General features: G+C 44.3%; 5 protein-coding genes and 1 long non-coding RNA gene across 26 annotated transcripts; 3 read left to right on the top strand and 3 right to left on the bottom strand.

The window, feature by feature from the left end:
• Window positions 1-7282: 7282 nt before the first annotated feature.
• LOC309362214 (uncharacterized protein) lies at window positions 7283-14170 on the bottom strand. The gene is made up of 6 exons (XM_081897731.1): window positions 14110-14170; window positions 11397-11482; window positions 11030-11174; window positions 9555-9616; window positions 8732-8882; window positions 7283-8163 (listed from the first exon to the last, which is right to left on the bottom strand). Exons 2-6 carry the CDS (start codon window positions 11448-11450, stop codon window positions 7907-7909), a joined length of 669 nt encoding a protein of 222 aa, XP_081753857.1. The 5' UTR covers window positions 11451-11482; window positions 14110-14170; the 3' UTR covers window positions 7283-7906.
• A 6223-nt stretch (window positions 14171-20393) lies between these two features.
• LOC309361795 (UAP56-interacting factor-like) lies at window positions 20394-33668 on the bottom strand. Its single transcript, XM_081897007.1, has 9 exons — window positions 33500-33668; window positions 31107-31244; window positions 29616-29758; window positions 29276-29400; window positions 28391-28463; window positions 24624-24667; window positions 24227-24301; window positions 22729-22840; window positions 20394-21227 (listed from the first exon to the last, which is right to left on the bottom strand). The coding sequence occupies exons 1-9, from the start codon at window positions 33594-33596 to the stop codon at window positions 21087-21089; spliced, it is 948 nt and encodes a 315-aa protein (XP_081753133.1). The 5' UTR covers window positions 33597-33668; the 3' UTR covers window positions 20394-21086.
• A 19743-nt stretch (window positions 33669-53411) lies between these two features.
• LRCH2 (leucine rich repeats and calponin homology domain containing 2) lies at window positions 53412-111456 on the top strand. 5 transcript variants are annotated; one of them, XR_014164630.1, is made up of 23 exons: window positions 53412-53913; window positions 74259-74403; window positions 79112-79238; window positions 82575-82680; window positions 82782-82918; window positions 83434-83567; window positions 86042-86129; window positions 86933-87044; window positions 88621-88718; window positions 88837-88904; window positions 89654-89758; window positions 90376-90453; window positions 91577-91645; window positions 92602-92650; window positions 94702-94818; window positions 103567-103611; window positions 104999-105049; window positions 105614-105671; window positions 106609-106718; window positions 106884-107021; window positions 107606-107683; window positions 108480-108924; window positions 109179-111456. XR_014164630.1 is itself a non-coding variant. In XM_081896934.1 (22 exons), the coding sequence occupies exons 1-22, from the start codon at window positions 53427-53429 to the stop codon at window positions 108597-108599; spliced, it is 2520 nt and encodes an 839-aa protein (XP_081753060.1). In that variant the 5' UTR covers window positions 53412-53426; the 3' UTR covers window positions 108600-111456. The 5 variants fall into 5 exon arrangements, 4 of the variants coding, with proteins under 4 accessions (XP_081753060.1, XP_081753062.1, XP_081753061.1 ...); XM_081896934.1 differs by having other exon boundaries at window positions 108480-111456; XM_081896936.1 differs by lacking the exon at window positions 90376-90453 and having other exon boundaries at window positions 108480-111456.
• A 21392-nt stretch (window positions 111457-132848) lies between these two features.
• On the bottom strand, window positions 132849-372636 carry LOC309361785 (5-hydroxytryptamine receptor 2A-like). 12 transcript variants are annotated; one of them, XM_081896974.1, is made up of 8 exons: window positions 371714-372636; window positions 232406-232527; window positions 231203-231282; window positions 170892-171069; window positions 170474-170691; window positions 168331-168986; window positions 137254-137454; window positions 132849-134078 (listed from the first exon to the last, which is right to left on the bottom strand). In XM_081896974.1, exons 6-8 carry the CDS (start codon window positions 168716-168718, stop codon window positions 133252-133254), a joined length of 1416 nt encoding a protein of 471 aa, XP_081753100.1. In that variant the 5' UTR covers window positions 168719-168986; window positions 170474-170691; window positions 170892-171069; window positions 231203-231282; window positions 232406-232527; window positions 371714-372636; the 3' UTR covers window positions 132849-133251. The 12 variants fall into 12 exon arrangements, with proteins under 12 accessions (XP_081753100.1, XP_081753102.1, XP_081753104.1 ...); XM_081896976.1 differs by having other exon boundaries at window positions 170474-170585; XM_081896978.1 differs by having other exon boundaries at window positions 170474-170585; window positions 170892-170956.
• A 172833-nt stretch (window positions 372637-545469) lies between these two features.
• LOC309361815 lies at window positions 545470-549224 on the top strand. Of its 3 annotated transcripts, none has more exons than XR_014164648.1 (3): window positions 545470-545487; window positions 546450-546646; window positions 549136-549224. It is a non-coding gene; the product is annotated as an uncharacterized lncRNA (long non-coding RNA). The 3 variants fall into 3 exon arrangements; XR_014164649.1 differs by lacking the exon at window positions 545470-545487 and adding an exon at window positions 545599-545617; XR_014164650.1 differs by lacking the exon at window positions 545470-545487 and adding an exon at window positions 545811-545845.
• Window positions 549225-551000: 1776 nt separating this feature from the next.
• On the top strand, window positions 551001-572919 carry GDPD2 (glycerophosphodiester phosphodiesterase domain containing 2). 4 transcript variants are annotated; one of them, XM_081896967.1, is made up of 16 exons: window positions 551001-551530; window positions 554162-554293; window positions 558427-558530; window positions 558629-558722; window positions 559722-559781; window positions 561830-561928; window positions 563241-563334; window positions 564256-564401; window positions 564997-565079; window positions 565219-565369; window positions 566839-567054; window positions 569629-569780; window positions 571004-571151; window positions 571316-571398; window positions 572071-572099; window positions 572472-572919. In XM_081896967.1, the coding sequence occupies exons 2-16, from the start codon at window positions 554192-554194 to the stop codon at window positions 572522-572524; spliced, it is 1614 nt and encodes a 537-aa protein (XP_081753093.1). In that variant the 5' UTR covers window positions 551001-551530; window positions 554162-554191; the 3' UTR covers window positions 572525-572919. The 4 variants fall into 4 exon arrangements, with proteins under 4 accessions (XP_081753093.1, XP_081753092.1, XP_081753094.1 ...); XM_081896966.1 differs by having other exon boundaries at window positions 551002-551530; window positions 554159-554293; XM_081896968.1 differs by lacking the exon at window positions 551001-551530 and adding an exon at window positions 553846-553974 and having other exon boundaries at window positions 554159-554293.
• The last annotated feature ends 3797 nt before the right edge of the window (window positions 572920-576716 follow it).

Here is a 576716-nt window from a genome sequence, read left to right as displayed (position 1 = left end):
TCTAGTTCCCCTTTCCATGCTGTACCATACAAGGCTTTGCTAGTATTTTCAGGATCATCTTTCACCACAATTTAGGATTGCCATATGTCTGGGGCAACCTGGACATGTCCTCTTTTTGGGGACCAACATGCCTATCTGGGTGATTTTTTACATTTTAAAGGAAATGTCCAGGTGTTGGGGGGCTCGGGCTCAGGTGGTTCAGGATTGGGATTTGGCTGCTCTGCCTGCCATCACCCCAGCCAGCCCGAGCTGGGGAAAGGGGATTGGCAGTGGCAACCCCGCACACCTCTATTCCCAGCTCTGGCTGGCAGCGCCTCAGGCTGTCCTCTTTTTTTGCTTTTCAATATATTATTTAATTATTTATTATTTATTGAATCTATATACCACCCTATACCCACAAGTCTCAGAGCGGTTCACAGAGAAAAATGAGAATATAAAACCATAAAATAAATACAGTCGTACCTTGGTTTTCGAACAGCTTAGTTTCCGAACATTTTGGCTCCAGAACGTCGCAAACCCGGAAGTGAGTATTCTGGTTTGCAAACTATTTTTGGAAGCTGAATGTCTGACGGGACTTCCATGGCTTCTGATCAGATGCAGGAGTTTCCTGCATCTAATCAGAAGCCGTGTTTTGATTTCTGGCCATTTTGGAAGTCAAATGGACTCCCAGAACGGATTCCGTTCGACTTCCAAGGTACACCTGTAATCAAAATAAAAACAACAACCCAGTAACCCACAATTGGATGGCGCCATTGGGTCCTAGAATTATGGAGGGATGAAAAACTCCTTACATTCCACTTTCTCTACACTATGCATGTACCCTGACTGTGTCCTCTGTTACTCACTTCCCCCCTAAACTAGAAAGCCCCAAATGTTTCAGCTTCGCCTCTTCTGGGAGTTGCTCCAGCCCCTTGATAATTTTGGTTGCCCTCTGCTGAACCTTTCTGTCCCCTCCAAAAAAAAAAAAAACCCAGCTCTGCCTTCAACTGCAAATGTGGCAGACAATGCCTTCCCAGCCAAAAAAGTTCAGTTTTACTTTTAAGGACAGGAAGTTCTCCTGCAGGCCATCTGTGCTAAAGAGAGGGTGCAGATATAACCCTCCTTGTTTTGGTTCACCCAATTTGCACAAAAATTAGAAAAGATTAAAAGTGTTGAGTTTTCCCCACCCCATGGAAAAGAATCAAATTAAAAATCCTCTCCTGAGCTGTGGCTGCTACTTCCTGAGCATGAGAGATGAAAAGGGCCTGTATGAATTTGGCAAATTCAGCATTCAGAGTTCGAGAATCACACTTGGCTCATGACCAAGGGTGTCAAAAAATAGCAAAAGCCAAACTTTTGGCTCAGAGTTGAAAAGCTGACGTTCCTCTTCTCTATGACCTGCTGGTCAGCAAATGCCTTGACAAAGACCTGGTTGTCTAACTTTAGACCTTTCGCCTACACCTGCTATTCTAGGCTATGAAACAACAGCAGCAATTCAGCCTTTGGCTCACTGCAAATCATGTGTGCAAATATAGAACCTGGCTTTTGGCTGCTTTGCCTCTGACTTACTTTGCAACTTCCTCTCCCCCCAGAAGAACCTTGCTTTGAACAAAAGTAACCCACAGTCAGTGGCGGAGCTTCATGCTCTGGCACTGTGGGGCGGAGAGCAGACGGGAGCAGGGCTGGTGCGCGTCCTGGGCGCAGGGCGCACTATCTGCGGGACGCCCAGCACGGGGGAGGGGAGGCAGCCACCATGGCACCCTGCTGGGATTGCGCTGCCAGGAATGGTGCACTCCCCCCGCACTCCTCTTCCTCCACCAGTGCCCACAGTGGAGGATCAACTTCACTTTATAAGCCGTGCCCCCCCTCCACCCCACATATGGGGAAAATAATACAGTGGTACCTCGGGTTAATAACGTAATTCGTTCTGGAGGTCCGTTCTTAGCCTGAAACTGTTCTTAACCTGAAGCACCACTTTAGCTAATGGGGCCTCCCGCTGCTGCCACACAATTGCTGCTATCATCCTGGAGCAAAGTTCTTAACCCGAGGTAACATTTCTGGGTTAGCGGAGTCTGTAACCTGAAGCATATGTAACCTGAAGTGTATGTAACCCAAGGTACCACTGTATGGTTATAACTGACCTCTCCTGTGGATCCCTTGCTGTTATTTTGTGAGGTCCAAAGCTTTTTGTGACTCCACCAAGCCCCAAACAATGTGGTCATTAAAAAAAAATATCTACACCCACTTTTACATTTCAGTGGCACTTACTCTGACATGTGCCCCCCCCTCCGAATGTTGACCACGAATCAGTGGGGCCTCATCCTGAACTAGGGTTAGCTATCACTGGTCTGCCCCTTAACTTGGGCGTTGCTGGGTCCACATTTCAAAGCCTGCCTGAAGACAGTGAAGCTTATTTTTCTACAGCTGAGGTGGGGGATCTGTCCCCCTTCAGATTTTGCTGGCCTCCAGTGCCCATCACCATCATGACCAATGATCTGGGATTATAGGATCTGGAGTCCAGAAACAGCTGGAGGGCCTGAACCTGAAAGTGTCAATTTTTCACTGTAGGCCTGTGACATTCTGAACAAAGGGACAGTCTCTGCAAGAGTGCTCCAATTCTGAAGTGAAAAATATGGCATGCCAAACAATAGCTTGGGATCACACATCTACTCTGGAAGTCCTAAGCCCAGATGTGTGGGAGCTTGAAATATACTCGGAGTCGAGAGTGGATTTCATGCTCTTTATTCAGCTCATAGTGGTGAGGAGGAATGGAAGTTCCCCCAGAATGTCTGCTTTATATACATTATTTACACAATGGGCCCCACGTGATTGGCTAATTCCGGGATTCACCTGTAGGCCAATCAGGTTGTGGATTCATTTCCACCTGGAACTGGATTGGGTGGCTCCTGTGGACCAATCAGACTGCTGCATTCTGGACCCTATTGTTCTAGGACCAATCAGACTGCTGCATTCTGAATCCTATTGTTCTAGGACCAATCAGACTGCTGCATTCTGAATCCTATTGTTCTAGGACCAATCAGACTGCTGCCTGTTGGATCATATTCAACACAGTACATAACAGAGCTGTTTGGACTTACTCATTGATCAGAGAAAGGAGTTCTCAGCAAATCATTTTTTAAAAAAAGCATTCCCTTCTTTTCCTTTTTTAATTTATGCAAGTGGGTTCTGAAACAAAATGTTGCAATGTGGCGAGTACTTATGCTCAGTGTTCCTACCAGCCCAAGGCCAGCCCAAGACATTTTGCTGCCTGAGGGAAAGGACAAAATGCACTGAGGTCAGTTGGGTTCTTAAAAAGGTGGAGGGCAAGGCACGAGACAGCTCTCTTCTCCCACAGAAGCAGCCTAGTCAGGAGGAAGAGCTGGACGATAATTGGACATAATGGCCAGGTCCAAATATGTCTTTTTAATAAGCAGTTTAATAATCACTTCTTAAAGGGGGTCCGAGAAGACTCCCTCACAGAGGGAAACATTCACCGGCCCACAGAGCCTATTGTTCAGTCATGCCTAGTTCCCTTTTATGAGCTAGGATGGGCAAGGATCAAAGAGACAGGTGGTAGGTTTCACTCATTCAAGTCTGCCCACATTCTCAGAGGCAACAGGTTGTAATTGATCCCATACAACTTAACTAGACCCAGTGGCATAGTGGGGTGCGGAGGCACAGGAGCAGTTGCCCCAGGCACAAAATTGTTAGAGGTGCAAAATTTCAGCACCTGGTGCTGCCTCAGTACAGTTGCACTCTTCCATCACTGGGGTGCAATGACAATGGCTTGTCCGTGCGAACAAGTAAGCGACCTCTCCAGACTCTTCTTTTCTTATCTCTGTGGCTGTGATCCCCTGGGTGATGTGGATGCCATTAGGCAGTTGAATGCGCATGCGTACTCCGTCTGTTTCCCTCCCTCCTACCCCCTCCTCCACGTGGCCCCGGGAACTGGCAAGGAAGAGCTCTGGCACCCTCCTACCTTGGTGGAGTCTACCTCTTTTTATCTGCAGAAAAACTCATGACAGGAGTCATTACAGGAGATCTTCGACCCTGATGGCAAAGGTGGTTCTGTTAGACTACGAACCACCTGAAAGAGTCTCCTGGTTCTGTTTTCACCAACAGATCCAGCAACAGTGGTCCTCCTCGCTCCTCCTCCGTTGCTATCACCACTTGGTAAGGCTCTACATTGAGCTCTAACCTGTGTTTGGTCTCATTTAGAAGGGTTTTTCACCCCCAGCACTTTAGTTGTCTCAGTAATTGTTTCGTCATCCACAGCCCCGGGATGGGGGGACGGGGGGGGGGACACACAACAGGGTGCTTTTTAAGGTTTGTGGAGCAGCGCACTCTTATTCCTCACCCCCAAATGTGTTTTCCATGTGTTTGGCTACAGTCTATCAGGTCTTCCCAGATGAATTTGCTATTAGAAGGAGGCATGTGAAGCTATAATCCTGGAAAGAGATTCTGGAGAGAAGCACTGAACCCAATTTTAGCATTTGCTTTTTGTGAGAGGCGCCCAGTCTTGGTCTTACTAGCTGCAGCTCAATTTTAACTATGTTTACAGCAGAGGAGCAAGTCCTGGAGGGCCGGCATCCTATTCTACCTCTATGGGTGAGTTGGCATATTCTTCAAAAAGAAGAAGGGAGGGGGAGAGACTGAAAGGGAAGAAAGATTTCCTTTCCCCCCTTCTCTCTTCCAAAATAATTCTGAGCTGAGGTGGAGAGCTCTTTCCTCGCTCTTCCTCCTCCTCCCTTCCTTTTTTGTGGAAACATAACTGGCTGTGTCACCTTGCCTGTAAACCACACCTCCCTTTGAACTGAAGAAGATTTCCAATTGTGTTTGTGCCACTTGTGGAGACTAAAAGCTGAGGACATAAATAAGCAAAAGGGAAATGACACCCTTCCTACCCACGCAAAAATGCAACTTTAATTTGTATGTTTGCTCCTAGAAGTGATCGCCAAGCTTGGCAAAAGGGGTTTGTTTTTGTTTTTTTAAAGAAGTGAAGCAATAGCTCATTTGCTCAGCCAGCTTCTGCTAGTGTGGGAGTCTGCAAGTCTTGGTGTTCCAGGGATTTTTGCAAGTTGGAGTTGACTCCAGTCCATTTCCACCCAGCATGTAAGAACAGTCCTTCTGGATTAGACCAATGGATTATCTAATCCAGCACCTTGTTCCCCATAGTTGCCCAGCAGAGGCTCACAGCAAACCCATAAGCAGAACTTGAGTGCAATGGCCCTCTCCCACTCATATTCCCAAGCACGGTCAGCCATGTGATGAGCCAGAGTGAAGCAGCTCCTCAGGCAGCAGATGCCAAGGTGAGGGGACCAACCTGTGCGTGCCCTGTGGCCTGTCCTATACCCCTACGTTAGCTGACTGCTCTGAAGTGCAGTGAAATATCCTGTCCTTTCCAAAGTATTTGTAATAAGATTCAACAGTCTATCCAATTGGCTTCGGTATAGGGAAGGTTTTTTTTAATGTTTGATGTTTACTGTTTTTGATGTTTTAATTTGCTGGGAGCGCCCAGAATGGCTGGGGCAACTCAGTCTGATGGACAGCATATAAATATCAACATTGAATTTCTCTGATTTCCTTTCAAAGCCATTAAAGTTGCTAAACTTTTCAGTGCCTCTGGGTGTAATGGGATCTGGACCATGAAACTCTCAGTTGGTGACTTGTGGGAGTCAGTCGGTAGCTCACCACACCTCAACCAATGTGATGTATCACCAGGCTTTCCAGAACCCCAGCTGAGTCTTCAGAGATGTCCTGCTGCCAGAACAGCTTCTTCCCGAGTCCTCAGTTAAGGGGAAAACTCCTCTCCCACACAGTTCCCAAAAAGTGTTTATTGTCCTCCCAGGGGCTTTGGCTTGCCTGGGATGCAGGAGAGCTGCTGCCCATCAATGTAGGTGATACTGGCAGACTTTTTACGTTTTAGCCTTTTTTCAAACACCAACCTGGTCACCTTGCACAATTATTTTATATTGCTTCAAATGTCATTGCAATGTTAAAAGCCATAAGCCGCCCGGTGTCCTGGTTTTTTGCACCAGAAGAGCAGGAAACAAAGGTTTCAAAAAAGAAACAGATTGTGCTGATGTGCCACCGCAATATTTTACCAGAATTTATGAGCAAGTCAAAGAGAGCGTATGTGCACCGATTCAACCTCCTTTGAAAATGACTTACAATTTGAGTATTTCCTCATGAATTGTGACATTTATTGTTTCTTTGAAAGCAAAGATTTGGAGCCGCTCACCAGGAGAAGGTAGGCTGGCTCCTCACCTTCAGTGAAACCTAGAAGACCTCAGCAGCATGTATAAGGCTCAAGAAATGTTTAGGAAGCCCCATTCTGCGGCCAAAGGCCTTAGAAGTATTTTTTGGCACATTCCCAACCCCAACCCCCCAATTAGATGGGAATGTGTTGGAAACTAGATGGTTGGACTGAGACACCCTAGAGAAACTTCCCCCATCAACTACTGAACAGCTGTTTATGTAACAGCACAGGAACAAGAGGAAGGTTCAACATTCCCAGGAATGTGAGTCAATCAAAAACTGAAACTGCCTGGGGAAATTGAAAGAATGATTCATGGAAGAGTCCTTGCACTGCCCAGATCCAGGAATTTTGGAAGAAGGAGGTGGACGACAGTGGCCTTGAGTATCTCATAAGTAACAGCAAGTCCTGTTGCCTCTCATCTGAAGAGCAGAGCGGTTGCGGTTTTCCTCCCCATCTCGGCACAGCAAAGAGATTTCAAGCACTCTGCCCATCCCAGCGCTGTGATGGGGAGGAAACTGTCCCCCCAGGCCCTTGTCCTTTGCGGAGGATTTGACAGGAGAGGGGTTGCCAGCTGGTCACTGTGGTGCTCTGATGTGTGCATGTGAGGTGGGAGTTGGCAGTGGCCACAGCCATCACTGACACACTAGCCCCAGATGGGAGGCAGGGGGGCCCTTTGGCTGTGGGGAAAAGGGTTGGTCACTGCTGCCATCTCTAATCCCAGTGAACCCAGACATGTTCTGCACCGTAATGCAAAGCGGTCTGTGCATCCTCCTCTGCTGCGCCATTTCCATTGTGGGTTTCTATCACAGCGTCAGAAACCCAAGGCAACCACCCAGATGGTGCTGAACTGCAACTCCCAACAGCCCCAGGAACACAGCTGATAACCAGAGGCTCATGCTACAGATTCAAAACATCTGGATGATGCTCCCCACACCTGCTTTAAAGTGTTGCTCTCAGCTGGGGTCAGGGAGGGTCACAACAGAAGCACTCTCAACATATTCAGTTAACTATTTTATTTATTAATAAAGGAATATATACCACTGAATGACAAAATGTATAAGTGCACCCATATACCATTGTGGGAGGTGTGCCCGCATAGGCCTGGTGGAATGAAACAGTAGGTGTTTAAAAGTTGGCACAGAAAGTGCCCTCTTAATCTCTATTGGCAAGGAGTTCCACAGGTCTGGGCTGATGACTCTAAAGGCTCGGTTTCTCATTGCTGTCAATGGAGCCTCCACAATTCAGGGAATATAAATGCATGCCCCAGAAATTTAAGAAATGAGCTCTCAGGTGCATGCTTGGGTGAAAAGTGGGTCCTGCGTCTCAAAAGGCTAAACTTTAAGGGACAGTGGCTACCAGATTCCAAAGAACCAGTTCTGTCCAGGGGGAAGTAGGGAAGGCAGAAACCTCAACAGGATCCTGAGAATACTTCTCTGGACAGCTATGGCAAGGACTGCAATAAAACAGTGATATATGAAAGGAAGGAGCAATGAGTGATTTCTTAGCAGCAAGCTAAAGCCAAGTGCTGCTGATCTTCAGAAACCTTTTCACAGACTGTGCTCAGAAGACTAATCTCTATTCAGTACAAATACACATCATATTGCTAAACTTTTCAAATAATTATAGGAATATAACTGATAAGAGAAATATAAATGAAAATATATTCCCTCAGTTTTCTTTGTTTTTCTTCTTCGGGGGCTCCTCCTTCTCTTCCTCCTCTTCTTCCTCCTCCTCCTCTTCTTCCTCCTTCTCTCCCTCCTCTTCCTCCTCCTCTTCTTCCTCCTCCTCCTCTTCCTCTTCCTGCTCCTCCTCCTCTTCTTCCTCCTTCTCTTCCTCCTCTTCTTCCTCCTTCTCTTTCTCCTCTGCCTCCTCCTTCTCTTCTTCCTCTTCCTCTTCCTCCTCTTCTTCCTCAAGTGAAAGAATAGCTGAGGGAAAAGCCAAAGAACCACCAGTTAAAATTGGTATATGGCATGTACAACCACAAACTGTATTTTCACAGACCCTCCAAATGTCCTATTTCCCAGAGATGTCCCTGATTTAGAGAAGCCATCCCTGTTTTCAGTTAGATTCCAGAATGTCCTACTTTTCCTTAGGATGACCCTATTTTCATCAGAGAAATGTTGGAGGGCATGTTTCCATTATGCTGTACTTTCATTTTTTATGGCAAAAATGGACAACCAAGGAAGACAGGAAATCCTGGCCACAAGGAAGACAGCAAACCTTGGTGCCCTTCAGAGGCACATGCACAGTCTGCTACTGGCCTCTGGGCTCCTGGGGGGAGGGATGCCACCCCTTCCACGCAGCGAAGGCAACCCTGGCATGGCTACCAGCTCCCCACAAAGGCGCACTGAACTGTGTTCCAGACTGTGGTGGGACTCCCCTAAGCCCCAGCCAACATGGCCAGCGCTCATCATGGATGATGGGACTTGAAACCCAGCATCATTGGGAGGACCATGTCCCCGGAATTTGTGAAGACAGGATTCTCAAAAATACCTCCTGCTTGTGGCTCCTGGGGTATCGCTGACAGCTGCTGGAGTTTTTCTTCAAGCTCCTGGAGGTTCATAAGAAATACTTGCGCAGCCATAAGTACTGTTTCTGCCGACGTCTTAAGGCCATTGAGCGCCTCCTTCATGTTTGCAACATCCTGGAGAGGACAGACACTTCCTGGTAGACATTTACTCCAGACATTTACAGAAGGCATAGAGGCACTGGTTGAAGAAGTTGAGAATGAGCAGACAGTGCTATTATGGAGAAGGAGCTCCACCCCAGGGTGCTAAAGGGAATCACAGGCAGCGCCCAGAGAGCTCTTTCCCTAGCCTGCAGGTGCCAGAAGGCCAAGCGCTGGTGTTACAGCGGTGGTACTTCAGAGCTGCTCTGGATTCTGGCCTTGCCTGAAGTTTTGGATTGTGCTCTGCATTAGCAGAGAGGCTCTACCTAGCTGCAAATGAAGCACATTTCAGCTATTATAGAAACCATTTTCCATGTATGCTTGTTCAGGAACTATGTGAACTAGACAGCTACTGCTTTAAATTGGCCCTTTTTCTGGCAATTTAAACGATCCAACCAGATTAAGTTAACCTGCCACCCACCCTAGGGTTGCCATACATCCAGAATTTCCCAGACATACATGGAATACTGCTGTAGGAAGCAGTGTCTGGGCAGAAATTGGCAAAATGTCCAGAAAAATCCAGACGTATGGCAACCCATGTCAGCAGTGCTGTTTTTGGTGATTTTACTATTAGAAAGCTCAAAGACGTCCATTTTTTTTTTTTTTTTGCGATTTCCCCCAAAAGCTCAGCAACTCTTCTGGGCTTACCTCAGCAGATATCACAGCAAAACTTGGATGATCCCCATTGAGCTTGGATCTCATGGCCTCAACTGAATACAAAACAAGTTATTTTACATCTCCATTCCAACATAAAACTAAAGCCTAGAGCTTTATTCTCTCCCTCATCTGGAATATGGTCCATAGCTGTCAACGTTTCCCTTTTTTTAAGGGAAATTTCCCTATTCTGAATAGGATTCCTCGCAAGAAAAGGGAAAAGTTGACAGCTATGATATGGTCACTTTCAGTCCCCTCCCAGCCAAAGCAGTTTCCCCCTCTGTCATGCAGTGTGAGGATACCTCATGTTTTTCAGCCGTAGAGGACGGCTTGTATGACAGTTTTTTTCTGTGGAGTGCTGCCTCCCTCTGCTGGTGCTAGCTGTTTCTCCAGCAGAAAAAAGGCTTCCTGGTAGATTGGAAGTGGCCATCCCCAAATTCTCTAGGCAAGCATGCATGCCACACCTCAGCCAAAAGAGCTGCTATAACTCAGGAAAAGAAAGGAGCATCTGTGCATGTCATTCCGGTCAAGTTGGCACCGAAGTGGGACTTGTTCATCTGAGCTCCACAGGTGTGTTTTTTTAATTGTTTGACTGGGTTGTTTGCTGTTTTTTCTTTAATTTGGGGTAAGGCCTTTTTATGTGCCCTTTCAATCCCCAAGAGCCAGCATTGTAAATCAGTTTTAAGGGAGTCTTAGAACCACATCTGCCGCCACCCCCCCACATCATCAGCAGTTACACATACAGGCTTTTAAAACTTTGTAAATATCTTTTAAAAAGGTTAACCTTGTAATTCCTAAATAATTTTAAATATTTTTAAATACTTTTAAATTCTTTTTAAAATTGTGCTTTTTAACATTTATGTAAATTATGCAATAAAGGAACCAAAATGGCCAGATTTTTCCCCTGTTTCAGTTTCATAGCACAATGTATCCATTTTGCTACATGCCAACGATACAGTGTTGTTAGCACAAATACAAGTGAGCCATGAGGGAATACACCACCTAGCCCAGGTCCAACCCCAAGCCAATATCCCCAGCAACTGGAACAAAAGAACAGAGGAACCGCGCAGGGGTTAACCAGCCAGGGGAAAGAAAGGCATGGGCCCTCCTCTGCTAGGGCAGGGACCACAGCAAAAAAGACAAGTTTTATTTTATTATTTTATTTTCAGTCCATTTCTTATCAATATTTTAAAACCCTTTGAAGGACTGTAATGGAAGGGGCCTGAACCATTGGAGCCCATTTCCTGGAACCACCACCTCAACCCTGATCTAGAGACCCGATGCCAAGCCCTGGCATGGCTACCAGCTGCCCACAAAGGCGCACTGAACTGGGCTCTAGACTGTGGTGGGACTCCCCTAAGCCCCAGCCAACATGGCCAGCGCTCATCATGGATGATGGGACTTGAGACCCAGCATCATTGGGAGGACCATGTCCCTGGAATTTGTGAAGACAGGATTCTCAAAAATACCTCTTGCTTGCTGGAGTGTTGCTAGCATCTGCTGGAGTTTTTCTTCAAGCAGCTGGAGCTTCCCAAAATATGCTTCAACCTGCTTTAATACTGCTTTCACCGCCGTCTTAAGGCCATTGAGCGCCTCCTTCATGTTTGCAACATCCTGGAGAGGACAGACACTTCCTGGTAGACATTTACTCCAGACATTTACAGAAGGCATAGAGGCACTGGTTGAAGAAGTTGGGAATGAGCAGACAGTGCTATTACGGAGACGGAGCAAAAAGGCAGGGTGCTAAAGGCATCACAGGCTCTACTTAGTTGCAAATGAAGCACATTTCAGTTATTATAGAAACCATTCATCTGCCAAGTACCCTTCTGGCCTTACCTGAGCAGCAAGTGCAGCTTGCCCTGGATCACCGTTGATCCCTTCACCCTCCATCAAGCTCCCAGGTGTGGATCTGTTGTCCTGACCTGAATACAAAAGAGGTGATTTTACATCTCCATTCCAACATGAAACAAAAGCCCAGAGCCAGGCTTCATGCTCCCCCTCATTTGGAATATGGTCCCTCCCAGTCCAAGGATCTCCTTGCAGAGGACTGCTTGTATGACAGAGGGTGTTTCTGTGGAGCCACCTCTCCAGCAGAAAAATGCCTCAGCCTGGTAAGATACTTTTTGCAATGGGAAAAAGTAGCAATGACTCCATTGCTAAAGCTTTTAGGTGTGGTCTTCAACATGTTTGAATTAAATTCCAATTCTCTTTTAAAATCAGATCATTAGGAAGAAAAGGAAAGAAAGGAGGAGGAGGGAGGAGATCAGTACCAAAGTGGGATATTAGGCCAGGGGCATTTTGAGAGGAAAGGGCATTATTTAAAACAATGAAATGCTATCTATCTATTTGAACAACACCTGTAAAACACTTTTTAAAGAATTGAAATCATCACAATATATACATACAATTAAATAATCCACCTAACAGAGCAACTTTATGTAAAAATAGCTCAACCAATATAAAACTTAAATCTATTATTCAGAAAAGCGACCAACCACAACAGCACAGTTTTATAAACTGACCATTCAGTCAACACCCCAGAGACATTGAAAAAAAATCACCCCAAAGGGAGTTGAATCATCAAAACAAGTCTTACTTATACTCCTTGCCATGTATCTCATACAAATTGCAATAAGAATTAAAATAATTTATTTATACCCTGCCCATCTGGCTGGGTTTCCCCAGCCATTCTGGGCAGCTTTCAACAAAATATTAAAATACAAAAGTCCTCCAGATATTAAAAGCTTCCCTAAAGAGGCCTGCCTTCAAATGGCAGAAACACATACAGCCTCCTGGTGTTAAATATCAACAATATGTACTGAATAGGAAAAAGCTTCCTTCTGTGTTAGCTTTGTTGTTTGTTGCAAAGTAATTCCCAAGAATAAGCCCAGACTAGGTCTTTTTACTCCTGGGGAAATGACCAGCAATTTCATTTTAAATGCAGCAGAAGGCAGAGGCACAGGAGCTGCTATGAAACAGGCATCCTCAAATCATAATACTGTACAGGGATGGAATCAATCCTTTTGCTTCAGTAAAAACCTCAAGGGTCGTAGGTTGTGGTTAAATGAACTGGATGGTGTTACTAAGGATCTAAAAAATGAAACACCTTTTTCAATTTGAAAACTGTTTAATGATCTTTACCTATCCTGGGAACAGTACACGGCAGTCAGTGGTGGGCAGTTCCACAGACCCTCCTCCTCTGCTCAAAATGCATCCAGACCCACCAGCCTTCCCTTTCTCCATTTATCATAGCCGTACTTCTCTCTGTGCTCACCAGGATGTTACAATAAGTAAAATCAACTCCTGTCTCCGAATTATACACTAGAACACCTGAAATATTATTGTGTTCTGAGCCCGAAGGCAGAAATGGGCAGCGAAGGCAATACAGTCCCATTTACTCGGCTTTCTAGTCTCTCTTTCCATAGTCTCTCTTTCGCTTCCTGACCTAACGTTTGCCTCGCTTAACATAATTAATTCGTAAGTGAAGTTTTTACTCTTCCATTCAAGCAGTACAGGAAGTAAGAACGTGTAAAAAGGAATTCTACTTCTAGAATTCCCAACTCCTGACATAAAACAGGATAAAGTTTGCCTTTAAATACTACGCGTTAGAAACAGAATTTTAAGGGGCAGTCTTTTCTGGCAGTGCCAAATAAAGCTAGTGACCCATTTCTAAGTCCTAAAATCCACAATTTCTCTGGATACCTGAAAAACCCAGTGGTGTATGTTGCCTTTCCAAAGTTCAAACCATGTGCAAGGCAGCTTACAAAAAATAAAATATTATATATTTTGTGCAAACACAGCAAAACTAGTCATAAGCAATGAACAAAATGCCAAAAGGTACACAACCAAATTGAAAAAAATCCACGTAAATCATAATATTCCACATAAATCATATGATCCAAAATAAAGATGTAAAAAATTAACATCAGCAACAGCAAAAATCCCCGTCACCCCCTCCCCCGAAAAAGAACCGAGCCCTCTTTTATAAATTGTAAAAGAGAAAACCACTGGAAATTGTAACCTTCCACTATTAATTTTGTCCTTGTTTTAATTTTACAATCTCCTCGTTTCGACTTTAAGAACTCTCGACAGGTTAACCATTTCTCTTTATCCGTCACCCTTTTTCTGTAAAAAGCGGCTTCTGGTGAAACCCAAAATGGAGTCTTTGCGCATAAACTAACTTTATATCTATTTCCAGATTCTTAACACGCCACGCACGTCTAACAGACTGGTTCTTAAAGTGCGCAATTACTTTAATTTTATCTACCACAAATATCCAAGCCATCTAACCCTTAAATCCCAACCTTCTAATTCCCAAAGTCTCTTATTTCTCAATATCCTCCATTCCGTTAATCGCACCAAGCAACAAGCTGTAAAGCAGAAGTCTAAAACGCAAGCTTTCCTTCGCATCTCGCAGAACTTTAAATGTAATTCGTGGGTTTTTTTTCCACCTGTCCTACAAACCTAGGTCTTTTTGCCGTTTAAATGGTAAATCAGTAGTCAACCCATACTTTTTGGGGAAAAGTTGTCTGGGTCACAGAAAACCTACCGAATAAGAAGAATTGGAGTTTCTGCCGCTTTCTGCAAGCAACGCCAGCCGAATTCCCACCTGGGATAAGTCGCCGCGTGCCCCGATCTGAGGCGTCGGAGAAAGACTGGGGCGGGCGGCAAGTGGGAGGGGAAAGTCGTGCGCTTGTGTCTCGTGAGAAAAGGCTGATGCTCCCAGGAGGCAGCCTGCTTGCAGACAAGGGGGCAGAGCCGGGGGCGGGCAGAGATGCAGCCTGGCCTTGGGGTGCCCGCCTCTGCCCGTGCGCGTTGCCGCGGGGCTCTTGCTAACGGGCTGGTTTCTGGGTGAAAGGGTCCTGGATGCTCGTCACCAAGGTGGCTGCTAATTGCGCTGGTGGCGCTTGGCTCTTTCTCTCTTCCTTGGTTGAGAGGTGGAATACCAGGTGTGCGGGGCTGCCTCTAAGCCCATCAAGGCCACAGGCTGCTAGCATGACTCATCCCGGCTTTCTCATCTGAGGGGAAAGTGTGTGGGGGGGTGTTTGTTTAATCTTAACCGCCATCCTGCTGGCTTTGGCAGCTTCACTGGGCTATACTGGGCCAGTCCCTTACCAACCACTTAGCCTACCTCACAGGGTTGTGGTGAAGATGCAATCAGGGGAGAGACCTGAGGCTTTGCTTCTGGATGTGTAGAACCCTGGCATGCTGCAGGCAGTGGAATGAATGCCCATGGGTGGGCCAAGAGAGGGGGCATAATGCAATAGTGGAGACTGAAGGGAGGACAATGAAAGTGAAGCAACATGGACACAGAAAGAGAGAGAGAGAGATGGCAGAGAGAGGAAGGGAGACCAGGCAAGGAAGGAGCGAGAGAGCATCACAGGAGCCAGCTCTCACAGGCCCAGGTCCCCTTGGACCCCTTTCACAATAAAATATTTGAGGGGGACGGGCCCCCCAAGTTGATGTGTACTGCCATTCAAATGGTGTGCATGCACCATGTCATGTGATTGATTATGTGGGGTGGGGATATTTTATTCAAGTTGGCAGCCTGGAGGGCACAAAAAGAATGAGGAGAACCAAACGGCATTTGGAAAGGGGGGGGGGAGTGACTCCTGTGGTTCAGCCCCAGATCTCTGGAGCGGAAAGGCTCTTGGGTGTCAATATGAAAGACAGCATCTGGCAGAATAGGTCAAACTGAGCCAGTACAGATGGACCTGGCTATTAGTTTGCTTCCTATGCCAACTGCCTTTTAGGGCACATCAGAGGTGGCAGAGAGAGGCAGGAGAGAGATTCCAGCCTCTACAGAAGCCTGCACCCCTTTCCTCCCTGTCCCCACCCCAACTCATAGGACCAGAAGCAAGAGACAGCTTTGCTGAGCACGTGCCCCTTCCCAGGGAGATGAAGCTCTGCTCAGCTGTTCACTGAATAGCTCCTGAAGCAGCCATACTCCAGGCTCTTATTGTCACAGCCCTGCAGGATCAGACCAAGGCCCATCTAGTCTAGCTCTCAGCAGCCCAGCAGATGTCCAAGGGAAGCCCCAAGCAGACTCCAAATGCAGCCCCACTCTCCCCACTTGGGACACCTGCAACTGGTATGCAGAGGTAGACTGCTTCTGTGGCTGGAGGTGCAACATGGTCTAACCCTCCATGAATTTGACGAATCCTTTCTTAAAGCCATCCCCGTCAGTGCCTCTGGAAGGAGGAAATTTCAGTGTCACTAGGCACTCTGTGTCTGGCCTGAATCTTCCAATGTTCAGCTTTCTTAAAGAGATCCAGGTTCTGGTATGAGGGAGAAAGCATTGCTCTGCACCTTTCCCACATCATGCATACTTCTATGATGTCCCCCTTTCCCCCCTCTCGCAAAGCCCCAAAGCCTCCTACATTGTAAGCCTTCCTTACAGGGGAATCATCAGAACCACCTGTGCTGCAGAACTTCTGACTGAAAGGCGACTCATTGAGATTTGCAATGACTGCTGCAATGCACCCCTAATGATTCAGATTGTATCATTATAGCCTTATTGTGTTTATTTGTTGTTGATATATTAAATTTGTATAATCTTAGAAGCGGTGTGGCTGTGAGTACCATGAAGGGAGCATGCACTTTGTGATTTGCCAGGGCACTACTGCAGGTTAGGAAGGAGGAAGAGGCAAAGATCCTTTCCCCAGTAAAACATGTTTGCACCCAGGGTGTTTCCAGACTGTCAGTATTTTGTGGGAGGGATTCAGGTCCAGCCCAGAACTTCAGCTTTTCCAGTGAGAATGGATTAAAGCACTCTGACCATTCCCTTAGCAGAATCTAACCACTGTGTTAAGTTTTGGGCAAGCAAGACATGAACGCAAAACGAACATGTGGTCATCTTCTCTGGAGGAACCCCTGCACTATAAATATATTTTGTATTTATAGTCTTTTGTATTGGCATCCCAGAACTGTGAAGGTTGCCTCAACTGTTGAGCAGCACAGCTAAGGAAGAAGGAGTGGAGTGTCTCTGGGGGGAGCATAGCTCCCATTCCCTTCCAAACACACAGACAGGACAGTGTGGTGGCACCCAGGGAATAGTTGCAGCAGCCGGATGGCTGGCTGAAACACACACCATTGCACTCTTTTTGAATGGGATTCAATCTGAATCAGCCAGTTAGTGAACTTGGTGCTCCTGTGCAACAAACCCACTACAAAATTGCTCTTCCTGGCACACTTCCAGGTCCCCCCAGCTGGGCTTTTTGCAAGAGGAAAAGTGATAGGTAAATGCCCTGGAAAGCTTGATACATGTAGTATCACCACCCCACAAACAAATCAGGATGAATGCTCAATAAACAGGTCACCTGGAAGGATCTTTCTGCATATTCTTCCTTCTGAGCACCTCACAAGTAGCATACTGCATGCACTTTGTCCCCTGAACTACTATGTTATACACACATGTGTGAGTCTAGGCAACCCAGTCATTGTTTAAATGGGGTCATCCAGAGTTTTGGAGTACATTGTCAGCAATATGTTGCTGATTCACAGCTCTACTTCATCTTTACATCTGTGGCTGTGGCAGAGGGTGCAATGTTTTAATCTCATGGCCAGCTCTACTAGGAGAGACCGTGGGAAATGAGCTCCCTGCATTTTCTTCCTCCTTAACACGCAGAAGTAGACCCAAATTTCTATTTCATACACACAAGCACATATGCACACATGCTGCAGACTACCCCAATCTCTGAGCAACATGAGGTTCCAGGGCTTCCAGGCACTTTCCCAGGATTCCTGTTTCCTTCAGAATGAGGCACAGCAGAGCCATGTATTGTATATTACGTTGAAATCTTTTAATAAAAATTGATTTTTAAAAAAGAATTTGGAGAAAGGGTTAGTGTCCTTGAGGTCCTGAACATCTGCAGGGTGGCGGGTGCTGTAGCATGAGAAGTTTTTATCTCACTCAGTTTCCAGACAAAACAAAATCAGGCAGAAGCACAAGAATGATGCAAGCAGAGAGTTAGACCTTCACCACTTTGGATTCAGTTTCAACAGAGTTCATTTTAATTTAATGTAATTTAATTTAATTCATCCTATATCATTTCTACCCCAGTAGATTGTCAAAAAAACGTAAAACAAGTTTACAAAAACTCCTCATGGAAATGTTTAATGAAGCAGTGAAATAAAGGCACACATTTCAAAATATTGCCATGACCATTAAACTCCGCAGTAAGAAAAGGCTTTCCACACCCTGCAGCCTTCCACATGTCTTCCAAAGGCCCCTAAACCTGAAGGCCTTACGGAGGTGTGGGGAAGAGTACAGTGAAGGCAGCTGCCTGGGTCCCTAGGCAGGGAGTCCCAAAGTGTCAGTGCTGTTGCACTAAAATATAGAATTTTTGCAAGGGTGGAATGAGTCTTACGTGGCAGCTGTAACAGTCCCAGTTGTGCAGGTTGAGTAGGCACACAGGGCGTAAGGCAATCCCTCAAGTGTAGAAGTGGATGTAGCCTACCTTGATTTCAGCAAGGCATTTGACAAGGTGCCCCATGATATTCTTGTAAAGAAGCTGGTAAAATGCGGTCTTGACTATGCTACCACTCAGTGGATTTGTAACTGGCTGACTGACCGAACCCAAAGGGTGCTCATCAATGGTTCCTCTTCATCCTGGAGAAGAGTGACTAGTGGGGTGCCACAGGGTTCTGTCTTGGGCCCGGTCTTATTCAACATCTTTATCAACGACTTGGATGATGGACTCAAGGGCATCCTGATCAAATTTGCAGATGACACCAAACTGGGAGGGGTGGCTAACACCCCAGAGGACAGGATCACACTTCAAAACGACCTTGACAGATTAGAGAACTGGGCCAAAACAAACAAGATGAATTTTAACAGGGAGAAATGTAAAGTATTGCACTTGGGCAAAAAAAATGAGAGGCACAAATACAAGATGGGTGACACCTGGCTCGAGAGCAGTACATGTGAAAAGGATCTAGGAGTCTTGGTTGACCACAAACTTGACATGAGCCAACAGTGTGACGCAGCAGCTTAAAAAGCCAATGCAATTCTGGGCTGCATCAATAGGAGTATAGCATCTAGATCAAGGGAAGTAATAGCGCCACTGTATTCTGCTCTGGTCAGACCTCACTTGGAGTACTGTGTCCAGTTCTGGGCACCACAGTTCAAGAAGGACACTGACAAACTGGAACGTGTCCAGAGGAGGGCAACCAAAATGGTCAAAGGCCTGGAAACGATGCCTTATGAGGAACGGCTAAGGGAGCTGGGTATGTTTAGCCTGGAGAAGAGGAGGTTAAGGGGTGATATGATAGCCATGTTCAAATATATAAAAGGATGTCACATAGAGGAGGGAGAAGGGTTGTTTTCTGCTGCTCCAGAGAAGCGGACACGGAGCAATGGATCCAAACTACAAGAAAGAAGATTCCACCTAAACATTAGGAAGAACTTCCTGACAGTAAGAGCTGTTCGACAGTGAAATTTGCTGCCAAGGAGTGTGGTGGAGTCTCCTTCTTTGGAGGTCTTTAAGCAGAGGCTTGACAACCATATGTCAGGAGTGCTCTGATGGTGTTTCCTGCTTGGCAGGGGGTTGGACTCAATGGCCCTTGTGGTCTCTTCCAACTCTATGATTCTATGATTCACTCCAAAGGCAGCTCGCAGCCCAAAGTGGATGGGCATTGCCCTTCAATTGGTGTGTGTGATTGATTATGCAGGGAGGGGCTTACCCCCCCCATTTTTATTCATGTTAGCAACCCTTGTGGATGCCAAGCATTATTCTCCCACCATTCCTCCATGCAGCTCAAGGATCTTCCCCCTCCTCATTTTATGCTCACAACAACCCTGTGAGGTAGGTTAGGCTGAGAGACAGGAACTGGCCCAAGCTCACCCAGACAGCTTCATGGTTGTGTGGGGATTTGAATTCTGGCCTTCTAGGTCTCAGCCCAACACTCTACCCACTACACCACACAGCCAGACCCCCCTCCCCAGTCTGGAGTCCAATTCCCAGAAGCCCACTGGTTCTATGTTGAAGTACTCTTGAGACCCACTTACTTACTTACTTATGTTTATTTACGGCTATTAGCCCATAAAATATGTACAAACATAAAAGCACAGAAGCATAAAAACCGATACATCGAACGACATAAGAGGAACACCACGATGCAAGAGTGGGACATTGAGCAGTGACAAATAACAGCTTGGGGCCTGGAAAGATCCGAAGGACGGTTCACAGAGAAAGGAGAACTGGAGACGAGATCCATCATGCACTCTCATCTTGAGACCCACTTGGTATGAAGAGTTGGGCCGCCTTGTTCTAGAAGATTGTGCAGGTTTGTCCTCACAGCTTCTAGAGGTAAACTGCATGGTGATATTTAACTATGTTGAAACAGATCATTTGCATTCTCACACAAATGAGAAAGAGGAAGGATAATGGCTAATTAAAGTATCTTCTCCTACTTATCTAAATCCCTCCAAAAGATTATTGGTATAGGAGCTCCAGAGTGTCTGGTGAGAGCCATGTGGTTGAGCTGGAGCAACTAGCTCAACTGTCTCCACACACTGAGTTTTTCAGGTAGACCAGGGGTGGGGGGACAATAGCCTTGATTACCTATTTCCTCCCAAGGTAAGGGGAAGTGACATGGCTAAGATGGCAGGACAGCTTACTCTATGATGTTAACCCCTTCCAGCATTAATTAGACTGAAGCATGTTGTTATATGAGATGTTGGTTATACGAGACTGGTTATCCCACACAACATGCTCTAATGCAACCCATGCACTCCAAGTGAAACCCATTTCCTGGATGATATCAACATTGTGTTTTGTGCCTGTGAACTCCATAGTGAATATTTTTATTAGAAAACAAAACAGCCCAGTGTTTCAGCTTCTAAAAGTTGTTTTATTCAGCACGCTGTTACAGCTTGTCACACCCAAATCATCAAAAGGAATCTGTCAAAGTGCTTTTCCAGGCAAAAGGGGGCAGAGGGAGAGAAACCAAGAACCTCAAATTCACTAGACCAGGGGTGGGGAATTCTGTGACCCTCTAGATGTTGTTGGATTCCATCACCCATGACGGTCGGCCATGCTGGCTGGGGCAGAAGGCCATTGGATCTGGCAATATCTGGGAGCCCACAAGATTCCCTGCCCCCACACTACACAAACAACCAGGCACTCAGCTGTGAGGCATGCCTCTTACTGGAGGGAGGGTCACTCCAGAGGCAGCTGTGGCATGAGGGTGCTGGATCATGCCTTTGTGGGCACATCTGAGGATTAAAGAGGGCCCCTATGAAGCTTGCTTGGAGATCTTCCTTACCACATGGCTCTCCGGCAAAAACACAACTGTACTAGCAGCCATACGGAATCACACCTCAAAGCTGGATCAGATGGTAGGCTACATCAGGAGGAAGTCTGGGGCAGAGGGGCCTAGAGTGGGAGTCAGAGCTGCTCTTAGGGCTGCATGTCTGAAGCATGGGCAGAAATCTTTGAGTGTGAGGTTGCATGGGGCTGTCTCTTTGTGTTTTGGGATGTCAAGCTGCCACCCAGACAGAGGCAGGCAACCAACCAACTGGGTTTAGGGGCAAGCTCCTTTGCAAAGCCAGTCTGACTTCACCGAATGCAATGGCAGAGTGACCATTCGGCCTGTGTTCTGCTTCGCTGTGAAATGGCGTGTGTTCCTCAACCCAGAGAACCTTTCGTTCAACGTCAAGCTCGTCTAAGGAAGAAAAACATACGAGTTAGTCTTGAATCCCCACACACATGTGCTGGGATATGTCAGCACACAGCACATTTAAAGCACATCTCCTCCCACCCACCCACAACCAAAAAGTCCTGAGAACAATTTGTTAAGGGTGCTGGGAACTGTAGCACTGTGAAAGGAAAACTAAGGTTCTTGTTATTCTTTGGAGGGGGTGGAATGGTGAATACACAGCTCTGCTGAACACTGATAGATTTGCTTTGGAGACAACACATGTATGACCACAATCTTCATGTGAGTTCCTGGCGACCTTCAGCTTAAACACACCCTGCTCTTAAGTGAGAAAAATCCATCACACTCAAACATTCCTGCACGAAGCTGCCCATGGCAAGGTTATAACACAAAACCTAGAGATTCTGATGTGCAGGAATGGTTTCCTTGAGGGCATGTGTCATAGGGTACAAAACCCACCTTCTATATTTTGAAGCCCAGGAGTTAAGAGATGAGGAGTCCACCCAACCTCAGTTCAAGCTGGGGGTTGGACTGGAAGGGAGACAAGCTAATGTCCCCAGAATTGGGGGGAAGCTTGGCTAATTTCCAGGTTAAACTGAACTCTTTAGTACCGCCCCCCAGGGCACCATTATGTGGGTCCTCTGAAGCATGAGAAAGCTCAGAATGTAAGAACAGGGCTTTCCTCCCCACTCCTAAGTTCTGCAGGTGGCTAGAGGTGGCCACATGAACACCCCCTACCGCACCCCCAGCATAGGTTCAACTTTTAGCACAATTGAACTTTAACAAAAAGTCTTCAGCCAGATGGCATACAATGCTTTGGCAGTGGCAACTTATCATTTTCTTGATCACTTTCTTCATCAACTTATAATTTTCTTGATTACAAACAATTAAAAAGGCGGACAAACAATTAAAAAGGCAGACAATCTTGCAAAGGAGTGTTGCCATTTAAACTGCTGGTTTGACGTAGGAACCCGAAAAAAGACCTCCCTCTATCCTAAGGTAAAGGTAAAGGGACCCCTGACCATTAGGTCCAGTCGTGACCGACTCTGGGGTTGCGGTGCTCATCTCGCTTTATTGGCTGAGGGAGCCGGTGTACAGCTTCCGGGTCATGTGGCCAGCAGGACTAAGCCGCTTCTGGCGAACCAGAGCAGCGCATGGAAATGCCGTTTACCTTCCTGCCGGAGCGGGACCTATTTATCTACTTGCACTTTGATGTGTTTTCAAACTGCTAGGTTGGCAGGAGCTGAGACCAAGCAACGGAAGCTCACCCCGTCGCAGGGATTAGAACCGCCAATCTTCTGATCGGCAAGTCCTAGGCTCAATGGTTTAACCCACTGCACCAGCCGTGTCCCTCCCTCTATCCTGGTTACAAACAAGAGTTAAGATGTGAAAGCCTTGTTATCACCTCATTCCCTTCAATTAGCCAGCTTCTCTGGCAGATGACATCAGTTCCTTCCCGCTTCCAATATTCCTACTCCAAAAGCCTCCCAATATTCCTGCTCCTAACCTGGTTAGCCATAGCCCGGAAGTTGAATCTCAGGGGAACACCTTTGGGCTGGGAACGGCTCATCTTTTCTGGGCCTCTTCTCCCCCTCGGGAAGGGGTGCTTGGCTCCTGGCCTGTGAAATGCACGCAGAATATAAAGATGCCTTCTTTCCATGGAAGAAGGGTGGAATTTGTTAATCTCCCAAACCTTCCCAAGTCAGAGATGCTGGAGTTGCATCACCTACAACTTCCTCAGGAATCAAGCAGCTAAGAAAAATGAAACATCCCACCTGGGCACGGTTTCTGAGAGAGCAACAGCAGAAGTTCTGTACTTTGAGGGCAGAAAACCCACTCTCTGGAAGATGAGCATTTGCCCAGTGGATTCTGGCCAGTCCATGAGGGCTGCCAGCCCCTTCCCACTCCATCTCAGGCACGGAACACATTGGCTCTGCCACTCCTTGGCTCTGGTGCCACCTACTGTTGGCCTCTTTGCCTTCCACCCTACCAGTCCCAATGAGCACTATCCACCCCTGAATTGGTCCAGAGGCGCAGAGGCGTAGCTAGGTGATCTTGCACTCCTGGCAGAACCATCCAGATTGCGCCCTCTACCTACGGACAAGTTAGCTCTTCTTTCCTTCTCTCCTCCAGCCCCCCCTCAATTCAATTCACCCTCTAGTAAAAACCTTTCCTTATGAGGCAATAATCAATATTTTTATTTATTTATCGACATATTTATGGACATATTTCTAGCTAATTTTGTCCCCCCCCTTGCCTATGCCCCTGGCTCTGAAAGGGGAGCTGGCTGCAAGTGTCACAGGCCTGGTGGGCCAGAAATCCAAAGCGAGGGCCAGTGTGGCACAGTTGTTGGAGTACTGTGCTAGGAACTGGGAGACCAGGGTACAAGCCCCCACTCAGCCAGGAAGCTTGCTGGGATCACTCTCAGCCCAACCAACCTCACAGGGTTGTTGTATGACCATAAAATGTGTGTGCGTGGGGGAGGGGTGGACTCTGCATACCACCTTGAGCAGCTTGGGGGAAAGGAGGGAGATAAATGTGTGAAAGAAAGAAAGAAAGAAAGAAAGAAGGAAGGAAGGAAGGAAGGAAGGAAGGAAGGAAGGAAGGAAGGAAGGAAGGAAGGAAAGAAAGAAAGAAAGAAAGAAAGAAAGAAAGAAAGAAAGAAAGAAAGAAAGAAAGAAAGAAAGGGTGATAGAGCAGGAAGGTGAGATGCACAATAGGTGCACAAAAGGAAGGAAGGAGATGCACAAAAGGAAGGAAGGAAGGAAGGAAGGAAGGAAGGAAGGAAGGAAGGAAGGAAGGAAGGAAGGAAAGAAGGAAGGAAGGAAGGAAGGAAGGAAGGAAGGAAGGAAGGAAGGAAGGAAAGAAAGAAAGAAAGAAAGAAAGAAAGAAAGAAAGAAAGAAAGAAAGAAAGAAAGAAAGAAAGAAAGAAAGAAAGAAAGAAAGAAAGAGTGATAGAGCAGGAAGGTGAGGGCATTGTTTTCACTCAAGGCAACATAACGTACATGCTTGCTTGACTTGCTTGGGGGTTAGACACAGAAACGGTCAGCACACCTCCAGGATTGGGTTCTGGCTGCCACCTAGAGAAAGAGAGACAGGGAGAGGAAGCAAAGAACCAGACTCCTAGCAGCAGGAGCAGCAGCAGGACTGGAATGAATGGAGCACAGCGTTGGAGGAGGTTGAGAAGGCTCCAAAGGTCAGACACTCATCAAGATCCAACTGAGGTGCCCTCTACAATTCTCCTACAAAGTAAGGTCAGTGCAACCCTAGAACCTCCCACCTGGGGGAAAACAGAGCAGGTGCTCTGGTTATGCCAAGAAGGCATATTGCCAGTCCTTACTTTCTCTCCTCCACCACTGCTTTTTCTTCCTTCAGAAAAGGGGGGTTATTTCCACAACTTACCTCCTCCTCTTTAAAGGCTTCCCCTCCACATTGTACTTTGTTTGCTGTAAGAAGGAAGAGAACAACAAGCATGACAGAAACCAAAACTACCAAAGCAAGGAGACTTAGTTCCACAGTATGGATCAAAGCTCTCCACAGACTGTAGCTTAAAGTGGATTCCTTGTTTATTTTGCAAAATCTTAGAACCTCTAAACAGATTACAAAAAGAATAAAGTAATAAAATTATCAGTAAGAAACCACATTTGTTAAAAACTATTTAAGATCCTCTCCTCTGTCTTACATGATTGTTGTAAGTATTACACAGAAAATGTTTGTAGAATACTGTGACTACTTAGGGAAAACAAAATGCAATTTTAAATCCGGTCAGTCTTACAGTTGCCCCTTTAAGAATGGGTTGCAGGGCCAACTGAAGCCAGAGGGCAACGGCAACACATCCCTCACTGGATCACTGAGAGCCAATGTGGTGTAGAGGTGAGAGTGTCAGGTTGAGACCCAGGAGACCAGCATCAGCCATGAAGCTGAGGGGGTGGCCAGGGTTGTTGTTGAGATTGAATGAGGAGGGGAAGGGATGGTGATAATGATAATACCACACCCATCTGGCTGGGTTTCCCCAGCCACTCTGGGCGGCTTCCAACAAATATTAAAAATACATTAAAATGTCACACATTAAAAACTTCCCTAAACAGGGCTGCCTTCAGATGTCCTCTAAAAGTCTGATATATGTTTATTTCCTTGACATCTGGCAGGAGGGCATTCCACAGGGCAGGTGCCACTACCGAGAAGGCCCTCTGTCTGGTTCCCTGTAACCTCACATCTCGCAATGAGGGAACCGCCAGAAGGCCCTCGGCGCAGGACCTCAATGTACGGGCAGAACGATGGGGGTGGAGACGCTCCTTCAGGTATACTGGGCCAAAGCTGTTTAGGGCTTTAAAGGTCAGCACCAACACTTTGAATTGTGTTCGGAAACATACTGGGAGCCAAAGTAGGTCTTTCAAGACCGGTGTTATGTGGTCTCGGCGGCCACTCCCAGTCACCAGTCTAGCTGCCACATTCTAGATTAGTTGTAGTTTCCGGGTCACCTTCAAAAGTAGCACCACATAGAGCACATTGCAGTAGTCCAAGCGGGAGATAACTAGAGCATGCACCACTCAGGCGAGACAGTCTGCAGGCAGGAAGGGTCTCAGCCTGCATACCAGATGGAGCTGATAAACAGCTGTCCTGGACACAAAATTGACCTGTGCCTCCATGGATAACTGTGAGTCCAAAATGACTCCCAGGCTATGCACCTGGTATTTCAGGGGCACAGTTACCCCATTCAGAACCAGGGAGTCCTCCACACCTGCCCGCCCCCTGTCCCCCCAAAACAGTACTTCTGTCCTGTCAGGATTTAACCTCAGCCCCCATCCATCCTCCATCTGCCTCCAGACACTCACACAGGGCCTTCACCGCTTTCACTGGTTCTGATTTGAAAGAGAGGTAGAGCTGGGTATCATCCAAATATTGATGAACACCCAACCCAAACCCCCTGATGATCTCTCCCAAAGGGTGTATGTAGATGTTGAAAAGTTGAGGGAGAGGACAGAACCCTGAGGCACCCAACAAGTGAGAGCTCAGGGATCTGAACACTCATCCCCCAACACCACTTTCTTGACAGAGCCCAGGAGAAAGGAGAGGAACCACCGTATAACAGTGCCCCCAGCTCCCAGCCCCTCTAGACAGTCCAGAAGGATGTTATGGTTGATGGTATCAAAAGCCACTGAGAGATCCAACAGAACTAGGAAACAGCTCTCACCTTTGTCCCTAGCCCGCCAGAGATCATCGCCCAGCACGACCAAGGCAATTTCAGTCCCATGGTGAGGCCTGAATCCCGACTGGAAGGGATCCAAATGGTCTGTTTCTTCCAGGTGTGCCTGGAGTTGTTCAGCAACCGCTCGCTCTATCACCTTGCCCAAGAATGGAAGATTTGACACTGGGTGATAGTTGGCCATATTGGCCAGGTCTAGAGATTTTTTTTAAGAAGTGGTTTAATGACCACCTCTTTCAGCAGGTCTGGGAAGGCTCCGTCACCGAGGGAAGCATTCACCACCCCACGAAGCCCATCACCCAGTCCTTCCCGGCTAGCTTTTATAAGCCAGGATGGGCAAGGATCAAGGTTGGTTTCACTCATCCAAGCAGCCTGTCCATATCCTTGGAGGTAACAGATTGGAATTGATCCCATGCAACTTGACTAGAAAGGACTCTAGCACTCTCCCGCCCCAGCCCTGCTCCCATGGTGGAATCTACCTCTTCCCATATCTGAGCTATGCAAAAGCATTGCAGGAGATCTTGGGGTCCACCAGGCCCTGGTGACAAAGGTGGTTCTGATAGATTGTGAAGCACCTGAAAGAGTCTCCTGCTGCTGTTTTCTGCAGATGCAATAGAGGCGGTGAAGAAGTTCCTCTTTGCCGTCACCGTTGCCACTTGGTAGACTTGACGTTGAGCTCTGACCCATGTCCAGTCCAATTCAGAATGAATTTTCTGCCACTGGCACTCTAGCCGTCTCAGTGATTGTTTCCTCGCCCTCAGCTCTGGAGATAACCACAGGACTGTCCGGGCTCCATGCAATTGGAGAGGGCATTCGGAGCCAGAGAGTTGATAGCCCTGGTTAACTCCGCATTCCACCAGGGAATCCACCAGGGAATCAGCTGAGAAGCCATCAACATGGGATAAAACATCCCCTACCACTCTCTGAAAGCCAATTGGATCCATTAAGTGGCAGGGGCGGACCGTCCAAATCGGTCCCACCTCCCTGCAGAGGGGAAGGGTCGCAGAGAAGTCCAGTTGCACTAGGAAGTGATCTGACCATGGCACTTCTTTTGTTTCACTTTTACTTACTGTCCGATCACCCACGTCACTAGAGGTGAACACCAGGTCTAAGGCATGTCCGTGACTATGAGTTGGGGCAAACTTATTCAGGGACAGCCCCATGGAGGCCATGCTTTCCACAAAATCCTGACTGGCCCCTTGTAAGGTTGTGTTGGCATGGATGTTAAAATCCCCTAAGACAACTAAACTAGGTGTCTCCAGGAGAACATCTGGTATGACTTGAAGCAGCTCGGGCAGGGAATCCTTGGCACAGTGGGGAGGTTGGTACACCAAAAGGAATCCTGTACTGCCCCTATTGCCCAACTTCCAGACCATGCACTCAGAGAGGTCTTCCCAATAGTGACGATGTAAACGACTTTAAGCTCCTTGGAGAAATGGTTGGGGTACAGATGGGGAAAAAAATAGTTGTTGTTGTTGTTTAGTCATGCACTCAGAGAGGTCTTCCCAATAGTGACGATGTAAACGACTTTAAGCTCCTTGGATAAATGGTTGGGGTACAGATGGGGAAAAAAATAGTTGTTGTTGTTGTTTAGTCATTTAGTCATGTCCGACTCTTTGTGACCCCATGGACCAGAGCACACCAGGCACTCCTGTCTTCCACTGTCAAACTCCTGCTGGTAGCTTCGAGAACACTGTCCAACCATCTTGTCCTCTGCCGTCCCCTTCTCCTTGTGCCCTCCATCTTTCCCAACATCAGGGTCTTTTCCAGGGAGTCTTCTCTTCTCATGAGGTGGCCAAAGTACTGGAGCCTCACCTTCAGGATCTGTCCTTCCAGTGAGCGCCCAGGGCTGATTTCCTTCAGAATAGAGAGGTTTGATCTTCTTGCAGTCCATGGGACTCTCAAGAGTCTCCTCCAGCACCATAATTCAAAAGCATGATATAAAAGACAATGAAGAACTCACCCTTCGGTTGAAGTTGAATCTGGATTGCCTCTGGAAGAAAGCTGGTCTTCGGTTTAGCTGGAAAGGCTGGTTACTGAGGGGAAATAAAAGGACCCTATATTAACACAAATTTCTGTGCACACTCAAGCCATAGATACTGTGGTAGATATGCCAGTCTCCAAGTGGTGAGACTCTGTGAGTGATTGTGCTTACGCAGGGCTCCGTTTCTAGGGAATGAAGGTCAGAGTAGGCTGTGGTGTCTTTAGTAAGTATGGCTACATTTACAAAGCATAGGACAGAGGGCTCAGAGCACTCACACCCCAGCAGGTCTTTCTTCCCCATTGGGGTTCCAGGCAAATCACAGCCTTACAGTTCAGCTTCCAGCATCAGCCAAATTCCCACACAAAACTCTGGCTCCTGTTCTTCTACGTTACAAGGCGATGACGTTGTGTCCAAGTAGGTGGCAGGGTGATCTGGATCCTGACCCCCTCCCCAAACATATAAAAATATATTTGCTGAATTTGGAATCTCAGTTGAAAAATTGTCCAGCCATTTGCTACTTGATTTTGCAAATGTTCAGATTCCCCAGGATTGGGAGGCGAAAACTGACACCGTGTCCTGCAAAGTGGCCTGCAGTCACACACACACACTTTTGTGGGAACAGGGAAGCATAGGAGCCAGCTCCTAGGGGTTGAGGTCCCTCTGGCTCCTCCAATAAAATATTTGAGGGGATCGCCCCCTCCCCCCAAAAGTTGATGGGCATTGCCATTCAACTGGTGTGCATGTGCTGCGTTTTGTGATCAGTGGGGCAGAGTAGGGCTTACCTCCCCACTCCAATATTTTATTCAGGTTTGCCCCCCCCCCCCGGCACAGAAGTCTACTCCTCCCAAAACCAAGCTTCCTTACCTTTGGGCGGTTGGTGGAGCAGCCCCTGCCCTTTGAAAGCGATTGACCCTTGTGGGATCCCTCTGCTGGGTACTGGGTGTTGTGCCATCCCTGCTCCCAACCAAGGTAGCATCTTCCTGCTGCACCTATAAATTAGCACAGTTTGCCTCAGGATTGGCTTCTTGAACATAAAGCATCATGGGCAGGGGAACAGCTGTCGAAGCCCAGCCTTCCTCATCCTGGAGTCCGCCAAATGTTGTCGACTACAACTCCCATCCATCCTGTGCTGTCTGGGTTTATAGGAGCTGCCGTCCAAAACTCCTGGGAGGGTATCAGTTGGCAAAGATTGCCATAGTCCTACCTGTTGAGCTGAGCTGGGCCGATTTAGGGGGCTCATGCCTTTTGGCCCAAGGGCTGCTCTCCTCCTGGGACTGGTCACCCCATTCCAGAAAGGCTTCCTGTAATTCTGCTGCTTTTGAAACTCTCCTCTGAACCTGCTGGGTCCTAAAGAGACACACCATGCAGAATGTGATTCCTCGTCAATCCTCAGGTGTCAACAATTTATAATTAAAAACAATGTTTCTCTGCTATTTGCCACATCTGACTCTCCCCTGCCCCTTCCTCCAAAGGGGGATGAGTATGTGAGATTACCTGCACTTTTGCTATTGCATTGTTAATAATAATATATCACTCTTCATCAAAAGATCTCAGGGCTGTTCACAAGGTAAAAGCACAATAAATAGTTAAAATAAAAACAAGAAAACAATAGCACCTCCCCACACAAACACATTTAAAAGGCTGTAGAATATAAATCAGCCAGAGGCCTGGTTGAAGTTGGATCCTGGTCCAACTGCACTGGCTACCACCTAGTTTCTATTCCCAATTCAAATGCTGTTTTTTTAATCTATAAAGCCTTAAATAGCTCAGGACTGCAATAACTCAGGGACCGCCTCTCTCCATATGAACCTATCCAGACCTTGCAATCATCATCTGAGACCCTTCCTTGTGTGCCTCCTCCATGAGAGGTCCGGAGGGTGGCAACTTGAGAATGAGCTTTTTCTGCAGTGGATCCCCACTTGTGGAATGCTCTCCCCAGGGAGGTCAAGCTGGCATCTTTATTATGCACCTTTAGGTACCAGACAAAAATGTTCCTCTTCAACCAGGCCTTTGGCTGATTGACATCTGATGCCCTTTTAAAATATGTTATGGAAGGGAGGGGGGTTATTGGGTTGTCTTTGTTTTTGTGAACCTCCCCGAGATCTGCGGGTACAGGGCAGTATACAAACTTTAATAATGATGATGATGATGTTTAGGATCAGAGTTTTCCTTTTCCTAGATGGCTTGTCCCAGGTTGACAAGCCCCATCTGTCTATCTCCAACATGAAAAGCCTATCTCAATTCAGGAGCATCCCTCCTCTGCAGATCCTTGTTCTCCCACAACACTACTGATCCCGACCTTGATAGATTATTTTCCCACTTCATCAAAGGCCCATTAACCATGAAAGGAGGAGATTCTTTGTTGTGCTGTATTCCTAGTTCTGTGCTCAGTTTGAAAGAGCTGTGTTCAAGTCATACTGGGAGCCAGTTCATGCTATAAATCACTTAAACGTTTTGTCTCTTTTTATGTTCATTATTTTCATTTTAATATTCATTCATTCATTATTTAATATTCATTTTAATGTTCAATTTATGTATCCTCCTCTGGTCACCCCTAGCTAAAGGTACTTGCATGAAGCTGAAGGAGGGGTTGATATCTCAGGATGCCAACCGTTACAAAAAGCCCTACCAACTTATTTCCGGAATTTTGCCAACTCCCAAACCTTCTCTTCCTGTTATTGCTTCTCACACATACCTTGCAGGTTCCTTGGTACCCAGCCCCAGAATCGACGTCTTCTGTTGCTATAGGCTGGATTCCAGTTCTTGAGCGGTTGCTTCCATCTGTTTTCCTTTGCATTTGTCTGGCCTTTCTTGTTGCGCTTTATGATATCATCTAAATTAGGGAAACCAACACACACAGAATACGTCAAGGAAATCTTCTCTTTTGTTTCATGTTGGCCTCCCAGCATTTTAACACAAGAGGATGGAAAGCTAACCCTCAGTATGTGGGGCAAGGAGAGTGTGGCATAGAATACTGCTCTATGGGATCCCAAGTATTCTAAGTATTCCAAAACAGAATTCCAAAACAGAGGGTAGTTTCCAGTTGCCCTTAATAACTTGGGACCAGTTTATCTGCAATATGTGCCCAGTTGGCCTCTTTGACCTGCAGAACTGGCACCATTACAGGTGCCACATAATACCAATTCTGCATTTGTAAGAAATGCATATTTTTGTGTTGCAGCCTCTACAGTTTGGAACTCCCTGCCTGCTCATATCAAGCAGGCGCCTTCACTATACTCTTCAGCACCTGCTAAAAATATTTTTGTTTAGACAACCTAATCCAAATATGTAACGTGTTGGCATATGTTTTAATCTGGATTTATCTTAGGGTTGATTTTCTTTTAATTCGTTCCAATTTTAGTATATGTGCTGCCGAAGCGAGCACAATTTTCTTTTAATTCAACTAGGGAAAATGTATTGCATTAAATGAGGCAAGGATAGCAGAGTGAGCAACAAACTGAGCAGGCATGGCAATTTCTGAGCTGTATTAATAGCATTGTCTAACCAATATAGAAGCGATCAGTATGGCTTTACTCTGAACGCAAGGGCTCCTTGCCTGGAGAACTGAGTTGATTTGCATAATCATAGAAGCATAGGAAGAAGCTGCCTTGTACTGAGCCAGACCACTGATTCTTTTAGCTGAGTATTGTCAACACTGATGGGAACTCTCACTCCAGGGTAAAGGCAGAATTTCCTAGCCCTACCTGGAGATGCCATCAGAGATTGATACCTGGGATCTTCTGCATGCAAAGCAGCTACTCTGCCATCGAGCCAAGCATGATCCTTGAAGTGAATAATTACCACCATTCAAGAAAGTTTGAAAGTATTCAGAAGAGACCCCCCCCCAAAAAAGCAAGTCCTTCAAGGGGAAAAAATGAAGGAAGCTGTCTATCCTTCAGCTTGGGGTGTGGGGATGAGAGGAAGCCAGGAATTGGTTTTCAGTAATAGTATCAAACATAAACTCCCAATACTCAACGTCAGAGAGGGAATCATTAAATACTGGGTGCTGGTTATTAAGTTAAGTCTGATTAAATAACAGTGGATGCCCAAATGCCAACCCTGAATAACAGAGAGCACATTTCCAGCATTCCTATTTTCAGAGGGGGCTTTAGGGAGGCAAATTAGCCAGGCAAGCCAAGAGAGAGTGGACAGATTTTCCTCTTTCTTTCATTGTAATTCTGTTGGACGGCATATTTCCAGATCACTGACTGAATAAATGAGTGTGATGTTTGTTTGCACGAACAGATCTTGTGCCAAGGAAATGATGATTTGCATTGCCCGTCAATGCCATAAATAGACCAAGCATCACATCAAGCTTCTATTTTTGGAGAGGGCCAGTTTATCATGTCCGTGCTGGACTGTGGGGTTTTGAGCTTGGAAAAACTGCTGTGGGGTATGGTGAGGTGAGCCAAAATGTAGCTGTGATTTGAACCTAACAGGCTGCATCTAGATATACCCAGAGTAAACACACTGAAATTAATTAGAATGGCTAAGTAAGGGTCATTAATTTCAATTGGTCTACTCTGAGTAAGACTTAGCTACAGACAACCAGTCCACACTGAGCCATCTGCTTTTCCATAGGCTGTCCATGGTGAAAGGACAGGGATTTACTGAGAAACGGGAAAAGGAGAGGAAGTTGCAGGTGGGGGGGGGGGGTGTCAAGCAGAAGATGGGGGAAAAGACCCCACTTGGGTTCAACTAAGCCAATTGGCCTGTGGAATCAGGAATGGCATAGGTATAGACCCCGTGGGGACCCAACTTTGGGCACCTAAGAAGGCTGCAAGGAATTTGCAAACTTTGCCAAACCTTCCCTGGCCGGACATTTTCTGCGCCTCAGAGAGGTTCATAGCCAGCCTCTCCCGCCCCATATACGGAAGGTATATAGTGCATATTTTTGGGGAGGAGGGGCGGTTCTCACCTGGAACCAGCCCCCTCCACCCCAACTTTGAGAAGTGCACCCAGAGTGGATCTGGTTCCGCGGGGATAAAGCCTATGCGGCTCCGGAGCAAGTCCATGGGGTGGGGTGGGTCCCCGAGACGCTAGGACACACCCAACCAACACCCGACGAGTGTGGAGAGCAGCACCTACCCAGAGACAGATCTATCTCCTCAGCAGCCACCGCCGGCTCCGATCCTGCCCCAGCACCGGCGGCTTCGAGCATCTGCCCGGCCCCCGGCGCTGCCATGGCCTCTGAGGAAAGAGAGGGGTGGCGGCGGCCGGCCGGAGGAAAGCCCTCCGAGCTCCCGCCCCCTGGCCAGCTGTCCCATTCCCATTCCCCGGCGCCGCCACCAGAGTCGCCCCCGCCCGCCCGATGCGGAGGCCGGCCCCGGCCTGTGGCGCGGCTTGGGAGGCGGGCGGGGTCCACCTGCAGACCCGTTCTTCTCCATGGCCTCTGCACCGCTCTCAAAACCCAAAACAGCCTGGATCACGCCGAAGGCAGCGCCGTGTGTAGTCCAGCATGTTGTTCTCATAGTGGCCGAGCAGGTGCTCTGATGGGGAGGACCCGATCCCAGGAGCAGCGCTCTCTTCGCCTGAGGGTTCCAGCAACTCGCATTCAGGAAGGTTACTGTCTCAGACAGTGGAGGTAGAGCACAGCAACCCTTATCTTTCTGCACCCCGAAGCGAGTGTTTCAAGAGGATAGGAAGCGTTTGCTGGAACAGGCAGGCAAGTGACCCATCTAGCCATGTACCAGATGCCTGTAGGCATAGGAGTCAATTCCAAGAGTCCGAGGACCCTTCGTCATCCCCACCCTCATAAAATATTTGGTGGGCATTGCTATTCAGATGGTGTGTGTACACCGCAACACGTTATCAATGATTCAGGACAGGGCTTATCTGCCCCCCCCCCAATATTTTATTCAAGTTGGCACCCCTGCCTGCAGGAAACTTTCAAGCAGGCTCAACCAGTATTCACAAACATTACTGCTTCTGACCAGTGGCTAGTAACCAGAGGCAGCCCTTCCCATTTTGCCACCTGAGGCAAAATTGGAATTGCCACCACTTGCTGTCCCTGCACCAGCACTTCCACTGCTGGAGAACATGGCATTCTGCAAAGCTACTCAGCACAAATATAATATGGGGAAGATCTGGCTTTCCAGTAGTACAGGTGAAAAGGATCTTGGAGTCTTGGGAAACCACAACCTTCACATGAGTCAACAGTGTGATGCAGCAGCAAAAAAAGCTGATACTATTCTAGGCTGCATCAACAGAAATACAGTGTCCAGGTCAAGGGAAGACATAATGCTGCTCTAATCTGCCTTGGTCAGACCACACCTGGAATACTGTGTCCAGTTCTGAGTGCCATAATCTAAGAAGGATATTGACAAGCTGGAATGTGTAAGTTCCACTAGGATCCAGTGCTGTTTTACATCCCACCCCCACCCCTGGCTCCAGGTGTGACACACCCATCATTTGCAGCACACACCTTGATATTTCTATTGGTACTGCTGCCCAGGAATGTGTCACTCTCTATGCTGGTTTGGATGCTAGTGAAAGGAAGAAGTTTACAAGGTCTCCTCCAGATATTGTTCGTTTAGCTAAAGCATTTATATGTCGCTTAATCATTAGTGTTTGTAAGTGGTATACATAAAAAATAAACCATGGGTAGAAGGAGGAGTTACGCTAAGACCAGACCATGTCATCACCGAGGAGGCAGGTTTAGTCGTTCTTTGAGGACTATCCCTTTAAAAAAAAAAAATTACTTTTAAACCTTACAAAAAGGGAAAAAAGAAAAAGAAAGAAAAAGAAAGAAAAAACAATACAATACAATATATAGACAGTACACAACATTAACACATTAAACAAAAGAAACACACAAAGCAAAAACAATTTAAAAACATACATCATGCCATCTCAATATCCTCCCTTTCATTCCCTTGTTTCATCGACCTCCTCTCACCTCCCTTTTTCTATTATTTCACCTCCCTTTCTATTATTTCAGCAAATCCTTTCCATCTTTCTCCATTTTCTGTCATATGGTTATCTTAACATATTTTAACCTTATTTTCCATTAATACTATAGTACTTATTAATTCTTAATTCATTGTAACATTTCTACTAAAGCCATATAATTCCATTCCATCATTTTTCTAACACTCATTAATATTACATTATTTCTATATATAAACTTTCAACTTTTTCCAATATTCTTCCACCGTCTCTTCTCCCTGGTCTCAGATTCTGCCAGTCTTTTCCGTCAATTCCATGTAGTCCATCAACCTGGTGATCTTCTGTCCGAGGCTCTTAACTCTTTTCCAAGTCCCTTCTGCGAGTCTTCTGCATATTTATGCATGCACTTTACTTTGTCTTCTTCTGATCTTATTCTTATTTTCCTTCCTTTGAAGCTGAAGAGTGGATCTCGGGGAAATTCCCACCTGGCAATGTTTTTATTCCTTCTCGACAGGTCAGCCAAATCTCCATAATTAAAACTAAAATTCAAAATATATTTCAGGACATATTTCAAAGTTCCTCCAAATCTGAAGGCCCCCACAACTCCAGTCTCCTCCTGACCCAAGTCCAAGTCCCAAAGGTCAGTAAATCCCTGCATGAAAGGATCTATCCAACTTTCCTTTTCCAGTCCAAACAGGGCTCCAATCCTCAAAATCTGACTTTCTCTAAATTCACTCATAAATAGCCTCAACTTATAATCATCAAATTGCATCTGTAAGGCTGGGACTCTCTCCCCCTCCACTTGTACTGCTTTAGGTTCATCCACAACAACTTTCTCCCCTGCCTTCTCCAATTTGCCCTGTCAAAGTAGATCCCTGTATCGGTTCCTGAGTAGTTTCTGTAATAATGTTCCCTTTTTGTCCCAAATTAGTCATTTTTTGTCCCAAGTTATCAATTTTTATAGTCATGACATCCGTCTTCTTATGGAGCTGTTCCAGTGAGTTATTTATCTTACATAATGCAACCACTAAGGCTTCTTCTGTCAACATTCTTAGCGCTCCAAGGTCAGTCCCAGATTCTCACAGTATTTTATCTTGCAGCTGGAGAATTCCCCCAGCTCAGCTCATGTAACAATTTCAAAGGCTTCCTCTAGGGGGAAACAATTTCTATTTGTATCAATCCTTTTAAGCACAGTTCAAACAATAAAGTTAGTTTCAATTTTCAGTTACTTTTACTCCTTTTTAAGCGCAGAAGGAGACAACGGAAACAATGTATTTCTCTTATTTAACTAGCTGTCAACGAACGATCTATTCACAGTCAATAAGCATTTCCAAAACGTGTCTTACTAGCAGCCCATTTCCAGGTTCAGAGCGGTGGTAAATTGACTTTCTTCATTCTCTCCTGCAGGCTTACACAATCCAAAATTTCCCCCTCTTCTCCTGCTTCCAAGGGGGGTTTAATAATTTTAGCCGATGGAAGTTTAATCCTTTACTAAAGGCTTTCCAAGACTTTAGCTTGCAGCCTCTTTGCTTCAGTCTATTTACAAAAGGGGAAGGCGGACTTCCTGTTTGAAACCTCCCCGTTTCGGTGCCAAATTAAGACGTTTAAGAATCCAATTTTCTGTTCTACTCACGGGTAGTTGTTTTAAAATCAAATTGTCCACAGGAAAAAGTCAGCGCTGTCCAGCAACAGCAATGCGGCTTCACTCCGTGAAAAAAGCAGTCGATTCAAAGCACCGCGCCACTCACCCCATGTCGCTCCGGATCCCCAAATCCGGGTTTCCCCGCGAGTAGGGGAGGCACAAAAGGTGCCAGCCGAATCCCACGTTCACAGGCTTCTCCCGCCTGTGATTTTTGTGGGTCCCCGCCTTCGCCGTGGCGGCCAGACCCTAATTTCCACAGAGCAAATGCCTCCCGATCAGAGGAATTCAGCCATTGTCTGGAGGCGCCAACCCGGAAGTAGATCAGCCTGTCATTGTCGCTGTTTGTCCACCAGGTTTCTGTTACGCACAGCAACCCAGGCCTTGTGGGTGGGTGGTGGGTTGCAGTGATTTTTAGGAAGTCATTAGTTTGCGCCAGGCATCCTATTGGGAAGACCCAGTTTTCTGAGTGCATGTTCTGGAAGTTGGGCAATAGAGGCAGTACAGGATTCCTTTCGGTGCACTGACCTCCCCGCTGCACCAAGGATTCCCTGCCCAAGCTGCTTCAAGTCGTGGTGGATGTTCTCCTGGAGACACCTAGCTTGGTTGTCCTAGGAGATTTTAACATCCACACTGACACGACCTTACAAGGGGCCGCTCGGGACTTCATGGAAAGCATGACCACCATGGGGCTGTCCCTGAATGAGTCTGGCCCAATGCATAGTTGCGGACATGCCTTAGACCTGGTGCTCATTCTGAAGCTGACGGGATACGGTTACAGCCCAATGTTGAGCCTACCAAGTGGCGATGGTGACGGCAAAGAAGACTTTCTTCACCGCCTCTATTGCATCTGCAGAAAACAGCAGCAGGAGACCCTTTCAGGTGCTTCACAATTTAGCAGAACCAACTGCTCCATCGGGACCCAGTACAGGCCACATGATCTCCTGCAATGATTTTGCAAAGTTTATTGCAGATAAAGTTGCTCGGATTCGGAAAGAGGTAGACTCCACCGTGGAAACAGGGCCGGGGCGGGAGAGTGCTAGAGTCCTGTCTAGTCAAGTTGCGTGGGATCAGTTCCAATCTGTTACCTCCAAGGATGTGGACAGGCTGCTTGGATGAGTGAAACCAACCACCTGTCTCCTTGATCCTTGCCCATCCTGGCTTATAAAAGCTAGCTGGGAAGGGCTAGGCGATGCGCTTCGCAGGGTGGTGAATGCTTCTTTCTGTGAGGGAGCCTTCCCCGACCTGCTGAAAAGAGGTGGTCATTAAACCGCTTCTTAAAAAAACATCTCTAGACCTGGCCAATATGGCCAACTATCACCCAGTCTCAAATATTCCATTCTTGGGCAAGCTGATAGAGCAAGTGGTTGCTGAACAACTCCAGACATGCCTGGAAGAAGCGGACCATTTGGATCCCTTCCAGTCTGGATTCAGGCCTCATCATGGGACTGAAACTGCCTTGGTCGTGCTGGGAGATGATCTCTGGCGGGCTAGGGACAAAGGTGAGAGCTGTTTCCTAGTTCTGTTGGATCTCTCAGTGGCTTTTGATACCATCAACCATAACATCCCTCTGGACTGTCTAGAGCAGTGTTTCCCTTCCTTGGGCCTCCAGCTGTTTTTGGACTACAACTCCCATCATCCCTAGCTAGCAAGACCAGTGGTCAGGGATGATGGGAACTGTAGTTCAAAAACAGCTGGATGCCCAAGGTTCGGAAACACTGGTCTAGAGGGGCTGGGAGCTGGGGGCACCGTTATACAATGGTTCTGCTCCTTTCTCCTGGGCCGTGTCGAGAAAGTGGTGTTGGGGGATGAGTGTTCAGACCCCTGGGCTCTCACTTGTTGGGTGCCTCAGGGTTCTGTCCTCTCCCCATGCTTTTCAACATCTACATGCACCCTTTGGGAGAGATCATCAGGGGGTTTGGGTTGGGTGTTCATCAATATTCGGATGATACCCAGCTCTACCTCTCTTTCAAATCAGAACCAGTGAAAGCGGTGAAGGCCCTGTGTGAGTGTCTGGAGGCAGTTGGAGGATGGATGGGGACTAACAGATTGAGGTTAAATCCTGACAGGACAGAAGTACTGTTTTGGGGGGACAGGGGGTGGGCAGGTGTGGAGGACTCCCTGGTTCTGAATGGGGTAACTGTGTCCCTGAAGTACCAGGTGCATAGCCTGGGAGTCATTTTGGACTCACAGCTGCCCATGGAGGTACAGGTCAATTCTGTGTCCAGGGCAGCTGTTTATCAGCTCCATCTGGTATGCAGGCTGAGACCCTACCTGCCTGCAGACTGTCTCGCCAGAGTGGTGCATGCTCTAGTTATCCCTCGCTTGGACTACTGCAATGCGCTCTCTGTGGTGCTACTTTTGAAGGTGACCCAGTAACTACAACTAATCGAGAATGTGGCAGCTAGACTGGCGACTGGGAATGGCTGCCGAGACCACATAACACTGATCTTGAAAGACCTACATTGGCTCCCAGTATGTTTCCGAACACAATTCAAAGTGTTAGTGCTGACCTTTAAAGCCCTAAACAGCTTTGGCCCAGTATACCTGAAGGAGCGTCTCCACCTCCATTGTTCTGCCCGGACACTGAGGTCCTGCGCCGAGGGCCTTCTGGTGGTTCCCTCACTGTGAGATGTGAGGTTACAGGGAACCAGACAGAGGGCCTTCTCGGTAGTGGCACCTGCCCTGTGGAACGCCCTCCCACCAGATGTCAAGGAAATAAACAAATACCAGACTTTTAGAAGACATCTGAAGGCAACCCTGTTTAGGGAATATTTTAATGTTTAACAGACCACTGTATTTTAATATTTTGTTGGAAGCTGCCCAGAGTGGCTGGTTAAACCAAGCCAAATTGGTGGGGTATAAATAAATTATTATTATTATTATTATTATTATTATTATTATTATTATTATTATTACCATACAGAGTATGAAGCAATTAAATAGTCCTCATAACAGCAAGCACATTATGCTGTGAACTTCCCTAAGATTTTCAGGTGAAGGGTGGCATACAAATTTAATAAATAAAATAAAATAAATAAATAAATGATAACTTAAAATGGCTGCTGGAATTTCAGCTTCCATCAGGCCAAGCTAGCATGATCAATGGTTGGGATTAGGAGAGTTGTATGTTGTATTCACATTAATGCCATATTAATCTTTATTTATTGCATTTCAACATACCACAGTTTTCCTGATTTTTCACATTTTATGATGATTGATGATTAATGTTGACCATATATTTTTTTACCCCCCCCCAATTTCATTTCATTTGCATTCCTAAGAATTTGTGTTGGGGGGGGGGGTCATTGGCAACTTTATAAGCTCATCAAAGGGTCCATGAACTCAACAGTTGGAGAAAATGTTGTTTTAAACATATTAAGTAGCCCTATATTGGGTAAAGAAGTAATCACCACTCCCTTAGTAGGTTGTGGACTCTGCTTCCTAGGAGGTTTTTCAGCAGAGGTTGGATGGCCATCTGTCATGGATGCTTTAGCTGAGCTCCCTGTATTGCCAGGGCTGGACCAGATGACCCCTTGCAATGCTACAATCCCATGATTCTATGTTTTGGATAGTACTGTGTTTTCAGAATATTTCAAAAGAGGAATTTCATCCCAACAGGGAACAGCTGGTGTTTGTGAATGGTTATAGCTAAGCAGCAGAGCTCATGTTCCGCCATATATACAGTGGTACCTTGGTTTTTTTTTGGGGGGGACACGGGTGGCGCTGTGGGTAAAAGCCTAGGACTTGCTGATCGAAAGGTCGGCGGTTCGAATCCCTGCAGTGGGGTGTGCTCCTGTCGCTCGGTCCCAGCGCCTGCCAACCTAGCAGTTCGAAAGCACCCCCGGGTGCAAGTAGATAAATAGGGACTGCTTACTAGCGGGAAGGTAAACGGCGTTCCGTGTGCTGCACTGGCTCGTCAGATACAGCTTGTCACGCTGGCCACGTGACCCGGACGTGTCTGCGGACAGCGCTGGCTCCCGGCCTATAGAGTGAGATGAGCGCACAACCCTAGAGTCTGTCAAGACTGGCCCGTACAGGGAGGGGTACCTTTACCTTTACCTTATCTTGGTTTTTGAACTTAATCCGTTCCGAAGTCCATTCTTAAACTGAAACCATTCTTAAACTGAAGTGCGCTTTCCCTAATGAGGCCTCCCACCACCGTTATCCTTCCACCATTCGGATTCCTTTCTTAGACAGGGGTAAAGTTCTCAAACCAAGACACTATTTCTGGTTTTGCAGAGTTTGTAAACCGAATCGTTCTTAAACTGGACTGTTCTTAAACTGTGATAGGTTTGAGTCTCTTCCATCTCAAGTTAGGGGTTAGAAAGGCTTCTAACTCAGGCCCCTGCCAGTCAGTGAAGATCTGGTGTAGCCAGTGCAGCAGTTTCCATATGTTATGAACTCCAATGAATATGTTTTTTAACTGCTTGCTCATTATTAAACATGATCTTGATGCTATGGGGGCAGTCACCCACAATTCTGCTTTTTGCCTGCAAAGGTTTTGGGGTGGCTAGTGGTTACAGTGTCAGAATAGGACCTGGAAGACCAGGGTTCAAATCCCCATGCATCCATGAAGCTCACTGGGTGATCCAGTCACTGCCTCTCAGCCTGACCTAGTGGAGATTACCATGAACACAACATTGAGGAGGGGGCGAACCATGTACACAACCTTAAGCTCCTTGAAGAAGAAGGTGGGATGCAATAAATAAATGAAAAATAAGGGGGTGAAACTGTGCTTCATTTCATATGTGTATATCCTGTAACTTCCTAAATGAACTCCTGTAACGTTTTATACAACAAGTGTTTTGTACTAGAAGTGTTCTGGTTTATTTTTATCTTGCATTTGTTGTGCTATTTCTTTTCCAGATAGCAATAATGTAGTAGCTAATCACTAACCAAACTAAAGCAGAGAAAGCCACTATTCATCTGATTATTGCTGGCATCCGTCTGTTTCGGGAATCAATGTAGAAGTGCACCTTTGGGGGTGAAGTCAAACGGTTGGAAGGTTACAGCATTGACCGATGAGGAAGAAACATATTTGCTGCAGCTGGACAGCAAATGCACCATCAGCTTTGGTTGGTGGCTTAGACATGGGCCCCTATCATGACAGGGATAGCCTAATGTCTGTCTTCAATGCTCTAGTAACTTCTAGGCTAGATTATCGTGATATGTGGGGCTGACTCTGAAGATGGTTCAGAATCTTCAGCTGGTGCAGAATTCAGTAGCCAGATTCTACACTGGAGGAAGACGTTTCAGCATATAGCACCAATCCTGCAAATAGTTTCTGAGCTCAATTCAAAGTGCTGATTTTGACCAATAAAGCCTTAAGTGGCTCAGGAATGCAAAACCACTTTTCCCCATATAAACCAACCCAAACCCTGTTTGTGGGATGCTCCCACTAGCGAGCCAGCCTTGTTGGCTTCATCATTAAATATCTTTAGGCTCCAGATGAAAACATTCCTCTTCTCCCAGGCCTTTGCCTAATTAAACAATCTATGGCCTTTTAAACTGGGGTGTAGGTATTGTGTTTGTTACTATGTTGTGTATTTTTGTGTTTTTATATTGTAAACCACCCTCTGATCCTTGGATGAAGGGCAGTATAGATAAATAAAAATAAATAAAACAGACCACTTGGGGATCTACTTTGGATGAAGGGTGTTTTAAAAGTTGAATGAATGAATGAATGAATACTGTCCCACACGTTACCCACATGCCTGTCAATACCCCGAAGAACTCTCAAAATTTAGTGAGATAATATTGACTTTTATGATGATGATTATTAAGGCAATTACTATACCAACCTTCTAAATGAAAAGATATCTCTAAGCAGTTTGTAAAATAACAGCAATGACATAAGTTTCAAAAAGAACCCATAGAACCATTCATGTGAATTACTAATCAATACAGCAATAAATTTGGAAACCCATTCCCACAAACCACCTCTCAGTCTCCTGACTCTCTCCCAGGTCTTCACTCATCCACCCTGGCTCTCACACGAGCAAACTCACAGATCACCACCCTCAAAATTAAAAAAAAAAAAAAATCTCACAAAGAAGAGGGTTCTTGCAATCTGCTGGCATCTCCCCAGTCTCTCGCTCTAGGGATGATGGGTAGGCGCCCAGGACTGATAAAACTTTTTCAGGCAGGCAGCTTACAACAGTGTCCTCTTCTGCTGCACCACACACACACAATTTCAGGCTACAGCAGGTTGGGTGTGATGAGTTTTCTCAAAGGTACCAAGGATGGCAAATATGGCACCCCCTCCACCCATAGTTCATTTGCTGGGCTCTGCACAACTCTTCCAGAAGCTCTTCTACCTTTGCACAGTTGTGGGGAGCCTCCAGCAAATGGGCTAGTCTTGATTGGCCAGAGTGTCCCAGTTGTCCTTTGCAGCCATTTTCCCCAACCCATGCCCACCAGACTCAAGAACTACCCACCTGCTTTTCCAAGTCAGTTTGTTTCCCCCATCCAGCCCACCAGGTTACACACCGGGATGCTGGAATAAAGAAGTGAAGGTTCCTGCCCATTGCTTGAAATGAGAGCCCAGCTGTCACCCATATTCATCATATGACTTCAGCGGAATGCACAGAACACACTAGTAGAGACAGGCACTTGTTATATCGGCATATCCTGAGATTACTTTTTGATGGTGTATAAAATAAGAGAGGAGCATGACTAAGATGATCAAGGGTCTGGAAACCAAGCCTTATAAGGAGCAGTTGAAGGAGTTGAGTATCTTTAGCCTGGAAAAGAGGAGACTGAGAGGAGATATGATGTTGTTGTTGTTGTTTAGTCGTTTAGTCGTGTCCGACTCTTCATGACCCCATGGACCAGAGAACGCCAGGCACCTCTGTCCTCTACTGCCTCCCGCAGTTTGGTCAAACTCATGCTGGTAACCTCGAAAACACTATCCAACCATCTCGTCCTCTGCCGTCCCCTTCTCCTTGTGCCCTCCATCTTTCCCAACATCAGGGTCTTCTCCAGGGAGTCTTCTCTTCTCATGAGGTGGCCAAAGTACTGGAGCCTCAGCTTCACAATCTGTCCTTCCAGTGAGCACTCAGGGTTGATTTCCTTCAGTATGGAGAGGTTTGATCTTCTTGCAGTCCATGGGACTCTCAAGAGTCTCCTCCAGCACCATAATTCAAAAGCATCAATTCTTCGGCGATCAGCCTTCTTTATGGTCCAGCTCTCACTTCCATACATCACTACTGGGAAAACCATAGCTTTAACTATACGAACCTTTGTTGGCAAGGTGATGTCTCTACTTCTCAAGATGCTGTCTAGGCCTGTCATTGCCCTTCTCCCAAGAAGCAGGCGTCTTTTAATTTCGTGACTGCTGTCACCATCTGCAGTGATCATTGAGCCCAAGAAAGTAAAATCTCTCACTACCTCCATTTCTTCCCCTTCTATTTGCCAGGAGGTGATGGGACCAGTGGCCATGATCTTCGTTTTTTTGATGTTGAGCTTCAGACCATATTTTGCGCTCTCCTCTTTCACCCTCATTAAAAGGTTCTTTAATTCCTCCTCACTTTCTGCCATCAAGGTTGTGTCATCTGCATATCTGAGGTTGTTGATATTTCTTCTGGCAATCTTAATTCCGGCTAGGGATTCATCCAGCCCAGCCTTTCGCATGATGAATTCTGCATATAAGTTAAATAAGTAGGGAGACAAAATACAGCCTTGTCGTACTCCTTTCCCAATTTTGAACCAATCAGTTGTTCCATATCCAGTTCTAACTGTAGCTTCTTGTCCCACATAGAGATTTCTCAGGAGACAGATGAGGTGATCTGGCACTCCCATTTCTTTAAGAACTTGCCATAGTTTGCCGTGGTCGACACAGTCAAAGGCTTTTGCATAGTCAATGAAGCAGAAGTAGATGTCTTTCTGGATCTCTCTAGCTTTCTCCATAATCCAGCGCATGTTTGCAATTTGGTCTCTGGTTCCTCTGCCTCTTCTAAATCCAGCTTGCACTTCTGGGAGTTCTCGGTCCACATACTGCTTGAGCCTTCCTTGTAGAATTTTAAGCATAACCTTGCTAGCGTGTGAAATGAGTGCAATTGTGCGGTAGTTGGAGCATTCTTTGGCACTGCCCTTCTTTGGGATTGGGATGTAGACTGATCTTCTCCAATCTTCTGGCCACTGCTGAGTTTTCCAAACTTGAGGAGATATGATAGCCATCTTCAAATACCATAAGGGCTGTCACATGGAAGAGGGAGCAAGCTTGTTTTCTCCGGCTCTAGAGGGTAGGACCCAAACCAATGGCTTCAAGTTACAAGAAAGGAGATTCCGACTAAACATACAGAAAATATTTCTGACAGTAAGACCTCTTTGACAGTGGAACAGTCTCCCCCGGGAGGTTGTGGACTCGCCTTCATTGGATGTTTTTAAGCAGAAGTTGGGCAGCCACTTAGATTCCTGCATTGCAGGGTGTTTTGGGCTAGATGACCCTCGATATCCCTTCCAGCTCTACAAGCAGGAAACACCATCAGAGCACTCCTGACATATGGTTGTCAAGCCTCTGCTTAAAGACCTCCAAAGAAGGAGACTCCACCACACTCCTTGGCAGCAAATTTCACTGTCGAACAGCTCTTACTGTCAGGAAGTTCTTCCTAATGTTTAGGTGGAATCTTCTTTCTTGTAGTTTGGATCCATTGCTCCGTGTCTGCAACCTTTCTCCCTCCTCTGTGTGACATCCTTTTATATATTTGAACATGGCTATCATATCACCCCTTAACCTCCTCTTCTCCAGGCTAAACATGCCCAGCTCCCTTAGCCGTTCCTCATAAGGCATCATTTCCAGGCCTTTGACCATTTTGGTTGCCCTCCTCTGGACACGTTCCAGTTTGTCAGTGTCCTTCTTGAACTGTGGTGCCCAGAACTGGACACAGTACTCCAGGTGAGGTCTGACCAGAGCAGAATACAGTGGCACTATTACTTCCCTTGATCTAGATGCTATACTCCTATTGATGCAGCCCAGAATTGCATTGGCTTTTTTAGCTGCCGTGTCACACTGTTGGCTCATGTCAAGTTTGTGGTCAACCAAGACTCCTAGATCCTTTTCACATGTACTGCTCTCAAGCCAGGTGTCACCCATCTTGTATTTGTGCCTCTCATTTTTTTTGCCCAAGTGCAATACTTTACATTTCTCCCTGTTAAAATTCATCTTGTTTGTTTTGGCCCAGTTCTCTAATCTGTCAAGGTCGTTTTGAAGTGTGATCCTGTCCTCTGGGGTGTTAGCCACCCCTCCCAGTTTGGTGTCATCTGCAAATTTGATCAGGATGCCCTTGAGTCCATCATCCAAGTCTTTGATAAAGATGTTGAATAAGACCGGGCCCAAGACAGAACCCTGTGGCACCCCACTAGTCACTCTTCTCCAGGATGAAGAGGAACCATTGATGAGCACCCTTTGGGTTCGGTCAGTCAGCCAGTTACAAATCCACTGAGTGGTAGCATAGTCAAGACCGCATTTTACCAGCTTCTTTACAAGAATATCATGGGGCACTTTGTCAAATGCCTTGCTGAAATCAAGGTAGGCTACATCCACTGCGTTCCCTTCATCTACCAGGCTTCTAATTCTGTCAAAAAGCGAGATCAGGTTAGTCTGACATGACTTATTTTTCAGAAATCTATGCTGACTATTGGTGATCACAGCATTCCTTTCTAGGTGCTCACAGACTGTTTGCTTAATGATCTGCTCCAGAATCTTCCCTGGTATTGATGTCAGACTGACTGGGCGGTAATTATTTGGGTCCTCTCTTTTCCCCTTTTTGAAAATAGGGACAACATTTGCCCTCCTCCAGTCTGCCGGGACTTCGCCTGTTCTCCAGGAATTCTCAAAGATGACTGCCAGTGGTTCTGAGATCACATCTGCCAGTTCTTTTAATACTCTTTGATGCAGTTCATCTGGCACCGGAGACTTGAATACATCTAAACTAGCCAAGTATTCTTGTACTATTTCCTTAGTTATTCTGGGCTGTGTTTCCTCTGCTGAATCATTTGCTCCAAATTCTTCAGGTCGGACATTGTTTTCTTTATCGGAGAAGACTGAGGCAAAGAAGGCATTGAGGAGTTCAGCCCTTTCTGTGTCCCCTCTTTGCATTTCACCATCTTCTCCTCTGAGTGACCCCACTGTTTCTTTGTTCTTCCTTTTGCTACGAAAATACCCATAAAATCCTTTTTTGTTGCTTTTAACCTCTCTAGCAAGCCTGAGTTCATTCTGTGCTTTAGCTTTTCTGACTTTGTGTCTACACGTGCTGGCTATTTGTTTGAATTCCTCTTTGGTGGTTTCCCCCCTTTTCCATTTTTTTGTACACATCCTTTTTTAATCTTAACTCAGTTTAAAGTTCTTTAGATAGCCACCCTGGCTTCTTTAGGCACATTCCATGTTTCCGTCTCATTGGTATTGCCTGAAGTTGTGCTTTTACTATCTCCCTCTTAACAAACTCCCAGCCATCATGAACTCCCTTTCCTTTTAGTATTACTGTCCATGGGATCTCACCCAGCACTTCCCTAAGTTTTATGAAGTCGGCTTTCTTAAAATCAAGAAATTGAGTCCTAGTATGCTTGGCTGCTCCTTTCCGCTGTATAGTAAACTTCAGAAGAGCATGATCACTCGCGCCTAATGATCCTTCCACTTCTACCCCACTAACCAGGTCATCAACATTGGTTAGGACCAGATCTAAAATGGCTGTTCCTCTTGTTGCTTCTCCCACTTTCTGGACAATGAAGTTGTCTGCAAGGCCAGTGAGGAATCTGTTTGACCTTATGCTCTTGGCTGAGTTTGACATCCAAGAAATATCCGGGTAATTGAAGTCCCCCATTACTACTATCTCCCTTCCTTTTGCATGCTTGGCCATCTGTTCCAGAAAGGCATAATCTATGTCCTCCGTTTGGCTTGGGGATCTATAGTAAACTCCCACAATGAGGTCACTGTTATTATTCTCTCCCTTAATTTTGACCCAAATGCTCTCACTTTGGCTTTGAGGTTCTAAATCTTGGATCTCTTCACAGGTATACACATCCCTGACATATAACACCACTCCTCCTCCTTTCTTGTCTGGTCTGTTTCTCTGAAATAGATTGTATCCCTCCATTATTACATTCCAATCGTGGGACTTATCCCACCATGTTTTAGTGATGCCTATTATGTCATATTTAGTTTGCTGTACCAAGAGCTCAAGCTCATCTTGTTTATTTCCCATGCTTTGCGCATTAGTGTACAGACATTAAAGTCCATTAATCATTCCCCTGTGTCTCTCATTTAAGGATTTTTTCCTTCCACCACTAGGTCTGCGTGCTGTTTGCTCCATTTGGTCTATGACATTTGGATGATCATCTTCATCAATTGATAGACTCCTACCTTCAGGAGCACTGTCTCCCTCCCCCACATTAGTCAGTTTAAAGCCCTCCTGATGAGGTTTCTGAGATTTTTGGCAAAAACATTCCTCCCAACCGTTGTGAGGTGCAGCCCATCGCTTGACAGAAGTCCATCTTCAAGAAACGGCAGTCCGTGATCTAAGAATCCAAACCGTTCCTGTTTACACCATTTGCGAAGCCAGCTGTTCACTTCCACTATTTTTCCCTCTCTCCCTGGGCCACGTCGTTCAACTGGGAGGACAGATGAGATGACAATTTGTGCATTTAATTGCTTCAATTTCCTGCCCAGAGCCTCGTAGTCTCTTTTGATCTTCTGGAGGCTGTTGCTTGCAGTGTCATTGGTTCCCACATGAACCAAGAGGAAGGGATATTTGTCAGTGGGTTTTATGATTCCTTGCAGTCGTTCAGTTACATCTTGGATCTTAGCCCCGGGGAGACAGCACATTTCCCGAGACATCTTGTCAGGCCCACAGATCACTGCTTCTGTTCCCCTCAGTAGGGAATCCCCTATCACCACTACACGCCTCCTCTTAGGTTTGGTTGGGGTTCTTCTGTGAGCTGTCCATTCCAAGGTCGCTTGCACATTCCCTGAGGACTGCCTTTGCTGCTCGTCTTCATATACCTGATTGACTGTAATGATGGAGAGATCCTCAAATGGAGTCTGCTAGGGGAGAGGACCTCAAAGCGATTGTGTATTTCTAAACAATCAGAGCGAACCCTGGGCCTCCTACTTCTTTGAGTCACGTTTCTCCATATATCTGTCTCCTGTCTTGGTGAACTAGCCTCCTTCTCAGGGGAGTCCCCTGTTTCCTCCTTGGTGGAGATGGTGTGCTCTGTTGCTTCCAAGAAGAGCTCCAGCTCTCTAATTCTTTGGAGCGTAGCTACACGTTCCTCCAGTTGCTGGACTTTGTCTTCTAAGAGGGCAATCAACATGCAATTGCTGCAGGTAAAGCTGCCTGCAACCTTGGGCAAGATGGCAAACATTGCGCAGGAACTGCAGGCGACTGCAGCTGTTCCCTCACCCTCCATCTACAGCAGTCCTCCATCATAAAAATCGTGAAGACAGGACAAATAACTCCCCCCCCCGAAAAAAACCTAGGTCTCCCCCAACAAACGTTTGAGACTAGCTCCCCTAAATCTAAAAGATGGATCAAACTGTGCGCGCCACTGCCCTGCAAGCTCTGATAAGCTCCTCCCACAGCTAATCACCTGCCTCAACAGAAATCCTGCCCCCTCTGACCTTTGCACAGGGAGAGCAGCTAATCAGCCACAAAGAAATACACACACAAGAAAACCCTTTTTGCTCCTTCTTCAACTGCTGCCCTGCAAGCTCAGGGACATGGCGTCCCAATATTGTGTGTGTGATGTCAGGATGTTAGAGAAGCTGGGTGCGGAGCTGAAAGCAGTGGCAGTGCAGCTTCAATGTCCACGGCTCCTCCTCCTGACACCACCGAAGGAGCTGGCCACTGAAGCGGCGCAGTGCTTGGTCTCTTCCTCCACTTTTGAACATGGGGGCAACCCCCCAAAAATATATATTGGGGTGAACCAAAAGGGCTCAGCCTCTAGGAGATTCCCCCCCTTGCTTTGCTTGATGGAGAGCCCTGGACTTGGAATCTTGCTATTTTTATGACATTTCAGCTATACAGCTGCAAATAAACATTTTGTGTTTTAAGTGCAATATACAATGTGACACTAGATGGCGAGCCTTACAGAAAATTCAATGTATTTTTAAAAGACACTTAAAAAAAAAAGATTTTTGGAATGGTTTTTATTATATGTGTGTAGATGCTACCATTATGTCTGGTTTCCAGCTAGGTTTTTTGGAGGGTTGTTTCTTCTTCTTTTTCTGGATTAGCACAGCCTTTTCTATATTTCTACATAAATCCACAAGCTCTGTCTGAGCAGAAAGGACAATCTATGCAGAAGGTAAAGATGATGGTGGTGAAGATGACAGTTCTCCTTAAATCCCCAAGCGCTGACTACCAGCAGAGATGGATGGTGATGATTTTTCATATAAGCCAGCAAGGAAAAAAAGAGTAATAACATTTTCTTTGCTTTGTTATTAAAAAAAGTAATGCCATATGACTTTTTGTTTTTGCTTTGTTATATATAAAATTAATATAAAAAAATGTAATGCAGCACTTTCCATTTATAAGAAAACACTGAAGCGGTTTCAATCACATGACAGCAAAAATTGCAAAACATGTTTTAGTAGGGGCAATTAGAATAAGATCTATCATTTGATTACAAACCACCAGAATGTATTTTGTATAGTTAAAGTTTTTACATTTATGTTCAGAAGTAGTTGTTTTTTATGGCTATGGCTAGTGGCTGGATATGGAAACGCTACAAAACCCATGTCTAAAAATAAAATGAAATAAAAAGTGTGTATGAATGGGAAATATTTTTTTGGGGGGGGGGAGGAGGTATGCGTTTTCTCTTCACAAACCCACATTGGGGGGGGGATTTGGTTGATCGGTTTGCCAACTTGAATGAAAATTTTCCCCCTTCTTTTTCTTTGGTGATCACTCGTAGCAGAGTAAGATTGTCTTCCATAAACACAGTTTTAACAATGAGTCCGTAAGTGACTGTGGAGGCCAATTCTAGATCCATACGTCCTTCCACAGTGGAGACATTGGTTTCTGGGTGGGAGTTGATCACGGTGTGGATTTGCCAAGCATGCCTTCCTCCTAACATGTTCTTGCGTCCTGAGTTTGAGTGTCTTCAAAGCCCATGACACTTTTGGTAAAGGCTGTTCTCCAACTGGAGTGCTTGCAGGCTAGTGTTTGTCACCCAGTTGTCAGTGTTTATACTACATTTTTTTAGATTTGCCTTGAGACAGTCTTTAAACCTCTTTTGTTGACCACCAGCATTATGCTTTCCATTTTTTAAGTTTGGAATAGAGTAGTTGCTTTGGAGGGCGATCACAGGGCATCTGCACATGACCAGTCCAACAAAGCTGATGTTGAAGAGTCATTGCTTCCACACTGGTGATCTTTGCTTCATCCAGTACACTGATATTAGTTCGCCTGTCTTCCCAAGTGATGTGTAAAATTTTTCGGAGACACCATTGATGAATCTTTCAAGGGGTTAGAGATGGCGTTTATAAGTGCTCCATGTTTCACAAGCATATAGTAAGGTTGTTAGTTAGCTATGTAAACAAGCATTTTAGTTTCCCTGCAAATGTCCCGGTTCTCAAACACTCTGCACTTCAATTGGAAGAAAGCCACACTCACAGAGCTCAGCTGGATTTCAGCATCAGTGTTGGCCCTTGTGGAAATATAACTACCTAGGTAGGAGAAGTGATCCACATTTTCCAACGTTACCATTGAGTTGGATTTGTAGCGCTGCAGAGGGGTTATTTTGCACTTGTTGGTGCATCACTTTGGATGTTGAGTGATAGGCCAAGCTTTTTGTAAGCTTCTGCAGATATTTTGGATGGTTTGGAGGCCATCCTCTGAGCGTGCACACACTACGTTGTCATCAGCATACTGAAACTCTATGACAGAAGTTATGGTAACCTTACTCTTTGCTTTCAGCCTGCTCAGATTGAAGAGCTTTCCATCTGTTCAATATATGATTTCTACTCCGGTGGGGAGTTTCCCTTCGACAAAGTGTAGGATCATGGCAATGAAAATACAGTGGTGCCCCGCAAGATGAACGCCTCGCAAGATGGAAAACCCGCTAGACGAAAGGGTTTTCCGTTTTGGAGGCGCTTCGCAAAACGAATTTCCCTATGGGCTTGCTTCCCAAGATGAAAATGTCTTGCGAGTTCCTGCGGGGTTTTTTCCCTCCCCCCTTTTCCTAAGCCGCTTATCAGCTGATCCGCTGATAAGCCGCTTAACAGCTGATCGCTAAAAGCCGCTAAACCGCTAATAGCGCTAATCCGCTAAGCTGTCAATGGGCTTGCTTCACAAGACGAAAAAACCGCTATATGAAGAGCCTCACAGAATGGATTAATTTCATCTTGCAAGGCACCACTGTAATGAATAGAGTTGGGGCAACACAACCCTGTTTTAACACCTGATCCCACTGTGAATGGTTCACTTTGAGAGCGATTGTTATCTGCAATTGTTGCTGTCATATTATCATGGAGGAGCTAAATGATGTTTACAAATTTATCTGGGCAGCCAATTTTCAGAAGGACAGTCCACAGGACATTACCATTTACAGCGTTGAAAGCCTTAGTCAGGTCAATAAACGCCATATACAGTGGTTGGTTTTGCTCTCTCCGTTTTTCTTGAAGCTGTCGAGCGGTGAAAATCATGTCCGCTGTCCCCCTAGAAGACTGAAAACCATTTTGGGATTCAGGAAGGGTCACCTCGGATACTGTTATGAGAAGGTTTGCTAAGATCCTTGCAAGAATTTTGCCGGCCGCAGCTAACAGAGAGATGCCTCAACAGGTTCCACAATCCGTTCTATCACCTTTTTAAAAAAGAGGTTGGTAATTGTGGCATCTCTAAAGTCTGCTGGGATTTCTTCTCTTTCCCAGATTATTTCGATGAGCTTGTGAAGTTGTTGTGTAAATTCAATTCCGCCCACTTTGAAGACTTTGGCAGGTATCCCATCAGGTCTGCTGCCTTTGTTGTTTTTCATTTGGTTAATAGCTGTACACAGCTCTCCCAGATTTGGAGATACCCCAAGTTCATCTCTAACTTGTTTTGGGGGAAATTGGGAGAGGACCCCAGCAGCTACTGGGGAGTGGGGGCGGGTCAGGTAAGCCCCTCCCTGATGACATGAGGTGGCGTGTACACCCACCCTCTGAATGGCAATGACCGTCAACTTGCGCCCCCCCATATATTTTAACGGGGCCCCCCTAAAACCCCTCGGCCCGGCTCCTCAGATGTTCTGACGGCAGAATCGGGAGGCCGCCCCTGAATCCCCGAGGCGCCTCCTGAGGAGAAAACGGCCTCGCCTCGCGCCCGCCCGTTCCCGCCTCAGACAGGCGGAGACGCTCCCGCCCCCTTCCCCCCCTTGCCTGCTCTCTCTCTCTCTCGCGGCCCGGCCCCTCCCCGGCGCCTGCGCAGTACCCGCGCCGACGCTGCTCCCTCCCGCCGCCGTTTGTTATTATTGTGGGTCGCGCGGCGTCGGTTCTCCTCAGCGGCATCGATGGCGGCCGGGCAAGGCGGAGGCACCACGGGCGGAGGCGGCGGCGGCGGCGGAGCAGGGGGCTCCGGGCCCAGCTCGGGCCCCGCCGGCCCTCCGCCCTCGTCCCCGCTGTCCCTGCCGCCCCTTCCCCCGCCGCCCCCGCCGCTGCCTCTCCCTCCGCCGCCGCCCTGCTCGGAGTTGGGCCTGCCGGGCTCGGGGTTCTTCGGGCTGCCGGCGCACCTCACGCTCTCGTACCCGGGCACGGGGCCGGCCTGGGCGGCGGGCGGCGGAGGCCCTTCGGGCGGCGGCGGCGCCTCGTCGTCCGCGTCGTCTTCGTCGTCGTCCTCCCCGGCGCCTCCCTCGGGCCGCAGTCTGGAAAAGGCCCTGGAGGAAGCCGGCAGCTCCGGCATCCTCTGCCTCAGCGGCAGGAAGCTCCGGGAGTTCCCGCAAGCCTCCGGAGCAGCGCCCGGGGCCGCCGCCTACGACCTCAGCGACACCACCCAGGCCGGTGAGGAAAGACAGGTGGGGCGGGGTGGGGGCGAGAGGGGATCAGGGCTCTCTCTTGGGCAGGGGGTGTCTCTTGGCAGAAGGGGCGCGCAGGAGAAGGGCGCGGGAAGGGCGGGCGGCGGAGTGAGGGGTGCGAGGGGAGGGGGAGTTTTCGGATGAATGAATGGGTGGAATGGAGGGGGGACAAGAAGAAGAGGAGCCAGCGTGGAGGAAGGGGGGGAGAAGAAGGTGACGGATGTGGGAGTGGGGGGGGGTGTCGGTCGTTGCATGGAGTGGGGGTCGCCGTGGGGTGGGCTGATTTTGGGCCAGTCACTCCGCCTCACCTGCCTCGCAGGGTTGCGAGGTTGTAAAATGGGGAGGAGGAGAGCACTGCACTCAGCTGTCATCTGAGGGCAGTCATTCCCCCAGGCTTCCTCAGTGCCACATTGGAGTTTTCTTTCATTTCCCTCTTCCTTCCTTTCCCCCCCTTGTATGCTGTATTTTTGTTCATTTGTTTGTTAGAATGTAAGCCTGCAGGTAGAGAGCGTCTTGTTTTGACTTCATGTATGTAAGCTGCTCTGGTAGCCTTTTTTGGCAGAGGAATTGGGGGTGCAAGTGCTCCAAATAATGAATGAATGAATGTGTGCCACTTTGAGCTTGCTGGGGGAAAGGTGGGCTTTATAGTGGTACCTCGCGTTACAGACGCTTCAGATTACAGCCACTTCAGGTTACAGACTCCGCTAACCCAGAAATAGTACCTCGGGTTAAGAACTTTGCTTCAGGATGAGAACAGAAATTGTGGCGGCGCAGCGACAGCGGGAGGCCCCATTAGCTAAAGTGGTGCTTCAGGTTAAGAACAGACCCCCAGAACGAATTAAGTACATAACCTGAGGTACCACTGTAAATGCAATCAGTCAATGAAGAGGATGCATCAGACATGAGGGTAAGATAAAAAAGAAGAGTTGAGGGGAGAAGAGTTGGGGGCTTACGGTTGGAGAGGTGCCTGCATGCAAGGAGAGGGGATTGCAAAAAAGGAAGGATGGAAAGGAATGGAAATGGTGTGTGTGTGTGAATGAGTGAAGATGGAAGCAGGGTTTGTATAAAAGGGTACAGGTTTCAGAAATGGTATTTGTGATTTAGGGGTTTGCTACAGGGGCAGCTAGAGCTGGTTGCAGAAAATGTTGCTGGAGGTGGAAAAGGAGAAGTGGGAGGAGGCTTGTGTACATTAAGGGAGAGGAAGGTGAATGTGACAAGGGGGGAGTAGATGCAAGTAGGGGGGCTGGGGAAGATCCAGGCCTCATGAGGAGGAGGGTGCTATGTGCAAGGAAGGTGTTGGGCATGCTTGGGGAAGGAGCAGCGTACGAAGGGGAGGGGGGCTGAATTGGCTTTATTGTTTGCTTCTGCAGGAGAAGAAACTAGGGTGGCAGAGGGCTGTGCTGCCAAGGGTGGGGAAGAAGCTTGTGAAGGGGAATCCGTTTTTCTCTTTAGGAGAAGAAGTTAAAGAGAGAGGGGTTGAGTAATGGATGCTGACTTGAGAAAAGTGGTGTTTTGGGGAGCAAGGTCAAAGCTGCCTTTCTGTGACTGAGTATGAGGGAAGGGTGACAGGATTAGCATGTGGCTGGATTACAGGGCTAGGGGCCTAGTTTATTTGTTTACTTTTCAGGAGAGGTTTATTTGTTTACTTTTCAGGAGATGGTTTGGAGCAATTTAAAATCTATCACAAAGGTACCATGTAGGATGCATGGGATGTTGGGCTGTTAGGTTAGGCCTGCCCTGCTGATAGAGCTGCAGTGGGAGGCAGGAGCATACCTGCGGGGCTGGCATTGTTGCAGGGAGACAGGGTGTGCGGGGTGACATTGTGGGGATGTGAGGACAAGGTTGGATTGAGAGTGGAGCAAGATATTGTACAGCTCGTGGTATGTTGTTGGGATTAGAGCTGCACTTTTGAAGCACAGGGCAGGGGGATGGGGCTGCATTGAGAAGTATGTGTGGGATATGCGATAATGGATTTGGGGGTAGAGAGGAAAAAAGAGGAGCGCAGCTTGCTGCCAGAAGGAGGGCTGGCCTGAAATGTCGCAGAGCATTTGAGAAGTTCATTGTAGCAGCACAAGATGGAGAGGCTGTGGGGTGGGTTGATATTCTTTTGTAGTGGATGCACAAGGTGTGTGGGAGTGGGTGGGGGATGGGTTTTCATGGGAGAAAAAACCCTGGTACTTTGTGGATTAAGGCTAGGGTTAATCCAAAATGCTACAGAGTTGCTACAGGGATGCTACAGTGAGATAGATTGCAATTGCAAGTCAGACTTTGCCAGAGAGAGATTCATTCTCTCTCTCTCTCTCTCTCTCTCTCTCTCTCTCTCTCTCTCTCTCTGTGTGTGTGTGTGTGTGTGTGCGCACACGCGCTCACGTGTGTGTAAATGGGATAGGAACTGGGTGCACTGCAGTTGCAAGGTGAAGCTTTGAGGCACAAGGATAGGTTGAGAGAAGGGTTGGGGAATTAGCATAATAGGGATTAGGTTAGTTGGTTAGATTTGCAAGAGAAACAGAAGCTGGCCGATAGGTGTGATCATAGGAGAATCATGACAGATTAGTGTCTTGAGTGTGGAATGTCAGATACAAGTGACTGCTTTTAATGGGTTGCTTCTTTTATAAATGATTTGTTTGACTGGGGCACTCGCTTGATGTTTAAATATGCTAATCCAGAGAGGTACAATGCCACAATGCTTCTAGAACATTAAGAAATACACATGCTGTTGTTTTGTTTATAAATACAAGCAAAGCAGCATATTGGCTATATGTAGATACTTATTAAATTATAATGCAGAGTTCTTATTTGAGGCACTCTTGGGACCAATGTAAATTTAATGGGATTCATAAGCTTCAGGAGTAGTCTTGTAGGACTATCCATCAGAGCTGTAAACATTTATGAAATCTTGCTTGGTATTCTTCCATTTCTCAAAACTGAACATTAATGATAGCTTGGAGATTGAGATGGTGGCTTAGAGTGCAGAGTTAGATAATTGATTTATCATTCTGGATGCAAGACTACAGCACCTGTGACTATTCTGTGATCCCATGGTCACTGTTGAGTCCTCATTCTCCATTAATCTCTGTTGAGGGCTGCATTTTGGATCTCTGTTAAGTTCTCTATTAATTGGAAGGAGAAAATCTGGAAGGGCAGATGTGAAATTGGACAGTATTTTGGAGTAATAACTGTTGAGTTTGTTTACCCATTGCATATAAATTTTAGTTGCCTTAGAAACAGTACAATTAAAGCAAGAGATAAAATTAATGAATGTCTCCTGCCTATAAACAGATTCTACTTAAGTATTTTCAACACACTAAGATCATTACTATATATATAGTGCTATCAGTATTCTTCAATATAAAGATCTTCTGTATAAAATGTCTGTCATATAGCAAAGCTTAGGTCCCCTAAAGAAGTTCATTAACTTGGCATATACATAGTTAATATGCCAAGATGTTTAGTATTAATAATAGGTGGTTTGTGAATAACTGCTGTTAATAACATTATCACTGTTAGTACTTTCTGCATTTCATTTCCTTGCTTTGTGTGGACTCTAGGCCAGGCATGGGGAATCTCCGTGTGTGTGTGACAAGGCTGTAGGTATAGCTGTGGTTCCGATGTTCATTTAAGCCTCCTTCCACCCTCAGCAACCTAGGTTAGGATCACACCCTTTGATTTGTACTAGTTCAACTTTGTTGTGGAGTGGCAGGGTTGGGCATTTTGTTGACCAAAAAGATTTGATTGGTCAAATTGATATTTTTTAAAAAACCCAACAACCCCAGAAACTTTATTGCAGTAGTAGAAAATGTACTTTAATAATCACATTAGATAATTACAAATTTTGTTTTACATAAGTTAACTGTAAGATACACTAAAAATATAGAAAGGGTTGAGAGCATATATGAAACTGGTATTAAATAAATTAGCAGATACTTAGCTTGCAAAAACTTGGCAAAAGGCAGCCAAGGAAAGGGTTGGCCTTGTTTTACAAGGCCAAGTAGGAGGGACACAGAGAAGGGCATCTCTTTCTGATCTTAGGAAGAGCGTAGAATGATAAGGGAATAGGTATATTATCAATTTTCCTGGACCCAGGCCATATAGGCTTTCTAAAGTAGTCACAACCACTTTTAAGGGTGCCCAGAAGAAAATGGGCAACCAGTGCAGGTGTTGCAACATAGGTATAACATGCTCCCATTGGTGCATGTCAGTAACATGGTTGGTTTTGTTTTCTGGACCAATAGCACATCCCAAATACTTTTTAAAGTATGAAATAATTGCAGAATATTATTATCTTTGACTTTTATCCTGACACATCAGGCTCAGCAAAGTAACAGCAACAAATAAGTGTTTATAATCTTTTAAAAGGCAGAAGTGTCAGGATTGAAGCTCGTTAAAGATCTTGGCTTGTTCTATCTTGGCAAGCATAGTTTCCTGACTTGGACATAACGGGATGCTGATTTTTGATTAAAGACTTCCTGGATTAATCACAGTATGCTGAGGAGGGTTGAGGTGGCAAAAGAACAGAATATGTGGACACAAGGCTCATATTAGGTCACTATATGTATTTCATAACGGGGTCACTTCCTGGTTCTGCAGTAACCCAGGACTGCTCTCTTAAGCAGGAGAAGTTGTGGAGAACAAATGACACTGTGTTCTGTTGTGAGAAGGGTGTGCATCTTTCCCCTGAATTTTTCCAGGATATTCCATATTTCATGAATACATTTTTATTAAAATAGGGCATAAATCCTTAAGGTAGAGTCCAGCAGAATGTGAAAGCCTCAGCTTATTATACAGGCAGATACACTTCGTTCATGTTCTCCCTGTTTCTTGTTTAACAGGAATAGAATGTGGCTTCCTGAGTACTGCTTTTTAAAACTAGGCTTATAACATTCATAATTGCAAAGAGAAAAAATGTGATGCGTGGGCGATGTTGGCTTAGGGCGCAAGGAGCAAAATGTAGCTTGGGCTGCCCATGGTTAGAGGGCTCTTGAAATGAAGTGGTGAAATATAATTTAACGATGCATCTTGCATGTTTTGGATGCCAAAACTTGAAAGTTATTTCATTTGCTTTTTGTTTGGAGGATTGCCCTGCTTGTGTGATGTGCCAGGAGAAATAAGTTCAAATAAACCTCTTCAGAGCCTTGTATGGCAGTCATGGGATTTTGAGGCTTGGAATCCTCTTCAGTGCTGCAGACACTTGACTAGTTACCCTCAGTCTTGTCAGCTATCAATAGCAAACTATATAATTGTTAAATAAATAATCTTAAGTATTTTCTTTTCACTCTGGAACATGCAAAAGAATGGGGGTAAGCCGCAACCATATGAGAAGAAAAATCTGGACTTCTGCCATTACGAAAATCACACAAAAAACAGACTAAATTCCATGCTTACATTGTATTCAGCAGCAGCTTCAGAGATAAACTAGATCTTTAGTCTTTAACCTTTTCAAACTCAGGAATCTTCTTCAAACCAACCATGTATTTGGAGACCCTCTGCCATTTATTTGCATGATGGTAGTGCTGTTGTGACTCTCTTTAAATCAGGCCGTGACGCAGTAGTGCAGGGGTCGGCAAGGCTTACCGGGCATGGGCCGGATCATTCCCGCGGAGATCTTCCATGGGCCGGACTGGTGCAGCTTGACGCCGGAAATCGCATCTGCTCATGGCTGTGGCGCCAGAAATCGCTTCTATGCATGCCCAGATGCCAAAAATTGCACCTGCGCAGAAGCAATTTTCGTTATCTGGGCATGTGCAGAAGCGATTTCCAGTGCTACGGACATGCACAGATGCAATTTCCGGCGTCTGGGCATGCGCAGAAGCGATTTCTGGAGCCGCAGAAGAGAGTCCCTGTGCCACGCTGTGCCAGTTTAGCGCTGCGTGTGGGGACTTGCTGAGCAGGCGGCTCGGTTCAGGGGTGGCTCTTGGGCTGGTTAAACAGCCTCCATGGGCCACTTCCGGCATGGGCCTTAGGTTGCCTAACTCTGCAGTCGTGGTTCCAACCCAGCAGTTAAAGGCCACTAATCTATACTGCTCCCCCCTTTTCTTTTTCTCTTTCCCCATAAAATTCTATTAAAGCTTTTTCATAGTACAATAAGATACAAGAAACAAATCTAGATAGAAACGAAAACAGAAATAAAAAGAATCCCTGACTCTCACACAGGGTCTTTCATTAGCCATCTATTACCTTCACATGTATACAGTCCCTTCAGTGACCCGGAGTAGAGGACACACACACATACAGTGGTACCTCGGGTTACAGACACTTCAGGTTACAGACGCTTCAGGTTACAGACTCTGCTAACCCAGAAATAGTACCTCGGGTTAAGAACTTTGCTTCAGGATGAGAACAGAAATGGTGCGGCAGTGGCACGGTGGCAGTGGGAGGCCCCATTAGCTAAAGTGGTGCTTCAGGTTAAGAACAGTTTCAGGTTAAGAACGGACCTCTAGAACGAATTAAGTTCTTAACCCGAGGTACCACTGTATACAGTTTTCCACCAGCACCATGCAGTACTTTCAGTCCACCTCAGATAATCATATCAAAAGCTACAAAGAAGCCCCGGTGAATTAACAACTCCCCTTTTCTTTCTCATGACATTAGTCATCCTTCAGGGCTTTGTGCAAGTACTCTTTGGTTGCTGTCCTGCCATCCTGTTGTTGTTTTGTGCCATCTTTCAAAGGAACACTTTGAGGTTATATAACATGTTTCTCCCTGCATTAATAAAATAATAATAATATCCATTTATGTCTTTGTTCAGTGGACCTTAAACCCTCCTTCCTCTTTGTGAACAATTAAGGCAAAGGCTTTAGTCATGATTTACTTTCATCTGCTGAGAAGTAGTACAATTAGTGCCCCAGAAAGCTGGATCCTCATGTCTGGCCCAAAGCATACTTTTCTGTTTAGATTCTTTCTCCTTATTTGAAATATTAATGGAATTCGGACCGCTGGTGGCCGTTGAATAGCATTTCATTTTCTAGTACCTTTTTCTGTTAAGGAGCCTTCTTGCGGATCATGTTCACATTAATTATGTTCTGCTGGGTCTTTTAGTTGGTTTCTCTAACTCGTATTCTGTGGCAAACTACTGGCAAATAAACTGCTCCATTATCAGCCTCCTTAGATATAATGGCCGTCATTAGGTATAATGTCCAGACAGACCTTTGCCAGAATTGTGCCTATTAGAAGCACTAAGAAGTTTTGCTAAGGTCTTTCCGAGGCATGTTGCCTTTCTATGAAAACATTGGGTGTGGTAATGTTCTTTTTGAGTATAGCCTAGCAAACCAAAAGTATGTAAGATTCCCTTAAGTATTGTTTTTTTCAGAGAGGGGAGAAAGAAAAGCAGTATAATCTTTATACTGTATGGTACAGTTTTATTAAATATACAAATGAAAGAACAAATGAAATAGAAATACCCACAACATATATTGCAATATGGTATATTGCAATACCCTTTAGTTCACTTCTATTATTTGTGTTTTCCAAGTTGATTGACTGAAGAATCCATAGAACTGGTTTACTGTAATCACTTCATTATTATGTATTTTTAAATGATATATTTTGTATTTATGTCCCCCCTATAATTCAGTTTTTGTCAGTTAAGACATGTTTTATTATTTATGTTTGGACAAATTTGTAAATATGTCAATAAAATTTGTCAATAAAATATAATTTATGCTGGTTTTGGCACTGGTGCAAGGGAGATGCCTTCAGTAACAGCAACAATAGAACCTGGCATTATGGGCTTTTTCTTGAGATTAGTTGAATCACTGACATGGTGCTTACATACTAGTATCTCCCCACCCCCACCCCCCTTACATAGAAACATAAGCCCTATCCCTTAGCAACAAGAAAATATAATTTCCCTTCTTTGAAAGTGAATTAATATCTTTCTCTGACATTGCAACTGAGTATTGTGAAAACGACAGATGTCAACAAATGAACTATTACGGCTTCACAGTCTGAGCATAAGCACATAGAATAGATCATTATTCAAGGTCCTTCTGTTCTGGTCCAGGGTAGATAAGCCAGCAAAGAAATAGACAGATTTTTCAAATGTGAGTTCTTCCAATTCTTTAGGAATGAACAGTGCTGGATGACAAGAAGCCTCAGATTTAGTTGTGTACTTCCCGCTACAAGAATGTCTGTGTTTGAAAGTGCCCTCTTGACCCAAACATAGTGTTCACCAAATGCCATGAGAATCTACTGCAGCATAGGCAGGAAAAAACAACCAGCCAGCCAGAGCAGGGATGAGGGTGGGAGGTGGATGAACCACCAAATCCAAAACCTTGTCGGGCTCTTGCCACCAAGGTGGAAGTTGTGGGGAGGGAATTTTTATTCTTCCCCTGTTCCTTTCTTTGTTTTAAATAGATTTTATTCCTGTTGAGGCTAATGAGGAGGAAAATCTGTATGTTGATCTCAGGGCCAACATACTTCCCCAACATTCTAGGACTATTTTGAGAGAATGAGAGGGGTTTGGAACCCCAATCCTAAACGGCCCATTTTTGCCCTTTCCACCATTGGAGCTCTAAATGCCGGGAAGCACCAGCAATGGTTCATTCCATGTTGGCAGGAAATAAGTTTCCAAGGGCATCCCCTTCTCTACCTGAAGAGGGTGAGATCTGTAATATCCCATGGCTCCTATGGTGGAGTGTTAGAAAATCATTCATATATCTATTGCCAAACAGCACCTTAAACCTGGGTTATGGTCGCCAGTGAAATTTCTTACTATAATTAATTTCATTCCATATACTGCTTTATATTTTAAAGAGAAAAAAATCTCAAGGCAGTTTACAACACATAGAAACATCAAATTAAAAAATCCAGAATAAAACAAATCCAGGCTTCAAGGAGAATATTTCAGAGCCTTCTCTAAGTGACATTTTGCTTTCTCCATATTTATTTATTTACCTACTAAATTTATATGGCTGCCCCATAGCAAAAGTACTCTAGGTACCAAGTGTGGTGCAGTTGTTAGAGTGTTGGATTTAGACCTGGGAGATTAGGGTTCAAATCCCCATGCAGTCATAAAGCTCATTGGCTGACCTTAGGCCAGTCACAGCATCTTAGCCTCACAGGGTCATTGTAGGGTTTAACCAAGGAGCGGGGTGAACTTGTACTTCTTGGATGAATAGGTGGGATATAAATGCTATAAATAAGCCCTTCTGCTTACCTGCGTAAGAAAGCTGGAGGGGCCTGCCAGATGGGATGTCAGTTGCCAACCTGGCACCCAGAGATCTCCATGTCACAATTGGTCTTGCACCAGTTGCAAAAACACCTGGCGCTTGAGGAATTTCGAACACTGCTAGGATGCTCTCCTAAAGACTATACAATTGTGCCCCAAACTTCCTCTTTCTTCCAGCAGTATGAGGAAGGCATGAATGCCAGGCATACTATAATGTATAGCTACTTTATTATTATTATTATTATTAGTAGTAGTAGTAGTAGTAATAGTATAACATAACATCCTTCATCTGACGATCCCGGGATGGTTCACAACAGAAAAAACTTCAACCCCTTCATACTATAGAAGCTTTTCAATAGGACTTGTTACCCTTCGTTTGGAACCAAGTTATATTTGTTTACCATTAAAATATCAGATTCAGGGAATGATAGGTACATGCCTCTCATCCCTTATTGTGGATAACCAATCTTCTTCACAGTCTTCAATAGGGTTTATGTGTTGCCAGACCAACTAGTGACTTAAGATTCTTTCTTGAGCGTTCTTTTTAACCCTCATTAAAGAGCAAAGAAATGGACTCAAGGTAAGCAAACTGTGTGGCACTGTTTTTCTGTAGCAGCCTCAAAAGACTTTATCTAAAAAGAATAAAAAAGTACCATATTGATTCTTCTGGAAGGGTAAAACTTCACCTCAACTCACCCCTCTGCCTTTCCCCTGCAATTGAATAGCAAACTTGCTTTACATCATAACAAGTCTTTGCTAGAGCAGTATATAAACTCTGATAAAGATTGCCAGATCATATTTCTAGGCTAAGCTAATAATCACTTGACAAATAGCCAAGCTTTACAAGAAATGGAATTCAGTAGGGCATAACTACCTGCTTAAGAACAGAAACTCCTCTTTGATGACTTCCTTGGAATTTACACTATGTTCAGTATATTGCAAGTTTTTTAATAACTGAAAGATAGGATTAGTATCGAAAAGAATATGGTCTGTAGGTCAATATGCAAAGCAGGATACTCCTTAGTGCACATCTATGATGACCACCTTAAATACAGCAATATCTTTTCTTCCTTCAGTTTGAATGGATTTCTTTAGCGGCCCAATCCTGATCTGTGGCTTCGACAACATGGAAAGATATACAGTGGAACTTTTCAGTTTGAGTGATAAGCAAGCAGCATATTTTGACATAATTCGTGTGTGTGTGTTCATGCTCTGAAACTCCAAACCCCTTAGCAGCCAGAAAGTTAACCTTACTAATGTGTAACACTTTTGCTGCCATTTGAGTGATAGACTTTTTAATTGTAAATCCAGAGATTGTGTTGTGTGGAACATGAACCCTTGCCATTTTTTGTGTTCCATGGATGTGTTTTATTTCCCCCAAATTTTTTTTATTGATTTTCACAAAATTATAAACAAACAAACAAACAAACATAAAACATAATCTTATTAAAACTAATCTTATTAACATTTTTAAGTGACTTCCTCGTATCCCCCTGGTTAAATTTCAATGCATATCATTTTAACGGTTTTCCAAATCAGTATTCTTATAAAATTAACTTAATCACTTAACATCTTTCTTTCTTTCCAGTTCAGCATTAAACATATTAATTAATCATGTTACATATTTAAATCCTAAGTCTATCTGGTAATTGCAAGCTTTTTCCAATTAGTTTAACTTAACATATTTAACTAAATAATCATTAAATTTCGTACATTTTTCCTGGTAATCCTCCTCCTTCTGGTCACGGACTCTTCCAGTCATGTCGGCTAGCTCTGAAAGATCCATCATCTTCATCTGCCATTCTTCCACTGTTGGTACTTCTTGCGTTTTCCACTTCTTAGCTAATAAGATTCGAGCAGCAGTTGTGGCATACAAAAATAATTTAACATCTTTCTTGGGCAATTCCAAACCTTTTATTCCAAGGAGAAAGGCCTCTGGTTTCTTTATAAATGTATATTTCAACTTTTTTTCCACTTCATTATAAATCTTTTACCAGAAGTCTTTCACCTTGGGCCAGGTCCACCACATATGATAGAAGGTACCTTCTTTTTCTTTACATTTCCAACATAGATTATCACAGTTATGATAAATTTTTGCTAATTTAACAGGGGTCAGATACCATCTATACATCATTTTCATTATGTTTTCCTTTAACATTGTACATGCAGTGAACTTGACCCCTTTCTTCCACAATCTTTCCCAGTCCTCAAACATTATGTTATGTCCTACATCTCTTGCCCAATCTATCATCATGGATATGTTTTATTGAGGAAACGGGGAAGACATGCACACATTTGGAAGTACTGCTTCCAAGTGGTTGTATTAATGAATGCAGTCCTAAATTGGTGCTAGTGTTCCTGTGCACATGAGGCGACTTTGAGGGTTGTTCAAGAATACAGTTGGGAGGTTGCCCCTGCAATGTGGGATGCAAAATTTATATGCTTGAGCACTGGCCTTCAGACAGCACTGAGATGGTGGACCTCCAAGGCTTTGAAGTAGGGTAGATAAAATCAATGATTTTTTTATTATTTTTTAAAAATCTGATTTTTTAATATATATAAATCAGATTTTTTAAAATTTAAATCAGATTTTTAAAATAAAATACTTTTGGAGGAAAAATCTTTCTAAAGATAGTTTTTTTTATTTAAGCTACATCATAGTCCAAAGGCTATTCATCAGGAAATAAGGATTTGTTTTAAGTTCTTCATGTGTACTAAAACTAAAAAAACCACATGTTTAACCACATCAGTTAATGAACATGGATACGTATGCTATAATGTTATTGCTTTAGTTAAATAAATTGTTTAAATTGTTATTAAGGAAATTATTACTTTTTTCCTTCCAATAAAGTACAGCAGAAAAGTTGTCCAAATATAAAGAGTTAACTTATTAAACTTCATAATCATTTCATAATTATCTGTCTATGTACGGTATTTCTAATAATATGACCAAATCAGTAATTTTTGATATAACTGTAAAAGCTACTCTGAAAATTTATTATTCCAAAAATGAAACCTTCCTCTGGTTGTAAATATTAAGAATGTAAAAAGCAAGAATGTAAAACAGAAAGAAAGATTTAAATCAAGTCTTACTGACTAGGGATTTTAATCAAGTCTTACTGACTAGAGATTTAAATCATGATTTAAATTGATTTGATTTAAATCAAATCCATGCTGCTTTGAAGTAACTTGATTATTGCTACTGGGGATGCCTGAGAGCGGAAAGGATTGTGGCTTTGAAGAGACTTTTGCTGAGTCTGGATTTAAGGGGGAAGATCAGATTAAGAAGCACCATTGAGGGGTTTGGGACAAGTGAATAGACGATAGCATTTGGGTTGGTGTTTTCCTAAGCCAGCTGTATCTGTCTCATTAAACAAAACAGTTACCTACTTACACACATGTAATGCTTTCATGACACACATGGGCTGTGTAGCATGAGAATAGACGCCTGCATTCCTGAGGAACTCCTGAAGAGTGCTAGATTAACTGGATAACTACTTTGTAGAGTTCCACACCCCTACCACCCAGTTGCTCTTCTGACCTTCTTTGCAACATGCACATGCTGTAAGCAAACTATCATTATTTGTATGCTGGAGGTAGTTGCATAGTTCACCTGAAGAACAAAGACATGCATATTTGTAGATAGGTTAATATTAGCCAGTGTGCCTCATTGCAGTAGCAGGTATTTGGAAATGTTTGGGATAAGGTAAAGGTACCCCTGCCCGTACGGGCCAGTCTTGACAGACTCTGGGGTTGTGCGCCCATCTCACTTAAGAGGCCAGGGGCCAGCGCTGTCCGGAGACACTTCCGGGTCACGTGGCCAGCATGACATCGCTGCTCTGGCGAGCCAGAGCCGCACACGGAAACGCCGTTTACCTTCCCGCTGGTAAGCGGTCCCTATTTATCTACTTGCACCCGGAGGTGTTTTCGAACTGCTAGGTTGGCAGGCGCTGGGACCGAGCAGCGGGAGCGCACCCCGCCGCAACTCTACCATTTTATTAAGAGGTTTAACATTCAGGGCAGAAAGTAATTAGTGTGTGGCTTCCTGCAATGCAGATTGATTACTATGATTTCATCTTTTAGGCCTTTCATTGTGTCTAAATGACCTTTACACCATCTTAGTTATAATCCCGTGTCTGGCACAGTATGGGTTAGCTGATTCTGTGTTGCAAACCCCACCCCTACCCTGCCACGTGCAGTGTTTTTATTACAAACATGGGATTTGTAACTGTGAGAGCATAAGAAGAGACCTGCTGGATTAGACCATAGGCTGATTTAGCTCAGCATTCTGTCCCCAACAGACTTCACAGATGCTTTTTGGAGCTTCCAAACAAGGGGTGAAGAGACCAGACCTCCTCCATTGGCTTTTATGCAGCAGCTGGAATTTGGTGTCCTACTGTGCCTGGACATCCAAGATGCATTTTGCCATTGTGGCTCATTATAAGACCAATTCATTTGTCTAACCCCTCTTTAAAGTGATCTGAGCCGGTGGTGATCTCCACAATGTGTGTGACAGTGAAAATTCCATAAATTCTGCCCTCTGAAGTACTTTCTTTTGTCTGTTCTGCATCTGTTGTATGGTCTGAAAATACTCCCTATCCAATTTTATTGAGTAACCAGGAACGTAGGGTTATAAGAGATGTAGGGGCGAGTATTTATTTCGTTCATGCATACTTTTATAAGTCCCCCAATTATGGTATGTTTCCCCAGCCACCTTAGTAAAGACCCCAATTGCTCCTGACCCTTTGATAATTTGGTTTCTCTTTTCTTTAGAAATGCAGTGACCAAAGTGGTACACAGTACTCCAAAATGAGCAATAGACTGATACAAAGGCGTACAGATGTGGGCAGTTCTGATTGCAACTTTGTAATAATCCCTAGTAAGGAATTTGCCTTTGCACAATCCTCTCATATGGAATTTATTATTTTGATCCACTACACCCACAAGATCTTGCCTAATACAGTGGTACCTTAGGTTACAGACGTGTCAGGTTACAGACTCTGCTAACCCATAAATAGTACCTCGGGTTAAGAACTTTGCTTCAGGATGAGAACAGAAATCGTGCGGTGGCAGCGGCGGCGCAGCTGCAGTGGAAGAGGCTCCATTAGCTAAAGTGGTACCTCAGGTTAAGAACGGACCTCCAGAACGAATTAAGTTCGTAACCAGAGGTACCGCTGTAAGTCACTTGCCTGTTCAGATCCCATCAGCTTCCATATATGAAGTTTGGACCATTTCCCTCCGCACCTATCCAGTTATTTGACACCCATTTGCAGTTTTGTTGCCCATTCAGCTAATACAGTGGTACCTCTGGATACGAACAGGATCCGTTCCGAATCCCCGTTCACATCCTGAAGCGAACGTAACCCGCGCCTGCGAAAGCCAGAAGTAATGCATTCTGTTACTTATGGGTCACCGCAGACCACAACCCCGAAAGCGCTCAACCAGAAGCATATTTAACCCGAAGTATGACTGTATTGACAAATTAAATTAAAGGTGCCTGAGAATTTCTGTTAGCTATATTTGATGTAGTTGTTTAGATGCCCACTTTGGAAGAAAACCTGAATTCATGGGTATCTGGTTATCACCTTCCACAGCGAAGAGGGGTGGGCGCACACATGCGCAAACACACAAAACTGCAGTTTTGCAGTTTCCCTATTCCACTTTAGGAACACACATACGCACACATGTCTTGTGGTCTGACAGATATTTCTGATAGATATTTAAAGAAATGTGCTGACCAGGCCCCAAGTTGATCCGCCAGTGGAGTGGCTTTAGCTGTCAGTGCACCATATTTTTCACTCCATAAGACGCACCTAGTTTTTAGAGGGGGGATGCAAGAAAAAAAAATTCTTTAAAGGGAGCGCTGAACAGAGCCTGTATGTATCCCAGGCTCTGGTCAGCAGAGCCGCGTGGAGCATGTGTGCGGCACTTGCAGGATTTTCCCCGAGAAGGGAGAAGGGCAACCTGTCAGTCCCTTCTCCCTCCTTGGGGAAAAGCCCCCAAGAGCTGCATACACACTCCACGTGCTATTTAACGGGAGCGCGGCTCTTGGGGGCTTTTCTGGGAGGTGGGGGAAGGGACTGAGGGGCTAAGCCAGAAGCTAGAACAGCAAGAGGGAGCACTGCACAGCGATCCCTCTCACTGCTCTGGCTTCTGGGATAGCCGCTCAGCCTGCACTCGCTCCATAAGACGCACACACATTTCCCCTTACTTTTTAGGAGGGAAAAAGTGCGTCTTATAGAGCGAAAAATACGGTATATAGAATTTTTAGACTAAAGTTCTTAACGATACATTGTGAAGTGTTTTTACATATGTTGCTGTTGCTAATGTGTGAATGGTAGGAAACACACACACAATGCATTTAGTAATTTTTGTCTTGCAGGTAGTTGACAATTTTATCATCATGGTTTACGATACACATGGTTTCAAATACACATGGTACGAATAAAGGTTGGGGAAGAACAGGGAGGATAGAAGAAAATAATTGAATGTGGCTACCCAATCCTGTGACCTCTAGCATTATAAAAGCATTTCCATCCGTAGTACATGGAGGAGTGTCTGCCACATGAACCTGCTAAAGTGGCAAATAAAAGAAAAGGGCCTTTCTGGTTATGGCTCCCTTTCTAGAGAAGGTATTTTTGGCATCAGCTATTCTCTGGGAAGTTTTAACCTCTCTTTCCTGCTGTTATGATTTTATACTTTGCACTGCAGCTGATTTGTTTTCTTGACTATGACTAGCTGTATATTTAAGCACTGGCCTGGCAGCCATTAGTGACAAGGGATCAAAGACACCACCTTGTGCCATCTGTCCATGCATGGCAACTGAGCTCAGATGACGCAATGCCAGGGTACTGCTTGCCTCAGAGGTGTACTTAGTACACACTAGAAATTTTGTATATTTTATTTTATTGTACAGCACTTGGTAACTGATATGAAGAAGTTTATAAATATGCAAATAAAATAAATAATTGCATGCAGGTAACTGAGTGGGCTGACATAAAATAATTGTGTGCACGCTAGAGGGCGCTGGGGGTGGTGGAAGGTAGAATGCTCCGTCAATCCTCTTCCCACCCAGCATGGAGGCCAAGTGGGCTGATAGAATAAAAACTAAATAGGCAGGTGGAACAGGATTTTCCATCCCTCCCCAGCCACCCTCCTGCAGGCAATGTGACATTCTTGAAAGCTAGTTGGGCTTATTTGCACGGCTAGTTATGACTATTTAAAATACAGTGTTGTTAAAAACAACAACACCATACCTAGCTATCCTGGAGAAAGTTACCCTAAAAATCTTTGACATTGTTAGTGAAAAGGTTTATCATATTTGATGGTAAAATACTAGACTTATTGCAAAAATATTTTTCTTTGAATTTACACTCCAAGGTGTCTTCCTATATAGCCTCAGGCAAATGACTTTTCTGATTCTGTACAAAGCTGTGATTTTTCTGTGTGAAACAGGAGAGTACTTATCTGTTCTCACTTCCGTGTTTCTGGCAGAATAGAATGATGTCTGTAGTCTACAGACAAGGAAGGAAACACTGTGGCTTTAATAATTATTAATCAAGCTTTTGAGGTTATGTGACATTGGAGAACACAAAGGGATGAAGTCAAAGAAGTATTTCTTATTTATTTCACATGTAAAAGTTAGTATGCAGCAATACTTGATCCCATAGTTCTTCTGATGCTTTCTCCCACCCTTTGAAAAGAACTATTAAACTAGAAGAGACACAGAGGAACTATCTACAAAGAATCATTTTAAAGATATGCACAGCTTGAGTTTTCCATAGATAATGTGGGCATTTCATAGCCTAGTTTTGTTCTCACGCGCATCTCTCATACATTTTATTCCAACAGTTTTTGCAGAATATCTTCTTCATGCTGAGTATTATGTATCTGTATACATCAGTGTACACTGTTCTTTACAGAATATCATGTTCAAATAAGATTTAGGTGCTTGCCTTATCCTCAAGCAACAGTTGTGGAGGAGGGAGGATAAGGAGAATTGGTCATGATGGTGGTAGAGCAGCACTTGTAACAAATATGAACACAACAAGTTGCCTTATACTGAACAAGACAAATGGTCCATCTAGTTTAGTTCACCGTTTGAAACTCCGATATATAAGCCAGACCCCAAATGGTTCCTTAAACCAGGGTCACAGTTGCCAAAACAGAATGTCTAGTTGTCATTTTTGGACCAGATGGCTCAATAGTTGTATTTTTCAATATGACCTTTGGGTTCCTAACATTTGTTCTGATTGTGCAGATAAAATATAATGGATGGAATTACAGGATGTGTTGCTAGTGTGTGAAAGCAGTCAAGATCCAAGGATCTCCAGGCATGCACTTCCAGATGGTGGAGACTTCAGGCTCCATCCTGGTGCCTATGCATCTTCACTTGGTCACAACTGGCTGAAAGCCATGTGCAAAATGTGTCTGGCACCTGGCGAATTTTGAACACTGGTTTAGTGTTGTCTACATTGACTGGCAGCATCTTTCCACCTACCTGGAGATGTCAGGGATTGAACCTCAGACTTTCTGTATGCAAAACAGATGCTCTACCACTGAGCTATGTCCCTTTTCCTAATGTGATTATAAATACAAGAACAAAAATTGTACTTAGTGGATCAGGTCAACTAGTTCAGCATCCTATTCTCACAGTGGCCATCCAGGTGCTTGTATGAAACCCACAAGCAGGACTCGAGTATAAAAGCACTCCCCCTCCTGTGGTTTCCAGCAGTTGGTATTCAGAAGCATAACTGCTTCTGACCATAGAAACAGAGTACTGTAAGCCTGCAACATAGATGGGGGTTATGTTCCTGGGATTGCACCGAAACTCAAAATTGCATGTAGTCAAAACACATTGGGTTCAATGGCATGTGGAGGACCTGTTCCCTGCTTGAAAGGCCGTTTCCACTTGGCCTGGTAGGGCAGGTCCCTAACTAACTGCAGCTACAAAAATCTGAAAGAAACTCTTGCAGATGTGGCACTGTCTGTGCTGGACCATTGTCTTGCCTTGGTAATGGACTGGATGAGAGTCAACACACTCAAGCTCAATCTTATAAGACTGAGGCACTGTTAGCAGGTGTTTTGCTAGATTGGATGGATGGGAGGTTGCCTGCTCTGGATGGGGTCGATCGGGGGTACTTCTGGATCCTTTGCTGTCTCTTGGGGTTCTGATGTCCTTGGTGGCATGGATTCCCTTCATCAGCTTTGGCTGGTGGCCCAGCTGTGCCCCTATATGTACAGGGATAGCCCAACTTCTGTTGTCTATGCTTTGGTAACCTCTAGGTTATATTACTGCAAATAATGTAGGGCTGCCCCTAAAGACAGTTTGGAAACTTCAGCTGGCACAGAATTTGGCAGCCAGGTTGCCCGCTGGGGCAAGATGATTAGAGCCTATTGCACCAATCCTGGCTTGACTGCACTGGTTGCTACTGTATTTTTCGCTCTATAAGACACACCAGACCACAAGACGCACCTAGTTTTTGGAGGAGGAAAACAAGAAAAAAAATATTCTGAATCTCAGAAGCCAGAACAACAAGAGGGATTGCTGCTTTCACTGCGCAGCGATCCCTCTTGCTGTTCTGGCTTCTGGGATAGCTGCGCAGCCTGCATTTGCTGCATAAGACGCACACACATTTCCCCTTACTTTTTAGGAGGGAAAAAGTGAGTCTTATAGAGCAAAAATACAGTAATTATGTTCTGGGCCCAGTTCAAAGTGCTGATTTTTACAGGCCGAGGAAGCCGGCGTTTGTCCACTTTGCAGACAGTTTTTCTGGGTCATGTGGCCAGCATGACTAAGCCGCTTCTGGTGCAACGGAACACTGGCACCAGAGCAACGCACGGAAACGCTGTTTACCTTCCCCCCGGAGTGGTACCTATTAATCTACTTGCACTTTTGGGCCTGCTTTCGAACTGCTAGGTTGGCAGGAGCTGGAACCTCAATGGTAGCTCACAACTTTTTGATTGGCAAGCCCAAGGCTCAGTGGTTTAGACCGCAGCGCCACTCGCGTCCCTACGTCAAGGACTGTCTTTCCCAAATGAACTGACCAAAGCCCTGCAATCATCATCTGATACCCTTCTTCACGTGTCTCCTGCACAAGTGTTCCAGAGTGTGGCAACATGAGAACGGGCTTTTTCTGCCATGGTTTCTCATTGGAATGCTCTCTTCAAGAAGGCTCGTCTGTCGGCTTTATTATGCATCTTTAGGTGCCAGACAAAATATTCATTTTCTACCAAGCCTTTGGATGATTAATATTCTACACCCTTTTAAATAAGGGAGGGGGGTTATTGGTTTGCTTTGCTTTTACTATGCATTTTGTGTTTTTATTTTGTATTTTATTTTATTTGCTGTGAACCGCCCTGAGATCTTCGGATGAATAAGGTCTCTCCCCCCCATGCCCACCTTTATGCTCACTTTTTATTTATTTATTATTATTTTGCCAAGTGTTTAAAGCTGAATGTGCACAATTAAATGCACATAAATTGTGGGCTTCACTATCCAAGTTGGTGGCTGTCACTGCCTCCTGCAGGAGTGAGTTCCATTGTGTGTTCTTAGGCTGCTCTTAAGTTTGAGAGAAAGATTAAGTGGCTAATCCAAATCCAAATGCTTCATGGAAGAAATTGGTTTTTCAGAGGTGGATGCCTTTTCTTAGGACAAATCAATTGCTGATGGAACAAGAGTTTGCTGGAGTTGCTTTGCTTGATGGGTTACTGAGAGGGAACAGTGGCTCCTTTCTTTCCTCTCCAAGAACATTGGACAGGCAAACTTCAGGCTTGCGGGATTTCCTTTGTTCTTTACTAGAGCACTGAAAGTGCAAAGTACTCACTTGGCGGGAGAATATTTTTAGAATTAAGGAGAAGTGTGCCATATTACATTTCACAAAAGCCTATCTTACCTACTTAATTTATCTAAATACTGGTGGAAGGGAGTTCCCTTCTATCCCCAGAATTTGAAATGAGCAGAAGATGATTCCAATCTATATAGACTGTGGATGCTTGATTTTTTTTCATCTATCTGTGCTTTAATTTCCAAAATAAAATTGCCTAACAATTCTACTAAAGCTTTTGCCGTCGTTTAAGAACAGCACATTTCTTGCACATCTCTCAAATGTAAACTAGAAGACTGAGCCGTGGAAATGTCTTTTCTCCTCCTCTCTTTTTTTTAGATCTCTCCAGGAACAGATTTACTGAAATTCCTCCTGATGTGTTGCAGTTTTCACCACTTGAGACATTGAACCTCTATCACAACTGCATCAAATCAATCCCTGAAGCAATTAAAAATCTGCAAATGTTAACATATCTCAATATCAGGTAGGTAATATTTTCCTGCTTCCTAAATGTAATTGCTTGTCATCCAAGGTAGCCTGTTTAGCTCATGACTGTATCAGGGTCCTCCTGTGGGTGACAGTTGACTGAAGAACCACTTTCCAGTCAATAAGTCAAAAGGTAGAGCATAAGGAAGTCTAACTTTGTTCCTGGTATTCCTTTTTTCAGATTGTGATGTTTGAGAGGCAAAGGTAAAAGTTTTAAATTTCAGTTTGAGCTTCTAGGAATGCTAAAAGAGGTTTGCTCATTCTGCATGCCTGTGAAAAATTTGCTGGACCAACTACAACACAGGAGAGATTGATGATGGGTTGTATCCAATGTTAGTCATACTTGGAGTAGCCACATGCCTCACTTAGGTCTATTAATTTCAGCAGGTCTACTCTGAGTAAAACTTAGTTGGATACAGGACAGTGTTTTCTGAAATAACATTAGTGTTCTCTTTGTGTGTGTTGTGTTTGATTATTTTTGAGTTGGAGTACTGAGTGTTAGACACAAGTGTAGCGTGAAGAATGTACAACTTTCTTTCTTGCTGCATGCATGTCCATATATATGGCAAAATAGATACATACATGGTGGGTAATCCCCCCCCATTGCAAAGACTAGCTCTGTAAGAAAAATGTATTTGAAGTAGCCTTTTGCCATTGTGAGTCTGACAGCTACTCCAGCTTTTAAAAAATAACATATTGTCATAACTTGCTTTTGTAAACTCTTTAATAAAACTGACTGTAGTTAGCTTGTCAGCTGTGCTTTTAGTTTTTAACTTTGAGAGACAGAGGCTTTCCTGCTAATTCTGCATGTTAGCTTTGTGACTTATTTGAATTAGTCAGATTTAGAGAGCTCAGATGTTGTAGTAGGAGAACTGTCCTCTTGTTACCTGGTACCTTGTTCTACAACAGTTAGGTCCTAGCTTTAAAAATACAGTCATACCTTTGGTTGAAATTGCTTCAGGTTGAGCACTTTCAGGTTGCACGACCTGGAAGTAACGGAACACGTTATTTCCGGGTTTCGCTGCATGCGCAGACAGTCAAAATGATGTCAGGCACATGCATGGAAGTGGCGAATAGCGACCCGCGCACACACAGGCGCGGGTTGCGTTCACTTCTGGATGCAAATCGGGCTCTGGAATGGATCCCATTCGTATCCAGAGGTACCACTGTAGAAGTGGCTGCAGAGAAGACCTACAATTGGCATAAGAAGAGGAAAAGCTAAGAGGCCCCTGGGCATAAAAGGAGATTATAGGAAGCCACAACAGACCTCAGATTCATAAAAAAGAGATTGTGGAGGAGAGAGCAAAACGTTAAAGGGAACTAAATGGCAAAAAGCTTTATATTTTGAGATTGCTAATAGGAATGGCTTTCTAACTGCTCAGATCAGGCCAGAAATGGACCATATTACTTAGGCAGCATATGTAATCTCCGGTTTTGAATGCATTTGACAAGGCAGAAAAGAACCTGTCAATTTGAAGTGGATATTGTCCTTTTAATTCTGACATTTCAGATATAGTTTACAGCAGTGGTGTCCAAACTTTTTTCAAAGAGGGCCAGATTTGATGAAGTGGAGGGCCGTGAGGGCCGATCAAAGTTGTTAACCTTTTTCTAGGATGATTAGGTCTCCAAAAACGCACTTTGGACATGCCTGATTTACAGTATTGTTAAAAGTGGCAACTAAGATTTCCTTTCTCATGTACCTGTGATCTGGTCTTGGATGCAGTGGGGCTCTTAAATGGCCCTTTATAGCTATACTTACTAAAGTCAAGCCTTGGCTCCTGAACGCCTCTGTTTTGGAACGCCAAAAACCCAGAATTAAATGCTCCAGTTTTCAAATGTTTTTCGGAAGCCAAAAGTCTGAAGCAGCTCTTGCAACTAAGCCGTGCCTTAGTTGTCAAACATTTCTGGGCTTCTGGAACAGATTACATTCAACAACCAAGGTTTGACTGTATTCTTATTCTAAAATATATATTCTACAGTTGGAGGAACTTCTTTAACAAAGCCTGTTACAATTATTCATATCACTCTGCATTCCTCCCTTTCAAAATCCCAAACCCCAGTTCCCTTTAAGGAAATAAAGCAAATGACTGAAGCATTCTGCCTTACTGTTGAACTTTCAATATTTTGACCAACTCAGTGGGTCCCCTCTGGCTTTATAGAAAGTGAATTTTAATATCATGTAATGAACTGAAAAGAAAGTAGGAAAGTAGCAAGTTCTGTTCCAAATGAAGTTGCTGGCTTAGGTGTTTGAAGTCATCACATGAGAGGGATCTCCCTTTTTCTCCCCCACCCCCAAATGAGGATAGATGTGGGAAATGCAACTACCAACTGCAACTTGATTTTGCAAAGGGTTTTTTCCTCCATTAATATATATGTGTGATGGAAGCAGCAGCTCACACCATAAATAAGAAGAATGAAAAAGGTTAGAGAGACAATTAATAATTAAATGATATATTGGAATTTAGTGGATTCATGGAGACTGCACCATCCAAGGAAAAGATCCTATACATATTTTGCAGGAATTCACAATACCCAGCACAGAATTGATTTGATTTTTTTAAAAAAACATCAGCATCACTGTATTCCTTTACTAGCCGATGTGACATTGATATTCCCATTATAGCTGATCACTCAGCAGTAATATTGGAATATAATCTATTCAATACCCAGGAAGGTATGAGGAGATGGTATCTTAATATATCATTACTAAATGATAAGAACTTCATTCAATATATAACGCAAGAAACACAAATATATTTTAAAAATAACTCCAAATCATTAACGTCAAGACTGATGGAATGGGAAGGCTACAAAGCTTATACAGTATCTGAGGGAAGATAATATATTTCTCTGCCAACATGGTCAAGATGCAAAGATTAAAAGAAAATAACCTAAAAATTATTTTAAAACATTATGGGGCGATAGGGCAAATAACCCATCTAGGGTTAAATATGAAAGAATACAACAACAAACACTAGAACTGAATAGTATACAGTGGTACCTCAGGTTAAGTACTTAATTCGTCCCAGAGGTCCGTACTTAACTTGAAACTGTTCTTAACCTGAAGACCACTTTAGCTAATGGGGCTTCCTGCTGCCGCCGCACCACTGGAGCACGATTTCTGTTCTCATCCTGAAGCAAAGTTCTTAACCCGAGGTAATATTTCTGGGTTAGCGGAGTCTGTAACCTGAAGTGTATGTAACCTGAAGCGTATGTAACCCGAGGTACCACTGTACTAGCTCAAAAAAATGAGTTCAGCTTATTATGTCTAAGACAAACATATTGGGAACAGGGAGAAAGACAGACAAAAATTCTAGCTGTTTGTCTAAAACAGAAGAAAATGAACCAAATAATACCTTTAATAAGAAAGGAAAACAACATTGCAGCGACCTCATCAACAGATATAAAATTTTTTAGGGGATGAACATAAATAAAAATAATAAGGATAACCTTTATCAGCATGAGAAATTAACAATATGGGCCAACCCAAAATTAAAAATTGGAAATCAAGTAATAATTTGGCAAAACTGGATGATAAAAGGTATTTTGACACTGAATCAATTAATTGATGAGAACTACAAATTTGTGGAATATAAGACTTTGCAAGTAAAGTAAGGACTAACCAGTGAAACACATTGGGAAAATATCCAATTGAAACATATGTTGGAAAAGCAGTTTGGCCCTGATGCTATAGCTGCATTGGAAACACGCATGCTGTTACAGGATTTAATCTCTGCAACGAAAACAGAAAAATCATACACTTGCACTATATAAAACTTTACTTAACAGGAAGAAATACGATTTAGAATATGGAAGACAAAAATGGTGTAAAGAGCTAGGAGTACAGATAACAAATGATATGTGGGAGACAAGTATAAAATCAATAGAAAAAGCCTCTATGGATTTAAGACTTAGACTTATTCAACAGAAAATAGTATTTAGAGTACACTGGACTCCAGCAAGATTATATCAGAAGAAAATAACAAGTGCCGATAATTGCTGGAGATGGGGGAGTAAAAATGTGAACTTAATACATATGTTGATTAACTGCCAGATGATCAGACCATTCTGGAGTGAGGTGAGGATATTTATAGCAAAAGTAATAAAAATAAATTGTTAGTTAGGAGAACCGAATTTAATTCTAAATTATATTCCGGAAACTTGGAAGATCTCAAGGGGCCAAAAAAAGTGGTTGTATTGCATTAAATTAGAAGCAAAAAAACTTGTTTTGATGAATTGGAAGAGTCGCAAAAAGATTCCACTGAGCATACGGATTGATAATATGGACAGATTAGCTACATACAAAAGAATTGCTTGTCGACGCAAAATAAGAATGGATAAATATTAATAAATTTGGAACAAATATCTAAGTGACAAAGCTGATAACAGTGGGAAATAGAGGGGGAGAGAGTGGTGATAAACAAGGAGTAGGCATAGGGATATTGCTGTATCTAAATTTGTGTTGTCAATTTGCGTTATTATTGTTATTAATTGTTTTTGTTGTATGTGTCTTTTTAGTTTTGTGTTTGTACTGATTGGAAAAAGAGAATTAAAAAGAACACACACCACTTTACTATCAATGAGATTCTCACTAAAGTAACAATTTTGAGCAAATATTCATGCTGGTTTTAAGTGGCTTGTAGATCTCTGTATCTGAATGGTGATAGCTGCCAGACATAATCATATATTTTCTCTAATCTCTTTAGTCGAAATCTTTTATCAACATTGCCAAAATACTTGTTTGATCTGCCGCTTAAAGTTTTGGTTGTCAGCAATAATAAACTTGTGTCCATTCCCGAAGAAATTGGAAAATTGAGAGATATAATGGAATTGGTGAGTGTCATGGTATAGTTTCTCTCTTTGTTGAATCTTTATAATTAATTCTTTGTTTGGGCCAATTCTCAATTAGTAGTAAGCCCTACCACAGTGAGTGGCAAATTTAAATTAATCCATTCATAGTTAAATATCCCAGAGCAATCCTTTTGTTTGAATAGAAGTGCAATGAGTTTTCCTTCAACTTTATTTTAAACAAATGGTGCTATATGTAGCTTGTAACAAAAATATGAATTATATCTTTTGTGACTGAAATGCTATCTGGATCCTGCAATTTACTATATTGGCCCGAATATAAGCCACACCCGAATATAAACTGCACCTTTAAAATTCAAGGGGGAAAAAAAGACAATACCCGAATATAATAATAATAATAATAATAATAATAATAATAATAATAATAATAATATTTTATTTATACCCCGCCCTCCCCAGCCAAGGCCGGGCTCAGATCGGCTTACAAGCAATAATAAAAACAAGTTGAATGATTACAACTTAAAAACAAAATTAAGACACAACATTAAAATATTACAACATTAAAATAAAATGTAGCCTCAACGCAGGAGGAGAAGGAAAGAAAAAAGAAAGAGGGGGAGGGAATCAAATTGGCTCCAAGCCAAAGGCCAGGTGGAACGACTCTGTTTTACAGGCCCTGCGGAAAGAAATCAGATCCCGCAGGGCCCTGGTCTCATGAGACAGAGCGTTCCACCAGGCCGGAGCCAGAGTTGAAAAGGCCCTGGCTCTGGTTGAAGCCAATCTAACTTCCTTAGGGCCCGGGACCTCTAGGGTGTTGCTGTTTATGGACCTTGAGGCTCTCTGTGGGGCATACCGGGAGAGGCGGTCCCGTAGGTACGAGGGTCCTAGGCCGTGAAGGGCTTTAAAGGTCAAAAGCAGCACCTTAAATCTGACCCTGTACTCCACCGGGAGCCAGTGCAACTGGTAAAGCACTGGGTGAATATGCTCCCATGGCAGAGACCCCGTGAGGAGCCTCACTGCTGCATTCTGCACCCGCTGGAGTTTCTGGGACAGTTTCAAGGGCGAATTACAGTAGTCAAGCCTGGAGATAACCATCGCATGGATCAGTGGCCAGGTCGGGGCGGGAAATATAAGCCACTCCCTTAAAATTACACAGGCACTCACACCTGTTCCGTTTTACCGCATGTCTGTTTCAGCAGCGATATCGTAAAAGCCAATTTTTGTAAGGTCACAATTTTAAGCTGCAGTTTAACTTTTCGTGGTCAGAATTTGGAAAAAAAAGTGAGGCTTATATTCAGGCCAATATGGTACTTCTAGGATGGAATAAATAGTGAAAATCTAACGGATTAATTTTTATGCAACTGCTCAAGTCCTCATTTTAAAGATGTATTAGTAGATTTCATTCCATAAAAAGACTTACCTTATTTAAGGAATAGAACTTTTTCATTTGATATCCCACTCATTTGATATTTCTCAAAAGATGGAAATCATCTGAACTCTGAAGCTCTTGCTACTTGTCAATAATCTACAATCTCCTTGTCATCAAGATTCAAAAGGAATATTGTAGATAAAGATTTTCCCCCAGCCCCATATATATGACTTATCTTATCTTCACTCTTTCCCACATTACAAGTGTAATGCCATGTAAGCAGAATTACATGGTATAGTTCTACCAGTTTTTTTTAATTTTAGCAATTTATCTGTGTTTATAATTGTAAATTATATTACTCTATCCTACCCTGGTAGGGGGACACGTGTGGCACTGTGGTTTAAACCACTGAGCCTAGGGCTTGCGGATTGGAAGGTTGGTGGTTCAAATCCCCACAATCCCCTCCTGTTGAGGTCCCAGCTCCTGCCAACCGAGCAGTTCGAAATCATGCCCAAAAGTGCAAGTAGATTAATAAGTACCACTCCAGGGGGAAGGTAAACGGCGTTTCCGTGCGTTGCTCTGGTGCCAGTGTTCCGTTGCGCCAGAAGCAGCTTAGTCATGCTGGCCACATGACCCAGAAAAACTGTCTGCAGAGTGGACAAACGCCGGCTTCCTCGGCCTGTAAAGCGGGATGAGTGCCGCAACCCCAGAGTAGTTCGCGACTGGACGTAACTGTCAGGGGTCCCTTTACCTTTACCCCTTGAGGTATTGCAGTCCTGAGTTGCTTAAGGGTTTTAGGTAAAAATCAGCACTTTGAACTGGGCCCAGAACATAATTACTGTATTTTTGCTCTATAAGACTCACTTTTTCCCTCCTAAAAAGTAAGGGGAAATGTGTGTGCGTCTTATGCAGCAAATGCAGGCTGCGCAGCTATCCCAGAAGCCAGAACAGCAAGAGGGATCGCTGCGCAGTGAAAGCAGCAATCCCTCTTGTTGTTCTGGCTTCTGAGATTCAGAATATTTTTTTTCTTGTTTTCCTCCTCCAAAAACTAGGTGCGTCTTGTGGTCTGGTGTGTCTTATAGAGCGAAAAATACAGTAGCAACCAGTGCAGTCAAGCCAGGATTGGTGCAATAGGCTCTAATCATCTTGCCCCAGCGGGCAACCTGGCTGCCAAATTCTGTGCCAGCTGAAGTTTCCAAACTGTCTTTAGGGGCAGCCCTACATTATTTGCAGTAATATAACCTAGAGGTTACCAAAGCATAGACAACAGAAGTTGGGCTATCCCTGTACATATAGGGGCACAGCTGGGCCACCAGCCAAAGCTGATGAAGGGAATCCATGCCACCAAGGACATCAGAACCCCAAGAGACAGCAAAGGATCCAGAAGTACCCCCGATCGACCCCATCCAGAGCAGGCAACCTCCCATCCATCCAATCTAGCAAAACACCTGCTAACAGTGCCTCAGTCTTATAAGATTGAGCTTGAGTGTGTTGACTCTCATCCAGTCCATTACCAAGGCAAGACAATGGTCCAGCACAGACAGTGCCACATCTGCAAGAGTTTCTTTCAGATTTTTGTAGCTGCAGTTAGTCAGGGACAAATGTCTGCTCCCTTGGCCAGTAAAGCGAGCTGAGCACTGCAACCCCAGAGTCATTCGTGACTGGACTTAATTGTCAGGGGTGCTTTACCTTTTTTTTAAACCTACCCTGGTACTTTATGCTGAAGGGTGGCTAAAAATTTAAATTTAAAAAAATCTATTTGAGTATTTAAGATTATAAAATATGCCTTGCATAAAAGCAAAATTCCTCTGTTCTTAGGATACAGTATCTCCTTTTTTCATTTCTATTGCAAAATTCAAGAATGCTGTAACCAAAATGCAAGCACATGCATTCCTTAAAACATACTCATTTGCTTTAGCCACCTTCTTCAATGTATGCTTTTGAAATTTCAGTCACTATTTGACATTCTGACTCATTGTTTCTTAATGTAGGATATTAGCTGTAATGAGATCCAAGTCCTTCCCCAGCAAATTGGAAAGCTGCAGTCATTACGAGAATTAAATTTAAGAAGAAATAATATTCATATACTACCTGATGGTAAGCTTGTATTTCCTTCCAGCCTCTTCTTTAATTCATTTAAACAATATCAATATTTTTGATGTATGAGCTTCTGATTTTTTTCCCTTTCCCACCAATAGAATTAGGAGACCTTCCCTTGGTCAAGCTGGACTTCTCATGTAATAAAATCACAGAAATACCTGTGTGTTTCAGGAAGCTACATCGCTTGCAAGTCATAATTTTGGACAATAATCCAATGCAGATACCACCAGCACAGGTTCAATTAAAACATTCTTTTCTCATTTTTAAAGTAGAAACAATTCTTTATGTGAGATACTTATTCATCTAGCTGCCCATGGAGTAAGGTGCTTCTTGACCAAAATCCATTTGTGGAAGCACTTTTTCTTCTTGATCACTTTTCATTGTTGGTTTTAATATGCCTGGGGGAAAGTGGCCAGAAGTGGGGCATGCCTTTGTAATAATCAACTGGTCATATTCTGAGATGAGTTTCACTCTTCTCAAATAAGATGCAGGGAAAATAATATTAAAAACCAGTCCACTGTTGGGGAAAGGTGAGCAGCAATACTTGCTACTGAACTTGATGGATGTGTTTAGTCCTGTTTAATCTACCCAGTTATCTGTACTACAAGGGTACAGATGGGAATGTGCTGTGCTGTGTTATGCATACTGTATGGGGGGACGATTGGAGGTAATCAATAAAAACGGTGCTAAGGTTTCTGTAAATCCTCCCATCTGACTAAATGAATGCTTTCCCCATCTGCTTCTTAACAGATATGTTTAAAGGGCAAAGTACACATATTTAAATTCCTCAGCATTCAGGCATGCCTCAGAATAGATAAAAAGCCGGATTCCTTGGATCTTCCATCCTTGGGTAAAAGAATACCTTCCCAGCCGCTCACGGACAGGTAAACTTGAAGGAGAAATGCTCTGAGTTTGCTTTATTGCAATAATTTCAGTACTTCTGAAGTAAAAGTTGTTGTAGCCTTTAGGATGTTATCTTTCCCATTACTATTTTTGTGCAGATTCTTTCCCATCTCAGTAGGGTGTGTTCTCACAGTGAGCTTGTTCTCTGAGTAATCTAAGCATTATAGCAATTAGCTGTTGAATTAAATTGTTTCCACTTGTGCAGAATCTTCCATAAAGAATGCCATATATTTAAAGGTATTTTCAGCTCATCCCTCATGATTAAAAACAAAAGTTCCAATATTCTTCTCAAAGTTGTACCAAAGGAGGGGCAAGGAGCAAGGAATTACTCATGAAAAGTGTTGCATTTCCTGTGGCTACACAGGTCTATATGTAATGTGAAAGTTGCTTTCTTCTACTTGTACTAGAAATTGATCAGTTTTTACTGAAAGGGAAGTCTGCCACCTACTGTCAAACAATTACATTATTTTCCTGGAATGGAAAATCCTTCTCAGTTAATGTCAGAAGTACAACATAGTTTTTCAAGTCTAAACTCACATAACTTTCAGAACATATTTCCATAAGTTCACTTATCGTTGGCTATAAATTAATAATGTTTATTATTTTGCTTCTGTTCATTTTTTTCTCCTGTACTTGCGGGTTCCGAATGATCCGGTCTTGTTTCCGGAGCACTACCGACACATTACAGGATATTTGACACATTACAGGATATTTTTCTTTTTGTTATTTTATGAACTTTATTAAGAACACTGCTTGTGTTCAGTGTCCTTTTTTTCCTACCAGTGAGTCAGTGCATTGATTAAATATTGGCACAAATGTGAAACATTTCTCCTACAAACTATCATAGATTCTGGCGTATTAGGCGACTGGACATATAAGACGACCCCCCAAATTGGTAGCTGCCAATTTGGGGGGGGGGTCTTATATGCTCAGTCGCCTAATATGCCGGTTGACTTATACGCCCAGTCTTATACACGGCAGCTTCACTGGGCAGCGGCAGTGGTCGGCGGGCTCCGCGCCAGGAGGAAGCTGCCCAGCGAAGCGAAGCTGGCTTGGCTGGGCGGCTTCCTCCCAGTGCGGAGCCCACTGCTGCTGCCGCCCAGTGAACCCATACCCGGCATATAAGACCCCTGACTTTTTAGAGGTTAAAAAGTTGTCTTGTACGCTGGAATCTATGGTAATAAGCACATTTGCATAATTACCATTGGCACCTAAAATTGCCTCTGGACAACTAGAACTTTCTCCAGACTTGCATCTGGTTTATTGGGGCAGCATTAGCATTATTAAATAGAGGTCCTAGTGAGCATTGCATGTGTTAGCCCAGCCTTTCCTAACCTGATGCCCTCCAGATATTTTGGACGACAACACCCATCAGGCCGAGTCAGCATGGGAGTATCAAAACATCTGGGGCACACTGAGTTGGCAGAAGCTGTTCTTGCCAGCAGGGAAAAAGCCTGTAGGCCTGTCTTTCAGAGGCAGTTCACACCTCACAAGCAGAGACCTGATCCATTCTTGCCAGTTGTGAATGTTCTGAAAATATTCAATAACTAACAAATGTATACATAACCATTCTCCATAGACAGGATGAGCTGTTAAAGGATGAACAGTTTTCCTCTGTTGTGTTGCATTCCATTCAACATATATTCTGGTTTTTCTTTTGTTTTTGTATGTTGACTTTGTAAAATTAAGCTTGGAATTGTTACAGGAGCCGTTTGCCCCAGGTTTTTCCCTAACTGTGCATATGTGTACTAGTTCAGATCGCAGTACAAAAAATAACCTTTATGTGATTGCAGAAACACATTAGGGTACCTTTTCCTGCTAAGCTCAATCCCTTGTCCATCTTTCTATAATAAATAAAAATTTCAATAATCCTAGGAAGATGACTTCTGCACGTGTTTTCTAACCTCTCTTCCTAACATGAACTATTTATATAGTACCGTCTATGTATATGGAGGTTTATGAAGAAGAGACGATTCTTCTTCCAAAGGGATTCTAATATGAAATAAACACAAGGAAACAGCAGAGAAAGGGGTGGGAATGTAGGGAATTAGTGATGCATGTATTTGGTTATAGTAAAATAAGGAGTAGGTGGGGCAATGAGTATTTTCTGGGGTCAGTGTTGTGTTTTGGTATGGAAAACTCTGGGATAAAAGCACAGGACTTGTAACCACAAATAACAGGGAGAAGTGGCCATCCACCCTGCCTGACACAGCTCTAGTGTTGACATTTTGCAGGATTATCAGACAATACAGTCAGTTCCTTTTGACTTTTTATGATCTGTGATTGTCCAATTGCATCTCAGTGGGACACACCTTTCTAATACCAAGAACCTCTGTAAATAATCCACCTTCAAAAGAGCATCTTGCTCTACAAGAAGAGGCTGTTCATCACTTAGAGAACCAGAACCTGCGTCTTAGTATTTGTCACAATTAAGGTACTTGTTCTTTTATTACAGTATGGAAGATTTTTATCCAAATAAAAACCACGGCCCAGACTCTGGCATTGGCAGCGATAATGGGGATAAAAGGTTATCCACAACAGAAGTAAGCCTGTCCTTTTTAAACTACTCAAAGGAAAGAGGTAGCAGGGGCAGTGGGTTTCTCTAACATCTCTTCTGACTGCTTTCCATTGTCTCAGAATTCTTAGTTTGGCTAAATCTCCATCCATTTGATTTCGATAAACTCCAGTTTAAAAATGACTGTAAAGTACAATAAGATAGCTTGCCTGCTTTGTTATATACTTTATCCTTAACAGCAGTGTTTTGAAGCATTACCCATGCCAGCACTGCACCCCATAGTCACCTTTGACTGGACTTAACTGTCCAGGCGACGTTTATCTTACCATCCAGTAAACAATCCCTCAACATTAAATCCGTATCTTACCAGCTTCATGGTGGTAAAATGAAATAACCCTGAAGGATTCCCCTATTTATTTTTTTTGTCTTGAGCAAACAGAACTTGAACTTGTGTACTTTTGACATTCATTGAGCTGGGATAGCTCTGTTGGTAGAGCACGAGATTCTTAATCTCAGGGTCATGGTCAAAAGATGCTTTGCAGGGGTTTGGACTACATGACCCTCATGGTCCTTTCCAATTCTACAATTTTATGACTCTAGGTCAGTTTAAGTAGCTCGTTTAAAACTTGACATCTGTTGGATACCTCATTAAATGGAAAATATGTCTTCTCCTGTCTCAGTGAGTAGGAAATGCTCTACGTACAGGCCTGCCCTCCAGCAGTGTGCCACAGTGGCCTCTGCTGCTGGTGGTGGGAAGCTGATTTTCTGATGCAAAGTTCAGCAGAACAACAAGTGGAATATGCAGGTTATGCTCTTAACTGCTCTTTTCAGCCATCCGATGATGACACAATCAGCCTTCACTCTCAGGTATCGGAATCGACAAGGGAGCAGACACTCAGAAACGACAATCAGTTACTAGGAAATAAACCTGAACTGCATAAAGGTGAGTTCCAATTTCTGGTTCTCAGGAATGTCTTCTTTGTACTCACAGTTCTTCTGCTTTGGTCGTAACACTGCATTACTGATTACAGGCCTCAAAGAACATTGGGCACATGTACTTCCCCTTCTCTTCCTCTACCTCAGCCGTGAGGAGACAATTGATAGCATACCGATTTACACTAACTGGAAAGCCTTGTCAGTTTAAATTCTGATGGTTTGAAAGAAGCCTGGATAATCATCTATGGTTTAACCCTGGCTTGTTTCAATAAATTGTTGTTTAAGCCAAGGGTGGGGAACTTATCCTCCATCTGATAGCCACTTTTCCTTATGAGTAATCTTCAGGTGGCAGTGGTGGCACTTGCCAGTGCTGGGAATGGCCAGAGGCAAAATGGGTCAAGCAATAGATATGCACTGTAGGGTACTTTCTAGCCACATTTAACAGCTAGAGGTTTCTGCATGCCTCCATCTTCCATCTGGGCAAGCAAGGGGCATTCTCATAGTTCAAGGACCCATTTAAGCCAGAAAGAAAGCATTTGAGGATGTTGTGGAGCAGTGTTGAAGGCCAGATAAAAAGCCCTGGGAGGGCCACATTTGACCACCCTCTGGCCTGAAGTTCCCCAACAGTGTTTTACACTAACAGTTTCCCTTGTGAAACTGTTTAAAAATAAGCAAGTGCTTTAAATGTCCTTGCAGTGGCTCTCTTTGACCTTGCAAGGGTTTGGCCTTGAGGATTAGTCCTTTGTTATGAGAACCACAAGTTTGACACTCATAGGAGGACACGTGAAAGAATGGAATGTGTCCTTCCTGAAGCCTTATGCATTTTTGATGAAATAAATAAGATCACCCCACTCCCACAAAAAAGAGAAATAATTTTCACCTATGTTGGTATTGTCTTTTTTTTAAGGAGAGAATAAAAATAGAAAATCAAAACCTTTGTTAAATTGCCTTCTTATTGCTGCACATCTACCAATCGCCCAGAGAGGGAAAACATTGTCTGAAATTAACACCTCATTATGGTGAATTAATATATAGAAAATTTCATTACATGAAAACCGGTATACTCGTGTTTTCTTAAAAAAGAAAAGATAACCACTTTTGTCTTAGTTTGGTGTGATTTAATTGAATATATATATATATATAAATTTACATCTCTCTTTTCCACAAGTCCCTCAAGGAATCTGGGATAAGTAACATCTAATTGGTTGACAAATTTCCTTCATGGAATATAGGGCCTTTTATTTTTTGTATTCCTTGTGCCTCTGATGGTTTCAGTTACAGATTTATGTTTCTGTATTTTGTAAGTCATCTGCACCACACTTCCTCTCTTCCTTATAATGGTACTTTCCACTTACTTGTCTCTGTTTTATAATAAATATATAGATAACCACCTTTATCATATTTTCTTGTGAATGTAATATGCCATGCCAGCCTTGGTTTGGTTTGGTTTAGTTTTTATATGTTCGTCTCAGGGAGTTCTGTTTTGTTATTTGTTTTGTTATTTATTTGAACTATACATCTATCTGTATAAAATAAATCTCCCTTTCCCTCCCCCTTGCTTCGTCATCATCCCTGATGACCAGACCCAGAAGTGTGTGATTACCTTGACCCCAGCTCAGAGGATGTGGCTTCCTGTGATCAAGGAGATGTGCAAACTGGGCCATCGATCTCGTATATTAAGGTAGCATCTTAAAGAATAACTTGGATATTAGCAACCTGCTTTACATATTGTGAAGTTCAGTAATGTGACCCCTGCACACTTTCTTTTCTCTCCTTTCCCACCCCTGTGTGCATGTTAGGAACGAGCAAAGCAGACTGAAAAGTCTCAGAAAACAGAAGAAAATGAAAACTGGGGAGATGAAAAGAGGTATTTTCCCTAGCAGTACTAACTGGGCATTCTAACTAGTATTGATGATTATAATGATTTATTGCCTGCCCTTCATCTTAAGGTCCCAGAGCAGATTACAACAATAAAAACCCAACTTCAGTATTAAAACACAATACCGCACAATATTAAAACCAGATTAAAACAACTTAAAATTATACAAATCAGGTGGGTACTAAAAAATACCTAGAATGGGAAATATGAATAGCTGTTGGAGGAGGGAATCTTAGTTTTTTCTGTTGTTTCTCTGGCATTCTGATTTAAAACAGAAATTGTAATGGTTATAGGGGTTGCTCGTGCGTAAGTTGCCGCCACTCCTGGCTAGGTTACCTGGTTAAACCTTTTCTGTCTGGACAGCCCTTCACTCCGTGGCTGTTTCAGTTGCTGGCAGAATCTGTCAGTGGGCGTTTCTTGAACTTCTTCCAGCAAAGAAGTTCTTTGACGCCAAGTCTCCGCCTACTCTCCCTGCGCGGAAGTCTTCTGCGCAGGGTGGGTGTGGGCTGCAGACGGCCGGGGCTCTCCCCGCTGGTCTCCGGCGAGGAGTCCTGGAGCCCCCTCGCCGATTCCCCCATCTGCCCCCCTTTATCCGTGGTGTTATGCTGATTTCCTTCCCCAGCCGATGAGCTGCCTCTCTCCCTGCTGGGCCCTTCTCCAGCATCACTTTGGAGTCTTGCCTCCGCCTCTAGCTCTGATGGCAGTTCCCTGACAGAAATGTTTGTGGTGTTTTTTAGGGTTCAGAAGGATCAGGTATTGGCAGAGGAAGATGATGAACTGAAGGAAGTGACTGACCTAAGGAAAATAGCTGCCCAGCTGCTGCAACAAGAACAGAAGAACAGGTATTTAGCCTTTGGATCACAACAGTAGGTGAACTCTATATGCAAGTCCCCTGGCTGCATTTTGTGTTAAAGGCTTGTGGAGTTTTAAAATTTGGCAAATGACACAGAAGCTTAACCAAGAAATCAATCAAACTCTGGTCCTGCTTCCTAGACACATCTGGTTGCCCACTGAGAACAGGGTGGACTCAAAAGGCATTTGGCCTAATCCAGCAACCAGACTCTTCTAATATTCAGATATTTGAGATTTAGTGTTGATAAACATGAACAAACTTTATTGCTTCTCTGCAGCTAACATTTGAGTGCAATTTGTCCACTTTAAAACTGGTAAGTGCAAAACTGCAAATGATTGAAATGAACTGAGTTTAGCAATCTGACTGAGTGTAAACTAAGATTACTCAAAATTCTCTGATTCTTACCTTGTCAAAAAGAAAAAAGGGGGAAAAAAGAGTAACACAAAGCTCAACCATTAAGCATTTTGTCTTTTAAACCCTATTAAAGCTCTACCTCCTTACTACTTTCTGCTCACTATACTAATGACGTCCCTGTCCTCTCCTGTCAACCTTTACTCCTTCCTTCTTCCATCTTTGGGTTTTGATGTACATGAAATACGAATTCAGACGGAGACCATTAAGCTATAGAACTTCATTCAGTGAAAAGCTCTTCCAGAGGACAAGGGTCGCAGGACGCGCATCAAGGTATTTTGTTTTTATGGCACATGAATTTCAGCTGACAACACAAGGGACAAACAGACAATTCCTGCATTGCAGGGGCTTGGACTAGATGACCCCTTGGGTCCCTTCCAATTCTATTATTCTATGAAAACATTTTTTGGTGTGCTGCTAAAGATGCGAAGGCTTAAAGTAGTAAGAATCCTTACCCCAAACTGGGGAGCTATAGCATAGGGTAGGATACAGATCAGAGCTGGAGTGGGCTCTAAAAGTACCAGCTCCATCAATAGAATTGCTTGATTATCGTTATTTGCTTGTGTGTGTTTTTAAAAAATAACTTTGCTGCCCTTTATCAGAATCAATTTCAGAGCAGTTTGTATGCAACAGTTTAAAAATAGAGGCAAGAATTGTATTATTCCATTATGACTCACATAAAAACAAAATTCAAAACATATTGGAATTTTAATAATACAAATACTTTTTGAGGATGACAGTGATGAAACTTTACACAGGGGAGCGATTTTTAAAGGTGCTCTTTTCTTCACGGGGCAACTTATATTTTTGGTTATGGGTAGTGTGCCTGCAAGTCTTCCCAATGGTTAGAAGTCTGACTGTGGAAATGCTTCTGCCTGTGTCCAATATTCAGGCATGCTCTGTACATCTGACTCAGAAATAGATGGGGGTGCTCTGGGTCTCACTAGATCAAGAGCGTGGCTATTGTACCTATCTTCAAATAACTTCTCTGTGATGAAATACTACATATCTTTTCTCAGCTTTTTTCTATCACGTTTCCTTTTCTGAATCTTTCTTCCCCATTGTCAGTATTGCATCTAGTCAAATATTGTCTATTCTGTACTATCTTCCTCACTAAGTCACCAGTCAGACTGAATGTTTCTCAGTGATTCTCATAGTCACCTTCTTTGATCATGTAACCCAAAAACAACAGGCTTCAAATTAGTTAAGAACAATAAAAATGGTGTTAAAGTAACGTATTTTTCCTCTGACTATTAGCATGTAGAGATATCTGGACTCTAAACTTTTGCTCAAATTCTCAGAGCTGGACAGTAAATATTCAAATGCATTTTAAACTACACAATTTCAGCATGAAATTTTTGTGGTTTCAAGTGCACATTTGTGTGTTTGATTTTAGACTTCTGAATCACTCCACGTCAGCAAGTACAAGAAACAGACCAAAACAGACCATGGAATCAGAAAAAAGGTATCAATTATGCTTTTCTTAGTAGTAAAATACTTTGGGTGAACCCTGTGGTGGTGGTGGTGGGGATGGTTGAATAAAGGCTGCTTGAGAAGTGCCTAATTCTTTCTCAAAAGTTCCACATTACCTTCAGATAGCAGAAATTGATTCTAGAATATATGACTGTGCAAGGATGCTCTTCATAACTGTTGGTTTCGAGGTGTTTCAGAATTAAACAGCCTACAAAGCTTTACATAGATTTCAAGAGTGTTTTAAGGGCAGAGATAAAGGCACAAGTGTGCTTTAAAAATTGGATCTTTGAAATGCACGCAGGCAGCTTTCCCTAGATACCATGTTGATTTATTGCACAGCACTGTTTGCTGTAGTCAGCGTTAAGAGTTGTAAATGCCTGATCTCTTAATGTATTTAAACAACTGTCCAGTAAGCCTTTTTTTTAAACTTCTGAATACTTGAGAAAACAATTTGTTCTGGTGTTAAGTTTTCAAAGATATGTAGCAGAGCTGATTAATCATTAAAATTAACACTTCAGCATTGTGACAAGAATACACTTCCACAAGATAGACGTCCAAAAGACAAGTCATGATATGAAACAACCCTCTTTAAATTCTTTCTTCCAGAGTATGTTACCTGAATTTCTTAATGGAGACTCTCATTGAGTGTAGTTATTATAAGATTTCTCAGCTGTGAACAGTAAGAACATGGTGATTTTCTAGATTGGTTTATTCCTTAGTAAACAAGCTTTCTGAGTGTGATTACCCACATCTACATAGCCCATAAGAATGATTTATGCCCATAAGAATGATTTCCCTCCCTCCCTTTTTAAAAATATATGTCTAGGTCATTTTGATACAAGACTCTTTTTTTGCTGATATGTATATAATTGTAAGTTGCTTGACTTGGCTCAGTGTAAAAGATGAAAAAAATCCATTCTAACAAACTGTGTGTGTGTTTTCATCTAGTCTTTCAGCAGATGAAGCAAATTCTCCATCATCCCCATACAGTTGGCAGGTAATGCAGAGATACATAAGCATCCAAAATACTGTCTGCACAGCTGTGATAATTTTGCTCCTACTTTCTTGACTGGCTTGATTTCATGGCCATGGTCATGTATGGTGGTAAACTAGCCAAATGTACTATACAGACTCTGGAGGGTAGCTGACAGTTCTAGCCATTGGCACAAATGTAACAAAAATAGAATACAAAAAGATTGTTTTCTCCCAGAAGTGCTGATCTTTAAATTATTGCACTTTTAACCTGCTTTCTCCAGGTGCAAACCTTTTGATAAACTGCCTTGACAAATGTATCAGGCCATTTCCCCCCATTAATGAAGAACTTTCTCTTCCATGGTGTAGTGAAACAGACGCATGAGGAATTGCTGCTATTATTATTATTATTACCATCACCATTATCAACCCACACTTTACCTTAAGGTCCCAGGGCAGGAGGTGACGATGATGATGATAATGATAATGATAATGATAATAATAATAATAATAATAATAATAATAATAATAATAATAATAATTTATTTGCATATACACTAGTAGCCAAAATTGTGTCAAAACAAGATGACACCTGATTGGGACTCTAAACACTCCTTTTTCTGGTTATTTGGCTATAAATTTTAATAGAATACAGGGTAAAGAAGTGCGACTTCAGTATTCCTCGGAAACTGTATAATGAATGTGTCAGACATACCTCTGCTGGGAAGGAGCTCTGCAGTTTAGGGGGCATCACAGATAATGCCCTTTCCTGGGCCTACCCAAGCCTCTGACGGCATAGGAACTATCAAGAGGGCCCCTTTTGCTGATCTTGGCACCCAGGAGAGTGTGGGGAAGGAAGCAGTCTTTCAGAGACTTGAGACATGAGTCATAGACATGAATGGCTTGCTTATTCCAGAAACATGGAAGTTCATAACTACATGCGGCAACCTGGTTGGCATTATTTAGCCATGAGGAGATAGAAAGCTTTCACACATGTGTTCAGCTAAACACAATTTAGCATAATCCCCATAGCATAATGTGGTTAATCTTATGACCATTTATCACTTCTCAGCCTTCTGGCTAGGATCAAGTGTAGCGGTTTATTGAAACAAGCCAGCTTCATGAACCAGAATTTGAAACTGGCTTGTTTGAGTATCCCACAGTTTAATCACAGTTTGTCCATATTCAGATATAATGCTAAACTCTGGTTAATTAAAAATGGAAGCAGAATTGCCACATCAAAAGAGTTGATAGGTAATGGAATATGTTAACCTCAGGGTCACTCAGGTTCATTCATGTAATACAAAATTTTAGTATAAAGCATAGTTTAGTTCTGTGCCTGAATGAGGTAGTTATGTGCATCAGTCTTCAGGTATTTTTCACTACATTCTCTTGTATGTCCTGTACCCAACTGCAAGGCTACTTAAATGGAAACATAATGACAATAATTTAGACTAAATGGGAAAATTAGTGGCCACTGTAATGTTTTAATAGTCATTTTCTTACGCTACCCTTCTACTTTCCTCTCAGTAACTTTTTACACACGGTACTGTTATCTTAAACAAAAAAGTTGGTACCAAATGTAATTCAGTTTCTTGACTGGAAGTAGGAACATCTTCATTGTTCTGATCAGCAAGTTTACAATGCCCTAAGTAAGAAGTAATGAGGGGTGAATCTAGCTGTGTAGCCAGTAAACTCTTCTCTGATTTTCAGAGCTCTTTGTTTAGGACAGGAGTGGGGATCCTCGAGATCAGGGACCATATGTGACTCTCCAAGCCTATGTAGGAACCTCTGACTTTTGCATGACTGACCTGTAGCCTATTATGCATCTGTTGCCCCAAACCCTACTGGCACTTAGCCACTTGAAGGCGGCCCATGAAAAAATGTGACCTTTGACTATGAAAAAGGTTCCACATCCCTGGTTTGGGGAGCCCCTACTTATTTTTTCATTGGGGGTGGTTCCAGCAGACTACTCTGAGGACCAGGATATACCGGTACATAATTTAATCTGAACTGCTTGCTGGAAGGTCAGAGTGGAATTTCTTGTCTTACGAAGCTAGCTATTTCTCCCATCAGTCACTGGGGGATCGGAAGGACCACCCAGATGAGCAACACTGGCCGGACATGCAGCCAGTTATCTGGCAAAATGAGGAGAGGAGGCGGAGCAAGCAAATCAGAAAAGAATATTTCAAGGTAGGTTATTCCTTTATGGTGGCAAATTTGATGCTTAATCTGATTAGCGGCCTGAGTATCTCTACAAAAATTAAGATTTATTATATAAAAAAAGGAAAGCCTAGGTTAAGGTATCACCCTGGCCATACCTTTTGGCAAGGGACAACTGAAATAGAATTTCCCCCCTCAACAGCATGTTGTTGTTGAATGACAGCTCAAGGTGTCAAATACTAGTTGGTTTTGTGCATTATTTCATGTTGCATGTTTAGCCTGTGAGGGTTGCTTTACCGTGAATTAGTGTTTTCCTAGCTTTTCTGTTTTAAGTCAGTAAGCATTTGGAGGATATACAATGAAAATATCTGTTGTGTCTAGCTGTACTTGCAGACTGAGGTCAAAAGCCTAGATCCACTGAGACCCTTGATTTCCTTACTGAATAAAATGAAAATAAAGAGCAATTTTGCATGGTTGTTACAGGAAGTGCTGAAAACCACTTGTAGCTAAGTGCTGTGTGATTGACATTACTTTGTACAAATTGAGTATGCTGGAAGAAAATCCATTCAGTGAACAAAAATTCTTCCCCCAGACTCCATCCTCTCACTTGAAATTTGGTATAATTTAAAGAGATTGCAACTCTTCACACAAAGTGTTCCTAAATAGCCAATTTCTCACATGCACACAATCTAAATACAAAAACAACTCCTTTTAAAAACAGCTGAAGTTCAGTGTTACTTCAGTGTCAACTTCCATCTTAGTCCATTCAAAGCATATAACAAAAGCCTAATTTGACTTATTTGAACCTCAGACAGTGGTTGATATCAAACTCTCTTTTTTAAAAGTTGATGCAAATTATGGAAGAGAAGAAGAAGAGAAGAGGCTGAAAGCGTGCAAAAAGAGTTTGAGCAGGATTATGCTCTAGGGTCTAGCGATTTCAGTATTACACTGCAAGAAAATGCTCTTGCATGTGGGCGGGGAGGGGGGGTTGCAGTGATTTTTAGAAAGTCATTAGTGCACCAGGCGTCCTATTGGGAAGACCCAGTTTTCCGAGTGCATGTTCTGGAAGTTGGGCAATAGGGGCAGTACAGGATTCCTTTTGGTGTACCGACCTCCCCGCTGCACCAAGGATTCCCTGCCCGAGCTGCTTCAGGTCGTGGTGGATGTTCTCCTGGAGACACCTAGCTTGGTTGTCCTAGAGGATTTTAACATCCATGCTGACACGACCTTACAAAGGGCAGCTCGGGACTTCGTGGAAAGCATGGCCTCCATGGGGCTGTCCCTGAATAAGTCTGGCCCAACCCATAGCCGCGGACATGCCTTGGACCTGGTGTTTACCTATATGGATGTTGGTGATCTGACACTAAGTAAAAGCGAAACGAAAGAAGTGCCATGGTCAGATCACTTCCTGGTGCAACTGGACTTCTCTGCGACCCATCCCCTCTGCAGGGAGGTGGGACCAATTCGGATGGTCCGCCCCCGCCACTTAATGGATCCAAATGGTTTCCAGAGAGTGGTAGGGGATGCTTTATCCCATGTTGATGGCCTTTCAGCTAATTCCCTGGTGGCCCGCTGGAATGTGGAGTTAACCAGGGCTATTGACTGTTTGGCTCCGAAGCGCCCTCTCCGATTGCATGGAGCCCGGAGAGCCCCGTGGTTTTCCACGGATCTGAGGGCAATGAAACAATCGTTGAGATGGCTAGAGCACCGGTGGCGGATAACTCATTCCGAATCTGACTGGACACAGGTTAGAGCTCAACGTCGAGCCTACCAAGTGGCGATAGCGACGGCGAAGAAGAATTTCTTCACCGCCTCTATTGCATCTGCAGAAAACAGCAGCAGGAGACTTTTTCAGGTGGTTCACAATTTAGCGGAACCACCTGCAACATCGAGGCCCAGTACGGGCCACATGTTCTCCTGCAATGATTTTGCAAAGTTTTTTGCAGATAAAATCGCTCAGATTCGGGAAGAAGTAGACTCCACCGTGGGAGCAGGGCCGGGGCGGGAGAGTGCTAGAGTTCTGTCTAGTCAAGTTGAGTGGGATCAATTCCAATCTGTTACCTCCGAGGATGTGGACAGGCTGCTTGGATGAGTGAAACCAACCACCTGTCTCCTGGATCCTTGCCCATCCTGGCTTATAAAAGCTAGCCGGGAAGGACTGGGCGATGTGCTTCGTGGGGTGGTGAATGCTTCCCTCCGTGAGGGAGCCTTCCCAGACCCACTGAAAGAGGCGGTTATTAAACTGATTCTTAAAAAACCATCTTTAGATGCGGCCACAATGGCCAACTATCGCCCAGTCTCAAATCTTCCATTCTTGGGCAAGGTGATTGAGCGAGCGGTTGCCGAACAACTCCAGGCACGCCTGGAAGAAGCGGACCATTTGGATCCCTTCCAGTCGGGATTCAGGCCTCATCATGGGACTGAAACTGCCTTGGTCGCACTGGTTGATGATCTCCAGCGGGCTAGGGACAAAGGTGAGAGCTGTTTCCTAGTTCTGCTGGATCTCCCAGCGGCGTTTGATACCATCGACCATAGCATCCTTCTGGACCGTCTTGAGGGGCTGGGAGCTGGGGGCACTGTTATACAATGGTTCCGCTCCTTCCTCCTGGGCCGTGTTCAGAAAGTGGTGGTGGGGGATGAGTGTTCAGACCCCTGGGCTCTCACTTGTGGGGTGCCTCAGGGTTCTGTCCTCTCCCCCATGCTTTTCAACATCTACATGCAGCCACTGGGAGAGATCATCAGGAGGTTTGGGCTGAGTGTTCATCAGTATGCGGATGATACCCAGCTCTACCTCTCTTTTAAATCAGAACCAGTGAGGGCAGTGAAGGTCCTGTGTGAGTGCCTGGAGGCGGTTGGAGGATGGATGGCGGCTAACAGTTTGAGGTTGAATCCTGACAAGACAGAGGTACTGTTTCTGGGGGACAGGAGGCGGGCAGGTGTGGAGGATTCCCTGGTCCTGAATGGGGTAACTGTGCCCCTGAAGGACCAGGTGCGCAGCCTGGGAGTCATTTTGGACTCACAGCTGTCCATGGAGGCACAGGTCAAATCTGTGTCCAGGGCAGCTGTGTACCAGCTCCATCTGGTACGTAGACTGAGACCCTATCTGCCTGCGGACTGTCTCGCCAGAGTGGTGCATGCTCTGGTTATCTCCCGCTTGGACTACTGCAATGCACTCTACGTGGGGCTACCTTTGAAGGTGATTCGGAAACTACAACTAACCCAGAATGCGGCAGCTAGACTGGTGACTGGGAGCGGCCGCCGAGACCATATAACACCGGTCTTGAAAGACCTACATTGGCTCCCAGTACGTTTCCGAGCACAATTCAAAGTGTTGGTGCTGACCTTTAAAGCCCTAAACGGCCTCGGTCCAGTATACCTGAAGGAGCGTCTCCACCCCCATCATTCTGCCCGGACGCTGAGGTCCAGCGCCGAGGGCCTTCTGGCGGTTCCCTCATTGCGAGAAGCAAAGCTACAGGGAACCAGGCAGAGGGCCTTCTCGGTAGTGGCGCCCGCCCTGTGGAACGCCCTTCCAGCAGATGTCAAAGCGATAAACAACTACCTGACATTCAGAAGACATCTTAAGGCAGCCCTGTTCAGGGAAGTTTTTAACGTGTGATATTTTACTATCCCCTTCATGGATCACTGCCTCCCCTTCATGGATCACTGCCTTGCCGTGGCGAAGGGGCTTGAAGAACTCAGAGAAGCTATGAACTATGCCGAGCAGGGCACCCAAGATGAACAGGTCATAGTGGAGAGTTTTGACCAAACGTGATCCACCTGGAGGAGGAACCGGCAAGCCACTCCAGTATCCCTGCCAAGAAAACTCCATGGACAAAGACAACAGGTATATAAAAGTTATGACGCTGGAAGATGAGCCCCTCAGGTCGGAAGGCGTCCAACATGCTACTGGGGAAGAGCGGAGGGCAAGTACAAGTAGATCCAGAGCTGATGAAGCGGCTGGGCCAAAGCCGAAAGGACGCTCAGTTGCGGATATGCCTGGAAGCGAAAGGAAAGTCCAATGCTGTAAAGAAAAATATTGCATAGGAACCTGGAATGTAAGAACCATGAACCTGGGTAAGTTGGAGGTGGTCAAAAATGAGATGGCAAGAATAAATATTGACATCCTGGGCATCAGTGAACCAAAATGGACGGGAATGGGTGAATTCAGTTCGGATGACCATCATATCTACTACTGTGGGCAAGAAACCCGTAAAAGAAATGGAGTGGCCCTCATAGTCAACAAAAGAGTGGCGAAGGCTGTACTGGGATGCAATCTCAAAAATGATAGAATGATCTCGATACGAATCCAAGGCAGACCTTTTAACATCACAGTAATCCAAGTTTATGCACCAACTACTGGTGCTGAAGAAACTGAAATTGACCAATTCTATGAAGACTTACAACACCTTATAGAAGTGACACCAAAGAAGGATGTTCTTCTCATCATAGGGGATTGGAATGCTAAAGTAGGGAGTCAAGAGATAAAAGGAACAACTGGCAAGTTTGGCCTTGGAGATCAAAACGAAGCAGGGCAAAGGCTAATAGAGTTCTGTCAAGAGAACAAGCTGGTCATCACAAACACGCTTTTCCAACAACACAAGAGACGACTCTACACATGGACATCACCAGATGGGCAGCATCGAAATCAGATTGATTATATTCTCTGCAGCCAAAGATGGAGAAGCTCTATACAGTCAGCAAAAACAAGACCTGGAGCTGACTGTGGCTCAGATTATCAGCTTCTTATAGCAAAATTCAAGCTTAAACTGAAGAAAGTAGGAAAAACCACTGGGCCGGTAAGATACAATCTAAGTCAAATCCCTTATGAATACACAGTGGAAGTGAGGAACAGGTTTAAGGATTTAGATTTGGTGGACAGAGTGCCTGAAGAACTATGGATGGAGGCTCGTAACATTATACAGGAGGCAGCAACGAAAACCATCCCAATGAAAAGGAAATGCAAGAAAGCAAAGTGGCTGTCCAATGAGGCCTTACAAATAGCGGGGGAGAGAAGGCAAGCAAAATGTGAGGGAGATGGTGAAAGATACAGGAAATTGAATGCAGATTTCCAAAGAATTGCAAGGAGAGACAAGAAGACCTTCTTAAACGAGCAATGCAAAGAAATAGAGGAAAGCAATAGAATGGGAAGAACCAGAGATCTGTTCAAGAAAATTGGAGATATGAAAGGAACATTTCGTACAAAGATTTCCATAATAAAGGACAAAAGTGGAAAGGACCTAACAGAAGCAGAAGACATCAAGAAGAGGTGGCAAGAATACACAGAGGAATTATACCAGAAAGAAATGGATGTCCCGTATACCCCAGGTAGTGTGGTTGCTGACCTTGAGCCAGACATCCTGGAGAGTGAAGTCAAATGGGCCTTAGAAAGCACTGCAAATAACAAGGCCAGTGGAAGTGACGGTATTCCAACTGAACTATTTAAAATTTTAAAAGATGATGCTGTTAAGGTGCTACACTCAATATGCCAGCAAGTTTGGAAAACTCAGCAGTGGCCAGAAGATTGGAGAAGATCAGTCTACATCCCAATCCCAAAGAAGGGCAGTGCCAAAGAATGCTCCAACTACCGCACAATTGCACTCATTTCACACGCTAGCAAGGTTATGCTTAAAATTCTACAAGGAAGGCTCAAGCAGTATGTGGACCAAGAACTCCCAGAAGTGCAAGCTGGATTTAGAAGAGGTAGAGGAACCAGAGACCAAATTGCAAACATGCGCTGGATTATGGAGAAAGCTAGAGAGTTCCAGAAAGACATCTACTTCTGCTTCATTGACTATGCAAAAGCCTTTGACTGTGTCGACCATGGCAAACTATGGCAAGTTCTTAAAGAAATGGGAGTGCCAGATCACCACATCTGTCTCCTGAGAAATCTCTATGTGGGACAAGAAGCTACAGTTAAAACTGGATATGGAACAACTGATTGGTTCAAAATTGGGAAAGGAGTACGACAAGGCTGTATTTTGTCTCCCTGCTTATTTAACTTATATGCAGAATTCATCATGCGAAAGGCCGGGCTGGATGAATCCCTAGCCGGAATTAAGATTGCCGGAAGAAATATCAACAACCTCAGATATGCAGATGACACAACCTTGATGGCAGAAAGTGAGGAGGAAATAAAGAACCTTTTAATGAGGGTGAAAGAGGAGAGCGCAAAATATGGTCTGAAGCTCAACATCAAAAAAACGAAGATCATGGCCACTGGTCCCATCACCTCCTGGCAAATAGAAGGGGAAGAAATGGAGGTAGTGAGAGATTTTACTTTCTTGGGCTCAATGATCACTGCAGATGGTGACAGCAGCCACGAAATTAAAAGACGCCTGCTTCTTGGGAGAAGGGCAATGACAGGCCTAGACAGCATCTTGAGAAGTAGAGACATCACCTTGCCAACAAAGGTTCGTATAGTTAAAGCTATGGTTTTCCCAGTAGTGATGTATGGAAGTGAGAGCTGGACCATAAAGAAGGCTGATCGCCGAAGAATTGATGCTTTTGAATTATGGTGCTGGAGGAGACTCTTGAGAGTCCCATGGACTGCAAGAAGATCAAACCTCTCCATACTGAAGGAAATCAACCCTGAGTGCTCACTGGAAGGACAGATTGTGAAGCTGAGGCTCCAGTACTTTGGCCACCTCATGAGAAGAGAAGACTCCCTGGAGAAGACCCTGATGTTGGGAAAGATGGAGGGCACAAGGAGAAGGGGGCGACAGAGGATGAGATGGTTGGATAGTGTTTTCGAGGCTACCAGCATGAGTTTGACCAAACTGCGGGAGGCAGTAGAGGACAGAGGTGCCTGGCGTTCTCTGGTCCATGGGGTCACGAAGAGTCGGACACGACTAAACGACTAAACAACAACAACAACAACATTTTACTGTATTTTTGGTTTTTATGGAAGCTGCCCAGAGTGGTTGGGGAGGCCCAGCCAGATGGGCGGGGTATAAATAATAAATTATTATTATTATTATTATTATTATTATTATTATTGCTACATCGGAAAGGCTATAGCTTTGCCTGTCTCCTCACATCCTTCCTCTCCCAGCAACCTAGTAACTTCTCTGTGTATATTTGCAAGGCTGCTATAATTACAGTATCAGCAAATCTTCGATATAAATGTGCCTAGTCCTTTTCAGGAAGTATCCAGTATTTTCTGTTTGTACTAACCTGCAACCACATCCATGTCTATGTCTTTAATTATTTCCATTACAAAATGAGGCATAGCAATGACATTAGCTGTTGGAGCAATGCCTTGCCTTTTATACTGGACTAGGTATTTTAGAATGTCTGCTTAACCATACTCTTCAGCTGTATTCCCATATTGGTACGAGACTCCAAGCACCTGTCTTTCTTCCAGGCTATCTAAAATAAATAAAATTTATACTGATGGCAGGATGGGGAAAATTACTTCTGCTGTTAGGATTTCCCAAATCTTTCAACTTGCTGGCATTTCCCTTTGACTTTGTGTTGAACTCTAGAACCAGAAACACAGCTTAAATTTGAAAGTAAGAGCTCACCACCAGAGGGCACTGCCTGCTTTCTGAGGATAGAAGACTTTCCCTTCGAACCCAGTGGGCATAACTGAGGTTTCTGTGCGAAGCTTCAGGTTGGATTGAAATATAGAATGTCTTTCATTATGAAGCTGACTTTGTCAGATGTTTCACTCATGACGCTTAAAAATTCCGGGATGTACAGTAAGACAAGCGCAATACAGTGTCACACTTCAAAGCAAACTGTATTTTAAATCGGTATTTGATATTTGCGTTTAAAATGGTCACATAGCTGCTTCAGAATTCTCCCCCTCCCCAATCCATGCAGCTTCGAAGTTAGGTTCTAAAAAGGGGGCTGTGAGCACCATGACAAGGCCTTGCAGGCCATCACCGCTTTTGCCACTGCTGCAAGGCCTTGCAGGCTGCCACCACTACTGCCATCACCACCACAAGGCCTTGCAGGCTGCCACTGCTTCTGCCATCCTCAGGCTGCTGCCACTTGTATCTCCTAGCAGGCATGCTGGGCAGTTTGACAGTCTCAGATTATTTGTATGCACTATGACTCTTTGCCATACTTTGGATTGTCCTGAATACCACCATTTAGTAACCAAGCCCAAAACCAAAAGTCCTGTCGGGATGCATTTTGGCTTTCCTGCTGTTGAAAGTCACCATGAGGTGATTGATAATATCATCAGTTATCAGTTTAAGACCTTTAAGTAGTAGCAGTTTCCATTTATATATCATGATGTTGATATGTCACAATTTTGAAAATATTAGGGATAATGGGAGTTGTAGTCCAGCAACACCTGGAAGACCACAAGTTCCCCACCAAACCCTTAAACAGTTTTGTTCTGGAAATAGTAATTTTACAGAAAGGCAGTTGCTAAACTAGCTTCCTCAAAATCCAGTTTTGAGTACATCGTGGAGAAGAAACACATACCATGCTGTGGCTTTGTAAAAGACATTTGCAATGTGGAAGGAAGTAAAATATATGTCCTTCAGTTTCTTTTTGCTTAGAACATGCAATATGTTTTGTTGTACTTGAAGATTTAAGCTGGGGATCATTAACCCGTGGGCAGGATTCAGCCCACTCAAACAAAAGAATTGTCAGTTGCCACCCTAAAATGCCTATGAGACTTTTGACATTGTGGACAGCATGAAAAGGCATGAACTGCGGCCACAGCTCCAGAAGGCAGCAGCACAGCTAAGGAGTGGATTCTGGCAACATAACATAAATGATATGCTATAAATAGCTGTTTAAAACAAACTGTTTGCCTTTCAGTACAAGTCTTCCCGGAAGAGTTCAAGTGGCAATGAAAATGATGAGGTGAGTTAGCACTGTGATAAGAAGCCAACTACATAAGGAATTGGAACTTGTGCTGATCCAGTTCGCTGTAACGTTACTTTAGGCTCATGTACAAAACTTCTGAACCTCTGGGAAGCCGATGCTGCTTGTAAAGATGGAATTCATCCTGTCCAGTGTAGGGTACCTTGATGCTTTGTTTCCATGGTGTCTGTCAACATGAGCTTCTAAAGTGTTGAGGCTCAGGGTTTAGGGTCTCCCCCACTTTTTTCCCTTATTGCTTCTCTCATTGTCACTGCCATCTCCACTAAGTGATTAACAGTGGCAGTGCATGCTGGTAATGTTAATTTTTTTAGGGGCTGCTCTGTATTAGGCGGCAAATGGGGTAAGGTGCACACTTTTCATTTCCAGCAGTTTTTATTTGAATCAGCTTTGTTGTTTTGAAAGAGGAGGTATTCTGGAATGCAGGGACCAGTGGGATCTTTGGTTTTCTCAAAACCTTGATTTTTAAAAAAATAATTCTGTGACAAAGTGGTTTTAAAAGGGGGTAAAAAGGAGAGGAAAGCAAGGCAACCAAACACATGCGCGGCAGGAATTGTTTTGCTTCGGGTCTTTGACTGAAATGTTAACTCAAATTGGGCAAAATGTGATGAAATGGGGAAATGTGATGAACCCAGTCATTGCCTGAATGCAGAAGTGTCCAGGTCATAGTTTCTACTTAGAAGTTCACTGGCAGAATTCCTAGTGCAACTGAATCGTGTGTGTGTCCCAACTCCCCTCTGTCTTTATACTGTTGAAACTTCCCAAATAACACCTAGTTTTTAATCACTTAAGAAGTTTTTTCACCAGATATGCTGTGTTCTTCAACTTAAGGGGGTTGGTGGAAGCCTCAGGGGCAAACTTCAGTGGGAATTTAGAAAGATTAAGAAACCAGATATCATTTTTTAAAAAAGCTCATACAAAAAAAGCTCATACAGACTTTTTTATCTGACCATTTAATGACAGTTAATAGCTTTATTATAGATGTTGACCACACTCCCCAGTGAATACTAGGGCTTCCCATTGTTAACTTTGTGCTTAGTTCTTTGCTTTCTCCAGCTGGCCATGGCAGCCAGTTTGAACTCTCCAGCAGACAGTTTCCTGAGTTCAGCGCCATAAATGCAGTATTAAAAATGGCACACTGTTCTGCTTGCAGAAGGACCAAGGTTCAGAAACTTCCCAAATCCTTCATTGTGAAACTGCTGAGCAGCCATGTCTTACTTGTTGCTGTTATTTTGGTGTGCATACACATGTTTAATCATACATCTATGTGTAAGAATACTCGTATATCATACATATTCATAATCATGCATTTTTTTATTTAAAAACCTATCTTTCATTTTATAATTCCATCTTTTTGGTTTCTTTTTAGCAAGACAGTGATAATACTAATGTGTCCCCACAGTCTCCTGTGTCATCTGAGGTACAAGTCTGTTTGTGTCAGTGTCTTTTTCACTACCTGTTAACACCGCTGCATGGAACTCACATGAAATATGCCGTTCTTTGCTAAATTAGAGAATACTGTACAAAGACAGTTCTTTTGAAGAATTATCTGGAGTATATTATACAGTAGCTATAATGTATGACAGAAAAGTAAGCTTCTAACTGCTTAAGGTATATCCCATTTTCATGACCAAAAAATAATAATTATTGAATTAATTATTGATGAATTCATGTTTTAAGTGTTGCTTGTGTTCCAAAGAAAATATTCTCCTGTATAAGCCCAGTTCATTTCCTTGGGGCTTCCCCTGGGAATGTTTGTTACAATGTTTGTTACACATGCAGAGAAGAGAGAAAGGAGTGAGCAATCTTGGTGTAGCATCTCCCAAAATACAGTATTATAATTGAGCTAAATTAAAAAAAAAATAAAACATTTCCCCCTTTCTGTCAAGGAAGACTATGTACTTGCCACATGAAAACAATCTTCTGTGTGACTTTAGTTATGTTTTGGGGCCTTCTGACATCCGCCTTCTCCCCCCACCCCTAGGATTATGAAAGGGCCGATGGCAATTCTCATGGTCCTTTTGGACTGAAGCCCAGATCAGGTAGGCACCATTCCACACATACTGAACATCTAAGGGATGCATGAAAAATAGGTTATTTTGGAGGTGGCAAAAGGATAGAATTGCTCTTATCAGTCTTGCTGTGGATTTCTTAGAAGCTGGGATATATAATTCATATATTTTCACATATGCTGAAATTGCATGAGAAGTCCTTCACAAACTGCTGTAGGAGAATCAAATAGTCACAATAGAAGGTGATTTTTCAGCAGAGAATCATACAGAGGTGGTTAGGGAGGATGTGAATAGTCATATGCAGATTGAACAAAACTAGCAATGGTTATTTGGTTGTATCTAGCTCAGTTGACCCATTAAAATTAGTTGCTGTGGCTTGATGTCCCTGAGTCTGCTTTTAAGCCTGACTTAGTTGGGCACCACCCTGAACCAAAGCAGCCCCCCCCCAAAAGATTATAGACTGGGACCTCTGGATGAGTGGATGGGGGGGGGCTAGATGTGAGTTGAGCCTTGGTGTTGCAGAGCCCTTGCTTTGCAATCTCCTCCTTCACTAGTAAAATGGCTCCCAGGCAGACATATTTCCAAGCCCCACTGTGAGATCTTGGAGAGCTATTTTTGAAGTAGCTAGTCCTGGGCCAGATGGAGTAATGATCTCTCTTGGGACAAAGTAGTTTATATGCTTGTTTGAGCCCAAGTCAGAATCCATTTGTACAACTGGAATTGTATATGCTTCACCACACTGTCAGCAATATGCTTGATTTCTGTTGATTTGCATAAATCCAGAGTGTTCTTCATCCAGGTATCCAACAGAAAGCTATTTTCTGATTCAAGTCATCAAGTGGTACAGGAACGTTTTACTGAGATTAGTTTTAATATCAGTGGCTTTTTGTCTTGCTGGTAGTGACTCTTGTGAACAGTGCAGTTAAGGAAACAAAACCTCCTCAGATTTTCCTCGTTCCATTTGCAGCTTTTGGCCGCTCTCGCCAGGACTACAGTGCCGCAGACCCCGGATTCACAATGAGGAGGAAAATGGAGCACTTAAGGGAAGAGAGAGAACAAATAAAGCAGCTGCGCAATGTAATTTTATTCTGTCTGAAATGAATTCCTTGGTTTGCAGAGTTAACGTTCATGTCATTTGAATGTGTTTAGTTAAATAATACACACAGAAAATATGAAACCTGGCTTCTTTTAAAGTGGCCTTGAAATGAGCATTATCCTTATTGTATTCTCTTATTTTCCTAGAATCTAGAGTCGCGATTGAAGGTCAGTTTGCCAGATGACATTGGAGCAGCATTAATGGATGGGGTGGTTCTGTGCCATTTAGCCAATCATATAAGACCTCGATCTGTTGCCAGTATTCATGTCCCATCACCAGCTGTGGTGAGTAAACCATCTATTCTCAAAACAGACATGGCCATTCCCTTTTTTTACATCCCTTCACAATGCATTTATGTAAGCCTCCTTATAACCTTGTGCATTAAGATCAGTTGCTTTAAGTGATAATTTAAGACAGATGTTTTCAACCTTTTTGAGTCCATGGCGCCCTTGACCAACTACAGTCTTTCTGTGGCTCCCCTGTGGGGCTCAGGAGCCCAGTTACACCACTCCTTGCCTGCAGAGCTGGCAGCCCTCCGAGCAGCCACTGCTGCCGTCCCTGGTCTCTGAGTCGATGCCCACCCCGCCCCCCCAAAGAGAGGTGCCTCCCAGAGTTTGCCTGCAGAGCTTATAGCCAGGGCTGCTGCAGTAAAAAGCTGTGCAAGCCTTTGGTAGGCAGAGACGCAAGAGTGCATCAGAGAAGGGAGGGAAGGAAAGAGGGACAGAGACACAGCACCCGTGCTGCTGCACACTGGTTGAAGACCACTGTTTTAAGTGATCAGAGCTTCTGCTATTGTATATTTGTAATGTAAAGCTTCAAGTTCTTTGCAAAAATATGAATAATGACAGCTGTATCTCCCTCTTAACAGCCTAAACTCAGTATGGCAAAGTGCCGAAGAAATGTTGAAAACTTCCTTGATGCTTGCAAAAAACTAGGTGTCCCACAGGTAAAAATGCTGAAATGATTTTCTGATTGACTAACCAGATCAGCTTAGCTTTTGCTAGATCTTTTGGGAAAGGGATGTTGTCATCCCTTTTCCAAAATCTGCCTTCCCAGGACTCTGACCAGTGGTCCATATAGCTCAGTACTTACTTTACTGATTGGCAATGGCTCTCCAGGATTTCACACTGAAGTCTTCCAATCCTACCTGGAAATGCCAGGGGGTGAACCTGGGCCACTGGTCATTTTGCCTGAGACTGATAGGAATTGGGAGTCCAATATCATTTGGAGGGCCACAAGTTTCCCCATCGCACTTGAGCAAACCTCAGCAATAGTGTGGCTTTATAGGTTTGGGGGTGACGACCTGTTCAAATGATGAAGAATTTGCTGTTGATTAGTGTAAGCTGGGAAAACTTATTAATAAAACAGACTCATGCAAGATACATTAGTCCAATGTTCCTCAAACGTGGGTCTCAACTGTTGTTGGACTACAACTCCCATCATCCCTGACCACTGGTCCTGCAAGCTAGGGATGATGGGAGTTGTAGTTCAACAACTGCTGGGGGCAGGCCTTTCTTCAAAGTATGAACATTTGTGGGAGGGAGAGGAGGAATGTCTTTAACTTGTTCCAGTAGGAGGAAGGGCTGGAAGGGAAGCCTCCATGGGCTGTATCTGGGTGTGGACCAGAGGTTCCCAATCCCTGAGGAAGTAGGACATTTGAGTAAATTGCTATTCTGGAAAGTTAGGATGTCTGTGGGCATTAACAGCAACAAACCATACTGAAAAGTCATTTTCTTTCCTAGGAAAGACTTTGCCTGCCCCATCACATTTTGGAAGAAAGGGGCCTTGTGAAAGTTGGAGTTACTGTTCAAGCTCTTCTTGAAATACCTTCATCTAAAGCATCACAGCTTTCCTGCCTGTAACAGGACACTCAGAGAACCAACTTGTTGCCATGATGTGTGTTGATGTGGATTGATTCCAGTTCAGCTTCCTTCAGAGGAACACCCTAAGCCATCAGAAGTGATTGCAGGCCAGATATTGTAAAGGTGAAACTCGAAAAATTAGAATATTGTGGAAAAGTTCATTTGTTTCAGTAATTCAACTTAAAAGGTGAGACTAATATATGAGATAGACTCATGACATGCAAAGCGAGATTTGTCAAGCCTTTATTATAATTGTGATGATTATGGTGTACAGCTGATGAAAACCCCAAATTAACAATCTCAGAAATTAGAATATTGTGTAAAGGTGCAGTAGCTATTCAATCCATAGCACCTGCAATGGGTTCCTGAGCCTTTAAATGGTCTCTCAGTCTGGTTCAGTAGGAAGCACAATCATGAGGAAGGCTGCTGACCTGACAGTTGTGCAGAAAGCCATCATTGAGACTCTCAATTAGGAGAGGTAATTGCAGAAGAAGTTGGATGTTCCCAAAGTGCTGTATTGAAGCACATTAATGGAAAGTTATGCGAAAGGGGAAAGTGTGGAAGAAAAAGGTGCACAAGCAGCAGGGATGACCGCAACCTGGAGAGGATTGTCAGGAAAAGACCATTCAAACGTGTTGGGGACTTTCACAAGGAGTGGACTGAGGCTGGAGTTAGTGCATCAAGAGCCACCACACACAGACGGATCCTGGAGATGGGCTTCAAATGTCGTATTCCTCTTGTCAAGCCGCTTCTGAACAAGAAACAACATCAGAAGCGTCTTACCTGGGCTAAAAAAAAAAAAAAGAACTGGTCTGTTGCTCAGTGGTCCCAAGTCCTCTTTTCTGATGAGAACAACTTTTGCATCTCATTTGGAAACCAAGGACCCAGAGTCTGGAGGAAGAATGGGGAGGCACACAATGCCAGATGCTTGAAGTCCAGTGTGAAGTTTCCACAGTCTGTGTTGATTTGGGGAGCCATGTCATCAGCTGGTGTTGGTCCACTGTGCTTCATTAAGTCCAGGGTCAACGCAGCCGTATACCAGGAGATTTTGGAGCACTTCATGCTTCCTTCCACAAACGAGCTTTATGGGGATACTGACTTCATTTTCCAGCAGGTCTTGGCACCTGCCCACACTGCCAAAATACCAAAACCTGGTTCAGTGCCCATTGTCCATGGGATTACTGTGCTTGATTGGCCAGAGAACTCACCTGACTTGAACCCCATAGAGAAAGATGAGAGACATGAGGCCGAGCAATGCAGAAGCGCTGAAGGCTGCTATTGAAGCTTCCTGGTCTTCCATAACACCTCAGCAGTGCCACAGGCTGATAGCATCCATGCCACGCCGCATTGAGGCAGTAATTGATGCAAAAGGGGCCCAAACCAAGTACTGAGTACATATGCATGCTTCTACTTCTCAGAGGTCCAATATTGCTCTATTTGCAATCCTTGTTTTGCTGATTTCATTTAATATTCTAATTTTCTGAGATTGTTAATTTGGGGTTTTCCTCAGCTGTATGCCATAATCATCACAATTATAACAAATAAAGGCTTGACATTATCTCGCTTTGTGAGTCTATCTCATATATTAGTTTCACCTTTTAAGTTGAATTACTGAAATAAATGAACTTTTCCAAGATATTCTAATTTTTTGAGTTTCACCTGTAGACCACGCCTTACTTTAAACATATGTTTATGTTAAACTGACACTTTTCCAGTATGGTAAAGAATTGTACTGCTTGCTTGCTTAATCCAGAGCTATAAGGGATTTTGAGATTATCAAAATCTCTTTTTCAAGGTAGTACACATTCTGAGTTCTCTTATTAATATTTCATTATTTCTTTTTCCTATTTTATGCTACACTGTGTTAGGCTGTCTTCTAGGTTTGCTGCACATGTTTTATAATGAAGAAGAAACATGGAGCTTTGGAGATTTTTATATGGCAAAGAGTCCCAACCCGTTGCTGGTTCTTTGTCATGGATGCATTTTGAAAAAATGTGCAATGCTGTCTTGCATATATTATGGTTTTAGTGTGTGCATTATGGGGCCACGCTAAAAATATAATATGCATAGCAGCTCTTAATCACATTTCCATTAAAAGAAGTCTAAAATTATTTTATGTACACTTTTTTCAACAACAACAACAAAAGAATCACTGCAGCATGGTGTGAGAAATCTGGATGATAAATCATGTGATGCATTTTTTTCCAGTTCCCAGAAGATTGTGTCCCTAATTTCTTGCACTTCTTGCTGTTGTACCATCTCCCGTATTTTAGTTGGGCGGATGATGATGATGTTGATATTGATGATATTGATGATGGTGGTGGCAGAATAAGATACAGTATAAAGGACAAGTTTTATGTGGGTTTTTCAGTATTCTAGGTTGGTGCCAAAATATTTTTTTTCAGTTGTACTGTAGATTGTTTACATGTGAAGTGCCTGTGATAACTCTTTTACTAGTCTTAAACTTCTTTGCAATTTCTTTGTGTCTCAATAGATGCAATGTGTATTTTTGAAAATTAGGTTTTTGTAAGATTGGTAACGTAAAGTTTAAAGGACTAACATCTGAGTGTTGGATGTTCTTCAGTTTGCACAGTTTGAATTTATTAGGTTTGGTTTTCTAAAGAAAAAAATGTAAATATGCTTTTATTTATCCTATTTAATTTGATACTTAATCATTTTTTCAATGTATTGTTGGACAATGGATGCCACTTTCTTTAAATTATTTTCATTGTCTGACACTTAACAGTGACATATGGCGTGATTTAAATGGGAGTCGTACAGAAGCTTATGAGTTAAGGATGTTGAGGTAAAACTGCCAAATAAATAAATCTCAGGTTTATATTGTGACTTGTCAGGACTTTACATCTTGCTCCTGACTTCTGTTACTACGGAGTAGTGAAACTGAGCCCTAAAGAAGCTCTATTTTGCAATATTTACAAAAGCGTTGGGCAGCTGGCTGGTTCAGGGCATTGAGCTGTTCCCTCTGCACTGTGTGGTCAGTAATCCTAAAGCTGCAAATCAGGTTTGTTTGTTTGCTTGCTTGCTTGCTTGCTTGTGAGGGGCAAGGAGAGATTCCTGTTCCCCCATGTTATTTGCTGTTCTCCCTTTCCCTCTATTTCTGTTGTAACAAAAGTGTTGAGTTGGGGGAAAGAACAGCTGTTGGGCACAGGGTGAAAAGGAGGAAGGGGATTGCTACATCCTGGCAGCAGCAATGCATTGTCATGCATCATAATGCAAGATGGTAGCTCCTCTTTTCCTGTACAGCCCCCCCACTACCCCTTTGTACTAGAGCCACAGTTCATGCAGCAGGTCCATTATGACACCACACACCCCGGCTAGTAAAAGATTGCACCTCTTATAATCAGTCCATCTGTATCTCTACTCCCCATCATTTTAGAAGCTATTCTGTGCCCTATTTACAGGCCTTGGAGACAAATCCATCAGTGCCACAATGGGTGTTCCTGTAACTTTCCCCCTTTTGCTCTACAGTGTGATGAGAATGGTAGAAATGAGATAAATTACCATGTCTTTGAAATTAACCTTTCATTTAATTACTTCATTGTACAGTGGAAGAGTCCCAACCCATTGCTGATTCTTTGTTATGTATGGATTTGTGCGTCGAGTTGCAGACATAATTCGTCCTGGAGGCACGTCCGCAACTCAAAGCGTTCACATCCAGAAGCACAGCGTTTGCACACATGCACAGTGCGATTTAGCACTTTTGCACATGCTCAAGTGGCAAAACCCAGAAGTAACTGTTCTGGTTCTGGACGCAACTTGAAAAGACGTAACCTGAAGCAGACGCAACATTTAATTTATTTAATTAAATGGAATAAGTCAGACTCTTTTCTCATTTTTGAGCTGTGTGTCTGCAATTTTCAAATAAACCAAATTTTTCTTCCTTGGCCAAATGATAAAACATATTTCTTTGTTCTTAACTCTCCACTACCCAAGGAACTCCCTGTTGAATTGCTGTTGGCTGCAGTACCACATAATAGTTACTGGGTTAAATTTGTAGTGTGGGGCAAAAGGGGTACAGGGGGTCGTGAATGCTTTCACAACATATGTGCAAAGTGAACTTTGTGACTAGCTGCTTTTTCTTCCTCCCTTCAAGCCTGTGTTGCGAGCCTAAGGCAGGCCTTGTAGATGGCATCCTTGAGCCAAATAAAAAGCACACTAAACTGTTTCATGAAGCTTTTAAATAGAGCATGATTTGTTGTAGATTAGATCTTTCCTTTCACAGTTTTCCCCATAATTGTATTTTTAGTTAATGTTTGCTTTGAAAACCTTTTAAGGTTTAATTTCAGTCTGTTACAAGAAAGAAAAGATAAATATCATTTTTGTAGATTTTGTGAAATATAAAATCACCTTAGCACAGTTTAATAGAAAAAGCTGGTGTGATGTTGGGTGCAGTTGGATGCAGAATGAGCCCAGACCTCAGGAGTTTTAGGCATTCCACCATGCAGCACTCAAACACCACAATGTACAAAAGTGGATTCTGTTTTGAGATGTCACAGCTCACTCCTCCTCCTCCTCTCACTCCTATCCTTTCTCTTGTTCTTGAAAGTGTTTATTCTCTTTTGTTCTTCATTACAAATAAATAAAATTCAGGCCCTTGTCCTTCAGATGGTGATTTGTATACCCAGGCTGTAAGTCAAACAATTAGTGACATTCCTCTTGGTTTCAAAAATGGCTTGGTTTGAAGTGGGGACGAGAGTCTCAGTCACTGTATTAATGTGGAGTTTTGGGTCCTAGCCTAGAATATTAACCCCCTTTTCATAAGCAAACCAAGCAATACCTCTAAGCCCATTACTTTTGTGGAGCTCTAACTTCTCCAGGATTCTCATTTTGCTCATTTGCCAAAAATTGGCATGCTGCAAAATTCTGCACGTTAAAGGTTCAGAGTGCACTGTGGTCTAAATAATAAGATAATGGTAGGTGTGGCCATTTTTATTCTTAAGGAGGACATTTTTACCATTTCCCCAATAAGAGCAAACCTCCGTGCTTCCAACATGCACAATTGTGCACTTCTGAACACAAAAACCTCCACTGACAGAATCTTTGAACAAGCACAGTCCTGAATTCATCTTTCACGTGACTGAATAAAACTTTAATGCTGTTTCTCACAGTTAAATCACCTCCATAATAGTATTAGTATTGTGCCTTGAAAAAGGTGTTGCAGGTTGGGAACCTTTGGTCCTTTGGATGCTGCTGAACAACAACTCCCATCATCTCTGTCCAGCACTATCAAGAGGCCCAAAGTTTTCTCATACCTGGTCTACAGAGTAAGCCATTGGAATATACAAAAACAGTGTTAAGAGACAGGTAGAGCATTTTCTACTACAGTATTTCTCAAACTTGGGCCCCCAGGTGTTGTTGGACTACAATTCCCATCATCCCTGGCTTGCAGGACCAGTGGTTAGGGATGATGGGAGTTGTAGTCCAACAACACCTGGGGGTTGAGAAACTGTTCTACTGCATACTTAAACCAGTGTCAAAGTAGTTTGATCTTTCCTCAAAGTAAGAATGTTAGTATTGGGAGGACACTTGTTGTTTAGTCGTTTAGTCGTGTCCGACTCTTCGTGACCCCCTGGACCAGAGCACGCCAGGCACTCCTGTCTTCCACTGCCTCCTGCAGTTTGGTCAGACTCATGTTTGTAGCTTCGAGAACACTGTCCAACCATCTCGTCCTCTGTCATCCCCTTCTCTTTGTGCCCTCCATCTTTCCCAACATCAGGGTCTTTTCCAGGGAGTCTTCTCTTCTCATGAGGTGGCCTAAGTCTTGGAGCCTCAGCTTCAGGATCTGTCCTTCTAGCGAGCACTCAGGGCTGATTTCCTTAAGAATGGATACATTTAATCTTCTTGCAGTCCATGGGACTCTCAAGAGTCTCCTCCAGCACCATAATTCAAAAGCATCAGTTCTTCGGTGATCAGCCTTTTTATGGTCCAGCTCTCACTTCCATACATTACTACTGGGAAAACCATGGCTTTTACTATACGGACCTTTGTTGGCAAGGTGATGTCTCTGGGAGGACACTAGGAATTGCTAAAATATCACTCCCTCCCCACTTGTCAATCTTGGGCCTGGCTGACATAATTAGATTATGCCATTAAACTAGATTCATAGTATCTGTGAAGCCACTCCTGATTGGTGAACAATAAATTATATATCAATGTCTGTTTTCTGATGCACCCACCAGCATTTAACACAGGTATACAGAAAACCTGTAAAATATACTTGGTATTGTACATGGGGGTAGGAGCATTACACGCTCTGTAAGTTCCCCATCCCATTTGTTTTGCATTAAAATGCAATTAACAGGTTTTATTGAAGTATATTAAAATAAATATTTGGTATGCCTATACCTATTTATTGTTCCTTCATTTGGAAAGTTCTTTTTGTAGGTGTTGAGATCTTTTATTAATTTTTAAATGATGAAATTTCACTCTAACATAAAGATGTTCTGTCTTCCAACAAGGACTAAAATATGTGCAAAATCTATAGATATGTAAAGGACACACACACACCCAGGCTGCCAAAATGACAAAATTGTAGTGTTTTAATTTAGGAGAGAGGTTGTACATTATTTTCTTGTACTACTTTATAATTCACCAAGCACAGCAATTCTTACACGAACCTGTTTTTTCTGTTCATGGAACACAGGTTTAATCATTCTCCTGGGGCTGCCTTTTGCAGACAAATTAGTCTCCATTTGATGTTTCCCAATAACTCATGTGTGCATAGAATACTTACTTTGTAATGTCCTGCGATCTCCAGGAATTCAGGCTCTGCTAATTTCTTGGCGTGGGTGGGTGTAAAAAATGAACTGTCACAAACCTACAAAAATTGGCGAGGTGAAGCAGCAACTGGATTTGCTAAGATCCATTTCACACACGACATTCTCCATATGAATGTGTTCCTGTTCAAACCAAATTCTCAGTGTGGTGGCACTTTTAACCTACAAACCACTGAGTTCATTTGTGTTACTGAAACCCATTCAGTGTTGTAGGAAGAATGGCAGACTTACTGCACTGTGCTGCTACCACGGTGTGATATGTGAGTGTTACACATTCTGCAAAAGAGACTGGGGTGTTGGGCTGTGATGGGATTAATGGGAAGAAGTGCAAACTCTTGCATACTCTGTAGAACTAAGACAAAATAATGGGACGAGGTGGTTGGGGGGGCGGGGTTGCTTATTTTTAAATATTGAATCTACTACTTGGTCAGTATTCATTTATTTTGTATCTTCCCTTCAACTTTAGCCAAATCAACATAGCTGCTTAAGTGTAAATGTGTGCAAAACTGAGTACAACTTCAGCAAAGTAGTGAGAAGCGGTCAGGGACTATACTTTTTTCCTCTGTGTGTGTATCTATATATTTCAATATCCATTTGGTGTTGCATTTTAATTTACTTTGTGTTCATGTTCTGTAAGATGCTTCACCGCCCCATTCATCATCTTGTACATGACTCTTCCAACACTTGCTTTTTTTCCAGGACTACTTTATTGCTAGAGCTTCCAACAAGTGTATGTTCATTGAAAATAGTCCTGTTTTTGTTTTCTTCTGTAAATAGTTTTCTATTGGAATCAGCATGAAAAAGACCCACGTGTCCAAAACTGATGTACATAATCTATGTATAAAATGCAAACTCTTTCATAATCCTTGTGTAGTCAAATGTGTGTTTTGTTCTTCTATCATTAATGGTCAGCAGCTGCCTAGTAAGGAGCCTGACTTTTGACTGGTTGCATTTTCATTATGGCTGTGTGCTCTTGTGCGATTGTTTTTTCCATATAAAAAAAAAAGTGGATAAGGTACGTGTTTGGGTGGCTTGAGTACTTATCAGTTTGGAAGTAAAACTCCCTAAATAAAGGAGAAGTTTCACCACTTTCGGCATTACCTAAGTCTGCAAAAGGAGTACAGTAAGCCCATAGCTTACACACATGTAACGTGCGCATTCAACTTCACGCACTTGACAAACAAACAAACAAATAAATGAGGATGGAAAGGGGGCAGGCATCTGGGGAAAAGGACAGGCAGTCCCATCTGTCATTGAACCCATACTGGCATCACTCCCCCCCCCCCCCCGCCCCAATCCTTTGTCAGTTGGCAAGGCTAAAGGAATGGGGGGCATCAAAAGAGAATCCTTAAGTGACTCATTTTCAGGAGAGACTTTCACATTGGAAAGCCTTTTCATTTGCTGGAAGGGGCAGGGAGGCAGTCATAGCTACATCTGCTTCCCAGTCTGAGCTGCACTCAATTTTTCCACTGTTTCATTTAAGCAACTCTTGCCTTCAAGCCCCTGAGACCAGAAGAAGAAGAACTTGCGAGCAGATGTTGAACCTTGCAGTGTTCAGTCTCTGTGCATGAGGGTGGATGAGCAGAGACATCTTTTCCCAAATAGCACAAAGTATCTCACAAGCAGGACAGTTGGGAAGATGACCGCCAGGCAGTTAAACTCGCTCCTGCCCAAATAATTTACTCATGTATTTCACCACTCTGCTCAAATGTTATTCAGGATAAAAGTGCAATTACACTTACTGATGCTGGGTGACAGTATGGTAGATTGATCAGGAGCATGTGCCCATAAACTTGGTGGCAAAGGTGGGTATTGAAGAGGGACTGGAAGTATTGGCTGAAGGGCGAGGGAATGGCTTGTTGCTGCTCAGCTGTTGCTGAATTCCAGCTTCCCTCATCCCTGACCATTGACTGTGCTGGAGCTGTGCTGGAGTCCAACAACCTGAGGCCAAAGGTTCCCCATCTCTATTTATTGCCTCAGGCACAAAAATGTCTTGGTACATGTGTTGTGCAACCACAACCATGATGGATTTTTTTTCCTTTTTAAAAATTAGTTGTATGCTGCCTTTTGGCCCTAAAATTCCCCCCTCCCCAAACATTGTAGTCAAGCCTGTAGAAATTCAGTAATGCAGGAAAAAATGGCCACAGCTTAAATGTGACTGAAATTTGTAAATAGCTTGGAGGGAGTTTTGTCTGTGTGTTTGCAATCAAGTGCTACATAAATTTTATCAAATAATAATAATAAAAAAATCTCAAGCCAAACTGAAAAGGTGAAGCTCGCCATCCTGAGGCCCCCTAGATACTTTGGATTACATCTTCCAACAGGCCCATTAGTTGCTACAATGCAAAACATCTGGAGGACACCAAGTTGGTGAAGGCTGTTCTAGGAGAAAGTTCTGCAACTTAGTGCCACAGTAGAGAAGGCCCTGCTCTATGTCCCAACCAAGTGACCTGAGGATGATGGGAAGGCTACTGATATTGGGCAAAGCCAGCAGGCAGGACTGAAATACATGTCAACATTCTACTTATCTGGACAAAAATGTCACTAAAAATTGTGCAGACAGTTCCAAAGTGTGGGCGCTGCCACACTGAGGAGTGGATTTTCAGGTGACCATAAGGACTGGCTCCTCCTAGAGTTATGCATGAAATGTAAGTGATGGCCATCTAGATGACATCCAGGCTGTCAGGGGAAAGGCATTACAATGAGTGTTAGCAATATTTTTCCAATTGAGGGCTTACATTCCCATGGGTGTAGTCTGTGGAGGGGTATATACCAGCAATGAGCAGAACTGGAGTTGACACATTTCCTCTCCCTGCTGCCCACCCCCACCCCCATCCCCAATCCCTACCTGAAATTAGGCAGCAGGCTCAGGGCTGCATTCCCTTCTGGGCAACCTCTTGATGACACCATGCCAGAGGCAAAAGTGAGTGGAGCAGCTATGGTAAGTCTTAACTTGGTACAATGTGCTGGATACATTGACATCCATCCATCTGGGCAAGCATTATCAGAGGCCAAAGAGACATTCCAAAAATACTTGACAGGAGCAAGCCCACAATAAATCACCCAGAGTACATGAAGTTAACACTTTATTAGAAGAATCAGAATCTGCTCGGGAGTGCCAGGCTTAATGACCACAGCAACTCTTTGGTAAGTCTTGCTCCTATGAGGCAGTTGCAGAGACTAAAGGTTCCCACCTTCCCACAACTGCCTATGTCCCCTCTCCTAGGTTTCCCCAAGCAATCCGAGACTACACTAGCATGCCTGCTTTTGCTCCTCCCACTTCATGCCTCTCCTTTCCTGGGAGACCAGCAGGGAGAGGAGCTTGTTGCAGCAGGAAGGGGAGACACACATGACTGCACCAGCCTGACTCATTTCTGCCTCTTGACCTCCCACTTTTCTGCTTCTGGACTGCTCTCTGCCACAGACGTTCTGCTCACTAAGCCCTGTTACTCCTTCAGCATCGAACACAACCTCCCAGTCTTCTCCCTTTGACCACTCATCGTCCCACCACTACTCCCCAGGCTCTGAGCCTTCCTTGGGGGTTCCCCAGCTGGTGCACCCCACCATTCCTCTGCGTCCAAATGATCCATAGCAACCCTTGAGCACATGTGAAGCAGGGCCAGTGAGAGGTGTAGCCTGGGGAGATTTCTGAGGGTTAGACAGGTCTGGAGTCCTGCATTTGGCCCCATGTCAAAAGTTCTTCATCCTGGTATAAAATGGCAAATGCTGCTCTGCTTAAATGGTGGTGTGCACTGGCTTAGATGCATGATTAAACCAGACACAGAGGCAGGGAGATCTTTCAGTAGATAATAGTAAAAACAGCTAAACAGAAGCATTTTTTTCTGAGGCATTGATGCTGCTGGTTGTTGTTTTAGTTTTGTACATATGTTGCAGCAGAATGCACAAATCAACAGTCCACTATGACTTCTGCTTGAAATAATAACAAACCTTAAGGTTTATTACTCCCAGCAAACAAAGCCATTCTGAGTACAACCTCGCGTGCAGCCATCATGGACTTCTGAGTTCAACAAAAGGAAGGTCCAACACTAACACTAACTGAAGCAGCAGCAGCAGGGAGGAAGCAAAGCCCAGGGTAGCAAGCAAGTGAGAAAACAATAAAGGCACATTTTAAAAGCATCCAGGACAGATGCAGCCTGGGAAAGATCTCTGCTTAAAAGCAAGAACACAACAGAGATGATGTGCACTCAATATTTAACAGGAAAGAATTCCAAAGGCTATGCGCCATGACACTAAATTCCTGTTGCAGCATCTGCATTGTGTTGTGTATGATGTGGTATTGCTTTTGACTGTTATTTTTCTTCTTTCTTTTATTTCTTTTAGGTGGTAGTTTATTGTATCCCCATAGAATTTAAATTGCAATACAGTCATACCTCGGGATAAATAAGCTTCAGGTTGAGCGCTTTCGGGTTGTGCTCTGCGGCGACCCAGAAGTAACGGGTTTCACCGCTTGCGCATGCGCAGACAGTCAAAATGCGCGAAAGCGGCGAAGTGCAACCCGCGCACCCGTACACGCGCTGTCGCTTCTTACGTTCTGTTCAGGATGCGAATGGGGCTCCGGAATGAATCCCGTTCGCATCCCGAGCTACTGCTGTATGATAAAATACAGCAGAAGAAATACAAATAAAATTCAGTTAAAATCAATATGGATATTTAATGTGATGGATGCGTCATCTCATCTTCAACCACACAGCCCAAGCCACGCCGTAGACTACCTTGAATGAAACACATGGACTGGCGGCCCACAAACCACACTTTGTGAACCCTTGGCTTATAGATTAGGGCAACAAATGTCTCTTCTACACTGTCCCTGCTGAAACCTTCCTGTGTCCTGCCTCGTGTTCAGGAGTCAGCTGATGGTGGTAGTCCACAACTTGGTAGGCAGTGAGCAGCTGAGATGGTGGCTCACCCTTTGAGAGAGAACCACTACCCAGCCAAGAGGAACTTCATGGCTTGAGCAAGGAACTAACAATCATGGATCTCTCTCTTGCCAGGGCTGCAGCCACTGCAGCATGCTGCCACCTCAATTCCTTTGCATCTTGGGAATTTGGGAAAGGGGCAGCGTAGTTCCAAGAGTAATGGGGAGGTACACAGAGCATAGATGGATGTTGGCATAGATGCCAGATCAGACCATTGTGGTCTATGCTGACCCCACTGGCAGAAAAGAATGGGCTTTTCTAATACCTTCTATCTTATTCTTCTGACTGGAAATGCTGGGGATTAAATCTAGGACCTCCACAATGCATTGCTGGTGCATTGTTACTGATTTGTGGCCATATCAAGGGTGGGGGACCTTTCTCAGCCCAAAGACCATATTCCTTCATGAGAAATCTTCCACGAGACACATTTTAAATGTCACATACGGTTTCCTAGAACAGGGCTTGCCAACATGGTGCCCATGCTTGTGAAAGCCTTCATAGACAACTCCAGGCAGGGCCCCAGACTCTGAACTTACATTTTTAAAAAGAAAGTTTCTAGCCTTCCTAGAAAGAAAGTTATGAAGCAAAATGTGCAGGTATCCTATGCTAGTTCTATGAAAAGAGCTAGTCTTGCTGCTACCCCTCCCCTATTAATGTTTTTAGCCAAAGTCCGAGCTAGGATTGGTAAGTGAGCTGTTTGAATACCAAACAATACCCTGGTGTTCTAAGAGCTGCTGTTTTCCTGCAATAAAGAGAAGAGTGAGGTGTGGCCACCTTACATATTTTTCCTGGTACTGGGAAATGCTCCCAGTTCACTGAAAACAATACCGTCTGTCTGTCTGTCTGTCTCTCTCTCTCTCTCTCTGTGTGTGTGTTTGTGCGTGTGTACTTCTGTGCAATCAATATTGTGTGATCTCCACAATCAGGACCAAGAGAACACAGCTTGAAAGGTCCTAGAAAGGATAATTAAACAGCATGGGTTTCTCAAAAACACGTCATGCAAGACTAAGCTTTTTTCTTTTGGCAGAACTTGGTGGATCAGAGGAATGCTGCAGATCTTGGTTTCAGCAGGGCTTTCAGCAAAGTTCTCCATTACATTCTTGTGGAGAATCTGGTAACATTGAGGCTGGACAATGTTACTGTTAGGTGGATTTGTAGCTGGAAAGATGTGATGTGGATGCCATGGGGTCTGTCCTGGGCCTGGCGTTTTCCTCCCAACATCTTTATAAATGATTTGGATGAAGGAATAGAGGGGATACTCTGTTTACACCAAATTGGGAGGAGTAACTAAATTGGGAGGAGTAACTAAAACATCAGAAGATTGAATCAGGGTTCCAGATGATCTTAATAGACTGGAGAACTGTGCCAAAAATAACAAAATGAATTTCAATAGGAACAAATGTAAGGAAAAACCAGACAGATACACAAATAGAGCGTGGGGGACACCTGGCTTGACAGAAGTATATAATAAAAGGGTCTGAAGGTCTTAGTAGACCACAAGCTTAACATGAGTCAACAGTGTGATGCAGCAGCAAAAAAAGGCAATGCGATTCTCGGCTGCATCAACAGAACTATACTGTCCAACTCAATAGAAGTTATATTACCATTCTATTCTGCCTTGATCAGGCACCCGCCCTTTTTTAAAAAATGGTTCTTTTGATACCTCCTGTTTTAAAAGGCAGAAGAATCTAGACTGGGGCAGCTAATGAAATGCCCTGCAGGTATTTCTGGACTGAAACTCCCATCTTCCCTGACCCTTGGTGATATGGCCGAGGCTAATGGGAACTGGAAGGCACCAAATTCTGGAAGGCTGACATGGATAATCTTGTGCTTGATGGGACAAATAGTTCAAGATAGAGCAACTTATTCCCCCCCCCAAAAGAAGTCCAATCCAATTCTTCTAGCTTTGGGGGAAAGGAACAAGTGATTCCATTGTCCCCCCTACTTTTTCTAAAGGGCTTGCATCCCAACCCCAGTTGCTTTTCCCATTAGTGACAACATTTTGGAATAGTCTGGTGGGACAGGCTTCAGCACAGCAAGGAGTGGTTCAGCTTTCAAGAGTACTGAAAGGTTCTTTCCAGTGTTTAATGTTTAATGGTACAAAGCTGCATATCCATAGAGGGGAAATCCCAGCTGGCTTCCATAAAGGTCTTTGGCCTCTTCTTTTGTTGGAGGAGAAAGGGAAGAGCTAAAAACAGCCACACTTTTATCCTTATGCTGTTTCACCGAGTTCATCAGTGGCTGAGCATTCTGAGCTGTGGCGTGGAGGGGGTTGCAACAGGAAGAGCATCAGTTCTACTGCTCATGGGTGTGGCTGTGAGTTCTGTTGATCTAGCGGTCAGGTCAGTTTCCATGAGAGCAGCTCGAAGTTATGACCACAAACCTTGAAAACATGGCCTCCACGTTCTGGGCTGGGGCTTTGAGAAGCATTGGCTGCCCTCACCTTGTCTAGTTGGCCAGTCCAAGCCATTTCCCAGGATTGTGTCCACTGCGACATGCTGACAGCTTCTAGGAGCCCCAGGTGAGAGCTGAGTACAGGGATGAACTACCCCAGAAAGAGCACCATGAGTCCCCCACCAGAGGTACTACCCTTCTCCTAGCACCCCATGCACCACTAACCTCCTGTACAAAGGTAAGATTTACATTTCTTGCTCCATCCACTTTTGCCTCTGGTCCTGCCCACCACTGGCATATGGTTCCTGCAAAGGGAACAAGACCCTCAGGCTGCGAAAGGTTCCACACACTTTGCACATGCAGCTGAAGAGTCTTGTCATTGTAGATCATGTCAGAGAACCAGCAGGAAAGCAACATTTGTACATGGGTGTTTCAGATCCAAGTGGTTTTAAGAGGATATCAGGGTTGTTGTGCTGCTCAGATAGGCAGGTGTGCGCAGAGACACACATGTGCATGCACAGGCATGGACTTAAGCATTGGTGCGAGCTCTGAAAGAGTTCTCTGAACATGCACCTCATGACACAGGTCCTCTCCAAGAGACATTGCACAGCACATCTTTGCAGAGCTGCAGCCTCTGCGAGCTTTGTGCCAAGATCAATATTCATTTTCTCACCTCCAATGCTCCTGCTATCAGGGGCAGCAGTTACTTGAGACTTGACACTGAAATTGTTGTTCAAATAATCTGTGCAATGATCAAGATAGCATGTTAACACGGGGGCAGTGCCAAAAACATTTCTGCAAGAAAGCTAATCAGGGAAGCCCCTTTTCAGCTGAACAGAAAAGAGTCCACAGTGAACCCAACCTAGATCTGTCCTTCCGAGGAGAAGGTAGAATGTGCAGTCTCTTTTCAACAACACAGCATGTGCCTTCACACATGAGCAACACTTTCTGCAAGGGCGGGGAACCTGTGGCCATTCAGATGTTATTAGAGTACTACTCCCATAACCTCTGATGATTAGCGATGCTCACAGGTGCTGATGGAAATTGGAGTCCAATGCTATCAGGAAAACCACAGCCTCCACCCCCAATTAGTTAGATAAGTTCCCTTGAGAGTGCTGAAAAAATAGGGCCGCTTTCAGTTCTTTTTAAAAATTGAACCTAAGCAGCCCCTTAGCAGTTAACTGTCCTATTTCTTCCCTGACTTCTCCACCTGGCTAATGCATGGGTTTGATTTAAGAAAGTGTGGAAATATAGGGAAGCACAGCTCTGGGACTCTTTCCAGAGCAGGAATGTGATAGCAACATCCACTGGGGCACCAGGGTAACAGACGAGCCCACCTTGCAAAGGAATGAGGTGAGAATGAGACTTTCAGGTCTCATCATTGCTTGTGACAGATTAGCATATGGGAGGTTGGAGAATGAGGAGAAGAATCAAGCAGAGGTTAGATTTGTATGTCCTTTTCTTTGTTGGGGTTTCTGCTTCATGTGTCTTTGCAAGATTTTTGGTCTTTCTTTAGCCTTTAATAGCTAAAGGTTGCATTTCTGCTAACTGGATATTTTTTTTAATAGAGACACATTTATTTATTTTAAGCTGAACTTATTCAATACACAGCTATTCTATGAATATCAGTCTATCCTAGTGAATTGATTAGTCTGCACTTTTGCTCAACTGCATTTTTTGGACTGTCCTGGGAAGGAGGATGTGGCAATGAGGACCATTAAGAGTTATTCTTGAGAGATTTGGGGATGGCGGGGTGAAAATAAGAGATAAGGACAGGCGAATTCCTATAGCAGCCTCCCTAAAAGCTCTTCTCCCAGTGTTTTGGAGTCCAACGTTCATCAGCCCTGGTCAGAACCACCATGCTGATAGGAGGACCTCATACTGGGGAAAGCTGGTCTATACGAAAATTAGCCTGGAGTAATTTTTGAGATGGGAAGAGCCCTGTCCCCTCCAGCTCTTCTCTGTGATGCTGCAATGTGATGGAACGTTCATAAACATTCTACATGCTGAGGGTGAAACTGACAGCGGAATACCTACAACTAGTATTAAGCAAGAGGATAGTAAATATGACTGAACTTAAGAGGCTGTGTGGTGTAGGAGGTTCAGGCAGACAAGGAGACATGGTGTAGAGAGGGAAGGAAGAGAAGCAAGGGGAGATGGAAAATAACCGACAAGAAAACTCATCACACAAAGGCCGAGGGGATTTGAGTGGCAGCACTCCTACCATGCTCCAGACTTCAGCATGGAGAATATCTGGAGAAACACTTTTTGAGAAATTCAAATTGTGTTCTCTCCTACAAAAAATAAAGCAGAAGGATCCTCACTCTGACAGTCTACCAACCTCATAGCAGTTTGCCAGAGTAAGGTGAAAGTGGGCAGGATCAATATTGTAAAAATTCCAGTAATTCATTTCCCAGAAGTAACATCCTCTGGCACATGTCAGAGTCTTCTGCAGTCTTCTGATCAAAATCCAACTGCTGCCTCTGACAAGTGCTATTTGCATATTTTGTAAAGACGAAACATCCAAGAGACATCTTGAGGCACCTGTTCTATCCATAGCTGTCAACCGTCCCTTATTTGGAGGGACAGTCCCTTATCCCAGCACCATGTCCCGCTGCTGTCCCTTATTGATGGATGTCCCTTAAATTTCCCGGGTTTCAAAGGAAGCAGCTCCTCTCCCTCCCTCCCTGCCAGCCAAGGAGGAGGGAGGCTCCAACTGTGTTGATTGGCTGCCCGCCCTGGCCTCCTCTCACCAGGCTCGGCCCCTGAGAGCACCTCTCCACCAGGACTGGCAGGAGCCTCCAGCCCTTCCACCGCCATCCTCCTCACAGCTGCGGAACTGAGCGTCTCTGCCTGGGTCCTCCCCTCTGCCCATCACCACTGCTCCCGCTCCCACTAGGCCGTACTGCAGCTGTGACGCCGAAGGACCCGGATGAGATGGGCAGCCTGGCATGGCCTATGAATTGCTGAGGATCCTTGAGAGGAGAGCGAGGGCAACCATAGAGAAAGCAGTTCAGAGAGAGGAGGAAGAGGAGGAGGGGGAGGTTTGGGCAGGTGTTCCAAGGGCTACAAGGGAAGGACTGCAAGCACTTCTCCCGTAGTTTAGTAGTGGTAGACTAGTATAGATGGTCTGATCTGTGGGTTTACTTCGGGCACTATTTCCCCCCGCCCCACCTGATGGAATTGAGAACTGCAGATGGAGCACGAGAGAAAAGATACAGAACTGCAGCAGCATCTTCGCAGCTTGGACTTTGTTTTGCGCGAAAAGTGGTTGCTGCTTGTAGTTATTTAATTGCAGTGTTTCATCAGCTGGTGTCTTGAGCAGCAACCTCTGGAAACGAAGGGCTAAAAACCAGCACTGCTCTCCAAAATTATCTGGTCCCTTTTAACTTCGTATTTCAGCTGGTAGACTAAAATCCCTATTTTGGCTGCTGGCCCCTTATTTTCAAATCTGTAAGTTGACAGCTATGGTTCTATTAGTACTACATATTGCAAAAAAAAGGAAGCATGAACAGATTCTAACTGGTTAAGAGGTCCTGATGATGGGATTCCTTCAGAGAAAATAAATATATTTTCAGAGTGCCAAAGAGGCAGGGTACAACTTCATAAATGCATATTGAATGTTTACATTTTAAATTAGATGTCTGTCTAATTATTGTGTGATCCTTGGGAAGGGCTTAATATACCCCTCTGTAGCATTGCTTTGTGATCAAACCCATCCTGGGAAATTCACTTCATTGGGTAGCCTGTTGAGAGACCTGTGTCTATATCACTGATTCCATTTGTCACTAGTTATAGTAGTTCAGAATAAAGATGCTTACATGAGTGGGAACAAGATAAGAGTGCTGGGGAAATTGCAGAGCTATGAGAAGCTTAAAGAGAAGGTGCGAGACTGGTTACACTATTTCAAATAAGAGAGGTTTATAATCTGGATAAAAAAATTGGTTTCCAGGTGGAAAAATCAAAGTTAGAAACTGTTAGAACCCAATGCTAAGATACTATCAAGAATGTACAATCTGCTGTTGAAATGGAACACTGAGGAAGAAACGGTAAAATCTGCAATGACAAAATGGGCACAAGATATAGGATATAATATTATGTTTGCTGACTGGGAGAAGTTGTGGACTACCGGGATTAAATTCATGACATGTAATGCCCTAAGAGAGAATATTATGAAAATGATGTACAGGTGGTACATGACTCCAGTCAAGCTAGCAAAAATATATCATTTGCCCGACAATAAATGTTGGAAATGTAAAGAAACTGAAGGTACATTCTTTCACCTTTGGTGGACGTGCCCAAGGATTAAGGCTTTCTGGGAGATGATCTATAATGAAATGAAAAAAGTATTTAAATACACTTTTCTGAAGAAACCAGAGGCCTTTCTCCTGGGCATAGTTGGCCAAATGGTGCTAAAGAAGGATAGAACTTTCTTTATGTACGCTACAGCAGCAGCAAGAATTCTCATCGCAAAGCATTGGAAGACACAAGACCTACCCACTCTGGAAGAATGGCAGATGCAATTAATAGACTATATGGAAATGGCGGAAATGGCTGGCAGAATTCGAGACCAGGGAGAAGAGCTGGTGGAAGAAGATTGGAGGAAATTTAAAACTTATTTACAGAAACATTGTAAAATTTTTGAATGTTGATGGCATTGAAATGAATTGAAGGGGTTCTAGCAACAAGGTAAAATGTAAGATCGGATTGATAATAGACAAACTAAATAGGATATGAATTTGCTGAACCAATTTTCGAAAGGGATACAAAAAAGGGAGGCGTGAGGAAGTCAGGAAAATAAATTAACTAAAGATGAGAAATTAAAAAAGAGGGATTTTTGTTTTCCTTTTTATGTATTTTTCTTTCTTTTTTCTTTTTCCTTTTCATGGTTAATGTTTGTACCTTTGTATTTTGTAACTTTGTATTTTTGTGTTTTTGTATTTTTCTGAATTTCTTTACTGTTAAAACTTAATAAAATATTATTATATATATATAAAAAAACAAGATAAGAGTGCTGGGAAGGTGGATAGAGAGTAGATATTACTCTGGGTATAGACCTTTGGGTATAGGGCGGTAAATAATAATAATAATAATAATAATAATAATAATAATAATAATAATAATAATAATAATAATAATTGCCTGTTACTTTACTTCTGCAGCCATCCCCAAAACTCAGGTTTCAATAAAATACAGAAGAGTGATTGCTATGCAAGCTTAAATCGGCACCTTAAAGAACCACAACACAGATTGTACTGGCCTGATTCAGCAGATGAATCGTTATGTTCTTATAAGTTCCCTTTTAAGGAGTCTGTAACTGAATAGGAGATTGATATAAAGGTGACTGTAAAAAGGCAAGACCTCTGGGAAATTGACCTCCTCTCTGCAGTGTTTGAATGTACGGTAATGTTCATTGGTAGGTTCCTATTCTGACCAAACCATTTGACACATTAACAAGACCATATAACTTCCCAGAGTACTGGAACCAAGTATTACTAACCTCCCCACACCCTCAAGCAAATTAAGAACCAACTATTTTCCTAGATATAGCTTCCAAAATGAGACAGGCAGTTTTTCCTAGATTAATGTCTGCAACACCACAAATTAATACTAGAAAAACGAGCCAGCTTCCAAATAATAACAAGATACCAGCAATTGACAAGCAATTGACATTACCATCGCTTACCAAAAACAGGGGGAAAGGAGCAGAGCAACTTGTGGTGTTTGCTGCTGTTGGCAATCTTTGGTCTAGCTACAGAGCAGCACAGGAAAGCACCTTATGCTTAGTCAGATGCTTGGTCCATCTAGCTCAGTGCTGTTCACACTTGCTGACAGCAGCTATCCAGGATTTCAGTCCTCCCCAGAGAAGCCATTTGGGATTGACCCTGCGATCTCTAGTATCCAAAGATGTCCAAATTGGGATCATGGAAGATGTAGTCGACAGGTGGCACTGAAGTTTGGTCTTTAACCAAAAATCACATGCAGCCTATGACTGTACTACTTTCTCTAGTGTTCTCTGTAGTGTTCACTGAGGACTAAAGGGGTAAAGGGACCCCTGACCGTTAGGCCCAGTTGTGGCCGACTCTGGGGTTGCGGTGCTCATCTTGCTTTATTGGCCAAGGGAGACGGCGTACAGCTTCTGGGTCATGTGGCCAGCATGACCAAGCCGCTTCTGGCAAACCAGAGCAGCACATGGAAACACCGTTTACCTTCACACACCTATTTATCTACTTGCACTTTGACATGCTTTCGAACTGCTAGGTTGGCAGGAGCAGGGACTGAGCAACAGGAGCTCACCCCGTCGTGGGGATTCAAACTGCCAACCTTCTGATCAGCAAGTCCTAGGCTCTGTGGTTTAATCCACATCCCTCACTGAGGACTACTCACCTGCAAAAACCTTGCCTTCAGTGATGCTGGAATGATAACCTTCTTAACACAGCCAAGAGGAAGCAATGCTGCCTCTTTGGTAACTTCTGCTAGAAAGATGCAAGGAGGAGTCTGAAGAGCTTGAAAGAAGGTGGCAAACACTTAGCAATGAACGTGGTGCTTTAGACAGAACTGCATTGGCAGTTAATACCAATAACTGTTGTTGTTGTTGTTGTTGTTGTTGTTGTTACTGTCATTGTATATGATGAGCTGTATAGATTATTAGATAAATCTACCCATCAAGGAATCCTCAGTTTATAAAAAAAATTGGGCTTTAACCAGGTCTTAAGAACTAGACTGAAATGTCATTATCTACATGAGAGAGGCTAAGTATAAATAAAGCAATCAACTAAAGACTGCCATCAAGGTAATCTAAATTTTGTGCCAAGGAATGATTACTGTATTTTTCCGTCTATAAGATGCCCCCAATTTTGGGGGACTCTGATTTAAGAAAAAATTGTGTATTTTACTATCCATATATTAGATGCCCCCAAATTTTTGACATTTTTTAAAAGGAAAAAAACCTAGCCTTATACATGGAAAAATACAGTAATTTTGTGAATCTTCTATATTAGGCGTGTATATCATTGTGAATCTTCTATATCAGGAACCTCCAGCCCTTCTGATGGTGCTGAACTAAAACTCCCATCGTCCATGGCTGTTGGCCATGCTTTCTGGGGTTGATTGGAGTTGTACTTAGGAATATCGGAGAATTCCAACAAAAACAGAAATGGGAGGGGAAATTGCTTTCTTTGCCCCATGTCCAGAACAGAAATCAACCCAGCGTATGTAATCACTATTTGCTGTGGCTGCTGCATTCAACAGCCTCAAGCAATATGTAATTGATTATGTGACTCCTCTTCATTTGCAATGCACCTCCTTTGTACTGAATTTGATGGGGTGGAATATGAACAGCCTGCAGTATCAGGTCAATGGCCCACCAAGCCTAGTAACCTGCTCTCAAGGTGGCCCACCAGATGCCTGTGGGAAACCAGGGTGCACAACATGAGCACAACAGCACTCTCCCCTTCTGTGGCTTCCAGCCAACCCAGTACTCGTAAGCATTACTTTCTGTGACTGTGGAGGTAGTGCATAGCTGTAACACGGATTTCTCTAATCCTCTTTTAAAGCCTCCCAATGTAATACATAATGTAACGACAACTACATAAATTGTGTAGGTTACCACTTTGCCATAGCAGACAGTGTGAGACAAATAATGGAGTTTTCAGTGGAAGACAAACTTCATGTGATGAATACAGGACGGAATGGATAATGATAATCAATGGATAATGATGTCTTCTTACATTCCTAGGAGTGCTCCAGCAACATATGGTGTGCCACAGAAGTTCCCTACACCTGATCTATATTATACAAAGCAACATGTTTCTATAGAGATGTTTTGCGCTGTTTATTTGGTTGTTGCTCATTGAGAAACAGCACCAGATACCAAGGCACAGAAGACTGAACTTCTCAGAATCTCGCACTGACCCTAAATCATCAACATACCTACAAGCCTTTGCAGGCACATGACATTTAGCAACTAGCTATTTTTTAAAAATCTGGAGGTTGTTTAGATACTTAAATTTGCCCTCCTACCAAGTTATGTGTTTTTAATGTGCACACTCAGAATCTATGCCACTCCAATACAATAAGTAGCTGCGATTCTGTTGTACTTGTGCTGGTAAAAGCTTTTTGTGAATAAAAGAAAAATATCCCTTTGTCTCCTTTGAGTAATAAGTTGTGCTGCTTTGCTGAATGATGTTACCTTGTCTGTTATACACAGCAGTCCACTTACATGCAACTTCTTTCCTTTAGGTAGTTTCTCTTAGTACACTGGGGCAAAATGGGGGATTGCTTCAAGCACCATAATGTTTTGATCAACTAACTACATCTTTTCAAGAGACCTGAACTCCATGTTCCTACAAACCCTGCCTAGCCCAAGAAAATTGGTTGGGGAAACTCATTCAAAGCAGTAACTTTCATCAGAAATCTCCAGAGGGTGAGGTTACCTACAGTATTTTGGGAGAAATGATTCTAAGCAAGTTAGCTACATGGAAAAAAATTAATGTACAGAGGAGCACCAAGCCATTGGTGCGAGTCATCAGCAAAAGTTTCAATGGAATCCCAAAATTTCATTGGACTTACAACAAGGAACAATCCTCGGGTCTGGTTCTCTTGAAGGTCACAGAGGGTGAGGATACAGTTTCCTTCCTGCACCAGATTTGTTGCAGAAGGCACCTTGGGGTGGGAATTCTTTTTTCCATTAGCACTCCATAGGTAGACTATAGCTCACTGGTTGGGTGAAAGTACAATGGCTTCCATTCCAGCAACTCAAATTTCCTTTTTAACACTTTTCTCCACTTTTCTCCATATTTGATCTTGTACATCTCCCTGCTGGGTTATAGAAAGTCAACTAGGCAGAGCCATGGACCAAAGTGAGTGAAGTCTGCAGGACTATGTAGTTCTCTCACTCTCTGCCATCTTGTCTGTCTCACTCTCTGTTCCACCATATTTCTAGGGGATGCATGAATTACAGTCAACCTGCAAGTCCACAATCTCAGGTATGGTGCCAGCCTGAATCTTTGCTTCCTGGTGCAAGATCTATTTTGGAGAACAATGGGGAACAGGAAGAGCAAGCTAATTGTGCATTCTCTCTCCTTCCCCTTCCTCACACCTGATGAGACTTTTAAAAGCATTGCCTTCTAGGATGTTGGGAAAGGGCTAGAGAGAATGTTCAAACAAAATAACACTTTGGAGGGAGCACTTTGGTCACTTCCCTTCCTACTTAAGAGGAGGCACATTTCTTTAGGAAATGTCATGCACCAAAATTGCAACACAAACATCCAGCCCTATTGATAGGTTCTCACTTGCAGGCTTTTAAAAATCTTGCCCGGTTAGAGCATTTTATTCTGCTCCTCATAACAAAGGAACATAGGAAGAGCCCTGCTTCCTAGTCCAACATCCAGTTGCCCACGATGGCTTACCAGGTGTCTATGGGAAGCCCACAAGGAAGAGACAAGCCCTCTCATGCTGCGGTTCCTGAGGAAGTGGGATTCAGAAGCCTGATATCTCTGATCCTGGAGATAATATCCAGCCACCCTAACAAGTAGCTGTTGCAGAATGTGTCTAATCCAATCTAAATTGGTGGCCATTGTCACACTTTATGGAAACAAATCCATATTCTGACTGTGCACCGCGTGGTACAATTCTCCTTTTTATCTCTCCTGAATTTTCAGTTGTATGGCCCCATTAGGTTCTAGTATTTTGAGAGGGGGGATGTGGGGGAAACCCTTTGTCCACTTTCTCAACACCATGCAATATCATATACACCACTAACATGCCACCTTTATTCAACTTCTTTTTCAAATTAAAAAGTTGCAAATATAATGTAGCTTTTATTCACAGGGGAGTTGTCCCAGGCCTTTGATCCCTATGGTTACTTTTTTCTGCACCATTTCCAGTTCTACAAAGATCCTTTAAAAATAAAAGGAAGACGTGGAAACATGATTTCTTTAAAGGCATGGTGGTATTGACAGGTTTGTTTTGATCCCTTTTCTAATGATCCCTTAGCCTGGGATTAATCTTTTCCCACAGCTGTCATTCATCAAGGTAGTCATTTTCATCAACTCATCCACCACAACCAAGCACAACATGCATTTATCCAGGGTTTGCTATCAATGCTAGCACAAGAAACGTTGAACTATCCAAGCCCATATCCCTTTATTTGATTTGTGACTACTCATAATGGACCATTGAGGACTCAAATAAATACCACCTGAGATTAATAGTCAGCACTTTTGTTCATGCAGCAAGGGGAGAAAAATCAACATTTCAGAAGCAAAATAACAAATGCCACTTTGGGTCTGGTACCCACTGTTCCTATAGAGGCTCTGCCTCCTCTGCTTTTAACAGTAAGTACAGATTCTGTTTTAGGAATGATGGAAAGCAATGAGTTACAAATGTGAAAGTTCAAATTTTAAAAAAGGAGAGACTGCTTTGTTCAGAATGCATTATTTACATCATTCTTTGATTAACACATACATTGTCTGTAGCTGAGCCACAACGAAATCCGGAGCGTAGGTGTGTCCTTGAACAGTCTTACACACTACTCGTTTTCTTGCCACTGCAGTTGTTTATCGAGAGCTCTGAGGTTCCTACATGCATTTCCAAAGCATCCTCCGTCTCGTCCATCTCCATGCTGTTGAGTTCATTCCCATTGCGGTAACTGTTCAAATTGAGGTCTTTCCCGTATAAAGCTGTTGTTGAGACGTTTGGACACTGGTTGTGCCGCTGCGCTGACTTTTTGCCATTGTTGTAACGGCAGCGGATGTAGTTAGAGAAAGCCCTGCGGTAGATTTTGTTGAAGAGTGTGTATACCAGGGGGTTGACCCCAGAGCAGATGTAGCCCACCCAAACGAAGACGTCCAGGAGCTCCCCCAGCAGAGCCTCATCACAGGCTTCCTTGCAGAGGACAGACATGATGTTGGTGATGAAAAAGGGGCACCACATGATGAGGAACAGAAAGAAGACAATCCCCAGGACCTTGGATGCCCTCCGCTCATTGTTGATGGACTGCATGGTGCCTTTCCGGAACAGCACCCCTTCCTTGTTGACAGGAGAGTTCAAGTGGGATGCGGCCTCATGGTTCTGGAGCATGGAGAGGTTCTCTGTGTTGTTCTCCTTCTTCAGACAGCTCATGCTGCTCCTCCTCTGCTTGGGCGCCTCCCCGTATAGGAACACAGATGCTTGTTTCTGCAGCACTTGGATGGTCAGGCAGTAGGCAAACACCATGATGATGAGTGGGATGAAGAACGCCACAAAGGAACCAATGAGGACAAAGTTCTCATCATTGAGGACACAGCTCCCATTCACAAACACCCGGGAATCATCTTGCAGGCCGATGACTGGGATGGGCAGCGAGATCCCTGAAGAGATCCATTCGGAAAGGGAAGGCCAAAAACAACAGCAGGAGCAGCAAAATACGTTATTTCAGTTTAGATTTATAACCCATTTTATAACCCCACTTATATGCTTGGAATGGATAATGATAATTTCATTTAACAATAGGGATGAGCAACTCTCCCTGTGTCAGTTTCTTTCATTCCTAGCGGATATTAGACATCAGTTTGCATTTTAAAAGTTGCCAGCATTTTAGTGGACATTTCTCTCAATATACTAATGTTTCTATTTCATTTCCCTTATTTATACACATTCTTGCAAGCACTGGCTAAACAGATAGAGCTCTGGGAGAAACAAGGTTAGCCCACTTGCCCACCAGATGGCTCCACAAGTACAGGGAGAGGATGGCCAGCCATCTTGAACTGACTGCCCACCCAAAACATTCCATACCCACCAACTTAAATTGTTATTTTAATCAGCTACAAAAGAAACAGAGGAAAGGATCACATATCTTGTCCACAACCTTCAAAAACTTGCTCCAGGCAACCCTCCCCTGAAAAGCTTTCCCACAACCCAAGATTGCATTAAGCAGTGGCTGAAGCTATTGCATCATCCAGCTTAATTCCTGGCTCCTTTGTGAGCAGAGTATATGGCATCAAATTGTGGGTGGGGGTGGAGAAGGATGCTAACTTGGCAGGGCTAACCTTTGGATATCTGTGTTACATCTACACTGACTAAAACATCAGTGACACTTCTCTGGCTTTTAAAGAGCAAGGCTGGTATGGCATATACTAAGATTTTGCCCTAAAAAAACCATGGGGGGGGGAGAGCACAGAATAGACCACGTGACTCACCAGGGAGCACATCCAGGAAGAAGGACATCCCAGTTTTTGATCTGCAGAAGTTGGACAGTGTGCCTTTCGAGGAACCAACTCATGCCTAATGTTCTACAAATGTCAGATACCCCTGCATCTCAGGTGACACAATCACTAACCAGTCTTGGGTTCTACCCAAGTTCTACTCAAAGTAGACTAATTGAATTTACTGAGTTTGTCATGTCCTTTGGTTCCAGTGGTTCTACGCTGAGTAGGACTAACATTGAAGACAACCCTTTGACTTGGGTAGGGGGCACACCATTTGCTGCTCTGTCTCAGCTAGTAACATGTCCTGGGCCCATCCTAGAAACCTGACCTGGGTCAGAGCTAGGGATGTCAGAGAATTCCACCAAAAACAGGAAAGGAAGCAAAAATTGCTGCTATTCATGTGTTTGTCTTTGGTAAGCAAATGGAAAACCAGTCAAGTGAATATGGTCACTATTTGTTCATATTGTTTTTAAGTCTGCAAACAATAAGCAGTTAATGTGTCACCACAACATTGTTTTGTCATTTCCTTTACATTGAATGTAAGCTTCATTGCTCATCAATGGTTCCTCTTCATCCTGGAGAAGAGTGACTAGTGGGGTGCCACAGGGTTCTGTCTTGGGCCCGGTCTTATTCAACATCTTTATCAACAACTTGGATGATGGACTCAAGGTCATCCTGATCAAATTTGCAGATGACACCAAACTGGGAGGGGTGGCTAACACCCCAGAGGACAGGATCACACTTCAAAACGACCTTGACAGATTAGAGAACTGGGCCAAAACAAACAAGATGAATTTTAACAGGGAGAAATGTAAAGTATTGCACTTGGGCAAAAAAAAATGAGAGGCACAAATACAAGATGGGTGACACCTGGCTTGAGAGCAGTACATGTGAAAAGGATCTAGGAGTCTTGGTTGACCACAAACTTGACATGAGCCAACAGTGTGACGCGGCAGCTAAAAAAGCTAATGCAATTCTGGGCTGCATCAATAGGAGTATAGCATCTAGATCAAGGGAAGTAATAGTGCCACTGTATTCTGCTCTGGTCAGACCTCACCTGGAGTACTGTGTCCAGTTCTGGGCACCACAGTTCAAGAAGGACACTGAGAAACTGGAACGTGTCCAGAGGAGGGCAACCAAAATGGTCAAAGGCCTGGAAACGATGCCTTATGAGGAACGGCTAAGGGAGCTGGGCATGTTTAGCCTGGAGAAGAGGAGGTTAAGGTGTGATATGATAGCCATGTTCAAATATATAAAAGGATGTCATGTAGAGGAAGGAGAAAGGTTCTTTTCTGCTGCTCCAGAGAAGCGGACACGGAGCAATGGATCCAAACTACAAGAAAGAAGATTCCACCTAAACATTAGGAAGAACTTCCTGACAGTAAGAGCTGTTCGACAGTGGAATTTGCTGCCAAGGAGTGTGGTGGAGTCTCCTTCTTTGGAGGTCTCTAAGCAGAGGCTTGACAACCATATGTCAGGAGTGCTCTGATGGTGTTTCCTGCTTGGCAGGGGGTTGGACTCGATGGCCCTTGTGGTCTCTTCCAACTCTATGATTCTATAAAGAGTTATGCAAGTTAAGTAACTCACATCACTTGCATCAAATAGTGGGCTGCAGGGTGAACAACTGAGTACTTGGTGGGAACCAAAGTGCAGTGGAATGGAAGCAGCACTGGTGGTGATGAATGCAGGTTGGAATGGATATTTCTGCTTTCTTAACATGCCTAGGAACCCACCCACCAAGTGGGTCAAGACCTTCTCAACTTTTACCACTTTCCATGCTACTCTCTCACTTACAAAATGTACAGATGTTTGGTGGGAGATGCAGAATGTGAAAGGCACGAAGGACAAGCAACATTTCAGTTGGCAGAATGCTGAGGAGGTTCAGTGGATGGCACTACTTCAGGCTTCAGGGGAAGTGATCACTTAGAAATAAAACCCAGAGGGGTTGCTGGCATCTTAAAGGTAACATGTTTAAGTGTTTGTGCAGAAGATTACACACCTGCACATGCCCAACAACTCTTTGCTGCAGATGTATCTATGCTGTTCACACAACCCTTGTCCAATAGGCAGGGTTTTGGCCAGCTTCAGATATTGATTGGCTTGCCCATATGGGTATCATAATTGATATTGGAAGTTGAAGTATAATGCTTAATAAACTCTGCCAGCCAATTAAAAAGAAAGCTTTATTGTTCGCAGCAACAGTCCATTATCATCAGTCATTGCAACCCATATTAACTGAAATTTATGGAAATTATTTTCAAAGTAAATAGAGGCTGGAAAAAGAAAACCACGCCAGTATTTACAAGGTTATAACTGGCAACAAGGGAGGGTGACTTACCTATAGAGATGGTCCAAACAGCAGCAATTTTCATTATTGCCTTGGTGCGAGAATTAAACCGGCTGTGCTCGATGGGGTTACGGATCGCAACATAGCGGTCAAGAGAGATGGCGCAGAGGTGCATGATAGAGGCAGTAGAAAAGAGGACATCTAAGGAAATCCAGATTGGACACAATTGTTTAGGTAAGGGCCAAGCATAATCTGAAACACAGAAAGAGAGAGTGGGAGAGAGAGAGAGAGAGGAAGAGAAGCAAGGGAGAGAAGACAGATTAGTTGGGGGAGGGTTTCACACTAGTACTTAACAACCTAGTTGAGGCCCAGAATTGCACTGGGTGGCACATGAGAACTGCAGGAGAAATTCATCCCTTTGCATCTGGATGAAAAATGGCCTAATTCACATTTCTTGAACCAATACGGGAACAAAAACACAATTATCTGAAATTCACACTTCTCTGAATTTTGGTGTTGAAGCTCTCTAGCCAAACTATGGATACAAAAATGTATGTAAGAATACATCAGCAAGCAGAAATCGGGGAGAGGGCTTTGCAAAATAAAAATGGCACATTAGTCAAAATTGCATACAAAATACGTATATAAAGAGAAATTTGCTCTAAAATTGCTGATGAATTTTCACAGGGATTTAAAAAAGAAACCGCAAATTACTGTGAAAAATTAAGATTGGAATAAAATGGGAAACTGGGAGAAACTTAAACTGGTGGATTCACTCACCCCTAGGGAACCCCTAGGTTTGTAGTTCCCAAACCGGGTGCTATGAGAAATCTGCTGAAGTGCCAAGAGAAAGGAAATAAAGAAATCAAAGCTGCAGAGGGGGAGTCCCCATGGCTGAGCAGGAGAGCACAGGCTCTGCATGCAGTAAGCCCCTGGTTCAATTCCCAGCTAGAACAATTTTAAAGTATCAGGCAGCAGGGAAGGGGAGGGACCTGAGACCCTGAACAGCCACACAGAGACCTAGTCTGGTCTAGGTGGACAAGGAATATAACCTGGTGGCACCCAAACGTGGTTCCCAAGGATCAGCCAGCACAGAACCCACTGAGATCCACTTCCATGTAATCATGCATGCAACTATGCTATAAACACTCCTAGATGCCCAGCCACAGTGTTTTAAATATTGAATATCCTGGCTGCCCTTCCTACTGCCTGCCTTTCCAAGGGGACAGGTCAGGCCATGCTGCTGCACCTCGTTATTGAATGTGTTTGGATCATTTTATTGATCCTGGAGCAGGCAAAGCCCTTGCTCTAAGACTGAGCTATGACCTTCTACTCAAATGGGAGTACAGGAAACTGCCTTAACCTGAGTCAGACCATTGGTCGATCTAGCTCAATACTGTCCACCAGGGCTGGGTGATATATCAATATATTGTCCAAATCTAGTTTGAAGTCCATACTGTGATATTGGTTTCATAATTTTTGACCTGGCAATATATCATGAATCATTCTGTGTGTGTGTGTGTGTGTGTGTGTGTGCGCGTGCTACACAAAAATCACAATGCGGGAAACATTGTGAACATTGTGAAGCCAGCCAATGGCTCCTCACAGCTCAATCCTCTCAATCCTTATTTCAGACATTGTGATATATTGGCATATCACAATGTTTAGCTGGTGATGCATCACAATGTTTAAAACCAGATATTGCCCAGCCCTATGTCCACCCTGACTGGTAGTGGGCTCTGCAGGGCTTCAGGCAGGACTCCATTTCAGCTCTGTCTAGAGATGCCAGGGACTGAACCTGGAGGTTTCTATTTGCAAAGCAATCCCCCCCTCCACTGTGTTATGACCCTTTCCCCAAGGAAAATCAGGCCAGCTACCAGGGGCTGTGTAAATCATGGAGTCTCTCCCTTTTAGATAAACAGAGAGAGGTTGCTAATTAGTTTTAAGGAAGGCCAGGCACTCATCCAAGATGAGAAACAAGTCATCCTCAGAGCCACCATTAAATAAATAAGACACGTGCAGCTTAATGAAAGTGAGCTCAATTCAACCTGTGACTTAATTCGCCATTTGAGAGGTGATGACCTTCTGAATGAGGCACAAGCAAACATTACATTTCTTTCCAGAATGTTATGCAGCTGTTTTGCTTCCCAGATAATTTGTATTCATTCAGCTAAAAATAATAATCCGGGACGACCCTAGTACATCATGAGATGAAGTTTTACTTGCATACTTGTCTGAGGGTGGTTCTTAGGGTGCATAAGATTATTTGTCTCATGGTGATCAGTTACCCCCTTTGCACCCTTAAATTGCCCTGCTGGGCTCACAACCAGAATGGCTAAGAGACGGGCATGGGAAGGGCTCCCCACTGTCGTGCCCTGATTGGGAGGCAAGAAGTGGTTACTACTTTTTACATGGGCAGATGAAAATGCTGGGAGGGAATTGAACTATCTGTTCCAGCTTCCCCAACCTGGGTCCTTCAGTTCCCATCAACCCCACCCAGCATGGCTATATGATCTTGGCTGTGCTATCTGGGATGGATGGGAATGGAACTCCAAAATATCTAGGGGGCACCAGGTTGGGGAAGCTTGCAATATTCTGACTTGCACTGGCTTTCCAGGGCTTCAGGCAGAGAGGGGTGGGGTGGGTCTTTTGCAACTCTTCTGCTTGTTTGAACTTCCCACCCCCAAATGCTACTATGTCATTTATCTCATTTGCCCATTGCAGCAAAATTACTTAACTTACACTATTGACATAATCAATTACATTGTCATCTCCTTCCACCCAGCTCATTTCAATGCAAAGGAAACACAGTGCAAATGTGATGGCAGGGTGAGGCGGGGTGGGGCCATGATATAAATAATAAGGTATCATTTGCAAACCAAAAGCAACAAAAACAGTGAACACTGATTACATTCCCTAAATTGATTTCCATTCCAGACTTGGAAAAAATAAGCGAACACCCACATCTTCTGCTTCTGTTTCTGTCAGAATTCTTTGACATCCCTACCTCCCACTTAGGTTTTTTATTTTTATATGATGATGATGATGATGATGATGCTAATCAACTAAGAACAAGATCTAATTTAGGGCTGCTGGGGATTGAACCCAAGGCTTTCCCACATACAGATTATGTGCTCTGCTGATGATGTGGGCTGCCTGTTGTCAAGGTGAGGTCCTTTCGTTTGTGGCTGTTCAAGAGCCTATTATTGTGGCAATGACTGTTTAGATTAGGGATGGGGAGCCTGCAGCTCTCCGGATGCTGCTGTTTTGATAATATTAGACCATTGGTCTTGGTGACCTGGATGGAGTCCACAACGTTGGCTCCCTATCTGTGACAACCATATGTCAGGAGTGCTCTGATGGTGTTTCCTGCTTGGCAGGGGGTTGGACTCGATGGCCCTTGTGGTCTCTTCCAACTCTATGATTCTATGATTCTATGACTTGTGACCTACAGATCAGGGCATGCAAGACTCCACACACCCTCTGTTTCATTGAGCAAACTGGCAACCGTGACCCTGTTTGCCAAATTCCCTTACAATTTCCTTAGAGTGGCAATTTCTCTTAGGAGTTTAGGGGCTGCAAATGGAACTTGTGGCCCATTCACATCAGAATGCACAGACCATCATGATGTGATGGAAGCATTTTTCATACTAATTCCATTTCCCTTCATCTGCTTCCCCTATCCACACACACACACACACACACACACACTTCAACAGCCACAGATTTTACAGAAACAGTGAGCAATTACATGGAGTTTAAACTTTTCTTGCACTTCATTACTCGTATATCCCCTGCCCACCCACCCCCACATCAGAAGTGAAGACTTTCTCACACTGAAAAGCAGCGTATGGCAACAGAAGGAGAAGCGATGCTCTCTCGTCTCTGCTCCATTCCCAGACAAGTGACTCGCAAAATTACCCCATCTTGATGAGGTGCATTGCTAATGGCCCTCATCATGCCACCTTCCTTTCCCTGAGCCGAGAGAGATGGGACAATTAGTCTAATCAGGCAACTTTGTCACTGGTGATTTTTGAAAACAAGCAAATCCTTCCTGGTGAGTGCAGGAGGAAGAATCAAGGGCATCGCTGACTGTTGCTCTCCAGGCATTATTTAGGTCTCTGAAAACACGGCTCCTCTTTAGCTTTCATGTGCTGACATCAATGTGCTCCGGGTGGCAATCACTCTAATATGCTTTCAAGAAATGTCTCTTGACCTTGTTCCAACAGAGGTGGTAAACCTGTCTGTTTGGACAGCTTCAGACTCCAGGTGGGGGCTCACATGTTTGACTCAAACTCCAGACCAGAAAAAATAACTTTTAAAAACCTTGGCACTTAGGGCTTACCTACACTTCTGTTTGCTTCACCGCTTCCACCCGGGGAAAACTCATGGTTTAGCACTGAATCAGAGCAAACAGCAACTGAGTTTTCAGCAGATTCCCATTTGTTCCGATTTATCACTAAAAAGCAGGTTTTCTGAGGAAAAGCGACAGGGCAAAGGGAAAACTGCTCAGACCCAATTCTAGAATGCACAGGGCAAGTGGAAAACCTCTTGGACATTCTGAGAATGCATGCCCTCCAACATTTCTCCAGTGAATATAGGGACAACAACAACAACTTTCTTATTTTACCCAATCCAACTGGGTAGCCAGTTAGTGGGTGGTCACTTATTTTTATTTATTTTTACATTGTTTTTTTAAAAAAATAATATTTCAAGTAGTATGGTTGTTGTAAACCTCTTTTGGTTTTGTTTTTGAGAAATAATGCTATATTTTAAATAAATAAATTGGATTAAATGGGTGGGGACTACAGACTGCCATTTTGATGCCACTGATGTGATGATGTGGATGCTGCAAAAAAAGAGGCACATTGTAAACATCCCACAGTTTCCCCCTCAAAGCTATGTTGCCTATTTCTTTAAAGGATTCTTCAAGATCTCAAACGCTGTTGAGTTCATTTACTGAGGCCACGTGAGGCCGCATAGCCTGATTTAGAGATGTTGAGACAAAGGGGGCAGAATGGAGAAATAGCGTAAGGAAAACTGGAAAGGAACAGAAAAGATGGAACAAACAAACAACCAAACAAAAACTGAGCCCCAAACCCCTTTTCCTAAGGCGCAAGAAGGACACTAAAAATTGTCAAATGATCTGGGGACATGGGAGCTTCATCAGCTGGGTTCCACACAACAGTTCCCACTTTTAATTAAGAGGTCTCTACTCCTGCCCCCACTGAATTAATTTAAAATATAATAATAACAGCAAATGTATCTATTTTATTTCCACAGCTTACAACCTGCTTCATTGTTGGCATATCTTAAATGGGAGCCTTCCCTATTTGTATATCTCAATGGAACTAGTTTTCTTGATAAGATTCAAAATGCAGCCCCAGTAACCTCAACCTGTTTACTTGGCTCATAAGAAGGCGTCATGTGGGCAAGGCTGGGAATTCATCAGCCAAAGGAAAGCTTCGGCCGATGGCTAGAGGTGAGTGCTGAACTAGGAATTTATGACATGGATCTTCCACAGTTGCACACACATGCACACAGAGTCTCTATTCGCCAGGAGAAAGCTATAAAGGACCATGAGTGGTGAAATGACGGGATGTCGTTCCCCTGTGAGAACAGGATTTTGGGTTAGATGGGTCTTTGACCCAATCCAGCAGCCATATACAGAATTATCAGCCACCTTTCAAGAGCCACTGTACTCAAGCCCTTTTCACAATGTTAATTCCCTGAGCTATGGATGCCCACCTGAACAAGGGCAAAGACAAAAGAGACATAATCACTGACTGCTGGCAGCTCAAAATCATCAGTCAAAGCACCCAAGCAATGAAAATGTTTAAGTCAATAGAAAATTAAGTATCTCCTTAAGCCCTTCCCCTGCTGAAGACTGGCACAGCAAGTTTCCTCCAAGCTTTCCGACATTCAAAGTGCCCTCCACTGAACCCTTCAGAGGCTCTTACAGATGATGGATTAATTTTCTGCCTTTGTAAAGTTAATGGCATTTCACTTGCCTGCTGGGGTTAAAAAGCCAACAGGCTGCCTTTAGAAAAAGGTCAGGGAGATGGACTGATGGGTCCCCTGACAGCAGCAGAGAGTCACGCTCCGAAGAGAGCAAGCCATGTCCTGTTCAAAATGAACCATGGCTCCTCTCCTTGACAGCTCAAGGAAATGATCTTCACCCCTCATTTGAATTTCTGCATGCAACAGGACCACTAAGATGAGTCAGGCAGAGATGGCAAGTTGCTCAGAGGCGTTGAAGCTTAAGACTTCAAGCCACACAGCTTTGCCTCCAAGATGTTTCCAGCTTAGATAAGGAGAGGTAGAATTTGAGTAGTTATTGGCCTACTTTAGGCACATTAGGTCTACATTCTAACTCTTGTTGGAGCAATGTGTCAGCTCTCTTGGAGCTCTCCCAGGTTCTGAAAATCCTACCTGCCTCCTTCATGCCTGCTATTAACAATAATCTCCATGCTGAACCTCACCTACCACCTCCATGGGCCTCTGGCAGCAGACAGAGGACAGCAATCTGGCTGCCGAATTCTGCACTAGCTGAAGTTTCTGAACCATCTTCAGAGGCAGCCCAATATATAATGTGTTGCAGGAATCTAACCTAGAGGTTACCAGAGCATAGACAATAGTAGTTAGGCTGTCCCTGTCCAGATAGAGACACAGGTCTATCCAAAGCTGATGGAAGGCACTCTGCACCACTGAGGTCACTGATCAGAGTTCAAGGACAGATTGCTGTCGGGCAAATGCAACTGGGGTGGAAAGCAGAGACAGTGAGAAGTATGACTGGGGAGAGGGGTCCTGGCCAGATACCAAGGACTGGAGGACCACATTTCCCCGCAGGCCTGATGTAGCTCACAATCACTTAGTCCTTGCTTTGGCTGAACAATGTTTTAAAATTGTCTTCTCCACCCCAACACTCTGCTCCCTGCACCACACTGAAGACAGACACAAATTTCTCCATCACTCTGGCTAACAGGACCCCCCGACCCACCTCATCAGTGTTCTTCATCCCAAGAAACAGGACAGCGGACACCACTTCCGTTATGTCACCCTGGCATTTAATTACTGAGGAAGGTCATTACCAACCACATTTCTCTTATCGTGGGGAAATTCCTTTGAACTCCTATTTCAGCTCCCTGACTGTAGCTAAATTGAAAACACTGCTACTGCCTCCTTGGACAAGAGTCACTTCTTATTAAAAAGCAAAGAGAGGGGTGTTATTTCCAAAAAAGGGTTTTGATATCAATGAATCAATGAAAACAAGGGTTTTAAACAGACATCTTTGGAAGTGGCAAGATCTTATCAGCAAGCTCTTTTGCAAGGCAGCCTGATTCAGATTATCAGGGGCATGATCCAGCACGGTGGTTGGTAAGCATGGAGCCCAGCACCTGGCAGCACTAGAGCCAATGACAGGCAGTACCAGCTGAGTCTAGCTTTGCCTCCTCCCTCCTCCCTGCTGAATACTACATGAGGCAACACTGAGACCAAGGAGGAGGATGCTGACAGGCAGTGCCCTCCTTTAGGCTGGATGCAGGTGAGAAAGCAGACAGGTGGGGGCTGACTGAGAGCAGGCTGAGGTTGGTGAGGTACTGCCCCATTCATCCAAATGAGCCAGCTTCTATTGCTCCATTGAAATGAGCTGTGCGCATTGCTATCCCAATGCTTGCTGACTGTGGAGAGGTTTTATTCATTTATTTCATAGAATTGATATCCTGCTTGATTGCTACTGTTGTTGTTTTTACAAAAAACTTTCCAAGTGGTTTGCAAAATGAATAAAACAATAAAATTATCAATAAAAGCTGTAAGCTGTTAAAAACAACTATTTAAAATGTTTGAGAAAAATAAGAGTCAGCGATAAACTCAAATTGGTATTTTAAAAAACAAACAAACACAACATTCTGCATATTTGGGTAGGCTTACTGAAACAAATTTTTTCTAGCAGGCACCAGAAAGAGTAGAGTTAAGTCACCTGCCTGATGTCACTAGGCAGGGAGTTCCAAAGCGCAGGTGCTGCCACACTACAAGATTGATTGCTTACAAGTACTGAATGGGTACAAGTGCAGCACCTACAATGGAACCAGTTCTGCAGAACAAAGTGGTTACGGGGGCATATCTGGCCAAAGGTGATCTTGCACTTAAGCTGATCACAAGTTAAATACTGGAAGTGTAAAAGAAATAAGAAAAAAAGGTAAAGGACCCCTGAATGGTTAAGTTCAGTCAAAGGCGACTATGGGGTTGTGGCACTCATCTCACTTTTCAGGCCGGGGGAGCTAGCATTTGTCCATGGACAGCTTTCCGGGTCATGTGGCCACCTGTTTTTCTTTTCATAAAAGAAAATACTGCATTGCTGAGAACCATGCAGCTAGCAGTGATCTTATTTGCGATTGATGTCGGCTTTCTTTGCAACCTTAAAAAGGCATTACAAATAGCTCGTTGGGAGGCCTTGTCTTCCTATTTTGACAGCTGACATTTTTCCTTCTGCCTTGGCAAGGCAGAGAGCAGAAGAAAGGAGGAGGTTGTTGGTTGAATCAATCTCAGCGGCTGTGAGTGGCACATGAGTTTTCAAGATCTGTTTGCCAGGCAGAGACAGAGGATGTGAACAAAAACAAGGGTGGCCAGCACAGCATAGCAGTTAAGAGTGTGGGGCTAAAATCAAGGGAAATGGGGTTCAAATCCCCACTCAACCATGAAGCTCGTATGCAGCCTCCGCTCAGCCATTATCTCTCAGCCTGACCGACCACACAGGGCTTTTGTGAGGATAATCAGATGGGTAGAGGAGGGCATGAACTCTGGCATGAACTCTGTGGCCCAAACATCCCTTTGAAGGGAAATGAAAATGCAATGAGGAAATAAAAGTTTTAAGTGTCTTTTGAAGTTCCACAAAAAGAGTTGCCATCTTTGGTTTGTGCCTGGGCTCCTGAGACTTTAACAAACTCACAACTAGCAAAGGAATTAGCTGGTCACATTCTCTCTGCCAGTGAGATATCTTTGTGGTCAGAAAAGCTTCAAGTCTCTGATATTGGAGGTAATAAGCCACCACAACTAGCCATCACTGATAGCCTTGTCCTGCATGAATTTATCCTTTTGTCCCAACATTTAAATGCCTGCTGAAAACTGTTCTATTCCACCAGGCCTATGCAGGAAATTATGAGTTTTTTGTTTTGAACTTTTAAAGCTTTTACTGCATGCTTTTATGCTCTTTATGCTTTTATAATTGCTGTAAACTGCTTTAATAATTTTAAGTAGTATAGTGGTATACAAATATTGTTATGAATAAACAAATAAAATGCAATTTGTCTAGTTCCCTTTTAAAAGCTGTGCAAATTGGTGGCCATTTTGTGGTAGCAAATTCCATAGTTTAACTCTGTGCTTCCTAAATATGTACTTTCTTTTACCTGCCTTGGATCTTCTAATGGTCAGCTTCCAGCTCAGGTTCCAAGGTTATGTGACCGGGAGAAAAACTCCATATTCACCTTTTTTGACATCATGGATAATCTTGTACACCTCTACAGGTACCCTCTTAGTGACTTCCCCCTCACCCTCACCTTCACCCCCATTAAATCACAGAGCCCCAAATATTTTAACCTTTTCTCCTAAGAGGGTATTCAGGACACTTTGCAAGCTCTACAATATCCTGTGTGCAAACAAATCCCTGCTCACCCTTAAAGCTCACTGGGTTAATTTAGATCAACCACCCCTTGGTCAGCCTGACCCACCTCACAGAGTTGCTATGAAGATATAATGGGTGGGTGGATGAGAGCGAAATATGACACCGAGAGCCCCATGGAGAAGGGGCAAGGTAAAAAATAAAGGGGAAAAAAAATAAATATCACCCTCACCTTCTCATAGGAATATGCTGCTTTATATCAAGTCAGACCACTGGTCTATTTTACTCAGCACTGTATACACTGATTCGCAGCAACTTTCCAGATTTGGGAGAGCAACAATCCTGAACGACCTTGGAGGTCCTCTCCAACACTATGAGATCATGATTCCGCATCAATCCCTCATGTGCTAATTTTCTAGGTGCAGGAAAGTGTGCCATTGTAGTGAAACATTCCGCCTGCGTTGTAACTGAAGCCAAGGGCAGCTCCACGTGAAAGTGACCATGTGGGCTGGAAGGCCTAAGCCTATCTGATCCCAGTTGCTCTGAGTTTGATGTATTGTTTGGGGAGGCCAGCACAGGGTGAAGGCCCCCTTTGTGGAAGGATGCAGATATCAAATATGTGTGTCGGGGGGGGGGGAGGGAATCCTCTGCCTTCTCATAGGGCCTTCTCCAGTATCAACTATTTTGGACCCTATAATCACCAGATGAGGCCTTGCTGCTGCTGCCACCAGGGCTGCCTGACCGGCGCTGATACATGGCAGGCCCTTATCAGTGGTGGCTCCCCCATTGTGGAATGCCCTCCCGAGTAAGATCCCTGCCATTAGTAACTTTCAGGAGGAATTTGAAAACATTCCTGTATAATCAGGCATTTGGTGGATGAAGGACACTGCTCCTGGAAATCTTGAGGTCATTGGATGCAAGTATGTTTTTAACTGTGATAGCTTTTAGAATATTTTAAACAGAAACTGCTTTTAGACATTTTAATTCTGATTGTTTTTAGAATGCTTTAATTTGTTTTAGAATTAATTCGTTTTCTTTTTGTTCTTAAATTGTGTGTTTGCTTGCTACCCTGGGCTCCTTGGGGAGGAGGGGCAGGGGATAGAAATGCAATTAATAAATGAAATATTTTTTAAAGCTCTGTTCAAAAACAGGAGCTTGAAATTTTCAACTGCCTGTTAGTCCCTCATTATGGCAGATTGCCGAGCAAGGTTGGGATGCAGGAGTAAAAATAGCCCAGGAAGCACACACATTTTAATTAGCATTTTGACAAACATATGGCAGTTAACACAACACACACAATTCATTCTTTTTAACATACTGACTAAATACTTTGGAGATAATTATTTTCGTTTTGTGTTATTCAGAACATGAGCAATGCTGCTGTTTAAAAACCCAAATCCAAACAGAACTTGCTTTTCAAGCCAAAACCACAAGAGTGTGATTGTGCTTAAGAAGCAAGTGGCTCCACGGGGAGGCTGATGGGCAGAAGAGCAGCTCCCTGTGCTCAGAAGGAGGAATCCACTCATCAGACAGACATGGCAGAGTTGTGATCTATCAGCCAGGGTCAGCAGTTGGCAGCCTGCCTGGGCATTAGGGATGGAGCAGATTTGTCAGTTTCAGCTTTTCTTCTTCTTTCTCATTCTTAAGCTCAGCTCTGAACATTTCATTCATTCATTCATTCATTCATTCATTCATACATTCATTCCCTCCTTCTTCCTTCTATGGAGCTCAAATTGGCTTCCATAGTTCCTCTTCCTCTCCATTTACTGGTCACAACAACCCTGTGAGGAAGGTTAGACTGAGAGGCAGTGAATGACCCAAGATCACCTAAGCGAGTTTCATGGCTGAGTGTGGATTCGAACCCTGGTTCCCAGAACTTAGCCCAACACTCAAGCCAATACACACCTCATTGTCTTCTAAAGGCTACATTACCCTGTACCATACCCTCCGAAATTCCTCTGTTGAAAACAGGAACATTCTATTCCACATCACTATCACTGCTGGGGGGGGAAGAGTCCCCCCCGTCATGTTAATATTTTTATTAAAGTTTTTCATTTTGCAAACAACCAGAGCCCAGCTAATTCCAGCACCCACCCTCAACCACCACAACATCCTTGCCCCCACCCCTCAAACTCCAGCCCCCCACAGGCTTGCCTGCACCCCACCAGCAACACCCATCTCCATTGCACCCCCCCAAGAGCCCGCTCCTTCCTAGGGTCTCCTCCAGCTGCTGCCTTCTCTTCAGGCCTGACCTGGCTCAGTTTCTCCTTCTCATTTTTATTCAGCATGGCCAGCTGGGCGAGTGGCTGGGGGCCTGCCAGGCTGGAGAGCCACAGCCTCCCATGGCAGGGATGGAGGCATGGGCATCCCTGTTGCCTTGCTCTCCCTTCTTCTACCTTTCCCTGCTGCTGCTCCACCAGCAGCAGCTGGACAGCCTGCCTGGCTCCCTCCCTAGGAGGAACTGGTGCAAGACTGTTTCCTCTTTCCCCACCCCTCCTGCTCCAACTCCCAAGAGCGGTGACAAAGGAGGAGGAGGAGGACGAGGAGGAGGAGGAGAAGGCCGCCTCAGTCACCAACTCATGCTTCCCCTAATATGAAGCCATTTCCAGTTAACATACCTCAACAAAGATGGGAAGTTGGGACTCTGTGTGACAAAATAAGATACCTTGGTGGCGTAAGGGTTTTCATGACGGTCCCAGCATTTTGGGGTTAGTTGGAGACTTTACAGTGGTACCTCGGTTTTTGAACATCTCGGAAGTCAAACGTTTTGGTTTTTGAAAGCCATAAACCCAGATATAAATGCTTGTTTTCTAACACTTTCTGGAAGTCGAACATGCCACGTGGCTTCCGCTGAGTGCAAGTTCCTGAATGCTAGCTGTCGGCTATTGAGGTTTTGGCTTTTGAATGTTTCAGAACTCAAATGGTCTTCCGGAACAGATTACATTTGAAAACCGAGGTACCACTGAACCTGTAGTCCCAAGTGGCCTCCCAACCAAGTACCCTTCAGGCCTGACCCTGCTTAGTTTCTGAGATCAGATGAAATCAGGGTCATGTGGCCATAAAATTTCTGCATCAGTTGTGATATTTAGTTGTTGCTGTTAGAAAAAGGCCTCACAAAAATCAGCAGCCTTTTAGGATGCATTACTCCTGACAGTACAGTTTGCACATGCAATTTTGCCTGATACAGTGGTACCTCAGTTGTCAAATATAATCCATTCTAGAAGACCATTCAACTTCTGAAATGTTCGACAACTGAGGAGCAAAGGGTGGTCAGTAAAGTCAATGGAGAAAATGGGGGTGGAGATGCAGTGGAAGCCATTCAACTTCTGAGGTGTGTTCGAAAATGGAAGCATTTACTTCCAGGTTTTTGGTGTTTAAAAACCAAAATGTTTGGATTCTGAGATGCTCAAAAATTGAGGTAGCACTGTATGAACATGTTTTACTGATACAAAATACTTTTGTACATTATTTTCAGCAATATATGCATTTTTAATGCAGAATACTCCCAATATATGCATTTCTGTACACTTTTTTTTTTTTTGGCTAGAGAAATGCATTGCAAAATTTTGAGAGGTGCAAGTTTCGAAGGACAGCTGTGTTTCATACTTTGGGGAAACATGAGTTAGGCATACTCAAATTAACACACTATTTTGCTTTCCAGTATTTAAAAACCCAACTGCTACAAATCATAGCTGCATTTCACTCATGCCCCTCACTCCTTTCTTGGCTGCAATAAATCCAGCAGAAAGCATGAACTGCGGTGCCTGTTGGAAAGTCAAAATCCAAAGAGGCAAATGGGTATCACAGCTGAGGAAGCCACAAAAAGCAAGCAACAAGGAAAAAACACAAGCTGTGTGTCATGCCGATTGTCGGCAAAACACTTGGAAGTGGAAATCTGGAGCTTTGAAGCCTTGCATCTGTCACTGAAGAGAAGATGAGGGGTTGGAAGTGCCTTGATGGAGATGAAGTGCAACAGGGGCAAACACAGGCAGATGGCAAGTAAGTGTGAAAATGGACCATAGCTCTTCACCAACACTTCTAGGTCCTCTGGGTAGAGGCTGTAGCTCAGTGGTAGAGCATCTGCTTTGCATGCAGAAGATCCCAGGTTTGATCCCTGGCATCTCCAGGTAACGATGGGAGTGTCACCTGCCAGACACTCTGAAGAGCTACCATACCTTGCCCCTGAAGCAAAATCAGAAACCACTGCTTAGGGGAGGTGTTCCGTGGTAGAACATCTACTTTGCATGTGGAAAGTCCCAGATTTAATCCTTGATGGCATCCCCAGGTTGGACCGGAAAATACTGCCTGCCTGAAACTCTGGAGAGCCACTGCATATTGTTTCTCAAACTTGGGCCCCCAGCTGTTGTCCCCATCACCCATGACCACTTGTCCCACTAGCTGTGGATAATGGGAGTTGTAGTCCAACAACAACTGGAGACCCAAGTTTGAGAAACACTGCTAGGCAGTACTGAGCCAGATGGGCCAATGGTCTGAGGTAGTATGAGGCAGCTTCCTCTGTGCTTATGAGACCCATCTTTGAGTCTTTCTGCTGTAATGACCACACCACAAATCACCCCAAGCCACCAGAGGGTGTGCTTTCCTTTTTTTAAACCAAAGCAGATGTTGTGGACTGCTTGGCCCAGAGAAATGGTGGGAGGCACCAGTTGGGGAACCACCAAGGGAAGAAAGGCTCAGAGCCTGGGGAGTGGTGGTGGGTCAACAGTGAGAAGCCTGGGAGGAGGAGGAGGTGTTGGAAGCCGAAGAGGCAACAGGGTTTAGTAAGCTGGGAGAGTCTGTGGCAGAGGAAGAAGCTGAAGTAGGGTAGGAGGAAGGTTGAGAGGCAGAGATGAGTCAGGCTGGTGAAGAGACAATGGTGCCTCACCCTCCTGCTGCAACAAGCTCCCCTCCCCCCTGGTTTCCCAGAACCAGAAAAGGCATGAAAAGGGCAGAGGAGAGGTTGGCTGCACACAGCCACTGTCTCCGATTGCTTGGGAAAAGCCCTGGAAAGGAGCGGACTTAGATGGCTGTGAGGAGGTGGGGACTTTCAGTCTCAGCAACAGATTTTCAAGGAGTAAGGCTACTGGGGATGAGCTGCTCTGTTCATTGGGCCTGCTACTCAACCAAGTCTGTGGAGATCATGTTTTGCTAATAATTAGTTAACTCCAACTTTGAACTGTGTGATTACTGATTAGCACACTCCTGTGGCAGCAGCCTGCTGGCCTCTAGATGTTTGTTGGACTCTTACTCCTGTCAGCCCAAGCCAGTTTTAGTAGGGATGATGTTAGTTCAGAGTCCCCCAGTTTGGAAAAGGATGCTCTAAGATAAAGCACTTGCTTTCCTACCAGCCAGTGCTTCACATCCAGCCAGCATGACCAAGGGTAAGGAATGATGATTGCTGGTGTCTAAAGCATCTGGTGGGTATAAGGCTGGGGAAGGCTGGATTTTAAATACATGGCCAATTGTACCACACTGATGTTTGACTTCAGGTCACTGAATGGTAAGCCATGGTTTGTTCAGTCTATGGTTTGTTTAACAAACCATGAGTTGTCCCAACCCCCACCATTTCTGCAAAGTTTGCTTTGTTTTCCAGATGCTCTTGCCTTGTGCCTTTGCATCTTTGTCAGCCACTGAGGTGGGGTGGCCTAATGGCTAAGGAAGGGCACTGTGCTCACAAGTAATACCACCCCACAGTTAAAGCCACTCAAGGTTTGTAAGCCATGAACAAGCTAGGCTTCACATTGTGGTTTGTTGGCACTAAATAAGCCACAGTTAAGCAGCTGAGGAAGGTTTGGATGATCAAACAAATCACAGATTAATAAGCCGTGGCTCAGTGTACTTTGTGAACCAGACTGTTTTCCCTCTTGATTTATTTGCGCGCACGCTCTCTCTCTCTCTCTCTCTCACACACACACACACACACCAAGCTTCAACTCAGTTGTGTTTGACACTCACTGAGTCATTGATTTCAATTTCAAGAGGCCTGAGGGTAAAAATTATTAACACGTTTGTACTGCGTTGTAATATCATAAAACTTGTCCTTAAGGGACAGTTAATATAGTTGCATTTCCCCCCTTAAAAAAATCAATTTAAGGCAAAACAATTCCCCTTTTAACTTTTTTTCCTAATTAAGCAAAAGCAGCACCCAAAGAGGCATGATATGGTGTAGGACTACAATTCTCATCATCCCTAACGGTAGGCCATCTTGGCTAGAGCTGATGGGAGTTGCAGTCCAACAAAATCGGGGGCGGACACAGGTGTTCCTCATTCCTCAAATTACTGGATGCAGGCAAACCTGGGAAATTTCATAGAGAGCCGGTGTGGTGTAGTGGTTAGAGTGTCAAACTAAGGACTGGGAGACTAGGGTTCAAATCCCCACGCGGCCATGAAGCTTACTGGGTGACCCTGGGCCAATCACTGCCCTCAGCCTAACCTACCTCACAGGGCTGTTGTAGGGATTAATTGAAGAAGAGGAGAACCATGTGCGCCACCTTGAGCTCCTTTGAGAAAAAGGTGAGATAGAAATGCAATAAACGAGTAATTAATAAATTTTTTTTTGCTGCCTAAGGCAACTGATGGGTGTTTCCCCATTCAGTTTACTGAAACCAACTGAACTGGCAGCTGAATGGAAGGCTTGCTTGGAGGGTACAGGACACAGAGCTCTGTCCTCCAACAGAGGGGAACAACCAAAAGTCTCAGGAGGAATGGTGGGAAGGGGGTGAATCCATCTGTGCTCCCTTCCTTACCAATCAGCCCACTCTGCCTAACTGTACAACTAACTCTGGACACAGCTCTGTGTGGATATTGGTGGAATTGAAGATGAAGACTATTCCATTCCAGGTAGGAAATACATGACACACCAAGAAGTGAATCAAGGTTGAAGCAGAGCTGTAAAACCCACTTGGCTGCACTCACTTCTGTCAAATAAAAAACAAACAAACCTGGATGTCTGCACATTCGCCATGTGTTGAAAATGGGGAACCACCTACCAGCATGCAAATCCCATCACCCCTGACTACTGGCCATGCTGGGTGGGACTGTTGGGAGTTGGAGTCCAAGAACATCTGTGTGGAAAACACAGGTCTTCTCACTCCTGCTTAAGTGCCTCTTTGCACCTAATATTTATTACTGCCCACCTTAAGCTGCTTAAAATTGTAGCAGCTGAATATGCCAAACACCTGAATGCTCCTCAGGGGAATGAGGATTGACTGATGGTTGGCAACCTGGGTTTGCCCTCTGTAACATGTGAAAATGGTGAAAGGCTGACTTTGGCAAGGATGCCCCTCCCTAACAAGAGTGCTGAATCCACAACCCACTCAAGAGATTCCCTGTTCAGTTCTTGCCAATGCTTCAGTTCCTAATACAATTGTCAAACATGACTCCAACCATGTAAGCCAACAGTTAGCTTTTATCTGCTGCTCTCCGTACCTTGCCATCTATTAATTAACATACTTATTTAATTAGTCCTTCAGGAATTGCGTGCTACAGAAAACATTAAAGGGTGTCAAATGAAAGTTGTCCATTAGTGCAAGACATTACCAAAAAAAGGGGGGGGGGAGAAGAAGAGAAGGTTAACTGATAAACGTTGCGGAGGGCAGTGACTTAATTGACTTGGGCTGCTGATGTAATGGGCTCATGGCAATGACTGACACAATTTATGTTAACATATTAGAAAAGGGGAGGGAGATGCTTTTGAGAAGAACAGGGTGTCCGAGCAAATGCTTGATGCGAAAAATGCTTAATTGACTTCATTAGACTCAACAGAAGAGAACTAGACTTCCTTGTGCAAAGTGGGGCATCACTAGGAGCAAAATACGTTCTCCAGGATAATGGTTTTCAAGTGGGGAAGCAAGCCCCCCACCCCCTTGCATAAAGGAATATGTTCAGAGATGCACGCTTTTAGGTCAGGGAGGGGGGAAACTCTCTCTCTCTCTCTTAAGCATTCTTGCTTATTAATAGTTTTGTAGCAAAGTAATTTTAGACCCTGGACTTTAATGGCCCTACAGAGGGTGTGGAATATGCATTATTTCATTTCTGAAGCACACAATTGGCATATCTCTCCTTTCATCCAGCCTGTCCCTACTTCTACATTCCAGGTACGTCACAGCAAAAGGATCAAGAAAAAAGAAAAGAAAAACAGCTTGCCAATCCAGATTTTTGTTTTTTAAAAGAAAGGTATGTGCACTTTTGCATTTTAATCTCATACAAATCATAGCACCATCATGACTAAAGGAAGAAAACCAGATTTGCTTCAGATGCTAAGCACATTTATTGGAGAATAAGACCAATCCCATTGTAGAAAAGGCTAATAAGTTATTAAAGAATAACGAAACCAGCATCTGCAACCATGTATGTACCCAGCCTCTGGCTACAATCTTTTTCAAAGTAAGGGAGGGAGGATGTTGTGCCAACCAGAGCTAGTCCAAGTGAGCATTGCCATGCCCAGGCCAGCTCTGGTGCTAAGGCTGGCTAGTTTGCCACTGCCACATCATCAGCCGCTCTCTAGTTGGTCACCTGAGACCTCCCTAGCCCAAGGAATCCTGGACCTCTCTCCAAAGTCCAGCAATCAGTGCACCACTTTTGCAATTAGGATCTCAAGCCATTCACAGCTATCCTAGGAGACACATCACTTTCATATAGTCAGCGCTAGCTGTTGCTTGTGTGATTGATCACTAAGCATACTGAGCATAGTTAATGTTCTTCAAGCTTAGGTCCCGAGACATTGTTGTTGTTGGACCCCAACTTCCATAATTCCTACCCAGGTTAGCTGATGATTGGGGCTGTCAAAGTGAAGGGACAGTGGTAGCTAGGGATGGGTGAATACATAAGTTTCTGTTACTTTCTGTTTTTTCCAACTTTTCTTCTCCATATTTCTGCATCAGATTGCATTTTTTTGTTTTTAACTCATCATGAATACCCATTAGCATTTAGGGGCAAATTTCTGTCATACACATTTTTATATGCAATCCGCCTAATACAGTGGTACCTCAGGTTACAGACGCTTCAGGTTACAGACTCCGTTAACCCAGAAATAGTACCTCAGGTTAAGAACTTTTCTTCAGGATGAGAACGGAAATCACGCAGTGGTGGCACGGCAGGCCCCATTAGCTAAAGTGGTACCTCAGGTTAAGAACAGTTTCAGGTTAAGAACGGACCTCCAGAATGAATTAAGTTCTTAACCCGAGGTATCACTGTAAACACATTTTTCCAAAGCAATTTCCCCTAGTTATCATGCATCCTTGCATGCTATTTTTACTAACACATGCATTTATATGCCCACTTTGTTCTTGTATATGCATTTTTGTACACATTGCTTGACTGGAGACAAACTGGAGGCAAAATTCAGAGAAGTGTGGCTTTCAAAGGATAGTTGTGCTTTGCTTTGCATTTGGAAAATGCAAATTTTCAAAGTTAGTCTTTAAATGTGAATTGAACTGAACTTTTCCCTCATTCCCTAGTGGTAGTGCATGCAGAAGGTTCCATGCTCAATCCCTGGTTTCCCCAGATGTAGCTGGAAAAGACATGGCTCTGGAACTCTGGAGAGTCACTGCCAGTCGGTGTCAGTGAGTCTTCCTCAACATGCTGTCCTCCAGAGGTTCCTGACTACAAGTCCCATTTGGCCCCAGCCAGCACAGGATGTGGGGCAGAGGACCAGAAACATCTGAAGGATCCCAAGCTGGAGGCTGGCTTGGACCCTGACAGACACTGGAAGAATTTAATCTTAACAAAAGCTAGCACATAGAATTGAAAGGAAGAGGCTGTTTTTAATATTCTTTTTCCTATTCTCTTTCAGATGGCTTTCTTGTAAAAGATGCTGCAGTCCTATAAGGTTTTAACTGCCTGTAATGTTTTTCAAATCTTAGGTAGTTTTACTGAACAATCTTTGCTGGTTCAATTTACTCTTTTATTATTCCAGCCAGTTATTTGGCTTTACATTTTTTTGGGTGCAGTATGATGATTTTGTAAGATGTTTACTTTTATTTGATGTGAGTTTTGCAGATTTATTTGCACTTAGATATTGTATAGAAGGCACTTTGAGAGGGACACACACACACCAGTCTCTTACCAAGGATTTGATAATTTCCCAGGAATGAAGATTAATGGAGACTGTGGTGTCTTTAGGGCATATTATTTTATTTATACCTATCTACAAGCTAAGCTTAGGATGGAGTGTCTCATAGAACTGACAGAACAGATCTTGTCTCCCTCATTAGGTTCCCAGGGATATCCCCGGGTCATAGCTTTTTGGGTCCAGCACAGAGAATGACAAGCCTCTATGTATCCAGATTCCAACAGCCAAAACCTACATGTACCTTGACCCCTTTGGCCTATGGCTCTCCATCTTAAGACAATGTGGCATCCAGCCAGGTGAGGTGGGAAAAGGCCCACTCATTTGTCCCTATGGCAGAAGAACAATGTCTTTAAGATGCTGATGGTGGGTACTTAGCTGAGCGGCTAAGACCAAAGGAACTGGTTTGACTGGTTCAGCAGGATGCCTCTTCTGGATTCTAACTTCAGAGGTTCAGGGCCATGGGCAACTGTGAATGGTGCATACACAGCTGTCAGTTCATCCAGGCTCCAGCACAGTGTCATCTACACTGACTGGTAGTGGGTGCCAGGGTTTCAGGCTGGAGTCTCTTAGCCTTTTCTTCTCCCAAAGATATCCCACAAGGCAGTGGAGGTTTAGGACCAGAGTTTTCCTTCTTCCCAGGTGGATGAGCCCCATCTGCCCCTCACTTCCCTCTACAGCACATGCAGAAACTGCTTTCTTGACTATTGGCCCACTATAGGTATCATTCACTCAATCTGCTGGAGCCTGTCGTACATGCAGGAGAAGTTCCTAGCTCACCAGGGTCTGAGACCCATCAGCTCCCCATACCTGGTTTACCCAGTCACTAAAAGCCATTTTCCAGGGTGTGGCCGCTGTCTCATGCTGACACCTTCTGGGAGCTCCAGCTGAGAGCTGGGGGGGGGGGGAACCAAAGGTGACAAACTCCCCCAGAAGAAGCATGATGTGTCCCCCACCAGAGGAACTACCCCTCTCCTAACACCCCATACACAACATGGCAGTATTTAAAATGTCACAACACAGAGAGCTGAAATGCTATGGTCATTCGCCTTCATCAGCATTGCTGCTTGAGGGCTTGTGCTGGAGGAGGAGGAGGAGGAGGAGGAGGAGGAGGAGAAGGAGAAGGAGAAGGGGGCAGTTTGGAGAAATGAGGCCACTGCAATCCCCACCCCATTCCTTTCAGCACCCTCCTGTTTCAAAGCCTAGCAGCATGACCCAAAGATTCCAGCAGGAGTCTTTCATTTTGTTTCAGCTCTGAACATTTCCTCCAGCTGTTCCCAACAGAAATACCATGGCCTTCCCCTTCAAAAGCCTGCTCACAGGGTGTGAGGGGTTTCTATGTGAAATGATGTCTACTGGTTTTTATATACTGATTTGATAGAGAGAGAAAAGTGCCGGAGGCGGGGGTGGTGGTGGTGAGGAGGACATGTGGGGAAACGGTGAAGAAAATATGTGTGCAGGGGGCATTTGATAAAATGAAAAGGAGCTTTTGAAAGGTGAGATTCAGCTCTGAAAGACAAGCTGCTTCCCAGGAAAAGTTTCAGGGGCCAAAATCCTTGTAATGTGCAACTGTTGGACAAGGGTTCACCCTGACTGCTAAAGCTCTGTGGCAGAGCATCCATTTTGCTTGCAGAAGGTCCCAAGTTCAGTCTCTGGAACCTGGGGAAACTTTTTCAGCCTGATGGCCATGTTCACTTCTCAGCAACTATCAGAGGCTGCAGGCCAGTGGTGAGCAGGGCCATAGGCCAAAGTGGCTGGATGAATGAATACAAATTTTACACTTCTACAATAGGCTAGCTTCTGCACAGACATTTTTCTATCCTCTGCCCAGGGGAGCAAGAGGCATGATCAAAGCTCAAAGAAACATCCCAGTCAGGCAAAACCACTCAAGGAAGGTGCAAGGCTGGACAGAATGTATGCAGCCTGCAGAGAGATCTAGGGGCCAGATAGAGAGACTTGAAAGAGCCACACTCACGAGTCTTTTGCACCCCAGTATTTATCCAGGTTCATAATCGTTCTCCAGGGCTTCAAAGCAGAGAAAAGCCTTTTTAATCACCTGTGACTTGAGACCCTTTTAGCTAGAGAAGCAACTTAGAGACGCAATTTCCAATGTTCATTCTTCCACACAAACGGAGACGCGCCAGCAGCCAGCCACACAAGCCCAGGTGCATGAATACTTCAAGGCACAATGGGCATTAAGGGGCCTCTTAATGCTTCCGTTGGAATTAAGAGGCTGTTATTCAAAGTGGGAGGTCGGGTGGCAATTTCCTTTAGAGCAGATGTTGGACCAAATGCATTTTGGTTCAGAGAGAGACTGATTTACAGGTATCAAAGGGCTTGCTTAGGATTTATTACTGCTGCTCTTGTTTTACAGGTCTCCACTTCTAATGGGTTTGTCCCAGGCCACCATACTGGACTGGGAAAGTTTATCCACCATAGTTCCTGTGCTGGTTCCTTTAAGACTGGATTACTGCAGTACCCTCTATGTGGGGCTTCCTTCATAGCTGCAGTTAGTGCAGAAAGCTGCAGCATGATAACTGACAGGAGGAAGGCCCTGTTAATACCTGTGCTCAGATATCTGCACTGGTTGCTGCTTTGCTACTGGGCCCCATTCCAGATGCTTCTATTAGCATATGCAGCTGTTAACAACTTGGGACTAGTTCACCTACGAGATCTCCTTATCCCTACATGTGCCCAATTGGCTGCTTCACTTAGTGGAATTGGCACCACTGCAGGTGTCACATAATATCCATTTCACATCTGTAAGAAATTGATCTCTTAGTGTGACAGCACCTACACTTTGGAACTCCCTGTCTATTAACATCAGGAAGAAGCCTTCACTATACTCTTTTTGTACACTATACATTTTTGTTTAGACGAGTCTCCATAGATATCTAGAATACTAATGTGTCTTTAGTTTATTCCAAGTTTTAATTTACTGAACATTTTAATTGCTTTTACTAATGATTTTTGTTGTTTTTGTAAAGCATTTTGAGGTTGTTGGTTTTTTTAAATAAGTGGTATATAAATTTTATGAAATAAATAAACAATAGCCTGTCTCATTTTGAACATGCAAAATGAAAGTGACACTCTTGAGCATGTGCAAAGTGTTTTCCCTTGCTGCAGTGGATGTCCAGATAGCCACTAAGGAGGGGGTTAGGATAGATTAGGAGGGGGCTTGCACTGAAAGCAGGACTGAACTCTTCACACAACAGCTGATGGATGAAAATTTCAGCCCTGCTTTCTGCAGGGATTAGCTGTGTGACATATGATGTCAGGTGGAGGGCAGGTGAGTACAGCCTTAGGGAAATGGCCTTGCGGGCCAAGGGAGGAGGCCTGTTAAGCCTGCATGGTGGAGGCGCCCCACCCCTGCACCTAAGACAAAGCCTGTGACCTCCAATGAGACCCCTCCCTCCTTGGAGAATCTATGGTGCCATGTCACAATTCTGTATTTGAATGAGGAAATGGCACTGGGAATGAGGAAAGTGAGCTTAGTAGATGCATGGGGCGGCAAGGGGAAAGTTAATATTGAGGGAACAGCAGTTGGGTTTGTGAGCAGCATCAGCAATGGCACAGGCCCATATTCTTCCATTGCATATAACACCTATGCCTGCAGAACACTCCAAAGGTTCCAAAAGTTGTTTTTTCTTTTAAGGGTGAATTATAGTTTTGCCCCAGGACGCGGGTGGTGCTGTGGGTAGAACCTCAGCGCCTAGGACTTGCTGATCGCATGGTCGGCGGTTCGAATCCCCGCGGCGGGGTGAGCTCCCGTCGTTCGGTCCCAGCTCCTGCCCACCTAGCAGTTCGAAAGCATGCTTAAGTGCAAGTAGATAAATAGGTACCGCTTTATAGGAGGAAGGTAAACGGCATTTCCGTGTGCTGCACTGGTGCTAGCTCGCCAGAGCAGCTTCGTCACGCTGGCCACGTGACGTGGAAGTGTCCTTGGACAGTGCTGGCCCCCGGCCTCTTAAGTGAGATGGGTGCACAACCCCAGAGTCAGTCATGACTGGCCCGTACGGGCAGGGGCACCTTTACCTTTACCTTTATAGTTTTGCCCTGGATAAAGATTGGGGGGGCACATCTGTGTAATTTTCTGTATGTGGTTCATGCTTTGGAGCTGTGGGTTTTATAGTCCTCATGTGGGCAGGAGCGTTGGTCTTCCTTCTTGGGGTGGCAATCTTGGGAACAATAGGGATCATAAAGCAGTATCCAGGCTCCTTAAGCCTGCTGTGCTCTCCCTAGGGAGAAGTGTGGGTTGTTCCAGCAGCTGCTGGGATCCTAAGAGCCACAGTAGGCAAGTACATCTCCCACCCCTTGCAAAGCGGTAGCCTGGGGTTTTGGGGGTGGGGGGTGGAGGACTTATTTCATTGGAACAGTAAATGTCCAGACCATTAAAAAAAGCTGACTTTTTAAACATCACCACCTCCCCAAATTTCAAAGCACAGCACCAGGGTGCATTGGTGGGTGTGTGGGGTGGGATGTAGTGCTTATAGAAATGCATGCTCAGTGTTCTGCAGGGTGAGTGGGAACCAAGTTTGTGTGGTGCTTTGGATGCTGGCCAAAAGGGGCTGGGAGACTGCATTCCACCAAGAGCTTGGCAGTGTGCAGATCAGAGTGAGATCGCTCCATGTGGCACCCTGCCAAATGAGGTTAGCTAAGGAGGGAAAGAATTTCACGATGAGTCCTGGAGTGCGAGAGTTCATGGCCAGAGCAGAACAGGCTCATTAACTGGACTGTGCTGGTGTTGTGACCTATGGTCCAGGAACTTTGCACTGCACAGCAGGGAGATTCAGATGAGGTTCAGCTATTTCCTCAGAGAGATGACCACCATAATTGTACTCAAACCCTGGAGAACACAGCTCTACCACCATGCTCTGGCTCAGAAGATGTGTCAATCTTAGTAAAGAAGGCAAAAGCAATGAATCAAGGCCAGGGCCAGCCAACTCTTCCATCCAGCCTACCCAAGGCTTTGGTTGGCTACAATAGCCTGAGCAGGGCTCCTTGGAGCTGTCCAAGGTCCTGGGCACTTTCTCTGGGAGCTGTCCAAGTTGCATGCTCTCTCTGACTCAATATTGCCTGCCTTCCCTAGCACCCACTTGACCCTAGGTTGTTGTTGTTGTTGTTTAGTCGTTTAGTCGTGTCCGACTCTTCGTGACCCCATGGACCAGAGAACGCCAGGCACCTCTGTCCTCCACTGCCTCCCGCAGTTTGGTCAAACTCATGCTGGTAACCTCGAAAACACTATCCAACCATCTCGTCCTCTGCCGTCCCCTTCTCCTTGTGCCCTCCATCTTTCCCAACATCAGGGTCTTCTCCAGGGAGTCTTCTCTTCTCATGAGGTGGCCAAAGTACTGGAGCCTCAGCTTCACAATCTGTCCTTCCAGTGAGCACTCAGGGTTGATTTCCTTCAGTATGGAGAGGTTTGATCTTCTTGCAGTCCATGGGACTCTCAAGAGTCTCCTCCAGCACCATAATTCAAAAGCATCAATTCTTCGGCGATCAGCCTTCTTTATGGCCCAGCTCTCACTTCCATACATCACTACTGGGAAAACCATAGCTTTAACTATACGAACCTTTGTTGGCAAGGTGATGTCTCTACTTCTCAAGATGCTGTCTAGGCCTGTCATTGCCCTTCTCCCAAGAAGCAGGCGTCTTTTAATTTTGTGACTGCTGTCACCATCTGCAGTGATCATGGAGCCCAAGAAAGTAAAATCTCTCACTACCTCCATTTCTTCCCCTTCTATTTGCCAGGAGGTGATGGGACCAGTGGCCATGATCTTCGTTTTTTTGATGTTGAGCTTCAGACCATATTTTGCGCTCTCCTCTTTCACCCTCATTAAAAGGTTTTTTAATTCCTCCTCACTTTCTGCCATCAAGGTTGTGTCATCTGCATATCTGAGGTTGTTGATATTTCTTCCGGCAATCTTAATTCCGGCTAGGGATTCATCCAGCCCAGCCTTTCGCATGATGAATTCTGCATATAAGTTAAATAAGCAGGGAGACAAAATACAGCCTTGTCGTACTCCTTTCCCAATTTTGAACCAATCAGTTGTTCCATATCCAGTTCTAACTGTAGCTTCTTGTCCCACATAGAGATTTCTCAGGAGACAGATGAGGTGATCTGGCACTCCCATTTCTTTAAGAACTTGCCATAGTTTGCCGTGGTCGACACAGTCAAAGGCTTTTGCATAGTCAATGAAGCAGAAGTAGATGTCTTTCTTGAACTCTCTAGCTTTCTCCATAATCCAGCGCATGTTTGCAATTTGGTCTCTGGTTCCTCTGCCTCTTCTAAATCCAGCTTGCACTTCTGGGAGTTCTCGGTCCACATACTGCTTGAGCCTTCCTTGTAGAATTTTAAGCATAACCTTGCTAGCGTGTGAAATGAGTGCAATTGTGCGGTAGTTGGAGCATTCTTTGGCATTGCCCTTCTTTGGGATTGGGATATAGACTGATCTTCTCCAATCTTCTGGCCACTGCTGAGTTTTCCAAACTTGCTGGCATATTGAGTGTAGCACCTTAACAGCATCATCTTTTAAAATTTTAAATAGTTCAGCTGGAATACCATCACTTCCACTGGCCTTGTTATTTGCAGTGCTTTCTAAGGCCCATTTGACTTCACTCTCCAGGATGTCTGGCTCAAGGTCAGCAACCACACTACCTGTGGTATACAAGGCATCCATTTCTTTCTGGTATAATTCCTCTGTGTATTCTTGCCACCTCTTCTTGATGTCTTCTGCTTCTGTTAGGTCCTTTCCACTTTTGTCCTTTATTATGGAAATCTTTGTACGAAATGTTCCTTTCATATCTCCAATTTTCTTGAACAGATCTCTGGTTCTTCCCATTCTATTGCTTTCCTCTATTTCTTTGCATTGCTCGTTTAAGAAGGTCTTCTTGTCTCTCCTTGCTATTCTTTGGAAATCTGCATTCAATTTCCTGTATCTTTCACCATCTCCCTCGCATTTTGCTTGCCTTCTCTCCCCTGCTATTTGTAAGGCCTCATTGGACACCCACTTTGCTTTCTTGCATTTCCTTTTCATTGGGATGGTTTTCGTTGCTGCCTCTTGTATAATGTTACGAGCCTCCATCCATAGTTCTTCAGGCATTCTGTCCACCAAATCTAAATCCTTAAACCTGTTCCTCACTTCCACTGTGTATTCATAAGGGATTTGACTTAGATTGTATCTTACCGGCCCAGTGGTTTTTCCTACTTTCTTCAGTTTAAGCTTGAATTTTGCTATAAGAAGCTGATGATCTGAGCCACAGTCAGCTCCAGGTCTTGTTTTTGCTGACTGTATAGAGCTTCTCCATCTTTGGCTGCAGAGAATATAATCAATCTGATTTCGATGCTGTCCATCTGGTGATGTCCATGTGTAGAGTCGTCTCTTGTGTTGTTGGAAAAGCGTGTTTGTGATGACCAGCTTGTTCTCTTGACAGAACTCTATTAGCCTTTGCCCTGCTTCGTTTTGATCTCCAAGGCCAAACTTGCCAGTTGTTCCTTTTATCTCTTGACTCCCTACTTTAGCATTCCAATCCCCTATAATGAGAAGAACATCCTTCTTTGGTGTCACTTCTATAAGGTCTTGTAAGTCTTCATAGAATTGGTCAATTTCAGTTTCTTCAGCACAAGTAGTTGGTGCATAAACTTGGATTACTGTGATGTTAAAAGGTCTGCCTTGGATTCGTATTGAGATCATTCTATCATTTTTGAGATTGCATCCCAGTACAGCTTTCGCCACTCTTTTGTTGACTATGAGGGCCACTCCATTTCTTTTACGGGTTTCTTGCCCACAGTAGTAGATATGATGGTCATCCGAACTGAATTCACCCATTCCCGTCCATTTTAGTTCACTGATGCCCAGGATGTCAATATTTATTCTTGCCATCTCATTTTTGACCACCTCCAACTTACCCAGGTTCATGGTTCTTACATTCCAGGTTCCTATGCAATATTTTTCTTTACAGCATTGGACTTTCCTTTCGCTTCCTAGGTTGTAGAGAGCTCCTAAACACAATGCCCTCAGTAGGAGGCCCTCCTCAGTGAGCCCATCTCCTCCCTGCTGGCACCCCATGGCCTGTTTCCTGAGATGAATCTGCAGAATTGGGCAGAAGGAGAGTGCAAAATAAGTGAAGGCTGCTGCTCTCTCCTCACCCATGTCCCTGCTTGCTTGCTTAGAAGAGGGCACGTGAACAGGCAGTGATGGCACAGCAAGGAGGCTTGGGGTGTGTGATGATGGTCTCCTTGGACGACACTGTGGGCTTTGGCAAGTGCTCAGGGATGCCTATCTTGAATAGAACCATCATCATGCTTTGTGAATGATGAGGTTTTTTTTATTGAAGTCTTCATAATACAATAAAATAGCTGCTACAAAAAATGCAAATAGGATACAGAGTCCTCTCTTAAAAGTAATTCTTAGCCCTCCCCACCTACAGAAGATAGTAACTCCTCCCAGCTCTCACTTGGAGACCGACATTTCCATATCTCTTAACCAGGGTCCTTCATCAACCTTTTACCATCCCCATGAATATATACTCTGGACCTTAATAAAGCCCACAGACATGGACTTCAGAGAAAGAAAACAAACAAACAAACAAACAAACAAACAAACAAACATGAAAGGGACAATGAGAGAAGAGAAGAGAAGAGAAGAGAAGAGAAAGAAAATAAAAAGACAAAAGAAACATTAGAGAAAGCTACCAAAAAGTCCTTCCAATTTTCCATTTGCTAGTTATATTAAACAAGTGGAGCATGGACATTCAGTCCATGTTAACACCCATCTTCTCCACTTTCTATTAAGCAATATTTCGTTTAAGTCAAGGTGTTTTAGAATCATTCATTTCTTTTTCCCATTAAAAGTCCAAGACGGGTTCCCAAATTGTTGTTATTATTGGTAAATGTCAACCATATTTTCCCTTTAATATTAACTTTACCTCCATTAATTCCCACCACTGTAACTCCACACTGAATGATAGTAAATTCTTCCCTCCATGTTCATTTTAAAATCTCTCCACTGTGATCACATACTGGGATAATATTCCATAATTATTTTCTTAATATATATCCTTTAGTTCATGTCCAGTTCTGTATATTCACATTTCATTTCCTGTTGTATTTCCATGCCTATCTTGATGCCAACCCTGTGACCAGGGCCAACTGAACTACCCGAAGGCATCAACACAGAGATACAAAGCTTCCTTATATTTAACCAAACCCTTGGCCCATCTCCTCCAGTAATGTCCACTCTACTTGAGAACCTATAGAATTGAGCCCAGAAAAGGCGGGGAACTTTCTATGGTTCTGCTGTTGAAGAGCCTTTATGCTGGGAGTGCTGGGTGGGAATTGAATCAGGGACCAGACACACATAAAGCAGTGTATTCTGCCAGGAAGCTATTGCCTGCCCCCCTTAGGGACAGCACACCTTCCAGGATTCTAAGACCACAGCAGTGACATCAACAGTCTGCTGTAATTCTGAGGAATGCTAGAGGGCAGCACCAATCAGCAGAAATGCTAAAGAAAGCGAAGTGTGATTTACAGCAGAAATACTCCCCCTACCCACAAATCCTGACATAACTCAGATATATATATATATATATATTCCACCTCTCAAGACATTCTATGTCTCTAGGGACATTCAAACCACTCTCCTCCCCACCCTGCTTCCTTGTGCATTTTCCATTTGGTTCATAGCAAGATGTCAAGGCCCTCCTATTGGAGGCTGCTCCTTTAAGGCAAAGGGGGTACTGCCCCACCCATCTTAGCCTGCCCCACCTGCCTCCTTACTTACAGCTGGTCAGTGGGTGGCTCTTGCCTGTCATTTTGCTCTGGCTTCACTTGCAGTTGGTCTCATTGTCTTCCACCCTCCTAGCCCCAATAGTCGCCAGCCAATAGTCAATCAGCCTCAGAGGTATTGGGCCAGGATGCTACCCAAGAGGTGTGAGCTGAGTTGACACATGCAGAGGAAAGGGGCATGCAGAGGAAAGTCCTGGGGTGGCAGAGTGCACTTCAGACTCTAGCCCTGATGGCCGTTTTACCCCGCTGCCAGAGGCATTATACTTGGAATCACAAGAGGGGAGAGTGCTGTTGCACTCAAGTCATGCTCATGGGCTTCTGGTTGGCCACTGTGAGAAAAGGATGCTGGACTAGATGGGGCATTGGCCTGATCCAGCAGTGATCACATTCAGGAATGTCACCTAGGTTAAGAAAACCAGCCCAAACTACCTTTCCTTGCAAGTAAAATAACTAGTTAAAGGCTTTCTCTTTGATGGACTGGCTTCCTAGCTACAGGGAGCTTCCACACTGAGGAGCAACTTTCACCTGCAGCCCAGCATCGCATGTAATTAACACCTCCTGCAGCCCACCTAGAGAAGAAATGAAGGAGTGACTCCCCCTTAGCCCTTGAGATGCTGCTGTACTGCAACTCCCATTATCCCCAGCAAGAAGGACAATGGTCAAGGATGTACTCCAACATCACTTTAAGGGAACCACATTGGCTTGTTAGCATCCATTTGTCTCAAGAAACAATGGAGTGCACCTCCAGCGGTGAAGTCAAACTATTGTGTCAGCAGCACCAAAGTGACCTCCCCAGGGTGCAAGCCTGGACAGTGTGTGTGAAGATCCTGGGCTGCCCAGACGACAAGACCCCTCTCTCGCTATTGCTGAGGTGGTCCAAAGAAAAGCAGAGCAATACATTTGGCACCAGCTTGGCTGCAGGAGTTCCCAGAAGGAGGCATACAAGGTGCCACCCAACCATCTTAGGGACTCCACTCTGGATTTGTGTAGGGTTTACTCCTGAGCCAGTCTTCTCCTAAAGATATCCCATAAGCCAGTGGAAATTTAGGATCAGAGTTCTCCTTCTCCTAGATGAAGTACCTTTCCAGGTTGATGAGCCCCATCTGCCCCTCACTTCCCTCTACAGTACATGCAGAAACCGCTTTCTTGATTGTTGGACCCATTAGTGGTCTCATCCACTCAATCTTCCAGAGCATGTCTTGGCATGCAAGGGAATTCCTTAACTCACAGAGGGTTTGAGACCCATTGGCTCCCCTCAACTGGTTTAGCCAGCAGTCAAAGCCCTTCCTGGGGTGTAGCTGCTGTCACATGCTCATAGCTTCTGGGAGCCCCAGGTGAGAGCAGGGTGGGACAAAAGGTGGACAAACTAGCCCAGAAGGAGCACAATGTGTCCCCCACCAAAGGCACTACCCCTCCCCTAACACCTCACACACCCAAATTGGCTACTCCTCTAATTTATTAGGCTCAATGTGCTTCAGTTAAGAACTTCGTCAGGGCTTCTGTGAAGGAGGAATAACCATCACTGCCTGCACAGAGCAGGTCTTTACCTGCAGAAATCAGAGGAGTCAGAAAAGGCTTTAAAAACCCACCTGCTGTCCAGTTAAGGGCTATGTCCTCCCAGTCCATCTGGCTTCAACTTGAACAAAGGCAGTGACTTACCGTAAAGAATGGTGATGAGGGAAACTGGCATGACAAGGATGCCCACCAACATGTCCGCCACTGCCAAGGACATCAGGAAGTAGTTGGTGGCATTTTGGAGCTTCTTCTCCAAGGAGACTGCCATGATGACCAGAATGTTCCCTCCAATAGTCAGTAGGATAATGATCAGGATGAGGAGGGCAGGCCAGTTCTTGTCCCCGATGGACTTCCGAGGGGCTGCTGCCTCCTCAGAGACATTCAGAGGATCGGATGTTGGTGAAGTCTGATTCAGAGTCAAATTGTGGCTCAGTGGCCCGGACATCAGGCCACTGTGTGGGCTAAAGTCTACTGGGACTGATACTGTTGTAAGGCCAACAAGAACCCCAGCCCCATTAGTGGCACTCATCATTCATGCCAGTAATTGCCCCCTCTCCTTAAGAGCCCCTCAGTGTTAATCCCTTTTTCATTGGAAATAAGGTCCAAGGCAATAACTGGATCTCGTGGCACCAGGGCCTCCAAGGTACTTGGCCTTCCATAGTGGATGAAAGCTTGTAGAAGCCACAGCGGAGTTCTTCCGGGATACCGTGAAGGCAGGACTCCGTGGCTTGAGAGGACCAATGGGCAAGAGGCAACGGGATCTTTGAAAGAACATCCAACTCATACTCAAGGTCAGCATTCTGCAAAGGAAAGACAGAGGCACCCTCATTTTTGCAGCAATCAGAGCAGAGCCAGGGCTGGATCACACATGAGCATTCCATCCTACCAAGCCGGATGCAGCCCGCAAGCCACATCTCCCAGCTGATACTCAACGATCCCACCTCCTCCTTTTTGCAGTCCTAGGAAGGCAGTGATCAAAAGGTCTATCATGCTTCTGATGGGTCTCCATCCTTGGCTGAGGAACTATGTTCAGCACACAACTTCTGCAGGTTAGCCGAGGAGCCATGCGTAATTTGAAGAGGACCTCTCTGGTTTTACTCATGTCAAGAGCTCTATCTGGCCCAGGAAACCTTCCACCAAAATGAACCCACTGGTCTTCCAAGACCTTCTGCTGTTTCTACAGCAGCAGACTGAACATGCCTGCCACCCCTCTGGAATTCTACCTATGGCAGGCAGATCTCCCAAGCCAATTTTGAAAAGGAAGGCCAAAAATAGGCCACTGCCCTAAATGGAACTGTTCAGGGCCATTAAACACATCTTGGCATGAAGCAGGAGAACTATAAATAAAAGCAAGGGGTCCAGACACATGCTGTCCTGGGGACTGAATTTTGGCTAATATACTTCAACTGTAAGTCTAATTTGAGAGAGCTGTGTTGGAAGTCATGCAAAATAAGGAAACCAAGAAAAGAAAGAAAAACTAGACTTTGGGTGTATTGCATGTTATTTCCTTAAAAGACACAACAACCATTACCCCCCTAAACTAAAAGGTTCTCCCCCTCTAAAGATGGGTCAGAGGGACACATGATTGGATTGTATGCTATATAAATTATACATGGTATGGTGAAAGAGGGTATTGGGAGGGGGGGGAATCTCCTTCTGTCATTTGGCTCATCCAGCCCAGCAGCATGTTTTCAGAGTGGCCAACCAGATGCCTCAGGAAAGGCCCCAGACAGGACCAGAGCACTAGAGCATTCTCCTTTCCTGTGGTTTCCAGCAACTGGTATTCAGAAGCATTATTTCCTCCAGCTGTGGACATTGTAGCTAGAGAGACTTTAGTTGCAGACACAGGTGACACAATTTTAGCCATGGTTCAATTCATCCTGCTTTTGGCCACTGCTGTGTTCAAAAGGAAGAGTTCAGCTGTAGTGCTGTGTTTAAAAAAGAGCTCAGCCCTTCCAGAGATGGGCAAGGAATTTGCTTTCAAAGCACTTGCTGCAAGCTGTGTATGTGTAACTGGCCCAGGTAGCCCACAATGCTACACAAAAGATGCCCATTCAGTTCTCTCCCAATCCATCACCCTCTCTATGTCGTTTCACTTGTCCGCAGTCAGAAGCAAACACATAATTACAGCCAGAGGGGTGGCCTGGCTGCAGAAAGCCAGAGCCCTAATCAATGGCAGCATCTGAACAGCAACTATAAACAATTAACCCCACCCCCCTATTTCCAGGTATGCAGTGGAAGGAAAGAATAATAATTCTTCCCAAACCTGGCACAGCCAGACACTTACTAAGGAGGAGGAAGCCAGGTAGAAAAGTCATTATTAGCTCCAGCTGAAAGTTGCAGGACAATGCCGTCAGAGCAGAAGGGGATCTATTGAAGTAGTAAAAACTCCAAGGGAACTGAAATACATTGATGAGGGTTTATTAAGGCTCAATTACAGAGCTGCTGTTCAGACCTGCCAGATATATTCTTGTGAGGGCTGTGAAAGTGAAACAGCCACGTTTACTGGAGAGAGAGAGTAAAAAGACGGGAGGGAGAGCAGATAAATGAAAGAGCTTTTTGAAGACAAAACAGGAATGGAAACATTTCCCATTAAAGGGGGGGGAGAGAAACCCACACAGCAGTGCTTCCCCTGTTCAAAATCCAGCACGCTAAATAGCTTTCAGAGCATTTTATGTGGGTGACAGCTCGCTCTCTTCACATACCAGGTACCGGGATGCTGAATGTTCGTGATCTCCCACACAGTTTGTTCCTGTCGCCTTCTGTATTGCTTGCAGTCCATGTGAAAGATGGAACGAGAATTAAGACTCAAGGTGGTGATTGCTGAGGGGTTTTTTTCTTTGTAAAAACAACAACAAAGCACTTCCCATCACCTATTCTGCACTAAGAAAATTCACAAAGAGTGCATTTTAAGAAATGTAGAAAATGCATATATTCCACATGTGTCGACTAAGTTCACATGCATAGTGCACAATCTACATTCGAACCTTATGAAATTCATCTTTCTGAACAGCAATTCTTCACCTTGTGGTATTTATTATTTATTCATTCATTGTGTTTATATCCCAGCATTTTTCCCTCCAAGGAGCTCAAGGTAGTGCATGTGGTTCTCCCGCTTCTCATTTAATCCCCACAACAACCCTGTGAGGTAGGTTAGGCAGAGAGGTCACCTAGTGAGCTTCATGACTGTGTGGGGATTCAAACCCTGGTTTCCCAGGTCCTAGTCGGACACTCACCACTACACCACACTGAACAAAATTGTACATTGCTATCTGCCACACCAATCTCTGAGTAGTGTGAGATTCCAAGGGCCCATGCACCTATAAGGGGTTCATGTTTCCTTTGGAAATGAGGCACAGCAGAGATTGTGTCTTTATTATATATGATTTACCGATACATGTATAAACAACCAGAGCCTATGATGGCGGAGTTCACAACATTCACACCCTAAGAGGGTCTTGCTTCTCACATAAACACAGCAGCCAATATATGCAAAAACACACTAGCCATGGCTCGGCCTCCCTTCAGTTTGCTGTGTTTTACAGACAGCAACTATTTTCTCTAGCTCACATTATCCCACTATTGCTATCCCAAATACAACTCTGCTTGCAACTCACAACTCATAGCAATATTTTTTGTACTAGGGGCCACCACCCCTGCTTGCTCTGCTCATCAATCATCAATCATCCCTTTGCCCTTTTCCCACACCTAACCAAACACCCTCCCTTTATCCTTCACTCCCCACCCACTCACAAGAGGAAGCCAGCAGTAAATCACACCTTGTAAGTTGGAGTTAACTCTTTATTAGCAAAACCACTATCAACACAGGAGGGTTGCATCTAATGAGCACAGCAATCATCACCAAGAGGTCTTGTCCCCATGAAGCAGTTGCTAAAGGTCCCTTCCATCTCACAGCTGTCTAAGTCCTTTCCTCTCCAGGGCCTTTTTCAAGCAATCAGAGATCAAGCCTGCATGCCACCAACCTCTCCTCCACCCTTTTCATTCCTCTTCTGGGAGACAAGTGGGGAGGGGATCTTTTTGCAGCAGGAGGGGGAGATACCCATGACTCTGTACCAGCCTGACTCATCCCTGCCTTGGACCTCCTGCTCTCCTGCTTCAGCTTCTGCCTCTGATTCTGGACTTCACTCTGCCACAGACTCTCCCTGCTCACCAAATCCTGTTACCTCTTTGGCTTCTAACGCCTCCTCCTCCCAGTCTTCTCCCTCTTCTCCTGTTGACCACTTACCAACACCCCACTACAAATTCCTTGGTTCTGAGCCTTCTTCCCTTGGGGGTTTCTCAACTGGTGCCTCCCACAATTCCTCTGCATCCAACCAGTCCATTGCACCCAGTCACTCACTCAGTTACCTGTCTCGCAAAACCCCTCCCCTCCTTCCTCAACTCCCTTGTCTATCACCCCAACCACCTCATTTTGAAAGAGGGTGAAGCACTTCTAAGAGCAATTTGCTAAATTAAACAATTTGCTTGGGCCATTTGGCTATTGCTCATGCTACAGTTGGCATGGCTGTCTATTGGGGGCCACACAAACTGCAGAGCATGATGACACCTTTTTATGCATATAGGAAGATAGGCTGAGCACTGCCTGGATCAGACTTCCCAACCCACTCCCTAAACTCAGGACTTTCAATCTTTGCTATCATGTCAGCCTTGAAGCCCCCTTTGTCATTGCAAGAGACAGATATCAGGGTGTGGCCATGGGGAAGCTAACTTCCCAGACTTTAATTGGTACTTCTCACAGGTCAATATGCTCCAAAAAAACCACCCTCGGTACAATAGCGGAAGAGAAGTTTTAATGTCAGGTATCAAATGCCAGCATCTCACTTGACCTTCAGTACAATGCCCTGTACTTAACTCAGTAGAACAAGCTGAACTCAGTAAATTAAAGGAACAAATATTAACGTCTCTTGTAATAAAAGCATGAATTATGCATACATTGCCTCTGCTAGCTGTGAATTCTTAGCTTCTGTTTCATCCTCCCTGGATCGTAAGCCTCCCCTTCCTTTCACTAATATCCAGCCTAATGACTTTTCAATTCATTTTGGGTTTAATATGTGGCAGAACTCTGGCAATTAGTTCAGAGCAAGCAGGGCCCCTGCAACAAAATGTTGTGATGTATCCCTGGTGTGTACGTGTTACCTGAGGTTGCGGCTGAGAGTGAATCACAAAAGATAGCATCAGAGATGGGAGTTGATGCTCTAACTTGGGTCTTCCCTTCTTTGCAAAACCTTATTTAAGTATTCTTGATTTTTGAACATTTAAAAGTGCAGCCAGGCTGCAGGCAGGTCAGTGGAGCACCAGGCTTTTGCTTGTAACTGTTTGGTCCCTGTTTCGTTCCACTAGTTCTATACTTTCTATGAAGGGGTCCAATGGGCTTTTCATTTGACCCCCCCACTTTTTCCAGGAAATCCCACTTTTTACAGTTGAATCAGAACAAATGTCAGTCCACAGTAAACTCAGTTGATGTTTGTTATGATTCCGAGGTAAACAGTGGACTCATGCCTAGAAAACATGAGAGCTGGTTGGGATCCCTGGTCAAAAATTCCCCATATGCCTCAGGATTGCAGCAAATGCCAGTCTACTAAACTTGCCACCCTCAGACCTCCTCCCAAATCAAATCAAGCACTCGAGCTCCTACAGGCTGCCTTGCTTTGGAAGAAAACTGAATCCTGAAGGACTGTTTTGAATAAATAGCCCAAACACTCCCATACAGGGGTGCCAACTTGAATAAAATATGGGGGGGGGGCAAGTAAGCCCTGCTAATCAATCACATGGTGTGGTCTACACATCCCATTTGAATGGCAATGCCTATTCACTTTGGGGTCCCTGGCCTCTCAAATACTGTACGGGGGGGGGGGGGCAGAGTGACCACGGCTACTAGCAGTTGGCACCTATGTTCCCATATGGGCAGTTTGAGAATCTTTAGTTTGGGGTTTGTGTGTGTGGTGGGGGGACACTTATCCACAAAAGGCAAAGGTGATAAACTATTTAGGAAATGAGAGGAGCTCTTGCAAGCAGCAAGAATTGGCTGTTTTGTCACCCCATTATTACATGGCAAGGCAATTGTTCTGAGGGTGTTGATCACACTGACTGCAACAAGACACAAAGACACGGCAGGTCAACAGGCACCAAAGTGACACTCCATGAACCAGAATGGCAGAAAAAAATAAAACAAGCAAGGAGGTTTCTAGACTGTCCAAGCTGAGCATGTCTGTCCACTAGACATTCCCCCCCTACCATTTTTTTTTGCCTAAAGTGACTCACATTTTGTCAGGGAGATAGTGGTAATGTGGACAGATGAAAGTTAGCAGACAGGATAAAAAAGAAAGGGGTGGATTCTTATTGCCAGACTTAAAGATATACTATGAAGTGTCCTGCCTGACCTGGCTAAGGGATTGGATGAAATTAGAAAATACAGATGTATTGGATTTAGAAGGTTGTGGCAACAAATTTGGGTGGCATGCATATCTACAGTATGACAAAGTTAAAGTTCATAGACGTTTTTTGAACTACGCTATAAGAAAACCACTTTATGAGGTATGGACAAGATACAAAGATCTATTAGAGCGGAAAACACCATGTTGGATATCACCAGTAGAAGCAATATCAGTTAAAAGATTAAACATAAAAGGTAATTGGCCTACATATGGGGAGTTGCTAACAGAAATGGATAATGAGTTAAAAATGAAGCCATATGATGAAACGAGTGATAAGTTAACAGGTTGGTTGCAATATCATCAAATAAATGATATTTTCCTGCTTGGCAGGGGGTTGGACTTGATGGCCCTTGTGGTCTCTTCCAACTCTATGATTCTATGATATATTTAAAAAAGATAAAAATAAGAATGGCTCTGAGACTTTAGATTGAAGCTAAAAACCGATCTGTTGGAAGGTAAAACAAAAATATTATCGAAAATGTATGATTTACTTTTGGAATGGTATACAAAAGAGGAAGAGGTTAAGGAAGTGATGATAAAATAGGCAAAAGATATTGGGCACAATATTCAATTTGAAAACTGGTCAAAATTATGGAATGTCGGAATGAAATTCAGCGCATGTATGGCATTGAAAGAAAATATAATGAAAATGATGTATAGATGGTACTTGACACCAACTAAATTAGCAAAAATGAGAAATAAGAATTGTTGGAAATGTAATGTTAAAGAAGGAGATTTTTATCATATGTGGTGGACCTGTGATAAAGTTAAAGTATTTTGGGAAAGTATTTACAATGAATTAAAAAAAAATGTTTAGATACACCTTCCCCCCCAAAACAGAAGCATTCTTGCTGGGAAAGATAGGAGTGGAAATATCAAAAGTAGATCAAAAACTGTTTATATATGCCACAACGGCAGCTAGAACCTTAACAGGCCGAAAATGAAAACAGCAGAAGTTACCAACGGTTGAAGAATGGCAGATGAAGATGATGGACTATGCGGAACAGGCAAAGCTGACCGGGAAAATTCAAAACCAGAGCGACCAAGCGTTCCAGAGAAGTAAGTGGAATAAATTTATACAATACACTGAGAATCATTGTACACTTATAGAGACACTAGCAGGACTGAGATAAAAGCCATAACGTTTAAAATAAGATAGATTCTATTTGTGATTAAGGTTGGTTAATAAGTTAAGATATATATAGAACTGAGATGTTATAAATGTGTGGAGATAATAATGTGTTATAAGAAAACCAGAAGATGGGTGGAGGGAAGTTGAGAGCTCGGCAGAGCAAAAGATTTTATAAAAAGTGTTATGATGTTATAAAATTGTTAAAAATGGAAAATCAATAAAAATATTGTTGTTGTTGTTTTAAAAAATGAAATTTAGTAGACAGTGCATTGTCATTTTGATGGTGAAGAAACACAGTGTGGGGTTATTGTTTGTGAAGCAAATGAGAATTATTTCTGCAGCAAGAGAGGGGAAAATATTTCAGCAGAAGCCAGAGATGCATCCCATGTATGACTCAATAATGAAACACACACACACACACACACACACACACACACACACACACACACCACATATCTCAGTCAGAGACAGGAATGGGGAAGAGTTAGCCTAATGAGTGAAAGGCCTAGTATGCTCAATGGTGTGGTAGAAATAAAATTGAGATTGTGAAGTCCATAAGCTTATCAAGACAATGCCAGCTTCTTCTGTTAAGCAAGAAGTCCAGAAACAGTCCTACATGAAAGGATTTTGTACATGCGTGTAGAATTGCAGCAAAAGAATCCCCCTCTTAACTACCATTTTTGTGCCATAATTCTCTGATCTTCCTGTGAAGTTTTCCCACTGTACATTACTCAAAAATCTAAAAAAAAGGTTTAAAAAAACAATGCTAGCCTGAGAGCCTGATTCCCCAGGGATGCTTCTTGGAAGATGTTTGAAAGGTACAAAGATATTTCCAAAGGAGTTTCCATCTTGTCTAAAGACATCTGAACATGCTGCTCTCAGGTCTATCTCACCTGCTCTTGCTTCCTGTCATGAAAAGAGCTCTTCTAGATCCCATCAAGGGTCCCATTATCTCAGTGTCCTGTTTTCTGTAGTGGGACAACCAGACACACCCAGAAAGCCCACATCCAGAGCACTGGCCTCCTCCTTCTACTGTGCAGTTCCAGGGCCGATAAACACCTGATGTAGGTGGCTATAAACAGATTCCTATGCTGCATGGTATGGTATGTTCAGTTGCCTGGTGGTGCTAGCTTGCTTCCTCCTCCTCTTGCTGCACCCACAACCCACATAACAGGAAGTCAGTCCCCAGTTAGAATATTGCTGTGAGTTTGGAAGGTTAGCTTGCATGATGCCTGAGTCCCTTGTAATTCCTGTGTTCCTGAATCCAGCAAAGGCTAAAAATCTAACTGAGGATTCATTTGTTGAATTAGTCAGACAACGGTCATTGTTACCACTTAAGCATGGTCATTAGTCTGACAAAGGAAGCTGCTCTGTGCCAGAAGACACTTGGGTGTGGGTGGGCGGGCTCCCTCCCCTCACCTGGATGGCAGTGAGAAAGACAATAGCCAAAGCTGAGTGTGTGAGAGAGCAGGAAGTTAAAAGCAGGCAGAAGCCAGAGAGGGAGAGCCATGCTTGATTCCTGCTTGTGCCTATGGGAAAAGCAAGACCTTCTGGGCTGTTATCCAGAAGTTCGGCAGTTCGAATCCCCGTGACGGGGTGAGCTCCCGTTGTTCAGTCCCTGCTCCTGCCAACCTAGCAGTTCAAATGCACGTCAAAGTGCAAGTAGATAAATAGGTACCGCTCTGGCAGGAAGGTAAACGGTGTTTCCGTGCGCTGCTCTGGTGTGCCAGAAGCACCTTAGTCATGCTGGCCACATGACCTGGAAGCTGTATGCCGGCTCCCTCGGCCAATAAAGCGAGATGAGCGCTGCAACCCCAGAGTCGGTCACGACTGGACCTAATGATCAGGGGTCTCTTTACCTTTTTATATAAGCAATATATCCTAAAGGCAGTACAGTCTCTGCTGAGCCTCATTCACGAAGGAAACACAAACCTGTGTAAGCACCCAGAACACCTGGAATCTTGCACTGCTTGGAGATTAGTGTGGCATGCAACAATACTATTTACCCTACTCTGCCCAAGGGCAACATTCCCTTATAGGCAACTTTCTGAGAGTCCTATGACAGTGGTGGGCATAGCCATAGGCAGACATGGGCACAGACATGCGTGCAATTTTTACAATTATGTACTGGGCTGCTTTATACACACACTCACATGCCCTTCTCTATTCTTATATACAGGCAAGCAAGAGAAATGATCAGTGTTCAAGGGTACATTCCAGCCATGAAAAAAATCAAATGGGGGCAGGGAGGGACATGGCCTTGAGACAGTTCCCAGGGCCAAAGGGAGAAATGTTGAGGGCCACATCCACCCGTTAGAATACATCTTCTGGGTGTAAGAACTATGGTATGCAATGCTAGTGCTACTTGAAGTAGACCTGCTGGAATGAATGAACCCAAGTTAGCCACCTGTGTTAACTATAATAGGTCTCTTCTGAGCAGGACTAACACTGGAAAGAACACTGAAAGTTTATAAGCAAAGCTGAACCACTCGCAATAACCCTCTGAAAAATTACCAGAATCCGTGCAGGGGTGCACTGAAGTTAGAAAATGTCTTAGCTCCAGATTTTGCTCCTTTCTCTTACAAGCTATGTTCATAAATTGAACTGTGCATCAAAATAAAATAGAAAAATATATTTTATTATTATTTTGCTTTTGGCAGGGCAAAGAAATGAGGCATTTATCTGCAGAATGGCTAGGTCTTTTTAAGCTTTTCCCTAGGCTGGTCTGTGCTTTGGCTCTTGCCAGCTCTTTGGAGTGCAGTTAATCAGCTGAAATAAAAAATAATTACCTTTGGAGATTTGTATCTCCCTTATTTTACCTGAAATTCTAAGCTGCTTTAGAAGACATTGCCATTTAGGGAATGCTCCAAGGCTCTTTCAGCACAACTTGTTTGCAAGCTACCCTTGCTTTCCTGATCTCAGCCAAGGAGAATTCCCAGTTGCACCAGACACCTAACCACCCCGTCCACCAAGGACTCATTTGCCAGGCTGGTTCCTAAGTACAGAGCCTAGTTGCAACCCAGTTGTTCATCCCTTCCACCAAGAACTTCTGCTATGTCACTGAAACAAACAAACAAACAAACAAACAAACAAACAAACAAACAGGCTTTGCTAGAAGATAAGACACTGTCCTACTCTAAAGCCAGCTTCATACTGTTACTTTGAAGCACTATGATACCACTTTAAACAGCCAAAGAATTCTGGGAGCTGTAGTTTGCTAAGGGTGTGGTGAGTTGTTAGGAGACCCTATTACCCTCCCAGAGCTACAGTTTCCAGATAAGTTTAACAATCAATCCCTTTCCCCAGGGCACTGTGGGAATATATCTCGGGAAGGGGACAAGGGAGAACAGCCACCTAACAACTCTAAGCTAACGACAGCTCCTTAATTATTTTGGGGGGAGCCACAGCTTTTTGAAGTGGTATTACATTGGTTCAAATGCACAGAGTGGATGTGACCTTAGTCACTGTCCAAAGGAAACACATATACAAAGGTGTAGTTGCTTTTATAATGAAAAGAAGAACAGCAAGTGTAAATCAGTGAATTCTGCTCCTGATTTCATTTCTGCAAGAACACCTGCATTATCCAGTATCCCCGGCCTGACACCAACGCTCCCTCTTCTCCCACCAAATTAAGCCCGCTTCCCAATGAAGCTCCTGTCAGGTGCAGTTTGAGAAAGTGTTGGATGCCTCCTAGATTTGGAGACTGCTTGTCTCTCCTTCTGTGCCATCAATGGAAGCTGTGGGTGCCCAGCATGAGACTACTGGCTGCCACACGTCATCTCTTTTTCTCTTCTTTTCTATTTTCCCCAGCAGAAGAGGTGGTTGTCCCAGTTACGGGATGAATCAGCCCTCCATGTTAACAATGACTCAGGAGCGGGAGGTTTATTTTATTTCATTCTCCCTCCCCCCCCCCCGTGGTTCCAGCAGGCTTTGTCTCAATAGGGCGCTGCTGATGAAATCACAGTGATTCCCCCCCAAACGCCTCTCCTTAATGCCAAAAGTACAACCCTTTATCCAGTCCCCAGCAATGAAGTTAATGGTGGGGAGAAGAAACAGCCGTGATCAGAAAACCTCAGCCAGCTTGTGATGATTTGTGAATCTTCAATGAAGTTGCAGGCTGCATAGGGGTGCTCCCCCCCCCATGCATTCTGCCCCTCCTCCCACATGGCATCTCCAGAGGAATGACAGCCTGATAACATTCACATTTCCCTCAGGGCTCTTGTACAGAAAAACCCTTTTACCTGCTGCTCTGTGGAAAGACCCTGGGGGCAGGCTGTGGGCCTCCCTTTGTCCAATCCATAGCCCATCCTAGATAGCTGCCAGAAGTGCAGAAGTCCTAAGAATGCAAGAAGAGCCATGCAAGCAGATTAGGCCAAAGGGGCTCCTGGACCAGACAGGCTATGGGTATGCTTGCCATACATCAGTAAAATTCCTGACATGTCCTGGTCTACAGGTGTAAAAATGATGTAGGGGGGAATTTGGCTGAATCAGCAAAATGTCAGGGGAAACCCAGATGTATGGCAACGTGATGGAAATAGCAGTGGAAACAGCTCCAGAAGCTTAAAATCACTATTTTGGGGGGGAGGCTTTCCCCCCAAAAACTCAACAATTATGGGGTCTTCCTAAAAAAAAAAAAGTACAACAACTTTGCAGGTGCCAGGAATTTGAAATATGGCAACCCTAGAGTGGGCCCTAGCGAGGCTCTTTTTGTGCAACATTAGCACTCTGTTGAAGGTCTGAGGGGTGCTCTGGAGACAGAACAGGGCTATGAATGGATACTAGTCACCATGGGTGCCATCTTGAATAAAATATGGGGGGGGGGATTTCCAAGTAAGCCCTGCCCTGCATAATCGATCACATGATGTGGTGCACGGACGCCATTTGAATGGCAATGCCCATCAAGTCTACGGTGGTGCCCACATCAAATATTTTATATCAAAGACCTCTTGACCCCTAGGAATTGGCTCCTATGCTAGTCACAATAGCTGTAAATTGCCTCCATTGTTAAAGGCAGTGTGTTCTCTGAATGCTGGTTGCTAGGAACTGCAAGTGAGGAGAGCGGTTGTTGCGCCTGGATCCTGCATTCGGGCTTCCCTTAATAGGCATCTGGTTGACCCCTGAGAGAACAGGATTCTGGATTAGGTGTTCTCTCAGGGGCCAACCAGATGCTCATTACGGGAAGCCTGAATGCAGGACCTGAGCGCAACAACAGCTCTCCCCACTTGAAATTCCCAGCAAAGAGAGTGCACACTGCCTTCAACAACTGAGGCAAGATACACCTCTGCCCATAGCCTAACTAGTCCAGCATCCTTTTCTCTCTGTGGCCAGCCAGATGCCCATCATAGGAAGGCCCCCCCCAGCAGGATCTGAATGCAACAGCACTCTCTCCACCTGTGATTCCCAGCAACTGACCTCCTGAATCCAACATTAACTTCAACAGGTTCCAAATGCAGCAGCCTGGTTAGTGGTCTGGCTTGCGCTTAGTTCTCCATTTTAAAACAGCTGCATTGCTTGCCAAGGCCCAACTGAAGATGCTCACATTTGTGCTTAAATCCTTACATGGCTTTGGCCCCCCAAACCACCTCCTTCCCTAAAGACCTCCTTGGATGTGAAGATCAGACAATGGTAGTTCTATTGATAGTTCTGCTGCCTCCAGAATTGTGGAGATCCTTCCCTAGAGAGGTGTGCTTGGCACTATCACTATACAATATTCATCAAGTTTTAAATGTGGTATTTTAAGTTGTTGTGACTTGCCCTGGGACGTCAGGGCAGGCAAACAGCAGCAGCAGCAGCAACAACAACAACAACAACAACACACAGCCATTTGGGCTAGTAGTTATTGACAGCCTTGTCCTCTGAATGGTAGTAATTCTCCAAGCTCTCAGGATGATGTTGTATAATGTAATCGGCTGGTAAACAAATTAGGTGTGCTAAATTGGCAGTACAGGACCCACCTCCCCCAAAGCAATTCATGCAAATATGCCTTTATAGAATCCAAATGGAGGCCTATGCAAATACCCAGAGACTTTGGGGTATGAAACCCTTGAACTTCGCTTCACTCCAACAGTTTTAATCACTCGCCAAAGTCATTTGTTGCCTCACGTCCTCCCTGTAAATGCTACTGCTTAAAACATATTTACAGTAAATGTATCCACTTTGACCTGACAGTGTTGTTGAAGCCCTGCAGGGTGCTAATTCTGCATACCTAGATTGTCCACATTTTGTTAGATTCATCCAGGAATTAAGAAAACCTTTATTACTGCCATCATAATGTAACGAGGAGGGAGGCCAGAAACCAAAGTGCCAACTCTTCATTTCTTAAGCATCCTCAAGTCCTAGAAGATTGAACTCATGACCTTGGCATCAACAGCACCACGCTCTAGCCAACTGTGCTAACTGCCAAACCCTTTGCCTGATGCCCTCCAGATGTTTCAGACTACAACCCCCATTAATTCCATCTCTGCTGAGGCTGATGGGAGTTGTCATCGAAAGGATGTGGAGGGCACAAGGTTGGCAAAGGCTACAGCAGCTACTGTTCCTCCTACTGTGAAGTCTGGGATGAAAAATACATAGGAATCAAATTTTCTCTCTCAAAGCAAGTTATCTTGGAGCCAGGTTCCTTTGTTTCAAAAGTCCTTTTATTTATTTATAACCCATCTTTCCTCCAAAGAACTAAACACAGTGCACAAGGTTTTATCCTCACAGCAACCTTGCGGGGTCAGTTAGGCTGAGAGTTGGTGACTGGCCCAAGGTCACCCTGTGAGCTTCCTGGCCAAGTGGGGATTTGAATCTGGTCTCTCCCAGTTCAGCACTCTAACTACACCACACTGGGCCGCTTCAATCAAAGTATCCCTATATATAAGTGGAGTCTGGTGGAACCTAGATTTGGTGTGATGCGTAGGAGGCCACGTGGGTAGTGCCCAGGTCCCGATCCTCCCTTTTGATTTAATCTTGTTGCAATAATTAGTCAACCACTCTGTGGCTTTCCCCCCTGTCCATTTAAGGGGGAGCTCAATGCAGCTCACTCTTCTGCAAGTGGACAGAGAACTGCAGGCCACACACATCATTCACCAAAGTAAAACCATAGCAATTTCCCCACTGACATATAGTGAGCTTCATGGCTGAGTGGAGTTTGGTTTTGAACCCAGGTCTCCCAAGGCCCTTTGTTGTTGACATCTGTCTGTCCCGAGAAACAATGGAGCATGAAGTCAAACCTCTGTGCCTGGCAGTGTGCATTAAGGTCCTGGTCTGCCCAGACAAGAAGATCCCCTCCCTCTCAGGCTTGCTGATGAGGTCCAAAGTAAAGCAGAGCATACATTTGGTACCAGCTTGGCTGCAGAGGTTGTTGGAAGGATGTGTACAAGTCACCATCCAACCATCTCAGGGATTTGTGTAGGATTTGCTCTATTGCCTTTTCTTCTCCTGAACATATCTTGCAAGGCAACAGAGGTTTAGGATCAGAGTTTGCCTTCTCCTAGATGGGCTCCCTTCCCAGGTGGACGAGCCCCACCTGCCCCTCACTTCCCTCTCCAGCATGTGCAGAAACCACCTTCTCCATGCTGGGGAAGTCCTTAACTCAACAAGGGTTTGAGACCCATTGGCTTCCCTCACCTGGTTTAGCCAGCCAGTCAAAGCTGTTTCCTGGGGTGTGGCTGCAGTCGCCTGCTGACACCTTCTAGGAGCCCCAGGTTGTTGCAGAAATGCCTCAAGGTGAGAGCTGAGCGCAGGGTGAGGACCAAAGGTGGACAAATCACCCCAGAAGGAGACCATGTGCCCCACACCAGAGGTACAACCCCTCCCCTAACACCCCATACACCCTCCCAGGTCCTATCCAGCAGTCTTTAGCTGCAATTCCTGCACTGCAGGGAGTTAGACAATATGGCCTCCACATCTCTTCCAATTCTATACTTCTGTGATTCAATGATAATTAAATTTACTTACTTTTTTTAAAAAAATATATCTTTATCAAAAAACTAAGCGCAGTCCACAATACAAAAAACAGCTGAGAAATAGCAACAAAATAAATCTTAACTGAAGAAAGCTGTAGTAAATAAAAATGGAAATCAACAGCAAGTTTAAAGGTCAAAATGCAGCAATAAAATAAAATAAAATTGACAAATTCTCTTCATAAAATGCCGACTGAAATTTTATAGATTTATTCTGATATTTATTAAAGGAACCTTCAGAATTTTGTGGGAGGGATTCAAGCGAATACAATAGGCATTTAGATTTGTGCAATTAAAATAAATTAAAATGCTCTATTGCCTGAGCACATCAAATCCACTTTAAAAAAGGAAACAGGCTTTTTGCAGTTCAGCTATTGACAGGAAAATCCATTTAAAAGTGTGAAATGAATAGATGATTAATGGGAAGATGCATGTGTAAACACTCTGAAAACAAACAAGAATGAAGGCCCAATAAAGACGGGACACAATCTAACATCTATGCCAACTCCTTGCAAGCGTATCAGGATGAATGCTCAATAAACAAAAACCTGCCTTAAGCTAAATTTATATTCATGTCTTAACCTAAATTTTCTCTTTTATGAGGTGCCTTGGGAGGGCTTGGGTTCAAAAGGAGTGTGGGGGGGGGATATACCAACCACCCAGAGTGGTTGGGGAGGCCTGGCCAGATGGAAACTGTCTGTTTGGAGACCTCTTAAGATATCCTAACTAAACTGTTCATGATGGTTCCTGAGCTCAAGGAATAGGTTTTCATGTCGAACCAAGATGGCGGACTGAATCTTTCTAAACTGCTTTTTTGGTTTCTGAGACTTCATGTCCACCTTTGGTACGAGACCTGTTGTAATAAATTAGATGGAAAGTCCTTCATTTTGCAGGGTAGTGAAATGCCAATGAGGATGGGGCTACATTGAGTTGCTGAACCAGCTGAATAGATTCATCCTTCTGGCAATGGGGAGGAAAAGTATTCTGATAGTCAACAGTTGTTGGGAGGTTTTTTACCCCCAGTGAGTAACAAACCTATTGCTGAAACTTCTAAAACGCCCATCACATCAGCTTGTCACAATCATTTGTGTTTGCTGAGTTCTCTGCACAGCAATTCTTGCATAGTTCTCTGTCTTCAGAAGATGTGAATGACATCTTCTCAATCCTGTGCCTTTCATTACATATGTGATTGGCATTCCTCTGGGGGATGGTACAGCTAAACGAACATAGTTATTGTTCACTTTTAATTATGACCTGCCCCCCCAAGATGGAGATGCTTTGCTGCGGTTCCCAGGCACCCTCCACCTGTGGGGCTGTTCAGTCCAAGCCCATTTTAAAGATTAAAGACCCCCAAGGAAGGTGCCTCAAAGCTGAGTGCCGACTGCCTTCCCCATTATGGATAAATATATTGCATTTCCATCTCAACTGCAGTAATCATTTCTAAATTTGCCTGCAGACACACAAGAGATGCAGTTCAGCAGTGGAGCACCTGCTTTGCATGCAGAAGGTCCCAGGTTCAATGCCCAGCATCTCCAGGAAGGGCTGGGAATTGTCCCCTGTTTCCAAGCCTTCAGATCCCTGCTGCATTTCAGTGTAGACAAAGCTGAGCTGGATGGGATAGCTTAGGACATTACGTACTTGTGAAAGAGGCACCCCCCCACCCCCCGTGTGTCCACTCAACCATTTTGAACTGTGGAAATGATGCTGTTATAAATGCCACGATTAGCACTTGAAAGAAATTGTTTTCAGTGTGGCAGCACCCACACTTTGGAACTCCCTGCCTGTTGACATAAGTTGCTGGCAATTTTAATAAATCAATAAAAATAAACAAACATTTTAATCTCTTTTTACTGGCAATTTAATTTTTTTAAAAATGTTTTGAACAGTTTTTAAAACTGATAATTTTAATATTTCCTGCAAACTGCTTGGAGGATTTTCTACAATCATGTGGTGTATACATTTTGTTAAACAAACAAACAAACAAGATGAACCAATGGAGTGAGTCGGTACAAGGCAGCATTCTATGTTCCTATAAATCTGCATATTGAAATTTTATGTAAATCTGCAGACTTTTGGGGGGTAGGGTGGTGAAGCATTTCTTCTTTTTGGTCATGTGCAGATGGGGCCAGCTGCCTCTCCTGCCCTCCCATTCACAGGCCAGCAATCCTGTCCCTCCTGCGGGAAGGGAGACGGGGGCCACTGTCAAGGGCATTGTCACTGAGAGGCAGGCCAGAAATAAGTTTTGTGGGCCCATTCGGTGAGCTGGAACTCCTGACTTTGTTCCTTGACTTTCTATCACCACAGGAAACATGACCACATCACTCTCCTTTCCACATGTCCACACCTCTCCTCCTACCAAAGATTTGCTCCTGAGAGACTGCAGCAGAAGCCAGACACCAAATCATCTCCTTCACTTCATTCCACACACACTGTAAAGTCCCTGGGATCTCAGCGGTTCTGGCATCAGATCAGCCCATAAGAAGGGCTTCTCACTGACAAGCTAAAACTCATTTGAAGGTTCACAGCTGGCATCTTGGCATGTTTCAGGAGATGTCCTTGCTAGATTAGGGAAAATAAAAAAGTGCCAGGATGGCTGATCTTCAAGGAGACCCCCTTGTGTGACTGACTTTGAAGCCATACAAGTTGTGATGAAGGTTTTAACGATAATCCAACAAGGATTCCCAATGTGTGCCAGAAACACTCCCAGATGCAATGAACTTCCTTCCAACAAAACCTTTTTGATACCTTCAGTCGTGTTTGGGATGTTGCTAAAGTCACTGGTTGGATCCACATAGAATGTGGAGGGCAGGAAGCATAACTGGAGAGTCTGTTTGCATGACTTTCCACCCTCCCTGCTGCACATGAGGCCAAGGGGTGAAACATGCACAACCATATCAAACAAGGCAGTGGTTCAAAATCTCCCCTGCCCTCACCCTTATGAACCACTTGAAAATTGCTGGGGATTTTGGAGGACGACTTAATGCTTTTTCCTGGTCTGTTCTAGCCATCATGATGCTGATGCTGTAAGGTTTTTAAATGAATCAAGATAAAACCTTAATTCTAGCTTACCACTAACTTTGCTGCTAACTCTCTCCATTCCTTTCAGGTGCCTCCTCTCCCTGCCCATCACTTCTGGTTCATCCTGCTCACCTTCTGGTTGGACCACAAGGTTCTAAAAATAATAGAGCAGCTGCTGCACCCACCATTCACAGCTGATGCTTCTGCTGTTCTTCACAGACATGCCACAGACCATCTAAATAGGCTGTAATAAATTAAGCATCACTCACTCATCAACTTGCCCCAGAAACAAACCCTATCTAATTAACTTCTATAACCTGTTCTTAGCTCACTCTATCCATTAGAGAAGGGGTGGAAAACCCTCCCGGATATTGTAAGACTACAATTTCCAGTAACTCTGACCACTGGCCGTGCTGGCTGAGGATGATGGGAATTGGAGTCCAACAACACACAGAAGCCTATAGGCGTTACTGCCCCTGGACATGACTATCATGATCTGGTTCCATTCATGTACTCAACCAAGGAGAACAAGCAGAATCCATCCATCCATCCATCCATCCATCCATCCATCCATCCATCCTACTAGTCATAGAGAAGGTCCAAAACAACAACAAGAACAACAACTAAATCACTGACTCACAGCCTAACATCTTGATTTCTTAATCAAGTCCAGAAATAATGAACATCATTTCAGATGAAAGGCAGGGGCCTAATATGGCTGATGTTTTGTGGTGGGTACCAAGGGGTGGGGAACCTTTCTTAGCCTGATGACCTCATTCCCTTCTAGCAACCTTCTGAGGATCACATGCCAGTGGTGGGTAGTGCCAGAGGCTAAAGTGGGTAGAGCGATGAATGTAAAAATGTTCCTTTGTACAGTAGGCTATTTTCTACACACAATTCCCCCCACCCCTCTCCATCCTCCACCCAGGGAAGCTAGAGGCATTATCAGAGTTTGAGGTCACATTCCAGCAAGGCAAAATTACTCCAGCAGGATTTGATGCAAAGCCAGTGAAGGGTGTTGCCTAGACAGCATCTCAAGGGCCAAACAGAGAGGATGGTGTGTGTGTGTGTGTGTGTGTGTGTGTGTGTCCAACCTCTGGATATGAGGTACCCTACTCTTGCCACAGAGTGACAATGAACAACTGAGCACCTCAGTATTAAAATGGGCTGAATCCAATCCTGGTGCTTTGGGTGCAATAGCTTGGAGGCAATTTTGAGGGCACCTGAATCCATGGCCATGCTTGTTTCATGGATTTGCTATGCAATTCTGCAAAGGTCAACCACATCTTTTTGCAGCTGCCACATTGTTCAGTGTGCCAGTCTGAAAGCTGGCCACTTGGTTTAATTTTATGAAAAATCTGTCCCATGCACCTATTGTCTCTCCCTTGTTTAGAATGTATGGGATGCTTCTGAAAAATCATTTCCAAGCTTGGAATAACTGGGTACATTCTGAATAGACCCATTATGTCTCATTGTAGTGCCACTGAAACTTACAAGTTTTGAATGTTTCAGCAGAAGCAAATAGGGCAGGTATGGCACTACACAGTTGCTTAGGAAATGCTCAATATAAATATCTGCCCTTATCATAGCCTGACCATCTTCAAGATGACCTTGAGAATGGAATAGGCAGCACAGCTAAGAAATTTCAGCACAAAACAGGTGGACAGCGTTGGCCTTCCAAGTAAGAAAATCCATTGCTGCAGAAATCTGATGGGGGACAATGTCTGGTGGATAATGATATGAACCAGGGCTGGCTCAAGACATTTTGCCTACCTGAGGCAAATAAGAAAACGGTGCTGCTCCCCCTGGGAATCATAGTTGGTTAAGGGTGCTTCAGTGAGCGGTGGCAGGAGCAGCATTAGTGGCAGCTTGCAGCTCTTGGTGGGGACAAGGCTGGGAACTGGCATGGCTTGAGGGTGGCAGGCCCATGCACCCCACTTCTGCTCCCACCTCCCCTTCCTCTGCCATTGCCCCATGGCGGTGTCTGGGGAGAAGCTGCAGCTCAAGATGATGGGTTGGCAGTGGCAAGGTCCTCATGGCACTCCATCCACAGTCGAAGGGAGTGCATGAGGATGCTCCTCTCCATCCTGACTTGCTGTCCCTTTCAGCTGTCTGCAGCCTGTTGTTGGAGGGAACTGCCTCAGTGAGGTTAGTGAGTAGGCTGGCCCTTCTGTGAAACTTCCCTCTCATGTTCTACATCTATGTTTGTGTTAGAGATAGGTGGCAGCCACCGGAGTCAGTGGGCTGTGCTCAAACCGATGTGCTGCCTGTTGCACAGGCCCTTTTGTAGCTTGTCCTGGTGCGGCTCATTCCCCTCCGCCCGTAAGCAGGGCACCCTGAGCACCTATTTCTTCCATTATTGCATCCTGCCTGCCCTCTGAATTAGCTCTCATTTGCCACTCCAAACAGTTGCCCTGCGGCAAGTCTGATCCCCAGGAGCAGCCTCATTCTGCTCCTCCTCTCTCTATTCAGCAAGCAGGAATCTGTTCAACGGGACTCATTCTGCCTCCTCCTCACTTTCCCCACCACAACCACCACACCGACCAACCACTGATGGAAACAAGCAAATCAGGTTTGTTTAGAACAATATGCCCAATTACAAAAACAAATCCCCCTCTTCATTAAATCATTAGGCAAGTTAAGTCGGTGACTAATTCCCCGAAATTCTAATATGCTCAAGAAATGACATATTATTAGCAAGGGAAACACAAGCTGGCAAGAAAATGCATTTATGTAGATGTAACCCTTTTAATTTAAACAAAGTGTCATTATTATTATTATTATTATTATTATTATTTTAAAAAATCGCAGATTGTATGATTGGGGAGGGGGGCACCCTGACAGGGGAAATTAAATTCAAACACTCGAACCTCCTCCTGACGATGGTGGCACATTTGTGCCATTTAATATTTTTTGCAGATGACCAACAACGCAGATGCTGGTTCGAAATTGGCAAGATAAGCCAATCTTGGAGATAATATATGCTGCCTCAGAGAAAAGCAGAGGGGCTGGCGGTGAGCCAATGCACAGCTATGCACGCTTAAGCGCCACTGAAATCAATGAGATTTAAACATGCATAATGGCACCATGGGATGGCTGGAGTTCAACGCTCTGTCATAAAATCCCTGCCTACTCTCTTACCCCATTAGGTTCTCCAAGATGAATCGAACAGCTTGAAATAGGCGCAGGGGACAAAAAGGTTTCTCTCCAAATGGGTTTATGACATCCACCCATCATTTCAGGCCATATGGGAAGGAAAGGGGCCATCTGCTTCGAAGTCACAGGTTCGATCCTGGGCCTCTCTCCAGAATGAGCCAAGTGTGGTGTAGAGGTTAGAGTGTTGTTTTCAGACCTGGGAGACCAGGGTTCAAATCCTCCTCTCAGCCATGAAGCTCACAGGTCTGTGGTGAGAATAAAATTGGGGAGGGGAAGCCACTTTAAGCTCTCTGGAGGAAAGTGGGTTAGAAATGAAATAAGTAAATAAATAAAAAACGCCAGTTAAATTTCTAGGTGACAGGTACTGGAAAGGGCCATTTGCTGCCAGGAGCTCTAGAGAGGAGCTACCAGTCAGGGTGGAATTTGTGGCTGGTCTAGTAGGGTGATTGGGGCAGTCTCAGCCAGCCCCCACCTGCCTGCCTTTTTACTTACAACCTCTAGGGGTCTCAGTAGATCACATGCTTAACATGGGTTGACAATGTGATGCAGCTGCAAAAAAGGCTAATGTTATTCTAGGCTGCATCAATAGAAATCTAGTGTCCGGATCAAGGGAAATAATAGTACCACTCTATTTTGTCTTGGTCAGGCCACACCTTGAATACTGTGTCCAATTCTGGGTGCTGCAATTTAAGAAGGATGATGACAAACTGGAATGTGTGCAGAGGAGGGCAACCAAGATGATCAGGGGTCTGGAAACTAAGCCGGTTGAAGGAGCTGGGTATGTTTAGCCTGAAAGAGAGGAGACTGAGAGGAGATATTATGTCCATCTTCAAATATCTCAAGGGCTGTCACACGGAAGTGGGAGCAAACTTGTTTTCTCCTGCTCTGGAGGGTAGGACTTGAACCAATGGCTTCAAGGTACAAGAAAGGAGATTCCGACTAAACATTTGGAAAAACCTTCTGACAGCAAGAGTTGTTTGGCAGTGGAACATATTCTCTCAAGAGGTGATGGACTCTCCATCCTTGGAGGTTTTTAAGCAGAGATTGGGTGGCCACCTGTCATGGTTGCTTTAGCTGAGATTACTGCATTGCAGGGGGCTGGACTAGATGACCCTTGGGTCCCTTCCAACTCTACAATTCTATGATTCCTATGTGAAACCCACAAGCAGAACCCAAGCACAAAAGCCTTCTCCCTCCTTGTGGTTTCGAGGAACTGTTACTCAAAAGCATTTAGTGCCTCCCATGGAGGCAGAGCATAGCTATTGATAGCCCTCTTCTCCTCCATGAATCTCTCTAACGCTCTTTGAAAGCCATCTATGTTGGTGGCCATCATGGCCTCCTTGTGGAAGTGAGACCTGTAGCTTGACTATCCATTTCATGGAGAAATACTTCATTTATACTTCTGATTCCTGCAGCATTCAGCTTCATTGGCTAGCCATGAGTTCTAGAGCAATGAGAGAGGGTGAAAAACCTTTATATCTATCTACTTTCTCTCTGCCATGCATCTTTCTCTAAACTTCCGTCAGGTCACCTCTTACTGGCATTCTCTCTAAACTAAAAAGTCCCAAACACTGCAACCTTTCTTCATAGGGAAGTCTCTTCATCCTCTTGATCATTTTGCTTGCCCTTTTCTGAACCTTTTCCAACTCTACAATATCCTTACAAGGTCCATTTATCTTCAAAGCAGTCATGATCTGCCCACCTTCAAACGGAGGACTGCAAAGCAGGCCACATGGAATTGTTCTGGCCAAACTCCCTCGACAATGGCATGACATTCTTAACATCATTAGTATTGCTCTCTTGCATGCCTCAGTTGTTCCTGCAAATGTCCAAGTCTAACACAACATGTCACCCCTCTTTGCCAGAGACCAGAAGCTGAATTGCCACAACAGCTTTATCTATACCCACAGGTAAGGAAGCGGGCCAGCATCTTGGCTTAAAAACCAACTCCTGCACCCAATAGCTGTGATTCCTGCATTGCAGCAGCAGGTTGGACTAGATGGTCCTTTGGGTCCCTTCCAACTCTACAGTTCAATGATTCTGTGATTCTACAGGGCTTTGGCTGAGCTGGCTTGAGAAAGTGACGCTTTGCAGAGAAGATCAGGTGGTGAATAAAGCACTTGTCATTTGAGCTGGCTCAAAATCCCTCAATACATCTAAAAAAATGATTCCTGGAAAAGCAGAGATAAGCAGAATGGAGATTTAAGCTCTGCTGAACCAGTTGCTGTGGATGGACTTGGAGGCAGAATTATTTGACAAAATGCTGGCAATGCAGCCTCTAATATATAGAGGCCCATGTGCACCCAGGAGGCCATGGTTATAGCCAGATGACAGACAAATCTGAGAAGAAATACAGTTGGTCTGGATGACATAAAATAGAGGGAACAATAAATGCATAGTTTGGGGGTAACTCACTGTGATGCCCTGCAAGTGGAGCTGGAAATCAATCCCCATCATCTCTGACCATTAACTATGCTGCCCAGGGATATAGTCAAACAACATAATGAGAGCACCCCATTGGCTAACACTTCCATGGTTCAATGCACTTCAGCTTTCTGTAGTGGACAGTAGTACTGCTCCTCACTCCAACATCTGGCTAAGGAAAACAAATTGAACTAAGGTCACATACACACCATATATTTAAAGCACTCTTATACCCCTTTAACAGTCAAAGGGAATCCTGGGAGCTGCAGTTTGTTGAGAATGCTGGGAAAAGTAGTCCTGTGGGGTCAGCAGCTTTAGCAAACTACAACTCCCAGGATGCATTGGCTTATAAACCAAGGCTTATAAAGTGGTAGGAGAGTGCCTTAAATGTATGTTGTGGATGTGACCTAAATATACAATGTGTTTATAGTATACTGTTTATATATCCTTGAGGTCTCATCACAGGTCTAATTCTTTTGGAAATGTTGACTTCCAAAACATATATATTCCCTGCATGAACACACCAGCAGAGCCAACCCGGTGCTCTTGTTAGTGCAACTGCTCAGTTTCAACCCTGCCACTGGCCTGCCCCATCCATGTGAGCTACTGTGACACTGGTGACAGGAGGGTGGCTCAGCCCCATCACAATGGCTGCAACTGCTACAACTCCCGTCAGCACTGCCATGCTGGCTGGGGCTGATGGGAGTTGTTCTTCAAAACATCAGGTTGGTGAAGGCTCTAGTGGACATGTGTCTGTGTTTACATGTAGTGCACAGATGGGCAACAGCAAACCTTGGACTTACATCCATTCCTCCTATCCTCTTCTGGAATAGCCATGAGAAGGACTTTGGGAGCTCCAACCTTTTTAAATTAACCACAGTTTGTTGTGACATCCAAATCTGAACCAGATGGACAAGTTTTAACTATGATTAACTTCAAACTTCAACCTTTAATGTGGACCGACATTCAGATAGTGTCAGGTGGCAGAGGAACCAACCCCCACAGCAGGTTGCCAGGAACGGATAAGACAAGGAAAAGTCCTTACCAACTGCTTTTTATTCAGTATTTACAGAGAGGGGCTTGGGAATGCAGCCTCTTGGAATAATGGCCTTGTCCTGAGTAAATCTCCACCTCTCTTCTCTCCCACTTCCTCATTCGTCAGTAGCACCACCCTTTCTACAGCTGTCACTTAGGGCCAATTGTCTTCAAGCTCTTTGCTTTCCTACTTTTAAGGCTCACCAGGTTCTGGGAGATGGTGGGCCTGGGATGCTTTCTAGTGATAATGTGTTAGCCAGCTGCTCCTGTTCTGCTTCCTTCTCCTCTCCCATTATTTCCCAACTTCTCCCCTCATCTTCCTCTGAGCTGTAATCTCCCTCAAACCCCCGTTGTAATTCTGAACTGTCTTCTTCTCTGGAAGGGTCAGGCTGGGGAGGCGGTCTCCACCATTCCTCCTCTGCCCAGTCCCTGACACATAGCAGCTGAAGGCAGACAGAAAACATGGCCTGTTTTCACAAACCATAGTTGAAATCAACCACAGTTTAGGGGTTGGATGGCACACTAAACCGTGGTTAATCTACAATGGAAAAAGCTTCTGATCTCTTCCTTATAGGCATGCTGGTGGAGGGGAGGGGAGGGAGCAGCATCTGACCCCAGGCTTGCTGTGGCTTCTCTTCATCCTTTATTTTGGTTACTGAGGAATCCAAGTCGTTCCTGCAACACAGTTGTGAAAGCCACAGCTCAGCATTGAAAAAGGATGTGAGCAATCCAAGCAACCCATAGAGCTGGGTTGTAGAGAGCAGAAATTTTGTATGAGCCACACACTGAATGTAAACAAGTCTTGCAGTGGATATCTTCTGATAAACATGCCAGTGGAACTAGCGCCAAGGTGGCTTCCACCCAAATCTCATTTCTAGGCATTCACCTCCTCCCCAAATAAACTGAAATTAAATTTGAAGAAAATGCACCATAAAATTAGATTTCAGTAAGCTTTCCATCTTTGCTCCCAAGATGCCCATTTCTCTGACTGCATAACTTTGTGTGTGTGTGTGTGTGTGTGTGTGTCTGTCTCATTTGACTGCAACTTTGCGAGGTCCGAGTCCAGTCCGAGGTCGAGGGTGCAGTATGGAGGCTGTCCGTTAAAGCTGTAGAGGGGCCAAGGCAGGGAGTCAGGTGAGGTCAGGAACTCTGGCAGAAGAGCAGGACAGAGTGCAGGCAGGAACAGGCTACCAACAACATTGCTCCCGCACCCTGGGACTGGGGCTGGCTGGCTTTTATCTGCCCTGAGGCATAGGGCGGCCCCAGTCCACAGGTGACTCGCCTCTCCTGGCCTGGAGGCGAGCCCTCCTCCTGCAGGAACTTAGTTCCCTCTGCCTCTCTGCCCTGAGCCTCTGCAGCTCAGGAGAGGCTGGAGGGTTACCGGACCCAGAGGCAACCTCCTCTTCCCTTGACGGGGCTGAGAGTGGAGCACCTGCAGGAAATGGGTCCTCCATCACCTCAGGGGCCAGAGCAGACTCAGCTGGTGCCTGCACCTGAGGATCCAGCACAGGTGAGGACCCTTCAGGCTCAGGCCCCAGCCCCGGCTCAGCTGGTTCTGGAGGTGGGGACTCCTGTACAGGCTGGGATCCCTCAGGTTCAGCCTCTGAGTCCGAATCCCAGGCCATCAGAATTACATTCACTTTTGACCTTTTTTATTATTATCTCCAAACAAGCATTGTGAAGCAGAAAGCCCACAAGAGAAGACTATGCATTTTTTGCAGAGCAATGGTGATGCTAATAACAATAATACCAAAAATTCACAGGGACATAGCACAAGCTAACTATAAATCATTAGAGTCAGGAAAGACAAGGAGGTTAATTAAAAGTTGCAAGGAGTCAAAAGCAATAAAGGCCAACGAAGTATTTAATTGGGTTAAGATTGCAGCAAACGCTACTTAGCAGAAATCCTATTTGAGGAAATTGGCTGAAAAAGATACGGGAAAATGTGGAGGACTCATCCTTCCTTACACAGGCCAAGAGTGGCTCACTGTAGTAAGTAGATCCATTTTTGTTGTAGGAGAAAGTGCATATTTATCTGGTTCAGATTATGACTTTCTCCACTTCATGGTGCTTGAATTCAACACCGTTCCCCCAGTGTTATCTGGATCAGGGAGTTAGCTGAGCTTCTGCGTATGCAGATGTCAGCACTGAGCCCTGAGAAATGCAGTTTTCTTGAACACCTGAGTACTCAAGTGGGGGGGGGGGTAGGTGCAATGGGAACTTCAGACCCCCAGGACCTCTTGGACATGGAGTGCTGTCTTGAGCCTGATCACCACTGCTGCAAGTGTAATGACCCCTGGGACATGGAGATACCAGGGCAATTGACATCCCTACTGAGCACACAAGGGTTCTGGTAAACTGCATTTCCCAAAACTGGAATGCTCCAGTTCAATTCCCTCATCCAGACTACTCTATTCCATCCCTCTCCCACCTGGTTCCATATTCCCGCCCCCATGGGCAATTAGCATTCTGTGGCCACTAAGCATGCCTGGTCCACACTGGTCTGCTTTTGGAAATTTCCCCTTCCATAGAGATTTCCCCCAAAGATTTTCCTGCTTTTGCAACCTCTCCTAATCCTAATGACACCTTCCCCTGAGGTGTGAGTGATTCTGTTTGGTGACATACTGTAAGCAATGGACCTCATGCCCAAGCACCAATGATAAAGCACAGGTGCTTGGGGAGCTTTGACTACCAGGTTACACCTTTTTTCACTAGGAACTAAAGACCCACGAGTCATGATCCCAGCAGGCTTGCAATGCTTCTTGGAAGTCCAGTTGCAAGAAACTCTTCCATGCACCTGCCTTGCATATTACAATTCTCCTACGGAGATATCTATGTTTGGTTATTTATTGGTTCTGAATTGTTATTGAACTGAATTATATTATGAACTCTTGGGATGCTGTTAGTCTGGTTTTATGTATCACTCTGTTGTAGCTGATTTAGCTTTTGTTGAAATGTGTTTGTTGAATGAATGATTATTGTATTGAACAGTAGTTATGAAATAAAGGATTGCTGAATTGGTTTGAAACACAAGTGCTGTATCCATTATAGGTGGCTGCCTGATAGTTGCTACTGTTTAGCCTGCAGTAAACTACCTCGAGCAACTACCTCATGGCCACTGGTCCCATCACCTCCTGGCAAATAAAAGTGGAAGAAATGGAGGCAGTGAGAGATTTTACTTTCTTGGGCTCCATGATCATTGCAGATGGTGACAGCAGTCACAAAATTAAAAGACGCCTGCTCCTTGGGAGAAAGGTGATGGCAAACCTAGACAACATCTTAAAAAGCAGAGACATCACCTTGCCAACAAATGTCCGTATAGTAAAAGCCATGGTTTTCCCAGTAGTGATGTATGGAAGTGAGAGCTGGACCATAAAGAAGGCTGATCGCCAAAGAATTGATGCTTTTGAATTATGGTGCTGGAGGAGACTCTTGAGAGTCCTATGGACTGCAAGAAGATCAAACCTATCCATTCTTAAGGAAATCAGCCCTGAGTGCTCACTGGAAGGACAGATCGTGAAGCTGAGACTCCAATACTTTAGCCACCTCATGAGAAGAGAAGACTTCCTGGAAAAGACCCTGATGTTGGGAAAGATGGAGGGCACAAGGAGAAGGGGACGACAGAGGACAAGATGGTTGGACAGTGTTCTTGAAGCTACCAGCATGAGTTTGACCAAACTTCGGGAGGCAGTGGAAGACAGGAGTGTCTGGCGTGCTCTGGTCCAGGGGGTCACGAAGAGTCGGACACAACTAAACGACTAAACAACCACAACAAACTACCTCGAGCACAATGTTATTGTGGAAAGATGGTGCATGAACGAATTAACAGATTGATCTTGCATGACTCTAGTAACAGTTTAGGAACTAGAACAAATCAAGAGGTTGGGTGATGATGATGGTGATGCGTTTCATATACATTATCCCAGTAATCCTTAGCAACTACCCTGTAAAATAGGCCAGTTTTGTTTTTTACATATTGAAGTTTAGTAGGGAGGGAACTTGAGATACAGCTTACCTAAGCTTGGAATGGAAAATCTGGTGTCTCCCATCTCCTAAGTCCTGTCAGCCCCAGCTAGCAAGACCAGTGGTCAAGGGCAATGGAGTTCAAGAAAGGTTTCCCATCCAATGAAGCTGAGTGTTGGAAGATTCAGGACAGACAAAATTAAGCACTTCTTCATGCAGCACATAGTAAAACTTTGCTCCCACAGGGGACAGTGATGGCCACCAGCTTGGATGGCTTTGAAAGGGGACTTGACAGATTCACAGAAAAGTCATCTATTAATGACTACTAGCTATGATGGCTTTAAGAAGTGGAGGCAGTAACACTTCTGAATACCAGTTGCTGGAAACCACAGGGAGCGGAGAGCGCTTGTGTGCTTGGGGTGCTTGACAGGTGTATAAGGGCTTGATCATGGAACAGATCATCCCTTCCCCTGCAGGGAGACAAATCCCATCCACCTAGAGTTGCCAACACTGCACACAACCCAAAGCTTTCTTCCTCCAGGGGCGTAACTCTCACGCTAATTACTGATTGGTCTCTTAATTGCACTCAACAGGAAAAGCGATAAGGCTGGCAATATTGGCCTCCTCAAACTAATCCATTTTTGAAAAGCTTAAGCAAACACCATAAATATTTAAATTAAATATAAGCTGCATCTGTGCTGTGATCATAATTAAGAATTAAGATGACATTCTAAAAGAAAAAATGTGTGGACGTTCCAAGTACACTTGATATCAAGGGTAATGCTGCAGTGTCTAAGATGAGGAGCCATTGATTGCAATAAGGATTTTAATCTACTGTCTTGGGCAGAGTTAAGCCTTCTGTTTGATCTTTGAGTCTCAATATAACTTTCATGCATAGATATATAATCAAGATGTAGAGTTTGGTGGGCGAAGAAAGAGCTGTGAAAACAGAAAACTTGGGTTGGGCTTTGGCACTGGGAGAGAAATCCAATTCAGTTCATATTTACAGGTGACTCTACTTCTTCGTCACTTTTGGAAACAATACATAAACCAAAACTCAGCCATCCTTCAAAATTCTGCAATGCAGATATACAGCCAAGTAATGTGTACAAAAATTCCCATGCCGGGTAGGTAACATCTACATAACAATGCATATATTAGTGACAATAACATACAAATATGCATTATATAAGGGGAAATTGCTTGCAAAGATGTGTATATTAGGCTAAAGAGCATACAGCCATGTGCATATTGGGAGGAAATTGCACCATAATGCTGAAGAATTTCAACTGAGGACTTTAAAAAAGAATTTGCAAGCTGATGTGGAAATATCAGGAAATGAACTTGAGCTTGGTAAAATACATACATCCACCCCTTCTTCAAAGGTTTACTGTTGCAACCTCTTACCCATTTTGTTTAGATTCCCACCCAACCCCAACCCCAAAAATTTTTGCATTAATGAATTTGCCATTTGCTTGAAAGATTTGCAAAAAGTGCCAGACACTTTTTGGGGGGGGGAGGGGGAGAGAACCTGTGGGGGGAGAGAAACCACTGCATACCCACTGGTGGTCAGCTAGTGAGGTATAGATGCTGGAGTGTCTGATGTGGTGTGGGGAGACCTCAGTTCAAATTTTACTCAGTCCTGAAGCTCACTGATTGACTTCAGGCCAGGTATGTTATGGAGACACAAACACAGAGTCCACATTTTATGCCTCTTTTGGAAACACTCCAGCAGATTTCCCCAACCTGGTGTCTCCAAATATTTTGGACTAGAATTCCCATCAGTCAAAGGCTATGCTGACTGGGGCTGCTGGGTGTTGTAGTCTGAATCATCTGGAAGACACCAGAGGGGGGGGGGGAAGAGAGATTGCACTACAGATTTTGCCCCCTAAAATCACCATGAAAGAGATTCTATGGAATAGATTTAAGTTTAATGGTGCTGCAAGCAGGAAAACATTAGATAATGACAAATTGGATACCCTCTAGCCCAAGAGAGGGAACTGGAACAATATACATGCCTTAATTAGTGCAACTTCTGTTAGGGCAGATTGCAGCTCTTTGATGCAAGGCTTAATAGGCTAATGTTATTAATGGCTGTATATTAGGAAGGATAATATAGAATAGATAAAGATCTCACAAAAAGGCTAAACTAGGGGAGAAATGGTTCAGTGATGGCCCTGGAAATAAAGCAGTGCTGCAAATAATCACATCTTGTTCCACATGAATTAAAAAGGCATCACTTGCTACATTGGTCCCAGGAAATGAAGGGGGGCGCTACTCTAATCTGCTCAAAGAAGATCTTGCAGGGTGCTATTATTCCAGGAAGAAAACTGGCTTTGCATTTGAGAAGTCCCAGGTTCAATCCCAAGGAGTGCTAGGTTAATCTGGGAGACACCCCAGAGAGCGGTTGCCATCCATGTAGGTAATACTGAGCTGGTAATACTGAACTCTGTACCATCTTCCTCTGGCTACCAGGGAGGAGAGAGGAAGTTGTCTCATATCATGGTTTCTATAGCTCAGTACTGCCCAGAATCTCAGGCAGATAAGGGTCTTTCCCCCATCACCTCCTCCCTGATCATTGTTCCCATGCCCCTATGCCTTTCATTGGAAAGGATAGATTTTGTATGACATCAAAATCCTGTTTTCTCGCATGGCATCACATGCATTGTCAGGTGCAAGCTTCAATCCAATGCTTCCTTGCAGGTTGTTTTCAGCAATGCATGCATTTTTTATGTACACTTCCCTCTAATATATGCATTCTTGTACACTCCCTCCACCCCAATTTGGTTGGAGGACTGCATCACAAGATTTGTTTGTTTGTTTGCTTGCTTGTTTTTACTTTTTAAATTAGTTTTCAAATAATTGTGGAACCACAAACAAAAGTAAACAATAACAAAATTTCAATAATATATCAAACTAAAGGCAGGGCATACAAAATCTAAACAGATACGGTAATAACACCCGTGTGAAGTCATAATAACCACATTTCTCCATGGGGAGAAATTCCAGAAAATCGTGCACTAAGCTGTATGAAATAAAATCTCACCATACTAAATAGAAATTAACAAGATCTTCCTGTCCCTTAGAGACTATATTCCAGATATTTTTGTACCTTGAAAACACAGTCAGTTTTCTTAGCAATTTCCACTGTTGTGCTGGAAGAGTGAGAAGTGTGAATTCTGAAGGAATTCACTCTTTGGTTCAAGGAGTGAGAATGAGGTAGATCCTCATTAAAATGCAATTAACACCCCCCATCTCTAATTTGGTGGCACTAGTCCCCAGACTTTCTGTTTCATGGAGCAAAACTAAAACAGTAGAATATTGTTACAGAGGTTGTGCACCACCCCCAACCTCTAATGAGAGGTAGCAAAATTCCAGGGTTTCCAGGCGCTCACTCAGGCATATGCTTCCACTGGGAAAAATCAAAGCACAGTGGAGGCTAGTGAGATATGCTTTATTGTACACTTATGGATGGGCTCATCAACAGCATCCCATAATGCACCAGTTTATTTTATTGCAGCATCACCAATATCCTTTTTGCTGGTGTACATACATGTCTAGTTGTCCTTCTCCCAGCCTCCCTGATTGCATCCCTCCACCCCTAACTCCATAGCTTCTCCTCCAGCCCAAGTTCTGGTCTCAAGGGGAAAATCCCTCCTTTGACGTGCTAAATGGCTCTTTAGCTCAAAAGGGGATTAGCTTTCCACACCTATTAACACATCCATTTAGCTGCTTTGAGCTTCAAATGGTCTATCCCTCCCAGTTAGACACCTCACAAGGAAGCCTGCTTGACTTCATTAAAGCTTGAGCCCATGCTGACCTGGCTAGGATTACAATGTTCAGTCCATAACCCAGGAAGTGTACCTACTAGGTAAAAAGGTAAAGGACCCCGGGTGGTTAAGTTCAAAGGTGACTATGGGGTGGCGGCACTCATCTCTTGTTTCAGGCAGAGGGAGCTGGTGTTTGTCCACAGACAGCTTTCCAGGTCATGTGGCCAGCATGACTAAACTGTTTCTGGTGCAATGGACTGTGATGGAAACCAGAGTGCATGGAAATGCTGTTTACTTCCTGCCACACCTTCCCACCTTTTTATCTACTTGCACTGGTATGCTTTCAAACTGCTAGGTTGGCAGAAGCTGGGACAGAGCAATGGGAGCTTACCACCATCACATAGATTCAAACTGCTGACCTTCTGATTGGCAAGCCCAAGAGGCTCAATGGTTTAGACCACAGCGCCACCTGTGTCCCTTGTGGTGTTGTGCCTACTTAACTAATTTTGCATGTGTTAATTGCAAGGCTGACCAGTGAGTGCACCGTATCTCTAATACACATTGGGCTTGGCCATTTCCTAGTTGTAACATACCTGTTTTAATTAAATCCTAATATTTACCAAGAGGGACGTGGGTGGTGCTATGGGTTAAACCACAGAGCCTAGGACTTGCCGATCAGAAGGTAGGAGGTTTGAATCCCCACGACGGGGTGAGCTCCTGTTGCTCGGTCCCTGCTCCTGCCAACCTAGCAGTTCAAAAGCACGTCAATGTGCAAGTAGATAAATAGGTACCGCTCTGGCGGGAAGGTAAATGGCGTTTCGGTGCGCTGCTCTGGTTCGCCAGAAGCGGCTTCGTCATGCTGGCCACATGACCCGGACGCTGTACGCCGGCTCCCTTGGCCAATAAAGCGAGATGAGCGCCACAACCCCAGAGTTGGCCACGACTGGACCTAATGGTCAGGGGTCCCTTTACCTTTAATATTTACCAAACCTTAGCAAGTACTACAGATCTATTACAATATTGTAATTGGGGTTTTGGGGGGGGTCTGGAGGAGGGGTGTGTTCAGTCTTTATGATACACATGTGTCCCTTCCAAACCTCTGATCCTGTGTATGTAAGGTTACAAGTGGAAATATGGTGAATTTGTCAAAACAGTTCCTTTGTTAAGGTAATGGTCTTAGCTCCCCAGTTTTGCCATTTACATGTCTAAAGAGGTTGCCCTCTTGCTATAGAGACAAATGGGCGGGCCTTTTTCCCACTTCACCTGGCTGGATGCCACCTCATCCTAGGAGGAAAAACAGTAAGCCAAGAGAATTTCTATTGCTGTATGAGTTTTTGGCTGATGCTAGAAGCTGGAGACACAGAGGCATGTCTTGCTCTGTGCTGGACCCAAGGCTGTGAACTTGGGGGTCCCCTAGAAACCTAATGGGGAGGCAAGATCTGCTGGAGTCTTAATGCTGTGTGTCCCTTCCATTCTATGCTCATTTTGTATATAGGTGTAAATAAAAGCATGTATCCAAAAGACACCACAGTCTCCTCTGAACTTCATTCCAAGGAAAATGAACCTTGGATGAGTGCAGACATGCCTGGAGCCTCTCACTGCTCAGAGAGTGGGGTGCATGCAACAATATAACATATTTCTATGCTAAGCTTGATATTCATATTCTGTCTAAAGCAACACTTCCTGAGTGGGAGCTAATTTTGTGTGTTTTCTCCCACATAGCCCAGCCTTCCCAGCTGACCCTGAAGTTGTTACTTGCCTTCCCAAATCAGCGCTCTGCTTTCCCCCTTCTGCCTTCTGGGACGCTTAGACCTTTCCTCTGCAGAGCAAACAGGGCAGTTGAAAAGCAGTCCCTGCACCTCGGGGGAGGCATCTCCCTCTGACACTCACTTTGCTCTAATTAGCATTCTGGTCCACATCACCCCCAGTAATTTTTAGCACTGCCATCCACTTCTCACTCTAACGAGAGGGAAGGTTAATGAAGGATTCTGTTGCTTTAACTCTGCAATGCCCAAACATGATGCAAGGCATGGGTTTGTGAAACGTGGGGTTAGACACGAGTGGGTTCAGAAGGGCACTGAAGGGTATCATTAGGAACAGCCACCACACAGAGCCTGGATGGATCAGACCAATGACCCACCCAGCCCAGCATCCTGCTTTCACAGTGGCCAACCAGGTGCCCCAATAGGAAGCTTGCAAGCAGGACCTGAGGGCAACATCATTCTCCCCATTTGAGATTCCCAACAACTGGTATTCAGAGCAACACAATGTGTGAGCCAACCATAGAGGAACAGCATGGACCCCATTACCAGTAGCCACTGATAGCCCTCTCTTCCATGAATTCATCATATGCTTTTTAGAAACCATCTGTGTTGGTGGCCATCACCTCATCCTGAAGAAGTGAATCCCAGAGTTTAACTACGCACTATGTGAAAAAGTTCTTTCTTCCTTTTCTGTTCTGAATCTTCCAGTGTTCTGCTCCATTGGATGACCCTCTTTGGGTTCTTGTATTGTGAGAGACCCCTTCATGGATCACTGCCTTGCCGTGGTGAAGGGGCTTGAAGAACTCAGAGAAGCTATGAACTATGCCGAGCAGGGCACTCAAGATGAACAGGTCATAGTGGAAAGTTTTGACCAAACATGATCCACCTGGAGGAGGAACTGGCAAGCCACTCCAGTATCCCTGCCAAGAAAACTCCATGGACAAAGACAACAGGCATATAAAAGTTATGACGCTGGAAGATGAGCCCCTCAGGTCGGAAGGCGTCCAACATGCTACTGAGGAAGAGCAGAGGACAAGTACAGGTAGATCCAGAGCTGATGAAGCGGCTAGGCCAAAGCCGAAAGGACGTTCAGTTGCAGGTATGCCTGGAAGCGAAAGGAAAGTCCAATGCTGTAAAGAAAAATATTGCATAGGAACCTGGAATGTAAGAACCATGAACCTGGGTAAGTTGGATGTGGTCAAAAATGAGATGGCAAGAATAAATATTGACATCCTGGGCATCAGTGAACTAAAATGGATGGGAATGGGCAGATTCAGTTCGGATGACCATCATATCGACTACTGTGGGCAAGAAACCCGCAAAAGAAATGGAGTGGCCCTCATAGTCAACAAAAGAGTGGCGAAAGCAGTACTGGGATGCAATCTCAAAAATGATAGAATGATCTCGATATGAATCCAAGGCTGACCTTTTAACATAACAGTAATCCAAGTTTATCCACCAACTACTGGTGCTGAAGAAACTGAAATTGACCAATTCTATGAAGACTTACAACACCTTATAGAAGTGAAACCAAAGAAGGATGTTATTCTCATTATAGGGGATTAGAATGCTAAAGTAGGGAATCAAGAGATTAAAGGAACAACTGGCAAGTTTGGCCTTGGAGAGCAAAATGAAGCAGGGCAAAGGCTAATAGAGTTCTGTCAAGAGAACAAGCTGGTCATCACAAACACACTTTTCCAACAACACAAGAGACGACTCTACATGTGGACATCACCAGATGGGCAGCATCGAAATCAGATTGATTATATTCTCTGCAGCCAAAGATGGAGAAGCTCAATACAGTCAGCAAAAACAAGACCTGGAGCTGACTGTGGCTCAGATCATCAGCTTCTTATAGCAAAATTCAAGCTTAAACTGAAGAAAGTAGGAAAAACCACTGGGCCGGTAAGATACAATCTAAATCAAATCCCTTATGAACACACAGTGGAAGTGAGGAACAGGTTTAAGGATTTAGATTTGCTGGACAGAGTGCCTGAAGAACTATGGATGGAGGCTCACAACATTATACAGGAGGCAGCAACAAAAACCATCCCAATGAAAAGGAAATGTAAGAAAGCAAAGTAGCTGTCCAACGAGGCTTTACAAATAGCGGGGGAGAGAAGGCAAGCAAAATGTGAGAGAGATAGAGAAAGATAGAGGAAATTGAATAGCAAGAAGAGATAAGAAGGCCTTCTTAAATGAGCAATGCAAAGAAATAGAGGAAAACAACAGAATGGGAAGAACCAGAGATCTGTTCAAGAAAATTGGAGATATGAAAGGAAGATTTTGTTCAAAGATTACCATAATAAAGGACAAAAAAGGTAAGGACCTAACAGAAGCAGAAGACATCAAGAAGAGGTGGCAAGAATACACAGAGGAATTATACCAGATAGATATGGATGTCTCGTACACCCCAGGTAGTGGGGTTGCTAACCTTGAGCCAGACATCTTGGAGAGTGAAGTCAAATGGGCCTTAGAAAGCACTGCTAATAATAAGGCCAGTGGAAGTGATGGTATTCCAGCTGAACTATTTAAAATTTTAAAAGATGATGCTGTTAAGGTGCTACACTCAATATGCCAGCAAGTTTGGAAAACTCAGCAGTGGCCAGAGGACTGGAGAAGATCGGTCTACTTCCCAATCCCAAAGAAGGGCAGTGCCAAAGAATGCTACAACTACCTCACAGTTGCACTCATTTCACACGCTAGCAAGGTTATGCTTAAAATTCTACAAGGCAGGCTTAAGCAGTATGTGGACTGAGAACTCCCAGAAGTGCCAGATGGATTTCGAAGGGGCAGAGGAACCAGAGACCAAATTGCAAACATGCGCTGGATTATGGAGAAAGCTAGAGAGTTCCAGAAAGACATCTACTTCTGCTTCATTGACTATGCAAAAGCCTTCGACTGTGTCGACCACAGCAAACTATGGCAAGTTCTTAAAGAAATGGGAGTGCCTGATCACCTCATCTGTCTCCTGAGAAATCTCTATGTGGGACAAGAAGCTACAGTTAGAACTGGATATGGAACAACTGATTGGTTCAAAATTGGGAAAGGAGTACGACAAGGCTGTATATTGTCTCCCTGCTTATTTAACTTATACGCAGAATTCATCATGCGAAAGGCTGGGCTGGATGAATCCGAAGCCGGAATTAAGATTGCCGGAAGAAATATCAACAACCTCAGATATGCAGATGACACAACCTTGATGGCAGAAAGTGAGGAGGAATTAAAGAACCTTTTATTGAGGGTGAAAGAGGAGAGTGCAAAATATGGTCTGAAGCTCAACATCAAAAAAAAAAACATCATGGCCACTGGTCCCATCACCTCCTGGCAAATAGAAGGAGAAGAAATGGAGGCAGTGAGAGATTTTACTTTCTTGGGCTCCATGATCACTGCAGATGGTGACAGCAGTCACAAAATTAAAAGATGCCTGCTCCTTGGGAGAAAGGCAATGGCAAACCTAGACAGCATCTTGAAAAGCAGAGACATCACCTTGCCAACAAAGGTCCATATAGTTAAAGGTATGGTTTTCCCAGTAGTGATGTATGGAAGTGAGAGCTGGACCATAAAGAAGGCTGATCGCCAAAGAATTGATGCTTTTGAATTATGGTGCTGGAGGAGACTCTTGAGAGTCCTATGGACTGCAAGAAGATCAAACCTATCCATTCTTAAGGAAATCAGCCCTGAGTGCTCACTGGAAGGACAGATTGTGAAGCTGAGGCTCTAATACTTTGGCCACCTCATGAGAAGAGAAGACTCCCTGGAAAAGACCCTGATGTTGGGAAAGATGGAGGGCACAAGGAGAAGGGGACGACAGAGGACGAGATGGTTGGATAGTGTCTTTGAAGCTACAAACGTGAGTCTGACCAAACTGCGGAAGACAGTGGAAGACAGAAGTGCCTGGCGTGCTCTGGTCCAGGGGGTCACGAAGAGTGGGACACGACTAAACGATGAAACAACAACAACAACAATTGTGAGAGAGGGAGAAAAACATATCATGACCCACTTGCTTCAAAGTTTGTATGGTCTTCTATACCTCTATCATTTCCCAAACCTCTACAAGGGGAAATACAGTGGTACCTCGGGTTAAGTACTTAATTGTTCCATAGGTCCGTTCTTAACCTGAAACTGTTCTTAACCTGAAGCACCACTTTAGCTAATGAGGCCTCCTGCTGCCACCGCGCCACCAGAGCATGATTTCTGTTCTCATCCTGAAGCAAAGTTCTTAACCCGAGGTAATATTTCTGAAACGTATGTAACCCGAGGTACCACTGTATGTAGCAGGGCTGTATCAGCGTCTTCTCAGGAGTTAGTCCTACCAGCCTAGAGAGCCTGTGCAAGTCCCACCAAGGTGAATGAAAGCTGTATAACAGCATTATTATTATACTGACTCCCATTCATTTTAAAGGAACAGGCCCAGCCAGAATTCCCAGTTGACCGTGCGGATCTCCATCTCATTATAAACAAAACGAGAAATTTGCATGGGATGGTGGGAGAGGTGCAAAAATCTTCTGAGAAACTTTACTGCTTATAGGATCACTCTTTTAAGTTCCCCCCATATGCCAGCCCAAGTGAGTTAATCTCAAACTGATATTGCGCGCGCGCACACACACACACACACAATTTTCCATGGAGGTTTCCATAGAAAGGCACCTAACAATTAAATAACAAAACAATGTAAATTTGGTCTAATGGGATGAAGCTGCCTTGCCCCCCACAGGTATATTGGTGGCTCAGTTTTGTATCAACAGATGTTTCCAGACCAATTTTATAGAGAGCCCTACACAGGCAGCATCACAGTAAGATAGTTGATGCAGAGGAGGTAGGGGAGTCCAGAGCCATTATTGCCCAGCCACACACCCAAACATCCTGATTTGTAGAGAGGCCAGTCCCTTTACTGTGCTCTGGCCCTTTCCCAAATTGTAATGGTACTCCATAGCTCAGAGTAAGACCCAAAAGAGAGAACTGGTTTATTTTTATTTCCCTTAGAAAGGTGGCCTAAATTTCCATGTGTACATATAAATTAGTATGTATCTGCAAATATTATGCACATTTGTGCCAAGTACCTAGGACCCAAGTCTTCCCTCCTACTTTGAAAGTTGGCCAAAATGTGCATCTGCACTGAAAGTTAGCATATGCAACCATTCTGCAAATATGTGCTATGACAAGCTTCTGTTCCAGGTCTTTTAAGCCCCTAGAAATGCCCCCCTTTTCACCCCTATCACAGGGAAAATGACAATGTGCAATTGTCAAACGCTAAGGAACTGAACAGTTAGAAGTAGGGAACTACCGTCAAGTTTGATGCAGAGCCTTTTCTCAATGCTGTCAATTAGTTAATGTTTATAATGTGGAAACTGAAGAGCACACATACATGCACACCAACTTCTAGACATATTTCTTGTTTTCATAATGTCCCCAGTCCTCTGTGCTCTCTCTCTCTCCCTCTGAATTGAGAATTATTCTTGGAAAGTCAAAATTTGCCTCCTAACATGACAAACTGTGATGTCCCACAATATCTCCCCATTCTTTGCCTGCTGGATTCTTTGCACAGATCAAAGCTGAGCTGAGAAATGTTCCTGCTGTAGAGGGTGTGTGTGTGATAGAGAGAGAGAGAGAGAGAGAGAGAGAGAGAGAGAGAGAGAGAGAGAGAGAAATCAAGCCTCCAATGGGCTCAAAGATGGCATTAGTTTGGCTCAGAATAACTCAGATGTTCAGCAGTGGGAAAATGCTTGCTGAAATATGCACACACAAACAGCACTGACCTCAGGGGGTATACAGACTGAAACAAACCCTTTCCAACCTGCACACAGCAAAGCATTGAAAAGGAGTGACACTCTCCCCATCTTCAACCAGGGAAGCCCATTTGTATGAATTTTCCCACAAGAGATGGGAATTTTCCCGCCTCAGTGGGAGGGCTGTCACCTGTTCTAAGGGAGTACTGGCCTCTTGTCTTCCAATAGCTGCAGAAAAGGGAGCACCCCTCACGCAGGAAAAGGGAGCCCTTTCTTCAGTCTATGGGCTGAATTTACTTTGAGACATCCTGCCTGGAGCTGCCAACCACAGACAGAAGATCAGTGGGCAGAGCAATGAATGATTTTCTGCACACATGTTTCTACGTACACCCAGACACCCCCTCTATATCCTTAATCCAGCCAAGCAGGAAGCATTATCAGTTTCCACATCAGTTTACATATTAAAAAAAAATCCTTGTGAAAATTCATCAGCATTTAAATGCGATTTTCTCCTAATTTTACATGTCTTTTTTTTTTTTGCTAAGCATATTGTTCCTAACATTTATATATCCCCTAACACAATTCATTGTGTGTGTGATATATTCACTAATAAATGCATTAGTATGCACATTTTATCTTCTTAGTATGTGCAATTTTGGTGCATGTTACTCGGCTGGAGATTTTGGCATGGCAAAATTCATAGAAGTGTAAATAAAAGCTGGCAGACTCAGGCACCCACTCGGCTATATGAAGGAACCCAGGCCAGAGAGCAAATTCCACCAGTTTCTGGAGGAACCTTTTATTGCCTGAGGTAAATGTTGGGGCAGCTCCTCGGCCATGTTCCGGGGCGCGGGTACTTTAGAAGGACCTGTGTGCCCCAAAAGAAGCAGAAATGAGGAAGGCCAGGCCAGGGAGCTTGCTCATGACATTCGCTCCTGAAATTGACCTGAGAATATTCTGTTGCATTGGCTGTGAGAGGGTGTGCCCCCATCTCTCAGCCTGGACACTGAGGTCCTCCTCCGAGGGTCTTCTGCTGATTTCTGTTCTCATCCTGAAGCAAAGTTCTTAACCCAAGGTAATATTTCTGGGTGTGCAGTCTGTAACCTGAAGCGTTTGTAACCCGAGGTACCACTGTATAACATAGGGCAGTGACCTCAAAATGAATATTTTTCTGCTGTCATCCCTGTTTCAAGGAATGCCCTTCCTTTTGCCAGAGTCAAAGCAGACACCATCAGTTACTTCCACTGTCTTGCAATGACGTATCGCTTTGCCCGCTCTCCCTGACCCTTAGGATTGTGCCCTGTTTTATGTGTTGAATCTTCAGAATCTGCTTAAATTCTTTTTAGATGCTTTCATACAGTTTTGTTTATTTCAGACTGTATTTTTAATGGATGTTGTTTTCATATTGCAGATAGTGTACAACGCCTAGAGATTTAAAAATATTACCTTACGTAGTTTAGAAATGCTTCTAAGTCAAACAAAATAAGGTGATGGTGATTACTAAGGCAGAAGGTGATGGTTGTTTTTAACCCCCAGGGTTGTTAACATCTCTCATTTCCCACAGGTCAGTCCTGAATCCAAGCTGATTTATCATGTCAGCACTTATGCCTTTAACTTAAACCATCTATTAATTGATTTGGACATTGTTGGGTGCCATATCTGTAGTGCTGCATCACGTTGGAGAAATGCCCAGCATCTGTTGGCGTGATGAGTAGCCTGAACATAGCAACACAAAAATTACTTTTAAAAGAACAATGTGCTGAATTACCAATTCTCCCAGGGCTCTTTAGTACTGGGTTGTGTGGTGGTTTTTTGGTATTGTCTCAGATCTGTATGCTGTTTGATTGTCTCCCATTTGCTATAACCCGCTCCATTGTTTTAAGATAGAAATGCAGGGGTAGGAATAAAACAATAATAGTAATAATAATCCCTTCAACATCTCAGAGAGGAAAACAACCCACCCTCCCCATTTAAATAACATTTAAGAGGGTTTACTTGGAAGGTTTAAACTCAGCTAAAATGAACAAATACACAGCATGGATGCCACTTGTATAAGCACATGCAATTTAGAATTGGGAAGGTATATTTGGATGAACACTGACCCCCTCTCTTCTAAATAAAAGGACAGTTATTTTTCTGTTGATTGCCATTGGGAGAAATGATGATGATGATGATGATGCAAAATAACCCCTGAAGATATCTACCCCAAAATCCTGTAGATTTTAAGGAAACTGCATTGCAGGGATATTGGACTAGATGACCCTTAGGGATCCCTTCCAACTCTATGTTTCTTTTATTCTATGATACTATGATTCTACATGTCTGGATAGGCTTGCCTAAACAAAAGTGTTTTAAGCTGGTGCCAAAAGAACACAGCAAAACACCTGCCTGATTCCAGGGAGTTACAATGTCTAGGAGCTGCCACACTAAAATATCATTTTCTCACAAGTGCAGAACAAGTGCCCCTTCCACAGACCCAAGCAGTCAAGCGGGCAGGTAAACTGGTCCCAAGCTGTTAAGGGCTTTATATAGAGGAACACCTTGAAGGCCCTATGAAAACCTTGGTTTGCTTCCTTTCTAGGGGCTTGAAAGCTCTGCTCATGGAAGGTAAGCTCTGTTTATAAGAATCCGCCTTCACGCATTTTAGCATGTGTCCATGTGGAGTATTGAAGAAGCAGGATTTGCCCCCAGCTGCCATATATTTATTAGAACACCTGTAGAAAAGAAAAAGGAATGAATTCCTATGCACACTGCACATACTGTATTTGCTGGCACCAATCAAAGCCAGCCCCCTCCTCTCGGCTCTAGGCAGGGTGGGAGGAAGTCAGGAGGAGGGAGGGGGAGACGCCGCCATGTGAGGGAGAGGGAAAGAATTGCGCACTGGTGCAGCCCGAATGATCAGATCCATGCCAATTCCTGGACCATCCGCGGGCCGGATTTAGAAGGCTATTGGGCCAGATCTGGCCCCCGGGCCTTAGTTTGCCAACTCATGGTGCAGGCAATATTTAGTTAGATATACCAAAGTTCTTACTCAGTATAAGGCAGCACTCTATGTTCCTATGCTGAGCATTCATCCAAATTTGTTTGTGTACAATTGGCACGGAGGCTGGTCAATTTCAGCTATTTATTGAAAATTCATCCTAATATGTTAGAATCAGGCTATAGGATATTGCCTCAAGCATTAAGCGCAGAGCGTTCCCCCATCACTATCCTCATTGCAAGAAGTCCAATCTTTTTTGGAGTATGGGGGGCAGGGGCTTGTTTTTCTCATTTTCTCAAACCTATTGGAATTTAGACAGGATTCCAGGAAGGTTCAGTACAATAAAATCACTGAGCAAAATCTGCAAATTCATGAATCCTCAAAGAGTGTGGCAGAAACCTGACCACTATCTCCATCTTATCCCCATCCTGAAAATGGGGGCGGGGGGACTGGTTTGCTGAGCAAGAATGGCAGATCATCTTTAATTTCGTAATCTGAGTTTGAATCCCACCCAAAATTACCTACAGTCCGGAAGCTTCCACAGTTAATTCACATTGCAAGAATGGTGCATTTGCCTAGCAATATCTGTAACCTCCAAATTAACTCAAAGTGGAAAGCTAAGCATGCGCCAATGGCAAGCAGCAGGAGCTGCACGGTGGCAAAGGAGTTTAGTACACTGCAAGGAACATTCTGGAAGTAACTGAAGTGGAGGGAACGAGAAGTTCAACCCACTCAGAATCATCACTGTACAGAATCATACAATTTATCTCCAAGACGGCAGCCTGATTGATCACACACACTTCCCTTTGACAGCTCTTAAAGAATTGCCAATATAGGCTCTCTGCACAGTATATAACACTCCCTCAAGTTTTCAGTGCAATATTGCTTTTGGAACCCTCCCTTTTGATAATTAATCTCCATTTATGTCCCCTGCCATGCGCACTCAGGGTTGTGGTCTGCATGCTAATTCTCCCAAGGCAGCGAGGTCTGAACCCCCTTGGGGGAATGCAATGGCTGCTGGAAAATGTAAAGCTTGATCTCCTTAATTCACAAAGGTCTCATTTGAGTTCCGTCTTGTGAAATTCACTGCTGTCTGGCTGGTGCTGCCTTGCCTCGTTGTTCTAGACGTCCTCGCTGCAAAGTCAGAGGGTTTTTTTTGGGGGGGGGAGAGGATTGCTTTAATTGCTAATCCCACCATGGCGTGCCTTTGTGAGAGAGAAAAAGATACTTCTTGATGCATCATTATTTGAAAAACCAGGTACTTAAGTCTTAAACGACACCAGGGACGCTGTAGGGATGAGCAAGTCAATCTGTTTCTGATCCTCTGCACTTTTTCACAGCCTATAAACCCATTCTGTCCTGATTCTGCATTAGTCTGGTGTTACCATTTTTTTTTAAATCATCATATGAAAATATGTATTTAAATGCAGATATTGGGAGACAGGGTTTGGCCTGGGGCAGAAGCACTGAGCAAGGTAGAAACTCAACACCACAAGAGCCTTACAAGTGTATCAGGCAGTGGCCAACCTGGTCCAGCATCCTGTTATCACAGCAGCCACCAGATGCCCACTACGGGAACCTCACAAACAGGGCCTGAGGACAACAGTGGCAGCAGCAACCCCCATTTATGATTCCCAGTAGCTGGTATTCAGAGAACATACTGGCATCAATGACAGAGGTAGAATGTAGTCATCATGGCTAGTATCCTCCATAGCCTTAACCTCCTGTCTCCTGAGTGGTCCTCGGACCCTTAGCAGAGTCCTAATATTTAAGAACACAAGAAAAGCTTTGCTGGATCAGACCAATGGAGTTCAGCATCGTGATCTCACGGGGACCAACCGGATGCCCATTATGGGAAGCCCACAAGCAGGAGTGCAACAATCCTGTCTTCATATGTTATCCCCAGCAACTGATACTTAGAGGTGTGCTGTCTTCAACAGCACAAGAAAAACACAGCCACTGTGACCTAATAACCATATAGGTAAGGCATAAGGGAAGGCGGTTTCCTTGAGCGGGGTAGAGGGGATTATAGTACATTTGGAGTGGAGTGCCTTTCTCTGCGTGTCCGGTGAGGGGTAATGCAGTTGATGAATTGCAGGAGTGCCTACAAATTCCCTCCCTGTGCTCTACTCATTATTTGTAAGCAAACCCAATCTGATGGGGGGGGGGGGGAGCAACTCTATTTGGCTAAAGAAAGCCAGACCTGGATAGTACTGCTCTTGAGAATTTTTTCACTGCTTGGGGAAATGACAAAAATACAGCTCCTGCCAGCCTCCAAAGCAGGAAATTTTCTTTTGTGCAGAGTAAATCTCTGGGCAAAGTGGCTGCCCCAAACCTCTCTCAGCAGAAGTCTTCCAATCCTTGTACTGGACTGGGACTGGGGAGCCTATGCCCCTCCCCAGGTGCTCCTGGACTACAACTTCCATCATGCTGCTGTACTAAAATTCTCAGCATGCAGCTGGACTACAACTGACCATTGCCCATGCTGGCTGGGACTCATTGGAGTTGACTCTAATCACACATGGAGGGCCACAGGCCCCAACTTCACCCTTTGCAGACCCACAGGCTTGTGGAACACCTGGAGACACTATTGGGGTTTGCAGTCTAAAGATTCACCGTTGTATAAAAGCACTTAAGTACCAGTATTTTTCTTCCTGTTACAGATGAAACACAGAGCTAGGTAAGGAATCATCAAATCTATCCAACCACTCAAAGAAATAATACCCCTCTGCCTTTCTGGCTTGTGTACACAGGTGGTGACCTGCTGAGCTAATTCTAAGGAGTAGTTAAGCTGGAGGACACTTTCTTCACATCTCTATTCCTACTATGATGTGCAGGCGTTTGCCTGAGAAAGGAGCCTTCTCTTCTCAAAGGCAGGGCCAGCCCTCCCATTAGGCAGAGTGAGGTAGCTACCTCAGGTGGCAGATGCAGCAAGAAAGTGTTGGGAGGACAGAGCTGTCTGTGCAGTGCAGCTCTAGGAGGGTGGAGGGGGTGGTCCTGACACCAGTGCTGGAGCAAGATCCAGCTGCCTGGCCAGCTGCCTTCTGTATGTGAAATGTGGGGGGGGAGGGGTGCCATCTTGCCCCTTTGCAGCAGCCTGTTTTGGGCTGCCATAGTCAAAGGAGGTCCAGCCAGTTTGGGGCAGCAGAACCAAGATATCATGCTAATTTTGTTTCCCTCACTGCAAGCTAACATTTTAAGTCATTATTCCTCTGAAGCCAGGCTAAAAAGATTCTCCAGCTGTGTTTCCTCCCAAGATTAGAGTCTAGACTTCCAGAGTTTATTCCTTCAAAAGGTGATTAAGATAAGGGAAGGGTAAGTGTTTGGGGCCAGGGATGGTTATTTTGCATTGGACTGGCATCTCAAGCAAATAATTTGCACACAAATTATTTGGCAATTACTTTGAAATCAGTTGTTCCTGGAAGTGAATGAATGAATTTATTAATTTCAGTCACAGACTAGTTCCAGCTCACATACAATATCATAAAACACGATAGGGATACATTTGAATTTGCAATTGGGTATAACAGGGACAATACAAATATAAAAGGTAAAGGTAAAGGGATCCCTGACCATTAGGTCCAGTTGCGGACGACTCTGGGGTTGTGGTGCTCATCTCACTTTACTGGCTGAGGGAGCCGACATACAGCTTCCGGGTCATGTGGCCAGCATGACTAAGCCACTTCTGGTGAACCAGAGCAGCACACGGAAATGCTGTTTACCTTCCCACCGGAGCGGTACCTATTTATCTACTTGCACTTTGATGTGCTTTCGAACTGCTAGGTTGGCAGGAGCAGGGACTGAGCAACGGGAGCTCACCCCATCGTGGGGATTCGAACCTTCCGATCGGCAAGCCCGAGGCTCAGTGGTTTAACCCACAGTGCCACCTGCTACCTAATACAGATCTAGCAGCAGTTAAAAATATATGTTAAATCTTCATCACTAAAATATAACCTAAAATTGTCATTTAAGGCCTTAGTCATTATGGTAGCACAGCTTGTTCCCTAAATTTTATGGCAGTTGCACAGAATTTGGCCACCCTGAGCGTGACCTCTGGATCCTTGTCCTCTACCAGGGACCTAAGACATTGACGTTTGGACCCATTTGGAGATTTTTGTATAGAAGGATGATAAATGCCGAGTGTATATCCCCGTAGAAACGACAGCATAACAAGGCATGAGAGACAGTTTCTACCTCCATCAGGCCCTTTCCTGGAAGTAGAGCTGCTGTGCTCCACAAAGCTCTCACCTTCTCCACATAGCCTGCACTGTGCAGACAGGGAGAGGATTTGTAAAAGGCTCTGTGGGGGCAGGGAAAGAAAATGGCACAATAAAGGCCTCTTTCCACCATCAGGAAAACCAGCAACACACTGTAACTGCACTGGCTCTTTGTTCAAGTCTAATTTCAGGAGGACAAGGGTTGGAGGTGGCGGGGAACAGCCTGTGGGCACAAGGGAAGGCCTTTCTGGGTACATGCATGCATGTGGATGACCTGTGTCCTAGGGAGATGCTCCAAACTGTAGCCCTCTAGCAGTCATGCATAGAGTCAAGGGGCTCCTAGAGCACTTTTCTTAAATCCTAACCAGGAATGGGAGTTTTCCAGTCCAATGCTATCTGTTCCAAGGTGAGCTGCTGGAAGATAAGTATGGACTTATGGAAGATAAGTAAGCTCAGTGCTTATAATATCTGTTTTATCTGCCCAGAGCCCCAAATTCAATCCCTGGCATCTCCAGGTAAAGTTGGGAGATGCTGCCATCTGAAATCCCTGAGAGCCACTACCAGTCATTGTAGACTAGTGTAGAGCTAGATCTGCCTCAGGATGAAGCCGCTTCGTGTGCTCTCATGGACCCTAGAGCTTAGGAGTTCCTGCTTGGTCAATATTTATGCCAGGCGTAGTTTCAGAAACTTTATTTTGCCCTGCTATCACAGGGACCAATGTCACAAAATCCCTGCTTCCTAGGTGCCCCAGGTCTCAGGTAGCAAATGAGTGTTAGTTCCTACTCTGCAGTCACAAAGCAGGAATGCTCTATAAGTGTACATGCTCCTCCATGCCCAAAGAGTGAACTCAGACCCTCCAAGTGTCCCTATTTTTCAGGGACATTCCCATATTTATAGAAGCCATCCGACCTTCTGATTTGATCCCTTAATGTCCTGCTTTTCCTTAGGACATCCCTATTTTCTCTGAAGAAAGGTTGGAGGGCATGGAGTTATCTGACCCCCCGAGCCAAGGAGATAAGCTTTACAACCTTTATAAGACACCTGAAGGTAGCCCTGCATAGGGAAGTTTTCTAATGTTTAATGTTTTGATATGTTTTGATATATGTTGGAAGCTGGCCAGAATAGCTGGGTCAACCCTGTCAGATAAATATTATTATGATTATGATTACTGAATAGGACACCCCTATTTTCAATAGAGAAATGTTGGAGGGTATGTAAACTCCCAAATGGTTATTATAACACAGAGGTGGGGGGATTTTTAATTCTTTAGGGCCACATTCCCCCATGGGGGGAATGGCAGGTGTTAATAGTGGGTGGAGCCAGAGGGGAAAGTGGGTGGGGCAGGACATGTGACTTGTTCCTCCTTACAGGAGGTTACATTCCAGCCACATAAACATGAGAATTTTCTGCAGCCACATCCTCCAGACAGACTTCACTGAGGCATACAGTTCAAGGACACAGTACATCCTAGTAACAAAGCACTCAAGGATGACACAGATCAGGGTGTGGTTGGGGGGGGGGAGAGAGAAAAAGGCTGGGCTGAAAGTTTAACACCACCAACCCTGGCAATATTGGCTACAGCTATTAGAAGGGACTTGATCTGCCGCCTAGAAATTTATTGCAACTTCCTCAAATAAACTGGTCCTTTGGCAGATCTCTCCTGCTCAGTTTGAATCAAGCCCACCTCATTTAATTTTGGAAACGGCACTAGAATAACTCAGTCAACCTTTGCAGTGTGAAAGTGAATCACAAACAGAAAAATTTAACAACTGTTACTAAATATATATGTGCAGCAGAACTCCCTCACCCCCCTCCTTCCCCAAGCCAGAAATCTCTTTGCCTCCAATATCACATGGTCACAATCAGCCTTTGCTGATTGTTCTTTGAAACAGGCCTTCACCAGTGTTGGTTTTTGTCACCAGATTCTCCTGTGCAAGTGGTCCAATGTGATCCCTCAGCTAGCATACCCTCCAACATTTCTCTACTGAAAACAGGGATGTCCCATTCAATAATAATAATAATAATAATAATAATAATAATATTCATACCCTGTCTTTGGGTGCCTTCCAACACACATTTAACATTAACAACGTAACAATACTTTCCTATACAGGGCTGCCTTCAGATGTCTTCTAAGGGTTGTATAGTCATTTATCTCCCTGGCTCGGGGGGGGGGGGTCACATAACTGAGCCATGCTCTCCTACATTTCTCTGATGAAAATAGAGATGCCCTAAGGAAAAGTGGAACATTCTGGGATCAAATAAGAAACTAGGACAGCTTCTGTAAATCTAGGACTGTCCCTGGAAAATAGGGACACCTGGAGGGTCTGAGCTTGGGACGTGGGGGAAATTCAGCTCAGGTTGAATTTTGAGACGAATCTACCTAATCTGCACTTTCTAAAACATTACTTGAAGCAAAACACAACCATCCTTAGAAATTCATGCATCCCAAATTTTACACTGCCAATCTGCAGCCAAGTAATGTGTGTATCAAGAATGCATATACAGAACACATATATTCTGCAATACATATGGAAATGTATATATAAAGGCGAAGGGTCTGTAAAAATGCATCTATTAGTGAAAATAACACCAAAAAAGGCGTCAGGGAAAATTGCATATCAAAATGTACCTATTAGGAGAATTTTGCACTAAGATCCTGATGAATTTTCACGGGGACATAAAGAAAGAACGGATATGGAAATGGTGAGAACCAAATGTAAGAATGGAAAACATGAGAATCTGAAATTGATATATTCATCCATCTCTACCCACTTCCCCCCACCATCAGCAAAAGCGACAAGAAAGTGACAGAAATATGTACTGGGAAATATGGGATTGCAATAGCTTGATGCAACATCATCTCAGCTCCCCACAAACAAATCAGAATAAATAGCTGACCTTGTCTAACCTCCCCACATACTTTGTGTAAACAAATCAGAATGAACAGTTGATGTGCAGGTCACTGGAAGCAACCTTAGAAACAAATCTGAAGGCTGGATGGAGAACAATATACTTCTAAGTATTTCATTCTCTCTGTCTCTCTACAGTGGTCAGAATTTTAGGCTGGTACCTCTATTCCTTATAATAGGGGGGAAATGAAAAAGAGCAGCTCTGCTTCCCCAGAGGATGTCCTATGCCTTCCTCTCTTCATACGATCTTGTAAGTTGGAAAACGTTGAGAAAAGGGCAACTGAAATTACCAAGGAGATGAAGCGACTCCCCTAAGAGGAAAAGTTGCAACATGTGGGGCGCTTTAGTTTAGATAACAGGTCAGTAAGGGGTGACATGATAGCAGTATCTAAAACTACATGAGTTGCTGGAAACCACGGGGGGGGGGGAGTGCTCCTGTGCTTTGGTCCTGCTTGCAGGCTTCCCATTGGGGCATCTGGCTGACCACAGCTGGAACATGATGCTGAACTAGATGACCATTGCCCTGATCCAGCAGGCTCTTCTGAAATTCCCTGACTTTGCAAACCCAGCCTCTGAAGAATTTATGGCTCCCTTCAGTGAGTCTGCCGGCCTGGCTCTCTCTCTCTCTGCTCACTTTCTTAATAAATTGCAACCACGATGGCATCCTGCCGCTAAAAATTAACTTCTCTGGTCTCAAGTGTTTCTATGTGGGTGTAGAAAGGGAGGGGGATTTGTGGGGGAGGGGACTAGACATCTTCTGCTTCTAATCATTAATCATGAAATAAAAAGATCCTCAAGTACTGGAATCATGAAGGAATAAGCAGGTGGAGGTGGAGGGGGGGGGGAATCATGCTCACTCAGCACATGAAGCTGCTTTCTATAAAGCCAGACTCCTGTATAGAATCACAGAATTGTAGAGCTGGAAGGGACCCTGAGGATCATCTAGTCCAGAGCTTTCCAAACTTTTCAAGTTGATGACACCCTTTTTAGACATGCATCCTTTTGTGACACAGTAATTAATTTTACCAGCAAAACTGAGTTTAAACGAACCCCTTTCCAGCCCCGAGAGGAGCACGGGGAATGTTTGCATGACACACCTACACACTAACATGTTGCAACATCCTGTTTGGAAAGCTCTGATTTAGTCCAACCCCCTTGCAATGCAGGAATATGCAGCTGTCCCATGTGGGGATTGAACCAGCAAGCTTGGCGGTATCAGCACCACACTCTAACCAACTGAGCTAAGGCTGACATGGCTACTAGCCATTATGCTGGAGGCAGAATGCCTTTGAATACTGCTCGGGAAAGGTCTGTTATTCTCTCAGCGTGATTGTGTGCTTTCCAGAGGCACCTGGCTTTTAAAATGTTAAAAGTAGTTTAAAACAAATTGCAGTCACAAGAAGAGGGCAGGTCCTGAAAACATACACCTCCGATATCAAAGGCCAAGGTAAACAGGTGTGTCTTCAGCACACATTGAACCCAGCATAGCCTACCTTAGAAGGCACTGGCTACTTCATCGTCCAAAGCAGCACCTCCTACTCAGCTCTGCTGCTGGAGAACCTGCCAGGAACTGGCCCCACGGCATCCTGCATGCAAAGTGTGTGCTCAAAGCATTCCTAGCTTACCCCACAGTTCCAGATGGCTCTCCCACTTCCCAGCCTGGAGCACTTCCACGAGGCTGCCACTCGACTGCGAAGTGAAATCAAGAGGAACACCTTGGTGCAAGGTGTGTGAACTACCTGTTAGCTCTGTTGATAAAAGTGTTTGAAAGAATTCAGCAAACCATGTCAAGGTGCCCCTGGGGGTTGAGCGCTCAATGAATACACAGGAGGCTGCCAGTGACCCATCTACCAGTGTGGCTCATACCAAAGATAGGGGACCCTTTTCCAGTTTGGGGGCCACATCCCATTCTGGGCAACCTTGGGCAACCACAGGGGGCCCAGAGGAAGAAAAATGGGAGAAGCAAATAACATGAAATATATTTTTCTACAGTAGAGTAGTTTCTATACCTGCACACCTTTCTCCTCCGTCTGGACAAGCAAAGGGCACTATCAGAGTTCAGTGACACATCCTGGTCTGTGTGAAGCAGGATCAGTGACAGCCGCAGCCTGGGGAGAGTTTTGAGGGTCAGAGAGAGATATCTGGAGGGCTATGTCTGTTCTGCAGGCCTGAGGTTCCCAATCCCTGGTTGACACTGAGTGGAAGCTCCTCTCTTGATCCCTGAGTACCTGGACAATGACCTTGAAAATAGCTTCAGTGGTCAAAGGGTCATGATTCCACTTGGCCTTCAAAGGCTATTCCCCAAAACCTAACATGGAAAGTTGTGCTTCCCTTTCCAGTTCCAAGGAGTCAATAAGACATTTGATTCGCATTCAACTGGACTCAGAAGTAAAGTAGCAGACTGAGCAACGTCCAGCTGGAAAATCTAGCAGAACTCTCTGGGGTCCACACATAGCTCAGCTACCCTGGAAGCTGTGATTTAGCTGTGATTCCCGCACTGCAGGGGGTTGCAGCAGACACGCCTTGAGCCCCTCCCAACTCTACAATTCTAAGCAACCGAAATGAAATTGGCAGCTCTACTAGGCCCAGAAAAAGAATCTCTGTGGAGACTGAGGAGGAAAGCCTGATATTGAGAGCTGACATGATAAGATGTTCCATAGTGTGGCACTCTTAGAGTCTGGTGCACATGCAAGGGGCTGTAGCTCAGTGGTAGAACACCTGCGTTGCACGCAGAAGGTCCCAGCTTCAATCCCCGATTGCATTTCCAGATGGGGCTGTGAGGGACTCCTGCCAGAAACCCTAGAGGGCCACTGCCACTTGATCAGTGTACAGTATTAAGTGAGATGGACACAAGGCCTGGCCCAGCCTAAGGCGGCTTCATATGTCCCTATGCTCCTATAAGATCACTTTCCTATGGCTGTTCCTTCAGTGAAGAGCAGGTGGGGGATGCAGAGAGCATCATAATTCCTTACATGATGATTGTAACTTTGTGCATCGTAAGATGTAACATTTCAAACTAAATGTTCTTCATTGAAAGCAATACACCACTTGATATAACCATTTCTATTAAGACTGTCTTTTTCTTTAATTTCTCTTCTTATTTTGCTTTCCTGTGATCTGTAATTCTTGTTTTCTTTCTATTAATTCTATCCATATTTATGCTTTGCCTTTTGAAGTTCCCTATCTTGGATTACTGAAGATACACACAGGAAGGTGATGGACAGAGGATGAGGGGCAGCGGAGAGAGGATCTGCCAAGGTGGGAGGCTGGGGGGAAGCAGGCGAAGTTCCCAGGTGAGAAGCCCCTGGGACGGTTCACTCTCCTGCATGTGAAATAAGGCTTAAGATATAATTACAACAGAGGATCTGATGCTTTTCTTCTTCTTCTTCTTCTTCTTCTTCTTCTTCTTCTTCTTCTTCTTCTTCTTCTTCTTCTTCTTCCCTATTTATTTTCTTTAGATTGGTTTGGCTTTTATTGTATTTCATGTTGAAAATTATTAATAAAAATTGTTTTTTATATATCTATAAATTGTGATAGAAAGATAGATGATAGCTATCCTTTTAAGCTGCCAGAATATCTTTTTAAAAGGGTGGGGTGTGCTTTTTCAGTCTGAGGCCCATATCTTTTAATAAGAATAATTTGTTTTTTGTACCCCACCCACCTGACTGGGTTGCCCCAGCCACTCCGGGGGGCTTCCTACAGAATATACAAAAACACAACAAAAGGAAACCTAGGCCACATACCTGGTTGGTGTGGCAAAAGTGGGTGGTTTCAGGAAAAGGTATTATCAGAGTTCAATATCACTTGAGGAGGGGAGGAGGGGTGTGGTCTATGTCATGTGACAAAGACACAGCAAAGACAAAGCAGGCTGGGAGGTGCTGGGACTGCACAATCATTTGGGGCTACTAAAGTTATTCAGGCCTGACTGCTAACTGTGGAGTCACTCTGGCATGTGACTTAGCAACCAGTTTCTCTCTCTGTTCTCTGTAAGTTTTCAGTCAGAGTCAGTCTGCCTCAGCTGTGAGCAGAGTCAGTATGGAATCTCAGTCAAACTGTTTGGAACCATGTTGTTTATGAAGAAGTTTATTTTAACTCAGTAAAGCTCTTATTCTTTCACTTAAATACTCTGCATTATTAATTTACGCTGCACATCAGTCTACACAGGTCCTAAGAGCATAGCTGTCAAGGTTTCCCTTTTTTTAAGGGAAATTCCCTTATTCCGAATAGGGCTCCTTGCAAGAAAGGGGAAAAGTTGATAGCTATGCAAGTGGCAGAAAGAGTGGTCTAGATGTCCACAGGCTGCTCTCTACATAGCTTGGTGACTAAAAAGCTGTGTGCAAGACACAGGCAGGCTTGTATGCAAGCATTTTGAGGGCAGTGGAAGCTGAGGGTCCTGCTCCATTTGCTTTTTATCTGTTTGGCTGCTGCAAATTAGAGAACAGACATCTGAAAGCAAGAAGCAAAATATTCTCCGGATCAATATCTTCGTCTTGAATGTGTCAACAACTCTGGGTAGAAAAGTGTCAGGTTTTCACTTGCAGTTGTAGTGTACTGCGGACTTTGATCCAGCCTCCGGGAGTGTGGAGGGGCATTTTAAATATACCCAGCAGATAATGCTAACTCTTGCATGAGACAGACCTTAGCAGGAACACTCAGGATGAAACAAAATCTGTCAAGTTGACCACATGTATTACACACACATCTTAAGCAAAAAGGGGAGGAAACATAAACTGGAGGTTGCCAATTCAACTGGAAAGAGGCAGGGTGGTGTAGTGGTTGTAGTGCAGGTCCTGGTCATCGGGCTTGCCTAGTGCTGTGCACAGAATGCTGAAGAATGCCTGATGACCAGCTGATTGCTAGAGCTTCTGTGCAAAGCGCTATGCAAAAGCAGTCACCTGACACCAGGGAGTTGCCGCATGATTGACAGGTGGGCCCACCTGTCATACCTGTCTCAATGGGGAATAATAGAATCATAGTTGGATGGGACCACGAGGGAAATAAGGATCCAGCCCAAGTTTGATCCAGTCCCCCCCCACACCCAGAACAGGGTGCAAATTCCAGCCATTAAGTTAAACTATAGAACTTGGATGGCTTTAATAGAGGACTGAACAAATTCACAGTGGCCTTGCCTTCATAGTCAGAAGCAGCAATGCTTCTGAATACCAGCTGCAGGAAACCACAGGACAGGAGAGTTTTTGAGTTCAGATTCTGATTGCTGGCGTCCCAGAGGTGTCTGGGTAGCAACTGCCATTACAAGATGCTAGACTAGATGTCTATGGGCCTGATCCATCAGTACTCTTATGCTCTTATGGGTGTCTCTTTCAACCTTACCTACTTCACAGAATTGTTGTTAAGATGCAATGCAGGAGCAGGAGAAGCATTCATGCCACTTTTGAGTTTCATGGAGGAAAGATAGGATAGAAATGTAACAAATGAAATAAATAAAGACAGGACAAGGGCCAGCCAAAGGGCAACATACATGTCCGCTTGGTTGGGGATGTGAAGTGGGTATAGAAGCAGACTGGGCCAACCTTCCTTCGCTTCCTGCTGCATGGGTTCTCATCCCCCTCCTGACTCCAGCACAGGTGAAAACCACAATGAATTATTCAGATCAAAGAGACAAGCTGAAGGGGCAGACCATGTGCCACAAAGCTGGTACAGTAGATGAATTTCTTGCCTATGTCATCAATGGCATCATGGTATCTTCTGCCATTTCTACAACAGGATGCAGAAACTTCTTTCCCTATCGTGCATGTGCTTTCTCTCTCACTCTCTCAACAGAAAAAGAGGGACGAAGTGGGAGAATGCAAAGCAATGTCAATACCCAAATGGCTATGGGATGCATCAGCGCTGTCATGAGGTTGACAAACAAGCCAGAGATGACAGTTTGCTAGAAGGCAGAGGCTGCATACGAATGCTCCATCCATGATGCCAGAACACAGTGAAGGAAAAAGAGACTCCTGGTATCAGAACTGCTGTGCAGGAATCCCACCAAGGGGACAGAATCGAGCTGAGGCTGTCTTGGTCTGTTGACTCAACTGTTAAAACTATAATAGAACTTGGTTAGCAATGCTTGCTGCTCAGGGAACAGCTAACACAATAACATTAGAAGAGGCTGCTGGAACCAGGCCAGTGACCCATCTAGTCCAGCATCCTGTTCTCACAATGGCCAACCAGATGCTCCCCTGGGAAACCTGCAAGCAGGACTCAAGTGCAATAGCCCTCTCCCTTCCTGCTGTTTCTAGCAACTGTATTCAGAAGCATTACTGCCTCCGAGCGTGGAAGTAGAGCAAAACGATTGTGGCTGGTAGCCACTGATAGCCCTCTCCTTCATGAGTTGGTCAAATATTTTTTTCAAAGCCATCTAGGCTAGTGGCCACCACTGCCTCCTGTGGGAGCAATTTCTGGACTGCCCAAACCAAATGTCACATGAGTGACAGAAGAAAATAAAAACCAAAAATCATCTTGTGGCACTTACAGATTGAACAGAATTTATTAGGGCACAAACTTTCATGGGCCTTTCCTCTCCTTCATCCGATGGAAGGAAATAAGAATATCTTTGCTGGATGAGACCAAGGACAAGAGCATTCTGTTCCAAACACAGAACAGATAGATGACTCTCTGGAAGCCCATAAGCATGACAGCGTAAGAAGAGCCCTGCAACTGGATGAGGCCAAAGGCCCATCTAGCCCAGCATCCCATTCTGAAAGTGGGCAGCCCACAACAAGCAGGACCTGAGTGCAACAGCACTCTCCCCACTTGCCATTCCCAACAACTGGGGTTCAGGGGCATAGTTCCTCTTAAAACAAATGAAAGCTGGGAATCTAGGAATTATGGTTCATCCAGATGAAGGGGGCAACTTCCCCCTTTGCCTGTTCTCCTAGTGGATGCCTACGCAACCTGATGATTAAGCCCCTTTAAGCCCCAGTTTTAGTGCAGTACTTGGGTTTGACCCTTGGGCAACCCTGGAGAGCACCATTCCCATTTTACATATTGCAAGCTGAGTCTGAGAGATAGTGACATGCTTATGGACATTCTACATAGAAACACATCCATGGAGTTTAAGGTAAGGATTTTGCAGGGGAGGCCTGGAACGGTTGCTCTGCAGGGCTGCAGTTGGGGGTGGTAATCTTTGTGAGCCAAGATTTATTTTCTTTAATCGACCACATTGACAGGGATCTCCTCTGGGCAGCTATCTCATTTCCCTATGAAAAATGGTGCATATGGCTAAAAACATGCACATTTCTCTGATATCCTTCTAATGAAATTGTATTCATCCTGCACTGCAAAAGTCAATTTATCTGATGATGCAGCAGCAGCAAATAATGGGTGGAGCTGACAAACAGGTAGGCTTGGAAAATTAATTTTTCTCTGTTCTCCAAATAAGCATATTACTTTGATGCCAAGTTGCATCAATATTGCAGTCTTTTCTTTTTTTGCTTCTTTCACATATCACCGGTTCCTTTGGTTTCTGCAGTTACAGCTTGATGGGCAACCAATGAATCAACCCACCAGTTTTCAGCACTAATTGATCATGGTTTGCCATTCCACTTGCTCCTTCCACTCCATTTGCCTGTTTAATACCCACTTCAGGCATGAGAAATATTCCCCGAGTCGCTGAGGCTTGCTGACAAAAGGGCCATCAGCTATACATGGCTGAGGCTTTTCAACTTTCCCATTAAACCTCTGTGCAGAACCAAAAAGGTTGCAGACCTGCAAAAGGCTAGAGCACTAAGAGGGATGATGAGAGGCAGAAACAAAAACCCCGCTCCTCTTTTTTTCTGGGAATGTCCTCCCCCTCCCACCACCTTGGCTCAATGTAAGTTCTTAGGAATTAAGGGGGTGGAGAGAGGAGGTTGGCAACAAGTGGGTGCCCGCTTTGGTGCATATGGCATGCTCTGGGACCGGTAGATCATTCTTGCATTGATGGCAAAGCCTATTTTTACTGTGTTTCTTTTTGCCTTCTGTGCTCAAATCAAGCAGCCTCCCACACCAGGAGGATTGACTGCAGCACAAGCTTCTGGAAAAGAACAGTCACCAAGGTGCACTCTCTCTCTTTAGCCTTCTTGGTGGAGAAGGATGTCACAGCATTCAAAGGGGGAGCTCAGCCTCCACCATGGCAAGACTAATGGAAAGAGTTTGTTTACCCAATCTGTCATGACCCTGGAGTAGAGTGAAGACTCCTTAGAAAGGGAAGAGCATGCAAGGTCGGCCCCAGAAGCACTCTCAGATGAACCTGAGAGGCCAGCGTGCACTCCTTCTGGCCCAAGGATATTGGACTGCCATCCTCTAATACAAAGGTCTGCACTACAGAAGACCTAAGTGCCTCCCTTCTCCATCTCAGTATGAGATTACCGGAGAAGGCTGAGCTCCTTTAAGTAGAGCAGTCTTGCAAGCATGGGTGGGCTTAGCAATTAGGTTGCAGCTGCTGCTGACGCTGGTCTCAACTTCAGCTTGTTCCCTGCTGTGATACCCCACTGGACAGGCTCAAGCCCCCTTCCCATGGGACAGCTGCAAGCTCCTGTCCTCTTTGATTTGGCTTGGCAGTAGGTGAGGTAGAAATACTCCTGCTGGCCCTTTTGGTTAGCTTGCTAATGTCCAGAGAAGCTAGCAACTGTTGGATCTCAGATAAGGAGACAGCAGTCTCCCTGTAAACTCTGTATGAACATGTGGCTAAGAAGTTGCCCTTATCACTTGCTGGGTCCAGAGTTTTGAAGGGTCTCAACTCTGCCACCCCCCCAAAAAAACCCCTCATAACAATAGAATCATGAAATTGTAGAGTTGGAAGGGATCCCCATGACAAATGGCCATCCAACCTCTGCTTACAAACCTCCAATGGAGGTGAGCCCACAATCTCCCACAGTGGACTGCTCCACTGTGGAACAGCTCTTACTGTCAGAAAGTTCTTCCTGATGTTTGGTCAGAATCTCCTTTCTTGTAACTTGAAGCCATTGGTTCAAGTCCTACCCTCCACAGAGGCAGCAAACAAGCTTCTCCATCTTCTATGTGACAATCCTTCAGTTATTTGGAGATGGCTATCGTATCTCCTCTCTATCTCCTTTTTTCTAGGCTAAACATACCCAGCTCCTGCAACCGTTCTTCATAAGGCTTGGTTCCCGGATCATCTTTTGCCCACACTCCAGCTTGTCAACATCCTCCTTAAAATGTGCCCAGAACTGGACACAAGACTCCAGGTGTGATCTGGCCAAGGCAGAATAAAGCAGTACTACTACTTCCCTTGGCCAGGACACTGATACTTCTGTGGATGCAGGCAGAATAACATTGGGGAGGGGGTGGGGCGGTGTTTGCTGCTGCATCACATTGTTACCTCATGTTAATTTTGCGGTCTACTAAGAACCCTAGATCCTTTTCACATGTATTGCTGTCAAGCCAGGTTCTCCCCTTCCAGCTTAGGGTAAGCAAATAAGTGTGAGCTGTAGAGAGAGGATTCTGCTTGGGTGTGAGGAAAGGGCAGTTAGGGAGGGTTGTTAGTCCCTAGTACATACATCTATAAATACATGCACACACATATAGCCTCCCTGCACACGAGGGTGGTCCAACCTCTCAGACCAAGTGAGCTGAACACTGAATTAAGTTTCCATATCATAAATCAAGACAGTTAATATTATTTAATATACACTACTAATATATCAAATTAATATTAAATCCTACAGAAGCAGAAAAGGCAACTCACCCTTCCTTCCTTCCTCCCCTTGTTCTTTCCCAGTGTTGAATCGGGTCAGAACTACAAATTGTAACATCAGATTGGAATTCCAGATGGTGTGTTCAGGACTTGGAGCAAGTCTGAGTCCATCGATTCCATGTGCTGAATACGGTATCTGTTCTGACTGCAGCCCTGACTCCATTCCCAACACAACATTAATGCAGAACAAATTGGGACATATCCTCTCAATAATTAATTCCAAGATTGCCCAAGATTTGTGGGCGAAGAGGGGCCAGGGCTCCAACAGCAGTCAACAATATAGGAGCAAAACCATTAGCAGTGTATGAAGCTAGGAAGGAACTCAGAGCAAGAGAGAGCCATATATTTATAAGTGGAATGAGGAGGGGGGCAGGATACATAGCACAGCACAACATTTGCACCCCTACTTAAGCAGGAACCTCATTTTAAGTCTCTGGGGCTTGCTTCTGAGTAAATACACAAAACAAGCTCAGGTCTTAAGCACTGTCACCACTTCAGCTAAGAGTCTCCCACCCCACCTGACTTCCAAACACACACACACACACACACACCCTTTGAGTTCAACTGTAAAGGGGATTCTCCTCAGCCAACCACCTCCCAGAAAAAGTCAGGAAGATCCTAATAGGACACCCCCCAAGCCCACCTCAAAAAGGGACAGCCCTGTTTAACCCTCCCTCAAATTCTGCGAGGGGACTCTATTTACCACAGGCAATCCTCCCCCCATAAAGTCACTCTGCCCTTCCAGGTCCCCCCAGTGACACCCTGCATTTCCTCCTCGCTCACCCCATCCCGTTTTCTGCCACCTGCTCGACTTTGGTCTCCTCAGTGGCTGGCGTCTTTTTTATGTGTGGGCAGCAGCAGCAGCAGCAGCAACCGCATTCCCTCAAGGCCACTGCCACGCTCCTTGGTCACCATGCTGCATGAGGCATGAGTCTGACCTCGCCAGCAACTCCTCCCAGCAGTCAGCAGAGGGGCACGTCAGAGCTAAAGGTGGCAGTCGCCATAAGACATGTGCAGGTGTCGCCTCTTTCTCCTTTCCCTGCCTGGGCGCCGGCAGCCGCTAGGAAAGTGTGTCTTCTCTTTAGCAAGGGAAGAAGAGATGGCAGACAGGAGCTGCAGCTGGCTTTTACCTATCATGCATTGCTGCTGAGGGCTGCCAAAAAAAGGTGACCCTTGAGCCACATGTTGGACCACCCTGCTGCTCACAATAAAGTAATACATCAGCACGACCACCAGCCTAGAATCCTTCTTCTTAGCATGCCATGTTTTCTATATACAGGGAGCATTTTACATGGAGGAGCATTCAGGGCTTATCCACACTTATCTTTTGTCTACATTTTCTAGGCATGCTCTGTGCCTTAAAGCTTCACTTCGAAGCATCCCTTTTTTGCTCCAGGGCTTCCTCCATGAAAACTCACTCTTTACTGCTAAATTGGAGCAAACAGCAATCCATGGAAAACCTGTGCAATTGGTTGAACTTTAGCTTTAAAGACCAGGTTTTTGCAGGGAAAGCTCTTGGTTTGCAAAAAGAAAAAGAAAAAAAAGAGCCCTCTGGCACAGAGCTTTAAAGCTAGCAGACCTTTACCTGGAAAGCGCTACATGTGGCTAAGCCCACAGACAAGCAAACCCATTTCCTTCCCCAGTGATTCAGCCCAATAGGAGTTGAGTCACATGATTCCCTTAGTTCCTTCCATACAGAACAACCAGTTCTATCAGAACTCCAGTCCTGTGGATCATATTCACCACGAGTGCATTGCAGAGAGCACTCCCATGCAATCCCCCCCCCCCCGTTTAATTAAAAGCAGCCACAGAGGCATGAATAAAGCAATCCCATTAACAAATTCCAAAGCTGGGGCTGTGCAAATAAGGAGACTGCGAAGTTAAAATGTAAGCAACATAAGAAAAATGTCAGAAAAAAACCAACAATTTTTCATTTCTGCAGCCAGGTCATTTGTTGGAAATGTTAAGTATGGCTTGCAGATGATAACTAAGTTGACTGCCCTTTGCGGCATTCCCTCCTTTGCCCCTTAGTGCCCAGAATTTGCATTTTAGTATAGTTTAAGAAAATCACTCGAACATGACTCTCATTTGACTTCGGAAGAAGAAATGCGAATAGGCATGGCCTCATTTGCTGAAGTCTCCATTGCAATAAAGCTGTGAAGAGGGACCGTTCTGGAAGGATCATGCGGAGCTGAAGATCAAAGGTGCCAGAGAGGTTGAGTGGTGCCTTTATGACAAAGTTTTAAGACTGTCAACAGGCAACTCTGCCAGATCACTGCCCCACTTGATGAAACATGCCTACTTTAGCACAAGCAGCCCCTCCAAACCTCCACTGTTAATATTAGGAAAATGTGAGCTCAGCTCATACAAAGCTGCCTTCAACGGAGTCAGGCTACTGGGTCCATCTTGCCAAGATGGGCTACTCCAGCCTTCACCAACCTGGAGCCTGCAAGTGTGGTGTCATCATTAGAGTGCTGGACCAGAACCTAGAAGACCCGGGTTCCAAGTCCTCACTCAGCCCACAAAGCTCACTGGGTGACCTTGGGGATAAAATGTAGACAAGAAGAAGTTTCATGCAACCTTGAGCTCCTTGTGGGAAAGGTGCAATATAAATGCAATAAGTTATAATAAATAAACAGTTTTTGGATTACAGCTTCCACCACCCTCACTAGCGGTTGTGCTGACTAGAGATGGTGGGATCTGCAGTCCAAAGCACCTGGTGAGCACCAGGTTGGGGAAGGCTGCTCTTAATACAATCACAGCCCCTGACAGTTTGGTGACACAGAAACTATTTTACAGTCTTTTGCAAATACCTTTGATTCTCTGCGGCAGAACATCCAGCCACAATAGAAGCCAGCCGAGTGCAGAGAGGCAAGCCTAGTAGAAGGAAAAGCTACGTAGGAAAAAAAGGCCTTCTGATGTTATTATTTCTATGATTATCATATATATTGGTATTTGTGTCACAGAGTAGCATAAGAAAGAAGCAGGTTGCTGCCCCGATGATTGTACAACCTAAATTTAGAACATGTTTGTGTGCATCTACAATCAAAAAGGGAGAGAAGGGAGAACCAAGGGTAAGAAGAGATGAATTAATGAAAGTCGATGCAGTTTCATGTATTTAAAAGAACACAAATCATTTTTCTTTTCCAGTTGTAGATTAGGACTAAGGGAGTCTTCGCCAGCCTGGTGCCTTCTAGACATTGTATACTTTTTTATTTGTCCATTTCTGTCCCACTTTTCCTCCAAGGAGCTCAAGATGGTGTACGTGGTACTCCCCCCTCCCCATTTTATTTGCCCTACAGCCTTGCACGGCAGGCTGGGCCGAAGACAGTGAGCTTTGTGGCTAAGTGGGGATTTGAACCCCGGTTTCCCAGGGCCTAGTTCAACACTATAACCACCGCATCACACAGGATCTCAGTGCTGGCTATGGCAGAAGGGAGCTGTACTCCAAACCCCCAGAAGGCACCTGGCTGGCGAGGGCTCAACTAAGGGATGAAGCTAAAATCCACGGAAGGATGTGGGATTTGAGGAAGGATGTGAAGGAGAGGAAATATCTGGCCCTTAGAGTTGGTCTTGGAAGGATCTCCAAACAGAAGGATCTAGGAGGCCTATTGGGTGGAAGAGACACCCACTCCTATACCCTCTAAGACGCCACCAAGTGAAAGCAGGACGTGTGTCTTCTGGGGCCACGGTCCTGCATGAGTCACGGGACTCATGCAAGAAGAGCATAGCCCCCCCCCATATGTATCTTTAGGGGCCATGCTCTCATGGGAGCCAAGTGACTCATGCGAGAGCAGGATCCCCTAAAATGGGCATCTTTGGAGCCCATGCTCTCATGCAAGCCAAACAAGACATCCCAGGAGCTAATCAGAAGCCAATATGGCTCCTGTAAATCTGGATGTCCTACTTAAAGCAGTATGCAGTCCCATGGCTTTCACCCTGGTAAGCATGCCAAGACCCTTGGCTCATCTAAATCCCAGTTGGGCCTGCTTCAAACATCTGGGCTTGAGGCTTACCTTGCCTTGATCTAGGTCCCACGAAGGTCACTCACACCCCAGTCTGTTGAATGCAGAGGTGCCTGCCAAAAAGGCAAACCTAGGCACTAGCATCTGGCTCCAGGATGAGATGAAAGTTCCACCTGCAGGAAGGAAAGAGGAAGACCTCTCAGTAAGTTCAGAAAACTCTTTGTAGGGCACAAAGTTTGGGGAAAGAAAGGGAGAGATTTGCCCTCCATGCTGCCCTCTGTTCATTTTTTGACTGGATTCTCATGCATGCCCCACACATTTCAGAACCACCATAAATTCTCTCCCCATTAGCTGGCAAAAAAGCCACATGAAAGCCACAAAATAAAGACTTCGCCCCATCGCCAGTTGCAGTCACCACTTATCTATTTTGCTTCTTAACCAAGCCAGGTAAATGAAATGCTCACTTTTCAAAGATGGTGTTGTGCACAAAGGGAGAGGGGCTTTAGCTCACTTCCCTCTGCAGCACATGCAGAAACTGCAGAACCCACTATTAGTCTTGAGAGCTCAATCTGTCAGAGCCTGTCATTGCATGCAGGGGAAGTCCATAACTCAGCCCATGGGTTGAGACCCACTGGCTCCCCTCACCTGGTTTAGCTGACCGGTGGAAGCTATTCTAAGGGTGTGACCACTGTCACATGCTGACAGCTTCTAGGAGTCCCAGGTGAGAGCTGAGTGGAGGCTGGGGATCAAAAGTGGGCAAACCACCCCAGAAGGAGCACCATGTGTCCTCCACCGGATGAACTACACTTCCCCTAACACTTCTTAAACCCCAAATAATAACACTAATAATCAATTATTTTCTAAAACAAATATTCTGGCCTTTGAGCCTGCCCGTTCATTGTACTCTTTAATCTGGATGTCATCATGCCGCCTTAAGGGACCAGTTTGCACATTTTACTGATTTTAGGAAGGTACTTTTAAGGCTGCCTTTTCCAATAGTTTGTTCAAGGGTGGTGTCTAATAAGAAAATAAAGTATGAATAAATCATCCAACCTCATTAACAATGTATGAATTAACATGACAGAATGCTACAGCACAAAGATCTATCCACCCAAAGGCGAATGTGTAAATACTGGAACACTTGTTTGCAAAGAAAACCTTTAACTTGTGCCTGGAATCTTACATGGTAAGGCTCTTCCAGCATGCCCCCATGCTGGATGCAGCCGCCGGAGCTGGGAGATCCTGTGTGTTCAGATAACATAATTATAAGAGCCTCTTCAGGATTTCTGATACCACGTACTGTAATCACACAAGGGAGGGGGCTGTCGAGACAACAGCATGAGCTGTGTCTACACACAGACACACACAGACACACACACACACACACACACACACACCAGTGTAGAATGGGTTGCCAGTGCTGCTGAAGTGCCCCCCCCCGCCCCACTGAAGCCAAGCAGGGCCATGCTGTGCCACCTGCTCCAAGGCCCAGAGACCATCAGCAGCTGGCAGAGAGGGAAGGACAGGGAGCCAGGGATAAGGCCTGCCAGGATGTGCCCTCTCTCCAGTGTCCTAGAACCACTCAATCAGCATGAAAAGGGAGCTTTTTCAGCGACTGAAAAGAGGTCTTCTCACCCTGTATGCTGATGGGAGCCAATCAAGGTGGAAGGAGGTGAGTCAGTCACTAAGGATGGGCCTCCAGGGTCACTCTGGAGAAGGGGCACAGAAAGACCACTGAGGAGTTGTTCTCTGTGCTCCAAAGCTGAGCATTTAGGTACACTGAAAACATAAGGTTCTTTCAGTTTCAAGAGAATGGTGTGCAAGTTATGTTATGTACAAAGGAGCTTCAAGGAAAACACAACTTGGCTTACCACTCTGAAAGAAGATATTAGAGCACTCAAAATCATTTTCCCATGTACATGCACAGAAAATAGATCTAGCTGAAAGGCAACACATGGAGATCTGCATTGATCATTGCAATGCATCTATTATTATTATTATTATTATTATTATTATTATTATACTGCATAATCTTAGACGGTTGTATCTCTTAGAAGGGGATTGTCACAGGAGCATGCCTGCCAATAATCACACAGGTCAAAGATGGAGTTAACTCTTTACTAGCAAAAAACATGAACTCCACAGTCTTGGTTAAGTGTCAGGCCTAATGAGCAGAGCAGCTCATTCCCAGTGGTCTTCCTCCATGTAAATCAGTTGCCAACACCGAAAGTCCCTGCCTCCTTACCATGGCTTTCATCAAGCAACTGGAGACTCCACCTGCAAGCAACTAACCTCTCTTCTGCCCTTTTCATGCCTCTTCTGGTTCTGGGAGACAAGGGGGCAGGGGAGCTCATCACAGCAAGAGGGGGAGACACTTGTGACCACCAGCCAGACTCATCTCTAACTCTTGGCCTCCCTCCTCCCACTCTTCTGCTTCAGCTTCTGCCTCTGATTCTGGACTTCTCTCTGGCGCAGACTCTCCCAGTTCTCTAAGCCCTGTTACCACTTCAGCTTCTGGCACCTCCTCTTCCCAGTCTTCCCTCTCATCTCCCTCTGACCACTCAGCATTGTGCAGCTACCACTCCCCAGGCTCTGAGCCTTCTCCCCTTGAGGGTTTCCCAAATGGTTCTTCCTACAATTCTTCTGCATCCAACTAGTTCGTGACAGGGACATGGCTGTGAGGGGGAGTGGGTGGAGTATCATGAAGAGATCCTGCACTTCTGAATTTGCCAGTACACCAATGTCCCACACCTGAAGGTGAACCCTCCCTTTTTTGCACCCAATTTACAAAATAGCCACACAGATGTGTAAAATTCTGCATGCTCCTTTAAAACCCACAGAAGCAGAAACTGGGAAAGGACTGTGCCCTTTCCATGCCGCACATTTCATCTGTGCTTGCTCTTTCAACTTGATAGCATTCATGTGCAGTTTTTTTATGTTCAGGAAGACAGAAACATAAAGAAGGAGAGCCTTCGCCCTTCACCCAAGGGTACAGATTGATATTTGCTTGCAAGGGAGTGAATCTCTGAACTGGTAAAAGCAAAGGTTTAATTAATTAACGAGAAAAGCTGGCAGAGATATTTAAGAAGAGGCAATTATAAGAGTGGGAGCAATATTGTGGGAGAAAGTATACAGAAGAGAATTTGCATAAAACTTCTCTCTCTCTGTCTTTATAAGCATCATCTTGGAAATGAGCCCACTGAATGATAACTCCTTTGTGGGCACTTTCACGGGAAGCAGAGCCGTTTCATGGGGTATTGATACCTCTGGGCTTGGAAGCACCTTACATATGCATTTTTTAAAAAGAAAAAATCGGTGATGGCCTGGATGGTTGCTTTACTCCAACCATGCACCGCCCATCCATTTTCTAGACAAGTCATAATAAAGCTGGTATTTCAAGAAGCATACTACAGTGGTACCTCGGGTTAAGTACTTAATTCGTTCCAGAGGTCCATACTTAACCTGAAACTGTTCTTAACCTGAAGCACCACTTTAGCTAATGAGGCCTCCTGCTGCCGCTGCGCCGTTCTCATCCTGAAGCAAAGTTCTTAACCTGAAGCACTATTTCTGGGCTAGCGGAGTCTGTAACCTGAAGTGTATGTAACCTGAAGCATATATAACCTGAGGTACCACTGTACTAGGCATTTAAGATGAGCACCATCAGTCAGCTAGGACAGAATAGCAAAGAGAATGTATTTCATGACCAGAAAGGGGGTGGAATGGACGACCCTTGTGACCCCTCCCAACTCTACAATTCTATGGTTCTATGATTTGCAGCGTGACATAGAATCGGCCCCAGACATATTTTTAACTTGGATTCCGAACTTCACATACAGAGTGGCAGTGTAGGCGTCTTGACCCAAGCTCTTGGCACAGCAGCCATGTTTCAATGCCTTCCCCTCAGATTCCCCCAAAATTCTAGCAGTCAGAGCTCAGTGTTTAGAGGGAAACACCTAGGCTATTCCATCAGCTGACCCTCAAGGGCCACCCAGATGCCCCTGGCCCCTCTAAAGCAGCAGCTGCTCTCTTTGCTGCTGCTGCTGCTGCTCATCAGGTGATTCCTGTTCAGCTGAAATGGGGAGGGGAAGATGAGAGGGAGGGCAGTCTTAGTCCTGCAGGAGCCAGCCAAAGGACCATCAAATCCAGGGCCAACAAGATGCCTATGGGAACCCTGCAAGCAGTACCTAAGCACAAGAGCCTTCTCCCCACTTGTGATCCCCAGCAGCTGGCATTCAGAAGGCACAACACAGTCAGGAATAACCTTATCCTCCAGGAATTTGTCTTTTAAAACCACCCAAGCCGGCAACCCCCATTACCCGTTGTGGGAGCGAGTTCCACATGTGATATGCAAAGAAGTGCTTTCTTTTCTCTGTCCTCCTGAATCTTCTCACCTCCTGCTTCACTGGACGGCCCCAAGTTCTAGTGCTATGAGGGAGGGAGGAAAACTTTTCTCTATCCACTTTCTCCACACAGTGCCTAATTTTTTTTTACACCTCTATCATTTCCCCTCTTACTTGTCTTTTCTCTAAACGGAAAAAAGCCCCAAATCTTATAACCTTTCCTCTGAGGGGAGCTTTGAAGCTGTACAATATCCTTTTTTTGCACTGAGGTGACTAGAGCTGTACACAGTACTTTCATGTGCTATCACACCACAGACTTGTATAACAGCATTATGATATTATAACATTCCCCTGGGTGATCTTCTCCCCCTCCACCAGCAGATCAGGAATCATTTGAGCAGCACAGAATAGGGAGCTCTCTTTCTCTCTCTCCCTCTCTCTCTCTCTCTGATTGCAGGGGGGGGGGAACCCTCAAATCGAGTTACAAAAAAATTGTGAAGATGGTGGGTGGGTGAGCAACCTCACACACCTTGGGGTATGCTGCTCCTGACCACTTTCCCCCAAAGGGAATACAGAACTTGAGATGAGTGGGAAGGATTCCCAATCTGGCATATAGGAGGACATTGTTACAGGTCTTTGGTCTCCAATAGTAGAAACTATTGCAAATGGAGTTCTCCACCCATCCAATAATTCATCTCTACCTGCTTGGTCCCCAGTAAGTAATGTTGTGCATGCCCCAATCACTGAGCAGCGAGAGGCTTCAGGGGTGCCTACACTTTACTCAGGAATTGGTTTCCTTGAACTGAAGGCAAATGGAGACTGTGGTGCCTTTAGAATATATGGTTTTATTTGAGCATAAGATGGAAGGGCTCACAGCATTAACACCCCAACAAATCTTGCCTCCCTAGTAGATTTCCAAAGAAGTTCCAAGTTCAGCTTTGGGTCCAGCACAAAGCAAGACACGCCTCTGCATTCAGCTTCCAACACAAGCCAAAACCTCATGCTCACACAAAAAAATCCCTTGACCTATTGCTTTCCATCCTAGGATGATGTGGCATCCAGCCAAGTGAGGTGGGAAAAGGCCATGCCCATTTGTCTCTATGGCAACTTCTTTGGCCATGTAAATAGTAGCATTTAACTGGATAGCCAAGGCTGGTTCAGAAGCCTCTTCTACTGGATTCTAAACTTTATTAGATACAGGATCACAAGCCTGGAAGGAACCCACATATATCATCCACACTGACCTCAAACCTATAACAATGATATGAAGAGAGACAGTGAGCAACATCCCATATTATAGTCTGCTATAGTATCTTTGAACACCAGAGCTGATTAGGATTTAGAGTCCCTCCCATCCCTATATCACACCAATTTCCTTTTGTTTCAAAACCCTTGCTGGTCTCAGAAATGGTGCTTGGAGTTGAAAGTCACTTTCCCATAGCCAAACCTACCACACAAAGTTATCATGGTGAAAAAGCTCTACATTCCACAACTACCACCCTGAGGTATTTTGCAGGAAGGCTGGGGAGACACACAAATCTTTAAATACAACATCTATGCCTGGAATAGCTCCACAAAGAGTGCTAATATTCAGGTCAGGGCAATACAAAATTGAAGAAAACTAATCACAATGGATTTAATCCAGATTATATCAGTTGAACTCAGATGCCATTGAAATCAATTAGACAAGTTGGTCATCATCATGACTTAACTCTCTTTGATGGAGAGTTGGCTGATTTTGGCTGATTTAGTCTGGATTCAATCTATTGTATTCTGAAGCCTCTCTCTAAAAGCAAAGCCCATCATTTTATGTTTCTCCCCCCCCCCAAAAAAAAAAAATCAGGACAAAGCAAAAGGATGATGGGTGGCACAATATGTAGGAAAATGCAATGTGTTTACAAGAGAATAAGTCAACTTTTAGATGAATACAGATGAACTCCCATGATGGATGGGAGAAATATTACATCAGGAGAGCTTTTACATGGAAAGAGTAACAGATAGGTTTATCAGGTCCTCTAGCTGATTTAGCAGAATATTTTAATACCTAAAACTGAGTAATATTTCATTCTTTCTTCTAATATGAACATAGTCATTTGACTCCAAAGTAGCCCTGCTAAGCAAAACAGACATGCTCTGTAGTTAAGTGGGTATATTTGATTGTAGCTTTTCTTTCTATCCAAGAGCCTATGATTTAGGTCCATGTTGCCTGCTAGCATCTTTCAGAGCACAGTGCCAACAAAACAAAGCTATAAACTTCAAATATTGTCAGCAGCATTGGGGTTGATCTGAAAGGGAGGAATCCCCCAACCCGAAGACTTTAAACAGCTGGAATTAATTTTGGGGGAGTTGCTGTCACTCTGAACTGGTTTTCATGACCAAATATGAATTCAATCTGTAGCATTATCTTAGCATTACTCCAGAATCATTTCCAAGGAAGAAGCAGTCCCAGTTACTGATCAGGCTGTGAATGTAGTGCAGTGCAGACAGCAGTAATGTTGATGGTGGGCGAGTGGGAAAACATGTTTCCCTCTCACAAAAAGCCTTATTTGCCCAGCCAGGGCAGAAGGATAGTTGCAAGAAAGACACAGCAGGATGGAATTGCTTAACCCCTCTCCCACTAGGGGTGGGCAAATTTCAGTTTAGTGCAAATTTGGCTCCATAAACACACTTTTGTGAAACCATTTCCCTTTACTGTATATTGTACAGTTCTGCATTTTATATGGACACTTTCCCTTAATATATATATTTCCACAGACTTCACTAGGCTGGAGGGCTGCATTGCAAAATTCAGAAGCACTTCGGTTCACATCTTGTTTTGGGATGTGTGAATTAGGTAAATGCAACCTGAATCAAATCTATCCTGTGCCCATATCTCCTTCCAACCCATTAGTTCTCCACTACAGACTCCTCCAAACACATATACCAGACAATTTTAATCATGTTGCCCCACCTCAACCAGACTCAAAAACTGGAAATAAACACAACTTCAGCAGGGAGTGGGGTTAACTGCCTCAGCAGAGGACGTTTGCAATGGAGAAAGGTGCAATAGGGATGATGCTAATTTAGCCTTCTCCCCGCTTCCACCCCAGATACGTTCATCTCACAGCAGACTGCAGCACATTTCAAGAGAGAGCAGCAAAAGAGGATGGGAGAAATCTTAAGATACTGCAGTCCATGCCAGACTTTGCAACTGCAAAAGTAGTGGGTAGCCTGCTTCCTCCCACCAAAGGAGTCAAATAATTTGTATACTTAGGGTTGGTGTACAAGCCTACAGTTTCTTGTTTTTTTATTTAAAACATCAAGAATATTATGCACAGCCACCTGCCCTTCACACCAAGCCCATTTTTCGAGAGAAGGATTTGCACCTCGCAGGCGTTATATTTGGCAGTAATCAAAATGCAAGCCACGGACAGCCAGCCACAGGCAAAGAAAGAATAGAAAATATGCCAGATGTATTAGAGACAGGGAAAACGTAACTGACAAGGCAGAGGGATATGGGTGGTGGTGGTGGGAAAGAACTGACAGCATGGATGAAGGAAATGCCAATGAGACTGGAGGATGGTTGTCAATCAGCCAAAAAGTCCTATTTAAGCCAGCCTCAGTTCACACAAATGTCAGCCTTTAAATAAAGTTAGTCTTCCACTCTCACTTCACTTCACAAACTAGGAAGAGCATAGTTACTGCTGACCTTTAAGGCCCTAAACGGCCTTGACCTTGAAGGAGCATATCCATTTTAATTGTTCAGCCCGGACACTGAGGTCCAGCTCTGAGGGCCTTCTGGCAGTTCCCCATTGTGAGGTTATAGGGAACCAGCCAGAGGGCCTTCGCAGTAGTGGCGCCCACCCTGTGGAATGACCTCCCATCAGTTGTCAAGGAGATAACAACCATATGACTTTCTGAAGACATCTGAAAGCAGCCCTGTATCGGGAAGTTTTTTAATGTTTGGTGTGTCTTTATATTATGCTGGAAGCCACCTAGAATGGCTGGGGCAACCCAGTCAGATGGACAGGCTGCCATTATTATTATTATTATTATTATTATTATTATTATTATTATTATTATTATTCCAGTTGTGTCGAGTGCTAGGAGCCTGGATTTTAGCTGAGCAAAAATGGAGATGTTTAACCTGCACATCTGGTGGAGCTTGTTAGATTTGATGGAGCTCAGTTGATGCCTTATGCCTTGTGCTCCCTACACATATCTACTCAGACCCAACATTCATCACCTGAGGCCCTTCTTCATGTACCCTTTTGGGGAAAGTGAAGAGGATGGTTACTGAGTTCAATAGCATCCATATTTATATAAAGAATTAAGCCTGCAACTGAGGGGTTATTCCTAGCCAGAAGAAGAAAGGGCATGATTCTTACTCCAGGAAGATCCTACTGGGGTGTAGGGAAATTGCACTAAAGGGTCGCCAATGACTGCCAAGGCAATGAACAGTGAAAAATATGGTTCCTTGGGATTGTTTGAGAAATTTTGCACATGGAGAGAGAAAGCCACCAACATTTGGGAATGGAAAAGTTCTGAAAGAACTTTAGCCTTAGCTCAATTTTAAAACAGGCCTTGATAGCAAATTGTGGGAGACTATAAAAGTGCAACAAGCTGACAGTTATTTAGCCTATTATTATATTTTGACAACCATGGAAAGGATTTATGTATGGATTTATTAATGTACATATTTCCTCGAACAATGGGTTTTGTTCTTAAGGAGAGCTTCCTATGCATTTGTTCACAGCAAATCAGAGTACATAATGTAAAGTGAGAATTGGTCCTTGCTTGCCAAGCAAAACAATAAATTCTAGATCTTTAGTGTCGGCCCAAGACATTTCTGATAGCTAAGGGACATTCAACAATACTCTGAAGCTGTGGGGCATCCTTGGCTAAATTTTTATATATTGCCCAAAGAACCACAAATCAGCAGATTAGACTCGTTTAGATTTCATAATAAATAATAACTGTTTGTGCTCATAAATCGATTCTGGGAGATGAACGGATATGAACAATCCTGCCCTCTGTCCTTAGTATCAAATTCTGCCTCTGGAATGCGCATCCAGTAACTACTAGGACAAGACGAGGACCTCTGCATGACAGTCACGTACCCCACAGGCAGCAGACATCCTGATAATTGCAAAGTTGTGGTTGTAAGCTTCCTTTGAAGTCCTGCTGCAGTTTTAGCTCCTTGTCCAAAGAAGAGGCCGAGGAGCAACCCTATACAAATCCAGAGTGGAGTCCCTGAGTCATTGAGGACTATGTTAAGTTGGCGTTCAGGAGTGGGGGAAAGGAAGCTGTGTTGGGTGTGTGTGGAAATATTGTGGAGAAAACATGGTCACCTGACAGTAATTTTGTTGAAAGGGTACTCCTAGAAAAACAGAAAGCACACAAAATTGCCCAAAGGTGCCAAAAGCCTGCAGTGAACATGGCAATATTTTCCTAAGAACAAGGATAGCTGTCAGAACCATAAAACGGATAGGATCTCTTAAGGCATCTCTAGAGAATTACGGATTTCAAAAAGAACACTAAAGAAAATCACAGGGTGTACTATTAAAATTATGAATGCAGTCAAGGTGATAAACTGGGGCAGTAAGTACAGAGATGGCTAATGGAATTCACAGAAGTGAGAGGAATAATGTTGAATTATCACACCCATTTTCACTCTTTCTGGTTTCCTGCTCTGGAGAAACCAGAGCTCTGAGGAAAGCATAAACAACAACCTTGACATGCAAGGTAATCAGACTCAAAGTATTTTAGTGACACCTAATGAACTGTAAACATGGGTGCACCAAATTAGGGATGGATAGTTTGACCTGACCGTGGCACAATTTAACAATCAGCAAATGCTGAATTTCTCCTGTTGTGGCAAAATCCTCAGTCCCCAACATGTCATCAGGCTGCAACTTTGAATCCTCAAAGGTTTTGTTAAATGAATTCTCCAGCCCTTATTTATGACTGAAAGGCCCATTGGCGCCATTGATGTCTGGGCATGTAGCACATATTACACAGGGGCTGCAAAACCTCAAGCCCAGGGGTCAACTGTGGCCCTCCAGGTCTCTCTGTCTAGCCCTCAGAATGCTCACCAGGCCACACCCCTCACACGTGCTGCTTCACACCAAAGTGTTGGTTGGAATTTGTCCTTAATTCTGATAATGCCTGGTCTCAGGATGGGGGATAAAGTGTGTGGGGTGTGTGTGTGGAAAATAGCCTATGGCACAATGATTAAAACTGCATTAGTTGTTCCACCCACTTTTCCTTCTGGCCCCAAGCACCACTGCCAAGCAGAAAAAGTTCCCCCCACTGTTCTGTTACACTTTGCTGACCACAAGTCTCAGAAAGATAGAGCACATGCTTCATGTGCAGAAAGATACATGTTCCAATCCATGGCATTTCCAGGGATGGGGAGCAGATCTTAGGCATCAGGTCTGGAAGAGGACATTCTACCTCTGCCTCTGTGTTCAGGACCTTGGAGAGCAGCTCCAACCTGTCTTGATATGACTGATATGGTGTGATTTCACATAAGGTATATTCTTGCATTTGGGGAAGAAGTATAGCTCAGGAACAGTGCCTTTTTGGCATGTAGGAGAACCTGGAGTTCAATCCCTGGTTTCTCCAGTTTAAAAGGCATTTCAGGGAAGTTGTGGGGCGGAGCGGCGGCAAGGAACAATCACCACAATACATTTTAAAAGGTGGTCCCAAGAGACGACCAGAGTGAGATCATGGAAGCATAAAGAACCATTCCAAGACATCTGTGAAGTAATTAATGACGCCTGTTAGTGGGTGTTTAGCAATTGCCTCTGTGCCCACCAGGAGCAAAGAGTTTATCATACCCTTCCAAAACAGCCTTTTAATTATTTTTTTAAAAAATACAGTACTGTAAAGGCATTCATTGCTACCAATTCACTGTATAAATTTAAAATGATAAAAAGAGAATGGACGGTATACTTCCATTTCCTATAGACACAGCGCTTCCTATCAGATCAAATACTCTCAATAAAGTACTGAAATCTTCGGCATTCAGCTGGGATTTGGCACCGAGCGTCTATTAATTAACCAGAGAGATGATAACAAGGTTTACATAATGGGTTCTCTCAGTCTTGGAGGCTGGCAGGGAGGCCCCCACAAAAGCTGAGCAGATTTCAGCCCCCAGGTGTTTGGCAAGCGAGATTCTCAGCTTCACTCTTCACAGATTCACAAGCACTTACTGTGTCTGGCTTAGTAACAGACCCTCTAAATCTTCCAAGGTTGACATACTGATAACAAATTCCCGTAATCGAATCAAAAATGTTCTGAGCTGTTTTTACAAAGAGGAAATTCTAGTCACACACACACACACACACACACACACACACACACTTAGCTTTCAGGTAACTATGGCTATGTCAAGTCATCTTCCATTCCCTTACTAATTCCTGTCAGTAGCTGCCATTTGCTCAGCTGCGTGGTGGAATCCCAGGGTATGGTAACCATGGAAATTGGACTTCAGGAAAACCAAGCTGGATTGGCCAGCCTCACTCCTTACAACTCCATCACCAATGGACACTTTCTGGGATTCTCAAAGACACTGAACATATCTCTGCTTTCACCTATGTGCCCACAGCCAATTTTCCACACCCCTAAAAGTAGCTCTAGTCATGTGTCCCAAGGGCAAAGCACATCTGATTCAAGGAAGAGGGCTGTAGCTCAGTGGCAGAGTACCTGCCTTGCATGCAGATTCATTCCCTACCATCTCCAGGTCAGCCTGGGAGAGACCCCTGAGTGGAAATTTGGAGAGCCAACGACAGTCAGTGTAAATGAAGATGGACCAATGTTCTGATTGAGTGTAAGCCTGCTTCCTATATTCTCAGAACGTCCCCTTAAAGAACCTCTAATTACAAGGCTAGGAAAAAGCTTGGCCTGAGACTATGAACAGTTGCTGGCAGCCAGAATGTTGAGGAAGATGGAGCAAGGGTGCAACTCACTGGAAGGCAGCTTATGCTATACATAAATATCCAAGAAGGACCCAGAGCTCAGTGGCAGAGCAGATGTTTTGCATGCAGCTGTGCTAATCTTCTGTCCCTTTCATCTAGGGCTGGTGGAAAGATCATTCTTTATCAGAGACAGGACTGGCTAACCATTTGTTCTCCAGTTGTTGCTGGACTAAAATTCCCAGTTTCCCTGGCCACTGTCTGCAATGGCTAGGATTGATGGGAGTTGGAGTCCAACAACATCTGGAGTACCACAAGTTCCATAACTTAAAGTTCCAGCCTTAGACCTTGGAAAGTAAACACTTATTAGTGCCTGAAGAGGTGGTTCATGAAAACATCAGGCTAAGCACTAAGTATAATGGCCAACCAGGTGGGAAGCTCACAAGCAGGACCTAAGCCCTATAAAAACATAGGAAGCTATGTTATGCAAAGTCAGATAATGAGAAGACGCTTACAATAAAGCAGACAAAATATCATTACAATTGCAAAGTGTACATTTCAGCAAGGCTTACAAAGAACCATAAAGCATAAAAATAGTTTTTATTGTATTGAAGGATACTAGAAGCAGCTGACAATAGGCAGGCTTCCAGATAAGGTCCTGTTTTGAATGTCTTCCTCAGGTGATAACACATCAAAAGCCCTAACTGCGTTCATCTCTCCCAATAAGTTCATTGATTCCAAGAGGATAACACCAGTGGAAGGGTTCAAAATTATAGGCTGGTGTCAGTATTAACTAATTTGACTGTCAGTGGCTCTCCAGAATTCAGCCCTACCTGCAGGTGCTGGAGATGTTCTGCGTGCAAAGAAGATGGTCTGCCACTGAGTCATGACTCTTCCTCAAGTGGCATAATCCAACCAACCCAACAAAGTAGCAGGCACTTTCAGGCACTGAAGCTCAGGGGAAGGTGTATAACAATGGCAAGTAGTCACATGCAAATAATCTGATGCCAGGTGAAATAAAGTTGTCTGTTGCTATCCTAGGACTGAAACCCAAGCTCTTGAAGCCAGGCCTGCAAGAATGTTCTACCTCAACCATCAAAGATAGCATGCCTGTGATTACCAGTTCCTAGGGATCACACGCAGGGAGCACTAGGGCATTTGTTTGGAAACTGCAAACAGAGTGCTGGGTTATATGTGCCTTTGGCCTGATCCAGCAGCCAGGCTCTTATCATGTTCTTAGAACCTGGAGGATGCAGGGGCCTTCATCCAACTGAATGGCAGAAGATGTTTGAAGTCATGCCCCTTCCAGGATGGTTTTTTAGCCTGTCTTTGGCTTCTGGGTTGCCCCTTGAAGGCTATGGGTTCACAGTGTCCAGTCACAGCCACAAACAGGGAAAGCAAGAACTGGCTCAAGACTTTCTCTAACTATTGTAATGAGAGGGAGTTTGGAATGCCAGTGTGCTAAAAAGTCTGTCCCAGAGAGATTGGAAATCCGTTTGCTAGTTCAAAGTGGTTGGTGCTCCACACAACCTTTTATACCTTGCCAAACAGAAAGTGTTCCTTGTCTGCCCTGCTTGCATTGGGATGGTTTGCCTGCCCTGAAAGCAGCACTTAAAAGAAGCTTTCTACATAAATCTTCTTCATGCAAGATGCTACATGCAAGATGCTGATGTTGTAACTCCCCATGACAGGAGGATCAAGGTAATCTGCAGATGAGCCTTGACATTTTCAGGACCACATTAGCAACATGGCCTGTATTTTAATGGGTCATGGTCAGTTTTCTCTCTCTTCTGAGCTTTCTTTTATACCAGCAGTGGGAGAACCTCAGGCCTGGATGCCAAATGTGACCCTCTAGTCCTTTCTATTTGGCAACCAGAAGCCGGCTTCTGGGCCTGCCCACCAGAGGCATTCCCACGTGGGAATGAAACTCCACCCAGATATAATTATACCAGTAGGCTGTTTTCCTCTGGTGCTGCTGTGTTCATTCTGCTGTTTCTGGTGTGTGTTCCACTGCAATTGCTTTGCAGTTTTTCTAGTTTCTGTTTTTCTGTTTTGTTTCGGTACCAAATTCTTGCCATGTCTTCTTGAAAAGTTGCATGATGAGGCCAAGAACACTTGCAAATGAATTAAGGCAAGAGTGACAGCCCTAAATAGTAAATGAGCATCATAACAGTCATGGTGGCCCAGAACAGAGGTCCATCTAATGCTAGTATCCACTGTCCCCACAAGCAAGACTAGCCACGATGGCTATGTCTCCATGGTCAGAGGCATAAAGGCTTCTGAATACCATTTGCTGGAAACTGCAGGAGAGAAGTGCTCTTGTGCTCAGGTCCTGCTTTCAGGCTTTCCACTGAGGAATCTGAGCAGCCACTAGGGGAACAGGATTCTGGGCTAGATGGACCAATGGACGCTCTTCTTATGTTCGAAAGATGTGAAGGCAATAGCTTTCCCCATTCCTTAGCTCCAGAGCCTGCAATATAGGAAGAGTTCAAGTGGTTCGTTTCCACTGCGTGTCAGTTTCATATGTGTTTACTCAAAAGCCTTTCTGCATTAATCTGCTATTATTATTCTTTTAAAAATCCACCCTTTTTAAGAACAAGCAATCAGAAGTACACAAAAAGGACTCCAAAACTGGTCTCACCATGGTTTTGCATTAACAGCATCCTATGTGTTGGCTTACAGGTCCCATGAGGTATGAAGTCATTACACGGCCGCAGCAGCAGACTGTGAGGAAACATATATTTTGAGCGTCATTCACAAGCCAATCTGCACCAGGAACCAATAACTGAATTAGTAGCTGCCCTTTCCCCACCAAAGCAGCCACCTCAGCACATCAAGGCTAGGTCAGCTATCCCAAGTCATCACAGGCTGCCTAATTCCTACTTGCAAGGGGTGGGGGTGGGATCTAAAGTTAGATGATGAAATTAATGGGCAAGAATAACTTAGACCCATTACACTGTGTTTGCTAAGGTTAACTGACAAGACTAAATGTGAATATGAGATATAAAACCTCTGCTGCTAAAATCCAAAGTAAGAACTAGCATTCATTCAGATAGTTTGCCAACTGCTCACTAAAGCAATTGATTGGTCCCCTCTGGGAAGATGCTCAGTGAAGAGTCTTTAAAGATTAAGCGGGAAACTGTCTCATAAGATGATACGTATTCTTTTAAGCCCTTGATTTTTCTTAAACAAAACAACAACAAAAAACTACAGTAAAAGAACACACAAAAGCCCTTTTTGACCTCTGAGTGATCATACAGACAGCAACTAGGTTTAAAGAGAACTGTAGCAATCCTGCCTGCTCAGATCTTTGAAATTGAAACAACAAAATTCTTAAAGTGCATTACGTTCTTGCTATCATTGAGACTTTAGGCTCCTTTAGTTTATGCTTTACATAGCAAGGAATTGTCTGTATGTTTTAATCTTGAGGGAAATCTATTCCAGATAGAGAAGTTGGATATACATTTTGAAAATAAATAAATAACCCTGGAGCTGTGCTGCATTGAATTACTTAGTGGGATAGCTGAAAGATGGGGGGGGGGGAGTTCCACAGGAGCAACCAATCGAATGCAATCATTTTGTGAATTGCCTTTCTAACAGGACTAATTCCTTTGCTCCAGTTTGATGGATTTCAACCATTACGAGATCCGCTGAAGACCAGAGGAGCATGCGGAAGCAGGAGAGGAGGTGGGGAGAGCTTGATAACACCATTCACTGCTTGCCATTCTGAGAGAGTCTTTGCTTCTTCGTGTTAAGCAGATTATTGCAGAAAGAAAGCCTAATGGCTCTGGTGCCTCGTCTTAACTCATCATGCCACAGTGGATTTAGCTTTCCCAGTGCCTGGGAAGTGTGAAATGAAAGCATTAGGCAGTGAGTTTATTTATATTGCTTTGTCTTGAATCAAGACAGCTAGGCCTCCAGCAGCCCACCTGAAGGCTATTGTAATATTACAAGCAGAGCAAAAAAAGTTGCAAAACTATCTTGAGCAGAAATACATCTTTAATATATGTCAGTGGAAATTTCTCCCCTGCTCCAATATCACTTCCAAAGCCCAGAGCTTCTTCAAAATGGAAATCCTTAAAGTTGACAAATGAGCTGGATGGAACTTGTCATACTGGAAATCATGCACAATGCACTAGGATAAGCAAGATTTTGCATACAGTGGTACCTCGGGTTACATACGCTTCAGGTTACATATGCTTCAGGTTACACACTCCGCTAACCTAGAAACAGTGTTTCAGGTTAAGAACTTTGCTTCAGGATGAGAACAGAAATCATGCTCTGGCGGCGCAGGGGCAGCAGGAGGCCCCATTAGCTAAAGTGGTGCTTCAGGTTTGGGTATGTTCGTAGCAAAAGGAAGAACAAAGAAACAGTGGGGTCACTCAGAGGAGAAGATGGTGAAATGCAAACAGGGGACACAGAAAGGGCTGAACTCCTCAATGCCTTCTTTGCCTCAGTCTTCTCCGATAAAGAAAACAATGCCCGACCTGAAGAATTTAGAGCAAATGATTCAGCAGAGGAAACACAGCCCAGAATAACTAAGGAGATAGTACAATACTTGGCTAGTTTAGATGTATTCAAGTCTCCAGGGCCAGATGAACTGCATCCAAGAGTATTAAAAGAACTGGCAGATGTGATCTCAGAACCACTGGCAGTCATCTTTGAGAATTCCTGGAGAACAGGCAAAGTCCCGGCAGACTGGAGGAGGGCAAATGTTGTCCCTATTTTCAAAAAGGGGAAAACAGAGGACCCAAATAATTACCGCCCAGTCAGTCTGACATCAATACCAGGGAAGATTCTGGAGCAGATCATTAAGCAAACAGTCTGTGAGCACCTAGAAAGGAATGCTGTGATCACCAATAGTCAGCATGGATTTCTGAAAAATAAGTCATGTCAGACTAATCTGATCTCGTTTTTTGACAGAATTAGAAGCCTGGTAGATGAAGGGAACACAGTGGATGTAGCCTACCTTGATTTCAGCAAGGCATTTGACAAGGTGCCCCATGATATTCTGGTAAAGAAGCTGGTAAAATGCGGTCTTGACTATGCTACCACTCAGTGGATTTGTAACTGGCTGACTGACCGAACCCAAAGGGTGCTCATCAATGGTTCCTCTTCATCCTGGAGAAGAGTGACTAGTGGGGTGCCACAGGGTTCTGTCTTGGGCCCGGTCATATTCAACATCTTTATCAACGACTTGGATGATGGACTCAAGGGCATCCTGATCAAATTTGCAGATGACACCAAACTGGGAGGGGTGGCTAATACCCCAGAGGACAGGATCACACTTCAAAATGACCTTGACAGATTAGAGAATTGGGCCAAAACAAACAAGATGAATTTTAACAGGGAGAAATGTAAAGTATTGCACTTGGGCAAAAAAATATGAGAGGCACAAATACAAGATGGGTGACACCTGGCTTGAGAGCAGTACATGTGAAAAGGATCTAGGAGTCTTGGTTGACCACAAACTTGACATGAGCCAACAGTGTGATGCGGCAGCTGAAAAAGCCAATGCAATTCTGGGCTGCATCAATAGGAGTATAGCATCTAGATCAAGGGAAGTAATAGTGCCACTGTATTCTGCTCTGGTCAGACCTCACCTGGAGTACTGTGTCCAGTTCTGGGCACCACAGTTCAAGAAGGACACTGACAAACTGGAACGTGTCCAGAGGAGGGCAACCAAAATGGTCAAAGGCCTGGAAACGATGCCTTATGAGGAACGGCTAAGGGAGCTGGGCATGTTTAGCCTGGAGAAGAGGAGGTTAAGGGGTGATATGATAGCCATGTTCAAATATATAAAAGGATGTCACATAGAGGAGGGAGAAAGGTTGTTTTCTGCTGCTCCAGAGAAGCGGACACGGAGCAATGGATCCAAACTACAAGAAAGAAGATTCCACCTAAACATTAGGAAGAACTTCCTGACAGCAAGAGCTGTTCGGCAGTGGAATTTGCTGCCAAGGAGTGTGGTGGAGTCTCCTTCTTTGGAGGTCTTTAAGCAGAGGCTTGACAACCATATGTCAGGATTGCTCTGGTTGTGTTTCCTGCTTGGCAGGGGGTTGGACTCAATGGCCCTTGTGGTCTCTTCCAACTCTATGATTCTATGATTCTAGGTTAAGAACAGTTTCAGGTTAAGAATGGACCTCCGGAACAAATTAAGTTCTTAATCCAAGGTACCACTGTATTTGCAAATCACCTATGAACTTCTGAAAGTTCTGAATAAAAAGTGAGGGGTGGCAGTAGAACATTTCTATTCAGCAGAATTTGAAGAAGTTCTGGCATTCATATGCCACAAATAAAATATAGATGAAAAAACAAAGGAAGGAGAAGGCTGCCAAGGCAACTTGCTCTACAAAATGGGAGAGTGCAAAATGTAGCTAAGGGAGGTGAAATGTGGATTCAAAATGGGTGATGAAAAGAATACATATAAGAATGCAGTATCAGGGGCATGAGTAATAGTTCTAGAATGGGTTGGGTCTTAAACCAGGCTCCCAGACATCAAACTCTAGATGCCTTATCTCCTGAGCCACCAATGTTCTGTACCAACAGGGCACCACCTAGGCTGAAGTACCTGTCTGTCAGAACATTCCATCAGCTGACATACACACTCAGGGCCAATTCCTTTCTCCTAGGCTCTGAGCTTGCTCCTCCAACTTATTTTTGATATGAGGAATCTTGACCTCTGCGTGGTATTGACTATGCACCTGCCTTTGGCCCCTTGATCCACATTTGTTGCCTGAAATGCCTGGACCATACTTCTTCCTGTACTCTGCTTGGTCAACAGCTAGGTTCTCTGGGTCATGGAGCCTAACATCCTGAAACCTGACCTTTGCCAAAGTCTGGTTGTCCCTTGAGTCTGTACAAGGGTATTGTTCCTCTATCTTCTTCCTATACCTGGGAGCAGAATGGCTTGTGGGCTTCCTATTGGAACATCTGGTTGGCCACTGTGAGAACAGAATATTCTCTAACCAGGGCATTATATGAAGTGGTCACCATAGCTGTCAGTCACCCTGCCTCACACCAATGGCTGTTGAGGAGACATAGTACAGTAAGGACATAAGAGCCCTGGTTGATCATGCCAGTGGCCCATTTAGTCTATCATCCTTATCTCACAGTGGCCAATCAGATGCTTATGGGAAGTCCACAACCAGGACTACGATTCCCAGTATCATTTAACAACCAACCCCTCTTCACAGGGAACTCTGGGTATCATGGCTCTGAGATGGGACTAGGGGTTTCCAAATAACTTTCAGGAACTTTAATGAACTATTTGCTTCCAGAATTATTTGGGGGAAGCCATGATTGTTTGATGTGTGCCAGATGTACCTCTGTGGGGGAGAAAATTCACAGGAAATCTACAGCTTAGGGGTTGCCACAGATAAGGTCCAAGGAACTACCAACATGGCATTTAAAGGGAAACCACACTGGGTTTAGCATCCTCAACCTGACTCCTGCTGTGCAATATCCACAACAGATGTAAATACTAGCATGATGGATAACAGGTTACTGTTCCATTTTACCTCAGAACCACTCTTCAGTTCTTGCCTTTTTAATGATCAGCATCACTATTGACATGTACATTCTATTCATTGATACCTTCTCTCTTTTTTTAATAGTAAGTGTAATGTTAATTGTTACAAAACTGGCATCAGGAGAAAGTGGTGAGCACTATGCATCAGAAGCAGAGCCTTCCCCAGTCTAAACACACCTTCCAAATGTTGTGAGCTACAACTCCCATCATCCCCAACCAGCATAGCCAATGGTTAGGGATGGTGGGACTCAAAGGTGAAAATATCTGGCTACTCTTATATCTAATCAACAGGCCTGCATTTTATAAAACAGTGGATCCTTCTGCCAGCTAGGAGCGACAGCACTCCATTTGCCCCATTTGTACAATGAGAAGGGGACCTGGTTTCCAACCTTCCCTGTGCATTCTTACTATAAAGCTATTTTAAAAGTATTTAGTTGGCTATTTATGTCCTGTTTGGCAGTTCTACCGCTAGAAGCAGCCAACACCAATGAAAAGGAAAGTACATCGACTAGAACTCTATAAAAACATCAGCCGTTAAACCAACACCACATTAAGAAGTCTCTAAAACCGACATGTACCAGGTAAATTGCAGCACTCAATAATCGTCTATAATCAGAACCTCATCTAAAGGTTATTCTGGGATTCCTACCAGACCTTCAAGAGATATTCAAGACTCATAGTTGTACCCCAGCTTTCCTTCAAGCAGCCCAGAGTGACATTTTATCATACCACTGCAAACCTCCCAGGTTGTCATGGGCCAGGAGTCGGCTTCATTTGCTGAGCAGCAGCCTGAAGGAGCAGAAGGTGAAGTGACCACCTGCTGCTGATCAGCCTTCTTGCTACTGATGAGAACCAGCTGGCTCCAGCATTCTTAAGGACGGTTTTCAGCCTCAGTCAGTTGCTGGCTGGAAACAACATTAGTTGTTCATGGCAAGAACCTGCTACTTCTTGCTTCTTGTGACCTTGGACCCTTGCCTTTCTTGACCCCCAGATCATCTGACTATGTGAACTGAGATTCTCCTGGCCTTAGGACTGGACTGAGCCTTGTATATGGACTCTGCCTCCAGGCAAGTACCCCCTAAGACTCGGCTGGTTGGCTGGCTTCTCCCTCCACTAAGCTTTGCTGAGGCAGGCAGAACAGGGCTACAACACAGGTACATTAGCAACTCTGTCCATGGCCAGTCATTGAGCATTCATGGCCAGCTGGAGATCTGAATGAGAATTCTCCAACATCCAACCCCTGCAAACCACTGTATAACAAAGGCCCTGTTGAGTGCAGCTACAGCTACATAAACACAACTAGCCATGCTGACTTTTTCCTGCCTACACTGTTGGAGGCACCATGCTTCTGAATAACAGTTCCTGGAAATTACAAGGAGAAAGCTGTTATGTTGTTGCCCTGCTTCTGCGCTTCCCACTGGAGGCTCCTGTTGACCATGGTGAGAACAGAATGCTGTACTAGAGGGACCCTTGGCCTAAGCCTTGCATACACCAGTACAGATAACATCCCACACATTTTCCAGGACATTCTGCTGGCCATGTTCTCCTCACAAAAAATCACTTTTGAACAACTGTTGCTGAGAAAACTGACCATCACAAAAGCAATGCAAGATAGACATTGCAGAGAGAAGAAGCTAAAATAGGAATAAGGCAGGAGATGCCTGATGGGAAAGCCTGCTACTTGTTCTTAACTCTCTGCTTCCATTCCAACCCAGGCTCCCAAGTCTGCAGGCTGTTATTTGAAGATAACTACACTACTTACCAGGGACTCTCCAGTTGGCACAACTATTAAGTATGTTCCAGCTTTGAAAACTGAGCACGTGCCAACCACCTCCTCAATTCAAAGTCAGCCTCTCAACACTCACTGTCTCATTCCTGACCCATCAATAACTGGGAACAACCCAGAAAAGCCTTTAATTTAAATTAAGTTTTGAAGTTTTTTTAACCCTTTCAGGGTGTGTGTTTTTCAATCATTTCTGTCTCTTTGATTTGCAATTGAGAGGCAAAATGTTAAAGTGGAACATGCTAGAAAATTGTTCTCATGAAAACTCTTAAAAAACAAACCTGTAATACTAACAGCGAAACCCTGTATATACACCCATGCATATCAGACAAGTGCCATCTCTATTGTCTATTAAAGACCTTTTTTCAAAAAGCCTTTAAAGGAGAGATTTTATTTTTTATCCTAGTTGGTATCTACACTGAATTTGGAACTGGATTATTATAGCTGATTTTTTAAAAGATCATTAATCACTTTGACATGTCGCCTTGGGAAGCAATTCATTTTTTAAAAAATATGCCTACACAGAAGTAATCACTACTGAGCTAAATTGGAGTTACTCCCAGGTAAGTTTGTATAGTAGGGATGGAGAACCTCAGGCCCTCCAGACATTGCTCAATCCCAGCCAGGCCAAAGGTCAGGATTAGGGATGCCAGAGAATTCTGCCAAAAATAGAAAAGAAGCAGAAAGTTGTTTTTGTCTGTGATCAGGAATGGAAATCAGTCAAGTGATGTATTCTTTCACATCACTCTGTAATGTTTGCAAACTTAAAAAACAACAACATAGCTACAGTAATTACTTTTCTTTTCTCTGAAATGAATGTTAGGTCCCATAAATAGTTGCATAGCTTACATAACTTACATTAAGTAGAAGACAGTTGGGTAACTATTGTAGCATTTGGTGGAAGCTGAACTGCAGAGGAACAGAAACAGCATTGATTGTGAGCAATACATGTTGGAATGGAAATTGCTGACTTCATACATCCCTAATCAGAGGTGAAGGAGCTGTAGTCCATCAACTTTGGGAGGCCAACAGATGCCTCACCTGTGTTGTGCAGGGTTAGGGAGCATGTGAATATGTTGGGGGAGGGGGGAGATAAAAAGGGAACTACATTCTATTACTGTCTCTTCACATTCCAGAGCTGAGGTTCATAATAACACATTTGCTAATGTAAGTCTAGCTGCCCTTTTAAGCAGTGATAAAATATGCCAGGAGTTCTCCATGAATTTATGGACTTCTGTTACCTTTGCCTTTTTCATAGTTACAGGCTTCTCACAGGAAAAAAAGAGGAACCCTTTTAAAAAAGAAGAATTTCGAACGCATGCCAATTTCAAGTTTCTTTTCACTTGCTGCATGGCAGATTTTGGCCGCTTGATGGCCAAAACTGAACAGCCAAAGAAAAATCTACCTTTGAAGATAATTAAAGAAATTCAACTGTGAAATGAAACTACCAGCGTGGTATCTTTTGACTGGAGCCAATAAAGCTGTCTCTCACTCCCTGCTGAATTTCAGCCTCAGATAGAAAAGCTCCAGACAAATATGATTGTCAGAAGGTTCTTTAAAAATCCCATGTAGATTTGGAATATTTGGGGATTTGCATAATTTCTAAGTTTGGTAAAAACAGCATTACTTATAAAAGCCAATTAAGGAAATGTTTTGGTTTCTTTAAAAATTGTGAAGTGCCTTTCAGTGATTATGTTCACCTCTGCAAACAGCAACCCAGTGCTATTGTCCTCATTTTACATATAGGCAAAGAGGACAGAGACTAATGAGTCCAGGGTGAAGTAGAGGATTGAACCCTAGAGTCACAGATGCAACTATTCATCCTAGCTTTGCTCAGTTTTGCAGTCAGTCAGCTTCCCAACACGCTGCCTTGCTTAGTATTATCCTGTATGTCGACTACAGGAGATGCCTGGCCAGGCTAGAAGGGGTTAACCTGGGTCAGCAAGATGCTGGACTAGACAGGCTTTTTGTATACAAACATATTAAATTGGGAGGAATTCACACTGAGATGCTGAAGAAAGTCATGGGGAAGCTTCTTTTTTTAAAAAAAGAAGAAAAAAAAGAAAACTGATGTGGGAATGTGGAAAACAGGAAAGTGGAAAAATGAAGTCATCCATGGGTGTCTGAGATTTCTTTTGATATTGAAAGGTGGGGACCTCCAAACCTCTCCCTTTGGGGAAAGGTTAATGTCCTCAAAATGAATGTTGTTCCAAAGCTTTTATACATTCTTAGAGGATTACCAATATATATCCCCAAATTATACTTCCAAAATATAAATCAACTATTTAGATATGCCTGTGGGGTATAAAACCACCAAAAATATCACTACATAAAATGCAACTTCAAACTAAGGAAGGTGGCTTTGGGCTCCCAAATCTGGAACTGTATCACCAGGCTTACCTGCTGAGTAAGACTAATTGTTGGAGAGCAAGCAGGAGAGCAAGAAGGGCTACTCTTGAACAGAGTTTCTTTGAACCTCTTGTAGGAATATACTACACTCGGCTCCAATTTTATGAAATATCCTATTATCTTGGAGACTATTAAAGCACCTATAAAAATTTGGATGAATATAAATAAAATAATAAGGATGACCCCTATCAGCACGAGAAATTAACAATATGGGCTAACCCAAAATTAAAAATTGGAAATCAAGTAATAATTTGGCAAAATTGGATAAAAAGGGTATTTTGACACTGAATCAATTAATTGATGAAAATTACAAATTTGTGGAATATAAGACTTTGCGTGTAAAGTACGGATTAACTAGTGAAACACAATGACAATACATCCAATTGAAACATAGGTTGGAAAGGCAGTTTGGCCCAAACGCTATAGCAGCATCAGAAACACCCATGCTGCTACAAGATTTAATCTCTGCAACAAAAAACTCTACACATGCACTATATAAAACCCTACTCAACAGAACAAAATATGATTTAGAATATGATAGGCAAAAATGGAGTAAAGAGTTAGGGGTATAGATAACAAATGATATATGGGAGTCAAGTATAAAATCAGCAGAAATAGCCTCTATGGATCTAAGACTAAGACTTATTCAACAGAAAATAATATTCAGAGTCCACTGGACTCCAGCAAAACCATACCAGAAGATAATAATAATAATAATAATAATAATAATAATAATAATAATAATAATAATAATATTTTATTTATACCCTGCCCTCCCCAGCCAAGGCCGGGCTCAGGGTGGCTAACAAGCAATAATAAAAACAAGTTGAATGAATGCAACTTAAAAACAACAACAACAACAATCTTTATTACGGTCCAGAGACCAACAAAACATTACAAATCAATATCAATACAAAGTTCATAACTTAAAAACAAGATTAAAATACAACAATTAAAATATTGAAACATTAAACTATTAAAATGCAGCCTCATCGCAGGAGGAGAAAGGAAAGAAAAAAGAAAGAGGGGGAGGGAATCAAATTGGCTCCAAGCCAAAGGCCAGGCGGAACAACTCTGTCTTACAGGCCCTGTAGAAAGAAATCAGATCCTGCAGGGCCCTGGTCTCATGAGGCAGAGCTTTCCACCAGGCCGGGGCCAGTGTTGAGAAGGCCCTGGCTCTGGTTGAAGCTAATCTAACTTCCTTGGGGCCTGGGACCACTAGGATGTTGCTATTTATGGACCTTGAGGCTCTCCGTGGGACATACCGGGAGAGGCGGTCCCGTAGGTACGAGGGTCCTAGGCCGTGTAGAGCTTTAAAGGTCAAAAGCAGCACCTTAAATCTGACCCTGTACTCCACCGGGAGCCAGTGCAGCTTGAAAAGCACTGGGTGAATATGCTCCCATGGCAGAGACCCTGTGAGGAGCCTCACTGCTGCATTCTGCACCCGCTGGAGTTTATGGGACAGCTTCAAGGGCAACCCCGCGTAGAGCGAATTACAGTAGTCAAGCCTGGAGGTGACCGTTGCATGGATCACTGTGGCCAGGTCGGGGTGGGAAAGGTAAGGGACCAACTGCTTGATGCGGCGAAGGTGGAAAAATGTTGCCTTGGCTGTTGCTGTAACTTGCGCCTCCATGGAAAGGGAGGCGTCAAGGATTACACCCAAACTCTTAACGGAAGGCAATGGCACTAATTGGGCCCCTGCAAGAGAAGGGAGTTGGTCCCTCATCCCCATGCCATCCCGACCCAGCCATAGGACCTCTGTCTTCGAAGGATTTAGTTTCAATCGGCTCCCATGAAACCATCCAGCCACAGCTTCCAAGCATCTGGTCAATGTGTCCGGGGCCGAGTCGGTGTGGCCATCCATCAGCAGATAGAGCTGAAAATAACAAGTGCAGACAACGGCTGGAGATGTGGGAGTAAAAATGAGAACTTAGTACATATGTTGATTAACTGCCCGATGATAAGATTGTTTTGGTGCGAGGTGAGGATATTTATAGCAAGAGTAATAAAAAGAAATTGTTATTTAGGGGAATTTAATTTAATTCTAAATTATATTCAAGAAACGTGGGAAATTTCAAGGGGTCAAAAAAATGGATGTACCATGCTGTACTAGAAGCAAAAAAACAAACGACAAAAACTTGTTTTGATGAATTGGAAGAGCCGCAAAAAGATTCCATTGATCACATGGATTAATAATATGGACAGATTAGCTACATACAAACGAATTGCGTGTTGATGCAAAATAAGAATGGATAAATACAGTGGTACCTTGGGTTATAGACGCTTCAGGTTACAGACTCCACTAACCCAGAAACACCACCTCGGGTTAAGAACTTTGCTTCAGGATGAGAACAGAAATTGCGCAGCAGTGGGAGGCCCCATTAGCTAAAGTGGTGCTTCAGGTTAAGAACAGTTTCAGATTAAGAACGGACCTTCAGAATGAATTAAGTTCTTAACCCTAGGTACCACTGTACAAAGAAATTTAGAACGAATATTTAAGTGATAAGGCGGATAGTTGTGGGAAGTAGGGGGAGGAGAGAGAGGTGGGAAAATATTGTGAAAAAAGGTGTAGTCATAGCTATATCAGTGTATTCAAATCTGAATTGTCAAATTGTGTTATTATTGCTATTATGGTTTTTGTTGTATGTGTCTTTTGTGGTTGTTGTTTGTATCGAAAAAATGCTTAAATGATTTTTTTTTAAAAAGCCATGGGAAGTTGAAATTGACGGATTTGTTTGTCCTTAGGGTCACACACTTCTCCTGCTTCACAGCGGACATGGTGTTGTGGGGATTCAACTGTGAAGTAGATAAATAGGGACCGCTTTCTAGCGGGAAGGTAAACGGCGTTTCCGTGTGCAGCTCTGGCTCGCCAGAGCAGCCATGTCATGCTGGCCATGTGACCCGGAAGTGTCTTCGGACAGCGCTGGCCCCTGGCCTCTTGAGTGAGATGGGCGCACAACCCCAGAGTCTGTCAAGACTGGCCCGTACGGGCAGGGGTACCTTTACCTTTACCTTTATCACACACTGATGCAACTGGGAACCCGCACACATGAGAGCAAATTGTGGAACTCCTCTCATGTCTGGGGAACCCGAACTGGTAACTTTCAAAACTTCTGTTCTACACATGTCAGTTAACAGAGGCAATCTTAAAAACCTTCAAGGTGACAGCTGCCTTCGAAACAAAGAGAATCTTTTCATGAGCAATTCATATTTTACCCTCCTCTAAACCTACAAGGAGAGAGAGAGACTAATACACTATTTCACCAAATGCAGGCTTGGGAACTCTTAAAAGTGTGAGAAACAATTAAAAGCTCTTTTTATTGCTTACTATAAAATAATCGGAGTGCTTTGTCTCCTTGGTTACCTCAGCACAAAAATAAGGATGGAGAGATTTGGATGTTAGCAAGACTGAATCTAAGTTGCTCCTGCAAAGATGAGTGTTTTGAAGACACTAGGAGGCTGGGAGAATTAAAGATTTAGTTCCCTTGCTCAATTTATAGATGGGCAAGCTGCCTGTGATGCAGACTCTGGTCTTTAAAAAAAACAAAAAACTTCCATGCTGGGGTTACTCACATTCTCCAACAAGAAATGCTGGAATCTGCAACTTGAATACATTTAGAACATCAAGCTAATTTGCACACATTTGGTCATTTTGCATAATCCAACTCTGATGCTGAGAAGGAGGGGGTTTCTAGAAAAACAGCACTGGCCAAAACCTTGGGCGAACCACAGAGGGTTGCCCTCCCCAACCAAGCAAGAAGGGCTGGATGAAGATCTACATCAGGAACAAGGGTGGGAAAAGATCTGCAACACCTTCTATTCGCCAAACTGCCTTCCTTGGAAGCCAGATCTGCTGCCCCTGTGTATCCTGCTACCTGAGGCGGTCTCCTCTCCTTGCCTCATGAGTAGGCTGGCCATAATGGCAAAAGTCATAGTTAGGCATAGGAGAAAAATCTGCTGATGTTCACATTTGGAGGCAAATTCTCAAAACTCTGAAGCAATATGCAAACCAAAACTTGGTCACCCTTCTAAAGTCAAACTTCTCTGAATTTTGCAGTGTGGTTCTCCAGCCAAGCAATGGGCAGGGGGGGAAATATTTCATGCTAGGTAAAGTGTGCATAAAGATGTATATATTAGTGAAAATAACATGCAGATGTGCATTATTTTGTGAAAAATGGGTTGCAAATATGTGTGGTGAAGAATGAACATTTTCAAAAAAGAATTCACAAACTGTTTGGGAAAGGGCAATTTAGTAGGTGATGTCCCCATTAAATGGGGAACACAATCAGATTTCCCCCCCATCTCTAGTCTGGATGGCTACAGGTTTCCCACCCCCAAAATACTGCCATCATGACTGACACCCATTGAATTATTTTTTATTGTTATTGATAATAATGATGATAATAAATATTATTTACATTTATATCCCACCTTTCCCCCACCCCAAGGAGCTCAAATATCTTTATATATTTTTATCCTGCCTTTTGTTCAAGGAGCTGAAGGCAGCATACTGTTCATAATTTTCCCCACCCTCTCCATTTTATCCTCACATCAATCCTGCAAGGTAGGTTAGTCTGAGAGATATGACCAGCCTAAGGTCATCCAGTGAACTTCATGGTCAAGTAGGCATTTGAACCCAGATCTCCCCTGGCCTTAGTCCAATACAGAAACCACTATACTGTTCTGGCTCCAATACATCACTGTTAGCACTAGACACCAGCCCACTGCTTACAAACAGTGGGAAGAGACACAGGAAGCTGCATTATACTGAGTTCAACCACTGGACTATCTAGCACAGTATTGTTTACACTGACTTGAAGTGGCTCTTTTCAAACTTTGCCTGGAGATTCCAGAGACTGAACCTGAGACTCTTGGCTTGCAAGGCAGGTGCTCTACCAGTGATCTTTTGTGAGGAGAGCATGGCCAGCAAAATGTCCATTGAGTTACAGCTCTCCCCTCTATAGAGACTTTGTAAGCTCACAGCCCCTTCATTGAAGCCACCCTTTCTGCATTTTTCTGGTTCCAGCAAGGACAGCAACCAGTTTTATCCAATTTGCCTCATGCAGATAGTTGCGTTAACCGCCTTGGAGTGAAACCAAAACACACATGGGCTGACTTCACCTGCAGGCAATGGCGGCATCAGGACATGAGCTTGGGCTAGTCAGAAGATGGCAACAGACCAGGCAATTAATGACAAACACTTAAGCAGACTTTCTGATAACGAACAGCATTTATTGCGTTAATGCTTCCAAGTTGCTTCTGCTCCAAGCAGTGGGCCTCTTTAATTATACTCAGCATGACACCGACTGAGCCAGATTCTCTCCACATGGTGGAAGCGACCCAGCCCTGGAAGCAGGGTGTGGATGGGAAGGAGTCCCACTGTACTGCCGAGCTCCACTTTCTCCACTAAACAAATTTACCAGGCCAGGCTCAACACTAAGGCTGGCTCTGGTTCAAGGAATGACTCTGCCTTCACGTCTGCCGTGTTGAATCCAGACGAAATGCATAGCACTTAAGAACATTATAGGATCCTGTTGGATCAGGCCAAAGCCCTGTCTAGCCCAGCATCCTGTCCTCACAGAGCCCAACCAGATGTCTCTTCTGGGAAGCCCAAAAGCAGGACCAGCGCTCTCCCCACCTGTAACTCCCAGCACCTGGTATTCAGAGGCGATCCTTAACTGGATGAACGGATGGTCTGACTCAGGTTAATGTTGTTCCCTATGTCTTAAACCAGCCTTCTGCATTGGGGTATAGCAGCCCATAAGACAATCCCTGGTGGGTCAGGCAGCCCAACATCCTGTTCTCACAGTGGCCAATCAAATGCCTGTGGGAAACCTACAAGCAGGACCTGAGCACAACAGCAATTCTGCCAGCTTGCAATTCACAGCTACTGGTTTTCAGAGGCACACAGCCCCCAACAGTGGAGGAAGAACAAAGCTGTCACTGCGTCCCTTCTCTTACTGCCATTGTATTCCAAAGCCAGTGCATCAGAAGTACATCAGAAGAGCCTGCAGAACCAGGACAGTGGCCCATTTAGACCACCATCCTGTTCTCGCAGTTCTCATGACTGGTAGCTATTTATAGCCTTTTCCTCCATCAATTTGTTTAATATTCTTTTAAAGCCATGCAAGTTGGTGTCCACCACGGCTTCTCATGAGAGTGAATTCTATAGTTTAACTAGGTGCTGTGTGTGTAACACTTGAGAACTCCAGCTCCAATCTAGATTAGGACTCAGAATTAACCCAGTGGTTTTTGAACTCCAGCGCCCCAAGGACTGCTTATGGCAAACACCATCCTTAGGACCAAATAGCAGCTAAGTAGGATGGTGGGGGGAGAGGGCAATCTTTAGCAGAAAACCCACAAAGGACCACCATCCACATTCCAGGTCAGTGGGTGTGTCCATGGCTGCTTTCTCTCCAATGAAAGCAGTTGGGTTCAGCTGGCTTGTTTGAAACATGACAGGTGTTACATGTCATTTGACCCCTGAGATCCAGAGTCAACAGAGAGAAATCTGAAGACATGCCAAAACAGCATGTCTAGTTCTGAGGCACAGAGTGGTGGCACTTTATCTGATGAAAAATACAAATAATTCTCAAATGACATGCATTCAACTTGCGTTATTTCAGCTTTACACACTTGGCAACCAGCCAGCTGAAATCACACAGACTAATTGCATGGAAGGCAGAGAGTTTAAAAACTCTTTTGTGCATTATTTTCCTGGCATGGAAAGAGCTTTTAAGTTCTCAGACCTGCTTAAAAGACTTTGGGAAGCTCTTGTGACGAGAGTCCCAAAACTTCATTGAAAGGTGCTTACAAACGTCTTTAAAGGTCTCTGCCTTGCATGGGGGGTGGGGGCAAGACCTGCTTGGCATGGCAACTACAGGCTTCAGAAAGGTAGGGATAGTTTCAGCAGGGTAGTTCCAGGGTTGTTCTCCACGTTGACTTTGGCTTTACATGCAATCCTCGGAATGTAACCCCCATGCAAGTTGCAAGTTACCGGTGAAGACTTGGTGCAAAATTCCAGCAAACTAGAGTGAATCACACACACAGTATTGGCTTCTGTCAATCCCTTTCATTTCAGCACTCGTCAATGGAAGCATTTTTATCTCCCCAGCCAAGGCTTTGCACCACCACCCCCGGCTGCCCCCCCCCTCCAGCTTGACTCAGGATGCATGAAAGATTCAACATGCTCCTTTATAAATAACATCTCATAATCCAGCAAAGGAAATCTTCACAGAGCTACCAAGAGCAGTTGCTTCCAGGGACAAGAACAGATATCACTCTCCAAGTGGGACATGATGCAGTGAGACAAGACCTCCCCTGTGTAGGCAGGGTGTCTGTGATTCAGCGCTCAGAAAAGGAGGGGGGACAGACAGAGAGACAGGAAGGATCTTTGCCAATCTGGCATCAATTCTGCTCCCAAGCAAACTGCTTCATGGTGCCAACCCATCACCCAAAGCTTTTGGGGGGGGTAGTGGAAAACCGATGCCCTAAAGAGAGGGTGCTGGCTACCTTGTTCTCAACAACTTTTGCCTCTTGCCATCCAAGTTCTAGAAACATCCTCTCTGCCATGGAAGGCAAAAGAAACTGAGAAACTTCCCTTCAACAAGCAGAGCCCAGAACTCTGCCCATTGGAATTATGGGGACAGTGCGGGTGGTCTATACTGGAACTGTCTGAGACCACCAGGGGAAGTAAAGCAGTCTACAGGCAGATCTCTAGATCATATAATCATAGAACTGTAGAGTTGGAAGGGTGTAAATAATAAAATATTTTTGGTTGTGGTTGTTGTTGTTGTTATTGAATAGGATAGCCCTATTTTCACCGGAGATATGTTGGAGGGGATGGGGTAACCTTTCTGCAACAGAAATCAACTAAAAGAAGATTCAAGACTGTCAGAAGAAAAGACTTCTTCACAAAATGCATGGTTAAAACTGTGGAACTCACTGCCACAGGATGAGGTGCTGGCCATGAACTCAGCTAGCTCTATCTTTCTCCCTCCCTGTTTCCCCCAACCTGCATGACATCTAGTATGATAGTGTCTCATACAGAATGTATATGAACTGTGGAAAAGACTCTACAAATAAAAAATGGAGATGCTATATAAATGTACTTTCCCCTGTTCATTTGTTTGTTTTATAACAGAAAAAAAACTTTAACAAAAACTTTTTTTAAAAAGAAGGGTAGAACTTCAGCCTTGGAGGAGGAGGAGAGATGTGAGCAGCTATTAGTCACAAGAAATTAAATTAAGCCTCATTCAGTTTGCCTCTGAAGATCAGACGGGAACTAGCAGTGCGGAAGGTGTTGTTGCATTCATCACTCTGCTTATGGGCTTTCCAATGATGCCTCTTCAGAAGCACAATGACAAGCTGGCAGTAATACTTCGGAATGCCAATTGCTGGAAACGATAGAAGGAGAGAGTGCTCTTGTGCTTGGGTCCTGCTTATGGATTTCCCAGAAACACATGGTTGGCCACTGTGAAAACAGGATGCTGGACTAGGTGGGCATTGGCCTGATCCAGCAGGATTGTCTTAGGTTTCAGTGCTAGCAAGCATGATCCTTGATCTGATCCAATAGTTTGGAGGGGGGGTTGTTTTCCTAAGGCCTTCCTTCTGAGCAAACTCCTCCAGAAATAGCTCTTCCATCAAACCCCTACAAATTTGCTCTTCTGCCAAGAAGATTTCAGCTTGCCTTGCATTTCTTACAGATTCAAAGGATATGCCCTTGTGTGCTATATTGACGTGCCATCTGCTCAGAAGCTGCTCATGCAGCCCACACTGTGTAGGAGATTTACAGTACTCCGAGCTCCCCCTCCCAACCCCCCCACTCAACTTCTTCACAAAGTCAACAAGCCGTGCCCATAGACCAGAGGTGAAGGCAGCAAGAAGTTCAGAAGTACATGCAAGAAATGCCCATATCAATTATGGCCAACCATATGCCACTTGCAGCTGCCAATCACAAGAAAGGAGGCCACATCAACAGAGAATCTTTTGCCTTCTTGAGACGAGAAAGATCCCTGCATGGTCTCTCTGGTACTGTGTGGCTCCTGTGTGGCCCCACAGGGTGAAAGACATATCCCGAGGTTTGTTCTGGGCATTCAGCTCCATCAGTCCTAGGAACATGAAGGTCATGATACCTGGTGCCCATTGGGACTGTTAAAGCAGAAGAAGGGTGACCAACAGCAGATGGAATTGCAGCCAACGAGAGGCATAGCCAATAATGCACAGAGTCAACTCATTCTGATTTTGTCCCATAAGAACCTGAGAAGAGCCTTGCTCATTTAGGCCAGTGCCTTGTTTCTCACACTGGCCAGCCAGATGTCCATGGAAACCCACAAGCACAAGAGTGAAATTTGTGCTGTAGGCTGTTGTTGCTGCTTCTTCTTAAGGGTATGTATTTAAAGAAGATGAATAAATGAGTAAATTAAGATAATTTGGATATGAAGAAGATATTAAAGGTAAATTTAAGGAACCACAGAAAGAGGGGAAAGGAAGTCAAGCTATGGAATATCAAAATGATTGTAAAATTAGTGAGATGTATAAACTTGAAAAGTATAAATAATAAAAAGAGTGAATTTTGTGATGCAATTTTCCAACCAAGGCACGCTCTCATGGGGCATGGGGTGGAATATTCATAAAAATGAATGCATTGGTGAAAACATACAAAAATGCACTGCATTAGGAATAAATTGCTTGGAAAATGTATGTATCTTATATGAAACAGCAGGCAAAAATTCTCACGGAAAAGGATGAAGAATTGAGAATTAAATCAGAAAGAAAGAAAGCACAAGTTGCTGAAGAAACTTGAATTTAAGATTGGAAATATGAGAAACAGAGAGAACCAAAATTGACAGCACCTTCCATCCCTGGCCATAACCCACCCAGCTTCACCTCAGCATGGGAGGCAGTTTGGAGTGGCAGAGGATGTTGCAGGGTGTGGTGAGAGGTAGAGAATTGGCACAGCAACACCCCAGGCTTGCTACAAGGCAACCCCTGTGCACCACAACCCAATCGGCACCATCTGTTCACATTTCCAACCTGCTTGGGGAAATGCGGCAAAGACATTCAGCCAGGGGAGGAATATTTAAGTTGTTTGCGTTCCAGCACTTTTGAGTACAGGCTCCCGCTGTCAGGAACAATTTGTGCATACAGCGAAGTTCCCCTAGGCACAGGGAAAGGGGGGGGGGTGCCATCCTTTCACTCATGTTCCTCCCCAACTCTCTTGCACATATGTTTAATAAATATAAAGTAGATAAAGAAATAAAGAGGGTGGTTTTCTCCCTCTAGGTACACAATGAAAGCAGAACAACCTGCTATGTGTCAGAGAAGTCTCTCTCTCTCTCTCTCTCTCTCTCTCTCTCTCTCTCTCTCACTCACACACACACACACATCCCTCCACAAAGCAGCTTATTCCCTAGCAATAACTTTCTTACAAACAAATAACCAAGAACTTAGCTTGGCTGCTTCTCCATTGGCCAGAAATAGGAAACACTTCCCCCCAAAAAAGTTTGCACAGTTTTCATCACACGCACCTGTGTGGTTGCCATTAATTTGATTCTGAATTGATTTTAGAATGAATTGATTTTAGAATGTTGTGTTACTTTTATTGTTGTTAGCCGCTCTGAGCCTGGCTTCGGCTGGGGAGGGCGGGATATAAATAAATAAATTATTATTATTATTATTATTATTATTATTATTATTATTATTATTATTATTGATAGATGCATTTTATAAAGAGAGAAAATGCTCTATTTAAATCGATATTTCTATATATACATCTGTATCTATATATTTGCAGGAAAGGAAAAGAGAGAGAAAATTAAATTAAAGAAGAGGGAAAGTATGGGATGGGTGGGAGAATAATAGTGTTCAAATAATACTAGCAGAAGACACATGATGAGGATGATTACCTACCCTTCACTAGGAGGGTCTCAGGGCAAATTACAATGCTTTACAATTCATAATCAAATAAAGCTAAAACAGATTACAGGAAGCCACAGGAATAGGATGGGCTCTAGAAACACACATCCCAGGTGTCAAAGAGCAGGATAAGGAGCTTCTTCAGCAGTTCAAATTGTGGCTTCAGTGAACATCAGCACACAAATCTTAAAATTAAATGCATAAATTAATCTGAGCCTTCCAGATGTGAATTTCTCTAATTTAACTAGAAATCCCATCCATCTCATCACAGCAGGGGCAGCGGGGGGGGGGGGGGTGTATGTGACCAAGCTGCCTATGCGCCTGCTCTGTTTCTTGCCCAGGTGCTAAGTTTCGATAGGCAGCTATAAGGCTCTTCCTGCTCTCCCTGCTCATATGGTTCTTTATCTTCAAAAGAAGACTTGTGCAAAAAAAAAATATTAAAAAATTGGTGTATCAAAGGGAAGGGAGCACAGCAATTGGGGAGAACCCACAAGTATTTGGCACACTTCTTCCCCAGTACAGCTGCTCTTGTTCCAAGAGACTAGGGAGTGTGGGGCAATTGTATCTTCCCCTCAAGGCTTTCCTACACCTCTTGAATTCAGTACAGTGGTACCTTGGTTTATGAACTTAATCCGTTCCGGAAGTCTGTTTTTAAACTGAAACTGTTCTTAAACCGAGGCACACTTTCCCTAATGAGGCCTCCTGCTGCCAGTGCCCTTCCACCATTCGGCTTCCGTTCTTAGACTGAGGTAAAGTTCACAAACCGGGACACTACTTTGTGTGTCGGGGCTGTTCTTAAACTGAGGTACCACTGTATTGCCTATTGCAGCCTTTTTGCAACCAGTGCCCTGCAGATGTTTTGGACCACAGCTTCTACCAGCCCACCAGGCTTCTCTAGACCTGCCTCAGAAGCCACATTGGAAGTTTCCTGGCACAGAATTTGAATTTGAAGCTACCCTAGCAATTACATAGAAGGCACACCCAATTTTCAATTCCTGGCTCAAATGTTGAAAGCATTTTCCGAGAGTCACCTCCTGGCTAGCTGACAGGGAGATGGCAAGTGGCCACTGGGGAGGACTGACAAGGTTCATAGGCCTTCCAACAATGACACACACACACACACACACACACACACACACAACTCTGGATCCAAGCCAGGCAGCTGCACAGGAAGCCCAGTGGTTTCCTGCTCTCCAATATTCACACCATTAGCCTGCCACTTGTAAAACCCCTCTGCCTTTCAGGCAGGCAGATATGTAAGAAGAGCTTTACTCATTGATGCATTTCCACAAGGATGGAAATAAGCACTTGGTGAACATTTCCCTGCTGGGCAGCTGTTAAAAGAACAGAAGACCTACCCTGGGTGAATGGATATTACTATTACCACTGCTACATTTTTATCCCACCCCTTCCTCAGCAACTTGGGGGCGAGGTTAAAGACTAATGAGAACTGTAAGACTTGGGCCAAACTGGTGTTCTCCACCACTCTCAAAATGGAGTCGCAGATCCACAAGATCATAAGAACATCAGAAGCGCCCTGCAGCTGGATCAGGCCAGTGGCCCATCTGTAATAATAACAAAATAGTAATTTATATGCCACTCATCTGAGTGGGTTGCACCAGCCACTCTGGGCAGCTCCCAACAACAAAAAAAGTAAAATTACAACATCACACATTTAAAACTCCCCTGAAAAATTCCTGTGAGTTTAAATTCCTGGGAGTTTACCTTAGTGAAAACCTCACTTGGAAAGTCAATACAACCCAGGTGGTTAGGAAGGCCCAACCGAGACTCCATTTCCTCAGGATCTTGCGAAAGAACAATGTCAAACGAAAATTGATGATCTCCTTCTACCAGTCCACAAGAGAAAGTGTCCTTTCATACTGTATTACAATGTGGCACGGACAGGAAGTTCCTACAGAGGGTGGCGAATACAGCACATGACATCATGGGCTGTCTCCTGAGTTCGCTAGATGACATCACAGGAGACCGCTGCCTCAGGAGAGCGAGGAAAATTCATAGGGATGACTCACACCCTGGCCGGCACCTCTTTAATCTCCTACCTTCAGGCAGGAGATACAGAAGAATAGTCAGTCACATTGATAGGTTAAAGAGCAGTTTTTATCTGTGGGCTGTTGGACTGCTGAATGAAAAAAAAAATAGTGGTGCAATTGACTTCTGACAAGCACACAGAGCGCGAACAAGACTGAATGTTTGGAGGGGGGGCTCATTTAATTTCACTGCACACAGGTGGTGTAGTGACAATAAAGGTTTATTATTTATTTATTATTATTATCCTGTTCTTATAGAGACCAACCAGATGCTGGTGGAAACCTCATAATCAGGATCCAAGCACAGAAGCACTCTCCCTTCCTGTAGCATCTAGCAAAGGGTATTCAGAAGCATGCAGCCTCCAGCTGTGCAGAGCACAGAAGCTCAAGGGTATGTATACCACAGATCAGCAAAGGTGCCACTGGCACCAAAAAGATGCCAGGGTCAAATTAGAGGCTATCGGGTTGTTCTTTCTAGAAAGGTGAGAAAGACATGGGGTCTTTTGCATTCATACACCAAGCTGTACCACTGAGCTGAGGCAGCACTGCAAACTCTTTCTAGAGCAAGCCTTCACAGGAAAAATCAGGGAAAGGAGGAAGAAGAAGAAAAATTGAATTTCCAAGCAAACTATGGAGAGGGAATTGATGCATCAGATATGGAGAATGTTGCCAGGTCAGCCTGTCCTTATTGCATTCCTTGCACAAAACGCTCTCTCTCTCTCTCTCTCTCTCTCTGCTTGGGACTAAATTCTTGGATCATTGCAGCCATCAACCACCCCTTGTCAAGCAACACATTGCAACAGAATTTCTTGCAGGGATGTAAGCCTCAGCTTAACAGTTGCTCATCTGAGACCCCAACACAGCTCCGGCATTCATTTACCCTAACCCTTATCAAAGCATGTCAACATAAGCACTGTATAACAAGCCAGACTGAACACCAGAAATTGAAACCCTTTGGCTAAGTCCCCATCTGCACTACACATTTAAAACAGTATAAAAAACACTTTAAACAGTCATGGCTTCCCTGAAAAGAATTCTGGCAACTATAATTTGTTAAGGGTGCTGAGAATGGCTAGGAGACGCCTACCGCTTTCAAAGATCTACAATTTCCAGATGGTATAAAAGCCAATCCCTCTTCCCAAGGACCTCTGGGAACTGTAGCTTTGGTAGGGAATAGGGGCCTCCTAACCACTTAAACCACAGAGCCTAGGACTTGCCGATCAGAAGGTCAGCGTTTCGAATCCCCACGACAGGGTGAGCCTCCGTTGCTCAGTCCCTGCTCCTGCCAACCCAGTAGTTTGAAAGCACGTCAAAGTGCAAGTAGATAAAGAGGTACCGCTCCAGCAGGAAGGTAAACCATGTTTCCGTGCGCTGCTCTGGTTCGCCAGAAGCGGCTTAGTCATGCTGGCCAGTGGCGTAGCGTGGGGGGTGCAGGGGGGCCAGCCGCACCGGGCGCAACATCTGGGGGTTAGGGTTAGGGGGTGCAAATCCACAGGTTAGGGAGCGCAAATTACTTGCCTTGCCCCAGGTGCTGACAACCCACACTATGCCACTGATGCTGGCCACATGACCTGGAAGCTGTACGCCAGCTCCCTCGGCCAGTAAAGCGAGATGAGCGCCACAACCCCAGAGTCGGCCATGACTGGACCAAATGGTCAGGGGTCCCTTTACCTTTTGAACCACTTCATAACAGACTACATTTCCCAGGTATCTATGAGGGAAGCCATGGCTGTTTAAAGTGGTATAAAGCCAATATCATAAATAATGCAGATGAGGCAGATGGAGGAAGGGAAGCTGTGATAACCAAAAAAGAGGGTGATAAATACCTTCCAATTAACACATTGAGTGACTAACATATTCAATTTGGTAAGTGAGCAATTTGTATATAGCCCAGTATTTGTTAACTTTCCATTGTTGCTATCATTCCCAGAGCACCTTTTAATTGTAAAGAAACTTTGTGACCTAGCTAAAGCAGGGGGTTAGTCCTGTGCCCCCTGTTGCTTAATGGGTGCTGCAGAAAGCAGGAATCCAAAACTGAACATTTTTCAAATTGAAATGCAAAATTCCACCCAACTGCATTTAAGTATTTCCCACTGTACAAGGCTTATGCCAGCCTTACCCAACATGATATCCTCCAGATGTTTTGGGCTACAACTCTCATCAGCCCCATCTAATAGTCACTTTGCATTCTTTCAGGACATAAGAAGAGCCTGCTGGATTCGACCAATGGCCCATCTAACCAAGCATCCTGTTCTTGCAGATGCCTTCCCCTCCAGTTGCTTCCAACAACTGGTATTCAGAATACTTGCCTCTACATGTGGACGCAGAGCATAGCCTTCAATAGCTCTCTCCTCCATGAATTTGTCTGACCCCCTTTCAAAGACATCAGAGTTGGTGCCCATTACTCTCTCCCATGGTAGAGAGTGTGTCTGTATTCAGTTTTAACTGTCTTACATAAACTAGCAAAGATTAACTTCTGGATGCAAAAAAAAAAGACGACTCCAAATTGGACTTTCTCCTACCTCCAGATCTGAAGAGAAATGACAGATCACCATTTTTTAAAAGAAGTGTATGATACCACCTTCATCGAACTGGGAAGATCATTGCCGGGAACCCAATCTGTTGCAGAATAAAATCCATAAACAGCAAACTTGGGTTAGCTGAGCACCCTCCCATTAAGCGCAAAGTCTCACCAGGCTCAGCATAGCCAGGAAGCCTCACTGGTTGTCACAGATAAGCAAGAGTCTGCCTCCTCCTTTTTATGATGCATTTGCCCCCTCCACAGAGCCACACAGGCAAGGCTATGCAAAAGGATGTCAGGTCAGCAGAGCTACTACCAAAGACAGCTGGCGGGTAAATGAGTTTGCATTTCCTCCTCAAGTCCTGGTCTGAACAGATGGGTCTCTGAAAGGCTCTAAAGAAAGCCAGTTGTTGATTGATGACATTCCTATCCTGCCTTTCCTCCAAGGGATTAAAATGTGGTATACCTGGCTTTTCTCCTTACCTTATTTATCCCTCACGACAATCCTGTGAGGTAGGTATATATTGTAATATTTGCCACCACACAGTGACATGGTAGAGTTTCATGAGTGTATATTTCATTTATATATTGGTCTTCCATCAGAAAAAATTGCAGAACAATTCATACAATGCAAACCATTAAATGCAACAATTCCAAAACCATGTAAACAGATACATCAAAACACAAAATCAATGTGATGTGAACCTCCTGTTTTAATTGCTGTATTGCTTTATCGTGCATTTTAATTATGAATGTTTGGTGTTTTAATGGGAGTGCTTTATTGTGCATTTTAACTATGAATATTTACATTTTAATTTCTGGGTAACTGGTTTTTATATTTTGTAAACCGTGTAAAAGCCTATTATGGCATTAAGAGGAGGAGGAGAAGAAGAAGAAGAAGAAGAAGAAGAAGAAGAAGAAGAAGAAGAAGAAGAAGAAGAAGAAGAAGAAGAAGAAGAAGAAGAAACACAAAAACAGCTATAGATTAAATTGCATTCAGTACTCACTCTACAACAGCAGCCAAACTAAACGGGCTGCTCAACAATCCTCAAGTGGTCCCAAATGTGGGAAAACATGCAGTCAAAAATGACAATTATGTTTGCTTTAAAAAAAAGCATATGAAGGGGTTAAGGCTCACAGAGTCCTAGAGAAGACAGGTCTGTGTGATGTCATATCCCCTACTTTCTGTGGCAGGAAACAGGACAAAGGATCTTAATCTATTTTCCTTCCTCCTTGCCTTAGTCTCTCTTTTTCTTTCAAGCCAGTGATGTGAGCAGATGTACTTGTCTGTAAAAGAAAACAGCAGCAATAAGCCCCCTACCCAAGTGGGATTAAACACCCTTGTTGGTGAAATGGACTACACCACAATTGTTCATGTGTGCAAAGGGGTTTCCAAGTTTCAGAATTATTGACTGAAAAAGTTATAACAGTTATATTTCTATAATGTCATCCTAGTCCTGAGTGCCATTCACAGCTTTGTTTTTTATTGCAGTTTTGAAAATTACAGAGAGAAAAAAACAAATTAAAAATTACACCCAAATACACAAAAAGAAAAGAATAAAAGAGAAAAATAAAATACAAAAAAGATTTTTTTAAAAAAGATAAAATTGTTCAAAGGATACAAACCATAATTTGAATATTCTATACAAAAGGCTCCCAGAAAGAAATTACATTAAATATTTCTTCTTTCTTTCCTTACAATCACTTTCTTTCTGTTCCACTAAACTTGTTTGAATCCTTGATATGTTAATTGACTTCCCTCTATCTCTTTGTGGCTTCAACACTTCTCATTAGTTACCAATAATCTGTATTCCTTTATTTAAATCATTTTCCCCCCATTATATCTGAAATTAATCTAAGCACAACCAAGTATTATTTTTGGAACCATATTTAGTCATATAGTTTTTGAAGCAAACCCATTCCTTTTTTACCTTGTCTGAGTGGTTTCTTATTAGTTCTGCCATTTTGGCTAGTTTGAGATACTCACACAACTTCAATTGCAACTCATCTTTTCTTGGTATTAGCTCACATTTCCAGTATTTTGCTATTAATATTCTAGCCGTTGTTGTCGCGTAAAGAAACACTTTTATATTCATTTGGGATGCTTATCATTAAAATGCCTAATAGGAAAGCTTCAGGTTTCTTTAAAAATGTATGTTTTAGCATTTTCTTTAGTTCTTCATAAATCATGTCCCAATTTTTTTTTTGATTGGGGGACATGACCACCACGTGTGAAATAAGGTTCCTGCATTTTGTTTACATCTCCAGCACTTATTACTGTTATTTTTATTTATTTTGGCTAATTTGCTTGAGGTCAGGTACCATCTGTAGGTTATTTTTATAAAGTTTTCTTTATCAGATAGCACGCAGGGTATTTTAAATCTGTTTTCCATAGTTTCCCCCCATTTTTCCATCTGAATTGGATAACCAAAATTGTGTGCCCATTTCACCATCACTTCCTTCACCTCCTCGTCATTAAGATTCCAAACCAATAGTAATCTATATGTTTCTTATAATATCTTTTTATTAGTTAATAAAAGTTCTTTTTCTAAATCTGATATCTTTATGTCAAATCCATTTTTTTTGTCTGACTTAAAATTTTAATTTAACTGGTGATGTTGTAGCCAGTTCACACCTACCTGCTTGAGTTCATCATATTTTTTAATTTTCAATTGATTATTTTCTTCTAATATTTCCTTATAAGTTGGCCAATTAATGCCCATGTTTTTCTTTTTCACTGCTATTGCTTCTACCAGTGACAACCACCAAGGGGTTTGGGGTTCCAGTAATTTTTCATTTCTTTCCCATGCAGTGGTACATCTAGTTGCGGACACGATCTGTTCCAGGGTGCTGATTGCACCCCGAAAAGTCTACAACTAGAGCGATATTTCTGTGCACGTGCGATGTGCGAAGAACGCTTCTGTGCATGCACAAAGCGTGCAGAACGCTTCTGCGCATGTGGCGAAACCTGGACGCATACACTTCGCAAGCTGAAAAGACGCAACATGAACCTAACGCAACACGAGGTATGACTGTACTGTGAATAAAGATTTCCTGATTATGTGATTGAGGAATCCTCTATGGACTTTAACTTTATTATATCCCAGATAACTGCACCAGCCAAAACTGTTGTCCCAGCCTTCGATGTCTAATATATTTGCATTTTTTAAAATCACCCACTCCTTAATCCATACTAGGCATACTGCCTCGTAATATAATTTGAGGTCTGGTAGTGCAAACCCTCCTCTGTCCTTTATTTCCATTAGAAGTTTGTACTTTACCCTTGGTTTTTTGCCCTGCCATTTGCCCTGCCATTTCATAGGCTTAGTGAGCTTTTCCATTAACACTGCTGTCCATACTTTTCACCTGCACAGGGAAAGTTGCAAATTTTCTAAGGATTTATTTATTTATTTAGAACAGAGATTCATCCATTTTTCTCAAATCATTCTACACACTACAATACTCTAAAGCAGATTTCTTTACGGTGGGTGTCATCAGCATTTTTCAGCCAATGGGCGTTTCTGGAATTTTGATCAAGTGCCGTGGGCACCAGTCACAAAATGGCTGTCATGGGGCCATGCAGGAGAGGATACAGCAGTGCGGACAGCAAGCTGTCCCTCATGCATTGTGTATATCTACTGAAACTTTTCACAGGCACCAGCTGAGATACTGGTGCTCGCAGGCACTGTGTTGGTGACCCCTGATATAGGGAATGTTTTAATACTGATTGCTGCTTATTATTATTACAATATAATTGCCATTTTCCCAAAGAAAACAGGTGTTGGCAAAGTGCACAGCCTGAATCAGGAGCTGCAAGGGCAGCTGACAGGGCTGCTCCCTCCTAGCAGCTGTCTAGAGCTGCACTACGATGTCACAATGAGCTTGCTACAATGGTTCGCATGAAAGCTCTTGATTTTAATTCATGCTCTGGGATCCCCACCTGCACACAGCTCTAATTGATATTCCTCCCAAATCAGGCAACAGAACATCGTTCAAATTAAAACCAGACCGGCTGGGAATTTCATCCGTTCAGTCATTCAAGGATTTTATTTTACAAGGCTGTGTCCCACCTCCCTTCTTCCTCTCTGTAAATCCAAGAGAAAAATAATTTGGTGCCTCGGGCTTGCTCCAAGATTTTCAGTCATCTTGTTTGTTTTTTGTTATGAATTGAGGAAAGGCCTCTGCCTAACTACCCTGTCCATCAAATTAGGGGGTTAGTAGCACTGTTTTAACCTACTGAAAGAGGAGACCTGCCACTCCGCTCTTGAACTCCACCAAAATCGTTGGAAGGAAAATGTTTCTGAATAGAGCAGTACCTCAGAAATGAATCCCATTTCCCCATGCCTTTGGATAAAGCTTTCAATCCCCTGACATATTGGTTCAAATCCTGAGAAGCTGTGCTATCATTTGAGCAGGAGAATTATTCAGCTGGAGGGTGGGGGATATTCCACAATCACTTCTGTCTTCAGATTGAGCCCTGGAATGGAAAAGCTTCTGATAGCATGTTCTAGAGAAGCAGGAACAGCATTTGTTTTCCCCATTTGCATCAGAACAATCAGCACAGAATGGGGATCGGCCACCCACCCCTCCAAAACAGCACTCCACATTGGAGGATTGTTACCTAGGTGCCCAATCTGGCTGGCACCCTGAGCATACCTTTCATCTTATTGGTTAGCTGCAGGTGACTGTGTGCAAACCACACAATGTTTGCAGGTTCAGCAGAGAAGCAAAAACATTGCTAGGCTTGTTTGCATGATAAGGCAGGCCAAACTTACTGTAAGGTTTGTTCTGGCTACAGTTTGTGGTCGATGAGGAGAGAGCTTAACTGTGAGTAATGAATTGGATGGCACACTAAGCCAAGTCTTGATGTAGCTCAATTGGGCACTGGAGTGAAGTCAAAGTGGCTGTGAGCAACTGCCCATGAACCTGCGTATCCACCTGGTCTTGCTAAGCTATTGTTTGGTTCACAGACATGAGAATGAGGCTTTGCAGAACTGCTATAGACCAGCAGCTAAGAGACGGAGGCTGTGTACACACACACGCAAATACATTTAACTCACATTTACAATACATGGCTTTCCCAAATCCTCAAAGAATCCTGGGAACTACAGTTTGCCTTTCAGGGAGCCACAATTCCCAGCACCCTTAACAAGCTAAATGATTTATATCCCGCCCATCAGGCTGGGTTTCCTCAGTCACTCTGGGCAGCTTACAACATACATAAAACACAACAAAACATCAAGCATTAAAAAACAGAATACCCTATACAAGCAACAAACAAACCAATAAATCAATAGAAACCAATAACAACAACAACAATAAAAAGCTACCGTTCCCATGATTATTTGGGAGAGGTCAATGCCTTGAATGGGATGTGAATCCTCACAGTCATGCTCATTTCTCAAGTCAGTGACCAAATCATCTCTAGAAAATAAGAAGGACTGTGCCTGGTAAACGGGGACATGGCTGAAGTTTATGCAACAACACTCACTTGCTGCTTATTGTATCCTATTTGTATATGTATATGTTTTGTAAATGAATTGGCCTCCCCCTGCCACCGCCAAATGCTTTGTATCTTGCTAAGTGCGTGTTCGTTTCTTCTAACGTAACGATTATGGAGATGATGAAGCAGTATATAAATGGTTGAAACAAAATATATAAACACACACATTATTTTGCATGCAATTTTCTCTAATATCGATCTCTATCTATCTGGTACATCTTGTTGTTGTTGTTGTGAAGCTGCACTGCAAAATTCAAAGATGTTAGAATTCCAGAGGATAACCATGTTTCAATTTACATATCATTTCAAAGAGTGGATTCGGCACATTTCCATTAACATGTGGGGGAATTTCTCCTGCATCAAGAGGAGAAAAACCATTCTTTAAGAAAACCAGATTTTTTTTTCTTCCCCGTCCCCAGCACTGTTTCCGGTAAAGGGGCTCCATTAACATGGCACTCAGCCAGAGAACTAATTCCTGGCATCTATGAATGTATTTGAACCTACCCATTGAAACAGCAGGAGTTTCTTTCTGCAGTCAATTCTGCCCCGCCCCACCCCCCACTGCACTTTCCAGGCTCTGCCTGCACAGTGGGGAGCAAACAATTCACTGCTCATTTCAGTGCACCTGCAGTTACCAGGCATGAAGAACTTCAATGCCTTGTAGAAGATTGGGGTGGGGGAAGCTGTAACAGGTCAGTGAAATTGCCATGAAATGCAACCTCCTTGCGGCAAATTTCCGTGCAAGTGGGACCTAGTTCCAGCAACTAAAGAGAAACAAGGCTCATCTTTTTCTCTCTTTCTAATATCCATTCCTCATCATCTTATTGAATCCAACACCTTGTAGCCCATTAGAGAATCACACTCTATTCTGAACAGAAAGCGGGGGGGGGGGGGGAATGGGAGGGGGAGAAAAATCAATTGTCCCTGCAGGAGGATTCAGCTCAGCATACCGTTTTGGCATTAAAAGACTCAGAGAGGAGAAAAATTGTCCACATGGAGGCAAATCTTTCAGTGTTCCTGCATGGACTGTCTTTTGGCACTCAATGGGGAAAGCACCTATAAAGGGGGCTATAAGTTGAAAGATACAGAGCATGCTGTACTGTACATCTGATCCAGTTTTTGGGGTCTGCATCCTCCAGCTCATTTCTAACACTGCTGTCCCAGGCTCACCGCAATCCACATGTTATGGAGAAGGGAAGAAGCAGGGAGCCTCTGCCCTGTGTATCTAGGTTAGAGATGTAAGAAATTATTGTTTCCTATTCAGTCCTGCCTTCATTGCACGCAGATCTGTTTCCACTCTGTTACAGTTCACCTTCCCCTCAGTGTCCAGCAGACACTGTGGCAAAATTACATGAAGAACATAATTAGTTATGCAGAATGCACTGTCACAGTGGCGTAGCGTGGGGGGTGCAGGGGGGCCTGCCGCACCGGGCGCAACATCTGGGGGTTAGGGTTAGGGTGCGCAAATCCACGGGTTAGGGGGCGCAAATACACGGGTTAGGGGGTGCAAATTACTTGTCTTGCCCCGGGTGCTGACAACCCACGCTACGCCACTGCACTGTCATCAGATTTTTACACCCTGTACATTTCAGTAGAAAGAAAATGCAGCACAAATGTGGGTGAGGATCAGTTACTTATCTTTTGTGGACAGAAAGGAACAGCAAATACTGATTTGTTGGAATGATTTCTGTTCCAGGCATGAGACGAACCAGCGAGCATTGGAAGTTTCTACTCCTCTTTCCACTGGAATTCTCCAACATCTCTAATCTAGGTTTCCTGCACTGCCACATGTCAAACAATCTTCATGGGAGGGGGTAATTAGATTCAGCTCCCATTTAAAAGTGAACCTGCCTATTTTGCACTTTCCAAAGCACCGCAGGAACTGAAACACAGCTATTCTTCAGAATTCATGCTCCCCTGCATTTTTCAGTGTAGTTCTCCAGTTCAAGTTATGTTCATTCAGTTGCAGGAAATTGCTTTGTAAAAATGTGTATAATAGACAAAGCTGAGTTCAAACTTTCATATATCAGGGGAAATTCACAGTGAAGTGCTGATGAATTTTCATCAGGCTCTGTATTCCTTTTTCTTTCAAATGCAAGTTGATGTGGAAATGTGGACAACTGAACTTGGAAAAATTAGAAACTGAAAGAAGCCAAAGTTAACAGATTTGTCCATCCCAACTTCAGACCTCCCCATCCCAACATATAATATGTGAGTGGGGATGGGCAGAATTAGCTGACCGGTAAAAGTGCCCCCCTCTCCTCTCACAGTTCATGTGAGCCAAGAACATCTGCCTTGGGCTACTGAGTTGTGTCATCTTATTCCTCACTTATCCCCCCAACATTAACATGCAGAGACCCAACATCTTACAAATAGGCAGCAGAGAGCAAAATAAAATGTGCCCCTCGGTTGCAAAGCTTGTAGCTTTTCAGTTGCACCATTTGTAGTGACACCAGAAAAGTGAAAGCGGCAAAGCTCTTTCCATAGAACACCAATCAGAACCCACCTCTCAAAACTACCCATCAGAACCAAGTCACATTCTGAGACCTGCTTAAAACCATCCCTGTCATTGCAGAGCTTAAGGAAGGACTGGCTAGATGTGGAAGAAAGTGAATGGAACTCTTGAGATGATTTTCTTTGCCTAAAAGCAGCAACCAGGTTTCCCAACCTTGGGTCTCCAGCTGTTTTTAACTCCCATCATCCCTAGCTAGTAGGACCAGTGGTCAAGGATTATGGGAATTGTAGTCCCAAAACAGTTACAGACCCAAGTTTGGGAAACTCTGCCTAGGTGAAGGGGACCTGGGGGCAATTTTGATCTGAAAAAGAGCACAGGAAATACATCCCCTCCCCCTGTTCCACCCACTTCACACATATGCAATCAGTCTGGCTGATTCAAAGGAAAGGAAATGGTTTTTAAGAATGTTGATCACAGGGTCCACATATTCCAAGGGAGCCATTCTCTTTTATTTACTATTCTTCTTACGCCCTCTTCCTTGGATAGATGCAAAGGTGGGAGCCATGCCACAATGGCCCAAGCAAGACCTGCTTAGTTTTAATCAAGGGAGCAACATAGTGGTTCCCCTCCAAGCCATTCCTGACTCCCACATCTTGTCTCGGTGGATCGTGACCTCCATCCTGTCCACATTGCATGCGCTGTGTACACAAAACAAATACACACAGCATGTACAATGAGGGCAGGATGAAGCCATGCAGACTCTTGGTGGACCTGCCACGGAGGGCTTCTTCTGTCATTTGCAACTGAAAACAAAGATTACAGAACACTGTGTTGCAGATGCACAAATTCAGCTTTTTTTCCTTTTTTGTAAAGTCATTTTCACAAACCAGTTGCACTCAAGATCTTTTGGAATACATCTCTCAGCAGCCCTGGGTCTGATGAGTGTTGTAGTCTGGAAACATCTGGAGAGCAACAGGTTGTCAAAGGCTGATGTAAAACATAAAAACAGACAGTGACATAGCAAACCATGCTTAATTCAATATTCCAGAAATTCAGTAGAGAATCTGCAAATGGCCATTTTAAGCAGAGATGCATGGTCAATACAAATTTGATTTCTTATCATTTAATCAACACTTTAAAAATAATAATCAAAAGCTGCTTTGCAAGAAGGTTAAAAATAATACAAAAGATTTCTTCAGCTATCTTTAAAGCAAGAGGGAGAACAAGCAAGCTGCAAAATGCCTCTGCATGGAGAAAGTGGAGATACGCTATTCATTGGACTTCTGGAAAGATGCATTGGTTCAGAAAACAGGCTCTGGAGCTCCGGAGGACTCTAATTGACTTTCATTGCTGCTCAGGAAAGTGATTTTCCTTTCTCCACTTTTAAACTTATCAATTCACTGAGAACTTATCAGCACTTTCTTATCTATGTTATACGAAACACTCTGGGCAAGCACTGCGAGAAGCATCCTGGGCAGGCCGTTAGCTGCTAGCTGTTAATTGCCAGCTCCCCTTGTTTTTTTACTTCCTGGCAGTCATTACACAGAGAAGCTCTTCAACAGAATAAACTGCACACTTTTTTCCTTTCCTTTCCTGCTAAGGAATCCTCTCTTTGTTTACTTATCACCGCATTATTATGCCTGCTTGTAAACGCTACAGGGATACAGAAGAGGCAGTCCTTTCACCAGCTCTCAATCGAAAATGGAGGACTTCTTTAACTTCTGAAACTGTTTTTACGGTTTCAACAAAAAGCCAGTTTTCCCCTCTTGAAGTTGATTGTGAATGTGAGGAGAATACTTGGAGTGGGGGTGCAGAACTAGATTCAGCGATGGGGCAAGCTGACTCTGAGCTTCAAATAGAGGAAGAAATAACAAGTAGGGAAAGCACCCAATTAACTTTCCGCAAGAACGGTTGAACATATCTTTCAGCAAATTTGAGGTATCACCTCCCAAATAACTCAATTATCCAAAGAGGTCCATAGATTATCTGTTAATAATAAGCAGGTACCAATAGACCACCAAAGTGAAATGGCGTCAACAAGAGTAGACCCCTAAGCTCAACACACAATGTGTAGAGGTACTTAAAATCAACTCTTCTCATCTAATCTTTCAACCAAAAATGATCTGCATGACAATCTGTGGAAGTTCAGCTCAAACTCCTAGCTGGAAAGGCGCCCAGTGTGCCAAACAACATCTATCAGACTTACTTGGAATTGGAATTACAGAGATCAATCTCGTTGGGACTGAATCCCTGAATATCACAAACCAATTCCAAAAAATCATGTTAACTTTTTCCTCTACCAGACTGCCCTTACTGATCCATAAGTTGAAACCCAGATTGTCAAGCAGAGGAGTTTTTCCAGCCCGGGTATTTCTCAATTCTATTGTTGTGCCCTTATGCAAGATGAGGACTAGGGCTACAGAGCAACCCACAAAACCAAAGCCTGGATCTCCAGTGGAAGTAATGACATCACAAACAAACTTGATAAGCTGGGAGGAAACAGACATGCCCAAGTTGAATCCACAGAATCATGCTCAGCATCAGTATAATCCCTTGGAAGATGATTTCCTCAACTCCTTTAGGAACCTCTCTCAGGAAAAGCAACAGTTATCAAGAGGCTTGACCTTATGAGCCAGACGTTGAAAGAGAACAAAGAATCAGAGGTAGAGACTGACAACAGACCCAATGTCCATAACTGCTTGATATCTACAGAACCACCAGAGTTCTGGAGAAAGATGAGACATTTAGATGAGGAGGAGTTAGGAACTACACTTAAGGAATCTCCGCTGGTGAGTACAGTGGTACCTCGAGTTAAGTACTTACCATTCGTTCAAGAGGTCTGTTCTTAACCTGAAACTGTTCTTAACCTGAAGCACCACTTTAGCTAATGAGGCCTCCTGCTGCTGTTGCGCCGCCAGAGCCCGATTTCTGTTCTTATCCTGAAGCAAAGTTCTTAACCTGAAGCACTATTTCTGGGTTAGCGGAGTCTGTAACCTGAAGCATATGTAACCTGAAGCGTATGTAACCTGAGGTACTACTGTAATTTGCAAAGTAAAGGTCCAGTGAACACTTCATGCCCAACGACTGAAATTATTGAACATCTGGATCACACTACTAGTATAAATGATACCGTTGCCTCAAAAATTGGCAAACTCTAAAAGCACAATGACCAGCAATTTACCAAGAGGAAATCACTAGAAAACAATCAAACTTCTATCATGGAATGTAACAGGGTGGCTGAACAAGATTCAAGACAGCAATTTCTGTTCCTATTTACAAACACATGATATCATTTTTCCTGGAAGAAACCTGGGCAAAAGCGGGTACAACGGTTGAATTACAGGGTTTTACAAGTTACACCCAACCAGCACTTAGAACTGCAAAGTACGGAAGGCCTAGCGGGGGGCTGGCAGTGCTGGTGTCAACATCTCTTAATGTAACAATTCAACTGTGCCCCTCGCTGACCACCCCTAATTTTTTAGCACTGTCCTTCTCCGAAAGTCTTCTGAGAAATACTTAATGTATTTGCGTGTATATTCCACCAGTAAAGTCCTGTGGGGAACTGAGTTCATATTGGGAAAGACTTGACCAACTACTCGAAAGTATAGGCTCTTTGTCGCCCAACCCTCGGTTTGTCTTGGGGAGCGACTTCAATGCCCGGATTGGCCTTGTCTCCCCACAAAATATAATATTATCTGGACTAAACTTGGAGGACGAACCCGAAATCTGCCAGAGGACAGCAATGGACACCACCTCTAACCGCGCTGGGAAATAACTCTGTGAACTTATAATTAAGCACAATCTTTTGTTATGTAATGGGCATGGACAAGGGGATCAGAGGGAGTATTTTACTTTTATTTCCCTCAGTGGATTTACTAGCACCATAGATTATATCCTAACATCTAATAATGTGCCAGTTAATCGAGACACCCTTAGGATAATCTCCAGAGCTGAAAGTGACCACTTTCCACTTGAGTTATCTCTTGCACCATTTGTTTCTCCCGCTTTCCCTAAAATATTGGATGAAACAGAATATCTGATACTTGGAAATAGAAGGATAAAATGGAATGCACTGGTCCAGGAAAAAATGATCCAGATCCTGGATTCTCATGAGTTTGCTTTATTAAAGGGGGAAATGTTGTTAGAAACAGGAAATGTAATCGGACTCTATGAGAATATAATTAACCGAATGCGCCCACTGAGGACCACAACCAGTGTGATCAAAAATAAAAAGTTCAAAAGACAGACATGGTTCGATAAGGAATGTCAGAATAGGAAAAAATGTCTATCTAGGGAACTTAGAAAATCAAAGTTAAAACATGATAAGCACAATCTTGCGCTGCAAGCTGAGGTAGCTCAATTATGATACAATTATAAACTATTTCTTAAGAGTAAGAAACAAATACAGTATATTATGAACAAGAGTGGAAAGCACTGGGAGATGCAGCACTTCAGAAGGACTCACGGAAATTTTGGCATCTGGTTGCCCAAGGCACAAATGGGCTGGGCTACTCGTTAGAAGCATCTGTCCAAGGAAAGGAATGGGTGACATATTTCACAGGAATATATGGCCCTCGTTCTGACTCACCCTCACAAGTTTACTATACTCAGTTATTAGAACTGCCAGAATGGCCAGACGTCACGCTCAATCAGATTAAGAGGCTAATTGTAAGCCAACTAGCCAATAAAGCTCCAGAAGAAGATATGATCCCAATGGAGATTTATAAGACCGGATTTCTGGTCACCCATCTTTGATACATAAACAGCTCAGGCTGCATACCGGAAGGGTGGAAGCTGAGTATAATTGCCCCAATATATAAAAAGGGCGATAAGAAAAACCCTGCCAATTATAGACCCATTAGTTTGTTAGATGTAGCTTCTAAACTATATGCCAGGCTCCTTCTTGGGAGACTGGAAGAATGGGCAGATACAAATTAGGTGATATCTGAAGTCCAGGCAGGTTTCCAAAGAGGGAGATCCACATTGGACCAGTGCTTTGTGTTGAACTTTCTGCTATGTAAATACATACATAATTTGAAGCTTTTATCGATCTAAAGTCAGCTTTCGATACAGTCCCTAGACATGCATTGTGGTAGAAATTGGAAAAGACAAATATAGATTGTCGCTTATTATTTCTCATCAAAACATTATATACTGATACATCGATACAAGTAAAAGTGGACTTGGCTATCTCACTACTAGAATAAAGACTATTACCAGAGTTAAACAAGGATGCATTTTGGTGCCCTTTCAGCTTAACTTTTATATTAATGACATAGAGAACTGGATGGCTTACAGTTTGCCCCTGTTACAATTCTTGACCAAAACCTTTCAGTCTTAATGTATGCAGATAACCTAGTACTTGTATCTAGAACCCCGGTGGGCCTGAGACGGCTGCTTGTGAAATTAGGTTCACAAGCTTTATCTATAAACTATGACAAGACACAGCTCATTGTATTTGGGAAGTGCCCTAAAAAGCATGTTTGGCACCTGGTGAACACATCATAAACCAAGTAAATACGTTTAAATATTTGGGACTGGTCTACTCAGAAATGGCCTCTTGGAATATACAGCTATCTAACATTAAATTGCAAGCCTTCAAATCAGCAGAAGCTATTCTGAAATTGGCCGCTTGTAAAGGTGGAAATCTGGTTAACCAAGCTCTATCTGTTTATAAAGCAAAATCAATTGCCCAGATTTTATATGGCGCAGAGGTCTGGGGTACCCCTCAAAGGTTTCTGGTCTGGAACCTCCACAGAATTATTTTTTAAGAGCCCTTTTAGGCCTACCCAAAGATGCACAATCCGCCATGGTCAGGTTGGAAACTCACATGTTGAGCATAGAGAACCAAACAGATAAAAGAATCCTCTGCTACTAGTTCAGAGTTCAACAGATGGACAACACTAGGCTACCAAAAAAATGCCTGATTGAGCTCTCGAATGGATTACCCTTTAAAAACTGGGTACATCATGCTGCCCAGCTGATGGGCAAATATGACCTCTCAGTGACCGAGCTCAAAGAACTTTCCCTACATTCTCAGAAAAATATTTTTAAACGGACCATAAGGGCAGTGGCTACTAAAAATGACTTAAATTCCATGTACCTATCCACATGCGCCCCATTAAAACTTATAGAGGCCCATGAACATACATTTTGAATTGACTTTTGTACAACTCCGGAAAGCTTTTGCAGAATTAAGATTAAATACAATAAACTCTGCTTATAGAGATGGGAGACATAGAGGCATACCAGTAAATGAACGTGTTTGTATCAGGGGATGCCCTGAATTAGAGGACTTTATGCATTATATCTTACGCTGCCCCTTATATAATGAAGCAAGAGAACGGTTTTTGACACCTATAATGACAAGGTCCCCTGGCCAGAACGCCTCTGGCATGATTTTTTGTCTCCTCGCAGACATAGATAAGTATGTGACCTGGTGTGTAGCACTTTTTGCAACTGCCGCCAGGAAACTTAGAAAAAATTATACAGTGGTGCCTCGGGTTACATACGCTTCAGGTTAAATACGCTTCAGGTTACACACTCCGCTAACCTAGAAATAGTGCTTCAGGTTAAGAACTTTGCTTCAGGTTAAGAACTTTGCTTCAGGTTAAGAACTTTGCTTCAGGATAAGAACAGAAATAGTGCTCCGGGAGTGCAGCGGCAGCAGGAGGCCCCATTAGCTAAAGTGGTGCTTCAGGTTAAGAACAGTTTCAGGTTAAGTATGGACCTCCGGAACGAAATAAGTACTTAACCCAAGGTACCACTGTATAGCCGAGATAGCTATCAACTGTAAAGGAGATGAATTTATTTGATCCCATCTACACCAAGCTGTATCTTTCTCACTAAACTTTGTACATAATTGTCTATTGTATTATTTAATATTACTTTTAATATATTAGTGGCCCTGAAGTGATTTTAGCTTATAATTTTTTTTGTCTAATGTTTCAGTTTGTATATTAAGGAGTTTATATAGCTTTGCGCAGATTACGTCATGTTTTGACAATGTAAATGTTTTAAGTTTTTGTATCAAACTAGTATATATTTTATTGAATGACATTGTATACATTGCAGCAGCCTTTGGCTATAAGCAATAAACTTGACTGACTGACTATTGAGTGACAGCGAAAAGGCGGAACTACTTGACACCTACTTTGCCTCTGTCTTCATCCAGAAGGAAAGAGATGCCCTGCCTGATAACAGAATAAATGATGTAAGGAGGGAGCAGCAGCCCAAGATAGGAAAAGAGGTAGCAAGGGAACACCTAGCTACTTTAAATGAATTCAAATCTCCAGGGCCTGGCGAGCTGCAACCAAGGGTACTAAAGGAGCTTGCGGATCTCATCTCAAAGCATTTGTTTATGATCTTTTAGCTAATTTGGGCAAGGGGAGAAGATTCAAGACATGTAATGATAGTAATTATATCAATAAATGAGAAAATGATAAACAATTATAAACCAATACCACTAGCAGCAAGTTGGGTGGTGTGGATTTTTCTTATGTAAAGTTGAAACAAAAATAAAGACTGCTCAATGTACAGTAAAACAATTTAAGGGTAGCTCCCTTCTTGTCCCCCCCCCCCCTTTTTGCATTGCACCCACAAAAAATACAGAAAAGCACATCAAAATGCAAGTAGATAAATAGGTACTGCTCTGGCGGGAAGGTAAACGGTATTTCCATGCGCTGCTCTGGTTCGCCAGAAGCGGCTTCGTCATGCTGGCCACATGACCCAGAAGCTGTACGCCGGCTCCCTCGGCCAAGAAAGCGAGATGAACGCCGCAACCCCAGAGTCAGCCACGACTGGACCCAATGGTCAGGGGCCCCTTACCTTTACCTTTTACCAGAACTAAACCCACATTGCCTACCACACAAAAATCCACTCCTGCCCACCTCTACTATATGTTGCATGCACTGTCTCCATTCTGCTGCTGTTTGCCTTCTACCAAAAAACTACGTTATTCATCTTACTGTCCTCTGTGGTAAAATTATGCTAGTTATGTTACGAATTGTGCAAACTGCATAGATTATATTGTCATTAGGTTATCGTACCCCAATCATTTCAATGCAAAGGTAATGTAATGAAAAATCCATCACATATCACTAGCCAGCTGATAGCAACAAGAGAAAATGCCAATTGCATTTGCTGGGTTGAAGTCTGTTCTGGACAAGGGGTTGAATAAACTAACATTGGCAATTTCTGCTCCCATTTTTAGTTTTGCTGGAATTCTTTGACATTCCCAGTTCAAATCTACCTTATACTCACCCATTCCTGCTTTCCTGGGAGCAAAGCAGCTAGATAAATGCAGTCCAAACTTCCCCACTGCCGAAAAGCAACAACAAGCAAACAAAGCAAAACAAAAATATCCACATCATTTCAGCCCTTAAAATGACACTTCCATAGGAATGCAGATTTCTCCTAACCTTTGGAGCTGGAAAACATACCTATCCCTGAAGGAAATACATTAATTACCCACAAACAGATTCTACATTAATATGATAATAAGCCCCATTCAGTATCTACTGGTACACTTGAATGAACAACCGGCGATTAAGAATGTCAGCACTAAAATGCCAGAAAGCGTATTGAGAATATTTATAACTCCCTCAAAACATTTCACAAATTTAAGCTGCTTCCAGTTTTTGCAACACTGAATTGAGTGTGTGTGTAATCCACGCTTTCCGAAACAAGGTGAGAACTGAAACACAGCCATCCTTCAAAAATTATACTTCACTGAACTTTATGGTGTAGTTCCCCAGTCAAGGAAGGCGTACAAAAATGCATACACTAAGGCAACATGTGCGTAAGCATATATTCATGAAAATAACATAAAGTGCACTATATTGGGGAACACTTGTTTTTCCATAATGCCTACATTAGTATACAATTTTGCCTATACTAGGAGAAATCTCCACTACAATGCTGGTGAATTTTCATGAATTATTATTATTGCATACTGGTGTGAAAATTATGGATAACTGAACATAAGTTTGGAAAAAGGAGAAAACAAGAGAAAGCAAAATTGACAGATTCACCCATCCCAGTTCCCAGGTAAGTGTGTATAAGATTGCAGCTTCTTTGTATAGAAACAGCCCACCAATTCATGTTAATGGTTTTATTTTATTTATTTCATCAGCTTTATATCCCACTCTTTCTCTCAAAGGAGCACCAGACATTTAACATAAAAGAACATAAACACAACAGTAAAGCAATGATTTTTTTTAATGGCACCCACAATTTGAACTCAGATAATCTGCAAAGTCAGTGATAATGCTCAATACATTCCAAAAGCTTGAGAAAATCGACAAAATAAAGTCTCAGTTTCTAGCTGAGTGCAGCTAGTGTGAAGGGCAGGCAGATTTCACTAACAAGGGAATTCTAAAAATGGGGTGCCACTACCAAGAAGCTCCATCACTGCCTTGCAAGGCATCTCCAGACTGCAACACTTGGGCTGGATGATTTTTGGTGAGTCTCAGGTTAAATTTTGAATAGAAATGTCCACATGGCATCAGGTGTTTTAACCCACAATATCAGAAAATGTGGAAAGTCACTCCCCACCCCCTTTTTTAAGCCAAGGAGTCTGAGATCCGTATTAATCTGCATGAAGGGTAGGATCAATATTGTCAGATGCTGATGGTGTCTAATCAGCACCAAATTAAGAAACAGAATTCTGCAGCCGTGAGCGCTGTGGATGCCAACAGCTACTAATTAGTGCCAATTAAGTAGAACAATATGAAAGTTCAGGAACTGTAACCAATCTCACAACAAAACGAAGCCACTAACTGATCTAACTTCTGCACAATACTCCACACATTTCATACATTTCATGAGTCCACACAACTACTAACCAAGAGGAAACTGATCAAAGTGTACACACACTGAGTGTACATAAAAACACTGAGCCTGTTGAACATCCACACACTTTAAACATCAGGTCATTTTGCCCACAGGCAACCTCCAGAGGTAGAAAGGCCACAGGTGGCTTGACATATCTGTTCTTAAAACCCTTCTGGAAGGGAATGCAAAGTAGAATGAACATGTTCTGGAGATGGGCAATGGCAATGCAATAATTGTTTGTGTATCTGCCAAACAGAGGTTATCAGAAGGGCAGAAAAGATAGTTCTACCCGGAAGACACACAACTAATATTGTAGCACTGGAAATCCTTAGTCACACCAGATTGGATGAGGACTTTTTACATTTAAGAACTTTGTGGGAGCCTGGCTGGTGGATCAGGCCAGTGACCCATCTAATCCAGCATCCTCTTCTCACAGTGACCAACCATATGACTTAATGGGAAGCCCACAAGCAACAGCACTTGCCCCTCCTGTGGCAACTGCTATTCAGAAACATACTGCTTCTGACAGTAGACTTCTGGCTCACAAGAAAATCATTTTTGGTAAACTGCATTATGAAACAAACTTCCAAGAGAATTAGAACTTCTTAGAGCTCCTCACTGCATAAACTCCAAAGCCATGAGAAAGGTGCTCATTTTATATTGTTTTTAATCCTATCTCTGGTATCTTTTTGTACTGTTATAAAACTATTTGTTGCAATTTTTTGTTTTATTTTTTTTTTTTTTTGAAATCACTTTGACACACATGTAAAAGGAAATTCTTAAGAATGTGGGAGACACAGTGTGGCAGAGCAACTTTTCCAGATCAGCTTTCTTCCACCCAAAACTAGCATTATGTTTCAAAACTTTCTCGGCACACACTCAAGAACTAGATGTATGGACAAATGGCTGAACAAAAGAAGTTAAAATATTACTGCAAAAAGGATTAAGGGATCGGCAGCATGGGGAAGACTAAGAGAAGGGAGGGGAGATACTGAATTATATGAAAAATCTAACAAACTTCTATAAAAAAGAAAGGAAAGAAACAGTCAGTGGCCATTACTTCATCAATGCCAATGAATTTATCCCTACTTCTCTCCAGGATAATGCAAAATAAGTGCCTATACACTCCTCAAGGTAAATTACTACTTGACAAATTGTTAGTTTTCTTCACTCATTCTCTCTTTATCAGGGGGCATTTAAAATTATATACAACAGGAAACACGCTAATGTATTATTTCTTTTAATTCCTATAAATTCACAAGCACTGCAAGCCAAACATTTAAACATACATTAGCATCCATATGTTATGTTACATTACATTATGTTACATTACATACATCAGCATCCATAAGGATGGCCAAATCCATCAGTCTCTGTTTCTCTCAGTTTCTCATTTTTCCAGTCTGAAATTCAGTTCTCCACAGTTCCATATCAGTTTGTGACTTTCTCCAAATACATTATTTTTTTGCAAAGCAATTTCCTTTTATATATTGCAAATGTTATTTTCACTAACCTGTGCACCGTTATACTTTCCCCTATGACATATGTTTTCAGATACTTTAATGTCACTTGCAGGCACTTGGACTGCAAAATTCATAGAACTGTGAATTTCAAAGGGCAGCTGTGCTTTAGTTTGTGTATAATTTTGGAAACTGCAAATTAGGCAGCTTTATATGAAAATGCAAATTTAAGGGAACAACCTTTCCCAACCTGTTGGGACTTCAGGCTTGACGTGGCCAATACACACACACACACACCCCTATACACACCTCAAAACAGCAACTTCAATTAGATTTTGCAATTAACACACATATTAAATGTGGCTGACCAATCCATTGACCTATGCAAGCCACAACTAGAAATTCAAATAAGCCAATTCTGCAAATCCTTTCATGACACTGCAGCAAAGTTTTGAAAATCTCAGAGCATTGTTTCAGGATCAGAGTGTCTTCATTACCAGTGCAGTCTCTCCACCAACACATCCAATCCTGTTTTAAAGCCATCCAAGGCAGCTGGTTGCCTGATTGACACATAGAATAATAGCATTGTAGACTTGGGAAGGGACCCCCAAGGGTCATCCAGTCAAACCCCCTGCAATGCAGAAACCTGAGCTAAAGCATCCATAACAGAAGGCCATCCAACCTCTACTTTAAAATCTCCAAGGAAGGAGGGGCCACAGCCTCCAGAGGGAGAACATTCCACTGTCAAACAGCTTTTACTGTCAGAAAATTCTTCCTGATGTTTAGTCAGAGAAGTGAAAATTCCACAGAACAAATATGCACCAAGTAACAAAATTATTTCATTTGTCTGTCCTGAATCTATGGCCAGCTGGCATGGGCCTAGGACCCTCACCTCTCCCGGTATGCCCCGCGGAGGACCTTAAGGTCCATAAATAGCAACACCCTAGAGGTCCCGGGCCCTAAGGAAGACAGATTAGCCTCAACCAGAGCCAGGGCATTTTCAACACTGGCTCCGGCCTGTTGGAACGCTCTGTCTCCTGAGACCAGGGTCCTGCAGGATCTGATTTCTTTCCACAGGGCCTGTAAGACAGAGTTGTTCCGCCTGGCCTTTGGCTTGGAATCAGCCTGATCCACTCCCCCTCTTTCCTTTTCCTTCTGTGATGGAACCCCTATTTGGGACTTCTGGGGCTTTTTTTCTGGCCCATGTAGGACCAGTCTGGATAGTTGGCCTTGGTGAAGATTTGATGTTTTCTTCCCCCAAAACTTTTTGATCTGGGCTTCCACTGAAATGAGGCTGCATTTTAAGTTGTATTTTAATCCTGTTTTTAAGTTGTATTTTAATCAGTTGTTTTTATACTTGATGTTAATCGCCCTGAGCCTGGTCTTGGCTGGGGAGGGCGGGGCAAATAAATAAATAAATAAATAAATAACAAAAATGGCCACCTTCACATCTCACAAAGGGTATTCTTGAGCTGCAGCAAGTGGCAGGGCCAGCTCACCCATTAGCCTTACTGAGGCAGTTGCCTCAAGCAACGGGATGTGGAGACATGGGTGGGGCAGCAGATCTGGAAATGAAAGAGAGGCGTGTCCTTGCATACTTTTGCTGCTCTTCCTTTGGCCGCAGATGCAGAACTGCACTGATCTTGCCACTGCCTGCCTGAGGAGGGCTGCTGGGCCAGCAGTTCCCCAAGCCACTTCCAGTTGCCTCAGGCCATGGCTTCTCCATGGAGGCCACCTTAGGGTAATGTCAGAGGAGGTGGCAGTAGCATCAGGGTTTTTGGGACCCAGCGGCTGCCCCTCCTGCTGCCCTCAGCCAACATCATCACCAACCAGAGCCAGGATGGGGCCTGCCTGCTGCTGCCCCTGCTGCATCATTGAAGCACCCTTAAGGAACTACAATGGGGGCATTATTACTATTATTATTTGCCTCGGGTGGCAAAATGTCTTGGGCTGGCCCAAGAAGGGGAGGGGCCAGGTGCAGGGAGATCAGCGCAGTGCAGGTGTGGCAGCAGCGGCAGCAGGTTGTTGCTGCAGTGCCAGCAGTGCAGGGAGATTCCTGCGTTATCAGCAGCTACACTCACCACCCTGCCTGCAACACCTTGCTGACCACTGCCATGCTTGAAGAGACCCTTGAAAGCAAAAAAAAGTAATAAAATAATAAAAGCCTTCTGAATGATTCACAAAATAACTTTGAATATTTCAGCAATTAATCACCAGAACGCAGTAGTTAAATGAAATCTTGACAGCCGCAGCAACAGGGCCAAGAGTGACAGATGAACACGAGGCAGGTTGATGAAGGAGGGAGTGCAAATTAATAATTTACAGCCACTCTCTGGAATCATTTGCTGAGGGGCTCTTCCTATCTATCAAAACGTCCCTTTTGAACCCAAACTATTTCGGCTATTAAACAGATGGCTACACACCAAGTACATCTTAGCAAAAGCAAATGATGCCATTTGAGAGCAAAGGCTTGGAATGCTAATGAGACTCAGGATAAGGAAAGAGTTGTGGCAACCTATGTGTGTGGCTTCATGGCTACAAGCTGTGCAGTTCCTCCGTATTTGCTAATTTCCCTCCAGTGTTTTCCAAAGTGGGTTGCACTGCCCCCTGGGGGCTGCTAGAACAATCCAGGGGAAGGCGGTAGTAGCTCCGGGTGCAACTGGGGAGCGCTGAATAAAAATAAGGAGGCAGTGGCAGCATAAAGAAATAAGAAAAGAATTTTATTTTGAAAGACATACATGTTTTATCTGTTGTGTAACACAGAACATAAGAAGAGCCAGACGGATCCGGCCAATGGCCCATCTAGTCCAGCATCCTGTTCTCACAGTAGGTGATCAGGTGCCCAGCAGGAGTCTGGGTGCAACAACACTCTCCCTGCTCGCTATTCCCAGCAACTGGTATTCAGAGGCAATGGAGGTAGAACAAAGCTTAGCCTGGCTGCTCACTGTCATGAGCCCCATAGAGATGACGTGGGGGGGCAGATCCTGAAGAGGTGGGGGAAGAGATCAAGGAGCTAGATGCTCCAGGGGAGGGCTCAAGCAAGACGAGGGAGGCAAAATCAAGGCCTCAATAAATGCCTGAGCATGAGGAGGGGGCAGTGATCAAGAGGACCAGGAGATGGATCCTGGGGAAGCTGGTTTTCAAACACTTCCAGTCAAGTACATCCTAGAGACCTGCTACTTCTGGACTCCTCTTGTCACTCCTGCCAATCATGAGTCTCCTCATGGGAAGTTAAGTTGGATATTGAACTGGCATCTCTGCAATTAAGGACCTGGAGAAGCCAGGACCAACACAAACACTCATAGAAGTTCCTATTTGCTTGGCCAGGGCAGAAATGCATGTTGTTTGCCCACCCCACTCTTCGAAAGGGAGAGGCAGGAGGCTTGGAGCTTGTTGGATCAACATCTGAGCTCATGCTTAGCCATGCAATTCACCCACAACAGCTTTAATCCTTGCCTTGCCAGGATTCTGGCGGAAACAGAATCTTCTTCTGGCAGTTCTTCATCTGGCAGCCAGGGCCAGGAGAACCAACCCTCTCACCATGTATTTGTCAATTCCTCTTTTCAAGCCAACCAAGCTGGTGGCCATCACCAAAAGTCACAAACTGTTGTAAAAGTCATTTTAATTCACACCTTCCCTCCTTTTTGTACTTTTAACACTTCTGATGGTTTTCAAACAGGTCACTCCCCAGACTGAGCTCTAGGGAGGCACAAGGCAGAAATGGAAATCAAAACTTCCAAGGGAAAGGTAGAAGGCACGCAAACTTGGAAGCTGCTATGAGCCAGCTTTTCATCCCCAAAGGTCCTCAGTTCCTTCCGCTCACTCAGGGGATGGCCTTCTGTGCAAGGTACTGATCCCAAGAAAAATTGAAAATTTGTCAGTTCAAAAGCTTCCCCATGTGCTTCATCTCAGCTAGTGCCTATTATGCATCATTTGGATGGTATTTGTCCATGGCAAAATTGCATTTTAATGCAGCTGTGGCATCATGTCCAACATAATTGAAATGAACCCCATCATCGTATCTACATGGGCTCTCATGAGTATGCAAAAAGTCTGTATTTACACATGAGATTGGGAATAACTTTTGATGGCTGATGCTTCACATTCTTTTGCAAACAGAAGGCAAGATCCTCTCATGGGTGTGTTTGGAATGTCACTGTGTCTGAGGCCAACAGATCACACACCATACATGAGAAACTTTACCCTGGCACCATGGGCAGATGCGAGCTTTCTCTCTAGATCCCCTCTCTTCAAAGAAGGTGCATTCAGGGAACACAGGCATTGACCATTGATCTGACTAGCTCAGTGTTGTCAGTCTACACTGACTGGTAGTAACATAGGAACATAGGAATCTGCCTTATACGCAGTCAGACTATTGGTCCATGTAGCTCAGTACTGTCTGGACCATGGGTAGGCAAACTAAGGCTCAGGGGGCGGATCTGGCCCAATCGCCTTCTAAATCCAGCCCACAGATGGTCCAGGAATCAGCTTGTTTTTACATGCGCCTAGCTCTCACCCTGCACAATTATTTAGTGTAATTAGGTCTTTAATGTCCCTGGAGGGACAGCCAAATTTAAATAACAATTTGACACACAGCTGTGAGGCATTTGTGAGCTTTTTTGCAGAGAAGGTCCTGTTGCTCCATCATGACCTCCCTGCCAATTTGGATACAATAAAGGAAGTGGAGGCCCCTCAACTGTCCTCGGGTCCAGTATTGGACCACTTTGACCGGATATCCCCAGCCGATGTGGACAGACTCCTCCGAGCTGGAAAGCCCACCACCTGTCCTCTTGACCCATGCCCGTCTTGGCTGATTAGAGCATGTTCAGACGAGGTTCGGGCCCCCCTAGGGGATATCATCAATTTGTCCCTTGGCAATTTGTCCCAGGGGAATTGAAGGAGGCAGTGGTGCGCCCGCTCTTAAAAAAAACATCATTAGATCCTTTAGATCTATCCAATTACTGCCCGGTTTCAAATCTTCTGTTCCTGGGTAAGGTGATTGAGAGAGCAGTTGCTGAACAGCTTGGTAGGTTTCTGGATGAAACATCGGCTCTGGATCCATTCCAATTCGGCTCCCTTGCTGGTCATGGGACCGTGACGGCTCTGGTCGCCCTAACAGATGATCTCTGCAGGCAGCTGGATCGAGGCTGGTCAGGGCTGCTGATTCTTCTAGACCTGTCAGCAGCCTTCGACATGGTCGACCACGAACTCCTGGACCACCGCCTTGCCGACGTGGGGATCCAGGGCACAGTCCTTCAATGGCTGCACTCGTTTCTCTCTGGTCGGGGACAGAGGATGACGCTTGGGGGGGGACTGTCATTGCGCCACTCCTTGGTGTGTGGAGTGCCTCAGGGTGCGATACTCTCCCCGATGCTTTTCAACATCTTTATGCGCTCCCTCGACCAGCTAGTCCGGAGTTTTGGGTTGCTGATGACACCCAACTCTATCTGTTAATGGATGGCCATCCCGACTCGGCCCCTGACACACTGATCAGATGTTTGGAAGCTGTGGCTGGATGGTCATGTGGGAGCCGGTTGAAGTTAAATCCTTCAAAGACAGAGGTCCTTTGGCTGGGTCAGGACGATAGGAGATTGGGGGAGCAACTCCCATCTCTTGCGGGGGCGCAATTAGTGCCAGCACCGTCCGTTAAGAGTTTGGGTATAATCTTTGACACCTCCCTTTCCATGGAGGCACAGATTGCAGCTATAACAAAGGCGGCATTTTTTCATCTCCACCAAGCTAAGCAGTTGGCTCCTTACCTCTCTCGCCCTGACCTAGCCACTGTGATCCATGCGACGGTCACCTCCAGACTGAATTATTGTAACTCGCTCTACGTGGGGCTGCCCTTGAGACTGACCCAGAAACTCCATCGGGTGCAGAATGCCACAGCGAGACTCCTTACAGGGTCCTTGCCACAGGATCACATTCTCCAGGTGCTATACCAGCTGCACTGGCTCCCAGTGGAGTACAGGATCAGGTTTAAGATGCTGGTTTTAACCTTTAAAGCCCTATATGGCCTAGGACCCTCTCACCTACAGGACCGCCTCTCCTGGTATGCCCCACAGAGGAACTTACGGTCTTCAAACAAAAACATGTTGGAGGTCCCAGGCCACAGAGAGGTTAGGCTGGCCTCAACCAGAGCCAGGGCTTTTTCAGCTGGGGCTCCGATCTGGTGGAAAAACTCTGTCACAAGAGACTAGGGCCCTGCGGGACTTGACATCTTTCCGCAGGGCCTGCAAGACAGAGCTGTTCCACCAGGACTTTGACTCCTTCCTTTGGCAATCTTCACAGAACTCTAGCCCAATGGTTGCCATTAATTTGATTTGAATTAATTTTATAATGAAATGATTTTAGAATGTTGTATTATTTTATTGTTGTTAGCCACCCTGAGCCCGGCTTCAGCTGGGGAGGGTGGGATATAAATAAATTATTATTATTATTATTATTATTATTATTATTATTATTAGAATGTGTCCTTTAATTTAAAATGCATCTCTGGGTTTTTTGTGGGGCATAGGAATTCCTTCATTTCCCTCCCGAAATATAGTCTGGCCCCCCACAAGGTCTGAGGGACAGTGGACCAGCCCCCTGCTGAAAAAGTTTGCTAACCCCTGTTAACACTGACTGGAAGTGGCTCTCCAGGGTTTCAGGAAGGGAATGACTCCCAGCCCTACCTGGAGATGCCAGGGATTGAACCTGGGGAACTTCTGCTTGCAAAGCAGTTGCTCTACCACTTCTTTGCAAGCAGTGGTATATCCTTCAGTGTACCTGAAGGAGTGTCTACACCCCCATTGCCTAGCCTGGACCCTGAGGTTATCCTCCAAGGGTCTTCTGCTGGTTCCCTCACTGCAAGAAGTGAAGTTACAGGGAACCAGGCAGAAGGCCTTCTCGGTAATGGCACCCATCCTGTGGAACACCCTCCCACCAGATGTCAAGGAGATAAAGAACTATGTAACTTTCAGAAGACACCTAAAGGCAGCCATGTATTAGGAAGTTTTTAATGCTTGATATTTTTATTATGTTTTCGGACATGTTGTAAGCCACCCAGAGTGGGTGGGGTATAAATAATAAAATCATCATCATCATTACCACCACCACTGAACCACTTCCCCATTCACACCCAGATTTGGAACATAAGATGCTGCCTTCATACCGAGTGAGACCATTGGTCCATCCAGCTCAGCACTGTCTGCACTGACTGGCAGCAGCTCTCTGGAGTTCCAGACAGGGGTCTTTCCCAGCCCAACCCGGTGATGCTGGGGATTGAGGAAGGGACTTTCTGCATGCAAGGCATGCAAGATGCTCCAACTAACACTAAGCTACGGCTCCTTCCAAACCTGTTAGACTATAGGAATGTAAGAAGAGCCTTAAAAAGTCTGTAAGTCCAGCCTCTTTCCTCCTTCAGGGGCCAGTCTGTCACTGGGGTAATGTACACTTCCACTGAGCCATCATCATACTTTTTCATTGCAAAGTTAACTTATCTCCAGGCAACTTCAATACCTAAAGAAATGACAACTGAGGTTTAGGTGTGGACAGGCAGGAAATCTTACAATGCTACATTTACAAAGAAATCCTTGTATGGCCAATTCAGCAATGTATGGATCACTGCCATTCATATCATATCAATGTGGCCACAGTTCTGCCAAAATTGAACAGAAGTTATGGGTGGCAAGTTACCTTTTCCAAATGGAGTCACATTCCCTCTGAAGGAGCAAGTGCGTAGCTTGGGAGTAATCAAGCATGAACTTCATATGGAGCTGTCCAGGGTGCTATTGCCTTGCCTTTTTCAGAACCTAGACTTTGCTTTATATTGCCTGTAACTGGTAAGCCTCAAATCCTCAGTGATTTAGGTACTTCCCCTGCATGCGAAGACAGGCTCTGGCAGATTGAGTGAAAGAGAGCAATGGTGGGTCCAATGGTCAAGAACCTGGGCTTTGATCCGCATCACTTGACTCTGCTTTGCCAGAACCTGAACTCTAGCTATGAACCTCCCACATAGATCAGAACAGCCTCCAGTTGCTATTGCCAGGCTTTGGAATGGAACAGGATCTTGGACAGCTGCATCCAGCTGTAGAGGCTTTCTGACCTAGGGTCCTGTTGAGCATTACAAGAACGGAAGCTTCAGCAGACAGGCAGTCCCTTTCTGTTGACAAGGCAAGGGTAGATTGACAGAGTCCCAAGATTTATACTGCTTGCCTGCCAATCAAAGGGTCTGAAATTCCTCATCTCTGTTTGATCATATTCCTGAGGACTGAGCACCCACTGTCTCTTAGGGGTGGGAAAATCTATCAGTTTCAGTTTCTCTCGAGTTCTAATTCTTCATACTAAAATTCGGTTCTCCACATTTCTGTATCACTTCCTTTTTAGGAAAAAAGAAAATGCCTGCAAAAGTTCATCAGCACTGCAGTGCTTATTTCTCATACTAAACACATTTTTACCGAAATCCTAGTTGAATAATGTTTTCTGTTCCATTTTTTGTTTTGTGGAAGGGAGGCATCTCAGATTTGCTTGGATTCTCAAAGTCTCTCTTCACAAGCAACTCCAACCCTTCACAGATTCATCTGGGTGTAACACAGCTTGGGCAAGTTTTATCTGCTCCACTCTATAAAAATAGGAGGAGAGAATGAGCATTGTCTCTGATTTACGGTTGGGAAAATTGCCAAGGGGAACCCAAGCTGTTGATGCGGATGAAGATACTGGGTTGCCACTAAAATACAGATATTTCTCTGTAAGGTACATTGCTGAGGCTCAGCTAGTGGCACCAAAGCATATATTTTTCTGTTGATCTTGCAGCACAGCTTGAATACAAAGCTGAAGTGAATCCACAATGGTGCAGCACCAGCCAGGTGATTTATAGCTCACTGCTGCTGCATTGGCAGCAGAAATCAGCTCCATTCCAAGGCATTAGTCCTTATTAGTTGTGTGGGCTTTCAATCAAACTGAACCAGGGCTCCCTGTGCTGCAGAAACTAACCCAATGCAGCTATTATAAAAAGCATTGGGAGTGGAAATCTGAGAAGGCAGTGTTTTTCATTCCAAACTGTGCCCATCATATTCAGCACTGTTTCCATTTCTCTTCAGTTCAGCTTCCACCAAAATCTCATTTACTCTTCTCTCTATCTGCTGTGGCAAAGTTACATAACATACATAATCAATTATGTACATCACACTATCATTGCATTATTCCATGCCGTTCATCTCAATGCAAAGGAAACACTATGTAAATGGGGTGGGGAAGTAATCAATTATATATTGTTTATGGGGTGAAAACAGAAGTAGCAGCAGCAGCAGGAAAAGAGGTCATATTCACTGGATTGAATTACATTGTGTTCATGGACAAATAGGCAGATGCCAAGAAGTTCTACTCCCATTTCCATCAGAATTCCCTGACATTTCTAATCAAGAGGTACAACACTAGAGTCAAATTAAAGGGAGTGCAGGTGGCTTCTGTGTACAGAGGTTGGCTGGCAGAAGTGCAGTGAAAGGAAGCCGAAAGCATGATGCCAAAACTCTATCTCCATCAGCAGCCTCCTCCATGTTGCTTGCCATCCTTGGTGGGGCAGCATGGTTCCAGGGGCAGAACCACAAGCAGCTGGCAAGATGGGGCCAACATGGCAAGGTTTAACAGAGAAAAGGGTCACACCAGGACTCAGAATTCATCAAAGACTAAATTTGCACCTGGGAAATGTCCCCCCAAACAAGGAGCCTTTATAAGCTTTCTTTGTTAAGGAGGGGAGATGGATAACTTAGGTGGATAAACCTAAGAAAATACTTGAAGGTGGATCAGACCAAAAGCTCATCTAGTTGATGAGTATCCTGTTTCTGCTGTGACTAAATGGGAAGCACTGAACCCAACTGTGATTCCCAGAAACTGCTGCTCAGAGGAATACTGCCTCTGACAGATGAGGTCAAGCATTTCCATTGTGGCTAGTAGCCATTGACCTCCTTCTCCTCCAAGAATATGTCTAGTTCTCTTATGAAGCCACCCAAGTTGGTTGACATTGCCGTATAATGTGGGTGGAAATAGTGTAACTGAGTGCTACATGAAAAAGTCCCTCTGTTTGTCCTCCCTGAATTTTCCAACATTCCACTTCATTGGATGATACCAGAATAGAACACTTGCACCCCCAAGAACACGCCACTGCCCAGGGACAATCAAGAAATGGGCCAGGCCTGCACAGAGCAGCAGGTTCTTGTGGATTTACATAAGAACAAAAGAAAAGCTTGCCAGATCATGGCAATGGACCATCTAGTCCAGTATTCCATTCTCACAGTGGCCAACCAGGTGCCAGAGGGAAACCTGCAAGCAAAACCTGCTCGCAAGAGCCCTCCCCCCCTCCTGTGGTTTCCAGCAACTGGTGTTAAGAAGCATTGCTGCCTTCATCCATGGATGCCTTAGGCATTGTATCCAGCAGTAATTGATAGCCTTCTCCTCCATGAATCTGTCTTAACCCTCTTAAAAGTCATTGTGATGGCCTGGGAATCCGATTCAGAGGCTGAACCGGAGGAATCCCAGCCTGCACAGGAGTCCCTGCCTCCAGGGCCGGCTGAACTGGGGCAGGGCCTTGATTCTGAAGCGCCTGCACTTGTGCCGGATCCTCAGGAGCAGGCACCAGGTGAATCCACTCTGGCTCCGGAGGTGGTTGAGGACTCAGTGCCTACAGGTGAGTCTCCCCCTGGGCCCAGTAACCCTTCAGCCTCTCCTGAACTGCAGAGGCTCAGGGCAGAGAGGCGAAGGGAACTGTTTTCTCCCCGGAGGAGTGCTCGCCTTAAGGCCAGGAGAGGCGGGTCTCCTGGGGGCCGGGACCGCCCCTGGCCTCAGAGAAGATAAAGGCCAGTCAGCCCGGTCCCAGGTTGCAGGAGCAACGTCGTCATTGAAGAGCTGTTTTGGCCAGCATCCAGTCCTGTTTGCCCCAGAGTTCCTGTCCTTGCCCGGCTTCCCACTGTGGACCCCACTTCACACGAGGAGGACTGTCTGCCGACCCTCAACTCAGGTCCTGGACCTCGCCCCACGGTAACCTCCCCCCTGGAGCCAGCACAGTCATCCAAGTTGGTGGCCATTGCTGCCTCCTGTGGGAAGAAGTTCCATGTCTTAACTATACTGCACATGAAGAATAACTTCTTTTATCTGACCTAAATCTTTCAATGTTCAGCTTCAAGTTCTGGTGAGGTGACCAGAGGTGTACATAGTATTCAAAATGTCCTCACAGCATATATTTGTATAGTGGCATTATGATATTGGCAGTCCCCACCCCCCACCCCCAGTTTCTTTCCTAACGATTCCTAGTATGGAATCTGCCTTTTTATAGCTGCCACACACTGGGTCTGCATCTTCATGGAGCTGTCTACTATGACTTCAAGATCTCATTCCTGGTCCATCACCACCGGTTCTGGCAGGCAGGGAATTATTACTGTTATTTATTTATACTCTGCCCTTTTCTCCAAGGAGCTCAAGTTGTTTCGCATGGTTTTCCCTCACTTCAAGAACCCTGTAAGGTAGGTTGGGTTGAGAAACAGGGACTGGCCCAAGGATTTGAACCCTGGCCTCTCCCAATTCCTAGTCTGACACACCAACCACTACAGCACTTCTGGCTTTCATTTCCCCATAAGAGGGCACCCAAGAACACCCTGCAAGACACAGCAGATTCTGAGGTACCAAATCAGCCAAAATATCTGGCTCTCCTGGTCACATCATTGCCTTGCATGGTTCAAGAGGCAAGGCTTGTGCCTTTGTGAGCTGAGAGGTTCCAGAACCCTCTACAGTGCACAGGGATTCAGAGCACAGGGGGTGGGGGTGGCAGATTAATCCATGTGAAAGAGACTCCCTGCAAGAGCTCTTGAAAGAGCTACCATATTTTTTGCTCTATAAGACTCACTTCCTCTTTGAAATCTTTCCATTCCATTGCAAGTCTCTGAGATGGCTCCCCCCCCTTTTGTGTCATGCCCTTTTAAGTTGGTTGCTTAAAGAGTGTAATCCCGAGGACAGGGACTAACGTATCACTGACATTTGCAAGCAATTCTGTGAACCTTTTCCTCTCTTTTTTAGCTGTAGGGTAGGATGTTTTTTTTTAAAAAAATGCTTTAAATAAAGAAAGAAAAATGCTGGAGCATCAGACTGGATTGATTCTGCAATTAGAACACCCAGAGATGCAGACGAGCATGTGAGCTTTCCAAGAGATGTGTTTGCAAACTCACATCTTCATATCAGCACCATCTGGATTAATGGCCTGTTTGAGTATTTTAGCAGTTCTGTCATGCTGGCGAGCTTTGCCGTACTGCTGGATGAAACACCCTCGTCAAGGTGCAGAGCACCACTTTAACATCACCCTGTCAAGCCAGGTTCTTTGAAGCAGATTATATTTTCCACTACAGCCACCCCCCGACAGTTTCATGCTATTAAATTAATATTTTGTTTTGGTGCTTGGAACTCTGGAGTTCCCAGTCACTTTAAAAATATGGGAAGGTTTTCATTTCTCCCTCCCTCCTTCTCTCTCTCTCTCTCTCTCTCTCTCTCTCTCTCTCTCTCTCTCTCTCATGCACACAGACAGAGAGAGGCAGAATGACTACAAAGGGGGATGAAGATGTGTCAAATTCATAAAGCGGTAGAGGAAAAAGAAAAGAGCAGGCTTAGTTTTGCAAAGTCTCTCCAATTATATTGTAAATTGTGGAACAGACACAAAGAGGGTTATCATAATATATTTCACCATCTACTCCATGAGTAGGCAGAAAGGAGATTGTGATCCACTGAAAAAGCACTTGAAGGTTTCCAGTCAATCACCCTTCTGCAACCTGGTGCTCTGGCTGGATGTTTTATAAAACTCAACCCATGTTGGCTTATTTTTTATTTTTTTTAAATATTAGCTTTGGTGATCAAAAACAAAATATAGCATCCTAAACATATAAGTAGCATATAGCTAACAACATTGCTTGAATCTCTGTTGCATTTCTTTACTTACGACCAGAATTTTCCTTTTTCATTGTTCACTGTGTCATCTTATACAATTAATCTACTGACGGCTGTGTGTGGCCAGTGGTTGCCAGAAATGTTCATTTCATTGCACATATTTGATAAAGAGATACTGTGCCACTTGAAACACTTATTTTTTTCTTCTTTTTAAGGGGTTCTTGTCTCTCACCTTTTCCATCGCTTTTCCCATCAATGCAGCTGTCCAGTTTTGCTGGTGCCACTCAGATAGCAAGTCAGTCTCCCAAATCTTTCCACCTTCCAGCAATTGTCAAGTGTGCTGCTGATAGTAAGAATTTCAGGAAATCCTCATTTGTAACATTTGAAACCCTCCCCCATCAAGCATGGAGAATGACATCGTCCTGAAGTATTCTGGAGTTGGGTGCGTTGGAGGGATAAGTTAATGAGACCTGATGTGCAATCCTTTATTAGTTACCCTAATAAAGAAAATCAGCTTCAGGAAGAAGGAGGTCAGAATGGAGAAGCAGTACAGAGGCCAGGTGCTTCTCCTCTCCATCTCCCAGGCAAGAATATAACAAGAACCTGCTGGATGAGGCTAGTAGCCCATTCAGTCCAGTGGCCACCCAGAAGATTATGGGAAGCCCCAAAACAGGATCTGAGCACAACAGTACTCTCTGCTCCTGTGGCTTCCAGCAAAGCCATCCAAGTTGGTGGCCATCACTGTCTCTTGGGGAAGCAAATTCCACAGTGTAATTATGCGCTGCATGAAGAAGTACTCCCCCACCCCCACCCTGAATCTTCCACAATGTAACCTCATTAGGTCTCCATGAGCTTTCATGTTAGAGAGGGAGAAAAACTTTTCTCAGTCCACTATCTCCATTCCATGCATAAATGCATGAACTACTATTATATTGCCTCTCACTTGCCTTTTTTCAGTTGTTGATGTTCAGTGGCAGCTAGAGAACACTTTGCCTACCTGTGGGGCTCCGTATCTTCTCCTTCCAAATCCAGCAAGATGGGTGCTTTTGTGTGCAGGACGTCCTACACCCCCATCATAACTTCAAGAAATATGAAGCTCATGTTGCGCTATAGTGTACTTGGCACAATTAACAATCCAGTCCTTACAATGAGAATGAAGATGGTCCTGCAGATCACATGCACACTGCCCCCATTTTAAAAAAAGAGCAAATAGTTGAGTTTCACGTGTTGCTTCCTGCTTCCACTTGCTGAAGCATGTGAAATGGGATACAGCATTCTGAAGCCATGGAGATCTATAAAAAGCTTTGGATAATCCAGCCTTTCATTCAGAGACTGAACGCTACAAAGCCAGTTATCCAGACAGTTTGCTTCAGCCAGGCCGTCCCCTGGAACCTCCAAGCAAAGAAAATCCAAAACTAGAATGTGTGCAAAAAGACTGAAAAACCCCATCCCATCACCGCTAGTTGAAAATCACCCAGCAAACCAAATGCTTCTGTTTAAAAAAGCACTGTGGACTGTGGGGGCAGTGAGGAGTCCCTGGACCCAGCAACAGATTTAGGAGACCAGGGGAGGGACACCAAGGGCCAAATGAGACACTAAATGCACACAAAAAGTGCAGAGATGCTAGTTGTTTTTTTTCAATGCAAACAGCAGCTGTTGCTGGAAGGCATGATGATGATCAAGAGTGCAGCAGAAGCCCTCCCACACACTACAGATGCTTGCATTGGAAGGAAACAGGGCCAGCCCTCCCACCGGGCAGAGTGAGGTGGCAGATGCTGGGAGTGGCAGCAAGGTGTTGGGACTGCAGAACCATGTGTGCCATGCAACCTGCACTGTGCCCCCCCTACCCAATTAGTTTTCCATTCCTACAGTAATCCCAGTTATCAACATCCTCCTCCTTCCCCTGTGCTTAATATTTGCAGGAGGGACTTTACTGCAAAGCACATTTAATAATCATTTACCGGTAAGTGCTAGGGGCTGCCACTCCTGCTTTCTCAGTTTGCCAATCCCACCTACATGACCATATCCCCTCCTTTTATGCCACGTCCCCCATACCCTCAGTTATCCCCTCACAGCTTGCCCAAACCATTTCTCTCAAAGCTCACCCCAAGCCCTTACCCTCTCACTTCACGCTTCAATGTGCAGTTTCACATTTAAAACTCTCTTAGAGAACCTAGTGCCACTACGATGCCAAGGATAAAATGCAGCTTGGTTCTGTTGCCCTGGTGCTAAACACCTTTACCTGGGAATGATAAGCACTGTTTTGCTGCCTTCTGTAGAAAAACTATACAATTATCACACAAAACTGTCTTCTACTGTATCAGTCCATATGGGTTTCCCTAAGCCAGTATTCCCTGCTTTCAAGAAGCAGTGGTTCTTGCAAGGTCTCAAGTCTTTCCCATTGATCCTTTTAAAACTGGGGGCTCCAGGGATTGAACCCCCTCCTAAAGGCACGTGCCATAAGCAACTTTGTTTCAGAGAGTGAGGCAGCTCCCATCAGGGGCTGAAACCCCATTCTTGGGAGGGAAAGAACTAGCCTCTTCCAGCTATAGAAACTGAGAGCAGAAGCTCCATCATTGTCCGTCTCTCTTTCTCCCTTTTTCTCCATTGGAGCTGCAGAGAAAAGAAGCATCTGTAGTGTCTGGGAAAGCATCCAGAATCATTCCTCAAGAAAAATGTGACATCTTGGTGCTGGCATCACAGAACAAGGGTCATGGCATGCTCATGGTTCGCTAATGACTTGCAATATGTTCTGTACGCACCGGTTAGTTGGCAGGAGAGAGAGACTCCAGATTGCAATGGGAAGGTTTGAGGGAGGGTACGTAGGGATGTTTTTTCTTGCATATAATGGAGGCAAGAAAAATGATATTGTGATGCAGTTCTGCTTTGCTAGAGCAGAAGGAGGTGGTTCAGTACCCAGCACAACGTGACATGGGAGGAATCTTGTTGGAAGGGAAGGGATTACGTCCTCTTACAAAGCCTCATGTGGGGGTCAGTTTGAGACCCCAGTCAAGTTATGGGGCACAGACTTTAAAAAGAAGTAAAAAAGTGACAATTGACCTAGAATTTCTCCTGGAAAGACTTTTTTCTTTCATTATTTCTTCAATTCATCAACCACCCTTCATCAGTGAAGATAGTTAGGCAGTTCATATATCATTATGAAAACAGGAAAATATGATTAATATCAATACCATCACTAAAACATGAAAACAAGTTGAGATTTTAAGATGTCAGTTCCTAATAACACAACAGAACAATGGCAGATGAGTCCAAAATGGCTATCCCACTCCAGCAGAACCCAAGGCCAGTGTGTAAGAGTGTGTGAGACAGTATGAAGGAGTGGTTAGATTGCAGGACTAGGACCTGGGAGACCAGGTTTCAAATCCCCACTCAGCCATAAACCCACATGATATCTTTGTGCCAATCACTATCTCTCAGCCTGACCTACCTCACTGGGTTGTTGTGAGGATAAAATGGAGACATGGAGAAGTGTGTACACAATCTTCAGCTATTTGGGGGGGGGTGTGTGTGTGATAAAACAAAACAAAGGCTGAGTGAATAAGTGCAACTTAATTTGATGATGAAAAGTCTGCAGTGAAGATAACTGATTCCAGGGGAAGGAAATTCCACATCTGGAGTGCTACCACACAGAAGGCACTGCAAGAAGTGCTTGCCCTGCAAATCTTAAAGTTTGGGTGGACAGGCAAACCTTCCTGTGCATAAACAGAAGATCTGAGTAGGGACACTCTCAGCCTCTCTACCTGGCCCCATCCCTCCTGCTTTACACCCCAAGTATTTCTGCCTGAGTAGAATGTGTCCTTGGATTCTGATAATGCCACTTGCTTGTCTAGACACAGAAAAGAGAAGTGAGGTTTGTGGGTGTGCCAACTAGCCAACTGCACAAAGGTAGCATTTACATTTGTTTCTCTGCCCACTCCTTGCCTCTGGCCCCACTCACCACTAGCATGTGGCCCTTGAAAAGTTGCCCAGAAAGGAATGTGGACCTCAGGTTATGATTCCCCGTCCCTGTCCAAAATCTTAAATGTAGCTAAGAATGAGGAGGGTGAGAAATAACCTTGCAAATCTTTTTTTCTTTTCTTTTTTTAAGAAGTGGGAGGCAGAAAGAATACACTGAAAAGTTTCTTCACCCTCAACATAAAATAATTGACTTAATATATGGTACAAAATGGGTCCATCTATTCTACCTGTTACCAGGCAAATGTCACCAGAATACCCACACGAGTATTCAGGACAGAGCAATGGAAAAGGTACCGTTTTTTGTTTGTTGAATAGATTTTATTAAAGTGTGAAGAAAAATACAAAGGTTAGTATCAAATACCAAATATCTTTTTATCAAAGATAAAAAAACCTAATCTGAATAAAAACACAAAGCAAAAGGATGAAAAAAGAAAAAGAAGGGAAGAGAGGCAAGAAGAAAAAGAGAGGAAGAACTTCTGATTCTTCATCTGTTAGCTATATACAGAGAATTGTTCAAAACATCCACTCCAAGAACCACTTTCTAGAAACCAATATTTTTTTAAGTCCTCAAACCAGATATCATAAGTTCATTTATTTTTCACGCAAAAAGTCCATAAGGAGTTTCCAATCTTTAGCAAATATCAACCATGATTTTTCTCTTATTAAACACATCAACTTTGCCATCTCAGCTAAGTCCAATAATTTTAACAGCCATTCTTCCATGGTAGGGAATGATGCATCTTTCCACCTTTGTGCATATTAAAGTCTCGCCGCTGTGATCATCTATTGAAATAATAATATATTGGGGAGGGAGGGAATAAAAAAATAAAGATGCAAAGGGTTCCCTAAGGCCCAAGTCAGAGCACTGGTCTACCCAGCTCATGATCCTAACTTCAAGTAGCTCTCCAAGGTCCTTCCCAGCTTCTACTGCTAGAGATCCTCTAACTCAGGGGTCAGCAAACTTTTTCAGCACGGGGCCGGTCCACTGTCCCTCAAACCTTGTGGGGGGGCCGGACTATTTTTTTTTTGGGGGGGAGAACAAATTCCTAGGCCCCACAAATAACTCAGTGATGAATTTTAAATAAAAGCACACATTCTACTCATGTCAAAACAGGCTGATTCCTGGACCATCTATGGGCCGGATCCGGCCCCCGATCTTAGTTTGCCTACCCATGCTCTAACTTAAGGGTAGCCAATAGGGTTTCCTCCAGAGGTCTCTGAACCACAACTCCCATCAGCCCCAGTCAGTTCAGCCAGTGGTGTGGGATGATGGGAGTAATAGTGCAAGAACTTCTGGGATGCACAGGATTGGCTACCTCTGTTTCATTTGGACAAACTGGGGATTGAAGCTTCTGCATGCAACACCAGTGCTCTACCATTGAACCACCCACATTTCTAGAGGAGTAGAGTCCAGGTGAGGAGGGACATGATGATGGGAAAGGGCTGTGGCTCAGTGGTAGAGCATCTCTTTTGCATACAGAAGGCCCCAGGTTTAGTTCTCAAAGGTATCTCCAGCTAGGTCTGGGCATGACCTATGACTTAGACCAATGGCCTGCCTTGGTATAAGGCAGCTTCCTACCCGCAGTTCAAAAACCAGCTGTTCTGAAGCACAGTGTAACAAAACAACAACAACAACAACAACAACAACAATTTTATATGTACCCCACCCATCTGACTGGGTTTCCCCAGTCACTCTGGGTAGCTTAGAGCTAAAAGTTGTATAGTTCTTTATCTCCTTGGCATCTGAAGGGAGGGTGTTCCACAAGGAGGTTGCCACTACTGAGAAGGCCCTCTGCCTGGTTCCCTGTAACTCTCGCAGCGAGGGAACCACCAGAAGGCCCTCAGTGCTGGATCTCAGTGTCTGGGCAGAACAATGGGGGTGGAGACACTCCTTCAGGTATACTGGACTGTGGCCGTTTAGGCCTTTAAAGGTCAGAATCAACACTTTGGATAATGCTTAATAAATACAAAGCCACAACTTCCTACAGCATCCATGCACACAGCAATTATTTCACATTTCTATAACAATCCAACAATCTACCCATAATAATCATTTACAGAGAAGAATCTGCAAAATGCCAGTCCTCATTCTCTCCCTACAAGTGATTTAGCCTTGAGCAGAGCTGTAGAGGCCAGAAATCCCATCCAAATCAGCTTCCTTACTCTTACTGCAGGTTTTCTCCTTCTGGCCTGTCTTCAAGGTTTTGCATATAAACAGCTTATTTTAAATGCAATTTGGAGAAGACCCATTATAAGAAAAGGCATTGTGTCAGGGCTGGAAATGCTTATGCACTCAGTGAGTTGCCTGGGAGTTGATCTGTTGAGGTTGCAAATGAAGGCAGGAGAGAGAAAGTCATCCAAGAGCCCCTTGCTGGGGAGGCAACACTCCAGAGGTATTATGCTATAATAAATATGACTAGCAGAGTACCCAGAAAGCAGAGGCAGACTTGGTCCTTCAAATTTCAACAGAACCCCATGAAAGGCCAAAATTTGGTGCCCCCACCTTCCATTCTGCTCAGTTCACTGCATCATAGCTATGATTCCCTGTGGTGCCTCCTGGGTGCAGCACCCTGTGTGGCAGATCCAGTCACACTGCCCTAAATCTGCCTCTGCAGAAGAGCAGGAGATGATCGGCCATAAATCTAAATTATTAAGAATGATAACAGCGCTGGGAGATATGAAATTCAATAAAAGTAGCTGGGTTAGTCTAGATTAGCAATCTAGCAAATATAAGCCAATCAAGGACGGGGGAGATATTTAGCACTTTCTAAAACAATCGGTGAACTGAAACACAGCTATCCTTCAAAATTCAATCCTTTCTGAATTTTATGAGACAGCTCTTCAGCCAAATAGTTTGCACAAAATTGAATGTGTAAAAATGTTGGTGACAATGACACATATTGCATTGTGTTAGGGGAAATTGCTTGCAAAAAATGTGTATACCAGCCAAGATTTCACACACACAAAATGTGCATGTTAGGAGAAATTTGCTGATGAATTTTCATGAGGACTTAAAAAGAAAAAAGAAAAATCTTGGAACAAATGAGAACTGACTTTAAGGCACAAAAAAATCATAAATTGAGAGAATTCAAAATCAACAGTAATCCATCCCCAGCTGGCATATTAGCCTTGTCATTTAACATATGAAGTTCCCTTACAGGATCAAACCATCCATCTACATACTTGTTTTTGTGAGATAAGTATGTTTATCCTGGAAAAGAGCTAGTTAAGAGGGAATGTTCCAATATTTGAACAACTGTCATATGTAGAATATGGAACAAGTTTTCTTGGGCTGGTGGTGGTTAAAAGCTGAATCAGTGGGTTCAAATAACAAAACAAAACAAAAAAAGAGATTTAGATAAAACATTAGGAAGAACTTCCCAAGGTATGAGCTGCCAGACCATGGAACTGCATTACAAAATTGGGACAACGGTGAACTTTGATGTATAGCTATGCTGGAGTTCGCATATTGTTTCATAATGTGTGGACAAGGTAGCTTTGCATTTAAATGTAAACAGAATCAAATTGCTTCCCCATCCCTAATTCCAAGAAGGAATTTATGATTCATGGACTGATTATCCTGGATTTTTTTGCAGCCACTCTAAATGGCAGAATGCAGGCAAAAGCAGTTAGCATGGGTGCTACTCGTGTTTAAGAGGTTACTGATATTTAATGATAAGCATGAGTGCAAAAAGTACCAGGTAGGAAGGAAGTGAGATTTTGGCTGCATAGTCCAAAGTGCTAAATTCAAGCAAATAAAGCACAGGGAAGGATAGATGGGACCAGGTGGGTTTTTTGTTTTTGTTTTTTTAAAATTAAAAACGTATAATGCTGCCCTGCCTCCAGTCCCAGCATATAGGGACAGGCAAGGGGTACTCAAGGGTCTGAGAACCAGTGCCTCTTTTTGTTGTTGTTAAAAAGTGTGACACTTAAGGTAACAACTTCATAGTGCATACTGCCACCTCTTTTTCTAGAAAAAAATCACTGGGAACAAGTACAGTTTTCACTGCATTGGCATCACAGATACAGACTGAAAGGCTGGCAAAGCATTCCTGTCTCCAGTCTGCAAGGAAACAGAGGGTGACTGGTCATTTCAAGACATCAGAGTGTCGAATAAGTACAGTGAACTTGCTCCTTAACCCCATGTTTGCCTCCTTGCCATTTTAATGAGCTACAAGCATCCAACACAAAGGAAGGAATTACTCTGTTCCAAACTCAGAGAGACACATCACCCTTGTTAAATACTTCTAATTCTTTTTAACTCTAATAAAGTAGCCCTTTCCTAAAGTCACAGCCTAAGGAGATGACCTGCCATAAATAAATAAATGAATAAATGCAACTCTTGTGACTGTTAAAATGACCTTCACATTTGGATGGAAAGAAAGCCTTTTAAGATTTTCCTGTTGGCAGAATTTTGATTGGGAATCCCATAAAAGACAAGGCTCAAGGGGAGCTGGAAGGCGCTCTCTTTCCTCTCCAGGAACAGCCTACACTCCTCATTGCAAAAGGAATAGAGGCAGACACTGGATATCTGGATGGCCAAAGAGCTAGCACTCTGCTTGTGCTCCAATACACCCTTTTCCTTAGCCATCCTGAAAGTGCAAGTTACCTGGGGCAAGTCAGTTTTCAGGGTCTGTTCTGTGTAAAAACAAATTTTTGTGGGCCTTCAACATTATCTAGCTATCTTACATTGTGTGGGATAACCAGCCCCATACAGGCAACACACATAAGTCTAATTAATGCATGGAAGAGTTAATACCATAGAATAAGCTGTCCTGCCAGGATTAATGATGTACTTCCTTTTCCTTGGGAGGAAATGGGTCATCAGGCCTATTGTCCCCTTTACCCCATCTATGTGTGAAGCTCAGCATGTGAAGAGGTTTGAGCTGGTTGCTCCAGTTCAACTTCACAGCTCTCACAGACCACTTTTGAGTTCCTATACCAATGATTTAAGAACTTTCACTACTTTGTAACTAAGTTTCACTGCCTGTGAAAATTTTTCTGAAGCACATAAATTTGACCTTTGGAGAGTTTATTGTAAGTAAACCATTTTCTTAGCTCACAAAATGTGTGGTCATTTTCTTATGCTGGCGGAAGAGGGGAACTTTGGAAAGAAACTTTTTAAGGGGACATTTTGGAACTCCAAAGCTAAGCATTTAGGAACACTGGAAACACAAGGCACTTTTGTTTCAAGAAAATGGTGTGCAAGTTCTGTTATGTACAATAGAACTTCACAGAAAACTAAACTTGAGTCACTCCAAAGGAAGATATTGGTGCACTCCAAATCATTTCCCCATTGTTGTGCACAGAACGGCACAGAAAATAGTAGAACTAGCTAAAAGGCAACATATGGAGATCTGCATTGATTGTTGCAATGCATCTCTAATTATTTCTATTGTATAATAATAAGATTACACTGGGCAACAATTTTTTACTTTTTGAATGTTGTCTAGATTTCTAAAACTGATTTAGGGTATTTTTGCACTGCTGAATCAGGAAATGGCATCCGTTTCTCTCCATCAGGTCAGGTTTTCTGTAAACTGAATGGTGGGCATTGATAAAGGTAAGTACACGTAAATTGCATGTTGCTTCACCATTTTTCAAACTTCAGGGCTTGAACTTCCGTTTCTTGGAACTCCAGGAATGCTCAGCGGCAGGGGGGGGGGTCTCTCTTCAGAGTCCAACAGTAGTCGGCCATCATGACTGACCCTGATACCTGGTCTCCATCTCTTTCGTGTCCTGATGGAATCTCTCCCCCTGCTCGTCACTCATTGAACCCAGGTTCTCAGGAAACCGGTCCATATGTGAAAATAGGTAGTGCATCTTGACACTCATGTTGCAGCCCAGGTTTATGAAAGCAGTCAGCATGTTGTTGACAAGTTCTGTGTAGTTTCTGGCCTTATTGTTGCCCAGAAAGTTCTTCACTACCAGAACAAATGCCTTCCACGCTTCCAGTTCCACTTCGTTCATTGACTTTCCGAACTCTGGATCTCTGATGAGCTGACGGATCTGAGGACCGTCAAAGATGCCAGCTTTCAACTTCTCCATGGTCAATCCTGGAAAAGCTTGGCACAAGTAAGTGAAGCAGTCACCATCCTTGTCCAGAGCCTTGGTGAACTCTGGTAAGCCGAGCTTGATGTGCAGCGGTGGGAAGAGTATTCTGTCTCTGTCCACCAGAGGGTCGTTGATGACGTTCCTTTTTTTGCAAGGCACCAATTCCTCCTGCACAGGCCACTCCTTCTTTGTGTAATGCTGAGCACGGTCCCTACTATCCCTCATGCACAGAAAACATGGGTACCGGTACTTGGTGAAGCCAGACTGTTGTCCCAACAAAAAGTTCACCATCTTCAGGTCAACACAAATAAACCACTTATGCTGATCATAATAAATTTTCTCCAGCACATACTTCACCGCTTCATAGTTCTCCTTCAGTGTACTCGAGTGAGCCAGGGGTATAGAGGCAAACTGGTTGCCGTTGTGTAGCAGAACACATTTCAGTGATCGCTTGCTGCTGTCAATGAACAGTCTCCAATCTTTGGGTTCGTACTGTGGCACTCCAAGCTTGAGCAGAAGCTGTGCAATATCTGCACAGTACACCAAGTCCTTCTCTTCTGAGAAAAAATGGAGGTACTCTTGATGCCTGTTGCGCAAGAAGCTGATGCGAGCACTGTCAGAGAGGAAGTTTTTTTCCTTCAATCTGGATGCCAACAGTTGGGCAGAGTCCTTTGACAATCTGAGGTCGTGAACTAGATTATTCAACTCCTTTTGGGAAAATGGATGTAGAGCATCATCTTCAAGAACCACTTCTTCTTCTTCATGTCCTTCAACACTGGCGGCATCTTCGTCACTAATGTCAGGAAGTTCTCCGAAGATAGGCACTGGAATTTCATCACAATGAGCTACAGGACGACGTGCTGATTGAAGATCAGGATACTTCATGGGGCGGCTGCCCCATTAACTTAGTTTTGATCCCCCAACTTTATGCTTTGCTGGACCAATTTATGGGAGATTTTGAGGTTTTATGACTTCAAACTGATCCCTTTTCGACATAATCACCCAGAACTATTGGACCTGAATACTTCTTGTCATTAAAATAATCATCTCCAATCAAAACAATTATTTGACAAGGCATTTTACCCCCACCAACTTCTTCTAAAATGCTCCACACAAGCGTACATGTGAACAAAAACGTAAAAAAAGACATGTGGCCATAGCTCAAGAACTTGACCTGATTGAGCAAAACCAATGTGATTTTTGGATTCAGCGCATCAGATTCATCCTAAATCAGCTTAAAAAATGCAGACAACAAATTTGTTGTTGACCAGTGTTATTGTATAAGCCAAGAATGTGTGTGGCTGTGACTAAATCGAAGAAATTGATGGCTCACCTACATGGTTGCTGCAAGCACTACAATTCAAAAACAGCAACACAAGAACACTGAGTGGTGGGTGAAGAGAAGTAGTTACTTGACTGTTTCTGGACCTTAGTTGCATCTGACATGTTTGGATCCCACCAGCAAAGTCAGAAGGGTTTCCCCCCAGAAAACTATGCGTGCGCACGCACGCACGCACACACACATACACACACACACACAGTTTCCCCCCACCCTGAAAAAATGTGAAATGCCTCAAGTAGACTGTAATATGAATTGGCATGTTTGACTTACATTTAGTCAAAGTTGTTTGTGTTTTTGTATTTTTAAAAAACACAAAAATGATGCCACATTAATTTTACATGCTGTGTCTCGAATATTTCTTCCATTGGCCCCAAGTATTTGAAGTGAAATATTAGATTGGGATAGTAGATTGCTTTCCCACATTCACCCACATTCTAAACAAAAATGTGGTTTAAATGCTGGGTGTGTTGTTGTTTTTTAAAAAAGCTTTTCTTCAAAATTATTTGCATGGAAATACTTGTAAATATTTAAAAGCATGACAACTTGACAGCACACATCTTGCTACATTGTTTAAATGTTAAGTGGGGAAATTGAAAGAACTGAAAACTGTTAAACTAATTTTAGAATACCAGAAGAATGCATAATGTAGATTTGTGTGTCTGTGTGTCTATGCCCAGCCTGGAGCTGATGTAGCTTGCTTTCCTTCATAGTCAAAGGAGAGGGGAACTTTAAAAGAAAACGGCACAGGAAAAGAAAAAGGGGAAACGCTGCTCACCCTTTTCTCCCTGTTGGTAAGAGCCCCTGAAAAGGCATCTTGTTCTCCTTCCCATCAGCTCTTTCGGACTCCTCTGCTTGATAACCTCATCCATTTTGGCATCCTGAGCACAAACCAGCACCGTGGGCTAAGAAATATTGTGAAGCTCTGTCTTTCCATGGGAGGTTTTCTCTCTTTCTAAACACATATTGGTTCTATAACATTAATTAAGGAGATTACAAACGTGGTACACTGCCAGTCAAGCTGGGCAGTTTCATATCTGTGTTAACTGTTTTTTTCAAGTGATCGTCCCTGAGAAACATGCTAATGTTGAAGCAGTACACAAATGCCTTAAATAAACAATAAAGTACACATGTACAGCATGCGAGTTGTGTAACACGTTGGCACTCGCTGCCTATTGAGATTAGGCAGGCATGTTTGCTGTGCTCGTTTTGATGCCTGCTGTGTAGAAATGTAAGAAGCTGTTAGCTGTTAGCTGATAGCTGTTTTAACCTCATTCTTAGTTTATTGTTGATTTTTAAAAATATGTTTAAAATAGTTGTTTTTAAATGTTCTCCTGATCACTTCATTGGTTTGTTCTTTCTGTAAACCACTTTGAGTGTTTTTTTCTGTTTTTGTTTTGTTTTACAATCAAGTGGTATACAAATTGTGTGTGTGTGCGTGCATGCATGCAGAAAACTAGCTTAATGAACAAAGGTGAAATTTACCTTCATTGTTCCACCCACATGCTCAATTTAATGTAGATTTTAATTATTCCCATTTTAAACTTTGTATTTTAACCTCTCCACCCTCAGACCCAAAGAAACTAATACGCCATGGAATGCCCTCCCATGAACCATTGGATTCAGCCCTAGAAATCTTCCGGCTGAAGAAAGAAGTCAGAATGATTTAGAAGGCCACTTTTTAGGGTGACTCCTTAAAGCCCACTGGGATAAGAGGATGAGGTTAGGAACAGAGGTGGAGACCAGAGGCAGAGAAAGGGTGGCCCAACCTCAGTATTTGCTCATCGAAGCCCCTGCTTCATGGTAAATTAGAGAGATGCAAGGAAATTGTCTTCATTTTATTATGCAACTCGTTTTCATTGTTAAAGACCTCGTTCATTTCATGTTTGATTTGTAAAAGTCACATTTGTTTCACCAGTCATTTGCCTGAAGGTAAATGTATTTTGACACACACATTTTCTTTATTCCATTTCCTGTTCACTTAGATATTTTCATCTTATTTATTTTATTGCCACTCCCTGTGGTGGTGGCAAAGCACCAGGCATTTGATTGCCCCATAATTCCCTTCAACAGGTACAGTGGAGCTGGTGGCTACTAAGGCAAAATTCACACCAAAGATTTAAACCACTATGATACCACATTATATAGCCATGACTTCCCCCAAAGACTTCTGGGAGATTGCTAGGGAACACACCCCACACCCTGCATAGTCACTCTCAGAGCTGCCATTTCCAGAGTAGTTTAACAATCAATCCCTTTTCACAGGGAAATATGGGAACTGCAGCTCTGGGAGGAAAACAAGGGTCTCTTAACAAATCTCAGCACCCTTAAAAAACTGTGCTTAACTCTGCATAGATCTTGTGGCCAATAGCCATTGATAAATGTCCCACCATGAATTTATCTAATAACATTTTAAAGCCTTTGACACAGTATACCATCTCTCGATAGAAGCACAGAACTGTAGAGTTGGGAGAGAACACAAGGGTCATCTGTGTTCATGATCTCCTGCAATGTGTGAATCGTTTGGGCAATGTGGGGCTCAAGCTCTACCAGCTGAGCTATTCCTGCTGATCTTCAAGCCAAGCAAATTCTCAAAGTCAATCCCCCTCTGGAAAACGGTATTGTATTCAGCTAAGCTCTACTCAGAAGAGAACTAGCACTGAAAGTAATGAAACTAAGTTATCCATGTCCCTTAGCTTCAGTGGGTCAACTCTGAGTAGGACTAGCACTGACTGCCACCCATAGATCACATTTTATCAGCACAGGCAGTTGTCCTAAGTGAGGGCACAGGGCATTGGTGGCCAAAGTTGGCTACCAATCAAGATCCTTCACCTCCACAACCAAGACTTCAACACTTCATATCCAAGTTTAATTGTGCTTTATTGAGAAGAAATAACAAGGGGGGGGGGGTTACTTGCATAATTACAAAGCATGAAGAGTTCGGGTGGCAGTAAGATGCAAAAAGCCTTGCTGACAGTTTTCCCTAAACATAAACATACTGCCACCATTAAAATAAATTCAGTTGACACTCATATATGAAACATCACACAACCAAGCAGGAAGCCACTTACACAAAGTCACACCACTGGTCCACCTGTCTCAGTATGGTCTCTACAAGGATGGCTGGCAGCTCTCCAGGGTTTTTGGCAGGCCTACTGCCAGGCCTACCTGGAGATGCTGAAAATTGAATCCAAGACCTTCTGCATGCAAAGCAGGTGCTCTAATCATTGAACTATGGCTCTAAGTCTATAATCTAAGGGGCTGAGAACATCTGTTTGTCATGCAGATTGTCCCAAATTCAACCCCTGAATCAACTGAATTCAACTTGGTTGAATACAGGAACATAGGAAACTCCTTATGCAGAGTCTGACCATCTAGCTCAGTATTGTTTGCACTGACTGGCAGCATCTCTCCAGGATTTCAGGCAGGGCATTTCTCCCAGCCTTACCAGGAGATGCCACTGTGGATTGAGCCTAGGACCTTCTGCATGCAAAGCAGAAGCTCTGCTACTGAGCTATGCCCCTCACCGGAAGGAACAGTATTACCCCTTTTTGTGTAATCCAAACCTGTTTTCCATCTGTTCGTTTGTTTTGACATCCCTGGAAGCAAAGCATAGGCTGCGGAAATTCTCCAGTTTTTACAGCTGCAAACCAAGCCGGATTAGGAACTGAGACACAAAGTTAATTCACATCCCTTTCCATGCCTACTTCATTTCCACAGAAAAGAGAGAAGGGTGTGTAACAGGTTCCCCCCTTCTTCTAAGAGCATGCAGGAGAGGCTAACTTCCATTTTAATCAAGTTGCCTGGCTAGGAATTCAGCTTGGGTTTGCAAAGAGTCATGTCTGAGGCATTTATTGATTTTTTTATTAAAGTGTTCCACCAGTGCCCTTAAGAAGAAACTCTTTCATTATGTCTTACAATGAAAACACAGAAACACAACAAAAATACTAATGGTGAAAATATTTAAAGATCAGCAGTAAACAAAAACATCACTCCACTCCCCCCCCCCCAATCACCAAAATAGGACCAAACCCAACTCTTATTGGAGACCAACAATAAAGCCCATTCCAAGGGAAGGACAGTGGAAAGACATAGTGATGGGTGGACAGAGAAATTCTGCTTCAGTTGCACTTTAGTAGGAACCTCTTCAATCCATACATTCCAAAAGAATATGTGAATATGCAAAACACAACCATTCTTCAAAATTTGCACTTCCTTGAATTTTGTGGTGCAGCTCTCCAACCACATAGCATGCACAAAAAATTCATATTCAGGGAAAGTGTTCATAAAGAAACATATATTAGTTAAAATTATATACAGAGTTGCATTGTTTTAGGGGGAGTTGCTTGCAAAACTGAGTACATTAGGAGAAACAGCATACCCAAATGTGTATGACAGGAGGAATTCATACTGAAACGCAGACAAATTTTCATGAGGACTTAAATAACACCAACAACAACAAACTAACTGATGCAGAAATATGAGGAACTGAACTTATCAGGAGAACCAAGAAACTGAGAGAAACTGACAAGCTCATCTATCTGCAGAAAGAGATAAGCTCTTTTCAAAAGGCCTGCAGTGTTGTGATCTTGAGAAGTCCAAGGAGCAATGGAGTCCAAAGCTGCAGAGTTGCCATAGGGCTGCTCCTGAACTGCAACTCACATCATTCCCAACAGAACTGTGGTCAAACAACGTTGAAGAACACTGATTTACAGAGGAACAGCAGGAGACAACAGTGGCATGAGGAGGGGTACTGGCTTCCCGTTTGTTGGGGATTGGGGCTTACAGTTAAGGTTATGAGTTTAATTATGAGTTTAATCTGAGTTTAATCTGAGTTTAATCTGAATTATGAGTTTAATTATGAGTTTAATCTGAAACTACATAATTTCCACTTCTCAAACCAATATGCAAGTTCTTTGAAATATGCACTTCTCTGAATTTTGCAATGCAGCTCTCCAACCAATGTGTACAGAAATGCAAATATTGGTGGAAAGTGTGCATTAAGGTGCATGCATCCATGAAAATAATGTACACAAATGAATTATATTAGGGGGAAATTGCTTTCAATTCTGCAGGGTAGGTAAAGCTATTAAAGAGCAATTTGGCCTATGCTTCCAAAGCAGGGATCCAAGGCACTACACCAACCGGCTAAGCCGCATCTGGAATGCTCCCTTCAGGAAGAGGTCTTTACCTCCACGTCTACAATTCAGAACCACTGAGAGAGGATAAGCTCTGAAGGTGGATCTTTTTAAGTATACAACAGATGTGAAAACAGACAAGTGCAAAATAATCTTTCCTCAAACAAACACAGAATGACAGGTGTTGGGCACCTATCCCACAAGTGTGGGATTTGTAATGTCTCACTGTTTTGGTTTAATTCACACCTCCAGCCTTTTAATATTTCCTTGCAAACAACACTTGGGAAACGGAGGATTGGAATGACGCCATTCTTACCTGGAAGGAAAGAAAGGCAATGGATACAGAAGCACGCAAAACAAGGTGCTAATTCTGTTCTGGGCTCCGCAGCTCTTCCCTGCTGACCTCACTTGAGGAGGGGGAAAACGGATTTCTAAAAGAGAGGAAACTCAGAGCACTGGCAACCTGTTAAACTGACAAGTGTGAAAGACTGGTTTCCAATTTTCCTGGCACTAGGAGGCAATTCCCCCTACGCCTACAATGCACGTAATATATGCACCTCTGCCTTCCCATACTTGGACCCCTGTGGTTGCTTGAAGGAAAAAACACTTGTTGTATGAAAAAAAGCTAAACCACAAACTGGAAAACGTAACCCAATGTTGCAGTTCTAATCATGCTTACTTAAGTAACCTCCATCCAGACTGATGGGACTTGCTTCAGAGAAAACTCGTTCAGAAGCTGAAAGGGGTCACAACAGACTCTGCCACCCACCAGGGGCCCTGGAGGCTGCAACCCCTACTTCCCAAGGAAGACCATATCAGCAAGGGGGAGGCCAGCCTGGCCCTCATTTGAGCAGCTTAACAACCAATCCCTCTTCTCAGGGAACTCTGGGAATTGTATTTCTGAGAGGGAAATAAGATATCTCCCCTAACAGCCACCAGCACTGTTAACAAACTACAATCCCAGAATTCTTGGGGGAAAGCCAGGACTGTTTAAATTGGTAACATGGCACTTTAAATGTTTGGTGTGTCTCTGGCCCTAGTTTTTTCTTGCATCCTCCTTCTCTCTGAGTTTTACAAAGGAAACTTTGTACTGAAGAGGACAAGGAAGCCAACAGCCAGTACCATCTCCTAGACCTGTTGCAAAGCAGTAGGCAGGGGAGGGGGCATGCTGGCTGACTGCAGACTGAACTTGGTGGGACAAAGCCCCCTTTGCCCAAATCATGGACCTGACTGGAAAAAAGAGAAACCAAAACTAACAGATTTGCTTGCCCTGAATTGCAATATTTTTTAAAATCCTGCTTCTGTACTGCTCTGGGTGCCAACTTGAGAGCACAGAGTATCTATGTGGGACCAAAAGAATAAAAAAATAAAATCCCCACAAATGATTTAAGGTGATTGTTCAATTATGGAAACAAGCAGAGTACTGCAATAAAATAAAAATAAATCCCAAACCACAAAATGGAATATTTCCTCCAACAAATATCACTCATAATGTGATGGAGTCATTGCTTAGTCATCTGTTCATCACCACAGCCGGTGTGAAATTATCCTGGGTTAAGAGTGACATGGGAAAGGGCAGAGGCAGCTGTGCAGCCTCATCTTAGTTCCTTCCTTCTCCTTTGAGTTGTGCAACATTAATGAGCCTTGAAGGGCTGCACCCACAGCCCTGCCTCTGCACTTATTGATGATGCCAATTTGTAGCATCAGCTCCCATCTACAATGCTCAGAACTCCTGTATGAAGTGAATGGAGTTCTGGAATCACAAAGCAGGCCCCAAATAGACTTGGCAGAGTGTTGGAGTATAGCCAAGCACCTCTCTTGGTTTATCAAAGAGATTATTCATCAGCTACAAACCTGGAGAGCTCTGCATCTTGATTTCCACCCCAAAACATGGACATCCGAGCGGGGGGATCAAAGCATGGGAGATTAAACACCCACTTCCCCACCCACCCAAAAATAACACATCCAGGCAAAAAACTGTCTGCACTATTACATGAGAATCAGCATCACCAACCCCATCAAAAATAGATCAGCTTACCTTGTCTAATATTTTACCAGGGGGTATCCTAAAGCAGAACCTTCCTGCTGAATTGCTAATTCCAGGAATATAAGAAGCAGACTATACCAGGCCAGAAAAAGTGTCCACATAGTCTAGTACTGTTCTCTCTCATGTAGAGACATGCATTTCCCAGCAAACTTTCCAAACTGAACCTGGGACGTTCTGCATGCAAAGCAATGCACCTTTCCCCTCCCGAACCTCTTGGGAAATTAGGCAGGTGGAAACCTCCAGGAACATGTCCAAGACTATGGAGAGATGGAAGACTAATACTTCCTTCCTTCTGTCTCAGACTCCAGGGCTGTGGGCATGAGTTGGTCTCTCCTGGCTTGCCAGCAAGACAGACCAATAGAAATTTCTCAAGGCAGGAAGACCTCTGTCTTCCTTGCTAAAATGTTTTTCGTCTTCTCAGAAGTAATTTGATGCAGGCAGTGAGTCATGACAATGGCTTGTCATTGCCAGCAACTGCAGCACTTTCACTGTAGAGCAAACTACTCCTACCTGTGGACAATTTTAACAGAAGCAACTGCATCAATCGTGACATGTTGCACTTAAAAGCCACATGCTGGCAGAGCACTTCCACAAAGCATGTCAAAAACCTGCCTAGACAATGAATGGAGTATGGATGATTGGGGAGAGAAATTTGTTTCAGTTCACATTTAAAGGCAAAAACTACCTAGGGCTTATCCATACTTACCTTTTGCCCCCCCCCTTCCAGACACAGGTGTGCACTTAAAAGCTCTGTGTCTGAGCATTTTTTCCGTTTGCCTGCAGCTTTCTCCGTGAAAATCTGCTCCTTAACACTCAGTTGGAGCAAATGTCAATTTGGGTTTTCTATGGATTGGCATTTGCTCTGATTGAGCTTTAAAGAGCAGGTTTTCACAGGAGAAAAAGAAGGGTGCTCGGACACAGTGCTTAAAGCACAGATCATGTCTGGAAAGAGCAGAGGAAAGTTAAGTGTAGTTAAGCCCCTAATTTAGAAACAATGCATGAACCAAAACATAGCCATCCTTTGAACCTTTCATTTCTCCAAACTTTGCAGTCCTTAACGCCATGTATTACATGTTTTAAAGACATGTAATACAAAAACAAAGTGTGTAAAGTGTGTCTAAAAATACATGCATCAGTGAAAATAATGGACAAACAATGCATTATATCAGAGAAAATTGCTCTGCAGAAATGTGTATATTAGGAGAAATATGGGTGGGTGAGAACATTTTAAAAGGGGAGATTTGCAAACTGATGTGGAAATGTGGAGAGGCAAGGTTAAGATTGGAAAAATGGGAAGCTGGGAGAAACCAGAAATGGCAGTTTCTCCTATCCCTAGAGTGCAAAGGAGGCAGTTTCCTCTTCTATCCCTGAGCTGTGGTGTCAGCAACTGGATGGACACTGAGGAGTGGTAATTGGATACTGATGAGTGGACACCAGGAGAAGTGGGGTTGTGGACTAACTTGGAAGAAGGAATTAGTGATCTGGGGGAGACTGAAACAGCCAGGAGATGAAAGTCAGAGGCAAGACAAACTGTGGGATTGGAAAGAAAAGAACAGGTGCAGGAGGAAGGAGGGACAGAGGTCAGGCTGGTGTAGAGTCAAGGGCTTCCACACCTGCTCCACCTCTCCTGCTCCCCTGTCTTCCAGGATCAAGAGGAAATTGAAGCAGGAGGAGCAGAAACAGGTTACAGACAGACAGACAGACAACAGACAAGAGCCTTTGCCTGCTTGTGTGCAGCTCAGGTTGAGGAGATACATAAACTGAGGTTGGCGGGTGGGCCCTCTCTGCTGCAACTGCTTCATTGGGTGCTCACCTAGGAGTAGCTGAGAGATGTGGGATTGATGGACATGCCTTTCCCTAAGCTGCAAGTGTACTCTTGACAACAAAGAGTTGATTCCTCACTGCAGTCATTCCTTGCCTGAAAGGCTGTGACATGTGGATAGGCAAGTAGACAGCCGCCAGACAGCCATTGCCACTGTGTTGCTGTGGACTGCTCTCATCCTCACAACTGTTGTTTTGCTACAATAAGAGGTGCAGGAGCATCTTGTGGATGCCAAGGCTAGTACACATTCCCCTTGTTTTCCTAGACTAGCACAAAAGCCACCTGATGAAAAAGGCCAGATGGCTTCCCACTTTTTCCAAATACAACTGAAAAGGATGGTTTGCTCCACTGACTTCCAGCCAACACTGTCTGCTGCAGTCAGTTGGAGAAGATTACACTTTACATTTACAAGCTGTGAGCCATGTGATGGCTGTTAGACGGTGCCTGATCATGATGAAGCCTTATTGCAATCCTGCCACTTCAATTTCTGACAGCCAGGATTTCCAGCAGAGCAGTTTGCTAACATTGCCATATCTGCCAGTGTCAAGCACCCGTTAACCAACAGTGCTGATGGCACTGCGTGCTGCATCTCGCAGGTGGTGGAATCTGTTGAGAGCTTGGACCAATTTAGTGCGCCATGTAAAAAATATTTTATGGGGGAAAGAAAACAAAATGCAGCCCATGTTTGTGGTGATTGAGTCTGAAGAACTACTTGCCACAAACATGAAAAAAATGCTCTTTTTGTGGGTTTGGGCAGGTGATTGATTCAAGCTGTTAGATAATTACTTATGGGGCATTACCCAAAGGTTCCTCAAGATGGACTAGAAGGAGAACCCCCCAAGGAGTGAGCTGCATAAATTGGATTGGCAGTACATTTCTGCTTAAACCAGCAACCAAGATTACCGGTAAATTTAATGTTCTATGCAGGTAAGTGTTGTGTGTCTGAGAATTGTATGGAAATCTGCTTTTCTGCAGTCAACCCATTTGGCAAACAGGTATTCCTATATTTCCTTAAAAACCCCGTTCTTTTTCTTTACTTGCAAATTTCACACAGTTTCATTACATCATGGGTTATATGTGGTCCTTTGCATTTGTATAGTGTTCATGCAAACACTATAAAATCCATAATGCAGTACGACCATGAGTGAAGTATTCATGTAGGAAAACTTTCAGGGCCTTGGCAATTGTAAGGTCAGTAACGATGGTAAAAGAAACCTGAAAAAGAATAGTAGTAGGCCATGGGGGAAGAGGAATTCGTCTTTGACAATTTCCTCCTGGTGAATTTGCATGGCATCCCTTCCCTATGAAATACCATTAGTTTAAGATGTTTCCATTCTATGAAAGAAAAGTCAATTATTTTTGTTACTTTTGTTCAAAAGCTGTTGGTTCTCATTCTAGTCCATCTTGAGCACCTCTCTCCTCCAAAGCTCCTTGGAAAAATTCAACATCTCAAGAGTCTTACACACACAAACCCCCATACTTCCTAAGTCAGATTTGATTTTTGCACCATTAAATTCTGTTCGCAGCCTATCTAAATAATTTCTGTATCAGATGCCAAGATAACAATGACAGTTAGCTTGTTCATCGGATACAGAACGGATTGTATAGCAATGCTAACGCAGTTATTTCCTCATAAGTGTGGGTCAAATTTCAATGATGCATTCAAAAATTGGTGGGGATAAAAAAAAGCCTTGCAGATTTAGGAATAGTTTATGAGATGGCTGAAAAGTGCATTGCATCATCTTGCACCAATAAGAAGAGATACTGAATTGGAAATGGAAACTGCAGCATTTTCTTAGTATCTGGCAATACTGTAGACAGTTATTGGTTGAGGAAGAGCTGTAGATCAGTGGCACAGCACTAGTTTTCCATGCAAAAAGTCCCAGGCTTAATTTCTTGAATCTCTAAGTATGGCTGGGAGAGATTGCTTACTGAAACCCTTGGCGGCAGCTGCCAGCCAGAGTAGACAATGCTGAGCTAGACAGACCAGCAGCTTCCTACATTCCTATCCTTAAAGCTTTCCCCTGGGTTTTACTGAATTCTCTCTAGCTGGCAGAAGACAGAGCATTCTTACTATTTTGATGGCAACAGGAACTACTGAGCAGATTCTGTAAACAGATGCCTGAAATTTGGCACCAAGTTTTCTACTCATTTCTGATGGAAATTAAGCTTTGGAAATTTACATGCAGAGCATATGTTGCAACGAAACACCACCTCATTGAGGCTATTTCATTGAGTGTGTTTTTAAAATTGGCTGATTAAATGCAACCAATAGCACATCCACACTATTTATTATTATTATTATTATTATTATTATTAGTTGTTGTTGTTGTTGTTGTTGTTGTTGTTGTATTTAACAGTCCTGGATTCCCCCAGAAGATAATTCTGGGAGCTGCAGTTTGTTACAGGTGCTGAGAGATGCTAGGAAACCCCTATTCCTCCCTCCAAGCTGCAATTTTCAGAGTGGTGTAACCATCAATCTCGCTTCCCAGGGAACTCTGGGAATCATAGTTCTTCTGAGGTATGTGTCTCCTAACAAGTCTCAGCACCCTTAACAAACTACAGCTCCCAGCATCCTTTGGGGGAATGTCTGACTGTTTAAAGTAGTATCATAGTTGTTGAAATGTATGGTTTTAATACGGCCCAAGTCCACTATTCCTACTAACTCTGTCAGTTAAACTTCATTGTCACAGCCATCATGACTGCTTAAGTCAATGAGTGTCTGCTAGAGATGACTGGGTGACAGGTCTTCAATTGGTCACCACACCTCGAAAGGGACGTTCTAGAGCTGGAAAAGGTGGAGAAATAGACAACCAAATGCATCAAGGGGCTGGAGCAACTCCTCTGTGAGGAAAATTTCATGTCTGTGGCTTTTTCATTTGCACAAAATGGTGTGTGAAGCAGAAGAAAACTAAGCTTGCTGTAATGAAGGTGGCCAGAAAGAAGTTTCTCATGCATCTCTCATCATGCTAGAGCCCATAGGAGCCAATTCCAGGGGGCCATGGGTACTTGGGAACCCACAATAATATAATTGTGGGGGCCAGGCACCCACAAAGTCAATGGGAAAAGCTGGCAGGTGGCAGTAGTGTTGCCTCCAAGAGAGAAGCAGTTCAGCTCTACCCTCTGCAGCCAGCAAGGGAGGCACCCTTTCCGGGGGGGGGGGAGCTCAGAGAAGGGTAGGTGGTGGCATCTGGACTAGATTGGCCACTAGTTTGATCCAGTAGGGATATTCTTATGTTCTTGTAAGATTCAAGAAAGACAAAAGGAAGGACTGAAAACATAGTTAAACTGTGGAATTCCTTGCCACAAGATATAGTGATGGTTGTTCACATGGATGTTTTTCAAAGGAGAACAGATTTTTTAAAATGGGTCATTTGATAACCCAAACCATATACACTTTTTTGTGTATTATTGGAAAAAGCCAATTTATTTGACTTTTGCACCCCCACTGATGTCAGCAGCATTTGCAAAAGTTGTGGGACAACCAGCCTCATATAACCAACATGAATGAGTCTGTCTAACACATGAAAGAGTTAATACCATAGAATAAGCTGTCCTGCCAGGCTTAGCTAAGTCCACCTTGGGAGGAAATGTGTATCCAAACATTTGTTCGCCCTTTAATCTACCTGAGAAACTCTGTGTGTGAAGAGGCTAAGCTGGTTGCTCCACATTCTGGTTGTTCCAGCTGTATGGCTCTCACCAGTCACTCTTGAGTTCCTATACCAATAATTTAGGAACTTTCATCATTTTGTAACTAAGACAAGTTTTACTGCCTGTGCAACTTTTCTGAATCCTATATGGATTCACATGAATGTGGCCTTTGGAGAGTTTGTAAGTAAACCATTTTTATTTACCAAATGTGTGGTAATGCCAAGGGGAAAGGGAAAATTTGGAACTCACAAGGGCATATTTTAAGGGTCTAAAACCTTCTACACTTTCCTGGTAAGTTTCACAGTGCTCCTCTTGAAAAAAGAAACCCTTTTAAAATAAAAAAAAAACATTATTTGTCCTTAAGCTGGCTTTTCCCCACTATTACATTTTCCAATCACCTTTAGTTTCAGCTGATCTTATTTTCACTTACGGACAAGGATGAGCAATTCCTAGTTATATTTTGCTTTTAAGAAGCAGCAAATGTTGTGATGCAAGATTTATATTAAATGGAGGTGGATGCATTCGGCACATTCCCACAAGCTAAATTACAATCAACCAAATCCTTTGATTCTTACCCCACCCCACTAGCCTCAGAAATTAAGCATTTATTAAAGTCTGTAAATGGGAAGCTACTTCCATCCAGACTAACTCACGGCAGGTTGTCTGAAGTTATGAAATCACACTCTGTGGGAAATGCTTTGCAAGACAATGTTCAGAGCAATCTATATACTAACTCTCTGTAAAGAAACCAATTTGCCAGGTTGCTTCGGATCACAGAACCCCTTGCTTGGATGTCACAATTGTATTGATTTTTGTTGTTGTTGCAGTCTGTACCATCAGCAGAACATGCCTGAGAAACAATTAAATGGGTATTTACCAAAGTGTGCCTAGTGAAGTGCTATTAAGGGATCAGTGTACAGTGACCACGGGGACAGAGGGAGAGGGAGATGCAGCAGTGAATTACAGAACAGGAAGAGTTTTCAGCGGTCATCAAGAGACACAGGTTAAATAAATGGTGTGCGCGTGTGGTTTTTTATGTGTGTGTTGTGTGAACATTTTTCATCATACAGTGAAATAAAAACAAACTAATCTTAAGAAAAAGAAAAAGGAAGGAAGGAAGGACAAAGAAAATACAAAATCGTCTCTCAAAGGTACACCTTAATCCTTGTCTCACACATAAGAGGGTGGACCCTCTTCTCAATTGTGAGTTTTCTTTTCTTCTCCCAGCCTCCTACCCTGGGAGATCTTTCCTTCTCTGCCTCCCACACAGGGTCCTTCACCAACCAGCTATCACCTTCTTATGCCTGCAATCCCCTCAATGATCCAGAATTGAGGACATCCAAAAAAACCAAACCAACAAAAGCAAAGCAAGGAAAAGAAAGAAAGAGAAGAAGAAATATAAAACAATGAAATAATGAGAAAAGGGAAGAAAGAGAAAAGAGAAATAAATAAAAAGGGTTTCTGGTTCTCTGTCAGTTAAATATAAAAAGATTATTCAAAATATTCAAATTATTCACTCCAGGATGACATCCAGCTGTTCCTTCTTCTGCTAGGAAATATTTCCCCAATCTTCAGACCCAAACGTCTCAAATTCGTTAGTTTTTCCTTTCACACAAAAAGTCTAAAAGGGGCTCTCCAATTACTGTTGTGGATAAGGTAAAGGTAAAGGTACCCCTGCCCGTACGGGCCAGTCTTAACAGACTCTAGGGTTGTGCGCTCATCTCACTCTAGAGGCCGGGAGCCAGTGCTGTCCGCAGACACTTCCGGGTCACGTGGCCAGCGTGACGAAGCTGCTCTAGTGAACTGGCACCAGAGCAGCACACGGAAACGCCGTTTACCTTCCCGCTATAAAGCGGTACCTATTTATCTACTTGCACTTAAGGGTGCTTTCGAACTGCTAGGTGGGCAGGAGCTGGGACCGAACGACGGGAGCTCACCCCGCCACAGGGATTCGAACCACCGACCATGCGATCGGCAAGTCCTAGGCGCTGAGGTTTTACCCACAGCGCCACCCGCGTGGATAGGTGTCAACAATAACCTTCCTCAGTCCAGCATAACAACTTTACAAGTGAAATAAATGTTGAGATGGAAACATTGACATCTGGGCCATTCTCCCCACCAAGCTCCATCTGCCCTCGGCCAACCCCCACCTGACTACCTCCTTACTTACCAGGGGGTAGCATTGGCTGTCAGCATCCTCTTTAGTTTCAGGGTTGGCTTTTGGTAGAACCCAGCAGGAAGAAGATGAAGCAGGAGGAGGGCAAAAACCAGAATTGTCTTGAGCTCCTCATCATTAGCTTTGTTCAGTTAAGCGATGGAACTCATTCCCACAGGAGGCAGTGGTGGCCACCAACTTGGATAGCTTTTAAAGAGGATTAGACAAATTCATGAAAGATGAGGCTATCAGTGGCTACTAACCATGATGACCATGCCCTGCCTCCATAGTTGGAGGCAGTAATATTTCTGAAAGCAATTGCTGGAAACCACAGCATGGGAGAGGGCTCACGTGTTTAGTCCCTGCTTGCAGGCTTACCATGAGCACCCGGCTGGCCATTGTGAGAACAGATGCCGGACTAGTTGATCTCAATTTTAGTTAGGTTTTATACATTTATCTGCTGCATGTTCATTTTATATCATTCATAGTATCGTGTAGCTTTATTTCTTTCTAAGCTGCCTTGAAAGCATTTTATGCTTCAAGCTGGAATTTAAATACATTAACAAAAGTCAATTCTACCAGTTTATGTACATTCATTGCTCATGACCCAGATGTTTCCCTAAAAGGAATCACTTTTCTTTTGATGGGCACTAAGTCTTCCAGACACCCAGCACACAATGCATTGCTCCTTGGAAAATGGCATATTTCCTCACCCCAAAGCTAGTAGGAACACTGACAACTGGAACAGGAAGTGGAAAATGTCTGTGTCATCATGGAGGTCGGGGAACCCATGTCTCTTCGCTGGGGCCAACACCAGGAAGCAAACTGAGATGGGGAATGTGATGGACAGCTGAAACTCACTAGGGTTCGGTCCTGTGCAGAGTCTTAGTTACAAAATAATGAAAGTTCCTAAATTATTGGTATAGGAACTCAAGAGTGACTGGTGAGATCCATACAGCTAAGCTGAAGCAACCAGAATGTGGATCAACCAGCTTAGCCTCTCATGATAAGATGCTTGCTCCCCAGCATGCAAGTTGTCTGAATTACTGGCTACCTCTCGTCACATTCATCATATTCAAATGATCTGCAGAAAAATGCATGTTGGGGAGCAAGCATCTCATCATCAGAGGCAGCTTTCAAAGCTAGGGCAACGTGTAGACTCTGAACCATAGCTGTCAAGTTTCCCTTATTTGAAGGGACAGTCCCTTATTCCAGCGCCATGTCCCGCTGCTGTCCCTTATTGATGGATGTCCCTTAAATGTCCCTTAAATGATGTCCCTTAAATTTCAAAGGAAGCAGCTCCTCTCCCTCCCTCCCTGCCGGCCAGGGAGGAGGGAGGCTCCAACTGTGTTGCTTGGCTGTGTTGCTCACCCAATAAGAAGTCTAAGAATGACTGGGGGTGGAGCTTGCATGCCTTGTGTGTGGCTAGTTAATGCAAGCTGAGGGGTTTTTTGAATGCTGGACGCCATTTTGTTGCACGTGCTGCTGCAAACTTTGCAGTGCAAAGCCAGGCCGGGGAGCCATCTTAAGTTGAGGCTGCATAGGCCTTGTGGTGCATGTGATTCAGATTCTATTCAGTTGAACCTCTGGTTACAAAGTTGGTTGGACAGTGTTCTCGAAGCTACCCAGCATGAGTTTGACCAGACTGCAGGAGGACAGGAAGAGTGGAGTGCCGGGAACAGGTGAGGCTGCAGGTCCCTTATTTTGGCTGCTGGTCCCTTATTTTCAAGGCTGCTGGTCTCTTATTTTCAAATCTGTAAGTTGACAGCTATGCTCTGAACTCCTGGCTCGAACTGAAAGCTGGCTTAATATGCCACCTTAATGCCAGCCAACAGGAACTGTCTCAATACCTGGCACCTTATAACCCACCTCAATCTAAAACGTCACCTTCTATGGTCAGAGAAGCAGGACTCACTTCACAGGGCATCTGATTGGTTGGAACTTATTCCAAACCCACTTGGCTTTCTTTTATGCACCAACCTGTTCACAGTTAATCTGTCTCAGTTACACAGAAAGCTGCCTTCTACTGAATCAGACCTTTGGTCTAGCTAGTATTCTCTACACTGACTTGCAGGGATTTCAGTCAAGGGTTTGCTCTGAGCTCAACCTGGTGAAAGTGAAGAGAGAAAAATGTTTTCTTTCTCTGTCTCATAAGACTGGAACCCATGGCCATTTGGTGAGTCAGCATGAATAGCTCAGTTGGTTAGAACGTGGTGCTGATAGCACCAAGGTTGCAGGTTTGATCCCTGTATGGGACAGCTGCATATCCCTGCCTTGCAGAGGGTTGGACTAGATGGTCCCCAGGGTCCCTTCCAATTCTATGTTTCTATGAATGAAGTTCAATGTTGAAAGATTACAGACAGATAAAAGAACTCCTTCAAACACTGTGTAGTTAAACAATGACAATCTCTCCCACAGGAGGCAATGATAGCCACCAGCTGAGTTGGCTTTAAAAGAGGATTAGGCAAATTCATGGAGGAGGAAGAGGAGGCTGTGTGCAGGCAGCAATGATTATGAATAACAATTGTTAGAAACCACAGGAGGGAAGAGAGGCCTCTTGTGCCCTGGTCTTATCTGTGGGTTTCCCACCGGCATCTAGGTGGCCACTGTGGGAAAAGGATGCTGGACTAGATGATGATGATGATGATTTATTGAATTTATATACCACCTTATACCCAGAGGTCCCAGGACGGTTTCTTTTTTATGCACACGTTCCCACAATATATGCATTTTTTGTCAGCATTGTTTTGTCTGGCTTTTAGAAGACATCTGAAGACAGCCCTGTATTGAGAGGTTTTTAATGTTTGATGTTTTAATATGTTTTATATGTACTGTAAGCTGCCCAGAGTGGGAGCAGCTAGATGGGTGTGGTATATTATTATTATTATTATTATTATTATTATTATTATTATTATTATTATTATTATTATTATTATTTGTGGGGATGATTATGGAGGCAGGAGAGGGTATGTTATTTAATGATATCCTTCCTAACTTGCTCTAGCAAGTTCCGTATTCTAGCAGAGTTACAAACATCCCCCTTTTTAAATTACGCAGCGATCAGCTTGTTGCTGACTCATCTGAGTCTTACAATTAAAGATTCCTTCCTGGTAAAATCCCTTCTAATCCCTCTTAAAAAGAAGAAACACTAGAATCTGATTAACGTTAAGATAAAAGTAGTTTACTCACAGATTCATTCAGGTTCACAGACCTATCCCTGAAGGCAGGCTTGGGTTACATAACAACTAGAACTATTCCATAAAGAAGTGAGTCCCAAGTGTCACTTCTCCAAACACACAGCAACTTACAAAATGCAGAACACACACTGATCCTAACATGGAGGCCGTGTGCTCCTCCATGCTAGTACAACAGATCACACCCTCTTCAGGTCTGTCCAGCTCAGGAGGAAACAGGAGTGGTACAAAACATCTCCTAACATGTCCATTGTAGGAATGTTGTACTTGACTGCAGTTTTACATTCCACATTATTATTATTATTGCACAATTTGGATAAATGCAAATTCTGAAGGATAACTGTGTTTGAATTCACATATTATTTCTGAATTTGTTTCTGCACTGGATAGATTCAGCTTCAGATGATACCTTTATCAAATATCTCCTCTACCCCATCCTGAGAGCATCTACAGTTTTGCATCCACACTCTTCATTTGTGTGGCAGGACATTGGACAGAGGTTATCAAGCTGGGTCTGCCTAAGTAGCTTTTCAACTCACTAATGTTGCACCCCAGCTGCTGATTAGGGGCTCAGGTCTGCTCTTCTTGCTTCCAACCAAAACAAAGCGAAAATAAATCCCAAACTGATTTGCAACCAGAATGGGAATGAACTGATTTGAGCTCCAGATGTCACTGGGTGCTTCCCTGCATAGCTCTGCTGAGAGCAGCCAGGTCTATTTTAAGTAATATCTAGAAAGCTTTAATCTGATTGCATTGGCTGCGCTCACTTGTCTGTGTCTCACAGGTTACAAATCCACCCAGTGCCACACTACACTGCCACAGATGAATGAGGCATTCATAGTGCATTTTGAAAACACAGACCAATTATCTCAGTCCCCCATTTTCACTGTGAAACTAAATTGGCAGAAAGCTACAGCTGATGCTAGGGATTCTTTTTTAAAAAACAACAACAAATGCAGCTCAGATACTCCTGCCTTCTGTGAGCTTGCTCCAACACATTAAAGAACCACTCAGAACAAAACATTCCAATCCCACATTTCACAAAGAAAACTGTACTATGCCCCAATCAATCTCTTATCCCAAAAATACTCCATCATTGGGTCTTTCAACAATTACTTTTTAAAAAATCAGGAGCTTGTAAACATTTATCTGGGAGCTTCAAGCCAAAGCTCCCAATTATAAAAAGGTGTGGTACTGCCTATATAGTCAAGGCAGATATGTCAAACAACACTCCACCATGTTCAAGCTAAATATTCTTAGTAAAATGACAGGTATTTGCCCAAACCTTATGAAATTTGTGAACGTTTTTGCATTTACCCTTTCTGGCAGGCATCCCCAAACTCAGCACTACAGCTGTTTTGGGACTACATTTCCCATCATCCCTGACCACTGGTCCTGTTAGCTAGGCATGATGGGGGTTGTAGTCCAAAAACATCTGGAGGGCCGAGTTTGGGGATGCCTGCTCTATGGCATCCGTCTTCTCTGCCCTATGTCCCTTACAATGCACTCTAGAATCCAAGGAGATTTCAGAGGCCTTGCCAGGGCCAGCCCAAGACTTTTTACTGTCTGAGGCAAACCGGAAAATGGTTCCACCCCCTTGATTGAAAAAATAGAAAAGTTGTGGTTAAACCCTGGCATGGCAATGACAGAACGTTCTCTAAATTCCAGATACTGTGTGCGCAGATTCTCTGCTGACGTATTTGTAGCAAGCCATGTAATTTCTTTTTAAGGGCATTTCACCTAACTGTACTTACCTTGTAAGTACTTGATGTTTCCAAGATGTTATCTTCTGGTTTGCCTTTTAACACAACACACACACAGTTCTTAAGGAATGGAGCAGGCTGACGCAAATTGGCTCCACCTGTCATTGGCTCTGGATCCACTTACTGTTGGCCTCCCTTGCCTTCTGCCCCAGCGCTCCTATGAGCACCAGCCACCATGGCCAGAGCCTTTTGGAGGGAAAAGGGGGGGGATTATCCACAGTATGAGAGGTTATCAGTTTTCAGGTTGTACTGGTTGGCCTTAAAGCCAGCAGGACAACTGGGTCTTAATGCCCTTTAAGAGTACAGCACTGAACACTGAAATCCTCACCCTATTTTACTCAAGAAGAAATGCTTCTGCATGGGATTCATTTCCAGATAAGCATACTTAAGGAGTTGCAGCCTAGTGTTGCTTTTCAATCAGCTGGATCCTTCACCATTTTTACCCAGAAACAGGGGAGCCCAGAGTTCAAGTACTCCTGCTTGAAATTGTGCAGAGGATGGCAGGTCAAATCCTGTACACATCACTCCAAAGTAAGCCCAACTACATTCATTGTGGGTCTTACTTACAAGGTGTGGGCAAAGGGATTGCAGCCCCCTTCTGTGCATGCTTCCTCTGAAGCAAAGCCACCCACCTGCCTTCCCCCCATTCATTCTCACCTGATGGGGTTCAGCCTTGTGCCCTTCTTGCTGTCCAATGCAGCTAGCATGCAGATCAGTCTCATCTCTTAAACTCTCTGGCCCCAGACTGATGATTGCCCCACAGAACTCCTTATGATCAGGAGAGCCCTGAGAGATATCTCCACAGCTTGAAACCCCAGGGCCTAGAATAAGTCAGTTACTGCAGAGGAAAACACCAGCTCTTTAGTTGGCCAGATGCAGCATTCAGGGGGTGTGACCTTCAGTCATTAAATGAATGAATGCCGAGCTCAGGATTCAAATGTTGCTCCAGGACACTATCTAAACAACTGGTGTGTTCTGCCTCAGCTACAGGAACGCTAACCTGAAATGCATGTCTTAGTCCCTCTCTAAGATGCTCGCTCTGCCTTTTCTTTGTAGTCCAAAAACATCTGGAGGGCCGAGAATCCAAGGAGATTTCAGAGGCCTTGCCAGAGCCAGCCCAAGACTTTTTACTGTCTGAGGCAAACCGGAAAATGGTTCCACCCCGAGGCTCCTGGCATCCCCCTTCTTTCTTCCATCACCAATCCATGGTGGTGGTCATTCCCATAGATCAGGCTAGCACCCATTCTCTCCTTTAAAAAGGCTGAGCAACTCAACCAAAGCAGTTCACTAACAGACTTGCTATTGACAACACCTCTGACTTACTATTAAGCACTGCATTCATCTCTCCTTTCTGTCTCATTACAACTTCACACACACATGCTTCATCCTCTGTGGCTATAGATAGGAGGCTGCTCCAATCTTGCCCATAACGACCACGCTGACATTTATTTTCATCAGTTTTTATAGGAGATATCCCATATCAGTGATGCAGTCCTAGCTGTCAAGAATTTGGAAGAGCAACACAAAATGGAAGCATCTTGTCTGTATTAAAATCAATAGCCAGAAAAGGCTTGAATGAGGCCTTCCAGTCCAATAATGTAACCCAAACAAATACATATGCAAATACCTGGGTCCAACCATAAAAACCTGTATTAACCAATGTTAACCTTTTTACCTCTCTAAAGGTAAGAGGAATCTAAAAACCCTGTCTTGCAGGCTAAAACAATATGTAAGATTGAAAAACAGTGGCCTGGTACAATTCTTGCAATCACAAGATTTTGATTTCCTTCTCACCACTCATTTGAAATTAGAATCCAGGTCATTATGAGAATTGTCTGTTCTCGGGGACATCTGGCAGCCATTAACAACCGAGCTTTTAATTTATGCATCAACCTCCTTCAGATCTAATTCAATTGCTTTGGTAATGTTTTGCTTCTTCCTTCTAAAAGGATATTCTATTAACCTTTGTTGGCATCACTCTTCCAATGAGGGTGTCACACAAAATGCACAATAACAAGCTTCTATAAATCCCACTAAAACAGTGCCAGTGCCTGGACTAGGTAAGGAGGGCTTGTTGCACCCTAGACCCCTGTGAGATGTCTCCTCAGCTACAGAAAACTAGTAGTAAACCTGCTTTGCTGTCAGATATAATGTGTGCAAAGGAGCCATGGCCGGGTGATCTTCAGTTTGTAATGCATATGCAGACATTTTCATGGGTAGCACCAGTGTTATAAAATGCACTTCCTGCTGAAATACAAGAGGCCCCATCTATATTGGCATGGCATTGACTTTCCAAGGTGCCCCTGTTTGCACAGGTGCTCCTTTGATCACTCAGCCTGAGTATCCCATTCAGATTACTGTGTTGTTCAATGAGATTGTTTTATTGCATGTTTTTGATGTGGAATTTTATATTTCCATGTTTGTGTAACTGGTTTTTATACTTTGTAAACTGCTTAGAAGCATATTTTGGTATCAAGTGGGATATATGGTTTCATTTTTATTTATTTTTTAAGAAAGAAAGAACCAGAGCTAATATTTTGATTTTGTTTTCACTTGTCTTCACAATCCAAAGTTCTGGTTTTGACTTTTAAATCCACTAGTTGTTTGAGACCTTGCCATCTGAATGATTGTTTCTTCTTGTGTTTTCTAGCTAAGATTAACCTTATAGCCTAGAAATTGTCAGTATATGGAAACATCACAGCTGCAGACAGCCAGATTGTTGACATCACATGATGCGCTTATCTGTGGGAAAGAAGAATTTCCCAGGAAGTTCACAGGCTGGAAAAGTCTCTGTGAAGAGTGTAATTTGAAACCTTCCGTTTGCACATGCTCGGGAAGTTTGTCAGACGTGCTGGAAGAACTGAACTAAAAGGACGTTTTTTCCTTTAGTGCTGTAATGTCAGAAATAAAAGAATGTAAATAGATTTCTGACTACTTTTCTTTCCCCTGCGGAAGCAGGAGGAGGGGGTGTGCATTTTACCCACGCATGGGAAAATGTCGCCTATCAATATCTTCCTGGTCTGTCCCAGAAGTCAGCCAGAGGAGGTTACCGGTAAGCAAGCTCCGAGAACTGTGAGAGGGGCCAGCCTCGGGGGGGGGTGGCTTGCAAACCGACAGAAATGCCCTCCTGGCTGAAATATGAGATGCTCCATCAGTATTGCCTTTCAGCCAGCTCTTGAAGATGCAACTGTTTAGGTAAGCATTCCCCAAAACTGAACTTCCAGATTTATTGTTCTGCTGTTTTAATTGTGAGGCTTTTTAATTATTTGCTTTATTCTGCATTTTAATTAAGAATGTTTTAATTCCCCAGTGGATTTGTTCTTGCTCTTGTGGATTTTAATTTATGGATTATTTCATAGCTATAAACTGCTTAGAAGCCATTTTGGGATACAAGCAGTATATAAATGGATAAATAATCATATACTGAGGCCTTTTTTCCATGTGTCCCTGCCTAATGGGGTATGGTGGATGGTTCTGGGGGAAAGAACTTTTAAAGCTATTGGCCCTCAGTGGTGAAATGCCCTCCTCATTTGGCACATACTTCAATATATTTGCAGTGCCAGGGAAATACCTTTCATATTTCCCCCTTCTTTGGTGTTCCAGTTTTCCAGGAAATATCTACAAGGCTAGAGACTGGATGATAAGGCACCATGGACATGAGACCACAGACCAGTGGTTCTTCCCTGGGTTAAGGAGTGGGGGATAAATTGTATCAATCAGTAATTTCAGACCCACCCACATTCTTCAACTTCATCACAAGTGGGGAGAGTGCTGATGCAGTTGAGTCCTGCTTGGCCCCTATGAAAACATGATTCCAGACTACATGGGCCTTTGACCTGATCCTGCAGGGTTATTACATTAGCAAGAAACTTGCTTTGAAAATGACTGAGATCTAACAAAAACATCTGTATCTGAATGAAATATATATACTGCCCAATAGTAGTCTCAAGTAGTCTATGCCTTGCCAAGAAGCAGTGGGCCATCTTCTCAATGCCATGCTAACCTAACTGCCTCTGTCTGTGCCATTATGCAGCTCAGGCACAAATTGAGAGATTGGTAACTGCATGTTACATCACAAAGCTGTCATTGTTTAATGTAAAGGAATGTTCAAAATCAAAGCGTGGTTTGGATCAGAGGCAGTGGAGGTTGGAGTCTTATTAAATAATAACCACCACAACAACAATAACAACAATAAATGAAAATGATTCCAGTTAGCAAAAAAGATTGTTTTTGATTGTTCAGAGCTTCTGAACTAGTTCATGCACTTCTGAAGTGAAACTGCATTTAGCCTGTAGACATCTGAGATTATTCCACTTGCCCTAACCAGGCTGACAAAGCCTTTCTCCAAGACAGGGCTGGGGAACCTGTGGCACTCCAGATGTTGATGAACTACAACGCCCACCATCCCTGGCCATTGGGCCATCCCTCCTATGATTGGATTTGTAGCTCAGCAACTTCTGGAGGGCCAAAAGTTTCCACACCTGAGCTAAGCGAAGGACCACTGCTCAATGCTGGAGTGCAAGCTTTGAGTGACAGGTCTGATCACAATCATCACCAGTTTTTAAAAAAAATAATCAAGTAACAGGTGATAGGAAATATTGGAGTGTCGTTGTCTCCTAGAGGAGGCCAGCTTTCCTATTTGCTGCTCTTTTAATGTTGTTGGACTCCACCTCCCAACATCCTTGACTATTGGCCATGGGGAGTTGTTGTCTCTAAAACATCTAGAGGGCGAGACTGGAGTAGATGGACAAGTAGTCTGGTTTTTGGCAGCTTACAATTATCCACTCACTGTAGCACTGAAGGGCCCTTCTGCACTATACATTTAAAGCAGTATCATATCACTGGAAACAGCCATGCCTTCCCCCAAAGAACTCTGGGGACTGTGCTCTGCTAAAGATGCTGAGAGTTATTAGGAGATCTCCTACTCCCCTTCCAGAGCTACGGTTCCCAGAGCAGATGAACAATGAGACATGACTTCCCAGCAAACTCTGAGAACTGTCACTTTATGAAGCAAATAGGTGTCTGCTAACATTTCCCAGCATCTTAAACAAATCAGAGCTACCAACATTCCTTGGAGTAAGCCATGACTGCTTCAAATGGTATGATACTGGTTTAAATGTATGGTGTATACAGATGGGGCATAAATTTGGAGTTGTGTCTGCATGAAGTAGTCATGCCTTATGATTCCCAGAACAGGATATGTAGAAACTTGAATCAGATTCAGCTATGATACTTCAGAAACAAAATTCTCCTAGCAACATGGATGCATTTGTCTGTGCTGGACTGCCCTGCAGAGCAGATTTAAAGATTAAACTGATCTATTCAGGGATTAAATTTTGTTATCCAACGTAGTTATTGTGAAACAGTTGGTTCAGGAAGTGGGGGAAGAGAGAACGGAAGCAAAGGCAGCAAACAATTGGTTATGGGAAAATGAAGAGGTGATAAATGGTCACTGGGAAAATAAACCCAAACCAGAATTTCTCAACAGCTGCAATCCTTCCATGATTCCTTCCCACCAGTTGTGGCCCATCATTGTTTTTTTTAAAGTACATAACAATGAATGCCGATGGCTGATTCTCACAGATATTGATAGCTGGCTTTAAGGAAGAGGCAGCCAGTCAATAATAAACCTTGTAAGAGAAACCCTTTTGAAAGGCTCCTTTTGTGTTGCTCTGCCGGGCTCATAAAAGAGCTTTCACCAGAGCAGACAGCCCTGATTGATCACCAAGACGGTTATGTTTTCTGTATTCCAGTGAGCATCCGCCACACACTGTACTCTTATTTTCATTCTGTAATGGATGATACCTCAGGGTTAGCTGCCTGGGTGACAACTTAATGTTGTGCTTGCTTCAACATGCAACAGTCTCAGGCTTGTTTCAACATGGCACACCCCGTCCCTGCTCCACCCACCCACCTCCCACCAAAATCAGATCCCCCCTGCAGGAATAAAACCCTTTAATTAAATATTGAGTATCCCCACAATTATATACACATAGAAGCTTTCATTTAACGAAAGCAGAGGTTGCATAGTGTTAGAGGAACTAATACATTGACGCCCTACTAAAAAAATGTTGCAGGAGATGTGGTTCTAGAAATGCCTCATTGAGGTACATGGTGTGGACCCGTTCAGTAATATCTCCTTCATGGTCTGAAGTTGCTATCTGTACTAATCTTTTATTGATGAACTCCTTGATATTTGGCTCTTTGTGTACTTTCAAATTATATCCCTGCAGTATGAAGATTAATAGCAGGTCAACCAAATGGATTTTATGGGTCATGAGAAATCTCTTTAATACACACACACACACACACACAAACACACACTTTATTATGAGAGGATCCAGCTGGATCAGGCGAAAGGTCCTTTTGTCTTTCCTGAAGCTCCTTGGGGTGCCAACTTGGATAAAATACTGTGGGAAGGGGCCAGGTAAGCCCCACCCTGCATGATCGATCACATGATGCATTGCACACTCACCCACACCCACACACTATTTGAATGGCAATGCCCATCAACTTGGGGGGGGGGAGCCCTCTCCAATATTTTATTGGAGGGGCCAAAGTCCCCTCGGTTCCTATGCTTCTTATATCCAACTGGTTCTCTCCATTCCACCAGCTTTCCACTGTGTCAATTATAAATTTGTTTCCTTTGAAACTCCAGTTTCCCAGTCTTGCTTTGGGGGCTTCTAGCAATAGCATTAAACACACCTATACTTCATCTCTCTCTCTGAACTTCTCAGGCATGTCCACCCCACTCTACATCCCTTTGGCCAGCTCTCATTTCCTACTGTTCATTTTACTGTCAATTTTATTTAAGTGGTATTTTATTTTCTAAATCTTTTTTTCCCCTCAAGGAGTTGTTTACTTGGCTATAAAAATTCATTTGGAGCAGTGCCTTGCTTTAATAAAAAAAAACAAAAAAGCAGCCCTGGAAGCCATCAGGGTTATTTAAATTTTGCACAAACAGGTGTAAGAAGCAACTGTGGCTTTCCTAAAAGTCAGTGGAATGTTTTCTAAACACTGGGAGCAGCCCCCAAATCGCTTCTTCTCAGATTCAATTTGTGCAGGTTCTTAGTTCTGCTGATTGTGCCCCGAGAAGTGGTGGAATTAGTTCTGGCTGTGATGCAGGAACAATCATTGGAAATAGGCCTGGGTTTTTCAGAATGCCTAAACTGCATAATATTAGCATGACAATAAGGGATTGGCAGAATGTGGGTCAGGGTAGTGGAGCCACGCGTTAAGGTTCCTGAATGTACATGAACCTAACCAGTGGATTATTGCCATCACAATAGCAACAGTAACAAGAGCACACAGTTGCATTAAACACAGAGAAGGAAGCCAAGTACCGGTACTTCTAAGGTGGATCAAGTGTTGGGCGTGCAATAGCAGGGATCATACAGTTTGTAATTTAAGGGTTGATCCTGTTCGTATTAAAGTCAACTAGCCAAGAAGGAGCTGGGCGGAGGTGTTGCTTAGCAACCAGGCAGAGTGGCATGATGTTTTCTAAGGTGCCCTGATTGGTTGTGTAGTTCTGAGGGAGTTTCTCTTCTCTGTGTTTTATTCACTGTCACACTGCTATGTACATGGCCTGACCTAAGGAAGACAAAACCTCCCTGTTCCTTTCGCTTCAAATTATATGCTGTTTATGACGAAACATGTCAACCTGCTCATTGGTGACATTCTGCACCTATTTCCTGTTCATGGAACACCATCAGAAGAACAGACTAATCTCTGGGCATACTGAAGGTGTCAATTACCTCTCATGAGTCACTGGAAGCCAGGGAAATTTATTTTTATTTTTTGTAAAATACCCACTTTTTGTAAAAAACAAACAAAAAAACTGGCTTCCACATGGGGCTTAACAGAGGAGAAGAGATTTATTTCTCTCTGAGGGCCACACTGCTAGCAACTGGAAATAATCTAAAACCAAGCCAACTCACAACACATCTCACCTCCCCAGCGATGGCCGAGAAGAAAACCAACAGATGGAAGCACACCTGAGCAACTGCACCAGAGTGGGGGTTGAGGGTGGCAGAGAGAGGAAACTGGATTGCAAGGACATGGTACTGCAGAGTCAGCAGAAAAGGATGTTGATGCAGCTTCTCTGGGGAGAATGGATGCCAGTAGGCTGGAGTGGGTAAGGTATGAGAAGCTGAGGAAGAGTTAGCTTTGTAGCACACGTGTCTCCACCCAAAATCCAAGACCATTATCCCAAAATCCAAGACCATGACCCATCAGTGACTGTCATATTATGCTCCGGAAAAAGTTGTGTGTAGGAGTGGGGTGGTTTTCATTGAGAAAAGTTTCCCTGCAGCTCATCACCCATACAAAATTAGCTGGGAGGTACTGCTGGTTTAGCTCTAGAGCAAACTATGATCTGTGGGCCAGCAGTGGTCCTTCATCTTCATCCTCAAAAGTTTTCCTCTCCCTCTTGTAACCTTATCACTGGTGGACATATGTTGGAGCTGAATGTTGGAAGATTCAGGACAGATGAAAGAAAGGAGTTCTTCATAGGCTTGCCATACGTCAGGAAAATTCCTGACATGTCCTGTTTGTTTCCCTCCCCCCGCCAAAAAAAAGCTTAACAACTTTGTGGGTGTCAGGAATTTTACTTTTTTAAATATGGCAACCCTAGTTCTTCAGACAGGGCATAGTTAAACTATAGAACTCCAACCCATGAAGGCTGTAATGACCACCAGCATATGTGCCAACTCCCTGGGGCCATGAGCGCCCTGGCTCCACAACATTTGAAATGAAGGGGCCAGGTCCCCACAAAGTGCAGCTGTGGCCACACATGCATGCATTTAAACCAACCTGAATGGTTTAAATAGGGGTTTAGATAAATTTGTGCAGGAGAATGCTATCAATGACTACTAGCCACTAGCACTATGCTCTGCAGAGGCAGTGACACTTCTGAATGCAAGTTACTAGAAATCTAAGGAGCAGAGAGTGCTCTTGTCGTTGGGTCCAGCTTGAGTGTTTCCCATGAGAGCCTGTGGGTAGTCTCATAGTGACCACAGGATGGTGGAATATGGGCCATTGGTCTAATCCAGCAGGCACATCTTATGTTCTTTTGTCCATGGTAGCCCTGCATTAAATATTCATATTGATTTTTAATTTTATTTTATTGCTTCTTTAAACTTTTATACTGTATTCCATTACATTGCAGAGTGAATCTGATGGAATGCAAAGCAAAATACAATAAAATACAATATAAGAAATAAAAGGAGCCATAACAATGCAATTAACAACCTTGCAGCCTCTAGCATAGCTCATTGCAGTTGCTACAAAAGGCAGGGAAAATCATCAAGTGGTCCACCAAGGCTATCAGCAGTTTTCAAGTGGTCCATTGGGGCAGGTAAATTTGAGACCCCCTACTTTAAAGTACACCTGGAGTGACTGCAAGATGCCTGCCCAAAGTACAGAATAAGCATGTTCTCTCAGGGATCCACAGTTCCACTCATCGTGCTTTCCATGGCATGATCTCCTGCGCCACACACATGATGAGTTTCAGGCTCTCTTCCAGCCTCATAACTGGGGATGTGGTGACTTTATCATTCCCATTAGGCAATGTGCTTTGGAGAGGGGCTTGGAGCTATTCAGAAGTTCAGCATGACTGTGTCCTTGACATCCTCTGTTTTGGAGCCACAGTGACAGAGAGAGAGGTGGGGTACTAGCAAATGCAAACTTTTGATTATCTGTCAAGCTTTCCTGGCCAACAAACACACAAAACGCAACCAGCTGTGCATTCACATAAACAATTCTCTTCTGTATTTTTATCACAGTATCAAATACTTCTCTTGCACATAATCAACACATAAAGTGCAACAATGTAAACAGAAGTCCCAATAGATCAGTTCATTCATAGAGTCCAAATATCTGCTAGTTTCTGTTCCACATATGTTTTTGTATGTTCATAAAATCCAAATGGGAGCTACTACAGTTCCACAGAATCTTGACAAAGATTTCCGGAATAATCCCTTGTTTCCCCCTCCTGGGCTTCAACAGTTGTACATGTTCTAAATAATATAAATGAATATAATATCATAATTCAACATATTTTAACAAATAAGAATAATATATACAATAGGTACAATAGGTGCAATTGTACTATATGGTACAATTACCATATGTAATATATCGAGATAATGGAACTTATGACATGGTGGTTTCTGCAGTGAACAACAACTGTTACAATGTAAAGTTATATAGATATATATGATTTTAGTTACAGGTGACAGCAATCTACACTTGCAAGGTTGCCTTCTTAAAGTGACCCTCTTTCACACAACAAAAGCCCTGCCCCTGCAATCTGTGGGAATTTTGCCAAAATTTTCTCTCATTTCCAAGACATTTCTGTTCTTACAAATTGATAGAGAAAGGTTAAGGGGGGCAGGAGAAATGGTTGGCACAGAATATTTTCAATGCCATCACAGAATGCCACCGGGTACAGTGTGGGGTTTTGCGTCACTCTGTAGTCCTTGCATCAGAAGCTATTAGGAGTGGACCAACACAGGCTGAAAGAAAGAAGGGTTTCCTAAAATCCATCTCCTTTCAAGTGACCATCCCCCTCACACAATGGAAGCATCTATAAAGTGATTGATAGCTCCATGCTCAAATTTGTACTGACACAGCAGCAGTGTTGTGTTGACCTTTGGAAATGCCTAAAACTCATCCCCGCCACCAAATTAATGGAATTTGTTGACACAGAACAGAGTGCTGACCACCAGTTTAATTGACTTAAACAGGAGGGGTTAGACAAATTCATAGAAGAGTCTAGCAGTAATTACTAGTCACAGTGGCTGTATGCAGAGCCTCCATGTTTCAATGCAGTCTGCATCTGGGTACCAGAACCTGGGAACAAGCCACAGGGACTGGGGAACTGCCCTCATGTCCTGCTTGTGGGTTTCTTAGAGGCAACTGACCAACCACTGTAGGTAACAGAATGCTGAAAATATGGACCTTTTGGTCTGATCAAGCAAAGCACTTCTGATGCAATTTGCAGGTGCTTGATTTGATCAGTATATTTGCTGCCAAAGAGCAACCTCTGGACACAGCATTCTGCAGAAAAGAACTGGAACCTCATCTGAATTGCAGGGCTGGTGCAATTCTTCACAAAAGATCCTGGGCTTTCAAAGTGAGCAGTTTTCATTTTCCAGCCCAGTAATGTAAGGAACGGCAATTCATCAGGGCAAAAGGTTGGCGTTTGTTCCAGAGTGCCAAGTGTATGCAGTAATCAAAAATATCCAGAAGGCAGGAGAAAAGGGTGCATTTGCCTAAACATACAGAAAGCCATGAAAATAAACCTGCTGATAAACTGGTGAATACACTGGGCTTGCAAGCCTCATTTATCAATTTCTCCCTTTGGGTTCCCAGACAACCCCATCAAAAGGGTTTACAAAACATTACACACAGTTAGAAGGGGGAGAGGCAGTTATAAACCAAACAGTATGAGCCCATCTGCAGGGGCAGAGATTCAGGGATAGATTTCCCTCTCCGCATAACTAACCTCCACCCCCAGAAAAGGACCCCTATGTTCAGCTCCTGGGGATAGGATGCTTTAATAGCCATAAGAAGGTGGAAAGGGAACTCAGACCCAAATTTTGCTGTGATGCAGCAGGAAGATGACCCAGGGGAAAAGAGAATGCATCCATGCCAACAAATGGGGGGATCTGAACCCATGGCGCCTAGGACATAGTCCAACCCCAATTGGCATGCACGCATAAAAGGCATTAGAAGTAAGCTGCAAAAAGTTAAAACCCACAGCTTTTGATGGGCATGGGGATAGGCAATTGGGGGGTGTTGGTGGAGCACAGCACACTCTTCAGCCATCTTAATTTCCCATTTACAATCTGGCCAAAATTCCACAGCCTACAGCAGAGCCACTACATACCGGAGTCTCATCATCTACAGAATTACACAGCATCCCTTTACTACAAACACTTTATACAGTTTCTGCAGCACCATCACAAAACCAGCAAGTAAGTCCAGTGATACACACACCACTCAACATCCTTCCCCCAACAACGAGTGGAGCCCCTGCAGTTTGTGTTGCTGCTGCATGGAGTATCTTCTGCCTCCAGGCTGCCATCGATTGCTTATCCACTGTGTGATAACACCTGGCTGTTCTCAATCAATTTAGACAATAAACTTTGGAAGTTATTTTTCTCCCACAGTGCTTGCTGCATTCAAACACACCATCTGTTTGATTCTTACTCGATGTGTCCCTTGCTTGATCCTGTTCCTCTAGAGTTGTGAGCTGAAAAGTTTCATTTAATGCAAGTTTATTGTTCCAGCCAAAGGCCATGACAAACCCACAGCAACAGTACCAATAAAGCAAGGCAAATCATACATCCATAATATTAGCCACCACCCATGATGTAAAAAAGAGCTTAGCAGAGACACCAACAAACACAAATCCAGCTTGATTTCAGATTAAACCTCCAATTCACCACAACAATTTATAGCGGTTTTATCTAACTTCTTTTCCTGATTTTTTTCCAGCCAGTACACAGGGTGCCACTCTGTGTATTTCAAAGCTATTACTGACACTCAAAAGAAACCAGACTATTTTTACCAGGGTGTACCTGCTTGCCTGTGTGAACAAAGATTTCAGAAAGCGATATCTTGGATCTCTATATGAGGCGCAGGCTTACAGATGTCTCCCACCTGAGGTTGACCACAAATACAAAGCCTGTCTAAGTACAGGACCTTGCTGTAGCAGCCATCCAAGACTGCAGTGGGCATCACTTGGAAACAGAGCTTAATAGAGACATTTCTTAAGAAAGCTGGTGATGAAAAGTTTGGACTCTCTTGTTTGTGCTAACCTGCTAGAAGAGCACACTGTTTGCTCACTGCAAGCACCGAGAATTCCAGGAATGCTGTGCATGTCCAGGTGCTCATTTCCTTTGGAAAGAGCTCACTAAAGGCTCACAGCATTTTTGTGATAGATGGTTTCTTTTGACATATATACACAATTTGAGCATTGGGAAAGGGCCACAGCTCAATGGCATCTGCTTTCCAAGGAGAAGGTCCCAAGTTCAATCCCTGGTAAGGCTGGGGATGTCTCCTTCTTGAACCCCTGAAGAGCCACTGCAGGTCAGTATAGAAAGTACTAAGATAGAGGAATGAAGAGTCTAATTCAAATACAGTGGTACCTCGGGTTAAGAACTTAATTCATTCCGGAGGTCCGTTCTTAACCTGAAACTGTTCTTAACCTGAAGCACCACTTTAGCTAATGAGGCCTCCTGCTGCTGCTGTGCCACCAGAGCCTGATTTCTGTTCTTATCCTGAAGCAAAGTTCTTAACCTGAAGCACTATTTCTGTGTTAGCGGAGTCTGTAACCTGAAGCATATGTAACCTGAAGCGTATGTAACCCGAGGTTCCACTGTACAAGGCAGCTTCCTATGTTTCTATAAGTGGAAGCTCTACAGACTTAGCGTTCCAATGGATCACCCACCTATTTATTGCATTTCTAGAGGAATTCCCAAGACCACAGCATTGAATTCTCATAGGCTTCTGTGTCTCCTTTAGCCCCAGAACTGACCATCTGTTATTCTCACACATACACAAAAAGCCTTTGATGACATCACCTCTCACCAGGGAAAGGGGAGAAAGATAGATACCCTCCCTCCTAGAAGCATCTTTGACTATTAGCTCCTAGAGCAGCAAATCACATGTACTTGACCATCTCTTTAGTTATGCAAAGGCCTATCCTCCCAACAAAAATGAATACTGCATCTTGATGGGGGTGGATTGTTCTTGTTTTTATTATGTATTTTATGTTTCTATCGTGTGTATTTATGATGTGAACTGCCCTGAGATCTACGGCTAATGGGCAGTATACAAATTTTATAAATAATAAAAATTAATAAAACTAATCTGGCTGGCTATGTTTGTCCATCCAGTTTGACTTTTTAAGCTGTCACTTTTTACAACCATTTCCAGAAGGGTAACTGTTGTGGCACTTTGAAGGGCTTAAAAATCTAGTGCAAGTACCTCACTCTTTACTTCAGAGAGAGAGAGAGAGAGAGAGAGAGAGAGAGAGAGAGAGAGAGAGAGAGAGATGAACCTGTACACTGGAGAATGGTCCATTTGGGTGAATGGAACACTGCCCCACCAACCCTTGTTCTGGTTAGAACCACAGGACCCATGGCAATTTGTTGGGTCTTTCTGCCATTGGCTCTGGCAGTACCTGTCTGTGGCCACCATGCCTTCTAGTCTATCTATCCCAATAGCACCAGCTGCTGCTGCCTGTTTGTATTTGATGATGATGATTTAAAGTGTTCATTGGATTGAATCCAGGAGAGAATTCCAGATCAGCCCCAGCATCTTCATACATCTCGCCTGTCTCCTCCCGGACTCACACAGAGAACAGCAACTTTTACTGACCTACTCTATTTGAGAAGGCTTCACTTCGTCTGGCAAGCTCCTTCCCAATGCATGAAAGAGGAAGTTAGGCAGCAGACCCAGGAAACAAAATTTAAGTGTGAAGCACATTATTCCAAACTTATGGTACAAACATCTGATGGGACTGATTCATAAGCAACAAACAGGCTTGCACAACAGTTAATATTCATCCCCAGCAAGGTTATACGATGCTCATTACTAAGAGTTCCCACAACAGAAGAGCAACTAATGAACAGCAAGGAAGTATCAGAAAGGAACATTTGTGCCTCATTCACTCATTTCATTTCCATATTTTAGAGGCTGGTTATTTTTTTTTTAAGAACCTGATTCTTGTTGGAAGGAAGAACATTCAGACCCAAGTAAACTCAAGCAACCAGTTTTAAGTGCATAGTTGTAAACAGAAAGTTAAGGTGGCTCCCAGGAAGGTGTTTAATTTATCGTGCGGTCACTGCTGCTCATACATGGAAGTTTTTTTGCAGCATCCACATAATCAAAAGCCAACCCATGGTTGTTGTTTTTCTGCATTTGCCTTTCTGGAGAAAATTCAATAAGCTTTTCTTAATAATAATAATAATAATAATAATAATAATAATAATAATAAGTTACCAGCAAGCAGCTTGCATCCTCCCCCCACCCCCACCTCTGGTCTGGAAGTACCCTTACTCTGCAACTGACTTGTATCTGCATGTAGAATGGGACTGGTGGCATTTATTTATACAGTTCTGCAATGTGGCCCAGTGTTATTGCACCCATGGACGTAACTGGACAGCCAGTAAGGACCGCCATATACAAAGGATATATGCCATATACCAGTGGGTGAAGCCTAGGCCTTACCGGATACTGGTCATTATTTACTCCTTGTTGCTGGTCTTTAATTGTTGTATACTGCATTTTTAAAATTGCCTTCATTATAAGACATTGCATCAAGTGTTATCCAACAATCTCCAGTCCATTTTCTCATCACTTTCCTTCTTGCAAAAAGTCTTACCTATTGAGGAGGTGGGGTTATTGTGCAAGACCCCCAATCAACTTGAATCTGCCAGTATGTGATTAAATCCCACCCAAAAATAGCAACAGTCCGGATGTTTCCTAAGTGAGTTCATATCTAAGAGGAGGTTTGAATCGTGCACCTCACAGCCCTAGCCACCGTGCTCCACAAAGCAATACTGAATGAACTGGTGGGGTGGCTAGGAGTGGAATCAGCACTACAATATCCTTCCAAACAATGCAAGGCTACTCACAGTAGTTAGAAAATCACACACTTACGATAGAAAAAGAGACATTTCTTCTTGACTACAAAATTGTTCTGTGGAACTCTCTGCCACCAGAACTGAGATCATACAGGGCTATGAATGCTTTCAGAGACAGGATAGTGGGTCACATAAAATATCCATCTGTCTAGCTCCTTTATCAAATCCTGTAAAATTACTTAGGCTTCCCACATTTATTTTTGTGGGTGTGAGGAATAATAGGAGACACGGGGAGGCAATTCTGAAGCATTTTAATTTATGCACTAAGCTTTTTAGCCCACTCCTGCCCGCCCCCCAAAAATCTACAAGCTGGAAGAAAAGGACACACTGACAATGTCAATCCCTATTTATGTGATGGGATAAAAGCTAATGATCCCAGACAGCTATGCAATAGGATAATAAATCCTTCATATCTCCATCTCCATCTCTCTCTTTTCTAAAATAAAATCCAGTACAGAGCAGCTTTGCTTTGCTGGCTATCATTATCTGAGCAGGAACAAAACAGCAAGGGCCCCACTGGCTTGTAAAATCCCCTCTCCCCCCCCCAAAAAAAAGCCAAGATGAGACACCCCCTTGGGTTAATTGAAGGATGCTTTCTGCAGGGCTTTCTGAAGGGCTTATATAGCAAGGTGTTGCTGTGCTTTGCGGAACCCTCTTTCCTCCCCTTTGTGTATGGTTGTGAGGGACATAAGGAGACTTGAACCCGGGAAGTCTGCAGAGAAGTCTGGGAACTTGCTGTGCCAGAGTCATCACCAGCTGTGCTGAAAAGGTTTGAAAAAGGGCAACCAAAATTATCAAGGGGGTGGAATGATTCCCCTGTGAGGAAATGTAACAGAGTTTGGGACCTTTAGTTTAGAGAAAATGCAGGTGACATGATAGAAGTTTACAAAATTATGCCTGGCATGGAGAAAGTGGAGACAGAAAAGTTTTTATTCCTCTCTCATAACACCAGGACCTGTAGACATCTGATGAAGCTGAATGTTGGACAATACAGGACAGATGAAAGAAACGGCTTCTTCGTGTAGCGCATGGTTAAGCTATGGAACTCACTCACCCACAGGAGGCAGTGATGGCCCCAACCTAGATAGCTTCAAAAGGGGATTAGACAAATCCATGGAGGAGAAGGCTATCAATGGCTGCTGGATACAATGGCTAAGGCATCCATGGATGGAGGCAGCAATGTTTCTCAACACCAGTTGCTGGAAACCACAGGAGGGGGGGAGGGCTCTTGCGAGCAGGTTTTGCTTGTAGGTTTCCCAATGGCACCTGGTTGGCCACTGCGAGAACAGAATGCTTGAGTTGATGCCTATTGGCCTGACCCTGCAACCAGACTTTTCTTATGTTCTTATATGCAACTGGGATTAATAGAACGTATGCACTGCGGAATCGGCGATATACTTTCAAAGCATTATTATTATGCTATTTTAGTCATGCTCTTCAGCAAAGAGTCTAGGGAACTGTAGATGGGTGCTGGGAGTTGTCAAGAGGTTCCTATTCCCTTCCAAGAGCTACAATTCCCAGAGTGGTTTAGCAATCAATATCTGTTCCTGAAGAAGGATGGAATTGTAGGTTTGGGGAATAGGGGTTTCCTAACAACTCTCAGCACCCTTAACAAACTACAGTGGTACCTCTGGATGTGAACGGGATCTGTTCCAGAGCCCTGTTCACATCCAGAACAGAACACAACCCACATCTGCGCGTGCGCAGGGCGCGATTCGCCACTTCTGCACATGTGCGAGCAGCAAAACCCGGAAGTAACACATTCCGTTACTTCCAGGTCGCCATGGAGCGCAATCCGAAAACGCTCAACCCGAAGCTACTTCAACCTGAGGTATGACTGTACAGCTCCCAGGAATCCATGTGGCATGATAGTGCTTTAAATTTATAGGGCAGATAGGTTCGTGCTATGTGTGGATGCAGAGAGATATGCCAGGTGTGTGTCCACATTGTTTCAAGTTCACTGCCCTCCATGTTGGGAGCAGTGTTGTTGGCAGTGTCCTTAATTGGTGTGCACTGGTGACATTTTCAGAACTTTGTCAATTTTGCACATTTAAAAAAAAATAAAAAAACCTGGTTGTATATTCTTTTCCTAGATCATGGCAAAAGATACAGCAGCCACTGTTCCTCCAGTGACAGCTTTTCTCCATTCCTAGGATAATGTGAGTTAATACATACAAGATGCAGCTGACTGTCGGTCTTAATAAAGTAACATTTTAATTAAAGCAAGTTAAAGCCTGCCTCCACTGTTAGGAAATCCAAGGCCTAAAATGGATTTGGGGTCATCTCTTTTTAAAAACATTTAAAAATTCATGGATGAGTGTAGTAGTTCAGGGATGCCGTGGGGCAGGGAGTCAAAGACCCATAACAATTTCTCCAGCAGGGTCTACAACCACCCAGCATGAAAAGGGGAACTTTTTAACCACCGAGAATAAGCCTTCTGGCCCTTAGCGATGATTGGAGCCAGTCAGAGTGAAAGGAGGTGAGTCAGTCCCTGAGGACGGGCTCCCAGGGTCACTCCGGAGGAGGTGCATCAGAAGACACTGAGGAGAAGTTGTTCTTTATGCTCCAGAGCTGTGATTAGCATGAAGAGATGCTGCCATTACACTAGAGTAAAGCAGTAAAAGAAAGGGAGGTAGATTTCCCACCTTGATGCAACTAAGTGAGATTAAGACCTAGAACAGCCTTTCTCAACATGGTATGGTGTACCAGTTAGAGGACAATTGAACTCTGTGCCTTTCAGTGAAGTTTTTAACATTTGATGTTTTATTGTGTTTTTAATATTCTGTTAGGAGCCACCCAGAATGGCTGGGAAACCCAGCCAGATGGGCAGGGTATAAATTATATTATTATTATTATTATTATTATTATTATTATTATTATTATTATTATTACTACTACTACTACTACTACTACTACTACTACTACGACTATGACTATTTCAGGTGCTGCTGCATTCCAGCTCCCAACAACCACAACCACATAAGCTATTGGTCAGGGATGATGAGAGCTGCAGTCCAGCAGCTACTGGAGAGAGCTGGTTGGAGGAAGCTGACTTGGAACATCCTTGCAAGTTTGTGTCCTCACCTTACCGCAATCCCTGGCTCTGCCTTGCATCTCATTAAACTGCAGGATGCTGTAGCAGAAGTCCTTAATCTGCAGACAAAGATATCAAGGGTGACACAGGCATTTGGCTTCTCCTTTCTGAATCAAAGTCAGCGGGGACTGTGGCATCTTTGTAACTGAGTGATGGACCAGCTGGGGATGTCTGACATTGGCTGAACAGCCAAGAGGGAAATCAAGCTTATTGTGTTGTAAACCAAAGCTGGGTGCAGGTAGGCACAACTCTGGAGGTTTCTAAAAAGGGGGAATAAGGGTGAGGAATTTGGTTTTGATTTGTAAGCCACGGACAAGATCCCTAGAAGTGTTGAGGGGAGTATCTCCTTCCTTAGTGGGCTTTGAGGTAAGGCTGAGTAAGGCATCGCCACAAGACTGCACTTTTCACAGCAGGGTGTGTTAGAAGAAGAGGTCCTAAATCAAACTGCTTTCAACCTCATTCAGTTCTAGAGAGCCAGTGTGGTGCAGAGGTTAGAGTCCTGGACTAAGAACTAGGAGACCAGAGTTCAAATCCCCACTCAGCCATGAAGCTCATTGGGTGACCCTAGGCCAGTCACAGTTTCCCATCCTAAATTAGCTCCCAGAGTTGTTGTGAGGATAAAATGGAGAGGAAGAAAAGCATGTATGTCACTTGGAGAAAAAGAGGAGATGGAAATTGAATAAATCAATTAATCCAGTGCTTTAAAATGTAGCAAAGGCCACGTCCTAAGGAACATATAGTATACATTTAAAAAGCGGGGAGGGGAGAGGGAAGGAAAGTAGTATGTGAGCAAATGCAGTTACATGTGCAGAGATTTTGCTTCTACTTGTGAAAGAGACTGAGGCAAAAGAACCAGGGAAAAGAAAAGTGTTTTAAAAGAGGAAATTGATGGATGTTTCTCTCTCTATTTCTCTCACTCACTCTCTCTCACTGTGTGTGAAATAGAGGGTGGGGCCTCATCAAGACTTCCTTTGCAGCACACTTTACAGGCACAGGTCTGTGCGCTAAAGCTCTCTGCCCAAGTGCTTTTGCTTTGTCCAGGCACTTTCCCCAGGAAAATCGACATTTCACCATTGAATTGGAGCAAGCATAAATCCATGGAAAACCCAAATGCCATTTGTTCTGATTCAGTGGTGAAAGTGGTGAAATGAGAGAGAGGGAGAGAGGAAGGAAGGAAGGAAGGAAGGAAGGAAGGAAGGAAGGAAGGAAGGAAGGAAGGAAGGAAGGAAGGAGGTGTTGTGAACCTTTGGGTGTTTTCAACAATGGCAACAAGAAAAAATAAAACTGAGTTGTTTGATGGATTTTCAGGCATAAAGCATCTGTAGAAAAATGGGTATGCAATATGTTGTGGCACCTGGCATAAAAAGAAGAGAAACAGGCAGAAAGATTTCCCTCCAAAAACAACTAAGTATTGGGGTCATCATCTGGTTCACCGTATTCACAGGCTTAAAGAGTGGACTCTTTCCAGCAGGGATGAGGCTTCAGCCCTCCAGCTGCTCCTGGACTGCAGCTCCTATCAAAAGATCCCTGCCTTATCAAAGGCCCTTTTAGTGCAGAATTCTGTTTTCAGTGTCCAACCAGATGCTTCAGGGAAGCCCCCAAAGCTGGGCATGTAATGAGAACTGCAGCCCAACAACAGCAGGAAGGCCAAAGATTCCCTACCCTGTTCCAGCAATATCTTGAAAATGGGCAGCATTCACACTAAACAGGAAGTTTGTCTGCCATTGTTGGCTCGTGAGCTTCCTGGAAGCATCTGGTTGAGAAGCAGGAAGTTGGTCAAAATCAGGGGTGGAGAACCTGCAGTCCTCCAGATACTTCTGGAATACAATTCCCATCATTCCCAACAACTGACCATGCTGGCTGGGGCTGATGGGAATTTGAGTCCATCAGAGAGTCACAAGCTCCTTATCTCTGGTCTAGATGGATCTACTTTAGCCTGATCAGCAAAACTCTTCTTACATTAATTACAAGGAAAAGTTAATAAATTGGATTGTGTCTATCCTGCACTTAACTCTGCACACCCAGGCAACTGAAATTCTGCTCCCCAGGAAGCAGCCTGTAAATTATGCAGCATTATTAAGCAGATTTGCATATGCTTCCTTATATTGCCCAATTCATTCTGCCTGTGTTAGTAGTCCTCAGGAGATGGGATACAGTTGCTTGCTTTGCATACAGGAGCTACCGGTGGTTGGGGCTGGGAATGTTCCCCAGTCTGAAATCCTAGTGAGCTGCTCCTAGTCAATGTAGTCAACAGTGAGTTAGATGAACCAGTGGCTTGACTCAGTGGGAGGCAACTTCTTGTTTCCTAAGGTCACTGAAAGGTCAATCGCAGGAAGCCTTGCTCAGTCTCCACCCCCTTTACACACACACACACACACACACACACTTTTCTTCAAATACAGTGGTACCTTGGGTTAAGTACTTAATTCGTTCCGGAGGTCCATACTTAACCTGAAACTGTTCTTAACCTGAAGCACCACTTTAGTTAATGGGGCCTCCTGCTGCCGCCGGAGCACGATTTCTGTTCTCATGCTGAAGCAAAGTTCTTAACCTGAAGCACTATTTCTGGGTTAGCAGAGTCTGTAACCTGAAGCATATGTAACCCGAGGTACCACTGTACATGAAAGGTTGCTGCATACAAATTGGCAAAGACTTCTTTTCCATTGCTTCAGAGGGCAGGATGAGGTGAAGCAGACTCACAATATAAAGGGCATACTTCAGCTGAACACTAGGAAAAAGTAGCAGTTGGTCTCCTGGATTTTAGACAGGGATTCTTTCCCAGCTCTACCTGGAGATGCTGGGGATCAAACCTGGAACATTCTGCATGCAAAGCAGGTGCTCTACCACTGAGCTGCAGCCATTCCCCAAAGAACCAATGAATTAGACTGAAACTGATGGAACCAACAGCCCAGAGGAGTGGTGGACTCTCCCTGGTCTTCAAGCAGAGGCTATGTTTGACAGCAGTGTTCTGGGGATGCTCTTACTGTCTGGATTTCCTGCATCAAGCAGAGGGTTGGTTTAGACAAGTTTTCTTCCAACTCTTATCTTTCTATGATTCATTAAGCATTGCCCACACACTTGTAAGATTATTGTTATAAGCTTGGGAGTTTGACAGGAGAGAATTAATGTGACCAGAACAACTACAGAAACAAATGGTAGACTGCAGGTGCCTTAGACAAACTGTGTGCACCCATAATTTAACATTCAGACATTACCACACCCAAGTGGCCTGTTTACTGAACATTCATTCTGATTTGTTTGCAAAAAGGTTGCAGGGAGGTTATAAACTGTCCACTGATTTGTTTGTGAGGAAGCTTACACACCACCACATCAAGTAATAGTAATCCCACACATTCCTCTGCGTTTCTGCACCTTTTTCCTTACTGGAGAAAGTCCAATTACTAAACTCAAATATTACAAAAAGCATTTGTAATATTAATGAAGGACAAGGCTATCAGTGGCTGCTTGCCATGATGGCTACGCTCTGCCTCCAAAGGCAGAGGCAGTAATGCTTCTGAATTCCAGTTGATGGAAACCACAACAGGGGAGACAGCTGTTGTGCTCATGTCCTGTTTGCAGGGTTCCCATTGCAGCATCTCGCTGGTCACTGTGAGAACAGGACGCTTAGCTATAGGAGCTATTGGCCTGATCCAGCAGGACCTTAAGTTTTTAAGACTCCAGTGACCTTCCAAAGAAAATCAAGCCTGGGTAAGTACTGCACCGCATGAAATTCCCTGGCAGGACAAACAGGGTAAGCATAACATGACGTTAGAGTCTTAAGGGTTACTAAGGAGCTTAAGTGGAGAAATTGTGGTATCATTATATGATCTGCAACCTACAGCTCTGAAATGATGCAGTGATTGGGATGCGACAATTTCAGAGTCTACATATCAACTCTAATTATTTTGGAATTGCTCATAAAAGCCACAGAAACCAACAGACAGCAAGTACCAAACTCTGCGTTTCCAGTGCTGTGGGGGCTATAATTAGATCTGAGGGACCTAATTTGAAGCTGTCCAGCCGGTCAACAAGAAGCCATCTAGCCATCCAGAATGCATCAGCTGGCTTTGAAATCTGTCCATGAAAATAATAGAATCCTGAAAATAAATCTGTAATTTTGTATAATTTCCTCAGGATGCGTGCTGACGACCACAACAGAATTTATGGCACTGTGAGTCATACCCATCTCCTTCAGAGATGTGTATGGGATGCTAATATCCTTAAGCTATTTTAAAAAATGATCCAGGAGCCCTTATGCAACAAACTCATAAGAGAAAAAAACCCTGCCTCAAAGATCAAAGCTAACTTGCGGAAAAGAAGTCCACTGAACTTCAGGACTGTAAGGACAGCTAAATATATTCTGATGCTATTGTCAGAGATGCTATCAATGGCAAGAAAATAAAATGAATAAACAACTGTACCACTCATTTGGGGCATCAAGCAGGGATCTAGGCTGATGTCTTCTTCATTCAATCCTTAAAAACTGCATAGAATGAAGAAATTGCAGAGTTACAAGGGACCCTAAGGGAGCTCCCTGATAGATGGCCATCCAACCTCTGTTTGAAAACCTCCAATGAAGTCCACCAACTTATGAGTTAGTCTGTTCCGCTGTCAAAAAGTACTTCCTGGTGTTTAGTCAGAATCAGGTCCCACCCTCTGGAGCAGCAGAAAACAAGCTTGCTCCAACTTCCATGGGACAGCCCTTCAAGCATTTGGAGCTGGCTATCATATCACCTCTTTAGATGCTGCCAATACGGCCAACTATTGTCCAGCCTCAAATCTACCATTTTTAGGCAAGGTGATTGAGCAGGTGGTTGCTGAACAACTCCAGGCACGCCTGGAAGAAGCAGACCATTTGGATCCCTTCCAGTCAGGATTCAGGCCTCATCATGGGACTGAAACTGCCTTGGTCGCACTGGTCAATGATCTCCAGCAGGCTAGGGACAAAAGTGAGAGCTGTTTCCTAGTTCTGCTGGATCTCTCAGCAGCTTTTGACACCATTGACCAGAACATCCTTCTGGACCCTCTAGAGGGGCTGGGAGCTGGGGGCACTGTTATATGGTGGTTCCACTCCTTCCTCCTGGGCCGTGTTCAGAAAGTGGTGGTAGGGGATGAATGTTCAGACCCCTGGGCTCTCACCTGTGGGGTGCCTCAGGGTTCTGTCCCCCATGCTTTTCAACATCTACACGCAACCCCTGGGAGATCATCAGGGGGGTTGGGCTGGGTGTTCATCAGTATGCGGATGATACCCAGCTCTACCTCTCTTTCAAATCAGAACCAGTGAAGACGGTGACGGTCCTGTGTGAGTGTCTGGAGGCGGTTGGAGGATGGATGGCAGCTAACAGATTGAGGTTGAATCCTGACAAGACAGAAGTACTGTTTTGGAGGGATAGGAAGCAGGCGGGTGTGGAGGACTCCCTGGTCCGGAATGGGGTAACGGTGTCCCTGAAGGACCAGGTGCGCAGCCTGTGCGTCATTCTGGACTTACAGCTGTCCATGGAGGTGCAGGTCAATTCTGTGTCCAGGGCAGCTTTCTACCAGCTCCACCTGGTATGCAGGCTGAGACCCTACCTGCCTGCAGACTGTCTCGCCAGAGTGGTACATGCTCTAGTTATTTCTCGTTTGGACAACTGCAATGCGCTCTATGTGGGGCTACCTTTGAAAGTGACCCAGAAACTACAACTAATCCAGAATGCAGCAGCTAGACTGGTGACTGTGAGCAGCCGCCGAGACCATATGACAGTAGCCCTGAAAGACCTACACTGGCTCCCAGTACATTTCCGAGCATAATTCAAAGTGTTGGTGCTGACCTTTAAAGCCCTAAACAGCCTCTGCCCCCCCCCATCACAGACAGCACATTTGGGGAAATCCCCTGCAACCAGGGCATGGCTGGGCACTCCAGCAGGAACTGATGCGCATGCATTGGCTTTGCTCTGCTTACACAATGAATTTTGCCTTTATTTATTTGTCCAGGCATTGTACAAGTGCTGAGCAAAGAAGGACCAGAGGATTAGGCACACCACACAGCCCAGCCTCCCTCCCTCTAATAGAATGGTCAGTGGAGAATGCATTCCCATCACTGACATTCAACTGCCTCTCCAGCAAACTTCTGCCCCTGGAATAGGGTGTGTGACATTTCTATTTTTATTTCGCTTAGAACATTCCTTACCCACTCTTCGTTAATTTAAGCAAATCCAGATGAATCACCTGAGTCCAAGTCAGAAGGCAGATGATCGCAACCAGTCAACTAAAGTAAACATGAACACTCTCACTCAAATCTACACAAAGCCTTGACAAATATCCAGGTCTTTCGCTGGTGCTTGTGAATGCATAAATGCACCAGCAACCATGCAGTGCCAGTTTCATCCACTGCATATAGAGAATGCCCTTCACACAAGTGCCAGCCTCATGCTAGGTAGGTGATCAGAGCAAGAAGTATGTTTCCAAAACCCCAGAACATGCTGGTTAGGATCCAAAAAAATAGTGTGATGCTATATGCCTACTCATTCCATGCCCAGGGGCACACGGATGAGGCAGAGCTCACAGGCAGCCACTGCTGTCAGGGTTCCTGTGACTACCAGCAGGCTGCAGAGGCAAAATGTGCTACCCTGAAAATCAGGGCGCAACAACACTAGGGGCTTGGTCTTTTGGCCAAACCTTGGAGAAGGGTGATACCTCGGTGGCATATAGAAGGACCCAGGTTCGGTTCTCTGTATCTCCAAGGAGGGTGGGACCTCCTACAGGAAAATGTATTGGGACAACTCTAGTTGCAGGAGCCTGTGAGTGGGGATTAAGAGGATCTGCTATGCAAGCAGACTCTCTAAAGTGCTGGCAGGATAGCCATATGTGGTAACATTGGGGAAGCACTGCAGAACAATCTAAAGCATCGGTCCATCTGTTGACACTGTAGCCTCAGCTCTCCAGTCTGCCATACCAGAGTCTTTTTCAGTCCTGCCTGCAGGTGCCAGGGATTGACTCTTTTGCATGCAAAGCATGTGCTCTGCTCCCTTCCCCGATGCATTCTCTATGCAAGGTATAATTACTTTCTTTTTGTCTGTCCTGATCTATTACTGATTGATTCCACTGGGCAACTCAGAGTTTTAGTATTGCTATAGAGGGAGGGAAACCTCTCTCTCCACTCCACGTATAGCTTTATAAAAGCTCAGTCTCATCCTCCACCCACTGAACTGATTCTTCTCCTATAGCAGACAAAGGCAAACTCAGCTCTCTGGATGTTTTGGGACTACAACTCCCATCATCCCTGACCACTGGTCCTGTTAGCTAGGGATCATGGGAGTTGTAGCCCCAAAACAGCTGGAGGGCCGAGTTTGTATATGCCTGTCCTATAGCAATATTGCTACTGTCTCAGTATAAGGCAGCCTCCAATGTTCCTATTTAAAACCAAATTGTTCTTTCAAATCAAGAGAACTAGAATCCTGCTTTCCTTTCTTTAATGGAAATGGACTACAGCTCGGTAGGAGAGCGCCAGCTTTGCAAGTAGAAGATCCCCAGGTTCAATCCTGGCACCCACAGGTAGGGCTAGGGAAGACCGCTGTTTGAAACCCTGGAAGGCAGCTGCCAGTCAGTGTGGACAATACTGAACTAATGGACTGAGAGTCTGATTCAGTAATGAGGCAGCTTCTATGTTCCTTCTTCCAGCAGATCTGCAATGGTGCTCTTCCTGAAGGCAGTGTTCTCTGCAGCGTGCTCTGTCAGACACTGGCAGAGGAAGAGGGGGCGGGGGGAGCGCACTGTCCCCAGCACCACGATCCCGGTGGGGTACCATCGCAGCTGCCCCCCCCCCCGGTGCTGGGTGCCACACCCCCACAGGCAGTGCGCCATGCCCCCAGGATGCACGTCACGCCCCTGCAGGTGGCGCGCCACCCCCTGGGACACACTCCAGTCTGCCCCCGCCTGCTCTCTAACCCCCCCCCCCTGCTGTAGCATGGAGCTCCACCACTGCTGTCAGGGTGCAGAAGGGAGAGAGACCAGGGCAGAGGGAAGATTTCTCCTGGAGGAACTGTTTAACAGGTGAGGAGACAGAAAAGAAAACAGCCCTCTTGATCCAGCCCCTTGGGAAAGTTGCCACACACACACACAGAGCTGGTGGGTGGGGGTGGAATCTGGGCCCAACATCCCCTCCAGAAGCAAAAGCAAAGCCATACCAAGCCATCCAACGTTGCACAACCTGCCTTCATGAGCACTGCAGAGTGATGCTGCCTCCTTGGCCGCTGCAACTCAGCCATGTTCTACCTGCAGGCAAGCTGTGCTTTGCTAGCCCTGCACCTGCTTTGGGAGGGAGGAAGCTAAAGTGCAAGAAAGAAAGATTGCAGGCGCACCCTGCCAAGACACTGCAAAGTGAAGCAAGGCAGCCCTTCCTCCTTCCAAAGTCAGGCTGAATAAAGATACAGCCAGAGAGGGAACCATTCTTAGTGCTGCAGCATGAAGCAAGGGGTATGGCTCCAGTTAACAGTCTCCACTGGATGGAACCCAGAAGGGCCACCCTGTCCATGAGTGCAAACACAAACCTCTTCCCTGACTATGGCTAAGTACCCCCACCACCCAAAATCCACAGAGCCCAAAGTGAAGAGCAGCAAAATATCGAAACCACAATCAAGGCTCACCTGCTCCTGCTGGTGCTTTAACTATTCCATGTTTTGCTAAACCAAGGTTTAAGTAAGTGATCAGCTGCCAGGCATGTCAGCTTCAATTATAGTTAACATTTACAGTGGTACCTCGGGTTACAGATGCTTCAGGTTACAGACTCTGCTAACCCAGAAATAGTGCTTCAGGTTAAGAACTTTGCTTCAGGATGAGAACAGAAATCGTGCAGCAGCGGCGCAGCAGCTGCGGGAGGCCCCATTAGCTAAAGTGGTGCTTCAGGTTAAGAACAGTTTCAGGTTAAGAATGGACCGCCAGAACAAATTAAGTTGTTAACCCAAGGTACCAATTTCATTGGTGGCATAGGATGCATTGTGCATTCAGCTAGTGGTAGGCTGGCAACAGTGTGGAACATGTGACACACAACACCTGCCTGCTGCATCTCAGCAAAGGGGTCCCTGCATTGACACACACACCCCCGAACTCCAGAATCTCAATGCAAATCCCCAATTAGACTTTGCAAGCAGGGCAGGGAAGAAGAAGCCCATTCACTGCCAGTATTTCAGAAAGACCAAAGCAGTTAGACCCAGGTAATTACAGTGGTACCTCAGGTTACAGAGGCTTCAGGTTACAGACTCCGCTAACCCAGAAATAGTACCTCGGGTTAAGAACTTTGCCTCAGGATGAGAACAGAAATCGTGCGGCAGTGGCGTGGCAGCAGCAGGAGGGGGCCCCATTAGCTAAAGTGGTGCTTCAGGTTAAGAACAGACCTCCAGAACGAATTAAGTTCTTAACCCGAGGTACACTCTATAGGCTTCTTAAGCAGTCATCGATTCCAGATGAAGCTGACTGAGTGGCTGATAAGGGGCAATGGAAAAGGTACGTAGTGTAACTGATTTGGTCAACAGCTCACATATCTCACACAAAGAAAAGGAGTGTGATTTTTGTGTTAAGGCTCGGTGCCAACTGCAATCCTCTGCACACCCACTTGGGACTTACTCCCAAGTAAGCATGCTTAGAATCAGTCTCCAATTTCTCAGCTGTTGTGGAAATGACATATCTTGCATTTCCTTGAATGGAAAAATTATTCCACCTTGAATTCTTGCCCCTGGTGCTCCAATTTCTTTCCCTTCTTCTGTTGTGTTCTTTATCCCCTTTTCTACATTGTATTTGAAGTTTTTGTACAACTCAGCTTGCAGATAGGGTTAGGGTTTAATGCAGGAAAGAGTAAGCAACCTCCAGATTCCCAGACTATCCCTGTATCTTTGACCCCTTAGCTTGCCTCCCTATCTCTTTGATGTTTAGACAGATATGTCTTGGGTTGCATCCTGTCTACAACTTCCTCCTCCTCACATTTCTCTCCTGTGCTTCAAAATGAGAGATCATCTTAAATCTATCCTCTGAGAACATAGAAGCAGGCATGTCTGCGTATGTCTTCTCTAGATTAGTTAGTTAGCTTAGAACCAAAAACCTTTTTTATCTAAGATATATTTTCTGCAATAAACTCCTGTATTATTTTCTTACTCTACAAGCATCTGTTTTTCTGTGATTTCAACAAGTTTATTCTCTAATGTAATCAAAATTCACAAGCCAGACACTGCTTACTCTGCATACCAAAGAGCTCCAACAGGTAATTCAGTCCAGTAGGAAGACCCTTGGGGAAGTCAGCTGTCCTGTCATGCATGGATCGTTCCAAGCCCTGCTCCCAGTTATCCTTAGAAAGGCTGTGGGCCAAAACAGGGACCTTCTGCATGCAAGGCAACGCCTGTCAAGCTATGGCTCTTCTCTCAGGCATGCAACAAAAGGAATCCCTCAGCCATTCTTGCATAAACAGGAGTCATAGCACAGGCTCCCAAATGGAATGCACCTTTCCAAGCCATGCCACATTGAGCCAAAGCAACCGTGGTGGTGCAGCTCATTCCATCAGAATGACACCACCACAAAAAGCACTGCTGGGCACTTGTGTGCATGTGCCATCCAAACTCTGCAGTGTATAAGCCACAGCCTTCCAGGCATGCCAATGGCCAAAATGCTGGGGCAGGGATTTGTGAGCCCTTCATTAACAGCCAAATAAGCCACTTGCCATCTTAGGAAAACAGACAGTAGCAGCTGCCATTATATCAGGGAGGTTAACAGAACACCCTACACTGCCAATTTTGCCCCTTCATTGCATCAGTCCAAGCTCACGCATGCACAGTCTCAATCTGCTCTGAATAGGCTTTTCTCTCTACTTTTTTTCCAGCTGATTAAATCTTGGCCACTCCATTTTGACTCCGATTGCCTTAATGATGAATCATTATCAGGCTCTGGCCCTGTAGGAAAGCAATTTCAGTGACTACTTTCTTCCCATTTGCAACTACATGTGTTTCACCAGTGCTGTCCTTTAAATTCACCTTCCAAGTCAGACTCCATTCTTGTGAGTAACAAGAGAACATTCCCTCAATTACCTTCCACTGGTAAGCAAAACAAGGAAAGGACTCCTGCTCCAGTGTAAACAAAGTCAAGTATTTCTCCAGAAAAGGGCTTGCTGTTGTCACCTGTGCTGTGAACATGTGTTTTGTTTATTCGTTTATTTACAGTCTCTGCTAAGCCTATTCCAGCTGCCCCTTTTAACACCAATGCAGACACACGTCCCAAAAGATGGCTACAGGCTACAGGCTCCGGATTCATAGAAAGCATTTAGCTGCCTTCCTCTGATACTTGCCTCATCCCCAAGACAGACACACATGCAAAATTCTGCTGGAAGTTAATTGGTGAGCGATTTCATTTCCTATGTTGTGTGCACCAGCTCCAGGGAGCAAATGTGAGCAGATTCCCATTGCTCACAGGGGTGGGCTTTTTTTATAAGAAGATATAAAGATACCCATAAACGATATGTCTGTATCATCTTACCAGCTGCAGATCACCCGTGAGGCATTCAACAGGAGAATATGAGGTTACAATCTGCTGTTGCAACCACTGCCAGATAGGCGGTCAGGGCTCTTTATTCCCCAGATTGTGCTTCAAGAACCCTGGACCTCTCTTGCCTCTCCTACATACCAAACTTTGATTGCTGCCTGCATTCACCTAAAGACCCACACTTTCCCATTGCTAGAGAAACCCCATGTGAATGAAGAACTGAAGCTGTGAACACCTTGCCATCTTAAAATGCAGTGCGGTCATTGCTCTTCCTCCCTCCCTCCCCCTCTCCACCCAACACACACACTGTTTCCAAGTCACCCTCTGTAGGCTGAGAGGGGGCATAGATGCCTTTGGAAATAGCTTAGTCTGTAGAGAGCATGAGATGTTTGGTCTCAGGGTCATGGGTTGTGCCCCACGTTGGGCAAAAGATTCCTTCATTGCAGGGCTGGGCTAGATGACCCTTGTTTTTCCTTCCAACTTTATGATTCTACATGGCTTACGTTTTCAATTCAGATCGAACATGGTTTGGGAGGAAACCACATCAAAACACAGTATTTCTCAAGAAGCTGCAGGATAAATATGGGTTGTGGCTAGTGGTGTGTGTGCAAACCAGTGGTGGGAATGCAGTGGCTGCAGGAGTGTATACAAAGCCTAGGTCAGCCCTCTGTAACCCAACATCCTCCACCAGCAGGTCCCTGGGTAGGCTGCAGCAATTTAAAACTCAGTATTAAAAACAGCTGCAACTAATTACATTCACAGGAACAGTGTGGGCCATGAAAACACACATCTCAGGTGTTGAGGTTCATTAGAGCAACATTCCCATTGCCTCGTCATTTGCAAGGGACCTGGCCCCTCCCTCTCTCCATCCTCATTTTCTTCCTTTCCTTTTTCCTTGTCTTGGAACAAGCCAGGCTTCCTTAACCTGCTGCCCTCCAGGCATTTTGGACAACAACACACACCTTCAGCCCCAGGGTTACATGAGAGAGGGGTATTACAGCTCCAGCTTCTCACAACACAGCTCCTCACAGTTCTGTCTCGGGACAGAATAATTTGTTGGTTTTAGTTCTCTCAGTTTCTCATTTTTCCAATCTTAAATTCAGTTCCACACATTTCTGCAGCAATCTGCATTTTAAAAAACTAATGAATTGGAGTGTGAATTTCTCCTAATAAAACCCATTTTGTATGCAGTTTGACTAATATAGACATTTTTGCCAGCCATCTCCCCCAGTATAATGAATTCAAGTATGTTATTTTCACCAGTATCAGCATTTTATGCACACTTTCCCTAATCTATGCGTTTTTGTAAACGTTTAGTCAGAGAACTGTTTCCAGAATTTAGATAACTGTGGATTTCAAAGGATGGCTATGTATTGGTTAAGTGATCATTTCGTAAGATTCAGCTTCAAATGCAGGCTGAATCAGATTTCTTCCATAGTCCTAATAGAGACACATCAATTGGGGAAAGCAGGACATCAAGCTGATTGGCAGTAGGTTCAGAACAGTAAGGAAACACTCATTCTCAGTGCATGTCCTTAGCTTGTGGAACTCACTGAAACAAAGTATAGTGATGGGTAGAAGCTTAGGCTGATTTCTTTAGATAGGCATATCAATTAGCCATGATAACTAAACAGAGCTTTCACATTCAGAGACGGTATACTTTCATTTACCGTGTCCCAGAGCTGTGTCCAAAGAAGAGAGCTGGGAGAAACTCTTCTTGGAAGAAAGGAGAGGGGTTGCAAAAGCAGTGGATCCTTTCTGCTTGTTGATGAAGTTCCTGAAGGGCAATGATTATATATAGCCGTCCAGAGTGGCTGGGGAAATTCAGCCAGATGGGTGCAGTATAAATAAATTATTATTATTATTATTATTATTATTATTATTATTATTATTATTATTATTATAGCAGGGTTTGGGGACCCCGCAATCCTCCAGTTGTTGCACTACAACTCCCATCGCCCTTTCACTATTAAGGCTAAGGCAGGTTGGAGACCAACATGTAGAGGACCACAGGTTTCCTATCCCTGATATAAGGGATATTCCCAGTAAATCATAGAATCATAGAATCGTAGAGTTGGAAGAGACCACAAGGGCCATCGAGTCCAACCCCCTGCCAAGCAGGAAACACCATCAGAGCACTCCTGACATATGGTTGTCAAGCCTCTGCTTAAAGACCTCCAAAGAAGGAGACTCCACCACACTCCTTGGCAGCTAATTCTACTGTCCAACAGCTCTTACTGTCAGGAAGTTCTTCCTAATGTTTAGGTGGAATCTTCTTTCTTGTAGTTTGGCTACATTGCTCCGTGTCCGCTTCTCTGGAGCAGCAGAAAACAACCTTTCTCCCTCCTCTATGTGACATCCTTTTATATATTTGAACATGGCTATCATATCACCCCTTAACCTCCTCTTCTCCAGGATAAACATGCCCAGCTCCCTTAGCCGTTCCTCATAAGGCATCGTTTCCAGGCCTTTGACCATTTTGGTTGCCCTCCTCTGGACACGTTCCAGTTTGTCAGTGTCCTTCTTGAACTGTGGTGCCCAGAACTGGACGCAGTACTCCAGGTGAGGTCTGACCGGAGCAGAATACAGTGGCACTATTACTTCCCTTGATCTAGATGCTATACTCCTATTGATGCAGCCCAGAATTGCATTGGCTTTTTTAGTTGCCGCGTCACACTGTTGAGCTTTTCCTCCAGCATTCAGAGCCCTTTGTCAACCTTATCTGAATAATCCCCCTAACCCAGTTTATAAAACAGAAGCATCAGTTGCCCTGGTAGGGCAGCATGGTATGGAGTCCAACAGTAGGTGGCACTAGAACAAATGGCAGCCAGAGACCCACTGAACTAGTTCTAAGAAAGAAGGTGACATTGCTGTCACACAGAACAGAATAATTTCCCCTATACTGGAGACTGAGGCTGGAAGAAGTGCTTAAGGGCACCCAATGAGCTCTTGGCTAGCGTGCAATTTCAATTCAAAGTTCACCATAAGAAACTATGATGCTTGGAAGGTCCCCCACATGAGTGCCTGAAGATGGGCAAGTGGTCTGATTCAGTGCACAAGCAAACTGTCTCTATTTTCTGGTGGATTCAATCACATACTGCAAGTTTCATGTTGTGCAATGCTTAGAAGGTCTTGCACAGCAAACCCGCTTCTCCAGAAGACTCAACTTTTTGCAGTAAGGAAAGTGATGGGGAACTGCACTAGAAAGTGTGGGTTAACATTTGCTTTGACACAATGTCATCTGATGTATCCCACAAACAAATAAGAAGGAATGCTCATTAAATAGTCTAATCTCCCCACAAATGTATTGGGATAAATGTTCAACAAATGGGTTGTCTGAGAGCTGCATGCTAAGGCAGATTCTTATGCTCTCTCCCAGATAGTAGGCTTTGCCACTGAAAGATGAGAAATTGCGTGTCTTGTTCTGTGTACACACCAAACATTTAAAGCACATTTCTCCACCTTATAAAGAATCCTGGGAAGTGCAGTTTGTTAAAGGTGCTGGGAGTCGCAGTGCTGTGAGAGCTAAACTACAATTCTCAGGATTGGGGGGGTAGCTTTAAATGCATGGAGTGTGTGCAGCCATCAGAAGCCAAGCACGTGTATACTCACACCCTTTACACATCCCTGTTATAATTATTTCTTCCACATCACCAGTGTGTCAGCTACTGCCTGCCTGAAGCACCCACCCTGTTTCAGTATTTGAGAAAACATGCTTATTCCACCCCTCAACATATGCCCTTCACTGAAAACAATTCTGCACTTATCCCTTGAAGAGACAGAGAGAGAGAGAGAGAGAGAGAGAGAGAGAGAGAGAGAGAGAGAGAGAGAGAGAGAGAGAGAGAGATGAAGGATGGCAAGAGAGAGAGATGAAGGATGGCAAATGACAAAAAGCTCTCTCCATTTCTGCCTGGGAGGAAGAGTTCCATTGTGGCGTTCCCCCCGGCAGTTAGAAAAATCACTCTACGCCTGTGGTCACTCAGCAACAACTAAACTGGATTCTAAACGTTCAGCTATTCTAAACGTTCAGCTCCCCTCCGAGAGAAGGGGAAAAGCACCAGCCACACAGAAACTGAATCCGTTCCAGTACCGATTCAAGTAGTAACGTGCCAGCAGAGGCTCGCACATTCCGACACCAGTTCTAACTCCCAACCCAATTAAAGAAAATAAGTCGCTTGCATCGCTTAGTAACCGAGATCAACACAGGGTCAACGTTCTATTGGAAAATCAGAGATGTTGCTGTTCCGTGGTCCCCTGCTGCTGCTGCTGCTCCATACCTGCGAGTCAACCGGGGAGAACAGCTAGTCCTAATCTACTTCTAGGCGCTCTTGGTGTTCTTCACTGTTGCCAAACTGCGCACGGCCCTCTGGGTTAAGCTCCGCAGTTGGCACCACCGAGGAAGCACCAGGAATGCTGCTGCGCTCCATAGGTGCATGGCAGCAGGGCAGAATGTGCCCTGGCTGATTCCCAGGCTGTTGTTCTTAGGTGCACAAGGAAGGCGCTTCCAAGAGAAAAGGCAGGTTTTGTGGGGGAGGGAAGAAAACAGGGGTCGGAAGAGATTGTTGCTCTGTAGCAGAGCAACTTCTGTGGATGCATAAAGTCCTCGATGCAACTCTCCCCCTGCCACTCGCGGGCAGCATTGCCCGGGGGAGGATATTGGGCAGCTGGGGGAAAAACCCGCCCCCCCCCTCTGCCTAAAACCTTGCAGAGCTCTTGCCTGTCCTGGATTAACAAACCGATCAGCCTGACTCCATAAAGCAGCTTCTTTTGTGTGCATGCTGCTGGGCACCTAGGCACCTGCCCCACGGAAGCCTTTCCGAGCATTGCACTCTGTCTCAGCACCGCCAACATCGGCGAAAGACCATCCGTCTCTGTGAAAACGCCCCTCGAGGCTGGCCAGGGGTCAGAGGCTCGCTGAGGGCTGCTTCTATGTTATTGCTTCGGCGTCAAAGATGTTTTTACTGTTGTTGCGCTCAAAACTCGTTTGCAGGTCCCGGGAGGAGGTCGAAAAGTGGGTTTAAAAGAAAAAGCCTTTAATTAAATAGCAGTTTTGGCCTGCAGTGCTTTTGCCTTGAACACATACACACGAACACAGGCAGCACTCAGGTACACGCTTGCTGGAGGAAGGTAGGGCCTTAAGCGTTTAAAAAGTTGCAAATACTCAAAACCACAAAGCGATCTTAGCTCCGCCAGGCGGCCGAGGCAAAGACACAAGATTTCATTGACAACCCAGCTAACTCCCGGGTCTACTGCCCCAGTCCTGTATATGCTGTTCTCATCGCTCCCCATTTAATCCCAGCAACAACCCTGTGAGTTAGGTTACGTTAGTCCTAAGGTGCGGCACCAGGATGTTGTCAAGCACTCTCCCTGCTCCCTCTCTTTTCATGGGGTGCCTGGATGCCTGGGAAACCTAGGCAAGGCTTCTTGGAGAGGAAAGGATTTACTTTCCGAGGAATCAGCTGACGCGGTAACTCTTTGGTAGATCTGGGCAGTGGGATTCCTTTGGATGTCAACAACAGGAGAAGAGCCACAGGTCTGCAGAGACGGTGGGCGCTTAACCCTCCTGCGGAAGCCCCAGCGCTCTCCTCCGCACGCCCCCGCACTCTTGCGCATCAGCCCCCGTTCACTGCGACGGGTCTAGCGCAGGTGGGCTTCTCCGGGTGGATCGTACCCCACAGGGTCAGCAGGCGATGCGCTGCAAGGAACAGCTCCTGTGGCCGCCCCTCGCGCCGCGCACCCCATGGCCCACCCCAGCACCCACAGGTGACGTGACCTTGTCCAATTTTCCCGGAGAGAAGAATGCTACCCAGGATAACGTGCAGAGCTACAGACTCGTTTGTAAAGGGGGCAGGAAGGACGACAGCCTCTGAGCGATACCCTCCGGAGGCAATGAAGCGTAACTTCACAAGGCGAGGAGAGCGTTACAAAGGCACATCACCACCGAGAACCCAACCTGGTTTGCAGCGCTATCCTACGCGGGTTTTATAGTCTGATGTCCCGTCGGCTCCTCTATCCTAGCGCATCCCCAGCACAGGAAGGGAGGGGAATCGCCGCCTTTCATCCAGCGCGCAAATCCCGCGCACGCTTCCTCGCCAAGTAAAAAGCGTGCACGGGATCGTGGCCAAAAAAAATCTCTTCGCAGCGGGTCCCTGCCTCCCCCAAAGCGTGACTGCCTCTGGGTGAAAAGGGCCTACGAGATATAAAACATAAGCCACGTCCTGGCTGAGCCGTCCCGAGAGAAATTTGCCCTCTCGCTCCCCCTTCCCCGCGGCCGGAGAGGCAGACTAAAAGCAGCAGGGAGAGCAAGGGGCAAGCCTTTCGGAGACGCAGGCTGTGAGAGGCGCGCGCTTCGCTAGGGGCAGCCTACCTGGCAGGCGCGGTGTCCGGCCGCGAGCGAGCGCCGCCCGGAGCTGCTGCTGCTGCTGCTATTCCTCCTCGTCTGGATCCCCGCTCCCCTTCGCGCGGGTCTGCTTGCCATTGCTGTGCGGCGACGCCCGGGCTCAGGCTGCCAGCCTCCTTCCAGTTAGTGGCCGCCGCCGCCGCCGCCGGTCCCGGCGCGCGCTCGCTCGCTCAATCAACCCTGGCGGCGTCGAGGGCGCCTCCGCTGCAGGGGCATCTCCAGAGGCGCGGGGCGGCTTCGCGGCGGCAGGAGCAGCGCCTCCGCCGGCCGCTGCAAGGCTAGGCTGTTGGTCAAGGCTACTGTTACACCCCAGCGCCGCTTCCCAAGAGAAGGAGCCGGCGTAGCAGGAGCAGCCACCGCAACTCAGCCAGCCGCCAGCACCGCCTACCGTCCGCCATCCCGCCGCCGCCGCCTGTCCTCCCCGCTAATCGGATCCGCTGCCGCTGCACGCCTCTGTGGGTGACGGGGAGGGAGGGGAGAGGAGAACGAAAGACCCCGACGTCTTAGTGCTGCTGCTGCTCTTAAAGGAGCCTGGGCCACCAAAGCGCCTGCCCCAAGAAGCCTGCAAACGGTGCCGCCTCTCTCCAAGGACAGAGCGAGAAAGCTGCGGCCTTCAGGGCCCCAGAGGAAACCCCCCCCCCTCCTTAAGGAAGGCAGTCATTGTACCGTTGTGGTCCCGCTATTGTACCGCATAAAGGTGCAACAGGTGAATTGACAGGAGGGAAAGGGGCCACCTGTTGATGTGCAGAGGACAGCGTCTCCTAGGGGCGCGCCTGCCCTCTGTAGGTGCGGTTGCCAACTGACCAGAAGTCCCACCCCACGCTGTTCCTTTCCCTTTAAGAGCAGCTGGATGGATAGAGGTCGGCAGCTGAAGCTGTATGCCACATGGCCATTAAAAGCACAGCTGCAGGGCCCACTTTTTAAATCTGCCAACACTGTGGACAAGAAGATAAAAGGTTACTCCTCCCTTTCTAGCTATGCTTTTCATTGGTAAGTTTTCAAGGCTGGTGGAATATCACAATGTGCAGCTTCCCCATCATCACAGCATTTCTCGGCACTTCTGTCTGTCAGGCACTGGTTAAAATCACAAGCCCAGCTGACTTCTACCAAGTCAAACCACTGCACCATCATCTAGTTCTGTACTGTTTACACTGACTGGCAGCTGCTCCCCAAGTTTTCAGGCAAGGATCTTCCCACTCCAACCCCTACCCAGAGATGAGAAGGTTTGAACCATGGACCTTCTGTGTGCAAAACAGATGCTCTACCACCAAGCTGCAACCAACAGACAAACAACTGTGCATGATCAGAGGAACCAGGGATGATCAGAGGAACCCGCCCGCACAGGCAGCAACTCCAGGGGGCCCTGGGTGCTTTGACATCCACAATTTTTTCACTGTGGGTGCCCGGCCTCCACTGCTACCACCCACTGCCTTACCTCCAACTCTCCTACAACAGAGGCCCCATGGCAGAGATGGAGGCCCTAGCCCAGTCGCTGCAGTGGCACTGGAAAGCGGTGGTGGTGGGTGGATATCAAGCAGCATGATGTCATGTCATGTCACGTTGCAATGTGATGTCACTATGTCATGTCACATGCACCACTGGGCACCCACAGTCTGGGGCCCAAGTTGGCACCTCTGCTTGCCTGTTCTTTTAACAGTACCCCATTCCAAGTTGTTGGGAGTTGCAAGTGAGAAGAGTTGCTGGTGTGCTCAGCTCCTGCTTGCCGGCTTCCCAAGAGGGCACCTGGCTGTCCATTGTGAGAACTGAATGCTGGACTAGATGGGCCTTGACCTGACCCAGAAACCAGGCTCTTCTTATGTCCTTAGGAATGGGCCCCAGTCTCTGCGGTTTCTCAAACTGCTCCTTCCTTGTGGCAGCCTCAGTAACCATTTCTGCTCCACTCTCAGTTTTTTAAATTATTTACTGACACTTGATTCAATTATTTAAGGGCCTGTAATAACTTAATATCTTTATTGGTAAATAATTTACAGTTGAGAAGAGCTTGTTTGCTGCCTTTATGATCTAATAAATTATCCCCGTCTTTCTTGTGAAAAGCTAATACTTCCTGGCAGTGGTGGATCTTCAGTGTAACTGGTGTGAGATTGATATTGTGTGCTATCCTTGGTGATCTCCTTATGTTTCTGTAGCTCAGTGGCAGAGGATATGCTTTGCTCATAAAAGGTCCACCCACAGTAACTCAGAGCAGGGTTTTCAGTGTGGCTGCTCCTGTTCTGTGGAATAGCATTCCTGTTGAAAAGTGACAAGTGCCACTATCTGCACTTTCTGGAAATCATAGAATTGTAGAGTTGGAAGGGGCCACTAGGGTCATAATTAAAGACATTTCAGTTTTGTTCCAATGACCTTTTCCAGCTCGGTGAATGGGTCTCTGCCATGGGAATATACTTTGCATTGTTTGGCATCTCCTGCACTACAAAGGCAGATCAGCAAATGGTGAAGAAGTGTCGATATATTCAGCCTCAAAATATGTGCGGTTGTTTTGTTTTTTTGCTACAGGTTGTTCAGGAAAAGAAAATGGTGCATCAGCTCTACAAGAAACAGATTCAAAATACTGGAAGAACATTGGAGCAATTATCTCTTCATATGAGAGGATTACTGACCATATAGAAAACTATCAGACCTGGAGAGAACTTAAGTTGTTTTTATCTAAAGAAAAAGAAATTGATAATATTTATTAGCAGAAAATTGAAAGAACAATACTGGTGACAAATCTTGGACTTCAATTGTCTTATCAGAGTTCTTGGCATGCAAAACTTGGCATTCTGTGGCATAATTTGCCCTTATAGAAGGGAAATTTTATTTGTAAAAATGGGTATTTTAGGCAAAATTGCATAATTTCACTTTAAAATGCCAGTGAACTTTCACAAGGACTTGTTTTAAAAAAAATCACAAACTGATGTGGAATCTTAAGGGGAGGAAATGATAAATTTGCAGACTCACCCATCGCTGAAGACTCTCATTTTCATTGCTTTCCTGGGCTCCTTAAGAGAAGCCTGACCTGCAGGCATTTCATAAATAAAGCTTTTCCCAACATATTATACTGGGGGGAGGGAGATGTGTTTAGCTAGAGCTAGGGACCTGAAACAATCTAGGCATGGCTGTAGTGTAAAAAAAAAAAAAAATTCCTGTCTCCAATGTGCATACAGACTGACTAGGCCCAAAGGCAAAATCCAGTTCTCTATATGGGCCATTGCAAATATAAACAAGCAAAATTTCAACCTTGCATATACTTGTCCACATATACACAGTGAGTCTGACATCTGAGCAAACATGCATAGGATCAGGCAACAGGTCATTTCTGTGCCTAGAGGTAAGACCTGCCATTAGCTTTGATGGGCATAATTGATCTCAGATACATTCAGAGTCTGCAGGCTTTTGGGGAAATGACACACAAGCTGCCTCTGGCCCAAGTAATGATCCAATGAGACCTGGAAACTCACCAAGAGTGAAAACCATTTGCAGGTGTTTTAAGAACTGGAGTGTTTTTGTTTTCTCTTACTGGATTAAAAAAAGAGAGTTGTACCTACCCTGGTATTGGTGCAGGTTGAACGATAGTTTATACATTTTACGAATAAAAGAAATAAAACGAAATGGCTTGTGCAAACTGCCCAAGTGACTCATTGGCTGCTTTGCAGTTTTGTCATCTGTAAACTCAGGGCTGCACTTTTGTTTTAATTGATAATTTGAAAAACCAGGAAGAAAGTGAAGCAGAGCCTTTTGTAGAGGCCCTCCCACTTGGTCACAAGGAAATACAGATTTTTAAAAAGTAGGATTCCCTGGGTGCCAAGATCCAAGTTTGGGGCAAGGACCATTTGGTGAGCGAACACCAACAGAGATTTATGTAGCAAAGTATAGTAAGGAAATATAGGCTGATAGGCCTTTAAAATATACCCTTCTTTCCAAAGTCCCCCTCTGCCACCATCATAGAAAAATACCACACATTTGGTAAGTGCCAAACAGGAAGGTGGGGTGGAAACAAATCCCAGCCGGGCACACCCTGCTGCCTTTAACAGCAGCCTAATGTGCAGCCATCAGCTGCTGAGGCTTTTCAGGGCATAGAGATAAATATTGACACCAGCTAATGCCTGCACAGTGAGCTCTGATAAAGCTAGTTAAAACCAAGGTGTCTAGCCAGAAGAAGAAACCAGCCAATCCAAAATGGCAATTCCCTGATAACACAGTCTAGCTTGGAGAGTGTAGTGCCTTGGCTGAGGAGCTTGCACTGACAATCAGGGCGTCCCACCCCTTGTTTAGCAGAACAATGTCATCTCTGCTGCACAGGCTTGGCACTGCCTCCTGTGTGTGCCCATATGTGCAGGCAGCACCATGCCAGCTGAGGAGTGTGGAAGGCAAGGAGGCTGAGCCAAGCTTGACACAGATGGGGTGGTTGGTTCCTGGAACAATGCAAAGTTTAGCACCAAGAACCCCTCTCCTCTGGCTGGTATTTGCAGGGTCGTGCTTTCCAAACATCATGTCTGAAAAGAGCTCAAGGAGGTCCAGATGTCTCTGCAGGAATGCAGGAAAGCTGGCCAAGGAGAAGAGAGCCAAGGGGGGAGTGCCGATGTGCAGTTCATCTCTGTGGGAGCATTGCAAAATAGTGGCCATCCAGATGTCTGTGGGAAAGCCACAAGTAGGACTCAAACACAAGTGCACTCTCCCATCACGTGGTATTCCAGCAAATGGTATTCAGAATCACTACCACCTTGAATGTTGAGGCAGTGCATAGCCATTGTGGGTAGCAGCCACTGATAGCCTTCTCCACCATGAATTTGTCCAATCCTTTTTTAAAACCATCCAAGTTGGTGACCATCACTGTCTCTTGTGGTAATAAGTTCCACAGTATAACTTTGCACTGAGTAAAGAAGAGCTTTCCTTCATATATCCTGAATCTTCCAACCTTCAGTGTTATTGGATATCCACAAGTTCCAGTGTTATGACAGAGGGAGAAAAATTCTCCATCCACTTTCACCGTGCCATGCATATTTTTACAAATTTCTCTCATGTCATCTCTTGCCTACTTTTTTACTTGCTGCAACCTTTCCTCATAGGGGAGATGCTCCATTCCCTTGATGCTCCCATCTTGCCCTATTTAGATGCAGCAACCAGAAGTATACACAGTACTCCATTGCTCACACCATAGATTGTTCAAAGGCATGATGGTAGCAAGTGAAATGTTTTCCAGCTTGGAGATAAAGCAATGGAAAAAGCTTCGCCAGCATAACTTAGCCTGAATGGTCTTATATTAGCCATGGTGTCCAGGGACTCCAGGTCCCATCAGCCCAGCCACCATGGCCAATGGGAGGCCAGAGACTGCCCCCTCTGTACTAGCCTATTATTGTCTAATTGGCATTGACTCTGGGGTTTCAGGCAAAAGAGAATTGCTTCCCAGCTATGCCAGCTGAGCATCTCTGAGGGGTTATAAATATTATTTAGAATTATTTGCATTTGTATATAATACTGTTGAATGTTCCAAGCACTTCACATTCATTACATGTCTGGTGCATAGCATTTATTTATTTCATTTAGCAAAATTTATATAACACTTAGCTGTAAATAAAGCCTATAAGCAGTTCACAAAAATGTAAACATACATTTCAAATGTCAGGGGGAGGGAAGCAAAATGAATAAAACCAACAGATAAAAATATATATTCAAAGCTAAAACTACAGATTAAAAAACAAACCAACTTGACATGTCTGGAAATAGAAAAGTTTTTAGCTGGTACCAAAAAGTATTTTTTTGCTCTGTAGATGCAGCATAGCACCCTCTCCATTCTCTAAACAAGACTCATGGAGCCCAGTGTCATTGAAGATCCATGACAGCCTTTCTCAATCTGCCTCCCACCATCTGGGGAAGAAGAGAGGTTGTATTGCAAAATATCTGGTGGGCACTGTTTTTCTGGAAAGGCCATTGCAAAAATCCAGAATTTAAATGGAATCTGCCCTTCACAGCCATATAAGCAGATACATCTGGAAAGACCCTGCTCCTCTCCCTGTTTCCCACAGCCTGGTGTAATTACTTTTGGGCTCAGTTCTCTGCACAAGCTAGCTATTGGCAAGACCACACAGTCTCATACTGCAAACCCTGCCTCCATGAAATTAAAGTCATACACATGCCAATGCAGAGCCTTGTCACAGGCTGGGGGGGGGGGCTGTTGTTTTAAAGAGACATGCATTGGAATGGCAGATCTATGTCTCAGCTTCAAACCCTCCAGCACATCTCATCCCTGATCACTCCTGGTGTCACAGGAATGCAGAGACTTCTGTAGCTGTATTAATTGCATAATTTGGCGTTTTATTACACCCACCTCCCTACAGCATGTAACTATCTCATCAGCTGATTGTCTGATAGTGCGCTTCTGTACCTCAGGTGTAGGGAACATTTGCCAGTCTCATGGCCACATTTTCCCATGGTAAGCTTTCTGGGGGCCACTTGCCAGAAGTGGGCAGGGCCAGAGGCAAAAGTGGGTGGAGCAGCAGGTGCGACTCTTACCTTTGTTCAGTAGGCAGCATTTCAGCCACACAAAAGTCTTAGATTTCTACACAGAAATCTCTCCATCCTTCAGCCTGCAAGCAAGTGGCATTATGAGAACATGTTGCAAATGTGGGCTTGGGAGGGCACATTTTGTTTGAGACTCTGTCCTGCCATGCGATGCCCAAAATCTTTCTGATGCAATGCATGTGGATGGCATTGAGGCATTGCTCCTGGCAGTTGTAAGTTGTCCACAACTCACTTCCATAAAGCAACATGTTCAACACGCAAGCCAGGTTCATCTTGGTTCATCTTGGTATTAGCATCACATTGTCCCATACCCTTTTGGTGAGGTGAGCTATTGCCATAGCTGCCTTGACAATATGCTTGTCCAGCACAGCATTGATGGAGAGGTTGCTGGTTATGGTGGAACCCAGGTAGACCATAAATAAATAAGTAAATTCACTCTAATCTCCGAAATTTGGGGGAGGGACATTGAAGTAAATGAGCAAATTTATTCTGCCCATGGTTCATCAGCCTCCTCTGAGTTTTGCACCAGGAACAGTGTGTATGCAGTGGACTTGGACTGTTAGGGTGACCAGTTTCTTTCCCAGTTAGTCTTTCCCCCAATCTGGTGCAGAACTATGCGTTCTACTGCTCAGTTAGCAAGAGTACAGTTGGAGCTATCCACGGTCCTGATCGCTGCTTGCTGGGATCTGCTGTGACTAAGTCAGCAGCAAACTGATTTAACTTGACTTGTTATACCTGGACCGAGCTCTGACTGACTGACTTTGACCCGTTCTACTTGGATGGACCTGCTGTGTTGTAATCTGACCTATTTACCTAGATCTGCCTTTCTGCTTGCATCAACCCAGTTCAGCCTCCCTCTCCCTGTGCAGGCCCCAAGCCTCAACAAAAAAGGACCGCCACGCTCTCAGCATAACCTAGGAGCATAGCAGGCTGCCTTATTCCGAGTCAGAGCTTTGGCCCATCTTGCTCAGTGTTCTCCACACTGACTGGCAGCAGCTCTCCAGGGCTTCAGAGAAAGATCTTTCTCAGCCAAACCTGGCAATGTCAGGCAAAGCAGATGCTCTATCATTGAGCCACAGGTAAGGGAGAGATGCATGCTTCCCAGAGCTACTTGGTGGAATGAAGAGCAACATTCAGATGTAATGTTGGAAAGTAAAACAACTGATGTGCCTCGGTGGGCATCTCTGTGAAATGTTAAGCTTACTCCACTCTGTCTTACCTCCCACATATTTCAAGAATCAATGAAGCTGTTTTAGAGGGTCAGCTGCAAAGCTCCCCTACCTGACCATTTCCATGAAACCAAGAGCAGGAAGGCAGTGGCAATTTCCTAAGTTCATCTGACTGACAAACGCCCAAGGCTTTCTACTGGTCTTTAAATATACTTGGAGCCAAATAAATCCTCAGATACCATGACCGGAATATGTAATGCATCACTGCTATATCCCCTTCTCCTGTTTCCATGATTCCAGCTGAGCTGCAGGACTAGGAGATACCTGTGCAAGTTAATTGATGCGCCCTGGAGCTTGATTGGAGGGGATAGCTCTGACCGCAGGAGTGTCTGTCAGCTTGAATGTAGCTAAAGCTGATAATTTCATACACTAGCTAAAGCAGGGAGAGGCAAGATAGTAGGGCCTTTCCATCAACTCAGCTGAGATAGGCCAGCAATTCTTGGCTCCTCCTCTCCTTACGCTCTTTCTAGTCCAGAGGGTCATTACAAGAACTCTGTAACCAAATAACTAGTGTTACCTCCCTCCCCTACCAACTCTCTTTCCTTGGAGATTTTTAAGCAGATGGCCATCTATCACAGATGCTTTAGTTGAGATTCCTGGACTAGTTGAGGTTAGACTAGATGACCCTTGGGGTCCCTTCCAGTGCTACAATTCTATGATTCCATGATTCCTTTCAGTTTGGAGCCTGACCACAGGGTCTGTCTTTTGGTTGATGTTCATAAGCCATTCCTGCAGCCTTTTTGTCAGCTGAAACACAGGGCAAAAATATTTTAAATAAATAATATAAAATCTTGGATCAGGAACACACACAGGATTGGTTTGAGCAAGAAGGTGTGAGAGGAAGAAGGGGTGTGGTGATTAGAGTGTTGTGCTCTGACCAGGGAGACCTGGGTTCAAATCCCTGCTCAGCCATGAAGCTCACTGGGTGACTTTGAGCCATTCCCTACCTCTCAGCCTAACCTACCTCACAGGGTTGTTGTCAGGATAAAACGGAAAGGAAGAAAGCCATGTATGCCACCTTGAACTCACAGGAGGAAAGAAAAGCTATAAATGTGAAAAAGGAGCTTAAGGGTGCCTTGATGTGCCAGCCATGTACACATGTACAACAACCCCAAATGACTGGATGAATCTGAGCACAGCTTTTGAAAGCGATCCTAAGAATGCCATTCTGTTTAATGACTTCTGCAGACCTGTGATATTGTGGGTGGCAATGTACGTAACGTGGAAAGGGACAAACATTTTCAAGTCAGATTATATCCCCAGAGTAAATTAAGTACAAAGTTTGGGTCTATGCGTGGTCCTCATTTTAATCTAAGAGGGTGAGTCCAAGACATTGTGACTTCCTAGACTGTGATTTTGTGCCTACACACACTTGCACACACACAGCCTCCAGTTCCTCCTGTTCTCTGACCTTGCTGTCACAATATTACAAGGTGCCATTTTTCTCACACTGAGCAAGGCTTAGCTGCCTCCCGCTGCCGCCGTGCCGCCAGCACGCAATTTCTGTTCTCACCCTGGGGCAAAGTTCTTAACCCGAAGTACTACTTCTGGGTTAGCAGAGGGTGTAACCCGAAGTGTTTGTAAGCTGAGGAGTTTGTAAACTGAGGTACCACTGTATAAAATTATGCAAGGTATGCGGGAAACGACAGTTCTGGTCACCTCAACTCAGAAAGGATATTGTAGAGTTGGAAACAGTTCAAGAAAAGGGCAACCAAATGTTCAAGGGACTGAAACAATGTTTCATCGTAGAAAAAGGCTGCTGAGAGATGACATGGCAGCAGTTAATAATATTATGCATGTGTGGAGAAAGTGGATAGAGGAAAATAATTTTCTCTCTCTGTACACTAGAACTTGTGGACTTTCAACGAAGTTGAATGCTGGAAGATTCAGGACAGGGGGGGGGGGAAAGTACTTCTTCATGCAGTACATAGATAAACTATGGAACTCCCTCCCACCGGAGACAGTGATGGCAACCAGCCTTGATAGTTTTAAGAGAAGATTAGACAAATTCATAGAGGATAAGGTTATCAGTGGCTGCTAGCCATGATGGCTATGTTCTGCCTTCATGTTCAGAAACCACAGAGAAGAGGATCTGGGTGGCCACTGTGAGAACAGTGGACTAGATGGGCCATTGGCATGATCCAGCAGCCTATTCTTATGCTATTAAGTTATACGCAGAGGAGACCTCTTTAAACTGACAGCCTCTCGAGTCATAGGCTTCATATATGCCATACATTTCAAGCACATGGCTGTCCCCTAATTAACCTGGGAGTTGTCACTGAGCTACAGTTCCCAGAACCCTTAACGAACCAAAGACAGCCTTTCAGATTTAACACTGTCCTTGGTAAAGTAAGCAAAACTGAGATGCATAATGGAGAATTCAGATTTGCAAGTAGGAGGCAGTATTTTCAGTCATATATTTCAGTTTTGATTTGTGATGCTTTGTGATACAGGTAACTTGCAGCTTATGTGCATTTAACGTGTGCATTCAGCTTTATGTACTGGGGGGGAATTAAAAAATTAAAGGGTACATAAAGAGGATGGGTGTCCAGGGAATAAAACCCTTGCAAATACCACCCATCTTAGAAACCAATGTTTTTTGGAATTGAATTGATCTTTATTACGGCCATTGGCCCGTCACACGACAGTTTCCCATACCACCATAATGTACTTGAACCTCCAAATTTAAAACCGCCAAAAATTACTAAAAAAACAGACAAGAACCAAGCAAAACAAGAACAAAAGACCAGCATCATACATTACAACAAATTTGTAGCATAAACATCGCCCTCTGCTCATAAATTGATAGAAGACATCAATGGTGATATCACCTAATTACATCCTAAAACATAGATCATGGTTTGAAGGGATTATCCGAGCCACACAGGAGTCCGTTTCTCTTCTTTAGGGATAGGACGCTGATCAAGAATCTGGCAACCATGAGTGATCTTAGGGGGTCATCATCATTTAATAGATATCTCAATTTGGCTTCAGTCGTATCATCGGCAATTCCCTTAAGATATTGAGCAAGAAACCAATGTTTTGACAATGCATGATTTTGTCTTTAGGTGCTATCCCCAAAATGAAACTCCAGCGCAAGTTGAGAGCTGTCAGTATTTTGTAAACCACTTAGAGATTTTGACAAAAATGTTAAGTAGTACAGAAACAACCCAAAGTTGCCATCCTATGCACAACTACTGAGGAATCAGTCCCATTGAGTTCAGTTACATTTAGAGCAGTTGCATTTAAATTCTGCTATTCATCCATCCATCTATAAATGAATATTACTTCTCAAAAACTAAATTGCTTCCTTTTGATTTTGCTTGTCAGAACACCATAACTCAACAAACATTGCAGTCCAAAGTAACTCCCCAAAAAATTATGTGTTCTAGCTAAGTTATTATCAGAGCGGACCAACTAAAATTAATGGACCTAAGAAAGCCATGTCCATGATTTTCAATGGATCTACTTTGAATTGGACTATTATTTTGAATCAGCCCTTCATGATCCTCCTGCAAATACCATCATCATCTCATGTCCTTTTCTTACATGCACACCACCCCAGTGCCCCCAGATCTGAGCATATTTCCTCTCCTGCTGGAAGCTTGATATTCTGTTCTGTCTTCATGCATTTGATGATGAGCTACAAGAAACTGTCAGATTGCATTACCCTGGACATCCCATGAGTGGACATTGAGGGATGTCCATCTGTTTTGATGTAAGGCATCCAGACAGGTCAGGTTTGCATGCTGCCAACTCATGCCTCTTCTTTTGTCTCCAAAGAGGCTTTTCATGTTAGTTGTTGAAGCATTGTCCACAACTTGCTTATTAAAATGGGGCTGGGAAGGGGGAAAAATATGTGTGTGCATATATAGGTAAAAGGCAAGGGTACAGGTAAGAAATTCCACCAGGAAATATGAGGAGGGGGTGCTGGTAAGGGACCATAAGATAGGGCATATGTTTTCCCTCCACTACAGTGAAGTGTCACCTGCCATCCTTGAAAATTGGAACAAAATTACTTTGGAACATATGGGACAAATATTCAAACAAATAGACCCTCTTTAATTGAGCAGGTGGGACTCTGCGTTCATCAAACAGAAAGGCATGGTTGATGCCAATATTAATCCAGAGACACCACCCCCACCCCAAAATATTAATTAACTGTAGCAACAATTAAAGGTTTATTAGCAAGATTTCCTGGATGCCTGAGATGTCTCATGTCTCGTGCAGTTATAAATAAATTAAAAGGAAGGTCAGGTTTCATCGTAACCTCCATTGTGAAGACTTCTGTATAGAGGCAGTTTGCCCAAGCAGGGGCATAAACATTTGTAAGATGCTTACTACATGGGCAGATGATGTGGGTGCTATGCAAAGAAAAAATAGGTATATGAAAGGAGAAATCCTGGATACCAAAATCCAGGATTGGGGAAAGTACTCTGGTGAGAGAATCCCAGTGGAGATTCAAAATCACAAAATATGCAGCAAAGGAAAGGGTAGGAATATTGGCTGCTAGACCTTTAAAGTATGCCCCTGTTAGTTCCTTCCAAAGTTTACCCCTAGTATAGAAAAAGACCACACTTTTGGTAAGTTAAAAATGGTGTGATCCAAAGGAAAGCAGAGCAATATGTTTGGTACCCGTTTGGCTGCAGGAGTTGCTGGGAGGAGGCATACAAGACACCACCCAACTTCCTTAAGGACTCCACTCCTAATCTGTGTAGAGTTTGCTCCTCAGCCTTTTCTTCTTCCGAAGATGTCCCCAAAGGCAGCGGGTATGAACTTTTTCTCAGCGTTTACTCCCCAAAGGCTTCCCCACAGGGCAGTAGAGGTATAGGATCAGAGGTTTTTTTGTTTTTTTATACTTTTATACTTTGTCACATACCAACAAAATTTTAATATCACTTACATCTTTGCTCATCCTGAGCCTCAACTCTCCCCCCTCCCCCCACTCCCTGGCTTTCATAAGTATACCCTTTTGTCTTAGCATTCCTATCTCACCCAATTTACCTTCTTTTTATGCTTAAAGAAATTTATTTCCATCTTTGTAAACCAGTTCCACATAACAACATTACAAAATATTTTAAGTAAAACCTGCAAACATTTTCAAATGTTTATGATATTCTTTCATATATTGTTTAAATTTACTCCAGTCCTTTTCAAGCAGCTCATCACACTGGTTCCGAATCTTCCCTGTCAGCTTTCCCAGTTCTGCATAGTCAATCATTTTAGACTGCCGTTCTTCCAAAGTTGGAAATTCCTGCTGCTTCCATTTCTGTGCTAATAGTGTCCTCGCAGCCATAATAGCATACATAAATATCATTATGTCTTTTTAAGGAATTTCTTCTCCTGTTATACCCAGTAAAAACGCCTCTGGTTTTTTAATAAAAGCATTTTAAAGGAATTTTTTCAATTCATTATATATCATGTCCCAGAAAGCTTTAATCTTAGTACAAGTCCACCACATATGAAAGAAATTCCTATCCTTTTTCTTACATTTCCAATATATCTTATCTTGTGTTCTATACATTTTCACAAGTTTGGTCGCCGTCAAATACCACCTATACATCATCTTCATTAGATTTTCCTTAAGTGTTGTTTAGTCATTTAGTCATGTCCAACTCTTCGTGACCCCATGGACCAGAGCACGCCAGGCACTCCTGTCTTCCACTACCTCCCGCACTTTGGTCAAACTCATGCTGGTAGCTTCAAGAACACTATCTCCTTGTGCCCTCCATCTTTCCCAACATCAGGGTCCTTTCCAGGGAGTCTTCTCTTCTCGTGAGGTGGCCAAAGTATTGGAGGCTCAGCTTCAGGATCTGTCCTTCCAGTGAACACTCAGGGCTTATTTCCTTAAGAATGGATAGGTTTGATCTTCTTGCAGTCCATGGGACTGTCAAGAGTCTCCTCCAGCATCATAATTCAAAAGCATCAATTATTTGGCGATCAGCCTTCTTTATGGTCCAGCTTTCACTTCCATACATCACTACTGGGAAAATCATAGCTTTAACTATACGGACCTTTGTTGGCAAGGTGATGTTTCTACTTTTTAAGATGCTGTCTAGGTTTGTCAATGCTTTTCTCCCAAGATGCAGGCGTCTTTTAATTTCATGGCTGCTGTCACCATCTGCAGTGATCATGGAGCCCAAGAAAGTAAAATCTCTCACTGCCATAGAAGAAATCTCTCACTGCCATAGTGCCATAGGAGCAGTAAATTTAATTATTTTGTCCATAGTTTTTTCCCACATATTAAAATCAATATTATGGCCCAGATATTGAGCCCATTTGTCTTTACTTCTTCATCTTTTGTACACCATTCTAATAATAGCTTATACATTTTAGACAATGTATTCCTTTTACTATCTAGCAACTCTGTCTCTTAATTTTGATTTAATATTGCCAAAACCATTCTTCTTATTATCTTCCTTAAATACATCCTGCAATTGATGATACTGCAACCAATCTGTTAATTTTCCTCTTAACTCTTAACTCTTAATTTGTTAATCCATCAATAAATCTTTATACGTAGCCCAATCACTCGCCATATTTTTCCTTTTCACCGCAAAGGCTTCCAATGGTGGAATCCACCATGGAGTTTTGTGTTCTAATAATGTTTTATTTCTATTTTTTCCTTCTTCTAGATGGGCTAGATGAGTTTTCCATCTTCTAGATGGGCTACCTTCCTGGGCTGACAAGCCCCACCTGCCCCTCTTAGCTGCTTCTGTAAATTTCAGGTGAACAAAGGTTCATTTTATCAGTTCTGCTGACTGACCTGCTCTGTTGTATCTCCTCACCTTCAACTGTCCCCTGGGACGAGAAGCAGGGCTCATTCCTTTTTTGACAAAAGGCCACCTCCTACCCTTGAACTGTTTCTATGCCAGCTGGTCATTATAAGAACTACTATTTAAGAATTGGCACATGAGTTTACTTTTGTCCTCTTCCCTCCCTGTCCCCTTTCCTTTGTGTGCTGCATTTTCTTTAGATTGTAAGCCAGTAAGGAGGGACTGTCTTGTTTTAACTAGCTGTATGTGAACCAATTTGGGAGCCTCTTTGTCTGAAGAGTAGGAAACAATTGCTCTAATTAAATTATTTTTAAAAAATTCACAGGGTAAGCAAACTTGCAGGTTAATGCACCTCCTCCTAGGGCCACATTCCTGACTGCTGGTATTTTTTGTGTGTAATGTTTTCTTTGGTCCCAAGGACCTATTCTGGGACTGCAAAGGTGCTAGTTCAAGGCCTCCTTCAGCTTAAAGGGCCTGCCTGGAAAAAAAGAAGCAAGGGAGAAGCCACAGACCCACAGTCCTCCACTCAGGGCAGCCAGAAACATCAGAAGAGCCCTGCAGCTAAATGAGGCCAGTAGCCCATCTAATCCAGCATCTTGTTCTCCCAAATGGATGCACTAATGGGAAGCCTGCAAGCTGGACCTGAGCACCAGAGAATTCTCTCCTCCTGTGGTTCCCAGAAACTGGTATGCACAAGCTTTGCTGCCTCGAGTCATGGCAGCTCACTAAAAAAAACCAAAAACCCTCAGCAACAATCCAGCAATAGGCTTTCAACTCCTTAAAGACATGCTTTGGGCTGGATTAACTTCCAGATGGCCAGTTTATTGTGGTGGAACTTTTTCAGCCAAAGGGATGCAGCCGAGGAAGTTGGTAGTCTGGGAAGAAACCTGGGAGCCAGGCTGAGCAGCCGTGGTCTCCACATTTGGCCCCGGGGGCTGAGATGCCCCATCCCTGGCCAAACCAAACACATATTGCATTATCCATGTGAATTCCGAGCCTCAGGAATGGAGGAGCCTCTGAATATGCTGCATGGCAAGGAAAGGAAGGAGAGGATTGCGGGTTAGCTCTGCCTGCTCCCCCCTTCTATTAATTAAAGCAGGAATTCGCCGTCAGTGGGTGCCCACATTGACAGCTGGGGCACTCTTCGATCTGAAACTTCTCCAGGAACCTATTTGTCTTTGCAATTCAAGGGCTCTGCAGCTTTGGCAATGAGTCACCCAGCCTCTCGATGTCACCCCCCCACCACCCCACAGCACATGCTTCCCGTTCAGCCGCACCCTGCTGGTGTTCCACCTTGTACCCACTGCCCATGCACAAAGAATGTGGCTCAGGCAAGGGAGCAGGCTCTGAGCTGCTTGGCTTCCTCCTGCCCTTACAGCCAGAAGCAGTTTCTCAGGTCTAGATTGTCACAGCTGTGGAAGTAATGAGGGAGGGCTCCAATCTTGGCAGCCCCCCCCCCATGTTCCTCACTTGAGAAAGCCTTGCGCCACTGAGTGGATTTGAAAACCCAATGCTCCATGCAAAAAGCAGGCTTTACATCTGTTATATTAGGCAAACCACTACAGGAGTGTGGGGGGTTTCAAAGACCTCTCTTATTCCTCTGCCACTGAGAGGATGGGATTGTTCCATGTTGCTAGTGCAGAACAGCTCCATCGGGCATGAAAAATGTCTTTGCTGGGAAGCGGATGCCATTTTAAAGATTCAGGAGATCTGATCGCTTGGGGAGGGAGGTTCCCCTCCAGCACAAATCATTTTGATCCACTATAAGCTGACTGTATCCAATCCTGGAAAGCAAACCTGCAGTGATAAGTCAGGCGACACCATCCAACTCCTAGAAAAGTTTTTGGGGCCAACTCCAGGTGCATAAGTCCTCCTCAGCTCTCGGCTACACTGGGTCTGGGTCTGACAAAAGGATTCCTTTGCCACCCCACTGACTTGACATGTCTACTGGCCTTTTTTCCTAAGCCAAAAAGCCCCCAGTGTTTCAGACTGTTTTTTGTTTCCTTGAGCCTTTAAAAAAAACAAAACAACAAAGTGACTAACAAATGTAAAAAATAATAACAAATAATAATGTTGTAACCTTTCTTCATAAGGGAGCAGCTCCACTCCTTTATAATTATAGCTGCCTTTTCCAACACATATACAAAACATAAATATTATTATCAATTGTTTATCAAATTTATATCCTGCCTTTCCTCCCAGGAACAGCCCAAGGTGTTTCCTCCCAGGAACAGCCCAACAGAGATACAATCTAAAAACAGAGCAAAAACATTCTAAAACTGTTTAAAACATTCTAAAAGCAATTACAATTTATAACACACTTTCTTGCAAGGTACTCAAGGTTCCCATACACAGTATTCTTCACATAGCAAATGCCTGGGTAAACGGTTGAGGGAGCTGGGTATGTTTAGCCTGGAGAAGAGAAGGCTAAGAGGTGATATAATAGAAATCTTCAAATATCTTAATAACTGTGACATGGAAGATGGATCAAGTTTGTTTTCTGCTGCCCCAGAGGGTAGGACAAAAACCAATGGATTCAAATCACATGAAAGGAGATTCCAACTAAACTTTAGGAAGAACTTTCATGAGGGGAAGAGCTGTTAGACAGTGGAATGGACTGCCTAGGAAGATGTTGGGCTTGACTTCACTGGTGGTTTTTAAAGAGAGGTTGGATGGTCGGATGTCAGGGATTCTTGAGTTGTGATTCCTCTGTTGCAGGCAGGGGGTTGGGCTAGATGGCCCTTGGTTTCCCTTCCAACTCTACAATTCTATGATTCTGTGATCACTGGTATTAAATATGGCGATCAGGAAGCCAATTTATGTCACACCGCAATTGCGATCAGGGAGCCATTACCTAAATCTAGGCTGCTTTCCAAGAAATAAATATCATCTTAAAAACTGCAATGGTTTGACTTCCCTGCTGTATGAGGCTTAACTCTGCCGCTGGGATTCTGCCAATGAAAGAGCAACAAAGGAAAAGAAAGGAAAAGCCAATGTTTTCATCAGTGCACAGGTATTATAATCTTGATAATGAATCAGGAAGCTGCAGAGAGCTGTTGGGTAAGGGGAGGTTCATTTCTACAGACACTCAGAGGCCACAAAGTGACTCTGGATTGCTAAAGCTATTCTAGGTCTGCAAAGACATCTGCAGCTGAGACAAAATGATTCATAAAGTCAGGGGCAATTAAAACAGCCTATTTCTGAAACCTTAAGTGGACCAATAGAGCTTTAGAATTTCCTAAGAACCCAGCTATGCTCTTCCATGAAACATGGCCCCATTTCATTCTGAAAGCATCTGAGCCTCTTGCAACTTCCTTGATAGTCTCCTGGGGGCCCCCACCCACCCTGCCCATCATTATAACTTCAAACTTATAAACTGGGCCAGCCAGAAATGTAAAGAGGAGTGTGTGGCTGCAGCCATTCACTCCCTGGTTCCCTCCAACAGTAGCACCAGTATGTATTCGCAGAAGCTGCTGAATGTCACTAAACTAGCACCATGCACTCCACTGTTCTGACAAAGGTTCTCAGGGGAACAAGCCTGCTTTCATCTCTTTGTGAATCTTAACCCCCTGTCCTGAATCCCACAAGGTAGGGGTAGCCAACCTGTTGCCTCCCAGACGTTGTTAGATTCCAGCTCCCATCAGCCCCCTGGCCATCAAGGCCAATGACCAAGGATGATGGGCGTTGAAGTGCAGCAGTATTTGGAGGACATCCGGTTGGCTACCCCTGAAGACTTGCTTTTATCAGTTTAGCAGAGTCAAGGAGTGTCCTGGCTCCCAAGCCAAATACAATGACAGAGCCTCATGTGTGTGTGCATGTGTAGGAAATAAAGCTTTCTTCAAGGCTTGCAATGGTGCAGGTCAGGTACAGGTCACCAAAGACACAACCAGAGAGTTCAAGAACTAAACAAAAATGTGTGGTTTACTCTTAGTAATGGACAGATATGGGAAAGGTCAGCAAACCACAAATAAATAGGAATTAAAAGACGAATTGCCTAATTCCTAGTTTCCAGAGACAATATAATTTGAAAACATTTGCAGACGACACAGTGATATCTGTAGAAGAACTAATAGAGTCAATCCTCAAAGTATTACAAGAGATAAAAAAATTTTAGTGAGGTAACAGATCTTAAGATTAATAAAAAATAAAACCAAACTCTTAGTTAAAAATATAAATAATGAGAGTAAAAAAAAATTACAAGATGTGTCCGGAATAAAGATTGAAAGGAAGGTTAAGTATTTAGGTGTATGGGTAAAAGCAAATAATATAAATCTGTATAAAGATAATTATTTTAAAACCTGGGAACATATTAAAAGAAATTTGCAAATTTGGAACAGAATGAATCTTTCACTATTAGGCAGAGTGTCAACTATAAAAATAAATGTATTACCTAGAATGTAATTTTTGTTTCTATCAATTCCGGTGATTGGCAAAACAGATTGTTTTAACGCATTGGAAAAAGATATTTCTAAATATATTTGGCAAGGGGAAAAAACTGAGAATGATATATAAAATATTGATAGATGCAAAAGATATGAGATATGAGATTATACTATGAAGCATCTTGTCTTCGTTGGTTGAAGGAATGGATGACATTCCTGACACAAAGGATTGGAGAATTCGCATATTCTAGACTTAGAAGGTCATGATAATATTTTTGGTTGGCATGCTTATTTATGCTATGAAAAGATGAAAGTACATAAAGGATTCCCAAATCATATAATCAGGAAAAAATTGTATAAAGTATGGGATAAATGCCAAAATCTGTTAGAGGCAAAATCAGCACTTTGGTTTTTCACTGTTGACTATAGCGGTAAAGAAAAAGAATATGATAGAAGGGTGGACAACTTATAGAAATTTATTAAAACAAGAGAGAGGAGAGCATCAATTTAAAGAATTTAAGGAATTATCAGGAAAGTGAACAACATAGATATAATATCATCATTTGAACGAAGTATTTAAGAAAGATAGGATATGAGGGTTTGGGAAACAGATATTACAACTGGAGAGAGATTTGTTGGAATGTAATTTAAAAGTGCTGTCTAAAATGTATAAGATATTATTGGAATGGGAGACAAAAATGAGCAAGTAAAATCCTCAGTGATACACTGGGCAATAGATATTGGTCATAATATAGATATGGAAGCATGGGAATGACTAGAATGTAGATATAAAATTTACAGCATGTTATGGTCTAAGAGAAAATTATATGAAAATGATATATCGATGATACCTAACACCGAGTAATTTGGCAAAAAATATAAATCCAGTTCAAATAAGTGTTGGAAATGTAAAGAGAAAGAAGGTTCTTTTTATCATATGTGGTCTTGTAAGGTTAAAGCTTATTGGGAAATGATATATAGTGAATTGGAAAATATGTTTAAAATAACATTTGTTTAAAAAAAACCAGCCAGAAGCCTTCCTTTGGTGAATTATAGGGACAGAACTACCCAAACTGTATAGAAATTTATTCATGTATGCGATTACAGCAGCAAGAATGTTACTTGCCCAAAAATGGAAAGAAGAATAAGTCCCAGCAAAAGAAGAATGGATACAAAAACTTATGGAATATGCAGAAATGGCAAAACATATGGAAAAATATGAAATCAAGGTAGTAAATGAATAAATAAGAAAATTAAGTTAATTTGGATATCCAGAAAATATTTAAAATAAATTTAAGGAACTGCAGAAAGAAGGGAAAGGAAGTCGAGTTTTGAAATGCTATAATGATTGTAAAATTATTGAAATGTATAAAACTGAAAATAATAATAGTAATAATAATTTCCTACCTTCCAGTAAGCTGAAAAAGCGCATAAGTGTTTTTACTCTGCTAAAAGGGACTTCACAATCTGTTTACTCTCATATTTCTCCCACACTCATGGAACAGGAGACTTTAATTTTGATTTAAAGATTTAATTCTCAATCCATTGCTATCACTCCAGCAGTGGTCTTCTTAAATGTTTAGGCAAAGCACGTTATCATTTACTGAGCTACAGCCTCTCCCCAAACTTTTAGTCATTCGTTTTATCAGCAGCAGCTGGTAGCCTCGTAACTGCCATCACTTCCTGCTCTCTGCAAATCTTTCCCGAACCTTTTCCCCCTCTTTCTTGAATTAACCCCATGTCCAGGCTGAGACTGATTCCTGGATACCATTGAACCTGTCCTAGGGGAGACAATTCCAGCATAGTGTTCCTCCAGCTCTGCCTTCCAGAGGCTGATGTGCTGGGAATAATAAGTGCACCTTCCACACAGCTCTTGCCAATTGCATTTTCCAGCCTCCTCTGCTTTGGTACATACTAGCCATCAGTGGTTTGTGTCACAAACATCTTCTGCAAAAAAAAAAAAAAAAGTAGCACACTATCTGAATGCAATCATGTCCTATCTTTCATGATCCCATTGCCCAATGAGGTCAACACCACATGCCAGCTCCAAAGCCTGCGGCTGGAAGTAAATGGGCACATAGCATGTTCTCTTTTAGGGAAACTGCTCCTCCCACAATCCATTCATTGATAAGAAACATCACCCCAGATCTGTATCTCCTTGTCATTCATCAGAATGTGCCCCAATGTGCCACAGAGAACCAGGCACATAAAACCAGCATTGGAAAATGTAAGGTTGCCCCTTGGTTGGAATGGGTGAGTCTGTCAATGATAGTTTTCCTCTGTTTCTTATTTTTGTAATCTTAGATTCAGTTCTCCACATTTCAACATCATGATGCTCTCCCTCCCTTTTAAAAGTCCGTATGAAAATTCGCCAGCATTTCTCCCAACATTGCAGGACAGCCTAGATGTTGCTGGACTGCAACTTCCATCAGCCTCAGTCAGAGCAGTAATTAGGGATGGAGGGAGTTGTAGTCCAATGACATTAGCAGGGCACCAGGTTGGAGAAGGTGGGTGAAGAGTTTCTCTGTTCATTGATTGAGCCAGTAAAACGGGGGGGGGGGGGACGTTTTCATCCCAGGGACTCATTCCCTTCCAGACAAATGTCTGGGGGGTGGGGCAGTGTCATGGTGTATAGAGCTATGAACTTAGATTTTACCTTTGTACAATAGAGTAGTTTCCACTCTCATACACACACCTCCCTGTCACCATCCAATAAAGCCAGAGGTATAATCAGAGTTCAAGGACACATTCCAGGCAGTCTAGCATGGTCTATTTGGGCATATGGGACACTACCTTCTTGGGTTATAAAATATAAATTGGTTTAGTTTATAGTAAAGTTTATACAGCTTGGACCTGGATCTCCCCAGTCCCACTGCCACCTGTTCTGTCTCATTCACACATCATGGAATTGTAGGGCTGGAAGGGACCCCAACACAGCAATTTTCACCCACACAAGAAACACAGCTAAAAACAACAACAATCCATTGCAAACAATATTGTAATCACTCAGAGGTTTCACAGCAGCAATAAGCACTGTTTTCATTAGAAAAGAAAATCAATTACTTCTAGGAATCTCAAATGTCTGTCCTTTTTCTTGAGTGATGGTGTTGTTTTCATTTTTCAGGTGCAAAGCTAACATTTTTTTTCTTGCAGCTTTACCAAAAAGGGTTCACCCTTCATATGCTGAACAGCTCTAACCACCATTAAGTTCGTCCTCATGGTTAGTCAGAATTTGTTCATCTTTAAGATGCCCTGAGATTCTCTGTTGTTGTTTACTCCGCAACAAGTGTTGCAGATGCTTCCTAGAAAAGTCCCACAGACAAGGGAAATATGTCAAAGCCACAGAAGCTCATGCTGAGGATGGCCAAACAGCCCCATGCATCTTATGCTGACCCCCTTTTCTGTGGAACTGCTAAGCAATAGAAAGGAAACTGATTGACCTCATCTGTTATAAGTGATGCTTCAATTTCCCCCTCTTCCTCTTCCACAGGAAGAGAGAACCTGGAGATAACCACTCCACAAGATTTATCAGGGGATTAAACTGTCCAGTGCCCTAAACCAGATAATTTCCTCCTTCTGCCGCTCTGATATCATGTTGAGTCTAAGGATTGGTGAAGAAGTTCAGCTTGCATTTTAACATACTCCTGTCTAATTCACACTTCTTCAACAATATACAACCTAGAACACAACTACCCATTGAAATTCATACTTCTCTGTGCCTTAAGAGAGAATATTATGAAAATGATATACAGGTGGTACATGACCCCAGTCAAGCTAGCAAAAATCTACCACTTGCCTGATAATAAATGTTGGAAATGTAAAGAAACTGAAGGTACATTCTTTCACCTTTGGTGGACGTGCCCAAGGATTAAGGCTCTCTGGGAGACGATATATAATGAATTGAAAAAGGTATTTTAATATACCTTCTTGAAGAAACCAGAGGCCTTTCTCCTGGGCATAGTTGACCAATCGGTGTTAAAGAAGGATAGAACTTTCTTTATGTATGCTACAACAGCAGCAAGAATACTTATTGCAAAATATTGGAAGACACAAGATTTACCCACTCTGGAAGAATGGCAGATGAAGGTAATGGATTACATGGAATTGGCGGAAATGACTGGCAGGATCCGAGATCAGGGAGAAGAGTCAGTGGAAGAAGACTGGAAGAAATTTAAAGACTACCTACATAGATATTGTAAAATTAATGAATCTTAGAATGATGTTGGATTGAAATTAAGTGGTTTCTAGCTGTAATGGTATAAAAGAATATGAAAAAAATGGTTTTTTATAAGTAAAAGTTCAAGGTTATAATAATTTAAGATTAAAGATCTGGGTAGAATAAATAGGGAAAGAAACTGCTGAACTAATAAATTGAATTGGAATACAAAAAAGGGAGGTCCGAGGAGGTCCGAGAAACAAGTAAATGAAAAATAATGTGATGAAAAGATTGATTGTTTTTAACAACTTTTATTTTGTACTTTTTCTTTTTTCTTTTTCTATTTTGTAATGTAAAAATCCCAATAAAAATTTTATTAAAAAAAATGAAATTCACACTTCCCTGGATTCTGCAAATGGAATTTTTCAATACTGAACTGCTGCAATGTGCTCTATGTGGGGCTTCCCTTGTGCTTGATCTGGAAGCTGCAATTAGTACAGAATTCTGCAGCATGATTGCTGACAGGAGTGAGACCCTATTTACATATAACATGTGTGCTTGGAGACCTGCACCTGGTGCCAATTTGCTACCTTGGCCGAGTCCAAGATGTTAAGCCATTAACAATTTGGGACCAGTTTACCTGTAAGATTGACCTACCCACATATATACCCTCTCAACCACTTCAGTCTACAGAACTGGCATTGCCAAACGCACCACATAATATTCATTCCACATTAGTAAGGAATCAGTCTTAGTGCAGCAGCACCCACAGTTTGTAACTTTGGAATATTAAGAACAACAATAGCAACAACAACAACTGCCTATTGACATCAGCCAGGTACCTTCACTGCACTCTCTTGTTGTTGTTGTTGTTGTTTAGTCGTTTAGTCGTGTCCGACTCTTCATAACCCCATGGACCAGAGCACGCCAGGCACTTCTGTCTTCCACTGTCTCCCGCAGTTTGGTCAGACTCATGTTTGTAGCTTCGAGAACACTGTCTAACCATCTTGTCCTCTGTCGTCCCCTTCTCCTTGTGCCCTCCATCTTTCCCAACATCAGGGTCTTTTCCAGGGAGTCTTCTCTTCTCATGAGGTGGCCAAAATATTGGAGCCTCAGCTTCACAATCTGTCCTTCCAGTGAACACTCAGGGCTAACTTCCTTAAGAATGGATGTGTTTGTCTACATGGATGTCTTTAAGAAAGGGTTTTCCATTGCGAAAGAGGGTGTGGTGGCGGCCGCAGAAAAGACCAAGCAGGGAGTGACCGAAGCTGCAGAGAAGACCAAAGAAGGGGTGATGTATGTAGGGTATGTTAGACCAATCGGTGTTAAAGAAGGACAGAACATTTTTTATGTATGCCACAACAGCAGCAAGAATACTTATCGCAAAGTACTGGAAGACACAAGAACTACCCACCGTGGAAGAATGGCAGATGAAGGTTATAGACTACATGGGACTGGCAGAAATGACCGGCAGAATCCGTGACCAGGGAAAAGAGACAGCGGAAGAAGATTGGAAGAAATTTAAGGACTATCTTAAGAAACATTGCAAGATTATTGAATGTTAGAACGATGTTGACTTAGAAATTAAGGGGTTTCTAGCTGTAATGATTATGTAATTAAGAAAAGAAAGATTAAAAATTAAATCAGAAATTAGGGGAAGGATTTGCTGAATTGACTAGAGATTAGAATACAGAGAGGGGAGGTACGAGGAGGTCAGGAAAGCAAGTTATATGACCATAAGGGATTGAAATTATACCTGTTATTTGTTTTGTATGTATGTTTATCTTATTGTTATTTCTGTTTTCTTTTTTTTCTTTTTTTGGTTGTTTTTATGTTGTATTTTTTTTGAAAACTTCAATAAATATTCTTAAAAAAAAAGAATGGATGTGTTTGATCTTCTTGCAGTCCATGGGACTCTCAAGAGTCTCCTCCAGCACCATAATTCAAAAGCATCCATTCTTCGGCAATCAGCCTTCTTTATGGTCCAGCTCTCACTTCCATACATCACTACTGGGAAAACCATGGCTTTAACAATATGGACCTTTGTTGGCAAGGTGATGTCTCTGCTTTTTAAGATGCTGTCCAGGTTTGCCATCGCCTTTCTCCCAATGAGCAGGCGTCTTTTAATTTCGTGACTGCTGTCACCATCTGCAGGGATCATGAAGCCCAAGAAAGTAAAATCTCTCACTGCCTCCATTTCTTCCCCTTCTATTTGCCAGGAGGTGATGGGCCCAGTGGCCATGATCTTCATTTTTGTTGTTGTTGCACTCTCCTCTTTCACCCTCATTAAAAGGTTATTTAATTCCTCCTCACATTCTGCCATCAAGGTTGTGTCATCTGCATATCTGAGGTTGTTGATATTTCTTCCGGCAATCTTAATTCCGGCTTGGGATTCATCTAGCCCAGCCTTTCACATGATGAATTCTGCATATAAGTTAAATAAGCAGGGAGACAATATACAGCCTTGCCGTACTCCTTTCCCAATTTTGAACCAATCAGTTGTTCCATATCCAGTTCTAACTGTAGCTTCTTGTCCCACATAGAGATTTCTCAGGAGACAGATGAGGTGATCAGGCACTCCCTTTTCTTTAAGAACTTGCCATAGTTTGCTGTGGTCGACACAGTCGAAGGCTTTTGCATAGTCAATGAAGCAGAAGTAGATGTCTTTCTGGAACTCTCTAGCTTTCTCCACAATCCAGCGCATGTTTGCAATTTGGTCTCTGGTTCCTCTGCCTCTTCTAAATTCAGCTTGCACTTCTGGGAGTTCATGGTCCATATACTGCTTGAGCCTGCACTCTCTTAGGCACTCTCTTAGGCACCAGCTAAAAATGTTTTTGTTTAGGCAATCCTGCCCACTATTTTAATCAGGTTTTTAGCTTAGTGTTGATTTACATTATCAAAAATATTTTAATTATTTTTAAGTGGTTGTTTTTACTGATTATTTCATTGTTTTGTTCTTTTTGCAAACCAAGTAGAGTTTGTTTGTTTCACAATCAAGCAGTATATAAATTGTATAAAATAAATAAATACATTTCCAATGCCCTCTTCCCAAAATGCATATATTAGGATAACTGTGCATAAACTTTCATGTATGGGTGAAAATAATGTACAAAAATGTATTGTGTTGGAAGACAATGCTTTTTTAAAAAAGTGTGTGTCACCCAAAATTGCTTAGATTAGGTTCTGTACAACTAAGTCCTGTTCAGAATAAACGCACTAAACTTATTGGACCCAAGTCAACCACATCCATCAGTTTCATTGGGTTTACTCTGAGTATGACTAACACTGGATACAACCCAATGTTTTACACAAACACACACACACACACACACAGAGAGAGAGAGTGCCATACACTAAAGTGCTGATGAATGGAAGAAAGCGCTATTGATGGCCATTTGTCATGTTCTGCCTCTACACTTGGAGGCAGTGATGCTTCTGAATCCCATTTGCCAGTAGCTACAGGAGGGGAGAAGAGGGCTCTTGTGCTCAGGTCCTGCTTGGATCATCTGTTTGGCCACTATGAGAAAGAGATGCTGGACTAGATGGTCCCCCATTGAGATGATCCAGCAGGCGGCTCTTACATTCTAATGTTATGTGTAGTTTTTCTTTTTGAAAGAAAAACACACAAACTGATTGCAGAAATGTGGACAAGTGGAACAATTAGAAACTGACAAAAAATAATAATTGACAGATACGTCCCTCCATACAAGAACTAAGCACTAAAGACTGGAGAAATTGTGCGTAAAAATGAAAGTAGCATGCAAAAATGCATTAAATTAGGGGAAAATGTTTGCAAAAATTTGTAGACTGGGCAAAATTGTATACAAACTGTGATGGGACGATGAGCTGCTTGTGCGTAAAATGCAAGTCCCTCAGAGTTTGATCAGGTTTTCAAACCTCTGCCTGTGACGGAGCCCCTCCAGCATGGCTGCGTCAATCACTAGTAGAATCCGAAAGTGGCTGCTTTCGGAAACGTTTCCAACATAAAAGCTCCTTAACGGAAACACGTCGTCTGGCCTCTCGGCGTGACAGTTTCCGTCGAGGTGTGGGTGTCCCTATAGGAGGTCCTGAGACCTCCCCACTGGTTTCGCTTGAAGCGTCTCTGAGCCATCCCTCCGACTCACTTTCCCTTGGAGTTCTTGCTCGCCCTCTACTGGTTCCCTCTTCCGCTGCTACTGCTCTCTCAACCTCAGGGAGCCTTTGCACCTGCGGCGCTTTAGATGTCAGTTCCCTGACATCCACCTCCCCTCCAGGGCCCCCTTCACCCCCTCCCGTCTCCTCTCCTACTGGCGGTGAGGAGGTAAAACCCCTGAAAGAACCTCCCTCATCTTCCGACGTCGCGAACACTTCCTTCCACTTGTTGCTGTTCCTACTCTCTAGGTACTCTTCGTCATCAGAGTCCACTCCATCTTCCAACTCCGACTCCGCGAACCCTTCCATTTCCTCTTCCTCATCGGTGGTGCCGAAATACTCCCTCCTAAACCTTGCTATAGGCTGAGGTTTCCTCGGGAACCTTTGGTGGAACGTTTCTGTTAAAACCTCGTCATTGACTTCCTCTGCACTTACCCAGGTGTTTTCTGACTCCGGTTCCCCTTCCCACGCCACCAAATACTCCACCTGATTACCCTTCCACCTGGAATCGAGGATTTCCGCTACATGGTTGCGGCGTTCCCTCTCTTCCAAGGCTGGTCCCCTGACGTGCTCCCCTTCACGTCCCCCCCTGTATGGTGACAGTAACGACCTGTGGAACACTGGGTGCAATTTCATGTGGTTGGGTAATCGGAGTTTGAAAGCTACCGGGTTGACCTGCTGAATCACCTCAAAGGGTCCCAATCTTCTGGGCCTCAGTTTCTTACAACCCCCTTTGAACGGCAACCCTTGGGTTGACAACCACACTTGATCCCCCACCCTTATGGTTTCACCTTCCCTTCTGTTCTTGTCTGCCTGCTTCTTATATTGTGCCTTGGCCCTTTCTAAGTTGAGCTGGAGCTGCTGATGGATGGCTTCCATCTCTTCTACAAAATGTTCAGCCGCTGGAACGCTCCATCTCTCCCCTCCTTCCCCTGGAAATGCCCTGGGGTGACACCCGTAATTAGCCAAAAAGGGACTCATCCCTGTGGACACATTCTCCGCATTATTGTAGGCAAATTCTGCCAACGCCAACTTTTCGACCCAATCGTTCTCTCTGTCATTGACATAACACCTAAGATATTGTTGAAGAATGCCATTTGCCCTTTCCGCCTGCCCGTTGGTTTCAGGGTGCCGGGCAGTTGAAAAATTAACTTCCACGTGTAGCAAGCTCATGAGCTTCCTCCAGAACCTGGAAGTAAATTGTTTGCCTCGATCTGAGATCACCCTCGAGGGAGCCCCGTGCAACCTAAAGATATGTTCCACAAACAACTTCGCCGTTTCTTCCGCTGTGACTGCATGTGAGCATGCTACAAAATGGCACATCTTAGTTAACAGGTCTACTACTACCATGATGGCTGTTTTCCCCTTGGACCTTGGCAGATCCGTCATAAAATCTATTGATATCGCTTCCCAAGGCCGTTCTGGTGTGGGTAAAGGTTCTAATAACCCTGCCGGCGCCCTTCTTTCCCCTTTGGCTCGCTGACATTGGTCACACCCTCTTACATACTCCCTTACATCTTCCCTCACCTTAGGCCACCAAAATTCCCTGGTAACCAACCACATGGTTTTGTGTTGCCCAAAATGTCCCGCCGTGGGGCTATCATGCAACTGCTTGAGTACTCTCCCCCTCAATTCACCTTCGGGTATATACAGTGCCCCTTTGTAATACAATGCCCCATTTCTTTCCTCAAAACCTCCGGGGCTCTCGCCCTCCCCCCTGAGACCTCTGAGCTTATCCTGGGCATATTCATCATTTTCCGTTTCCTCCACCAGTTCCCGTTGCCCCACCAGCGCCGCCCCACACACCCAGCGGTCCTCCGGGATGACATGTCTCTCTTCGATCACCTCCTCCCCTTCCCAATATTCTGGTTTGCGTGAGAGCGCATCCGCCCTGACGTTTTCTGGGCCTGGCACATAACAAATCTCAAAGTTAAATTTGGAGAATTCCTGTGCCCATCTCACTTGTCGTTGGTTGAGCACTCGAGCTGTTCTCCAATACTCTAAATTTTTGTGGTCGGTGCACACTTGCACCTTGTGTTGTGCCCCAATTAATAAATGTCTCCACCTCCGGAATGCTTCGTGAATGGCAAGTAGTTCCCTGTCATACACCGTGTAATTCATCTCGGACTTATTCAGTTTCCGCGAGAAGAATGCACACGGTCTCCACTCCGACGCACTCCTCCCCGGTTGAAGAAGGACCGCCCCTATAGCCCGGTCGGATGCATCTGTTTCCACTCTCATGGGTTTTTGTAAATCCACATGCAGAAGTTGTTCTTCCGAGGCGAAAGCCCTTTTCAGTTCTTCAAAGGCTCGATCCGCCTCCACCGTCCAAACAAATTTCTTCTTGCTGCTGAGGCAGTCGGTGATGGGCGCCGTCAAGTGGGCAAAGTTCTTGATGAACTTCCGATAAAAGTTCCCAAACCCCAAGAATCTTTGCACGTCCTTCTTGGTCTTCGGTGTCTTCCATTCCAGTACCGCTTGAACCTTGCCTGGATCCATGGCCAATCCCTTGTCTGACAAGCGGTACCCCAGGAATTCCACCTCCTTGGTATGAAACTGGCACTTCTCCAGTTTCACCCACAGCTGGTTGGCTTGCAGCCTGCCCAACACTTCTCGAACGTCCCTCACATGCTGTTCCTCATCTTCCGAATACACCAACACGTCGTCTAAAAAGGCCACACAGTTCTTGTAGAGCAAAGGTCCCAGAACGTGGTTTATAAAAGCTTGAAAACAGGCGGAGCCCCCTTGTAGACCGAAGGGCATAACGAGGTATTCAAAGGCTCCCAAAGGGGTAAACATGGTGGTCTTCCATTCATCTCCCTTCCTTATGCGTATCAGATTGTACGCCCCCCGCAGGTCCAGTTTTGTAAAAATCTTTCCCTTCCTTACTCTGGTCAAAATGTCGTCAATTCGGGGCATAGGGAAAGCCAGGGGCTCCGACACTGCATTGAGGGCCCTGAAGTCACACACCAGTCTCGGTTTGTCTGTGTTCTTTTTGTCCACAAAAAACACTGGGCTGCCCCCCACCGCTCGGGACTCTCTGATGAAACCTCGCTTCAAGTTTTTGTCAATGAACTCCCTCAGCTCCTGCATCTCCCTGTCTGACATGGCGTACAGCTTGCCTACTGGGAGTTGGGCCCCTGGGAGTAGGTTGATTTGACAGTCAAAGGGTCTATGCGGTGGCAGTTTGTCTGCTTCCCTTTCGCTGAATACGTTGCTCAGATCTGCGTATTGCGGGGGCACCTTCCCTTTGCCCATCACTTCCATCCCCGCTAGGGTGACTCTGTCTCCTCCCGAGACCTTCCCCTCCTTGCAGTGTTCTAGGCAATGCGCTGACCCAAAGGAGACCACCCTCTGATGCCAGCCCACTAGCGGATCGTGTAGCGCCAGCCAGCTCATCCCCAAAATGATGGGCGCTCCTCCCAGGATGGCCACATTAAACGCTATCTGTTCGGTGTGCCTTGCCACTCTCATTATCATCGGGACAGTCTGTTGGCTAACTTCTCCCCCCAACAGCTCTCTGCCGTCAATCGTAGTCACCTGCAAGGGGTTACTTAAAGGGATGGTCTGTATCTGGTGCTCAGCTGCAAACTCCTTACTCATGAAATTACAGGAGCTGCCTGAATCCAAAAGCGCCTTGACCTTTAGTGGGTGTCCGTTTGGCAGTTCTAGTAACACCTCTATCACTAAAGCAGGTCTGGGAGGTTCTGGCATGGGCACTTTCATTGCTCTTTGGCCTGGCTGCTGTGCCCCGACGGTGGCAGCCAGGCGTTGGCTTTTACTTGCTCCTTGCTTTCCTCTTCCTTTCCCCCAACAGCTCCTGCCATCCCTTGCCATTCCTTTCTTTGTGGGCAGACTCTGGCAAAGTGCCCTGGCTGTTGGCAGAGATAACATCTCTTGGCGCTCTTTCCCTCCTTCTTCCGCCCTTCACTGGGATTTGAAACTGCGCGCGCCCGCGCTGTTCCAACTTCCATCGGCTCTGCCGGCGGGAAAGATGGCTCTGGAATGTCTGGAATGCGGAACTCCCTCCAACGGTCTCCTTTCCCTTCCCGCCGTTCCAAAGCCCTCGCCTCCTGGCGCGCTCCTATGGCCAGCGCAGATTTGGTTAATTGGTCCATAGACTCCGCCCTGGGCCCCCGGGAAAGCTCATCTTTGACGGTTGAAGAAAGCCCCTCTTCGAAAAGCATTTGGATGGGCTCCGCCGATAGGTCCCACCCCAATTTATGAATCAGCATAGTAAATTCAGTCCAGTACTCACGGACAGATCTGCTTCCTTGCTGGCAAGCCATTAACTGCCTTCGCACCACCCCCTGCTCAATATCGCTGGAAAACATCAGGTCCATGGCACGAAAAAACTTCCTCGTGTCCTTTAAGATCTCATTATTCGCTGCCATCAGGGGTCTAACCCAATCTTTCGCCCCGGATTCGAGATGGCCAATCACATACGCCACTCGCGATTCCTCGTCGGGGAAGTCATCAAACTGCAAGTTTAGAGCGTATTGCATCTCTGTTCTAAAGGCATGATAGTTCCTGGGATCCCCCCCGAATTTCTGCACCAATCCTGGTACCTTTCTGGCGAGCGGGGTGGTTTTCTCCTTTCCCTTTTCTGCATCCTGAGCCCTCCTCTCCTCAAGCCTCGCCGTTTGCAGCGCCAACTGGATCTCCAACGCTCTGTACCTTTCTTCCAGGCTTGGACCCCCTCCAGCTGCTCCTGCACCCCCGGTTCCGGCTGGGTTGCTCATGATGCTTCTCTCTGCACAAGCTGGCTTTCGGTGACTTTCGGATTGCTGTGATGGGACGATGAGCTGCTTGTGCGTAAAATGCAAGTCCCTCAGAGTTTGATCAGGTTTTCAAACCTCTGCCTGTGACGGAGCCCCTCCAGCATGGCTGCGTCAATCACTAGTAGAATCCGAAAGTGGCTGCTTTCGGAAATGTTTCCAACATAAAAGCTCCTTAACGGAAACACGTCGTCTGGCCTCTCGGCGTGACAGTTTCCGTCGAGGTGTGGGTGTCCCTATAGGAGGTCCTGAGACCTCCCCACTGGTTTCGCTTGAAGCGTCTCTGAGCCATCCCTCCGACTCACTTTCCCTTGGAGTTCTTGCTCGCCCTCTACTGGTTCCCTCTTCCGCTGCTACTGCTCTCTCAACCTCAGGGAGCCTTTGCACCTGCGGCGCTTTAGATGTCAGTTCCCTGACACAAACATTAGGAGAAAAGCACTTATTTTGTACATTTTCAATTTGTTGCAAGATGTCTAGCTGCTGTCAGTATTAGGGCAACTAGCAAATTAAATAAAAAAATAAAATGCTGGCACATTTTTTTAATGACCTGCTTTTTAGAAAGAAAATATATGTGAACTAATGTGGAAATGTGGCAAACCCAGCGGTAAGATTAAGATGGAGGGATGAGAAATTGAGAGAAATCAAAATTGGCAAATCCATCCATCCCTAGCTGAGTATCAGAAGATGAACTTTGGGTGATTTAGGGACAGACGTAGAAAAGTCCTTCTTCATACAGTTCATAATTAAACTATGGAATTCGTTATCGCTATATGACCACCAACCTGGATAGCTTTCAAAGAGAATTAAACAAATTCATGGAGGCCAAGTCTCTCAGTGGCTGATGGGAATGATAAGCGGTGAGAATGCTGTTGCGTTCAGGTCCTGCTTTCAACCTTCCCAATAGGACATCTGGTCAACCATTGTGACAACAGGATGCTGGACTAAATGGGCCACTGGTCTGATCCAGCATGGCTCTTCTTATGTTCCTAGTTCCAGCTCCTTTATGTTTTTATTTTTCCATGTTTATGGATTTGAAATTTCTGCTACCCACTTCAGCAACTCTTATTAGAAGAAAAGGAGCATCTTTCCTGTCAGCAAAAAAGCTGGGAAAAGTTCATCATAGCTTTATTGCTGACAACCTTCTGTCTTGGGAGACAATGGAGGAGTCAGTCCTCCTCTGGTCACTGCTGCAGATACAAGACCTGTCTGCCTGTCTCTAGGCACTGTGATTGTCACAGCAGAAGCTGCATAAAAGAAGCCAGGGCTGTTTTACTTTAGAAAGCTTTCCACAGTTCCTCCATGTATTCAGAACTAAGCCAGATTGTGGGGCATTACAGAAATACCTCATTACACAGCATGAGTGGGCAATGAAGTGGCAGATCAAATTCAGTGTTGATAAGTGCAAAATGAGGCATGGTGAGCATCAAACACCCCAAATTCACTTACACCACACTGAATTCAGAATTAGCCACTGAGAGACTTGGCCTTGCATTTCAGGAAGGTGCCCATCCCTGCACTAAGTTCTCCTGGTTCAGCCAAGATCAGTTTTCCCATCACAATGAGAATAGCAATTTTTCCACATCAGGAGTTGTGGGGGTAGAGTGGGAGTTTTCACCTCCATCCATTCCTGATCCTGTCACTACCTCTTCAGCCTGCTAATACCAGGGCCAGGGGACAGCCATCTTCTCCCTGTGTGTATATCCTTTGCTTTCTCCCTCCCTCCTTTCAAATCTAGCCAATGCCAATGCCAATGCCCTCTCACGCTACTAATATGTGATGGCCTGGGATTCGGACTCGGATGCTGAACCTGAGGGATCCCAGCCTGCACAGGATTCCCCACTTCCAGAACCAGCTAAGCCAGGGCTGGGGCCTGAGCCTGAAGGGTCCTCACCTGTGCTGGATCCTCAGGTGCAGACACCAGCTGAGTCTGCTCTGGCTCCTAAGGTGATGGAGGACCCATTGCTTGCAGGTGCTCCACACTCAGCCCCGTCAGAGGAAGCTGAGGTTGCCTCTGGGTCCAGTAACCTCCAGCCTCTCCTGAGCTGCAGAGGCTCAGGGCAGAGAGGCGGAGGGAACTAAGTTCCCACAGGAGGAGTGCTTGCCTTCAAGCCAGGAGAGGTGAGTCACCAGAGGATCGGGGCCGCCCTATGCCTCAGGGCAGATAAACACCAAACAGCCCCAGTCCCAAGTTTCAGGAGCAACATTGTTGGTTGCTAGTTCCTGCCTGAACCCTGTCCTGCTTTCCTGCCTGAGCTCCTGACCTGACCTGGCTCCCTGCTTGCAAGCCTGTTCCTGACGTCACCTGACTCCCTGCCCTGCACCCAGCTTCAGCTACTACGGACTGCCTCCACGTTGCACCTTTGACAAGGAGTTGCATTATCAGCTCCACGCAAGCAACTTTCCCCAACAAAGGTTGAGAGCAGACATGGGCCACATTCACACTACACATTCCCAGAGTTTCTCGTGACTGTTAACCACTCTGGGAACTGTAGCTTTGTGAGAGGAGAAAAGGGGCCTCCTAACAACTCTCCACACCCTTAACGAACTACATGTCCAGGCTTCTTTCAGGAAGCCATGACTGTTTAAAGTTCCCCTTGCAGAGCAGCTCAATCTGAGTAAATAACGCCACCTCTGGTGAAAGAAGTCTCCAGATAATCAGGGCCTAAACTTGCTTCAACAGATGCTATCTAAGGTGCAGGTGGACAACAGGGGCATAGCAACTGCTTATATACATTTCTGAAGGCCTGGGCCACTCCTACTCTCAACGTGATTGGCTATCTAAATTCCCAAGCCGCAAATCATAACTCAAAGGGCCAATGGCAGTGGCCCAAATCCTGAAATGTTTTGTGATTGGATATCACGTATTAAATCAGAACACAGGGGATAAGATTCCTTAGTCCAGACTCAAGCTCAGGCAAACTCAGACCACTGAATACATAACACCGCCTATGGCAGTGGGAGTGTGTGGGTTTCCATTGGGACTTCTGGGTTGGGGTCCTCAGAGTCAGAGGAGGACAATGCTGTTATTCAGCAAAGCAGCTGTTGTTTATTGGGCCTTGTTAAACATGAGCACATGACTAGGTTGGTAGGTTGCCTGATGCTATAAGTATTTTGCTAGTTTGGCCTTCCAGGGAACACGAAATCCAGGGCCTGCTGTTTGACTCTTTGATATGCACTTTTGTACGTTATCTGCATGGAGAATAAAAGTTTGGAGAACTGTTCGTGTGATACTTAAGTGGCTTCATGACAAATGCCACCTCCCTAGGCTTCTGCTGTTGTGGGCATATCTGGAACTGGCTGAGTGAAAAAAGAGATTGCAAAGTGTTTTGCAAGTTAGGCAGCTTGGTATAAATGGACACTAGCAGTGGTAGATTTGGGAAGTTGCTCACAGAAGAAAAGGGGGTCCTTTCTGCACTGTGACAAAGGAAATAATTTATTTAGGAACTTTATAAGCCTATAAGCCACTTGCTAAAAATGTAAAGTATTTAATTAGGGTACAAGTCCAATTACATGTAATACATGACTAAAATAGACAAACCAATTTAAACCAGACATACATAGAACCATCATTAAAAATAAAGATAAAATCGATGAAACGTTTAAAGCAAATGTAACTGAAATGTGCATCTGGAGAGGCTTACTGACACTGAAAAGTTTTTAGCAGAAATCTCATAGACTATAATGAATGTACCTCCTTGTTGTCAATAGGTGTCCTGGTTCCAGGAGAACCAATGGCACTGGTCCATGTTCTATTTGCAAGAAAATCCAAAGAGCAAAGTCTGGTCAGAATCTAAGGTCAGAGGCTAGCGCAAGGGTAGGGAACCTTTGGCCCTCCAACTGTTGCAGAACTGCAACTCCCATCATCCCTAGCAATTGGCCATGTTTGCTAGGTCTGATGGGAGTTGCAGTTCAGCAACATCTGGAGGGTCACAAGTTACCCACCCTTGATCTATAGAAAAAAGATACTGGGTTGGTCAACAAACAGGGTTCAGAGCAGCACAATAGAGGATAGGTCAGGTCACAAGTGGCTCCAACAGCTCTCCAGCTCAGACCGAGGGCTTTCATCCAGGATCCTCCTGAGCCCCACAACTGAAGGTTTTGGGTTATTCATGAAGAGAAGCCCTCCTCATAAGCAGTCCTTTCTTTCTGAGGACAGCGGCATTTAGCCACTGCACTGTGGTGCAACTTGGTGAGCAGGCACTCTCTGGGGCTCTAGAGATGGTTCATCCTCCATCTCTGAGTTTTGGCCTTTGTAGGAAGTGGAGGGGGGTCACCAATGCTGGAAGATAGGCTGGGCTTCACTGTCTTCCTCCTGCCCTCCCACTCCCCAATGCCACTTGTTCTTTTGCAGTATTCTTCATGGTCCTCTTCTGAAGAAACTCTTTCTACAGAGCCATATGACAAAAGTCTAGGAGTCTCAGGGCACATGTATTGCAACACCCAATGAAATGCCTGGACCCTTGTAAAACTGTGGGTTCCACAGCTTTAAGTGATCCAATAGGCATATGTCATCCATCATCCATAGTCATGATACAGAACCATCATGTTCTTTCTCATTTTCCCTCTGCTTGACCACCCAAGAGGGAAAATGATCCAGAGTCATAATAGCATAGCTCACATTTATCTACCATTTAAAATAATAACCCTCTTCCTGCAAAGCAAGCAATTTATTCACACTTCTGCTCACAGGATTAAGTAATCTGCTGTTCTTATCAAAACACCTTTGGGGGGAAGCCGAAAACATTTCTCTTTAATTAGCTCAATACTTCAGGCTTAGCTGGGTTGTGATTACACACATCTCTGCCTTCGTGCTGAGCTTTTTCGGAACTTCCAGGATTCACAGGTAAGGAAAAACTAGAGTAGGATTCTCTAACTAGATATTAAAGAAAAGCATCACAGATTAAAGAGGGACTCTGGGAGGCATCATGGTGGATTGGGGGTGGGCAGAACAGCCCCGAGACAGGTGTTGGGGGGAGGGAATGGGGGTGCCCATGACACTCAAAAATCCAGGTGTGGTCCATTCTATCACTTCTGCTTTCTACTGCCTGATTTTCCTGTGTGTATAGACTAGACCAGGGGTAGGTAAGCTTCATGTGGGTTGCAAGGAGGGGAAACCAGGAGGAAATGGGGTGGCAGAGAGAGAAAGGGGGGGAGAGAGAGAGAGAAGCAGAGAGTAGGGGAGAAGGGTGGCCCTGTCCACGTTTGGCTTTAACTCTGCCAACCATTTGTTTCAGTCACACCCACCACTGCCTCCAGGCTCCACACACCCAACAGATTATTAAAAATTAAGAAAACATCCCAATTTCCCAGCAGTGCAATATTCCATGGGTTCAAGGTGCTTACTCAGGGTTCAGTTTTCTTGAAAGGAGGGACTGCAGAGACTGTGGTGTCTTTATGATATATGGTTTATTTACACATCTATACAACTTGAGCCTACAGTGTAGGGGTTCACAGCATAAACGCCCCAGAACATCTTGCTTCTCCCATTGCAACAGCCTTGGAATCAAGAAGAAATTAGACATGGCTCATACTCTCTGGCTTCTGCCTACTTCTAACCCATCTCTCACACATAGCTCCAGCCAGGGGAGAAGGGAGCCCACCCCTATTTATCCTCTGGCACAGAGCAACCTCCTTTGTTACACTATGTACTTAAGGCACCTTATCTTACCCTTGCCTGAAGAGGTCAGCAATTAAATCCTCCATTAGATTTTAACGCTTGATGGATTCAGGACCCCAGGAATTAGAAGGGATTGAGGCATCATGCAGACTAACCCCACTTGAACAGTATTCTACTGCAAGAGACCAGAGGCTGTGCCCCAAAGGGCTAGTTCTGAATTTTACGGTGGCTATGACAAGCCGAAATAGCAACAAGACCCAAATGCATGCCTGGATTCATGGTGGATTTAATGCTTCGTACTGAAATAGAAACAAGTTGCCCATTTACTGGGAGTGCTGAAAAGAAATACTAGATCTATTAACTTTTTAATTGGTAGTAAATGGAAGCTAATGAGGGGACTGCACCTGCACTATTAATTGAAAGCAACCTCATTAAACACACACTAGATATGATTCCTGCAACTCTGAGGAGACACTTTAGATAGCAAAACAATATAATGTGTGATTTGATGTCTGTTCAGAGAACTGGAATCTGCATTGGCCTAAGAGAGAGTTGGCAGGTGGGTTGGCCAGGGGAAATCAAAAAGAGAGCAAACACCTTGAGATCTTCTGTTGAGATTGGCATGTGTTCATTTACCTCTCCAGAAAAAAAACACTGGATTCCAGCCGCCAAAGCCAGGAGGAATTAAGCACTGCCAGACTCTAAAATAGAACAGATTGCTTCCCTTATGTCTGAAAACAGCCTGATCGGTAAAACATTTCCTCTTCAGCATATAAAGTAGATTGATCAGAAACCTTTTATTGCCTTGCCGTGAGGAAAACAATGGTATGAAGATCATGAATGGGGGGTTGTAGGGAGTCATAACCAGCTGTTGAGCTCCAGAGCATCATTGCTTTTTATTGTGTCTTCAGCACGGAAATCAGGTCTCAAAATATCCACCTCATTTGTTGCAAGGCAATAAAAGCCGCTGCATCAGTTGTGATTTGCTGGAGAGCCCACAGGCTGTGGAGTCTTGTGCTTGTTTTACATATTAGTAAGCAAACGAAAGGATACGATTAGAATTCAGGAACCAGCAGCATCAAGATCAGAAATGCTTGGAAAAGAGCAGGGTGTGTGGCAGCAAAATCCTTTCTTTCAGGGCTTGGAAGGGGAGGAGACCACCTCTCCTGTCACACCACCACAGATGAACCTTCCATTCCTCCCTTACAAGGTCACAGTCAGTGCCCAAAGCATGAGGCATCCCAAGGGATGGTGCATCATTTGACAACTGGAGCAGATCCCATCTCAGTGGACGGATTCCAACCAACCCTTCAGGGTTTAGAAGAAAAGGGGACCCAGTTTCCACACACACCAGTCAGGAGGAAGCTCAGCAACAAAGGAAGCTGCCTTGGGGCTCATCCATGCTTCCTTTTGTGCTGCGTTTCTAGGCACATGTCAGAGCTTTAAATTGCCATGTCCAAACACTTTTTTCTTTTTTAGACTTGACACTTTCCCCATGAAAACCCACTTTATTACTAAATTGGAGCAAATCAAGTGCAGCCCTGTGCCTTAAAAGTGCAGAGCAGAAGATAAGTGTGCATGAGCCCTTATACTGAGTCAGAGCTTTGACACATCCAGCTCAGTCTGATTGGGAGCAATAACCTCTCCAAGGTTTCAGACAAGGAATGCTCCCAGGCCTACCTTGAGAGACCAGGGATTGAACCTAAGACCTTCGGTATGCAAGGCAGATGCTCTACCATGGAGCTTTTCCCCTTCTGCTTCTTTCCTTATAAGACTACAATGAGCAGTCCGGAAAGCAGTGAAGGACAACCACTAAGGGCATTTTTAGTATCTGTCCTTGGAGCAGGACAGAAGAGCAAGCCGTGTAATTGAGAATGTTAACTCAATTGCAATCAATTAGATGAACACAGCCTCTGGTACAGGGCTTTGATTAAAGTTGGTTGGGAAGGTCCAGGTCAGCCTTTGAATTCAATTATTAACTGATTATTATCACTGAACTTGAACTATTGACTAAAACACTCTGGGTCTCCCTGCATTCATTTTCTTATTATTTAAGAGTCCTTCTTGCAATCACCTTTAACAAATAATTTGATCTCTGCTGTACGGACTGGCGCGGCAAACTTCAATCAGAGCTTTAAAGGCATAAGGTATCTAACCCATTTTCAGTGATCTGGGGACTCTAATGAACTTCATTTTAAATTCTTTATGCGTCTTTTACAGATATTATACAGAACAGATTCACACATGAGATGTTAAGAAATTACAGTTATGAGTTCACTCTTTTTAAAAAGGAGCTAAACAAAGGTATCTGTTCACAGTCTGCCTTGTGTTGCTGGCAACCAGTAGCCATGTTCCTTTGTGTATACATATGGAATAAAGTCAAACCATATTTTCTGGAAATTGTCTCTTTGTTTAGTTACTATTTATTCTCTTAGTTTTCCAGTCAATTTGTCCATTAATGCCGTCCCACATTTGTTTTAGCCACATGTCATGCAGGTCTGCATTTAAAGTTCTCCATTTCCTGGCAGTAGTAAAGTGGGCAGCTCTTATTAATTGTAGAATGAGTTTTTTCAAGGATAAATCCTTAGTTTCCCCCTCAAATATAGTCAGCAAAGCAATTTTGGGATTGAGATTCATTGGTTGTTTGGTTATAGTGCTTATTTCACTAAAGACATCCCCCCCCCCAAACAAACCTACCCTAGGGCAGGTCCACCATATATGGAAGAATGAAGCTGCATTTTTACAGTTTCTCCAGTAAGTTGTTGAGAGAGTCTTCATTGGGGGGGTTTTAAGCAGAGGTTGGGTGGCCACCTGTCATGGGTGCTTTAGTTGAGATTCCTGCACTGCAGGGGGTTGGACTAGATGACCCTTGGGTCCCTTCCAATTCTACAATTCTAATGATTCATTTTATTAAGTAGCACAGGGTGCATACACCATCTATAAAGTATTTTTTGCATATTCTCTCTGGCTCTAACTGATGAGAATCCAAAAGGGAACTCTCCCCAAACTTTATTCCAGGAAGCCTCATTGATAGTATTGTTCAGATCTGCCTCCCACCAGTGTCTACTGTAAAGGTTTGCAAGAATGAACTGTAAATTAAAGAGATTATGCTATTTGCCCAATGGGTCAGCAGTGTAAATTATATTTTCAAAAGGGGTCAATGACCGAGTTGCTTGGAAAGTGATAGATGGTTGAGAGGTAAAGTGTAGGACCTGATGTATGTGACTTCTTTTTCTTCTTGAGGAAGTCTCTAAGAAGCACTTCAAATGACTAATCAGTTTGAAAGACCCTTTGTCTTCTTGGCTCCGTTGAAGGATTAATTCATTCCACTTCTTTTGAATGCATTGGATGTAGTTCTTCCCTATGTACAGTGGTACCTCGGGTTAAGAACTTAAACTCATTCCGGAGGTCTGTTCTTAACCTGAAATTGTTCTTAACCTGAGGTACCACGTTAGCTAACGGGGCTTCCTTCTGCCGCCATACCACTGGCACATTATTTCTGAAGCGTCTGTAACCCGAGGTACCACTGTATATTGAATTTTTATGAATTAATGTCTGATGAGTGCACCAATAAGTTTTATTTTGATTGCATTTGAATTATTGATGTATGTTAATCTTCTAAATGAATGTGTGATTGTGGTAATCAATGAAGGGCAGGTTAATGAATAGAAGATTGACTAACTGGTCAGAATTTTGAGAATAACTTTGTATTAATTAGTATATACATGAATAACTGGTTTTATTGATGTTCTCTGATTATCTTAAGACAAAATAAATAGTTACTTTATGTGGGACAAAAAGGGATACTAAAAGCAAAAGTGCTGCAGAAGAATTATTCCAATCAGCTATTATATTAAAATCCCTCAAACATGCTTAACTAATCTAAGTTTAGCTCCCCACCTAGAGTAAAAGATGCTGGCAGTGCTTACTTCTAAGAAAGATAAGAGGTCTACCAGGAACCCTCTGTTCCCAAATACCTCAATCTCCTTTTTCACAGAGTTTTTCCCCTTGGGATAGCCACACAGGGTAGCAGTTAACGGGGAGAACTGAATCATGCTAAGGGTCCCCACTGATGCCAGGTGCGGATCCCAGCTCTGATCCTGCCACAAAGGAATATCTCCACCTGCTTTTGTTTTGGTTAACCATTACTTAGAGAAAACAGCCGTTGAAGCTGAATATTTTTACCAGTGCTATGGAAAGCAGTCCCTGCTAGAATATGAGAGGCCACATCTGCATTGGCATCCCATTGGCTTTTGAAGACCACCTGTTTACAAAGGCATTCCCTCAATCTCTCACACAGTCTCCTATTTTGGATTTAATGGGAGTATTTTATTGCATATTTTAATTATGGATGTTTATATGTTGATATTTTAGTGGCATGGCTTAATAGTGTGTTTAAACTGTGTGTTTTAGAAGCTTATATTTCAGTGATTGAATGATTGGTGCTTATACTTGTAAACCACTTGAATGCCTATTTTGACATTAAGTGACATATCAATTACATTATTATTGTTTAATGACCATTTTACTTTTATTTTCAGACCATTTTTAGCTTCAAGATATTGGGTTCAAGATATTAGACTGGAAACTTGGCCATAGTGGTGAGGCAAGCTTGTAAATCACCCTGCCTTGAATTTTATCCTTACCACTAGAGTTTGAAGCTGGGCAACTTGTGTTCCAATACAACAGAAACTGACAGAGTTGGCTAACAAAAGACTGACCTTTCAAAACAAAGATCCAGTCTATCCCTCAGGAGGCAGCACAAAACCCACCTATAATGCAACTAAGCCCTTGGACAAACTCCCCCCCCCAAAAAAAAACCCACACCCAATGCTGGGAAACCAAGGATCAGCATGTGTTCACACACACACACACACACACACACACAGAGAGAGAGAGAGAGAGAGAGAGAGAGAGAGAGAGAGAGAGAGAGAGAGAGAGAGAGAGAGAGAGAGAGAGAGTAATCTAACTCCACCAAAACTAATGCAGAGAAGGCCTTGTCCTTATTCCTTCCCTTATAGGGAAGATTCTACTCTTAGAAAAGTAGCAAGCTTCACCCACACATGTTCTCTCTGCTGGATTCTTTGCACATGCATCATATGCATCATCATCTTCACAAGGACACCAGACCTGGAAGCTCTCTGGTAAGGAATTTTATTGCCTTGCTGTGGTCTTGACTCAGAACAACTGCAACACAAAGCTTGTGAGTTCCAAAAGGGCTGAAAATAATACACACCAAATCCTTAAGGCACATAGTTCCTCGTGCAGATATTTCTCAACCTCAAGGACCACAAGGATGGAGCAGCTTTTATGACCTTTTGGAGTGGACTGCCAGGATGGCCATGGGGATGCAGGAGCAGTATGAGCCAGTAGCCAATACTATTGATACAAGTTCTTTGTCTAAATCCTTAGCACGTGCTTGAGGCCTTAAAATTTTACTGCTGCCAGCTTTAACAATACAGGGCTAGCTTAGCCTGGTCAGGTGGTGGGTGGTTGTCAGGGAGGTTTAGTGTGCAAGTGGTATTGTTAAGCACAGTTAACATAGCTTTCAAGAGGAAACAACAGGGCCCATCCTCTGCTCCTCCCTCAAAACGCCCTAATTCTAGCAGGTCTCGGGTTTGAGACAGTTCAAATAGGCCTGGTGCTTCATGCAAACCTAAGGCCTTGTCTCAATTTTTCTCAGCTTTCAAAAATTTGTTTTGAAATCCCCCCCCCCCGATGATATTCCTGATTGCATTCCAGATACTGCATCTAGGAGTGATGAGCTTCCGTGCTCCTCTGTCTCCTTGTTTAGTGATTCTCAGTCAGGCAACAATTCCTCTCTGTGCCCCTGCACACGGTTGCACCGCGTCCTCGCACAACCAACCCTCAACCCACAGGGGGAGTCCTGCTGATGCAAAGTTAAGGATGCCAGGTTATTCCTGTTTCTGGGCCACAGGTGGCCCTACTGGTGGCTAGCCCTTCCCAGACTCCATGCAGAGTCAGATATAGTCAAGTCCAATGCCTAAGCCAATACCGTTCACAATCTGTAACCAATAAAGTCGTGGCCTTTTCCTAAAATACCTAAACTAAAATACTGTTGTCAAGTGTCTTTATTCAACCTGGGGGGGGGGGGTCGGGACCTTGCCACGCAAGTTTGTGCCCAATAACAGAACCACTGGGAGTTCAGCTGCTCTTAGAAATGCTCACATTCAACTCATACAAGCCTGTATCTGCTCTCAAAGCACCGCACCACCAGTACTTTCAAGACCAGACTGCAGGCAACAGCTAGCATCCCAGCAGTTCTCCTGAATGAGGGGGAGGACTATAAAGACGTTGCACATGTATGAGGATAATTTGCACCCCACTCAGACAGCCTTGGCTCTTGGTTATGTTGGAATTTAGGGGAGGGGGAGGGGTGGAGCTGTGATAAAAATGTATAATGAAAAGGCACATGTTGCAGGAAGTCCGCTCACCCTTTCAGTGCAGCAGCGTTGCAGGACGACAAAGGCTCCTCCAAGGCCCCGGCGAGGGAATCGCAGTATCAGCATCCCTTCCAGATAGGGGGTGGGAGCATAAGCCCACACTGCCTATCAGAAGTCGGGTCCTTGCCTGCATGTTGGATTGGCAAATGGGGATGCAGGCTAGGACACAGGCTGGGCCGGGGGGGGGGGGAGAGACCCAATGGAGCAGGAAGGCTTCCCTCGGGTCCGCTCCCTGGCCATTTAGACATCCCACAACAGGGAGCTACCTGCTTTTTCCTCGTTGGGTTCCCCACCCATCCTCCCTTGGTTCAGGTTGATGGTTAAGGACTTCACTGTAGCTACAGTGATCGCCATTTTATGGGGCCAGGTAGGATTTTTTCCACTGGGTCAATTGGCTGGGTGGTTTTGCCTGCCCCATAGCAATTGTCATAAGTGGGTTGGGCATTGGGGCCATCCATTGTATTGGATGAAGGGGAGGTTGTGGTCTGCACCTGCCCCTCCAAATGCTGGGGTATCCCGTTAAAGGGATCCGGGGGAAATGGTCATATCCACATGCCCAGGCAGGGCCAGGGCTCAGGGTGCTCCCCCAGATGGCAGTCCCTGCAGGAGTCACCCTATTTGATGCAATTCTTAGGAACGCCCTGCTTAGTTTGACCTACGCATCATTTCTGGTGGGTGGGCTGGAAGTTTTTTGCTTGCCCCATGGCCAAGCCAAACCTCTTTCATCTGTATTCAATAAAGTTGTGGCCTGTTTCAATCCAAACCAGTCTCTGTGGTCCTTCCTTTAGTTGCCTGCAGGTTGGGGACTGGGGAGCACAACGCCTGGACCCGCAAATGCAACATCGAAATCCTTCATATTCCAGAAGTACTAGGATTCCAGTGGTATCTCTGTGCCAAGATATTATGTTCTTGGGCGGATCCCCAGTGGTGCCCTTGAAGATGAAGAATCCTTGGCCCAGCTCCCTAGGGCTACTAGCATCAACACACTCTTAATTGTAGCTCTGTGAGGGGAATAGAGGATTTCCTAACAACTCTAACCTCCCTTAATGAACTACAGCTCCCTGAAAGCTGTGACTGTTCAGAGGCGCATCATGCTGCTTTAAAAGAATGGTGTGAATGTAGCCTTTCTCTCTTCTCTAGTAAGTGCAGTAGGGTATTGACTGAGAGACACAAGTGGGTATGTGTCTTTCAATATTGTACCAGATAGTAGTACAGTGTGTAATTGGATTTCCCCTTCCCACTTCAATAAACCTGGTGCTTCAGCATTCAATTCAGCTTGTTATGGGTGTCAATTCCTGGATCCTTACCTCCACATAGACACAGGCCCAGGAAGGTGCAAAGCCGACCCACATAAAAGATTTGCCCTCTCACAAATCATGTTTAAGGGACATGTACACAGTTCACAAGCATGCAGGTTCTCAGAGAGACATGTAACTATTAAAAGACACTGGATAAGGTAATGGATTGTGCTATTAGTTTTAGTTACATTTCAGGTTCTATCCCATTTTATCTATCATGCTGTTGTATGATTTGGTGGTGGGTCTTTGGATAAGTGGTCAAGATCTGAGGCGGAACAGTCCTGTCATCACAGCAGGTCACAGGTGCCCTGCTGATATGCCAGCATTAAGTGCTATTCCACCAGAATAGATCCATCTCTTCTGGCAAAGTGGCTCTCAAGTGTCTTCCAAAGCAGCAAATTCTGAGCATCTTCACAGAATTGTCAGGATTTTGATGGGGGAAGAAGCCATCGCAACAGTTTAAAAAGCTGTTCAGCAAATTTTGAAATTGAGGGGCACAGAGAGTTCTCTGGATGCTGTGGTTACAAAGCAGGGTTCTGTCTCTCTTGGATGGATCATTAACAAAGGTGACCTAATGAGGAAGACATGAATGTGGTGTTTAATGGAGCACGAGGGATGCAAGAGGCACTCCAAATATACTCGTTTTTCAGTTTCATTAAAAACCTGATGTTCTGGTGGTTCAGAAACAACTCAAATTGTTGCTGCCACAATTCTGAATCCTGTATGAGGTTAAGACAAAGAAATTGTTAACATTATTCAAGTGTTATTATATGAAAAGTCACATACCTTTAAATTTCATTCTCTTTTCCAGTATTGTCTTCATGAAAAGGTCACCCTCTAGGTGAAAAATACAGCTGCAATTACAGAAAGTGTCAAAAATAAGCTGTTTCCTTTGAAGAGGAGGAGGGGTGGAGGAGTTTGGACTTGATATCCCGCCTTTCACTCCCTTTAAGGAGTCTCAAAGCGGCTAACATTCTCCTTTCCCTTCCTCCCCCACAACAAACACTCTGTGAGGTGAGTGGGGCTGAGAGACTTCAGAGAAGTGTGACTGGCCCAAGGTCACCCAGCAGCTGCAGGTGGAGGAGTGGGGAATTGAACCCAGTTCACCAGATAACGAGACTACCGCTCTTAACCACTACCCCACACTGGTCACACTCCAGAAAAACTGCTAATTAGGTGGTCGGGGAGTTTAATAGGAACTGTATTTTTGAGGGGAGGGGAGGGGTTTTTAAAAAAAGCAAATGCTTATTACATTCTTCATGGGAACAATGAGATCAATAGAAACCCAATGAAGTCTGGAGCTTCTATTTATGGAAACAGCATAAAGCAATCTGGAGTTTAAATTTCATTCATTTCAACTTAGTGTGACCTTTGGAAATGCAATAAAAGAAATAAATCAGCATTAAATAAAACCATAAGCTTTAAAACTGATTACTTCCTGAAGTCCAAAGTGCATATGGTTGTATCCAGAGTAGTGCCATCCTGCAGGAAAGGAGAGGGCTGTTGCTCTCAAGTACTACTTGTGGGCTTCCCACGTGGGAATCCAGCTGGTCACTGTAAGAAGAGGATGGTGGACTAGATGGGCCAGTGGCCTGATCCAGAAGTCTCTTCTTATATTATTAAAGGGGTAAGAGGCAAGAGGAGCAAATGAAGCTGTGACAAATACAGCTATGTATCATTATTATTGTATTTGTTTATTTATATGCCAAATAATGCCAAAATAGGCATTACAAACCTATCACACGAGCATTAAAATATAAAAAAATCCATAATTAAAATATACACTAAAGCAATTCCATCACAATATTAAAATATAAACATCCAAAATTATTGCATTGAAATACACAGTAATTACAATAACATATACTATGATTGATTATGTAAGGACCACAAAGTTGTGGCCCTTCTCCTTATTGCCATTTTCATAGGCTTAAAGTAGAATTTCAAATTCTGTGTCCTCCAGACAGTGGAACAGTCTCCCTTGGGAGGTTGTGGATTCTCCTCTCTTGGAGGTTTTTAAGCAGAGGTTGGGTGGCCACCTGTCATGGATGCTTGAGATGAGATTCCTGCATTGAAGGGGGTTGGACTAGACGACCCTCAGGGTCCCTTCCAACTCCAGAAGTCTATGATTCTTTCTTTGCAGTCCAAAACATCAGGAGGGCAGCAAGTTGGGCAAGGCTGGGTTAATGCACAGAGTGTCTTAGGTTTTATACATTTCTTGACAATTAAAAGGGATTTATGATCCAAGTTGTTCCTTCTGCAAGCAAAATGGGAAGGTTTTATTCACCGTGTGATAAAGCTCTATTTCAAGAATGCATCTTTATTATCTCCAGATGCTATCAAGACACTGCTTGCAACTAAGCGAGGAGGAGACCGCAGAACTGTAGACTTGGAAGGGACCCCAAAAATCATCTAGTCATAGATATGTGCTTCGTCACATCTAGATATAGATATGTGCTTCGTCATTTAGATACAGATATGTGCTTTCCCTCACAGCCGAACAGGCCTTTTGCTTCTGAGGCCCACAAGGACACATGTGGGCTACTGAAAGGTCTGGTTCTCATAAAGGAGTGGGTGACAGTCTCCTGGTTCTTCAAACCAGTGGTTGAGGGTGATACATGTTGCAGTCCGATACCATCTTGTGGGCAATCCTTGCTTCAGTCACGTTTTCCAGATGACTGAAACTCTAAAGCAGTTCAAAATGGTCATGCTCTCTGGCACTAGTGGGAACTGTAGATGGAGCAGCCCTGTCTTGTTTTGCTGCCTGAGATGAAACAGGAAGGTGCCATCCCTCCACTCCCCCCCCCCTGTGCCCAGCTGCCCCCCCCCCCGGCCTCACTTACTGGAGTTGCACAGCAGCAGCATCTTTTCACAAAATCTCATGAGATCTTACCAAAAGCCACCCATCCTGCTTCTCCTCCAGCAGCACCAGGGGTGGGAAGGACTCCCATGGGGTACCACCCTGTAGGATTCTGCTGCCTGAGGCAGCTGCTTCAGTCCACCTCACAGTCAGGCAGGTCCTCGTTGTAGTGCAAAGCATCTGGTAAACCAACCATCGTTCAATATACACATATGCTGCACAGGATGTAAATGTGCACTTTGGTCCTTGGTTTAGTCCAGTGAAAGGGAACATCTATGGCCTTCCAGATATTCTTGGACTCCGTCTCCCATTAGCCACAGCCAGCAAGGCCAACAGTCAGGGATGAGGGAGTTCGGAGCCACCAGTCCTCTTCCATCCCTGGTTGACTCAGATCCTGTTGGGTTGTTCTTGTACCGGATGAGGAATGTGATGCCTCTCACCCTCACTGACACACAGAGAGTCATTACTCCAGGGATTCAGCAGAGAAAAACCTGAACTGACATGTTTATATCACATTGCCTGTTATCTAGCTGTACCAGACGCATCTTTGTCACCCAGTAGACTGCATTTTAGCTGTACTTGTTCAGTAATTATTTATTTCACAGGACTCAGACATGTGCCTTAAACACTGAGATTCATTCTCTCTGTGTAATTTCACACTCACACAATGTAGAAAACTGCTCTTGCTAAAAATATGCATAAGAAACAATGACCTGTTAGCAAAGAGTTCAAGAGAAAATGAAAGACTCCAAAGAGGAGCAGATGGGAGATGCTTTGGGTAAATTTGGAATGTTCCAGTTGAAGAGGATGACAAGCCGTCACTGATGTCACTGAAGGCAGGTCAGGATTTTGCCCCTTTGCATTTTTAAGTGGGTGCCATGTCTGCCTACATAGCCCCGGCCTGAGGGAGTTCTCAGATTTCACTGCCACAAAGAAAATTTGAGAGTACTTGTTTAAGAAAGGGGGGAAAGGAGAAGAAACTGAGAGTACAATTTTATATCCACATACCTAGAAGTAAGTCCTATTGAACTCAAGTTGGTCTTACATTTACTTTTGTCTACTCAAAAGGAACTGCAGTCTCATGGTGCATATTTACTTAGAAGTATGTTTCTCTGAAGAAGGTATTTTTTTACTCCTGAGTAAACATGCAAAAGATTGGATGGAGAGTTGGAGACATGTACCTGGTCAGTTATAGGGACGTGGGTGGCGCTGTGGTCTAAACCACAGAGCCTAGGGCCTGCCAATCAGAAGGTCAGCGGTTCGAATCCCCATGACAGGGTGAGCTCCCGTTGCTCAGTCCCAGCTCCTGCCAACCTAGCAGTTCGAAAGCACATCAAAGTGTAAGTAGATAAATAGGTACTGCTCTGGCGGGAAGGTAAACGGTTTTTCTGTGTGCTGCTCTGGTTTGTCAGAAGCAGCTTAGTCATGCTAGCCACATGACCCAGAAAAACTGTCTGCAGACAAACGTCGGCTCCCTCAGCCAGTAAAACAAGATGAGCTCTGCAACCCCAGAGTCGTTCGCAACTGGACTTAAGTGTCAGGGGTCCTTTACCTTTACCTTTTACCTGGTCAGTTTACTTCCCAGCCCTTCTCTGTATGTTGGTTTGTTTATTTTTTTTCTTTTTGTACCCCTGCCCGTACGGGCCAGTCGTGTCCGACTCAGGGTTGCGTGCTCATCTCGCTCTATAGGCCGGGAGCCGTCGCCGTCCGAAGACACTTCCGGGTCACGTGGCCAGCGTGACAAAGCTGCAGCTGGCGAGCCAGCACCAGCGCAGCACACAGAAACACCGTTTACCTTCCCGCTATAAAGCAGTACCTATTTATCTACTTGCACTTAGGGGTGCTTTCGAACTGCTAGGTGGGCAGGAGTATTTATATACCACTAAATCACAAAACTTTTATATACCACTAATTTATATACCACTAAATCACTAAATCACAAAAAGTATTTATATACCACTAAATCACAAAACATATCACAGTGGTTTGCAACAATAAAAAGACAAAAGGCATTAAAAATTAAAATTAGTTAAAAGCCAAAAAAAGTTAAAGACATACATCAACAAACCATTGGGGAAGATGGATTCTCAACTGCCTGCATATGCATTCCAATGCAGCCCAAACAGCTGCATGGGTCAAATGGGCAGCCCTGGTGGAATAAAAGAAATTCAGCAGGCATTTAAAAATTGGTACAGGAGGTGCCAGCTGAATCTCCAGAACTGGAGACTTAAGGCTTGGTTTCTTGTTATTGTCTCCCACCATGGTTGAACTTTAATTTTGGCAACCACTATGGGGAAGAAACTGGCCATTTCTGCTTATACTGGCCAGCAAAATACCATACACACCAGCGGCCCCCACCAGCAGGGACTCTCCAGCCAGTGGGTGTAATCAAGCCCATCATGCCTGCCCATTTGACCCATGCAGTTATTTTGGCTGAGTGATGCCCTACACCTGACTGGGCCCAAGGGGACACTGGAAGCAGAAATGTAAAAAGGCACCATTCTCCCTGTCTTATAACACTAGAACTCATGGCCATCCAGTGAAGCCGAATGTTGGAAGATTCAAGACAGATTTTTGCAAAAATAACTTATTCACACTGCTCAAAGTTGAACTATGGAACTCACTCCCACATGAGGCAATGCCAGCCACCAACCCCAACGGCTTTTAAGAGAGGAATAGACAAATTCATTGAGAAGAGGGTTCCCAACAGCTACTAGCCATGATGGCTATGCTCTGCTTCCACTGTCAAAAGCAGAATATGAATAGCAGTGGCTGGGAACCTCAGGAGGTGGGCTATCCTGCTTATGTGTTTCCCAGAGGCATCTAGTTGGCCACTGTGAGAACAGCATGCTGGACCAAATGGGCCTGATCCACTAGGCTCTTCTTTTGTTCTTGCACAGCCTCAGAGAGGAGACCACATTTTGTTAAGGTGCTTCCACCTTTTGAGAACAGTTGCTTCTAATTCCAATAATTACAGTTTAGAAAAACATCCCAAAGATAAACATAAAAAGCAGCCAGGAAGGAAGTGCAACAAGCCAATATTTACTGCTACAGCATAAACAGAAAAGAAACCCTCTCTGAAGGTGCTCCCCAGAAAACAAGATGCTGACAGAATCGTTTGTCTCCTCGCATCTGTTCCGGCAGTCTGGTTTTTACCAAAAGCAAATTTAATTCTCTGCTGTTGCCCATCTTTGCATCGCAGCCTCTCGGCTCACCCACACAGATCTTAAAAATAGTTCCCACAGGCAATGTTTACTGCCTCCTGGTGAAAAGTGGGCTGCACTACTGTCTTCACTTCCTCCCAACTCACCCTCTTTAAGTGAAATTTAAAGAGAGCAGAAACATGTGGGGCACTTTCTGCTCTTCATTAAAAGCAGCCATAATACAAGCCAAATTCTGCACTAAGGAAAGGCCTGTTCTGTAAGCTGAAAACATGGAGGGGAATTAGGGTCGGGGAACCCAAGCTGCTTCCACATTGGCTCTTTATTCCGCAACTGCCATGCTTTGCTCACTCACTTTTGCTGGAGTATCTTGAGAATGTCCTGTTGGCAGAGTAGCTAAACTGCAGCTAGGAAGCCAAATTATGTGCAATACTGACACTTTTATTGAAATTAAAATGTTAAAATATTCAAAACCTTTTACATGCAGAACATATAGCTAAAGAAGGATATATGCAAAGTATTTACATTCACATGTTAATCCAAGCATGGGCTTAGTTTTTCCTTAGGTGAAGATTGCAGCTTCTTCCTTAAACATTCAAACAAATGTGTCTTTCTCTCTTTCCAGTCTTTGAACTCCACCTTCTGTCTGTGACCCAGCCAGGCCATGCAGATCTTTTTGAGATCTGCAGATTTCCAGCAGATTTCTCCTTCCTGCTTCTTTGGGAGAACATCAACTTCTGCACTTCTTTCTGTCACATACATTCACACAGAAACACTAGCACTCCTCTCCTCTGTTGCAGAGAGAGAGAAAGAGAGAGAGAGAGAGAGAGAAAGAGAGAGAGACAGACATGCAGCCATTACAGTCAAGTCACACACACACAGAAAACAATGTAATGGAGAATACAATAAGATATCTCCCATGTGACCAGAGTTAACCAATCGCACGAGAGTTACTGGGGAACGCATTTAAGCATTCCCAATTTCAATAAATTAAATTATTATAGTTAACATGCCCTTAACAGTTTATTGCATTCTCAAAGCTCAACAACTTTCAGGGTGTTACTACTTTTTGAAATATGGCAACCCTGCTCTTGTGCCCTTCATTTGAAACTTCCTCCTTTCATGCCTCATGCTGCTTCCTGCTTAGTGCAGCATATGTGACTAATTGCTCCTTCAGTTAAGAAGTCCCTGTTTCATGACTTAAGTAAAATGGAAGTGACTATTTAAGGGGCAGTTGTGGCAAATGAGTGGACTTCTGCACTCATTTCTGCATCCACTTTGGATGGTTCCAGAGACATTAGAAAAGGGCCTACAACTGATCTTCCTTACCACAATGGAACACAATTAAACTTGTTAAAGTTGTGAATAAAAGGCATCTCTCTGTTTTAGTACCATCCTTTGGAGAAGAGCCAGATCTGCATACCTGACTAGTATATCGCTCTTTCTCATCTTGTAACAATATGCTTATGTTTCATGGTGTAACAAGAAAGCCTTGAACTGGCCTCACTTAATCAACTTGCCTTCACAGATTACATAAACAGGTTGCATTCCCAGTGAGTGCTGTTTTTAACACTGATACTCTTAGTTTGCTTGAATGTGAGCCAAATACACTTTTTGCATAATTTAGGTCTATGTAACCAACCCAGATACGCTTTTTTAAAAAAAACAGCAGTTTTTTGTATCTGAAGCTGTTGCTAAATTTATTTTGCTTTGATGATAGTAAAGTATGCTTAATCAAAATTATTGCAGAAGTTACAATGTACAGTATGTACTCTTAGCATATGAATGATCAAATCATGAAGTTGGGTATTTTGTGGAATGCCATCTACTGTCAATCACTGGGAAAGGTTAGGGGGAGAATATCCTTTGTTAAGTTGTGGGTGAACACATCAAACGACACAGCGATTCTTCAAACAGCTCTTGTTTATTCACAGGCCAGAACAGAACTGGGCTGAAGGGTTCAGCCAACCTGCTTATATAGAGCTCAACTACAAAACAACAGTAACAACTTTCTGTACATATCCAATCACAGAATGTCACTTCCAATTCCTTATTTGCATATGCGGACCTGAGTGAAAACTATCTACAGTATCCCCCTGCTGGCCCAGGGTGAGAACTTCAGTACATAACATCCTTCAAATGAAAAAAAAATGTATAAATATTCCTTCCTTTAAGCATCTCACACCCCTCTCATTTTATATCACCTTTTGTTTGCTGCCATTTTCAGCCTTTCTGATCCAGGTAATTGTGTTTTAATTAGGGTTCCTCAGCTCTGCATCAATAGTCAGCAATTTAGGTTTGTAATGCTAGTGTTTTATAACATTTTTATGCTATTAACCTCGTTAATCTTGTTTTCTATAATGCTTGATTACATTTTGTTTAGTAAATATGTTTGCTGTGTGCCTGAAGACTCATCCTTCAACATTAAATGTCCTGTGTGCTGATATGAAGTAGGGTTTACACACATCGCAACATGGCAGTTGTTGCAGTGGAAACTATGGCAAAAAAAACCCCAACAACCCTTAACTGTCATATTTTATTTCTGCTACACAGAAATCACGCTTAGATTTGTCAGCTGTAGAGAGCAAAATTACCACACAGTGAAGGGGCTTTTAGCAGCTTTCTGGTGTTGTATCGGTTGCTATGTTTTTATTTCATTTCAAATAGCTTAGCATGTAGTTGTTGATGCTTTAGACATACTAGTTCACCACTTTCTCTTTTATATAGAAAAAGAAATAGATTGGAGGAGGGAGCAGCAATCAACCTGCCTTGTCTTCTAAGAGGGAGGGAGGAAAGACTTAGAGGAGTCCCCTTCATTACACCTTCAAGAGGATTCCTGGATGCACAGTGCTCATTTCGTGAGCTGTTTGTTTTGAAAAATGTCAAGGTTCTTAACATCCTTATTTATGGTGTTACCTTGTAGTGATGATGGCACCTCATTTATACAAAGCTCCGCTTCAGCACTCATAAACAGCAATCTCAGCTGATCACTGGCTCGTTGATGACATCCCCGAAGGGTGATAACTGCCACAAGCCCATACACCAAAGCTGCAGCAGCAAATACGAAAACACAAAGCATAAATAGCCAGAATTGAGAGGTGGGCACTATAAAGGTGTAACTGCACTGATGAAGGACACCCCATGGCTATCTTGAAAGAAATCGATTAAAAAGACCCTACTGGCATACTTGTAAGCCTTCTCCCATATAAATCTCAGCTCTCCCATTCCTCTCCATGCCCCTGATTCGTTTATCACTGTCTTCTTCACATGAGCTATCAGCAAAAGGGAGAACTCAGATGATGTCTTATGAGCCCAGTTTGTTTTAGAAGACTGAGGTAGTATTGATATTATCTGCATACACAAATTAACATAATTACTCATTTGCCATCTTAATTAGCTGATTTGAATGTGAACACTCTGTTGTAATTGCCACGCTGACTTGGGAATAAAGGATCGTTAAGTTGTCACCCATCATGGGGTGTGAATGGCATGACCCGTCAGAGGAGGAGGAGGACTCTGAGGCTGGGAATTCTGGTAGTGATGGAGAAGAAGGTCCCATGTCACTGTTGCCAGGTGCTTCTATAAGGGAGGGGCAGTTCCTACTCCGCCTTCTGAGCTTCCCAGGGTAACCAAAGAGGCAGCTGGCCAATTGACAAAGCTGACCAAGGTGGAGGTGGAGGGAGAGTCTGAGGGTTGGATTTGGTTCCTGTCACCATGTGTGCTGCCATCTGTGCTGGCACAAAAAGACTCAGCTGGCCCCTTCTGTAGCAGCATTTGCCTGGAAGCATAGTCTTTTCCTACTAGGACAAGAACAGTGTAACTGAAGACTGGTCCAGCCCTGCTCTTTAAAAGGAGAGCAGGAAGGGCGTGTCAAGTGTTGGGGAAGAAATTGGCATCCATCTGTCAATGGAAGAGTGTGCCTTTGGGGGTAAAGTCAAACCATGGGAGAGTTATGGCTCCTGCTGTGGGTATAGAGACTGATATAGGAGAGACAAATGAAGGCATCCAGTTTTGCTGCTGCAGATGCTGCATTACATTTCATCTTTCTGAACTCCTTGCAGTGGTAATTCCTCCTCTGGTCAGTGCTGTGGATATACAACCTGTCTGTTTCCAAGCATTGTCATCATCTGCAAAGGATTCCCACGTGACAGGGTTATTGTTGCCAGCCTTCGTGTCTCATTTGCAGACATCTTTCTAATGCAGAGCTGGTCTGCCAACGGGCCTCCTGCCTGAAGCCATCTCCCTGTAGAGCACATCCTTGGGGATCCTGCCATCTTCCATTCTGTGAACCCAACCAAGCCAGCATAGATATCACTGAGATAGACATGAAAACATCCTGGGAATGTGGGCTTGTCTTTGGTTGAGCCTTGTCATGTGATGCCCAAAATTTTCCTGTTGTTGGCATCCATCTGTCTTGAGAGATAATGGAGTGTGCCTTCAGAAGCAAATTCAAAGCTGTGGCTCCAGAGACTGGTAACTCATAACTGCTGTCTCCCATGCTGTTTTTACTGCATTAACAGCACTGAAGTGACCGCTTCAAGCCTGGGTGGTGTGTCTGGAGGTCCTGGGCTGCCCAGACAACAACCCCCCTCTCAGCCTCACTGATGTGGTCCAAAGAAAATCAGAGCAATACCAGCTTGGCTTCAGGAGTTGCTGGAAGGAGGTGTACAAGACACCATCCAACCTGCTCAGTCATTTTTTTACTGACATATTAGTCTTATTTTTATTTAACTTGAATCCGGCTACTTTGCCAAATTCCAGTATTCTTCCAGTTATTTGTGGTACACTTTCTTCAGGATTTTCAATAGTCAAAATCAGGTCATCAGCAAATGCTTTGATCTTATGTTCTTTTTTCCCTATTGAGATACCTTTAATTTTCTTTACGTTTCTTAAGGCATTCAATAATAATTCCAATGCCTTAATAAATAATAATGGTGATAAGGGGCAGCCTTGCCTTGTTCCCTTTTCTATGCTAAATTCTTCTGTTATCTCATTGTTAAGGATGATTTTAGCTTTTTGTTTCCTGTATATTGCATCAATCGCTTTAATATAATCTTCTCCCAGTTTCATTTCTCTTATGACCCTTTTCATGAAGTCCCAAGACACCCGGTCAAACTCCTTTTCCTCATCTATCAGTATCAGGGCAGCTTTTTTATCTGATATTTCTTCCAAGCATTCTATTAAGTCTATTACATTCCTCATATTATTTTGTATGTATCTGCCTGGTAGGAAACCAACTTGGTCTTTGTGTATGATTTCATTTAATATCTTTTTAAATCGATTGGCTAGTATGCCGGCCAATATTTTACAGTCCAATAATTGGAAGAATGGGAAGTCTTAGATCATGGCAAAAAGATTTATAAAAATTCATTTGGCAGTATAAAAAACCAAGAATCAAACACAAACTCCTAATTGATAAAAAAGATAGAGGTGGACTGGCATTACCTGACTTAAATTTATACTATGATGTGGTACTGTGGTTGCTGACCTTGAGCCAGACATCCTGGAGAGTGAAGTCAAATGGGCCTTAGAAAGCACTGCAAATAACAAGGCCAGTGGAAGTGATGGTATTCCAGCTGAACTATTTAAAATTTTAAAAGATGATGCTGGTAAGGTGCTGCACTCAATATGCCAGCAAGTTGGGAAAACTCAGCAGTGGCCAGAGGATTGGAGAAGATCAGTCTACATCCCAATCCCAAAGAAGGGCAGTGCCAAAGAATGCTCCAACTACCGCACAATTGCACTCATTTCACACGCTAGCAAGGTTATGCTTAAAATTCTACAAGGAAGGCTCAAGCAGTACGTGAACCAAGAACTCCCAGAAGTGCAAGCTGGATTTAGAAGAGGCAGAGGAACCAGAGACCAAATTGCAAACATGTGCTGGATTGTGGAGAAAGCTAGAGAGTTCCAGAAAGACATCTACTTCTGCTTCATTGACTATGCAAAAGCCTTTGACTGTGTCGACCACAGCAAACTATGGCAAGTTCTTAAAGAAATGCAGATGGTGACAGCAGCCACGAAATTAAAAGACGCCTGCTTCTTGGGAGAAAAGCAATGACAAACCTAGACAGCATCTTAAAAAGCAGAGACATCACCTTGCCAACAAAGGTCTGTATAGTTAAAGCTATGGTTTTCCCAGTAGTGATGTATGGAAGTGAGAGCTGGACCGTAAAGAAGGCTGATCGCCAAAGAATTGATGCTTTTGAATTATGGTGCTAGAGGAGACTCTTGAGAGTCCCATGGACTGCAAGAAGATCAAACACATCCATTCTTAAGGAAGTTAGCCCTGAGTGTTCACTGGAAGGACAGATCGCGAAGCTGAGGCTCCAATATTTTGGCTACCTCATGAGAAGAGAAGACTCCCTGGAAAAGACCCTGATGTTGGGAAAGATGGAGGGCACAAGGAGAAGGGGACGACAGAGGATGAGATGGTGGGACAGTGTTCTCGAAGCTACCAGCATGAGTTTGACCAAACTGCGGGAGGCATGGAAGACAGGAGTGCCTGATGTCCAGGGGGTCACAGAGAGTCGGACATGACTAAACGACTAAACAACAACAACAACATGATGCGGTCTGCCTAAACTGACTAAAAGAATGGATTGTGCTAAAAGATGGAGATTTGCTGGACTTAGAAGGATTTAATAATCGCTATGGATGGCATGCTTATTTGGTGTATGAAAAAGGGAAAGTACATAGGGGATTTATGAATCATGTTATAAGAAAATCACTATACAAAACATGGGTAAAATATAAGAATCTTCTGGAACTGAAAACACCATGGTGGGCTTCTCCCTTAGAAGCAATTACAATAAAAAAGAAAAATATGGAATTAGGTTGGGCCACATATAAGGATTTGATAAAGGAAAAAGATAACAAATTGATATTAAAAGACTACGAGGAAATCAAACAACGCCTAACAGGCTGGATCCAGTATCACCAACTGTTCAGGGCAGATAAGAAAAAAGTTTTTTTTTAAAAGAACCTTCATTATTAGATAAAGCATTGTTACAGAATAACATCAAAGTAATATCTAAAACTTACAATACATTATTGGAGTGGGAGGTTAAAGATGAACAGGTCAAGGAGGTAATGACCGGGTGGGCTTTAGATATAGGGAAAACCATCAATTTATCAGCATGGGAATAATTATGGAAAAAGAATTGAAAATTTACAGCCTGCAAAGCTCTAAGGGAAAATTTAATCAAGATGTTTTATAGATGGTACTTAATGCCTGCCAAAATAGCTAAAATGTATAAAACAAAAGCAAACCTGTGTTGGAGGTGAGGTAAAGCAGAAGGGACACTTATACATATCTGGTGGACCTGTGAAAAAATCAAAAGCTTCTGGGATATAGTATATGATAAACTTTAAAAAAATGTTTAAATATAACTTTGTGAAAAATATAGAAGCTTTCCTATTAGGAATAACAGACACAGGTATAGCAAAAGAGGTTCGGAAAATATTCCTTTATGCCACAGGTGCGGTGAGGACCTTAATTGCCAGAAATTGGAAAAAAGAATTTATGCCTACAAAAATGGAATGGCAGGATAAATTATTAGATTATACTGAATTGGCCAGATTAACAGAGACAATTAGGGGACAACCTAGACAAGAATTTCAAAAAGAATGGGGAAAATGCAGAGGATACTTTACCAAACAGTGCCCCCAAATATACCCCTGGACTTGTTTCGATTCATTTCTACAGGAGACTTTGTGGTTTTTTAAGTCATAATTGTAATAATCACATATAAAAGAAACAGTATACAAGAAGTAAATAAGGAGGCCATTTACAGAATAAAGGAAGTCTTTTATTTTTATGTTATGATTTCTTTGTGTAACGGGATAGGAGTTTAATTTTGGTAATTAGTCAAGGTGGTGGGTTTGTTTGTATGTATGAGTTGTTGTGGACTATGTTGTAAATAAAGTTTTAAAAAAATTAAAAAATAAGACAGCATCCAACAATCTTAGGGACCCCACTCCAGATTTGTGTAGGCTTTACTCTTCAGCATTTTCTTTTCCTGAAGATGTCCAACAAGGCTGCAGATCTGGATCACCTATGGAAGGCATTGAGGCGCCACTCCTGGCAGGTGTAAGTTGCCCATGACTCACTTCCATAAAGCAGTGTTGCCTGCACACAAGACCTGAGTGCAAGAGCAGTCTCCCCTCATGTGGTTTCCAGCAACTGGTATTCAAATGCATACTGCCTACAACAGTTATGGTGGGCAGTAGCAATCAGGGTTAGTCACCACTGACAGCCTTATTCTCCCATGATCCTGTTGGGCTCTTCTTATGTTATTAGGCTGTTCCTTCAGGCAGAGGAGATAACTTGATGGATGTAGAGTAGAGCAGTAGGAATAAGAACCAGGGTGAAGACCATGGAAATGAATGTAAGCAAAGGGCCATTGCTCAATGGTGGAGCATCCTCCTTGCATGCAAAAGGTCCCAGGTTCAATCCTGGGCATCTCCAGGTAGGGCTGGGAAAGACCCCTGCCCTGAAACCCTGGGAAGCCACTGCCTGTCAGTGTGGACAATACTGAGTTAGATTGACCAAGGACATGGCTCTGAACAAGACAGCTTTCAATGTTCCTAGAAAGATACAGACTACGTTAAGCATTAGAACATGCATCAGCAAACTCGGCCCTCCAGATGTTTTGGGACTACAACTCCCATCATCCCTAGCTAACAGGACCAGTGTCAGGGATGGTGGGAATTGTAGTCCCAAAACATCTGGAGCACTGAGTTTGCCTATGCTTGCATAAGAAGGTTGACATTGGTGCAGAACACACTAGGAAGCTGGTGCAAGCTTTTCTCACTGCAGAAGGCCACAGCCTCAAAGGTAATTCACTCAGAAGGAGAGGTTTCTCTTTAAACAACAGCAAGAGAAAACCAGGGGCTACATTTTTAAAAACTGACAAGAGGAAGTAAATTAATATCTGTGGCTGACAACCTGTCACTAGCTTATCACTCTGATTAAATATATTGCTGGGATCTCCAGACTGGGTTTTATGTTTAGCAGCACCAAAGTTGCAATACTTAAATATAATTGCATGGATGTGTTGTGGCAGTTTCAGGGAGGTACACGGGATAGATCTCCTAATTACTAGGGTGGCCTGGGGACAGCTTTATGTTCTCATCCTGTGACAGACTTAATTAATAGGCTTGAATGCTGCTGCATACGATCCTTCTACTCTTCCTGATAGTCCACAGATAGCCAGTCTTCCTTGGGAAAACTAACTTTTAGAGGGGAGGGAGGGTTTCTAAAATAAGAGAGAAGAAAACAACACTGTGTATTTGAGCATGCACATATTGATGTGGACATGTAAACAAAAACTGCTACTGAATTTGAGCCAAGAGTAGTTCAGCAGCTAGTCTTTGAATCCCCAGATGTCATTGGACTCCAATGACTCAACTATACAGCTATAATATAACGTTTTAAGTCTGTTTTAAATCCATTATACAAATGTGACACTAGATGGCAATGGTGAGCTTATGGAAAATTCAATATATTTTTCAGAACATTTTTTTTAAAGCATTTTCACAGCGTTTTGGATATGTGTCTAGGTTATGTATGCTCTAGCTCTGTAAATGAAGAGCACACAGCTATTTTTTAAAAGGAAAAATGAAAACAAAATTATGGGAAATGACTTGGTGGAGGGAGAGTAGTAGTAATGGTGGTGCTTTATTAGAGTTTAATAAGGAGCACTGCTAGGTGCTAATAGGATTTCAGGACACAGGCTAAAGGCAAACAATTGCACAAATATATAGGGTGCCTCTAGATAAACTGAGATGGTTGGTTACACTGGTGCTGCACTTTGCAACGTGCTCAACCACCCTGCGAGCAGAGTTTTTAAATGTGTGGTTTTTTTAGTGGAAGCGGCAGGAGATGTGGGGAGCAGCCCAAGGTTCAGGACTCAAAATACTCCTGATGGGAGTCCCTGTCCCTATCCCTGTGATAGCTATACTAAGCCTCCATGTTCAAAGGCAGTATACCCTTGAATACCTTTGATATCTTAGTGTTGTTATATAAACCTATGGTGTGGCTACATTTGGAATACGGTGTATCGTTCTGGTCTCCTCGTCTCAAAAAGGATACTGTAGAGGTGGGAAAGGGTCAGATAAACACAAGAAAAATGACCAAGTAGGTGCAGAGACTCTAACCTATGAGGGAGACTCTTTCCCATATGAGGAAAGGTTGCAGCGTTTAGGACATTTTAGTTTAAAGAAAAGGCAAATAAGAGGTGACATGATAAAAAATGTTTAAAATCATGCATGGCATGTGGAGGGAGCAGAGAAATAAATAAAAAATCTCCCTTTCTCTTAACACTATAACTTTTGGGCTTCCAGTGAAATTAAATGCTTGAAGATTCAGGACAGGTTTTGAAAAGGACATCTTCACATAGCACATAGTTAAAACTATGGTTGGCTGTGGTGAGAACAAAATGCTGGACTACCTTGGGTGTCCATCACGGTGTTCCTTTTTAGCTTCTAAGCTTCTAGGAGACATTTCACCACTGGTGTAAGGAAGATGCTGGAATAGATGGGCCTTTGATCTGATTGAGCTCTCTTTATGCAAAGTTTGTGAGTTTATATGCTGGGCTAGTAAACAGAGTAGAACTGCCTTTCCTTCCCACTCTGTTGAGTCAGTTACTCTCTATTTTGGAGCAGCTCCAATTACATTTAATTAACCTGTAGAAAGCAATTCTCCATCCGTTGCAGTAGTTCTGATGTACCAATGATTAAGTCCTCAGGTTTTTTTAGCATAGAGCATACAACAGCTGTTGCATATGAAGAAGGGGAGCCATGCAATTATGCTGTACCCTTGCAGTCAATTAATTATGATGTCTATATAATTTGGAGTCTGTTGTGTGTGGGGGGGTAGTTCTTTTTGAATAAAGATGCTGGGGCAAAAAAAGAGAAGTCTCTGGTAGATGAAACAAGGAATAAATTATCAGATCTTAATAAGTGGGGAAAGAACACACTTAAACTAAAAGGTTGCCCCTGGGGACTTTTTAGTTTGGAGAAAAGACAAGCAAGAGATGACAGAAGTTTGTAAAATTATGCATTTCATGGAGAATGTGGAAAGAGAAATGTTTTCCTCCCTCGTAACACTGGAACTCATGGGCATCCAATGAGATTGAAGGTTGGAAGGTTCAGGACAGATAAATGAAAGTACTTCTTCATGCAGTGTGTAGTTAAACTATGGAACTCCCTCCCACAAGAGGCAGTGATGGCCACCAACTCCTGAGCACAAGAGTGTGCTTGAACCCTGCTTGCTGCTTTCCCACAGGCATCTGATTGGCCTCTGAGAACAAGGTGTTCAATTAGATGAGCCATTGGCCTGATCTAGAAGGCTCTTCTTGCATTCTTGCGTCCTTTTGGTCTTCAAACAAAAACATCTTGGAGGTCCCAGGCCGCAGGGAGGTTAGGCTGGGCTCAACCAGAGCCAGGGGGTTTTCGGCTGTGGCTCCGATCTGGTGGAACGCTCTGTCACAAGAGACTAGGGCCCTGCGGGACTTGACATCTTTCCGCGGGGCCTGCAAGACAGAGCTGTTCCACCAGGCCTTTGGTCAAGGCACAGCCCTGGTAATCCCCACAGAACGCTAGCCCAATGGTTGCCATTAATTTGATTTGAACTGATCTTATAATGAAATGATTTTAGAATGCTGTATTATTTTACTGTTGTTAGCCGCTCTAGGCCCGGCTTCGGCTGGGGAGTGTGGAATATAAATTATTATTATTATTATTATTATTATTATTATTATTATTATTATTATCATCATCATCATCATCATCATCATCTTGGATGAGTTTAAGTTCAGAGAATCAGGCAAATTCATGGAGGATAACATTACCCATGGGCACTAGTCACGATGGCTTTGCTCTGCCTCCACAGTCAAAGGCAGTAATGCTTCTGAGTGCCAGCTGCTGGGAATTGCAGGAGGTGAGAGTGTCCTCGTGTTCAGATCCTGCTTGTGTGTTTCTCACAGACATCTGGCTGGCCACTGTGAGAACAGCATGCCTGACTAGATGGGCCATTGGCCTGATCCAGCAGGCTCTTCCTGTGCTTTAAGATGAGTTTGCTAAAGTTCTGGCTGGACCACTCAAAGCAGTGAAACAAGTGGAACTAGTCACATAAAAGCCAAAGGGAGGTCCCCTGGCAGCAGGGAGTACCAAACCTAACTTGTAAAAAGGAACTTAGGAAGCTGCCTTCTACCGAGTCAGACCTTCTAGCTCAGAATCAGCTACACTGACTGGCTTGAACTCTCCAGGGTTTCAGACATCAAGGAAGGATCATAGTTCAGTGGTGGAACATCCGCTTTCCATGCAGAAGGCCCCAGATTCAGTCCTCTTCATCTCCTGGTTGGACAGAGAGGAAACCCCTTGCCTGAAATTCTGGAGATGATACTGAGCCATGTGGGACATTGGCCTGATTCAACATAAGGCACTTGTGGAAAGCTCAGTTGGTTAGAGCATGGTGTTGATAGCATCAAGGTCACAGGTTCGATCCCTTTATGGGACAGTTGCCTATTCCTGCATTGCTGGGGCTTGTACTCGATGATCCTCAGGGTCCCTTCCAACTCTACAGTTCTATGATTTTATGATTCTATGAGCTTCCTGGGTTCCTATTAAACATGAGACCTTCTGCATGGAAAGCATTGAGTTGTGGCCCATCTGTACAGAGAAGCATGTGACTAAAAGGGTGATACCTAGAAGACAATAGGATAAACAACCCCACAGCAGGTGTTTTCACTAGAAGCACGTTTTCAGAAGAATTCATTATCGGCCACAGTCACAATCACAGTAACTCTCAAGTAACTTCATTGGTTGAACCATTGCATTCCAAAGAGGCTGTAATTATCAAACCACTGAAACTGAAGTCAATGGTAGCTCATAATTGAGAGAGCTTATTTTAGCCCTGCCAGTTGCAGTCCATGCATGAACTCAGGCCCCATGGAGAGGAATTTAATTCCAATATTTAATTATTTATTCATTCATATATTTTTTACTAAGATTTAATTATGGGTTTCTTTGGGCCAGGTTAGAGCCTCACGTTGCCCCAAGCAGCTTCTCCTTTTGAAAGCTGCCTTTTCTACCTTTCTGCCTATGGGCAAATCTTCTCATTCACCTCCTGCTCATTGCCTTTTGCGCTCTCTCTCTCTCTCTCTCTCTCACTCACACACACACACACACACAAACACACACACACTTTTATATAATATTCCTGCAGTGCTTTTTAAATACTGTGATTCTTCCTCCATGCTCCGGGTAGTACAGATTTATAAACATTTAGCATTTATACGCTAATTGACTAGCTGTTGCAGCAAGCAAAGATCAAGGTCCTTCTGGTGTTGCATCAAAAACCTGGAGCAAATCTGGAAGTGATGCTCAGGGAAGTTGTGGTGGAGTCTCCTTCTTTGGAGGTCTTTAAGCAGAGGCTTGGCAACCATATGTCAGGAGTGCTCTGATGGTGTTTACTCCTTGGCAGGGGGTTGGACTCGATGGCCCTTGTGGTCTCTTCCAACTCTAGGATTCTATTATTCTAAGTGGGGGGTTTTTATCAGCAAGCCTAGCACCGGCTATAGGGCTCCTCAAAATTAGTAAATAAAAATACACATTGTTCTGTTGCTGCAGACAAAATATATGTTGTGCTGCAAACAAAGGCTGTTGTGCTAAATGGTCTAGATGTTGCTCCCACTTTCAGCTGAAGTTAACTGCTATATTCACCATCTAGGCAGAAATGCTGCTGCAAGCCTGCAAGGCTCTTACCCATTAGGCACTGAAAAGTGTCAGCAGCCTTTTGCAATCCAAAGGGTACACAACATGAAATGGCATCGGCTGGAGGACCCAATCAAGGTACCCAATCTGCTTCTTTTGACAATCTTGCCACGTGGGACATAGTCCCATGAGAAACTGCCTTGTATCAGGTCAGGCCATTTAACCAGCAAGCCCAATATTGTCCACCCTGATTGGCCATGGCATCTTAAGGGTCTCTGGCAGAGAAGGCTCATTTGGTAGCTAGAGCAGGTGTGGGCAAAACCTTTGGCCCTCCAAATGTTGCTGCACTACAACTCCCATTAGCCACAGCAAGCATGGCATATGGCCCAGGATGATGGGAGTTATAGTTAAACAACATTGGAGGGCCAAAGGTTCCCCCCACACCTGCAGATGGAATCCAGAACAGATGGAATTCAGAGCAGAATCTCTCTGTAGGCGTTAATGCAGTGGCAAGATGCTCTTATGGCAAGATACCCTGGGACCAGACCTTACCATTAAAGGTCTGAAGGCACATGAGACCACCACCTTGCTAAAGCTAAATAGGTCTGGGTAGCTGCCTGGGAATGACATGTCTGCTGCCTTGTGTTTCTGATGCAAGTAAGATGGGCTATAAATACTACAGGAATAAATAAATAAATAATGCAACTTCCAGCAACCTTGACCTTCTCTCTCTTTCAAGAGATGAGCTGTTTTGAAATAGCTGCTTTTTCCACCTAGAGGGCGTATGAAGGGCGTCTTTGACCTACCCTCATCCCAACAAACATAAACTTAATGTCTGCTGAGCACAGGTGTGTGTTTTTCCATAGATTTGGTTGCTGCCACGGGCTCAGCATTTCACTCTGTGATGGCCAAGCAAGCCTATCTGAGTTTCTCAGGCACAAATCTGACAGATGTCTGAAGGCATGATTCCCATCAGAGAAGCTGTCTGGCACCAGGACAGCACAGCACGGTGGCTTCATTCTGTTGTCAGTCTTTGTATACACCCTCACACTCTCCTCCTCCTGAACTTGTTTCCCCCACTAATTATAAGTTAGGATTACACCATGAGATAGCCTGACTTAAGGCTCGCTCTCTTCTCTGCACAAAGTGTTTCTCCCAAACCTTACAGATTTCATAAGCAATTATTTTAATTGGAGGGCAGCATCAGAAGCCAAGTCTCTTTCTTAAAACGGGATGGCACTATCTTGAAAATAATAATTTCCACAAGGCAGCTCAAAAAACTGCCAGCTCAAATTCCGCAACATTCACTACCTAGTGGGCAGTTTCATTCTACACAAACACACCCCTTCCATGCCCCTAAGCTGGCATCAGTCAACTGAGGGCCAAACTCGCACATGAAATCTTTCTTTGCATCATACATGGTTCTTCTTGGTTTTTTAACACAAATTGCATAAGAACGAGAGAAGATCCTGCTGGATCAGGCCAGTGGCCCATCCTGTCCACTGTTCCCACATTGGCCAAACAGATGGCTCTGGGAAGCCCACAAGCAGGAGCCGAGCACAAGAGAAGACCCCCTTCTTCCAGCAACTGGCATGCAGAAGCATTATTGTCTCTGACTGTGGACCAGAGCCATCAGGGCTAGTAGCCACTGATAGCTTTGTCCTCCGTGCATTTGTCTAATCCCTGACATGACTGTGTGTCAGGAGCAGATCAGCAATAAATCACACGGAATAAGTGAAGTCAACTGTTAGAAGAAACAAGGTCTGCTCAGGAGTACCAGACTCAGACAACCAACCAAACCCTAGGCTACCCCCAACCTCTCTCACCACCAAGGTGAGAGTGAATAGTAAGAGAACCCATACAAGTGATGCTGACACAAAACCCCACAAATACACATAGAAAATAAGCATTACCCCCTGACCCCACCCTTATCACTATTCCCCCTCCCCCTCTTTCTACCTTCTTTTCTTTCTAACCTAATACTGCATGCAACACTAATGCCTCACAACAAATGAAACTGATCTGTAGAAAACACAACTTGAAAAAAGAGACAATGCATGTATTTTTGTAAATGACGAAATCGTTCATATATATATATCCACAGAAATGAGGAAGTGAGGCAGGGAATACAGCAAATGCCTACAGAATTTCTGTGTGCAGACACAGCTGGAACTGAAACTCAGAGCAGAACATTCTCTACATCAAATCTACATCTGCTTGAAATGGATACAAAAGGCTGATAAGATACCTTAAAGCCAGCTCAAGGCAGGTTTACTGTTGCTAGCTCATGGACCAGCTAGCAAGTGTTAAGACTGGCACCACAATTTGACCTTGACGTTTGCAGTATCCAACCCATATAAAGCTGTCATACTAAATTCTTCCTTCCCAGAACTCAGGAGCACTTTGTAGCCAGTGAAGGATAGCTCAGAACCCTCAGAGAGAAGAACTGGCAAGATGGTTTCACAGATGTCATCTAAAGGCTGTGCCTCCTACTCCTACACTTTTTAAAAATGTATATAATTTTTATTAAGTTTTCTGTTTTACAACTTAAAATACTCATTTTACATCCTGAAGATATCAATGACTTCCCTTCTTCTCTTTCCATGGTTCATTTTACATATCATAAATCCTTGCATATTTTACAAAAACTATACTATTCAGTATTCCATTATTGCATCCATCAAAACTTGTTTACACTGTTGAATTTATCTTAATGCTGCCAGAGTTTTCAGCTGTACACAATTATTTCCCACATATTCAATAAATGTTTTCCAATCTTCTTTAAATGTATGTTCTTCCAGTTCTCTTATTCTGTATGTTAAGTCTGCGAGTTGTGCATATTCTGTCAACTTAAGTTGCCATTCATCTTTAGTTGGGACCTCACTCATTTTACATTTTGGGGCTAACAAAACATGGACCGCAGTAATAGCATACATAAATAACCTTTCTTTACACTTGGGAATTTCAGTCTGAATTATCCCCAACAGAAAGGACTCAGGGGGGTTGGGGGGAATAGTTTTAAACATTTTTAAAAATTCATTATGGATCATTTGCCAATAAATACTCTTTTACCCTTTTACAAGTCTACCACATGTGAAAGAACGTTCCCTCCACCTCTTTGCATCTCCCGCACTTATGTGATTCAGTCTTATACATCTTAGCAAGCCTACTTGGGGTTAAATACCATCTGTGAATCATTTTCAGGTAGTTTTCCTTCAAAGAAAAACATATTGTAAATATCAAGTCACTTTTCCAGAGTTTTTACTTCTACGCTTTTAATGATGTTGGAAGGTCATAGGTGAGGCCCCATTAATGCCACACATTGGCTATAACATTACTACTCCTTAATTATAATAATTCATGAAGGCTTTTTTCTCATGAACTTCAATAAAGTCACCAGCACTGGACACCTCCCTGCCAAGATTTTTGTCCCAGAAGTCAGACCCCCAAATACAAATTTATAATGTGTAAGTCATTATGTTGGTGAAAGGGAGGTTCCCTTTTACTTCTGTATCTCAAATAATCCCTTACTACATGATCAGCTGTTTCCTCCATCTCACAAACTTCAGAAAGAGCATTATTTCCAACTTTGAGCAAATCACTCTGAAGAGCACAGGGTTCTTTCCAAATCCTAAACAGAGTTACTTGTGCCATCTGTTACTATGGCTTTAACAACCCCAAATCTTTTATAAGAAACCCTTCTGCACAGAAGTGCCTTGCCAGGTGGGCCAGTGCTACTAGTGTATCCCTTCCTGGCAGGTGGGTCACTGCTACTTCCCAGGAGGGAAAGGTGGCAGGGAGGTCAGCATGGGGCAAAAGCACTGGGGGAATCAACCCAGCAGTGCTGCCAGTGTATTTGCAGCATGCTGACTTCCTCACCACTTCACCCCTCTCTTTCCCAGTACTGCAGTGATCCACCTGCTGGGAAGCTAGCCTAGTGGCTCCACCCCACCTTGCGAACCACTTCTGCCCTGCCTCCTTCCTGGAGAGCAGTGATCTTAAAGGGCAGTCTTCTGGTATGGAGCCAAGCCTTCCCAGGCCCTGGGCTCCTGCCCTGTTCCTTTCTCTGTACTGCTGCCCACTGCCCACCTCTGCCAACAGCCTACAGTTCCTGCCTCAGTTTCCCTAACTGTTGCCACAAATCTCACTGGCTTTTTCTTAAAGCCCCCCTTGGATTGATGTCATTTATCAATTCACAGTGTGTATAGTGTTCTCCATTCTGTTTCAGATTGCTAGTTTTTAGCATCACCCACATGTTTGTTTCTCTAGTTCAATGGTGTATGCACCACTTTCTGCACATGCCTCAAAGCGGCTTACAAAGAGGAAAAAATAAAATAGCCCACACACAAAATTTAAAACACCAGAAAAGAAGAACATCAAAGCAGTATTCATGGTGCAAAGGCCTCTTGGAATAAAATCATCTTGAATTGGCATCTGAGACTTTGCAGCAAAGGGGCCTGTTCACTAAAGGTTCTCCTCTTGCTGTAGGTGAAGTGTTGTGAGCAGGAATCGCTTCCCATGTCCGCAGGGGGGGGCATGGCCAGCCCCACTGCATCACTGGAGTCCTGGGCCTGCATCACGCACTCCAGCCAGCCAGTCCGGGGGGGGGGCTTGGTGGGTGTGATTTAGCCGTTTAAAACAGCCGCGGGCCCTACAAGCTCCTCCTTCTTGTTCCCAGCTTCCTCAGATCACCCTCCCACCCTCCCTTTGGGCTTTGCCTCAGCACCTGGCCTTGCTATGGACCTCAGTTGGTCACCTTGGTTGCCCAAGGGGCCTGGTAGGATTTCTTTTCCACTTGGCAGATTGGCTCCAGCCACTTGGTTTTTTGCCTACCTCATAGCAAATCATCAAAACTTGTAAGGTTTGGTGGTTAGGCACTGGAAATGCATTGTGTGTTGGAGGGGAGGTTGTGGCCATCACCTCCCCCTCCCCTTGAAGGGTATTCCCTTAAAGGAATCCAGCAGTTGTGGTTCCTGTCTGATGCCCAGGTGGTGACTAGGGCCATGGCACAACCCTCTGGTGACTCTAGAGGAAAGCTTCCAGTTGATTTGCATCAACAATCTCCCCCTACAGGCTGTTAACCCTTGTGTGACTCCCTGCAGAGTGGGCAGGAGTCAAGTATAGTCTGTTTGGATCCAATGCCTAAGCCAATCAAGCCACATTCTGTAATCAATAAAGTTGTGGCCTTTTTTAGCCTATTAACCTAAAATACTTGTGTCCATGTGTCTTATTTCATCACAAAGCGGGGAGCGGGGCCTCAGCTCACAATAACTCATCCACAGCAGCAAAGTGGCTTGATGTGTGTCAGGCTTTCAAGTTTTGGAAGATGAGGAGAGAGAAGATGGAAAGAATATAAGAAGATAAGAGTAAGTTGCTCTCCTGGCCCCACTGCATCTGCTCAAAAGGTTGTACCCTCTAGCTAATACCCACAACACTGAATGCATCTCTTGACTGACTTCAAACAATGCTGAAGCAAAGCCCCAGGCCATCCTTGGAAGCTGTGAGCTCTTGTCCTCCTCTTGAGAGAGTCCTGCTCCCAGGCACCCCTCAGGAGAGCTTTTTATGTGACAGTGCCAGCCTTCAAAGCATTGCTTCACTTGCTGTTCCCCTGGGACAGGAGGTTTGTCACAGAGCTCTGCCTCCACTATCTATAGCAGCTTTGTATTTTCCTTTAGGGCCTCCCTGCCACCACCCACACAAAGGAAACACAAAGGTGGCAGAGCTTTTTGCATTGACTTTTTCCAGACTCCCTGGGTTTTTGAGCTAAGCTGTGAACAACAGTGGCCGCAGCAGAAACTAACTATGTCAAATTCAGTTCAGGTAGCACTTGGCCAAGTGTCTTCACTGTTCCACAACTCCAGTGAATACATGAAGATAACTCTGCCATAAATGCACCCTGAAGGACATTGTTAATGGGGTGGGCCATAACTCAGTGGTAGAGCATCAGCTTTGCAAACAGAAGGTCCCAGGTTGCATAGACAATACTCAGCTGGTTGGACCCATGGTCTGATTCAGTATAAGCACCCAGAAGGTTGGCAACAGCATGTCTCTCTCTTAAAACAATTAAAAACCATTTAAACACTTAGGGAAGGTCATCCCCAGAGATGGTGTTATTGAGGTGGCCCTTGCCCTTGCCTTCCCTTGAAACTGCTCCAAAGGGGTACTACCTGTCAGCCCAGATCTTGTTATATCCCTCACTCCCTTAGTAGATTGAGCCCAGGTGGATTCTCAACCAGTCATTAGACATTAGGTGGGATGGGGAAGGCTTCCCTCTGCCTGCCAAAGGAGGAGGAGGAATTGCAGCAGCTGTTGAGAAAGGCCAGATGAACAGCTCACAGCCTCCATGCTGCGGCTAATGCCAGTCAGTTATCCAGTCAATAAACACATAATCATTCAGCTGCATGTCTACTGCATAAAGAGCATAAAACTCTTGTTATTGGTAAGTTAAATGTTGCTTGTAACTGCTTAGAAGTTTTACTACAGTCAAACAGTATTTTTTTAAAAAAAAAAACTTTAAGAAATAATTTTGCACTGTTGTTACGGTGTTTTACATGTTGTTGTAGATACTGTTGCACACCGCCACAGTATATTACATGAATTGCAGGCATATAATTGCTTTTATAAATATGTAAACCCCAGCCAACCCTGCTTTCCCAGAAGCCCTTCTTCATCATACGAATATAAGAGCCTGCTTATACGAGCCAAAGGTTCATCTGGTCTTTTCAAAGTAGCCGTTCAGATGCCCCCAAGGGAAGCCCAAGAACAGGACCCAAGCACAAAAGCACTGTCATCTCCTGCGATTCAGAGCTGGACTTGTTATTCAACACCTCCTTTGAGGGTGCAAGCTCACTGACAGAAGAGGGGTGCCAGAGGTGGTACCGGCACAGGAAAGGGCTGATTAGAGGCATCTGGTAGCATAAGGATGGACCCCTTCCCCAGCATCCAACTGTGCATATGCCCTCCCTCCCCCCTCAGTCAACTAGACATTCCTAGGGACTTGATGAGACCCATCCCAATCCACTGGGATGCTCTTCAAGCTCCTCCCAACCATCATGCTGATCTGACCAACCTCCAGGACATATCCACAGGATTCATGGCACAGCCCAACCACTGAAATTATATGGAGGGGCTCTGTCAATTGTCCCCCATGTTACACAGCTGCAACTCACCCCAACCAGAAATTAGGTGTTGTGGAACACATTTCCAGCAGAGATGCAGCAGACTCTGAAGCTTCTCTTGAAGAAGATAGAGAGAGATAGATGATAGATGGATGATACATAGATAGATGATAGATAGATAGATAGATAGATAGATAGATAGATAGATAGATAGATAGATGATAGATGATAGATGATAGATAGATGATAGATAGATAGATAGATGATAGATAGATAGATATCCCTCACTGAGCAGCAGAAGTGCTTGTCACAAGACAGGTGTTTACATTCCACACAGTCTGTACTGTTGGAGGTTTTCCCACGGGAACGGGAGACTGGATGTGACGTATACTGGTTTCCTGTTTTTCACTGCTCTTTGCAGTTTCAGTTTGTGATTCTCTCCGTGCCTTAGAGGAGAGATGACGCTTTCTCTGCTCTGGCAGAGGGAAGATGTTTTTCTGTAACTTACCAGCTTTGAACTGTAAATAAAGTAGTATAGAGCATGTTGGCTCATACTTCTCATCATTCCGCTGTGCACTGGACATTGCTCCTCCCAACCAACATTTGGTTATGGGCCCAGAAAAATGCAGTGTTTTGAGAATGGTCTTCAGAAGTCGGGCTCCTGGCAAAGGGAACAAAGGAGCAAGAGACGAAGTGCCGGCAAAGCATCGGAAAGCAGCAGAGAGACGGAACGCACGGTATCTGCTCTGCGCGTCAAAATGATTGATGAAGGTATGTGCTACTGCTCCGGGCAGCCTGCCAGCTTCTAATTAATGGCTTTATGGCTGGACTTTGAACTTTTATAGCCGGTTTTGCCGCGGCACAGGCAAATGGCTCAAAGGGACGCTATGCTGGGGGAAAACGAAAGTAAAGTGCTGTTGTTTCAAAGCAGCTGCAAATGTGACGCAGCAAAAATTAAAGGGCAGTAGAGAAAGCACTTGGGGACTTTCGCTTTTGAACTTGCCTTTGGGAATGCAGTTTGAAGCAGCTGCAGATAAGCAAAGCAAATAAACAGAAGAGCGGCACAGGCTCATAAGCAGAGGCTGTTTTGAAATTGCCTTTGGATTAAAGCAGCATGTATACAGCAGCTTGATTTAAAGCAGCATAGATGACGCAAGAGGCAAATGCCAGAGTCATGATAGCTAGCTGCAGAAGGCTGGATAAAGCAAGTGGGGGATTTGATACCACTGATCAGCCAAATGCTCAACTCACAGTAGCCTGTGAAACTGCCATGATTCAGAATGGAGCAGATCGGCGGGGTGCTGGCTGCATGGGAAATGGGGAGTCTTCACAGACGTCATCCCATAGTGCAGTGGAACCACCAGATGGCGCCAAAGCTTTGAAGGCAGTGAAATGCTACTCGTGTGGACGTCTAGGCCATATGAAGAGGGAATGCAAATATCCCAGGGCCAAGACAGAGCAGCGCAGCGGAAGCTCATCGCGTGGAAAAGGCCAGAGCAAAGGCAAAGGTCCGGTGTCCAGGACAACGCAGCACAAGGCAATGGTCTCACGCCTCGCTCCAAAGGTTACAAAGGTTGCAGAGGTTGCAGAGGTCCAGAAGACGTCTAGATCTTTCTTCGTTGTTGATTCAGCTGCAACGCATCACATGTGCAACGATAAGCGACTGTTCGTGTCTTTTACACCGCAGGAAGGTGCGATTCACCAGGCGGATGACCACACAATCCCCAGTAAAGGCTACGGAACTGTTGTTCTTCACAGTTTGGACTTATCGATACAGGATGTTCTTTATGTGCCGGACGCGAAACATAATCTGCTTAGCGTTGGACAGCTGATGGAGCGGAAAATAGACGTTTCCTTTAAGAACAATAGATGCATCATCACCAAGAAAAATGATTATCAGTTGTATGCTGAATTTGTTGATCGTTTGTTTCTTTTGTATTATGATGATGTTGTGCAGGATGACACTTGTTGCATTGCAGGTTCTAACAAAAGTTTGCATGCAGAATGTATTCACGATTTTCATCGAAAATTTGGTCATTTGCATTTTGAGGCAGTATCTAAAATGCCTGCCTTGGTTGAAGGTATGACTATTAAACCCTGCAGGTACCACATGAAGTGCAAGGCATGCGCAGCAAACAAGGTGAAAATGGCTGCGAAAGGTAAGGTGTCTAGTAGGCAAGCTACAGAACCATACCAAATTATTCATGCTGATTTGGTTGGACCACTAGCGCCCTCTTTGGGTGGGAATAGGTACTTCATGGTTCTCCTTGATGCATTTTCCAGATATATTTATGTGTACAATCTCAAGCAGAAATCAGAGGCTTTTCCTAGGTTCAAGGAATTCTGTGCTTGGTTGGGTAATGTGCATGGTAAGAAGATAAGGATTCTTTTCACTGACCGGGGGGGAGAGTTCACTTCTCAGCAGTTTGAAGCTTTTCTGGCTGAGAAAGGAATTCAACATGATTTGTCTAGTCCTCGCTCGCCATGGCAGAATGGACTTGCGGAACGGGCAAATCAAACATTGCTTCAAGGGTTAAAAACCTTGCTGCATGATGCAAATCTTCCAGAGAGTTATTGGGCCGAAGCTCTCTCATGTTTCACTTACAGTTATAATCGCAGGTTATCTTCAGCGATTGGTTGTACCCCCTATGAGAAGATGTTTGGCAAGAAGCCATACATCAAACACATGAAAATTTTTGGTTCTGACATGTGGGTTCACTCACCACAAAACTCCAAGTTAGACAAGCGTGGATTGCATGGTATCTTTCTAGGTTATCAGAAAGGGTCTTACAGAATAATGATGACTGACTCTAAGGAGATTAAGCTCACAAGAAGTGTTGAGTACAATGCCAAGTGGGGGGAGAATGTGGGAATTTTCCAATGTTATCCTGATGACAGTGATGAGACTGAGGATAGTCAAAAGCAACCACAACAACCCACACCCACTGATGAAGGTTCTGATTCTGAGTCTGAAACTGAATCAGATGATTCAGAGGATTTCAAGAGTGCGAAAGCCTCTATGCGACCCTCTGAAAGCTCTGATCAAGAATTGGAGGAACCATTGTTCACAATAGGTCGCCTTTCTCCCAAGAAAGAAGAGGAGAGAGTTGAAGACTTAAGGCTAATTCGTAGGTCACAGAGAGCCACAAAAGGCAGACCTCCAAAGAGATTTGCTGATGAGTTTGCTAAGATAGCAGTAACAGCTGTTAAAAGCTCCAAGAAGGTTTTTGAACCTTCAAGTTTCCAAGAAATCCAGGATTTGGATTCAAAGGAAGCTGAGCCATGGTTAAATGCCATGAAGGCTGAGCTTGATTCCTTGGAAAGGAACAAAACATGGGAGCTTGTTCCAGTAGTTCCAGGAATGAAACTGCTTGGAAGCAAATGGGTCTTCAAAGCGAAGACTGATCAAAATGGCAAGATAGTCAGACACAAAGCCAGATTGGTAGCCAGAGGATTTGCTCAGGTACCAGGTGAAGACTATCACGAGACCTACTCACCCACAGTGAGGTATGAGAGCATTAGGCTTATGCTCAAGCTAGCTGCAGAGGAAAATCTACACATTAGTCACCATGATGTGAATACAGCTTTTCTGTACGGATCTCTAAATGAATCACTTTATATGCTTCCACCTGATGGAGTACAGGTAAAACAGGGATATGTTTGTGCTCTGAAAAAGTCCCTTTATGGTCTCAAACAAAGTGCACGGTGTTGGCACACAAAACTCACTGAAGTATTGTTTTCTCTAGGTTTTAAGCAAGGGAAATCTGATCCATGTGTGTTTGTCAAAGAGGAGGGGCAAAAGAAACTGTATTGTTTGTTTTATGTTGATGATCTTTTATTCTTTTGGAAAGATGTCACAATGTACAATAACGCCCTAGCTCAACTGAAAGAGCACTTTGACATGAAAGATCTTGGTGAGGTAAACAACTACCTATCTCTGGAAATAGAGAGAGATCAAGATGGTAACATTCTAGTACACCAGTCACGGAAAATTGCTGATGTGTTAAACAAACTAAACCTGATGGATGCTAACCCTGTGGACACACCGATGATAACAAGTTATCAGGTAGATGACACTGAAGAAGCATTTTCTGACACTACACTGTACAGAAGTGTGCTAGGCAAGCTAAACTTCATTGCCAGATGTTCAAGACCAGACATTGCTGTTAGCTGTAATTTGCTAAGCAGACAAGTCAACAATCCTACTGTTAAGGATTGGAAAGCTCTGAAACGCATAGCGCGGTATTTGAAAGGCACTATGCATTACAGACTGAGATTTAACAATCAGAAGTCTGGTGGTCTTGAGATATTTGCAGATGCAAGTTTTGGAAGTGACACTACAGACAGGAAAAGTACGTCTGGAGTTTGCTATAAGTACAATCAGGGTCTATTTGATTGGTCATGCAAGAAGCAAACAACAGTTAGCTTAAGTACTTGTGAAGCTGAACTGAATGCACTGTCTTATTCACTTAAAGATTGTGAATGGTTGTTACAATTGTGCAAAGACATGAAAATTCCTGTCAAATGTCCAATCCAGGTTTACCAAGACAACAAAGCATGTTTGGCTTTGCTGAATTCTGAAGGTTGTAAGCAAAGCACGAAGCACTTGCAATTGAAGGTGCAACATGCTAGGGAACGTATTCAGAAGGGACTCGTAACGGTGTCCTATATGCCAGGTAATGAAATTCCTGCTGATGTATTGTCCAAGATTGTATCAAGGGATCAACACTGTACCTATGTGCAGAAGTTGGGTTTGTACTGATATTGTACGAACACGCTGCCCAGTGATGTTCACAGAAAGGGGGAGGATGTTGGTTTCTGCTTCCCTCACTGAGCAGCAGAAGTGCTTGTCACAAGACAGGTGTTTACATTCCACACAGTCTGTACTGTTGGAGGTTTTCCCACGGGAACGGGAGACTGGATGTGACGTATACTGGTTTCCTGTTTTTCACTGCTCTTTGCAGTTTCAGTTTGTGATTCTCTCCGTGCCTTAGAGGAGAGATGACGCTTTCTCTGCTCTGGCAGAGGGAAGATGTTTTTCTGTAACTTACCAGCTTTGAACTGTAAATAAAGTAGTATAGAGCATGTTGGCTCATACTTCTCATCATTCCGCTGTGCACTGGACATTGCTCCTCCCCAACAAGATAGATAGATAGATAGATAGATAGATAGATAGATAGATAGATAGATGATAGATAGATAGATGATAGATAGATGATAGATAGATAGATAGATAGATAGATAGATAGATAGATAGATAGATGATAGATAGATGATAGATAGATAGATAGATGATAGATAGATAGATAGATGATAGATAGATAGACAGATAGATAGATAGATAGATAGATAGATAGATAGATAGATAGATAGATGATAGATAGATAGATAGATAGATAGATAGATAGATAGATAGAGATAGATAGATAGATAGATAGATAGATAGATAGATAGATAGATAGATATGATAGATAGATAGATAGATAGATAGATAGATAGATAGATAGATAGATAGATGATAGATAGATAGATGATAGATAGATAGATAGATAGATAGATAGATAGATAGATAGATGATAGATAGATAGATGATAGATAGATGATAGATAGATGATAGATAGATAGATAGATGATAGATGATAGATAGATAGATAGATAGATAGATAGATAGATAGATAGATGATAGATAGATAGATAGATGATAGATAGATAGATAGATATAGATGATAGATAGATGATAGATAGATAGATAGATAGATAGATAGATAGATAGATAGATGATAGATATAGATAGATAGATAGATAGATAGATAGATAGATAGATAGATAGATAGATGATAGATGATAGATGATAGATATAGATAGATAGATGATAGATAGATAGATAGATAGATAGATAGATAGATAGATAGATGATAGATAGATAGATGATAGATAGATGATAGATAGATAGATGATAGATGATAGATGATAGATAGATGATAGATAGATAGATAGATAGATAGATAGATAGATAGATAGATGATAGATAGATGATAGATAGATGATAGATAGATGATAGATAGATGATAGATAGATAGATAGATGATAGATGATAGATAGATAGATAGATAGATAGATAGATAGATAGATAGATAGATATAGATGATAGATAGATGATAGATAGATAGATAGATGATAGATAGATAGATAGATAGATATAGATAGATAGATGATAGATAGATGATAGATAGATAGATGATAGATAGATGATGATGATAGATAGATAGATAGATAGATAGATAGATAGATAGATGATAGATAGATAGATAGATAGATAGATAGATAGATGATAGATAGATGATATAGATAGATGATAGATGATAGATAGATGATAGATAGATAGATAGATAGATAGATAGATAGATAGATGATAGATAGATAGATAGATAGATAGATAGATAGATAGATGATAGATAGATGATAGATAGATAGATAGATAGATAGATAGATAGATAGATAGATAGATATAGATAGATAGATGATAGATAGATAGATAGATAGATAGATAGATAGATAGATAGATGATAGATAGATAGATGATAGATAGATAGATAGATAGATAGATAGATAGATAGATAGATAGATAGATAGATAGATAGATATAGATAGATAGATGATAGATAGATAGATAGATAGATAGATAGATAGATAGATAGATAGATAGATAGATATAGATAGATAGAGATGATAGATATAGATAGAAATAGATATGAGAGCGAGAGAGAGAGAGAGAGAGAGAGAGAGAGAGAGAGAGATGATGATGAGATGATAGACTTACGCAGTAGTTTAAACAAAATTTTTAGCAGCCGGATGTATTTTTTATTCTGTTGTACATCACCCTGGTATCTTATGAGAACACTAGAGGGAGAAGTTTATATATCTCAGAAGAGAGGCAAACCTTGCTGTTAATCAACAAGCTTTCCAAAATCAATACCTCTCCATCTTTTTTGTAAAAGTGTTAAATCCAGCAAGAAGGTCAGCATTTGTAAAAAGCAGTAGGAAAAGTGGTTTGTATTAAGGATGAGCAGCTGAGATCAAGGACTTGATTGCATTAGTGGCCATCAATTCATTGACAAGCAACCCAACTTGCCAGCATCTTCAATAGGAATCGATTTACACTGCAGATCATTGCTACATTCTCCCTATAAAAGTCAAATATATTTAAAGGGATGTGGCATCATTTGGCAATAAGCTACAACAGCAACACATGGGAGATCCTTTTCATAGGTGCCCTCCAACGTGGTGTCTTAGTTTTACTAGAATCAAGCAGGATATAAATTTTGTTTGTTTAACAAAGTCTTTTAATCATTTTGTATTGTTTTTATGGTGTTCTACATGTTGTTGTATATACTGCTGCACTCTGCCATGGCATATTATATGAATTGGAGACATATAATTGCATATATCTTGTTTTCCCAGAAGCGCTTCTGCATCATAAGGATATAAGAGGAGCTTGCTGTATCAGGCCCAAGGGAAGCCCACATGCAGGACCGAAGCAAAAGAGCATTCTCCCCTTTTGTGGTCTCCAGCAACAGCTGTTGAGAAGCATTGCTTCCTTTGACCATGAAGGCAGAGCAAAACCATCGTGCAGCCATTGACTGCTGTCTCCATGAATCTGTCCAGTCCTCTTTTAAAGCTATGCAAGTTGGTGGCCATCACTGTCTCTGGTGGAAGCAAGTTCCATAGCCATCTTGCTACCACCTCTAGAGGCTGAGGAGCTTGTGCTACTGTCCTTTAAATGCTAGGGTTCTTATCTGGAAGCCACAGTCGGACCACAGCCCCATCCATATTGAAGGAGGAAATTGCTCCTGAAGCAGTCAGATCTTCTTTAACTAGAAAATGCTGCTTCCCAGAAGAGGCAGAGCTAGCCACTCAGTCTGGGCTTGTCTGCTGCTATTGCTCGGTTGATAGACCATGCAAATCTTAATCTCAGGGTTGTGGGTTCAAGACCCATGTTGGACAAAATATTCCTGCACTGCAGTGAGTTGAACTAGATAATCCTTGGGGCCCCTTCCAGTTTTACAATTCTATGGTTCTATGTTTATCTCCAGCTCAGCAGAACCTGGAGCTATCCAAGGTACTTGTAGGTTGCCTTGCCTTACTGTAGACTGAAAATTTGCCTTGTTGGCTTGCCTAGATCTCCCCTCACTTTGGCTAAAAGCATATGTGACTGAGATCACCATCTGGGAAACAACACAGAAGGCAGATGATCCTAACACACTCTAAACACTGTAAATACTGTAAGATATGTCCAAACTGTGAATGACAAGGATCTGTTCATCTGAGTGTGGATTCAGAGCAGGGAGTATGTATGTTTGACTGTGGCATAAACAACATATGAGCATGCAGTGAGAAAGGGGTGTTTGGCTGCATCAGACTTAAGGCTGTACATCCTGTGCAGTCACCCCATAATCTTCGAAGGATCCCAGAATTCACAGCTGTAGCATGGTTTGAATCCAAGTCTGTATTCGGCTTAAGCACACTGCCACCAAAATGTTTGTTCTTGGCTTGGAAATCTGATTAGGCATTGCCTTCTTCAGCACAGGAAGCTGTTATGCCATCTAGCTCAGAATGTTCTGCACCAGGAGTAGCTGAGGTGGAGCTCCTCACCGTATTGGACCTCACCATTGACCATGCTGGGTGGGGCTGATGGGAGTTGGAGCCCAACAACATCTGGAGGGCATGGCAAAGATGTTTCCCAGCCCTACCTAGAGATGCCAGAGATGGAGTCTGGGGCATTCTGCATTCAAAGTAGATGGTGATGATGATGATGACGATGACGATGATGATGATGATGAACCTTCCCTTCACTCCAAGATCCCAGGATGGCTTCCAACATTAAAGCAAAATTAAAACACAACCAGGCAGAGGGCCTTCTTGGTAGTGGCACCCTATCTATGGAACATATGTCAATGATATTAATAATTATATTATTATTATTATTACCCCACCCATCTCTGGGCAGCTCCCAGCAGAATATAAAAGCACGATAAGACATCAAATATTAAAAACTTCCCTAAAGAACTATAAAACTTTTAGAAGCACATCTGAAGGCAACCCAGTATTGGGAAGTTTTTAACGTTTGATGCTTTATTATGTTTTATATAGTTGTAAGCCACCCAGAGCGGTTGGGGCAACCTAGCCAGATGGGTGGGGTGTAAATAATAAAATTATTGCAATAATTATTATTACAATAATAAAAACAATTTAAAACAACGTACAATCACAGAAATAAGGTGGGTGCTAAAAAGATACACCTCAAGTATCAAAAGCCAGAGTAAACAGGTGCAGCTTCAGCATTCACTTGAACCTGTACAATGAAGGTGTCTGATGTACCACTACGGGGAAGGAGTTCCACAATTTAGGAGCTGCCATAGAGAATGCCCTCTCCCAGGCCACCATGCCCTGAGTCTCTGAGGATAGAGGAGCTACCAAGAGGCCCCCTCTGCTGATCTTAGCACTCAATAATGTCTGTAGGAATGGGAGGCAGTCTTCCAGGTATTTGGGGCCTGAGTCATCTAGGGCTTTAAACACTAACATAAGCACCTTGGGCTCAGAAATGAATTGGCAACCAGTGCAGCTATTTTAAAAAGGGGGCCGTGTGAGTTGTGGCTGCTGTGTTTTGGAGCAATTGAAATTTATAAGTTGTCTTCAATGGCAGCCGCACCTAGAGGACATTGCAATGATCCAATCTGGAATTTACAAGAGCATGGAGCACAGTGGCCACATCATGTCTGGCTGACAGGTGCCATAGCCAAGGCTTGAAAAAGCCACTGCCTGCCTTCCCAATAGCCTCTCAGAGAGATGTTCTCTCATGCCAGATGATGATATTAAAGTCTTAAAGCAAATATCTTCCTATCTGAAAGCACCTCACGTCTAAGACCTATGAAACAATGCTCTAGGAAATGGGACTATGGGTATGCAGAAGTCTGGAAAAGAAAACTTTCACACACGATGGTGTCTGTATGCTCAATTTCAGGGTTTTGAGTTGTTGTGTCCCCCCCTTCCCTTTCCTTGATGGTCTTTCCTAGAGACAATAGCCAAAAGGAGGGGGGAAATTAGCTCTGGTACCAACTGAGACAGAAAGGAACCACTATGATGTTCAACAAGTTCATGCGAATAAAAGCAATTAGGAATTAATTGCTGTGACCAAACAATACCTGTCAATGCACAGAGAAAGAAAAGAGCTAATTGTAAAACATTTCATATCCACCCCCCAAAATTATTCAAGGAAGAAAAGCACTGGCTATGCTTTTTAGCATGTATTCACAACAGAACGCTCTTAATGAGGGATCAGCAAGCAGCATGGAGCTTTCCAGTATCTCCTATAGAAATCATGAAGATTCTCAGTAAATATCCCATCAAATATCCACAATCCAAAGGATGAGGGGGAGGCTGCTCACAGCATTTTGTATCCCTCCATCTTTTCCCATTCCTTTAGCTGTGGCAGCCATTATGTGCTATGCCACACACACCCCACAGCAGCTATTTTGTGACTGGCACCCATGGGACTTCCTCAAAATTCTGAATGGACATTTCGACTTTTCCTTTTATGTCCCTCCACCCCACTACTCAGAGGACTTATCCCCAGCACAGAATTAGCCCAAGACATTTTGGCACCTGAGGTGAACCTCAAAATGGCAAAAAAGCAAACTCTACCAGGGAAGAATATTTGTGGGGCCTGCCTGGTGTTTTTACATGAGTAGAATGTGTGCTTTTATTTAAAATGGTTCTCTGGGTTATTTGTGGGGCATAGGAATTCGTTCCTTTCCCCCCCCCCCAAATATAGTCTGGCCCACCACATGGTCTGAGGTATGGTGGATTGGCCCACGGCTGAAAAAGGTTGCTGACCCCTGTCCTAGACAGACTTCGGTGTGAATCTACTTCTTTGTAAATCATGTAAATGGTCCTGCAGTAATTTTAACCCAATTGGGTTAAATTATTATCCTAATAAAAAAAATTCCTCTGTAGCAGTTTGGTATACATACTTTGCTTTCTACACTCCTAACTGGCTTCAGACTATTTCTGGAGAAATGTTTCAGCACATTTCTTTGTCAGTTTGCCTTCCATTCTGCATGACCTTATATTATAACCGACTGGAACAATGAGCTAACCATGGTCCTGATTACTAAAACCTTGCCTGGACTCATTCCGTGCATGCTAAGTACATCCTCATGGGCTCCAGCTTGAAACAGTTGTCTGATGGTGGCCTTAAACCATCTTTCCACAGGGCCTGCAAGACAGAGCTGTTCCACCAGGCCTTTGGTCAGGGCACAGCCTGACTCCCTTCTTTGGCAATCTTCACAGAACTTTAGCCTAATGGTTGCCATCATTTTGAGTTGAATTAATTTTATAATGAAATGATTTTAGAATATTGTACTATTTTATTGTTGTTAGTAGCCCTGAGCCCGGCTTCGGCTGGGGAGGGCAGGATATAAATTATTATTATTATTATTATTATTATTATTATTATTATTATATTATTATTATTATTCAGTGTTCTCAAAGCTACCAACATGAGTTTGACCAAGCTGCGGGAGGCAGTGGAAGACAGGTGTGCCTGGCGTTCTCTGGTCCAGGGGGTCACGAAGAGGAGAACACGTCTAAACTACAACAACGTGTCTAAAGTCACCCCACCCCACCCCGCAACCTGCTCTCCCAACTTCCTCTCACAATAGGAGAAGGAATTGCTTTACTAGTTATAAAGGTGCTCGCTGAAACTGTGATTGTCTATTAAATTTGAAAGAGGAGGGGAGCAAGGCTAAGATGGATGGACAGCCCTTTGGATTGTTCTGCCTCCCTGTTCATTATAAGGCTCCAATGTGACAAATGGGCTGGCACAACAGAATGCCATACATTTAAGGGAGAAGAAGATAATGAATTTTTTTTCCACTTCACCAATCAAACACATAACAGCAGAAGGGTCCTTGTCAATTCCCTCTTGATTTATGGAACGGCCCTCTATGGGTACCTGTGACCCTGCCTAGCCAATCAGCAGGAGTAGCAGCAGGAAATGACCCAGCTTGGAACATGTTGTCCTGCTGGATGGATAGGAAAGCTGTCTTCTAGCCAGGGGTATTCAAGCCTCTTTTTTTGTACCCTTGATGGAGACAATATCTCTGTAATCTCAGGCCAGAAACTGCCATGTGCCCTTTCTCTAGCTCTGGTGATCAAACAATTGGGAAAAGAAGGAGATGGTTTCACTCTTGCATGAAAAAGCTGCCTCTGTAAATTTTCTTTCCCTCAGCCTTCAGTGCTTCACCTCTTAGCTCATGTCGTGCTCTCTGTGTGAGGCTGCCCTTGAGCCTAGTCAAAAAGCTGCAGCCACTGCAGCATGTGGCAGTCAAAATGCCAGAGAGGCCTGATAGCCAACAACATGTAACACCATAATTAAAGCATCTGCACTGATTGCCCATCTTCTGCTGAGCTAGGTTTGAGGTCCTTGTGTCGATTTGCAAAGCCCTTGATAACCTAGGTCCAGGATACTTAAGGGCCACCTGAGCACTTAAACCCCAGTTCATTCACTGAGAAGCACTAGAGGAATCCTGAGTAGCAGGCAGTGCATGTGGCGCAAGGGTACCGTTGCTCTTCTGGCTTCTCAAGACAGTAGATCACTGTCACTTACTAAGAGGAAGAGAGGAAGGGTGACCCATGGAGAGCTTGATGTACTTCATATATATATATATATATATATATATATATATATATATATATATGATATTTATTAAGGATTTCAAAATTACAAAAAAGAGAAGAAAAAAGAAAGAAAAAGAGATACATAAAAACCAATACAACAACACAACAACAACAAAAAATAAAAGAAAAATACAAATCCCATATTACATATCTTCTCTTTCATTTGCTTGTTTCCTTGACCTCCTCACACCTCCCTTTTTGTATTCTAGCTTAATTAATTATTTCAGCAAATTCTTTCCATCTTTTTCAATTATTATTGAATAATTTATCTTGACAGTCTAACCTATTAATTAACTCAGCAAATCCTTTCCATCTTTCACCATATTCTGTTATTCAATTTGCCTTACTTTATTTAACCTTATCTTACCATAAAATATCTTAAAACTTAAAACTTAATGCTTATTTATACAGTACATAACTCCTTATATCATTTCTTCTAAAGCCAGACAATTTCATTCCAACATTTTCCCTAATATTCATTAATTTTACACTAATTCCCAAAATAAAAGTTTTTCTTTATAGACTTTCTTCCAATTTTCATCCAACGTCCCTTCTTCCTGGTCTCGGGTTATGTCAGTCCTTACTGTCCATTCCATCTAGTCCATGAACCTGGTAATCTTATGTCCGAGGCTCTTAAATCTCTTCCATGCCCCTTCTGCAGATCTTCTTCTTGTTGTTTATACTTGCACTTTTCCTTGTCTTTTGTTGGTCTCTTTCTTGATTTATTTCCTTTCTCAATGAGGAGTAGGTCTCTGGGGGACTCCAGCCCATAATTATCTCCATCTCCCCTCATCAGACCAGCCCATTTCCCACAGTCCCACTCCCCACAGTCATCAATATAATCCAAAAAATATTTAACAGCATATTTCAAAGTCCCTCCAAAGTTAAGAGCCTCCTCAGCTCCAGGCTCCCCCTGGCCCACTCCATATTCAATCTTCCAAAACAGCGGCTTATGCTCCTGCAGGGCCTCGGATCTCTCCATTTGTATTGCTTGAGGTGCAACCGCAACCTCCTCCATTATCATCTGCCCTTGCACTTGCCCAGTCGAACCAGTTTCCTGAGTTGGTCCCTGTATGATTTCTGTGTCAGTATTCCCTGTTTGTCCACATTCACTGACTACAGCAGTCATCAAATCCAACTTCTCATTCATCAAATCCATCTTCTCATGCAACTGGGGAGCGTGATGTACTTCAGCCCATGGAGGCAGATGAGCATTGGATTCACTCCACCACCATGCGCCATGCCAGGTTCTCCATGTCTCACCCCTCCCTCCTCACTTAGCCAGCAACCTGCTGTGTTGAGAAGTGCAGAGACCAATGGTGCGCCACACATTTTCTCTGAAGGAAAGGCACTCCAGATTTCATCATAGCTTTTTCTTTACCTTTTGAAAATATATCTCCAGGAGAGATTTATTTGGAAGGTTTCTGAATGACTTTTCTGGTAGAGCCAATATGACAAAGACTCCAAAGCTCAGCACTGCCATGGATCAATAGTGATACATTATGACTCCTGTCTGGGATTCTGGATGCTCTATAACATTTCTGGGGGTGCTTGCTACAGCTTTGACTTTTCCCATGAAGCTTATTTGAAATCTCACTCTCAAACAGTTCTATTTTTCAAGTGACAAATGACCACAAACTGAAGGGACTAGGAATTAGGTTTTAAAACAAATTGACAGGCTGGAATCATAATAAGTCACATAGACCACAGAATATTCAGCTAGAAGTTCAAAAGCAGAACATTTTTGAAACAACAGCAACAAATTATCAAGAGAGACTTGAAACTGTCACAGCCTCCCACATAAGAAGCGGGGAACCTTATCTTAGCCCTGGGGTCACTCCTGAGCAAATTTCCTGGGGCTTCATGCCAGTGGTGGTCATGGACAACAAGTGTGAATCTTGCCTTTCTTCAGTAGGCTGCCCCATGTAGATCTCACAGACGGGATGAGGAAATCCCAAAGAGAGGGGAGAAGAGACCAGTGAATTGGAGCTAGATGCCCCAGTGGAGGGGGATGGCATGTGCAGGATGAAGGAGGTGAAACTGGGGCCTCATAAAATGTTTGATCTGGAGGAAGGAGGGGGCCAGTGACCAAGGGAGTCAGGAGCTGGAACCTGAGGAAAGTTCAAGCAGATTGTCAGAGAGGGATCCCACCCCTATGTTGGTTGCCTGTAGTCAGGCACCTCCTAAAGAGTCACTGCTTCCAGTCCCTCCTGTCCCTCCTGCAAGTAAGGAGTCAGATACTGAGCCAGAATGTCCATCAAAAAGGACATGGAGGTGCCATTTTTGGTGTGAACAAACCACACAGGCCCTGCCCACTCATAGAAGAGCCCATTTGCTTGCCCGGAGATGCCCCTCATCTGCCACACTAAAACTTGTGCTTACCCCACACTTGAACAGGAAGAGGTAGGGGCCATGGGGTTTGTTGGGTCAAGGCCTTAGTTCATGCTTAGCCATGAAATTCACCTGCTGCACCTTCAACCTTTGTCTATGTATCACTTAGATTTATGCATTAAAGAATCTGGCAGAAACAGAAGCCTGAGTTTGAATTCTTCAACCAGCAGCGAGGCCCAGAATGTATTTTAGCATTGCAAGTGTTAGAGGTTTCTACATGCACTTTTCTCTATCCAGGCAAACTATTCTAGTTAAAAGGGCCAGGAAGGCTGCATTTGACCCAAGGTTCTGCATCCCCCATCACACTTCTTAGTACTCAGGGTTTGTTGCGGAAGTGCCTTAATCAATTTAATTCCATGTCCCCAGCCAGCAGTGAGTGAGACTGAGCACCTGCTTTTATTAGGTTTAGCAAAAGTACTTGCTTTGGTGTTTTTGGCTTTTTGCAACCTACAATTTAATTCCCAGCTTGAAAGGAGTTCCTGCCAGCTTTGTTTTCTCCAAGGGAGTAACAAGCAAAGCTGTTTCATAATTCATGGGCATGTCAAAGAAACAAAAGCAGAGTCTGTTGAAATGCCACAGCCACCTTGCAATGTGTCTTTTGCAGATTAGATGCCAGAACTGAAATGTGCTACAGAGGGGTGGCCAAGGACCCCGTGTTAGGAATTCTGATTCCAGGAATTTTGAAATGAAGGTGACTTCTTTCCAAAGGCTGCATGAACCCATGGACACACATACACACACATTCCTCAAATATTGCCTTTATGTGCTACCTAAACCACAGAGGTCCTTGGATGGGGCACTTTTGGTGGTCCAACATGCCCCTGACATTGCTCTGAGTTTTACCTTTAGCAAGGCAAGCCTTGCCCTGTGGAACTCTTTGCCAATGGAAGTTTTGCAGGAGCCATCCGTACTCACTTTTACATATCTTCTGAAAACAGTTTTATTTAGACAGGCGTTATAATCTTGAGATTCTTTGCCAAGCAGCTTTCCCCGATGCGTTTGAAATTTTCAGTTGCTTTTACTATAATATTGTGTTTTTAGTTTTAATTCCACATTGTGGTTTTTATACATGAAAGTTCAGTAAGTAAGCAAGCAAGCAAAAATTTAAAAAAACTCAACATCTCACCACTTGAAAGTAAAGGACAAGGGATGTAGCTCAGCGGTAGAGCACCTGATTTGCATGCAGAAAGAACCAGGTTCAATCCCCAAAAGGGCTGAGAGAGACCCCTGATCTGAGGCCCTGGAGAGCTGCTGCCAGTCAGTGTGGAACACCTGCTTTGCATGCAGAATGTCCTAGGTTCAGTTCCCAACTCTGATGTGCTGTGTCTGAAACCCAGGAGAGTTGCTGCCAGTCAGTGTAGACAATCCTGAGATAGATGTAGTGAAGGTATGACTTGGTGGAAGGTAGCTTCCTGTGGTCCTATGATGGCAGCCCAGTTAAGCCAAATGAAAAGCACCTGGGGGCCCGTGAGCCAAAATTGACACAAAAACCCAATTTTGTATGCCCCCTCCAACAACCACACAAAATCTTCACTCAGATGTGATCAAATTCTTCCTGATGTTCCACTCAAAAGCATTTTCACAGGAAGCTGTCTACTTCCTAGACAGACCATCAGTCCATCTACCCTAGCATTGCCTACCTGGACTTCAACCCACCTCCAGCTTCAACAGTCCTGCTGTGGGCAGGTGTCCATTTCCCACCTGGACATCCTTCTCATTGGTGTTCTTTCTCATATTATGTTGCATGAAACATATGCTGCCGAATGGCTTTAAGAATCAAGCAGGATTATGCACAATAAGCCTAGTCATTGAGACATTGGAAGCAAACTCATTAACCTGAGCCAGCCAGTAATTGTCAGTTTGGGAAATGTCCCTTGAATACCCTGATGGCTCATACATGAAAGAACGACTGGCTCAGCAACTTTACTAAAATGGATCCTGCTTTTGTGCAAAATACACTTTCAATTGGCTCAGAAAACCAAATATTTCACAGCTGCTCATGGACACCGATTGCAAGTCATCCCAGCCTGAAGCTATAGAAAGGAACTTCACTAAACACAACCAACTTCTCTGTGCTATTATACCCACTGCAATTTTAAACAAAGGAGAGTGTACAGCAAGGGTCACCTTTTGAGTCCTAAGGCAAGTTTGGAATTTCTGAGCAAGTGCTGTGACTGCCCACTTCTCTCTCCTGGATCTGTGCATGCACACATGTAATTTTTTTTAAAGGGATCTGGATAAAAGTCTGGCCTGTTCCACAGTGCAGTGAAGCAAGAAAAAGACTGACTGGGGTGTAAGACTGGGACAGTGTTCAGACTGGACACAGGGCACTGAGAAACCAGACTGAAACTAGCAAAATTAATTTCAATAGGGACAAATGTAAGGTTCTGCACTAACAAAGGAAGTACCAGCAGCACAAATATAAAATGGGAAGTACTTGGATTGTCATGGGTGCACATGAAAAGGATCTAGGGGGTCTTAGCAGTCCACAAATTTAACATTTCAACAGTGTGATGCAGCAGCAAAAACAGCTAATGCTATTCTAGGCTGCATCAACAAAAATACAGTGTCCAGGTCAAGGGAAGTAATAGTCCTGCTCTATTCTGTCTTGGTCATACCACACCTATGTGGTCTGACCTAGTCCTGTGTCCAGTTCTGGGAACCACAATTTAAGAAGACTGTTGACAAGCTGGAACGTATACAGAGAATAACCAGTATGAGCAAGGGTCTGGAAACCAAACTTTATGAGGAAAGGCTGAGCGAGTTGGGTATGCTTAGCCTGGAAAAGAGTAGACTGAGAGGAGATATGATAGCCATCTTCAAATATTGGAAGATGGAGCAAGCTTGTTTTCTGAAGCTTCAGAGCATATGAACCAATGGCTTCAAGTTACAAGAAAGGAGATTCCAACTAAGCATCATGAAGACCTTTCTGACAGTAAGAACTGTTCAGCAGTGGAATGGTCTCCCTCAGGAAGTTGTGGACTTCACTGGAAGTTTTTAAGCAGAAGTTGGATGGCCACTTGTCATGGATGCTTTAGCTGAGATTTCTGCATTGCAGGACGTTGGACTAGATGACCCTTGGGGTCCCTTCCAACTCTACAATTCTGTGATTCTATTATTCTATGAATCATGAAAGCATGGTACCACACAATCATAAAATCATGATATATTGATATCACACTATGATTTCATGAAATCATGATACCACACAATCATGAGATCATGAGATCTTGATTTTGCACTACGGTTGTGTGGTATCATGGTTTTGTGAAATCATAGTGTGATATCAATATATCATGATTTCATGATTGTGTGGTACCATGATTTGTGAAATCATGATTCTGTGGTATCATAGTGTGGTATCATGATTTCATTATTATATGATATCATGATTGTGTGATATGATTTCATGATATCGTATCACAAAATCATGATATCATAAAAATGTGATATCATGCAATCGTAATATTCAAAGGGTGTTTGTTGTATTACAGGAGAGGTACCGTGTTGGTCCAAATATAAGACGTACCTGCAAATAAGCCGCACCTTTAAAATTGGAAGCTTATTTGTGGGTGTCTACTGCCCTGAATGGGGAGAGTGGTTGGAAGCCGTTGCCGGCGCTGGCACTCGGTTCAAATATTGGAAGATGGAGCAAGCTTGTTTTCTGAAGCTTCAGAGCATATGAACCAATGGCTTCAAGTTACAAGAAAGGAGATTCCAACTAAACACCAGGAAGAACTTTCTGACAGCAAGAGCTGTTCAACAGTGGAATGGTCTCCCTCAAGAGGTTGTGGACTCTCCTTCACTGGAGGTTTTCAAGCAGAGATTGCCCTGCCATCTGTCATGTATGATCTAGCTGAGATTCCTGCATTGCAGGTGGTTGGACTAGATAACCCTCGGAGTCCCAGCTCTAAAATTTTAGGATTCTGTGATTCTATGTGACCTCTTGAATTGCTCCAGAAGGGAATAAGCTGAAACTGAGACCTTATATCACAGGTGGGGAGCCTCTGGCCTTCCAGATGTTGCTGAATTACAACTCAGCCGCAGCAAGCATTGCCAATGGTCAAGGATGATAGAAGTTTTAGTTCAACAACATCTGGTAGGCCAAATGTTCCCCACACCTGCTTTATATGGTAGTAGCAGCCTGTTTGTTGGCACCACCTGTGTGTAAGCTGCTGCTTGACTTGAAAGGCCCAGATTTCTCTAGTAGTATTTGACTGTGATGGAGCAAGAGTCTCAGTTTTATCTAGGTCTTCTTCAGTGGAGGCCTCTGAGTCACATCCTGTGCCACATCCTGAGGTTGAGAGGGGAGCACTGGCTCAGAAGTTTTATCTGACCACACAGCACATCTGGGGGGCACCTACATGCACATAATGCGTGTAGTCCCCGTCTCCATCACCCAATGAAGAAAAATCTGACTCCTGGTCTCTGACAAAGTCAGAGCCAGTAGAATTAATGTGAGCCTTGGAAAGCACATAGAGCTGAAAGAGGAAGTGAGGAAGAGAACCATTATGTGCTATTTGTTGGTTGCCCAGATAGCACAGATAAATTTGTAAACATGGCGGAAAACAATGGCTCTCAAAGTGAACCATTCACAGTGGGATCAGGTGTCGAACAGGGTTGTGTTATTGCCCCAACTCTATTCATTATTTTCATTGCCATGATCCTACACTTTGTCGAAGGGAAATTCCCCACCGAAGTAGAAATCATATATTGAACAGATGGAAAGCTCTTCAGTCTGAGCAGGCTGAAGGCAAAGAGTAAGGTTACCATAACTTCCATCATAGAGCTTCAGTATGCTGATGACAACGTAGTGTGTGCACACTCAGAGGATGACCTCCAAACCATCCTAAATATCCTAAATATCTTTGCAGAAGCTTACTAAAAGCTTGGCCTATCACTCAACATCCAAAAAACCAAAGTGCTGCACCAACATGTACAAAATAACCCCTCTTACAGCACCACAAATCCAACTCAATGGTGTAACGTTGGAAAATGTCAATCACTTCTCCTACCTAGGCAGTTATCTTTCCACAAGGACCAACATTGATGTTGAAATCCAGCATCGCCAGCATCTGTGAGTGCGGCTTTCTCCCAATTGAAGTGCAGGGTGTTTGAGGACCGGGACATTCACAGGGAAACCAAAATGCTTGTTTACAAAGCTATTGTACTACCAACCTTATATATGCTTGTGAAACATGGACCACTTATAAACGCCATCTCCACCTATATGCTTGTGAAACATGGACCACTTATAAACGCCATCTCCAACTCCTCGAAAGATTCCATCAACGGTGTCTCAGAAAAAAATTACACATCACTTGGGAAGACAGGCGAACTAATATCAGTGTACTGGAAGAAGCAAAGATCACCAGTGTGGAAGCAATTATTCTTCAACATCAACTACATTGGACTGGTCATGTTGTGCCTGATGATCGTCTTCCAAAGCAACTACTCTATTCCAAACTTAAAAATGGAAAGTGTAATGCTGGTGGTCAACAAAAGAAGTTTAAAGACTGTCTCAAAGCAAATCTTAAAAAGTGTAGTATAAACACCGACAACTGGGAAACACTGGCCTGTGAGCACTCCAATTGGAGAACAGCCTTTACCAAAGGTGTCATGGGCTTTGGAGACACTCAAACTCAGGACGCAAGGGAGAAACGTGCTAAGAGGAAGGCACGCTTGGCAAATCCACACCATGATCAACTCCCGCCCGGAAACCAATGTCACCACTATAGAAGGACGTGTGGATCCAGAATTGGCCTCCACGGTCACTTACAGACTCATTGTTAAAACTGTGTTTATGGAAGACAATCTTACTCTACGAGTGATTGCCAAAGAAGATGCTTCAGTCTAATCAGTGCATGAAGGCTTTAAAACCATAAAGTGTGTTGTCCTGCCATACTTATCTTATGTCTCTTTCTCTCACCTTGGAAGGAAATGGGTAACCAAGTCTTTGTTATTTTCTCTCTACATGTGGACTTCAACATTTGAGGAAGTCTGAGCTGGTTGCTCCAGCCAGCCTCATGACTTTAACTTGCCTCTTTTGTTTCAGACCAGAATGGAATCTGAAACTAGCATTTTTCTCTACTAATATTTAGAAACTTTTACATTTTGCAACTAAGCAACGTTTTGACTGCCTGTGCACCTTTTCTGGCTGCTTTATGGAAAACCACATGAATCAAACCTTTGCAAGGTTTTGTAAGTTAACCATTTTATGACTTACTAAGTGTGTCTCTCTTCTGGGGAAATGTGATAGTTTGGAAATAACTTTTTAAAGGGGATGTTTTGGGGACTCACTGAAAAGGCACATTTAAAAAGTTTTAGAGCCTTTCCCCACACTTTTCTTAGCTGTACATTTTGTGATTTTAAATCTGCTGCTGGGGTTCAGGAGAACTTGCCTGAATCTTGGGCCTTGGCTTCCAGGATTTGAACACTTTTCAAGGGAGAAAATGGTAACCACTCTCACCATCTCATGACTGCGAGGTGCCATAAATGAAGCAGGACTCGTAGGCTTGGCAGGCAGCAGCAAGATGGCTCCAGGGCCCCATTGAGCCCACAGCTATCATGTTGTTGATCCCAGATGTACAAGACACATACCACCTTTCCTTAGTGGGTTCATAGAACAAAGCAATTTACTCCCCATCAAATGAGCCAATGGATAAAAATATGCCTGGAAGAGGGTTCACAGCTATCAATTAAGGCAGATCTAGAGAACTGGTGTGAGCCTCAGTTGCAAAGGTGAGATCATTGCTATGGTTGAATGGAGCTTACAGCAAGAAAGTCTTTAAAAGATTCCATAATATAAAGTGGGAGAGTTAGCAAAGGTGGGGGCACTGAAGGCAATTAAAAGCAGAATCTAATGTATCCAGTTGGGATTGTGTGCTCTGACAGGATCTCTCTAGGATCTCAGGTGGCGGGGAGAGGGGGGAGGGGTGTTCCTCCAGCCTAGTTAACCAAAGCTGCTTTTAACTTGAGATTGCCAGGGATTGGATCCAGAATATATTGCATACATGCATGCAGAAGGTAATTGTTAGCAAATAGTTAAAAGTTTTAAGGGAGAGAGAAAACCACATAAACCCAATAAATCAAAGACTGTCAGACTCTAGCCAATATCTGGGGTTCGGAAGGAGAAAATACAGTCTGCAGCATTTCTCCTGGGTGTAGCCTGTGCAAACAACCCTGACGGTACTAGTTTAATATAAGTTATGAAACAATAGACAGTTGCTATCCCCTCAAGAGGAATCTCCCAGGTGTGTGCATAACAGAGGTTACCAAGCTGATGAGGAGAAGTCTGAGGTGATAGAAAGGAAGTTTGGGTTTCTGGTGAAGGGTTTTCTGGGAAGAAGAAATGTTATGTACCAAGCTTGAATCCTAGAACAATAGGCAGGTAGGATCCTAGAATGCAACGACTGATTGGCCTGCAGGAGAAGACCAATCAGGCTCCAGGAGGGAAGCAGAATCAGCCAGTCAGACAGGACTTATTGTATAAATAATGTATATAAAGCCTGAGGTTTGGGGGGAAACTCATTCATTGTTTTACGAGCTGCAATAAAGATCATGAAATCACTACGCAACTCCGAGTATATTTCAAGAAAGGAAATGGATAGAACTCCGTGTGGGAGGAGCTGAAGGGTAGAACCATCTTAGGATACTGGGAGAGAGGCATAGGAATGCCATGCAGAATGCCTTGGGCTGTAATGCTGCACTGCTGTGAGAAACAATCCCAGATTGTGAAGTAATGCTGTGAACTCTCTCTCTCAATGGAAGATTCTAGATGTATATAGGCTCAAACTAAACCATGTATCTTAAAATGCTACAGCCTCTGCCATGTCTGGACTCCCAAAGGAAACACAACCCTGGGTGAGGGCCAGGAACCACTAGACTCTTGCTATCACTAAGCAGGGATTGGGGTGGCATGTAGCAATATCATATTGGAAGGTGAGCAGGTGAACAAGCCTAGATGGCTGTGAGTGCTGCCAGAGAAACATGGGAGTTAGCATTGTCCTATGGGTTAACCTCAGGGGATGTGGCTTGTTCCTGAACTATATACTTCTGGAGGGTGGAAAAACAATGCAATTTTCCATTTTGCTCAGATGAGAAAGGGGGGTGGATCTAAGAAGCTTTGGGGCTAGGTTAGGATTCCAACAAGCCAGAAACATTTAATGTTGAGTGCTGATTATCCACTTCTGAGAGCATTCAACCAAAACAGGCCAAGCACAAAGGAGGTATGAACAATCCATCCCCACAATCTCTTAGGAACAAATGGATCCAAAACCCTTACACTGGATTCTTTCCATCCTTTAATTATCCTTGGAAAATATAATTCAGATAGCTGCAGAAATAAATTTACATGCAATTTTACCACCTCCCAAGAGTTCCAGCAGATGGGTGTATTTGCACTAATAATGAAAGGAACAAGACGTACAAAATACAGGCATCTTCAAAGCCCAACTGTTAACTTGTACACCATACACTTGGTTGGTCTGTTAGCACTTTTAGACAGAGAAGTTATTGATTCATCACCAGTTGAAATGTTTATGAACATCCTAGAATATGCTCCACCAATGAACATGTAGCTTACATAATATAAAAAATAACTATTAGACTAAGGTTACCAGACGTCCCTGTTTCCCGGGGCAGTCCCTGGACTTACAAATCAGTCCCCATACAAAATCCATTGAAGTTGAAAAGTGTCCCCGGATTCATTGAAAAAATCTGATAACCTTATATTAGTCTATTTCATGGCCTATGATATAAAACCCTGTAAATTGTACCAAGGGCATTGAATCCTGCCAGAAATGTTTAATTACCAAGAACTAATTTTTCATTAGCAAGAACAGAGCAAGCATGGTTAATTTTTGATTACTAATATCCTAGGAGGAACACTTCAGGGTATTTGTTTGTCATTTCCCAGCTGGTTTTAAAACTGGATATTAATTTATAATTTCTAGTGACTGCCTGGAAGGGGGGGGGGTTCTATCTCAGCCAGCCTTGTTGGTTTTTTTTTTAAAGTACTTATTTAATACATTTTTATTCTGTCTTTCCAATTAGTTTTTCAAGGCAGTTAACACTAGAAATGCAAACACAAAAATATAAATAGCAATAAATAGTAAAAGTACAGGTCAGTTGAAGGGAGGCATCAAATAATAAAACAATTTTGACCTGACACCTAAAGAAGAGAAGTATGAGCAGCTGGAAAGCACATATGGGAAAGCCTCCATTGCTGGTAGCACCCTTCCACTCCAATAATGGAAGCATCCAGAGGAGGGGGTCCAGACTATTTTCAGGTGGGGTTCAGTTGCACCCAAGTCAACCAGCTATAAATCCACCTAACAGTTACCTTGTTTTTAAACAGGGGATGTGTAAGTGCAACTGTAGGAAAGTTGGAAACTGTCTTAGACTGAGTCAGACGATTGGTCCAACTAGCTGAGCATTGTCTACACTGATTCTCCAGTGGCTCCCCAAGATTTAAGGTATGGAAAATTCTCAATCATACCTGGAGATGCCTTTGGAGATTGAAGTGGAGGCCTTCTGGTTGCAAAGCAGATGCTTTATCACTGTGTTATGACCCTTCCCTACAAACTCACTGGATGATTCATTTGGACACTACTATGTTGACAACCTCAACCATCACATCTTCTCCAGGGGTCAACAGTTGGCCCAAGGGAGCAAGCATCTCTTGATCTCACACCATTAGTGAAGACATCCATGCTTAAAGTGATCGTTTTTGATCAGGTAAAGAACAAGTGTACCCAACAGCAATGCCAAGGCTGCTTGCCAAGCTCATTCTCTGTATGGGAGGATAAGCTAAGTGCAATTGGCAGCAAGAGCATTCTGGCTTATCTTAACTTCATGTCTTGATTGTCTGGGGCCATTTGAATGAAGGCAGCTGATACGTTTCCCCCCACTGGTAGCAGCATTAAGGAAACTAAAAGTGATAAATGCATTGTTTCTTAATTGTTCCAGCTCTAGAAAGGGTGCAATCCTGTACGGGTGTTAATGGAGAAAGCCATTGTGCTTCTATAATAAACATGCATTATGACTGATGTGAGTAGACAAGGGAAAGATTTGAGATGCATCTCACAGTGATGTCAGAAGCACTGTCTGATTAGCAGCTGACCACAGCCCACCTTACTCAACTGCCCCCCCCCATTGCAAGAGAGAGAGAGAGAGAGATTTGCTAACTGAATGAATAATTAATTTAGATCTCTTTTTTCTTTTTTATATTTCAAGAAAACACCCTTTATTTTTATGTTTCTGAAAATACTTGCAGTGAACAATCCTCATATACCACCACCTCAAAAAATCCATGCATATCCAATGTGAATAATATATCAAACATTAATCAGGTTTGTGTAATATATTAGAGTTGATTACAGCAGCTAAGTTCCTTCTATGCTCTGTTTTAACAGATTGTCCCAGAGTGATCCGTGGGTAGCTGGTGGTAAGGAGACAACATTGTCCTTTCCAGTGTATTGAATAAACATGTGTTTCAAAATCATATTTGATCTTCATGTTCCTTAGTGCTCTATGACACTTCGCTGGTTTCTGAATAAAAGCCATGTTTCAGTTTATCCCACCATACCTCTAGAGTAAAGTTGGTAGCTGTTTTCCAATAGTGTATTAATAGATTCCTAGCTGCAGACATGAAAAGGATTAGTATACATAATTCTTATGGTCATCTGTAAACAGATTACAAACTAAGTGCTGGTAATACTGACCCATAGCAACATAGGAAAATATACTGAGTCACACCATTGGTGCAGCTAACAGTACTATCTCTGCTGACTGGCTGCAGCTCTCCAAGGTTCTAGAGAGAAGAACTTCTCAGCCCTAGGCTAGCTGGAGATGCATGCAAAGCAATTGCTCAACCATTGAGCTACAGTCTCTCTCTCTCTCTCTCTCTCTCTCTCACACACACACACACACACACACACACACATACACACACACACACACACAACCTCCCAATGAATCCAAGTGGCAATCTAGGAAGGCTCCAAGCCAAAAGCAGCAACCAATGACAAGCAAAGACAACCCACATGAATAAATATGTTCATTATCCTCTATGAAGCATAGACAATATTGAGCTAGCTGGACCAATGGTTTGACTCCTATAAAGCAACTTCCCATACTGCTCTGTACCTCTAGGCCAGGCATAGCCAAACCTGGCCCTCCAGATGTTTTGGGACTACAATTCCCATCATCCCTGACCACTGGTCCTGTTAGCTAAGGATGATGGGAGTTGTAGTCCCAAAACAGCTGGATGGCTGAGTTTGCTGATGCCTGTTCTAATGCTTAAAGCAGCCTGTATAGGAAGCTGCCTTGTACCAAGCCAGAACATTGGCCCGCCTAGCTCAACAGCATCTGCACCGGCTGGCTGCATCTCTCTGGAGCAAAGTTAAGGGACCACCTTCAGTCCAAGGGCCACACTCCATTTTGAGGGCCACATGCCCGTGATGGGCAGGACCAGATGCAAATACAGGTGGAACAATGAATGTAAATCTAACCTTTGTACAGAGTGGCTGTTTTCTACACACACATACTCACAAACCGTTCTCTGCCCTCCCTCTGGACAAGCAAGAGGCATTCTGATATTCCAAAGACATAGCCCAGCCTGACAAAAGCATCAGAGAAGGGGGTGCATGGAGCGTGGCTAGGGAGAGTGTGGCTAGGCAGAAAGTCTGAGGGCCAGATAGAGAGGCTGCATTCAGTCCCAAGTCTAAGGTGCCCCTCTTCTGCTTGAGAGTTTCAGAAAGTCTCCCTCAGCCCTATCTGGAGATGCTGGATAGCTCAGTGGGTCAGAGTGTGGTGTGGTGCTGATAATGCCAAGGTTGCTGGTTTGATCCCTATACAGTACAGCAGCACATTCTTGCATTGCAGGGGGTTAGACTAGATGATCCTCAGGGTTCCTTCCAACTCTACAGTTGATACTATGAACCTGAGACTTTCTGCATTCAAAGCAGATGTGCTACCACCGAGCTATATCCCTTCCCCTTCATCTAGGCCCAGCTCAGAGGACCTTCTTTCACACACACTGCTTGCCACACTTCTAATCAGAGTCTCTTGCTTCGAAGTCCTCCTGCTGTATCTTCCACTCTTCAAGGTGTCAATTCTGTTCTGATTTACAAGCTCCAAGAACCAGTCCTTGCCACCACAGTGCCACTCCACACTGAATTAAGCAAGAGAACCCACATCCTCCCTCTGTTGAACATGCAAAGGAAGGAGCGGGGGTGGAGAGAAGGCAATTCATTAATTTCATGCTGAACGCCAAACTCAATTTTTCTTCCCCAGTCAAAGGCTGTTAGAAGCTCAAAAAAACAAAGTGGCAGAACACAAAGAGGCAGCTGCAGTGAAGACGGTTTAATGTGCATGAACTGGTCATATGCATGTCTTGCTCTAATGTGGTGTGACATTCTTCTTGCACCATGGCACGTGTAAGCGGTCACTCAGCCAAATGGGCTGGTGAAAGGAAGTACTCCTTCGCGCCATGCAAAAGTAACTTGTGGAGTTTGTTGCCCAGTGTTTGGGGGTGGCTGTGGTTCTCACCAGCTTCAAAAGGGGATCAGATTTCTCAATCAGTGGCTGTTAGCTAAATAAAACCTCCAGTGTCAGAGGCAGTAAATCTCTGAATATTAGATAACAACAAAAAGAGCCCTGCTGGAACCGGCCAGTGGCCCATCTGGTCCAGCATCCTGTTTTCACAGTGGCCAACCAGATGCCTGTGGGCAGTTGGCAAGCAGGACCTGAGCACAAGAGCAACTGGTGAGCACAAGAGAGATAGAAAAACTTTCCTCTGTGCACTTTCTCTGTGCCTAAGGACATACTTTACCTATCCTAAGGCCAAACAGCAGGGGAAGGCTTTGTTTTCATGCAAAGAAACCTTAACACTAGCAAGAAAGATGCTAGAAGGGCCGCATTCTGTCCCAATCAGCCTTTTGGGGACCATGTGCCAGTGGTGAGAAGGGACAAAGGGAGAAATGGGAGAAGCAAAAGAAATATCACATTTTTCCCTTGTACACTAGCCAGGTTTTCACAAACATCTGCCTATCCTCAGTTGAGGCAAGAAAGAGGCTTATCAGAGTTCAAAGACACATTTGATCCAGCAGGTTGAGATTCTCCACATTTGACCCTTAGACAAACCTTTGGATTGATCCAGCAGGCTTCTTATTTGCTTTTTTGTAATGATTAGGAGATGCTTGCCCCACCATAATCTCAATGCAATATAGAATTCTCCTTATGTTCTTATGCTCTGCAGTGGGTAAGTATAGACTGTTATCCTTGGGGCAGCCTGTCAAAGAACATATAATTCGTATTGTGCTCATACTGGGCAACAGATTTCTCCCTCTTTCCAGGGTTCAGTGAAGTTGCTGGGTACAACTCAAATGCATTTGTGGCCAGAGGTTTCCCAGACTTAAATAACCTACCAGTTATGTACTACAGATCAAACCATCCCTGCGAATACAGTATTCCAGAGGCTAAATTCTTAGTAACTGGATGCATGCATAAGAGTGCTACAAATTATTCTGGGATTTGATTACAGACACAACCAAATGCAGCTGCAGATTAATCTTGTCTTTGCCCTGGTAAGGATTTTGTTTGTAAAGTATGAGGCGCTGAGTAACATCACTGGATTGCTTTCCTTTCCAAAGATAGCCCAGGGAATATTGGTAAACAATAAAAACTCATTTTCTCCCAGCCAGAAGTGTATTGTCACAGCTGCCACCTCTGGCAGCTATAGCATTAAGCTGTTTCAGTAGCCCAGTTGAAGATTTAGCCAGTCAAAGAGGGATCTCATTCTGATCTCAGCTGTAAATCGAAATAAATTCCACAAAAAACAATGTAGTGTTGCAGATGACACCCTGAAAGCGGCAATGGACCATCTAAATTGATTCTTAGAAATCCTTACTTAATAATAATTTATTTTAAAAGCCTGAAATGATTACAAAGGGACACTTTTTTTTTTACATCAGTAAAAGATGTTGATGCAGACACACAAAAGGAGAAAATGCATTATCTTTCCAAAAGTAGCGGTCTAATTTTGGCAGCTGTACTGTTTCAAAATAAATGAGATGGGTTTGTGTTTTTTCCTTTTGGGTCAGTGCACAACACGAGGGATAATTCAATGTCTTGGGCAGTGGAATTACGATTTATTTCTGCTGAACCACTAGTGCCAATGTCTCACCACAGTCCACAACACACAGCAGTGATCTGAGACACGCAGACCATCAAAGCTTCCCTGTTTGTAGGATGTCCTTTGCACCAAATTTGTTGGGTGTGCGTAAAAGTCAGGTTAGATAAATTACCCCCACTGATGCTGCAAACCACTGAAAAATAATATGAAATAATAGGTGTACTTTTGCTCTTGATTGCCCATTTTCAGAGCAAGCAAAGGGAGAAAGGAGTTACTATAGAAATCACAGACAAGTCTCTAGTCCTTTGCATTTTCTCTCCACTGCAAAAATCTCAGCTGAGCTTCATAATGGCATGTGCTCCTTGTCTCTTGACCTCCAACACCCCACTGAGGAAGATAGATATGCATGAGCTACATTAAATGGCCAAGGAGTATGCTTGTGTCCCAAAGAAGGGCAGTGCCAAAGAATGGTCCAACTACCGCACAATTGCACTCATTTCACACACTAGCAAGGTCATGCTTAAAATTCTACAAGGCAGGCTTAAGCAGTATGTGGACCGAGAACTCCCAGAAGTGCAAGCTGGATTTCGAAGGGGCAGAGGAATCAGAGACCAAATTGCAGACATGCGCTGGATTGTGGAGAAAGCCAGAGAGTTCCAGAAAGACATCTACTTTTGCTTCATTGACTATGCAAAAGCCTTTGACTGTGTTGACCTTAGCAAAGTTCTTAAAGAAATGGGAGTGCCTGATCATCTCATCTGTCTACTGAGAAATCTCTATGTGGGACAAGAAGCTACAGTTAGAACTGAATATGGAACAACTGATAGGTTCAAAATTGGGAAAGGAGTACGACAAGGCTGTATATTGTCTCCCTGCTTATTTAACTTATATGCAGAATTCATCATGCGAAAGGCTGGGCTGGATGAATCCCTAGCCGGAATTAAGATTGCCGGAAGAAATATCAACAACCTCAGATATGCAGATGACACAACCTTGATGGCAGAAAGTGAGGAGGAATTAAAGAACCTTTTAATGAGGGTGAAAGAGGAGAGTGCAAAGTATGGTCTAAAGCTCAACATCAAAAAAACGAAGATCATGGCCACTGGGCCCATCACCTCCTGGCAAATAGAAGGAGAAGAAATGGAGGCAGTGAGAGATTTTACTTTCTTGGGCTCCATGATCACTGCAGATGGTGACAGCAGCCACGAAATTAAAAGACGTCTGCTTCTTGGGAGAAAAGCAATGGCAAACCTAGGCAGCATCTTAAAAAGCAGAGACATCACCTTGCCAACAAATGTCCGTATAGTTAAAGCTATGGTTTTCCCAGTAGTGATGTATGGAAGTGAGAGCTGGACCATCAAGTAGGCTGATCGCCAAAGAATTGATCCAACCTCTCCATTCTGAAGGAAATCAGCCCTGAGTGCTCACTGGATGGACAGATCCTGAAGCTGAGGCTCCAATACTTTGGCCACCTCATGAGAAGAGAAGACTCCCTGGAAAAGACCCTGATGTTAGGAAAGATGGAGGGCGCAAGGAGAAGGGGTCAACAGAGGACGAGATGGTGGGACAGTGTTCTCGAAGCTACTAGCATGAGTTTGACCGAACTGCGGGAGGCATGGAAGACAGGAGTGCCTGGTGTGCTCTGGTCCATGGGGTCATGAAGAGTCGGACATGATTAAACGACTCAACAACAACAACAACGTGGTCAGCTCCTTTCAGGTGCTATCATAGTTGGGAAAGGACCATCTTCAGCATCAGACCAACCACTGCCAAGTTCACACAGATGGGTGAAACAAGGGGGCTCCTTCACCTTAAGAGCTATTTCATAGTTACCAAGCTACGAAAACATCCAGGGCTGGAATGTGCAGCTTCTTAAAACTGTAAAAAGTGTGCTCAAAAGATGCTAAGTTCAAGTAGAGAATGTTGGCACACAGTTACTTTCAGAGGTGGCCCTGCTGAGATAAAGGAGGCAATCTTCGCTTTCAGATTTCCAGCTAGAAAGCTTCGCAAGCATGGAACATAAGCTTAAACATATTTCGTCAAACAAGATAAGCTACAGCATCAAAGATTCCCAGATGAGTCAGACCTGTTGCTTGGTACATTAATTTTCCTCACACCATAGGACCACCTAACTGGAGTGGGGGATTGGTGGTGAGGGGAGGAGATAGTTGTTCCTGTTTGTTCTGCAGACTGGAGGTTCCTTTGCAGAAGAAAACATTCCTGTCCCACCCACCCCCAACCTTAAAAGATTAGGTTATCAAAGGCATGTGAAGCTACTTCAAACAGCTTATTTGTTCATTAGATGAGTAAGGAAAGAAAAACAGATGTTCAGAGCAAACCTCCCCTTCTGTACTATCACAAAATACATATTTCAAGTTAGGCTCCTGTAGGACCTTGAAGAATTAAAAAATCACGGTGGGAAGCTGCAGCACTCTTTAAAATATCCATTTCCTCATGGCTAGGCATAAAAGCATAAAGGAATTTGAAAGGAGTGGGTCGTGGCTTAGTGGTAGAGCACCTGCTTTGCATGCAGAAGGTCCCAGGTTCCATCTCTGGCAACTCCAAGTTGGGCTAGGAAAAAGTCTTGTCTGAAACTCCAGAGAGCTGCTGCCAGTCAGTGTCAACAATACTAAGCTAAATGGGCCATTGGTCTGATTCGGTACAGGGTATAAGGTTGTTTCCTGTATTTCCAGGAAGAGCCTTGCAGCTGCATCAGTCCCAAAAGTCATCTTGTCCAGCCTCCTTTTTCTCACAGTGGCTAACCAAGATACTACTGGAAGTCCACAAGCAGAACACAAAGACAATAGCCCTTTTGTGCTGCTGCCTCCCAGCACCTGGTATTCAGAGACAGACTGCCTCTGAACTTTCAGGTTCCATCTAGCTGCCATGGTTAGCACCCATCATTGGTCCTCTCTTCCATGGATTCTTCCAATCCCCTCTTAAAATCATGTAAACCAGTGTTTCCCAACCAGGGGCCATATGGCCCCCTGGGGTCCCCAAGATATTCCAAGGGGTGCACAGGTAAAAACTGCATGAATGGGGGGCTACAGCATGAGGCTAGGGGGCCACAGAGGGAAGTGAGAAGTGAAAAGAAAAAAAAAGCATGTTTAAAAAAATCATTTTTTAAAAATCTTGATTGGCTGGCCAATTATAAGTGGGTAAGGGGCCAGTCCACCAGGGCCTAACACTTCTTTTTGCCACGTGAGTTTTCTTCAAGCAATCCTGGTTTGTTTCCAGCAGGAGAGGGCAATTGCTGAGGCTCCTGTTTTCACCAATAGAGCCCACGATCCAGAACTCCCAGGTCAGGTTGAGTGCGGTGGTGAGGCAGCAATGGGTAGGGCTGGGTGAGCCGGAGCTGCTTGTTGCTGCCGCCAATGCTGGGCCCAATGGCAGCCTGGGCCTCACTCTGCAAGGAGCAGCATGGTGCAATCCACCCCAGCAGCTAGCGGATCAGGGATTTCAGATGTTGCTGAGGGTTGCAGGTTCCATTGGCAGCGCCAGCCCAGCTCTGCAAGGCACGGGGTAAAATCCACTCTAGCATTTAGCTGAGCGGGGTCATCTGGTGCTGCTGACAAAACACTAATATTAAAAGGTAGTGGATCAAAAGAAAGAAAGCCCCCCTTCCCCAAATGCCTGGCCATGTGCTTCATCTTGCAAACAAAACAAAACAAGAATCCTTACTCAAGTTCAGCGGCACGCTGCCTCCCTGCCTCCAACGACCATGACCTTTCTCTCCCCTTTGAAAAGGCTTTGTAAGAAAGACTGTACAAACTGGAAAAAAAGAGACAAGGCATGTACTTTTGTAAACCAAGAAAATCATATTCATATATATATGGCTGCTGGTGTACTTGACTAGCCTGGAGTGTGAATCAGCCAGCTTTGGAGGGGAGGGCAGGCTAAACTTCCCAAGCACCTAGCATGTTTCGTTGCATGAGACAAGCAAGTTAGGAGGAGCACACAAATGCCTTTTCTTTAAGACTTTAAAAATGGGACAAATTGGGGGCCAAACAGGGCTGAGGAATCTGTGCCCCCAAAACAGGACCATCCCATTTTTTAAGGGACGGGCAGCAACCCCACATGAGCACATCACACATCATGTGGGCACAGCATGTCCATGTTGATGCAGGATATTTCAAGGAGGGGCAAGGCCTCTCACACACCCAGATCATAATGCGCGCATAAAACTGAAGCTGTGCCTCTGGGAAAAGGCAGGACATATCCCATAAGACCTGTTTCAGCTCCCAGCACAGTTATCCCTGTCAGCACCATCAACATGCAAGGGAGCAGCATGAGGTCACGGTGTCCCCCTACACAAAAGTACAGAAATAAGGGTTCGGATGCCACCATGCACCACATGAGCACCTCCAACCTCCAGAATAAGCCTTGTGTCCTCATTTGCACACCCACACAATGTATCTTTGCTCACTTCTTATCGGATATTTACTTTTAGATTACTGCTTAATCCCATAAATGCCCAGGCTGTATTTAACAAACAGCCTTAAAGGAGCCTGCAGACTGCATAGCATGGAGAGACTGGACAAAGAAATATTCTTTTTTCTTCCTCTCTCTCATAACGCTGGACACCCAATAGAGCTGAAAGTGGGAACTTTCAGGACAGATGGAATAAAAGTATTTATTCATGCAGAACTTGGTTCAGCTATGGAACTCGCTGCCACAGGAGGCAGTGGTGACCACCAACCTAGCTGGCTTTAAAAGTGGGTTAGACAAATTCATGAAGGACATGAATGGCTGTTAGGCATGATGGTTATGCTCTGCCTCCACAGCTGGAGGCAACAATGCTTCTGAATGCCAATTGCTGGAAACCCCAGGAAGGGAGATTGTTGCTCTTGTACTCCAATCCTGCTTGCTGGTTTCCCACAGGCATCTGGTTGGCTACTGTGAGAGCAGGATGCTATACTGGATAAGTCATTGGCCTGATCCAGCAGGTTCTTCTTATGTTCTTAGGGATGACATAGACAACTTTGAGGACTGACAGAGAAGCACTTTAGACCATTACAGATGTGCTTTGACACTAGCGAGCCCCAGGGACTAAACCTGCCTTAATTATTCATGTCTCCATTAAAAATGACTGAGCAAAGTTCTCATTCACCACATATAGCCATTGCCTGCCTTCCCTGAAGACATTAGCCTCTCGATATTTGATGCTACTTTGGACACTACACCCCTTTGCATTGTTGAAAGGGCAGTGACTAAGGGCATTTGCGCATTACTCCAACTGAATATAATACATGTGCTCTTCCAGAACTATCTAACCTCACAATCCAGACATGTGAGTTTCTTTTATGTTACTGATGCTCCCTGCATTTCCCACAAAGCTGGCAGAAAAAGGTGGATGTGCATTTAATGTTGTTTTATTTCATTTATTGACTTTCTATCCCACCCTCCCTTCCCAAGGAACCCAGGATGATAAACAAATACAAAATTTTCTAATAAAAAAGTGATAAAAACATTTGAAAACAATTATAATTAAAGACACCCAAAAGCTGTTTCGGTTAAAAACATTATTTCATCTAACGATCTCAAGGTTGCAAGGCACAGTATTCTTCAGCTACCAAATGCTTGAGTAAAGATGGAAAACTGTGAAAAACAGTTTTTGTTCATTAAACAAATTAATAACTGACTTGAATGGATATAAATGGCTTGGTTTAAGGAAATGAAATGCTGTTAATCAAATTTGCAGATGACAGCAGACTGGGAGGGATACTTAATACCTCAAAAGATAGAATCTGGATTCAAGGTGACCATTAACAGATTGAAGAACTTGGACAAAACCAACGAAATGAATGTCGATGGGGACAAATGTAAGGATCTACATTTAGCTGGAATAATCAGATGCACAAATAAGATGGGGCGCACTTGGCACCTGGCTTGACAGCACCACATGTGAAAAGGATCTAAGGGTCTTACTAGACCACAAGCTTAACATGAGTCAACAGTGTGATGCAGCAGCAAAATAATGTAACTGCTCTGGAAGCTAGGACCCGAACCAATGGGTTTAAATTACAAGAAAGGCATTTCTAATTAAACATTAGGAAGAATGTTCTGATTGTAAGAGCTGTCTGACAGTGGAAGGGACTACCTCAAAAAGTGGTGGGCTCTCCTTCATTGGAGGCTTTTAAACAGGTTGGGTGACCATCTGTCAGGGATTATTTACCTCTGGTTCCAGCATTGTCAGGGGGTTGGATTAGATGGCCCTTGGGGTCCCTTCCGACTCTTCAATTCTGTGATTCAGTGGCTGCTTTACAACAGAAAGCCATTGAGGTGGTGTTAAATTGCACAGGCAGACTAAAACACAGCAATGCAAGCTCTAAAAATAATGAAATCAATTTAACAAACTCTAAAACAACAAAACCTATGGATCCTGCAAATCTTGGGCTGTCCTGCTCCATTTCTGACCCCCAGAAGGGCCTGGATGGGCAGAGTCTCTACCACATCTGCGGGTGCATTAATCAGTGAAACTCCCTGCTCTCTTTACTCATTAATGCTGCCTGCTTAGCTACTTATTAAACATACAGCTATCCTTTGTACTTTTAATGTGTTTGTAAGTATCTCATTACACAATATTATTGTCCATGTGTAATCATAATAACTCTGAGTTAGGTGTCTGGATTTAGATATTGTGTGGCAGTTAAAACAGGATTCTTCCTGAACAATTTGATGGAGGCTTAATCTTTTATTTTCCACATAACTCAGGTTTTTAAAACATGTAATAGATGCATTTATCTCCTTATGCATTTATGTAAAAAATAAATTAAAAACGGACCTGTCTCCAGTTTCACTCACTGCTGACTCCCCTGATTTCCCATGTGCTCTGACCAACCCATTAATCAAGGGTGAGAGCCATTGAAAGAAACGGATCCTTTTAGCAAAGCAAGTTACACAAGTTGTAGGGGGAGGGCTGTGGCTTAGGACCACAGATCCCATACTTGGGTTCTCAGCATAATTTTTCCCAAAGGCTTTATTCAAAAAGTCAGTGCATGGTATAAACATAAATCAGCTCATAGGCTACACTATTCATAAATTCAAAAGCAGAGCTCTAAGATACATGGCTCCATGCAAGCTAAGGTGTCTCAACTGCGGTTGGAATACTGGGTACAGGTTTGGTCACCTCACCTAAGTACGGACATTGTGTAGTTGGAAAAGGGATAGAAAAGGGCATCTCAAATGACCAAGAGGATGAATCAAGTACCCTATGAGGAATGGCTGCAGCATTTGCGGGTTTTTAGTTTAGAGAAAAGGCAAGTAAAAGGTATAATGGTGCTAGTTCATAAAATCATACCTGGCATGGAGAAAGTGGATAGAGAAAGGTTTTTCTCCCTCTCCCATAACATGAGAATTCATGGAAATTTGATGAAGCTGAATGCTGAAAAATTCGGGAAAGATAAAAGAAGGCACTTCTTGATGCAGTGGATAGTTAAACTATGGAACTCTCTTCCACAGGAGGCAGTGATGGCCACCAATCTGGATGGCTTTGAAAGTGAATTAGACAAATTCTAGAAGAAGAAGGTTCTCAATGACTACTAGTTGTGATGGCTTTGCTCTGCCTCCCTAGCTGGAGGCAGCAATGCTTCTGAATACCAATTGCTGGGAACCACAGGAGAACAAGGTGCTCTTGCATTCAAATCATGATTTAGGGTTTCCATCTGGTTGGCTACTGTGAGAACAGGATGTTTGGCATCAGATTATGTGATCTCAATCCCACTTCTCCTCTTCCAACCAATCCTTCCAGAATATTCCCACAGGTCTTATAAGAATATCGGCACAGCCTGCTGGATCAGTCCAATGAACCATCTAGTTCAGTAGCCAACCAGATGCCAGGCTCATGACACCTATGCCCAATGTCTGGTCACAATCCAGTGGTCACAGCACCTGGGCTTGTATGCTATGCTTGCCCTACTCAAAAGAGACCCATTGAAACTAATGACCATTACTAAGTTAGGTCCATTAATTTCAGTGGGTATGCTTTGAGTAAAACCTAGTTGGGTGCAATCCATTGCTGGCATACAGCCCCTGACCACCATAACCATCACCACCCAGAATCTGACCAATGGAATGTTCAGGCTTCCCACGACTTACCAGGACCAGCCAAAATGCCACAAGTTTCGCAAGCCAGTCAGTAAATCAAACAGCTCAAAGCTGGAGTTCACTCTTTATTAGCAAAGCATGATCTTCACAGACTTGGCAGAGTTTCGGGCATAATGACCACAGCAGCCCTGTAGGTCATGCCCATTGTTAATAAAATCAGTTGCCATGACTAAAAGTCCCCACACCGCCCCCAACCCATCTATGTCTACTCCTCTCTAGGGTTTCTTGCAAGCAATTGGAAACTGCACTTGCATGTAGACTGCCCTTGCTCCTCCAGTTTCATGCCTCTCGTGGTTCTGGGAGTCACTGGAGGAGGGGAACTTATCACAGCAGGAGTAGGAGACACCTGTGACTCTTCAATAGCCAGACTCATCTCTGCCTCTTGATCTCCCTACTCTCCTTTTCCTGCTTCTGCTCTGATTCTGGACCTGCTGTCCACCACAGACTCCCCTGCTCACTAAACACTGTTATCTCTTCAACTTCCATTACCACTTCCTCCCAGTCTTCTCCCTCTGACCATTCACCATTGTCCCACCACCACTCCCCAGGCTCTGAGCCTGGTTCTCTTGGGGGTTCCCCAGCTGGTTCCTCCCACCAGTCTTCTGTGTCCAACTGGTCCATGACAACTGCACGGGCAGTTCCAAAGTGCCCCCGACCTTAAGGAACTCAGCCGCATCTGCTCCCAGTTAGACTCAATTGAGAAAGAAAGGAAAGGGAAATGAGCAAGCCACACTTCACCCTGATGGCATAAACATTCAGTCAACAAAGCACTGCAGGCAGATCAGCCGGCCAACTGGCCAGCTTCCTCTCTGGCTGCTGCAGCTCCACGTTGTTCCCCCTTGTCATAATTTATACGCATCCCTCCGTGCCACAAGCAGCTTGATGCCAGACAATTAAGCCACAGCAGCCTGTAAAGGACATCAACAGGCCTCAATGAGCTCCTTGGGAAGCCACTGGCGGAAGCTATTGTTTCCCAAATGTTCAAGCTTTAAAGAAAAAGCACCAGAAAAGGGCATGAATACTGGCAAAAGAGACCTTGTTTTGTTTTGTTTCCAACGAAAATCTTTTCAAAAGGGAAAAGGGAAAAAACCCACAAACCTCACCTGCTACAGAAGATGAAAGGTGAGTCATCCCTTTAAACTCTCCTGTTCCTTATTTAGATATCTGGTTTTTTTAGCAGAAACATTGATTGTTTAAAATTCCCCAGCACGGCTTCCTGAGCATTAATTCCCCTCAACTTTCAAACAGGCCCTTCATTTATTCTTTATGCTTCTCTCGGTGACATAAATAGATGTACGTTAAATGCTGCCACAGCACTCTCCCAAATTGCCTGGCTGTCTCCACAGACACAGCAGCAAAGTTTATAGCATCCTTTCAGATGCACCTGAAGGGTCTGGTGGCTTGAGGGAGGGAGGGAGGGAGGGAGGGAGGGAGGGAGGGTGTTGGGAAGGAGGGTATCTTTTGGCCACCATAGCTGAAGGGAGGAAACATGAGAACAGGCTGCTGTACTCACATTGGTCACTCAGATGCCCTAATGGGAAACACTCAAGCAGGACCCAAGCACAAGAGCTCTCTCCTCTCACAGGAATGGGCCAGGATATTTTGCCTCTTGAGGCAAAACAGAAAATACTGGTGGGGGGTCCTGAGAGATCTGCATTGGCACCCCCACCTCTTCCTTCATCGCTGCCACCTGTGGTGGCCGGAGGTGGCCCAGGGAAGCGTCAGCACATTGAAGGTGGAGAAAAAAGGAGGCTGGAGAGGAGCATGAGTCAGTGGGGTGGGGGGAAGCAGTGGGGCACAGAGGCATATCTAGGGTCCCTTGCACCCTTGACAAGGAGATTCTGTATTGGATGGATTTTGGTAAGTAGGAGAGGATATATTAAGCTTAATTTATTTCCCCAGTCCAGTATCACATGAGTGAGGTTTAGATTTAGATTTGGAGGGATTAGACAATATGTTTGGTTGGCGTGCATATTTATGGAATGACAAGGTAAAGGTTCATAAAGCTTTTAAAAACCATGCAATTAGAAAACCATTGTATAATGTATGGATAAAATATAAAGACCTTTTAGAAAGAAAGATGCCCAGATGGCTATCACCAATGGAAGCAAAGGCTCAGAAAAAATTAAATATGGATACCAAATGGTTTAGATACTCTGATTTATTACTGGAAGATATAAATTAAAACCATTTGATCAAGTTAAGGATAAATTAAATTGGCTACACTTTCACCAGAAACGGTTTTGCCTCTGAAAAATCTAAGATGGAGACGGAGTTGTTGGATACTAAAGGTAAAAAATTGTCTGAAATGTGTGAGTTATTGGTGGAGTGGCATACAAAAGATGAACAAGTTAAATCTGTGATGATAGATTGGGCAAGAGATATAGGACATAATATAATGTTTGAGGATTGGGAAAGACTGTGGAAGAAAGGGGTAAAGTTCACTGCACATACTGTGTTAAAGGAAAATATAATGAAAATGATATACAGATGGTATTTGACTCCTGTTAAATTAGCAAAGATATATCATAACTGTGATAATCTATGTTGGAAATGTAAAGAAAAAGAAGGTACCTTCTATCATATGTGGTGGACCTGCCACAAGGTGAAAGACTTCTGGGCAAAGATTTATAATGAATTGAAAAAAATGTTGAAATATACATTTATAAAGAAACCAGAGGCCTTTCTTCTTGGAATAACAGGTTTGGAATTGCCCCCAAAAGATGTTAAATTATTTTTGTATGCCACAACTGCTGCTTGAATTTTACTAGCTATAAAAGTGGAAAACGCAAGAATTACCAATGGTGGAAGAATGGCAGGTGAAGATGATGGATTTTTCGGAGCTAGCCCACGTAACCGGAAGAGTCCGCGACCAGAAGGAGAATGAGTATCAGGAAGAATGGGAAAAAAATAATGATTATTTAGTTAAATATGTTAAGTTAAATTAATAGGAAACAGCTTGCAGATACTTAATTGGCTAAGGACTATATATAAGTTAAGTGATGAATTAATATGTTTAATTCCAAAATGAAAAGATTTAAGGATGTTGATGTTCAAGTTAAATTTTATAAGAACTGTGATTTGGAAAACTGTTAAAAGGATATGCATTGAAATTCAACCAAGGGGAAGCGAGGAAGTCACTTAACAATATTAATAAGAATAATTTTTAATAAGGTTATGATGTTTGTTTGTCTTTGTTTATATTTTTGTGAAAATTAATTTTAAAAAATGGGGGGAAAGAAAGTCCTTAGATGGTGTTTGCTCTCAGGAGAGAGCAAACGACATGTCCATCCCCATCAGCAGATAAATGGAAAATGAAAAAGAACAGTGTCTGGGCAACAAGCATAGGAGGCAACAAGTGGTGCACCGCTGGGGTCCCAGATCCGCCACCCCTCCCAGCTATCCTCAGCCTGCCACTTGAGGCAACCGCCTCACCAAGCCAGTCCTGCTTCCTTGTCAGGATGGAGAAGTCTGTTTGCAGAAAGCTCATGGTATTCACATGCTGGGAATGTGATCTCCTATACAAAGAGAAGAGTCCTGCCCTTTATTCCAGCCATTTTTTCCCATCTGGTGCAACTGGACTTCTCTGCGACCCTTCCCCTCTGCAGGGCGGTGGGACCGATTCGGATGGTCCACACCCACCACTTAATAGATCCAATTGGCTTTCAGAGAGTGGTAGGGGATGTTCCAGAGAGTGGTAGGGTATGTTTTATCCCAAGTTGATGGCCTTTCAGCTGATTCCCTGGTGGCCCGCTGGAATGTGCAGTTAACCAGGGCTATTGACTGTCTGGCTCCGAAGCGCCCTCTCCAATTGCATGGAGCCCAGACAGCCCCATGGTTTCCCCCGGAGCTGAGGGCGATGAAACAATTGTTGAGATGGCTAGAGCGCCGGTGGCGGAAAACTCATTCTGAATCAGACCGGACACAGGCTAGAGCTCAACGTCGAGCCTACCAAGTGGCAGTGGTGATGGTGAAGAGGGCCTTCTTCGCTGCCTCCATTGCATCTGCAGAAAACAGCAGCAGGAGACTCTTTCAGGTGGTTAGCAATCTATCGGAACCACCATCGTCACCGGGGCCTGGTAGGGACCCCAAGATCTCCTGCAATGCTTTTGCAAAGTTTTTTGCAGATAAAATCGCTCAGATTCAGAAAGAGGTAGACTCCACCATGGGAGCAGGGCCAGGCAGGAGAGTGCTAGAGTCCTATCTAGTCTTGTTACATGGGATCAATTCCAATCTGTTACCTCCGAGGATGTGGACAGGCTGCTTGGACGAGTGAAACTGACCACCTGTCTCCTTGATCCTTGCCCATCCTGGCTGATAAAAGTGAGCCAGGAAGGGCTGGGCGATGGGCTCTGCGGGGTGGTGAATGCTTCCCTCTGTGAGGGAGCCTTCCAGACCCACTGAAAGAGGCAGTCATTAAACCGCTTCTTAAAAAAACATCTTAGACCCGGCCAATATGGCCAACTATCGCCCCATCTATCGCACCATCTAAGGACATCTCTACTATTCTTGGGCAAGGTGATTTAGCGGGTGGTTGCTGAACAACTCCAACCACGCCTGGAGGATGCAGACCATTTGGATCCCTTCCAATCAGGATTCAGATCTCACCACGGGACTGAAACTGCCTTGGTCTCACTCGTCGATGATCTCTGGCGAGCTAGGGACAAAGGTGAGAGCTGTTTCCTAGTTCTGCTGGATCTCTCAGTGGCCTTTGACACCATCAACCATAACATCCTTCTGGACCGTCTAGGGGGCTGGGAGCTGGGGGCACTGTCATACAGTGGTTCTGCTCATTTCTCCTGGGCCATGTCCAGAAAGTGGTGTTGGGGGATGAATGTTCAGACCCCTGGGCTCTCACTTGTGGGGTGACTCAGGGTTCCGTCCTCTCCCCCATGCTTTTCAACATCTGCATGCAGCCTCTGAGAGAGATCATCAGGGGGTTTGGGCTGAGTGTTCATCAGTATGCAGTTGACACCCAGCTCTACCTCTCTTTTAAATCAGAACCAGTGAAGGCAGTGAAGGTCCTATGTGAGTGCCTGGAGGCGGTTGGAGGATGGATGGTGGCTAACAGATTGAGATTGAATCTTGACAAGACAGAAGTACTGTTTTGGGGGGACAGGGGGCGGGCGGGTGTGGGAGATTCCCTGGTCCTGAATGGGGTAACTGTGGCCCTGAAGGACCAGGTACGCAGCCTGTGAGTCATTTTGGACTCACAGCTGCCCATGGAGGCACAGGTTAATTCTGTGTCCAGGGCTGTTGTCTACCAGCTCCATCTGGTACACAGGCTGAGACCCTACCTGCCTGCAGACTGTCTTGCCAGAGTGGTGCATGCTCTAGTTATCTCCCGCTTGGACTACTGCAACATGCTCTACGTGGGGCTACCTTTGAAGGTGATTCTGAAACTGCAATTAATCCAGAATGCGGCAGCTAGACTGGTGACTGGGAGCAGCTGCCGAGACCATATTACACCAGTCCTGAAAGACCTACATTGGCTCCCAGTATGTTTCCAAGCACAACTCAAAGTGTTGGTGATGACCTTTAAAGCCCTAAACGGCCTCAGTCCTCTAATTCTGAAGGAGCGTCTCCACCCCCATCGTTCTGCCCGGACACTGAGGTCCAGCTCCAAGGGCCTTCTGGCGGTTCCCTCATTGTGAGAAGTTAGGTTACAGGGAACCAGGCAGACGGCCTTTTCGGTAGTGGTGCCCGCCCTGTGGAACACCCTCCCTTCAGATGTGAAGGAAATAAGCAGCTAACCTATCTTTAAAAGACATCTGAAAGCAGCCCTGTTTAGGGAAGTTTTTAATATTTAATGCTATATTGTTTTTAACACTCGATTGGGAGCCGCCCAGAGTGGCTGGGGAAGCTCAGCCAGATGGGCGGGGTATAAATAATAGATGGTGGTGGTGGTGGTGGTGGTGATCTGGCAGGCAGACTCTGAAAAGTTGTCCAGGGAGGAATGCAGTCCTCTGAATGCAATCTGTGGAAAAGGCCATGCAATGGGGAGATGAAGGACTCTGCCACATTAGTTTAAAAAACCTGTGTTTTGAATGTGTTATAAACAAGCAACACCAGATAGCACTGGAGAGTAAAAAGAAATTCCACATGATTTTCCACAGCATTTTTGTTTTGCTTTCTTACAACAATTTAATTTTTGACTTATTTATAGCTGGGGCTTTCCTGTGTTTAGATTCACCCGGAAGAGGGAGCCATGTGTCAGTTAAAGAGAGGCTGCTGGAGTGGGGCTGGAAGAAGAATGCTGGAAGGGAAAGGAGCAAAGTTGAGAAGAAACTGAAAAGAGGCTTGAGGAAGAAGATCGGGGAAGGAAGGAAAGGAAGTGGATTGATGAGGGAGCAGAAGGGAGAGCGGACTCCGACAGACAACCTGCCACTCAGCTAGCAACAACTAAGTGGCACTGTTTATTTGTTAATTCAACAAATCCGCTGTTGCCAAGGAACCAGCACTGGTTTGAGCTGGGTCATTGTGGGGTGTTTTGTTTTGTCTGTTTATTGTTATAATTGTTCCCTAATTGGCTGCACTAACTGCTCTCCCTCTTAAGAGATGAAAAAAGCATTGCTATATTCATTAGACTTCTTGCATGATTGCCAGCTCACCCATTCTCACCCTAATTATGGGACCCCAAGGCACTGAACATCAACTTCATAGCTCAGAGGGTGATGCCCTGTGGCTTAGCAGGATGCAGATTTATAGCAAGTTCCACATCTGGGCACCTGGACCACAGGACAAGCAATTGGCACCTTTCTCCCAACCTTCACAAAGCAATTCCCTATCTGCCTTTTGCTAATTCTTGCAGGGAAGGAAGCCTATTGTGGTTGCTTAAGGATGCTTAATGTCCAGGTGACCTACTTTTACTGTTGGATGCAACGTGCCTCTGAAGACAAGTTCTTGGGGAGCACAGGTGGGGAGAGTGGCTGTTGAACCTCAGCCCAGCTTGCAGAATTCCCACCGGAGCATCCAGTTAGCTACTGTGAGAACAGAATAGTGGACTAGATGGGGCTTCAGCCTGACCCAGCAGCACTTTTCTTATGTACTTACTTGAACTGTGGGCTGCAGCCCAGTCCTGGGTCCTGAACCAAACCGGGCCAAGGGGATTTGTCCAGAGCAGGTTGAGGTGTCTCCGGATCACCCTGAATCAGACTGGGTCCACTCAGAGTGATCTGCAGTTGTCAAAAGTGGGAGGTTCAGCTGACAAAGAGAGTGGGAAGCAGCCTTCTTTCTCCTTCACCCCCCCTGCCCCACACAACTGCATGTTAAATTGGGTTTTTAAACCCAAACATAAGACTGCCCAAGGCCCCCAATGTGGTTCAGGATCCAGAGCCTGGTTAGATCAGCCCCAGATCATTCCAGGTCCAACTGGGGCTATTTCAAAATGCTAGACTGGGCAGGAGGAGGCCATGCACAGCTTCACTTATGTACTGCTGACTGAGTTCCAACAAATACAGATTCAGAATTGAACTCTCATTTGCAATGCAGGTTGTAAGATACTGGGGGCAGGGACCTTGCTGCTCTTGCCTTCAAACAGGGCTGGACCATTCACAAGGCAAGCTGAGACAGCAGGATCCATAGGGCAGGAGCCTTCTGCACCCCCTACCCCACCCCCTTGTTCCTGGTGTAGATCTTTGCTCACCCCTTCTTCCCTGCTGGAGAGGAATGTACCTTCTGTGGTTCTCCTCAGGAAACAAAATGTCCTGGCCAGCCCTGCCTATGAAATGCTTACATTTTTCCTGCAATGCCATCAGTGAATAACCCATCATTACTAGAAGTACCGGTAATAACCGTGCGTGACTGTTGTGACTCTAGGTAGCAATGCCTCTTTAATCTTCCTTTTCTGCTTTTTATTCAGGGATTTGTGACACAACTTCTCTGCCCTTTGGATTTCAAAGGCTGGGACCAGGGGGAAAAATATATTCTGGTAAAAGGTGTCTTCACAATGCGCCTATCCCCAGAGATTCGCTGCTGCCCCCCACCCACCCTGCCAAAATGCAAATGAGCTGCTTTGATCTTCCCCGCCCCCATTTTAAGTGTGAAGAAAGCCATGCATTGTTACATACAAAGCTGGGCTTAATTTCAGAGCATATGGACCACGCCGTGTGTGTGTGTTTACTTCAATTGGAAGGCTTTAATTTGTCTTGGCAGCGGCTTCTGTTTGGGATAAGAGAGAGATGTATGGACACAGTGTAGGCTATGATGGAACATAATTAGGCAGCACAAGCTCTTAACCAAAAAAAGAAAGAAAACCCAAACCCTCCTTTCATCTAAAACAGTTGCGCACATTATGTAGCGCTGCAATCTGTAATAATACACTTCCCCTGCAGCTTAGCACACAGAGTCTCGGAGCTGTAGGCCACCTTATAATGCCTGTTTTTCAAAGAGACCTTCAGCATGCAAAAAGAGAGAGCACTGGTGGTGCAAAATCCAAATTAGAAAAAGATTAGGTGGGAGAGCGGTAGCCCAGGAGTTGTAGAGTACCTGCTTTGCATGAAAAAGGCTCCAGGCCTCAATCCACAGCAATAAATTAGAGCTGAGAGTATCCCCAGCCTGAAAACCCAGGGGAGCAGCTGCCAGTCAGTGCAGACAGAGCAGACAATACAGAACTGAATCGGCCACTGGGCTGACTCTATGAAGCAGCTTCCAATTTTCCTCTGTCTTGTGCATTAAAAGTCCATTGAACAGTCCACAAAAGCCTTACTCGGTCAGCCCCAAAGTTCTCCTTTAGCTAGTCTTCCTCCTGCCCTAGCCTCATGCACTCAGCCCGCATTGGGAGAGCCAGCCAAGATTTAAGTTAAATTAAAATTCAGCACCCATCCCCATGCACCACCAAGTCTTCTTGTGTGCTGAGCAGCATGGCATTAGCACATCAAATTAGCCAGAGTTGGCTGGGGTACTGTTTGCTTTTTTTTCTTTTCTTTTTTCATTCTTTTCCTTTTAGTGTCTGTTGCTTGATTATTCCCTCCTCTCTACATCTGTGTTTGTGGCTTGGGCAACTGGTGGAGAATCAGAAAGATAGGACTCCCTGGAACAGGAAGGAGATCATCCTGCCAGCAAGCTGCATGGAGCTGTTTCTGTGCACTTTATCCAAAAAAACTGAAGACAGCACCTCTCCCTTCTTCTCCAAAGCATTTGGATGAGCAAGGCAGACACCCCTGGGACTTTGACACCCTGAGCAGCTGCCAGATTTGCTTCTGTGACCAGGCCAGCCCCGGGACAAAGTTTCAGCCAGTTGGCAGAGTAAAGTTGAAAGCAAAATGAAATTAGGCACAGCATATTGCCAGTGGGCATCCAGCACCAGGGAGTAGGGAAGGGAAGACTCAGAACCAGTGTGCCCTCCTCGCTGCCAGAAGAAGAACTCAAAATTGGGTTTCTGTTTCTGTCAAATTCTTTATGCCTATGTCGGAGGGCTCGGCCGCACTTCTACTTGTGCCATGCCTAGAAACCAAGCGGTTTCCCCCTTGTCCAGCACTGACTGTATGTGTTGGGATGCATGTGGAAGGTAGGAAAGGATATATTATTTATTAATTATCCTTCCTCTTGCTCACTTCAGTAATATTAGTGTCTAATTTAGCAGAGTTAAAAATATGCCATACTCTGCAGCATTAACACAGAAACTTGGGACAAAGCTGTGCAGCTTTCTATAATTATGCAAGATGCCATTGGCAGACAGGATCTTCCCCTTTATTTATCCCTCCAAACAAAATAAGAACACAGAAGTCTGCAATATAAGAGTATAAAAATATTGTTTGCTTACATAAAGTTGCAGACTCGACTCAGGCAGAAAATAGCAGAGAAATAAGTTGGGCAAAATATCTTTCTAGATTACAAAATATATGATTTAGAGCAGTGTCTCTAAAACATGGATCTCCAGCTGTTTTTGGACTACAACTCCTATCATCCTTAGCTATCTGGACTAATGGTCAGGAATGATGGTCAGGGATGTTGTTAGGGGCCTCCTAACAACTCTGTGCCCTTGATGAACTACAGCTCCCAGAATTCTTTTGGAGAAGCCAAGGCTGTTTAAAGTAGCATCATGGTGCTTTAAAATATGGGGTGGATGGGACTGGTGCCAGCTGTTTCAGGTCTGGTCCTGATGGAACAGCTGTTAGGAAGGAGTCCAATTTGGGGAGAATTTTAACTGATTACTTTATTGCTTGTCTTGTGGCACAGAAACAAAGCCCACCCTGCCACAGGGTAAGCGTGACTCTGGACCACTCATCCACGATGCTTGAGATCCTTGAATGCCCTTTCCCAGGGCTTTTTTCATGTGGGAAGTCACAGGAACTCAATTCCAGCACCTCTCAGGTGGGCATCATTGCCATTATAAGAGAACAAGAGAGGCGTTCATGGTGAGTTCCGGCACCTCTTTTTCTAGAAAAATAGCACTGTCCTTTTCCCTCTGCTGCCCACCTCCCTCTTCTCAGCAAGCAAGTGTGCACCATGCAACTAATGTCTGCAACTTCCTGCACAGTGAGAGATGCTCCAAAAGGGTTAGATGGATCTTGCTCAGGAGAAAGGAGTGGTGGTGGTGGAGAAGCCCAGTTCTTGTATTCCAGCCAGGAAGAACGGCTGTAAGTCAGCAATAAAGAGGTGTAATTATCATGACACTAAGTAAGAGCTCCAGTGATTTAAACTTTAGAGCAAAGCTTTGCCAGTCATTGCAGTGATTCCTAGTGCCATTAAACTTTAACATCTAAAGCAGCAAAAAGCATCTGGGCTCAGGAACAATTTTCACCTCCTCCAGCACTGACAAGATTTGCAAATGCTAAAATATGGAAAGGGATATCACTGTGCTCCCCTAGAAGGCATCAGGTTTGGCCTTGCTTCTCCCGCTGCCCACTCTCCCACTGGGCAACAAGGCAGTGTGCAGCCCACAGGTTCCATGTCAAAGTACTCTTACGAACCAGTTGTTATGAAAGGGGGGCTGCTAATAGGCAAAGAGGCCGCAGAGGGAGCTGGAGGTTTAAATGACTATGAGGCTTAGAAAAAACAGGTATCCCTGGATAAAGTTCATTGATTGGGTTCAATTAATTAAACTAAATAGTTTTTAATTGGATTTTAAATAAATGTGCTATTAATTTTTTACTGTTTTTAATTTTATTGTATTACTAACTTTCTTAGTGGGTCATGCAAACCGCTATCCTTAATAATGCTTTTTATACTGCAAAAGGAAGTTCACTCTGTGTGCAGGAATCCAAAATAACACAGAAGCCCATGACTATCGTTCTTTTTTGCTGTAAGCATCCACACATCCTGAAACAACAAGTGTGGGACAACATAATCTCCTGCAAAAACAATTTTTACATCAAGATCCTCTGTGCCACACAAATTACTACAAACGCTCAAATTTTTTTAGCTTAGCCATTTTTAATTGAAAGCGTTTGGAAGCTCAGACCCTCAAAATTAGCAAACAAAAGGGAAAGTGGGATGTGGAAGAGGACAGGCAGGCATAATCCAAAGCGGCAACCTGTAGTAAGCATATAGTAAATCTGAAGGCAAACTCAGCTTGCATGCCCAAGCTCTGCACTCCCCCAGCATTCCAAGCGGATAGTAAAGAAGAACACAACACTGCTGCAAAGGGATCAAATCAGACCACAACTTTATTGACAACAGATGCGAGAGGTTTGGCATAGGCATTGTGCAACCAGTTACTTCAAGGACTAACCCAAGAGTGGGGGATTCCTAAGACTTGCATCAAATATGGGGACCTCTGCCGGGATCGTTGGCTCTGGCTCAGTCACCACTGGCTCTGGTGCCACCTTCTGTTGGGCTCCCTTGCCTCCTGCCCTGTTAGTTTCAGTGGGCACCATCATAATTGGTCGTAGTGCTTTACAAAGTGACGGGGGGGGTCCCTTCTGCAGATGGGAAACAAGAGAGGAGGGGGTGGAGGCTGAGGGGGGAAAGTGCAATTATCTCAGTTATGCATACTTCAGCTTCGTTACATACTCTGTCTGTTAGGGCAGTGGGTGCATCTCTTTAACCTTGTGCAGTCGTTGTTGTTGTTGTTTAGTCGTTTAGTCGTGTCCAACTCTTCGTGACCCCATGGACCAGAGCACACCAGCCACTCCTGTCTTCCACTGCCTCCCGCAGTTTGGTCAAATTCATGCTGGTAGCTTCAAGAACACTGTCCCACCATCTTGTCCTCTGCCGTCCCCTTCTCCTTGTGCCCTCCATCTTTCCGAACATCAGGGTCTTTTCCAGGGAGTCTTCTCTTCTCATGAGGTGGCCAAAGTATTAGAGCCTCAGCTTCACAATCTGTCCTTCCAGTGAGCACTCTGGGCTGATTTCCTTCAGAATGGAGAGGTTGGATCTTCTTGCAGTCCATGGGACTCTCAAGAGTCTCCTCCAGCACCAGAATTCAAAAGCATCCATTCTTCGGCGATCAGCCTTCTTGATGGTCCAGCTCTCACTTCCATACATCACCACTGGGAAAACCATGGCTTGAACTAAATGGACCTTTGTTGGCAAGGTGATGTCTCTGCTTTTTAAGATGCTGCCTAGGTTTGTCAATTGCTTTTCTCCCAAGAAGCAGGTGTCTTTTAATTTCGTGACTGCTGTCACCATCTACAGTGATCATGGAACCCAAGAAAGTAAAATCTCTCACTGCCTCCATTTCTTCTCCTTCTATTTGCCAGGAGGTGATGGGCCCAGTGGCCATGATCTTCGTTTTTTTGATGTTGATCTTCAGACCATATTTTGCGCTCTCCTCTTTCACCCTCATTAAAAGGTTCTTTAATTCCTCCTTACTTTCTGCCATCAAGGTTGTGTCATCTGCATATCTGAGGTTGTTGATATTTCTTCTGGCAATCTTAATTCCGGCTTGGGATTCATCCAGCCCAGCCTTAGGAAGGGAAAAAGAACTGGGTTCCTGTGGCCCCAAACATAGCCATAGCCTGCTATATTATGGAAATAATAATCAACACCAACAGCTTTTGCATAGATTCCTAGGGTCCTTGGGATATGCAGCTCAGTTTGCCACAAGTAGTTATTTATTAACTTGTGCCTAACTTAAACAACAGCAATTATTCATTGAGCAGGATATCCATGCAAGGAGGTACAAGAAGGAAATGCATGAGGGAAGACAGAAGTCATTCCCTGCTCTTGTTATCCATGAATGAACACATGAGACTGCTGTGCTTAAGTCAGAGCATGAGCTCAGTACTGTCTTGTCCAGCTGGGCTCTCCCCAAGGTCCTTCTCAGCCCTTCTATCTGACATCGCTCGAGGGAATGAACCTGGAACATTCTGAATGCAGAGCATGTGGCCTCCCCTTGAACACAGAGTTTTCTCCTCAGTCTCAGCCAGAGATACTGGGGCAGAACCGACGGCAGATTGCTGTGACTTATTTGCAAGGCATTTTGCAAGATCCCCACTGGGATCTTGACTCTGCTGTTACAGTAGATGAACCTCTTGTGGTGTCCACAGCACTGTCTAGTCCTTTTGTGTTGGATGAGTTTCACTTAACAAGGCTCAAGGATGAAGGCAAGGTGCTTGGATCGGTCAGAGCAACCACTTCCGCTCTGGACCCTTGCCCCTCTTGGCTGATAAGAACTAGTAGGGAGGGGACAGCTGGCTGGGCCAGGAAGGTGATGAATGCTGTCATTTCATGCTCAGATGACCATGGTGGCACAGAGTGCCTTCCATCAGCTTTGGCTGGTGCCCCAGCTGCACCCCATCTGGAGAGGGGTAGCCTAATTTCTGTTGCCTATGCCCTGGTAACTTCTAGAATGGATTACTGCAGCACATTATACATAGGTCTGCCTCTGCAGAATAACATGGCCAAGAGAGTTTGAGCATATTACTCTGATCCTGTTCTGACTGCACGGGCTGCCAATTTTCTTATGGGCCCAATTAAAACTGCTGGCTTTGACCTATAAAGCCTCCCCCTTATAAACTTCCCCAGACCCTGCAGCCGTCATCTGAGGCCCTTCTTCATGTTTTTCCTCCACGAGAGGTTCAGAAGGTGACAATGCAAGAGCGGACCTTTTCTGCAGTGGCTCCCCATTTGTGGAATGTTCTCCCCTTATTTCTTCTATATTTTTAGGCACCAGGTAATAATGTTCCTCTTCAACCAGGCCTTTGGCCAATTAATATTCTACAGACTTTAAAATGTGTTTGTGTGAGTGGGAATTTTTGTTTTGTTCTGTTTAAACTATTTCTTTTTGTTTTTATTTTGCATTTTTATCTTGTGAACTGCCCTGAGATCTTTTGATGAAGGGTAATATATAAGTCTGATAAGCAAATTGAACCCAGGACCTTCTGCATCCAAAGCAATTACTCTACCCACTGAGTTAGGGCCTGATCCATTAACCGCTAGAAACATGGGAACTTTCCTTTAGCAAGCCAGACATGGCAGCATTTATTTATTTTTCAGTTTAATGGATTTTGCCCAGGAAGGGGAAATCTGGATTAAACTGGGAAGGGGGAGTTTATAGCCATGCATTTTGATGTTATGTGGATGCTGCAAAAAGTATGCATGCATGAGGATAAAACAACTGTTAGGTAGGTGGAATCCAGTTACTTTTCCCAGGAGGGGAACTGTCTTTTGAGAAATTTCTGCCCTGTTCCAAAGAGCACGGGTGGTTCTTACCTGGTATATTTAGAGATTAAAGGTAAAGGTATGCGGATTAGGGATGTGGGTGGCGCTGTGGTCTAAAGGACTGAGCCTCTTGGGCTTGCCAATCAGAAGGTCGGCAGTTCGAATCCTCGCGACAGGGTGAGCTCCTGTTGCTCGCTCCCAGCTCCTGCCAACCTAGCAGTTCAAAAGCACACCAGTGCAAGTAAGATAAATAGGTACTGCTGTGGCGGGAAGGTAAACGGCATTTCCGTGCGCTCTGGTTTCTGTCATGGTGTTCCAGTGTTCTGTTGCACCAGAAGCAGTTTAGTCCTACTGGCCACATGACCCGGAAAGCTGTCTGTGGACAAACACCAGCTCCCTTGGCTTGAAAGCAAGATGTGCGCCGTAACCCCATAGTCGCCTTTGACTAGATTTAACCATCCAGGGGTCCTTTACCTTTTTTATTTTGAGATTAGCAGATTGCTGCCCTCTAGTGGCAAACATGAGTGAGAGCTGCCCTCACTGCATTACTAGAAAGGAATACAATCATGCATCCTGTAGCTTCGCTTTGTTTTTTTAAACAGGCATTTGAATTGGGATGTGCACACGAAGCTACTGTTGCTTCATCTCTGGCAACGGAGTCCTGGAAAGTGTTCTGCAGCACTTGAATCAAAAAGCTTGCAATCCCTTAAAGAGCTGCCTTTACTTAATCAAGCAGGATAAGTGGGTTTTGTTTTGTTTGTTATTTAACTACCTTAGAACACAGAGAACCATCGGCATTCAGAAATACCTAAACTAGAGATTTTCAAATTTTTTGAGTCCCACAGCTTCCTGCACTCTTACCTGCGGCTGCAACTACATTGCCACCACAATGCAGCAGTGAGGGTGCAATATTAGTGGTGAGAGCAAGGGTGTTGTGGGAGCAGCAGTGGGGCCACAGGCAGGGGCACAGCAGTGGTGGAGTGGGTAGAGGATTGGGTCAGATCTGCTGCCCGTGGCAAATTGCTTCACCTCACAGAAAGGCTGGCCTTGCAATGGAGGTAGAATGCAGCCATCATGGTGAGCAGCCATTAATAGTCTCATCCTCTATAAATCTTTGTACTTCTCTGCTTATGATTCTTTAGCTTTTAGTGGAAGTTGGGTGACTGCTACTGGGGTGAGCTTGCTGAACTGCAAACAGAACCTTTTGTACAGATGGTTTTAGTACTATTGTCAGCCACCCCAAGAATCTTTGAAATCGAGTCGAGGAAGGTGTATATCAGGGGTCAGTAAACTTTTTCAGCAGGGAGCGAGGCCACTGTCCCTCAGACCTTGTGGGGGGGGCAGACTATATTTGGGGGGGAGAATAAATTCCTATGCCCCACAAATAACCCAGAGATGCATTTTAAATAAAAACACACATTCTACTCATGTAAAAACACCAGGCAGGCCCCAAAATTACCCAGAGATGCACTTTAAATAAAAACACATATTCTACTCATGTAAATACACACTGATTCCTGGACCATCCACAGGCCGGATTTAGAAGGCAATTGGGCCAGATCTGGCCCCCAGGCCTTTGTTTGCCTACCCATGGTGTATATGTTTTAAAACTGCCTTTCTCAACTTTGTGCCCTTGAGATGTTTTGGAATACAGCTTCTATCTGTCCCAACCAGTACAGAATGCTCCATCAGGGGCTGATACATCATACGTTTCATTTACTTAGTCATAGTTCAACATAAATCTCTAAGCAGTTTGAAGATCCAAACAAAAAGAAGTGTGTGTGTGTGTGTGTGTGTGTGAGAGAGAGAGAGAGAGAGAGAGAGAGAGAGAGAGAGAGAGAGAGAGACTGTATAAAAGCAACCAAAAATCAAGTTTAAAAAAAACTGGCCGGCAGGCAAGGACTCCTCAAGAGTCAAGGTCTCCTCAGAAGTAAGATCCTCCTCTGGAGGGGGACTGCTGATACCAGTCAGACAAGGGGTCATGGTGTGTTTCTAGAAGCTCCAACTAAAAAACTCCAATGCTAGGCTAGAAGAGCTGCTAGAACTCCGTCTATGGCTTCGGACCTTGACTAAATTGCACCTACTGGACATGTCCTTTGACTCCACTGAGTTAACCTCATCTCTCAACTGTGCCCTGTTTCCTGACCTTGACCTTGACCTTACCCCTTTCCTTATTACCTCGGCATTGACCCAGATGGGCCTTGGACATCACTTTTGCATTTGTCAATGCTGGTGTTGTTTCCATAGAGTACTTTGATCACTCAAGACCCTGTACAGAGCTGGGGGAATATTTTGATGCACTTTTCCGTAAAATATGCACTTTTAAGCACAACATTTCTACTTCTGCACATTGAAACTGCATTGCAGAGAAGTACATCATCTAGTCAAGACTTATGTTCTGATCTGCAAACACATCTGGGACCATCAAATCAGGCACTGAGGAAAGCAGATGGAGCCAGTTCCTCCCCGTTTGCGACATCACTCTAGCCTCTGAGCATCCATTACTACTGAGTCTGTGCCTTCTCCTGTCAAGCTCTCCATGCCTGCAATAAACCCTGCCATTCTGACAGGTTTTGGGAGCCTGCGTTGCATTTAGATAAATGGCAGTGAAGCAGAGAGCACATCCGTTTCCCCCTCCCATTGTGTGCAAGGCTGCATTGTTTTTATTTCCTTTGCATTGATGGATCTGCGCCTCCAATTCAAGCTCAGGGCCCATCAACACAACAGCTGGAGAATTAAAAGATTAAGCTCCCCTCTCTGATTACTAATTATTTCCTTCTATTTTCAGTTATGAATAGAGGGCTGTCAGGGATGGAAACGGTCTGTGCATCTCACAGTTGATTGCCTTCATGCATACCCTCGTTTCTATCAGGATAACATAGATGACAAATCTCCCAGTGCAAAATAAAAATAAAAAATCTGTCTTTCTTTCCACCATTTGCAAGCTTCTCCAAAGCCTCTGTGAAAGGCTTTCAGGCAGTCACATTCCAACTTTTTCAGAGTCTGTGGTGTTCTGCCTGCTAGGAGGCCTTGTGTTCTGTAGCGCAAGTATCAGAGCAAGTTTCAGGGTGAGTGCTTGGATCACTCTGGAATGTAGGAAGCTGCCTTATACAGAACTGGGTCATTGGTGCATCTAGCTCAGTATTCTCTACACTGACTGGCAGCAGCTGCCCATGCACTGAAAGAGGAGACCTTCCCTGCTATAACTGGATATGCTAGGGTTTGACATTGGACCTTGAACTGCATGCAAAGCAGTTGCTCTATCACTGAGCAATGGTCCTGGGGGGGGGGTGAAGGGCAGTGTCATCCTACCCACAGAAGTATCCATGCCGGAGTGTTACGCTTCCAGGTGTTGTCAAGGACCTTGAAGGCAAAAGGTGCTTTGATTTTGATGCTCTGCCCTCAGTTTGGGCAGACTTCACCTTTGAGGCTAAATGCCATGCGAAGGGTCACAGCTCAGTGGCAAAGCAACTGCTTTGTCCTGGGTTCAGTCCCCAGTGGCATCACCAGGTAGGACTGAAACAGACTTCCAGGCAGCTGCTACTGCCAGACAGAGTCAACAATACTGAGGTAGATGCTCCCATGTTCCTAAAGCAATGAACTGGAAAGCTACAATTCAGTAGGATTTGGCTAAAGAAGGCCAGTTATGATATGCCAGTTACGGTATGCCAGGCAATGAACCACACAGTTGTAAAGTTGAAAGGGACCCCAAGGGTCATCCAGCCCAACCCTCTGCAATGCAGGAATCGCAGCTAAAGAATCCCTGGCAGGTGGCCAGCCAACCTCTGTTTAAATGCATCCAGTGAAGGAGAGTCCCACCACCTTCTAAGGTAGTCTGTTTCACTGTCAAACCAGAGCCTTTCCCCATCCTAGTTGGAGATACTGGGAATTAAAGCTGGGAGCTTTTGCAAACAAAGTGAATGTTCTAACTTGAGTTATGTATGGCTCCTCGCAGGCAAATCAACATGCCCATGCGGTTTAGCCTTCTGCTTTCTACACTGGCCAACCAGATGCCTCTAAGAGGTCAATGGCCAAGGCAAGAAGGTAATGAGTTCTCTCCAGCTGTTGCAACCTAGCAGCTGTTATTCAGAGATCCATTGGCTTTGAACAGGGAGGCTCCATACACGTGACTCACTTCTTGTTTTGTACTAAGCTTGAATCCTAGAACAATAGGCAAGTAGGATCCTAGAATGCAACAACTGATTGGCTTGCAGCAGCAGCCCAATCAGACCCCAGGAGAAAGCTAATCAGCCTATTAGGCTGGTAGGATCGTAGAATGCAACCCCCTGAGGTTTGGGGGGAAATTCAATCACTGTTTTACAAGCTGCAATAAAGAGCATCAAATCACTGCAGGACTCCGAGTATATGTCACTTCTACTCCCCTTGTGTTCAACGGGACAATCAGATTATATTTTTTTCTAAATAAAAGAGCTGGGAGCTAATGAGAAGAGTTCATTATTTCTCTGAACATGCCCCACATCCAGCAAACCAGATGGATAAATGACCACATTTTGATTTTTCTTTTTAAAAAATGCATTTTCAAAAACAGGAACATAGAGCATATTTAACCCCCTGCCCTGCCCCTCCCCCACTTACAACTTCGTACCAAATACAGCATGTATACATATACCATATATACTTCTCTTTCACCCTTTTCCTAGTTCCTTTGCTTTTCCACTACTCTGCGTAATCCACTTCTTTTTAATCATCCAGTTTGTTATCTATTAAATACTATTTCAAATATTGAATACTATTAAAAATCTATTTCAACTCCACTGGATTTACTCAAGACCTGCTAAACTATGTATTTGTCTATACTGGTTCTTGAAATAGTCAATAAACCCTGTCCATTCTTCATCTTCATTGTCTTTTATCCTGTTCATCAGACCAGCCAGATCAACATACTCAAACATTTTACACTGCCATTCTTCCTTAGTGGGCACTAGACCTGTTCTCCACCTCCTCCAACTTTTATTTATTGAATTTTCAAATTTTACCCTTTTTTCTACAGAACTCCTCTTGTGATCTCCCATCAACTGTTCCATGATATCCTATGCTTTCCCTTAAATGCTGCATATCTTTGGCTCTTAATCTCTATATTTATTCATCTTAATATTTCTAAGCTGTTACTCATATTTCGAATCCTGCTCGCATTTTCATTTCAATTTTTCAACGGAAGATGCTAAGATGATAAGGAGGGTGGGTGGAAAGCTGCAGAAAAAGTCCTGTGCTGCTGCAGCACATACAAGTTTCCACGAGTATTTATTACAAAAGATATTTTCAATTAGCACTGAAGTGCTTCTAATAGAGCAGGCTGGTATGTAAGAAATTGCTTTTCTAGGAACCAAAATAGGTTCTAATTGCCTGAAACATTTGCCAGGGAACTGGAATAGCTCCAACGCTCTGCAGATAATTGATTCTCACCTCAGAGTGCCCCCGTATCTTTTGTAAAGGGAAAGCACAGCCAAGCCATGTGCCCCAGAAGTGGAGTCCTCCTGCCACCAGAGAAACACCCTTCACACACACAACACTGGCTGTCCTCAGTTCCCCTTCCAAGATTGCCAGGGCTGGCCCAAGACATTTTGGCACCTGAGGAGAACTACAAAATGGTGCCTCTGCCCAAGAAGAAAGGGCTAGGGAAGACCTCAAAAGGTCCCTCTATCCCAGCAGCCTGCTTCCCACAGTGGCCATAACTCAGTGGTGGAGCATCTGCCTTGCATGCAGAAGGCCCAGGGTTCAATCCCCAGCATCTCCAGGTATGGCTGGGAGACACCCCAGGCATGAAACACCAGAGAGCCACTGCCAGTCAGGGCCAGTCCACCCATGAGGCAAAGTGAGGTGGCCACCTCAGGCAGCAGGATCCACAAGGGTGGCAGATATGGCCCTGCAGTTCCCAAGCTGTATCTGCCCAGCATGATTCAGAGCAGACACCTTTCCCCCCACAATGGGTAAGGCAGATCTGATTCCCCACCCCCTTTGTTCCCAATGTGGATCTTCACTCCCTGCTTCTACCCTGCTGGTGGTGCCATTTTATGCTTTGCCTCAGGTGGCAACACAGACCAAGGGTCTGAGGAAATTTCTTATTTAAATCGGCCCTTTATGCAGAGCCATGAAAACTAGAAATCTTACTTTATTTTTAAGGGAAGGGAAATAGATCAGTGGCTGAACATCTGCTTTGCCTGCAGAAGTTCCTGGGTCCAATTCCCAGCATTTCCAGGAAGGGTTGAGAGAAATCCCGTGCCTGAAACCCTGGAGAGTCACTGCCAATCAGTGCAGACAATCCTTAGCTGGATGGACCAAGGATCTGACTCAGTATATAGGGCAGCCTCCCATATTTCTAATTTGCCTCCACTATGGTCCCAACTCAGAGCTGGTGGGGGAACCAAGCCTGGACTTGTTGCTACCAGCTTGGGAATTGCATACTCTCCAACCAGTGCTGTTTTTCTAGAACTCACCATGACCACCTCCCTTGTTCTCTTAGAATGAAAAAGGTTCCAGAACTGGGTTCCCACAAATTCCAGCTGAAAAAAAGCCCTGCCTCCAACATTCTTCAGATGAAAGTAGGAACATTTCTCACTTGCCCCCGACTGACCCTCCTTAACCCCCACATTTTTTGTGTGTTCCCACCCAACCCCCAACCCCCGCAGAGCATTTCCTGTCAGAAGAAGGGCGAGCGCTTCCACCACGACACCAACAGGACACAGCAGCAAACCTGTGCCATCCTGAGAAAACCCCTTAATCCCAGTTTTGTTTTGTTTTATTCTTTGGTAGATTTGCTAAAAGAAAAACATACACCAATAAGTACATTGCAAAATGGGCAAGATTAGATGTGGGCACACAAAGCATTTTTAAAGGGGGGAATCAAGGCTCTTTGAGCCCGACTTTGCTCTCCCTTTCTTCCGGCCCAGGGTGGCCCTGCCCTCTGCCTGCCCCTCAGACCCAGCACAACGCTTCCTCCAGCCTCTCCTCTTCTTCACCTGCTCTCCAGCAGCCACTACGAGCTGCCCTGGGGAGGAAGCTGGAAGGATGCTCCCGTGCGCTGCTGCCATTGCTCAGGACAAGCTCCTCCTCCTCCCTGAGCTCAGTGGTGGCAGCTCTGGTGGGGGAAATAGGGGCATTCCAGGATCAAATCAGAAACCGGTGTGGCTTTTGTAGTTCCACGAGTGTCCCTGCAAAATTGGGACACTTGGAGGGTATGGAACTGGACCAGGCTCCTGACGTTGCTTGGGGCTGACGGGAATCGTAATTCCAAACATATGGAGAGTATTGGGTTGGCAAAGCTTGACCAAGCAAGGCATTTCTCCCAGAGCCTGAGCTTCCAAAGGCAGAGGAGGCAACCTTTGCGGAACTGCAATTATGGAGGCACATTAGTCAAGGAGCTGTTCTAAGTAAAACAAATTGAAATGGCCCTTGCAAGGGCAAGCTTCATTTCGCTTTAAATCCCAAAACCATGAAGGAGAAAAGGCTTCCATTGCCTGAGAAATGGAGCTTAATTGCAGCAGGAAGAGTCTTGGAAGCAGCATACCCACAGTTATCAGAAAACATAATATTGTAAATAGGCAGCGCTGTTATTTAAAATACTTTAAATAAATGCACACTGAAAGCAGCTTAGGACAGAAGATAAAAATAGCATGAAATTTTAAAAGTTTTAAAAATCAGAAAACCAGCTGTGTTTCGTGACAATTTAAAAACGGGTGGGATATGGGCATCACTGCCAACACTCGTAAAGGCAAGCCTGAAGGACATGTCCAAGCAAACATTATCAAAAACCAGAATCTCTTCGTTAATCATTGGAATGTAAAATCCCAGTTCAGTATCCAAGCTTATATATTATTATTTTCCCTCCTGTAATCTGACGCACAGCTAAAAATATAATGGTTACTAAGTGCACCTAAGAAGTGTATACAACACTTCTGAAGCTGTAATTGGCTTTTTGCATAAGAATACATGATATTATGAAATCATGCACATTAAATATATTCTATGCAATTATCTTTTTTTTTACAATTATTTTTTTAACACTACACATTTTTAATGGAACCAGAGAGAACATAATTGAGATGGATTGTGAACCAGTTAATGATCTTCACACCTGGAAGGGCCGTTGGATTCATTTCAGTTGATCTGGCCACACTCTTGTCTACTTAGGGCAGGCAGGTAGGCATGTCCAAAGTCTGTTCCGGGGGCCCTGTGGCTGGCAGACAACTTCAGCCCTAAAAAAAGCTCAACAACTTCATTATTCCTTTATTCCTAAAAAAAGGTTAACAATTTTGGTTGGCTCTTTGGTCACGACCCTTCACTTCATCAGATCTGGCCCTCTTTGAAAAAAGTTTGGACACCACTGTCTTAGGGAGGTGCTCTGATCACATAGAAAGGCTGCTGTGACAAGAGCAGAGTCAAGGCAAAAATGTGCCTTCAGCCTGGCACACTGTCAGTAATGGTAGAGGAAGTGGGGGGGGAGTGTCATGCTCTTGGGCCCAGAGTCCCTGAGCAACAGAAGTTCCAAGGAGGTGGGAATGTTGAGCAGTAGGGCGTCCATGTTTGCTGAAGGCATCAACAGAAGACTGACAACTGTGAGCAGGAAAGAGAAGTCCTCCATCACATTGGGGGGGCTGCTCAGGTCCAGCTTGCAGGATCCCCACAGGCATCTGCTTGGCCTCATTAGAACTGGATGCTGGACTAGACAGCAGAATCATCTTAGGTTCTTTCAACAGGTGTAGCAAGAACCAGTGACAGGAAGAGCCAACTAAATCTTGTTTTGTTCCCTCCTTCCTCCCTGAAGAGTTCTACGCTACAGGGGTAACACGGATACTGAGGAGAAGCAAGCTAGCAGCAGGTGTCATCTGGACTGGTTGCAAGCAGCAAGGCAGCTAAGGGGTGGTAACATTGAAGGCAGATTAGAATGGGCAGTGCCCCATTCATCCTAAGGAACCAGCCTCCACTCTCTTGCACCATTAAGGTGTTGGGTTTTCTTATTATTGATGTGGTCAATGGTGCTACTCAGAGGTGTGTGTTTGTAATTATAACCTGCATGGCAGCACATCTGTGAGTTCTTGACAATTCAACATGCCTGTAGTATCTTAACAATTTAACTAATTAACTAATTAGCAGGGGGGAATTTACCTGCTGCACCAAATGCACCAAGGTGTGATAGGGTAATTGATTATTTTTAAAATGGTATTAAAGTTGACCAAATGCTTTGTATGGTACTGGCAGGTGTAGAGTGGTGAGTTGCGAGTTGCAGCTGTTTGATTATTATCTTAAAATAAAAGATAAGCAAAGATATTGTGGGCATGTTTTTATTCCATTGCCCCTGTCACTGCACAAACTCGGTTGGTGAAGAAAGTCCAACACAGGGCTGCTAGGCCTGCCCTCCCCCCACCCCTGCAATCACCAGCTTCTTGCACCCCAACCTCCTGCAAGTTAGCCTGCAGAAAAACCTATGTTCTGGAGAGTGCAAAAAGCCTTTGGGAAAGCCTAGCTCTGCGACTTTTCCAGAGAGGCAGAGCTGCGCAGATGCCCAACACTTGGCTGATCTCCAGCCACAGGATAAATACGGTAATCAGGAAAGAGGTTATGGCCTCCCTCTGCTAGCAGGTGGGACATAATTTCCCGCAGCCTGCTGGTCTGTTTACAAGAAAGGCAGCAGGTGCTTGATGGCCTCACTCAGTGGAGCAGCTCATAGGTTAACTGGACTCTCTGCATCACTGCAGAATGCTCGATGCTTACCTGCTTGGCCAGCGCACCAGCTCTATGCCCAGTGTGAATGGGTCAGAGAGGCAAGGTTGTGTCTGTTTGACCAGCAAAGTGAAAAGTCAGAAGGTTTGGATTGAAATGCCTGTTTCAAGTTTTCAAGTTTCCATGTAGAAGAGCATAGCTCAGAATGTGTGTGTGTTGGGTTGAATACAGACTTTGCTTCATCAAGCATGGGTTTTTTTGTTCGTATTTTGCTCCAGGGCTCATTATGGGGTGCAGCCCTCTTGTGGGTGTCTCCCCTCCCATCTTTAGCATAAAGAGCCTTACACAAAAGTAGGGATGGGGGAGAGGTTTGGTTTGGGTTGCATTTTAATGCAAAACTACCTAATTTGCACTTGCCAAAACAATGCACAAACCAAAAGGCAGCCATCCTTTGAAATATGCAGTTCTGAATTTTATGATGCAATTATCCATATGGACAGAAATGCATGTATAGGGTAAGGTAAAGGTACCCCTGCCCGTCCGGGCCAGTCGTGACCGACTCTGGGGTTGCGCGCTCATCTCGCTTAAGAAGCCGGGAGCCAGCGCTGTCCAAAGACACTTCCGGGTCACGTGGCCAGTGTGACGAAGCTGCTCTGGCGAGCCAGCACCAGTGCAGCGCACGGAAACATCGTTTACCTTCCCGCTATAAAGCAGTACCTATTTATCTGATTATCTGCTTGCACTTAGGGGTGCTTTCGAACCGCTAGGTGGGCAGGAGCTGGGACCGAACGACGGGAGCTCACCCCACCGCGGGGATTCGAACCGCCGACCATGAGATCAGCAAGTCCTAGGCGCTGAGGTTTTACCCACAGCGCCACCCGTGTCCCTATGTATTAGGGTAAAGCGTGCATTAAAAAATAAAAACAAAAGAAAATTCCTTCCAGTAGCACCTTAAAGACCAACTAAGTCAGTTCTTGGTATGAGCTTTCGTGTGCATGCACACTTCTTCAGATACACTGAAACAGAAGTTACCAGACCCTTCTATATAGTGAGAAGGTGGGGAGGGGTATTACTCAGAAGGGTGGTGGGAATGGGTGATTGGCAGATAGCTGTGATGAGCCTGTTGATGACTCTTAACGACTGCAATAGGTCTTACAGGAAAAAGCAAGACCAACACGGCTACCTACCTGTAATTAAAAAATAAATGTGTGAGTGAACATAACATACTAAATTGCATTCTGTTAACAGAAATTGCTTACAAAGGCACGTACATTACGGGGAACGTGCACTAAAACACTGACAAATTTTCTACTAGCTGCAGCAAGGTTGGAACAATTCACTTATTTGCCAATAGTGAATATCTATGCTGTGACCACATTTGGAATACTGTATAGAGTTCTGGTCGCCTCACCTCAGAAAGTATACTGTAGCAGCAATGTAACTAAGGTTGCTGGGGCCCAGGATGAGCAAGCCACCAACACTTCCAGAATCAGTCCCTTGAGCCGAGTAGGGCTGTGCCACCCAGCCTGCCTGCCTGGGCAGGGGGAGGCCGGGCCAGCTGAAGCGATGCTTAGTAAACAAATCCTATCAATGGCATTTTCATCTTGAGAGAATCTGCAGCTTTAAAGTTCCCCCTCAAGGAACAGAAGTCCTAGACATGTTATAATGTACAGAACAGCGTACTTATTGCTTTAGTTTAGGTTTATTAAATTTGTCTATCTCTTCCTGCTAAGGAAGCCCCAAAGTGGTTTACAATCAAATCAACAATTCAAGAACAAAATCGCATAAACATTATTAACATTACAATCATATAATTTATCCCCCTGGAGTAATTTTTCTGATATAAATTCCAAGAGGCACAAATCATTAAATATTCTCTATGTTGGTCCTAGGAGATTTCTCCCCACCCTCCAAAAAAATTGCATTTGAAGCCCTTCTGAGGTTGATTCAAAGCATAACCTCCCCCCTCCCCCAATTAAATAACTGTCTTCATTATCAATTGTGCAGGTCATCAGCATAGAAAACTCTAAAATGATGTTTGGCATTTTTAATTTCTTGAAGAGTGCAATCAAGTGATAATGGAAAGTGCCTTGTTAAATGCACTGAAATCTTGTCTAAGAAATTCTCAGTTCACCATTAAGCAAAAATGTTTTCTCACATTCAAGCAGGAGGAGGAGGGAGTCAAATTAATCTTCCTTCAGATCATAGAATCACAGAATTGTAGAGTTGGAAGGGATACCAATGGCCATCTAGTCCAACCCCCTGCAATGTGGGAATCACAACTAAAGTATTTGTGACAGGTGGCCATCCAACCTCTGCTTTAAAACCTCCAAGGAAGGAGAATCCACCACCTTCCAGTTCTTCCTGATGTTTAGTCAGAGTCTCCATTCTTGAGTGAAGCAATTGTTTTGAGATTAGCCATGGCTGAAAAGAGTAAGCAGCAACCACCAATTGCAACAAGACAGAAAGCAGCAGAAGTGAAAAGAAGGGCCTCTGCTCAAAAAGAAACTGAAAAAATGGTTAAAGCAAATTTTTCAGAACTCATGGCATTACACTTTGCAGAATTCAAAAAGGGAATGGACCAGTCAGTGGAAAGATTAACTAGGGAAGTAAAAGCGGATATTGAGAATAGTACTGAGGTACTTTCTCAGAAATTTGATAAATTAGATGAAAAAGTGAATACCATAGAATCAAAAACTGAGAAATTGGGAAAGTCTGCTGGGGAGGTGGAAGATCTTAAGGAGGAACAATGTGCTGTGGGGGGGGGCTATAGGGGGTCTCTCTAACAGGCAGAATGAGCTGGAAGAACAGATTCTTCTTCAGTTAAAACAGAATGCTAATATGATTCAAATAAGGGGATTGCCAGAATCTGAAAAAGAGCAAGGCTTGGCCACGTATTTAAGTAAAATTTTGGCAGACTGGATGGGGGAAGGGCAAGCAGGGATGGAAGAATTAATTGAAAATTCTTACAGAATCAGGACAAGAGCATCCAGAGAAAGAAAACAGCCTCCAGACATCTTGGTAACTTTTGTTACAAAAATAGTGAAGGATGCAATCCTTCAAAAAAATTAGGTCTGCAGGTTGAGGGTAAAAAAAGAAGGTCTGCAGGTTGAGGGTAAAAGGGTGGATATATTCTGGGAAATCCCCTTTAAATTAAGAATTAGGAGACAGAAGTATAAGATATAGAAAAGCGGATATAAAATACAAATGGGAATTTCCAGAAGGAGTTTCCTTTACTTACAGAAAGAAGAGATACAGACTGCTAACAGAAAGTCAGGCCCATGAATTTCTGGAAAAACAAGGCAGAGACTTCGAGTTTAGAGAAGGGGCAAAAGAGTTGAAAAGTCCCTTAAAACAGCAAAGGGAGGCACTGGAACAACTGGAGGGAGCAGTAGGTGGAGAAACAGAGTTTTTAAAACAAAACTGACAAGGGCAAACCTTAAAGTATTAAGCTGAATGGATTGAATAACAATTGAATTGAATAACAAAGTAAAAATAAATAGGATTGAACATGTAATTCTCAAACAGAACCTAGACATAATTTGCCTTCAGGAAACACATGCAGCAAAGAAACACAAAAGAATTCTGATTAATAAAAAACAGACAATGCTAAAAGAGGTGGTGTAGTATTTTATATCAAATCTGCACTTGAACCCAAACTAATCAAAAAAAATGACAAAGGGAGAATTCTAATGGTACAAATTAAAGTCCAGGGAGAAAAAATAATGTTGATAGAGTAGGTATTTATGCACCAAATGAAAATAAATCAAAATTCTTTCAAAAATTGGGAACACATCTCTTGGAGTTTGCCAACAAGAAGGTAATATTAATGGGAGACTTAAACGGAGTACTATCATTAGAGATGGATAGAACAATTAGGAAAAAAGATACTAAAGAAGGCAGGCTCCCGAAAACCTTTTTCGACATGACAGAGACATTGAATTTAATAGATATTTGGAGGGTAAAACCACCTATACATCATTTTCATGTAATTCTCTTACAACAATATGTAAATATGTAAATTTCAAATTCACTTTCCAAAGCCTTATCCATTCCTCAAATTGTATATTATGACATAAATCCTGTGCCCATTTAATAATAATAATAAATTTTATTTATATCCTGCCCTCCCCAGCTGAAGCTGGGCTCAGAGCGGCTAACATCAAATGTATAACACATTAACATAAAATCAGACAATCAATTAAAATACATCATTACTGATTTGACTTCTTCATCTTTAGCTTCCCATTCCAACAATGGGAACTATTCCTTCATTGCCTCGCTGACCATTTCTTTTCCCAGAAGGTGGAAGAAGCAACAAGGCGGTCATCTCTCTTGAACCTGGTTCTCGCTAACAGGAAGAAACTGACTGATGAAGTAGAAGAACTGGGAACCTTGGTAGGAAGTGACCATATCATTTAGTGTATCATTAAACATGGGCAAGGAGAAGTTGAGTGTAGCCAGACATGCACTCTGGATTTTAAGAAGGATGATTTCTTAAAAACTTCAGGAACTACTGTGTGAAATCCCATGGTCAGAAATGCTCAAAGAGCAGAAGATGGATGGGAACTTCTTAATGGTGGTATACTGAAGGCAGAAAGGTGGACAATTCCAACAAGAAGCACCTAAAGAAACAAGTGTGAATACATAAGGAGCTTACAAATGAGCTAAAATGTAAGAAGGGCATGTATAAGAAAAACTGGAAGGAAGGAGACATCACAAAGGAAGAGTATACACAAGTAGCCAACAGTTGCAGGCAGAAGTTCAGGTGGGCTAAAGCTCAGAATAAGCTCAGGCTTGCAAGAGAGATTGAAAATAATAGAGAGGGTTTCTTCAGCTATGTTCAAAGCAAGTAGTAGGTCTCTTGCGTGGAGAAGATGAAGAAATGCTACTGAGGGACAGAGAGAAGGCGGAACTGCTAAATGCCTACTTTGCCTCTGTCTTCACCCAAAAAAAAGCATTGCCCAACCTGTTGATAACAGACTAAATAATGAAAGGAAGAATCTGCAACCCGATATAGGAAAATAGGTGGTAAGGGAACACCTGTCTACATTAAATGAATTCAGAACTCCAGAGCCTAATGAGCTGCACCCAAGCGTACTAAAGGAGCTTTCAGGTGTAATCTCAGGGCCTCTCTGTCTTTGGGGATGATTAGAGAACAGGTGGTGCCAGGCAGCAGTGTCAGGAGAGGGTGCGTCTGATTGTGTAGGCTTTCCTTCCTTTGATCTCTGTAGTTTAAGGGACTGCCAACATTACAAAGCAATTTACATCCCCCTGTAGTCTCTCCTCTTTCTTCATTCTCAGGCTTCTATCCATGGGGCAGGCATAAGTCACGCTCCTTTTGAACAAGGCCTTGAATTATTATGGTTGTTTAATGATAAATTGAAAAGCTAAACACTCTCAGACAGGGGTTTCTATCAAGCTGTGAGATCTTCTGCCTCCCTCTTGAGCAGATGATAGATTAACTTGGGATTTGGAATTGCCCAAAAGTCTTGTTACTGCTTAATGAATATTTCTTCTTTTTGTTGACTCTCTTTCTATATTAAGGGCAACATTACTCCTTCCTGCTTGTGTTTATATGAGCTTGTCTGGTGCTGTTTATCTGGCAGTCTTAAAACACTTCCACACTTCCCTTGAAAATCACCTGGGGCGACCATACATTTGCACATACACATACACACACACACACACACACACACACACACACACACACTGGTACCTCTAGTTGCGGACTCAATCCGTTCTGGGGTGCCGTTCACACCCTGAAAAGTTCACAGCTAGAACGCCACTTCTGCACACGCACATGGCATGATAATGCACTTCTGCACATGCGCAAAGCGTGCAGATCACTTCTGTGCATGAGCACGTGGCGAACCCGGAAGTAAACACTTCCAGGTTTGCCACATTTGTAACCCAAAAAGACGCAACATGAAGCGAATGCAACAGAAGGTATGACTGTATATCATTCAGAAGTGATAGTTTATCCCACTTCAGAAACCAAAGTCTTGTGGCTCCTTAAAGACAGGCAAATGCCTGTTACCTTAACCAGTGTGACACAGTTGTTAGCGTGTCAGACTAGGGCCTGGGAAGCTAGGGTTCAAATCCCAACATGGTCATGAAGCTCATTGGGCGACGTTGGGCTCATCCCTGTCTCTCAGTCCAACCTTCCTCACAGGGTTGCTATGAGGATGAAAGGGAGAAAGGAAGAGCATTACACACCACTTTGAGCTCCCTGGAGGGAAAGTGGGATAGAACAACAACAATAGGAAGAAGAGCAGGAGCAACTCAATGCAGTGCCAAGTTTTGGTCCCTTAGTGGTGTATTTCTCATGCTAGTGGAATGTCTTGCACAAGAGAAGGGGAAGGATGTCAGCTTGGTTCTCAATGTGGGGTTTCCAGTCAAAATCACGAATGCATGATTTCCAGACAGGCACATGAGGGGCAGACACTCACAGAGTTCCAGAATCAATATAGAAAGGACTATATGGGGTCACTTCCTCAATACTTTGGCAGGAATTTCTAACAAAGAAGATAATCTTATGTATTTTCTTCTTGCCTAAGCTCTCTCTCTCTTTCTTTCAACCCAACAATGTGAGCAGACATACCTGCCTGGGCTCTGAACAGAGCCCAGACTCCATTTTGGAATTTCATAACTAAGAAGCATTCTTATTTAGAAGTAATGGCTTCCTGCCATTGAATGTAAGCAAACCTTTTTATTTTTAGTTACAGATAGGTAGCCGTGTTGGTCTGCCATAGTCAAAACAAAAAAAAATTCCTTCCAGTAGCACCTTAAAGACCAACTAAGTCAGTTCTTGGTATGAGCTTTCGTGTGCATGCACGAAAGCTCATAACAAGAACTGACTTAGTTGGTCTTTAAGGTGCTACTGGAAGGAATTTTTTTTCTTTTTATTTTTATAAATCTTTATTTTTATAAACCTTTTTTATTTTATAAACATGTGGGGGGTTTTCTTAGTAACAGGGACAAACAGCAGACAACAAATAAACATGGATTAAAAGGTGCAGTTGCCTAATTTCCAGTTTCCAGGAACCTGCAAAAGCACCTACGTGTTTTTACTCTGCTAAAAAATGACTTCACAGCCGAATTACTCTCATATTTCTCCTGCATACATGGGACAAGAGGTTTAAATTTTAATTTAAAGATTTAATCCTCAGTCCATCTCCATCACTTATGGCTGGTTGCACAACAGATTGCTGTCACCCTGGATACACCGTTACACAACCTGTTGCACCACAAATCTCCATTAGTGCAAGCACTGCACTGGATTTCATATTATGCAACCATTATTCCAATGCTGACGCAACAGCTCTTGTACCAGTGGTCAGATAATGTTGGATCTGGAATCTTAATCATAACATGCAGAAGATCTCGAGTTCAATCCCTGGCATTTCCAGGTACAGCTGGTAATGTACCTGCCTGAAATCCTGGACAGCGGTGGCTAGTTATAGAATTGTAGAGCTGGAAGGGTTCCCAAGGGTCATCCACTCCAAACCCCTGCAGTGCAGGAATCGCAACTAAAGCATCCATGCCAAATGGCCAGCATAACCCAGGGGTCACCAATCTTTTGGGGAAGGGCAACAGCTGAGCAGTAGAGCTGAAGGCCCCTGTGCTTTTTAAGTGCACCCCCAAAACATCCTCCATAATTCTATGAAATATGCTCTAGTTCTTCGGCAAGGGTGTATGGGTTTCTCAGCTGACAAGTGTATTTGGCAAAGTGTTTCTGTCTGGAAAACACCCTCCTAAAGCATTTCAGAAATGCTCTCGGTGGCAGTCACCAGCTCTGCTCTGAGCAGGAAAACTACTCTTCCTTGACAACACTCGGCAAGACTGCCAGGGATGTTTGTGCTAATATTAATTAATCCCTGTCATTATCAGAGAAGAAGCGGTGGTAATTACAATCCCCAAATAAATGAGGGATCACAGGTAGCCCAGCAGATGAGTCAAGCAAAATGAAATGGCATGGAGAAATCAGGGAGAGAAAATGGTTCTTTCTCCCTCTTGCATAACACTAGAACACATGGGCATCCACTGAAGCTGAATGCTGGAAGATTTGGGGCAGGTAAAAGAAAGAGCTTCTTCATGCAGTGCATAGGTGGCTTCCCCAAAGAATCCTGGGCACTGCAATTCACCCCTTACAGAGCTACTATTCCCAGCACAAACTACAGTTACCAGGATTTAGGGGAAAGTAGTGTGATTTGAATGCAAGGTGTGTTTGCATCCTGAAGCCCACTATTCTTACCACAGACACCTGAGGAAGCAAAGAACAAATCTTTGCCCTATGAGATAGGCTTCTGATATTGGAATTACCCCCACACCACAGCCATCACTCCTAAGCATACTCATTTTGTTCAGTCTCTCCTCTGGCCCTGTTCCAATTTGTCCACCATAGATCCTTCTTAAAAGTGCAGCACCTGGAAACAGACACACTTCTCCAGACAAGACCTGACTACTACAGAATAAAATGGAACAAATTGCTTTTCATGACTGATTATATTAATGCAGCTTAAAAACACATTAGCCTTTTGTGCTGCAATACCACACTGCGGGCTCATGCTCAACAGCGAACTTGAAATCCTCTTTGCTTGGCTGATTGGAGACTTTCTGAACCTTGGTCTCCAAGGTCCTAGCAGAGCATACAAACCAAGGGAAGGGAAACATGATGCCCTCCAGATTTTGCTGTACTGCTGTTCCTATCATGCTTGATCTGTGCCCATACTAGCTGGGGCTGATGGGAACTGGAGTCAAACTACATCAGGAAGGCTATTGGTTCCCCATGCCTGCAGTAACCAATACAATGCTGAACAAAGACTTTCTGTTTGTCCAGACATTTCAGCATTTTGAATACTTGTTGGTTGCTGCTGTTCCAGAGTTTCATGTTGCTTTACCATTAATGATTTGTTGTTATTATTTTATAGGTTTCTTCCTTCCTTTCTTTTCTCCTCTTAAAAGTCTGTTGCCCTGAGAGCTCCCTCTGAAGGACAGCTTATAAGTTTCCTTAATAAATTCAATTTAATATAATAAAAGAGTCAGGCACCACCATCAAATCATCCCCTTACAGTAACAGCTCTCATCTCCGTGCATATGCTACCCCATTGGGAGGAAGGCCAGTTGGCGTTTATTAAGCCTCTGGCCACAAAGCCTTCATTTGCTAAATGTAACAGTGTCCACCTTGCAAGACGCAACTGTTCTCACCCAACTCCATGCTCTAGGTCTGTATTCTCCCTGGGGCCAAGTCCTATGCAGCAGCAATAGAAATCATTTCATGCCAAATCAAACAATGCTGTTTGAATATGGAGATTCATCCAGTCCTTGCTCTTTGATGTCAGTGTTATCAGCTCCTGTCAGAATCCCTTCCTTGCCAGAGGGAATATGGTGCCAGAACCCTGGAATAGGAGGCACTAGTGAAGAAATTAAATTTTGTAGCATTTAGAAAAGGAACTACTTAATCCAGTGGTTTTCAACCAGTGTGCAACCCTGGCCTCTGTCTCTCTTTCTTTCGTTCCCTCCCTCCTCTGATGCCCTCTCTCAAGCCTGCCAAAGGCTTGCCCAGCTGTTTGTTGCAGCAGCCCTGGCTATAAGCTCCGCAGGCCAATGGTGCCTCTGGGGCTGGCCAGGGGGTGCCAGTTGCCAGGAGCAGAGGCGGCCTCAGAGTAACCAAGCAAGCGGGCAAGGGAGCCCAGACAGCCAGTCCACCAGACCCTGCTGATGAGAATGGAGAGACAAGTCTCAGGGCCCTGTGGGGCGGTGTGAGGAGGCACCTCTCTTTGGGGCAGGGGGGCAGCTCAGAGACTGGGGTGGCAGGAGTGGCTGCCTGGAGGACTCCTAAGGAGAGGGGAGAGGAGGAGACAAGGCTGAGGGAACATTCCGCAAGGGAGGGTGTTCAATAAAGGCTGAGAGGCTGCCAGCTCTTCAGGCAAGGGGTGACAGAACTGGGCTCCTGAAAGAAAGAATGTAGTTGGTCAAAGGGGTTGAAAATCTCTGACTTAATCCAATGCATGGAAAAAAACATGGCTGGATAGCCTTCAAAATTTGCACCTATCTGGATTCTGAGATGTAGTTATTTAACAGAAAATGCTTACAATGTGGGAAAGTGTGCATATAAACAGAAATATTTCAATGGAAATAATTCACAAAAATGCATTATATATGGAGGAATTGTATGTTGGAAAGCGCCCAGAGTGGCTGGGGCAACCCAGTCAGATGGGCAGGGTACAAATAAAACAATAACAAAGCCACTCCCGACCTAAGGAGGGGGGGTTGCGGGCTCACGCCCCCGTCTACATTCTCGCGGGGCTAGCTCCCGCCCCGCGGGACTCAGGGATTCCCCACTCTGATTATTATTCATTACACACAGCGCCAGCCAATCGGCTGGTGGTAGGGGCGGGGTTTACAAAGGGCATTTAAGGTCGGGGCAGCCCTGGCTCGCCCCTTTTCCTTTCTTTCAGCAGCTGCGGTTTTCCCACCCACCCACCTTCTGGGTTGGCATTCGGACTTTGCTATGGGCTTCGGCTGGTTGCCACAAGGGGCCTGGTAGGAGTTTTTCCACTTGGCTAATTGACTGTATTTTAAAAGCCACTTGGTTTTTTCGCCTACCTCGTAGCAAAACGTCACAGCTCCTCGGTTTTGGCGGTTAGGCATTGGCAGGGGTATTGTTATAAAATTAAGTGGGAGGGAGGAGCGCCATCACCTCCCCCATATCTTGAAGGGTAGTTCGTTAAAGGACTCCGGGGGGTGTTGCCTCGTCCGAAACTTATGGAGGCTAGGGCCTAAAGCACGCTCCCAAGCGGTAACCCCTTGGAGAGCGCCTAGGGATGTGCATCTCGGGGGCTCCCCCTGTTGGTGCTTAACCCTTCCCGGTTAGACTGGATAGTCTGATAGGGCCAATGCCTAAAGCCAATACCACTCCTACCTGTAATCAATAAAGTTGTGGCCATTTTCGTCCATTAACCTAAATTCTGGTGTCCGGTGTCTTTCTGTGGGAGGGGGCAGGAATTGCCACGCAATAACTTGCAAAAAACACTAAAATACTGGTGAATTTTTGCAAAGCCATTTCCGAGACTTGGGGAGGAGAGGGGGTTGCGGGCAGACACCTCCCACACCGGCGGGGGCGTGTTCTTTGCCCCCGCGAGAGCCAGGGAATCCCGGGGCGTGTCTTTCCCCCCTGTCCGCCAATCGGCGGGCCGGGGAGGCGTGGCCTACGTGTATTTAGGGTCAGGCACGCCCCGGGACTGCCCTCTTTTCTCGTCAGCAGCCACGAGGTTTTGTTTCTCCCTACCGCTCCTGCTCGCAAGCGCTTCGTACGTGCTTGTTCGTTCGGTTCGTCGGTCTTTCCAGGCTGCCTGCGGGCCAACCGTCGCCGCTCTCGCTGCGCTCACACTTCAGCTCGCCTGATCCTCTCGCTCCAACTGCCGGGCACGTCGCGGGGCTCCGCGCCCACACTTCGGCTCGCCTGATCCTCACGCTCCCACTGTCGGGCACGTCGCGGGGCTCCGCGCCCGCCGCCCCGCACTTCGCGGGCGCCGCTGTCTCAAGCCGCCCTCGTTACGGCTGAGGATTAGCGGCACTAGGAGCGGGAGGCCCCGGTTCACTTGCGGCGACGGAACGCTAGGCATCCTCTGGAAGAGAACATCCCTTCCGCGGCGCTGCTTTTCGCAGGGGACCTTACTCGCGCGGATCCACGTGGCTTCCTGGGGATTCCCCGAAGAGGAGGAGCCTTCCCCTAACAAGCAGATCGTAGCGGGGGTTACCTCCTTTCGATCCACGTAGCTCCCTTGGGGATTCCCCGAAGAGGAGGAGCCTCCCTATAACAATCAGGTCGTAGCGGGGGTTAGCCCTTTTCGCTCTATACTTGGTTTTTCAGGGGTGCGGGCATTTATTGTTGGCTGCGTTCCTTTCTCTGTGCTCTAATTAAGCTGGTATCGTTCCCTTTCTCTGTGCTCTAATTAAGCTGGTATCGTTCCTTTTCTCTGTGCTCTATTTAAGCTGGTATCGTTCCTTTTTCTATGTGTTAATTAAGCTGGTAATTTCTATGTGTTAATTAAGCTGGTATTGTTTGCCTTTAAGGGTCTCCTCGTTCGGGAGGCGGGAGGCAGCGGTCTCTCCTCTCCTTTAGCATCTTTCTGCTCTATTTGTTTGGCATTACTTCCTCCATTATCCTCTGCTGCTGCTAAGGGGGGCGGGCAACGTCGCTAGGTAACGTGTCTGTTTCGGCCGCCATTTTGTGTTCGCCACGTGACTGCGCGTCGGCGGCCATTTTAGCCCATTTTGCTTACCCACTTGGCCGCCATCTTACCTCAGGCAGCGGAGCGTGGAAAGCTGTGCGGGCAGGCTTCTTAAGAAGTATTACATAGTAGTGGTATTATCTTAATTTCAGCGATCAACATCAGCATTTGCCGCAGCTGCGCTGTTGTTTTTTGGTTCCTTAACTTCAAAGACTTGCTTGTTTTTAAAGGGGCTTTTGTATTTTACCGTGTGTTTTCCCTGACGGCCGCCATTTTTCCAGAGTAAATACCACGTGATTACTCCTATTGTTTAGCTGCGTGAGTACTCCTATTTAGCTGCCCGGGATCATACCATCTGCAGGGTTATTAACACAGGCACTGCCTCCTGCTTTAAATACACTGCGGTTATTGGTCTATTGCTTTTGTGTTCATTTAATCAAGATTTATTCTTATGAGACAGTACTGCTGAAAGTGCTCGGCTTGGGGGGGAAAGCAAATCAAAGGGCCTATTAGCAATTCATTATATAGGTACCTCATCCCATCGCTGCATCTCATCGTTGCCCTTAATTAATAGTATTATAATTTAATTCTATGTTAACTCAGTGGTAATTTATCAGGTTAACTTCTTGCTTGTTTTTTTTTTTTTTTTTTTTTTTTTTTTTTAAGGGGCTTTAGGTCCCTGCATAGGGCAGGGGTTAATTGTTGGTGATTTCAAGAGTGCTTTAATTGGCTAGTGAATTTAACAACTGTTTTGCATACAGGGTCCAGAGACCCACTTGTGCTAGTGACTATTTCCCAGGGATTTTCGCTTCTTTATTTCTTAAACACATAGTACAGAAATATTAAACATTAATAAATAAATAAATAAATTGGAAAATAATTAATAATAAATAATAAATAAGAATAATAACAATAATAAATACTAAGTATAAATAATAATAATAAATAAATAAATAAATAAATAAATAAATAAAAGAAGAAGAAGAAGAAGAAGAGTAGGTGTTCCAATTCGGTTTAGTGGTAGGACAATGGCGTCTGGGGGTGACCAGCAGCCTTCCACGTCAGGCAACCAGTCTATGATGTCTATGACGTGCGACCCACAAGCCTTTGCCCAGTTTTTCAGCGCATTCGAAACATTTTATAAAAAATGTAAGCCTGGGCCGTCAGTTTCTTCTGCCCCCGAAGCATCCCAGGACGTTATACCAGACACGCCACCATGCAATCAAGGGCAGGCAGTTACGCCGTCTGCAGTAACAGCCACTGTTCAACCTGAGACATCATCAGCAAATCGCCCCAATACAAGAGCGCAAACAGCACTTGCGAAGAAGGCGACGCATGGGGGCGGAAAAGGTAAGGCGCCCGCAAAAAGTAGTGGCAAGGGCAAGGCGCACGCTAAGGCGTCCAGTAACATCCCCTGTAATCAAACCTCAGATATCCCGAGTGTTTTCCAGGAGGAACAGCCACAGCATAGTTCTACTGAGGACAGTGCGGACTCGGCATCCGAGGAGGAGCGTGGCGAATCTCAACCGCCCCAGCCTGCAACCAGTGTCACCCCGGACGTAGGTGACACGCGCGGAGGGAAGAGGAAATCCAAGAAGAAGCACACCTCAGCGAAGAAAAAAAGGAGCAAAAAATCTGAGACTGAAGATGATTCAGGTACGTCATCCTCAGATTCGGATTGCGAGGGTCCTTTGGAAGGGTACTGGGTCCTGGGGGAAAATAATCATGGGTTACCTTTGTGGGCACACGAGCGGAGGGCAAATTCCCACCGCAAGGCGTTCAACGGAGTGCTTGAGTGGAAGGATGGGGCGCTGGTGGATGATGTAAAGGTCGCCACCAGCCAACCCACCGATGTCATATTGGGTAATCACTTGTCCCAAAGAAAGAGAAATAAAATTCTCAATGGTGATTACGTAGACATCTTTACACTGCTCCCCCCAGCTAAATTAACTGGGAAAGGGGAAAAGAGGCGCTCTTATGGGAAGAGGAGGTATAGAACGCCTAGGGCGGAGCGCACTTTTGAGAATTGGTTAGACGGCTATCAGATATTCATGGGTGTCGTGTGCGCTGCCTATCCTCGTCGCGCTATGGATTTGGTTGCGTACCAAGCCCAAGTGAGGAGGGCTCGCGCCCTCGCAGGTGAAAACGCTGCACTGACCTATGATGAGAACTTCCGTAGAAACGCGTCGCTTCACACAACCACCCGATGGGACCTCACGGACCCTAACTTCTGGGGCGAGGATGTCAATCCTTACATCGAAAAGAAAAGTCAGGACGGCACAAAACTGGGTAAGACCGACACAAAGCGGCGGCGGCATTGCTGGGAGTTCAACAGGGGTGTATGTTCACGACCATTTTGTAAGTACCTCCATGAATGCGAGCGTTGCTGGGGAAATCACCCGGCCTCCGCTTGCTTTAAGAGTAAGCAGCAGCCCTTTCGGGGGGGTAGGGGGTACTTCCACGGCAGTAACAGAGGTGCCCCCGGCTCCGCCCAACAAGGACCAGGTAACCGCCAATAATCACGATCTGGGCCTGGCCTCTTCCCCAATCCGCCTTCAGCCACTGAAAACTTTATTAGACAAATATCCAGACCGAGAAGCCGCTCAGTACATTTGGGAGGGCTTCTCCAAGGGCTTTAGAATCCCCGTTGCAGTTCCCCCTAACTCAGGAGTACCTCAAAATCAAAAATCAGTCAGGGAGAGGCCTGAAGTGGCTAGAATCAAGATAGAAAAGGAAATCAAGGCGGGTAGAGTGGCAGGCCCCTTTATAGAGCCACCCTTGGTAGATTTACACCTGTCACCTCTGGGCATAGTTCCAAAAAAAGCACCCGGGGAATTTCGGATGATCCATAACCTCTCTTACCCAAGGGGAGCCTCAGTTAACGACGCCATTCCTCAGGAACTTTGCACAGTGAAATACGCCTCCTTTGATCAGGCGGTAAAAATGATTCGGAAATTTGGACAGGGCGCGTTCTTAGCAAAATGCGATATTGAGTCAGCCTTTCGCCTCCTGCCCGTGCATCCAGCGGACTTCCGGTGGCTGGGCTTCACATTCGGGGGTGCGTATTTCATTGACAAAGCTATGCCTATGGGCTGTTCTGTGGCTTGCGCTGCCTTTGAATCCTTTAGCTCGTTCCTGGATTGGGCCCTTCGCTTCAGGACAGGGTCTAGTGGGGTGTCGCACTATCTTGACGATTTTATTTTGGCAGCAGATAGCAGGCCCCGCTGTTCCGCCCTCCTGGAGGCCTTCACGGACCTAGCGGGGGAGTTGGGGGTGCCCCTGGCCGCTGATAAGACGGAGGGCCCATCCACTTCCATGGTTTATTTGGGTATTGAACTAGACACTATAGCTCAGTCGTCTAGACTGCCAGCCGAAAAACTCGCAGCGCTTAAGGCAACGATTCAGCAACTGTTACCGCTAAAGAAAATCACCCTGAGGCAGATTCAGTCCCTTTTGGGACATCTAAATTTCGCATGTAGGGTCGTGGCGCCGGGTCGTCCATTTTGCAACCGCCTGGCCAGGCTGTCGGCTGGTCTAAAGGCACCACAGCATAGAGTTCGGTTATCAAAAGAGGTCAAAGCCGATTTGGGGGTGTGGCTGCAATTTCTGGACAAATACAATGGAGTATCCTTATGGCAAGATACTATGGGCTTGCATTCTGACTTTCAAGTTCAGTCAGATGCCGCCGGATCGTTGGGCTTTGGGGTTTACTTTAGGGGTCAATGGTGTGCCAAAAAATGGCCACCGGACTGGCACGGGCAACCCATCACCAGGGACCTCACATTTTTAGAATTCTTTCCTATCGTGGTGGCTGTTCATCTCTGGGCAGAACATTTCCGTAATCACCGGGTCTGTTTCAACACTGACAACCAAGCAGTCGTAGCGGTACTCGCCAGACAGTCTGCGCGCTCCGCCAGGGTGGGAAGCTTGTTGCGGTCCTTTGTACTTCTGTGTTTGGAAAATAACATATATTTCTCGGCCAAATTCGTACCTGGCACTAATAATGACATCGCGGATGCTCTGTCTCGTTTTCAGATGGAGCGCTTCCGCTCATTAGCGCCGGAGGCGGAGCAATCATCGATGCCTTTCCCGGAACATCTATGGAATTTTGGGAGACTGAAGTGATGAAGGGAGTATTTGGAGCGGTGGCCCCTTCCACGATCCGGTCATATAAAAAGGCTTGGGCCGATTTTATTAAATTCCGAAGTAATATTCCTGGTTCCAGGCCCTTTGCCATCCCTTCGACCAGGGAGGTTCTCCGCTACCTGGCTCACTTAAAGAGTCTAGGCAGGGCCCCTAAGACACTCAATATTCATTCAGCTGGGATATCCTATTTTAGTAAAACCTTTTTTGAAACGGACCCATGCGCAGCTTTTATCGTGCGAAAAGCCCTAGAAGGATGGCGCAGACAGCACCCCCCCAGTGTGGATAGGAGGCGTCCCATCACGTATGACATCCTGTACCAAATTCACAAAGCATTAAGAAAAATATGCTGGTCTAAATATGAAGCACGCTTATTCTCCGCTGCTTTCTCCATTGCTTTCTTTGGTGCGATGCGCATAGGGGAGGTGGTCTGCAAGCGGGGTTCCAATCAAACGCAGAGGGGATTAATGTTGAGTGATCTCTCCCTCTCCAGAGCGGAGCTAATCATTCATGTACGTAATTCTAAAACAGACCAGTGGGGTAAAGGGGCCCTGCTTCGACTACCAGCCGCGCAGGATAAGGGGCCCTGCCCCGTGAGGGACACGAGACGCTTCCTATATTTAAGAGTCAGAAAACCCGGTCCCCTGTTGATCCACGCCGATGGATCCTGCTTGGCGAGGAACCAATTCACTCGTGTGTTGCGCATGGCTTTAGCTTCTTGCGGCCTGCCAGCAGCGGAATTTGCAGCCCATTCTTTTCGGATTGGGGCAGCCACCACCGCAGTTCACTTGGGGCTCACCACTGAGAGGATAAAGGAATTGGGTAGATGGAAATCTAATGCCTACAAAACCTATGTCAGAAATAACGTACAAAACCTATGTCAGAAATAATGTTGACTAGGGTTGTTGTCCCTGACCTGGCTTTTCCCGTTCGTTTGTTTTTCAGGACACAAGAAGGTGCGTATCTGGTTGGTGGGCCACAGCATAGTACATTGGGCCAGGAATCGCGCTATGCTGACAGATCTGGGGAGCAATCTTAATTTGCCCACGTATGTTGAGCTACGTTGGCTAGCGCGTAGAGGGATGCGCTGGAGTGAGTTTAAGCCAACAGTGATGTCGAGAGCCGCAGCCGAGGGGCCGCCCGACGCTATTGTGATTCAATTGGGCGAAAACGACCTCCCCTACCGCAAGGGCATCGACCTGAGATGGAATATTTTTGACGACTTGTCTGATCTGTTGTCTGCCTACCCCAACGTTACGATTTTATGGTCCTCACTGCTCGAGAGGAGGACGTGGAGGGATTGTGTGAGCCCGGTTGGCGTTAATAAAGCAAGAAAGGTTTTGGAGCGGGCTGTGGTGCGTAGAGTGGCAGCCTTGGGCGGATGCATCATTGGGCACCCAGGCATAAAGTTTGATAACGAGGCCCTCTACAGGCGTGATGGCGTGCATCTGTCTGATGCAGGGAATGACTTATGGTTGGATGACATAATAACAGGGATTAGGAATTGGTTACAGGTCTGAAGGTATTGGCGGCGAGCTCCGCTCGGGTGGCGGTTAGGCATTGGCAGGGGTCAATTGTTATGCAAATGGATGGGGGGGAAGGAAATGCCATCACCTTCCCCCAAGAAAAAGGGTAGTCCGGTAGAGGACTCCGGGGGCGTTGTCTTGTCCGAAACCTAGTAAGGTAAGGGCCTTCGGCACGCCCACGAGCGGTGACACCCGTGGGGTCCTAGTTGGCGTTCTTCAACAGGACACCCACGGTTTGTGATCAACCCTTTCCCGGTCATCATGCCGGGTAGTGGATAGGAGCCAATGCCTAAGGCCAATACCTTCAATATCTGTAATCAATAAAGTTGTGGCCATTTACGCCCATTAACCTTAAATAACGTGTCTCGTGTCTTTATTTTCAAATGGGGGAGGGTACTTGCCACGCAAAGCCATTTCCGAGACTTGGGGAGGAGAGGGGGTTGCGGGCAGACACCTCCCACACCGGCGGGGGCGTGTTCTTTGCCCCCGCGAGAGCCAGGGAATCCCGGGGCGTGTCTTTCCCCCCTGTCCGCCAATCGGCGGGCCGGGGAGGCGTGGCCTACGTGTATTTAGGGTCAGGCACGCCCCGGGACTGCCCTCTTTTCTCGTCAGCAGCCACGAGGTTTTCCCATCCCACCCACCCTCAGGTTAGGCAGGGTTGACCTTGCTATGGACTTCGGTTGGTCGCCGTAAGGGGCCTGGTAGGAATTTTTCCAAGTTGGCAAATTTTCAGCCTTTTGGTTTTTTCGCCTACCTCGTAGCAAACGTCACAACTTTTCGGTACTTGGCGGTTAGGCATTGGCAGGGGTCAATTGTTATGCAAATGGATGGGGGGGAAGGAAATGCCATCACCTTCCCCCAAGAAAAAGGGTAGTCCGGTAGAGGACTCCGGGGGCGTTGTCTTGTCCGAAACCTAGTAAGGTAAGGGCCTTCGGCACGCCCACGAGCGGTGACACCCGTGGGGTCCTAGTTGGCGTTCTTCAACAGGACACCCACGGTTTGTGATCAACCCTTTCCCGGTCATCATGCCGGGTAGTGGATAGGAGCCAATGCCTAAGGCCAATACCTTCAATATCTGTAATCAATAAAGTTGTGGCCATTTACGCCCATTAACCTTAAATAACGTGTCTCGTGTCTTTATTTTCAAATGGGGGAGGGTACTTGCCACGCAAGATTGATTTTTAAGAAACAAAAGCAAATTGCTGCAGAAATCTGGGGAACTGAATTGAAAATGAGAATCGTAAGAGCATCATAACTAGCAGATTCTTTAGTCCCTACCCAGTAGCAACATACCTGCTTTGTGTGTTTTCCTTTTGAAGACAAGGATAAACTGCAGACTGACAGGGGAACAGGGTCTCCATTTCAGTCTCCGAGTATAATATATGAAGGCAAAATGTTCAGCCAGTAAGATTTACTGTGCCAACTAACACATTCATAATCCCACAGTTCTGCTTTCCCTGGACTGATTCTGATAGATGCTTGCAGGCAGCTTTAGGCATCTATTTATAGTTAAAACATGTCAAAAGTGGAATTTGACCAGAATAGGTTTGTGGTGGCACTGGGACTACTCTTAGGGAGGGGTGAGGAAACCTCTTTGGGTCCAAAGGGCCACATCATTCCCCTTGGGGCCACAACCTCTGAGAGTCACAGGGCAGTGGTGCCTTGTTTTTCAAGTCAGTATACAGGTGGCTAGTCTCCTTGCAAGAGAGACCCACAATCAAGATACAGCAACCAAGAGCCTGGCCCTTTAGTTGCTCTCTAAAACAGGGGGCAGGCAACCTGTGGCCCTCTAGATGTTGTTGAACTCCAACTCCCATCAGCTCCAGCTGTCAGAGATGGAGTGTGTTGTGTACAGCGGTGACACAAGACAAAGGAGTCTTGGTGGTGGCCCACCCTTAATAGAATTTCCTCTTGGGGGTGTTTTATTTTCTGAGGCCTTCAGGAGATAGAAAGTAATATCACTGACTCTTATCGCTGACTGTTCTATGTTTGAAAAATGGATGGCAATGTTGCTGTCTTTAGATACTGTTTTATGACTGTATTTGTGTTGCTTTGTGTGCATTTATGTTGTTAGTTGTCCTCTGTGTTAAAGTTGTAAGTTTAATGTACATAAAATGTTGTGTTTGAAAGCATTGTGTTTGACATGTTGTAAAGGGAAGCTTACCTTAGGCAAGAGGTTCCACTCTGGCGAAAGCATCAGAGAAGGCAGGTGTTTTTCCATTTCTGTGAGATAAACTACCTAGTGACTCATCACAGGAAACACATGCTAAAGAGCTCTCATAGCGGGAAGCTGAAACTTGCACCTGTGTGTGTTTACTGGAGATGACTAGTAGCAGCAGCAGCTGTTGCAGAGAAGCTCAGGGGTGATGAACAAGCCTAGGATCTATCTCTGAGACTAGAGAAGGGAACGTTTACTGAACTACAAAAACCTCATTTCTTGTCTGCAATGTGTTTCTTGTTGTTTTGTTTGTTTGCCTTATTGTAACTAGTATTTAAGACTGTCCTGCAGTAAAGCTGTGAAACTCATTCTTGTTGGTGGAGAGAATTAATTTCTACACAAGGTCCAGATTACAGGTTCTGCTGATCAACTCTAATGCTCTAGTCTTTCAGCAGGAAGGGTGGGAAATAAAACGGATGTGTCTCCCCTCCCCCCAAAAAATTAATCAAATAAATAATGGTGAATAATTATAATTATAATCAAATAATAATTCAGAAGCTTCTGGAGGGCAACAGCTTTTCCACTGCCCCCCCCCAAAATTCCACAGATGTTGAGGTTGCTACATAAACAATGAATAGTAATCCTATCAATTTTTCTGACTTCTTTGGGAAATTATTTGGGAAACACAGCAAGCATCTCTCCAACTGCAAAAATATCTGAAACCCCTTGGAACATAGGAAGCTGCCTGATACTGAGGAAAACCCTTAGTCCATCTAGTAGCTGCTGCTATTATTGTTGTTAATATTATTATTATTATTATTATTATTATTATTATTATTATTATTATTATTTCTATACTGCCCTTCATCTGAAGATCACAGGGCAGTTCGCAATATTAAAGGGTCTGATATAATGGGTAGTCCTGTTTCTACCTGGAGATGCTGGGGGTTGAGTCTGAGGTCTTCTGCATGCAAAACAGGTGCTCTACCCCAGCAGCAGCCATCCCCCAAATTAATCCTTCCAGCAGGGAGCCTTGTAGAAACACAGCTTTCAGCAGTACAGCAGCAGCCACAGCAGCAGAAAATATTCTGTCATAAAACCAAGATCCCCCTGAGAAAGGTTTCAAGACGACTGCCAGAGATATGCTTGACATGAAATGCAGGACCAGAGTTGGCCCTCGGGCAACACCAGATGCCAAGAAACTGAAAGCACATTACGATGCTCAAGGGGCCTGGGCATGCGCACTGGATGTTTTGCAGAAGCTGCACATTCCCCATAACCCTGTCCAAAGAAGCATCGCTCAGGCAAGATACAATGAGAAACAAGGGATGTCAAGGCATGTGAGATGCCACTTTCATGGGTTTGCCAATTTGACCATCTGAATGTGTTTGATATTTTCTGCTACAAAAGACATTTATAATTTCTACTGCAATATCAAACCACTGGGATGCTTTCGCTTCTAGAATGACCTCCTGCAACTCAGTGACTTCCAGATGTTTTGGACAACAACTCCCATCAGCCCCTGCTAGGAGTTGCGGTCCAAAACATCTGGAAGTCACCTGTCTAGGGGAGGCTGCTGAGAGGAACAGGTTCATGCTTTGAGAAGCATTTGAATTCTGCACCAAGCTGACACACGGTGTGTGTTGTTCTGCAGGAATTCTATGATTCTATGATTCTATGAATTAGGCAGTCTTTAGCGCCACCTGCTGGATTTTATATCAGCTGTTGCCAAAGCATCACTCATCTTCCACACACAAAAAAGATGGATCAGGAAGAACATTAAGCACACCTTGCAAGGCAGCATTTCTAAAGGGGATTAAAATCAAGCATTTTCCATATAGGGCACTTCTTCACTACCCCAGCACCTCATAGAGTTTAAACAAGATCCTCCACGAAAAAGAAGGGGCTGGGAATTAAAATGTCAGCACATTTATGGTTTTGTGACCTGAATCAGAATACGGGTGAGATCGCAGTTGCATAAATGTAGTGGTAATTTAGACTTCACGAGCCCCTGCCCATGGCAAAGGCCTGTGTTGTGTAGTCACCCAGGATCTGCAGCCAAAAGCTCACTGACAGGTTCATTCAAGCCCAGTCATGGCTGCTGACTGATTTCTCATTGTCCATAAATGAAAAGATCTTATTTGTTCTCACAGGAGCCCCCAGTGTTTAGAGGACCTAACCCTGTGTTCAGCATTCTGAGCAAAGGGTTGACCTGTTATCTGGGCCACAGTTGCTTATGTTTCAGAGAGCAAATAGCCAATAACTGCTACAGAGGTGTAGGAAGGTCAGGTGGTACCCGGTGCGGAAAATTTCTTGTCACACCCCCCCCCCATTTATTTCCCCTCCCCTGAAAAAATGGTTTTCCATTATGTCATATTTACTTACAACGGAATGTGGATTCTGGGCCTCTTATAACAAGTAGGAGACCGTAGACAGATACTTAAATCTACAGGATGGATTGTGTTTTTGCTTGTGTTATTTTATTTATATTTATTGTTTGTTTATTTATTTAATAAAATTTATTTTTAAAAACCTGCAAAGTGGTTTACCAAAACAAAAAAACAAAAATACACCACATCAGTAAAATCAAGAAAAATTAACAATCCTACCTTAAAACATTGAAAAGCTAAAATATTAAAATTAAAATTACTTCAACTTCCTAAGCATCTAGGTATGCTTGCCTATAGAAGAATGCTTTTATCAAGTGCCCAAAAAGAGTCTAGCAAAGGCACATGCTTTGTTGCAATAGGCGGGGAGTTCCAAAGTGCAGGTGCTGTCACAGTAAACAATGCAGTACAGATATTATGTGGAACCTGTAATAGTGCCTGAAACTACTGAAGGGGAGGTTTTATTTATTGTGATTGCACTATGGTCTATATTGTCTGAAAAGGAAAACATTTATTTTTTTTAAAAAAGGACTGCACAGCAGCAATCTAGTCTCATCATGATCAGTGGGACTTATTCCCGAGCCGACGGTGCATAAGATGGGCTACAATCCTATGCACCCCCTGCACACCACCTAAAAATCTTCACAAACCTGCGCCAGAGAATTGTAGAGTTGGAAGGGACCCCTGAGGGTCATATAGCCAAACCCCTGGGGCAATAAAGGAATCTCAACTAGACCATCCCTGACCGATGGCCACCCGTCTTCTGTTTTCCCCCTCAGCCAGGACACACAACGGATAAAGACACAACAATGAAGACTGGAGGTGGGGAACGGTAGGGCAGTAGGGCGGTTCATTTAAAAACTTTTTTTAAAAAAATGCCTGCTCCAAAGCTCATATCTTACTAAACTAGGGATTATATATATAACTATATCTGAAATTTCATGCATATCAGTTAATATCTTGACCCTGCTCCACTGAATTGAAATTTCAGCCTTCACAGCATAGGAAAACGGCCAAGTAAACAGCTATTTTCATGGAGGAGGGTCAAGATATTAATGGATATGCATGAAATTTCATATACAGCTATATAATCCCTAGTGTAGTAAGATAAGAGCTTTGGAGCAGCATTTTTGAAAAAAAGTTTTGTACTAACCACCTTAGTAGGGCAGTAGTTGTTCCTTGATAATTTGTCACCCCCTCCTCCATGGTGGTACCTGGGGTGCCCACCCACCCACCCCCTTCCTACGTCTCTGAACTGCTATACTTGAGGCCTGAAAGAAGTAGGATGTAGGAAAGCTTTGCAGGTCAGGCCTCACTGAATCCTATTTGGCTACTGAGACTGAGGTTTCCCACACTTACTGGGCTGCCCAGACAAGAAGACCCATCCCCTCAGCCTTATTGATGTGGCACAAAGGAAAGGAGAGCAAGATGTTTGGCACCAGCTTGGCTGCAGGACTTGCCGTAAGGAGGCATAGAAAATGCCATCCAACCTGGACCTCCATACTCAGTGCCTAAGCTTGTTGCCCAGGAAGGTTACCTCTCAAGATAGATGGGTGCCAACAATGACTCTAAGAGCAAATGCACACCTTCCAACTTTTTTCCAATGCAAATCCAGAACACATGTATTCTGGGATAATCACATGACCCGTGCCTCACTCTCACCCCGAAAAAGTGCTGCTTGTAGGGCAAGAGCATGCAAAATTGTGGCAACCAAAATGGTCCCCAAGATATGAAAACAAATGGGATGTCCCTTTTTTTCTAGGGCACTTGGAAGGTATGAGACAGCCTATATGTGAAGAGGCATTTTTAAAAAGCATGTGGCAGGATGTTTTTAGGAGAGTCGGCTTACCTAGAGATTATTGAGAAAATGTCAAGGACGTTTGTGCTGGGAAAACATGGCCTTGTACTTCTGCCTGACAATTCTTCAGCTCTGATAATGCAGGCTGGCTTTTCTCTGAGAATGTGAGTTAAAGCTAAGGTGAGGGAACATCTGTGTAATTTTTAGGCCGGTGAATCCCACTTTTGTGGGTTCCCCAGCGGCCGTTGTTGTTGAGACCAAATAAAGCAGTCTCAAACATCACAACTGATGTGGCTGATTGAAGAAAACCCAACCTGGGAAAAAGCCTAATTGAGCACAGTGGGCTTACTTCTGGGTAGACATTGAGAGGTTCAGCAGAGATTGGGGGTGGTGCACAGCCTTCATAACAATATGTCCTGGCTGCCACTTTCAAGCTGCCCAGAGTTTCTGGGATGGGATAATTTCATAATCTCAGTTTGTTAGGAACTTGTGCACCAACAGATCTCACAGTGGTTTGACACTTCTAACATCCTGAGAATAGTCACTGCCTACAGATCAAAGTTCTCCTCCAAGTTTTTGTTGCATTTCCCAGCATGCCATGGAAAAGAGGAGTGGAGGCTAAGCTTTTCCATTCGGCCCAAATGCTATGAATTGTTTTGCCAGCACATACTGCTTCTCTGCTTAGCGGCTGTCTTCAGAAGATGACATCGTGTCAAAGCAAGTGTTTGTCCCACATTTCCAGGACATTTCCCCCTCACCTTCCTTATCATCAAAAGTCCAATTTGGGGGGCAGAGCAGATTTGTTGCATAAGACCTCCAAATCAACTGTAATTGCACAAGCTGGATTAGCCAGCACATTACTGAATCCCATGTGAAAATAGAGATGGCCTGGCAGTGCCCTTCAATCTGGCTTTTTTAATTTTCCTAGAAAAGGGAAGGCTTTGGGTTCACTGTGTAGCCAAGAAATATAGTATTTCTAGCCTTTGTGTGGTGTTTTCTCTCATGAAACAAGAGCCAGCAGCCCTAATGCAATTCCCTCTTACAGACTGGATGGGAAAGGTCTGCTTTTCCAAAAAATTTGAAAGGAACAATAGCTCTTAATCTTGCACATTTAGTTGTGTTTGTGTGGATCGTAGCACTGTGTGTGTGGTTTATAAATGCAATTTGCCACTTTAATCAATTCTCAGGCTCAAGCCTTCTTTTCTTCTTTAATAGAGAAAGCCCACTTTCAATGAAGAGGTGGCTATTACCATATGAATAGGTGTCTAATTGTCCCCTCTCCTAATTCTGGGAAGGAATTGGCAAGCAGTTTGAGTGGCAGGAAGGTTAAGGAATGTGCCCCATTTGCATTTATGATGTGAAATTGTTCCATCTTCTAAATTGCTCTTACCTCACCATTGTCTTCACTGAACAAAGTAAGAACTTGTCATTGCCAAAAGTAACAATAGCCAGAAAGCTTCTCTTAAAAGAATTCAAGTACAGGCTCCAGGTACATACTGCAATTAATGAAACTGTAGATGGGGCACTTAATTGAATTGGTCTGAATCCACAGAGGATACCGTAAATCCCTGATGGCTCTCCTATCTGGAAAAGGAGGGATCATTACACCCATTCAACAGGAGATGGTGTTGAAGTCTCACTGCAGCAGTTTCCATAGACCAGTGGAAATCTCCAAAGGCCAAGGAAGAAGAATGCCACTGTTACTTTGGCTTCATATTTTTGCTCTTCATGTTCTCCTTTCAGATTTGTAAGCTTTAAACTGAATTAAGCATTTATTTTGCAAAAATTTGTTCATTTCCTTCACATATATTGCTTGAAATACGTAGTAAAAAGAAATTCCCTGTCCATTTCCTAGTCCAATATGCAGCATGTTTTGGTTATAAACATAAAAGATGATAAGATGATATACTTATTTGATTAGTGAATATATATATATTTTTTTTTTCTTGATTAGTGAATATATTTACAGTTCTTGTTTGATATTATATTGTGAACCACCCTGAGATCTTTGGATGAAGGGCAGTATATAAATCTAATAGTTAAAATAAATAAATAAAATAGAACACTTGATGCAGGCATGCCACTAGACATGTTGTCTGAGAATCAGTGGGGTGTGGTGGTTAAAGTATCAGACTAAGACCTGGGACACCAGGGTTCTAGTCCCACTTGGCCATGAAGCTCAAAAGAGCTGGGGAAGAACTATGTATGTGACCTTGAGCTCTTTTGAGGAAAGGTGGGGTATAAATGCATTCAATAAATTAAATAGATATATTTTCTTAAAACACAAGATTCACAATTGGAGAAAACCAGAATTCACTAGCAGACTAGTCATGGTTTCCAAAGTGGGTGGTACTGTCCTCTGGCAAGATGCTCATCAAATTTGCAGGTGTAGCTAATGCCACAGAAGACAAAATCAGAATTCAAAATGATCTGAACAGATTGGAGAACTGGGTGCAAGCTAACAAAATGAATTTCTCTTCTTTTTTTATAAGAATATTTATTAAAGTTTTCAATAGTAGTACAATAAAAATCAAAAAGAAAAAAAGAAAAGAAAAATAACAGAAATACAAAAATGAAAATAATTAAAAGCACACAAAATTTCCATTACTTATTTCCATTAACTTATTTCCCACACCTCCTCATACCTCCCTTTTTTGTATTCCAATTCAGATTGTTAGTTCAGCAAATCCTTATCAATAAATTTTAACCTGATTCTAAACCTTATTTTCCATATTCTCTTAAGGCATTACAGCTGGAAACTACTTAGTTTCTATCCAACATCATTCTAACATTCATTAATTTTGCAATATTTCTGTAAATAATCTTTAAATTTCTTCCAATCTTCTTCCGCCGACTCTTCTCCCTGGTCTCGGATTCTGCCAGTCATTTCTGCCAATCCCATATAGTCCATCACCTTCATCTGCCATATATAATGAAATGAAAAAGGTATTTAAATATACCTTCCTGAAGAAACCAGAGGCCTTTCTCCTGGGCATGGTCGGCCAATTGGTGCCAAAGAAGGATAGAACTTTCTTTATGTATGCTACAACAGCAGCAAGAATACTCATTGCAAAGTACTGGAAGACACAGGACTTACCCACTCTGGAAGAACAAAATGAATTTCTATAGGGACAACTGTAAGGTTCTGCACTTAGGCAGGAAGAACCAGATGCACAAATATAGGATGGGGGACACCTGGCTTACTAGCAGTACATGTGAAAAGGATCTAGGGGTCTTGGTGGACCACAACCTTAACATGAGTTAACAGTGTGATGCAGCAGCAAAAAAGCAACACTATTCTAGGTTGCATCAAGAGAATCAAGGAAAGTAATAGTACCACTCTTTTCTGCCTTGGTCAGACCACACCTGGAATATTGTGTCCAATTCTGGGCACCACAGTTTAAGAAGGATGTTGACAAGCTGGAACGTGTGCTGAGGAGGGCAACGAAGCTTATCAAGGGTCTGGAAACTAAGCCTTAAGAGGAGCACGGTATGTTTAGCCTGGAAAAGAGGAAACTGAGAGAAGATATGATAGCCATCTTCAAATATCTTAAGGGCTGTCACATGAAAGAGGGAGCATGCTTGTTTTCTCCTGCTCTGGAGGATAGGACTCAAACCAATGGCTTCAAGTTGCAAGAACAGAGATCCCAACTAAACATTCAGAAAAACTTTCTGACAGTAAAAGCTATTCAGTCGTGGAACGGACTCCCACCAGAAATGGTTGACTCTCCTTCCTTGGAGGTTCTTAAGCAGAGATTGGATGGCCATCTGCCATGGATGCTTTAACTGAGATTTCTGCATTGCAGGGGGTTGGGCTAAATGACCCGTGGGGTCACTTCCAACTCTAAGATTCTATGATTCTTTGATTCTATGAAGATTACCCAGGGGGCACTAAGAGGCAATAGGGTTTTATGTGGGTGCTAGAAGTGTAGATTACTATCAATCAGACTTTGACAAGCTGGTATCACTGGATCAAGTTCTTCAGTTTTGTTGAAATAATTAAACCAAATAGTTTTAATAGGATTTTGAATAAATGTTCAGTTAATTGTTACTGTTATTAATTTTATTGTGTTATTATTTTCCTTCGTGGGCCATGCAAACTACTCTTCTGAATAATGCTTTTCTATAAGGTGCGCTAGAGGCCCCTGGGGATGAGTTTATGGAAGCAAGGGGGCAGTGGCACAAAAGAAATTGGGAACCACTGGACTAGATGCTACACAAACCAGAAGTAAGAGAAGGGGGATAGAATAGAAAAATTAAGCTGGGTGTTGAAGCCCTGAGGTCTGCATGTAGACTATCTGAAGATGGGGGCCAGATTAATCTCTAAGAAGTGCATGAACGTGTCAAGTTAAACACAGAATTCTGGGATGAAGAAGCAAGGACTGATCCCCATTTCTGAAAGCATAAAATGCATATGTTATACTGATCTCATGCCTTAGGCTTAATGGGAGGAAAACTGTGGCCCTCCAAATGCTTATTCGGCTCACAGATTGCCACTAGCCCCAGCAAGTACAGAATGGTCAGGAAAGTCAGAGTCCTCAATCAACAACATCTGGAGAACTGTAGGTGCCCCAACCATGCCTTAAAAGGGGGAGGGAAAATACTGTTATTTAATTAGATGCTGCCATTCATCTGCCTAGGATCCACTACCCAGCATGCTCTTGACCCAACATCTTGTGGAATTATTCCCTGTTATAGATGTGCTCCTAACTTTCTGTTTATAATTTGTCCCATAGGCAGCCAGGCTTCATGGCAAGATTGCCACCAGCCCAGGGTAAAAGTGTCTGCAGCTCCAATATGCATGCAGCCTCCACCCCCAAATCTGGAGCCACAGTGTGAATGTTTCCTTCTGGTCTAGTAATCCAGGAAGGAACAGAAAGCAACACATTGTTGGCAGAGGTGCAAGGCAGACAATTCCCTTCTCAAGCTCATGGGCCTACCTGCTCTTGTCCAAGGGGATCACAAGCACTGGTTGCCTCAACCTCATGCAGCACTCTTGCCACAGTTTAACTACCCACAATGCATCTTATCCACAAACCATCCTATACACCAGCAGCATGGAACCATCCTGGATAGCCACTGCCCGTCCAAAGTAGAAATACTGTGCTTGATGGACTAATAGTCTGGACTGGTATAAGGCAGTTTCCCATGTGCCACAGACTTTGCATGCAGAATGTCCCATCTGCAAGCTAAAAGTTCTAGGAAAAGCCCCCTATCCTGAGATCTTGGAGAATGGCTGGCTGCCAGAACAGGCTACATGAATCGGCATATGCTTATGTGTGTAAACAGAACTTTGTGTGTCTGGCTGAGTGTACTAGCTCAGAGTCTGGGTTTGGGTCTGGTGTGGTTGATTGGTGATCCAGAGGCACACAGAACGCCATCACCAATCAACCACACCAGACCCAAACCCAGACCCTCTCCACAGATAAATTACAGACACCATCCAGTAGCCAAACCATGGTGGCACCTCCGGATGCTGCACCCCCCTGCAATCCCTACACAGATCTGGCTGACACAGGCCACAAAACCACAGCTCGCCCCTACACACGAAGCCAAGCCAGAGCACAACTAAGTGCAGTACAGCCATCTTCTCAGAAAAACTCTTCACAAAGTTCAAGAGGTCAAGACACAAAGACTTTAGCAACTAATCCACACCTAATGACCCACCTAAGTGGTACTCAGGATATCACTCAAGAAATCACTCAAGATATCCCTCAAGTAATTAAGGAACAAAAGAAGAAAAGGCACACTAGCCTGGGAACTTCCTCTCTGCCCAGAACATTGGAGGCTATACACCACACCCCCTCAACAGTATTTATAGGAACTCAAACACTGAGATCCTGCTCTGTTCCAGTAACAAGAAGCCGAAAGCACCAGCCTGAAGATGACGAGTGAGACCTCGTCGAAACGTCGCCTAGACACCCCAACTTTTACACGGGAAGACACCCGAGGACACCAAAACCTGCATTCCTGTACCCGTGAAAATCTACGAAAGCATATATATATATATATATATATAAAATTTTTATTCATTTTCTCATCAAACAATAATTTCACTTTACTGTACATCACCAATCCAATCTTTCCACGCTCTGCCGAGCTTGAGACTTCCCTCCCCCCTTCAACAAGCTTTCTATTACCAATCTATATATCACATTTATAACTTAAACTATAAAGTCCACGTCATAGGAATTATTTCAGTCCTGCTAGTGTCTTCAAACTTTTACAATGTACTGTAGTCAATAAATTTACTCCAGTCTCTCTGGAATTTTGTGTACTCCTGGTTCCTGACTCTGCATGTCAGTTTTGCCAGTTCTGCATAGTCCATCATTTTCATCTGCCACTCCGCAATCGTTGGTATATCCTGTAATTTCCACTTTTGGGCTAATAAAGTTCTTGCCACAACTGTGGCATACAAAAATAGTCTTTGATTTGCTTTCACAATTTCTTCCCCCATCAACCTGAGCAGAAATGCTTCCGGTTTCTTGGGGAAAGTATATTTGAACATCTTTTTAAGTTCATTATATATCAGATCCCAAAAACATCTTATTTTGTCACATGTCCACCACATATGGTAAAAATCTCCATCCTTCTCTTTACATTCCCAACACATTCTATTATTCATTCTATACATTTTAATAATAATAATAATAATAATAATAATAATTATTATTATTATTATTATTATTATTATTATTATTATTATTATTATTATTATTTATACACCACTCTCACCAGGCAAGGCTGGGCTCAGGGCGGCTAACAAGCAATAATAAAAAAAGTTGAATGAATACAACTTAAAAACAAGATTAAAATACAACATTAAAATACTGAAACAATAATATATTAAAATGCAGCCTCATCACAGGAGGAGAAAGGAAAAAGAAAAAAGAAAGAGGGGGAGGGAATCAAATTGGCTCCAAGCCAATTTTAGCCAATTTTACTGGTGTCATATACCATCTGTACATCATTTTCATTACATTTTATTTTAATACACGCAAGCTGTAAATTTTAAATTTTTATTCCACAGTTTTAACCACGCATCATATTCAATATTATACCCAAAATCTATTGCCTATTTTATCATAACTTCTTTCGTCTGCTCATCCATTGTATACCATTCCAATAACAAATTATACATTTTTGATAACAATTTACATCTGCCTTCCAACAGCTCAATTTGAAATCTAGATTTTTTTATTCTCAAAACCAATTTTCTTATTTCCCATAAAAACATCATTCACCTGATGATATTGCAAGCATCTTGTAAAGTTCTCTTCTGTTTGGTCATATGGTTTCAGTTTCAAACCTGTATCAGTTTCCATCAATAGGTGGCCCACCTCCCTTCCATATTTAGTTTTTTAACCATCAATACCTCTACCAGTGAAATCCACCAAGGGCCAGCACCACAACTTTAAAGTTAAAAACATTGAGAAGGGAAAATGCAGAGCATTCCTAATCCAGGTCAGCACACAGAGCTAAGGTAGACTCACCCCAGCTGCAGAATGGGAATGGCCTACTGCTGAAGTCACTAATATGGCACCTCTGGTGCCCACAAAGACTCTGCACTCCCTCCCCACTAAATAACCCCTTTGTCATTCCATGGTGAGGGTGCTCGGCCTCCCACCCACCCAGAAAGAACATAGAGCTGAAGAAAGAATTTGGAAGAGTGGCATTCTTTCCCACCTCCTCTTTCAGCTTATGTTTTTCAAGGCTCAGTTTGGCACCTGAGCAGCTGAAGAGCAAGCAGAGTGAGAAGGAGCATAGAAGTGAAAGAGGAGGGGTAAAATGCCAGAAACGGAGAGCGAGAGAAGGCATGAAAGCTACAGATAATCCTTATGGATTCTATACACTAGCTATGGTGGGAGCAGCTATGACACTTTTATGCTGTATCAGATTGCATGCATGTTTAAAGGTAAAGGTAAAGGGACCCTGACCATTAGGTCCAGTCATGACTGACTCTGGGGTTGCAGGGCTCATCTCACTTATTGGCCGAGGGAGCCGGCGTACAGCTTCCGGTTCATGTGGCCAGCATGACTAAGCCGCTTCTGGCGAACCAGAGCAGCGCACAGAAACGCCGTTTGCGTTATCTACTTGCACTTTGACGTGCTTTCGAGCTGCTAGGTTGGCAGGAGCAGGGACCGAGCAACGGGAGCTCAACCCGTCGCGGGGATTCGAACCGCCGACCTTCTGATCAGCAAGTCCTAGGCTCTGTGGTTTAACGCACAGCACCACCCGCATGTTTACTTATTAGTAAATTCCAACGAGTTCAAGGGGATTTGTTTCCTTGTAAGTATGCTGAGGATTGTTGTTCTACATGACGACAATTGGCCCTTTAACACGTCGCAGAAAACCATAATGATTTACCATGAATGCACTGATCTCACCCACTGAATTCCTTCCTACTAACATGCATGGAAAACAAGCAACAATCTCCAGCCAAGCATTACATCAGGTATATACTGTGGGGGGTTTTGAGCGAAACAAACTCTGGGGCTTCGATGCAACGCGAAGCCAGTGACAGTGTGGGTGAAAGTGGACTCAGAACTAAGTTTTCCTCCCTCCCTCCTTTGTAACACTAGAACTTGTGGAGGAGCAAAGTGGGTGAGATCCATGCATACACAGTATACCATTAAGTAGCATGGCATGTGAACTGGACCAGGATCTTTCCTTAGGCAATCTGCCTGTACAAACTGCTCAGCAGCTTAGGCAACCAACTATTAAAAGTGTCATTTATTAGGGCGCCACAAACATTTCAGAAACAAAAGTAAATCACAAGTTAGAACTGAATGAGGGAAAACAATAGACTTGCTCAGGTGTGATAGTCAAAATGTCACCAGACCCAAGGCTGTGGATGGAACTTATAGATGCCTCTCAGCAAAGCTGAGTCACATCAGCACCATAAAACCCACTTGCATTTTTAATCAGTGCTTCTTCTTTTTCCCAAAAAAATTCCAAGCTACAATTCCAAGCATTTCCGGGTGAATGCCATTTTTTGATTCGCTTCAGTGGCAAAAAGTCTTGGACCATCAACATAGGGCACACTACAATATCCTTGATAGTTGCTTTTGCAAACTCAGCTCAAGCAATGTCACCTCAGTTTACCAGAGGCTCATGGTCCACAGTCTCTTGCATAATTAGCTTTATTATTTTTGGTTCTATATTCTCTAACCATTCATCTGTTGGACAAGGCAGCTCTGTAGATCCAGCCACATAAAATTTACACAGTGTTCCGAAATTTCCATTTCCCTCTTCTTTTGGCAAAGGAGGAACAAACTTTCCAAATAAGCACTGAGAGCTTCCAAGCCCCAGGCTGGGGCTGATTTGGGTAATTCTGCTTATCCACTCACAGCTGTTCTTTTGCTGTTTTGAAACCTGATGCTCGACTCTCACTGTTTTTGCTTCCACTCGCTGAAACGTTATTTCCTTCTTATTAGGATCAAAGGCAGAAACGGTATTACTACTTTCTTCACTGAATACACAACACACTTTCCTTTTCCTACGTGGCTTATCGCTGTGGGAAAGCTGATTAATTGGAAGATGGTGAATTCTGCCCTAAACCAGAGTTTCTCATGAGTGTCAGAGAACTATTCAATGTTTATTCGGAATTTACAAAAGAAAAGGTTGCATGAATGGTAACATCACACACTTTACTTCTAGGCATAGGTGACAAAGAGGGAGCAGCTCCTATCTTCATTGAAGAAAGTATCCCCCCACTTTGATGACTTCTTAAGGCTGGTGGGATCCCAAGGATATCTGGTCCCCAATTTACACAATTTGATGAGGCAGCCCCAAGCATAGATCCCCCATCTCCACTGCAGAGAGTGAGCTTGGGAAGGCCTGAAATAACAGAGGCAGCAATTCCCTTATCAAAGCTGGCATCAGAAAGCTCTGGGACTTTTTGCAATCCTGCCTCAACTCTTGCACACACCTCAGTTCCATCACATTACTTGTTGTCAACCCAGACTGCCACTTGTCACTGTCATTTTGCTGACATCTTGCCAAAGTTGTAATGTCTTTAGCACAGTTATTCAAGCCAGTCATGGCACTGTTGCAGTCAATAGCTGTCAAGTATTTTTCTGCATATATTTTTTAACGGGTTCACAGCATGAACCTGGGAGATCTCTGATCTTAGCTACGTGTACTGAATGTGTAAAATCTGTGTATCATATGCATCCACCTTCTGTCCTGGTGTAGAGGAGCAAGAGATAACAACAAAGTAATTCTTTTGCCATTCATTCAGGTGTATGTCACTGAGACTATTGGTCTGCATTATCAATGGAGAAACAGTAAAAAATGTTATGATGAGCAGTGACAGATTTACGTATAAGCTAAACAAGCTATAGCTTAGGGCCCCACTCTCTTGGGTGCCCCCCAAAAAATAAAAGGAAAAAACTGGATATACAGTTCCAAAATATAAGATAAAAAAACAAATAAAATAAAACCTACATATAGTTAGAGCTTAATAATTATGTCACTATTAATATACTTCTTAATTGTATTTCACTAGTAATATACTTCTTCTTAATTGTATTTCAGTTCAACAATTACTTTGATAAAATACATATTTTGTTATGTGCAAATGGCTTTAGATACCTATTAGGTCCATAAATTGCCATATAGCATATATTCAACACAAAAAACAGTGACAATTTGTTGTTGACAAAAGACAGCTGGACATATGAAGGGCCCCATTACCTTTAGTAGTTTAGGGCCTCATCAAACCTAAATCTGGCCCTGATGATGAGGAGCAGGGGTGGAATTTGCCTTTGCCATTAGTTCTAGCTAAAGAAGAGGCAGTCAAACTACAGTAATTTCTGAAGGAATACCTCTATTTTAAACACCGTGATGTTCTTAGCAAATATGTCACACAATCAAGGCAATCCAGCTCTGTATTACAGTGTTTCCAACCCTAACATGAGGACAAAGTCTTGAAAGTAGCATTCGGCTGGCCCTGGTTTCCAGGTGACTTGCATACAACAGTACTTATTATCAGACTCTGGGTGATCCAAACGCAGCTGGAAAGATCCAATTATCTTAGGGGCTCCAGATTTGTATAGGGTTTACTCTAGCTTTTTCTCACCCACAGCTGTCCAAAGCTTCTCCCCTCTCTGGGCCTAGAGCCAAGCATCCCAACATCAAAAGATAAGTGAGCCAATTAGCCGACTTCAAATCAGGTGAGTACATAAACAAATATGAGCTCAGTCAAACAACTACCAATTATTTTTGGGGTTATCTTGACTGCCAAGATGGCACCTGCAGACCTTCCAGATAACATCTTCACTTTTGGTTCAACACATTAAGTTCTTGCATTTTTCCCAGCTGATGCTTTGTACCCATGGGATGCAGTGCTTTCCCCTGAGATTAACATAAAATTCTCTTTTTAAAAAAAAATTATTACTTTTAGAGGTTACAGAAAAAGAAGAAAAAAGAAAAATAGAGACAAGAAAGAAGAAAAAACGAAAAAGTGAAAAAACACCACAATATAATACAGTATACAAATAATATAAAACCCAACCCAAACCCATTAGACTAAACACATAAATAAATCAAAACAGAAACAGTTTAAAATACATCTCTCCTTTTCTATGTTCTATTCTTCATTTCCTTATTTCCTCGACTTCCTCACACCTCCCTTTTTGTATTCCAGTTCTTAATTGTTTCAGCAAATCCTTTCCATCTTTCTCTGTTTTTTATCATCTTGTAAATAACATATTTTTTAACCTTATTTCCCTTTAAGACTAAATTACTTATCTATACTTAACTTCTTCTAACATTTCTACTAAATCCATATACTATCATTCCATGATTTTTCTAACAGTCATTAATTTTACAAAATTTCTGAATATGAACTTTAACTTCCCAATCTTCTTCCACCCTCTCCTCTCCCTGGTTTTGGATTCTGCCAGTCCTTTCCATCAGATCCATATAGTCCATCAACCTGGAGATCTTATGTCCGAGGCTCTTAATTCTTTTCCAAGTCCCTTCTGCGGATCTTCTTCATATTCTTTAATGCTCAGGAGCAAATCTCGGGAAAACTCCAACCAAACAGAACTTTTATTCCTTCTGAACAGCTCAGCCAAGTTTCCATAATTAAAACTAAGGTCCATAGGGTATTTCAGGACGTATTTCAGGATTCCTCTAAATCCATAGGCCCCCAAAGCTTCAAGCTCCTCCAGGCCCAAACCCATGTCCCAGAAGTCAGTTAGTCCCTGGATAAAGGGATCTTTCCAACTTTCGTTCTTCGGTCCAAGCCAGGGTCCAATCCTCAAGATCTGGCTTTTGCTAGAATCAATCATGCAAGGCCTCAATTTATAATCCTCGATTTGCTTCTGTAGAACTGAGGATCCTTCTTGAACTACTTTAGGTTTCGCAGCGGCATCTTTCTCCTTTTCCTCCACCATTTGTCCTACCAAGGTATATTCCTGTACCAAGTCCTGAGTTATTTCTGTATTGTTACTTGATTTTTTATTCAAGTTGGTCACTTTCTGTTCCCGGCTGTCAATTTTGGAAATCATGTCATCTGCCTTTTTATGCAGCTGTTCAAGTGAATTGTTTATCTTATATAATACAGTCACAATAGCTTCTCCTATCAGCATTTTGAATAGTCCAAGGTCAATCTCTGATTCTCAGAAACTTTATCTTGCAGCTGGAGCTTACCCTGTTACACTCCTGTAACAGTTTCGCATGCTCCCTCTAGAGGGAAACAGTTTCAACTTATATCAGTTCTTTCAGGCACAGAAACAGTTTCGATTTTCAGTTATTTTTTCCTCCCTTTAATAAACTCAGAAGAGATCAATGGAAACAGTATCTTTCTAATTTTAAGTAACTGTCAAATCTGTTCTATCAATGAACCTTCCCCAAACGTCATAAGGCAGACCACTCCCAGGTTCAGAGCAGTGGTAGTTTGCTTTTCACTCTCTCCTGCAGGTTCTCCCTAGGTCCACAACTTCCCCCCTCTTCTCCTGCTTCCAAGGAGGGTTTGATATTTTTAACCAATGGAATCTTAATCCTTTGTCAAAAACTTTCAGAGACTTTAGTTTGTAACGTCTTTGCTTCAGTCTATTTACAAAAGCGGAAGGCAGATTTCCTGTTTAGAGCGTTCCCGCTTCGTTGCCAAATTAAAATATTTGAAGATCCAAATTTTCCGGTCTACTCACGGGTAGTTGTTTAAGGTCCAATTGTCCACAGGAAAAAGTCAGCGCTCTCCGGCAGCAGCAATGCGGCTTCTCTCCGTGAAAGAAGCAGTCGATTCAAAGCACCGCGCCACTCACCCCACGTCACTCCGGATCCCCAAAACAGGGTTTCCCCGTGAGTAGGGGAGGCGCAAGAGGTGCCAGCCGAATCCCAAGTTCACAGGCTTCTCCCGCCTGTGATTTCTATGGGTCTCCGCCTTCGCTGTGGCGGTCAGACCCTGCTTATCACAGAGCAAGTTCCTCCCGATCGGAGGAGCTCCGCCATTGCCGGAGGCGCCAACCCGGAAGTCCGATTAACATAATATTTTCTTCTGAGCTGGATTATATTGTAAAATGGGAGGCATTGCCCTCCCATTATGAGGTAGTTGGCATCAGTCTGTTTCAAGACGCAATAGAATGCACCTCCAGGACTGAAGTCTATCCGCTGCATTAGCAGCACCAACGTAACCTTTCTGGGTGCAAGCCTGGGCAGATGACAAGACCCCCTCTTGGCCTCACTGATGTGTTCCAAAGCAATATGTATGGCACTAGCTTGGCTGCAGGAGTTGCCATGAGAAATCACAGAATCATGGAATTGTAGAGTTGGAAGGGACCCTTAGTCCAGTCCTCTGCAATGCGGGAATCTCAAAAGAGGCATAAAAGAAGACATCCAACCACCTTACGGACTCCAGATTTGTGTAGGGATTACTTCTTCTCCTGAAGATCTCCTGCAAGGCAACAGAGGTTTAGGATCAGAGCTTTTCTTCTCCTAGATGAACTACCTTCTCAGGTTGACGAACTCAAATTGCCCCTCACTTCCCTCTGCAGCACATGCAAGGAACCAATCTCTTGACCATTGGACCCACTACTGGTTTCATCTACTCAGTCTACCAGAAGCTGTCTTCACATGCAGGGGAAGTCCCTAACTCACCAAGGGTTTGAGAGCTACCCTCACTTGGTTTAACTGGCCAGTTGAAGCAGTTTCATGAGGCACGGCTGCTGTCTTATGCGGACAGCTTTTGGGAGCCCCAGCTGAGAGATGAGTGCAGGGTGGGGACCAAAAGTGGGCAAACCACCCCAGAAGGAGGTGTCCCCCACCAGAGGAACTACCCCTCCACTATCACCTCATGCACCCCTATATATAATTATATCAATTGGGGGGCGGGGTTGTTTGATATTGTATATACAGTGGTAAGGTAAAGGTAAAGGTACCCCTGCCCGTACGGGCCAGTCTTGACAGACTCTGGGGTTGTGCGCCCATCTCACTTAAGAGGCCAGGGGCCAGCGCTGTCCGGAGACACTTCCGGGTCACGTGGCCAGCGTGACATCGCTGCTCTGGCGAGCCAGAGCCGCACACGGAAACGCCGTTTACCTTCCCGCTGGTAAGCGGTCCCTATTTATCTACTTGCACCCGGAGGTGCTTTCGAACTGCTAGGTTGGCAGGCGCTGGGACCGAGCAACGGGAGCGCACCCCGCCGCGGGGATTCGAACCGCCGACCTTTCGATCGGCAAGTCCTAGGCGCTGAGGCTTTAACCCAAAGCGCCACCCGCGTCCCCATATACAGTGGTACCTTGGGTTAAGAACGTAATTCGTTCTGGAGGTCTGTTCTTAACCTGAAGCACCACTTTAGCTAATCCCGCTGCTGCAGGATTTCTGTTCTTATCCTGAAGCAAAGTTCTTAACCCGAGGTAATATTTCTGGGTTAGCGGAGTTGTAACCTGAAGCATATGTAACCTGAAGCATATGTAACCTGAAGCATATGTAACCCGAGGTACCACTGTATGAAGTTGGGGGGTTTTCAGCCGGAACTTGCCAGAACTCAGTTCCGGCACCTCTCAAGTGGGCGCCACAGCAGAGGTGTCCGACACCTCTCTTTCTAAAAAAATGTGTGTGTTACATTGTTTTTAATGAGACCTATGTTTTAAGCTGCTCTCATTTTTAGCTGTAAGAAGTCTGGAGTCGCTATTAGGGGGAAAGGCGGGGAATGATGGAATGAATGTTAAAGTTAGGAGAAAGAATCCTGTAGTAGCAAGTAATATAGGACAAAGACTCTTGTGTAAGCCTTAAAGATAAACAACTGGCTGCCCACGTGTTCTGGGAACCAGGGCGCTCCATGAAATTTACTCCCAATTAATACAGTACTTCAGTATTAAGAGCATGGCAGGTATGGAAAAGACTACAATTCCCAGCACACCTTGCGCGGAGTTCCTGAGGCATAAGGCAGGATGATGCTCTTTGCGCTTCTTTGATGACCTTTTCTCTCCGCCACGGCTTCCTTTTTAAAACCCCGGCCAGGCCTTCGGAGAGGCCCAGCCACCTGCTCCCTTGGCGGCAGGGACAACCAAAGCACAAGGCGGCAGAAGGGCATCGCGGCTTGCAGTTCCCATGGCGATTAACGGTTCAGACGGACTACAATACCCAGCGTGCCGCTGCAAGGGGCTACTTCCGGCAGCCCTGTGCTGACTTCAAAGAGCTGCGTTTAAGCGGACTGCGTTACCCAGCATGCGCAGCAGTACAAAAGGGAAGCTGGAGGCTCAATGGGCGTGCTGGGGGATGCTGGGAACTGTAGTCCTTGCCGCATGAGGGAACTCGTCAAACCCAAAAGTTGGGCTTGGGCCAATCACTGTCTCTCAGTGACTTGCGTGAGGATAAAAACAGGATAAAAACAAATGCACCCTAAAACAATTAAAGCAGTCTGAAGAAGATGACGTACTTCTAAAAGCAGTTGCCATTCAAAAACATTCTTGGATTCAGTGATCTTTGGGGTGACCAGGAATTGTGCAGTTGTTGTTTTTTTAAATTCCTGGAAGTTAATATGGTTGTTTTGTTGTTGTTTTTAAATTCCTGGAAGTTAATATTGACGGACACAGGTGCATGCAGCACCTCAATAGGGAAGCCATTCCACAAATGGGCAGCCACCACTGAAAAGGCCCCGTCATGTTTAAGATAACTTTTGCAAAACAAAAAAAACGGAGGCTTTTCTTTTGAGAATTATGAGAATTACCTAGACAATATAGAAATGTATTTATGTATGCAGCCATGGTCTCCTGGATGATCTTTGCCCAAAGATGGAAAGCAGAAAATGTCCCAACAAAAGAGGAATGGTTACAGAAACAACTATGCAGAAATGGCGAAAGTTACCAAAAGAATAAGAAATCAAAATGATTGAAATTTTAAGAAAGAATGGAAATCATTTATAGAATACATACAAAATTATTATAAACAAATTAAGGCATTAGCAGGCTTAATATAAAAACATGCAGCAGTTGTGAGGGGAAGTCTATGGAACACAGGGGAAAATGATAATTTGGTTTAATTTGGAAATTCAGTAAAATATTATAAAAACAAGGAACTGCAGAAGGGGGGAGGGGAATCAAAGTAAGAGATATATGATAAACCTTTTGCTTTTAAAGTTGGGGTTTTTTTGTATGTTGTAAAATAAATTATATAAATAAAATTATTTTTTTAAAAAAGAAAAGTCCCCGTCATGGGCCAATGATGACAGTGGTGGACCAGGGAGGAAGCCCAGAGTCAGTGGCTACCAGAAGGCTCTCTCATTAGGGGTCTACGGTACTTTGGAGGAAGGGTGTATTTTGGAGAAGGGAGAAGACCACCTGGAGAGAGAAGACACAATGTACAAGAGGTGACCCATGCTGTAAGCAATGAGCAAGGTAAGAATAATAGAATCATAGAATTGTAGAACTGGAAAAGACCCCGAGGGTCATCTAGTCCAACCCACTGCAATGCAGGATTCTCAACACACAGTTGCCCACCCCATTTGAAACCATACCGGACCCTGCTTAGCTTTGCAAATGTGCTAGCAGCTTTATTGCTACGCCTCTAGGATGATGGCCCTATAACTAGATGAGCTTGGCTGCTACCGCCACTGGTCTTCTGCTCTTGGTCTTTCCTTCCCTAGGAATGACCTTCCAGCATTAATTCCAGGCTGGCCTTTAACTTTGTGGGTTACCCTGGAACCTTCCATCCTCAGCTCCTGCATCCAGCTTTGGCATCAACCTCAAGGCTCTGAACACGGCTTGCTTTACATATCATGTCTCCAGAGCGATCCCTAAGAGCAAGGGTCAGCAACCTAAGGCCCTTGGGCCAGAAGCAGCCCCTGGAGGTCGTTTGACCGGCCCACAAGCCGCCCCTGAACGGAGTTACCTGCTCACGCACTGCACTGAACCGACACAGCGCGGGGCAGGGACTCGCTTCCTCGGCACTGTTACCACCAGAAATCACGTCTGCACACGCGCAGATGCTGAAAATCACCAGCATGCTCGCTTGCACACGCACACACACACGATCCGGCCCACGGAGGGATCTCTGCGGGACCGATCCAGCCCAGGCAAGATAAACCTTGCCAACTCCTGCCTAAGAGGGTGCAAGGCTAATCACACAGTGGGAGGGGCACCATTGCTTTCATCTCCCTCTGCCTCTGCCATCCTGCCTCCTCTCCATGCTGATAGTCCCTCCTCCCTCAATTTAGTTTTTGGCTTTTTGCCTCTGCTTTAACACTGGTGGCCAATATCTCCCCATTTTCCTTCCCCTGTCTTACTTTGTGTCATTTTTTGCACCCGGTTTAACACTGTTGGGCTCCCTCTCCCTGTTCTCTCCTTGGCTTTTTTGTGTTGTTGTTTGCAGCTGCAAAAAGTGCCAGTGGCCTTCCTCTCTGTGTCCTTCACCCGCTAACTTGAAATTTCTTGTTTTTTGCAGCCACTTTAGCTCCGGTGGCCTATTCCCTCCTTTCTTAATCTCTTGTTTCTTTTGCTGCTGCCTCCGCCCGACTTCTCTGCCTTGCTCTAACAAGTGAGGGGTTTGAGAGGTTATCCAGTTGGGTAGGAGACAGCAAGACCAGCCAGGAAGTTTGGGCTACTGTCTGTACCACCAGTGACAAGCAGGGGCGTCCACAGTGTGGGGCCTGGGACAGTCACCCCTATTCACACCCACCTTCCTAGGGCCAGTCTTGCATGCGCCTGCTAGAGTTGGTCATCTCAGCCTCCTGCCACCACTCTCTTGGCTGGGACAGGGTAGAGACATAGGAACCTGCATTACACTAAGCTGGACTATTGGTCCTGCTCTAACCCAGAGCTGCCTGCACGCACCGGCAGCAGCTGTCCAGGGTTTCAGACAGAGGTGTCTCCCAGCCCAACCTGGAGATGCTGGGGACTGAACCGGGAGCCTTCTGCATGCAAAGCAGATGCTCTACTTTTGAGATGCAGCCCTTTGCCACTAATGCCCAATTAGTGCCATTGCCTTCTGTTAAGAGTTTGGTGTAATCCTTGACGCCTCCCTTTCCAGGGAGGCGCAAGTTACAGCAAGAGCCAAGGGGACATTTTTCCACCTTCGCTTCATCAAGCAGTTGGTCCCTTACCTTTCCCGCCCCGATCTGGCCACAGTGATCCATGCGACAGTAATCTCCAGGCTTGATTACTGTAATTCGCTCTACGCGGGGCTGCCCTTGAAGCTGTCCCAGAAACTCCAGCGGGTGCAGAATGCTGCAGCGAGGCTCCTCACGGGGTCTCTGCCATGGGAGCATATTCACCCAGTGCTTTTCAAGCTGCACTGACTCCCGGTGGAGTGCAGGGTCAGATTTAAGGTGCTGCTTTTGGCCTTTAAAGCCCTTCACGGCCTAGGACCCTCGTACCTACGGGACCGCCTCTCCTGGTATGCCCCATGGAGAGCCTCAAGGTCCATAAATAGCAACACCCTAGAGGTCCCGGGCCCTAAGGAAGTTAGATTGGCTTCAACCAGAGCCAGGGCCTTCTCAACACTGGCCCTGGCCTGGTGGAACGCTCTGTCTCATGAGACCAGGGCCCTGCAGGATCTGATTTCTTTCCACAGGGCCTGTAAGACAGAGTTGTTCTGCCTGGCCTTTGGCTTGGAGCCAATTTGATTCTCTCCCTCTCTTTCTTTTTTCTTTTCCTTCTCCTCCTGCATTGAGGCTACATTTTAATGTTTTAATGTTTCAATATTTTAATGTTGTATTTTAATTTTGTTTTTAAGTTGTAAACATTCAGCTTGTTTTTATTATTGCTTGTAAGCCGCTCTGAGCCCGGCCTTGGCTGGGGAGGGCAGAGTATAAATAAAAATATTGTTGTTGTTTATTATTATTATTATTATTATTATTATTATTATTATTATTATTATTTGCCTACAGCTCAGCTGCTCGTATAGCCAGGGACTATGCTGTGGCCTTGAGCAGGCACACTTAATCCTACTTGCAGCAGAGGCAGACATGAGGCAGCGTGATCAGTTCCACTGCACAGGGCGCCACAGAGCCCTGCGACTATGACAGAACTGAGCAGAAGGTGAGAGGCAGGAGCATGCTGAATTTTAACCTTGCACACGGCGCCACTGAAATTTGAAAGACTGAAGTCTGACAGCATATATGTCTCACCTCTGGAATTTTACTGGGTTAAGATACTCTTTTTTCAGTTCATTAATTCACACATCTTCTTGGCTCCATCAATGGGCAATTTATAGTATAAAAACAGAATACTTGTGGACGGTCAGTTGTTATTCCATAGCACAGAAACTCTCAAACCTGCTTTATATATTTTGCCTAAATTGTTCTAAATCCTTGCCTAAGTAATCTGCATCTTATGAGCCCCAATCTCTGAGAAGTATAAGATTCTTGGAATTTCTAGTGCTTACCCAGGGTTCATATTTCCTTCAAGGATGAAGCTCAGCGAAGACTGTGGTGTCTTTAAGATATATGGTTTGTTTACACATATACAGCCTGAGCCTATGATGGAGGGGCCCATAGCATTAACCCCCCAAGAGGGACTTGTTTCTCCCATAGCCACAGTCTTGGATTCCAGCAGAAATCAGCTATGGCTCTCTCTCTTCCTTTCCAGCTTCTAGGTCACATAACTCAACTCTAAACTGTCTTTTGTCCTCACTTTTGCAAGTTGAGGGAGGGACCCCACCCATTTTCTGCCTAGCATAGACCCCACTTTCCTTTGTTCTCTTAATGACCCATCACTCAGACAAGTACCTCAACACAGGAAGCTAGCCTGTCTTATATTTTAATACTTGCTGGGTCCAGGGGTTTGAAAGATCTCAATTCCCTCCCTCCACAAAAACCCAACTTCATAACAGTAGAATCATGAAATTGTAGAGTTGGAAAGAACCCCGAAAGTCATCTATTCCAACCCTCTGCAGTGCAGGAATCTCAACTAGATCATACATGACAGATGGCCATCCAACCCCTGCTTAAAAGTCTCCAAGGAACAAGAATCCAAAACTTTCTGAGGCAGTCAGTTCCACTGTGGAACAGCTCTTACTGTCAAAAAGTTCTTCCTGATGTTTGGTCAGAATCTCCTTTCTTGTAACTTGAAGCCATTGGTTGGAGTCCTACCCTTCGGAGCAGGAGAAAACAAGCTCGCTCCATCTTCCATGTGACAGGCCTTGAGATACTTGACAATGGCTATCATATCTCCTCTCAGTCTCCTCTTCTCCAACCTAAACATACCCAGCTCCCTCAACTGTTCCTCATAAGGCTTCTGTGTTAGGTTGACTGGTACCAGAGTCGTGGCCTTCTCAGAGGTTGCCCCTTAGTTCTAGATGCTCTCCCCCATGGCGCAAGCTGAGTTAGAAGAGAACATACATTTAATATGTTATTATTCCAATCTTTTAAGTAAGTTACTTTTCTTGATGAAGTTTTACTGCTAATTTTAAAGGGTTATGCTGCCAGTTTTAATCTTAGTATAAAGAAACTTATATAAGTTTCTCAGAAACTGTCCATACCCCGCAGGGAAGCTTTTATACCTATTAGGCAGGCAGAGGTTCTCCTTGAGGAGGAAGATGTGAAGAAGTATCATTAAAGGGCTACAAATGGTCAGACAATTAAGTTTTATGAACGTTTTACTACAAGAGAGGATATTGTTTGGGTTTCTTCTTGCCCTTGGTCCTGAAATAACTTGCGTATGCTTGTTAGAGCTCCTCTTGCTTGCTAGAGGAAGACAGAGTGGAATGAGCCGCCTGGGTGGTGCAGAGCTCCTTTTCTCTCCTTTTGGGGCAGCCCTCTCCTTTGTCTGCCTCCCTCCTCCGTCTCCTCCACTCAGAGCGTGGGCTGCCTGCAAACTTCAGGTCTGGGCTCTGAGTGAGTGACTCCCCCCACCCTCCGCCCCCCACCTTGGGCCTCTCCAGCCAGCCACAGAACAAGCTCCCCTGGCCTGTGAACTGAGTGGCTGAAGAGTGTGGCACAAAAGCGGCACCTTCCTTGGCCTCCAGCTGCAGCCCTTCAGCCAGTTCATGCGCTCTTGCCTCTCCCTAGTGCACCTAGCCTGCCTGGCCCTGCCCATAGGTGGCACACACACGGGTTTCATGCCAGCTACTGTGCAGGTGAGAGGAGACAGCCGGTGAGAGCAGAGCGAGGAGGAGGAGGAGAGGAGGAGGAGGAGGAGCATCAGCAGCAAAAGTTCAGCTTGGAAGAATAAAAGCAGCTGTCAGATAAAAGTGCCTCATCGGACTGCCTGCAAAAGAAGGGAGTTCTGATCAGCCAGCTCTTTCTCAGCCTGTCCTCCAAGGGGACTGGGGCCTTGGTCAAGGTGAGTGAGGGGGCTGGGAGGAGCACCAGAGGTGCTGCAAACTGGGCAGTAGGCAAACTGCCTTGAAGCAAAATAGGCTCTTTTCTGGGACATAGAAAAGAAGGGTCCCTCCTTTCTCCAGCCCACCCAGCAAAAACAGGGGATGGTAATAAAGTAGGAATTGGGTTGTTTTGGTGGGGGCGGCAGGAAGGGGCTGGAGAAAGGAGCTATCTTGTCTTCTGAAAATAAGCGTTTTAGTTTCACTTTCCAGCTTTAAATGGGGTAAATATTTGGTGTGGGATTCTGAAGGTGGGTCAATAAGTTTCTCTCCAAGTTTTCATTTCTTTTAAAAGAGCGAAACCATGACCTCCCCCTTTCCCCCCATCGTGGGAATGGGCACCACTGTGTGGAGTTTTCCTTAATAATTATATGCAATTATTCCATGTGCATTCCTCCACTTTCTGTGCCACATAGGGATTGTGTGTGAAGTTGGGCTGGAGAGGGTGGGGGAGGGAGAGGATACAATTAAGACTAGTTTATTTCCCAACTTTCTCTCCCCTTCCTCTGCCTAATGTAATCTTGGTCATTCATACTTAAAATAATTTTGTACAGCCAAACTTTTATTCAGAAGGAAAATGAGTTTTTTTCTAAACACATGACTCCTCAAAATGTTGCAATCTCCCCCCCCCCCCGGAAATAAGCTGGGGCCATGGCTGCCAGGTTTTGCAAGACTTGCAGAGTCACCCCACCCCTAGCAGCTCCTTCTGCCCCCCTCAGTGGGTGCCATGCTGTCCCCACCTGCAGTGGCAGAACTTGCAGTCTCAAATTTAAGCAGTGCCCAGTGCCATACCAAACCTCAGTGCCCCACTGCCTCTCATGCTCCATTCTAAATAAAAATTGTGGTGTCCCCCAGGCTCCATGCCTAGTGCAACCAAACCAGGGGTGGTCTCCGCATCGCCTCTGCCCACCTGCCTTTACCCTGGCTCTCAGATAAGGTGGCCTGAGAAGGCTGGTGTTTTTTGAGCAGAGTAGCCAAATGGTCGTGTTTTCTCCTCCTGCACCCCCACCACTGCCCCACATGCCCCTGTGCACCAAGGCCTGAAGTCTCTCTGGTATCCATAGCAACACCTTCCCCATGCCTGAGGGGCCTTGGCAGGGCGGGAGTGCTCCTTCCCTCTCAAAACTGCAGCGCCTTTGCATCTCTCAACTGCTCCACACATTACATGATGCAGAGACCATCCCCGTGTAGAGAGAGCAAGCTGTATCGCCATGTGTGAAAAGGAAGATCGTATGCGTTTTTGTTGTTGCTTCTTCTGACATTGGTTATGGGTAACTGCGGTAAACACACTTGTGCGTATTATGCCAGGCGCTGGATACGTCTTTTCCCAAAGCAATTATCTTGACATGGGGAGAAACTTAACCCAATTAAAGCAGGCTTCTGATTTGTAAGAGCATTTTGGGGGCTCATAGGTATTACTGGCAACATCATTATGAAATACCGTATACTGCCATTATGGTTTTTATTTGTGATTATTGTTACAGTGCCATTTGTGTACATCGTACTTTCCCAAGAGCAAGAATGCAGGTCCCTGCTCCAGTGGCCATACAGTCGGGGGGGACGGACAGAGGATGTGGAGAGGGACATGGAGACAGGGTTTAATGGGAAAAGAAGCAGGTCTGCATGTTTTCCTTGCCCTGTTTGTGTGGCTGATGTTAGGTAGCTTGAGTGTGCTGGAATCTGGGTTTTGGTTCAGCTGAGGACTTAAGAAGAGCCAGTGACCCATCTAGTCCAGCATCCTGCTCTCACAGCAGCTGGAGGAGGAGGAGCTGCAAGTAACAGGCTTCCACCCTTCATGTGCTTCACCTGTTCTGTAAACAGACCCTCCATAGGGGTTCCAAGAGCTCCACTCAGAGCTGCGACCTAGAATGCAGGAATAGCCTTTGCTTGTGCATGAAAGAAATGAATGAAAGAGGCTAGTAAGTAGGGTTAAGTGAGTACGCAGGAAGCAGACTCTTCTCTCCAAAATGTGACTTCCGAGTATAAACCCTAACAACACCAGAAGCAGGGGAAGGAGGGGCTGTGTTTGTGGGTTTCCCCACACCCTCCTGTCCCGTTGCTCTCGTGTGCTGTGTCTGCCTCTTTATCTTTCACTCTCTGGAGGAGAGAGGTACGATTAAGCTCCATACTAACCCGACTCCTTGCAACGTGGGCCTGCCCCAGCTTGCAAATTTGGGGTGGGGTGCCCGGGGTGCAACTCACCAGGCAGGTTGAGTTCTCCCCCCCCCCCCCGCTGCCGCCACCGTGCGCAGGTTTCCGTTGGCCTGGTGCCTGATCTAGATTAGCCTCTTCTGGTATTGCACCCGCAACATATGTGCTGGGTGATGACAGTGGGGGAACGGAGCTTGGGATCTCGTTGAACTTCACACACTTCCGCACTCCCTTTTGCAAACCGCAACTGTTCCTGGTGAGTGGAAAAGAGCAGGAGAGGCGGAAGGCTGAAGACCCATTCAAGCCAGTGTGGTTTCTTTCCTTCCTTATTCCCCCCCCCCCCCCGCTTGCCACACCTATTCCTGCATTATCTGCCTCCTCCCTGCAAACTCCACGTGCCCTACCACGCAGTACCAATAGGCTACATGTGTTCCCCCCAGCAGGGCCTGGTGTTCTCCACTACTTGACGCACCATGGTGAAGGATGCAGGTTGCTGCAGCTGGTGTGCCACCTGCCTGCTGTGCCTCTACAGCTGCCGTTGGACTCGTAACAAGAAGGGTCTGGTAACCAGCAAGGTGAGTGGGCAACTCTTCTCCAGCATCTGTAGGGATGTGTTTAGAGAGTCCTGGCTGGCCTGGCTCTGTTGCGTCATGAGGCATGAGGAGAGCACTGGCATGTCCTGGAGAAGAGGGGCAGGGGGTGCCAGCCATGGACCCTTTTTCTGTCAAGGGTTTTTTTAAAGTTCATTTTTCACAGCATTTATTCCCTACCCCATCACCAAAAGGGCTCTCGGAGAGACTTGCAAAAATCAAGACAGTCCCTGCCCTCAGGCTCATAATCTAAAAAGGCATGACACACAAGGAAAAAGGAATAGGAGGGAGGAAAGAAATAGAAGTCCAGCAAAAATTCAACAGAAGTATTTGTTCTTAGGCAGCTGAGTTTTGACCTGTTTTCCCTAGTGTCCAATATGGCAGGATCCTCCAGCACACTCTCTCTCTCTCTCTCTCTCTCTCTCTCTCTCTCTCTCTCTCTCTCTCTCTCTCTCCCTCTCCCTAACCACCCTCTCCTAGCACCCTCAGTTTTGGCCCACTCAGTGCTGTGCTCTCAAAAGTTCCAGGAGACCTGGTGCTGGAATTGGTTGGTCTGCCTGACTCTCACAGAGAAAGATGGCTTGCCTGCCCTGACGTGTTAGGAATTCCCTCTTACTGACTAATCATGGCCCCCTTCTCTTTCTTGACAGCAAAAGACAAACTGGTTTCCCAGCACAGTGGGGGAATGTAGCCATGCCTGTAAAGTACCCTGGTCCTCATTGTATCATTATTATCATTTCATCTTCATCATTATTTAGTTCAACAATTTTTAATGCTGCTTAAAACCCTTTTTCTAAGCAATGTACAATGCGGTTACAAATATATATATAATACAGAGGGGGGAATCAGTTAAAATCAATAATAAAAAGCTTACTTAAAGTGCCTGCTGAATATTTCTTTTTTAAAAAAAGAAGCCTTCATTGAGGGAGGGAGGGAGGGAGGGAGGGAGGGAGGGAGGGAGGGAGGGAGGGAGGGACCGCCTGGTAGGGCTGGCAGTTTCTGGTTTTCATCATTGTGATATATCTGCAGCTAAACATTGTGATATACTAATATATCACAATATCTGAAATAAGGATGTAACTATGTAGAGGCAAATAAGGCAATGTCTTGGCAACTGCTACTACTTAGGGGTCTAAGGGGTTTACTCACCTTTAGCATATCATTACAACTGTTATTTTCTAGTACAGAGAGCAACAGGGGCAGCAGGAAACATAAGAGAAGCGATGACTGGCCCTGTTGCTCTCTGTACTATAAAATAACAGTTGTAATGATATGCTAAAGGTGAGTAAACCCCTTAGACCCCTAAGTAGTAGCAGTTGCCAAGACATAGCACCCTCACAAATTGTGAATCGTGATATGTCACCATGTCAAAAATTATAGAACCGTTCTCACAATGTGGACTTCGAACCAACTTCAGACGATGTATTGATACATGGCCCAGTCCTGCTGTCTGGTCTCAGTCAGGAGAGAATTCCACAATACGGGAACGCTTGGCTCCTGGCAGATGCAGGCAGTGCCATTCGGGACCCCTAACAGCGATTCCCCCAAATACACCAGGGATCAGGCAGGGATCGAGATCCAAGTACTTAAGGGCCTTGTGAATTAATGCAGGAACTTTGAACTTGACCCAGTAGCATATGGGCAGCCAGTGCAAGCTTTTGAAAACTGGAGTAATGTGCTGGTGATAATCCATCTCCATCAACAGCCTAACTGCAGTGTTTTGCACTAGATGGAGTTTCCAGACCAGGCCCATGGGCAACCCCACATAATAATTATCATTATGAATTTCTAAACCACCCTCTACTAATTAGAATCCCTGAATGGTTTGCAACAACTACATTAAAACCATAATTAAAAAACAAACCATGGCAACACAGCAGGGCTAGGCAGAGGTGGGCAGGCGACGGGAGCTTAGAGGAAGTAGCAGCCATGGGCAGCCACAGAGTCTGTGGCTCCAGCTCCACCCCTTTGTATACTGGGTGACACAGGGGCGGAGGAAAGGGGTGTGGTGGGGCAGGCCACCCCCGGTGTAACCACTGAGACAAAATGCCAGGCGACACTCACCACGGGGCTTGCACCATGCCTGAGCCACGCATCTCTCCTGGGAGTGCCGCGGTGGCTTGGGTGCCCTTAGGCTCCACACTGCCCCCAAAGGTCCGCCCACCGCCTCCCCCTCAGTTGTAGGGCAGCTGAGTGGGAGGAGGCAGGCAGACTCCTCAGAGGCCCAGCGGGGCGTCCTGCCCCGGCTCGCCCTGCCCCGCAGGTGGCTGGCCCCGCCCCTGGGTGCAGAGCATGCGCACTGCCCCAGGCGCCCGACTGGCTTGCTCCACCACTGGGGTGGCATGTTCAGCAAAAGTGAGAGGAGGCATTATCTGATCACGTGGCGGAAAGTGAGTTCCTGAGAATGTGGGTGGGAGGAAGCCAGGGGGGTTGGTCATGGGGTAAAGTGTTCTTTCTGCTTCCCACCCCTCCTGCAGTGTAGGCCCCCTAAGCAGTGCAGGGCTGGAGACAGATGGCATGTTTTTCCCTCCAGAGAGTTGAAGGCCATTTGAAAGAGGGATTGCTGCTCACAATGTATATATTCTGCTCAGGTATGCCTCCATGTATAGGGCTTTTTGTGCGCTTTGGCCGATTTCAGTTTATCTGCATGTTGCCTTTCTGTGGTAAACCAGCTCCTAAAGCATCAGTATACCATGCAATAACAATGTAATATAACAACACCTAGTAAAATATTTAGCATCTACTTTCCAAGGTAATCATTAACAATTCAAAATATATTGCCAAAATATAAACATAGAATCAACATTTCAAAAGGCCCACCGAAACACACCTAACAATCAGCTCAGTATTATACAACTGGGCCAACAATTAATCCTAAAGCTTGGGAATAAAACTACTAAAGACAAAATCCAAATTAACAGCAAAATAGTCTATCTACCCTTACTAAGAAGAAGCCAAAAGCATGGAAGAAAATACAAGATCTTTCATTTCAAGGCACATCAGCAAAATGATTTCAGAGCTAATGAAATATGTATGTTCCCCAAGGGATGTAAAGCTCCTCAAATCACTTTCAAAATTATCATCTAATCTTCAGTCTAAGGCTAAGCTGTCCTCAGAGCTTGATTTAAGGTGGGCTATAAATCAGAATCTGCTGTCAGTGCCGCAGCTCAGCCTTAGAGCAAGCAAGGCAAAAGCATAATTTCATTCGTTATTTTTAACCCACTTTTCTGTGTGGAGACACAAACTGGCTTACAAGATTAAAACACGTTGTGTACAAATTTTCAGGTTTAAATATACCGTAGCTATTTGAATCTTTTATCTCTCGCTTTGGATCAAAGCTAGTTGGGGAGGGAAGACATACCAAAAATCAGATTTTATAAGGAATGACAGGATTGATGCCGGATAGTCCTGTTTTAAATGTATTCGGAGCTGTCGTTTTTTATTTTAAAAACTGTTTTAAATTATTATTTTTGTAACTCGCCTTGAGATGGCAGTTTAGAAGGCGATTAATCGGTGATTATGGTGATAATAAGGAGAAGGACTAACATCATATGTACACCACTTCCCAAACTAGTGGTGTGCTGCATCTAGAGCAAATGGGAGTGTGTGCACAGCCACAGCTTAATGGCACCAGATAAAAAACAAATGCAGTACCACAGGCACAGCAGATGGTAAGAAATAAAACCAAAAGCTTGCTGAAACAATTTCCAGGAAGTGTCTAAATCAGCCCTCAACAACTTGGTTCCCTCCAGTTGTTTTGGTGGGAACCACTCTCATTATCCCTTAGTGGCTGGGGCTGATGCAAATTGTAGTCCAAAACATCTGGAAGTCAGCAGGTTGATCCAGATACTAAAGGAGAAGGAGGCTGACAGTAGGAGGAAATTCCACAGCAATGTCACTGAAAAGGAACCTGTCACAGGTACTTTCCTGTCTGATCTCACATATGACCACCTAAAGCGTGTACCTAGGGCATGCCCTCCACTGTGTAGCCACAGCCAGCCTTGCACATCTGGAGCTGCAAGTGGGGCTTCCAGGCCAGAGGGTGTGTCATCCAAGAGCCACCTATTAAGGTGCATCTGCCGGTGGTTCATTTTCTAACCTGTTCCTCCTCTTCACAGTGCGACTGTGCCTGGTTCTTCTTCGTCTTCTGTGTGTGCCTTTTCGCCCTGGCCTGGTTCTACCTTGCCTTTGTCACCCTCAATGATTTCCACAATCTCAATGAGTGAGTAGAAGGCCCGGGGTGCCCCCCCACCTAAGATTCTCTCCAGCTCCCTTTGTCATAACCTTTCCTCACCTCGGGGTTTTTTCCCTGCCCAACAGATTCATTTTCCGCAAGACAGGATGGTGGCTTGACTGGTCGATGGTGATGCTGTCTGGAACAACAACTCTGGTCACCTTCTCCTCACTGCTCCTGGTACACCCTTTTTATTTGGCTCTTTTCCTAGGATGCTTGCACCGTACCTCCAGAATTCCCTGGTCTCGCTTTGGGGAGGTTGGGGGTGGGGGGAAATCAACTTCTTAAAACCCATTTGGGAACATGCTGTTCTGTCTACTAAGGGCCATATAACCTATTTGTAGAGCATTTATCCTGATTTGTTAGAGGAGAGGTTACATGATGTTGCATCAAAACAAGGGTTATCCCATACTCCAGCACATTTTCCCATCACTTTCCTTATTAGAAAAAGTCAGGTCTTTGGGAAAAGCAGGTTTGTCACACAAGACATACCTATCTATCTGAATTTGCTAGTATGTGATTAAGTCTGGGAACTCCATTTTTTTGAGAGAGCCAGCAATATCTAAGCCCAACATTTCATAAAACTTAATAAAGCTTCTTGGGAGAAAGTTAAATCAGCACATTGGGAATACCAGTGTACAGTGGTACCTCGGGTTAAGTACTTGATTCATTCTGGAGGTCCGTTCTTAACCTGAAACTGTTCTTAACCTGGAGCACCACTTTAGCTAATGGGGCCTCCTGCTGCTGCCACGCCGCCGGAGCACGATTTCTGTTCTCATCCTGAAGCAAAGTTCTTAACCTGAAGCACTATTTCTGGGTTAGCGGAGTCTGTAACCTGAAGCGTATGTAACCTGAGGTACCACTGTATAAGTGAACATCTCAGAAGCCAGAAGGAAGGTTCTGAGAAGGGTGTCTAGTGGTTAGTGGCTGAGACTTTTGTGACAGTGGAATTTGTAATGCAAATAGGAAAGTATCTGCCAACTTTCATAATACAGGTCTGAAGGGTTTGGGTATAGAAAGCAGGTTGCCTAACTGCAGAGTTATGGCTTTTCTTCATTTTTGAGTGGTGTCAACACCATCATCTTCGTATGAGAATGTGGTCCTCCTGCAGTCCTTGTCCCAGAATCCAAAGTGGGTTCTTTGGTCCCAAGTCACATCACTCTCCCATTTTAATTATAGGTTCTGGCACTCTGCCTGCAGCTCTGGCACCAGCCCCTGAAGCTCCATTGGATACACAAGGTAAACCCCTGCCCCAAGCACAATTCCAACTTCCTACCGGGTTCCTTTGTCGAAGGCACAATCCTACACAAAGGTTTGTGCTGCTGCTGCATAATGTTGGTGCACACCAGATCACCACCATTAGTTAGGTGGATTCCCAGTATCAAATGAGCATGCATTTCTTTATTTTTGCACTTAGTGCTGAGATAAAGTACAACAGATCTCTTCACCTGATGTCATGTGATGTTAGGTGAATGACATGTGGGTGTGGTTGGCCCAAAATGGCCTGGTGGTCCTCCACTTCCTTCTCCTTCCTCTATTTCTCCTGTTACATTTTAGTCTGTAAGCTCCTTGGGACAGGGTTTCACTTTGCACAATGCCTTGCACACTGATGGCACTATGTAAGTTTATTTTCCTTATTAAAATGTTTAGAGACTGTCTTCCATTATAAGATAACGAGGTAATTTACAGAATAAAAGCCAAACAATTAAAACGATAAGGCACTGTAAGCAAAAATACCACAGATTTCCACACTTTTCCAATAAAGTCAGTAATGAGCTAATGTAACAATACCATTGAAGGGGAGAGGACACTGGGGGCTTGCAATGTTTTGTAAGGATGGAGGGAAAAATTGATTCACCTCACATTTAATAGAAACATGACTACAATGTGAGAACCCAAATACTGCTTTGAAATTTACATTTCTCTATTTTTTTCTGTGCAGTTCTCCAGCCAAGCAATATGTTCAAAAATGCATACAGTAAAGTGTGCATATAAATACGCACTAAAATGCTTAACGGCTTTTCACAAGGACTTGTAACTGATTTGGAAATGTAGGGAACTGAGCTTAAGACTAGAAAGATAGGAAACTAAAATAAACTGAAACTGACATATTCACCATTCCCTACAAACATGCAAGTAGAACACAGGTGGAAGTGAAAAGGATACACACATCAGCTTCCCCAGAGAGAAGCCTCACTGCACCCCAATATATGCATTGCAGGGGACTGGACAGCATGACCCTCAATGTCCCTTCCAATTCTACCATTCTATGATTCTATGTTCTGTTACTCACTGTCTCTCTCTCTCTCTCTCTCTCTCTCTCTCTCTCTCTCTCTCTCTCTCAAACACTCACAAGCAAACTGATTACTTTCCCATTCCAAATGCACAACAATCTCTCTAAAGATGTTCAACAACACTAGGCCCAGATCAGAACCCTGCAGCTCCCTACTTTTCACCCCCCCCAAAAAAAATAATACATTTGTTGCCAAAGCAAGCACACTTTTTTCCAGAATGGTGAGAAACCAATAGTTTTATTTAGTTGCAACAGTGTACAAAATAACCAAAGTGGTACAGTCCTTGCAGAAAGGTCTTGACAGTCTATACCAGGGGTCGGCAAACTACAGTCCACGGGCCGGATCAGGCCCGCAAGGGTCGTTAACCCGGCCCAGCTGCTTTCTGAGCAGACAAAAAAGAGGGAAGCTGCCAGATGTTCTCACGCAAAGTCCTCCTACAGAAGGAGGAAAAGCAGGTGGAGGAGGTGCCGCTGGCAGGAAAAGAGGCACCACCCAGGGAGGGGGAGGGGCAAGAGATTTATGGGGGGAGGGAAAAGAGAGAGGGTGGGACCCCACCCCCGAAGCACGGAAGAGATGCCAGCAGCAGGAGGCCCAGCAGGCCGCAATGCAGCACCAAACTCAGGCAAGGACTCCTCATCCAAACAATGAGTATCATCAGTGCAGGTAAGAATTTTTTTAAATTTTAATATTTATCATCTACAATGCTGCCTGGCCTGCATGCTGCTCTTGCGTGGAATGTGTCCTTTTAAAATGCATCTGTGGGTTACTTGTGGGGCCTGGCTGGTGTGCATAGGAATTCGTTCATTTTTTCACCCAAAATATAGTCCGGCTGCCCACAAGGTCTGAGGGACAATGGACTGGCCCCTTGCTGAAAAAGTTTGCCGACCCCTGGTCTATACATATTGCCTTCTTTTCAAAATAAAGCCCTTAAAGTGGCTTGAATACAATTGTCCCTGCCCCCAGGCACTTGATGCTGTCTTCTCTTCCTTCCAGGTTCTCCTGATCCTGACGGCACTTGTGGTGGCTTCTGCTTTTGTGGGGGTTGAGGTTCAGTGGGAAGAGCAGTGGGAAAGTGCCCGCATCTCCCTGCAGGTAAGAATCCACAGCTGATGGCATGATCTCAGAGAATATGAGCCATGGCACAGCTGCCACATGAGCGTTGCCCAAAAATGAATTGAATGGTGAGCTTTTGGGATATAACAAGTGTTTGCCATGTGATTTTGGCACAGGTTGTGTTTTTTTCCTTGCCTTCCCTTCTTGCTGAGCTGCTGCGCATGGCGTCTCTTGCATCAGCAACTGAAACATGGAATGATTCATAGCAGCTTCTACACAGCAGTTAACTTGTGAACCAACCCAGTGGGTACATTCAGCAACAGTTGCTTGTGCACCTGTTGGACCTTGTTGGCCAGGCAACTGACAGACCCCCAGGAAAAGTCTGATACCCCCTGCCCTCTAGCATCCTACCCAGTACAGGTGGTACGAAGCAAGTCAGGCAATCTGCCGGTGGTGGGGTGGTTCTTATGGCTGATGAAGACCGGACAGGAGGAGGCAAAGTTGATTGGAACACAGAATACCCTTCCGCATTTTGACCAAGTTTTATATCACAAAATAAAGGGGCTACAAAAATAAAATAATAGATATGTAATGTCTTAATATCATGTATATACAAAATGTCAGTTATGGTTTAAGGAGCATTATATAACTAGGCATCCTTGCTCACTATTATATTTTAAGCAAAATTTCAAATTATAAGACTGAGAATACTAGATAAGGTTCAACATTGTTTTGGAATTTTGCATTCCAATAATGAACAAATGTACCCCATTTTTCAATAAAATTGGTTTTGTGCACATCCTTCAGCATCTCTTTTATAACATGCAAGTTTTGTCAACAGCGGTATATATTCCATATGTTTTATTACCATTGCAAGATGTCAGCTGGTTTATCTGATTTCCAGTTCCTTGCTGTGGCTACTCTGGCTGCAGTTTGCAAGTTCCAAACCTTCCACATTTGCTATGCATTTCAGACACTCCAGTAAAACATATTTGGTGGTTAAGATTATATCGCCATAAAGAAGTTCGTTTATAATCCTCAACGTCTCTTGCCAAAAGCTTATAATCTTAGTACAGTTTAATTTCCAGATTACTTATTTAATTTATGAGTCATGCCTTGTGAAAGCATCTTGCAGCAATTAACACTAACTGTGGCTTTTCCTTCTGGGCAGGGACTCCAGCCCTTGATGCCCTCTGCCATTATCCTGCAGGGAACTCTGGGTTAAAAGCTTAGCTTCAGGGCCAGCCTATTCCCTGGCATTGCCCCTTCATTCTACCTGCTCTGTTTGTTCCTGATATGACTCCCTTAGAAACTCCAAACCAATGGCTAACTCTTGTTTCTGCCCTGCCAGGCAACAGGCCCCTTCCTGCACATCGGAGCTGTGGTGGGCATGACACTACTTGCCTGGCCAGTGGCTGACTGCTTTTACCGTACATCCTGCTCAGGTACTAGGGAGGCCAAAGCTATTCTTGTTCTATCCCAGTACAGGCCCCTGCAGCAGGCATTTCAGGGTCTTCCTTAGGTGCTGAACAGTGTTTCAAGGCCACACGGGGCCCCTCCTAGGACTCATCTACCCTCATCATTTAAAACGTTAGAAATGTGTTATTAACATGTGACACCGGATAGTGCTGTAGAACAGCAATATGTTGCCAATGAGAACTTGCATTGGGAAATATATAGTTTTCCAGATCAGTGTCGATCCAGCTCTAGTGTCTTTTTTTACCACTCATTCATGATTATTTGTGCTTGTGATGAGGCTACTCGGACAATTACACACAATCTCACTTCAAATACTGTTTGCACCTGCAAATGTTTGGGGCAGTCATACTGCTTCATTTCCAGCCAGTGCATATCCTGTTGAAATCCTATTTATTTGTACCAAAACTGAGAGAGTGAGGAGAAAGTCATCCCACTTTTGTCGTTTTATAGCCCCTCCAGACAACAATGACATAGTAGCGGTGGGGAAGCATCACAGAACAACTAACAAAGCAGACTAAATTCACCACTAATGCACCACTATTGTGCCAAGAGCATGTTGCAGACTACACTCTAAATAAAATGCCAGTATGGAGGGGCCCTACTTCTTGTGTATTGGCAGTATTGCATGCTGCAGTGTGGTGCTCAGCTATTTCTTTAGGGCTCTAGCAGGTGGCACCATTGCATTATTAGAGTTCCACTCTGAAGAAACAAGTAACCTCACTGGTGGGAAGAGACTAGGATGATCCCAAAGAGCTGGGGGCCCAATTCTGATATCTTACCTGGAATGTCTTCTCAATGCTAGTAATGAAGGTCTAGCTTGCTATTATCGTCTTCCAAGACTGCTGTTGCATTTTACCTGCATGTTCCATCTGTCTGTGTCTCCACAGTCCTCAGAACTCTTCTGTTGCTGTTGTATCTGGGTGCAGTGTTTGCTCTGTACTTAGCCCCACTGGGTATTGATTCCCCCTGTCTGTTGGAGTACAGCCAGCTGCCCCCCAAGCCAGCTCTGTTCGGGCACCGTGGAGCTCCCATGGTGAGTAGCCAGCACCTCCTTTGCACAGCAAGAAGCAGGATAATAGGTGGCATATCCAACTGGGGACAGGGAGACTGACTAAAGGGATCCAGAGGTGCCTTATCTCTTCCTCCACCACCACCTCCTCCTCCTCCTCTTCTTCTTCTTTTTCTTCTTCTCCTTCTTCTCCTTCTCCTTCTCCTTCTTCTTAGATTTATATTCTACCTTTCCCCCCAAAAGGACTCAAAGTAGCCTACAGACAAAAACAAGAAAAGACATAGAAAAATCCATCATTAATATACGATTTAGCATTGGTAGAATTAAAATTATACAAAAATCTATGCAGATAATTACAATGAAAGCAGCACAGTACCAGCCCTTTCATTAAAAGCAGTCAGTTCCCAAAGGCCTGTTGGAACAAGAAAGTCTTCACCGGCCAGCAGAAAGACAGCAGTTTAGCTTCTCTAGGGAGGGACTTCCAAAGTTTGGAAGCAGTCACCAAGAAGGCCCTCTCCCATGTCCCCACTAAGCATTACTTGCCATCCAGCACCAACCTTACTACCTTTGTCCTTCAAATGCACCTGCCATTTTATGTCCATTTTTAATCTCCATCCAGCTTGCACCTGAGAATACTCTGATGTCCTTCCGGAAGGCAGTTGACTATGGAGTGAGCGTCTTGGAGACAGATGTCCTGGTGAGGTAAGGGGAGAAGAGGTGGCAGATCAGCTGTCTGTGGGAGATGAAGAGACTTCCTGGTCCCCCAAGGCAACTTCTCCCTCTGGCAGTAGAGATGAATCCATTCCCCAGACCAAGCTCTTTTCTCTTTCTCGCCTGGCAGTGCCGATGGGGTCCCTTTCATCATGCATGACGAGAAGCTCATCCGGACCACAAATGTGCAAGAGGTTTTCCCTGCTCAAGCCCAGTCCAATGCCAGCTCCTTCAACTGGACGCAGCTGCAGCAACTTGATGCTGGCAGCTGGTTTCTGCAGGTGAGAGCTGTGTGGTGGTGCCAAGTCAGCCCTGTGGAAGCTTGGTGGGGTGAAATAGGTGCTGCTGGGCTGACTTGCATGAGTGGTATAGCATTGGTTGCTCCCTGTGCATTTGCTCTCTGAAGGGATACAATACGGTGGGAAATGATTTCCTGTTGTGTGGGATGGAGAACAGACAAGAAGGTGCTGTATATCTGGCTATAATTCTTACTACCAGAATACACAGACCTGGGTTTGCCAGTGTGGACTTCTCCATTGTGCCCATCTGTACCTTTACGGCACCCACAAAGATCTCAGTATATATCTGCTCAAAAATCTGCAATACATGGGAGACGTTTAGTTCTTCCTGCTCAGCCCCTGTTTTCACCAGTTCAGCCTCTCCTACATGGGACATACCCTCCAGAATTGGACACCCACCCTCTTTTCCATTCTGAACAGAGGAGAGGTGCAAAGGGCTTCTCTCTGTCAAGATGCCTCCCCCCCAGTGATGCTGGCAGGGGCTTGCCTTCAGCTTTCTCTGCTCTTTTAGGTGTGGCAGCCAATTTGCATTACACAATGTTTCCCTGCAACTCACACACAACAACATTTTGTGACTGGTGCCCATGGTACTTTCTCAAAATTCCAAATGTTCCTGTGGGCCCAGAAAGGTGATTGACACCTGGCTTAGTCCCTCAATAGGACCAGATCTAATGACTCCAATAGGGGCATGTGGGCTGTGGTATTTGCTGATGATGATCTGATCCCTACTGAGCCCGTGTGCTCAATAGGCTGTGCAGATGACTGCTCTGAGGTAGCAGAGCTCCATAGGCTGCATGCTAATTGGGTAAATCCTTTGATATCCTGATGTGGTCCTGCTCCAAATTCTGTCTTACTGTGAAGGTAAGTATCCTTCACAAAAGACCATGGCTTTCTTTGCGCAGCCCTGATACTTCAGAACTCTCTCCCAAGGGAAGCTTATTCAAACACTTTCAAAACACTGTTCTTTTTCAAGAGGCCTCTGGTTTGGTTTGGTTTGGTTTGGTTTGGTTTGGTTTGGTTTGGTTTGGTTCTTGTTTTGTATCACATACCCTTGCTTTGCAACTGCTTGTCAAAATGGTTATCATCAATAAACTGTTTCTATTGTTTACATTTTGGTTTGTTGAGCAATGCTGAATACCAGTAAATATCTTGTTGAATGAATATTATTGTGATTACCAGTCCCAGACCATGGAAACAGCATTCTCTCAAGTGCAATTGCCCTCTTACTTTCTCTTGTCCCATAGTAGTGAATGGTACAGTGTTCATTATGTTCCCTTGTAGGGAGCAAGATCCTTAGGTCTGACTGGGGAAGCCCTTGCATGCAGCAAAAATGGATGGGTGGTGATTGCCTATTCAGCCTCAATGGGGAACTAAGCCTGGGTTGGAGAAGCCTGGAGCTGCAGGGCTCTATGATGTCCTCTCTCACTGACTCCCTCCTTCCCCTCTACCAGAAGCCACCCTTCCCCACAGCACGAAGCCTCTCAAAGGCAGAACGAGCTTTGGCACAGGCGCAGCGTGTTCTGTCTCTGAAGCAGCTGCTGGTTGAGGCCAAGAGGCACAACGTGTCCGTCATGTTTGACTTGCGTCCTGAGGAGGATCCCCACTACGAGGACCTCGTCAATGTCACTGTGGAGACTATCCTCCATTCAGACATCTCCCCGGAGCTGGTGAGTTGTCCTCATTGCTTGACAGGACACAGTGGGCTTCCCCTTGGAGCTGGTGGGGAAAGTGGGTGGACAGGGGTGAGGCTGGCATGCTTGCCTTGAGAAGTTCTGCCTGAATGCAAACAACAAGGAAGGCAAGAGCAAGCCAGCAGTAAATCACACTGACCTGGTTAGTGGGGTAGAAGTGGAAGGATCATTAGGTGCGAGTGATCATGCTCTTCTGAAGTTTACTATACAGCGGAAAGGAGCAGCCAAGCATACTAGGACTCAATTTCTTGACTTTAAGAAAGCCGACTTCATAAAACTTAGGGAAGTGCTGAGTGAGATCCCATGGACAGTAATACTAAAAGGAAAGGGAGTTCATGATGGCTGGGAGTTTGTTAAGAGGGGGATAGTAAAAGCACAACTTCAGGCAATACCAATGAGACGGAAACATGGAAGGTGCCTAAAGAAGCCAGGGTGGCTATCTAAAGAACTTTTAACTGAGTTAAGATTAAAAAAGGATGTGTACAAAAAATGGAAAAGGGGGGAGACCACCAAAGAGGAATTCAAACAAATAGCCTGCACGTGTAGACACAAAGTCAGAAAAGCTAAAGCACAGAATGAACTCAGGCTTGCTAGAGAGGTTAAAAGCAACAAAAAAGGCTTTTATGGGTATATTCGTAGCAAAAGGAAGAACAAAGAAACAGTGGGGTCACTCAGAGGAGAAGATGGTGAAATGCAAACAGGGGACACAGAAAGGGCTGAACTCCTCAATGCCTTCTTTGCATCAGTCTTCTCCGATAAAGAAAACAATGCCCAACCTGAAGAATTTGGAGCAAATGATTCAGCAGAGGAAACACAGCCCAGAATAACTAAGGAGATAGTATAAGAATACTTGGCTAGTTTAGATGTATTCAAGTCTCCGGTGCCAGACGAACTGCATCCAAGAGTATTAAAAGAACTGGCAGATGTGATCTCAGAACCACTGGCAGTCATCTTTGAGAATTCCTGGAGAACAGGTGAAGTCCCGGCAGACTGGAGGAGGGCAAATGTTGTCCCTATTTTCAAAAAGGGGAAAAGAGAGGACCCAAATAATTACCGCCCAGTCAGTCTGACATCAATACCAGGGAAGATTCTGGAGCAGATCATTAAGCAAACAGTCTGTGAGCACCTAGAAAGGAATGCTGTGATCACCAATAGTCAGCATGGATTTCTGAAAAATAAGTCATGTCAGACTAACCTGATCTCGTTTTTTGACAGAATTAGAAGCCTGGTAGATGAAGGGAACGCAGTGGATGTAGCCTACCTTGATTTCAGCAAGGCATTTGACAAAGTGCCCCATGATATTCTTGTAAAGAAGCTGGTAAAATGCGGTCTTGACTATGCTACCACTCAGTGGATTTGTAACTGGCTGACTGACCGAACCCAAAGGGTGCTCATCAATGGTTCTTCTTCATCCTGGAGAAGAGTGACTAGTGGGGTGCCACAGGGTTCTGTCTTGGGCCCGGTCTTATTCAACATCTTTATCAACGACTTGGATGATGGACTCAAGGGCATCCTGATCAAATTTGCAGATGACACCAAACTGGGAGGGGTAGCTAACACCCCCGAGGACAGGATCACACTTCAAAATGACCTTGACAGATTAGAGAACTGGGCCAAAACAAACAAGATGAATTTTAACAGGGAGAAATGTAAAGCATTCACTTGGGCAAAAAAAATGAGAGGCACAAATACAAGATGGGTGACACCTGGCTTGAGAGCAGTACATGTGAAAAGGATCTAGGAGTCTTGGTTGACCACAAACTTGACATGAGCCAACAGTGTGACGCGGCAGCTAAAAAAGCCAATGCAATTCTGGGCTGCATCAATAGGAGTATAGCATCTAGATCAAGGGAAGTAATAGTGCCACTGTATTCTGCTCTGGTCAGACCTCACCTGGAGTACTGTGTCCAGTTCTGGGCACCACAGTTCAAGAAGGACACTGACAAACTGGAACATGTCCAGAGGAGGGCAACCAAAATGGTCAAAGGCCTGGAAACGATGCCTTATGAGGAACGGCTAAGGGAGCTGGGCATGTTTAGCCTGGAGAAGAGGAGGTTAAGGGGTGATATGATAGCCATGTTCAAATATATAAAAGGATGTCACACAGAGGAGGGAGAAAGGTTGTTTTCTGCTGCTCCAGAGAAGCGGACACGGAGCAATGGATCCAAACTACAAGAAAGAAGATTCCACCTAAACATTAGGAAGAACTTCCTGACAGTAAGAGCTGTTCGACAGTGGAATTTGCTGCCAAGGAGTGTAGTGGAGTCTCCTTCTTTGGAGGTCTTTAAGCAGAGGCTTGACAACCATATGTCAGGAGTGCTCTGATGGTGTTTCCTGCTTGGCAGGGGGTTGGACTCGATGGCCCTTGTGGTCTCTTCCAACTCTATGATTCTATGAAATAGAGCAAGTAGCTGTTTATTAACAAAAACGGGATCTACACAGGAGTGTCTGGCCTAATGAGCACAGCAAGTCCTCTCTTGTAGGTCTTGCCCCCCATGAAGCAGTGGGAGTGAGGAGGGATCTCTTGCTTACCATTTCCCTCCTTCCCAGATCCTGTGGCTCCCTGATGAGTTTCGAGACTGGGTGAAGCAGCGGGCGCCCAGGTTCCAGCAGGTCTATGGCCGGAAGAAGCTGAGCAATGAAACAGAAGACCTTATGCGTATTAACCTGCCCTACCAAAATCTGAGCAGCACTGAAATCCGGTTAGTTGGGGGGAGCGATGCGCAGGAGGGAGGGCGGTGACAGTGGGGCAGGTTGGTGTCTGTCCCAGGCATAGGTCAAGGAGAGAGAATTGGCTAGCAAAGATAGTTTGAGCATCCTGAGACAATGTCTTTTCTTTTTGAAAAAAAAGTCTCAAGTTTTTGTTACTCCATGGATAAGTTTGGAAATATAGAGTAGGCTCATCGAAATCAATGGACCCAAGTTAATCACGCCCATTAATTTCAATTGGATCACTTTGAGTGGAACTAACTTTGGACACAATCCTACATAAAGGAGAACAGTTTAGAACAGCACATGCACAAAATCAATGCAGATCCAAGCCAGATATCTGCCAGGATAAAGATTTCCACTTAGAAAGCTTGTTGAAAGAGGAATGTCTTTAGCAGGTTCCGAAAAGGCAATAGAGAAAGTACCCCTCTGATATGCAGTGTGAGGGAGTTCCAGAGGGGAGATACTTCCACACTAAAGGCCTGATTCCAACATGGTGCAGAATGGACCTCCTGATAGAATGGTATCTGCAGCAGAAGTGGATTTAGGGGAGCACAACCAGTTCAGTTACACTGGACGTGGAGCCTCGGTGGCACCGCAACCATTATTTAGAATGCCAGCCAGGATGTGTGCGTGCCAAATGTTGGTGTCACACAGGGTGCCGCTGAAACTTGAGACCCCAAAGTCCATCACTGTCTGCTGGATGCTCTCACACAGGGCATGCAGGGGATCTGACACCCTTTTGGGCTGAGCAAAGGATACAGTGGTACCTCGGGTTACATACGCTTCAGGTTACATACGCTTCAGGTTAAAGACTCCGCTAACCCAGAAATAGTGCTTCAGGTTAAGAACTTTGCTTCAGGGTGAGAACAGAAATCGTGCTCTGGCAGCGCGGCGGCAGCGGGAGGCCCCATTAGCTAAAGTGGTTCCTCAGGTTAAGAACAGTTTCAGGTTAATAACAGACCTCCGGAACGAATTAAGTACTTAACCTGAGGTACAACTGTATAAGATGATAAGCCCTGAACATCGTCCCAGAACACAGCAGCAAACTCTGTGGGTGAAAACTGTGGGGCTTATGCTCAGAGTCTCCCTTTGCCTCTGGGAGCCCGTCTTTTCCCTTCAGCATACCTTAGGCACTGGGGTTTCTCCTCCCTCGAGACTTCATGGGAGTTTCCCTGTTCTGCTTTGGTGCCATGAATCCCACCTTCTTCCCTAGGGAGTATCGCCGTGACAACATCTCTGTGAACCTGTACGTGGTGAATGCCCCGTGGCTCTTCTCGATCCTGTGGTGCGCAGGAGCCAACTCTGTCACCACTAACGCTTGCCAGGTGCTGCAGGGAATGGAGCGCCCCCTCTGGCTGCTGGTAAGACCGGTTGGGGCAGGGAAGGACTAGACTTGTATCACCACCACCACCCCACCCCACCACCCCACCCCCGTGTAGGCAGCTCCCCGGGGAAACTGAGAGCTGCCCGTTTGCCCTTTCTCCCACCCCAATGACCTCCGTTCCCCATGTTCCCTTCTCCACAGCCTCGTGCCACATACCAAATGATCTGGATTGTGACAGACTGTGTCTCCTTTCTGCTGATTGTCTGGGCCTTCTTCTTGCTGAAGTGAGTAGAATGTGAGGAGCTCCCTTCTGCATGGGCAGGGCGTCCTGCAGCTGCCAACCCCTAACTCAGCAGGGCTGGGGAAACCTGTGGCACTCCCGTGATTCATTGACCATTAGCCATTCTGCCTGGGGCTGATGGGAGTTGTGAGGGCCACTGATGATCGCCTTCCCTGCTATATAGCCATGTCTTCACAGCATCGGCTGGGCTCTGCCTACCAAGGGGGCATTTAGGAAAGCCAGTGCAAAAGTGTATTCACTTGGGCGCCACCCACCTGTCAGTCACCTGATGTCATGGACCAATCTGCCAGTCTTGCTGGTGTGTCCTTGCAGCCCTGACCTCACCTCGGCCCTGCTCTTCCCTGATCCAAACATGGCCTCAACACTGAGTGACACTGTTGACCTACCTAAAATATTTTTTCAGGTTCCTGAGCTCCATTGGATGGTTGCTCTCCTCTTTTTCTTGGAATTGTTGGTAATAAGTTGCGGGTAAAATAATCCCCCTGTATTTGCAACATGGCTAGTGGCTGGTGTGATATTCCTAGCTTCCTCTATTCCACCAAGATCAAAATACTTCCCTTGTCTCTGGCAGAACCACAGACACTAGCGATGAAGCTGAGGGTGGGAGGGCACACCTGTCTCTGAGCTAACTTATTCCCCCTCCTTCCCCTTACAGAAAATGGTCCCGAAGAAAAGAGCCACAAGGTAAAGGAGACGTTGGGCCTTCAGATCGGTGTGATATTTCTGCTATATTTTGTGTGTGTTGTACAGAGAAAAGCGATCCACTTTCCACCATTGTTTGGGGTACCTGCACACTGACAGGGGTGACTTGAACTCTATTCAGCACCTGCTTCAACAACTCTATCAGTGGGCAGAGGCTGCAGTTATTTCTATTGCACCTTTCTTCGAAGGAGCTTAAGAGTACATGGTTCTCACCCACAATGCTCCTGCAGGCGGAGCCTGACTGTTTAAAACATACAAACACCTTGGCCCACAATGAATAGACCATAAAGCTAGTAGTCCCCTACCCAGGATCTCCTGTGTTGACATTCTTCTTTTTCCTTTCTGCACTTCCAGGTTATGACTCAGATGTGCTCCTGACAAAGATCCACAGCCTGTTGTCTGAGTGACATATCAGCACAAACAGAGCAGAGGCCCTGTCCTTCCCATTGGTGAATGGGCAGGGCAGTTTTCACCTTTCAAAATGTCTTTTCTGGGGATGGCTTCTGGCTGTTGCTGAGACCTGGTTGTGGTGGCCTCTGCCCCCTGGAGCCAAGAGGCCTAGCCACCACATGGCCTGTGGGAAGCATAGCAGGACTTCTGCAATTATCCTGCAATCATCTCTCTCAGCATGGCCTAGATCCTGAAACTGCCGGGAAAGGACTGTACCAGTTGTGGCAAAGAACTGGAGATTCCATCTGAAGGTTTAAGTGTTGTCCCTGGTCTGGGAGGTGATAGAAATTTTCTTTTTTCTTACGTGCTTCTGAAACTGTTGTCAATAAAGCACCCTGCATGATTTGAGAAAGCTGAGTCAGGCTGCAATTCTTGTTCCAGGGGTGTGGAGGTCAAGGACGAAGAGAAAGTACATGCTTTCTTGCAGCTAGGCACTTTGCATCTCAAACATGGCTCTCATTCAGCCTTTGCCAGCCTGGTGCCCTCCAGCAATTTGGGACTGCACTATCAGCCCCAGCCAGATGGGAGTGTAATCCAAAACAGCTGGAAGGCACCACTTTGGTGAAGGCTGCTATAGGATGTGATCTAGCATAGAGCTACACTAAACCATTGCTTAACATTACATATACAAGAGTTGATCAGCCCAGCCCCAGCCTCTCCACAAGAGTAACGCCATCCCTTCCAAATCCCAACCTGCTTTGTCTGTGTCAAAAGTGCCAACCTGTTGTATCTCATTGTGCAACAGTGCCTTGTAGGGAAGGGAGGCCCCCCTCCCTCCCCATGAATCTGTTCTACCTGTGTTTCTAGCCAAACAGGCATACTTTTAAAGATACTTTGAGATCTTTCCCCTGCTCAAGAACCCCTTGCAGAATTCTTCACAGAAAAATGTGTCTTTTATTGGGAAGAGCAAACTTCTTAGTCTTTTGACACGTTGAATAAAAGAGGTTCCGGGTATAGCTGGTGGTAGCGGCACAGTAGTGTTTTGTTCGCTAACCAGAATTAACAACCACATTTTGAATAAACATCACTTTGTTAAAAAAAAAAGCATTTACAAGTCTCAGGCTCGTACACTTCCCCCATCCTCTCCAATCACCTTGTAGCTGTGCCAAGCGCCTGCTTCCACTTTAAACTGCAATTTTTCATTTTATACCTGAAGGTGGACAAACTGTGGTATTAACTGTGATGTATTGAGAGAAGCCAGCTTCAAGCTGTGGTTTGTGATCTTCACTCGTTTCAGTAAACCATGGGTACCACATAACCCCAAGGCTCCTCCCTGTGTGTTATGCTAAGGTAGAACCAAGCCAAAATATGCAGGGTGTGAAAAACTGCAGAATGCTTCCTGGAGGTTCAGTAAACTACCTCATACATTGCCATGCTACACCCGCCTCTGCTGTGTCAGGGACCAACTTCTAAGGGCCTGGAACCAGTTTACAAGACCAAGGTTTGGCTGCAGAGCATGTGAAAAGATTGTTTCTCTGTAGGTACAGAGTGCTATAGATAGTTCCTACTTGTTCCTGAGACCAAGGGCTTGAAAGAGGTTCCTTTCTTGGCTGCAGATTTTCAGACAGCCTTGAGGGATGCTGCATCAAGCACAAGAAAGGATCTTTTATTGAAACTTCACCATGGTTCTTTTAATAAGCTGAAGGAGCTACTGCTGTTTTGATAAAGATCAAAAGTTACAAAAAATGTTGCAGCCCTAAGTCTCTGCTAATAGGACTTGCACACCTGCATAACTGGGCAGTAGGCTTATTTTTATGAAAGCGTTTCCTGTGACAAAGCACCATCTTAAGAAGCAATTTCTCTTCTAGAGGGAAAGCATACTTATTGTTTTCAAAACACTTTTACTGGTGTGCAGATTTAGTTTGCTGATTAATTAACCTGCTTTGGAAGTGTGTTGATTTAAATAAATTGTAATGAGGTTGCAGTCCAATTTTTATTAATAACATAGGCTTGCAAATGTTGCTTTGGTATAGGCAAAGATCTTGGGGTGAAGGAGAGGATGGCACAGCTTAAAGGAGGAAGCTATATACTAAATGCTTAGCATGGAATCTGAACCCGCTTAACAGGAAACTTTCCACAGTGCTTCTAGGAGGTATTTAGGTTCAGACAGCAGCAGCAGCAGACGTCTCATGGAAAGGGCACACAATTATCTGGCTGCCCTTAAGACCCATTTGAACTTTCAGCATAGCTGCTAAGGGCAAGGTGTCATGCAACTGACTTCAATGGCACAATGGGAATAAAGCAATAATGCAGCTCCAGAGGCAAACAAGGCTTGAAGTCAAAAGCTGTACGAGCTACAGCTCTGCCAAAATGTGCTACCACTTAACCTCAAGCAGAGATGGGCTACTGCTTAAGCAGCCAAAGCACTAACTATAACAGACTGTACCAGTGCTCACATAAGTGAAAACATGTCCCTGGCCAGCCAGATGGAGAATGTCCTGCGTATTGTGTTTGGGTGGGAGTTGAAATATCTCCTGGAATTCTTGACCACCAGGTGGCACCGCATCTCCAATAACTGCTGATTTGTTGGAAGCAGTGAAGATCTGGGCTGCTGCTGCTGCTTGCCACCACCAATCATGGAACTTTTGAGGAGAGAAAAACCTTATTCTCATCCAAGCACAGAGAACATAGCATGCTTCTTTATACCATGCCAGACTATTTATCCATCTAGCTTAGGACCTAACCCTTTTAACTAGAAATGGCAGACAGGGTTGCCATCTTGGGACCTTTTGTACTCATGTGCAAAAGGGGCCTTTCCTCTGTATTTAACCAAGGATAGAATCACAGAACTGTAGGATTGGAAGTGATTCCAAGGGTCACCTGGTCCAGCCCCCTGCAATGCAGGAATCACATCCCTGACAGATGGCCATCCAACCTGCTTAAAAGCTTCCAGTGGAGGAGAACCCACCATCTTCTTCTGAGGTAGTCCGTTCCAATATGGAACAGCTCTTACCATCGGAAAGTTCTTCCTAACATTTAGTCAGAATCTCCTATCTTGCAGTTTGGTTTGGGTCATATGCTCTGGAGCAGCAAAAAACAAGCTTGCTCAGTCTTCCATGTGACAGCCCTTAATTGATATTTGAAGACAGCTATCATATCACTTCTCGGACTTCTCTTCTCCAGGCTAAACATACCCAACATCCTCAACTATTCCTCATAAATTTTCATTTCCAGACCCTTTATCATCTTGGTCACCTTCCTTTGCTCATGTTCCAGCTTGTCAATGTCCTTAAAATGTAGCTCCCAGAACTGGACACAGTATTCCAGGTGTGGTTTGATCAAGGCAGAAGAGATTGGAACTATTACTTCTCTTGATCGGGACACTAGACTTCTCTTGATGCAACCTAGAATTGCATTGGCTCCCCCCCCCCCCCGCTGCACCACACTGTTGACTCATGTTAAACTTGACGTCTACCAAGTTTAACCCCTAGATCCTTTTCACATGTGCTGCTGTCAGACCAGATGTCCTCATCCTATATTTGTGCATCTGATGATTCCTGCCTAAGTGCAGAACCCTGACTTTGTCCCCTGCTGAAATTCATGTTTTTTGGTTGTTTTGTCCAGTTCCCCAATCTGTGCAGGTCATCTTGAATCCCGATTCTATCTTCCTCTAACTCCCATCATTTCTGGGCAGCAGACAGGCTGGCTGGGCCAGATGGGAGCTGGGAGTCAAACAGCAACTAAAAAGTCACATTCCCCATCCCTTCCATCAAGCTATTCCCCCCAAACCCATCTGTCTCCTTTCCTGTGTCTAAGGCTTGGATGAAGAACCTGTGTTCCTCCAGAGGTTTCTGAGTTCCTCCCTCCCACTATCCCTGACCACTGGCAGTGCTTACAGGGGCTGGTGGAAGTTGGAGGTCAGCATCTGGTTCCCCATCCTTGACCTAAACTGCAGAGTATAAGTAAAATAAGAGAAGAATGTATGCAAACTGTTAGTATTTCACTCCTCCCATTTTAAGGATCATCTGATCCTATTGTTTACTTTCTGTTCCATGAGAAAGGAAGCCTGTCTGTGTGACTTCTATCTCTGGTACTACAGTATTGTACTTTTTCTTTCTGCTCTGGCTCTGTCTTGCGACAAGACAGGATGTCTGTATGAGGGCTGCTCCTCTCATACGTGTTATGTTTGTTTGTTATGTTCTTTAATCT

Source organism: Podarcis melisellensis, assembly GCF_964234715.1.
Source record: "Podarcis melisellensis genome assembly, chromosome: Z".
NCBI lineage: Eukaryota > Metazoa > Chordata > Lepidosauria > Squamata > Lacertidae > Podarcis > Podarcis melisellensis.
Note: the sequence above shows the minus strand (reverse complement) of the source record. Positions and strands in the feature narration are given on the sequence as shown.

Excerpts from the sequence above, each read along its gene's own strand:
- GDPD2 (XM_081896967.1), top strand. The coding sequence starts at position 554,192 with ATGGTGAAGGATGCAGGTTGCTGCAGCTGGTGTGCCACCTGCCTGCTG. Across the intron at positions 559,782-561,829 it reads AGCTCCATTGGATACACAAG|GTTCTCCTGATCCTGACGGC; the intron begins GTAAACCCCTGC and ends TCTTCCTTCCAG. Across the intron at positions 567,055-569,628 it reads CAGACATCTCCCCGGAGCTG|ATCCTGTGGCTCCCTGATGA; the intron begins GTGAGTTGTCCT and ends CCTCCTTCCCAG.
- LRCH2 (XM_081896934.1), top strand. The coding sequence starts at position 53,427 with ATGGCGGCCGGGCAAGGCGGAGGCACCACGGGCGGAGGCGGCGGCGGC. Across the intron at positions 88,719-88,836 it reads CATCGATCTCGTATATTAAG|GAACGAGCAAAGCAGACTGA; the intron begins GTAGCATCTTAA and ends TGTGCATGTTAG. Across the intron at positions 94,819-103,566 it reads TCAGAAAAGAATATTTCAAG|TACAAGTCTTCCCGGAAGAG; the intron begins GTAGGTTATTCC and ends TTTGCCTTTCAG.
- LOC309361795 (XM_081897007.1), bottom strand. The coding sequence starts at position 33,596 with ATGGCAGCGCCGGGGGCCGGGCAGATGCTCGAAGCCGCCGGTGCTGGG. Across the intron at positions 31,245-33,499 it reads GGAGATAGATCTGTCTCTGG|ATGATATCATAAAGCGCAAC; the intron begins GTAGGTGCTGCT and ends TCCCTAATTTAG. Across the intron at positions 29,759-31,106 it reads GGTACCAAGGAACCTGCAAG|GACCCAGCAGGTTCAGAGGA; the intron begins GTATGTGTGAGA and ends GTGTCTCTTTAG.
- LOC309362214 (XM_081897731.1), bottom strand. The coding sequence starts at position 11,450 with ATGGAGGGTGAAGGGATCAACGGTGATCCAGGGCAAGCTGCACTTGCT. Across the intron at positions 9,617-11,029 it reads AACACTCCAGCAAGCAAGAG|TTGAGGCCATGAGATCCAAG; the intron begins GTATTTTTGAGA and ends TTTTGTATTCAG. Across the intron at positions 8,883-9,554 it reads TTGCTGTGATATCTGCTGAG|GATGTTGCAAACATGAAGGA; the intron begins GTAAGCCCAGAA and ends TGTCCTCTCCAG.
- LOC309361785 (XM_081896974.1), bottom strand. The coding sequence starts at position 168,718 with ATGATGAGTGCCACTAATGGGGCTGGGGTTCTTGTTGGCCTTACAACA. Across the intron at positions 137,455-168,330 it reads CCTCATCACCATTCTTTACG|ATTATGCTTGGCCCTTACCT; the intron begins GTAAGTCACTGC and ends TCTGTGTTTCAG. Across the intron at positions 134,079-137,253 it reads TGTTTGGACCATCTCTATAG|GGATCTCGCTGCCCATCCCA; the intron begins GTAAGTCACCCT and ends GGATCTCTTCAG.